This window comes from Urocitellus parryii, chromosome 12 (assembly GCF_045843805.1).
Source record: "Urocitellus parryii isolate mUroPar1 chromosome 12, mUroPar1.hap1, whole genome shotgun sequence".
In the NCBI taxonomy this organism is placed as follows: Eukaryota; Metazoa; Chordata; class Mammalia; order Rodentia; family Sciuridae; genus Urocitellus; species Urocitellus parryii.
In genome coordinates this window covers 93,175,865-93,749,323 of record NC_135542.1, presented here as the reverse complement: position 1 = coordinate 93,749,323, position 573,459 = coordinate 93,175,865, and the positions used below count along the sequence as shown (strand labels likewise).

Here is a 573,459-nt window from a genome sequence, read left to right as displayed (position 1 = left end):
CTATATTGCATTTCCATGCCTTTGTTTTTTTAAATGAAGAACCAGGCCTGGGAATGCAGTTCAGTGGTAGAACACTTGCCTACCATGGGTTCTGTCTGCAGCACTGCAAACAAGTAAATATATTATTTATATTTAATATAATATAAATATACAAACCTTAAACAAAATAACATAAGAATTATCCCTAATTCCGGTACCAAGCAACAATAACCACTGACCTTTGAGTGTTCCTGGTAAGAAAGATCTGAGTGAAAGAAGCTACTTGGTAAGTTGCCAGCAAGTCACTCTAGAGCAAAACTTGCAAATAAATCTTTCAAGTGGCTCCTCTTAAATGCTTCAGTGTATGATAGGCATCATGGCCTCAGAAAAAGTGGTACAAGACATTCTGTTCTGTCACAAGGATCGCCCTTTTAATGAAGTTATATCAACTTTTACAATAACACCTTGTATTTATAGCATTGTATAACATTTTTGCATTTGCTATCTTATCTGGATTGTTTGCTGAGAGTATTCTGACTTGTTTAAGGTCTAACAACTCGAAATTAGGGTTGAACTTGGGTCTTTTGGTTCCCGACAGCTCTTTTTACATGTTACATGGTGAGATTTCTCACCAATGGCTCATAGCTTGTGACTACAGTGAGGTCAAGGCTTTCTGAGAGAGTCTTTGACAATATTAATAACACTCTCTACCATCCTAGCAGTTTCTTCTCCTGTAGAGATGCACCTTTCCCTGCTGTGTCCCCACTGCCAAATACCCTGGTGCAAACACCAGGGAGTTCAAAATCCTCACCTCCAAGCCACTCTCCTGGTGGCTTATGTGCCCTGGCACCAGCCACTGCTCCCCCCACCCCCACCTCTTAACTCTCAAAGGTCTTCACAAAGGAAATAGTCAGAAGCAGATTGCTGGATGGGGAAAGATAGTGGAAACTTATGGAGACCATCAGACCCAGGGGTCTCTGAAATTAGAGGCTTGGAAGCCCCTCCAGATGATATGGATGCTGCCAATCCCAAGACCACACTTTAAGTAGCATGTGTCTAGATCTGGAAGCTGAATGACCTACATAGTAGGAGCTCTAACTCTCACTGCCCAGTCACAACCTGCATTCAGTCTGTTCTCATATTGGTCTTTTTGTCTATCTCTGTCCATAATTGATTTCACCTGCCCCTGCCATGGATACCAACTTGAGCTTTCCTAACATGCCCTGGAAGAACTGAGAGGATTAAACAGAAAAGGTCGGAGGGATGTATAAACATGAACAGTGAAAGGGGATGTTGTTGAAGCTGGGTCCTGGATTCGAAGACAGTTCGTTCGTTATTGATTCTTGTCACGACTTATGTATGTTTTTAGATTTCCAGAATAAAACATTCCAAAATTAAAAACTCAGAATATAATAAGTCCTGCAGATAAGCAAGAACTCTTAGATTCTCCATCCATCCTTGTTTTAGAAAGTTAAAAGGAAGTTCTTTAAGTGCCCCACTCATATATAAAGTTTCCTTTTATCAAATTCTCTAGCCCACCTCAGTGGTTCCCTCCCTTCCTTCCTTCCTTCCTTCCTTCCTTCCTTCCTTCCTTCCTTCCTTCCTTCCTTCCTTCTTTCCTTCCTATTTTTTGATTGGGTGGGTGGTAAAACAAAGATTATATATGTCCCTTTGTTTTTTCTTATAGTAAAATACACATAGGAGCTGAGGTATAGCCCAGTGGTAGTGTGCTTACCTAGCATGCTTAAGGGCCTGGGTTCCATCCCCAGCAACACACACACACACACACACTCATACACACACACACGCACATGCATACGCACAGCAAAACAAACATAAAAATGTACCTTTCAGCCATTTATAAGCGTTCAGTAGCATATATGATATTTACAATGTTGTGCCACTATCATTAGGGATTTTAAAGGTTGTTAGTGTGCCAAAGAATTCCTAACCAGGAAAAGATATGCATATCCCAAAATTAGACCTCATTGGCAAATTGGGGGTCTTTGAAGGAAATTTTGACAACAGGAAATTTTGACAATAGTCAAGTGCTGACACCACCATCACCACCCCTTACGGGACTCCACCCCTCCTCCAAGCAGCCAGTTCTGAGGGCAGGCCCTGAGTTCCTCCTTCATCCCTCAAGTTTAAAGGGGAGTCCTGAAGTAGAAGCCTCTTTATTCACTTTGCCTACTGGACTATGACTTCCTGGGGCTTGTTTTTCTGCCCCTCACCCTCAGCAAGTCCAGGCTTCAGCCCACATTGCTACTGCACAGCAGTATTCAACAATTTTGTTCAAAAGCTTCTATCATTTCACTTACTAAGATGTTCTCAACCTGGGGCAGTTTTGTTCTCCAGGGGACATTTACTTGGCAATTATCCAGAGACATTTTTGGGTGTTGAACTAGGAGAACAGGGGATGTTACTGTTATCTGTGTGTTGGGGCAGGGGAAGCTACGAACATCCTCTAAGGTACAGGACAGCCCGTGAGTCTCTGGCCTTGGGACTGCATTTTCAAGATGACTATACTTTGGAAGGTTCAACAAGAGGTCATATTGCTTAATATTATAAGTTCTCCAGGTTCTTGGTCAATGGTTATTAATAGCCACCTTGGGCAATTGGTCACAACTCTTTGAAGCTTTTCCAGACAAAATATGCTACAGTCACACTTTGAGCAAAGAACAATGAAGCTTCCACGGAACTCCTACATGTTGGAGCTTGTATCATCAGGGCACATCCAACACAAGAGAGGTTTCCAGAAGGAAGTCTTGGTCCTCCGTGTATCTCAGGTATGTGACTTGGTTAGAATCTTTATTTTTCACTACTCTTTTATTCAGTGCTGAGGATTGAACCCAGGGCCTCATGCATACTAGGCCAGTGCTGTACTAATGAGCTATTTCCTTAGTGCAGAAGTATCTTTAATTTTCATAGAGGAATTTCCTCCCTCCACTCTGCTTGGTTCACAGAACCACCCTCTAATCAACAGCATGATCTACATTCATGTTCTCTATATAGAATATCACCATGGCAGGAACAGCTAGTAACCCAATACAGATTTGAGTTTTCCATCGCTGTGTGACAAAATACCTGAGACGATCAATCTAAAGGAGGAAGGTTTATGTGGGGTCATGGTTCCAGAGATTTCAGTCCAAGGTTACTTGGACCAGTAGCTTTTGGGTCTAGGGTGAAGCCGTCCAAATTGTGAACGCACATAGAAAAAGAAAGTGGTGACCTCTCAGCAAAAAGAGAGCAGCCTGGGACAAAATATACCCCTTCAAGAGCACATGCCCAATGACCTAAGTCCTCTACTTCCTGCAATTGGACCCCACTTGAAGTTTCCACTGCCTCCCAAATTCTGAATTTTAAAAAGCCAGGCATGGTGGCACACACCTGTAATCCCAGCTACTTGGAAGGCTTAGGCAGGAGGTTCACAAGTTCGAGGTCAGCCTGGGTAATAGCAAGACCCTGTCTCAGAATAAAAAGGACTGCAGATGGGCTGGGGTTGTGGCTCAGCGGTAGAGCACTTGCCTAGCACGTGTGAGGCCCTGGGTTCAATCCTCAATGCCACATAAAAATAAATAAATAAAGGTATTGTATCCAACTACAACTAAAAAATAAATATTAAAAAAAAAAGGGATTGCAGATGTGGTTCAGTGGTAGAGTGCCACTGAATTCAATTCCTCATACATTAAAAAAATTATGATTTCAAAAGGAATTAATTCATTCACGAGGTCAGAGCCTTCATAATCAAATTACCTCCTGAAGGCCCTATCTCTGAACACTTCTGAAGCATCAGTAAATAGTACGTGACCAACCAGGCAATATCTTTCTAAGCATGTCTCTCACTCTCCTCCTCACATCTAAAAATTGCCATGTTGCGTGTGTATCAATTCTGAGCTGATATACCTGAGAAGCAGGCCCACCAAGACTATGTGTTGAGTCACAAGATAGATGAAATCCAGGTCAGCCTTCAAAGGAGAGCCATCCACACCAGACAAGGAATCCCCACATGCCTGAATCTCAGCTACTTGGAAGACTGAAGCAAGAGGATCATGAGTTTGAGGCCAGCCTAGGCAACTTAGTGAGACTGCAAAATAAAAATAAATAAAAATGTGTGATTGTGTGATGTGTGTGTGTGTGTGTGTGTGTGTGTGTGTGTGTATCTCCATTTGGACTTCACTTAGGGAGAGAGGCACTCATGTAGTAGTAGCTCACAGACATTTTGAGTTTTGTCCACTATGGTGGCTAGTATTACTCAAACTACCCTCAAACCCCTCTGCTATGTTCTGAATTTTTGTGCCCCTTTCTTTCCCCAAATTCGTATGTTGGAATCCTAACCCCCAAGGAGGTGGTATTAGGAAGTGGGTCCTTTGGGAGGAGATTGGTCATGACGGCTCTAATCATTTAGTTCTCAGTAGTTCTCCCCCAGCAATTTTGTCCCCTGGGGACATTTGGCATCATGTGGAGACAATTTTAGACATGATGGCTCTGCCCTCATGAATGGAAACAGTGACCTCATAAAAGAGGCCTAAGGGAGCTGGTTTGTTTGCTCCTTCTGCTACACAAGAATGCAAGAAGAAGGTGCCATATAGAAACCAAAGGGCAAACCCTCTCCAGATGCCACTTGTGCCTTGATCTTGGACTCCTCAGCCTGAAGAACTGTGAACAATGCATTTCTGTTGTTTTCAAGGTACCCAGTTTGTGGTCTTTTGTTAAAGTAACCCGATTGGACGAATTTTTAGTCAACTTTCTTAGTCAGTTATAAGCTATTCTCTTCACAGAGGACCATCTGAAGCAGGGGTCAGCAAATCATGGCATGTGGACCAAATCCAGCCTTCCATGTGTTTTTTGCACAGCAAAAATAAAATGAAAATGAAAAAAAAAGATATCGTCCACAGCTAAAAATGGTTTTTACATTTTTCAGTTGTTGAAAAAATATTCAAAAGAAGAATTCACACCTTGTGACACATGGACATTGTAAGAATTTCAGATTTTAGTGTCCCTTAATGAAGTTTGATTGGAACCCAACCACATTCATTTGTTTATGGATTCTCTGTGGCTGCTTTTACTGTACATCAACAGTTTTCAGTAGTTATAACAGAGACCCAATGGCCTGCAAAGACTAAAACTTTAATATCTTGCCCTTTACAGGACAGGTTTGCCAACCCTTATTGTTTTAGTCATATTTTTTGCTGCTGTCACTAAAAGATATGACCAGAACAATTGTAGAAGAGGAAAAGTTTATTTAAGGGCTCACAGTTTCAGACCATAGACAGTAATCTGCATTTCTTGGGGCTTGAGTTGAGGCAGAACCTCATGGTTGAAGAGTGTGGTGTAGGGAAGCAGCTCACAGGATGATCAGAAAGCACACAGAGAGAGAGAGAGAGACTCCAATTACCAGATATAAAATATATACTCCAAATCCATGCCCCCAGTAACTCACCTCCTCCAGCCACACACACACTACCTACCTTCCATTCCTACTCAGTTAATCCCATCATTGGATTAGTTGATTGATTATATTAAGGCTCTCATAACCCAATCATTTCTCCTCTAAACCTTCTTGCATTGTCTCACACATGAGCTTTTGGGGGACACCTCAAATTCAAACTATGACACCTCACTTGAAGGATGTATAGACCATCCATTCCCATAGAGATAAAGTTTGGAAATTTTCTCCTGCCCCTCAGCCAGGAAAGCCCACAGCACATGCCAGGCCTACTTTGTATCAAATCCTTAAACCAGTTTCACTGGATGCTTCCAAGGCTCTTTATCAAGGGGCTACTTTCTTAGGGGTCCCTATGAAATATTTCTCTTGGTTCTCAAGACCAGAAAAATCTGTGCATTCCCTTTGGGACAACAAAATATTTGCTTTGACTCTGAGGATGCTCTGAGTCAAATCCACAGCCCCCTCTGCAATGGAACAAACTCTCAGATGAATTTCTTGAACATTAATGTTCCTTTGGAATTGTTTCATGAGACCCTCTATCACTTTCTTTTAAAATTCCACTCAAGCTGAGCATGTCACCTGCCTGTAGTCCCAGCTACTTGGTAGGCTGAGGTAGAACTGCTTGAACCCACAAGTTCAAAACCAGACTGAAAAACATAGTGAGATCCCACCTAAAAGAAAAAAAAATTAAAATAAGACAAAATTCAACTCAATTGCTATTATAGTTTGACTCTTAAATGTCCCCCAAATGTCCATGCAACAAGGTCTTGGTCCCCAGGACAGTACCATTTGGGAGTTGGTAGACCCTTTAAATGATGGGGCCTAGTGGGAGGTCATTAGGTAATTGGAGGCTTACCCTCAAAAAGAATTGTGGGACCCCAGGCCTTTCCTCTTCTTTCACTTCCTGGCCATGAGGTAAGCAATTTTGTTCCACCATACACTCCTGCCATGATGTGCTGCCTCAACACAGGCCTAAAACCAATATGGCCAACCAGTCATGGACTGGAACCTCTAAACTCTGAGCCAAAATAAAATTTTTCTCTTCATAAGTTGATTATCTCAGTTATTTGTTATAGTTTCAGAAAACTGACTAATAAATTTGTAAGTTTTTCTCCAAAACACTTCTGAAATTATGTTTTGAAGGCCAAATTCAGTTGACGCACAGACCACTTCTACTCAGGAGGCTGAGGAAGGAGGATTTCAAGATACTTAGTAAGACTCTATCTCAAATAAAAACAAAAAGGCCTGGGAATATAACTCAATAGTAGAGCATCTCTGGGTTTAATCCACAATACTAAAAAAGAAAAGAAAGGAAGAAATAAAAGGGAAAAAAGAAGTTATTTTATATATGAGGCAAGGTACAAATTCATAAACATGTAAATAAACTAAAGCAACCATCAATGATAGTACATCATTATAATAATGTGATAGCATCAACTTGGCAATGTCGGAAATTCTGTCTCACAAAATCCTCTTGCCTTGAAGTTTCAAAGTCGAAGCTGAGTGAGATGAGGGGACCGAAGCAGGAGTCATCAAGTCTGAAGGTCATCATACATTAGAGGAGATGAGAGACAGCAGTAGAGAACTACAGGTGGGCTCCCCTCTTGTGACCAGCTCTCCTTCTTGCTCTTTTTCCTAATTGCCAACCCTGCTGACCAGTAGTGAGCCCAAAGCCCACCAACTGACACTTGCTTCAAATCCACAGGGTCCACCACGAACACCAACCCGCTTTGTGGTGTCACTCCAGCTGCTTCCAGATTTCTCTGCAAGTTTCAGCTCATTTACCAGCATTTAGGATCACTTGTGACTCTTCTCTGATCCTTCAACTTCCGCCTTCAGATCTGTGCTTTCCCAGGCTCTCCTGCGGTAGTGTAAGGTCTAATTCCTCTAATATAGTCTTGATTTTACAATACTCATAGGATTTCAACTTCTGTGATTGAACCCAGACTGATGCAATCATGCAACCTATTTTATTATAAGCAGGATTAATGGTGAAGAGCACTTCTCTATTCTACTTCCTAACTTCTGATATTGGTCATGTCTGATCTATTCACTTAATGAAAATGTGCTCATTTCTAGATTTCAATCAGCAGCAGAAGTATTCCTGACTATGCGAGAGTTTGGTTATGAAAATTTCTCAGGTCTTGAGCCAACAGGAAGGTACAGACTGCGTTAGAGGGAGGTAGAATCAGCATCACTTTGAGCCACCTCCTCCCTTCCACTATGAACAAGACACTTGGGGTGGTGATCCCCTAGTAGCTCCTTGCTAAGAAACAGAAATTAGGAATTTTTAAAATGATTTTTAAAAATTTGTTCTTTTTAGATATACATGACAGTGGAGTGTATTTTGACATATCATGCGTACATGGAGGGTAACTTCCCATTCTTGTGATTGTACATGATGTGAAGTGAACTGGTCATGTATTCATATATTAATATAAGAAAGTTATGCCCAATTCATTCTATTATCTTTCCTATTCCCATCCCCACACCATTCCCTTCATTCTCCTTTGTCTAATCCAATGAATTTCTATTCCCCCATCCCCTTATTTTGTATTAGCATCCACGTATCAGAGAGAATATTCGGCCTTTGGTTTTTTGGGAATGGCTTATTTCACTTAGCATGATAGTCTCCAGTTCCATCTTCTTGCCAGCAAATGCCATAGGGAAATTAAGAATTTTGCTACCTGGGACCCAGAACTACTCTCCCTAAATCTTCTCTTGGTGAACTGAGATTAGCATTGACATTGCCTTTTTTTGGTAAATTTTAAAGGATCCTGGAATTTACTCATTAATAATTAATCCTTTGAGCTAAACTCAGTCATCTCATTCATAGTCTCTCTTTTTTAATTTTTTTAATTTGTTTTAATTAGTTTCACATGACAGTACAATGATCTTGACATATCATATATTTGAATCAGATGTCATAGTCTCTTTTAAAATGCAAATATTTGCCCTAAGTGGTGGCCCAGGCCAGTAATCCCAGCTGCTCTGGAGGCAGAGGCATGAGAATCACAAGTTTGATGCCAGCCTGGGCAACTTTATCTTCTGTATCAACTCATTTAAACATCACCACAATCTTTGGAGGGAGTTACTTTTATTATCATTCTCCCCCTTTTTTTAGATGAAGAAACTGAGGCATAGATAGTTAAGTAGCTTTCCCAAAGTCTTCCAGCTAGTCAATACCAGGCTATGAACCAAAAGTCTGATTAGAGTCCAAGTTTGGTGTTTTTTTGCAGTATTGGGAATGAAATCCAGGGGCACTCTTCCTCTGAGCTATATTCCCACCCCTTTAATTTTTTTTATCTTGAGACAAATTGTACCAGACTGGCCTTGAATTTGCAATCCTCCTGCCTCAGCTTCCAGAGTAGTTGTGATAACAGGCATGCACCACTGTACCTGGCTCAAGAGTGTTTTTAAAACACATTATACTATATCGCCAGAGACATAAATAGTTTGGGCTTGATTTTATTTTTTTTATTTATTTAGTCAAATATTTATTGAATACCTACTATGTACCAGGTATTTTTCTAGGACCAGGGATATGATAGTAAATATAATCCCATTGTGCCTGCCATTTGGCCCCTGTTCTCTGAGAGCTCATTTCTATTTTCATATGCACTAGCATTTGCATTGGCCTGGGATTTCCAGTGTATGGAATGCTTTCAAAAATAACAGTGTGAAAATAATCATAACTACAGTTTATTCAATGCCTACCATGTGCCACACATTATGCTTTTTCCTGTAAGGATCTGTCTAGTTCCTACACAGGACCACTGACCAACCCCATCCCATCATGCCACAGTCAGCCCTCCACAGCCCATCAGAGGAGTCCTTTAACCACCTTCCTACCCACAATTAGCTCAGTTTACTTGACTTGAAGAGAGGAGAGGCATTGGGGTAGGACCCCTGTTGGCCCGGCAAGAGGGAAACTAACTGTCATTACCCTAGAAATAGGTTGGGTGTTCCTTTCCTTTATCTAAAAAAAGGCCTGGAAATTTCCTTTCTTTCTTTCTTTCTTTTTCTTTTTGGTTACTGGGGATTGAACTCAGGGCACTTAACCAGTGAGCCACATCCCCAGATCTTTTTTATATTTTATTTAGAGACAGGATCTACTGAGTTGCTTAGCGCCTCACTTTTGCTAAGGCTGGCTTTGAACTTGCAATCCCCGTGCCCCAGCCTCCGAAGCTGCTGGGATTACAGGCATGTGCCACTGTGACTTGCTGGAATTTTTTAAAGAAGGATTTTAAAAAGTATTTACTGAGTACCTTTTTTGAAGAGATTTTTTAAAAGAATCAGGGTAGGAGTATGAGTCAGTGATAGAGCTTGCTTAGTGCAAGCTCAGTGCAAGGCACTGTATTCAATCTCCCATACTGCAATAAATAAATAAAGGAATATTTTTACTGTTATTACTAGTTACTTACACAATATCAAAAAGTATTTACAAAATCCAAACTAGTTTACCAAACTAGCCTCTCACTCCCACCACTCTCAACTTTGCCATCAATTCAAGCTCCTGTTGACCAGAACTGGTGTGCAATTGAGAAGCCCTGGATTTGAATCCTGACTCCTTCACTCTCTAAGTCAAATGATCTCAAGGAGGCATCTCACCTCTCAGACCTTCAGCTTATCATCTGAAAATAGGAACATGATAAAAGCAAAAATCTTTCCTCAGTGCCTGGTACATGGTACATCTGGCCCTCTGTATCCACCAGTTCCACATGAGCAAATTCAACCAACTACAGATCAAAAATGTGTTTCAACCCAGACATTGTGGTGCACACCTATAACCTCAGCTATTTGGGAGGCTGAGGCAGGTGTATTAAAAGTTTGAGATCAGCCTGGGCAATTTAGCCAGACCCTGTCTCTAAAATAGGCTGGGTATGTATCTCAGTGGTAGAGTATCCCTAGGTCCAAAAAAAATGTATTTCACGATACTTATGATAGTTTTGTCTTTACTGAACACATGAACACTTTTTTATCATTATTCCTTAAATAATATAATGTGATAACATTTACATGGCATATACACATATACAATGTATTGGTACAATATATTGGTATTGTAAGTAATCTAGAGATGATTTAAAGCATACAAGAGGATGTAAATAGGTTATATGTAAACATAACACCATTCTATAGAAGGGACTCGAGCATCTATGGGTTTTGTTACCTGCAGGGATGAATGTTATCCTGGAACAGATCCACTATGGATACTGAGAAACTGCTATAAATGTTGAGTAAATTGATAAAACGTGCTGGGCACAGTGGTTCACACCTGTAATCCCTCAGGAGGTTGAGTCAGGAGGATCAAAAGTTTGAGACCGGCCTGAGCAATTTAGCAAGACCCTGTCTCAATTTTTTTTTTTTTAAAAGGGCTGGGCTGAGGATATAGCTCAGTTGGTAGAGTACTTTCCTCGTGTGCACAAGGCCCTGCACAAGGCCCTGGGTTCAATCCCTAGCATCACAAAAAAATAAATAAATAAAAACAAAAAGGGCTGGGGATGTGGCTCAGTGGTAAAGTACCCCTGGGTTCAAACCCCCTGTGCAAAAACAAAAACAAAACAACCCCCCCCCCAAAAAAAAAACCAGTAAAAAGTATCAATAAAGTGCCTCTGGGTTCAATCCCTGAGACCAAATAAATAAATAGGTAAAAAGTATCAGTTCCTTCCACTGCAAGTTTCTTTCTAGAGCTCTAAGGCCTGACTGTATTTTGTCAAAAGTCTCTTTTCCTTTAACCTCCCTCATTTGGAGGAGTACCTTAAGACACCGATAGAGAAGCATAGGTTCCAGCAGAGGAAGATAACGGGTGTGTGTGTGTGTGTGTGTGTGTGTGTGTGTGTGTGTGTGTTACAAATGCAAAAATCAAGTTCCAGAGACAAGAAGCGGAAATTAGAACCCTGGCATCCCAACCCCCTGGTAGGAGCTTTTTCAATCCTGAAAATTTTGCTTACAGTGGTTCTCCACTTGGAAGGGTAGAACTGCATTCTTCAGTCCACAGGAAGGACTGGAGCAGCATTTAGTGGCCTGCTGCCCAAGGGCCATGCTGAGTTAGTCTTCACTCTCTCCTCACCCTTGGGCTCTCTTCTGAGCTCCAGACTTGTGGAGTTCCCTGACTACTGGATGGCACCTGGGTGTCTCACGGGCCCCTCAAACCAAACAGTTCAGAACAGAGGTATGATCTTCCTTCCCAAAAATATGACTCCTCCTATATTCTTCATCTGCTTAGTAACATCTCCATTCATCTGGACTGGACCCCAGGAAACATCCCCACCTCCTCCACACCTTAGCCCACCTTCTCCTCTCCACATACAGTTAAGCCAGCATTTAGCCTGTCAGTTTGGGAGGAGCAACCTGATCGGCACCCAGAGCCTGCCTTGGCCAACTCCAGGTAAGCCCATGGGAAACCAATGGAAGCTGAGATCCTAAGAAGGAAAATGGTACTTAAGGAATAGTCTTCCTTCTGCCTTGTCTCCAGCCAGTCTGGATCCTGGGAGGAGCTTGTTCAAAATGCTTTCAAGAAGACAAGTGTACAATTAAGTATTATCTATCATCTTAGCTAAATGTTTGCAAAGCAGGAAAGGTTGGGAAGCTCATTAAAATTCTGAGGTGGGAAGCATTTATCTTCCAATCAGCAGAGGCTACGATGCTCACCTGGTGGGCTAGCCTCAGAGCACAGTCTTCCTCTGAGCAGCTAATCTGAAACTGCCCTATAAAAGCTACTTGGCAAGAGCGCCAACTGCCAGTCTCTGGGAAGACTGGTGGGGTACTTGGGAGCTGAGTTGGAGCAGAAAGCATCAATTGATTGGGCTAAGGAGTCAGAGGTCAGAGTAAGCAATTGGACAATTAGTAAGAAGGGAGTCACAGAGGAGGAACTCCAAAATTTGTGTGCAAACTCCCCTCACGTTCTTGGCTGACTCAAAACTGTATATTTAAGGAAAGAATCCAAGAAAATCAAAAGAAGGCAATACCTGGGAGGCCAAAGGAGTACAGAGATTTCAATAGCTTTCTGGTACCAGGGACACTGAGTTTGAAGTTCAACCCCTAACTTAAAGGGCTTTAGTTTTCCAGTGAAACTCCAGAAGGGCTAACTTAGCAGTAAGAGCCATGTCCTAAGACTAGGGGCTAACCAGAAGGAGCCAGAGAAAAAGAGCCCTGCTCTTTTTTTTTTTTTTCTCAAAACCTAAAAGAAACATTTCTAAGAACAAGGTGATCCTCCTGTGATTGAACTTCCAGCTAGAACAAAACTCAACACTCTTTGGGGTAAGATGACTAAACTCAGTCTCTACAATATAATATCCACAATATTGAGTATGCAAAAAAAAAATTATAAGACTGGTGAAGGATCAGGAAAATGTGACCCATAATCAAGAGAAAGCATTCAGTAGAAGAAAATACACTGGAAGCTCATATGCCTAATTTAGCAAACAGGACTGTAAAATAACTATGATAAACATATTAAGGCAGGTGTGGATGAATATGATGGATGAATGCATGAGTTTTAGGAGAGATGTGAAAAACTCTGAAGAATAACCAAATTGGGCTCATAAAACTGAAAATTCTAATATCCGAATTTTTAAAAAAAAATTCTTTGGATAAGATTAAGAGTAGATTAAACAATGTAGAAGAAAGGATTAGCGACCTTAATAATAGGTCAATAAAAATTATCCAAACTGAATCATTGTGGTCCTATTCATTTCTTTTAATACCAAAATAAACAAAAAAAAAAAAAAAAAAAGAGGAAAATAGGACCTCCCCTGGTGCTGTGGCACATGCCTAGAATCCAAGCAGCTCAGGAGACTGAGACAGGAGGATCTCAAATTCAAAGGCAGCCTCAGCAATGGTGAGGCACTAAAGAATTCAGTGACTCCCTGTCTCTAATAAAATTAAAATTGAGCTGGGGATGTGGCTCAGTGGTGTAGTGCTCCTGAGTTCAATCCCTGGTACCCACTCCAACCCCCCCCCCCAAAAAAAAATAGGTCCTCAAGATTGTAAGAAGTCTAACACATAGGCAATTGAGATCCCAGAAAGAGAGAAAATTAAAGAGAAAGAATGTTTGAAGAAACATCAACCAAAATGTTTCCAAATTGTATGAAAAACAACAATTTAAAGATCCAAGAACTTCATCAAAACTTTAGTTAAGATTAAAAAAACAAAGAAAATCATATTATCAGTTACATTTTTGGAAAACAAAGAGAATGAGATAAAAATTTAAAATACAATGGGCAGTGGGGACATTATATACAGAGAATTAAAGAAAAAAAAAATGAGAACTAATTGCTTGTTCACTAAGAGTCGTAGAGACCAGAAGAAAACACAACTGAATCTGTGAAGTCTTGAAAGTATAGCACTGTCAACTTCAATTATTCAGTGGAAATTCTTTCAGCATTGAAGGTGAAAAGTATTTCAGGCTGGGTGTTATGGTCTGGATACAAGGTGTCTCCCCACAAACTCTTGCGTTAACACAGGAATTTTCAGAGGTGCAAGGAGTCAGTCCATCCTAGTTTGAATGGCCTGTGTTAACTGTAGGTAGGTAAGGCATGGCTGTAGGAGGGTGGTCACTGAGGCATGTCCATGAAGGGATCATCTTTCCTATGGCCCCTTCCCCGCTCTTTCTGCTTCCTGATTGCCAACACCAAGTAGTGCTCCCCCACCATGCTCCTCCACCATGATGTTCTGTGCAGAGCAATGGGGTTGGTCCACCATGGACTAAACCTTGGAAACCACCAGCCAAAATGAACTTTTCTTCCTCTAAGTTGTTCTTTTCAGGTATTTTGGTCACTGACACAAAAAGCTAACACATTGAGTAGGTGATAAATCCCATCTACTGCAGAAGCTGAGGCAAGAGGCTCAAAAAAGTTCAAGACCAGCCTGGGTAACTTAGGAAGACCCTGTCTCAAAATAAAAAATGGTCAGGGATATAGTTCTGAGGTAGAAATCTCCTGGGCTCAATCCCTTGTATTGAAAAAAAAAAAAAAAAAAAAGGAAAGAAAAAGAAAGAGAAAGAAAAAAAAGTATTTCAGATAAATAAAAACTGACTTTGTCATCAGCAAATCCATATATCAGAAATGTTTTGTTGTTGTTTGTTTGTTTGTTTTTTGGTACCAGGGGTTGAAACCCAGGGTGTTTAACCACCAAGCCCCACCCCAACCCCCCTCTTTTTATTTTTTATTTTGAGACAGGGTCTCATTAAGGTGTTTAGGGCCTCACTAAGTTGCTGAGATTGGCCTTGAACTTGTGATCCTCCTGTGTCAGTGTTCCAAGTCACTGGGATTATAGGTGTGCGGCCACCACACCTAGTTTCCATATGAGAAATGTTGAAGGAAGTTCTTCAGTCTGAAGGGAAATTATACCATATGAAAATCCAAATCTACAGGGAAAAATAAAGAGCATCAAACGTGGTAAATAGTTAGGCGTGGTGGTACAGACCTGTAATACCAGAAATACTGAGAAATAATACTGAAATCTGAGAAATAATACTGAGAAAACTGAGGCAGGAGGACCATAAGTTTGCGGCTAGCCTGGGAAACTTAGGGAGACCCTAAGTTAGTCTATAAGAAAAAAAAAAACAACTAAGTAGCTGGGGATCCTGGCATGGTGACACACACCTGTATGGTAATTCCAGCAACTTGAGAGAATGAGGCAGGAGAATTGCAAATTTGAGACCAGCCTCCACAACTTAGCCCTATCTCAAATTAAAAACATTAAAAGGGCTAAAGATGTAGCTTAGTGGTAGAAAGCTTCTGGGGTTCAATCCCCAGATAACCAAAAAATAAAAATAAAAAATAAAAAAGTAGGTGAAGAAATGTTTTTTAATGCTTTTTGTCTTTCTTAGACTTTAAAAGGCAACTGACACTGGGCACAGTGGTGCCTGTCGGTAACCCCAGAGGCTCGAGAGGCTGAGACAGGAGGATCGTGAGTTTAAAGCCAGCTGTAGCAATGGTGAGGCATTAAGCAACTCAGTGAGACCCTGTCTCTAAATAAAATTAAAAATAAGGCTGTGGATATGGCTCAGTGGCCAAGTGCCCCTGAGTTCAATACCTGGTTACCCACTCCCCCCAAAAGATAACTGACTGATTAAAGCAAAAATAATAATATTCATTATACGGTTATTGTATTTTAGGGATTTGTGGAAGTAAAGTATATAACTACATCCCAAGACTCCTTATTTTCTCTCCCACTACCTAGATCCCTAAAGGATAAAAAAAGGCATTTAAAGTTGGCTATAACTTCAGATGAACTGCAAAGATCATTAATTTTCTCTTAGGAAGGAGCTTCATTCCCAGATTCCATTCTCTTTGAAGGCTTCTTGGTGTCTTCCAGGGCCTGGCCAATCTTTCTGTTATGTCAGTTTTCCCACTTCTTGTTCATTCTCAAAAAAAAAAAAAAAAAAAAAAGGAAGCTCCCTGATTGTTTTCAGATAGCAGGCACTGATAGTCTCCTCTCCAGGTCCTCCAGGTTTGGCGTCCTGTTCTTGGAATAATTTCCTCCTCTATTTGTGGAGTGAATTCTTACTCATCCTTCAGGTTTTAGCTCAAACATCATTTCCCAGGGAATCTCTCACCACTCCTCCTACCATGCTCCATGTTTATGTCCATGCCTGGAGGCCCTGCTCAAAATCTCCCAGTTTCCTGGACAAGACACTACCCTGGTCCTGCCTCAGAACCCTGAGGCTGAGTGCATGTGACCACTGACCAGATGACCATGGGATATCTACTGCTATGGTTTGGGTGTATCCTCCCAAGGGCTCAGGTATGTCCATTTAATCCCAATTGTAAGGTATTCAGAGGGAAACTTAATCTGAATATGGTATTTAGAGGTGGCACTTTTGAATTGTTTAGAATTAGATAAGGCCTTCAGGGTAGAGCTCCCATTATTAAATATTTGTGACAATATAAAAAGTCTCTCTCTCTCTCTCTCTCTCTCCTCTCTTTCTCTCACCATGGGATACTGTGTGTCACATTGGGACACTCATCAGATGAGATCCTTAGCATAGGACTTCCAGAACCATGAGCCAAAATAAAACTCTTTTTCTCATAAAGTTAACCAGCCTCAGGTATTTCATATTGGTAATGCAAAACCGAGTAATAGACCTATCTATGTAGTTTTCACCTGCCTACCAGGAGAGTCATCTCTCCCCAACTTCTTGGACCTTCCTGAAATTGATTGATCTCCATTTTAAATTTCCCATTACTAACTGTGGAATTTTTCCTGCCAGGGCCACCTTCAATCCAGCCTGTTCATCAGAACTACCCTTGTTCATCCTACCAGTAAATACCATTTTATATCTGCAAAAAATGAGTTTGGGGGAATTCCCATCCTGAAGAGACAAAAGAAGGACAAACATATGTGGGGCCAGCCTGGGTTGACAGTCTCTCCTAGGTACTCCCATGGCACCTTCAGAGCACACATGACATCTGGTTGCAATTGGCTATAACTCTCCCCTCCATTGTATCCCCAGCACCCAGCCTAGAGGCTGACTGCATATATAAATTCAATCAATATTTTTTAAAATATTTTTTAAATTGTCAATGGATATTTATTATTTATTTATTCATTTTATACATGGTGCTGAGAATTGAACCCAGTGCCTCACATATTCAAGGCAAGAGCTCTACCACTCAGCTATGACCTCAGCCCTCAAAAATTTTTAAATGAATACCTGAAGAGTCAAGAAATGTGCAAAGGGAGGGGGTTTGTTTACTAAAGCAAAGGGCAGTTTGAAGAAAGTATTAAATGTTCTGTTCTTGGCCCCATGTGGTAGTTGGTAGGTGGTGGTCACCTAAAAGTCAGGGTCCATCCATTTCTGATACTAAAGGACACTTTACGGTCATGCCTGTCTAAGAGGGTTTCGTTGATGGTTCTCTTTTGCAACAAAACACACTATATAATGAGATAAGTGGCATCACTGCCATAAAGGCCTGGGAGTAATAAGATAACGTGCTCTTAGTAGAGTCTGTTCAATTATCCAAGTGCACTTGACATTCCCCTGTAATTCAGCGATTTGTAGTTCTGGTGTGACTGATCTCAAGGTGCCTCTAATTATGTCAAGTATGGCAAGTATGTCAACAGACTCTCAAATGAAATGAATTTACATTCTTCTTAATGCAGACTTCTAGGCCCCACCCAGATATATTTAACAGGAATACCTGAAGTTAGGCCTAGAAATCTTCCCTGTGTAATAAAAATTCTCAGATAATTCTCATAGAGTGCTTTGAAATCATTGTTCTGTTCCAGTTCTCTCACTTTCCAGATGAGTAAAGGGAGCCACGATGTCAATGACTTGCCTACGGTCACATGGTGCCAGGATTAAGGCCAAAATCCAGGCCCCCTAATTCCAATTCCAGTGCTCCTTCAACTGCACCTCACTGCCCCTTGGAATCCCCAGACCCTCACACCTGGCTCTTAGGAAACTGAGCCAGTTTCTTAACAAGAGCACCTCCTGCTCTGCCTGACCTTGCCCTACTCTTCATGCAGTCTGTGGGTGCCAGGAGAGCAGAGGGCAGCAGGTGTAGAGCGTGATCTGTGAGGAGGGCCTTCTCTCAGCAAAGTGGCTGGATTGCAAGTGAGGGCATGAGACACCACCCCCCTGGTCTGCTGGAAGCCCAGCACCCCACAGTCATTTTCCCACCCAGGCTTCACTCCACTTCTCCCACCCCATTTGCCAACAAATCCTCCCCAGCTCTTCCCAAGGATGAGATAAAAAGGAGCGAGAGCTGTGCATGTGTCTCCTCAAAACAGATGACACGAACAAACGAACCTAGAGGTTGTGAGTGGAAAGGCTGCCTGGGCCGTTTCCATGGCAATACCTCCATCCATGCCCTAGCAGCTACGTGCTGCCTGACATGTACACTCTGCCAGGTCCCTGGAGGGCACTGCTGGCTCTCACTTGCTCAGGGTTCAGGAGTGAGATGTTAATCCGAGGATTCAGACAATAATATCTAAAGGCAATCATGGGACCTTGAACCAGCTGGAGCTGAAGGCTCCTGCCTGTGAGCCCTCCAGGGAGGGACGGCTGCATTCCTCCCTCCACATCAGGGCCTGGCATGCTGCAAGTGCTCTAGCAGCTTGGATACTGTTGCAAGAATGGCTGAATGAAGGAGGGTCTCCCAAAACTACAGTAAGCTCCTCTGCTGCTGGAGGTGAGAGGAGAGCAGATTCTGGAGGAGAAAAAAGGCAGGTCCTTCCCAGTTATCAAGGGCACACATTTATCTTCAGAGGGCATCAAAGCAGTCCCCTCTGTATTCCTTCCACACCCCGTGATCCCCTGGCCTGCTGGCCTCCCTGAGCTGCAAACCATTACAAAACATTGGTACTAAGGTGTTGTTGACAAAGTGTTATCTATCCCCCAGGATCCCATGCTCCCTCCCTCAGCAGAAGTTTCTTTTCACACCCTCCAAGCCACACCATCACATTTTGGGAGAGAGATATCAGCATCAGATTCCTGAGAGAGAGAGATGTCAAGCACCACTGAAGAAAGTCATATGCAAAGAGGCTACGTGGAGTCCAGCAGGTTGTTTGTCACATAGCCTGAAGCATCCTTGAAAGCATACATCCTCAACCTCTTCTTCCTTTGAGGGCAGTTGTTATATTTGGAAATGGCAAACAAGGCTGAGATTGAGGTAGGTCAATAAGCTGGATAATGCCATGTGGGATAAAAATCTTCTGACAACCAGCATCAAGAAAGTGGTTAAGACAGGGATTTTACTTGTTTGTTTTGGGTTTTTGGTGGTTTGCTGTTTTTGTGTTGCAGAATCAATGGAATGATTTTCTTCTTCTTTTTTTTTTTTTTTTTGCTTTTTGCTTTTTTTCAGTGCTAGGGGTAGAACCCAGAGCCACCTGCATGATACAAGGCAAGCACTTTACCACTGAGCAACATCCCCAGTCCCACTGAGTAATTTGAGAACTATTCTTGAAGTGCATCCCACAATCAGGTACCCACTCAGGCATGGGATCCCTGCCCTGGAGGTGGGAGAGGGTCTCAGTCCACTGGGGAGACAAACAGGCAACCCATGAGACCTAATTGCTTACCATCTCATCACAAAGCTTGAGACCTTGTCTACACTCTGACCCCCACCCTGCCCCACCCAACCCACCAGTCCCTTCCCTTTGTCACTTTCTTCTGGCCTCTGCTCAGAACACTGAACACTGCTGGAGAAGACTTCTCAGCCAGGTACAATGCCAGGGCTACAGCTCAGGAGACCCCCCCAACAAACCCCAGTTCCTTGCCAGCTCTTATCTTCTGAGCTTGCTGGCTTTCCCACAACTGTTGCTTTACATTTTAACACTGTCCTCATGCCCCCTGGGCCATCATCTCATCTCTCAATAGCAGCAGATAATTTATCTAATATTTTCCTGAGAATATAGAAGCCAGGGCTGGGCGTGGTAGCACATATCTGTAATCCCAAGACTTAAACAGAAGGATTGCAAGTTCAAAGCCGGTCTCAGTAGTTTATCAAGGCCCTAAGCAACTCAGCAAGACCCTGTCTCTAAATAAAATTCAAAATGGGCTGAAAATGTGGCTCAGTGGCTAAGCTCCCCTGGGTTCAAACCCCAGTACCAAAAAGAAAGAAAATAGAGGCCGTGAGGCAGGAAGCCTGGAAACCTACCCAGGCTCCCAGTTTCATCTCTCTGAGGATTAATCCTTTCTGTGTCCCATTTCAAGGAAGGAGGCCCGTCTTCTCCTGTTCAGAGTCAAGGCCTCCCTCCTAGGCTCCACTCCTGCCCTCCTCCCCAGAGAACTGGCTCCATCAACTTTGTCCTTCCTGCTGATTTTATCTCTACATCATCACATAAACATACTCATGTGATCCCCTGATGTTTACATACAAGTCTAGGGCCACAGCGACAATAAACCTTGACCCCCTGTCCCCTCTAGGTACCGTTTCATATCACTCTTTCCTTCCCTAGTAAAGTCATATTTAAATTAAAAAAAAAATCTTTTGAGAGGTTAAACATTCATGGAACCTAAAAAATAATCATATCATTGCCAAAAGCTCCGTCGTTGTCCCGAATGCCAATCTAATAACAAGACGTGATTTTGAGAAAGAGAGCCAATCATTCATAAAAGTATATACTGATGCTGTTTTTTTTTTTTAGTCCTTAGACTAACTAACCCCAAGGTTCCCACAATGGACATATCAATATTTCACAAGTCTTTGATTGGTAGATGTTTGTATTTACCTTTTGCTATTTCAAAAATTGCAGTTAATAACCCTGTACATTGTCATTTTTATATGAATATTACTATAGGATAAATTACTAAATGTGAACTTGTGGAATCAAATTGTGTGTGCATTTGAATTTATTTTCTCCTTTGGTACTAAGGATTGAACCCAGAGGTGCTTAACCACTAAGCTACATCTCTAGCCTTTTTACTTTTAATTTTGAAACAGGGTCTCATTAAGTTGCTTAGAGCCTCACTAACTTGCTGAGGCTGGCTTTGAAAATGCAATTCTCCTGCCTCAGCCTCCTGAGCCATAAGGATTATAGGCATGCACCACTGTGACCAGTGCATTTGAGATTTTGACTGATACTTCCAAGTAAGCTCATGATAGAAAATATACCAATTTATACTCCCACCAGCAAAGAATGAATGGCGCTTCTCTAAGGCCCTCACCAACAACTAAGTTACCTAACTTTTTCTGTTTCTTCTCAGTCAACCTAAGTAAAAAATGATATTTTAGTGTAGCTTCATTTTTTCTTTTATAATTAGTGAGAATGGGCTTTGGGCTTTTCCCTATGTTTAAAAAACATTTCTATTTTCTTTTCTGTAAACTGTTCATATCTTTTAGCCATCTTTACTTTGGGTTGTCTTTTTACTTACTGGTTTGTGTGAGCTCTTTATATATGAATGAATTTTTATGAGGAGTGGCCTTTTTTTCTTTTTCCAATCTGCTGTTTCTATTTGGATAGTGCCTATGATGGTTTTTATAATATGATTTTTTAAATTGTGGTAAAATATACATAACATGAAATTTATTCCCACCTTTTGTTGTTGTTGCTGTTCTGTTTTTTTTAGAGTTGCTGGAGAGTCAACCCAGGACCTCATGCACACTAGGCTGAGCTACATCCTCAGCCTACAATATACCATTTTTACCACTCTCAGTGTACAATCCAGTAGCTTGAAATACATTCACACTGTTGTGCAACCATCCGCACCATCCATCTCTTGAACTTTTCATCTTTCTAAATGGAAACTATGTTGAAACTATTAAGCAATAATTCCCTACTACTAAATTTATCAGCTGTTTCCATAGAACTTTTAAGTTTCATAATGTACAAAGAAAACTATCCTTTTACAGCTTTTGTTTTAATTTGTCCATTTTTCTTTTCATCAGCAACTTTCCATACTGGTTTCATTCTAATCATCAATCAAGGATACTGGTTTTTGTTTTTTTTGTTTTTTTTGGTTTTTTTGGTAGCAGGGATTGAACCCAGGGGTGCTTAACCACTGAGCCACATCCCCAGCACCCTCCCCTTTCTTTATTAGAGTTGCAGAAAACTTTTTTTTTGTTAGCTACTCTTTTTTTAATTCTAATTTGTTATATATAACAGCAGAATGCATTACAGTTCACATTACACATATAGAGCACAATTTTTCATATCTCTGGTTGTATACAAAGTATATTCACACCATTTGTGTCTTCATACATGTACTTAGGGTAATGATGTCCATCTCATTTCACCACCTTTCTTGCTCCCTTGCCCCTCCATTTCCCTCCCACCCCTCTGCCCTATCTAGAGTTCGTCTATTCCTCTCATGCCCCCCCTCCATACCTCACTATGAATCAGCCTCCTTATATCAGAGAAAACATTCGGCATTTGATTTTGGGGGATTGGCTAACTTCACTTAGCATTATCTTCTCCAACTCCATCCATTTACCTGCAAATCTATAATTTTATTCTCTTTTATTGCTGTGTAATATTCCATTGTATATATATATATATATATATATATATATATATATATATATATATATATCACATATTCTGAGCCTCACTAAAATGCCCTGTTGACATTTGCTTTTATTATTTGTTTCAGTCACTACATGAATGTGTGCAAGCCAACACAAATACCATGGACTGTTATACTTTCCTATATTTCTCAAACTGCCTACAATGGATATATATTGCTTATATTCAAGGTGAAGGAGGGAGAGTTTTAAAAACTGCTCAGTAACATGTGTTGATCTGGATTTCACCCCTCAGCATGTATCTGCCCGGCACAATTTCATGTGCAGGTGGTTTTGTTGTTGTTGTTGTTGTTGTTGTTGTTTTTGCGGGGGGGGGGGGGACAAGTACTGGGCATTGAATCCAGGGGTGCTTTCCCACTAAGCTACATTCCCAGCCCTTTTTATTTCAATACAGGGTCTCGTTGAGTTTCTGAGAGTCTCACTAAAATGAATGAGGCTGGCCTCAAACTTAGGCTCCTCCTGTCCCAGCCTCCCTGGTGGCTGGGATCACAGGTGTATACCACCACACGAGCTCAGGTACAATTTGATAAGCCTGATCTTTACATTTCATCCATGTCATAGAGAGCTTGGTGGGGGGAGATGGCCCAAAACTAGATCTCTGCCTCCCTGTGGGTTCAAATGGCACTCTCTGGGCAAGTCCAACCCAGTTGATTGCCCTTGCATTCAGCCTGCATTAGACTATGGCCTTATCAAACTGGCTATGAATGTCCTTGTCAAAACCCTTGCAAAGTCCCCCATTCCTTCAGTCAACAAGGGTTAATTAAGTCTCAATCATGCTCTGAGTCTGTGCCTATCTTATTTCCTTAACAAATGAGTCTAGAACAACATGAAGGAAAGAAAAAGGTCAAGCTGACATGTTTTGTTTTTAAAATCTCAGGCTGAATTCTAGTGATTGTACCTATTCCAAAAGTCTGCTGAACTTTATTATTATTATTATTTTAATCAATCTAGTCTAGAATCTTGTCTGGGATTGAAGCCAAACTCCGTCAGTGGTATTTTGAGCAAGCTGTGTTCTCCCCTTGGGCATCCAAAGGACTTTTATTTTACTCTCTTCTTTCAGGATTTCTGTCATTGTCCCGATATGTTTCAGAGAGCACCAGTGGGCTATTCCTCTATCTAACAGACCTTCCAACAACTGGCATATAGTTCCTCTGTACCTGGAGGCTGAGACTCAACATGCTCAACACCATGCTGGAAACTCTTTCCTTGTCCTGGCACCAGTGTGGCAGAAAGTCCAGAGGACTCCAGGCACTGACCAAGACCTAGAGAAAACTTTTCCTTTAAATTCCAAATACCATTGAAGATACATAGTTTTAAAATAAAACTATTAAAAAACAAAAGCACATCTGTTCTTTCTCAATGAGCAAAGAACTGCTAGATAATAAATACTTCAAAGAACTGAATGGCAAATGAAGGAACGAATACAGTATCACAAAGTAGGCCCATTAATGAGAGGTTCCGACTATAGCAAATTACTTTTTCCTTTAGAATTTAGAAGGGAATTAGATGTATGACCCCCAAGTTCTTTTTATTTATTTCTTTATTTAATTAATTTATTTACTGTAGTACTGGGAATAGAACCAGGGGAGATGTACCACTGAACCATATCCCCAACTCTTTTTTATTTTTTATTTTGAAAAATGGTCTCATTAAATTGCCAAGCTGGCCTTGAACTTGCAATCCCTCCACCTCAGCCCCCCAAGTCACTGGAATTATAGACCTGCATCACTGCACCTAGCCTCTTGTTCTTTTTTAAATGTGAGCCAGAGCCAGGTGTAGTGGCACAAGCCTAGATTCCCAGCTGTCCCAGAGGCTGAAGCAGGAGGACTGCAAGTTTGAGGCCAGCTTAGGCAACTTAGCAAGACCCTGTCTCAAAATTTAAAAAATAAAATAAAATAAAATAGGCTGAGGATGTAGCTCAGTGGTAGAGTGCCCTTGTTTTAATCCCCAGTACCAACACCAACACCACAACAAAAAAACACAGCCCAGAGATGTTTTTAAAAATCATATTGTCTTTAATATGGTGTCTTAGTGCAGCAAGTAAAAAATTTTTTCAGGGTTCATTCTTTTTTGGCAGAATCTATTTTAGATACAGGACTTATGGGAGCTTATAGAGCAAGAGCTTCCTAAACTCTTATTCAGCTCGTGAGAGTAATTATAGAAGCTTTATTTCAACAGTGGTTCTCAAAGTTGAGTGAGCCTCAAATTCCCAGGAGGTCTTACTAAAATACAGAGAGCTGGGTTTCACCTCAGACTTTCTGATTCAGCAGATCTGGAATGCAGCCAGTGAATTTGAACTTCTATCAAAGTCCCAAATGATGCTGCTGGTCCAGAGATCACATTTTGAGACCCAGTGTGTGCCATAATACCTTGGAGGTTGCAATGAACAAGCTGATGGGCAACAAACAAAAACACAGGTTCTTGGTTTTTTGGGATTATTTTTTGTTTTGTTTTGTTTTGGGCACCAGAGCTCCTAACCACTGAGCCACATCCTTAGTCATTTTTTATTTTTTACTTTTTATTTTTTTAATTTTGAGACAGGGTCTCATTAAATTCTTTATGAACTTGCGATCCTCCTGCCTCAGTCCCTGCTAAGATTACAGGTGTGCACCACTATGCCTCGCTAAAATACAGGTTCTTTCTTTGTTTCCTAGGTGTGTGTCAGTCCACCTTGCATCACTATACTAAGTGCCTGAGATAATCAAATTAAAAATAGGAAAGGAGCTGATGTGGTGGCACAGGCCTATAATCCCAGTGACTTGGGAGGCTGAGGCAGGAGGAATGCAAGTTCAAGGTCAGTCTCGATAACTGCCAAGTTCCTGTTTCAAAGCAAAATTAAAAGGACTGGACATGTAACTCCAGTGGTAGAGTAATTGCCCAGAGAGTGCAAGGGCCTGGATTCAATTCCCAGTACCAAAAATAGGGAAAGGCTTGTTTTGACTCATAGGTGTGGAGGTTTCAGTGTGAGGAGAGTTGGCTTATTGGTTTTGAGCCTGTGGCAAAGGAGTAACACCATGGTGGGGAACATGTAGCTGAGGAAGCTGCACATAGCCAGGAAGCAAAGAGAGACACAGGAACAGGCTGGAGAAAAAACATCTAAAGTTAAGAAAAAGAAAAGTGTGAGGGACACTTATTGGAGGGTTTCACATTTCTATCACTAGTAACAGAGAGCAAAGGGGGAAAGAAAGTATGAAAATGCCAGCTAACACTTGTAGCGAGCGGTTCCATTGTTCTCTGTTCTCATGTGCATCAATTCATTTCACCTTCCACCAACCTGAGATGGGCATTGTCAGGTTGTCATAGTCATCATCATTGTCTGCATTTAATAGATGAGTCAACTGATGTACACAGCTAGTAACTGAAAAAGTCGGGATTTGGGGCTGGGACTGGGACTCAGTGATAGAGCGCTTGCCTAGCATGCGTGAGGCACTGGGTTTGATCCTTAGCACCACATAAAATAAACAAATAAAATAAAGCCATTCTGTCCATCTACAACTACAAAAAAAAAATTTTTTTTAAAGTCAGGATTTGGACCCAAGAATTTTGACTTCCGTGTTAGCATGCAAACCACATTGTGGAACTTCCTGAGGAATATCTGAATCTTTGGCCCTCTTTCACTAGAAAAGATCTTATACATGTCTTTCCCCCATATTCTCTTACATAAATTCCTTATGGACAGTCATTTACTCAGGGCCACTGAAAAATCAGAGCTGTCCCATTACACACCGTGAGGCAAAAGGCCCAGACCCCATGAGCACCTGGATGGTTGTAGGCCACATTGCATCCGGCCCTTTATATATATGTATGTTGTCTCTAATGCCCAACATCCTCCAAGGAAGATTGTTGTCATTTTCCCTATTGCATAGGTAGAGAAAGTGTAGCTCAGAAAGGGATAAGCAACTTGCCCCATCTAACAGCAATTGGATTGCAGAGCTGGGATTTGAACCATGGTCTCTAATTTCAAAACTCAGCCCATTTCTCTGCCTCCTAGGGAGGTGGAGTTGCTTTCTCATCATGGTAGTCAGAGGTCAGGAGGAAAGAAGGCAAAATGCCAGGACTGGCTTCAGTCTGAGGACTTGCCCAGGGCGGGGCGCTGGACGAGGGAGACAGGGCAGCATGGGGTGGGAAATGGGAGCAAACTAGGCATGTGGGACAGGGAAGGAGGGAGAATAAATGCAACAGCTTCTGCACTCCTAGCTTTCTCAGGCCAGCCCAGCTGATTATGCTGTTCTGGGGCGTCACCAGAATGTGGACACCCCACCCCAACTCCCTGCAGAGGAGGTTACGATCTGTGCTGAGGCACCAGATCCTCATTAGACAGGTAGTTTATGGTTTTTTGTTTTGTTTTGTTTTGTTTTGTTTTGTGTGTGTGTGTGTGGTTTGTAGGATTTCTTTCTTTCTTTCTTTTTTTTAAATTCTGGACCTAAAAATAGGTCAAGTGGGTGGAAACAGGAGGAAATAAATTTAAAATAATCTGTGTGATAAGCAAAGCCAACTATTTATAAAATCTGGGTAGAGGAAACGATGTGGGGTTTCTTTTTCAACATTTCCCATAGACAATAATTTGAAGTAAAAGCCCTGGTACTAAAATATGGAAGTATTTTTTATAAAAGCTGCATTACTAGTGTAATATACACATTTATTGTAAATATACACATTTAAACATAAAATGGTTTCTTTCTTAAAATTTATTCTGGCAATGACAAATACTACTCAAGTTGATATTGTCTTTTTTAATGTTATTGTATTTCTTATACCTTTATTTATTTTTATGTGGTGCTGTGGATCAAACTCAATGCCTCACACATGCTAGGCAAGCACTCTACTACCGAGCTACAACCACAGCCCATAAAATAATTTCTTATTTCATTTTGTTTTTTCAGTATATTTCTGGATTCTCATCCCCTTCCTGGGCCTTGTCTCTCTGGGGCAACCCCACCTGAGTACTCTGGGTGTCAATTCTATGACCCTATGACACCAGCCCCCCTCCCACCCCACAACTTAGTTGTCTTTCCCTGGCTCTTCAAAGCTTAGAGATCAGTCCAACTAACCTCAGCCTCCTTCAAAGCAGACTTTGCAAGTTTGTTTCCTAGAGATTTTCAAAGGTTTTGCTATCTGAGGGTAGGTGAATACAGACTGTTAGGAACTGGCATTTAAAACACGCTCAGGCCTTGCGGGTCCTCTCCCAGATGCTCAGCACCCCTGGCCACTCGGGGAGACACACTAACCATACTGGATATCAGGGTCACTTGCCGCTCCCTTACTACCCCTCCCCTACATGCCCAGCCTTGTGATGTGGTGGGTAAAATTGGGCTACCTGTTCCCACCCAGTCACACTAACATTGCCTGGCCTCCCAGTATAGTGGAAAAGAATTTGATTTTTGCTGTCCAATAAACCAGAGTTCAAATCTGGACTTTGTCACTTACAGCTAAGGGACCCTGGGCACACCCTTTACCTTCTAGGCTCAATTTCCTCATCTGTAGAATGAGGGTTAAAATAGCACCAATTTCATAGAGTTGTTATGAGAAACAATATACCTAAAGTGAGCACTAAATGCATGAAAATTATTTTATTGTTTTATTATTCCCTCCATCCCCACCCCCACCTTTTTTTTTTTTTATTAGTACTGGGGATTGAACACAGGGATGCTTTACAATTGAGCCACATCCCCAGTCCTTTTTATTTTGAGACAGGTTCTTGCTAAGTTGTTTAGGGCCTCCCTAAATTGTTGAAGCTGACCTCAAACTTGTGATCCTCCTGCCTCAGCATCCCAGATTTCTGTAATCTTTGGGATTAAAGCGTCTTCCCCCTTTAACTACCTCTGGCTCACTTCCTACCCCTCACAGGATGGGATTTAGAGGTGTTCCTGCTCCAACTGCCTTTCTTTTGAGCCTCCTCCCACCAGGCTTCCCAGTTTGTACAAGGGCCCAGAACTCATATATGGGTGTGGTTTTAAATCAGAGCCTCTGGGAGTCCTCTTGGAATCTGCTTGGGGAGAAGTGGATGAAAGAGGTGTCCCAGGAGGAAACAAATTTGAGGAATTATTTCTTTTGAAGAAATTCATGATTGTCTTTATATTTTAGATTGAAATCGTGGCCTTGCTGCATTGTTGCATGAGGGAAAATGTGCCTTAAGGTCCAGACCACACACTTTGGGACAGAACCTGTTCCTACTGCAATTTCTGGAATGACACAATCAATGAGTTCCTATCAACTGCTGTGAGAGGTAGTCACTGGTCACTTAGCTCAGACATCAAAAGCATTCCAAGCTCAAGAGCAGCTGATATCATGGCTGGTTTTCTCTGCTTTCAACTAAACGTATCTATTCATGGTTTATCAATGATTTATCCAAAATCTGCTAAGAGTGAGAAGCACAGTTCTGCATTGAGGATACTGAGATGAACAAATTTCTGGGCCTCACCTTCCAGGAGCCATCATCCTTGTGGGAAAGATGGATGGGAAGCCAGTGAGCCTTCTTCAGTGGGGCTGATGTACAAAGAGACAGAGGAGGGGCTCTCCAGGGAATGGCCAAAGCTGAGCAGAGGTAATGCAGGATTGAGGCTCAAAAGATGAGTAGGGCCAAACAAACATGGTGGTGCACACCTGTAATTCCAGTGGTTCAAGAGACTGAGGCAGGAAGATCACAAATTTGAGGCCAGCCTCAGCAATTGAGTGAGGCCCCAAGCAACTTAGACCCAGTCTCAAAATAAAAAGGGTTAGGGATATACTTAGTAGTAGAGCACACCTGGGTTCAAACCCCAGTACCAAAAAAATAAACAAATAAAAATTATAAAAAATAAGTAAGTGTTGGAAGTGGCGATAATTCTAAATCATGGAGCACATGGTAAGAGAGCAAAGGACATGCATGCCTTTTATCCCCTAGACTCAGGAGCATGAGACAGGAGGGTTACAAGTTCAAGGCCAGCCTCATAACTTGGCAAGCACTCAAGCAACTTAGCAAGACCCAGAGCTAGGGGATGTGGCTCAGTGACAAGGCACCCCTGGGTTCAATTCCCAGTAGGAAGGAAGGAAGAAGGGAAGGAAGGAAGGGAGGGAGGAAGGGAGGGAGGGAGGGAGAGAGAAAGGAATAAAATAAAATATCAAGGCACAGGTACTAGACAGTTCTACCTGCCAAACACCTACCACCCCAACTTCCCCTTAACAGTGAAGGGGCCATGTCTGCAGCCCCTAAACAGGTGAACTATGATAGAGCTATTAAATGAATGGGTGGGTGCCTAACCCAAAAGCTGAAGTGCCCTATGAGGTGTTCAGTACAACTGGTATTAACTAAATCAGTCAATCACCTTGGGTTCCTGTGGAATTTACACAGGAAGTGTAGCTGGGATTGATCAGTTAGTGAATAGTCAAGTCCAGAGAAGTAAGGATGCCAGACTAGACTAGGCATAGACACTATAGTGGCCTCTGCCCCTGCTCAAACGTTGAGTCCTACCTTGAATCTTTTCCCCAAACCTGTGGCTCTTACAATAATAATCATCCTCTTTCAAAGTTGCATTGTGTCAGGAATTTGGGGAGGGCCCCACTAAACAGTCCTTCCTTTGTTTTTGTTAAAATTTTTATTTATTGGAATGGGGCTGGGGCTCAGTGGTAGAGTGCTTGCCTAGCATGTATGAGGCACTGGGGTCGATTCTCAGCACCACATATAAACAAATAAATAAATAAAGGTCCATCAATAATTAATAAAAATATTTTTTAAATTTTATTTGTTATTTTTAGTCATACATGACAGTAGAATTTATTTTGACAAAAGATACATATATGGAGTATGACTTCCCATTCTTTGCTTGTATATGATGTGGAGTCACACTGGTTATGTGTTCATATATGAACACAGGAAAGTTATGTCTGATTCATTCTGCTGTCTTTCTTTTTCCCATTATCACTCCTTTCCCTTCATTCACTTTTGTCTAATGTAGCCCCTTCTATTCTCCCCATCCCCTTATTGTGTGTTAGCATCTACATATCAGAGAGAACATTTAGCCTTTGTTTTGAGGGGATTGGCTTATTTCACTTAGCATGATAGTTTCAGTTGCATCCATTTACAAGCAAATGCCATAATTTTATTCTTCTTTATGCTAAGTAATATTCCATTGGGTATACTACCACATTTTCTTTATCCATTCATCTGTTGAAGGGCACCAAGTTTGGTTCCATAGCTTAGCTGTTGTGAATTGAGCTGCTACAAACATTGATGTGGCTGCATCACTATAGTATGCTGATTTTAAGACCTTTGGGTGTATGCCAAAGAATGGGATAGATGGGTCAAATGGTGGTTCCATTCCAAGTTTTCTGAGGAATCTCCATATTGCTTCCCAGAGTGGTTATACCAATTTGCAGTCCCACCAGCAATATGAGTCTACCTTTTCCCCCACATCCTTGCCAACACTTCTTGTTGTCTGTATTCTTGATAACTGCCATTCTGACTGGAGCAAGATGAAATCTTAGAGTAGTTTTGATTTGCATTTCTCTCATTGCTAGAGATGTTGAACATTTTTTCATATATATGTTTACCGATCATATTTCTTCTGTGAAGTATCTGTTCAGTTCCTTGGCCCATTTATTGATTGGGTTATTTGTTTGGTGTTAAGTTTTTTTAGCTCTTTATATATCCTGGAGATTAACGCTGTATCTGAGGTGCAGGTGGCAAAGATTTTCTCCCATTCTATAGGGTCTCTCTTTGTATTCTTGATTGTTTCCTTTGCTGTGAAGAAGCTTTTTAGTTTGATACCATCCCATTTATTGATTCTTGATTTTACTTCTTGTACTTTAGGAGTCTTCCTGAGGAAGTCAGTTCTTTGGACCTACTTTTTTGTCTCCCACTAGATAGTGGGCAGTTGCAGTCAGGTGTCCCTGCCATAGAAAATCAGGGAGCTGGAGCAGTTGGTGGCTGGTGAAGCAGCTCTTCCTCTCTTGATGTCCACTTGGAAATTCTCAGGCATCACTCCCCAGGGCTACTTTGGGCTTCTTCATAGCATGGTGGCCTCGAGGCAGTCATATTACTTATAGGGCTGCTGAAATCTATGGAGGAGAGTTCCAGAAAGCAAGGTGGAAGCTACAATGCCTTTATGATCTAGTCAAAAGTCAGAAAGCATCACTTCTATGCACCTTCTTGGTTGAATCCATTTTTAAGCCCATCTTCTAGTGGAAGGAATGAAAAAAAGTATGCACATACTTTAAAATTTCTAGAGTTGCACACAGCTCAGCCTTACAATGAGATGCCATTTTCCTCAGAGTTTAGGTTAAGGTTGGGGTCACTTTTTTGTAACATGCACATTAGACAAGCCAGACTTCAGGGGCTGGAACCTAAAATCTGATGGAGCACAGAAAAAGGTGCATCTAGAGAAGTGGCCAAGGATTGTCCTTGTCAGGCTAGGGAGTCTGGACTTTTTCCTACAGGTGTTTACTCTTCCTTCCTGCATAAATGAGGACAGGCACAGGTGACTTCCATTACTAGGTGGTTTCTAGGACAGAGACTGGTGGCTCATAGCAGAAGGCACCCTATCCCAAATATTCTTTAGATTAGGAAATTTCACCAGGCACAGTGGTACATGCCTGTAATCTCATGCCTAAATAACTCCATTTTAAACACTCCAGTTTAGTGAGACCCTAAGCAATTTAGCAAGACGTTGTCTCAAAATAAAAACAAAAGAAAAAATTTATCATACAAAAAAAAATTAAGCCAGGCATTAGTAGTACATGCCTGTAATCCCAGCAACTCAGGAAGGAAGATCTCAAGTTCAATGCCAGTCTAACAACTTAGTGAGGACCTAAGCAACTTAGCACCTGAATGGCCATATTAAGTGACAGCCACCATTTTAAGGAAAAAGTTTCTCTTTCCCGCCCAAGGGCCTTTCTGAGAAAGGCTCAGCACTCCCTCATAACAGCCCAAGCCTTACCACTCTTTTTAGGCCCCACCTGGCTCTGATTCCTGAGCCTCCCTGTCTCGAGGGGGCAAAATTGCAACGTATGCAGTCAAGGGGAGAAATAAAGAATGTCCACGCGCTTCTGCCCCTTTCAATGCTTTACTCACTCAAATTACTCAATACAATTTCACTCTATAGGTTCTTCATCAAGAAAATGACAATCCTCAATGCTAGGCACTGCAATAGACATAATCAATTCCCAGCAAACAATTCTAGATTACTTCTAAGCACTGCAAAACACACTTAATCATGATAGGCTAATGACAGACATTCCCTCTACATGCTAAGTTCAAAGGTCTTAAGCCTTAGGCTTTATGTCCAGCAGAGGTACACTCACTTAGACCACGGTGACCAGGTCCAGAACCAAGGCAGGCTTTTCCTGGCGTGGAGTGGACACGACTGGTTGAGGAGGGGGTGGTAGGAAGGAGCTGCAGTTCTCACCAAGATCCAGATGAGGTGGTAGAGTTTGAGAATGGTGAGGGTCACACAGAGGATCAGAAAATGATGACAAGTGATGGATGTCAGGTCCTCATCAGGCTTTCCTGCTCCAGTGCATCCTTGTTTCAGCTGGCAGAATCCCTGTTCATTTGCTAAATTTGGAGGCTTTTGACCCCCCCCTTGCAATCCTTATCAGCTACCTCCGGATTTCTCCATGACATCATTTACCCTGGGGTCAGAAACATCTGGGCTGGTGGTCTCCACCCTGATCTTCTCACCTTTCCCTCTTATCAGGCAAGGATAGCCTGCCAGGGGTTTCACTCTGTTTGAGGCCATACTGGAGGGCTCTGTGGGTGTGCCTGGTGAGAATGCAGGTTTCACATTGGAGTTTTAAAAATGGAGTTGCTTAGACTCAGGCCTAAGGCTATCCTCACACTTTAGCAGGTGGGAAAGGTTATTTCTCACTCACGACCCATGTAGATGGGAGGAACTGGGTTTAAAAGAGCTGGCTGCAACATTAAGCTAAGAAAGCAGCAAAAAATCATGGAACACAGATAATAGTTTTTAAAACAAGGGCAGGATGCTCTGCAACCTTAAGGATCAGTTTCCATGCTGGAAAGAGAGTGCTGGATAGAGAGCATGAGCCCACGGTTCCTTCACTTTATAGAGGGGACATCAGAGATGGATAAGGTTTCACTGGTGGAGTCTTGCTTCATGATGTCTTCTGGTCAGCAGATTGATTGGCATCTTTTCAAGTCATACCCATCTCAGGTGCTCTGTGGGATCTTAGGCAGAGCTGGAAGGGGAGGCGCACCTGCATCATGTGATCACTCTCTGACCAGGAGCTCCAGTGCCGGGCCTATCCCCTCATTTGGCTACTATACACAATAGTTAACACACACAGCTCAAGGACAGCTTGCGACAGTTACTAGAAGACAGGAAATAGTGGGCTCATCTGGATCCAGGGAGTCTAGAACTCCACTTTGTACTACTTGGCCATCCAGGGCTAGTTTATCCTTGAAGGGAGGTCGTGGTGGGTTGGGCGCCAAGGGTCAGTTTGTGCTACTAGAGGACATCGGAACTTCTGGGGACAGAGGGTGGCTGCCTGAGTCAGACAGAAGCTGGACGGGATTCTGGGTCTGGCCCTGGAGGTCCTCCATTTGGAACCAACTTCATGGATAAGAATTCCCAGGACCTGTACTTTCTTAGAGAAATGGATGAATTTTAACAGAAATAAATTGGTTTTATACACAATGAGAACTTTTAATTCAGGTACCTTTGTTTATTTGTTAGGGTACATTATAAAGGGATCAAAAACCTTCTGGATACAAGAGGATATGTTTTAAAAATAGCACACAGCTTTTAACAGACTGAATAAGTGTTATTTACAAAAGTTGAACCCTTGGATGGGCGGGGCTCTGCTTCTTTAAGCACCTTTACACCTCAGTTAAAATTCTAAACTCAGGGGCTGGTGCTGGGGCTCAGAGGTAGTGCACTTGCCCGGCATGTGTGAGACACTGGGTTCAATTCTCAGCACCACATATAAATAAATTAAATAAAGGTCTATCAACAACTAAAAAAATGTTTTTTAAAAAATCCTAAACTCAGAACAACATGCTAGACTGGTGTGGAAGATGCTTTGCCTGCCCTCTTTGTTGATGGTTTCTGTCTTGATTTCAGTAATTTAAAGAACACAGTTTTGGGCTGGGAAGCTGCCAATCTTTTTGTTATTTTAAGACCTACCTTTAGTGAAGGAAGGTTTACTGAATGAACCTGAAGAGAAATAACTTAAAATTACAACATTCTGTGGAGGAAAGTATCTGCTCTCTGCAGCTGCAGGACAAGGGCAATTAAATCCTGAAAGCTTTTCCAATGCAGAAAGCAAAGACTTAGGTCTGTGTAAAAAGTCTCACCTTTGCCCTTTTTGTCCTAAGTGAGATACCTATTTGTACCTGTCTTCCTCAGCAGATGATGGTATTTAGGCTCCCAATTTTATTACTCTAACCAACCTAGCTAAGAATCCTTTGGGGCCATAATCAGGTCAATCCAGAAAAGCACTTGCAAGGGTCCCTGGACTCAGCCCCCTTGATGACATGAGTAAATGGTCAGTGGGGAGGGAAATGTACTCAGAGTGAATGGTCTTTGAGGAAAAAAAGGGGGGGGGCTCTTGGAAGAATAGAAGACGGTGGGAAACAAGATTTGCCTTGGTGTGGAAATCTCTTCTCCTGTGATAAGAGTTAATCTGCAGTGAGTTGATAACAGTTAAGTCTCTTTGAAGAATACCTTGTGTAAGTGGAGAGGAACTCAGAAAGCTTTGCATTTCGCTGTCTTTCAAGTGCCTTTAATTTAGTATACCAAAGCAACATATTTTGGGGTGGTATTTCACAAACTCCTATGGCTAACTTTGTTTCATAAGCAATCAAAGCATACTTATGAATGAATGAATTAGGTAATGTAAATGGAATAGAGATGTGTAAATGAGCTTATCACAGTTTGGAAAAATCTTTTCAGTAACTGGAAGTCTTGGAGTTGTGCTCTATTGAATTAAGGGGTAGATAGTCATGTAATGTCTGAGTTGTTTTTAAGTCAGTTAAAAATACTAAAAATTGCCAGGTACGGTGGCTCATGTCTATAATCCTTGTGGCTCAGGATGCTGAAACAGGAGGATCAAAAGTTCAAAACCAGCCTCAGAAATTTATGGAGACTCTACACAATTTACTGAGCCCCCATCTCTAAATAAATTATAAAAAGGGCTGGGGATATGGCTCAGTGGTTAAGCACTCTTATATTTGATTCCCAGTACCAATACATGTGTGTGTGTTGTGTTTGTGTGTGTATATATACATGTATATATATACTAAAACTTGTCATAGGATGAATGTGATTCTGATTAGTGGGAGATTGCACAACTACCTTCATTGATTAGTGTAAGCTATTAGAGATTGTTATAAAGAGGAAATGGCTGTTTGCTGCTTTCTCTGGGAACATGGAATGTCTTCGCCAACTAAAAAACACTGGGTAACAAAATGACAGGTTGGCCGAGACTGATAATCAATGTGTGGCACTTAACAAATATTTGACCATCTCCTATGTGTAACATGTTCCACTGAGGCCAGAGATTTAACGACAAATAAGGTGGGTGTATCCTTCTTCAGGGAATGTCAGAGGAGAAACAGATGCGTACACACAGCATAAGTAAGAAAATACACAAAACTAGTAATTAAGTTCTAGGAAGAAAAAGAGGACTGTCCTTCACCATTACCTGTGTCAGTATCTGCAAAAAGAAGAATGGTTAAATTGAACACCTCCCGTCAGCTATTTTTGTCGCTGTTTATTTAATACTAAATATAGTACTGCCTCACAGTTGAACATTTGATCAGGAATGAATTCTGCTAGTTATATGGAACAACTTGTTATGTGGTGTACTTACTGAGAAGGGAGGTGGATTTGGGTTAATAAACATGAGAAGTGTGTTATGAAAAAACTTGTTTCTAAAGATCATGAAGTCATGCTCATCTCCAAAATGCTGGTATAAAATGGTTCAAAATTGCTTATTTCCTAGGTTGTCACTAGAAATTAAGGTCACCATGAGATAAAATAATTTTAATAGATGGTAATTTTTAAACTAGGAATAACTCATTCAAGAAACATGTTTTGGGTGGGCAAAGCTGTAGGGTATGAAAAATGTCCCTTTTTTTTTTTTTTTTGGAAAAGAGTAATTTGGGACCTAAAGTAAAATGAGAGGAGGGACGAACAGAACAACTATTTGAAGGGATTTAAGAAGGTTGTAGAAAGTTTGTGAGGAGAATCTTGTGAAAGGAAATTTATGTGATCAAGCTAACTAAAATAAAAGGGATTTATTCACAAGGTTCCCTAAGAGTTGAACACCAATATCAAAGGTATAACTATGCAAAATCAGGATTGTGATCCTTATATTAAAACAAGATTTTCTTGGAGAATTAATTTGCTCTCAATAGGAAATAGAAGTCAGTCATGGTGGCACAGACTTGCAAGTCCAGCTACTCCAGTGTCTGAGGCAGGAGGATCACAAGTTTGAGGACACCCTGGGTTACATACGAAGACCCTATCCCAAAATTTAAAGGAAAAAGTTGATGGAGGAGAGGATGAGTTTTATATAATAATGTCAGTCATCATTCAAGTTATTGCTTAAGATGTTGTATACAGCAGAAACAACTGAATTTTCTTGTCAATTGCATCAGCATTGAGAGGAACTCTCAGGAGATCTCTTGCCATTGTGACCCTTGTCACATCACAGATGGCTAAATGTTGATTGTGTCTTGAAGTGTTTCACCTCCAAGGAGATTTTGGAAAGGACTCTGACGAGTACAGGTTTGTTTGTTTTTTTGTTTTTTGTTTCTTTAATCTCATTGAGACCTTATGAATGAACTGGGTAAGAATTCTGCAACTCTAATGGAGAGACTTAATGATTAGTGATTCATAAAATCACTAATCCAACATAGGACAGACAAGGAATTGTGCTGAGATTGAGATGTGCTGTTCAAATGTGCTCCTTAAGTTTGATTCATATTACTGTAAGGTGGCCTGTATAATGCACAGTGCTCTACACCTAAACTGAAACGAAACTGCTATTCGCTTGTTTTTTGTTTGTTTGTTTGTATGTTTGCCTTAGTACTGGGAATTGAACCCAAGAGTACTTTACTACTGAGCTACATCCCCAGCCCTTTTGATCTTTTATTTTGAGACAAGGTCTCAAGTTGCTTAGGGCCTATTTGCAATCCTCTCTTGCCTCAGCATCCCAAGTCACTGAGATTACAAGCATGAGTCACTGCACCTGGTGAAACAAAGTTAGTATTTGGAAGGAGGTAAATTCAGTGTTGAGGTTGGACTCCTGGAGGGCCTAGATGTCCACCTGGATTTTCCTTGTTCTCTAAAGCTTCCATTCTTTTTTTGCAAGGGCAGAGTGTGAGGGGTTGAACTCATCATGATCCTCTTGCCTCAGACTCCTGAGGTGCTGGGATTAGAGGTGTGTGCCACTGCACCCAGCTCTATAGCTTGCATTCTTGAAAATGCTACACTCTGTAACTCCTCATGGAATGGACAAAATGATACCAATTATGGGACAATATTGGTATGGTGATTGTTCTAAAATAGTTTATGGCCAGTGTTTAGTTTGTTAAGCCCACCATTCTGTAAATACAATCAAAACTTCAGATGGTCCAATTCTGCTACCTGATAGACTGTTTGAATATTTAACATTTAACCTTAGGGATGATTTGAATATTTACAAAGGGAGTTCATTCAATTGTTACCTTCAATGGGATATGAATAGATTCTTGAATAGTTCTTTCATGGATAGAAGCTTTCCATGCAGGAATGACAAAATCATAACAGTAATTAAAAGGCTATTGGTAAGCCAAATACATCACTTGCCACTGTAAAAAAAACAAGGCTATTGGAAACTGAGTCTTTCTTCTGGGGCATCTCTGGAGAGATCTCCAGCAACAGATGGATTTATTTTAGTGGGTAATTTATTCAACAGATAAACAAGGCGTCACAATTCAGTGGCCCTGCTCTCACTCCTATCATCTTGGGCCTTCTGGAAAGGTTGAAAAAAAGGATGACATACTGAAACTGAAATGGACCAAGTCAAATGTTTTGCCTTGACCAAAGGTGCTATCATTAGTTTTAATGGATGAGAGTTATTGAAAAGTCTATATCCTTAATAATAGAACTTATGTATCTTCTGAATTCTGATAGGACCAAAAACTGCAAGACTTTAATGCACCATGCCAAGGAAATATTTTCACCAGAGGAAGGAACTTCTTTGTGACCCATGAACTGACAATCAGACCTTTTATGATCTTGAGTCTGAGAACTGAGTCTAATGGAATTGAAGTCAAAGGTTGCTCTTGAACCCCACTGGAAGTGAGTATCATTCTTCTCAGAACCCACACTGCATTAAAGTTTCTAAGCCTCAAATTTGGGTCAATATTTTACAATTTAAGGGGCTCCCATAGATTCCTAGAACTGTGCACCTGATGGAGACTCTAAGGTAAAGATGATCAGGAAAAGACTTCCCCAGAAATAGATGCCCTTAGATACGGATAGCTTTTCTCAAGACATCAGAACAAGACTCCTCATCATATCCCACTTTTTTCCTAGCTAGACTTTGGGACTCTTATCCATACTTGTTCTCACTCTGTTTTAATTGAACCTGCTTATGGGATGGAGATTTCTTACTAGCTTAATTGGAGATGGTTTGTGCCATTGCTAACGCTTTTTGTTGCATGTGGATAAATACATGGGGTATTTTAGATACTTAGTTTCTACAGGGAAGTTATGAGCAGGCAGTTTGGTTAAAATGAAAATTTTAACTAAGTAGCTTGTGCATAAGATTGAAATTTCTCTATTTGGCTCATTCTCTCATCATTCATTTTTGTTTGATCTGATTCATGGGTTCCTGAGCTAAGGAGCATGATCCGGAGCCTTAATATTGTCCTCCTAATAGTCATAATAGTAGCCTCCCTGGTCCCCTGTATTCTCACAAAGTCGTAAATGTCTACTGCAGTCATCTACTAAACACTGAATGAGGTGGGGAATTAAGAGATGTTTTTAGGAGGTCTCGGATTTCTTTTTTTCTTTTTTTTAAAGACAGAGTGAGAGAGAGAGAATTTTTAATATTTATTTTTTAGTTCTCGACGGACACAACATCTTTGTTGGTATGTGGTGCTGAGGATCGAACCCGGGCCGCACGCATGCCAGGCGAGCGCGCTACCGCTTGAGCCACATCCCCAGCCCCGAGGTCTCGGATTTCGATGAGCACTGGGCCCAAGAGACCAAACCAATAGAGTTCAAGCATGGTAACTCTACTTTGGAATTGTTTACAAGTTGTAAAGAATTAACTATGCTGCAGACAACTAGTTAGGCTGTGACCAATTGGTTGGTGGACTGGACTGTACACAATTAGGTTGTTGTCTATTTCTTCCCTGCATTTTCCTATAAATGCTATCTATCATGTTCTTGGCTAGAGTTCTTAGAACCTGCCCAATTTGTGAGTCATATTTTGCTTTGTTTTTTTTCTTTGCTCAAACTCTACCTACATAGATGACCTAAGGAATTTCCTCCTCTTCACTCCTTAAAAACTAGAAATGGGCTACAGTGTACTCTCATTCTTGTATAGATGCAAAATTGGGAAAAGATTAGCAGCTCTTTAAATGGAACACATGCTCTCTACTCAGCCAGTCTGCATCATTTCCTGTTGGTCACCATTTTCTTGTTTCATTACTTTAATTTCCTAGTAAATGCTTAAGCTTGTGAGCCCTGACCTCAGGCTTCCCATGGGTAAGAGCTTCACTGAACCCAGGTAATTAAACCCTCCTCTCATTTAACACTTGGCCATGAAATTCCAAATGTACATAGATATTTTCTCTTCATTCAAAGCATAATTTGCTTAAAGTTTGTAAACACCATATGCATATATGTTTTCCACTCCTTAATTTTAAGAGGAACTTTGGGCTTGGGGTCATCTTGCTTGCTGACTTGGATTTGGTGGAAACAATTTTGTCGCCTGTAAAGTGTAAATTAGGCACCAGCTGACTTCTCTGCAGGAAGTTACCTCAACTGCCCTTGTGAACTAGTATGTTGACCTGAGAGCTGGGCCAATCAGCCCACAGGTGATTTCAGAAATACCCAGTTTAGCTGTAAATCACTAAGCAATGTGTAATCTCACCTCACAGGAAATGGCTCTTCATAGTCCTCTTCAACCCTATAAATTCTATCCTTTCTTCAAATCCCAAATCCAGTCTCAATTTCTTCTGAAATCCTTCCAAGGCTATACTGGTTGTGTAGACAAGGCTTATTATTCAGGACAGCTTCTATGACTGGCTTTGTTCCTATATCCCAGACCCTAATCCCAGATCCTTCCTCACTTCCTTGCCTCATCTCCCATCATACTCCTTCTGGCCCTCAACTTGCCATAACCCCATTATGGCTGCAACCTTAATTTCCCTGGCACCTTATGTCCTGATACAGCCTCTCTGACTGTATCAGCTCTATCAAGGCCTGTTCCTCCCTACTGGGTAGCCTTGGGACCTGTACTGTTACCACCACTGCCTTCATCTTCAATAAATGCCAACTCTTTTTGACTATCAGATGCCCAAAACAGTAAGAGGATGAGAAAATGAAAGAACAAATTCTTGGAAGGCAGACACAGAAATGGGAGGAGGAAACTCCACTAGGAGCTGACTGACAGAGACCCTAGTGTCTTCTTCACTCAGAGTTGAAAATGAACTACTGGAAACATGTGGGTACATGATTAGCCACCAGTGGTCCACATCCATTTTTCTGTTTAGATGGTATCTTCAGACTTGAAAAGAACTTTCCTGAAGGAAGAGGCCAACAGGACCAAGGGAACAGTCTGAGAGAGCAAGTGGGGGAAGCACTACCATTAGGAATGAAAGAATAAGGGGACAATGGACATTCAGGTTGCTCATAATAGAGAGTCAAAAACAATACAGGGTAAAGGGATTGGTGATTTTTTTTTATTGGTACCTGTCAATAGGCAGTATTGCATAATGTGCCTGGGTCCAAACATTTAAAAATGAAACAATGTTAATTGAGGGTGTGCAGATAGGACATGAGATAAACTAATTGTTTGGATTAAAGTAGTCTGACTTAATCGCTTCAAGAAATGATCAAAGTTTGGTTCATGTATCAGATACATAACGAACATTGAATAATATCACAAGCATGTTGAGATTATATGGACAAGATGCCTAATGAAATCACGCTAGATAACATCTAACATGATGGTGAAATGCTGTGCACCTATCAGTCATCTCACATTCATGAGTTAGGTGACTTCCTGATATCTACAAAGGCCTGTGATGAGCCAGATGTTAGAACTACTGTAATGAGGATGAAAGACATAACCCCTGACTTCAGAGTAATACTGCCTAGGATCAGTTATCTTCCGCTGGAGGCAGTAACATCCAGTCCTCAGGGGACATTGAGACATGAGGGGCACTTTTAGTTGCACAGTGACTGAGGTTGGCACTGGCAACCAGGAATACTAAAACATTCTGCAGTGTACAAACTTTAACTAACAGGCCAACAGTGCCCCCATTGGGAAATGGTGGTAGTACAAGGTATTATGGCCAGCCATCTTTGAAATAAATTTTTTTCATCATAGCAAGACAAAGTACATAATTTTTTTTAAGTATACATTTTCAAGTTTTCTTATGAAATCCCTTTTAAATATCATGATATTCTTCTAAGTGACACACTTTGGAAAACACAAGAATAGAGGCTGAGAACAAATTTAAGTTACTACTAGTTTTGAATTTGTATCACTTAATTTTTTTGACCTTGAGAAAGGATCTTTGAGCCTCTTAACATAAAGCAAATAATAGCTAGTTCACTGAGGTGGTATATATGTTTTTGGGAGGACTAAAGGCAGTAATGCCTACAAATTGCTTTATATAGTATCTGGAAATCCAGATACTAACAAGAAGTAGCCATTATAGACAATGTGGCCTAAAAGGTTGTGGTGTGGAAAAAGATGATATGATAGGTGGAAATAGGGACAGGGGATGAATTCTTGAAGAATAGACACCCGAGATAATGAAGAGAAGAGAGTAATAAGAAGGGAAGGAAAATGGAGAAATGATCAAGTCATGAAGACTCACCTGGAAGGTGTTGTTCCTATTCTATTGCAATGTGAAAAGTGATTCATTTCCTACACAGATAAACTTGAGCAATCACATGCCTCTGAATTTCACCCTACTCTAACCCTCATCTTCTTGATGAATCCAGTGCATCCCCAGAGGAGACAGGCAAACTTATTCTCTCAGATATTCCTTCCTCAGGTGTTTCTCCGTCATCTGAAGGAACAGGTCAGTATCCAATTAAAATCTAACCAAGCCCTTTACCTAGCCTCTCTTGGTAGACTATCACTATATTACAAGGTCAGGAGCAGGGGACAAAAACAAGAAGTCTAAGAGTGTCCAGAGTTTCCTTCTATCTCTCTGGCTTTGTTTGCTTGGTTGACAGTGTTAACTGTCTTGTCAGAAGTTCTGCAAAGTTACTTCAGATTATTATATGGGCAAATGTCTCTTGGTTAGAGTGTCCCCCTAGCCATGAACAGAGTTCTAATGTTATAGAGATAATTCTTGTGCCAGTTGCATAATCTAGAGCAGGATTTTGGCCTGTGATCCAGGAGGAGGCAGAGCCATGAGGAGGACTCTCTTTTCTAGCATTTACTCCCATGCAGACCATTGTGGGCTTTGTAAATTCTTATTGACTCTCCTGGATTGTTAATGTCGGGCTAATTATAGGAAGTCCCAGTTTTACAGGTCAAATATTGGTTCCACCCACAATTTAATGAAAGAGGCAACATCCCAGCTCCAGGGTAGACGTCGCTCCTTTCTTAGTCTGACCTTTGCTCCTGCTTTCCTTTCCTGTTCAGTGTCCTCTCTAGGCACATCCCTGTAATGGTATTTAACAGGTTCCAAGGACAGGCAGCTCTCTGAGAAGGTAAGTTAAACCTTGCAGTCATGGCCAGTGGGGCACATCTCTGTTCTGTGCTTTCAGATGTCACCAGGAAGGTTCTCTTGGATGGGTTTTGGCATCTACCAAAATGCTGAGCTCTTTAATTGGTCCCCTTGATCAGTACAGACAGGTGATTAAATTGTAGTGACATTTGTTTTGTTTAAGAAAGAAAAAAATAAAGACATGAAACTATTCCTTGCTTTCCAAATTCACACTCTAGAGCTGATTTTCCAGCAACATTATGAAAGGATCTTGGCCTTCCATATTGAATAGTCTCCAAAACCTATCTTCCAGGCAAAAATCTCATCATTCCATTTGTGCTATGAAATCGATAATCAAGAAGGCAGTGATCACTCTCTGCAGGAGGAAGCCGTAATAAATTAGTGATGTCTGCCTTGAAAGCAGAATGGAAAAGTGGCAACACGTCTTCCATTTGTTTGCCATCTCTGTTCTACCACCAAAACTGGATTATGGAAATGCTTTTCCTATTATTACTAGGATCACAGTTCAGTCCATTGTGCCTGTCCTTGGAACCTGTAATTACCATTAATAAACCTATTTTTACCTGGGTAATTGTATTCCATATCTTCATGCCGCTCAACTTCTTTCATTCAATAGAATATTTACTGAGCCCCAGCTGTGTGCCAAGTGCTATTCTAGGACAACGTGTCGGTGAGGAAGAAAGGCAAGATCCTGTCTTCATGGAGCATATTTCCAAGTAGGGAGGCAAATAACACAGTTACACACAAGAAAGTTTCAGGAAATAAGTGCTTTGAAGAAATAGAACATACTGTTAGTCAACTTTCTGTCACTGTGACAAAATGCCTGAGATAATGAACTTATAAAGAGGAAAGATTTATTTTGGCTCATAGTCATAGTCAGGTGGCTCCACTGCTTTTGAATCTGTGATGAAGCAGTTCATGATGAGGAGAGTCCAATGAAACAAAGTTGCTCACTTAAGCAGTGGGCAGCAGATAGAGACAGGAAGGGGTCAGAGTCCCAATATCCCCTGCAAGGCCCCCAAGAACCTAACTGCTTTCCACTAGGCCCTACCTCCTAAAGGTTTCACTACCTCTAAATAATGCCACGGGCTGGGATCCAAGCTTTCAATAAATGCATGGACAGTTGCAGGATGTTCAATCTCCAACCACATAGCAATGACGTAAAGAATGACTAAACAGGATTTTGTTTGTTTTTGAGAGAAGAGATACATGTTTGTAAGACAGTAGGAGAATGTCGGTATAGAAAGAGAAATAAACGATTCAGGAGAGAGAGAAGGGTAATGACAAGAACAACTTGGATTTCCTTTTCTCTTCTACATACAATGTCTTTACCAGATCTTCTCTTCTCTCACTGATCCCTTGGCAATCTGTGGCCATAAGTGCCAAATGCCAAGTGCCAATGTCTCGGCTGGCACTGAATCACGAGCCACCACACAGCTTTGTAGGTTCAAACAGCAATTCTTTATTCCCGATCTCACACCAGCCTCCACACACGTTCAGGGGCAGTCTCGTTCTGCCCTCACAATTCACCTCCTCCACGAGGCTTTTTCCAAATCCCATTTTAATCTCACGAGAACTCAACAAGAACAAGCAGCAGGAACACCCTAATCCCAGCAGCAATAATCTTCAACCTCAACTTCCCTAAAACCCATATTCTTAAACCGGGAAACGCCTTAAACCAGGAACACCCTAAACCCAAGGACCGGGATACTTCCTCAAACCTGCAGGATACTTCCTCAAACCTGGATCCACCCTCGATCACCTTGAGCAGGGTCATCTTACCAAAGCACACAAGCAAGGTCGCAGCAAATTTCCAAGGCAAGTCCATTTAACATGGGGTACACTGGCAAGGATTACGATGCATCAATACCTACATGGTAATGGCCCTCAGCACATAAGCTTCTCTATGCCTCCAAGGTCTTTTCCATCTCTTATGTCTCACTTATGTCACTGTTGTCATTTCCCAATGACAGTCTCCCATGAAAGTGCAAGATACCCTCGCATCTGGTACCTTCAGATAGGTGTAGGTCTTTTTATACTATCTGAACTCATGCATGGGTTGGTTTTTTTGTGTGGGGGTGCCAGGAATTGAACCCAGGGGTGCTTACCACTGAGCCACATCCCCAGCCCATTTTTATATTTTATTTAGAGACAGGGTCTTGTTGAGTTGCTTAGGGCCTCACTAAGTTGCTGAGGCTAGCTTTGAACTCTGATTCACCTGCCTCAGCCTCCCAAGATGCTGGGATTACAGGCGTGCACCACCGTGCCTGGCTCACTTGTGTATTCTTAAGGTTGGGACTATCTCACATGCTGTCAATAAGAAATGGCTTCCCTCTTATACTGTTATGCTCGAATTCGGGACCCCCAAAAGACCACCAAAGACCATGATCGATGTAAGCAGCAAAGAGGTGTTTATTGCGAGCTAGCTCGGTCCTCTGCACACACAGCAACTGGTGACGCTGAGAGGCCCCGAGCCCAGGGTTTGCAGCAGTTTTATACATTCTTTGGAGAAGGCAGGGACCCCCACATTCATCATACACCACAGGAAAATCAAATAACAACTCTAAAACATGATTGCACATTCACTGGCAGGAACAAGTTGGGTAGGGATGATTGGTTACTACAAGAGAGGGATTCATTTGAACTGATTGGTTTAAGCCAAGAGGGGTGTACATGCTGAACTACATGGTTTCCCAACATGTTATCAACCACCATAAACTACTGGGAGGGTCATCTGGCATCCCAGTTATTTTTCCCTGTCTCATGCTGATTGGTGGCTGCTAGGGAATTGCTATGGATCCCCACCTAGCCTGACTGAGTCAGGAACACCTGGCTGCAGCAGATCTCTCCTGTTATTTGTAGATAAACACTTTAGCAGGGTGGGAATGTGCCTAGGAGTGCTCTGTGGGGCCTTCCAAGGACAAAGGTCATGTCCCTTCCTTGGACAGGCTTTGCTCTGAGGTAAAGGCTGGTTTTTCAATACTTCTTCCAAAGGATCCATTTTCTACACCTGTTCCCTCAAAGAGTCCTCTCTGTTTTAGGCAGCAATCGCAAAGAAATTTTTGGTAAATCATTATGGTCAGAGAGTATTAATCTTTCTCAGTAGAAGGTCAGAGCAATTCCTATAACCACAAATTCCCAAATTTATGGCCAGCTGCTTATTTCCACAAATTTTTGAGGAAAGGGGGATACCAAGAATTGAACTCAGGGGCAGTTAACCACTGAGTCACATCCCCAGCCCTTTTAATTTTTTAATTTTGAGACTGAGTCTTGCTAAGTTGCTTAGGGCCTCACTAAGTCACTGAGGCTGGCTTTGAACTTGTGATTCTCCTGCCTCCACCTCTTGAGTTGTTGGGATTACAGGCATGCACTAACACACCCAGTTCATTTCCACACATTTCTGAAAAATAGTAGCAAGCATAATAGTATTCATCACCAGAGGACTTTGGGCCCAAATCCTCACATAGATTTCCTAAACTTTGTGAGTTCAGTCAGGCTCTGTAGAGGTTATAATCAAGTTTTTAGACTCTGTAGCTCAAAGCATAGACTAAATTCAGTCCCACATGTAATCGTGAGCCCTACTTTTTTTTTTTTTTTTTTTTCACCAGGGATTGAACCCAGGAGGTCTTGGCCATTGAGCCACATCCCCTAGCCTTTTTTTTTTTTTAAGGCGGGGGTGGGGTGGGGGAGCAGGGGGAAGACCACACTAAGTTGCTTAGGTCCTCGATAAATAGCTAAGGCTGGCTTTGAATTTGTGATCCTCATGCCTCAGCCTCCTGAGTCCTTAGGATTACAGGCATGTACCACCACACCCAGCCTGAGCCAAACTTAATCTTAGCTAAAGTGGTAGTATTTTCCTCTGTTCCAGGACAGAGCACTCACCCAAGGTTAGACAGCCTACCATTAAGACAAATTCTCTAAATAAGAGGGCAAAGGGTTAGAAGATCTCAAAATAAAGAATTTTTAAAAATGCCAAGAGGGAAAAGAAACACAGCAAAACTTTTATCTTTTACTGATTCTACCATTGTGGCCTGATTGTTTCTTTGACCTTGACCAGTACCAAAATTCCCCTCTTCCTTCATCCCTTCCAGAGTGTATGTCACAAGGTGTGGTAGAGGTTCATAGGCTCTTTCTAGAGATCTGTGTGTGCCATAAACATAAAGCTGCCAGCTTGCAATTAATAAAACAATCCAGTTGTAACTATCAAGTGTTACCTCTTCAGGATCTCCTCCCAAAAGGATCTTCCTATCTTCTTACTCTTACTTTCTGGATCTGACATTATGATCTTGTTGCTAAAAGCTCACTCTTTGTCTCTGATGCCAATCCAATAACAAGGACATGGTTTTTGAGAAAAAGGAAAAAGAAGGTTTATTGCTTTGCTAGCAAAGGTGAAACATAGGGGATTCCTGTCCCAAAGGCTATGATTCTGCCCATCAGCAGGAACAGGGAGCTTTTAAGAGAGGTGACTCACTTGTTAATTTGGGAAATAGTCATTTCTGAGATCTTCTGGCACCATCCCCAAAGTCTAGATTACTTCATTCCTATGGTGGGTGTGTACTCAAGTACAGATAAATCTGCCTAAAATGGGGAAGAAAGGCCACCTTGTTTCCCCTGGGTTTAGGGAGGTACAGGGAGAGAGAAACATGTCCATTTTAAAAATAAGTGGCAGTGGCAGAGTAGCAAGGGCAATCAATATTCAAAACATAAAGTGGACCACTGTTACAATCTGGATTCCTGAGATTTGTGCCTCATCACATTGTGAGAAAGTCTGATGGTCCATTTTCAGAATATAGTATTTAGCCTTAAATGTAAAATTGAGGTGAAAGATCCAATTTGTTTGCCGCCATTTCGAGCTTCCCAACCTGTATCCAGTCATAGCTATTTTAACTATAGCCCTTCCCCTCCTATCAGAGCCCGGGATTCCTCCACATTTCTCCACCATAATATTCTGCCTCACCTTCTGCATTAGGGATAAAAACAGGCAGACTGCCCACCCAAGTGTGATTGCTTGCCACACTTTATTTGGTAGCACACTATTCTGCGAAAGTAAAGTTTGCCTTACAGAGTAACCTTTGAGCACATGCCTGATTTCTTGTGGCACTCCAATATTTCTAAAAATATGGCAATTCCTTTTGTGATTCTTCAACAGAGGAAGAGTTAAGAAGAATTCTTCAGGCAGCCAGGTTAAAAAAAAGAAATGAGCTCTTTCAGAAACTTTCCATTGTCTATGGGTCAGTATCTTCTTTGAAATTTAATTTTTACATCCCAAAGCTCACTTGTGTTTTTTTGCTTCATACCTTAAACCTAAAACATGTTAACTAGTTTATGTAAGATACATGTTTGGTGGGCTGGGTACAGTGGGATCTCAGCTACTTGGGAGGCCAAGGTAGAAGGCTGTGTCTGAGGCCAGTCTGGGCAAATTTGTGAGACCCTGTTTCAAAATAAAATTAGAAAGGACTTGGATGTAGCTCAGTGGCAGAGTGCAATGTGTGAGGCCCTGGGTTCAATGGTCAGAATCACTAAATAAACAAATAAATACAAATATGTGTATGTGTGTGTGTGTGTTACAGTTTAGATATGAGGTATCCCCTGAAAGCTTATGTGTGAGACAATGCAAGAAGTTCAGAGGTGAAATGATTAGAACATGAGCATTGTAACCTAATCCGTGGATTAATCCCGATGGGGATTAACTGGGTGGTAACTGAAGGCAGCTAGAGTATAGCTGGAGGAAATAGGTCAGCTAGGTCAGTGGAGGCATGCTTTTGGGGTGTATATTTTGTCCCTGGTGAGTGGAGTGCACTCTTCTTCCAGATTGCCATGTCCTGAATCACTTCCTTCCTCCAAATTTCTCCACCATAATATTCTGCCTCATCTCAGGATTAGAGCAATAGAGTCATCATCTATGGACGAAGACCTCTAAAACCATGAGCCAAATAAACTTTTCCTCCTCTAAAATTATTTTTGTCAGATCTTTCAGTTACAGTGGTGAAAAAGCTGACTAAAACAATATACATACAGATATATGCATATATATATATATATACACATATGTATATTATGTGTACATGTATATATTAATATATTAATATAAAAATCAGGTACCAGTTACATAAAAGCAAGCCACTGACTTTATCAGTGTATGAATTTTGAATGTATAAAAACAGTATTAAATTTTTAAAAATCACTTGGATTGTAATATGGTTACTTGTCAAGTCATGTTTTTCTTTTCTTCTTTTTTTAAAGGGTGCTAGGGATGGAACTCAGTGATGTTCTGCCACTAAGCTACACTCCCAGCCTTTTTTACTTTTTTGAGACAGGGTCTCATTAAGTTTAAGGCTGGATTCAAACTTGCGATCTTCCTGTCTCAGCCTCCTGAGTAGCAGGAATTACAGTTGTGTGCCACCATATCCATATTTTTTCTTTCACTCTTGTAACTCATGAGACAAAACTGACAGTTATCAGATTTAATTTTCAACTAAATAATCATCACTCTGACTTTAAGAGGGAGAGAAAGCAAAGAAATAATAAACATGAAAGGGTTATAGAGTTTCCCTCTTGGTGTAAGAAAGTCAGGAGGAACATGCAGATGTTTTCAACAGAAGGGATAGTGTTCTAGTTTGTAAATTGGGCAGCATCACAGATGCCTCACTACTATAGTTGGGTCTAAAATCCCCCGGAGGTTCGTGTGTTGAAGGCTTGGTCATAGCTTGGTACTGTTGGGAGGTGGTGGAGATGTGAGGATGTGGGGCCTAGTGGGAGGCAATTAGGTCATTGGGGGCATACCCTTGAAGGGGATATTGACACTCTGGCCCCTTCCTATTTCTCTTTTGCTTCCTGGCAGGAATGAGATGAGCATCCTCTTCCACATGCTCCCACCATGATGTACTGTGCCACCATAGACCTGAAGCAATGGGGTCAATCAGGCCATGGACTAAAACCTCTGAAATCTCTGAAACCATGAGCCAAAATAAACTTTCCTTTTTTTCTTTAAGTTTATTGTCTCGGGTGTTTTGTCACAGTGACAGAAAGCTAATACACTCACCATGATTTATAATGTACCAATATGGTGCAAACATTCTTTTATAGATACATCTTATGTTTAAAAAAATGATTTCATCTTTTTCCAAATGATTATTTTACTATTCCACCACATTCATCGTCAAGATTTTCCATTCTGCTCTATAATGCCACTTTTGACATGAAAAAGTGTCCATATGTCTGTTGTACTATTCTAAACCATTGCAAAGTGTGTCCATCCTTAAGCCAATACTATCAAGTCCTAATTACTATAGTTTTATACTTTATCTTGATACAGCTATGAAGAATAATATGTATACTATGAATTGAAATGCATTTTACTGTCATATATAACAAATTAGAATAAATAAATAAATGCAAAAATTTTTTAAATCTTCTTTACATATAAAATTTTATATATTTATTATTTTAATATTATATATTATTTAATATAATATATCTTAGTATATTATGAATATATAGTTTATACATTTATTTGTGTGTGTATATATATATATTATATATATATATATATATAATATATATTTCCTTCTAAATAATTTTATCTGCCTCCCACAACTTTGACTATATAGTATTTTTATTTTTATTCAGTTCAATATTTATAATATTAGGTGTATCCATAGTTAATAATCCTGGAGAATTAAACTTTCTTTTTTTTTTTTTTTAAGTACTGAGGATTGAACCAGCCATCTTATTCTGTTTTGCTTCATTTTATCTGTGGTACTGGGGATTGAACCTGGAGGCACTTTGTCATTGAGTTATATCCCCAGCCCTTTTTAATTTTTAAATTTTGAGACAGGGTCTCACTAGGTTGCTTAGGCCTTCGAAGATTGCTGAGGCTTGACTTGAACTTGTAATCCTCCTGCCTCAGCCTCCTGAGTTGCTGGAATTACTCAATTAAACCTTTTTCTAGAATGGATGCATGGGATTTCTGCCATGTGCCTAGTAATCTGGGATCACTTTAATGGGGTTTCAGAGACAGAATAATTAAATCTGAGTTGTGATGCCTCTAAAAGCCTATTTACATCTGTGTCAACCTTACCCCTAGGGTACAGGCATCCCTTTGGGGTCTCCATCAAAAAAAAAAAAAAAGAAGAAGAAGAAGAAGGGCTTATCAATCTTTCTTCTTGGCGGACCCTAAATTCCAGGCCTTATGCCCTAGTTCCACGAAACTATCAAAGGCATTACCTTGCCTCAATCTCTGAGATTGGCAGGTACCCCACTAAACCCTCATTGCTGAGAAAAATATGAAAATTATTGCTTTGGTATCTGAGTTTTAAACTGGTCATGATTCTGAACTTATTAATTCTGGATTTTTTTAACTGCTGCTTCTGTTACATTTTCCAGATAGATAATAATATCATTGACACATAATCATATTTTTGTCTCTTCTTAGCATTTAGTATTATACAGGAGACGTGTTGTATGCGGCCAGACTAATTTGGAAGCTTGCCTTCCAGCCTGATGCTTTATATACTGTGTACTTTAGTGTGAGTCTCATTTTAATGATTTGGCATAGAAGGAACAAAGCATTTATAATCCACATAGAAAGCTCTTTCTGTCAGTCTGAAAATGTGATTTTATTCCATAATTATTGCTTCTTCCCCATTTTTTTCCTGTTTTTAATTAGTAGAATTATTTACAACTATGTATAAGTCATCTCTCAATTTCCTGTTCTCTGTAATATTCTCTCACATAAATTTTCCCTTTTGTTCTGCCTCCTGGGAGAAATATTCAAGCTTGTTCTTCATGTATTGCTGCTTTTATCTTCTATGTTATCAATTCTGTTCTTTAAGGATATTTTTAAATTTCGCTATCTCACTGTTTTATCTCTTTGTGGGTTTCTGTCTTGTTTTATAAAGGCTATATCTTTTATTCTACTGAGGATACCACAGCTGAAATTTTCTTTTGGAGTCTACATTACATTATTTTTGAAGATATATTTAGCCTCTGAACCTTCAGTCAATTTCCTTTCCCTTGTTTCTGTAATTTATTTACAGGTTCCATATTAAACTGCCTTTCTCTTTAATCGTAACCTTTATCATAATATAGCTTATATTTATTGAGTTCTTACTATGGACTGTCTCAAGCATTTCTTGTGTATTGACTCACGTAATCCTCACAACTCTATGAAGTAAGAAGCATTATTAATCTTATTTTACAGGTGAGAATGCTGAGACATCAAGGTTAGTAATTTGCCCAAGGTCACAGAGCTGTAAGTGGTGGAGTCAGGATTTGAACCTAGACAGTCTGGCTCCAGAGTACCAGTCAGATTCATTTCTTAAAAGGCAAATGCTATCTCAGAATTTGACAACAGACAATGTATATGGATTCCACCTAGCTCTGTTTCTATTTGTGTGAAGGTCAAACTCCACTCTCAGCTCTGCAGTTGAAGGGCAGGTTGAAGTGTGTGATAATCAACCCACTTCTGACATCTGGTAGGTACTCATCCATTTAAACTCTGCACTGGTTACTTAAAACCCAACGTGGTTCTTGAAAAGCTACAGTTTCAAATGGGTTCCAATAGAGTCCTTTCTCTCAATACCCGCTCTGGAAGCTCTTTATTTGTAGGGATTACATGACCCAGGATATAGGTACTACTGCCAATCCCTCACTCTGTCATCTCCAAACACACACACACACACACACACACACACACACACACACACACTCCACCCCCCTACTTAACTACTTACTGCCTGGTTAAGTTCTGGAAAATTGTTGCTGTCTTTATACAGATGAAAGAGATAATTTAAAGAAGGAAGAGGAGAATCCATTTTCATTACCTCATAGAACCCCACAGTAGCACAGCTGGGTCTTTGAGTCAAAAGGCACACAGTGGGCACGTCTGAAGAGTCTTATGTTTTTCAGGTAGGTTCTGTTTCATGAGCCAAAGGGAGGGAAAGGTTTGTCTTAACCTTCATTTGTCTTTTAAAGATGCCTCTGAGCCAGGCACTGTGGTGCATGACTGTAATCCCAGCCTTTCAGGAGGCTGAGGCAGGAGGATCGTGAGCTCAAAGCCAGCCTCAGCAACTCAGTGAGGCCCTAAGAAACTTAGCAAGACCCTGTCTCAAATAAAATATTAAAAAGGGCTGGGGATGTGGTTCAATGGTTAAGTGCCCCAGGATCAATCCCCAGTACCAAAAGAAAAAAAGATGACTCTAAAATTCTGGGTTTATGTTCTCCCTTGAGTTTCGTTCTTAAGCTGCTTGTAAGCTTCGCCTCACCACTCCCTACCATGGCTTCCTAGACACTTTATCAGAAGTCCAGAGATGCTGTATTACAGGCTGTGAAGCAGATGCATTTTAAACTAGAAGTCCCTCAGCCATTGTTTTTAAAGCCTACCAGATTAGAACAGATCAGTGATCAAAGGCATTCTGAAAAGTATTGAAGAACAACATTAATTTCTAAACCTGATTGCTTTCATCAGTGGCCTTTGTATATACAAAGATATTTTTCAACTCAGTGTCTTCCAAATCCTCAGGAAAAAATCCAATCTAAACTATCTGAAACAATCACGTACCAGAAAAAAAAAAAAAAAGGCAACTACTACTAGTTGCCTGCCCAACTAGTAATATTCTCCTCGACTTCCTGAGTAACACAACTCCAATTTTAAAAAGAGTGACTATATTTTTCAGCCTCCTTTAAAACTGTGTGGCCATGTGACATTATTTTAGCTGAGGAAATGTGAGTAGAGTCCAATGGGGATAGGGTAAGGGGACAGAGCCCAGGAAAAGAAAAATCCCTAAACAATTGGAGATGGCTCCTCTTTTTTTTTTTTCTTCCTTCTGCTTCCTACATGGAACACACATATTATGCCTGGATTTTCAGCAGCTATTTTAAACCATGAGCAATCTAGAATGGAAGCCCTGTACTATATCTCTTGGAATTTCCTGGGTGATAGGTACATCTTTAGTTTGAATGAGGTGGCTCTTCATGGGCTCATAAGGCAGCTTCAGGATAGGGGCTTGTCATCAAGAAAACCTAGCCATGATAAGAAGCCAGCAACTTTCTGGGAAGAGGAGAAGGATTGGAGAATTAAGTGAATAATCAATCATGCCTCTCTAATGAAGTCTCCATAAAAGTCCTTAAAGCACAAAGTTTGGCAAGCTTCTGGGTTAGTGGACACATCCATGTGCTAGGAGGGTGTTGTACCCCATCTCTATGGGGATAGAAGCTCCTGTACTCAAGACCCTTCCAGATCTCACCCTATGTACTTCTTTATTGGTTGTTCATCTATGCTTTTTATCATATCCTTTATAATTAATCAATAAATGTAAGATGTTCCCCAAATTCTGTGAGCTGACATAGCAAATTAACAAACCTGAGGAGGAGGTAATAGGAACCCTTGATTTGTAAACAAGTTGAAAGTGTGGGTAACTGGGGGATATATGTCTTTCAATTGGTGTCTGAAGTTAAGGGCTGTCTTATGGGACTGGATCCTTTACCTATGTGATCTGTATTAACTTCAGGTAATGTCAGAATTCAGTTAAACAATAGGATACCAGTTGATATCTCTGAGAGTTGGAGAATTGGTTGGTGTCACAAAAACATACCTCTGGTTTCATAAGTGAAGTACTGAAAATGTAGAGAAGAAAATGTTTTCCCTATACAACCACCATGTTAACCACCTCTACCATCTTAACCCACATATCAAAAATGGCTCAGAAAACATACCAGGCACTAAAATTAGACAACTGCAATCCCAACAGTTTAAGATGAACCATTTCCAGGCTCCTGTGTGCTTTTCATGGTATTCAATGACTTTCTGAACATCAGATCACAATGTTGACAAAAAATCCAAACTGACAGAGTGCTGCAAGGCTGAGCTAAAATCCTGCCTGAGATTCAAGGGCCTGTTGCATGCAGGTGCCGGGCCTCCTACTGCCTTCAGGCAGCCCCGCTGTAGTTCCACATTCACGACACATTCAGGAATCTTACAGCATAGGTCATCCTTTGGCAAAACCCCATTTTTTTCCCCAAATAAAATAGAAGTTGTAAAAATTATAATAATACTTTAACTTTCCATTACAATGTGGTTAGGAATGCATATTCAGTTCATTAGCATATACCAATGAACCCATTCCTAGTTCTTCTGTCTGTAGCCATGTTGCAATCATAGCTCACCACGGAGTAATAATCAAATGCAATAATAAGAATTTATTTACATATACATTCATGTAAGGTGTTTTATAACCCTTTCCTGATCAATTTTGAGTTAAGATTCTATGCTTACCAAAAATTCTCATTCTTTTCTTTCTCACCTACAATCTGTTTTTTAAAATCATACTGATTCCATCTGCATGGATTCCAAGACACTGATTTTGGTAAATGAAAAAATACTGAAAATCTTACCAGACCCCCCAAAACACATAGGCTAAAACTACAACAGGACCCAGTTTTAAAACATGCATTACAAAAACTTGGGGTTTTAGAAGCCTGGAGATATTGGGACTAAGGAAAGAATCACCTTTGGGCAATTTGGGTAATTCTCTCCCTGAAAAGCATGATTTGATAGGAATCAGAAAGATTCCTCTAACTGCAAATTTTCTGCTACTGACCTATTTGAAATACTATCTATGTCTGAAATCCTACCACTGAAGACCTGTATTCATTCTTCTGCAGTAAGGGCAACAGATGCTCCTGGGAATGAGAACAATAGACAACAATGATTTTATTCTCCAAGGACAGTGACCTAGTTTATCAGTGCCTTCCCAACCTCACAGCTACCTGAGAAGTAAATCAAGAATCCAAAAGAGATGAGTGTGTGGAGGGATGTGGGGCATGAAGAGTGGCCACAGCAGAGAGGTAGGGAATACTCAAGGGTAGGGTTACCCAGAGAGGGGCGAGGAAGCAGGAGATGTGGGGCCCCAAAAAGGTTCTTGGGAAGGAGAGGGGACATGCAGAGGACTGTGGTCTAATGCAGGAACTAAGGAGAAGGAAAAAGACAGATGGTCTTCAGCATCATATTTTGCCCCCAGTGGAGACACCTGGGTAAAGGAGCTGACCATAGGGAATAAGAGGCAGCAGAGTATGGAAAAAGCCAGCATGTGCAACCCTTCTGACTTCATATGGACACTGCCTTGCCAAGACCAATACAAATTCTATAGATGCTGTTCCGGTGAGCTTTGAGCCTGTCTCGCAGCCCTTCACGAGGTCAGTCTCCAAAAACTGGTTTCCTAGTCACGTGGGAATGAGTCAGGGCCCTGCCAGGCTGGATGGGTGTGGGAGTGGGTGGGAGCCCAGGAGACTTGCACAAGCCTGGACTGCTGAGGTCATTGGAAGGAGTGCAGCTGCCTTGAGAAGCCCAGTAGGATTCCTCCGGGAAACTGGGAGGGGAGGAGCTCCAGACAGCAGGATCTCTGGGCCCTCTGATGTGCCCTGTCGTTTCCTGGACCAGTATATTAACAGGAGTAATGAGGCTAGAACCTGTCTGTCCCTGTGGGTAAGAGGAGGGCCTCAGAGGTGTTAGAGCCAACCCCCCAACCCCCCTAAGCTTGACCTTTTGTTCCTGGACTGTCACCTGGCACTCCTAGGCTGGACAGTGACGTCAGTGAATCTCAAGGGGCTTGCTTTCCTGAGCTGGCAGGGAAGAATGAGACTCCCTCTGGAGGAGACTGGTATTGGGGTCACTCCAGCTTGGGCCTGAGGGGAGAGGAATAAGGGATACTGAATCTCCAACCCAGCTCAGTCTTGGGGTGAGGGGACTCAGCTAACCCATGATTTTGGCAAGTGTAGAATACAAGCACCTCCATTCCCCCCAAACCAGCAGCTGAGCAAAGACAGGGAGCCAGTCTGACAGGAATGAAGAGAAGGTATGGAAAGCAGAAAATTAGACACAGACGAGCCTATCCCTGCTGTTAAGGAGTCCTGTCACACCTAAGCTGAAGTCAAGAAGAAAGCTCTCCTGTGGTGATATCAAGAGAATATGCCTCAGTAGGAGGAGGGGACTTTTAAGCTCCCACCAACTCACCACCATGTTTGCCCACCTGTAGAAATTCTCAATTGTCTTTTGGTTTAAAACAGCCAAAAAGATGCACTATCTATTGAGCACCTCCTGTGTGTTAACATCCTGCATGTGTATTCTTCAGGGTACTGGGACAGGCACAGATAAAGAACCACGATCCTTTGTGTCATCACTCTGGGCTTGTCTGAGCATGACAGTTTGTTTACTCATATGACAGGCCAGTCACAACACAGGGGCAGAAGCAGCCCAACTTCACCCTTGGGGAGGGAGGGGGACCAAGGGAAGTGACCTGCTGGCCCAACCTGATCCCAGATACTCAGCAGATAAGGCTGAATGTCAGCCATAGGCAATCTCCAGCTCTGGTGGAGCAAACAGTGACGAGCAGGGGCCAAAACTGGGCTGGACCCACAGGTGGCTGGAGGTCACTGAAGGTAGCATCAACAGAAACCTGGAAATCTAGTCAAGCAGGTTATCTACTAAGGGGAATCTTCAACTTTGTTCCAGATTTAGGAGAATTCTCCAGTCTGTGGCTGGGCAACTGGCAGGTATAGGCAGTGAGGTGGGTAACCTACCAGGTTACCAGAAAAGGAACCTGAGAATAGAAGATAAAGGGGAATGATGGGGTTCAGGACTTGGATCTTAGGATGTGATTCTGGGTTAGATTGTTTTGCATCAGTTGAGGGGAAGGCGGATGAATGGCACAAAGTTAGGGAGTAATGTGAACTGGATGCTGCATGGGAGGAGATCCACCAGCCGGGCTAAGAAGACTTGGGAGCCAGGGGAAGGGGCTGAGATCTTGGGCATCAAGGAATCTATCCTCTGCGTATTAGGGTACACAACCAAGACCTCTACTAGTGTTACAGCTGTTGACCAGTGACGAGTCCTTGCTTCCCCGATGTTGAAGAATAACACCAAAGAAGCACGCAGAGGCAAGGTCAGAGTAGAAATTAGAAGCTTATTAAAGGACAGCAGAAAAGACTTCTCCCAGAGGAAGAAGGGGACCCAAGAGGTGGAATCCGTGGAAGTGCGGGTTGTTTCCCCTTTTTATAGTTTTGGTGATGGAATGTAGGTTGGAAGGCCCCAGGGGTGGGACACTTCTTTGTGATGGGCTATCTTTAAGTTTGCTGGGGGCTGTTCATTAACACTTCTTTGAGGTGGACTTTGGCCTAGGGCCTTTTCGGACTTCATTAACATTCCATGAGTTGTCCTTCCGGTTCCGGAATCATTCCCAGCATGGCCTCCATTTTAGATTTCACTCGGTATTAGACCCGATTTACCTAACTACAATGACTACCTGATTTTAAATCTGGCTTCACTAGGCCACATGGAACATTTGTATGAACTAAAATGGGGCTCCCACTGGGCAGACCAATATTGTAGTCACACCAAAGGCACATAGATGGCACCTTCATAGGAAGAGAACGGGTCCACTTCCTCCCATAGATGCAGCCCACAGCAGAGGAAACATGCAGACAAAGCACGTGCTGGATTTCAGTGTCTATTAGGTCAGCCATGGATGTCCTGGGAATTGCTCAGGGATAGGGCTCATATACCAACCTGTACTCTCCCCGGAAGTGGGCAAGCCTAAACCTCCCAATGAGCAACCGTGACTGTGGGTGGGCTTAGCTTCTGACAGAGGAAGTAGTATTGGAAGAAACTAGTCTTTGTGTAAGTTGAAAACCAGCTCCCACATCTCAGCTGCCACCCTGCAGTGTAGACTGTAATTGATTCTTGTTCACACCATGTTGGAATTTCAAGAATCAGTGCTAATAACACCCCCTCCCAGCCTTGCAGCCCCAGAGCCATAGCTGGAGAGAGGCTGATAAGCTGGGTAGGCTCGGCCACAGCCTTCAGCTAGAATCCTGACCTGCAGGTTACAATAATTACCAGGAACAACTAACATTTATGGAGCACGTTGCAATTTACCATGCACTTTCACGTGCATTCTCACTTGCTCCCCGTGAGGCAGGGATTACACCCCTGCCCTTCAGGAGTCCCTCCTCTTCACCTGCATCTGCTCTTCATACCCCCCTCCCCTCCACACACACACTCTTTGGGAGTCCTGACTGATTCATCTCAGGCCGTCCATCACAAAAAAGAAGACAGATGCTGAGAAGTCTTACATGGCCAGGTGGCATGGCAGGGAGAATGGAACCTGCTGCTGGGGTTCCCATCACAGTCTTGCCATTTCTGCCTGTGTGACACAGAGCAAGTTGTCTCACCTTTCTGCGTCTAAGTTTCTCTATACATGAAATGGGGCTATTAGTAGCTACTTCATGCATAAGATGGTTGTGACAGTGACAGTTTAAACACTTAAATGGCCTAGCATGGATAAGGACTCTTAGCATAGAGGGTCTGCTTTCAAAACATCACCTGAAACTAGGTCCACCAGTTTGTAAAATCTCACACACTGTCTGTCTGTGATACAAATTTGTTTGTAGCATCCTACATGTTTTTTTTTTTTTTTCCCAGTACTGGGGATCAAACCCAGAGGTACTTTACCACTGAGCTGCAACCCTAGTTCTTTTTTATTTTTTAGTTTGAGGCAAGGTCTCAAAAGTGGCTGAGTCTGACCTCGAGCTTGTGATCCTCCTTCCTCAGCCTCCTGAGTTGCTTGGATTACAGGTGTGCATCACCATGCCTTACTCACTGGGAAATTTAATTGCTGATAAGTTTATTGAGCATGATTTCACCCCCACATAAATGGATAGAGTCAGCTAGGTACTCAGAGAAGGTGTCCACAAATGCAGGTAACTAGGATGAGGGAAGCAGGTGATACTAGCTAGACTGGGTGGTGTGTCTCTCCCCTGAGGGAGGATCAATTGGCCAAAGGTAACCAAGTAGGAATATAGATCCAAAGCAACCCCATCTTCCTGTTTTTCATCAGGATCTGACCATTTTTCAACAGAAGCCCCCCCAATAGTAATTTCTTAGTATAAAATATCCTGAAATATTCAATCTTAGCAATTCTTTTGAATTTCTGTAGAATTTTGGCCCAGATCAGACCCAACTGCAAGTAGCCAGTTTATGCCACAGCTCTGAGTTGCCCTCTCTGACTGCCATCTCCTGAAGCCTCTGGTGCCTGCTGACCATTCCTGCCTCTCCGGGCCTGGCCTTGTCTATCCCCACACTGGACATCACCCTGCTCCCTCTGCTCTTTGAATTCTGCAGGTGGTAAAAGTTCAGCAATGTAGGGCACAGGTGTTCTGCATGCAGAATTTCAGAGGGAAGAGGTACCATAAAAATTACTCAGGTACCATGGAGTATTTAAAAATACTGGGCTGTACAATACAAAATGAAATGAACTTCTTGTTGTGAGGATGCAGTGGGAAGACTTAAGTGAATTGCACATAAATAAGATAAGGTGCTGTGTGTTCACTATAATTTTTTAATACTCAGGGAAGAGATTTGAGTAACACATGAAAATGTTGTTAAAAGGGGAGGAATTTCTAGGTCAAGCCTCCCAACATCTCATTACAGATGGAGAAACAGAAATTTGCTCAGGGTTGAACCCAACACAATACTGCCCATGTGCTCATTAAGCCTACTCCTCCAACTTTAATGTACAATTTCTGCTTTGGAGGTACATTCACAGTGTGTCATCTCATGCATGTTTGTAAGGGGGTGCTTCTGGTTGTGCAGGGTGGCACCAGAGCCTCAGAAAAGTAGCTTACATTTGCTTTCTACAGTTTCCCAAGGGCTTTCATGTGTTTCTTTGCTTTTACAAAAGGGGCACAAGGCATAGAAGAAACTGGGCCCTCAGATAAATACCACTTATAAGTCATGAGACATCATGAGAGATATTTGGCCTTTTTTCTTCTTTTTTTTTGTAGTTGTAGATGGATGGACAGCATGCCTTTATTTTATTTGTGTATTTTTTTAAATGTGGTGCTGAGGATCGAATCCAGTGCCTCCCATGTTCAAGGCAAGTACTCTGCCACTGAGCTACAGCCCCAGCGCCAGTATTTGGCTTTCTTTTTTTTTTTTTTCCTTTTTCCTTTTTCTTTCTTTCTTTCTTTCTTTTTTTTTTAGTATTTGGCTTTCTTGAGCCTCCTTTTTTCTTGCTCTAGATAATGCTAGCTGTACCTTAGTATGGTATAATTATTCTGAGATTTTCCAAGCCCCATTAAAGACATGTTGCTGAGTCACTATGATGTTGGACCTGAGTCCAGTCCAAGGATGCTTCTTAGTTGACAAGTGATACCTTGAGAAATGGTACAAAGTCTCTGAATCCAACAGAGAAAGTCCAAGCACAGAGACGCACATGTGCGTGCACCATCAAGTGCTGGCAGGCAGAGAAGGCTGCTGAAGGGGTGGCCCTTGGGAATCCATCCCTGGTAGCTGTGGTAATTTATCCACCCTGTGAACCAGACTTCAGGTCACCAGGCTTTCCTGCATCAAGGACCAACAAATACCTTGGCTGGAGCTTGTGGCCCTGTACCTGGCTGGCTACTGGAGCTGGAACACCTCCTCCCTTACTTTTGAATTCATTTGGCAATCCTGGTGCACGTTGAGACCAGACTGTTATAGCAGTGAATTACAGAGACAATGACCTCAGCAAGACAGGATTAGTGCTGAAGACAGTCAAGAGCAGCTCCTGTACTCAGACTTGCGAAGAAAGTCACACATGCTGGTAGTGCTAAAACTTGAGAGGACTGACATTCAGGGTGGAAAGGATTTTCTTGAGGGGAACAGTAGATAAAGAGTGACATTTGACAGGGACAGGGACAGGATAGCCTGTGGTCTCAGTTGGGCTCATTCTAAACTTCATCATTGTGGTCCTAATTAACTTGGGAAAATATCTTAGTTTTCTTGCCTATTGTCCTCCCCAATTATAAAAATATAAATTAGTCTTCATCCAGTAGATATTTACAGTATGCAGAGCACTGTATTGAGCACTTTGCATTATGTGTTTCGATCCTCATAATGAAATAGATTCTAATATTATTTCCATTGTCCAGATGCAGAAACTGAGGCTTATAGAAATTTAGTTATTCACTACCCGCCCCCTCCCCCAAAAAACAAAGGAGTGATAAATTTTCATAGTAGGATCTGAGGAAGTCTTCACAAAAGAAGTAACATTGGAAATAAGAAAAGGAGAGAGGACAGAAGTATATTTTAAGCAGAGAGATCAGCTTATACCAAGACTCAGAAACAGGAAATGAGCTGGAAAAAATTAAAGTAGGATTAGACTGTGAGCGTTTAAATGGAGTTGGGCAATGATGTGTCATTGAGGACTTTTGAGTGGGAGGGTCACATGACCAGATGTATTAGGTGGCTTAATGATTCTACAATGCCTTTTAGAATCAAGTTTTGCATCCTTCATTTATTATGGGTTCTACAATTTACTCTTAATTCTCCACCACTTGCATTCCACTCCCAGTTTTATTATCCCAGTGAAGTCGATTTGTCTGCTACTGTTTAAATTCTCCTTAGAAGGAGACAGGCCTCTATCTGCCTACACCTGCATGCACATATACACATAGAGTGAGATGCAGGCCTGGGAAGAGGAACTGGCAAGAGAGAGTGGGAGGGAGGAAACGGAGAAGTCGACAGCATAAACAGATAGGCACTGTAGCCAAGAGGAGGGTTAGGAGAGGGAGCAGCTGGTCAGCAAGTCACATGTTGCCAAGAGGTTAAATTGGATGAGGACTAAAAAAAGGCCCTGGGATTGAGCGATGAGAAGGTCACCAGGGACTACAAGGACAGTTCTTTGCCCTGTTGAATCAGAGACAGAGCAGCACAGACAGCACAGGCACACTCAGTTTCTAGAAATTTGCAAAGAGAAAGAAAAAGAATGATGAGTGAAGTGAGATTTGTGTTGTACTTTTTAAAAATTCTAATTCTAATCTGCTGTCATATATAACAAATTAGAATTTTTAAAAAGTACAACACAAATCTTTTCGTGTGTGTGTACAACCAGAGATATGAAAAATTGTGCCATTTAGAGCACAATTTTTCATATCTCTAGTTGTACACAAAGTATACTCACACCATTTGTGTCTTCATACATGTACTTAGGGTAATGATGTCCATCTCATTTCACTGTCTTTCCTACTCCCTTGCCCCCTCCCTTCCCCTCCCTCCTCTTTGCTCTATCTAGAGTTTGTCTAATCCTCCCATGCCTCCCCCCAACCCCATTATGAATCAGTATCCTTTTATCAGAGAAAACATTGGGCATTTGGTTTTCTGAGATCACTAACTTCACTTAGGATTATATTCTCCAACTCCACCCATTTACCTGCAAATGCCATAATTTTATTCTCTTTTAATGCTGAATAGTATTCTATTGTGTATATATAACATTTTTTTTTATCCACTCATCTACTGAAGGGCATCTATTTTGGTGCTACAGTTTAGCTATTGTGAATTATGCTGCTATAAACATTGATGTGGCTGTGTCCCTATAGTATGCTGTTTTTAAGTCCTTTGGGTACAAACCAAGGAGTGGGATAGCTGGGTCAAAAGGAGATTCCATTCCCAGTTTTCCAAGGAATCTCCATACTGCTTTCCATATTGGCTGCACCAATTTGCAGTCCCACCAAAAATGTATGAGTGTACCTTTTTCCCCACATCCTCACCATTGTGTTGTACTTTTTAGGGGCAGGATGTAAACACAGATGAGAAGATGAGCTTCAGTCATGTGAAGGGGCACTGAGAGAAAGCAGGAAGGGACTGAAAGACCTGGAGGTAGAAGGAGGAGACTTCAGTCTTAGAAATGGAGAAAGCTAAAAGCTAAGTTCTGGGATTTCCTTAGAACAATAGCTGAGAGATGAAGTGTGCAATCTGATAGGGGATTCTGGGAAGTGGGTTTCTATCCTTTGCTTCACAGAAATATCATGAAGGTCATAGTTCCACCTTCAGAAATCTGGCCTTTATTCTCCACTGCCCCCAGACACACACACGCTTACTTCATGTTTCTGGGACTGTCCCTTCTCAGGGCCTCACTTTTCCTGCCTGAGGCTCCTTAGGGAATCCTGGAGGAATGGAGGATCACATAAGGAGAGGGAAACCGGCAGGGCCAGGGCTTGGTAATGCAGGCTGGAGGCCCGGGACTTCTACATTCTAATATCAGCTTTTCTTAAAAGACTGGGCTCTCTCCAATTCATGGATAATTCCTGTTCTACCTGTTCACCAATGATGCTTCCATTTCCATTGCAAAGATGAACTCAAAGAAGCTGGTATTCCAAAGGATATAAAAGATAGTAGTGTATGGAACAGGAGAGGCCTGCAGCTGCCAGCATACATGTCATGTTCTTGCATACTAACATAATCCACAGTGCAACAGTGAGTCACAGCAGCCAGCAGAGCTGCAATGTGATTAAGTCTTTATAACCCCTCTGCCTGAGCAGGACAAGGCATGTTCTTTAACCCCCTCTTCTGCCTTGGCCTAGCACAGAGGGGCTGCCTTTGGGTAGACTTAAGATGGTAAGTCCAGGGCATTGGGAAAGGACCCTGACCTGCAGAAAATGCTTCTCTGAGATAGCAGCCAAAGGATGCAGATGCCCCCGGGAGAGGTGACACATGGAATCCCAGCATCTCTGGCAGTGGCAGCAAAAGATTGCCAAGGGGACAGGATGTCTTACTGGCATTCTCCATCCACCCCAAGTGTCTGTCCTGGTTTTACTTAACCAAATATTTCTGTCATCCGAGAGTTTATCTAAGTGAGTATAAGAAAAATCATTTCTTTTTGTAATTGTCCTATTTGAACATGTTTAAAGCCTGTCCTGAAATCTATGGGAAGGGGACCTGTAACTATCAACAGTAGTAAGAGAGGCAGTCAACTGGGAACAGCAGGCAGATGGGAAGGTGGGGTGAAGAGGTGGCTTGAAAATAGGGGATTAGGTAAAAATGCACACTGAACACTGAGACTCCCTCACCCTTTCCCTGCTAGTTCCAAAAATAATGGCAGCCAGGCTCAAATATCCCAGGAGAAAGATTGGAAGATCTTAATCTGCAAAATTGAATCACAGCAGGAGAAAGGCGTACAGATTTTACAGATACTGGCATTTGGAAACACCTCTGTGCAAAAGTCCCATTGTTATTCAAATACCCTACAGCAGTTGGCTCTACTCTACCAGACCCAATCCTCCCCCATCCTTTCTCGTTCTCTCATTTTCTAACAGTTTTATCGAGCAATAATTGACATATTCATATTTAAAGTGTACAATTGGTACATAGATGCATACACTCATGAAACCACCACTACAATCAAGATAGCAAACTATCCCTCAAAGTCCCCCAAAGCTGCCTGGTAATCCTCCCTCTTGCCACTCCCTATCCCACTTTCCATACCCAGGCAATCATTGATCTTCTTTCTGCCAATCTAGATTAGCTTGCATTTTCAAGAATTTTATAAAAGTGGAATCAGAGTATATACTCTTTTAATCTGGCTTCTCTCACTCAACATGACTATTTTGAGATTCGACCAAGTTGTAGGTACCTTCAACCTTTTTCAAAATAAATATTTTGAAATGTCCCCTTTAGTCTCTAAAATTAAATTCATAGTTAAAACAATCAGTCTACTCATTTTGGTTTAAAAATCATGCTGCCCTGATGAAAGGGAAATAAAATTAATTTGTGATACTGTAGCATGTGTTCCACTTTGTGAGGAGTTGGTCAGCATGTGGATGACTTAATAGATGCTTTGATCATCTTGCAGTGAATAAGTTCAAATTCAAGGCAAGTTAGACCATATTCAACTGAATATTGTTGACACTTTTTTATTATATTTTGCAATGTTTCTAATACCTGTGTATTTGAATACCCTTGAGTAAGGTGAACAATTGCACACAGATATTGGTATATTTAAACACAAGCAAATCTGTTGCCAGTAACATGTTTTCCTGAATGGTGACAATCCTTGGTTATGTTGTAAATAAAAGTCCAGTCTCCTCTCAATTTACACAGTGGTTGCATTCTTAAAAATCACAGGGTATATTAAGACTGTGTGAAAAATTATTTGTATTTATATAAAGCAGATTTGATATGGATCCAACAATTATAAATAGATTTGTGTCCACTAAACTATCCAATAAGATTTTGAAAGTAGAGTAGGACACAAATAGAGTCTCCATCCAATAAATAAATAATACTTAAGGCACACTAATACAAAAAAAATACATTTATTGTTTATCTAAAATTCAAACTGTGTTCCTGTGTTTTAGTTGACAACTCTAAATACAGTGCAGTCTTTGTTAAATCGAACTGATCCACAAGTTAACGAGTATGCTTAGCTCACACACACTTCAATCTAGCAGGTCCCCCAATAACTGTGACAACAAAAAATCCTCACGACTTTCCAAAATTCCCAAGAACTGTCTCTATTGAGAACCATGGTCCTACAGTGAAGATGGCCAAAAGCAAGCCCTGCCCCCACCCCAAACAAAACTCTCATCAGTTTCTTAGTGATCAATTCAAACATTAATGAACAGCTCAGACAATTCAAAAAGAACTTCAAGGTCAAAGACAAAGGCTACAGCAAAAATAAAGGAAAATGGGACTTAAAAAAAAAGATCAAAAAGAAAAATATCTAGGGAAAAAATGTAGGTAATCTTTGGAAAGGTAATAGCAAGAAGAGAATGTTATAGGAGGAGGACACATCTAAGAGCACTTGGAAGTTAGAGTTGAAAAAAAAAATCAATAGGAAGGGCAGAAGATAAATTTAAGAGAGTATTCCAGAAAGTAGAATAAAATAACAAAGAAGTAGATAATAGGAAAAGAAGGGCTGGAAAAGAAGAGTATCAATTCAGGGAATCAAACATCCAATTAATAAGAATTCTAAATAGATACAACAGAAAAGTTGAGAACAATTCTAGAAAAATTCTGAGAACAAGAAGATACAGATTTTTTAAAGGGCCTATCAGGTACCAGAACAAAGAATACAACTTATACATGAGAACATTTCAGAAACTTGGGGATAAATAGAAATTTCTTAAAAGGAAGAAGTATATCAAAATAACTAACAGTAAAAATAGCAAATTTAGGGCTGGGCACTGGCTTAGGAGGCTGAGGCAGGACGATCTCTGAGTTTAAAGCCAGCCTCAGCAAAAGCAAGGCCCTAAGCAACTAATGAGACCCTGTCTCTAAATAAAATATAAAATAGGGCTGGGAATGTGGCAAAGTAGTCAAATGCCCCTGAGTTCAATCCTGGGCACCCCACCCCACAAAAAAAGCAAATTTGAGGTCAGAGAGAGACTAGGTATTGAACCCAGGAAATCTTTACCACTGAGTTAAATGCCCCACCCTTTTTATTTTTATTTTTCTAAATTTTTCGACAAGGTCTCATTAAATTTCTGAGGCTCTCACTAAGTTGCTTAGGCTGGCTTCAAACTTGCCATCCTCCTGCCTCTGAGTTGCTGGAATTACAGACATAGGTCACTATGCCTGGCAAGAATAGCAACTTCTTAGCTATAATATAGAAAGCTAGAAAACATAGAGCAATGCTACAGTTTTTTTTTTTAATCCATTCCTCTATTGAAGGGCATCTAGGTTGGTGCCACAGTTTAGCTATTGTGAATTGTGCTGCTATAAACACTGGTGTGGCTGTGTCCTTGTAGTATGCTGTTTTTAAGTCCTTTGGGTATAGACCAAGGAAAGGGATAGCTGGGTCAAGTGGTGGTTCCATTCCCAGTTTTCCGAGGAATCTCCATACTGCTTTCCATACTGGCTGCACCAATTTGCAGTCCCACCAGCAATGTATGAGTATGCCTTTTTCCCACATCCTCACCAATACTTATTTATTGTTGTTTGTCTTCATAATAGCTGCCATGCTGACTGGAGTGAGATGATATCTTAGAATAGTTTTGATTTGCATTTCTCTAATTGCTAGAGATGATGAACATTTTTTTCATATATTTGTTGATTGATTGTATATCCTTTTCTGAGAAGTGACTCTTCAGTAGAGGAATGGATTAAAAAAATGTGGCATATATACACAATGGAATATTTCTCAGCAATAAAAAAATAAAATCTTGGCATTTGCAGATAAATGGATGGAATTGGAGAAGATGATCCTAAGTGAAGTTAGCCAGTCCCCCCCCAAAAAACAAATGCTGAATGTTTTCTCTGATATAAGGTGACTGACTCATAGTGGGATAGGGAGGGGGAGCATGGGAGGAATAGATGTACTCTAGATGGGGCAGAGGGGTGGGAGGGGAAGAGAGGGGGTGGGGGTTAGAAAAGATGGTGGAATGTGATAGACATCATTATCCAAAGTACAAATATGAAGACATGAATTGGTGTGAATATACTTTATATACAGAGATATGAAAAATTGTGCTCTATATGTGTAATAAGAATTGTATTGCATTCCTCTGTCATGTATTTAAAAAATAAAATCAATTTTTTTAAAGAAGAAAAGAAAACATGGAGAAATGCTTTCTAAATTCTAAGGGAAAATTAGTTTTCAGTCTAAAATTTTTATACCCTGCCAAGTTATCAATCAAATATGAGGATAATGAAATACACAGACTTGAAAGATCTCAAAAGAATTTTCTCGATTGAAAGTTTAGTGGAAGATGGCGGCAGGGAGTGAGTGAGCCGCTCTGTGCTCCACGCCACCGCCACTGCAGCGTATGTTGCTGCTTCTTAAAAGAAGAAGTAAAGACCATTAAAGGAGATCTGTCGACAAGGATTCAGCACCGTGTCAAGAAAAGGGCCTAGATGGAGTGAATCCGCCACGACTTCAGCGCAAGCAGTAAGGCTGCAGCCCCCGAGCTGCCGGGCTCCCTGGGCCCCTTCTCATTCCCCTCTCCGCCTCGCTTCTCCCCCGCCAACTCTCCTCCAACGATCACTCCCTAAATCTAGATCTCAATCTCTTTCCCCCACCCCACCTGCTCTCTCGCGTGCCCAGTACCCTGCCCGCGCGGGCCCCGAGGCGCTGCCTCCCCTCCCCCAGCCCGCACCCCCTCCACGGGAGTCCCGAAAGCCACAGCTTGGCCGCTGCCGCCGCCGCCGCCGCTGCCGCCACTGCAGCCACCGCCGCTGCCGACACCGCTTTCCGCGGAGCACCTTAGAACAGACTCTTAACCGCGAGAGTGAGCTGCCGAGTGAAATGGAACAGCTGAGAAGATGAGTGACAATTTAAAATCTAAATGATCCAACATGGCGGCGGACGCGGAGAGATCAAGTCTCTAACCCCTTCAGCTGCGCGGGCATAGGGAGAAGTAAACTGTCAAAATACTGTTCGCTCAGGACCACTAGGCACGGTTGAGCTGAAGTGGACCCCGGGCGAACAGTCTAGCCTTCTCAGAACGCACCGAGCCCGAATTGGCTGCATTCTAGCTCCGGTTCGCCTGCTTTATGTGACTCAGCACTAATGATCCCACTGAAATAACTAGTCGGCCCACCTGAACTCAAAGAGGTAAAAGCCAACTGAGCACCACAGCCAGACCCAGGGAATCAGGAGTGACGCAGGACTAGCGGCGCAGGACTCCCAGCTATCGCTATCACCAGTGCTGACAACAGGTCCCTTGCACCAGCTATCAGGGGAGTTGCTGCTACCTGAGGGCAAACAAATTCGCTGGGGGCCCTCAGCCCCAAGCCCTACAAACTTAGGGTCTGAGGGAGGCAAACAGAAAGGGTGTGCCCAGGCACCCATGAAAACAGGGCTCCCAGGAGCAGCAGACCTGGCGTGAAGTCAGTATTGTGGTGAGTGTCACAGGTGAGAGGGGCCTGGCTTGAGGAACCACAAGAGAAGGCCCTAGGCACTCAGGATTGGAGACCCGCACAGTCTGGGAAGAAGAGCTGAGGCACAGTGATTGGTTTCCACCTATCAAGAAGAGAAGCCTGGCCCAGTGGGCATAGCTCCACCAACTGGAAGAGAAGTTAATCGAGCTATATGACTGCATGTATTATTATTATTTTTAATGATTATTATTAGTATTTTTTTATTTTTTATTTTTTATTTTATTTTCACTTTTTGTTGTTGATGTAGTTGTTGTTCTTTAACGTTCTTATTAATGGTTTCAATTTTTTTAAATTCTTTTTATCTTATTAGTATTACTATTATTTTTTAAACTTTAATTTCCATTTTTTTACTATCATTATAAAATTTTTTCTTTTTTTTTTGGTTTTAAATTTTTATTTTTTTCGTTTCTTCTTTCTTTCTTTTCACTTTTTTTTTCTTCTGTCTTCTCACTTCTTTTCAATTTTCCTATTCCCCCTTCCTTGAACTCTACCTGCCTACACTCATTCTCTTTAGTGACTTCTTCCCTCCCCTTCTAATATCTCTCCTCCCCAGTGCCTGCAAGCTAGGCAAACCTGCAACCCACCGGCGGGTCAGGTCCAGCAACCTGACGAGTGACAGAACAGCTACACGTGTCTGCAGGGAACGCGGACAGGACCCACAAGTAGGACAGGGCCGGTGGCTTGCTGAGGGGCGGAACCGACCCCTCCCCCAGTGCCTGCAAGCTAGGCGAACCTTCGACCCATCGGGAGGTTAGGCCCAGCAACCTGCGGAGTGACAGAAGTGCCCCTCGTGCCTGCTGGGTAGGCGGACCTTTGACCGACCAGCAGAGCAGACCTAGGGCCTGCCAGCGTGGTAGACGGATCACACCAATTGGAGGAGGATCACAGCCACTACATGCCCTGCAAGGGTGATTTTTCAACTATACAAGAGCAATATAAATAAATAGAGAGAAAATTTCAAAACACAACAGTTTCACCAAGCAGAAAGAAACGCCAGCAGTATGAAAAGACAAGGAAAGAAAGGATCACAGGCAATGCAGGTCAACTCAACTTTAGAAGAGGTAATAGCTGCAACAGATGGAATGTCAGATAGAGAGGTCAGGATATACATGCTTCAGATGATCTGGAGTCTCAAGGAAGACATGAGACAGCAAAATCAGATAATGAAAGATCACATTGACAAACAAATCCAGGAAGTAAAAGATCAATTTCACAGGGAGATAGAGGTAATAAAAAACAAACAAATAGAAATCCTAGAAATGCAGGAAACAATAAACCAACTAAAAAACTCAATTGAGAATACTACCAGCAGAGTATATCACTTAGAAGAGAGAACATCAGACAATGAAGACAAAGTATTTCAACTGGAAAAGAACATAGACAGCTCAGCAAGTCTGCTAAGAAATCATGAGCAGAACATCCAAGAGTTATGGGACAATATCAAAAGACCAAATTTAAGAGTCATTGGGATACAGGAAGGCACAGAGCTCCAAACCAAAGGAATAAAAAGTCTATTCAGTGAAATAATACAAGAAAACTTCCCAGACTTGAAGAATGAGACAGAATCCCAAATCCTAGAAGCCTACAGGATGCCGAATGTGCAAAATCATAAGAGATCCACACCTAGACACATTATAATGAAGATGTCCAACATACAGAATAAGGAGAAAATTTTAAAAGCTGCAAGAGAAAGAAAGCAGATTACATTTAGGGGTAAACCAATCAGGATAACAGCTGATCTCTCAACACAGACTCTGAAAGCTAGAAGATCCTGGAATAACATATTTCAAACACTGAAAGAAAATGGGTTCCAACCAAGAATCGTGTATCCGGCGAAATTAAGCTTCAGGATAGAAGATGAAATTAAAACCTTCCACTATAAACAAAAATTAAAAGAATTCGCAGCTAGAAAACCATCTCTTCAAAAAATCCTTGGCAAAACATTACAGGAAGAGGAAATGGAAAATAACATTGAAAACCAACTATGGGAGGTAGGACAGTAAAGGGGGGAAAGTAGTCAAAGAGGATAACAAATCAGGTTTAGTAACATTAGTAAACAAATATGGCTAGAAGAACAAACCATATCTCAATAATAACCCTAAATGTTAATGGCTTAAACTCACCAATTAAGAGACACAGGCTAGTAGAATGGATCACAAAACAAGACCCAACAATATGCTGCTTACAGGAGACGCATCTGATAGGAAAAGATATTCATAGACTGAAGGTGAAAGGTTGGGAAAAATCATACCACTCATATGGACTGAGGAAACAAGCAGGAGTGTCCATACTCATATCTAATAAAATAGATTTCAAGCCAAAGTTAATCAAAAGGGATAAAGAAGGACACTTCATACTGCTCAAGGGAACCATACACCAACAAGACATAACAATCATAAATATATATGCCCCAAATAATGTTGCAGCTGTGTTCATCAAGCAAACTCTTCTCAAGTTCAAGAGTCTAATAGACCACCATACAATAATCATGGGAGACTTCAACTCACCACTCTCACCACTCGACAGATCTACCAAACAAAAGTTAAATAAGGAAACTATAGAACTCAACAACACAATTAACAACCTAGACTTAATTGACATATATAGACTATACCACCCAACATCAAGTAGTTACACTTTTTTCTCAGCAGCACATGGAACCTTCTCAAAAATAGACCATATATTATGTCACAGGGCAACTCTTAGACAATATAAAGGGGTAGAGATAATACCATGCATCTTATCTGATCATAATGGAATGAAACTGAAAATCAATGATAAAAGAAGGAAGGAAAAATCAAGCATCACTTGGAGAATGAACAATAGGTTGCTGAATGATCAATGGGTTTTAGAAGACATCAAGGAGGAAATTAAAAACTTCCTAGAGTTAAATGAAAACACAGACACAACATATCGGAATCTATGGGACACATTGAAAGCAGTTCTAAGAGGAAAATTCATTGCTTGGAGTTCATTCCTCAAAAAAAGAAAAAACCAACAAATAAATGATCTCATACTTCATCTCAAAAGCCTAGAAAAAGAAGAGCAAAACAACAGCAAAAGAAGTAGAAGGCAAGAAATAATTAAAATCAGAGCTGAAATTAATGAAATTGAAACAAAAGAAACAATTGAAAAAATTGACAAAACTAAAAGTTGGTTCTTTGAAAAAATAAATAAAATCGACAGACCCTTAGCCATGCTAACGAAGAGAAGAAGAGAGAGAACCCAAATTACTAGCATACGGGATGAAAAAGGCAATATCACAACAGACACTTCAGAAATACAGAAGATAATCAGAAATTATTTTGAATCCTTATACTCCAATAAAATAGAAGATAGTGAAGGCATCGATAAATTCCTTAAGTCTTATGATCTGCCCAGATTGAGTCAGGAGGATATAGACAATCTAAACAGACCAATAACAATAGAAGAAATAGAAGAAACCATCAAAAGATTACCAACTAAGAAAAGCCCAGGACCGGATGGGTATACAGCAGAGTTTTACAAAACCTTTAAAGAGGAACTAGCACCAATACTTTTCAAGCTATTTCAGGAAATAGAAAAAGAGGGAGAACTTCCAAATTCATTCTAGGAGGCCAACATCACCCTGATTCCGAAACCAGACAAAGACACTTCAAAGAAAGAAAACTACAGACCAATATCTCTAATGAACCTTGAAGCAAAAATCCTCAATAAAATTCTGGCGAATCGGATTCAAATACATATCAAAAAAATTATACACCATGATCAAGTAGGATTCATCCCTGGGATGCAAGGCTGGTTCAATATACGGAAATCAATAAATGTTATTCACCACATCAATAGACTTAAAAATAAGAACCATATGATTATCTCGATAGATGCAGAAAAAGCATTCGACAAAGTACAGCATCCCTTTATGTTCAAAACTCTAGAAAAATTAGGGATAACTGGATCATACCTCAACGTTGTAAAAGCAATCTATGATAAGCCACAGGCCAGCATCATTCTGAATGGAGAAAAATTGAAGGCATTCCCTCTAAGATCTGGTACAAGACAGGGATGCCCTCTCTCACCACTTCTGTTCAACATAGTCCTCGAAACACTGGCCAGAGCAATTAGACAGACAAAAGAAATTAAAGGCATAAAAATAGGAAAAGAAGAACTTAAATTATCACTATTTGCAGATGATATGATTCTATACCTAGCAGACCCAAAAGGGTCCACAAAGAAGCTATTAGAGCTAATAAATGAATTCAGCAAAGTGGCAGGATATAAGATCAACACGCATAAATCAAAGGCATTCCTGTATATCAGCAACAAACACTCTGAAACGGAAATGAGGACAAGTACTCCATTCACAATATCCCCCCAAAAAATAAAATACTTGGGAATCAACCTAACAAAAGAGGTCAAAGATTTATACAATGAAAATTACAGATCCCTAAAGAAAGACATAGAAGAAGACCTTAGAAGATGGAAAAATATACCCTGCTCATGAATAGGCAGAACTAACATCATCAAAATGGCGATATTGCCCAAAGTTCTCTATAAGTTCAATGCAATGCCAATCAAAATCCCAACAGCACTTCTTGTAGAAATAGATAAAAGAATCATGAAATTCATATGGAATAATAAAAGACCCAGAATAGCAAAAACAATACTAAGCAGGAAGTGTGAATCAGGCGGTATAGCGATTCCAGACTTCAAACTATACTACAGAGCAATAGTAACAAAAACAGCATGGTACTGGTACCAAAACAGGCGGGTGGACCAATGGTACAGAATAGAGGACACAGTAACCAATCCACAAAACTACAACTATCTTATATTTGATAAAGGGTCTAAAAGCATGCAATGGAGGAAGGATAGCATCTTCAACAAATGGTGCTGGGAAAACTGCAAATCCATTTGCATCAAAATGAATCTGAATCCCTATCTCTCCCCATGCACAAAAGTTAACTCAAAATGGATCAAGGAGCTTGATATTAAATCAGAGACACGGCATCTGATAGAAGAAAAAGTTGGTTATGATCTACATACTGTGGGATCAGGCTCCAAATTCCTCAATAGGACACCCATAGCGCAAGAGTTAACAACTAGAATCAACAAATGGGACTTACTCAAACTAAAAAGTTTTTTCTCAGCAAAAGAAACAATAAGAGAGATAAACAGGGAGCCTACATCCTGGGAACAAATCTTTACTCCACACACTTCAGATAGAGCCCTAATAACCAGAATATATAAAGAACTCAAAAAATTAGACAATAAGATAACAAATAACCCAATCAATAAATGGGCAAAGGACCTGAACAGACACTTCTCAGAGGAGGACATACAATCAATCAATAAGTACATGAAAAAATGCTCACCATCGCTAGCAGTCAGAGAAATGCAAATCAAAACTACCCTAAGATACCATCTCACTCCAGTAAGATTGGCAGGCATTAGGAAGTCAAACAACAATAAGTGCTGGAGAGGATTCGGGGAAAAGGGCACTCTTGTTCATTGCTGGTGGGACTGCAAATTGGTGCAGCCAATTTGGAAAGCAGTATGGAGATTTCTTGGAAAGCTGGGAATGGAACCACCATTTGACCCAGCTATTCCCCTTCTTGGTCTATTCCCTAAAGACCTAACAAGAGCATGCTACAGGGACACTGCTACATCGATGTTCACAGCAGCACAATTCACGATAGCAAGATTGTGGAATCAGCCTAGATGCCCTTCAATAGATGAATGGATAAAAAAAATGTGGCATTTATACACAATGGAGTATTACTCTGCATTAAAAAATGACAAAATCATAGAATTTGGAGGGAAATGGATGGCATTAGAGCAGATTATGCTAAGTGAAGCTAGTCAATCTTTAAAAAACAAATACCAAATGACTCCTTTGATATAAGGGGAGGGAAACAAGGACAGGGTAGGGACGAAGAGCTTGAGAAGAAGATTTACATTAACAGGGGTGAGAGGTGGGAGGGAAAGGAAGTGAGAAGGGAAATCGCATGGAAATGGAAGGCGATCCTCAGGGTTATACAAAATGACATATAAGAGGAAAGGAGGGGTAAGACAAGATAATACAAATGGAAGAAATGATTTACAGTAGAAGGGGTAGAGAGAGAAAAGGGGAGGGGAGGGGAGGGGAGGGGAGGGGAGGGGAGGGGGGATAGTAGAGAATAAGACAGACAGCAGAATACATCAGACACTAGAAAGGCAATATGTCAATCAATGGAAGGGTAACTGATGTGATACAGCAATCTTTATATGGGGTAAAATTGGGAGTTCATAACCCACTTGAATCAAACTGTGAAATATGATGTATTAAGAACTATGTAATGTTTTGAACGACCAACAATAAAAAAAAAAAAGAATTTTCTCCCATGCACTCTTTCTTAATAAATTCCCTGAGAATGTGTTCCACGAAAATGAGGGAGTCAATAAACAAGACAAAGTTTGTGGATCCAGGAATGGGGATCAAATATAGGTGAGAATCAAAGAGTATTTCTAGTTCCAGAGCCATGCCACACAGTTGGCCCTGAGAGCAACAAGTCAGCTTGGAGAAAGAGGATTGAGGCAGGAAAGCTGCCTGGAAGTTATCTGTTAAATTATCTGACATGTAACCAAATGGATAAACATATTAAGAGGAGCCAAGTAATTTAAGCAAATGGGATAGGGAGGCAATTAACCCTGACAATGTCCAAAGTTTACAGAAAAAGGAAACATAATTACAAACATTCTTGGCTCTACACTAGACAATATTTATGGAGTTGTAACAATAGAAACACCACAGTGGAATTTAACCAATAATTACAACATAACTATATTGGTAGAAAGAGGGATAGAAACCTGAAGTGAGGGATAGCAAGAAAATTATCTCTTGTTGAATCTATGAGAAAGTTACTAAAACTTAAAACTGATGACTCTAACCATCGATATACGTATGTATCACATAAATATATATAGTGGGAAAAAAAAAACTAAAAAAGAGTTTAGGAATCCAGCAGGCCCACTATAGGAGACATATCCAAAGGAAATGAAATCAGTATATTGGAGAGACATCTGTACTCCCATGTTTATATCAGCACTATTCACAAAAGCCAAGAAACAGAATCAACTTAAATGTCTAACAGTGGATGAATGGATAAAGAAAATGAATTATGTACATACTATAAAATCCTATTCAATCCCTAGCTAGTCTCGCCCTGGCCCCAAATTTACTATTTTCACTATTAGCTATTTTGGTGTGATGTTTTTCCTCTTAAGAAACTTCTATTTATCCCAAGTTTTTGAAATGTTGTAATTTTTAAGTTATATTCTTTGTGCTGGTACTTGATAGGCCCTTTAAATTTTTTTTATCTTTTTGTTCCAAGAATTTTTCTTGAATTATTTGATAAATGCCTTTCTTCCATAAATAAGGATGCAATCCTGTTATTTGTGATACCATGGAAGGATCTGAAAAATATTATGTCAAGCAAAATAAGCCAAATTCAGAAGGACAAATACCAAATGATCTCACTCATATGTGGAAATTCAAAAGGTGATCTCATAGAATTAGAAAATAGAATAGTGGTTACCAAAATTGATACTGGAGTGGGTAAGAGGTGGAGAAAGATTGGTCAATGGGTACAAAGTTACAATTAGATAGAAGGAATAAATCCAGGTGTCTTATTGCATGGTAGGGTGACCACAGATGATAATAACATATTATAGATTTCAAGATAGCTAGAAGAGAGGTTTTTGAATGTTTTCACCACAAAGAAATTATAGATGTTTGGCTGATGTGCTAATTGCTCTGATTTGATCATTACACAGTATATCCACACATCAAAACATCATTGCATTCCATAAATATACATGTTATTATATGTTGACTAAAAACACAAATAATGTAAATATTGATGGGGGAAACGAAAGTTTAGAAGTCAATGCTATAGGAGTCAACTGTTTTCCTTTATGAGTCTTTGGAAATTGTTTAACTTTTAAAGGTAAGTGTGTGCCTCTTAGATAAAACTGAAAATTAATTTCAAGAAATTAATGGCTAAGGGTGCTGGGATTGTGGCTCAGAGGTAGAGTGCTTACCTAGCACATGTGAGATACTGGGTTTGATCCTCAGCACCACATTAAAATAAATAAATACAAGGAGCAAAGTAGACCAGCTCCTTTGAAAAGGGAGCCAAGGACTCTGGATAGAAAAGGACCATGGAGGAGGGGGTTGGGGAAGGACCTGCTATGCACACCTGTTACAGCCACATGCTCTCTGCTTTCCTCTGCCCCTCTCTCCCTTTTGTGTTTTCCCAAGTCACCTAAGGCAGGAAGCTGCTTTCTCTTTTATACAGAGCAACAAAGGGATGATCGGGTTCAATAATGAGGATAGGAAGGGCAGCAGAATACAACAGACACTAGTATGGCAGTATGTAAAAAAGTGGATGTGGAACCGATGTGAATCTGCAATATGTATGCGGGGTAAAAATGGGAGTTCATAATCTGCTTGAATCAAATGTATGAAATATGATATGTCAAGAGCTTTGTAATGTTTTGAACAACTAATAATAAAAAAAAATGAGGACTGATAACTGTAACAGAAAAACTATAACTGGAACATGGAGAGGTCACAGAAGATGCAGGCTTTCTCAAACACACAAATAATAATAATAATAATTATTATTATTATTAATAATAATTATTATTATTATTATTAATAATATTAATAAAAGAAAACTGGAGTCAAATTAAACAAAGATTCCCAGCTACTGAAGCACATTGGGGGCAGGGTGGGGGCCAGCGAGACTAGAAGATGTGTCTATCTCTTTAGATCTTGCTCTAAATTGCAGGTTGCCTTGTTGCGGGGTGAAGATTAGAAATTGTTTAATTGTTTTTCAATTCTAATTGAGACTTTTATGTTGGTAGAAAAAAATTCATACAAATGGATTGTGTGGTGTGTGAGAGAATGTGGTATATGACACAGGTAACCATATTTAGGAAAAAACTGCTCAGATAACAAACCCAGAACCCCCATCCTCTACCATCTGAATAGGTAGCAGCTTTACCTGGACCACAGATCTGGAGTTCATAAAAGGCAATCACCTTCTATTAGCTTAACCTGAATCCAGGACTTGATGAGAAACAGCACGAGCTTCTTGAGCCTAGGTGAATCTTGAACCTAGGGCATCTCAAACCAGGTCTGATTATCTGTCCACATTGGCTAATCACAGATTCTGGTTGAGGTGACATTGAAGTGACTCTGCAGACTATACTGTGGCCCAAGTGTGTTTGTGTTTCAATAACTACTTCATGAAGAAACTTTGAATACAACATTCAATGTTCATCTACTGGGGCGAAGGACGTGGTGTGGTTAAGAGTCGTCTGACCCTCTTGCCCAAACTCTGACAGCTCTGAAAATCATACCCAGCTTCCTCCCTCTCTATGGGGCCAGCTGAAGGCAATGTGTGACAACATCACAGTCAAGTTTTCCCTCCATCCAGTCTTGCCTGTTTCCCAACAAGCAATGATCTCAAGAATTTCCCCTAATAAATGTCTATTCACTGATAGAAAAAAAGAACATGAGATGAAGAAGAAGAAGGAAGAAAAAAGAAAAAAGAAAGGAACATTGAATGTTTAATAAGTTTGTTGAAAATCCACAAACCAGAGCTTCAGGTAATCATTTCTGAAGAGGTTAGACCATACTGTGGTTGATTTTTCTCATTGTGCATTTTAACTAGACACTAAATACCCGTCAAAGTGGATTTGATTTGATCAAAGGTCCAAAACCACCATCTCTCAAACTGCAGAGTTCTGGGATCCCCAGATAATCTGTGGCAAAAACTCTCTTCATTTCTGATGACGTGTGAAGTGATCTTGGATCTGGCTAGAGGGAACTGCCATTAGTCAAGCAGAAGTCACTCAGGGCTACTATGCACTCACCCTGGTGGTGGGGGTTGTGGTGGGGAGGGAATTCTCGGCACAGCCATCCACACCAGCAGTTCTTGCAGCAGGTCACAGTGGACTCATAAGAGTGTGCACATGTGAGAAAGAAAGAGCCTGCCTCCCTCCCCTAGTTCCCTGCCTTCCAACTTCTTCCAGTAATAACAGGCTAACGATGCAGCTGTCCCCACTCCTCAGGATACCATCTACTACTCAATTACTGCTGACACTAACACTATTTGTTGGGTGGTCACCACATGCCAGGCACATGCCTAGCTTCAATCAATCCCTGGAACAACCTCACGAGACCACGAATACCATTTTCCATTTGAGAAAACAGGCTTTAAGAGGTTAAGTAACATGCAAATACCAGATGGAGCTGGTATGCAAACTAGTGGAATCAGAGCAGAAATCCTGTTTCTATTTTTGTATAAATAAATTCGTCTTGGGTTTCTGTCACTTACAACCAAAAGAGTGTCATCCAGTATAGAAACATTTGTATGATGGGCAAAACATGAAGCCACCAAGCCACAAGAAAGGCAGGCAGCTGGGCCTGAGAAGCTTCTGGAGCCAGAGATTCACACCCTTGAGGGCTTCATCCCTGGTTTCTGTTGCTCTGCATGAGATTGTTTCCTGCATTGAGTGTTTGTTAGTTTATTGGCTTAGAGTGATTATTTCTGAGATTACAGGTGATTTTTAATTTTATTTTAATATTTTATCTGTTGGATTTTTTTTTTTTTAGTTTTCTGCAATCTGTTTCTTATGTAATGTTTAAGAAGGTTTGAAGAAAACAAAATTAAAACAAACTCCAAAGTGCTAACTGCTCGCCCCCACTTCACTGTTAACTATCCCAGAAAATATACCAGGCAGAATACTGAAGGCCAGGGACATGGACTAAATGTGATTGGATGAAATGCAAAGATTTCAAATTTTTTTTCTCTCATTTTCTCTTTTTCACCCCAACTTAAAGAGGCAGACGGGGCATCACAGAACAGAAAGCAAATAGTATGCAAGATGCTTTCTTTCCTGGCTTTTATTTCCAAAGCTTAAGCACTAGGTAGGGGAAAGAAATTGTGGATGGAAGCAATGTATGAGGAAGATGCATGAACTAGATTCTAGATGCATGATTCAAGGTTCTAGAAAGATCTGCCAGTGAGAGGGGTAGGAGGCAAAGTCTCTAAGCACTGGTGCCAGAAACTAAGCTTTTCTTTTTTCTTTCTTTATTTTTTCTAACTGTTCATTATATGATTGTGTAAAAAAGTTAAGACAACTCTCTAGTTATTCGTTCATTGAACAATGTGAAAGTATACATGGGAAGCACTAATGTACGGAAACACTTCAGCCTTCACAAGAAAAGCACCACCAAAAAGTTCTGTAAAGAGGAAAAAGCCATTGGGTCAAGTCTCTGAAATTGTTCTATTTTGAAGTTATTCCTTTAAATTTACAGTTCATCCGAGTCAGAACTCAAGCCAAGTGAAGTCCTGTGAAGATATTTTTTTTGGTACTCTAGTTTCTGAAAAACCTTCAGGAATTGCACATTCATGTTTTTTTATGCATAAATGCCTCTGTCCTGCTTTCTGCTTCTCTGCTTCTGGATGTTACCCACTAAGGGTTCATGAGCTGGATGCTCCAGGATATATTCCAGAGTTTTTCTCTGCTGACCTTCTCCCTTCCATCTGGGAATAAGCCCAGTCCACAGATAAATCACATCCTTTTACCAAGTAATGACCAACTTCTTCAACCCAAGAAAGAGAATAAGAGTATAGGACTGGGAGTTGTAGGATGGGAAAGAGGAGCATCTTTGCAACTGATTCCATTTTGTTTGTTCTAAAGGTTTTTTCAAAATACATTTATTTTTTATTTTGGAATAGTTTTAGACTTACATAAAGTTGCAAAGATAATACAGAAAATTACTACGTACATATCACCCAGTTTCCCCTAATGTTAATAAAACTAAGAAAACAATATTGGGCAATTTAACTAGACTTTAGATTTCTCCAGTTTTTCCAGTAATGTCCTTTTTCTGTTCCAGAATCCAATGCAAAATACATACTCCATTTTGTGATTTGTTATCTTTAAATTTAATTTTTATAAAAGTCACACATATTCACAGTTGAAAAAGTGAAATGATTAGACATGACACATAACAAAGAAAATCAATCTTTAGTCCAAGCCCTCCTCTCCTCCAGTTTCTCTCTCTCAAACAAGGTCAGCTTTCTCACTTCTTTCACCCTCTCTCCTCTCTATCCAGCCACCTGGGCCTCTGAACTCTTCCTCTAACATGCCAGGCCTATACTATTTTTAGGACCAGTGGTTTGCTCAGACTTTGCCCATGTGACATCTACCCAATAAAGTCTACACCCTGACCACCCTGTTTGCATAACCTCATCTACACACACCCATTCTCTCCTATTCTGCTTTGTGCTTTTCCCTCCTAAGACACCATTCTTATTGATTGGTTTTGTATATTATTCTCTTTTCCTACCCGAAGACAGAAACCTAGAAGACAGTGCCTGGCACATCATTGTCACTTGATGGATATTGAATGGATGCACATTGACAGAAAAGGAAAGCCGGAAGCTGTTAAGTTCCATCCTCCTTCAGGTCTGCAGCAACTCTAATTCCCCTACTGACAGAGCTTACCATGGAGCCAGGTGCAAGGAAAAAATGTGAATTGCAAATTCCAGCCACAGCATTACACAGTAGAGTGGAGAAGGGTGGTTTTACAGTTGAGAGACAATAATGTAATAACTGGAATATACACACATATACTATCACCCTGCACTAATCTTCAAAATATACTTGGAGTTCTCTTTTAGTTAAAGTTATATTATTATTTTATTATTTTATTTATTATTTTATTATTTTAAACACAGAATGTTATTCACAACTGAGTCATGTTATATACCATTATTCCATTTCTTATTTCTTATTCTATTTTTTTTTTTTTTTTGGTACTGAGGATTGGACCCAGAGGCACTTTACCACTTTATTCCCAGCCCCTCCCCACCTTTTTTTCAAATTTTTATTTTTAGACAGGCTTTTACTAAATTGCTGAGGTGGCCTTGAATTTGTGATCCTCCTGCCCAGCCTCTGGAGTCACTGGGATTACAGGGATGCACTAGCATGCTTACATTTCTTTTCTTATACAACGTTTTTCCTAGATTTATTAATTTCTTTACTTTTCTATTTCTCAATTTTATCTCAGTTTTGTACTCAACAGTCTCACATAAAACTCAATACAAACACATCAGAAAGCTATAGGTTCTCTGAGCCACGTCATTCCATGCAGTTCTCTGTCCCCTTGCCTTGTTTTTTCATTGGTTTAGCTTCCTTATTCCTATATCAAGTCTTCTCATATTCCCTAGCAGCCTCTCAATATAATTTTCCATAGTCAAGTGCATCAGATCATCCATCAGTTCTTTTATTTGTCTTCATCCTGGAACCCTCTACTTCCTGCTCCCAGCTGGGTTGTTTCTTCTGGAGGCCTGCTGCATAACTATTGTTCTGGAACTTTCCTTCCTCACCATCATGAATGTCCTTCTCCTGTATCAAATTCTATATTTCCTGGATCCCAGTTTTCCTCTTTCTTGGATTATTTTTGAGGCTCACATCTTCCAGTATCTTTCTAAGATAGATGTTTTCCATATTGAATTGGTCTGTTCTCAGCTTTGATGAATAGGTTGGGCAAGGAAATTTAAGTTGAAAACTGTTTATTACAGTATATTAAAGATATGGTTTTGTGGTATTTTAATTTCTTAAATTGCTATTGAGAAGTTCTGGGTTATTCTGCCTCCCAGTCCTTTTTATACATCCTATTTTTCTTTTTTGTTCTCCTCTGGACTTTTCTAGTTTCCTGTGGTGTTTGTATGTTTGTTGATTTGCTTGTCTGTTTGTTTGTTTGGGTCTCTGGTGATCAATGACTGTTTACTTACGTGCAAAAAGGAGAACCTGAAAGGCTATTGACTGTTTGGTGTGTATGAGTGGGGCTTGCTGATTGGCAGGCCTTGCCTTATTATAGGATGATTGGGCAAGGATCCAGGCATTTTTTAATATCCTTTCAGTATTTTCTCCTAAACTGGTCAGTTTTTCCAAAGAGAAATGATTTTGTTTCTTATTTTAGGTATTTCTGAGGGACTGGGTATACTGGGGGAAGGAGATCTGCTTGGCATAAGGACTTTTTACTCAATCCCATGCTTTTCAATATGGTACTCTTTTTTTAATATTTATTTTTTAGTTGTAGTTGGACAAAATACATTTATTATTTATTTTTTAGTTGTAGTTGGACACAATACCTTTATTTCACTTATTTATTTTTATGTGGTGCTGGGGATCGAACCCAGGGCCTCATGCGTGCAAGGTGAGCGCTCTACCGCTGAGCCACAACCCCAGCCCCTATGGTACTCTTGTTCTGCCCTCTGTTGTCCCAACTCCTCTTCAGTTCAGCTTTTGTAGAGAATACATTTGCTCCCATTCCCTGCCAGAGTAAACAATTTGCTGACTGTTTCAGGAGGAAATATAGAAGTCTAAAGGTTTTATTCAGTCCTCTTGTTTGGAGTCACACCCTGTGTGATTTCTTGGATCTACCACTATGTGACTCTGAGACCTCAGTTTCTTCCTCTCATCTCTGAAGGCCTTTGAGACATAGAGGGTCTCTAGCCCCTCCCACAAGCCCTGACCTTCAGAAGATGGATTTCTCTGTCTAGTGAGTAACACAGATAGGAAGATACAGGAGATGAAGAAGTGGGAAGTGACAATGGGATGGAGCAGATGGAAGACTTCAAAGTAAAAATAGGTCTCAAGAAGGATAAAAGTGGATTGAAGAAGTGGTGGGTGGGATTGCCTCCTCAGGTGGTCCAACACAAAGATCATATTGCCATCACAGCATGTTTGGGGCTCAGTCAATAGACAGAGGATTCTAGAGGATGATGAAGGTGAAAAGTAAACTGGGGCCAGATTGTGGATAGTTGTGGATAGAGTGGATAGAGTCTCTTATCTAAACCAGTGGATCTGATGATTAAAATCACCTGGAGAGCCTTTTTAAAGTGCCATGAACCCCACCCAGGCTTTCCCAGGAATTTACATGTCTTTAAACTTCCCACACACTTGTGATGAACTGATATGTTTAGGAACCACTTCCTTAGGCAATGGAGAACCATGGATGGTTTGTATCCAGGAATCATGATAAAATTGGAAACTTTAGAAAGATGAATTGGATAGGCATCTTCAAGGTGAACTGAATGAAAGGACAGGAGACAGGGACTCAAGAGAGTTTATTGCAATATCCCACACAGATGGTCATGAGGATCTGTAGGAGGAAAGTGATGGAAACAGAAAGGGAGAGATGATGACAGTCTGCCTGTTGTGGTTTGAATTGTGTCCTTCCCCCAAAATTCATACACTGAAGTCCTAATCCCCAGAATCCTCAGAATGTGGCCTTATTTAGAAATATAGTAATTGCAGATGTAATTAGTTATTTTGAGGACATTCAGGTAGTCCCTAATCTGACTAGTGTTCTTATAAAAATCAGAAATTTGGACACAGGGAAGACATGCATATTGGGAAGATATGTGAAGAAAAGTAGGGAGAGTGTATTCCAGTCTCTCCATAGCTGGAACAAGCCCTTCCTCCCTAGTTGACAGCTTGATCTCAGAGTTCTAGCCTGCACAACTCTAACAATAAATTTCTGTGGTTTAAGTCACCCAGTTTGTGGTACTTTTACAGTGGCCATAGAAAACAAATACACCACAATTTTTGAAACACCTTTCTAGATCCAAGTTACCTCTTCTTCAGTATACGGTGAGCAATGTTTCCTCCAAGCCACCCTCTAGAGAAGGCTGGAACCTCTAGTTGCAGAGTGAGGCATGTGTTTCCAACATGGTAGGATGAATTTCTACCTTAAGAGTGAATAGGGTGGCTTTTCCAAATCATCGGCCAGTTAGCTCCAAGAAGCCACCTGAAAAAGCAAAGAACCAACTCTAGAGATTGGACACAAAAGACGCTATTTGTGTGGGAAACAATGTCCAGTCCTCCCACATGAGGAAGACATTGTTACCAAAAATTTCAGACTATGGGTAAAGCCAAAGGAGAAGGGAGACTCATTTGTGTGGAGCCATTAACATCCCATTGGGGGCTCATCCAGAGAAGGCAGAGCTGAAAGACATGGAACAATCTACAAAAAGGGGGAAAAAATGCAACATGGACGATTCTGTCATTTAGTGGTTTAAACTATGCTGAAATAACTGTCTTTCTTGGTTAAAAAAAATACTTTCCAAGAACTCAATACGTCAGCATTAATGGCATGATGGATGATATAGTTTCGCAGGACAGGGAGGGGTGAGCCAGCCCCAGAGCTCAATTCTTGTCCTCCCTCACATTCTTGGTCAGCCTGGACCCATGGCCAGCTACTAAGTGCAGTCCTTGCTAACATCTTTGACCCCTTTAATCATTTGACCTGCCAACCTTCTCCCACCACCAGCTCACTCTAGGGCTGGCTGCCAAGTTCTGCTGGAAAAAGTTATCACAACTGTGATACCACAGGGTCTGCTAAGTATTCCCACTCCCTAACACATCTAGCTTTTCCTGGTTCATGGTTTTTCTTCTGGAGTTGGCTTTCTGTTGCTTTCCTCACAATCCTTCAAAGAATTTTCTAGGTTCCACAGTCTCCTGTTCCATTTCCATGCCTCTCACGTTCAACTGAGGATGTCACTTTAATTTTCCAGTTAAGTAAAAGTCTCCAGGCATATGCCACATCAGAACTTTTCCCTGTCCACAGCAATCCTTTCCTGAGTTCCTCCTATTGCAGAGGAAGAAGTGATGATTTCAATCCCGTGTCCAGGCAAACTCACCTCTGCTCTTTCAATCCTCATTACAACACCAACAAGGTTGTTTATTTAAAACCAACAATACTTTTTATTACAGAACATTTTAAACTCATAGGAGTGGTTTTATTTACTTTTTATATCTTCAAACATGTCCTTTTTATTTGTAAGTTTAGGTCTCCACCAGCCTTAAACACAACAAAAAGAATTTTTTGTTGTTTTTGGCTTATTTTGGTACTAGAGATTGAACCCAAGGATGCTTTACCACTGAGCTACATCCACAGCCCTTTTCATTTTTTTATATTGAGACAGGGTCTCACTAAGTTGCCCAGGTTGGCCTCCAACTTGAGATCATCCTACCTCACACTTCTGAGTAGATGGGATGACAGGCATGTGCACTATGCCTGTGGTGCTTCTGTTTCTTAACTCCCTCTGGTCTAGTTTCAATCCCTACCATTCCACTGAAATTAATCTTTAGTTTTTCTAACTTTATTGTTTTGAGATAAATTGCAATTTTTTAAAATTTTTTAAGTTGTAGATGGACACAATATCTTTATTTTTATTTGTTTATTTTGATGTGATGCTGGAGAACAAACCCAGGGCTTCAAGCATGCAAGGCAAGCACTCTACCACTGAGCTACAACTGCAGCCCTATAAATTGCAATTTAAAAAAAAAAAAATTTTAAAGAGTTTCCATATGTCCTTTACCAGTTTCCACAAATCTTAGCAGGTTAAATAAACAGAGTTCATTTATCAAAATCAGGAAATTAATATTGCTATAATACTATTAACTAAACTACAGACTATTAGAATTTCACCAATTATCCCACCATTGTCTAACTTCTATAATTGTCCTTTTAAAACAAGCTTTTTAATCGAGTCATCTTAAAGAACTTCTTAAAAAAAAACTTAAGTTCTGAATATAAAAATAAGGAATCACAAGTAGAAAATTAAGAGCTATAGAATTACAGAAAGAAGAAAATAAAAACAACCCACAATCTGACCAGAGATAAAACTAACTTACAGGATATAGAAGAAATATGAGACTATGTTAAATACCGCCAACACGGTGTTATCATCAGCAAAATTCTGTGGTTTTCTTCAGGAAAAAAAAATATTTAAGAGATAAGGGAAACCAATATGTTAAAAGATTCATGAAATAGAGTAAGCAACTGCCATGTGTAAACTTTGGATTCAAGTTTAAATATACTGCAAGAAAAAAAAATTGAAGACAATCTGTGAACTGTGAATATTTATTTCATAATATTTTTTAAATTGTTAATTTTTATGTTTATCTAAAGAACATTTGGGCTGGGCTTGTAGCTCTGTGGTAGAGCACTTGCCTCGCACATATCAGGTACTTAGTTCAATTCTTAGCACCACGTAAAAATAAATAAATAAAATAAAGGTATTATGTCCATCTAAAACTAAAAAAAAAAAAAAAAACATTTATTTTGGAGATATATATGGAACTATTGAGAAATATAATAACTGCTTCAAATAGGAGAGTAGGTGAGGATATAGGACAGATTCGCCATATACTCATAATTGGTGATATTGAGTGATAGATGAGTCAGACTCATTAAACTATTTTCTCTACCTTACTATGTGTTTTAAAATTTTCCATCACAAAATGCTTTAAAAAGAAAAAAGAAATCACCACTTCCCATTTCTCATCAACAAAGTTTGATCTTGATACTCATCTATTAAACAAATATTTATCACATATTTTATTAATATATCTTATTAGCCTGATATGAGTGAATATGATCTTTGCTCTCTCAAAAACTTACAGCCTAGTTTAGAAGATTATCCTTTCACAAAGAAAATGGAGAACAAGTTGGGACAATATTTAACAATGTGTTTAATCAACTGTAATCAAATTTCATAATGTGTAATCTAGATAGTTTCCTGGGTGGTCAAACTGGGGAGGAGCCGGTAGGAGTTAGAAGGTGAGGTAGGGAGGGGTAGAGGCAGAAATCTCACTGCAAGGTTAGGCTGACCTAAAGGCAGTTGAATGCAGTAGTAAAGTAGAGGTTGAAATAATTTTACAAAATAATTATGCCTGTTTTCACAGAGGGGCAGGAAGGGAAAGAGGATAAACCAAGAGGAGTCTTCCACCTACTTAGTTAATGGTTCTTCGTGTTGGAGTACCAGTAGGTGACAATGGATGCCAGTTACATTGTTCCCATGTGGTAATTATCATAATTATAAACACCAGGGAATAATATTTACCTGTCAGAAGACTGGGTGAGTAATGGGTGTCTCCCAAACCTGTTGCTGAATAAAAGCAACTGCAATTTCTGGAGAATCAGCTTTGATTAATGAAGCTTCTTTGTTTTGGTCTTTATTTTGAGTCTCCAAGTTGCCATTCAGATTAACAAGGTCACTTCATTCTTCAACTAAGAAAAAAGGATCTGCCTGGAAGTCCAATCTGCCTCTCAGTCACAAATGGTCTTAAGTAAGGCATGACTCAGTCTGAGTTATAAAGTGCAATTTAAGGAATCCTAGAAAGAAACCTGTGCCCCAAAAGATCTCCACCAAGAGCCTGTCCACATGTCTGAAATTACCCCATTATGTATCTTGCAGGTGTCCAGTTCCCTTCTTACAAATGTAAGCATTCCTGTACACACTGAAAGCTCAAATCATTCTGTTTGAATGTGATTAACCTGCATTTTAGGAGAGGAGAAAAGTTCCCTGCACCAGAAAAGAGGGGGACAAAATAACCAACACCCTGCCTGGCTTAAACAAAAAGGCCCCTGTCTCAAGACTCAGACAAGACCGGTTCCTCTGCTTCTGCAGGAACCTGCAGTAACTAGAAAGCCAGCTTGGTGGAGCCCGCAGGCAGCCCACCCTTGGACGTGCAGAGTGTCAGTCCTAGCTGTTCCCAGGGGGGATAGCACGTGGGAGGACAACTAGCCGTGCTCAGAACCTTGGTGGCCATGGATGCAGTTATGTAAGGTCTTATGAAATACGCAGGACCGGCCCTGGAACCAGTAGTAGGGCGGCGAAGGGAAGGGAGACTCATACCCACGCAGGATATGGCTCAGTCCCCTACTCAGAGGGGCGCTCTAAGAGACTTCGGTACTGGCTGGACAAAGGATGCTGCGCCCGCCCTGCCCCGGACCCGCCCTGAGCATTAGGTCTCCAGGGCTCACGAGGCCTGCTCTGGCGGAGTTTCAAGTTGAGCTAGACTGGAGGGCTTTAAATGAATGACGTGGTCTATTTCTGTATGTGATTCTCATCTTCCATCCCCAAATCGGCTCACAGCCGCGCGCGCCCTCACACGGCAGCGATCGGTGCTCGCACTGCCACCTACAGAGGAAAGGAGAAATTGCAGTTGGGTAGCCATGACTGAAAGGAAGATTTCAGAACAGGGTAGTGTGTATTGAGGATTATTAGAACTGATGGAATTACTCACGTTTTATTCCTTCCAAAGAGCACACAGCACTTGGCAAAAGATTTGATCTAGCCTCCACATCCTCTGGAGGTTTCCCTTTGGTTATTGTTTTTTTTCATTACTGATGAAAATATCTACACAAATGCAATTCAGTAAAACAGATGTTCACCACCAAAGCATGTAATTGGTGCACATCTGACAGAGCTGGTTTTTTTTTTTTTTTACCAGTGCCACCGCCGTGATGTCAGTGTGATTTCCATCACAGTTGGCTCTGCCCGGCCTTCATTGCTCAGAGTGACCCATGTAACATCACCAGTGTTCATCATCTGGGTTACTCACAGCCCATCAATTACCTCATTACCCTACTGTTCACCAGAGCAAGTCTTTCTTCAAGCATTTCAATACCATGATTCCGAAAATGAATGAACACTGTAAAAAATAATTTTAGAATAATTCCATTAGAATGATGGTTAAGAGTTTTAATCCTGACTCCAACTCAATGCCTTTGTGACCTTGAGAAGGTTATTCATCCTTCCTGTGCCCTAGTTTCCTCACCTACTGCCTGGAAATTGTAATAGAGTCCCCGGGGATTGCTGTGCATTTTGAGTGTGCATTTGAGATAATACATGTGAGCACTTGTAGTACAAGCATGCTGAGAAAGAAAAAGGTACTTGAAGCTCAAAACATCCCACTGTGTGCTCAGGTTTGAGACTTGATAATTTGAGGTTATACAATTACTTCCCTTCTTTGTGCCTCTGGCTTTTTGGTCTATAAAATGCAGATGATAAGAGTCACTCTATCTCACCAGGTATTTATGAAGATTAAATAAGGTAATATGTCTACCATGTTTAGACACGATAAAGATTCAATTTATGTTAGTCTTATAAACCTAACTAGCCTTTGCTATTTTTAGTATTCTGCTGTTCAGAAGATTCTGATTTTTAGACTTCCAGATAAATAATCTTCATCTGTTTGTTCATCATTTTCCATGTGTCTCTAGTACAATCATATGTGATCCTGCTGCCACCGTGGGAGGTAAGTGTCCTCATGCCCAGTTTACAGATGAAGAAAGTAAGGCTCAGAGTGGTTTGCTGACTTGCCTGGGTCAACAGCAAGTGGAACTAGGACACATACAGCTTCTCTCTCCAAGACTAGGGCTCTATTTATGTATCATAGCTGCCTTGATAGTGCCTCTCAATATGATGACTACACATTTTATCTTATAATCTTTTGCCAGATGTCCACACAGTTCTCAAGTTTTTCAAGTTGTGGCAACTTTGTAAGAAGATCACAAATGTTCAGGAAACTAAAATACAATTAGAGTCCTTTTTCATAACAAACCTCCTTTGTGACTTTTTAATGGCTCATTAGGTGTTGCTTTCAGAGGGTGGGCTGCAGAAGGCCACAGAGTGGACCTGGGGAGTGGGAAGGAGCCAGATTCTTAAGAGCCACAGGTGTTAAACTTTGCCCTTCACCCATTCTCAGCACTCCACACTTTCTTTTTGAAAGCTCCTCAACTGTAGTGAAATTACTGCTTTTCTTCCTCTTTCTTCCCTAACAGACTGTGGGCTCTGTGAAGCTCAAGACAGTGTCTAACGTGTCAGTTCTCTCCAAGTTCTTTCGATTTTCTTTTCATTAAAAAAAAAAAAAAAGGAAAGAAATGCTGAGAAGAAGCTATTGATTGAAAGGAGTCAAGAAACAAGATGACATTTCTTTAGACACTTAATAATAGATCTAAACCAATCTAGATATTATAGAGAAAGAGATTAGGAATAGATTTCATTATTTTGGCCAAAGAGCCCACTGAAGAACTAGCTTCCTTTCCTGATTAAAAAAAAATACTAACAACCAGCATTTGTCTGATGCCACCCATGAGTAGACACTATGATATATACATATATGCTGAGTGACTTAATATATAGTTGGTCCCAAGTAGCCACAACTTCCACGTCCATGGATCAAAAATATTGGGGGAGGGGCTGGGGCTGTAGCTCAGTGGTAGAGTGCCTGCCTTGTACATGTGAGGCACTGGGTTCAATCTTCAGCATCACATATAAATAAGTAAAATAAAGATATAAAAAGAAAGAAAGAAAGAAACAGGCTAAGAGAGTTTGGGCTTATCAGCATCACACAGCTAGTAAGTAAAAAGAAGTTAGACTTGAACCCACTTCTAACCCTAAGAGAGAAAGCTTTAAGTCCTGTCTTGCCTCCCAGGAGTGGCACAGCAGCTGCAAAGTGGTGATCAACTCAGGGGAGGCATCTGATATGGAGGCATCTTATGCGGTAAGGGTATGCACGCTTCCTACACGCACCATCTTGATTCCTTCATTTTCCACCCCAGTGGCTGGGGCTTGTACCAGAGTCATTTTCTTTGGCTTCTTCCTCTGCTGTGCCTGGCATTCCTGGCTCTGACTCAGCTCCAGTGCTCTCTGGCTCCAGGGCAAGGGGGAGTATCCGGTGTCAGAGATCAGCAAAGCCCTCCATGTGACCACCCGACAGACTGGCACTCATCTTCCTGGCAGACTGCAATCACGCCTACAACGAGTGGTTTCAGTGGCTGTCGGCCAGGCCGGCTGAGGCCTCATCTCTCAGTCAGTCAAAAATGCCCAGGTCACAGGGAGCAGCTGATCTTTGTGCGTCCCTAGCTCCCAAGGCCAAATGTTTCCACTCCATCATGCAGTCCTAACGCCTCCCCTGTCCTTTATTCATGTCTCCATTTGTCCCTTTCCATTAAGCCTCCCAGAGCCAGATTCTTTTATCACTGACTAGCATGGACAATTTGCTTCTGGAGTTTGATTTCCAAATACACAACAGCCCCTTAATTCCAGCCATAACTATGCAGGTAGCCCCAGATATTCAATGGCTTCTTATGTCCAATATTTTTTTTAAGCTTTTTAAGGGTTGTTTGGAACAGAATTCCAAATCCATTTTCTTGCTGTATTTGGCTCTAAAATAAACATTAGGCTCCGCGGCAGACTGCAGAAACCATCAATCACATGCTGGACACCTGCAGGAAAGACAGTGGAACACCAAGCCAGTGCCAGATGCTCTATGCCAATGTGGTAGTCTGTGCCAGCCAGGAACTTGAGGAAAAGCAAGGACAACTGGAGAAGGCATTGCAGGAGGCCAGGATTCAAGCAACTCACAAGGCCACAGAGCAAGAGCTTCTTAACTCCCAGGAGCAGAGGAGCCACTGAGAAAGCTCTTAAAATACAGATTCCAAAGTCCTTTCTCCCAGAGATTCTAATTCTCATTCCTTGGGCCTACAGTAGAGTCCAGAACCTTTAGGACCAACTGAGATCTTCCTGAAGCAAGAGATCCACAGACCACACTCAGAGAAAAGTTACCCAAGGGACTAAGAACAACCAGGAGATGGACCCAGAGCATGAAAAGAGAGGGAGTATGAAGAGAGGAAGAAAGAAAGGAAGGGGGAGAGAAACAGGATGTGATATGAATGAGAAAAAAAAATCAGAGATCCCCAGAATCCTACATCTCTTTCTACTACTCATGAACCCCGCATTCCATTCAGCAGTCAGCAGTCTCTCTTTGTGCTTATAGTATGAGCAACACCACGGCAGTCATCACACTGTAAATTCTTTTTAACAGAATTATGTTTATCCTGTTGAACTTAAAATATACCTCCCATTATTTTTATCTGATCCCCACAGAATAAAAAGATTTGGAAGCTAATTATCATGTGACTGACTTACAGTCCATAATCTTTGTTTATGAAGTAACCTTATTGAGGTGTAATTGATACATAATAAAATTCCCATGCTTAAAGTGTGCAATTAGAAAAGTTTTCACACAGGGAGACACCTGAGAAACCATCCCCACAATCAAAATAATAAACACATCTCATATCCCCAGAAATCTTCTCATTCTCTTCTGTAATCCATCCCTCTGCATCCTATCCTCTAACACACTTAAGAAACTACTGATCGGTACATAAAGAAATTTATGTACATGAAACTTATAACTATTTTTTGTCTGACTTCTTTATTCATCATAGTAGGTTTTTTTCCTCCTCCTTCTTCTTCTTCTCCTTCTCCTTCTGTTTCTCTTTCTCCTTCTCCTTCTTCTTCTTCTTCTTTTTGATACAGGGTTCTGATAAGTTACCCAGGCTGGTTTTGAATTCGCAGTTCTCCCGCGTCAGCTCCTGAGTATCCGGGGTTATAGGTGTATGCCACCATGCCCAGCTACCTGATCATTTTTGAGATTTATTTTTATTACTACATATCAAACTTCATTTTTTCATTGTAAAGATACCCCAAATTTGTTTTTCCATTCATCTGTTGATGTAGGTTTGGGCTGTTTCAGCTTTTCATTATTACAAATAATGCTTCTAAACTCTTTGTGTGAATATACATTTTCATTCCTCTTGGATAAATATCAAGGAGCAGAATGATTAGATCACGTTAGGAATATGTTTAAATTTTTAAGAAACTACCAAATTGGAGCTGGGAGTATAGCCCAGTGGGAGAGTGCTTGGCTAGCATGGCTGAGGTTCTAGGTTCAATCCCCAGGATTGCAAAAATAAAGAAATTGCCAAAGTCTTTTCCAAAGTGACTGTACCATTTTACCCAGCATTGTGTGAGAGTTCTAGTTGCTCCACATCCTTTGAAATACTTGGCAAGGTTGGTATTTTTAATTTTAGTAATTCTAATGGATAACCAATAGTGTCTCATTATGGTTTTAATTTGTATTATTTCCCTGTTGATGAATGATGGTGAGCATCTTCTCATGTACTTATCTCCCATCCATATGTCATCTTTGATTAAGTGACTGTTCAAATATTTGTCTTATGTGCAGGAGAAAAGGGTTGTCTTATTATAACTAACTTTCCCCCCATGATTAAATTAAGAGCAGTGTATTTAATTCATTGTCTTATAAAAACATTTCATATTTTATGTTTTTTACCCTGAAGTCAAAGAAGTGATAAAAAATACGAGCAAATGAGAAACTCATTAAGTTTCATTTTAGAATACCATAACGCTATTAAACAGCTCATAGATAACTCTTAAACCAAATGCTTATTCTTTATGACCTAATAAATAAATAAACATAGGAGAGTGTGGGACTGTAGCTTAGTGGTTTCCTAGTGTGCCCAAGACCCTGGGTTCACTCTCCAGTACCACCAAGAAAATATATATATATATATGTAAGTTCAAAGCTTCAAATGAATAAAATTAAAGCAAACTCTAGGAAAAAAAAATTCTAAATGGAAACAAAGAGTAATAAAAAAGTTTTCTCAGGAGCCAAACACTAACAAAACAATTTGTAAACTACAGATTACACAATGTGATTGGCTACTATAGTGGAGTGCTTTAAAGTGTACAATACAGGCATATAATATATACTGGGTTTACAAATTAATATCTCCATTAATCTGTGTTTAGCTGGTAAAATAACTTTTTCTATCTCAAACATCGGAAAGAAGCAAAGGAGGTCAGACACAGTGACACATACCTGTACTACCAGCTACTCAGGAGGCTAAGATAGGAGAATCAAAAGTTCAAGGCTAGCCTAGGCAACTCAGTGAGGCCCTGTATCAAAAAAATAAAATAAAAAGGGGTGGAGGACAAGAAGCTCAGTGGTAGAGCACCCCTGGGTTCAATCCCCAGTACTGCAAAAAAAGAAAGAAGCAGCGCCTTTACACCACTAGGCAATGATGAAATCACAAAAAGAGGTCACAGCAAGCCAGAAAGCCCCAGAAAAGCAATTAACAACTTAGTGCTTTTCCTATCATGTAGAAATATTCATTTAGCCACATCATGTACAACCACAAAAATGGAAAGTTATATTCCATGTATGTAGGTTATGTCAAAATACATTCTACTGTCATGTATAACTAAAAATAATAAATTAAAAAATTTAAAAAATAGAAATATTTATTTAGTTCACCAAAGGTGGTTCCAGGAATGATACCCCTCCTGATTAAGACATGTAATATGTTTCCTTAACACTTGTGAAATTTGTAGCATCATAAAAATGATTGGTATAAAATGCTAATATCCCCTCTTGGTGTGTTGACCTGAGTTGATGGCCACTCTGAATTCCGCACATGCATTGTGTCTTTTTAAAAAGCAACATACTATTCTTTTTTTTTAAAAAAAAAAAAAAAAAAAAGCAACATACTATTCTTTTTTTTTTTTTTTTTTTTTTTTGGTACTAGGGATGGAACCCAGGGATGCTTTACCACTGAGCTATGTCTCCAGCACTTTTTATTTTTTATTTTGAGACAGGTTCCCACTAAATTGCTTAGGTCCTCACTAAGTTGCCTAGGCTGGCCTCCTGCCTTGGCCTCCAGAGTTGCAGGGATTCCAGGGGTGCACCACCATGCCGAGCTAGCAACATAGTATTCTTAACCAGCACCTTGACTTACTTCCTAAGCACTGTGTTGACCTCTTCATAGGGTGAACAGCTGTGTTATATTTTTACTTTTTCCATTTCTCCTTTTTCCTTTCTGATGTCCCAAGATTTCTTTTACCCTTCTGTCTCAAGGACTTCCTCCAGTCATTCTTTAGGGTAAGACAGGTGTGCTGGTGACAATTTCCCTTCATCTTCTCTCATCTAAGAATGCCAGTTCCCTCCTTTATTTCTGAATAATGTTTTCACTGAATATTGGATTCTGGGCTAACAGGTTCTTTCTTTCAGGACTTGAAAAATGTGGTGCTTCCTTCTGCCTGCCATAGTTTCACAGTTTCTGAGAGGCACTTCGGCTGTTTAAATCTTTTTAAATTTTATTTTATTTATTTATGTTTGCTATGTACAAGATGTCATTTCTCTCTCTATCTCTGCTTTAATTTTGAAGTTTATAGTGTGTCTTAGGGTAGATTTGTTTGGATTTAGCCTGTTTGGGGTTCACTAGCCTCTTAAACCTCTAGGTCTATGTCTCTTGTCAAATTTAGAAAATTTCCAGTCATTGTTTCCTCACATTTTGGTTATGATATTTTTACAGTTCTAAACTTTCCATTTGGTTCCTCTTTCTATCTTTTCTTGGCTGAGATATTATTCTTATTTGTCTTAAGCATGTTTATAACGGCCCACTGAAGCATTTCTAAAATAGTTTCTTTAACATTTCTGTCACCGCCTGTGGCATCTCCACATTGGCATCTGTTGATGTCTTTTCTCATTCAGAGTGAGATCTCTCTGGTTCTTGATATGATGAGTTATTTTTCAACTATATCCTGGTCATTTGGAGAAGTATAAGACTCTAGATCCTATTTAAATTTTCTATTTTAGCAGGCCACTTCGTACACCGTGTCAGTAGGAAAGGGAGGTTGATACTTCCTTACTGTCAGGTAGGGGTAGAAGTCCATGTTCTCACTTGTCCTCCATGAACAGAGAAGGAATGTCTTTACTGCTGTGAAGGTGAGAGAGCCAGCTCCCCACGTGGCTTCTACCAACATTGTTGGATGGTAGGGGGGAGTGTCATGGAGATACCACCCCAGCAGGGAAGGTGAGGGTAATTTATTATAAACTGTATAAGAGTAGAAGTCTAGATTGCCTATTAGCCTTCAGTGATAGGCATAAGGCCATGTTGGTTATATGGGTCATATTTTTCTGCTTCTTTACACTCCTGTTAATTTTTCTTGGGTGCTAGATATTATATAACTTTGTTGAGTATTAAACATTCTTGTATTCCTATAAATATTCTTGAACTTAATTCTGGGATACAGTTGTGCTACTGAAAATAGTTTGAGCCTTAAGTTTTGATTTAATGATGTTTTGAACAGATCCTGAGAATTGCTCAGTGGGTGGCTATTTATTCCCCACTAGGGAGACAAGACCCTCCTGTGCTCAATACTGAATGCCCCAGGAAATTGAAGCTTTCCAGTCTGGTTGGTAAGAACTGGCACTGTCCCCAGCCTTCTGTGAGCACTGAACCTTGTTGCCTCTAATCTTCTCAGGTGGTTTCCATACACATAAATACTTCGTGGCCAACTCAGCTAAACTAAATTTGAGGAGACACTCAGAAGATCTCCTGGGTTCTCTTTATGCAGCTCTCTGCTCTCCTCATCTGTCCCATGAACTCTAATTACTTTTGTGTCCCCAGACTCTTACCTGTTTCCTTAACTCAGAGAGTTTGCTCAGGCTTCTGTCACATTCCCTCTCTCTGAACTGTGGCTTGGGAACTCTTTCAAGCAGAAAGCTGGAAAAATTGAAGGAATCTCCTCCTCAGTTCTCCCCTCTCAGGAATCACTTCCCTTCATTGCTTGATGTCCACATCTTGAAAGACATTATTTCATATATCTTTATGACTTCCTTGTTGCTACTGTCATTTCAGGCAAGAGGGTAAATGTGAACACATTACTCCATGTTGATCAGAAGCAGAAGTCTCCTAGGGAAGTTAATTTTTATTTTTTATTTGTTTTTTTTTTTTAATTTTTTTAGAGAGAGAGAATTTTTTTAATATTTATTTTTTAGTTTTCGGTGGACACAACATCTTTATTTTATTTGTATATGGTGCTGAGGATCGAACCCAGCGCCCCACGCACACCAGGCAAGCGTGCTACCACTTGAGCCACATCCCCAGCCCTAATTTTTATTTTTAAAAAAGAAAATCAGGGCTGGAGTTGTGGCTCAGCAGTAGAGCGCTTGTCTACCACATGCAAGGCCCTGGGTTCGATCCTCAGCACCACATAAAAATAAATAAATAAAATAAAGGTATTGTGTTCAACTACAAATAAAATATTAAAAAAAAGAAAATCAAACTTTCATAAAATTTTCAAGAATAATATAATGAACAGTTACCTATCCTTTACCAGTATTCACCAGCTAATATTTTGTCTCATTTGTCTAATATTTTGTCTCTCCGGGTAAAGAGATATAGATCAATATACATGCACACATCATTGTTTTGGCTAAACCAATTAAGAGTAGGTTGTGGGTATCATACTCCTTAACCTTAAATACTTCAGCATCTACCTTCTAAGAACAAAAATTCTCTTTCTCTCACCCCCTTCCCCACTCTTGGTACCAGAGATTGAACCCAGTGGTGCTTAACCATAGAGCCATATCCCAGCCTGTTTTTTAATTTTTTTTTTTTAAATTTTGATATGGAGTCTTGCTAAGTTGCTTAGGGCTTCTCTAAGTTGCTAGGCTGGCTTTGAACTTGGGATCTTTCTGCCTCAGTCTTCCAGGCCATTGGTATTACAGGGTACATCACCACACTCAGAAAGAATATCTTATACAAATACAAAACAATTAACAAATTCAGAAAATTTAGCATTGATAGCAAAGTATTATATACTATATAGTCTTTGACAATGCACCTTATAGCAATTTTTCCAATCCAGAATTATAAAATGCACTTTATTTATCAAAGACATATTTTAAAGTATAATCCAAATGAGTCTATAGTTAGCCATATGCCAGAAAGTCAAGGGGATGAGATTGTCAGCCTGCTCTGCCCCCAAATTTCAGCCCATTCTTAGCTTGCCCCATTTTCTTCCTATTGTCTACCTTTGCCATCCATTCTTCTCTCCATCCTCCCATCCAGTGTCTCTTATGTTCTGGAGGCTTCCAAGTGGTAGGGAAGAGGAATGGCACGCCAAGGGTCCACCTTTGGGACCCTCTACCTGGGGCCTGCATATGGAATAGCTCTCTTCCTCATTTGGCTCTATGATGGGTGTGAAGCAGACATGCTCAGAAGTGCTCAATGGGGTCTGCGGGAAGCCATCCATGAACTACATGAGGACCTTCTCTTGGCATGGAAGCCAGGGAGGCTTGGCATTGGGAACTTCCTGTGACTCTCTCACATGGCAGACCACCCAATGTGCATGACCTTCCCTCTGGTCTGCTAGAAAGGTCCCCTCATAGTAGCACCAGAGATGGGTGTAACCCCTTAGGAACTGAACAGCCCACCTTTATCCTGACTTGATGAAGAACATTCTGTAGAATCTCTTTGATGTCTCCCGATATAAATAAAGCAGGCACAGCCTCCTTTGTGTCAGAAGCTGGATCTGTCTGGTAGGCTTGCCTGTCTGACGCTGCTCCCACCCCCACCCCATTTTCAAAACTACTTTCTGTGTTTTGTGGGTTTTGTTCGCTTGTTTGTTGTTTGCCATTCTGTTATTCCTGACTTTTATTTCTCAGCCAGCCCATTCCACTGAGGGAAACCCCATTCCCACCTCCCATGTGGGACAAGAGCAGGAAGGGCCCAAAAACTCACAGAAATGAGATTTCAATAGACAAATTCAGAAATGAAAAACAATGAGGCAAAAAAACATCCTGCTACAAAATAAATGAGGTGCAAAGGGATCAACTCTGAAATATGAGCAGCAAACGTTATCCAGTACCACTTGTGCCAGAGGCCTCCCAGCTACCGAATCCCCATTAGTTCCCATCCTGTCTGCTTGCCATGACACCCACATGCCTTGGCCTTTTGGAAAAACCCCAGTCCCAATTGCTGACTCCTGAAACCTGACATCCAATCCACGTCAGATCTTCCTCCCTCATTATTGCAACCAGAAGGGCCCCCAACCTGCATCTCCACAGCTCTCTGTGTCATTCATGTGCACTGCTCTGGGTCTGCCTGGACCTGAAGTTTGTCTATAGACTTTAAGCCTCTCCCAGACTGCAAGCTCCTATGGTATCATGAAAGAATTTTAAAGCTGTGTGAATTTTAAAGTGCTTTGGAGTCAGACCTGGTCTCAAATCCCAACAAATGTCTGACCTGGACTAGTTCCTAATCTCTTCTGTGATCCTTAGTTTCTTGATCCATAATCTGGAGACATAATTTCCATATAATTATGGTGAAAATGAAATGAAGTCAATTATGCAAAGACTCTGTTCAGTACCTGACACATCAGATACTTTGAATAAATGTTTGTTCTCCTCCTCTTATTCGTTTTTGAATCCCCAAAGCCTAAAATTTACTGCCAATATTTTATGCATATTTTAACAGTCTGTAATTACATGACTAAGTCATACTCATCATGGAGCAATCAAAATATATAGAGAGGCAAAGTGGGTGTGATGGCGCATGCCTGTGATCCCAACAGCTCAGGAGGCTGAGGCAGGAGAATAGCAAGTTCAAAGTCAGCCTCAGCAAAAGCGAAGAACTAAGCAATTCAATGAGCTCTTGTCTCTAAATAAAACACAAAATAGGGCTGGGGATGTGTCTCAGTGGTCAAGTACCCCTGAGTTTAATCCCCAGTACCACTACCACCACCACCAACAACAAAAAGAATATAGTAAGAGGCAAAAAGAAGTTAGAAAATCATCTCTAATCTCCAAACCCAAAGACGACTAGTATATAAATTGTGTGTGTGTATGTATGTGTATGTATATATATATATATATATATATATATATATATATATATATCTTCCAAAACTTTAAGACTACAAATGCTCCTCAACTTACAATGAAATTAAGTATCCATTAACCCATCCTAAATTGAAAATATCATAAGTTCAAAATGCATTTAATACTTTCACTCTACCGAACATCAGAGCTTGGACTAGCTAAACTTAAACATACTTAGAACAGTGATATTAGCCTACAGTTGGAAAAATCTAACACGAAGCCTATTTTATAATAAAATACTGAATATCTCATGTGATTTATTTAATGCTGTACTGAAAACCAGAAAATAGAGTGGTTGTGTGGAAATGCACATGCAATCTTTTTTTCTTTTTTAAGAGAGAGAGAATTTTTTAATATTTATTTTTTAGTTTTTGGTGGACACAACATCTTTATTCTATTTTTATGTGGTGCTGAGGATCAAACCCAGCGTCCTGCGCATGCCAGGCGATCGTGCTACCCCTTGAGCCATATCCCCAGCCCCACATGCAGTCTTAAAGTCAAAAAATCAAGGTCAAGGTGCTGGAGGTGTAGCTCAGTGGTAGAGCACTTGCCTTACACATGTGTGGCACTGGATTCAATCCTAAGCACCATATAAAAATAACTAAATAAAATAAAGGTTAAAAAGACTATTTAAAAAAATCAAGGTGAAGCCTTTGTAAGTCGGACATTGTCAACATATGTGTGTGTGTGTGTTCATTTTACTGTACACAATGCTTTATAATCTTTTTATATGTAACATACAAAAACATATTTCATTGTCCATAAATAATACTTTTTAAAAATATCATCCATTATGGCTGTAGAGTAATTCTGTATAGGGATGTATCTCAACTCTCTCAACCAATCCCCTGCTCTTCTTTGGAAGGGGGAAAAGGCTGGAGATTGAACCCAAGGCCTTGGACCTGCTACCACTGAGCTATACCTACAGTCCCTAACCCCATACTCTTGAACATTTGTATCATTTGCAATTTTTTTCCACTATTTCTAAGAAATCACTGTGATGATCAAGATTGTAAATTCTTGTTCTCATTCTCAATTAAATTCCTGGGGATGGAATTGCTGGGATAAAGAGAATGTGGAAACATTAACCCTTTTGATACACATTGATGAATCGCTTCCAGAAAGTTGATATCAATTTATATTCCTACTCAGGATATATAGTGATTCTTTTCTTGTCTTGTTTTGGTATTTAATTGTTATTTAAATGCCATCTTTAAAAAATGTCACTTGGATTTAGTTAATATTGAAATAAATGAGTGCACTTCTCTGTCCATCTTGACCCTCACACCAAATCCATCTACATACTTGCAAGTTTTGCCTCTCCAGAATGAATGGTCACAAAGGGAAATTATTATAATTTGCTTGAAGCTAACTGACCTTTGCCTAAGAAAGAGGCAAAAGACCAAAGAGATAGAGGAACAAAGACAAAGTGTTGAGAGGAACTAAAGAGCAGCAGGGCTAATCATGGGACTCCAGCACTGGCAGCAATGAAGATCAGGATTATGGGGACAGGTTTGGAAGAGAGAGAATAGGAAAGAACAACCTTAGAGGCCATTCTGGAGGTGATTCAGGCTCTGCCAGAGGGAGAATTATTGAAGATATCTGGCTAAGTTTGAATCCAGCCCACATTGGCAGACAAGTGACAGTTTTTACTTGCTCTTGCATAAGCTCTTTATATAATTTTTGCTCTCCTAGTAATCATTTTCTCCTCATTCCAAACTGGCCCAATAAATAATAACTAGGAACATTTGTTGAGCATTTTCCACGTGCCAGGTGCTATGCCCTACATGAATAATCTAATTGGCCCTTACAATGCCGTCTTAAAATCTGCACTATCATGATACTCATTTTACAGAAAAGGAAACTGAGGCTCAGGGACATAGAGCAGCTCGTTCAAGGCTAAACAGCTAGTGAGGGGTGGAGGAGCCAAGATAAGAACCCAGACCCCAAACCTGCTTATCTTCAAAGTAACCATAATATTTTACAGGGGCTACTGTCTTTTCCCAGTTCGTGAGCATACTGGATCATATTTCATATGGAAGGCCAAACAGTCATGAGAAAATCAAAGTAAGACTCCAAAGGAGAGTAAAGAAAAGATGTTCAATAATCCTACCTCTCTCCTTCCCCAACCCCAATTATCCAAACATCTACTTTGTTAGAACAATTCACACCTCCCTCACCAAACAGGGGTGGACTTAATGTACTTGACTGTTGGGAAATTGGACACTCGTTTAGGCCCAAAGGACCAACCTATTCCATGATTCACATATTGACTTTCTCCCATTACAGTCTGCTCTAAAATGGGTACTAGAGGGCTGAGGATGAAGCTCAGTCATATGGTGCTTACCTAGCACAAGTGAGGCCCTAAGTTTGAGTTCCAGCACTGCAAAAAATAAAAATTTTAAAAAATAGGTACTAGGAATTCATACTTCACAAGCCCTATTTGTACCTGGCTACCACCCCTTAGGCCATGTCTGCCCATGGGGGCTCCTCTCCCACAGACCACAGTGGGACTTGGCCATATCCTAGTGAACAGGCGCAAACTCAAAGCTTTAGGAAAGAACCACAGAAGGACCTTCTGTCAGCAGCTCCTGTGGCTATGTGGCTAACCAGGGCAGCTGCAGCCCCCTCCATTTTCATGCCACAAAGGAGCAAGAGGTTGTTACTGGGGCTCCCGGGCTTTGATTCTCAGTGGGTTTAAAGCCTGGGCTTGACCTGAAGGACTTGTACTTTCTCTAGCCAATACTGACTAGATCGTGTAGGGAGCCACTGAAGCCACTGTGACAGATTTCTGTTCCTCATGACAGCATCTTCCTGAAAAAGGCCAAGATAAGTGTTTCATTCTGGCTCATTGCAACACAAACTGCTTCATTATTTCCCAGTTGAGTTCCACTCCCTCAGTGAGACTTTTCCAGACCATTCCTGCCAATGAGTCCTTGGGCTGCATCCTTCCCCTCCTCTGCAGCTTCTCTGACCTTCTGGAACATTGCTTGTCTCCATCAACCATGCAATTATAATGCCTTGTTTGTTCCATCATGAAATGACATGTGAATACCGCCTTGTTTCCTTTACCAGATTGTGGGCTTCTGGAGAGCTGGGCTGTATCTTCAGATATTTTTATATCTTCCCCCACCTCAGAACATAGTGTTACATATCTTCCTGGTCTCCCTATTTAACACTCCCAATTGAATAACCTCCTCTACTCCAACCTGAAATATAAATTATTTACTTTGTTTAATATCTGACCCTGTTAGGTTTGTTCCTAAAAGATGGGGATTTGTGTCTGTTTTGTTCCCTAGTTTTTCTCCAGCATTTAGAACAGTGCCTGGTATAAAGCACATACTCAGCTAACACATACTGAATTAATATATGAATTAAGGAAGAAAGATGAATTGAAGCACCAATATTTCTGGGAAAATGACCCTTTTCCACTTCAACTTTCCAACGACAATTGTATGTATTTCTCTTTATGAGTTTCAGGAAAATTTCTTTAGGATCCCCAAACAATTTCAATTTCTTTTTCTTTCCTTTTTCTTCTTCTTCTTCTTCTTCTTCTTCTTCTTCTTCTTCTTCTTCTTCTTCTTCTTCTTCTTCTTCTTCTTCTTCTTCTTTTTTTTACTTTATTTCTAACTCAGGAAATTCTGGGGTAAAGAGTTACTACCAGTAAGTAACTGAGTTTTTGCTGTACTCTAGTGACTACATATATTCTCATTTAATCAACATGCCCTTCCCCTAGACTAATACTATTAAAGCCATCATTTTACTGATGAGGATCTGAATCTTCTAGAAAGCAAATAACTTGACTGGACTCACAGATAGTAAATGAAGGAGCTGGGATTTGGACCCAGACCATTGCTGTTGATCAACAATCTACTTTCCTCACAGACCAAAATCCAGGTTTCCAGGATTTTGCTTGTGTTTCCTTCCCCTAGGCCCCCAGGCCTGCACAGACCAGGCAGACCTTCTCTGGGTTGAGATTCCCAGGAAGGGTTGAAAGTCAGTTACTAACCAGAGAACTAACAGACAGTAAGTTTATGGTAGGAAAATAAACTGAAACAACAGTTCCTGATCAAGGAAGTCTCTCGTTAGGTGCAGATGAACAATTTTAGTTGCACCCTAAACATTAACTAAAAGAAGATAACTGCAGGTAGAGCAGGTGTCAGGATAGGGGGAGGAGTCAAGTTTCGGTCATCTTGAATTTGAGATTATCAGTTCAGCTCTCAAAAGCAAATATTCTGGGGCTGGGTTGTGGCTCCATGGTAGAACATTCACCTGGCATGTGTGAGGCCCTGGGTTCAAAACTCAGCACCACATATAAATAAATAAAATCAAGGTTCATCGACAACTACAAAGAATATTTTTTAAAAAAGAAGATATTCTGTGAACAGTTGACATAAGTCTGAAGTTCAAGCAAGAGGGCAAGAGGTATAAATGTGGGAGTCAGCATGTTGGAAACTTGTCTAAAGTAAATGCCTCAGGGCTGCCAAACTTGCCTCTTAGCTGTCAGAGCCTCAATCCCGAGGACTATGTCAAATGATTTTGAAGAGTTGGTGAGAGCTACATATGGGTTTCAGAGTGACCTGAATTGCCACAGCTGCTCCATTAGGAAGCTCAAGTTTGCCTTATTTCCCTTCTCGCTAGAGTTCTTTTAGGATCCCATGAGTGTGTGTGATCACACTCATTCACATCCATTCACATCACAGCCATTATCCAATGGCTGGAGTGGTTAACCCCAGAGACTGCCTCTGGGATTCCCTTTTTCTTTGGCTTCCATCTGCCCAAAGCACTTGTAAATGGTTGCAATGCTTTTTAGTTATGTTAAAACCACAAGCCAGGCCTGGCATCTAACTTGCTTCTTTTAAAATGACTTTGTCTGGTCGAACTTTTCAATGACTTTCTTTGATCTGAAACAGGAAACAAATAATTTTATAGCATAATTCAAGAACCCTCCAATTTCACATATATATGTAATTTTTTTTTCTTGGCACAGAATGTACCACCCTCACTCACTACTCAGTCAGGACACAGCCCACCCCTGCTCATCCCCCACTTCCTCCCCCCACCCCCCAGGAATGAAGATGGAGATTACTAGAATGAGGGCACCCAAGAGAGTGGTGCTCAAGGAGCATTTGGAGAACTCAGAGCAGTTGACATAGGTATCTGAAAATAACTGACTGAATAGATTTTTTAGCAGCATTGAGAAACCAGCTGAGATTGGAAATCATAAATTAGTTCTGCAACCAACAGCCTGGCTGTGGAATTTTCTCTAGCTGAGCTCAAGCAGAGAAAACAAATGTTAGGGATGATTCAGGGCTAGGAAGTGGCCTGGCACAGGTGCATAAGGAGAACAAGTTATGGGTCACTGATGAGAATGCAGCTGAAACAATTGCAGTAGGTAAGGAAGGGAGGGAAAACCAGAAGGATCTGGTACACCATATCCCATCTGCAGGTGAACCAACAAAGACCTCAAGAGGACAGAGCATGGGGCTGGGGGCTGGGCAGGGGGGACGGATCCAGGAAAGGCCAGTCCAGGAGATTAATGCAGCTGACACCTCAATGCTCAGTTGGGTTCAGTCCCCTCAATCACCCTGTCTTCTCCTACAAACAAGGCAGCAGGAGTCCTACACAATCTCCTCAGCCATGCTATACCCTGCCCACCAGAGATTCCCAGATATCAGGGTATAATGGAACTTCAGTTTCTCAGGAACAATTCAGTGCCTTCAGCTTAAGCTGTGCCATTCCACCTTTTATTGGAATGATGCTGAGATATTTCACAGCACAGAGGAATAGCTGAAGCATTACATCTCAAGGAATCAAGGACCAGGGAAGCTCTGAGGACCTCCAGAACAAGAAGTAGGGGTAAGGAGGGGGAGCATGGGAGGATTAGACGAATTCTAGATAGGGAAGAGGAGTGGGAGGGAAAGGGGGGCAGGAGATTAGCAAGGATGGTGGAATGTGATGGACATCATTATCCAAAGTACATGTATGAAGACTTGAATTGGGTGTCAACATCCTTTATATACAGAGATATGAAAAATTGTTGTATATATGTGAATAAGAATTGTAATAAAAAACCAAAGTACGTATATAAAGGCATGAATTGGCATGAACATACTTTATATACAGATATGAAAAATTGTGCTCTGTATGTGTAATAAGAACTGTAATGCATTCCACTGTTGTGTATTTAAAAAAAAATAAAATCAATTTAAAAAAGGAACAAGAAGTAGAGACTCAAGGACCATTAGAATGATCACTCTCATTTGATCTACAGGTTACCATCCTTCTCTCTTCCTGAGAAAAGGTAAGAGCATGGATCCTGGAATTAGTTGCTTCAGATTCTAATTCTAGCTCTGCTCTTCCTTTCATCAGCAGAATGACCTTAAGCAAGTTACTTGTCCTCTATGTGCCTCAGTTTCCTTGTGGCAACAACCATAGTGTCCACCTCATAGGTTTGCTTAATGATTTAATATTTCAAAAGAACTTGGAAGAGCCCCTGCCTCGCTCCGGGCTCTGTCTACTCTAAGAGAAGAGTTTGGACATCAAGGATATTTAAAGGCTGCCTAGGGGTCAGGAAACAGCAGGAACTATGGTACTACTCACAGTCAGGCAGGAAACATACCATCTTGTTAGAAATGGGGGAATATATTCCTCTCAGACCCTGCTCTACCATTGCTTCCCTTGCCCTCAACGAATCACCCCACCTAGTACATCAAGAGAAAACTGGGCACCTTGCTCTACACACTACTCCTACATTCAGATGTCTGCTTTGAAACCCATCCCTTACCTTTCCTTCAGCCCTGCAAATAAGAAGTCCTCTTTGACTTAAGAATAATCCCTCCTACTGTCTTTCGTGCTTTCACGTTCTTCCTGAACACTTTTGTTCCATCTGCCATCCCCTTTCTGCCCACCCACCACAGGTCTTCCACCTCTTCCTTCCCCTTCCGATTAGCATTGAAGCAAGCACAGATCTCTCTTTTTTTTTCTTTTTTTTATTGGTTGTTCAAAACATTACAAAGCTCTTGACATCTCATATTTCATACATTAGAATCAAGTGGGTTATGAACTCCCATTTTTACCCCAAATACAGATTGCAGAATCACATCGGTTACACATCCACATTTTTACATAATGCCATATTAGTGACTGTTGTATTCTGCTACCTTTCCTATCCTCTACTATCCCCCCTCCCCTCCTCTCCCATCTTTTCTCTCTACCCCATCTACTGTAATTCATTTCTCTCCTTGTTTATTTTCCCTTTCCCCTCACAACCTCTTATATGTAATTTTGTATAACAATGAGGCTCTCCCTCCATTACCATGTAATTTCCCTTTTCTCTCCCTTTCCCTCCCACCTCATGTATCTATTTAATGTTAATCTTTTCTTCCTGCTCTTCCTCCCTGCTCTGTTCTTAGTTGCTCTCATTATATCAAAGAAGACATTTGGTATTTGTTTTTTAGGGATTGGCTAGCTTCACTAAGCATAATCTGCTCTAGTGCCATCCATTTCCCTGCAAATTCCATGATTTTGTCATTTTTTAGTGCTGCATAATACTCCATTGTGTATAGATGCCACATTTTTTTTTTTTATCCATTCATCTATTGAAGGGCATCTGGGTTGGTTCCACAGTCTAGCAATTGTGAGTTGTGCTGCTATGAACATCGATGTGGCAGTATCCCTGTAGTACGCTCCTTTAAGGTCTTCAGGGAATAGTCCAAGAAGGGCAATAGTTGGGTCAAATGGTGGTTCCATTCCCAGCTTTCCGAGGAATCTCCATACTGCTTTCCAAATTGGCCGCACCAGTTTGCAGTCCCACCAGCAATGTACAAGAGTACCCTTTTCCCCACATCTTCGCCAGCACTTGTTGTTGTTTGACTTCATAATGGCTGCCCATCTTACTGGAGTGAGATGGTATCTTAGGGTGGTTTTGATTAAGCACAGATCTCTCAATCTCAAAGACAAACAGCTCTCCCTTGACTGGCTTCTTTAGGTCTCCACTTACCTTCTTCACCAGCATCTCAAGAGAGTTGTTTCACTTGCTGACTCCATTTTCTTCCTTCCCATTCTCTCCTCCACTCTCTGTTCTCCACTTCCCACTCACTTCTAAAAACTGGACACCTCCCTGCCATTGCCAAATGTCAGACCTATGCTTCATTAGATGTCACTGTTAACCCGATTTGAAACTCTCTCCTCTCTAGGTTTCTATGGTAATACTGTCTACAATCATGCCCCTGCCTTTCCCACCACTCCTTTTCCAAGTCTTTGGTGGGCTCCTTCCTGTCTCCCCTCACTTTTGAATGATCCATCTTCCAACAATTTACACCCTCTCTTCATCTTATAGTTTTTTGACATGGCCTCATTGAATTTCAAGGTTTCAACCACTCCCTACATAAGCTAATGAAACTCACATCTATACCCATTATCTTAGTTCTCCCTCTGAATGTCAGATTGTCTATCCGACAGCCCATGTGGCATCACTTGGAGGTCCTCCTGAGGCCTTGCAAATACATGATGTGGGTTTAGGGGGAATGTCTAAAACCATTATAGAGAATAATTGAAGACACAAGAGCTGTCTGATCCACAGTGGAGAATCTGATGGGTTAGGGTGGTGAACTGGACCATAGAGGCCAACAAGGAAAGGAACGGGAAATATCCTGTATATACCCCAAAGGGCCAAATGAAGGTCAATAATTGGAAAGGACAAATTCCTAATGAATCCAAAGACTTTGAAAGTCAGAGTGGCTCAAATGTGGATGTGGCAACCTTATAAGGTTGTGAGACCTTGGTAACTGAGACATCAAAACATCAGCTTTAAGTTCCTTCAAACTCCAGGAATCTATAATTCTTTGAGAAAGAAAAATTGAGCTTATGTAGATTTGATTATATTTTCATTTAAAACCTGGTGATGCTGCTGCCAATTGGGCAGCTGTTTGCTGGTTGGAGGCTTTAAACATCTAAAGTGGAAATAACAGCAGGAACATTTTAGGATAACTGAGGGAACTGAAAAAATTGAATAAGTTCTCAAGTCAGGAAGAACTGACCATAAAAGAAAACTCATCATGGCCCCCTTTCTCAGAGATTTGTACTCAGTTGCAAGGAAACATTCAGTGGATACAGATTTTGCATTACCCAAAATGCAATAGAACCTTTGTGTTAAAGCTCTGTGTCAACAGACCTAACCAGGGACAGGCAGGAATCACTGCATCTGGGTGGAGCATAATGGCCTGAGAGCCAGGCAGAGAAAGACTTTTGCATCTGAATCTACAGCTATCTCTGCTTTCTGGGTAGAGGACTGAAGTTGCTGTCGAGAGAAGGGTGGCTCCCACTTAACATCAGGTGCTGGGCATGTCTATGTGACAGTGTACCCCAACACTCCAACAGCTCCATTCCTGGGCCATCCCATCCCATAACATGTAATTATACGTATGTTTTCTTGCTTCTGCGACTCCTATAAACTCTTCCTGCTTTCTCCCTATTTAGACCCTACATTTGAGAAGGCTCTGTTCTGGAGGAATTTGGGAGCTTAAAGGAGTATGCTCCCTGGAATCTAAACTTTGCCCTCTGAGCCATCTTCCAGCTCCCTGGGACCCTGTCCATCAGCCTTGAGCCTACGTAGGCCTGTTCCCTGGGTCTAGAGGGTAGGCCTTGTTGCCTGTGAATGGACTTATAGATATGATGAATGGCTAAGGCCAGTGTACAAAGCATCTTGAAATTAAGGATGGAGCCAGGAAGAGAAAGGGGCAGACTAGAGACTGAGGTCTTCCATTTTTCACTCTTGCCCTGGGTCTTGAAAATCCTAGATGTCCCAGGTACAAAGATGAATGAGATCCAGTCCCTGACTCTAAGGAATATCAAAGAATCAAGCAAACCAGAACTCAAGGTAGTACTCAAACTAAAGATTGCTTCTTCTGTCATAAGCCTGCTTCTTCCTGGCAGGAGGTAATTGAAACTCAAAGTGCCTCCCTATCAAAATGATCTCCAGCTCAATCTGACCCCAACCCATGTCAAGTAGAAATCATAATAACTACCCCTCACATCTTGCATGATCACTTTAAGGATAAATTTAGAACTGACCACCTGATTTCCCAACATCCAAGGCTATTCTAAGTAATGGCTTCTCAAAGAGAAATGCAAGAGCTAATTTGGGGTGAGAGACATTAATACTCTGGACTACATATCATGGGCTAGCTGTACCAAATTTTTCAGTATGAGCTGGTCCCCATGTTACCTAATGTGCCTCTCTATACTAATACCCCTTAATTGACACCCATAGGTATATACCCAAGAGATGGAACAAAATTTAATATTAGGCCAAGCAGAGTATAACCTGAGAAGATAGATCTCTAGCAAGGACTAATGCTAGCTGTGGGGAAACAGGAACACTTTCTCCTTGTGGTACTGACCTTATGGAAAGCATTTGGCCAATATCTATCAAAATCACACAGTTACCTTTGACCTCCCAAGCCCACTTCTGGGAATTTATCCCAGAAGTATATCTGCATTCCTATGAGATGACATTTGTACAAGGTTAGTTATGGCAGCAGAGGTTGCAATAGCAAAAGGTCAGGATTAACATAAGAGTTCATAAAAGAGACTAGGTTAAATATATACTGTGATACATCCTTACAACACAAAACCTTAAAGTGGAACAAGGAAGCTTTCTATGCATTGATGTGGAAAAAATTTCCTTGATATATTATTTGTGCAGGAAATAGCTTGAAATAAAAATGCATCTTAATATTTTTACATCTGCTCATGTTTCATAAACTCCATTTTATATTGTTTTTATTTTTAAGTCATGTGACTATTTTAACTTTGCAAAGAAAGAAATTAACAAGGAAAAAAGTCCCTCCAGAATGCATTACAGAAGGGTGGAGTGCTGGACTGGTTGGCAAAGGATCTGATTTGATCCTGGCTGGGTTCCTGGCTGCTCTGAATTTCCTCAGCTGAAAGACAGAAGGGGTGGTCCTTTCTGTTTTCAGTTCCTTCCAGCCCTCCTCTTCTATAAATAAAATGCTTTCCTGGATCATGCCCTGTTTTATATCATTGCTACCTTCTGTGCCCTTTCGTTTGTATAGACAAATGCAAGTTGACTGAGCATGTTTGGCACCAACTTCTGGAGAATTCCCAGCCTCTCATAATCCTTATTTGGTTACTTCCTACTCTAGGATTGTATTTCTCAGTTGTCTATGTTCATATGCTTCCCTCTGAGGCTTAGCTTGGAGGCTTTTAAATTTTCACTTTAACTTGGATTAATCCTTTTAGAGAGCAATTTGGTCATATAAAGTCACTCATAAAAGAGTTTAGTAGAGCTTCCTGTTAATTTCTTGGGTAATTAACCTCTACATAACAAAGTCCAGTTCTGTTTTGTTCATTCATTTGGAATTACTTCAGTTAAAGATTGTGGGGATGAGGAAGTATGGGTGATAGACATCCATGCACATAGGATATAGAAGATGAGGCCAGCTGGATTGCTGTGCTGTGTCTCAGGGAAAAGAAGGGCAAAGCTGGGGACTGAAGAGGAGTCAGGGTAGTACACTGTGCCTAGGGGTCTTTCAGGGCTCTTTGCAGGACAGATGCATTGCTGTGCCTTGAGATTGTGAGAAGGAGAGACACTGTGTAGGAGGAGTACAGACAGCAGTTAGGCCAAAGGAAGACGGCGGAGCTCTGTGAATATAAGATACCAACTTATCTGTCATATGCTGGTTGGGTCTGGTCCCAGCTACACAGGAGGCAGCTTGACTGTCACATCTGGCCAAGTGCCTGATGCTGGTGTGAACAGTGTTGATATAACCTCCTGAGATGCTCAGAAATCCCAGAATGACAATTTTATCTCTTTTTTTTCCTTTAAAAAGACATTTTTGCCCAGAAACTTAACATTTGTTAATTAAATAAAATCCTCAATCCAATAGTCATACCCCTTGGTATTTACCCAAAGGAGTTAAAAATGTCCACACAAAATCTTCATATGAATGTTTATAACAGCTTCATTCATAACTACACAAATTTAGAATCCAACCAAGATATCCTTCAGAAGGTGAATGGATAAATGAACTGTGCTACATTCAGACAATGAAGTATTCATTCAACACTAAAAATAAACGAGCTATGAAAAGACATGAATGAAACTTAAATGCATATTACTAAGTGAAAGAAGCCAGTCTGAAAAGGATTCATCCTGTATCGTTCCAATTATTTGGCAGTCTAAAAAGGCAAAACTATGGAGACAGAAAAAAGATCAGTGATTGCTGGAGTTAAGGGGAAGGGTGAGATGAATAGGTGGAGCATGGAAGTTTTTAGGACAGTGAAACTAATATGTATGATACTATAACGGTGAATATGTGTCATTGAGCATTCATCAAAACCATAGAACACATGATGCCAAAAATGAATTCTAACATCAACTATGAACTTTGGGTGATAGTGATGCATCAATACTAACTGGTGTACTACTCTGGTAGTAGATATTGATAATGCAGGAGGTTGTGCATGTGTGGGGCAGCAGGTAGATGGAAATCTCTGCACCTTCCTCTCATTTTTTCTATTAAAACTACTCAAAAATAAAATCCCTTTTTTTTAAGTAAATCCAAATTTCCCTCCCTCAAAAACGGATTATTTTTCTCCATATTTATTTATAGGCCCTGATTATAAGAACTTAATTTTCCAGAAATGAAATAATTGTGTAGGTAAATTTCTGCTATTTTTCATGTAGCATTGCCTTAGAAGTCTATGGCTTCAAAGTCTCCATAATGATTTTTTTTTGGGGGGGTAGTGGGAGTTGAATCCAGGGGCACTTAACCACTGAGCCACATCCCCAGCCCTTTTTAGTTTTTATTTTGAGACAGGGCCTTGCTAAGTTGCTGAGGCTGGCTTTGAACTTGCAATCCTCCTGCCTCAGCCTCCCAAGCTGCTGGGATTACAGGTGTGTACCACAGTACCCGGCTATAATGACTATTTTGATATATACACTGTAATTTAGTTAACCATTTTCCTGTTATGAAGTTCCCTGTACATTTAGCTTTCCTATCCTTAGACAATTTTCCTTAAAATAAATTCTCAGGAGGGGCATAACTAGATTAAAAGATATGAACATGGTGGATATTTTTGTTACTTTCTTGTTTTTCCCCTTTCTCAACTTTATCCTACCCATAGCCATAGAGTTTACTAATACAATTAGGCGGATTATCTATCTATGTATCTTGGCCACTATTTGAGGCTCAAGATTTTATTCTTCTATGTACTTTAATAAACTTTTTAAAACTTACTTTAAGTTACTGTAACCATTGTTTTTATTTTAAAAGTAATGCTACAACGTTGATACATATAATCTATTATATTCTTGAGTTTATTTTTGAAATTTTCCATTGTAATCTATCAATCCTTTATCATTTTTTTCTGTAGACTTGTTGCAAAATTATTCCTCCACAATAAAAACAAATAATCTTTGCTAGTTTTTCAATACCTTATTTATTTATTTTTCAATACCTTTTTATTTGTTCTTTTTCATTATACATGACAGTAGGATATATTTTGACATATCATACATACATGGAGTATAAAAGCATTCTTGTGGTTGTACATGATGTGGAGTTACACTGGCTGTGTATTCATATATGAATATAGGAAAGTTATGTCCAATTCATTCTACTGTTTTTCTCATTCCCATCCCCCTCCCTTTGCCCATTTCCCCCACTGGTTGGTCTTTCCCAGTGCATCTGGAGAATCTCCACTCCTCCCTCCTCCCAGCCTATTGTGAATCAGCATCTGCATATCAGAAAGAACATTCAGCCTTTGGTTTTTTGGGACTGGCTTATTTCACCTAGAATGATAGCCTCCATTTCCAATCATTTACCAGCAAATGCCATAATTTCATTCTTCTTTATGGCTGAGCAATATTCTATCGTGTATATGTACCACCCATGACTTGATTTAGATGTTAATAAACTTCTAGACCAGGAGTTTGCTTTGGTGTGTGGTGTGAAACCCCAGGAAGGAGCAGAAAGCAGTTTTTTAAAAAAATATCTTTATTTTTTATTTTTTTTTATTTTTTATGTGATGCTGAGAATCGAACCAAGTGCCTCACACATGCTAGGCAAACACTCTACCACTAAGCCACAACCCCAGCACCCAGAAATCAGTCTTTATTGATTATATTTATTTTACAGCACATACCATCCCTTCCGTGACCATTCATTTGGGCAACATGAATACAGTGGGAGTAGTTATTTATTTATTTATTTTTTTTAAAGAGAGAGTGAGAGAGGGGAGAGAGAGAGAGAGAGAGAGAGAGAGAGAGAGAGAGAGAGAGAGAGAGAATTTTTAATATTTATTTTTTAGTTCTCGGCGGACACAACATCATTGTTGGTATGTGGTGCTGAGGATTGAACCCGGGCGGCACGCATGCCAGGCGAGCGCGCTACCGCTGAGCCACATCTCCAGCCCGGGAATAGTTATTTTTAAGTTAACTAGTCAACTTACACACTCCTCCACAAGACTGGTCTTCAATTTGTTCAACTTTGAGTCTTAATCTAAACTTCCCTTCATCAATTAGCCCCAGGCCTTCTACATGGCAGATATTCCAGAATTGTTATTAATTTGATCTGATTTAACATCAAACTGACCTGTTATTTGAAAAACTAAAATGGAAGCTGAAGGATATTGCTTTTCACCATCTGGACACATCTTCACTGGTTGGTCTTTCCCAGTACATTAGTAGACACAGAATGGAAACCTAGCAAAGCTGGGGTGGGCACAGCTAATAAATAGAGCCTGGTGCTTGCTAAGCAGACAGTCTCAACTTCTAATTATGTATCTACCACTTCCTAGCTGGAGGCCTGGGGCAATCTGAGCTCTAGGAACCTCACTTTTTAACAAAAGCCCCAAAGAAGTCCCATCATGGTCTAGAGGACAGTTAGAAATAATAGAACACCTAGCACAGTGTGTGGCCCTGAGAAAATGCTAAGTGCTGGTTAACAATGATCATCCTCCTTACTTCCATAGTCCTGGAAAATATAAGTGCATTAAAAACTCTGGAGAGGCTGGAGAACATCATGGGAAAGCATGAATATCAAGAAGGAAATGTAAAAGGTATAGAAGAACCATTTACACACTCATTCTGCCCACCTCATCCCACTGCCCCCTACACACACACACACACCAGTTCCAGGCCCACCTGTCTTTGCTAAAGATGCTAGGGACATCTCATCATACATAAATATAGATCCTGGCCAATCTTCTAAACTTTGTCTGAGTCTCTCGGTTTATCAGTTTAGTTGTCAGTCTCTAAAAGGCTGAAAACTTCCCTGTTCATTCTAGCACACAAAGCAATTCCCATTTCTGAGAATTTCCTTTAAGTGCACACCTATGAAATAATGTCTTTATGAAGTTACCAATCACTGCAACAGAAGACTGGAACCACCTCAAATCTCCATCACTGGTGAACTGGTTGAATAAACTGTGACACAACCACACAAAGGAACGCTCTGTAGCTATAAAAAAAAAAAGAATGAGGAAACAGGGGACAATTTCCTGGGTTTATGGTTAAGTAAAAAGAACAGGTGGGCTGGGATTGTAGCTCAGTGGTAGAGCACTTGCCTCACATGCGTGAGGCCCTGGGTTTGATCCTCAACACCACATAAAAATAAATAAATAAATAAAAATAAAGATATTGTGTTCATCTACAACTAAAAAACTTTAAAATTAAATAAATAAATGAATAAAATAAAGACATTGTGTCCGTCTACAACTAAAAATATTTTTTAAAAAACAAAACAGGTGCAGCACAGGTTATAATGCATGCTACCTTTTATACAAGATTTCCAAGAGCAGCAGCTTCCCCTTGCCAAGTTGGAAAATCACTAACATAGGATTCATCCCTGGAAACCAAGGCATGTTCCACACTAGGATATGAACAGACTAAGGGAGAAAAACTATACTATCATATTAATGGGTAGTAAGAATTTATTTGGTCTCATACAATATCCATCCTGATTCTTAAAAGAATTTTAAACTAATTGATATTAGAGATAATACAAAGAGACTCTCTTAATACTATGAATTTATTAAAAACCAATTGGAAAGCTGGGTTTTTGGCTCGGAGGTAGAGTGCTTGCCTAGCATGCGTGAGACACTAGGTTCGAATCCTCAGCATCACATAAAAATAAAATAGAGATATTGTGTCCACCCATAACTAAAAAATAAATATTTTTAAAAAACCAACAGGAAATATGGTGAAATAATAAAGGCACTGTTATAAAATCAAATTCAAGTTAAAAATAAGTTGTATTTGGGCACATTCTACAAGTTCTAACCAACATATTGAAATAAGAAAAAGAAAGAAGAAACAATTACTATTGATGTAGTGTTACAATGATGTAGAAAGAATTCAAATGATGTAGTGTTAACCAATATAGGTCAGGCTAAAATCAGAAATATCAGGCAATAGAGCCCTATGTGGCTACCAAAGATCAAGAAGTAGAACTACATTTACTATTGTGAGAAAGTATCAAGATGTAGTATTAAATGTAGGAAGCAGATTACAAGCAGTTTCATACTATGATTTCACTTAAAATATACATTTATATTGTTGAATATATATGTAGAGAAAAATCCGGAAGAAAATTCACCAAAATATATAGAGAGATTATTTCCCTGAGGTATAGGGTTATTTTCTATACTTTTCAGTTTTCTCGAATGCTTTATTATGGCCATTTTTATAATAATTTTTAAAACCAATAAAACTCTTTTACCCACCAATGGGTTGTGCATACGCAAAAACATCATCTGAGGTCCTTGGGGTGAGTTGCATTTCTCCTTGGTAATGTTTGTGACCTAAGGTCTCTTTTTAACTCATCCCTACCTCTCTGAAAAACCATATTGATTTTGCTCAGCTTGGTTCCTGCCCCTCTGAAGGGAAGCCGTAAATCACTGGGTTCCAACAAAGCCTCTTCTGGACCATGGTATCAGTATGTCACCCAATCCTAGTTCCATTCTAGTTTTCTGAAAAAAAAAAAAAAGAAAGAAAGAAAAAAAAAGCTTCGAGATCTCTGAAGGCTGCCCAACTTACCCAGAATTAAGATCCACCTGAAGTTTTTGCTTCTCAGTGGGTACATGTGGAAGTCACTGGCAGTCAGTCCCCGGCCTCGAAAAGCCAGGCTTCTCAGTCCCACTGTTGGGCTGAAGGTCATGGACAGACCATGCCAAGTCCAACCACCTCCTCCCATGTTGAGGACCTCAAAGGTCCCTCACCTCTGCCCCCAGCCCCCACCTCAGAGAGCTGGTTCATTCTGCTACCTCACTACTCAGACCACATTTCATAAACCCTGTACCGGCTACCATTCCCCACCTCATCTTAGACACGTTGCCTAGCACAGATGACTACTATGTGTAGTACATAGGGTCCTCTGATTCTCCACTGTACACCCTGAAGTGGTAAGAAGGCCCTCAATTTCTCTAGGGAGAGGACTGCATTGACCCTCTCCCTGTGTCAACTTGAGTCATAATCTAGAAGCCCTTCCTAGAGCCTTCTTATACTTACCCCATATCCTGCCATCTTTCTTTCTGGCCCAGTTCCCACTACAACATAAAAGGCTGGTCAGGCCAGCTCCATGAGGCTGTATATCCTCACTCCAGCCAGGAGCATTCCCTTCAAATCACTGTAACATTTAAGTGAGTGAGCAAGCCACACCATTGTCCCAGCATGACTCAGTAGACTGAGATGAAGTTTAGCCTTTGATCATCTTGGAATTTTGAAAAATATTGGCATAGGCATTTGTTATCTATCCAGAACCAGCTCCCTATCAGCCTCCCCTTTGCATGATTCAGTTACAAACCAAAAGTAGTATACAAATACAAATGCCTTCAAATAGAGTTGTTTTTTTTTTTAAAGAGAGAGGAGAGAAAGAGAATTTTTAATATTTATTTTTTTAGTTCTCTGCAGACACAACATCTTTGTTGGTATGTGGTGCTGAGGATCGAACCCGGGTCGCACGCATGCCAGGCTAGCGCGCTACCGCTTGAGCCACATCCCCAGCCCAAATAGAGTTGTTTTGAACCTGGTGAACTTCACTGTATACTCATTTCTACCTGGCTTGGTTATTTGATTTCTAACTCCAGAGCATTTAAGAAAAGCAAACTAGAATGAGAGAAAGAGGAAGTTGTAGGGTAGACACCAGAAGTGACAGGCTTATTAGCATGGAAGAGTTGGATATAGGAAACCTCCTAGAGGAAGCAACAACCCCGTGCCTCTGACACGTCATTGATTACCACACAGCACAATAACTCACGTTCATAACGGAATCCCTGGTAACCCATACAAGGACATGGGACAACCCTCAGCATACTCCCTGAAGATACCTAGGATACGTAGGTGTTCCCAAAGAAGTCCCAAACCTCTGAAGGCTGCCTACCCTGCTCCTCCTTGGAATGCCTCCACCAAAAGATTTTGTGCAGACATCTACAATGGCAGCAGGAATAAGTTCTCATAATTTATACAGTTCTCAGAAACCGATCAGAAAATATTTCTACTACTGATCTATTTCTATATTAACACACTTAAAGTACAAATAGTGTTTAACTACACATGTGCCTGTTCCTAGAACGAGCTAATAGAAGGGAAAGAGAACTAGACCAATTAACCGTAATGACAAGCTTTCTGATTAAACTCATCTTCCTCGTCTGGAAAATGGAGCTAATAATACCACCAGAAGCACTTAAAAGATTACCATAAAGATCTTATAGGATGGCTACGCGGAAGTTCCATAGAAAGGAATAAAGATTGTGTTCTACTATAGTAATTCCCCTTATCTAAATTTAATCCCCTTATGGTTTAAAATTACAGAAGAAGAAAAACTACAAGTACATATTTCTCAAAGGTTAGAGATTAGGCAAAGCCCATAGACAAAATAATTGACTTGGAATTAGGGACAGCTCATAGGGAACGTCCCGCCAGTATTAGCAGGACATTGTTAAGGGAAGAGCGACACCTACCGCACCTAACTATACTGCAGTTGACCCAGAAGGCTTCAAACCCAAGCATGACCTATGCAAGTTTTAATCAGTTACAAAAATAAAATTAAAAGTGGCCAACTAGTATCTTCTCTGGAAAAAAACCACAATATTCTTACATTTAAAAATAACTTACATCCAGGTGCAATAGTGCCTGCCTGTAATCCCAGCGACTGAGGAGGCTAAGACAGGAAGATTGCAAATTTGAGGCCAGCCCAGGCAATTCAGCAAGACCCAGCAATTTAGTGAGAATGTGTCTCAAAACAAAAAATAAAAAGGGCTGAGAATGTAGGTCAGTGGTTTTATCACCCCTAGGTTCAATCATTGCTACCACAAAAAAGTGGGGGCAGGGGTGATGTCATGAAAATAGAAGGGAAACCATCAGGGTAGAGGAAGGGAAGCCGAGGGACAGAGAGGGGAGAGCAAGGGGAGTTATTAGGAGGTAAAATTGACCAAATTATGTAGTATACATATCTGAATGTGCCACAATGAAACCCCACTATTCTGTATAATATGTGCCAAAAATTTTTTAAATGTTTTTATATTCAAATGCAATACATACTAATTGTTGAAATTTAAAGAAAACAAAGATCCTCCATTAATATCCTTATCAACACTTAACACTTAGAGTCACTGCCACAACCTTTATCATTTTTCCCTTCATTCTTCTTGTCCTCATTCTCCATCTTTGCACATTGTTTAAAAAGTCAATTAAAGCATACTCAGGAGGCTGAGGCAGGAGGATGGTGAGTTCAAAACCAACCTCAGCAACAGTGAGGCACTAAGCAACTCAGCGAGACCCTGTCTCTAAATAAAATACAATAAAGGCTGAGGATGTGGCTCAGTGATTGAGCGCCCCTGAATTCAATCCCCAGTACCAAAAAAAAAAAAAAAAAGGCAAAACCCCTGATACTGATGAGGGATAATGATTGCTAAGAGTTTAGTATTATTCCACACAATTTTGTGATACTAGAAATGCATATCATCAGAAACAATAATAAGACAGTACTGCTTTGATGCTATTTTTCAGCCAGAAACCACCAGGGCCAGAAACACAGGTGTAGTCCAGGAAGTTGGGTTTACTCCTCTTTGTGGTGAGGGGAAAAGTACACCACAAAGAACTGTGGGCTATCAGTTGGAGGATATGAAAGAGAACTTATTATAGAACTCAGGCTTACAGTATGTGGTTTGAAGAAAGCAGGGCATTGCTTGGCCTGGATGACATCAGGACACAGGACAATTCTATGACTAGGTATCTGAATAAATCTCATCTAGAATTTAAGCTAACACAAATGGCATTGCTTCTTTACCATTAGCCTAGATAGGTGGATGCTTGGTCATTTTTGTTGTTTGGCCAATATTCTTGTTTGTGCCTGTGTCTGTGATCAGACATGATCATGGAGTGGTTTCATTTTCATCTTAATCTATTATTTTTTAAACTTTATTGTATTATGTTAATACCTTTATTTCTATTTATTTATTATATGTGGTACTGAGGATCAAACTTAGTGTCTCACATGTGCCAGGTAAGCACTCCACCACTGAGTTACACCTTTAGCCCCTTGGTCTGTTATTGACACTGAGTATCCTTATCTAGTGTTGATGTTCTGTGATGTCAGTCAAGTCCAATGGAACACTAACTAAATGACTTTGAGCAAGTAACTTCTCCTCTAAGCCTCAATTTCTCTGACTGAAAAGTGTAGTTAATTATGCCAGTCTTTCTAAGGTTGAGTTTAGTGTTTATAGTGTTTAGCCCAATGCTTGTGCCATATTTAACAAGTTATAATATTTTAGGACATCATCATCATCATTAGTACTATTACTATTTAAGGCAACTATTAAAATTTAGGGCATTTATGCTTGGAAAGGGATGTTATATCTCCCAGGGACACTTTCATTCTTTCACTCTGAAAAAATGAGCAGGAAAGACCTACCTGTGAACAACCAGACATAAAGAAAGAAAAGAAGAATCTAGGCTGGAGTTCAGAACTCAAAAGAAGAGAGAGGAATATTTAACTGTATAAGGGATCACCACAAAATCACCTGTTGCAGGGCATCAGTCTGGGAGGCAGAGGATCCCAGAGGCTGTGACATGGCACTGTAAAACCAACAGAGCTGGAGCTATGTGGACTCCTGTAGGAATACTCAGCTGATGTCACCTTTCAGCAGGGCCCTAATTCTTTCCATTATTCACAGTAAGCCAGCTCAGAAATGGCCATATTCATTAATTTAATAAATATTTATTTATTATTATTTATTTATAAATATTATTATTAGATACTCAATACTTACTATCTACCATATGTTAGGCACTGTTCTAGGTACTGTTGATATATCAGTGAACAACTTTCCTTAAAGAATTGGAGCTTATCTATCAAGCACACTTACTTGTGTCTCGGCTAAAGTGGTGAATGAATGCCAAGTCCCCTTTTCTTGGGTATGCAGGAAGAATTCAGATGAATCCATGTGAGGCAGTTAAAAGCCCATACTTGACAGACATGCAATGTACTTGTGAAGGCCTGAGCTTTCACCGTGAGTTAGTTCTCTGCCTCAACCTCCCTGACTACACAGGTCCAATCAGCCTCCTCAAACTCTTCAGGGAGTCCTTGGTGTTTTAAAAATGAGCTTGGTGTTTTAAAAATCAGCTATGATTTTTAAACATGGAAATAACTATCATCAAGGCAGAAATTTATTCTTACAGATCCCTAGAAGTAGGAGGCATAGCATTCAAGGGGGCCACAAGGGGAAGCACCAGAATCAGTCGGGAAGCTCGGGGAGCAGAAGGAAACCTGGGCTAGAGCCTTTACTGTGGGAAGGGATAGGAGAGGCAGGATAAGCAAGTTTAGGATTGGCTAGATTGAATAATTCCAGTTGGCTCTAGGGCGTAGGGGCTGTCTCTAGTTGTCTGTACCTGGCCCTGGAGTGATAGAGCAGGGGGATAAAAATCCAGCACTGAAAAGCCCTGAGAGATCTCAATAAAGGAGATAGTTGGGGTAGAGGCTCTGGATTGACTGGTGTACATATAAAAGTTCATCTGCAGGCAAGTCCTTTGTTCAATGGAGGGGATGTGTCTCCAGAGTCAGCAAGCCCCCAAATAACAAAGCATCAAAAAATACCAAACATAGCTAAGAACTGTCACAAATGCCAGTAATTCCAGCTTCTCCAGGGCTGAAGCAGGAGAATCGCAAGTTCAAGGCCAGCCTAAACAACATAGTGAGAGTTTGTCTCAAAATTTTTTTAAAAAAGGGCTGGGGATATAGTTGAGTGGTAGAGCAACCCTGGTTTCAATCCCCAGTACTGCTGAAAATATGTGTATGTGTGTGTTTTATATATATATATCATATCAATTTATACTATACACACACACACACTATATATATATATGAATAACTGGAAATCACTGTGGCCAGATGTGGTGGTGCACACCCATAATACCAGTGACCGGACAAGAGGATCACAAATTCACCACCAACTTCAGCAATTTAGTGAGACCCTCTCTCAAAATAAAAAAATATAATAATAATAATAGACTGGGGATGCAGCTCAGTGATAAAGTACCCCTGTGGTCAATCCCAGTACCAAAACAAAAACAAACTTACCAGAATGCCATATAATAACTGCATTAAACCCATTTTTAAAAAATACAGAAGATAAAAAGGCATAATGAATATACCTCAGGTGAACCTCAGTCCCGGGAGAATTTTATTCCCTATTTCTTCAACTCAAAGGACCTGTTTGAACCCAAGAGGGAAATGTTGGTCCTAGGATACAGTAGCATTTGCTGACTCCTGCTCCCACTCCAGGGAAAGGCGGGGAAAGACTTAGCTTGCAGTTTATAACTGCCACTTCCTAGAGCCCGTGAGATGGTGCCAGCCAGGACATAAATGAGGTCTGAGACTCATCTGTAGGCCTAAACCCTAGGCTCAGTCAGTTTAGGGAAAACGCTAGGCCCAGGGCTGGGAGCCCTGGTTTTCACTTATTTCTTCCCAGGGTCTGGAGCAGCCCTCTAAGTCTGATCCCTCATCTTGACTCTTGCAAACATCTCTGCCTCCACCTAATATCCCCAGGGAGTTGAATCATTCTCTGTTGCTTTCCCTCTCAAATCCCAATCAGGACCTGATATTTCACATCAATCCTCTGGACTTGCTATTTACAACTTGCTATGTTACAGAGAAGCCCCACCAGAGAGAACCAGAAAATTACAGAAAGATTTCTTTGTTGCTTTTATTGTTCGTTTTCCTCAAGCTGATGAAATCTGTTCCCAGTCAACCAAGAATAATTATCTGTGGCCATTTCTGGCCCCCCTCTGATGGGGCAGAGTAGCCAGGAGGGTCAGAGCCAGTGGGTACTAAAAGAAGCCCTTTCCTGACATTATCAAGGCCACTAGTCAACTTGCAGGACAGCTGGGGAAAGGGGAGGAGCTGAGGAAAGGGAAGGAGCTGGGAATTCCTAGGAAAGACAGTGGCTCTGCTTCCTGTTGACATCAGGGCCAGTGGTACGCTAGAACTGCCTTGGTATGTAAGAGCCAATAATGAGCATCTCTTTCTAGCTCTTACATTGGCAGCAGACCACTGGATAGAGGTGGCAAGCTGAGAATCAAATTTATGGACCCATAACAAGAGTAAAAAGCAGAGAAATTTGAGATTGAAGGTCTTAAGTGGGCAATCTAGGGAGGTAACACAAACACAAGACTCCCCCAACAGCTGCTGTAATATACAAATCCAGCAGGCCCCTGACTGCCAGAATCCTAACAATCCTCCCTGCAGGGACATAGGGGGGAAGACCTTGGTTTGCCCAACCCTGCACCCTCCTTCCATGCCCTTGCCCATGGTCTTCTCCCTTCCACACCCCCAATCCAAAGATGATGCAATTGGCCATATTTCTTCCAAAGTTGGTTTTGCATTCCTATGCTAACCCTCATTCTTGGGGCTTGAATTTTCCACCAACTAAGATGGGGTTCCCTTCCATTTATACCTGTTTAGCCTTCCTCATTTTTCTTACATTCATCATGCCACAGTTCTCCAACCACAGCCACAGTTCAAGGACCACAGGGCCCAAATCCACTGCGATCTAGCTCCTCCTCTCCTTAAAAAAACAAACAAACAAACTCTTCTTCACCCTCACCCCACAGATTCCTGTCCCCTTGGAAATCTCTTCTCCTGTAAAGGGAAACCAACCCATAACCTCAAACAAATAGGGCTGCACCAAATAGCATGGTGCCTCCCTCCACTCCCATACAAGGACCATCAGGTCACAAAGGTCAGACACATCTGAAGTTTACAGAACTCACAGATCTGACTAAAACCTACACACTGGCTAAGATCTGGCCAGAGATGACCCAGGACAAGCTGTCTGTGAGGAAGTGGCCCTCTTTCCACTGCATGGGAATCACAGTGGTTGCATCTGTCATGGTTATCACATGGTTAAGTCATATGATTATGGCTTAATAAGTCATTGTTTACAATAACAGGATCTCTGGTACAGACAGTGCTTTATTTTTTATATATTTTCTCATTTAATCCTTGCAGCAACCTTGAGGTAGGTATTATTATCCCCACTTTACAGATGAATAAACCAAAGTCCCTAGGTTAGATTACATATCAAAGATCATATTATTAGTGGCAATACCACTGATAACTCCAAACCCAAGGGGACTCCAGTAGTTCACAGGCTGCTGCCAAGGAAAACAGAGCAGAAAACTGGTAAGGGAGGATCATTCACTGTAGTTTCAGGGGATCCTTCACCAGGGATGAATGAGGCACATACACAGGCCAACACCGGGACTGAGCAGGAGAAGCCTAGAGCACGCAGGAGTTGTGAAGCAGGAAGAGGTCTGGGTATTTGGTCAGAGTTGACAGTCTCTTCAAATGTGCACAGAACCCAGCTTCCATGGACAGAATAAACAGGCTTCCAGGAGCAATAAGTCCAGGGACTGGCCACAGGCAGCAGGGCAAGGCCAGGAGGAGCTGCCACAGAGTGGCACCCGCTTGGCTTGGCCCAAGAGTGGTCACCGCAGGCAGTGGTCCTTTAACTTTATTAAGGCCTTGAGAATCTGATGAAATCCATAAAACCTCCCCCAGAAAAAAAACAGACACACAGTACAGACAACATTTTGCATACAATTTTAGGGAGTCCACAGGCCCCAGGTGGGTGACTCCTGCTTTGTGGCAATGGTATCACCCTGAGTAAAGTCACTGATGCACACCTATCTTTAAGCTGCTTACATGTCCTGTGACTGTTCCCCCTTTTGTCATCCCCTAATATTTAGAATGTTGTTAAGTTCATTTTTACTGGGAGTAAAGGAAAGGGGCTTCAGCCTACACTGCAGCCAGGGAAAGAGCAGCTGTGGCATGGCAGTGGTGGCAGCCAGAAGGCAAAAACAAAGAGAAGGATGGGGTCACATGTACCGCTGCCCTTCCCACCTAGAAGGTCACTTCAGGAGCTTTTCTCTACCCAATTTTACAGAAGGGTTGTAGAGAAGTGGGGAGAAGGACAGTGTTTAGTTTCCTTTTGGGAAGGAAAGCCATTTCCTGACTGGCTACAGGGTATAAGTTCTGTAGGCAATGACCCATTCCAACCTTCCCTCCTCTACCCCCAACCCTAAAACACCTAAGCATCGGCCCAGTCATTCATGCACATGTGGCCGTGTCTCCTATGAATACCAATGTATTTACACCTACTCTTTCATGGAAGGGAAAATGGGACAGGAAGAATCTCAGGGCAGAGGTTTCATGTTGATGCATGGGGATCATGCACTCCCCACAGAAAATCACTAAACTGGAGAATCAGCAGAACCACCCTGAGGAGTCAGTGCACATTAGCCCTACCCACCTCCATGGCTCTTCCTTCTGGCCAGGCCCACCCAGAGCAGTCACTGCTCTGAGCCCCTCCCCAAACCTAAAGGGCTCAAGATAGGAGGTCAGGGTTGAAGGGTTACAAAGGCTCAGAGGTGGGGAGGGGAAGCTGGATTCCCTGCAGAGAGCAGCTCTGATTTTTCATGGGAATCACAAACGAGGCAAAGACCCTTCCCCAAGTCCATCAAGGCCTGGAGAGGGCAGACACTGAAATCTAGGTGATCACTCAGATTCAAAGAACACTGGGAGGCCAGGCCCAATGACCCTGGTCTCAGTGATCACTTTGTTTCAGTGGTCATTCATGCACTAGTGGTCACCTGCCTGGCTCTAGATGGATGTTTCATCACATGTGGCTAGAGGAGCCCCAGTTAGCCGAACGTGGGCTGGGCTCGGGCAAGGATCAAGCAGGAAGGGTGGAGGGAAACCACCAAAGCCACTGCCCCTCTTGGCCAGGGCCAGAGGCAGCCGTTCATCTTCAGGAGAAGGAGAGGGAGGGTCTTGGCTGTAGCTTGTGGTCCCAGATGGTGGGGCCCCCAGGTCCAAGCCCACCTTGTCTCTAGCCAGAAGTTCCCTCTGTCGCCGTCGTTGCTGATGCCGACCAATCAGGAGGAGAGTCAGGGATGCTGCAAGAACCCCCAGGAAGAAGCCAACCAGTCCAGCCCCCACTGTGCGGGCCCGGCTTGCAGGGGCTTGTTGGCTGCCCCATACCAAACTGTAAGCCGCAACCACACGGGCTGCCCCACCCTCCTGACATTCACAGGCATAAGCACCCATAGCCCCTGGGGTCACTACCACCTCTAGCCCATCCCGCCGGGGGGTGAGTGCAGTCACTCCACTGGGCTGGTGCCACACACAGGATGCCCATGCTGAGCTGGGGGAACATGGCAAGACCACATGTGCAGCTGTAGCCACGGGAACTTCAAACACTACGGGGTGTTCTGCAGAGAGACAGCACAGGCACAAAGGTGATGAAGCTATAGTCTGGGGGTACAGGAGAGAGAAATGTGGGGTGATTTCAGACATGAGATGGGGACAAAGCTGAAAAGGGGATGCCCAAAAAGGGTAAGGCCCTGGGACACTGGCTGCCGTGTCTTCCAGGATCCAAATTTTAAAGTAGGTATAAAATGGACAACTTTTAAATCCTTTTTAGCCACTCCACCCACAGTTTTCATAAACCATACAGACCTCCAGGCTCTTTGGGACACAAAGAAGAAACATCCGCCGACTCTATGTCTTGGACCAACCTAAAGAGAGGAGAATACTTGTTAAATTCATTGGCAGCATTCTTTTCTACCCTCCTCAGTACCACAGAACATTCACACACAGATTACATTTCTATCATCAAATAAATCACCCCTAGAATTAGTTAACATTCTCCGTATCGCCTAAATTTTCCCCAATACCTCATATTCCTCATGATATCTGCCATGTCAAATTCTACATGTATTTCTAGAAGCCCATGGTCTGCTAGAAAGGTGTTTTGTGGGTGAGCTTTAAAACAAATGAGAATATTTGATCTCCAACACAATACCAACAACAAAAATGCCAGGCACAGAGGTGCATATCTGTAATCTCAGTGATTCTGGAGGCTGCAGTAGGTGAATCACAAGTTCAAGTCCAGCCTTAGCAACTTAGTGAGATCCTATCTTAAAACAAAAAAAATTTAAAAAGGTGGGGATATAACTCTGTGGTGGAGCACCCCTGGATTCATCTCCTAGTACTGCAAAAAGAAAAAAGAAATAATAATCTTCTAAAAAATGGACCTGATTGTCCACAACCACAAGATTTTTTTTTCAGGAGACACACACACACAAACTAGAGTTGTTGGTTTTTTTTCTCTTTTCCTGTTTAGAAAAACAGCAAATTTCTTTTCTGTAAATGCTAATCAAAATCCTGTGAGGATGAGATGACTTTTAATTTCATAAAGTAGCTTGTCTATGGAGGAACTCACTTTCTCCAACAGCTATTAATATATATTGGCCCTGATGTTTCAAACAACACAATCTGGTATTTCCACGATGTGGGTGGACAGTGATGGCAAGATGGACCACTCACTGCTGAGCTCTATGGCATCACTCTCAGAGGTATGGATACCAATGAGATCTCTACTAAGGCTGTCAGTGAAGGCCAGGTAAAAAGTCTGAACACCTGAAAGCCTAGACTAGAGGCAGACTCCATTTGAGTGTGAATTCCTTCAGTATAAATTAAAGTCCCTGAAATAAGCTCCAAGAGTGGTATGAATGAAAGCAAATTTCCAGGGTAAAACAAGGCTGGCTGTTGAGTCTAATAGTAAGTGGGAAATACGGGAAGACCATATGTACAGCTGTAACCACAGGAACGTCATAGTCTGTTTTTTTTTCTCTTTTGGGTGAACTGATAAAGGGCAGAATGTTCAAAAGTATCAAACTAGGACACTGGCATATACACACACCCCATGCTCTTCCTCTTACACCCTTCAAACTCACATATATCCCAAAGAGAACCTTTGAGGCTCAAATATAAAGGACACCTAAGGCCAGTGAAATTCTTATTTTAATAAACATTACAACAAGAAAGGAAAGAATAAACCATTTTCTTTTCTCTAGACATTTAAAGTTTTCCCAAAAGAAACTAAAAGACCATTTTTCTTGATTGAAAAATGCAAAGCTGCCAGGCCTGGTGGTACATGCCTGTAATCCCAGCAACTTGGGAAGCTGAGGAAGGAGGATCCCAAGTTCAAAGGCAGCCTGAGAAACTTAGCAAGGCCCTAAGCAACTTAGTGAGACCCTGTCTCAAAATAAAAAATGAAAAAGGGGTGGGGATATGGATAAGTGATTAAGCACCTCTGGGTTCAATCCATCATACTAAGAAAAAAGAAAGCAAAGCAGGACAATCCTGCCCTCCTAGAATTACTTTATGTCCTCAACTGGCAAAATGTCAAGTCTGATTAAGAGATGGTATAAGATTTTACACTTATAATTAAAAATGAATATCAGAAAAACAAAATTAAATTTTATGAATACACTGACTATATGTCAGTTATCATTTAAAGTTTCATGATCCTTTGACATTTGTAATTAATCCGTTTACCTCTAAAGTATTTGTAATATTGTGGTTCTACAGAATATCAGAGTTCTATAATATGCTATTGTTCCATTCACACTTGAGGTTCTGGGATACACAAATAGACTGTAAATTAACGAGGCTTCAAGCAGAGAAATCTCAAGGTTAGAAAAATGCATGCTCCAAACAATTGACCAAAAATACCACATTGATATCTCAATTAAAGATTTAAAAACACTTAAAAAACATATAAACCAGGGTTCGGGCTGTAGTTCAAATGGCAGAGTGCTTGCCTAGCATGCATGAGGCACTAGGTTCGATCCTCAGCACCACATAGAAATAAATAAAATAAAGGCATTCTGTCCATCTACAACTGCAAAAAAAAAAAAAAATATATATATATATATATATATATATATATATATATATATCTCAATATGAATTTTGATAGACATTACTTAAATTCCAACTTAGGTTATTTTTTAAGTGTATTTGGCTGGGGAAATTAAAACATTGACTAGGTATTTAATGACACTTAAGAAATTAAATTTTTGGTATGATAATGGTGATATCCATTATATAATATAATGATTATCTTTTTAAAAGAATCTTTCTAGGTTAGAGATACATGAAGAAAGATTTATAGATGAAGTGCCAGGATGTCTAAGGTTTGCTTCAAAACAATAGGTAGAAAGTGAGGGTGTTGATTAAAGCAAGATTGACTAGTAGTTGATGTTTTTGAAGCGGATGGATAAATACATGGAAACTCATTATATTAGTCTCTACTTTTGAATATGTTTGAAAATTCCTACAAAAAAGTAAAAATATTTTAAAGAGAGTCCTTATCTGGTAGAGATCTACGTTGAAATATTTAGGATGAACACAAACAATGTCAGGGATTTTCTTCCAAAATATGATGTGTATTTTTAAGTTAATTGCTAAATGGCAAGTGGACGATAGGAGCACAACATGAGCAAGAGAAGATCAATCCGGAGGTTATTAGAGCAGTCCAGTTAAGAAGTAATGAACTTACACCAGGGTGGTAGCAGCAGAGGTGAAGGGGAGAAGGTGGACCTAGGATAGGTTTGGGGGCTAGAATTAATACAAATTGCAATATAATGCAGGTAAGGTCTGGCTTGAAAACCTGGAAGAAAGGGGGTCAGTTAATCAAGATAAGGACCAGAGAAGGAGCATGTGAGGGAAAAAGGAAAACAACAGTACAATCTCAGACTTGTTAAGTGTGAGTTGCTTATGAAGAATCCAAGGGGAACATCAAGTAGGCAGCTGGATAGGGAGTATGTCTCAGCTAGAGACACATTTGTAGTCAGCAGTAGCACTCAGATGGCACTGATATAACCTAGAGAGAGTGTTGAGGTGTAAAGAGAAGGGGTCCAGGACTTAGCCCTGAGGAATATCAATACTCAGCAGCTAGATGAGAAAGGAATCAACAGGGTGGCAGGAGAACACAGAGTCATAGAAGGCAAGAGAAGAGAGAATTTCAAGGAAGGAGGGAGTGGGAGACTGTGAAAACACCTCTGAGAGCCCCTATAAGATGAAAACTAAGAAGCATCTACCAGAGATGGATTCAGTCCCACTGTCTGACATGGAGTATCATTGACTGTCATTTGACTAACATAGACTCAGTGCCACTATCAGCACAGGTCTAGCATAGCACAGAGGCAAAGACATTGATGAGACAGCACCAGATGAACAGACAGATGAATCAATATGGGCTGACAGATGGACACAAAAGTGATACAGACACTGACAGAAGAGAAATACACAGAGCGACAGGGTAGCATTAGCAGACTGAGAAACAAACAGACATATGAATGGGACAGAGTTCTGAGAAAAGAGACAAGAGACCAGTCCAGCTACACTTACCCTCGGTGCTCCCCAGCATGGACCACACACGCATTTAGCCGGAAACTCCAGGCACAGACAGGGTCCTGGGCCAGGATGCACTCTGAGCAGCTCTGGAGACGGTCACAATTGGTTGTGTTCACTTGTATTACCTCAGTACTGGAGCCAATCAAGAGCCAACCCTACAGAAAAGGAATAGGAAGGGGAATGTTGAATCTCCCAGATCTCAGGGTCACATAACTGGCTCTAGACTCAGATGTCTCTCCACCAGACTTGCCAAAAATCTACAACTCACATGGTATAATTTCATGTTCTCAATGGGCTGAGGCTCTGGGAACAAGGCCAGATCTTCAAGGACACTGAGCTGGGCTCCAATACGCACTGCTCGGTGGAGGTGTCCATCCTCTGGGAGGCAGCAAGGATCAAGAATAATGGCATAACTGTCTCTGTGCATGGAGTTCTGATGCCCGTATGTATTAGGGGACCCTCGGTGGGATGGGAGTATGTAACACGCTTGACTGTTCAATGTACCTGTCCCCAGGTAGAGCACATCATACTCTTTCCCTGAGAGGCTGGCCACCCTGTGGGCCACAACTCTAAGATAGGCTGTATCCGTAGTGACCAGCAGAGGGTGGACGTCAGCTGGAGACACTGGCCTATCCATGAGTGGGTGGTCTCGGATGAAGGTGAGCACGCGGTCAGGAAGGGAGAGTGATGAGTCAAACTGCTGGAACTTCATGTTGTTGGTGATGCACTAGAGGAAACACAGGGCTTAGGGCACCTCTTGCTCTTTAATTCAGGCCTGTGATGAAGACCTGCCCCCTCCCCCTCACCTCTCCAGGCCTGGGCTGGGGCACATCATTGTCCATGACAGGCTGTCCCCTACTGCAGTCATGCTTTAGCTCTCTGAAGGGGCCATCCAGTACTGTCCGAATGTCTTGTGGTCGGAAGGCACAGACAGCAGAGATTGCAGCCCCTTCCCTAAAAGAGTCACAGGTTGGAACCAAATATCTGGGGAGAGCTGAGGGACAGCAACTCATCCCTTGTAGAAAGAAAAGACCTCCTCTCTTGGAGGAAATATGTGGGGAGCCACACAGCCAGTGGGGGAGAGTCCACCCCTCTGAGAGGACAGCACTGACACTGCACCAACCTCACAAATCTCCCACCCTGTAACTCTCCTTCTCACCACTGGAAGGAAAAGATGCCATAAAAGATAGGGGTCCCTGCTCCAGGCTCAGGTCGAAGCACAGCCATGTCCTGCAGGACACTGGAGGCCCGGCCATGCTCTGGCCCAGGACACAGTAGGTCAGCTTTCAGAAATGTCGTCCACCTCTGCTGGAGGGTCTTCCGGCCCCCAAGGTCTCCCTGGAGTGACAAGCACATGGTAAATTCTCTTTAGAAGACTAATACTGGGCAAGAAGTGTGAAGATCAACCCAAGTTTCCTCCCTGACTTCAGGGTAGCCACAGACAGATGGGGAGACACAAAAATGCAAGGACAGACAGAGGAACTGTGAGGACAATGAGATACAAAGATGGATGAGGTCACAATTATAATGACAGTGATGAAGTCAATTGTGTACAGTGTATAAAGTGTTACCTTGTTTAGCCTTCAGATTAACCCTTACAGGTCAACACTGTTATTATCCTCACTCTACAGATGAGTGTCAAAGATGATAAAGGTCCTACCCAGGGTCACAGAGGCAGTAAGTGGTAAAGCAGGATTGAACCCAAGTCTGTGTGCTACCAGTTCATGCCTTTAACCTCTACACATGTCCACCTCCTATGTCACAAGGATAATTGTGGAGGTGAAAGAGGCAGGGACCCTCCCCCACACTCCTCAAGCTCCCAAGGGAAAAAAAAAAAATCAAGGCAGAGAAAAACATGAGACAGAAGAGAGATGCAAAGGCCCTGAGAGAAAAAGACAGGAAGAAGAGAGCAGGAGACACCAAACAGACAGCTGGGATGGGGGTCTCACCGCACACACACGGGCCACCCGTGGGACCTTAATGCGCTCGTATGAGTCAAATGCTCGGGTAGTCTCAGTAAAGAAGAAGTAGATTTCGTCGTCTCCATCTTCATCCCCCCATTCGGCTGGGCTCAAGGCCACCGCTGCGACAAAGGCAGGGGCTGGGGAGACCAGTGGCCTCAGATCCTCACAGACACAGCTAGGATCACCCAATCTCCACCCAGTCTGTGCCCCAGGGCTCCCCTTCCCCTCTCCCCACCGTTAAGCCAGGATGGCAAGGTCTCTGTGCGAATCCAGTCCTCAGCACGACCCACAGCCCGAGAGATAATCGGCTCTGTCCCCAGGTAGTTTTTCACAGTGGCAGCATAGAGGACGCCCCCTGCAGAGCGACAGGGAGGAGACAAGGCATCAAAGACTGAGGGAAGCAAAAGTGGTCACAGGCAGAGCAGGGAATAAAGCAGGACAGCAACTTTCAGAACTGGGCGCCCACTAAGTGCCAGACACCACTGAGTACATCACAGGAATCCCCTGATCACCAGTAAACATAGAAATAAACCTCTTGGGACAGTAAGGAAACCAGGGTTAAGAGAAACTGCTGGAGTGTCCACTAGCACAAAGCGAGAATGAAGGCCTCTCCTGTGGAAACCAGGTTTGTTTGGGCAGTTTTGTGCTTTTACAATATGCTAACTAACTATATTGTGACTCTCCAGGAGGGGCATTGGCTTGGTAGCACATTCCAATCTTACGTCAGTTCTCCACCATGGTCAAGTCTAAGGAAACTAGTATTCTTTCTGAACATCGGTGGGTGTGTACTGCCCTAGATCGGGTCACAAATGTAGGTTATACTAGAATTGCTAGGAGACTTGATAAAAATGCAGGTCCCTGGACCCAGCATTCTCATTCAAAGTTGGAGGCAGGGGTGCATCCCAAAAACCTGCATTTCAAAAACAAGCAATCAATTATTCTGATGCAAGTGATTCAGGCCTCCTTTGAGAACACTAGCCCAGAAGACCAATGGAGGTTTTACAAACAGCTGGAGAAGCAACAGAGGAATGGGGTCCTCCCTCCTGCACAGAAGAAGGGCAGAGGCATCACACAAATGGTGGGTATGGAAGAAGAGAGAAATCCAAGACACTCTGGGACAGGAGGGAGGTGCAGCTCTGTGCACTGAGTGGGAAAGAACTATAGCCACCTCTAGTAACACTGTCAAGGACTCAAACACAAGCTGAAAGAAAACTGAATCAGGGCAGCAGCAGGTCACGGACACCTGCCTAGAGTCAAGACACCAGGAGGCTTGATCTAATAGAGTGGATCTATCTACCTCTACCTAAAGGAGTAGTATCTCTGAAGAATGAGAAATTTGTCAGTAGAAGGAGGTCTTCACAAGCAGCAAAGAGGAAAACCATGTTTGGGGACATGGGACACTGGCGGCTAAAGCCCAGAGGGAGCTGTCATACAGGGCAAGTGAGCAGAAATGAAGCTGGACTGGTAGAGACGGGCACCAATTGTGAAGAGTCTCTTCTACCATGGGCTTTACCCTATTATTTACCCTATTATTAACCAAGCCAGGAAATGACAGGAGAAGGCCCATGATGGGGAAAGGTAGAGAGAAAGTGAGTTCAGCTGTTGGACAGACTAAGGGTTAAGTGGCTTCAGGACATGGGTCAGAGATTCCAGAAGGCAATGAATAAGTAGGATCTGGGAAACAGGGCCAGAGTCAGCAACTTGGGAGTCATCACACATCCTGCTTAAGTCACAGCATGAATGACACAAAGGTAAGAGCCAGGAAGAAAAATAAAGCAAGGTCAGGAGACTGAAGAAGCAGGAGAAAGCAAAAGAGGCTGATGTGTATGAATGTACCACAATGAATCCCACCATGAATGTGTGGGTGTGGGTGTATGTATTATTATAATGCACTAATTAAAACAACAATAATAACAGAAAGGATATCAATAGTGTAGGGCAATCAGATCAGGGGGAGGAGGAAGGGAAAGAAAAGGGAAGATACCAGGAATGAAATTGATCAGATTTTGTTACGTGCATGTATAAACATGGCATAATGAATCCCACTATTATGTATAATTACAATGTACCAATGAAAGTTTTTAATAAAAAAAAGAGGCTGTGTACTGGAAGCTGGTGCACAAAAATCTCAGCAAGGACCATGAAGGCTTGAGCTCACTGGCTTCCAGAAGCAGAAGAGAGTAGAACCACATGGAGGAAAGCAAAACCATCTTGGAGATGCTCCAGAGAAGCTGTGTGCCACAGGCACTGTTAGGATAATCAGTCTTGAAAACTCTAGAGCAAAAAATGGCCAGGAAGCTTCTGAGGGCAGCAGAGAAGAGTGGAAAACATGGGGAAGGGTTAGGAAGGGCAATTGTTCCATCATTTAAAGTGTGGAAAGAATCCAAGTGTTTCAGGGCCAGGAAGACTTGGCTTGAAACCCTGAATATATACTTGTAGTATGATACAAATGAACTTCCCTCAACCTTAGGCAAATGAACTTCCCTCAACCTCAGGTTCCTCAAATTTAGAATAGAGATAAAAGTAAATGCTGAGGATAAGATGAGATAATTACAGAGCCCTAGCAAGGGTGTGACACATGGCAGTTATTCAGTATGTTAGTTACATTTCCTTATGAAATCTCAAAGGGCCATATGCTTGACTTGCCAGAAGAGAGTGGGAGCTATAAAATGACAACCCATTATCTTCCAGAGAATTTCTGGAAATAAAAACCAAACATTGGTCATAAGTCCTGGCAGCAAATAGAGCAGCAAATAAACCAATCCTCGTACTTTCAAGGGGGGAAAATGTGGATACAGAAGAGCTTGGATTAAATTTTTCTCTAAACATCAGATGTGGTAGCACACACCTGTAATCCCAGCAATTCTAAAGGCTGAAGCAGGAAGATCACAAGTTAGGGGTCAACCTCAGCCTCAGAAACTTGTAAGGCCCTAAGTAACTTACCAAGACCCCATCTCAAAATAAAAAAGGCCTGGGATGTGGCTCAGTGGTAAATGCCCCTAGATTAAATATTACGCAAAATTCGTAAAAAGCCAAACTCTCATCAAAACTGTCATAGATACCTTGAGACTGAAAGGAGATGAGCTATAGGAGACAGTTATGAATATTTAGGGAGCATGGCTTAGGATATAAGGTTGAGGAAAAACAATCATTATTCTGGAAAAAGTAAAGGACCACAGGAAACCATGCAAAGACCCAGCAGTGGATGGTGGAAAAGGGTCCCAAGGTTTAAAGAGATCAATGGAGGAATCAGCAACAGTGGAACCTAGAAATGCAGAAGAGAACACAATCCTCAGGGTGGAATAGCAGAGGGTCACTGACACTCAGGCACAGGATAAGGGATCAGACAAGTCAGGAGGAAATAGCAGGGCTCCAGATGCTCCAGGAATACCAGGGGGCTTGTCACAGTCCTTCACACTCACTAACCCAGAGAAGGGTGTTATCAGCTACAGGTGTAAGCAAATATCACAGTCATGAGGACAGGAGTACAGAGGAGGACTCAGGACACTGCAGGCCCAAGAGTCTCCAAGACAAACTCAATTCCAATGCAACTAAATTGCAATGTTCATATAATAAAATATATTTTAATGTACAATTGTTTGGCAAATGATTGCTAAACGGATTAAGTCAGTAAACATTAGTACATGTCTAGCTATTGGCAAATGATGATGGGTAAAAGAGAGTGATATCTACAATTGAGTTCAGAGAAAAAGCTTGTTAGGGAAAAAAACAAAAACACTACTGGGGATAAGAAAATTCAGCCCTATTTATTTATTTATTTGTTTGTTTGTTTATTTACTTATTTAGGTACTGGAGATTGAATCTAGGGAGCATTAACACTGAGCCACATCCCCAGCACTTTTTAATTTTTATACTGAGACAGGGTTTTGCTAAATTGCTTAGGGACTCGCTAAATTGCTGAGACTGTCCTTCAACTTGCAATCCTCCTGAGTTGCTGGGATTACAAGCATTCACCACCATGTGCAGCTAATTCAGCACTATTTCTATTTTTTAAAATATGCATATATGCCTGCAGGAATAGGAAAGATTGTTGAAGGAGCTGTAACTCTACTGTGTTAATGATGCTTTGTTTCTGACTAATGGAATTGGAAGCAATTTTTGTTCTCTTTATACTTTTTTTTTGTATTCACTGAATGTTTTTTTTGTAGTGAGTATCTTCTATTTTTATAACCCCCAAACTAAGATATTTTCATTTTAGTAATATAAAGAATTAACACCCCAGAATATGAAGAATCACAGCCAAAAAAAATCATAATTGTGTGTGAAACAGATTCTTACACTGTGCTACTAACCCAATACTGAAAGGCCAAGGGGTGTGTAATGGCAGTGAATTTTTCCCTACACTATGGGGGTTTTAATTTCCATTCTGATGTCAAATGCTCACTTCTAAAGGAGATTAGCAATAGGAAGTATATGTTCATTGGTTTTTAAAAAATTGTAAACATGCCCTGGCCTTGCTTTTTCCATTTCCTTTTCTTCTTGTGGTCGGATGCTTTTTAGAATAGTTACCTCCTACTCCAATATTCTCCATTTCCTTATGTAAGGACTAGGCCAGCTGGCTACCCTCTTCTTTTTTTCTAACAGCCTATTAGTAGGACATAATTAGTCATTTGGAGTTACAGTGTTTACTTTTCTTTTCCCTCTATTGGCTGTGATGGATTTCTATTAACTGTCTTGTTTCAGTGTATGAATGCCAATCTTGGGGCAGATATACATGCATTTAAGAGGTAGGCTTGGACCCAAAACACTGGCAGCAGCCAGTGCATTTGGAACATTTGTAGTGCTCCTTGGCAGATGCATTATCACAAGATGCAGTGTCTGAAAGCAGTGGATAAAAATCACAGGATGAGTTCCCAAGGAGAAAAGCAAAAGCTTTTGAACTTTTCTGCTCATCTTGATGAAAGCCCAATTTGTTCCCTTTGGTAAGGGAAGACCAAATATGAATGACTGCTAACCTTGCTGATATCCAATGACGCTAAGCACTCAGAGGAGGGAATGTAGGTGGAACAGCAGGTTTGGAGAAGGTGAATAAAAATGACAAGCTGAGTTTGGAGCATGATGATATTGAGATTCCTGCAGGACATCCAAGCAGAGGCATCTGAAAAGTAGCTGGGTATGTGCTCTATACCTTCAGGACCTGGGAAACACATACAGACTGGACAGGCATTTGAATGGAATAGAAAAAGAAGCCACATGCCTGGCTGAGATCACAACTATTTAGAGTGAGAAGAAGCTCTTGGATGGTAGCCTGAGGAACCCCTACATTTAAAGAATGAGCAGAAGACAAAGAATCCACCAAGGAGACTGAGAAGGACTCAAGATTGGTTTTAGGCTAGCATGAATGTTACTGTCAAAATATTCGTGATTTTAGGCTAATGTGGATGTTATTGTTAAAAAATTTTATAAATTTGAATAGTGCAAATAAAGATCATTTTGCTACTTTTATCTAGGTATAGTATAAATTAATGTCATATTGGAAATATAGATTTATAAGGCTTTTCCCAAAAGAAATATAAGTACCAATAAACACATGAAAAATTGTTCAACATCACTAGTAGAAATACCAATTAAAATACACATTAAATTGGACTTTGGAGGAGGGCACTGTCTCTTTGTATGTTTGTTCACTATATTACCTGGGACTGACAAGGGTGCGATAAAGCAGGCTCTCTTATTACTACTGGTGGGACTGAGAATAATTTATCCAAATCTACTGATCCCCATAAAAAATCTTTACACTTCCTGACATAGCAACTCCATTTCTTAGGTTGACTCATATGCAATTAATTAGATTCATGTAAAGAATTAACATGAAACTTATATAAAAAGATTTATGTTGTAGCTTTTCCCTGTACTGGGGACTGAACCTAGAGCACTCTTAACAATGAGATACATCCTCTTGCCTCAGCCTCCCAAGTAGCTAAGATTATAAGCATTCACTAATTCGTCTGACTTGTGACACTATTTATAAAAGCAATAACTGATTTTAAAACTTGAATGTATACTTATATGGAAATAATTAAATTATCCACATTAATCTGATAGAAATGTACACAATTACTAAAAATCATGTTTTGAATAATAATATAACTACTATAGAAAATGCTCAGTATTAATAATACCAAATGAAATATGCATAATTATATTTTACTTATAAATACCCATAGACAGTTAAAGAAACATAGACAGTTAAAGAAAATCCTCATTACACTCCAAAATAATAATATTGATTACCTTGTGATGATAGAACTACAAATAAAAATTTTACTTTCTTCTTTATAACATTTCTGTTTTCTAATTTTCTACAATGCACATTGTAATTTTTATAATTTAAGAAAATACTTCTGTTATTATATTCTAAAAATACTTTAATTATTAAAAGTTCTTTCTTTTAATTTCAAAATATCTCTTTTATGTTTAAAGATATTTTCATAGATTTTTAACTGGGAAATTTGGTTCTAGTCCTTACATACTGTTTTCACAAGTTTCTACAGTGCCATTTTCAAAACAGAAGGGCACAGTGGATCAATACTAAAAGCCCCAAGTGAATACTGGCTCTTATGTAAACCAAGACAATTTTTAAATGATATCCCTCTAAAATAAGAACCACAGATGAAAATTTATAATACTGGTATTGACTGTGATTTAGATCTGAGGCAACTAGAGACAGAGTTCCTAAGTTAACTGGAGATGGTGGTTCTAAACTAGAAAGTGAATTCTGATCACCTCTGTCAATTAACAGCTAAAAAACAAATCTGAATTGTTTTCCTTTGTTTTTTTCTTCCTTTGGGCAATGCTGAATTTTATCATCTGGAAAAAAAATAAAAATAACTTGAAACCTTCTTGAAAGTGCTCTTTCCACTTTGTCACACAATGATTTTATTTATGAAATTAGTCCTCTTAAACCACATCCTAATACAAATTCACTGAGCGGCTGAAAAGAAATTATTTGTAGAGGTTTGCACATGCTTAAAGATTATTGCTTGAAATAAAGTATGTTAACTGATTACTTTAGATTATTGCATTTCAAAGTCATTTATGCTAATTAACAATTTTGCAGAATCAAGAGACATTTACAATGACTGAAACTCAAGAAATCTTTCTTACTGATACCAATGGCTGGCTCAGAGTTTTGGCAAAGATGCTGACAAAAAGCCAAGAAAAATATTGTTTTATTCAAACATGTGTAAGGATAAACAAGTCCTCATCAATTTTAAGAGTAAATGATGATAATCTTGATAATGTTGGTATACTTTTTGGGGGAAGGGGGTAGATACTGGGTGAGGATTGAACTCAGGGGCACTCAACCACTGAGCTACATCCTCAGCCCTATTTTGTATTTAATGTAGAGACAGGGTCTCACTGAGCTGCTCAGTGCCTCGCTGTTGCTGAGTCTGGCTTTGAACTCATGATCCTCTGCCTCAGCCTCCGGAGCCTCTGGGATTACAGGCATGTGTCACCAAGCCAAGCAACTGGAATATTTTATTCTCACTTTTAAAAGTTTTTTCCCTGAAAAGGAAAGTCATTAACTGAATGATTAAAGAATGATTTCATCTGTATAGCTTTTAATACATTTCCTAAAAATGAAGTCACACATAAGAAAAAAACTTAGAAAAAAAGAAAAAAAAGAAAAAAATCATTAGATCCTACATTCTAATTTTTGTTTTACACAAATACTGTTCAAAACTACAGGTAAAAATTAATTTTATGATAAAGTTGACAAAAAGTCAGTGAAGAAAGAATGATGAATGATGAATGATGCTAAGTAACTGATTTAACTATTACTAGATAGGAAAAAAATTAATTTAGTTGCCCATCTCATGCCTTTCATCAAAATAAGTTCGAAATATAGCAAAGAGTGAAACTGGGGGGAGAACTTTTTAGTAAGAAAAAATTTTATCTGCTCTCTAAATGAAGACGGACTGAGCCAGGTGCCATGGCACATGCCTATAATCCCAGCAACTCAGGAAGCTGAGTCAGGACGATCACAAGTTTGAGGCTAACCCCAGCAACTTAAGGCCCTAAGAAACTTAGTGACACCTTGTCTCAAAATAAAAAATAAAAAGGGCTGGGAATGCAATTCAATGGTAAAGCACCCCTTACTTTAACCAAAAAAGGATAAAACATATAATCACAAAAAGAAGTGTAGGACATTAATAGTCTCTTAATTGGCCCAAGAACAAGAACAGAGGATTGCCAAAAAATAAATTTTAAATAAGTCCTAAAACACAAAGATGTTCAACTTTACTAATAATATTCAAAGAAATACCAATTATAACAATGTGCCATTTTAGTACCAAATTAGCAAAGTTTTTTTTTTAAATGGCAACAATACATTACAGTGAAATTTATGTGAGAAAACAAAACACTCTCATACATTGCTGGCTTAGGGTGTAAATTGGTACACTGTTTCTAAAAACTCAATTAGCAACAGATAATGAGCCATAAAATGTTCACACCCTTTGCTGTAGTAATCCATTTCTAGACATCTTAAGGAAATGATCTAAAATGAGGACAAAAAAAAATGTGAATCAAAATGTTTACTACAGCAATATGGAGAATAGAAAAAACTTCAAATAATCTAAATAAAACAACTTATAAACAATTTGGAGTTGTTTAATTTATGGTATGCTCAGGGAGTGAGTAATGATGTCATTAAAAGTCTCTCTACAAAGAATTTTTATATTATGTATGGTATGTATCTATGGTATAAATTCACACAATAAAATTCAAAATTATATCCATGGGGTAAAACATTTAAAAGTACTATAAAATTTCCATGGAACTGCTTATTTTATACAATCAGAAGAAAACAGCTGGGTTTTCCCCGAATTTGGAAGGCGGATGTGGGATGGTCTGACCGAAAATACAGGTCTTGTAAGACAAAAACAATTTGCTCTCTAGCTACCAAAGAATTAGACAATCATTTTCCAGAATGACTTCCATACTTGAGCAACTGTAGATGTATTGTTCAAAGAAAGCACCCACAGGAATTTATTTCACAATCATTGCTTATTCCTCCAAACAACAAAACACTAGACAGCAAATGTAAGCAAAATAAGTATATATGGGTGTACACACACATTTAAAAGGCTAGACGTGCCAGGCATGGTGGCGCACTCCTGTAATCCCAGAGGCTCAGGAAGTGAGGCAGAAGGATCGTGAGTCCAAAGCCAGCCTCAGCAAAAGTGAGGCACCAAGCAACTCAGTGAGACCCTGTCTCTAAATAAAATACAAAAAGTAGGGCCAAGGATTGGCTCAGTGGTTGAGTGCCCCTGAGTTCAATCCCCAGTACCCTAAATAAATAAATAGCTAGAAGCAAATATCCTAAAATACTAACAGTGGTTTTCTAAGTAGAGATATTCTAGAACTGTATTAATACAGTAGCCACTGGGGCACATGGAGCCATTTACATTAAATTAAATAAAACTTAAAATTATTTCCTTTGATCACACTAATCACATCTCAAGGGCTCAACAGCCACAATAGCAAGTGGTTACTGAATTGCACAGTGCAGATCCAGAATATTTCCATCATCATATAAAGATTTTTAGACAGTGCTATTCTAGATTTATTTTCTTCTTTATGTATTTTTTCCAAATTTATTACAATATGCATTGTAGTATATTCCTCTTATAAACAAAAAAATAAATACTATGGGAGAAGAAAGTGACATTAACAGAGGAAACACTCACATAGAGAAGCAGAGGAAATATTCTCTGGAGAGAACTTTGGGGAAATAACACCCTGTGGGAAAAAGCAGGTGGTCACAGGCACTCAGGGAAGAACAGGAAAGGCTAAAAAAAGACATGGGAATAATAGACATTCCAAGGAAAGAAAGGACACAGAAATTCCAACAGCAGGGGTGGGGAAGGAGGCAATTAGAGCAAGAAATCACAGGTTCTTGTCTCTCCCCACTCACCAGCCATTACAGCTGCTGACCGCTGAGCTGGCTCAAAAGGACATTTCCCCCGGCCACTCTCAAGTCTTTCAACCTGCTGGAAACTGGACACATCCTACAGACCAGAAGGGGGGCAGTTGGTTTAGGGGTCACAGGGAAGGTTCATAGTGAGAAGTACAAAGATGGTCAGATGAAAGAAAAGCCCATTCCCCTTCACCTCCCATTCCTTCTACTATTATCCCCACACTAAGTCACTATTACTGATTCCCTGCCCCCATTCTTCATTTACCGTCTCTGCTACCCCTTTTTCACAAGTTAGTCCTTTTTTCTCAATACCCACACTTTATATGCCCTGATGAAGGCCTACCTGGGATAGCCCTAAAACAATGCAACAAGGCTGGATATGGGTCTTTCCTCTGAAATGCTGCTGAACTGTGGAGTCTGCAACTAGCTAGAGAACATGCTACAGGACCAAGAGGACCAGAGAAGAAAGCAGGTCTCTTCAGGACTGGAGCCCTTAGGAAAGGCAAATAAAAGTGCAGGCTGACAGAGGACAGACTAAAGCCCAAGGCCTAGGGAAAAAAAAAGGAGCATCCTCCTTCTACTACCCTAAAGATGAAAGACAGTGCCAGAGCCATACATCCAAGAGGAGAAGGGAATCTATAAGGTCACTGAAGAATGACCTGAAGCTAAGATGAGAATTCAAGGATTTTAAAGGCAGTACCATCCTCTAAGGACTGACCTGGGTGGGAGGCAAGAGACCAAAGAGTTCCACCAGGGCCAGTCAGAAGCTACCTTAGTCTAGCATCCAGCACTAAGAAATCCTTCAAAAAAAATCTAAAAATGGAAATTGCAGATGATTTCAACCTAGGACTGAGAGGGAAGTCAACTATGGCTGACTGGGAATCAAAGTTACAGCACAGAAATGCCAGGTATGCTATCAGTAGCTCACAAACTGGTGTGGCTATGGCTTAATTACTGTGATGTAGAATAACAGAATTAACAGAATTTAATCAAAGAGTAACATAGATCTATATCTCTCGAGCTTAGTATACTACCAGCCCATTCAGATTCCTCATCTCTTTTCTGTAGATGCAAACAAGATTTTATTTAATCGAGACACTCTTGAAGAGGGCCTATTAAAATGAGATGTCTGAGGTGTCCAAAATAGGAGATATTGGGTCCAAAGAGCCTAATGGATTGAAGACCCCACAGAGGCACAAGTGCTCCACTTGTATGGCAGTGGGAACATCTTCCCCTGAAGAATATCAAGGTGATATCAAGGTGTTTGGGCACTCTGGAAATGTAGTAAATACCTGCTGCTTGCAGCTGCCTTCTTCCCTCTCACCTGAATGATAGCAGTGCCCTCCTTTCTCCATGCTCTCTGGTCCCATCCCCAGTTTATTTATATATCCACTCCAGATTAATCTTCCAAAGTATCAGCCACTGACTGGATAGTAGATTTTGGAGAAAAGGAAGACAAAAAGGCTCACCATTGCCTGGAGTACAAATTCTAGTCCAACCTATTTATTTTCCACTGCTTCTCAAAATGATCTTTGTTCTAGCCAAACCAAATCACCTATTATTCCTAGAAAACAAATTATGTTGTCTCTATGCCTAAAACTGCTCCCTCACATTTTACCAAAGACTAAAAAGATGAGTCTCTTCTCAATTCTCATTCTCTTCAGTCATCACATACCATTTGTTACTTATGATTCATTCTCCTTGAAATATTCTATTCTTTGGCTCTTGAAACTCTTATCTTCCTGGAGTCCTTTCTCCTATCTAATTGTCACTTCTCTAGCTCCTTCTTTTTGAGCCTCTACATGTATATTCCAAGAATCTATCCATAATCCTTTTCACATATCTTTCAAAGGTCTCATTCATTCTTGTATTTCCAGTCTTTCTATGAAATCATTCCTCAAACTCTCCAGGTCTGATGTCTTCCAAACCCTAGTTCATGTTTTCATTTGACTGCTAGACTTTCTCACAGAGATTGCTTATCAACCCTTTACAACTCAATGTGTCAAAACTAGCCCCCTCATGGCATCATCATGTCATCTAGTCTTTGAGAAAGTGAGCATCCTATTAACTAGACATATTGTGATTATTCTATGGTCAAAATAACCTTCAACTGGAGTGTGAAAAGGGCAAGACCTTTCTAATATATTCTCTGCAGAATATAGAGAAATAGATCATATAGAACATATAGATTATGTGCTGCATCATCATGGTGTCAGTTAGTACAGTCTCTCAAAATCAGTTGTGATGGAAGCAAGTCCCTCAAACTGTAAGCCATGGCTGATAGAAAGGTTCTCATGAAAGCACTGAAGTTAGAACTAGTTCTTTGGTCTTTGTTGAGGTGGATAGAAGGCATATAAAGGACCTCGCCCAAATGGTAGGTAAATAAAAAAGATGAGAAAGATAGCTCCTGATACACCAAACATGTCAAATGCCACAAGAAACGGAAGCCAGATAAGGTCTTTGGGGCTGTGGACTGAACTAGTAGGACAGGACAGTAGAGCAGAACCAGACAAACCTAGGTTTCAATTTTGGTTCTGCCTCTGCTAGCTATATAACCTTAGATATGGGACTTAAATTTCTCTGAACTCTTTCCTTACTTACAAAATGGAAACAAATAACACCTAAATATCATGATGTGGAGACAAAAAATTAAACAAGAATATAAAGTAGTGATAAGCCTACATAGATACTGGACGCAATGGTCATCATTATTGTTAGCAGCTAAAATTTTTTTCTGGTAACTGCTGAAGTTCCTTCAACAAATCAAATTAAACTATGTTCCCTCTACCATCTGATAAGCTGGCAATGAAGGACAGTACTTCAACGAGCTGGTAGATACAGCGCTTAAACTTCCTTTTTATAAGAACCTTCATTTCTCCATGATCAACTCTGAGCAAGTTGTTGTGTAAAGAGCAAAACCCTCAGAAAATTATACATAGTTTCAATGCCATCTGTCTAGATGAGCCATTCAGCACTAAGGATAAAGCCAGAACTTGGTCAAGGAGACTGAATTTGCTGGGTAGCAGGATAAGGCTCAGGGTGTGGCTTGAAGGGTTAAACTAATCTCTTTCTCCTATAAATGAGTTTTGATCAAAGAATTTGATGAGTCTGTTAGATAAGAGGATACAGAGAAAGAGATTGGTGAGAGTGCAGAATACAGAACCCTGGCTTCATTCTTCATTGCTGATATTCCTCAAGAATGGATAGGGATCCAAGTCACACCAATCCTAACAGATATGTCCAGAACATTCTCCATCTAGATATCTTATCTAGATGTGTATCAGTACTACTACTACTTCAAGCTTGATGAGAACTGAAGGAAAGTAGACCCTCAATATTACCTAATGGGGTGTAAAGATTTTCAACATCAACCTGAAATAAGAAACCTTCCCAGGATGAGAGAACTATCCAGACCTTTGTAAGGAACCCATCAGCTGCTTTATGTGAAAGAACTTAAAAGTTCAACTAACTCCAAGGGTAACCAGAGGGACTGAAACTTGAAGCATATGCAATTATAACATTCTAACCCCAAGATATGAGGCTGGTCTGTAACAAAGAGGCATTTGGAAATACATACTGACTTGATCCAGGTGGATTACTGGATCAAAGCAAACTACAGAACAGGGCAGTTAAGATCCATAGTTAAGGATCAGGATCAAGAAAGGGAGCTGTTGTACTAAATAGAATACAAAAGACATGTGAGGTTTTTTACTCACCTAAGACCTAGGCACAAATGTGTGGTGCTAGAGGACTGTGCTAACAATGTTTAACTGATGTAGAAAGCTGAAAGTTCAAAACAATCACCATCCCAGGAACAGGGCGGTGTCTAGACTAGATGTCATTGGGTGTTCATGTGTCCCAAGATTGCCTAGGATTGAGGGTAATGAAGCCCAGGTTTTCAGCAGCAATGAACAGGATCCAGAAGAAAAGGTGGTTGACAGAGTATCCACCCTGAAGGCCAGAGTACTGGGCATCACATTAGTGGGCAGTGACATCAGAAGGTATAAGAGCTGAAAGTCATAGCCTACACAGAATGAGGTTGACAGTGGAGGGAAGGGAAGGGGGCGAGAAACAATCACATGCTATAGAAGGAAGAAGGAGGCATGGGCTACACTGATTAAGAAACAGGCCCAAGGTGCCTGGCCAAAGTATTCATAGGGAAACAGAAACCTAATTTTCTGCTTTCTAAAGGCTCTCTTGGATCTGGCCTCTCCCAAGCCCAGCCAGCATCCCTAACTTCATTTACCATCTCACTGCATCTCATACCTCACCCTCTACAGAAAACTTCCCTGTCTCCCTTCTTTTTTTACCATCCCTCAGTATCTGACACAGGCTCCACCCTGTGAGGACACCCCTTATCCCAATGCTTATCATGCACAGTATTTGTTTTAACCATGCCCCACTTGGTCACTCACAGAAAACGCTTCCCATCCTCCTACCCACCACCCCGACATAACTCACATTGGTGCAGGCTCCCTCTCCCTCTCCTCCCACCCCTGGCACTCACAATAACCCCGCACTTCGGATCAAAAGCGAAGGTGCCACAAGTGAGGAGATGAGAGGCATTGACAATGGCGAGAATCTGGATAAAATTGTGACATTCGTCCTGGGGGTTAGAGATGGTTAGAATCAGAAGCAGCAGGTACAAGGAAGGGTAGGGTAGGATCAAGACAGTTAGATGCAATTTGGGGATCAGGGATGACGGGTGATGGTATCAGCATCCCTGCCTGGGATGAGAGAACTCCAGGGGACTGACACCAACTCAGGGATGGACCAAGTTCTCAAGGACTCTCAAGACAGAGCCTGAATTTAGTTACACCTACCTCTTTCTTGCCTTTCTTCCTACAGTTATGTCTGTGAGCCTCAGGCACCATCCAGTCAATCTGAGAAAGGAGTAGTGACCATTTTCCCCAGGTCCCCCACCCCAAACTCCCTTGAGATCAGTTTGACAACCTCCATCAATTTGTGAACTTCTGACATCTCCTAGAGCACTGTTTTTCAATTTATTAATGGAAGATTCCCACCCATTAGTAAGTAATCAATTGTGAAATCACAACCAACATTGTTTTAATGAAATAGAATCTATCCAATGTATCACACATATAGAAGAGCCAATACTATTTCAAGGAAAGTTTCTTTAAGTACACACTTGTGTACCGGTAACAATATAGTACTAATGTGTGACAAAAAAAGTTTGGAAGCTGTTTCCCTAAAACACTGTTTCCCAGACACTGTAGCCTCCTCCCCATCACCCTGAATCTCTCCCATAGTCTCCCTAGACATCACAACCCTATCCCTATCACTTGGCTAAGATAGTGGATAATCCCTCCCTTCTAGTATCACCACTGTTACATCTTGAGTTATTATAAAACTCCCCCACCCACATTCCATAAAACTATGGCTCTAACCACATGCTATAGGGCATGGGGACCTCCCCACTCTCATCACTCACCCTGCGAGATCTTTCCCCTGAGAAAGGCAGGGATAAAGCGAAGATGGTGTCCCGGGCGCCAACATAAAGTGTGTGGGAAGCAGGATCCACAAGCAGAACAGAGTAATTGTATATATGAGGAACAGCAAACCGGGTGAGATAGGAGTCAGCCTCTGCAGAAAGGGAAGGGGAAAGGGAAGAATGATATCAGCTATTGCTTCGTAAGGGTTGGATCTACTACAGCAAAGCCGAAAGGCCAATTTTTGTTTTCTTCCAAAATATCATTTATATGGCAGCAATCAGGGAAAAAACAGCACCTTGACAGGTCGACCATCTACACTACCCCAAGACAACTGATGATGTCAGAATATTTAGCAAGCAATCCAGTCAAGTATGCTTTTTCCATAAAAATATAAATAACAGCATAAATATTAAGTCTGTGATTTCTATTCATATCAATGTGATCCCTAAGAAAATATACCTAAAAAGGTATAAGTACTATTCTAAATTGTGGGGTTTTATTTTTGAATCCTGCTTAATAGTAACTACTTTTTACTTATAAATGTTTTACTCTTTTACCAATACATTCGGAGTCTACCTCCTCTCTCAGCCACCTTCCTTGACCTTCCCTCACCCCATTTCACTTAAAAAGGTGTAGTTTAGTGTAGTGGGAAAAGATATGTGTTTCAGAAATGGACCAGTTTGGATTTAAATGTGGCTCTTCCACTTACTATATAATCCTGAATACATTACTTGCCCTTTCTGAGCATCATTTTCCTCATCTGTAAACAACACCATCCAGGATTTTTTTAAAAATTTTTTTGTAGTTGTAGGTGGACAGAATGCCTTTATTGTATTTGTTTCACTTTTATGTGGTGCTGAGGATCGAACCCAGTGCCTCACACATGCTAGGCAAGTTCTCTGCCACTGAGCTACAGCCCCAGCCCCCATCCAGGATTGTTGAGAGAATTATGTGAGATAACATATGTGGAAGCACCTGGCATGTACTACACATTTAACAAATAGTCCCTCTCTTCTTTATGGCTGCATTCTGCTTTGGCCAAATCTAACCCCTTTCAGCATTCAAAACTCATTTTAAAAATAACTTCATATGTGTTTACCTTTTTAGCTTAATCTAATTCTGAGGATCCTATCCCTATACAACTCTGCTCTATAAGTTTCAGCTGGTCGAGTGTCCTCATGGTGATAACTAGCCATCAACCCATTCATTGCTGAGGTGAGCCCCACCCATCCACTGTTCCACTGGTGCTTATTTCTGTGCTGTATTCTTCCTGCTCTCTCATGCTTAGTATAAGTTCTGAATTACCCAACCTCCTTTGTTTTCCCTGCTCTGCTTCACCTTGCCTTCTAGACATCTCTGGATTTCTGGACATCAATTCAGCCTGGCAACCTCAACTTACTTTTTACTATTGTTCCAGCACAAACTGAAACCCCAGGCTCTGACCACAACTTTGCCCTGGAGATTCAAGCATCCCTATATGTTTCTGACCTGAGTTTAGACTCTAAATTACTGTTACCCAGTTGTAAGCTTTTGCCAAGGGTACTCTTGGTTTTACTGGTTCTGTCTGCCTCCATACCCACTAAGAAGAAAACAAAGGTCCATACCACACTCATGCCCACCTCAACAGAGTCTCTAAAATGTGAATGACCACTTTTAACCTTGTGGTATCCATCCCCTGGCTTCTTTCACATCTTTTCCAAGGACCTGGTCCTTTTTTCCTTCTGAAGACTTCCAAAATCATTTAAGCAAAACTTTATTGTCAACTGATAAAATGGTTTCCAACAGTCGATGCAGGGAATGACCAGAGGGAGCACAGAAGGTTCAGGGAGTTAGGGGGTTAAAGTGAATCTGATTCATGGGAAAATGGGAGCAAGTGTCAGAGATGAGAAGGGACTGAGTTTGGAAGACTGAGGTGGTGAGCTGGGTAAGAGGCTTGATAGCAGAGGGTGCATTGAACTGATCATAGGGAAATGAAGTTCAGAAGATGTAAATGCTGAGCTGGGGATCCAGGGAGTGGTTGAATTAGTATGAAAGAATGAAAGGCCTGGGAATGGAATGGGCTTCAAACTGGAGTGTTCGACACAGGTATAGGTACGGGGGACTAGGGGAATAAGGGAGAAAGAACTTCTAAATGGACAACCCCGATCAACTCCCAAGCCCACCTAGGGCCTCAGTATCCTCCTCTGCACGGTAAGGGATTGACCTATCTAGCGGTCCTGGAAATAAAGGTCTGAGGGAGCAACCTGGGTGTGTCGTGGATGCCGAGGCGCGAGGCCCGGGCTAGGGCTAGGGTGAAACAGCAGAGTGCCGGGGTCTTGTCTGGGTCCCTGAGGGGCTTAGGCGCTGCGGGGGGCACGGTGCAAGGCGTTGAGGGGGCTGTGGTGCTGCTCTCCAGGATAGGAAGCGGGTGGGTGTGAACAAGTGCGGGCGAGGGCTGCGCGCGGCGCAAAGGGCTGAGGACGAAGGCGTCCGCACCTTACCAGAGATGGGAAGCGAGGTCCTGGGCACAGAGCGTGAGACGCGGCCGGACACGGTGCCGCTCAACACCGCCAGCAGGAACAGTGGCAAGGGTAAGACCCGAGGTGGCCCTGGGCCCGGGCGGGGCCGCGAGGCAGAGGCCAGCATCTTTGGCTCCGCCTGGCTGCAGGGTGGGGCGCGTCCAGCCGCCTCGGCTCCGGGCCACTGGGCCGCTGGTCTCGGCCTCACTCGGGTCCTCTCGGCGCGGCTCGGCCTGAGGCGCGAGACGAAACCCAGCCCGGCCCCGCCCATCTAAAAGGAACCAATGTCGGGCCGTTTTCCTTTCTCCAGCCAATCGGAATTGAGTAGAGGAGGGACTGAGGAGGAGAGGTTCATCCCAGGCAGAGGTGAAGCCAGACCCAGGTATAGGTGGGAGTTCTACCTCTGAAGCAGGCTGGAGGTGTCACTTCAGGACCTCCGGTAGCGAGTTTGCTCCAGTCACTCCACAAACCCAAATGTCCATAACTGTAGGGAAAATACATGGGTAAATGGATACAACCATCAAGTTCCTCAGAATTATTACACAATCACCAACAGAGATACAGCGACACACACACACACACACACACCACTAAAAATCACAGTCCTTATCCTTAACTAGCTCAGGATCGTAATGGAGCTCCCAAATGTAAACAAACAACGGAAAATAGGTAATTGCAATACAAAATTATGCATGTTTGCTGTAGTAAGGTGCCCCAAAGGGGATGTAGATTTTTTTGCCAGAGAAAAGCAGAAAGGTTTTACAGAAGAGGTGACATTTGAACTGAGCCTTCAAAAACGAGTAGAACTTTGAGATTGAGGGACAAAAACTGCTCACTTGGATATCCTACATACAAGGCAAATACAGGTCCTGACCATAACTTACTATCCCCTACATCCTAATCCCAGTTCCTCCTTCAAGCACTTAGTCTTTAACTTATAGCCTCTAATTTATAGTATTTATTGCTTCCTCCTTTCATCCCCTTTGCATTAGTTATCTAGGCTGCATAACAAATGTAACAAATTCACTTTCAGGATTTGGTAGCTTTAAACAAAAACAAATATTTATCTCTGCAGATGGGGCTGCAGTCATTTAAAGGCCTCACTGGGGCTGGAGATCCACTTCCAAGATGGCTTACTTCCATGCTTGGCAAATTGGTGCTGGATGTTGGCAGTTGTTCTTCACATAGATTTTGTGGGTTTGCTTGAATGTCCTCACAACATGAGATGGCTTCCTCAAAGCAAGTGATCAAAAAAAGCAAGAAAAAAACCACACTGTATTTTATGACGTAGCCTCAGAAGTAATTAATATGTGATTGCTTCTGCCATATTCAGTTGGTCACACAGATCACCCCTGATGTACCATGGGAGGGGGACTTTACAAGGGTGAATATGAGGATTTCAGCCATGGAGACTGGCTACCACACCCATATGTATGCAGCCCCATATCTTGGTAATTCTGATTATAAATAAATCTGTCCTTTTCCTTCCATTATCATTTATCATTTAGGACTTCATCATCATTCACCTGGACTGTGAAATAGTTTCATTTTAAGATGCTATTTGCTCTGATTTGATCATTATACACTGTATACATGTGTCAAAACACCACATTACACTCCACAAACTTGAACAATTATGTATCAATTAAAAATAAACTAAAACTTGTGAAAAGTAAAAAACAACCTTTTCTCCATTCTCTCCCCTTCCAGATTTCTGTCAGAATAATCTTCCTAAAGCACAAGTTTTAGTTTATTCATTTGAAAGTTTGAGGGTCTATTATGTAGTAAACATTTTGATAGATACTAGAGATATAAGACATGGTTCTTGAATGCAAATTGCTTATTCTAAAAAATCATATTCTTAATATTAGTACCTTAGATCTTTCTGAAACCTTTCCTAATGCAAACCTTAACACATGGGGACCTTCCTTGAGTTTCTTCCTCTGGCACTAGTATATACCTCTCTTTAGGTGCTCTACAACAATCTATTAGAGGACTTAGTTCCTTTTTTGACAATGAGTTAGGTGTTGATTTTTCAGTCTTTTGATTTTTTTCCAAAAATCTTTTTTTTTCAAATTTTATAGCAACACACAAAAGTTCATTTTATATTGCAACCTAATCACATTTAAGTATATATATTCATAACATTACTGAAATGAATTTTTCACAAAATCATACTTCCATCATGTTTTCCATCAGGAACTAAATTCTAGTGTTTTCTATTGTGTTGCATTTTATTCTGTTCCATTTCTTAAATTGCTGGTTGCAGTCCACTAAATTGATTTTTTAATACTCATTAACAAATTGTGATCCCTACTTTTCACTGTTCTAGGTAGTCTCATTCATACTAATTTAATTACTATCAACTTCCTAAATCTTTATTTCCAGGCCATATTTTTATCTTCAGATGTTGACACATACATCCACTAATCTGTGGACATTTCCATTCATTTTAACACAGGCATCTTGATTTCAACATGTTCAAATTGGGACTGCCATCATCACCCCATTCAAACTAGGGTAACTGGGTGGATGGTGGAATCAATGTTCTTTATCTTTTGACTTAGCACCATTATCTTTTCAACCAGGGATTTTGCATTCATTTATTCAATAAATATTCATTGAATGCCTACTATGTTTTAGGCCCTGTCGTTCTGGATTCCTCCTAATCCATCCAATCTCCAAGCCTGTTTATTTTAACTCCTAACTATTTCTACCTACATCTCAGCATCCTCTTTAACAATCTCTAATCCAAGTCAGCATGTTCTTTTGCCTGAGCTATTTTCTATTCCAGTCTTGACCCATGCCCAGTTACCATCACCCCAACTTCAGCACTCAATCCTTTCCCCTGGGGCAGGTAAGTGTTCTGTCCATTACACAAATCAGGTCATGTCACTCTTTTTCTTACACACTTAGTTGAATCCATCCACTTTACCTTGCATTTGCCATGGGATAAAATCCAAAATCCTTAATATGATCCACAAGATCTTACCTGTTCTGGCCTTTTGCATACCTCTCCTGCTTCATCTTTACCACTCCTCTTCCACAAAACTATATCCCACACTGGCTGAGCTTCTTCATTTGCTCAGAATTCTCTCTACATGGAATGCTCTCTGTGCCCCTTGCTTGGCTAGCTCACATTTACTTTTGTTCATCACTTGAAATGATAATCCCCTTTTCCAGGAAGTTCACCCCAATTCTTCAAGTGTATACCATCCTATGTGCTCCCATAACTTGTGTTTTCTCTGCTGTCACACATATAATGCCACATTGTCATTGCCTAAGTACTGGTCTATTCCCCATAGACTAAGTCCAGGAAGACAGAAACAATTATATTTTCAGAGCCCATCAGTACCTGGTATATACTCGAAAGTCAGCAAATATTTGGTGACAATTTGCTTAATACCTCTCTCAGTGCTTATTACATTGCTTAAATATTTAAATGTTAGTTTTGTTTCTCCAAAAAGCAGATAAGATTAATGAGATAAGATTAATGGTATAAGGATTTTATTAGAAGAAACACTTGAGAGAAAAATGTGGAAAGGGTCAGGAAAGGACAGGAGAGAGGTCACACTGTGATGGAAGAGTTTGACTCTCAAGGAAGAAGAAAGACTGAGAATGTTCAGACAAGGCTGTTAAGTACATGTGGAGTCAGAGTTGACTGCTAGAAGAATTCTGTTTCCCAGGAACAGGTCTGCTTTATCCCTATCATACTCCATCATTGGCTGAGAGCACCCTGTGGGAAGAGAAGTCTCTGGGCAATATGGCAGTAGATTTCTAAGGCTGCAATCAATCCGCTGGTCAGTAACCCTCCTTGTACTTTAAGTGTCTAAGCACTTTCATATGACATTACAATTGGTTACCCTCAGAGAATAATTCTTCAAGGAATTATGTAATATTCTCCCACACTTAGCACAATTCTTTGCACATTTTTCAATAAATTCTGTTCCAGATGAATAGAGGGTACAGGAAAAAAAGTTATTGTAGCTGAGAGCAATGGGTAGTATGTTTTCAAGTTAGTCTGGTGTTAAGGTTGAGTCTGATAAAGTAGCTAGGCTCATTTATAATGGACCTTGAAACCAAAAAGGAAACAAAAATGTTTTTTAAGCAAAAAGTGACATGAGTAAAATCTTTTTACAAGAATGATTCTGACATCAAGTGGAAAAGATAATCTGGAAATTGGAGACAGGAAAACTAATCTAGAATACATGGGTAAGAAGAGCTATAGATAAGTTACCCTTTAAATTGAAACACAGGGATTCTATTATACATCAGACTGCAGGGTTTTAAAAAGGACGTTTGTGTTAAATATTTCTGTTTTTATTCTGAGGATCTGGTAAGAGAGGTAAAATGGTCACACAGGCAGGTGACTCTTTTCCTATTGAAACCTTTCCTGAGCCACTCATTAAAACATTGCCTCACCTCACCTGCATTGCTACTGTTATGGAGAGCTGCTCCAGAAAGCACTAAAAGTCTGAATTTCAAATCAAATAAAGCTTTATTTACCTGGCCAGGGACTGTCACCCACCATAGAGACTCAAGCTTTGTGGGAGGACAACAGCTTCCTGGTCCATCTAAGGAGAATATAAGAACAAAAAAACACTAGCCAATCACAGAAATTAAAACATTAATAAGTGGGACCTGTGGGCTCTAGGCAGGACTGGAATTTTTCAGTCAGCAAGCAAGCAATAAACAGAAGCTAAAAAAGCATTAGCTTTGCAGTTCAGTTGACCACAGTCCCAGGGTTCAAGCAGGTGCTAGACAGTCATATCCTGAATTTGGGCAGGGGTTGGTGGGGTGAGAATCTACTTCAAAATCATGTAGACCCACTAGGGCAGTCAAACCCAGGATGTAGCTCACCATGACCACCGCTGCATCCTGAGTATGGTACAATTTGTGGGGTACAAAGTACAGAAAGACAAATTTTTAAATAAGAAAACAGCTTTAGTTTCTGTTTCCTAGAAATGGGTCATGCAGTTCTCTCTTCATAGGGACAGTAACAAAGAAACTAAGATGGAGTTTCTATAGTCACATCTTTTTACTCAAATGACTACAGTCACCCTAGTCCCATAATCCCAGTAAAGTGGAATTGTTGCAAGTGACTAATGAGTTTCTACCAGAGCAATTGCTTTGCACACTCAGTACTAGTAACTTATTTGATGCCTACTTAAATCTGCAGTTATCTTATGGCCTACACACACATTTTTATCTGTCATCTTATTAATATCTATAAACCCTATGTCTTTTATCCTATGCAAGTCTACAAGATCAAGTTGCTATGTTAATCTAACCTTATCTATATATTAACCCACTTGCTTATAGTTATTTATAACTATACTGACACACTGACTTATTCTATGGCTTAAATCCTATGTTTTATAGTTACATGATTTTTCTACTATTACTTAGGCTTATTCCTGATGAACTTATGTCTTACTATCACTTATCTATGTTATCTTACCTTATTCCTATAGTCTTCAATCTATGTCTATTGCTTATTGATTATCTATTCTATCTTGCCTTATACCTATATACCCTATATCTATGACTTATTGATTATGTTGATCATTTCACACCATAACACTACCTCACTTGCATCTCTGGTAACAGAGGCAGAGAAGAATAATGAGAGAAACTGTTCATTTCTGATTTGGTACTGGAATTTCTTTTTCTTTCCAGTGGACTAATTCAGAGGAGAATATTTATTCCACCAGAGTTCGAGTCCCAGACCAAACAGCCAATAAGGTCAGGGTGCTCCTAGCCCATCTGAAGTGTGTTGAAGGGGCTGTAGGAATTAACTTCAAGTAAGTGACAATGAATCCGAGTAAAGGGACACCCTCTTGGAAAGGAGTGGTTCGAAAAGACTAAAAAGAGCGGCCTGAGGGTAGATTAAGCTCTTTCGTAAGGGGATTGAGAGGGCTTTTATGTACTTATTGTACCCCAATCTTTGCACAATATCTGGTACAATGTGCTCGCCATAAATATTCATTGAATAAAATAATGACTGAGTGAGTGAACGATGCTACTAGCAGGTTCCATGGGAGGAAGAAGGAGGCTCAGATTTAGGACATAATTTCCAACACAGATACAAAACTCTGCCTAAAGGCTAAACCAGGACTACTCACAGTGGGCCTGAGGACTAGAGACCTTGAGCTGAGGCGCTTTGAGGAAAACGTGAGGCTGCCCCAGCCGGCCCCGCCCCACCCAGGTTCCGCCCCGCCCAGGTCCTGCTCCGCCCCGCCCAGGTCCTGCTCCGCCCCGCCCAGGTCCTGCTCCGCCCCTCACAGCTTCCGCCCTTTCAGACCAGGCCTCGCCCCCGCCCTGCTACAGGCTGAAGGGGGCGCACGAGGCCAAGTGCCTTTGCTTGAGATCCGGACGGCCAGGTAATGGGGCCCGGCTTTATCTGCGCCTCTGGGCGGGAGAAGGAATCTAGAACCTCTGGGAGGGAAGACAGCCCCTCGAAAACTGGGCTAGGGCGGAGCTCAGACCCGCCCTCTGGCAGGTGTTCGCAGACAGAGCTGAAGCCTGAGGCTCCCTCAGGCAGAAACTGCAGGCCTGTGGGGCCTTGAGAAATTTTTAATGTCTTTGGTCAGAAGAAAACAATGAATCCTTAAAGTCAAAGAAAACGTTTTGATTTTTTTTCTCATAATAGGGGAAGACTTGACGTTTTTAGGGTCCACTAAAATCGATTTTTTTTTTTTAATGGAGGAAGGGGAACGTGAAGAGAAAAGTGCCTAACTAAGGCCCAGAAATTTTTTGCTGGAATGGAACACAGGGCCCCCGCGCATACTAGATCAGCGCTCACCAACTGAGCTAAATCCCCAGCCCCATGAAAGTTTTAATGGAACCCTGTGGGAGGAAGAACCATTGAATCATTTATTCCGTGTAAAGTGTCCTAAGGGCTACAAAAAAACAAACAAACAAAAGGTAGAGGCGTTTAATGCGGAGGGCATGAGAGCTCCTGCCTGTGAGCCCCAGGTGGAAGCTGAAAACCTTTGTGGATCTGAAAGACACCTGGGGGGTTATTGGGTGGGCTGGAGATGTTCTGGAGAGTGGGCAGAAGACACAAGTACAACTCTAGGGCCAAGGTAAGGATTTTGGATTTTGTTCCAAGTGTAGCTGGAAATCACTGAAGGGTTTTTAGTAGTGGAGTAACTTGACTTTTGGTTCAGGCACAGTTCCAGGTTAAACCATTCCGAGGGTGTTCTTGGCAAAAGTAAGAAGTATACAGTCAGCAATAAAGTCAGATCCTGCCCAGATGCAGTATATGATCATGTTTAAGGATACCCTTACCACATTTAAAGACAGTCCTCCAATTGCACATTAGTGTGGCATCTAAAAATGACTGCAAGCTGCAACCGCAAAGAGATCTTAATCATGGGGAAAAGTACATTTGTTCCTTAACCCTGGAAAACAACGTCAAAACACTGAAACCTCTCATTACTAAGTATATTTTTGCATACTGTAAAACTAATATTTATTTTTGCAAAACAAACACTAAGAACTAAAGTGTTTTTTTAAACAAAACAAAATACTTCTCAATAGTTTGAACAGTGCTTTGCTTGCTTGCTTCTCATTATATAACTTAGGATAGAGCACATATCTTTTCTATGCCTTGGCAGTGTTATACTCCAAGTTTGGATCAGTTCCAATATTTTATCCTTTGTGCTTTCCATTTTGTAAAATACCCCCTGAGAGTTCCTTTAATAATGAAGTTCTTTTCTTGCCCATGGCACTTTCATTCTTTTCTTCACAACCACTTTCCTCATTTATGTTGATAAGTTCACTTTCATTAAGTTCCTCTCACTGCATACCTAGAGTCTATGAAAAGGTGGCAGTGTCAACATTCACACATTCAGCTATTTTTTTCTGTAATTCCATTTATGTTCTATTTGGATTTCACTTTCAACATTGCCACTTTTGTTTCTTTGCTTCACTTTTATTTTTGTTGGCCAATATCCACTTTCAGTTATTGATTTTTATACAATGTTATGTGGGCTTGTCACTAGGAGACAAGGAAGTAAGGCATTACCCACTGTGCATAAATTGAATAGCAAATATGCAGTGACCATTGACCAATAAATTTTAAAAGAAGTAACATAATTGATCACTGATCATTATGTGCATCTTTTACTTACATAATAATTTGTAGACTAAAGAGCTAGATGCAACTTTTACTTTATATAATTACTCTTAATTAATATTCCTTAGCAACTGAAATTTGAACTGTGTTGATAGAGGACTAATGTTAATTGTCTACACTATGGTAACTGAAGTCTGTATACTGGAATTATTTAAACTGAGGACTAACTGTACCTAAAATGACAGTGTTTTCAGATGTGAAGGAAGATGGACAATTAAATAAGACGTCTGTGTTTACATTTGTGTGAACCTGTCAGTCTCAAGTTCAGCATTCTATGTAGAAATTGGTCTCATGCACTTAATTTAAAAATAAAGTGAAGAGATACTTATAAGTTATAGCATATGTTTTCTTAGTAAATATATTACACATTGATTTGGATTTCTGGTTCAAGAATACTTTCAACAGATTAGCATATTCATTCATTTACTTTTTTCAACTGTAGCCAGAACATAATTAGAACTCAATAAAAAAAAAAAAAAGAAGTTGAGGCTAAGGATATAGCTCAGTTGTTAGAGTGCTTGCCTAGCATACTACAAGGACCTGGGTTCAATCCCTAGCACCACCACATACACCAAAAAAAGTTGAATGAATGCTGACTTCCATAAGCCTAAGAAAGAAATATAAAGAAAACTACTTCACAGATTCATTTCAAGAAACAGACACATTAGTGCATTCTCAGATCATCTAAATACCAAAATGTTTCTGAAAATTATCATAATAATCTTTCTCTTAGAGAAACTTTAATTTTCCTTGCACTGTTGAGCTAAAATTATATATATATAATACACACACTCACACACACATTTTAGTTCCCAGAGCAGTGGACAATTTTAATCTTTTATCTACCTTTTTTTATGTTTCTTTTATGATTGTCCTAATGTTCTTTTTGAAGTATTTTTATTGATAAACAAGGAATAGAAAAATGTGTCATAGAACATGTACATATAGTTTAATAATTAGTCACAATAAAGATCAAGAAATAGAACATTACTAAAAAAAAAAAAAAAAAAACCCTGAACATCCCTTTGTCCCTTCTAGTCATAATGTCCTCCTTCCTTTCTAGAGAGAATCACCATCCTAGTTTTTGTGATAATAGTTTCCTTGCTTTTATTTATGGTTTTACCACTATGTATGATCCCTAGGCAGGCTAATTAATTTTATTATTTGTAAAATTTACGTAGGTAGACTCATGCTATGTGTACAAATTATTTGTCTTCTTTTTATTCAATATTATGTTTTTTAGAGTCCTCAGCATTGTTGCATATAACTGTAGTTCATTTGTTTCATAATGTGAATATACCATGATATAACCATCATAATGTAGATTGACATTTGTGTTGCTTATAGTTTGCAGTAGTTGTGAACAAGTCTAGTATAATCTTTATGTTGCCAATATCTGACTTTGTTAATGTAACCTGATGCATATCATTTTTCACACACTATGTGATTGTGAACAAAAAATCCAAAAAGATCTATGGATAAATTATTATAATTAGTATGAGAGCAGCAATGTTGTTAAATGCAAAGTCAATATGTAAAAATTAATTATAATTCTATACATTAGCCAAAAATTAACAATGAATTTTTAAAGATGTCATGTAAATTAATATTTAAAAATAACAGATATCTAAGACTGAAATTTAAAAAAGAATGAGGAAAATTTGGGAAATTATGGATTCTTTTAGATTTTCTGTACACAATCATATCATCTGCAAACAATGACATTTTCTTTCATTGTAGTACCTTTTATTTATTTGTTTTGTTTTATTGCCACCTTCACTACAGTGTTGAATAGAAGTGATGGTAGTAGGCTCTTTGTCTTATAGGGAAAGCTGTCAACCTATTACTGTTAAGAATGAGTTTGTGACTGGGGGTATAACATATGAAGCCTAGGGTTTACTCCTCGTACCAAAGAAAGAGAAAGAATGGTGTCTGCTCTAGGTTTTTATAAACATTTTATTAGATTATTCCTGTCATCTATTCCTAGTTATTGTCTTCTTTTTATTCAATATTATGTTTTTTAGAGTCCTCAGCGTTGTTGCATGTAACTGTAGTTCATTTGTTTCATAATGTGAATATACCATGATGAATGAATCTTTTTGAATCTTTTTCTTGCATGAACATTATGTTTCAAGAAAGACTTTTTCTGCATTTATTGAGATGATCATATCATTTTCCTCACTTATTCTTTTAATGTGATGAATTACGGTGATTGATATGCTTTTGAGATAAACTCACCTTGGTCATGATGTGTTATTTTTATACATTGCTAGTTTAATTTTCTTTTTTTGTTGTTGTTTAGGATGCTTACATCTTAGGGTGAAATTATCTTACTTTTTTTCTTATAATATCTTTATCTGGTTTCAGTATCAAAAGATTATGCTAACCTCCTAAGATTAATTGAAAAGTTCCCACTTCTATTCTAGAAAGAATTTGTTTAAAATTGAAATTCTTGGTCTTTGGGAGTTTGATGGAGCTCATCCATAAAATCATCTGACTTTTGGCTTAATTTGTAGGACAATATTTGATTATCAATTAAATTTATTTAATAGTTATAGACAATTTAGGTTTTAAAATTTCATTTTTATTTGGTGTTGGTTAAATACCTTTTTCTAAGAATGTGTTCATTTATAATATTTATTGGCATAAAGCTATTCATTCTATCCTCCTTTACCCCTTTTCATGTTTGAACATTTGTAATGATAACCCCTCTTATTCCTGATATTAGTTCCTTGTTCTCATTTGTTTTTGTTTCCTCATCTGAGGTCTGAAGATTAGGGTAAATAGCTAGTAAAAAAGGAAAGCAAAGTTGTTGGAAGCAGAGCAAATAGCATGAACAAATGCCCAAAAGCAAAGTTATATTTGATATTATTTCAATGAAAACCTTGAGGTGAAAAACAGCTTCCAGTGAGGTCGATAATCAAGTCATGAAGGGTCTTGAAGATAATTTAAATTTTACCTTATAGGAGTTAGGAACAACCCAAGAGAAACCCAAAAGAGGAATAAATGTGGTTTTTCTTTTATTTTTAAGTATTACTATGTACTAAACACATACAGTACTAATGAATGAAGTCAACATGACAAAGTTTTCCTTGGGAAAATTATAAAGGGAGAGACAGTCATATAAGCCAATTACTATACAATATAATAACTACTAATAAAGAAAAAAAAGTTTATGAGTGCCAATAGCTTTTTCTGAAACTAAAGTTAGATTGTATATAACTTCTATGTTGTTACCACTCAACAACTCTAAGCATCTCATGCTTACATTAGTTAAACATCTAGATCCCTTGGGTACTATTAATACAGGATAGCCTAGAAAAGCTTTAGTACCCAATTTGACTCCTTCTGGACTTAGTCCTCTCAGTTAGTATTCTTTGTTTTAACAGAGCACCCAATTCAACATTATGAAAGCTAGTTGTTTTTTCTTTCCTTCCTTATAGGTATACAGAATATCCAGATAGTGGCTACACTTCTACCCCTGGTTTGGCTGCCATGCATCATGGGCGAGCTATTGGTAAAGGGCCCTCTACTGCCACACAGACTAACCAACAACCTCCTCGACTTCTCATTGTGCACATTGCTTTACCAGCCTGGGCTGACATCTGCTCCAACCTCTGTGAGGCTCTGCAGAACTTTTTTTCTTTAGCCTGCAGCTTGATGGGCCCCAGTCGAATGTCACTCTTTAGTTTATACATGGTACAAAATCAACATGAGTGCATCCTTCCTTTTGTGGTGAGTATTTATTTATTTTATCCTGAAAGCAAATATGAGGTTTTTGAAACAGAGATCATAGTTTTTAATAGTAAAAGCCACACTTTTTCCCTTATCCAGTAGCCCTCCAGTGGCACTATTAGTCTCTTATCTTGCCTACATGGGGGGCTTCTCCTGCATAGAATTCTCCAAATTATTAACATTTAAGGTTGAAGTAGGCTACACATTGCCCCACTCCACTCTTGAGAGAAGGAGAAAAACCTTGACTTTACTGTACTTTGAATATAAACAACTGACTTCTTTCACCCACTTTGAAATCTGAATGTATAAGGAAATAAGTCTCTAAATCTCTTCAGAGGTCTCTGAGGCTAAAGGGTCTATTCAATCACCCTTTAACTTCACAGACTTGTCCTTTACCTCAGCGGCCAGTTTTATTTTTCAGAAAACCCTAACTGTGCAAAAACATAAAAATACTTTCTTTATGTTCTACTCAGGCAAAACTCTTAATTCCCTTTGGATAAAACTCCCAATAGAGTTTTAAAAAGCATTGGCTGAACCATGGATAATGTTTTACAAAGCACCCCCACAAGCAACTATCTATTCTTAAACAAAATTCAACTTTTCCTTTTTTTCCTTATATAAAAAGTTCAGAATCACCGGGATGAGAAAGAGGTTCTATGATCTAGAGGTTCTATGCATCTTCTTTCTTGAAGCAGCCTTGCTGCTAATATATTTATCAAATGGACATAAATTCTATTCTTCAAGATTCCTAAGGGAGGAATTTCATAAATCTGTTGCTACATTATTAGTGTAATATCTGATTAGAATCAACTCATTTTAATTAATGCCTTATTTCTCTTATTGAAAGTAGAAAGATAATGTTTCTGTTGGTTTTTTAAAGAAAGAAAAACAATATACATTGCTTTGTGCTTCTTGGGTTACAGTATTAAAAAATATAACATATCCTTATTGCTTTGGTGTGTCTTAGGCTCATAGAAGCTAGGGCTTTTCGAAATGAATCACATAGGGAACGTTTTGAGTATAAATGCTCCAAGTGCCAAGTCTAGTGATTTTGTCTATGCATTGTTATTTAGGCTAAGTTGGGGATGGGGAATGAATAAAATTAATTAAGGGATTCGACCAATGTTTTTTACAACTTGAATAAAATTTGGTTCCTCTATTCGTTGTGTATTTCTATGAAACAAATTATACCAAAACAATGGCTTAAAGCAATAAACATTATCTCATGGTTATTGTGAGTTAAGCATTCATAAGCAGCTAAAAGATGGTTCAGGCTAGGAGTTCCTTGGTTGTAATCAAGGTGTCAGCCTGGGTTTTAGTCATACAGAGGCTTGGCTGAGGCTAGGGGATCCAGGTCCAAGATGGAATATTAATATGGCTATTGGCAGAAGTTCCTATTTCCTTACAAGTTGGATCTTTCCATAGAACTATTTGAATGTCTTCATTCTGTGGCAGCTGGCTTCTCCTAGAGCAACTGACTCAAGAAAGGGATAGGACTGGGAATATAGCTCAGTTGATAGAATGCTTGACTCACATGCACAAGGCCCTGGGTTTCAATCTCCAGCATCACAGGGGGGGAAGAAATGGAGGAGGGGAGGGGTATAGTAAAGAGGAAGCTAGGATACCTTTTATGTCCTGGTATCAAAAATAACATACTATCACTTCCTCCACATTTCCACCCATACTGTTCCACCCTAGACAGAATAACAGGGATAAGATTTACCCTCTTGCCTAAGATAACCAAAACGTGATTTATATGAAAATAGCTTCCAAGACACTGCATGACATACTTTTAGAGGTGAAAACTACAGCTTCTGGAATGGAAAATAATGATAGGGTTAATGGCAGATAAGACATTGCAAAAGAAAAAGGTAGTGAACTTAAAGACATAATAGAAATTATTCAAAATGAAACACAGAAAGAAAAGAATGCTTACATTTAAAATTAAATAGTGCATCAGTGAGTTCTGGGACCACTTTAAGAGTCTAATACACATATAATTAGAGTTTCTAGAACAATATTTGAATAATGGCCAAAATTTCTCCAATTCTGATAAAAACTTAAACCACAGATCTAAGAAACTCAGCAAATGCCAGGCACAGAAAATAAAGGAAACTTCACAAAGGCACATCATTAAAAAATAATAATAATAACCTTGTGTTAAGGAGAAAATCTTAAAAGGCCCAGAAAAATACAAAAATTATACTTTTATAATGCTGTAACCCAAGAAGCATAAGCAATGTATATTGTTTTTCTTTCTTTAAAAAAAACAACAGAAAGGTTATATTTCTACTTTCAATGAGAGAAATAAGGTGTTAATTATCACATAGAGTAAAACAAAGTTAACTGCAAGAAAAGTTTTCTTTTTTTTCAACATAATTTTTTAATCCTTTACAATAATTGTTCTTGTTGATGCTCAAACTGTTCCCTCTTTGGCCAGGGGAAGCCACATTTCCTTCACATTTTCACATTGGATGCTGTTTGTTTTTTTTGTTTTTGTTTTTGTTTTTATTTTGTTTTTAAACCAGACCCTAATAGTGTTTGATAGCATTTTTGCTTTCTAGAAGGATAAGATTGTCCCATGTTCTTATATATTTATTCCCAGACCTGGATTAGCCAAGAAAAGATTTCTTAATGGAACCAATTTAAATAAGGAAACAATAGAGCTGGGTATCGTGGCATGTGCCTGTAATCCCAGTGATACAGGAGGGCTGAGGCAGGAGGATGGCAAGTTTGAGACTAGCCTAGGCAAGTTAACAAAACTGTCTTAAAAAATAAAAAGGGCTAGAGATATAGGCAGCAGTAGAATACTTCTGGATTCAATCCCCAATATTGCAAAATAAATAGATAGATAGATAAATGATAGTAGAATAACATCTTTAAAGTAGTGAAAATACTGTCAATCTAGAATTCTATACCCAACAAATATCTTTCAAAATCTAAGGTGGTATTTCCAATTCTAGAAAAGATTAACCCATTAGGCCCCAAGTTTTTAATTCTGTGAATATTTTAAAGAAATGTACACAGGTGTATTATAATAGATTAGAAATCATAATCTACTTGTATTATTATATTATTATGTATTACATATTATATATAATAAAACATTAGAATTAATATAGTATGATTATGTATAATATAATATAATGTATATATTTATTAATGTATATGATTATATATTTATTTACATGTATATTATACATAATTAGTATGTTGTCATATATTATATAATTAATATATTAATATATAAAATATTTTATTATACTAATTTATATTATTATCATATAGACAGAAAATATAGTTAAGTTTTATGGGTGTTTCACATTTGAGATAATGGGACAAAATTGGTTAAATAGATTTCTTATTTATCTTGCTAAGTAAATCCCTGGGCAGTAAATATAACACAAACATAAGAAGACTCTGAAAGGATAAGAGCCAGATGTGATAACACAAACATGTAATTCCAGCTACTTAAGAGGACTAGATGGAAGGCTGAGGCAGAAGGAAGGCAAATTCAAGTCCAGTCTGGGCAAATTAGCTAGACTCTGTCTCAAAATGAAAGTTTAAAAGAAGGCACAAGATGTAGCTAAGTGGTAGAGTACTTGCCTAGTAAGCATGATATCCTGGGATGAGTCCCCAGTATCACCAAAAAAAAGGGAAAAGTTGCACTAAATAGGAACCACAAGATCTGAGAGACGACACAGCAAACAGTTTGCTGAGTTTCTTTTGCCTCATAAAACCTGGACCAGGTCCTGAGAAACATCTTCATGTAGAAACTCGAATGCAGACCAAACAATACCATCCCCCCAAAGAAAGCCTACTTATTCTAGCCAAAAGACCACCCTACTCCAACCAATTCATCATAGGAAAACACACACACACACACACACACACACACACACACACACATTCAACAGCTATCAGTAAAGACTAAGTGGGGAGTTCACTCTTGCAGAATTGTGATAAAGCACCTCTCCTTCCCTGCTGAACAGTCAGAGGAGGCTTGGCGGAAAGCCAGGACTTTCATATCCACTTGACAGGATATCTGACAAGGGAAATAGAAAAAATATAATATAAATTACACCTATATCAGAAATGAAATGAGGTTATCATTGTAGACCCAGTAGACATTCAAATGGTAATAAAAAGAATGCTACAAACAGCTGTACATGCATAAATCTAATAATTTAGATGAAATGGACCAGTTTCTTGAAAAGTATAAACTATCACAATCACCCAGTATGAAATAGATCATTTAAACAGCCCTATAACTATTAAGGAAATTAAACTCATCATTTTAAAACTTTTGAAAAAGAAATCTCCAGATGGTTTGGGGAATTCTACCAAGCACTTAAAGAAGATTTAACACTGTTTCTACACAATCTCTTTCAGAAAATACAAGAGAAGGCAACAATTCACAACTCATCTTTTAAGGTAGTTATCCATACCAAAAACAGACAAAGACAGTACAAAAAAAAAAAAAAAAGAAAACTGAAGACCAATATCCTTTATGCATATACATGATATAAGCTTAAGAGAATGTTAATAGAATTCACCAATATATTAAAAAAAATACACCATGACCACATGGGGTTCGTTTAAAGGATGTAAATTGGTTTAATGTTTGAAAACCTGTCAGAATAATCTATATTTAAAAATTAAAGAATAAAATTAGATGATTATATCAATTGAAGCAGAACAAGCTTTGGACAAAATTCAATACCTACCCATTCATGTAAAACTTATAGCTAACTTCCTATTTAATTGAAGTGATGAATGCTTTCCCTCTAAGACTAGGAACATGACAAAGAAGTCAGTTCTAACCATCCATACTCAGCATAGCACCGGAAGTCATAGGCATTGAAATAAGGTAAGAAAAGGAAATAAAAGGCATACAGTTTGGAAGAGAAGAAATAAAATATCCCTATATGCAGAAGACATAATGGTCTATTTAGAAAATCCCAAGAATTTTGTGCTACTTTTTAAGGACAGAAATGTCAAAAAATGTGTGTTTATTTTTAAAAAACTACCAAAATGCCCTTTTGAAGATATACCAAAACCTTGAGTTAAATGATGAGAGCTTGATCCTCAGATAGAAGAGTTTAATCTTCAGATCCTTTCCACTGGCAGTTTTGCTTCTAAGAAATTCTCTCTACAGTAACCACTAATCTTCTTGTTACAAATATACAAACATACCAAACACTTATTGGTCATTTTCAGACACACAATTCACAGAAATTACCACTCTCTAATATGTTAATAACGTTAAGCAGGTATTATGGAATTCTCACTGCACAGGAGGCATCAGCTAAATGTTTCTTCATATCTTCCACTTATAACCTAATAATAGTTGTGCATCACTTAAAAACAGGGATATGTGCTGATGAATGTGTCATTAGGGGAACATCATAGAAATACATTTACACAAACCTACATGGTGGAGGTCCATCACTCAACATGGTCTCTTTATGCAGTCAAGAGATACAAGATGTATAAGGCTGTAATATTAGCATGCTGTTTTACAGTAAACTTTTTTATAAGTAGAAGTACACTCTAAAATAACTAAGGTAAATATATAAAGTAGTAACATAGTAGGTTATTATCACTATCAAGTAACATGTTCTGTATATAATTGTATTGCTGTACTTTTATGTGACTAGCAGTGATGCAAATTTGTTTACACCAGCATTACTACACATGTGGGTGATTCTGATGATGCAATGGCTGTGACAGGAATTTTCAGCTCTGTTATAATCTTTTTTTAAATTATTTTTATTTTTGCATATTCAATGTTAGCAGAGATCCTAGTGTTTAATAAACATTTGTTCAGATAAAATAAGTGGAAGAAATTGCTCATCTGAGTCACACTTCCTGCCGATGTCTTGGGGGGGCACCAGAATCAGGAGGCACCACACAGCTTTGTAGGTTCAAACAGCAATTCTTTATTCCGGATCTCACACCAGCCTCCACACACGTTCAGGGGCAGTCTCGTTCTCCCGCACACTTCACCTACTCCACGAGGCTTTTTCCAAAATCCCATTTGAATCTCACGAGAACTCAACGGGAACAAGCAACAGGAACACCCTAATCCCAGCAGCAATAATCTTCAACCTCAACTTCCCTAAAACTCCTATAGTCACGCCCTAAACCCAAGGACTGAGATACTTCCTGCAGGAATACACCCTAATCCTGGATCCACCCTGGTGATTGAGCAGGGTCACCTTTCTCAAACACACAAGCAAGGTCGCAGCAAATTTCCAAGGCAAGTCCATTTAACATGGGGTACACTGGCAAGGATTACGATGCGTCATACATACTTGGTAATGGCCCTCAGCATCTCCCCCCTTCTGATTAATTAAACAACAAGCAATGTGGCTTAGGACCGTGCCTGGTAGGTTGTCCAATTCAACATGTGGTTCTTACCCGTCATGGGAGAGCTGACCTTTGGGCGTCAACTTCCTGTCTTAGGTTGAATCCACTGCAACCAGATCAACCCGTCACTGACTACCGGTCCAGCATTCAGCCATGCTTGTGGATAGGCCTAAGCACCAGTGGGGGGGTGAGCTTCTTGCCTCACCTCTGTTGGCCCCCAAATTTTAGACCATCACTAGTAGAAGGGAGGAAGACACAGAAATGCCAAGACACCAAGCCAATTGACGGCTCCTTTGGAAAAATTGCGTCACTGGTGACACCATCAGCAAAGATGCCAGTGTTACCACATTTAACATGGGGTACACTGGCAAGGATTACGATGTGTCATACATACTTGGTAATGGCCCTCAGCATCTTCCCAGTGATAAGTCTTCCCCTGGTTCAACATATGGATCTAAATAAAACCTTAGCTGGAGGGAAGGAAGAGAGGAAAGAAAGGAAGCTTCTAGAAGGAGATTGAGCAACTAATGTTGCATGCATGTACAATTAGGGCATAACAAATCCCATTATATACGATTATAATGCACCAATAAAATTTTTTTTAAAACATTTTCTGTATCTGACAAGGTCAGACACATAAACTTGGCTAAAACAGGCCTCAGAGAGATCAAGTTCCACTTCAGTGAAGAGAAAGTATCTACCAGGAGATTCAGGTTCAGTAATTCGTGTATTCTACCAAATGAGCCTGGTCAGCCAGGACACAGACCCTCCAGTTCCTATTGAAGCTGAATACGGTCTCCATCTCCTCATCACTCAATGTAAAGTCAAAGACCTGAAAATTCTTGACAGTGTATACTGGTGTCACAGACTTGGGGATCACCACCACATTCCTCTAGATCTGGAACTGAATCAGAATGTGGGCGGACGATTTTTTATGTCTTGCAACAATCTCCTAATCTTGGGGTCCTCCAGTAGTAAAGGGTCTTCTGGTTTGGCCCAAGTGTATCTGGAAAGCCCAGGGGACTGTAGGTTGTGACAGTGATGCCCTTGGAATGGCAGTACTGGATCCATTTCTCCTAGGTGAGGTATGGGTGACACTTGACCTGATTGGTCACTGGTTTATATTCAAGGCTTATTCAAGATCCTTTCAATCTGGAAATGGTTGAAGTTGGAGACACCAAGGACTTTCACCAATCCCTCATCCACCAGCTCCTCCATGACCTCCCAGACATCCAAAGATGTTACTTTACTAATGAGGTTGTTGCCTTTATCATCTTTTGGGTAATAAGTCTTTCCCACACTGAAATCCCTGGGGCCAATGAATAAGACAGGCATCTATATAGTCTAGTTTCAGATTTTTGAGGCTCTTCCAACAGGCTTCCTTCACAAGTGTCCTTTCAAAGAAGGTACACCACAACTTGCTCACAATAAAGAGGTCCTCCCACTTCACCACCTTCTCTTGGATCTTCTTCTGGAAGGCTTCTCCCACCTCATTCTCATTATTATAGACATAGGCACCGTCTGTGTGGCAATATCTTGCATCAATGGCCACCATCAAGGCTTCTTTGACTTTGCCTGGGGGAGACTTCCAGGTGCCTAGAACTAAAATGGGCATCTTGGCTTTGGTGCTGAGCTCCACAAAGATGGCCATGATTGGTGCAGAAATGGTTCTGAGAGAGCAGATAGATGTCTAATGTCCTCCATTATAATCTTAACAGACCACCACCATCATTTACTACATGTGGTACCTGACTATATATGTATTTGTTTATATATATATATATTTTCATTCAAAGGTATTTTTTAATCCACTGAGTTATCTTTAAGCTTATATTTTAAGATGACTTTAGCTCTTGTTTTCCTTTTTAAAATGGAATACTAATGTAAGGAGCTAAGTCAGTCAAGTTGCCAGCAAGAAACAGATGGCAAATTCAAATTGAATAATGGAAAGAGAATATTTGCAGAAACAATAAGAATAGTACAATAGCTAGACCACTTCTAGGACTGAAGAAGAGAGAGCTGTCCAAAGAAGACTGCCTGGCAGGATCTTTGACTGTTGTTAAAAACAACAACAACAACTTACTGACTCTTGTTAACTCATGGAATAATACTTATTCAGGACCATTGCAGTATGTATAAGAACCTTGACAATGGGATTTTGCAGTGAGGAAGAGAATTTGGACTTGGTTTTGAATATAGTATAGGCAAGAGGAAATTTATAACCAAGGAGCATGGATGGGGTCAGTGGATAAAAAACTACTAAGAGGAAACATCAGAGGTAAGGGGGATTCTGGTAACGCCAATCTAACAGAATTCTTGCTAAAGACAGGACAAGGTCACTAGACATCACCAAGGAGATAGTAAATGACTTTTTTTTTTTTTTTTTTTGGTATTGAGGATTAAACCCAGGGGCACTTAACTACTGAGCCACTCCCCAGCCCTTTTAAAAAATATTTTATTTAAACACAGGGTCTCACTAAGTTGCTTGAGGACTTGCTAAATTGCTTATGCTAACTTTGAACACAAGATCCTGCTGCCTCAGTTCCCAAGCTGCTGGGATTACATATGTGCGCCTCCATGCCCAGCAGTAGATAATGAGAGTGACCAGATGGATCAGATAATGAGAGTGACCAGATATTAAGGGAGAGTGTTCTTTCCGAAAATAGACCTGTACAAGGGAGTACACAGAGGGCCTAGAAAAAATCTTAACAACCTGATTTAAGTTTGGACAAGCAAAGAATCTTTGTCACATTCAGTAGAGGGATACAACAATTCCATGATAATCTGGTGGGGAGGATATGTAGGGGAATAAATACCCTGATCTCACTCTCCTCTCATATCTAGATCTAATCCTGATGCCATTGGCTACACCCTACTTGAAGCAGGAGTGTGAGGGAGTTCATTGAATCAGTCTCTATAGATTTGCTTCCTGAGGCACCAAACAAGGTAGAAGAAAGTAGAGAGTGATCTAGAAGGGCAAATGGAAGGTATTACATAGGAGGATGTTGGGAGATAGGACCATGTCCCAAACAAAGGGACTGTTTTTTCTACACAAGTAGCTGTTTGTTCCCCTGGCACTCCCCAGTAAATATAGCCCTTGTTTAATCCTTTGTCACTCCATAAAGAAAGGCAGACAGCTTTATTCTTGTCAGGAGCTTAGCTAAGCTAGGAAAGAGAGCTGAGCTGCCACATATCACAGTAAATCAACAAATCAAAAATGAGAGGATTAAGCCTTTAATCACTTACTGTGATAGTATAAGCAAGAGTCTAAACTAGGAAAAGTGCCAACTCTGCTGTTCCATTTGCCCTGATGGAACTGTGCATTGGCTGAAGGTCAAATGGGAGTCATCTCACTGTGGAGGGAAACTTGAACAAAAACTCAGACAGTTTTCTGACAGTTTTCTCAGGAGTTTGGGACAGCAAGTAGGAAAGACTGGGAGTGGAAAAGTACTCAGTATTGAGAGCAGGGAAAAGTGTCTTCAAGTTTTCTTTCTCTTTCCCCCATAAGGACATCTTGGCAAAAGCCGTTGAAGAGGACCTAGCCCAAGAGCTCAGTTAAAGAGACCTAAGAATGAAGGCACCAGAATCAGGATTGCAACTATTCTAAGAACATGCTCTGTCAGACTTGAGTCCTTGTCTGCAACCCCCTTCACAGATAGCAATACATTGGTGGTGCACTAAATGTAGTGCGGAGAGGGCAGATTCTCTCCCATTGTCACCCCATGAGGCTTACAAGGCAAAACCTTTCAATTGCCTGTAATCCAGCCTGAAAAAAAATCACACATAAGTTTTTAACCAGGAGGCATGTTCTTTTCTGATAATTCAGGAAAAATTGCAAGCCAGTATTTCCTTCCTACAGAATAATAAGTTCAGCAAGAGTTAAAAGTTCAAAAAAATTACAGGAACAATGGTGTCACCTTTTGTATAGAACAATCCAATCTTTAAGAAAAACATGACCTCAAATCCATTGTCACTGATCTATATCTGACATTTTCTATCTACAGAGGGAGCTCAAAATACACATGGAGAAAATCTTATCCAGAATGAACACCTCACTATATCACTTCATATTTAATTTTTGAATATAATCAAATCCTCTGAACATCTTATAAGGAATCATGGCAAATGATTCATAATTAAAATATTAGACTTCCTTTTATATCCACTATGTCCTTAATATAAATAATTCTGACCAAGATTATTCAATTCCCTTCAAAGCAGTGTTTTGGAAGAATACCCTTACTGTAAATATCTTTCCAGTTCTTTTAATTTTGCAAAAATGATAGTAAGGAAGAACAGTGTTCTTAGGAAAACTCAGACAGATGTCAGTTATTCATGACCTATAAATGTGATGCAATTTCCAACAGGATAACCAGACATCCTGATAATGAAACTTACATTAAAAACACACAAAAAATAAGACTATCCAGGGACTATTTCTACCAGATATTAAGAACATATCCAAACAGTATGATCCTGGGGAATGAAAAGACAGAGCAATGGAATATACAATTTAAAGTCCAAAAATAAAGCACAGTGGTGCATGCCTGTAATGCTAGCAACTTGTGAGGCTGAGGCAGGAAAATCACAAGTTTTAGACCAGCCTTAGCAACTTAGTCTCATTTTTATGAAATGATTACCTAAATACAGTAATCAACAAAATCAAGGCTCAGAAAAGTATTGTAGTCCCTTCTATTTAGGAAAATATTGATAAGATTGAATAATTTATATTTCTTTCTCTGGAAAGAATCTCAGATTCTGGTGATGTTTATTATCTCCATAAAGTTATTGGTTAGCTAAAGAATAAGAGTGGAAAAGTAATTTTTTTTCTACATAGCCTTTCAAAGTTTGAACCCTGTGAATATATGTATTCAAAATAAATAAATAAAAATTAAATATTAAAAACAAATTTATGCTGATAAAATATGAATTTATGTATGTAAGATTTTACTTTTTCATAAAAAAATTTAATCCCCTTTCTTAACTATATTCTGATTTTTGATGTTTTATTGGTGCTTAATAATTATACATAACAGTGGGATTTGTTGTGACACATTTGTACATGCACATAACATAATTTGATCAATATTATTCCTAAATACCTCCCTTTACCCTCCTCCCTCCCCCATTATCTTTTTCCTCTACTCTACTGGTCTCCCTTCAATTTATTTTATCTATTTATTTTGTGTGTGTGTGGTACTGGAGATTGAACATAGGATGCTCTACCACCAAGTGACACCCCAAATCCCTTTTTACTCTTTATTTTGAGACAGGTTCTCACTAAGTTGCCAAGGCTGACCTTGAGTTTGAGATCCTCCTGCCTCAGTCTCCCAAGACCTGGAATTACAGGCATGCATCACTGCACCTGAGACCCTTCCATTTTTTAAACGGAATTTTAAATTGATGCATTATCATACGTAAAAGTGGAGTTCATTGTAATATATTCATATGTGCACAAAGCACAATTTGGCCAATTTCATTCCCCAACACATACCCTGTCCCTCCCCTCCTTTCCCCCCTACCTCATATTCCCCCTTTGTCTATTCAACTGGTCTCTGTTATATTTTCATGAGATTCATCTTTATTCATTTTTTCTCTCTAGCTTCGACATGTGAGAGAAAACATTTGGCCCTTGACTTTCTGAGTCTGGCTTATTTCACTTAGCATGATATTTTCCAGTTCCATTCATTTACCAGCAAATGACATAATTTCATTATTCTTTATGGCTGAGTCTAACCTCCAATGAAATATATGTGAGTTTTCCTGAACTACCTAGAGCAAATTATCTATAGGATAATCTTTCAAAGTTCATGTGTGAAAGCCCAGAAATAGAATTAATAGAAATAAAATTCTTAGTTGGGAAAGATGATACATGCCTGTAATCCAAGCCACTTAGGAAGCCTCATAAGGCAGGAGGATGGCAAGTTTGAGGCCAACATGGACAACTTCATGTGACCATGTCTCAAAATGAATAAAAAGGGCTGGGGATGTAACTAAGGGATGAAATGTCCCTGGGTTCTATCCCCAGTACTGGAAAGAAAGAAAGAAAGAAAGAAAGAAAGAGAGAGAGAGAGAGAGAGAGAGAGAGAGAGAGAGAGAGAGAGAGAGAGAGAAAGAAAGAAAAAAGAATAAATAGAACTCTTGGATTTTTCCAGCCAAGGCATGTATATGATGTCCAATGAATAGCCATATTGGAGTCTTCCAGGTCTACTGATTCTTGGAGTTTACCTAGCATTATCAATTGTTTATTCCTTATTTCTCTATATTGACTTTCTTATAACCCACTAGAGGGGGCCACAGATTTATAGTTTCTGAAACCCTCCTCAGTTTTACCTCAATCCTGGTTTATACTGGACTAACTCCAGCTTATACATTTGTGACTGATGCCTCCAGCGAAGATATAAATGTCATGGTATTTAAGAACAACCCTTGATTTCATGAGCACACCCTTTCAACTACATTTCTAGGAATTAAGTCCTACAGAGATACCACCTTAAGAATGCCCTTGACCTCATGTCAGTACTTGCCTATCACCACTGTGCAGTGAGATAGTTAAGATTCACTCCACACCATAAAATTTGTGTTGCTTTCTTCAAAATATTCTGCCTAACCATCTGCATTTACTGGTAATAGAATCTAGGCATGGAAAATGGATGCAGTGTTGCACACTTGTAATCCCAGCTACTTGGGAGACTGAAACAGGAGGATAATAAGTTCAAGGTCAACCTGGGCAACTTAGCAAGATCTCAAAATAAAAATAAAAGGTCTGGGGATATAGCTCAATGGCACTCTGCCTGCTTGCCTAGAATGCATGAGGCCCTGGATTCAATCCCCAGTACTGACATCCCACCTTCAGACACTCTCTACAGAGAGCTTTGAGAAAACATCTGATGAAATCAGAGTGAATTTCCATATACACTGCCTGAAAGCATGTGCCTAAATAAGAATAAGACCAATTTGAGGTCCTGGATGTCATATAAATACCAGGACAGCTTTCTCTTTGAGATAGGTTACTATTGGTCCCAGCTAAGGAGCTCCATACTTAATTACTGTGCTTACATGGAAACAACACCCCAATATTAATTTGAGCTTATTCAACCCTGAGTTTGTGGTATATTAATAACTGTCAACAATCTCATCACCAGTTTCAATATATAATTCACTGAAAAGAGAACAAGCTGTAAAGTGATCCAAAGGACCCACATTTTCACTCAGGAACTCCCTAGAGCATGTTTGAATCCTCTACAGTGAAAACCCTACAGTCCCATCCAGAGAAGTGAGGTGGAGACACAGATGAAAGTTATGGGATTGAACTGGCTGTGTCATCTCCTTTAATTATGCCTCACACCCAGATTGTATATTTCAGGCAGCTGCAGAACTGTAACTTGGGAACACCAGACTCATTTTCCTACCATTCAGTCTTTCTTTACCTAAGAGTTCCTATTGGTTCCCTGGCCCAGGTAGTTTCATGTTTTAGATTTGGAATTCAATTCTGAACAATTTGTATGATTACTGTTAGAATGTTGCCTAGATAATTCATGAGAGAAAAACAATATAGGATTAACACCAACTAATCCTGTTGGTGACCTATGCTGGGTTCACAAGAGCTAGCTGCACTAATAATTTAAGAAAACAGCAAAAGAAGCATGCAACACACAGAAATACCTTTTGCTTGCAGGAATCAGTGACGGTTCTCAATCTTAAGGGTCCATTGGAAGGAAAGAGCAAGCCACCTCCTCTATTGGGAGAAAGACATTAAGTTCAACCCAAATGAGGCAAGGGATTGGGTTTCAGGGGGTGTATCCCAGTCTCATTGGGTGACACCCACTCCCAAAGCATCATTCCTCTGCTGAGATGGTGAGATCCACCTGTTTCCGCAGGTAGCAGAAACATCTCCGTCGCTCAAGGCTAAGGGTTCATGCTCACTTCTTTGTGGCAACTCCCAACATAGGGCTTTCTGTAGCTTTGATTAATCTATCATCTTGTGATATATAGAAATTGTGTGTGGACCAAACTATAGGAGCTCTTCAAATCCTAGGCAATTAATGTTTCTGCAAAGCCTGCATTTTAAAATCACTTCCAGAATCAAAGTAATTAAAAGTGAGTTCCTGAGAGATCAGATTCCATTTTCAAAGTGGCACAAAGCATATCTGTATTTTAGCCTACTTTCTATTGAACTTGTATCTCAAAGATGCGGGTTTTTTTAGATAAACTGGGCACACAATTTCCTCCTGTGAAAGCAAATAGGAAATATTCTCTTCTGCCTTGGGCATTTAACTTTACTTATATGAACCAGGAGTACCCTCAGGAGTACCCTCAAATGGTGACTAAACATATTATCTGATTATTGTCAGAAAGAAGAGCTCAATACCAATACTGCCAAAACTACTGCATTCAATATTTAAATAGACAATACCTTGCTGACTTAAGTAGAAAAAGATGACTAGAAGATTACATCTTTTTTTCTGAAGGTTATCATATCCTTCTGATAGATACATTCTGTAAGCTATTCTATTTTTAAAATTTTAAAAAATTATAGAAAAACTGAGCTATAGATCAGTAGTAATGCTACTACTACTCACACATTTCTACCATGTGTGAGGCCCTTCATTCAATTCCCAACAGAGAGAGAGAGGAAGAGAGAAAAGGAAAAATGCAGAAAACAACCTTTTTGTTTTCATTCTGAAGATAAAAATACATTTAGTGTTTGATTTTAAAAAATGTTATTAGAAAATTTAAATGAAGAAAAAAATATAGCCTTTTGATTGTTGTCAACATTGTCAGTAGAAACATACTATAGTTGCTTCCAGAACACTATCAAAAAGAGAGAAATTTTTAAAAAGAGAGGAACTTTTTAAATGACATTGAATCAGTTAAGATTATATTCAAATGAGAGTAACAGAAGCCTTAAAATTAACATGGCTTAAATAAGATAGAAATTCACTTCTTAATTTTAGGCAATCTAGGGCTGGTATGGTAACTCAGCAATCAATAGAAAATCATATCCCTAACTTTTTTTCTTCACCATTTAACTACCATCTGCCACACAGCTACTGTCCCATGATCCAGGTTGGCTGTACTACCTAAATTCCTCAATCTGTCTTCCATCCAGAAGCGGGGGAAAAAAAGGAGAGCAAATGCTGTCCCTCTCCCTTTAAAGACATCATTCAACCAAAAGTTGCAGCCATAATTTTTGCTTGCATCCAATTGGCCAGAACATAAACACATTAAAACACCCAGCTATATGAGAGACTGGGAAGTATAGTCACTAATTCAAATAGTCATCCACCTAAAACTTCAGTTCTGCTACCTAAAAGATGAGGACAGATATCAAGAGACAACTAAAAATCTCTGCCACCAGTAAAAACAGAAAAAGACAGATAAAAGTAATAGAAGGAAAAAAACACAACAACGTTTTGGAAGCTATAATAAAGATGGGCATATGATAATTGACTAGGAAGTTTCAAAACTACTAAATCTTAAGCCAATATTGGGAAAGCCAAGGAGGAAATTACCAAGTTCTTAAAAATATCCAGAAATGAAAAAAAACCCAAGTACCTCTGATGGTAAGAATGGCAATAGAGTTAAAAGTTGAGAGATAGTTGAACATTTGGCCTTTCGATTTCTCCTCTACTCCAGAAGTGAAACAACTGAACCATCCTTTCTCCAACAGAAAACTGGAGGTTTCATTTCTATAGAAGGACTTTACCTAGGGAACACCAAGCACAATTAAAGATGAGAATAACTTATCTAAATAGGGAAATTAAGTGAATGTGTCATATTGAATGCTAAAAACTCTCCCAACAGCACACAGTCCCTTTCATTCACTTAGTTTCCAAAATGCTGGCAATGAAGCCTATTTCTTCCATGAATGGCTTTTGCTGACCAAGAAAGAAATGCAGATACTGAGATCAGAGACTGCAACAGAACAGCTCAGGCTAATCACCTATAGCTAAACCTAGTCAGCAAGCCCTACCAAGTATATAGGGCTTCACCACAACTTTTTTAGTGCCCAATTTGCAAATAAAGCAGATACAGCAAGGATCAACACACAATTTAGGAAACTAACATGAAATATAGACATAATCTTAGTCCATTTTCTATTTCTATAACTCAATACCTGAGACTGGGTAATTTATAAAGGAAAGAAATTTATTTCTTACAGTTCTGGTGACTAGGAAGTTCAAGGTCTAGGGATTGCATCTGATATGAGCCTTCTTGGCAGTGGGACTTTTTAGAGCCAAGAGATGGTGCAGAGCATCACATGGCGAAGGTACTCACAACGATGCCCCTACTGGCCTTTATGATAGACTCACTCTTGTAATTACCAACCCACTCCCTGAATAATGTACTCAGACATGAATCCATGAATGGCTTTCCTCTCATGACCCAATTACCTCTTAAAGGTCGCATCTGGTCCCAATTCTTTATGCCTCACAGTGGGAGCTAACTTTCAACATGAGTTTTGGTGAGGACATTTAAACCACGGAAGATACCAAAACCAAAAGAAATGAAAAAAATAAAACTTGGAGAAAACAGACTATGCAAGAAGATACAAACAAACAGAGAAACTACCATTGATATCCTCATAGTTAGAGAAAAAGATATACCAGGATAGAGGATGCTTTTTTAAAAGTCCGTGAACAAAAAAGAACTCTTGAAAATTTAAATTTTAATAATTGAAATTGAAAACTCAATAAGAAGCTGGACACAGTGGCACACACCTATAATCTTATTAATTCATGAGGCTGAGGCAGGAAGATTGCAAGTTTGAATCCAGCCTAAGCAACTTATTGAGGCCCTAAGTAACTTAGCATGACCTGGACTCAAAATTTAAAAAAGGGCTGGGGATGTAGCTCAATGGTGCCTCTGGATTCAATCTGCAGTACAAAAAAAAAATCAATAGAAAGGTTAATATTCATAGATAAGTTGAGCCTAACTCCAAAAGAGCAAAATTATAAATAACAGGAAAAAAATACATAAGAAAACTGGAAAACTAGTTCAGGGTATCCAACATCTAAACAATAGGAGTTATAGAAAGAGAAAATACAAGAGAGGAAATCATCAAAGAGATAAAGAAATTTTCCTTGAACTCAACATGTTTCTAGATTAAAGGAGACCACAGGTGCCCAGAACAGTAGATGAAAATATATTAACACTAAGATACATTTCATGAAACTTCTGAAAACTGAGAACAAAATTTAAAATCTTACTCAAGAGAGAAAGACTTAGTTCTTTTACAAATGAATAAACATTATCATGGCTTTGAGCCAGGCATGGTGACATGTGCCTGTAATACCAGCTACTTGAGAAACTGAGGCAAGAGGATCAACCTAAGCAATTTAGTCTCAAAATAAGAAGGGCTGGGAATGTAGCCCAATGGTAGAGCACCTCTGGGTTCCATTCCCACATCCCCAGTACCAACACCAAAACAAAAGAAAGTGGGGGTGAGAAGAGGTAGGGAAAGAGAGAAGGAAAGAAAGACAGAAAGAGGAAGAAAAGAAGGAAGGAACCATGCTTTGGTCTTCTCAAAAGCAACCTAGAAAGCTAGATGACAGTGGAGCAAGGTTTTCAAAATTCTGAAGGAAAATTCTGTCTAATGCGGAATTCTTCATCTGACTAAATTATTAATCAAATGTGGCACAAGCCTATAATCCCAGCCACTAGGGATGCTGAGACAGGAGGATTGTGAGTTCAAAGCCAGCCTCAGCAAAAGCAAGGTACTAAGCAACTCAGTGAGACACCGTCTCTAAATAAAATATTAAAAGGGCAGGGGATGTGGCTCAGTGGTTGAGTGCCCTGAGTTAAATCCCTGGTACCCCATGCCCAAAAATGTGCAGGTGAAATATAAGACATTTTCTGACATAAAAAGTCTAAAAATAAATTTTTCCCAATATGGTAACTTTGGTTGACAACAATTAACTGAATATTTCAAAATAATAAAGAGGGTTTTGAATGTTCCCAATAAAAGAAATGACAAATGTCTGAGGTGATAGATATGTCAATTTTTCTGATCATTACACATTATGTACATGTGTTTACAATATCACAGTATACCCCATAAATATATACAATTATCATATGTTCAGTAAATATAATATATTTTCAAATATTTTTCCTCCTATTAACCCTCTCCTGAGAGCCTCTGAAGAATATATTCTCCAAAAAGAGGGAGTAAACCAAGAAAGAAACCAATGTAGAATCCAGAAGACGAGTTTCAATACAAAAGCACAAAAAGAAACTCCAGGATGGTGGCTCACATATCCCTGTTTGCAGTGTACACCCAGCACAGCACATGAACAAACACTCCAGATAGAAAGCAAGCCACAAGGCTCCACCCTGGGAGACAAGTCTTCAGAAAAATAAAGGTGACAAAATAGCTACAGGATCTTAATATATTGAGAGGAGATTTAGACAACTGATGAAAAGTTTAGGATTTAAGGCAGTAGAAAATTATGCAAACTTAAAGGTTAACTCTAGGAAAAAATGGATAGGAAAACAAAAGTAATTATATCACATGACTCAGATGCCAATAATTTTTATACAACCATAATGAAGTAACTGAATATTGATCAAATTTAAAACTAAATATTGAGATGAAGGGATGGGGTATAAGAGAGCTATGTTGGGGTGGATATTAAGGCAAAAAGCAAGACATAAACAAGTCAATGCCTACAACTGAACTCAAACAGCTATATGACTGGGTAAAAAAAAATATTTGCACAACCAGGTGGTTCCTAATTCTTTTTGTTTATTTGTTTTCGGTACAGGGATTGAACTCAGAGGTACTCTACCCCTTAGCTACATCCCTGGTGCCTGCCTCTTTTGTTTTTTTTCTGAGCTTTGTTTGTTTGTTTTGTTTTGTTTTTTGAGACAGGTTTTGCTTAGTTGTGAGGCTGGCCTCAAACATGTTATCCTCCTGCCCCAACCTCCCATGAGCTGGGATTACAGGCATGTTTTTTAACAAAAAAGGAGACAAAACTGAGTAGCAGCTGAAAGAATATTTTTTTTAAAAAAACATTTTTATTGGTAGCTGTCTGTATGATTTTTGGCATATAACTCAAAAGAATTTGACAATCTGATTGACATACCACCTTAAATTTATGAGAACAAGTTTTTTTAATGCTGCAATAATAGAAAATAGGAATAGAATTGATACTGAATATTGTGTCATTTATTCATTAACTTGTTTATTTGTTCACAGATACTTGAACTAATTGAACTCAGCCTGTCCATCCTATTAAAAGTGCATTTACAATTAGACTTTATGCTTCATGCCACTGTTTCTCAAAATTGTTATATGTATATTGTTTTGATCAATTGCATACAAACAATAATTCTAATAATGACCCAATCTAGATTACTGTTAGAGCATAATCATAGGGAATTTAGATATTTTGCTATTTAGAGATATTTTTGATGCATAGAAGTGTGAGACAATCAGGTTGCTAAGCATAAAATTACATTATGATAAAACTCTGTGAGAAGTGTAATGGAAGTATGAGTTCAAGGAGAAAAGGAAACAATATAAATGTCCACTTCTTAAAAAATAAGAGCTTGTTCAAAAATTGAATAATGGTGAATATCAAATCACCACAATATTCAGATTCTACTGCATTATGTTTTGAACAGTGATATTATAAAACTATAATAGCTAATTATTAAACTAAAACTAGGGGTTTTTTCTTTCAAAAGTTCAGGGCTTTTAGTTGAACAGAACACAACAATTTTTGTTGCAATTTTTATTCAATGCAGAAATGTAATTTTATTTCAAACAGCAAGATAAAGTGGGCCAGGGAATTATCATATACCATAGTGTTACCGCTGTTTACCGGTGACTAGTTCTTGCTTCCCCAGATGCTGAAGTAGAACACCAGAGTAGCACTCCGAGGCAAGTGGAGAATGGAAAGTGGAAGGCTTTATTAAAGGACAGCAGAAAAGACTTCTTCCCAGAGAAAGAAGGGGACCCAAAAGGCGGAATCAGTGGAAGGGGGAGGTCTTCCCTTTTATATCTAAGGTCTTCTTTTAGTCTTCCCACATTTCTGTCCTTTGTTTCTCTCTATCCTGCAGTGATAGAGTGCAGGTGGGAAGGCCAAAAGGTGGGAGATAGGGGGACTGATGGGGAAGGGAGGAATAATCTGGGCAGGAAGGGCCTGGAGTGGTTTGATTAGCACCTCCCTGTTTGCTGGGAGCTGCTTCTTTAACAGTTCCTTAGGATGGGTTCCAGGCCTTGGGGACAGTAACTTTTCAATTTCCCCAGGTGTTGTTCTGGTTTCCTGGACTCCATTCTTGATAATGGTTTCCATTTTCTTTATCTTACTTGATATTAGACCCGATTTACCTAACTACACTAACTATCTATCTTTAAATCTGGCTTCAATAGTACAATAAAGAAACAATGTTTTCAGAGAATTATTTTTAGGTGAAAAAATTTAAATTGTCAGTAAGAAATATACTGTGTATAAACATACTACTGAAAAGCCTGAACTCAAGCTGTGACAAGGGGATCTACAACTGAAACAAATAAAATTTGGGAAAAGTATTCTGTAATCTGCAAATAATTTTAGAAGCAGATATTTCTGCATCAGAATGTTATAAACTAAAACACCCTCAAAACTTTTATTAACAGCATTTATTGTAACGGTGTATCTTTCCATGACATATTAATTTTTGGCTTATTTCCTTTTTCTTTCTCAAATTCAGCTGACTAAATATATTGAGTAAATTTTGAAGTAAATTTTTAAACTCTGCTTTCTGAACTGCTCTTTGCTATTTAGTCCATCTTCTTCTGTTTTGTTATCTTCTATTTTGTTATCTTCTCTGTTTTGTTATCTTGCCCCAAATTGCCCTCTGTTTCACATTCTCCTTGTTGTATTTACCTGATACCTTTACTCATGTCTACTGAAATCATGTGATCCAGAATAAGTATGTTGGGGTGGGGGGTGGGGGGTGTTTCAACTGAACTTTCTGGTGGAGCGGAATACCTCATGGAACTCGGTACACCTTCTATGGTACTCTTTTCTTCCCTCTATATCCTTTTAAAATCTCCTATAACTATACATTTTATCTTACCTAAAAAAGGAATCTGAGGTATTTCTTCTACTGGAAAAATGTCTTATTTATATGGCTTTTCTATGTCACTACTACCTGCCTGGGTTTTATAGCTATTGTAAAAATCTCTTGGATCTTCAGTCCTGCTCCAAAATTTTCAGGTATATCAACTGAAGATGAAAAAAGAGGGCTTGTGTCTTTCTCTTTTACCTGTGTCTTTTGACAATATAACCATCCTGCTTTTCCAGCAGATTTCCACTTCTTGTTTTTGGTTAAGAAAAAAACACTGAAGTATTAATTGGAGTTGGCTAGCTCTCATCTTTCCTATTCTGATCAATCTGACCTGAGGATGCTTTAGATGAATGCCTTTTGGAACTGCCAGAAGACTCTGAAAGGTTCCTCTTTTGTTTCTTATGCCTTTTGTGACCTCAAGAGGAAGAGGATGAGGAAGAAACAGACTTATATGCAGAAGAAACACTGAAGAGGAAGAAGATAACTTTCTTCTTTTCTTCTTTTACTTTTTTCTCTTCTTTTAAGAGCACTTGTTTCTGTTTTCTTTGTTTTCTGCTTTTGTTTCTGTTTTCTTCACTTGTTTCTGTTTTCTTTGTTTTCTGCTTTTGTTTCTGTTTTCTTCACTTGTTTCTGTTTTCTTTGTTTTCTGCTTTTGTTTCTGTTTTCTTCACTTGTTTCTGTTTTCTTTGTTTTCTGCTTTTCTTCCTATTCAACTTTTTTCTCTGCATATATTTACAAAGTTTCTGCAAAGCGTCCTCTGTATCTTTAAAATCTCATCCAAAGCCAAAACTTTCTTATAGTAACTTTCAGAATTTAAAAAGTTTTCTTCTTCTAACTTCTACAAGTAGTTGGCAGAGGTATTTTCTTGCATTCCTGTGAGTTGGACAGTTTTCTAATGCAAGCTTAAAATCTTCTGGACTTTTTTAGATTTCCTTTTGTCATGTATAATGTTCCTTGAGCTACCAAACCTTCCATATTTTGCTTACCTATTTCCGGAGCTTTATTGTATCCATTCATAGCATCCACATGGCATTAAACCTTAAAATAGTTAACTCCAGTATTCACACATATTAAAGCCTAACTGCAGACAAATTTTTTCTTAATGCAGGAGCAAAATCATCTTCAGAGAAATTTTTGCTTTATAGACTTCTCATTAAAGATGATGTATTAGATTCATCTATTCCTGGTTTTCCCAGAAGGAATTCAACTAATTCTGGATTAACAAATCCCGGAGATCTCTGTATAATATTTTCATAGGAATCTAGAGAATTGCTATTTAGTTCAACACTCCTTCTATATTACAAAGGAAGCTCTTCAGAAGTAATTACACCTAGTTTAATAACCAGATAGGTGTGGCGAAAGAGATGAGCTATAAAGAGACACTGCTAGTTTTTCATGAAATCTGCCAAAATCCTTGATTCCATTTTGAATAATGTCACCAGTTTGGTAATATGATAAAGGATCCCCATGGTGACTGTGAAAAGGCATATCTCTTAATGGACAAAGAACTGTGATTTCTAAGTGGGATATGTCTCTTGTGATGCCACTTCCTAAACAGATTAATACAATGAAAAAACAAAATTCCCAAAGTAGAATTAATTCTTTCAATCACTACATCACCATTTTCAATATCTTGGAAAAACAGCTCATTCCCCTCCACATTAAATATTCCCATGACTTGCTTTAAAAGTGGGATGACTGCATAATGATCTACATTGTCTTCATTAACTTTAGAAGTTGTAGGTACATCTGATTTCTAGGAAAGTGCAAAAAGTTAATCTGCTTTTTTGGAGATGAATTTTTGTATCTCAATATTGTTAATTAACTCTATTCTCTTTTCTGCCATGTAAATGCTACTTGGACAGCAGCCTCCAGCAGGCTCTGATACCCAGCATAGAAGGCTCTAGAAGTACTGATTGTCCTGTTATTCATTCTGGCATAGCAAGGACAGCAATGACCACAGGTGGTAATTTAGCAACTGCCCCAGAAGGTCCCCATCCATGACTAGAGATTGTGGCCTACTAGAACTTATTCCATGTCCACCACTTGAATCAGTGGTCAAGAAGGTTGAGGCACCAGCCTGGCAGCTGCCCCAAATGAATAGCACTTATATAGTTGCTTCCTGTAGGATAAATATTTTTATTTTAAAATGTTAATATTTTAAAATGTGCTGGAAGTTCCATCTTTAGCAACTCCTTACATTTAGAATTTTAAAATTTAGGTGTCAACTTAAGATGTATGAAGTTTTATATGGCTTTTCAGATTATTTTGGGATGTTTGAGGGAAGAAAGCTCAAAACCTATTAGGCTATTCTTAAGGCCTGATTTGTTCTCATTTCTTTCTTAAATATTTCCTTATCTCCATATCTAGATTATGAGTTCTTTTTGTATCAGAATTATTTCCAGGTGCTTATATTTTGCCCAAGATTCAGGAAGAGGAAAAGGTAAATAAAGGAAGCAACCCCAAACAAGTCAGGAGTTGACTTAAACAAAATTCATACCCTGGCAGATTGAAGTTCAAGCTCAAGGATTTTATGAGCATTGTAGATACTACTCAGTTCTGTTCTTTGGTCAAAAAGGTTTCCCCATCCCAAAATATAAATCCTTCTTACCCCCTGCCTTCCACTGATGCATGGAATCCCTTCAAATGGTGACACAAATTTTCAGACTGCATCTATTCAAAATGCATATATCCTTAGAAGAAGTAACATTGACCTAAAATCAGATTAATTTATATTGTTTCCTAAGAGCAAGTTTTTGTAAAAAAAAGTATGAGAAGAACCAAGAGGTTACTTGTCTGGGGTTTACATGTTAGCTCCTTAAGTTTACTGCAAACCATACCAAACATCTCTTCTTTACTGAAATGATCCTGAAGAATGATTAGGCAGAACTTTATTGATTCTGAAATGATCAACCATATCAAAGTCCTCATTTCTGGGAAAACAAGATTCTTAAGTAGAGAAGCTCTGTGGTGGACTGAGAAATGAAGGTAATGTCTAAGGGTAACCCTGCTAATCCTCCAGTTTGCAGATTACACAAATTAAAACTCAGCAGTCACAACTGGACCTTCCATTGGGTAAATGAATGAATTAAACACTTCCTTTCCTATGGATGGAGCTAAAGAGACCACCATGTTAAGTGAAGTAAGCCAGACTCTGAAAGTCAAGGGATATATGTTTTCCCTCATATGTGGAAGCTAGAGAGAAAAAAAGAAAAAAAAGAATCTTATAAAAATAGAAGGATGATCAGTAGGGTAAAGGAAAGAAAACAGGAGGAGGAATGAGGGCAAGGGAAGGTACAGGGTGGATTAAATTGACCAAATTATGTTACATGCACATACAAATATACCACAATGAAACCCACCATTTTTAGGGAAGAGAGGTGGGAGGGAAAAAGAGGGAGAAGGGGAGTTGCACGGAAGATGGAAGGGGAACCTCATCGTTATACAGAATACATGTATGAGGTTGTGATGAGAAAAAGAAAAAAAAAGTGTCTCACATTAGATTGGATAGAGAGAAATGATGGGAGGGGAGGGGAGGAGTAGTGGGGATAGGAAGGGCAGCAGAATAGAATAGACATTAAGATTGCTATATATATAGATAGATAGATAGATAGATAGATAGATAGATAGATAGATAGATATAGATATATATATATGTGTGTGTGTGTGTGTGACTCTATGACCAGTGTGATTCTGCAATCTGTACAATTAGAAAAATGAGAAATTATACCCCAATGATTCAAATGTATGAATTGCCAAGATCATTGTAATGTCATGTGTAGCTAATAAAAAAAGAAACCCACCATTTGTATAATTATTGTGTACCAATAAAAGTTTTTTAAAGTTAATACAAAAATAAATGGTCTTTTCAATTATTTGAATCCTTGCTAGATGCAGAACCACAAATCTAAAATCTAAATTTTATTTAATCTTTTGGATATGTTCCTTAATTTACAGATTAATAAATCAGAATTATTTTCTAGATGATATATAATAGTAGATTGAAAGCAGTGGAACTGTACAACATAAGGACTGAATGCACTCTAATGTAAACTATGGACTTGAGTTAATAATATTGTATCAATATTGCCCCATTAAATATAACAACTATGCCATACTGATGTAAAAATATTATTAACGGAGGAGAAAATGAGCTGAAAGAAAGGGAGTATGTGGAAACTCTCAACTCTATAAACTTAAAACTGTTCTGAAAAATAAAGGTTATTTATTTAAATAAATATATAACACTCTCTTTCCTATATCTGATAAATCTACACAAAACCTTTTTGGCTAAAAGTTTTCCTTCATTTGGCATAGGTAAGATTTTAGTGCATAGTAGGTATTCAGTACCTATTGGTCAGATGAACAGATTTTTCAGGAAAGGAACTACCGAGGAGTAATTGATAAGGAAGTTAGACTGCCAATTAATCTGAAACTTGGGTCACTGAAAATTTGTGTCTTTTATTGATTTTTTTTCCTGCAGCAAGTAAAAGGGAACTTTGTTAGGTTGAAGGCTTGCATCTCAGAGCTTCGCATGATAGAGACAGAAGGTTGTTTCCGACCACAAAGCACTTCTCTACAGCTGGCAATACAGGATGGACTCCAGCAATTCAAACAATACAGCAGATATGTGACCACAGGTGCTGCTCTGCCCTACACTTCCCTGGAGGTAAGAGATGCTGGCCTTTAAGACTCAAAGCCATCCTCCCATTTTGGTCTAGATAGGTGTTTCGTTTCATTATTTATAATCCTTAATCCTTGTATTGTTCTCTGTTTCATACACATTGAATGTAATTTTTCCTTTTTTTTTATGTACTAGGAGCACTTAACCACTGAGTCACACCCCTAGCCCGTTTTCAATTTTTTTTTTTTTTTGAGACAGGTTCTTGCTAAGTTGCTTAAGGCCTTGCTAAGTTTCTGAGGCTGGCTTTGAACTTACAATCCTCCTGCCTCAGTTTCCCAAGCCACTGGGATTGGAAGTATGGGTCACTACATCCAGTGAATATAATTTTCAAGGCTAAATTTTCAGCTCCCTGCAAACAGAAGATATATATCATATATGATTTTTAACATGCAGATTGTCAAAAATTGAAGGTCAAAAATAGGAACTAAAGTGAATTAAGGAAAAACTGAATCAAAATAAAATCTGAATATTCCATCTGCCTCAGATTTTTGAAACTTCCAAATATTAAGCTTCCTAGATTGATATATATAATTACCTGAGTACCTTTAGGAACTTGAAATAGTTCTTAGTCAAATTTTGTCATCAAATGAAGTAAAGTTTCTTGAGATTAGCAATTATGCAAATGTAAAACATCTACTATTCTGGTGCCAGATTGAGAAAATCTTAAAAATATAAATAAGTCATGGCTGAATATTCCATGGATATATAAGGGAGATGAGTTAAACACTTTCAGCCTTTGGTAACCTCGGACAGCAAACAGATGCATTAAAAAATAATTGCAGAGACTTCTGGTTTCCAGTTTTACATGTAAGGAACTTGGAAGTCACCACTTCATCCTAACAACTAGCAAAATGTTAAACAAACTCAAAGGTTAACAACTTTGTTTGGATCCCTAAGAGAAGTTAAGATCACAAAGCAAACAAACTACTGCCTCCAAAATTAGACACAGACAGATACAGAAAATCACAACATACTGGATGAGAAATCTCCACTGGAACCAGAGCTGGAGTAGGAAAACTTGAACTTTAATTGACGAATTGCTGGAGGATAGATATGGACAAGTCTGAAAGTTAAAAACTCCCGAGACACCCTGTCATGAAAGCTGGCCCACAATTTGGGGAGTTTTGCCTTCAGAAGTATAAGACTCTCATAGTAAATATCAGGGCAAAATTCCCTCATACCTCAGACTGGAGAGGAAGAGTGTTCTGTTCTTTTTAACAAGTTGTGCCCTCAGGAGAAACAAGTTCAATAGAACCCAACCTGCTGGGGTTTTATCAGAGCTTAACTGATATGGAGGACAAGAAATACCAAACTCTTTTTTTTTTTAATATTGGGAATTGAACCAAGGGGTGCATTACCACAGAGATATATCCCCAGTCCTCTTTATTTTTTAAGACAGGGTTTCACTAAATTAGCCTCAAATTTATGATCCTCCTGCCTCAGCCTCCCAAGTCACTGGAATTATAAGCATTTGCCACTGTAACTGGCTGTAGTGATAAATTTTATGTGTGGCTTTGGGGTCTAGTCTTTTTAACTTTTTAAAAATTTTATTGGTATGTTATAATTATACATAATAGTGCAATTCATTGTTACATGTTCATACATGCATACAATATAACAATTAATCTGGTCAATGTCATTCTTCAGTACCCTTCCTCTCCAATCTCCTCATTTCCTTCTTCTGTTCTATTGATCTGTTTTCATAAGATCCCCCGTCCTTTTTCCCCCTTTTTTTTCTCTCTTAGCTTCCACATAGGTTTAAAAAAAATCTGACCCTTGACTTTGTGAGTTTGGCTTATTTCACTTAACATAATGCTCTCAAGAGCCATTGATTTTCCCACAAATGACATAATTTAACTCTTCTTTGTGGCTGAATAAAACTCCATTGTGTTATATATGCTACATTTTCTTTATCCATTCATTAATTGACAGACACCTAGGCTAGTTCCATAATTTGGTATTGTAAATTGTACTGTTATTGTAAATTTTACTGCTAAAAACATGGGTATGCAATCCAGCAGGTTGGCAGCAACTCAGGAGATTGAGGCAGGAGGATCATGAGTTCAAGGCCAGCCTCAGCAACTTAGCAAGATCCTGTCTCAAAATTTAAAATATCATGTGGCTGGGATTGTGGCTCAGTGGTAGAGCATTTGCCTAGCACACATGAAGCACTGGGTTCAATCCTCAGCACCACATAAAAATAAATAAATAAATAAAGGTATTGTGTTCATCTACAACTAAAAAAGAAAATTTTAAAAAATTAAAAATATCAAGGTGTGGGGATGTAATTCAGTGGAACTCAGAGCGCCCATGGGTCTAATCCCAATATCATAAAGTAAAAATTTTTAAATTTAAATTTTAAAAAAATGGGTATGCATGTATCACTCTTGTATGCTGACTTTAATTCTCTAGGATTGACACCATGGAGTATTATAGCTTGGTCATATGGTGTTTCCATTCCTAGTTTTTTGAGGAACCTCCACACTGATTTCCACTGTGGTTGTACTAGTTTACAGTTCCACCAACAGTGTAAAAGTGTTTCTTTTCCCCACATCCTCTACAGCATTTATTATTGTCATATATTATATGACATATATATAATATATATATACATATATTATTGTCATATATTTATTATTGTCATATATTCTTTGTGTGTGTGTGTGTGCGTGCGCGCGCTAAGGTTTGAACCCAGGGCCTTGTACATGCAAGGCAAGCACTCTACCAACTAAGCTATACCCCCAACCTCGTCTATATTATTGATGGCTCCCATTCTAAAATCTCTGTATAGTTTTGATTTACATTTTTCCTAATTGCTAAAGATGTTGAACATTTCTTCATGTATTTGTTGACAATATACATTTCTGACAATGTGCATTTCTTCTTTTGAGAACTGTTTGGTTCATTTGCCCATTTGTTGATTGGGTTATTTGCTTCTTTTGATGGTAAATTTTTAAAATTCTTTATATGTTTAGGATACTAATCCTGTCAGAAAAGTAGCTGGCAAAGATTTTTCTCTCATCATATAGTTCTCTCTTCACTCTTGTTTCCTTTGCTGTGCAGAAGTTTTTTAATTTAATGACATACCATTTATTAATTCTTGGTATTTCCTGAGCTTTAAGAGTTCTATTAGGGAAGTTGTTGCTTATATTTATATGTTGACAGACTGTAGAACTGAAAGTAGCAATGAATAACATGCTAAGGGCTCTACTAGACACAGAATAGATTAACATGCTGAAGGCTCTAATTCATAAAGTAGATACCTCAATAGGTAATGTAAGCATAAAAGAGAACTCCTAAGAAAGAACCAAATAAAATTTAAAAATCCATAACATAAATGAAGACACTTTTTCCCTAAACCTTCATAATTTTATTGTCTCAGAAACTGAGAATCAAGAGACAGTGTGCTATTGGTGAAAGAACAGACAAATAAATGAAACAGAACAGAGAACCCAGGAATAGGCCCTCAAAATATAGTCAACTGATCTCTGATAAAGGAGTAAAGGCAACGCAATAGAACAAATTTCAACAAACGGAGCTTGCTAAAGTAACTGGATGTCTGTGTGCAAAAAATAAATACATCTAGACACCGACCTTCCACCCTCCACAAATTGGATCACAGACTGAAATGTACAATGTGAAACTATAAAATTTCCAGAAGATGACATGATGAGTAACTGTTATCTAAAATATCCAAACAACTCTTAGAACTCAGCAAAAAGAAAACAACTTGGTTTTAAAATGGGCTAAATACCTAACAGATACCTCATCAAAGAAGGTATACAATAGCTTATGAAAAAGTGATCCACATCATATCTCAATCAGTGACATGCAAATTAAAACCACAATTGAATACTACTCTACATTTATTAGAATGGCCAAAATCCAGAGCACTAACAATACCAAATACTGGTAAGGATGTGGAGCAACTGGAACTCTCATTCTTGATGGTGGGAATGCAAAATGCTATAACCACTTTGGAAAACAGTGTGATGGCTCTTACAAAACTAAACACACTCTTGGATTGTCATCCAACAATTGTGCTTCTTGATATTTACCCAAAGGAGTTGAAAATATGTGTCCACACAAAACTCTGCACATGGGTGTTTATAATAGCTTCATTTGTAACTGCCAAACTTGGAAGCAACCAAATGTCCATCAGTAGATGAATGTTTAATAAAATTGTTGTTCATCCAGATAATGAGATATTATTCACTGCTAAAAACCAATGAGCTATCAAGCCAAAACAGACATGATAGAACCTTAAATACATATTACTAAGTGAAAGAAGCCAGTCTGAAAAGTCTATATAATTTATTATTCCAACTATATGTCATTCTGGGAAAGGCAAAATTATTGAAATAGTAAAAGGTTGGTAGTTGGCAAGGGCCATGGGGAGGGAGGAATGAATAAGTGGAGCATAGAAGATTTTAAGAGCAATGAAAATACCTGTATGACATTACCTGTATGAAAATACCTGTTGATGGGTGCATATAGTTGTACATTTGTCAAATCCATAAAATGTACCACACAAAAAGTGAGCCCCAAGGTAAACTATGGACTTGGATGATTATGATGATTATGATGTATCTATGTAGGTTTATCAATTGCAACAAATACACACTCTGGTGAGGATATTGATAATGGGTATTGTATGTTTGAGGGCAGAGGGCATTTAGGATATCACTTGCTATCTCAATTTTGCTCTGAACCTAAAACTTATCTAAAATAATAAAGTTTTTGAAAATAATAATTATTGTGGATTTCATAGGCATCCCACTTCATCAATCAAAAACATCTAAATATGGGCTGGGGATGTGGCTCAAGCGGTAACGCGCTCACCTGGCATGCACGGGGCGCTGGGTTCAATCCTCAGCACCACATAAAAATAAAATAAAAATGTTGTGTCCACCGAAAACTGAAAAATAAATATTAAAAAATTCTCTCTCAAAAAAACCATCTAAATATTTTTAAAAATACATATATTTAACAATTGCCGGGCACAGTGGCACACACCTGTAATCCCAGCAGCTCGAGAGGCTGAGGCAGGAGGATCAAGAGCTCAAAGCAGGCCTCAGCAAAAGTGAGGCACTAAGCAACTCAGTGAGACTCTGTCTTTAAATAAAATACAAAATAGGGCTGGGGATGTGGCTCAGTGGTCGAGTATCCCTGAGTTCAATCCCTGATACTATATAATTTTATATAGGAATTTGTGTTTGGCAAGTGAAATTTAATGGAACAATAGAATTTAATGGAACATTTATATATAAATACTTTTTTTAAAAAAGTATATATATATATATATATATATATATACTTTTTTTTAAAACAATTGCCTTCAAGTTTCAAAATCCAAGACAAAACTTATGAGAAAAACATACAGTGTGTTCATTCAGATGGAATAAAATATTATACACAAACACCTCAATATTCCTTTAGGTCCCATATATTGGTAAAAGATTAGCACATTTTACAGTAAAAAAAAAAAGCAACAGAAATACCTTAACTGGATCCAAGATAAACAAAGGAAGAATCAGTCTAAGAATGCTATAAGGAAGCATTATAGAAAGAAGGAACAACAGGCTTCCTAATATTTAATGCACACTAGTGAGTAAAACTTAAGGGTCTTATTTCCTTTGTTTTTATGTAAAAGTTAAAGCATTTTGAACAAAAGAGATGATACCAGTGCATCAAGCAATCTTAAAAGAGTCAAACACAGTTGTTGCTTTTAACTGGTCATTTTCTAGGCTCAGCCTGATTGGAAGGTTCTGATTACCTATTCTACCACAATCTGCCAAATGAAATTCGTCTGTATCACTTCGTGGCCTTTTGGCTAAGATTAAGTGAAATTTTATTTGTAAGTTACAGTTAAATCATCCTCTTTACACTAAACATAATAGCCATTACCATAGACTTCTGCTGTGATATTCCTCACTCTGGACCTCTGGGAAAATAAACATGTTGATTCTTGGATTTTATTTTCAGATTACTGTCCTGACTTCCCACCCTGGAAAAGAAGTGGTCAAACAACTAGAGGAAGGGTTGAAAGATATAGATCTGGTCAGGGTCAGAAGGCTTCAAGTTGTTGAAATCACAAAGGGAATCCTGGAGCTCATGGACTCAGCATCTCCTGTTGAAGAGCCCAGCAATGATGGTAAGGGGGGTTTTTTGGTTTTTGTTTTTGTTCCAAGAAGGCATCTCATTATGTTATCCAGGTTAACCTCAAATTCACAATCCTCCTTGCTGCAAGAATTTTTTTTGAAATTAAAAGAATGATAATATCTGTAATGAGTAGGCTTTATGGGTCAATAAAATTGTTTTCCATGATCTTCTTATGTTCTTTTTTGTTTGTTTGTTTTTGTTTTTTTTTCTTCTTTTTTTTTTTATTGGTCGTTCATAACATTACATAGTTCTTAATACATCATATTACACTGTTTGATTCAAGTGGATTATGAACTCCCGCTTTTACCCCGTATACAAATTGCTGTATCACATCAGTTACCCTTCCATTGATTGACATATTGCCTTTCTAGTGTCTGATGTATTCTGCTGTCTGTCCTATTGTCTACTATCCCCCCTCCCCTCCCCTCCCCTCCCCTCCCCTTTTCTCTCTCTACCCCTTCTACTGTAAATCCTTTCTTCCATTTGTATTATCTTGTCTTACCCCTCCTTTCCTCTTATATGACATTTTGTATAACCCTGAGGATCGCCTTCCATTTCCATGCAATTTCCCTTCTCACTCCCTTTCCCTCCCACCTCTCATCCCTGTTTAATGTAAATATTCTTCTCAAGCTCTTCGTCCCTACCCTGTCCTTGTTTACTCCCCTTATATCAAAGGAGTCATTTGGTATTTGTTTTTTAAAGATTGACTAGCTTCACTTAGCATAATCTGCTCTAATGCCATCCATTTCCCTCCAAATTCTATGATTTTGTCATTTTTTAATGCAGAGTAATACTCCATAGTGTATAAATGCCACATTTTTTTTATCCATTCATCTATTGAAGGGCATCTAGGCTGGTTCCACAGTCTTGCTATCGTGAATTGAGCTGCTATTAACATCGATGTAGCAGTGTCCCTGTAGCATGCTCTTGTTAGGGCTTTAGGGAATAGACCGAGAAGGGGAATAGCTGGGTCAAATGGTGGTTCCATTCCCAGCTTTCCGAGAAATCTCCATACTGCTTTCCAAATTGGCTACACCAATTTGCAGTCCCACCAGCAATGAACAAGAGTGCCCTTTTCCCCGCATCCTCTCCAGCACTTATTGTTGTTTGACTTCCTAATGGCTGCCAGTCTTACTGGAGTGAGATGGTATCTTAGGGTAGTTTTGATTTGCATTTCTCTGACTGCTAGCGATGGTGAGCATTTTTTCATGTACTTGTTGATTGATTGTATGTCCTCCTCTGAGAAGTGTCTGTTCAGGTCCTTGGCCCATTTATTGATTGGGTTATTTGTTATCTTATTGTCTAATTTTTTGAGTTCTTTGTATATTCTGGTTATTAGGGCTCTATCTGAAGTGTGTGGAGTAAAGATTTGTTCCCAGGATGTAGGCTCCCTGTTTATCTCTCTTATTGTTTCTTTTGCTGAGAAAAAACTTTTTAGTTTGAGTAAGTCCCATTTGTTGATTCTATTTGTTAACTCTAGCGCTATGGGTGTCCTATTGAGGAATTTGGAGCCCGATCCCACAGCGTGTAGATCATAACCAACTTTTTCTTCTATCAGATGCCGTGTCTCTGATTTAATATCAAGCTCCTTGATCCATTTTGAGTTAACTTTTGTGCATGGCGAGAGATAGGGATTCAGATTCATTTTGGTGCAAATGGATTTCCAGTTTTCCCAGCACCATTTGTTGAAGATGCTATCCTTCCTCCATTGCATGCTTTTAGCCCCTTTATCAAATATAAGATAGTTGTAGTTTTGTGGATTGGTTACTGTGTCCTCTATTCTGTACCATTGGTCCACCCGCCTGTTTTGGTACCAGTACCATGCTGTTTTTGTTACTATTGCTCTGTAGTATAGTTTGAAGTCTGGTATTGCTATACCGCCTGATTCACACTTCCTGCTTAGTATTGTTTTTGCTATTCTGGGTCTTTTATTATTCCATATGAATTTCATGATTCTTTTATCTATTTCTACAAGATATGCTGTTGGGATTTTGATTGGCATTGCATTGAACTTATAGAGAACTTTTGGTAATATCGCCATTTTGATGATGTTAGTTCTGCCTATCCATGAGCAGGGTATATTTTTCCATCTTCTAAGGTCTTCTTCTATGTCTTTCTTTAGGGTTCTGTAATTTTCATTGTATAAATCTTTCACCTCTTTTGTTAGGTTGATTCCCAAGTATTTTATTTTTTGGGGGGATATTGTGAATGGAGTAGTTGTCCTCATTTCCGTTTCAGAGGATTTGTCGCTGATATACAGGAATGCCTTTGATTTATGCGTGTTGATCTTATATCCTGCCACTTTGCTGAATTCATTTATTAGCTCTAATAGCTTCTTTGTAGACCCTTTTGGGTCTGCTAGGTATAGAATCATATCATCTGCAAATAGTGATAATTTAAGTTCTTCTTTTCCTATTTTTATGCCTTTAATTTCTTTTGTCTGTCTAATTGCTCTGGCCAGTGTTTCGAGGACTATGTTGAACAGAAGTGGTGAGAGAGGGCATCCCTGTCTTGTACCAGATCTTAGAGGGAATGCCTTCAATTTTTCTCCATTCAGAATGATGCTGGCCTGTGGCTTATCATAGATTGCTTTTACAATGTTGAGGTATGATCCTGTTATCCCTAATTTTTCTAGCGTTTTGAACATAAAGGGATGCTGTACTTTGTCGAATGCTTTTTCTGCATCTATTGAGATGATCATATGGTTCTTATTTTTAAGTCTATTGATGTGGTGAATAACATTTATTGATTTCCGTATATTAAACCAGCCTTGCATCCCAGGGATGAATCCTACTTGATCATGATGTATAATTTTTTTGATATGTATTTGAATCCGATTCGCCAGAATTTTATTGAGGATTTTTGCGTCAAGGTTCATTAGAGATATTGGTCTGTAGTTTTCCTTCTTTGAAGTGTCTTTGTCTGGTTTCGGAATCAGGGTGATGTTGGCCTCGTAGAATGAATTTGGAAGTTCTCCCTCTTTTTCTATTTCCTGAAATAGCTTGAAAAGTATTGGTGTTAGTTCCTCTTTAAAGGTTTTGTAAAACTCTGCTGTATACCCATCCGGTCCTGGGCTTTTCTTAGTTGGTAGTCTTTTGATGGTTTCTTCTATTTCCTCTATTGTTATTGGTCTGTTTAGGTTGTCTATATCCTCCTGGCTCAATCTGGGCAGATCATAGGACTCAAGGAATTTATCTATGCCTTCACTATCTTCTATTTTATTGGAGTATAAGGATTCAAAGTAATTTCTGATTATCTTCTGTATTTCTGAAGTGTCTGTTGTGATATTGCCTTTTTCATCCCATATGCTAGTAATTTGGGTTCTCTCTCTTCTTCTCTTCGTTAGCATGGATAAGGGTCTGTCAATTTTATTTATTTTTTCAAAGAACCAGCTTTTAGTTTTGTCAATTTTTTCAATTGTTTCTTTTGTTTCAATTTCATTAATTTCAGCTCTGATTTTAATTATTTCTTGCCTTCTACTTCTTTTGCTGTTGTTTTGCTCTTCTTTTTCTAGGATTTTGAGATGAAGTATGAGATCATTTATTTGTTGGTTTTTTCTTTTTTTGAGGAATGAACTCCAAGCAATGAATTTTCCTCTTAGAACTGCTTTCAATGTGTCCCATAGATTCCGATATGTTGTGTCTGTGTTTTCATTTAACTCTAGGAATTTTTTAATTTCCTCCTTGATGTCTTCTAAAACCCATTGATCACTCAGCAACCTATTGTTCATTCTCCAGGTGATGCTTGATTTTTCCTTTCTTCTTTTATCATTGATTTTCAGTTTCATTCCATTATGATCAGATAAGATGCATGGTATTATCTCTACCCCTTTGTATTGTCTAAGAGTTGCCCTGTGACATAGTATATGGTCTATTTTTGAGAAGGTTCCATGTGCTGCTGAGAAAAAAGTGTAGCTACTTGATGTTGGGTGGTATAGTCTATATATGTCAATTAAGTCTAGGTTGTTAATTGTGTTATTGAGTTCTATAGTTTCCTTATTTAACTTTTGTTTGGAAGATCTGTCCAGTGGTGAGAGAGGTGTGTTGAAGTCTCCCATGATTATTGTATGGTGGTCTATTAGACTCTTGAACTTGAGAAGAGTTTGCTTGATGAACACAGCTGCACCATTATTTGGGGCATATATATTTATGATTGTTATGTCTTGTTGGTGTATGGTTCCCTTGAGCAGTATGAAGTGTCCTTCTATATCCCTTTTGATTAGCTTTGGCTTGAAATCTATTTTATTAGATATGAGTATGGACACTCCTGCTTGTTTCCGCGGTCCATATGAGTGATATGATTTTTCCCAACCTTTCACCTTCAGTCTATGTATATCTTTTCCTATCAAATGCGTCTCCTGTAGACAGCATATTGTTGGGTCTTGTTTTTTGATCTATTCTACTAGCCTGTGTCTCTTAATTGGTGAATTTAAGCCATTAACATTTAGGGTTATTATTGAGATATGGTTTGTTCTTCTATCCATATTTGTTTATTGATGTTACTAAACCTGATTTGTTATCCTCTTTGACTACTTTCCCCCCTTTACTGTCCTACCTCCCATTGTTGGTTTTCAATGTTATTTTCCATTTCCTCTTCCTGTAATGTTTTGCCAAGGATTTTTTGAAGAGATGGTTTTCTAGCTGCGAATTCTTTTAACTTTTGTTTATTGTGGAAGGTTTTAATTTCATCTTCTAACCTGAAGCTTAATTTTGCCGGATACACGATTCTTGGTTGGAGCCCATTGTCTTTCAGTGTTTGAAATATGTTATTCCAGGATCTTCTAGCTTTCAGAGTCTGTGTTGAGAGATCAGCTGTTATCCTGATTGGTTTACCCCTAAATGTAATCTGCTTTCTTTCTCTTGCAGCTTTTAAAATTCTCTCCTTATTCTGTATGTTGGACATCTTCATTATAATGTGTCTAGGTGTGGATCTCTTATGATTTTGCACATTCGGCGTCCTGTAGGCTTCTAGAATTTGGGATTCTGTCTCAATCTTCAATTCTGGGAAGTTTTCTCGTATTATTTCACTGAATAGACTGTTTATTCCTTTGGAATGGAGCTCTGTGCCTTCCTGTATCCCAATGACTCTTAAATTTGGTCTTTTGATATTGTCCCATAATTCTTGGATGTTCTGCTCATGGTTTCTTAGCAGACTTGCTGAGCTGTCTATGTTCTTTTCCAGTTGAAATACTTTGTCTTCATTGTCTGGTGTTCTCTCTTCTAAGTGATCTACTCTGCTGGTAGTATTCTCAATTGAGTTTTTAAGTTGGTTTATTGTTTCCTGCATTTCTAGAATTTCTATTTGTTTGTTTTTTATTACCTCTATCTCCCTGTGAAATTGATCTTTTACTTCCTGGATTTGTTTGTCAATGTGATCTTTCATTGTCTGATTTTGCTGTCTCATGTCTTCCTTGAGACTCCAGATCATCTGAAGCATATATATCCTGAACTCTTTATCTGATATTCCATCTGTTGCAGCTATTACCTCTTCTAAAGTTGAGTTGACCTGCATTGCTTGTGGTCCTTTCTTTCCTTGTCTTTTCATACTGCTCGAGTTACTTTCTGCTTGGTGCAACTGTTGTGTTTTGAAATTTACCCCCTATTTATTTATGTTGCTCTTGTATACTTGAAAAGTCTCCCTTGCAGGTGCGGGCGGCAGCTGTGCCCCTACTCCAATTGGGGTGACGTGTCTACCACGCTGGCGGCTCTCTGGGCCTGTTCCGGGAGTGGAAGGCGGCTCTGCTTTGTCCCTATTCCAATTGGGGTGTCGTGACTACCATGCTGGCAGGTCGCTGGGCCTGTTCTGGGCTTGGGCGGTGGGCTTGACTGGCGGGATTCCACCTAATGGCAGTCCCTAACCTCCCTGCTTGCTAATTAATGGCTTCTCTGAGGCGCGACGCCTTCTGTAGCTGTGGGGCAGGCCGCGCGAATCAGTTGGCCTGGATCTCCGGGGTCCTGCTGCTGGCTCTTTTGATGTTGCAAGCTGTTGGAGAGTGGTGGTGTATCCTTCAGCTTTCCCGGATGGTGGCCGCTGACTGCCTGGATGGAGTGTCCGCTGTTTTGATGTTGCACTCTGAAGGAGAGTGGCGGTGTATCCTTCAGCTTTCCCAGATGGTGGCCGCTGACTGCCTCGGTGGAGTGTCCGCTGTTTTGATGTTGCACTCTGAAGGAGAGTGGCGGTGTATCCTTCAGCTTTCCCGGATGGTGGCCGCTGACTGCCTCGGTGGAGTGTCCGCTGTGGGGGATGGGACTGTACCGCTTCCTTCCCCTTCTGAGATCCCGTGCTCGGCCCAAGGGTCCGTGTGGGCTTGGCTGGCGGGATTCCACCTAATGGCAGTCCCTAACCTCCCTGCTTGCTAATTAATGGCTTCACTGAGGCGCCACGCCTTCTGTAGCCGCAGGGCAGGCCACACGAATCAGTTGGCCTGGATCTCCGGGGCCCTGCTGCAGGCTGTTGGGATCCCTGGCACTCTATCACTTCGATTTTTTCTGCTTGCCCCTCCCCCAGCGCTGGCTAGCTAGGTTTTGTTTTGGCTGCTACTGGGAGGAGGGGTTGGAGGTCAGGTGTCTCTAGTTTCCCCCTAGTCTTTATGGAGGCTCAGCTTGATACTCCCTCTCCCGGCAAGCCTAGGAGAGATTTTATGCGAGTTCCCGCTGTCTGGGGGGTGAGCTGAATGACACCGACCTGTTTTGATGTTGCACTCTGAAGGAGAGTGGCGGTGTATCCTTCAGCTTTCCCGGATGGTGGCCGCTGACTGCCTCGGTGGAGTGTCCGCTGTGGGGGATGGGACTGTACCGCTTCCTTCCCCTTCTGAGATCCCGTGCTCGGCCCAAGGGTCCGTGTGGGCTTGGCTGGCGGGATACCACCTAATGGCGGTCCCTAACCTCCCTGCTTGCTAATTAATGGCTCCACTGAGGCGCCATGCCTTCTGTCTTCTTATGTTCTTAAGTAATAAATTAACCAGCAGATTCCACTGCAGTTCAGATGATTTAGGTGTTAAATTTTGTAATAGTTATTTTATTTCAGAAATAATATTTAAATTTTGTAATAGTTATTTTATTTCAGAAATAATAGTTAAAGCTGAAATATTATAAGTCTAAAAAATAAAACTTACTTCATCCCCCTAATCACTTTTAAGATATTGTGGAATCCTTACAAATGTTCCTTTCTATATGCATACACACACTTATCCATACATACTTAATATTTTAATGGGATCATGATATACCTAATATTCTATAAATTCTTTATGTATGTTAGATAGCTATCAGTATTATAACTCTATCTCATTTTGAGACTTCTTGATTTATTATTGTGTGGCTGTACCATAGTTTGTTTAATGACATTAATTTTGCTGTTATAATTAATGCTGCATGAACAGATTTACATGTAAGGATGGCTGCATAAGCTAATGACCAATGCAGTCACACAGACTCCTGTATGCAGAAAGGCCCCATGCTTGGGGTTTAATGCTTTTTGGCTGCTGTCTTGAAATTCTTAGTAATTTTATGTAGGAATTTGTGTTTGGCAAGTGAAATTTAATGGAACAATGGAGCACATGCCAGGCCTGGGTGAAGCAAAATACCTTTTGTGCTGAGTTGCAAGACCAGGGCCCAGGCACCTGTGAGAGTCTATACTTCTGGATAAGTATCCTGGTACCTGAATGTGTCAGTCAGCTTGTTGTCACTACGACCAAATACCTGACAAGAACAACTTAGAGGAGAAGTTTATTCTGGCTCATAGTTTCAGAGGTTTAGTTCATGTTCAGCCAAGTCCATTGCTCGGGGCCCAAGGTAAGGCAGAACATCATGGCAGAAAAGTATGGCAGAAGAGTCACCTCCTGATGGCCAGGAAGCAGGGCAGGAAGAGGGATTGGGCTGGGGAAAATGAACCCTCCAGAGCATGCCCCCAGTGACCTACTTCCTCCAGTGCCTCACTTGCCTACAGTTACCACCCAGTTACTCCATTCACACTAGGATGGACTGATTAGGTTACAAATCTCATGATCTAATCATTGCGCTTCTGCTATAACTTGAGTGATAGATGAATCTAAACTGGTTAAAAAAGAAACTCTTAAACTTCATAATTTGGTAATTTCCACTTGACTTACTAAAATGGTTTCATAAGGGGCTAGGAATATTGCTCAGTTGGTAGAGTGCTTGCCTCTTGTGCACAAGGCCCTGGGTTCAATTTCCATCACCCCACACACATACAAAAATCATTTCATAAATTTCTATTGCCTTAGAATTAAATCCAGCATGGCATTCATGGTCTTTCTCACCTAATCCTTGGCCTCGCTTTACAGCCTTGCTCCCACCTCTATCTGACAAGTCCTGGTAATGGGAAACCATGAGTTCATCTCTGAAAGTTAATTATATCTTACTTTCTCACATCTTTCCCAGTGGCCCTTTCCTCCTCTTCTGCTTGGCTAATTCTCACTTGTCCTCTAAGGCTCAGTTTGAATAAAATTTCTTCCAGGAAATGTAGGATTATAGATGATTTAGATGTACTTATATATACTTATCTGCATTTTCCCCTCCAAAGTAATCCTGGGAGAAATTCAAGAATAACAGTATAATGTTAAAATCAAATGATTTCCTTTTGCCCATTAGACTAGCAAAGATAAAAAATAAACAAGAAAAATGTCTGGTCAGGAGTCTCATTTACTATTGATAGAAGTGTAAATTGATATGATTTTTTTGGAGAGTCATTTGGCAGTAACCATATATATATGTGTGTGTGTGTGTATATATATATATATATATACACACATACACCTATGTGTTTGGCAATAACTATATATAAACATAAATATGTATATGTATATATCTAAATATAAATATGTATATAAATATATATATATATAAGTATATATACACACAAAGTTTTACCTCCTAATAACATTTCTAGGAATTTATCCTACAGATAATGTTTGTACAAGTATACAGTTATATACTCAAAGAGAAGGTGACATAGTTTGTGAGTCCAGAGCAAAGAAACATGCAGAGTCCCTTCTTTCAAAAAATAGATAAAAGACCATTGAACCAAATGTGGTGGCACAGGCCTGTAATCCCAGGGGCTTGGAAAGCTGTGGAGCCAACCTCAACAATTATCAAGGCCCTAAGAAACTTAGCAAGACCCTGTTTCAAAAAAAAAAAGAGAGAGAGGATGTGGCTCAGTGTTTAAGTGCCCCTGGGTTCTATCCCTGGTACAAAACAAATAAACACAACCCATTTTTAAAAAAAACATTTTTATATGTAGACTCCTCATTAACTATCCTTCTTTGTGTTCCCATACCTCTACTCCTAGTAGTCTTTTCTCTGAATTCCTTCCCCTGTCCTCTTCTAGCCAAATCCTCCCACTTAAATCCTAATTCAGTTTCATTACTACCGTATTAATTTTCCTCTCCTTAGAATAACTATTATCACTTGTGGTCTGTACCACACAATTCAGCACTTAATTATATACCATCCATAACTGTCTACAATTGTTTTTTTGTGTGTGATAATTTTGTCTATTCACCTGAATTGTGAACTACTTGCTATCTTTTCAATCTGCATTAAAGTGTAAGAACCTTGGAATTAGAAACTTGTTTTACCAATTTCTGTGTCACCGTGTAGAGCATATTCTAGATTATCAGAAAGTATTTTTTAATTAATTGATTACAGTTATATGTGTGGCTCAGCATCCCTCACATCCCCTTACTTTGGTAACACTTCCATCTTCCTAGTTAGAGTGGACCATGACTCAGACTGAAGCAATCATAGTTCTCCAGGACATCAATCAGAGTCCTTCGCATTGAATTCCCCAAACTAAATCTGAGGGAGAGAAGCTGTTTTTCTTTCTCTTTGGTCAAGGACAAATAAGTCATCGATTTAGAAAGAACTTGTGTCTATAATAGCATAGAGCTCAGAGTACTCTGAGGCTGCATGAAGTCTTTATTTAGAATAGTTAGTGGCTTGTGCTTATAGAAGAGCTTATAAATGCAGGAAAACCCCTTTTACCTTGTTTTACTGATATTCTCCCAGTAGCTTCCTATTTGCTTCTAAATAATTTATTAACCCATAAATTGCTTTAATCCCTCTGTGGACCAAGTGTGTGTGTGTGTGTGTGTATATATATATATATATATATATATATATATATATATATATATATGCCTCATTGCTTGAAATATCCCTAGTTTATCTGCGCTCTCCTTATAATTAATTCCTTTATTTCTTTAGTTTCCTTTTGATTCATTTTGGCATATCAGGATATTTTCAACAGCAGCTTCTCTCATTCTCAGAAGGATATATGCTCCAGAAATAGGTTGCCTAAGTCTAATTCACAGGTATATCACTTCCTAACTGCACAACTTTGAGTAAGGTATTTAGCCTTGTTAAATCTTAGTTATTAATTCCTAACCCATGTAGTAGTTGTTGTAATTAAATGAAATCATGTATGTTAATTACCTAGAACATTATAAGTAGTCAGTAAAAAGTTAGCTATTCTTATTATTAATACTCATGAAAATTTTCTGAGACTTTTTTAATATTTAATTTTTTTAGTTATAGTTGGACACAATACCTTTGTTTTTATTTATTTATTTTTATGTGATGCTGAGTATTGAACCTAGGGCCTCGCACGCACTAGGCGAGCGCTCTACCGCTGAGCCACAACCCCAGGCCAGAGACTTTTTTTTTGGTAGTGCCACAGATTGAACCCAGGGCCTCACATATGCTAGACAAGTGCTTTACCACAGAGCTATACTCACAGCCATGAAATTGGCTTATATGACCAATTCCTAAGTAAACTGTCAGTTACCTGAAACTAAGTCTGTTTCTTATACATCTTTGTATCACTAGCACTTAGCACTCACCCTGACATATGGTAGATTCTCAATAAATGTTTCTTGAATAAATAATTGAAAAAATATCAAGTGATTTGGAAGAGGTTGTGGTTACTGTCTATGATGTCAGCTTAAATGTAACATATTCCAAACACTCATAGCTTCCCTATGTAATCCATAGTATTCACACATTTCTCATATCTAATTAGAATTTTTGAAACTCTGATGAACATGGCATTAATTAAATGAAAATTTTACTTTTTTTTTTTCCAGTTCTGGGGATTGAACTCAGGGCTCTTCCCACACTAGCCAAATGCTCTATCATTGAGCCACATCCCCAGCCCTGTACTCTACTTTTTGAAGACAGAAACAAATCAAAAGAAAGGTTGATATTTTAGACTAGTTTTGAAAATAGTAGTGAGAATATATCCTTCAGTCAGTCTAAATTCTTTCTTCATTTAGTACAGTCCTGCTTAACAAGAACGAACATCACAAGGAAGACTTAGAGACTGAAAAATCCAGAATCATTGAAGAAAGAATTAATTTAAAAATTAGGAAAGTAGATTCACATTTTAGAAAATTTCTTTAACATACTCAACCTAATTGGAACTCAAGAAGTATAAATTAAGACAATGAGATATTATATACCTTGCCTAAATGGCTAACATAAAAGAATGAAATTACCAAGTATTAGTAAGGGTACAAAACAACAAAAGCTTTAATGCTTTGCTACTGGGAGTGTAAATATGGACTCCAATTAAGGAATATTGCTTGGCATTATCTTAAAAAGTTGAAAATATGCATGCTCTATGTTTTAGCAATAAATAATTTAATCCTAGGCATAAGAAGTACCTATGTGCACCAAAAGCATATATAAAAATGTTCATAGTAACTTTATTAATAATAGCACCTAATTGTATATGCTCCAGATTTTCACCAATAGTAGAATTCATGGTATATGGAAGTGTATTAATATACTATCCAATAAGGAAAATTATTAAAGGAAAGGTATACCCAAAAGCATTGATCAATTCCACAAACAGAACATTGAGAAACAAATGCCTCCTGGATAGTTTTATTTACATAAAGTTCAAAAACAAGCAAAGTATTCAATGTAAAAGGTAAGACCAGGAATCCTTTTGATAAAGAGGGAGAGTAGTAACTGCAACTGAGCAGAGATGGGGGCTCAGGAGTGCTAGCCCAGGTGGTAGTTACCAGATGCTTCTGAGTCAAAATTTAATGAGTTGTATGTTTACATTTATGTGTTTTAACCTTTGTCAATATTGGTCTTATACTGTATAATAAAATAAATTTTTAAAATAAAAAAATGTCCTTTAAAAGATCTAAAATTAAAAGGTTAACTTTATATTTCATTCACATTAATCAAGATTTTCTGATCATTTTTAACTTTTAAAGTCTATTAGTTGTTTTCTTCCAAATGTATAAAAATACTTTTGTTCATTTGTTATTACATTGTTTAACTTGTTCATTTTATTCTTTATTTTAAAATTTAGCTAAAAGATCCTTCTGTGTGCTCTTTTTTTGTGGCTTTTGTCCTATGATTTAAACATCTTTTGTAAATTATACAGACTTAAACATTACAGAAATATAAAAGAGAAAAATGACCCAAAATGTCACTGTCCAGAGACAACCACTATTAACAGTGTAGGACACAGTCTACTGAAATGTCCTACTGCTGTCCCTGCATGTACATGTGTATGGGTAAACAGGTAACATTATTGTTACTATTTCCTTTTACAAAAATTAGACTAATTATTACTCAGCCAAAAAGAAGAATGAAATTATAGAATTTGCTGGTAAATGGATGGAACTGGAAACTATCATGCTAAGTGAAATAAGCGAATCCCAAACAACCAAAGTCTTAATGTTCTCTCTGACATGCAGATGCTAAAACACAATAAACAGTGGGAGAATAGAAGTTCAGTGGACTATATAAAGGGGAATGAAGGGAAGGAAAGGGGTATGGAAACAGGAAAAACAGTAGAATGAATCAGACATAACTTTCCTTATTCATATATGAATACACAACCAGTGTAACTCCACATCATATACAATCACAAGAATGGGAAGTTATAATCCATGTATGTATAATATGTCAAAATACATTCTACTGTCATGTATAAATAAAAAGAACTAATAAAAAATGACTCTAGGGGCTGGGGTTGTGGCTCAGTGGTAGAGCACTCGCCTAGCTTGTGTGGGGCGCTGGGTTCAATCCCCAGCACCACATAAAAATAAAATAAAGATATTGTGTCCAACTATAACTAAAACAAAATATTTTTTTAAATGAGACTATATCATACTCACTTCTCTGCATTTTATAGATATTTACTCATAATTATTCATTTATTTAGTAATTTTTCCATTAGCCACATAACAACTGAATCCATTCCTTTTAATATCTATAAGATATTACATTGTATTACTTCATTATCATTTATTATTTAACCATCCTATTGGATTTTTACAATATAGAACCATGTGGCCTTAAACAAGTTAATTTAACTCTTTATTCCTCAAATTTCTCATTCATAAAATATGGCAAAAAATAGCTACTTCATAGGGTTTTGTGAAGATTAAATACACATTGCACATAAAGCACTTACAACAGCACCTTGTACAGATCTCATCTATTGATTTTAATAGTAGTGTGGTAATAGTCATGTGTGTTTGTGTATACCTTTATATATATACCTTTTACTGAGAAAATGTCAAGCTCTAAATACTCATATTTTATACTTTTATTGATACATTATAGTTATTCATTATAGTTCAGATTGTTTTGACATAATCATACATGTATGGAATTTAATATGCTCCATTTTAGTCTCTAGTGCCTCTTCTTTCCCTCCCCTCCTCCCTCCTATTCCCTTTCCTCAGTTCTACTGGTCTTCCTTCTATTTATTTATTTTTAATTGGTGCTTTATAAATATATGTAAAGGTGTAATTCACTGTGGTATATTTATACATACACATAGCATAATTTTGTCAAGTTCATTTTACATTTTCTCCCCTTTCCTAATCCTCCCCCTCATCTCTTTCTTCTCCCCTACTGATCTTTCCTCTATCATTATGATATCCAACACCCCCCTTTTTTATCCTTTATTTTACTCTAGCTTCCACATATGAGAGAAAACATTCAACCCTTGATTTTCTGAGTCTGGCTTATTTTACTTAGCATAACATTCTTCATTCCATCCACTTGCCAGCAAATACATAATTTCATTCTTCTTTATGGCTGAGTAAAATTCCATTGTGTGCATTATATATATATATATATATATATATATTCATATATATTTATATAATTTTCTTAATCCATTCATATCTTGATGGGCACCTGGGCTGATTCCATACCTTGGCTCTTGTGAGTTGTGCTGCTATAAATATTGATGTGGCTGTATCATATTAGTATGCTGATTTTAATTCTTGGAGATAAATAGCTGTGTCATATGGTGATTTCATTCTTAGTTTTTTGAGGAATAGCCATACTGCTTTCAGAGTGGTTATATTAATTTGCAGTCCCACCAACAATGTAAGGGAGTACCTTTACTCCCACATCCTCACCAGCATTTATTATTATTTGTATTCTTGATAGTTGCCATGGAGTGAAATAAAATTTTGATGTAGTATTGATTTACATTTCTCTGATTGCTAGGGACATTGAACATTTTTTCAATGTATATGTTGTTGATTTTTATTTTTTCTTTTGAGAAATGCCTATTTAGTTCTCTTGTGCATTTATTGATTGGTTTATTTGCCTTTTTTTGGTTTTAAACTTTTTTCAGTTGCTTTTGTTGCTATAGTTGTGTAGTATAATTTGAAATCAGGTATTGTGATGCCTCCAGTGTCACTCTTTTTTGCTCAAGATTGCTTTGACTATTTTGAGTCTTTTATTCTTCCAAATGAATTTAAGGACTATTTTTTATAGTTCTGTAAAGAATGTCATTAGTATTTTGTTGGGGATTCCGTTGAATCTATATAATGCTTTTGGTAATATGGATAGGCAGTATTAATTCTGCCTATCCAAGAACATAGGAGGTGTTTCCATCCTCCAAGGACTTCTTCAATTTCTTTCTTCAGTGTTCTATATTTTCATATAGAGATCTTTTACCTCTTTGATCAGATTAATTCCCAAGTATTCTTACTTTTAGGTGGTGGTGAATGGGACAGTTTTCATGATTTCTTTCTCAACAAAATCACTATTAGAATATAGGAAAGCTATTGATTTATGAATATTGATCTTATAAATACTGTATTTTATCAAAAAGAAGACATGATCATCAAACAACTTTTAACTTCAAAATCCCTCAATATCCCTCTATCCATTACACTACTTTTATTTGTTTGTTTGTTTTTAGTTGTATGTTGACACAATAACTTTATTTTATTTATTTGTTTTTAATGTGGTGCTGAGTGTTGAACCCAGTCAGTGCCTTACACGTGCAAGGCAAGAGCTCCCCCACTGAGCTACAATCCCAGACCCGCACTACATTTATTTTTACATGTCATCTCTCCATTGACCACAATCAAGTTTATGTTACATAGTTGTGATTCATGTATATAATTTTATTTTCAGTAACATAAAACTTTTTTTATTGTTCCCATAACATTTCTTCTCTGCTCTTTATCTATTTTGTTCCTCTTTCTTTTTCGCACACTTTAAAAAGGGCTAAGAAGTGTTGGTACAAGACAGAGATATGAAGAAGTTTCCCTCTTGCAAGGGAAGCAGTACACTTTACTTATCTTTATATGTCCTCCTTGCCTATAAGCAATCCTACACCCTAGAGCAAATTCCTAATACTGGATCTTGATCATAATAAATTTAGAATCTGCTAAAGTTAATCCCAAACAAGAGTCATAAGTCATGGGAATAATGCTGCTAGCTTATTTTGTTCTAAAATAAATTTTGAGCCTCAAAGAAAAGATATGTGAACTAAAACCATTTCTTAACCTACTCTAATAAATTTGCTTGTAGACAATATTGAACTGACCATTTACTGTTCAAAACATTCTGTTCTAAATAGTTTCTCCCATATTATCTTATTTAATACTTGTTTATCTAGATTAAAACACTTAATTTGGTCTCGTCCAAATTAAGTTTTCCAGGTTTCTTGGTGAAGGGAACAGGGATTCAAGTCCAAGTTCTCTGGCTCCAAAACTCACATGTTTAACTCTTTTCCACTATCTCAATTGAAAAATACAATAGAGATAATTAACAATTCAAAAATTCATCTTTGAAAAGCCTAATAAAATTAAGAACCCTCTGGTGAAACCAATGAATAAAAAAGAGAAGGCATAAAAGAAAAAAAAAGGCGGGGGAGGGGAGAGTAGGCATAAGAAAAAATGTTAGAAATTAGGAAAAAAAAGGATATAGTAATGACAAAATTCGATTTATCCCAACAATACAAGGTATTTCAAATTAGAAAATGTGTGTATATATGTATGTGTATGTATAATTTACCATATCAAGAGATTAAAAGGCAGAAACCATGTTATCTTTTTTTTTTTTTATTGTTGGTCGTTCAAAACATTACATAGTTCCTCATACATCATATTTCACAGTTTGATTCAAATGAGTTATGAACTCCCAATTTTATCCCGTATACAGATTGCTGTATCACATCAGTTACCCTTCCATTGATTGACATATTGCCTTTCTAGTGTCTGATGTATTCTGCTGTCTATATTATTCTCTACTATCCCCCCTCCCCTCCCCTCCCCTCCCCTTTTCTCTCTCTACCCCTTCTACTGTAAATCACTTCTTCCATTTGAATTATCTTGTCTTACCCCTCCTTTCCTCTTATATGTCATTTTGTATAACCCTGAGGATCGCCTTCCATTTCCATGCGATTCCCCTTCTCGTTTCCTTTCCCTCCCACCTCTCAACCCTGTTAATGAAAATCTTCGTCTCAAGCTCTTCGTCCCTACCCTGTCCTTGTTTCCTCCCCTTATATCAGAGGAGTCATTTGGTATTTGTTTTTTAAAGATTGACTAGCTTCACTTAGCATAATCTGCTCTAATGCCATCCATTTCCCTCCAAATTCTATGATTTTGTCATTTTTAAATGCAGAGTAATACTCCATTGTGTATAAATGCCACATTTTTTTAATCCATTCATCTATTGAAGGGCATCTAGGCTGATTCCACAATCTTGCTATCGTGAATTGTGCTGCTGTGAACATCGATGTAGCAGTGTCCCTGTAGCATGCTCTTATTAGGTCTTTAGGGAATAGACCGAGAAGGGGAATAGCTGGGTCAAATGGTGGTTCCATTCCCAGCTTTCCAAGAAATCTCCATACTGCTTTCCAAATTGGCTGCACCAATTTGCAGTCCCACCAGCAATGAACAAGAGTGCCCTTTTCCCCACATCCTCTCCAGCACTTATTGTTGTTTGACTTCCTAATGGCTGCCAATCTTACTGGAGTGAGATGGTATCTTAGGGTAGTTTTGATTTGCATTTCTCTGACTGCTAGCGATGGTGAGCATTTTTTCATGTACTTATTGATTGATTGTATGTCCTCTTCTGAGAAGTGTCTGTTCAGGTCCTTTGCCCATTTATTGATTGGGTTACTTATTGTCTTATTGTCTAATTTTTTGAGTTCATTATATATTCTGGTTATTAGGGCTCTATCTGAAGTGTGTGGAGTAAAGATTTGTTCCCAGGATGTAGGCTCCCTGTTTATCTCTCTTATTGTTTCTTTTGCTGAGAAAAAACTTTTTAGTTTGAGTAAGTCCCATTTGTTGATTCTAGTTGTTAACTCTTGCGCTATGGGTGTCCTATTGAGGAATTTGGAGCCTGCTCCCACAGTATGTAGATCATAACCAACTTTTTCTTCTATCAGATGCCGTGTCTCTGATTTAATATCAAGCTCCTTGATCCATTTTGAGTTAACTTTTGTGCAAGGCGAGAGATAGGGATTCAGATTCATCTTGATGCAAATGCATTTCCAGTTTTCCCAGCACCATTTGTTGAAGATGCTATCCTTCTTCCATTGCATGCTTTTAGCCCCTTTATCAAATATAAGATAGTTGTAGTTTTGTGGATTGGTTACTGTGTCCTCTATTCTGTACCATTGGTCCACCCGCCTGTTTTGGTACCAGTACCATGCTGTTTTCGTTACTATTGCTCTGTAGTATAGTTTGAAGTCTGGTATCGCTATACCGCCTGATTCACACTTCCTGCTTAGTATTGTTTTTGCTATTCTGGGTCTTTTATTATTCCATATGAATTTCATGATTCTTTTATCTATTTCTACAAGAAATGCAGCTGGGATTTTGATTGGCATTGCATTGAACTTATAGAGAACTTTTGGTAATATCGCCATTTTGATGATGTTGGATCTGCCTATCCATGAGCAGGGTATATTTTTCCATGTTCTAAGGTCTTCTTCTATGTCTTTCTTTAGGGTTTTGTAATTTTCATTGTATAAATCTTTCACCTCTTTTGTTAGGTTGATTCCCAAGTATTTTATTTTTGGGGGGGATATTGTGAATGGAGTAGTTGTCCTCATTTCCGTTTCAGAGGATTTGTCGCTGATATACAGGAATGCCTTTGATTTATGCGTGTTGATCTTATATCCTGCCACTTTGCTGAATTCATTTATTAGCTCTAATAGCTTCTCTGTAGACCCTTTTGGGTCTGCTAGGTATAGAATCATATCATCTGCAAATAGTGATAATTTAAGTTCTTCTTTTCCAATTTTTATCCCTTTAATTTCTTTCGTCTGTCTAATTGCTCTGGCCAGTGTTTCGAGGACTATGTTGAACAGAAGTGGTGAGAGAGGGCATCCCTGTCTTGTACCAGATCTTAGAGGGAATGCCTTCAATTTTTCTCCATTCAGAATGATGCTGGCCTGTGGCTTATCATATATTGCTTTTACAATGTTGAGGTATGATCCAGTTATCCCTAATTTTTCTAGAGTTTTGAACATAAAGGGATGCTGTACTTTGTCGAATGCTTTTTCTGCGTCTATCGAGACTATCATATGGTTCTTATTTTTTAGTCTATTGATGTGGTGGATAACATTTATTGATTTCCGTATATTGAACCAGCCTTGCATCCCATGGATGAATCCTACTTGATCATGGTGTATAATTTTTTTGATATGTATTTGAATCCGGTTCGCCAGAATTTTATTGAGGATTTTTGCGTCAAGGTTCATTAGAGATATTGGTCTGTAGTTTTCTTTCTTTGAAGTGTCTTTGTCTGGTTTCGGAATCAGGGTGATGTTGGCCTCGTAGAATGAATTTGGAAGTTCTCCCTCTTTTTCTATTTCCTGAAATAGCTTGAAAAGTATTGGTGTTAGTTCCTCTTTAAAGGTTTTGTAAAACTCTGCTGTATACCCATCCGGTCCTGGGCTTTTCTTAGTTGGTAGTCTTTTGATGGTTTCTTCTATTTCTTCTATTGTTATTGGTCTGTTTAGGTTGTCTATATCCTCCTGGTTCAATCTGGGCAGATTGTAAGACTTAAGGAATTTATCTATGACTTCACTATCTTCTATTTTATTGGAGTATAAGGCTTCAAAATAGTCTCTGATTATCTTCTGTATTTCTGAAGTGTCTGTTGTGATATTGCCTTTTTCATCCCGTATGCTAGTAATCTGGGTTCTCTCTCTTCTTCTCTTCGTTAGCATGGCTAAGGGTCTGTCAATTTTATTTATTTTTTCAAAGAACCAGCTTTTAGTTTTGTCAATTTTTTCAATTGTTTCTTTTGTTTCAATTTCATTAATTTCAGCTCTGATTTTGATTATTTCTTGCCTTCTACTTCTTTTGCTGTTGTTTTGCTCCTCTTTTTCTAGGATTTTGAGATGAAGTATGAGATCATTTATTTGTTGGTTTTTTCTTTTTTTGAGGAATGAACTCCAAGCAATGAATTTTCCTCTTAGGACTGCTTTCAATGTGTCCCATAGATTCCGATATGTTGTGTCCGTGTTTTCATTTAACTCTAGGAATTTTTTAATTTCCTCCTTGATGTCTTCAATAACCCATATGTCATTCAGCAACCTGTTGTTCATTCTCCAAGTGATGCTTGATTTTTCCTTTCTTCTTTTATCATTGATTTTCAGTTTCATTCCATTATGATCAGATAAGATGCATGGTATTATCGCTACCCCTTTATATTGTCTAAGAGTTGCCCTGTGACATAATATATGGTCTATTTTTGAGAAGGTTCCATGTGCTGCTGAAAAAAAAGTGTAACTACTTGATGTTGGGTGGTAAAGTCTATATATGTCAATTAAGTCTAGGTTATTAATTGTGTTGTTGAGTTCTATAGTTTCCTTGTTTAACTTTTGTTTGGAAGATCTGTCCAGTGGTGAGAGAGGTGTGTTGAAGTCTCCCATGATGATTGTATGGTGGTCTATCAGACTCTTGAACTTGAGAAGAGTTTGCTTGATGAACACAGCTGCACCATTATTTGGGGCATATATATTTATGATTGTTATGTCTTGTTGGTTTATGGTTCCCTTGAGCAGTATGAAGTGTCCTTCTTTATCCCTTTTGATTAGCTTTGGCTTGAAATCTATTTTATTAGATATGAGTATGGACACGCCTGCTTGTTTCTGCGGTCCATATGAGTGGTATGATTTTTCCCAACCTTTCACCTTCAGTCTATGGATATCTTTTTCTATCAGATGCGTCTCCTGTAGACAGCATATTGTTGGGTCTTGTTTTGTGATCCATTCTACTAGCCTGTGTCTCTTAATTGGTGAGTTTAAGCCATTGACATTTAGGGTTATTATTGAGATATGGTTTGTACTTCTATCCATATTTGTTTGTTGATGTTACTAAACCTGATTTGTTATCCTCTTTGACTACTTTCCCCCCTTTACTGTCTTACCTCCCATTGTTGGGTTTCAATGTTATTTTCCATTTCCTCTTCCTGCAATGTTTTGCCAAGGATTTTTTGAAGAGATGGTTTTCTAGCTGCGAATTCTTTTAACTTTTGTTTATCATGGAAGGTTTTAATTTCATCTTCTAACCTGAAGCTTAATTTTGCCGGATACACGATTCTTGGTTGGAACCCATTTTCTTTCAGTGTTTGAAATATGTTATTCCAGGATCTTCTAGCTTTCAGAGTCTGTGTTGAGAGATCAGCTGTTATCCTGATTGGTTTACCCCTAAATGTAATCTGCTTCCTTTCCCTTGTAGCTTTTAAAATTCTTTCCTTATTCTGTATGTTGGACATCTTCACTATAATGTGTCTAGGTGTGGATCTCTTATGGTTTTGTACATTCGGCGTCCTGTAGGCTTCTAGGATTTGGGATTCTGTCTCATTCTTCAAGTCTGGGAAGTTTTCTCGTATTATTTCATTGAATAGGCTGTGTATTCCTCTGGTGTGGAGCTCTGTGCCTTCCTGTATCCCCATGACTCTTAAATTTGGTCTTTTGATATTGTCCCATATTTCTTGGATGTTCTGTTCATGGTTTCTTAGCAGACTTGCTGAGCTGTCTATGTTCTTTTCCAGTTGAAATACTTTGTCTTCATTGTCTGATGTTCTCTCTTCTAAGTGATCTACTCTGCTGGTAGTATTCTCAATTGAGTTTTTAAGTTGGTTTATTTTTTCCTGCATTTCTAGTATTTCTATTTGTTTGTTTTTTATTACCTCTGTCTCCCTGTGAAATTGATCTTTTACTTCCTGGATTTGTTTGTCAATGTGATCTTTCATTATCTGATTTTGCTGTCTCATGTCTTCCTTGAGACTCCAGATCATCTGAAGCATGTATATCCTGATCTCTCTATCTGACATTCCATCTGTTGCACCTATTACCTCTTCTAAAGTTGAGTTGACCTGCATTGCCAGTGGTCCTTTCTTTCCTTGTCTTTTCATACTGCTGGCGTTTCTTTCTGCTTGGTGAAACTGTTGTGTTTTGAAATTTTCCCTCTATTTATTTATATTGCTCTTGTATAGTTGAATAATCACCCTTGCAGGGCATGTAGTGGCTGTGATCCTCCTCCAATTGGTGTGATCCGTCTACCACGCTGGCAGGCCCTAGGTCTGCTCTGCTGGTCGGTCAAAGGTCCGCCTACCCAGCAGGCACGAGGGGCACCTCTATCACTCCGCAGGTTGCTGGACCTAACCTCCCGATGGGTCGAAGGTTCGCCTAGCTTGCAGGGGGCTGCTCCCGGAGCGAGAGCTAGGCCTCCCGGGGGAGCCCGGATGGTGGAGGCCGACTGCCGGTTCAGGCGGGGCGGGCCAAGCCGCTCCGGGATCCCGCGGGTTGCAAAGGTGGCTGGCGTCTGCAGGACTTAACTTCTGCACCCGCTGCCGGTTCGGGCGGGGCGGGCCAAGCCGCTCAGGGATCCCGCTGGTTGCAAAGGCGGTTGGCGTCTGCAGGACTTAACTTCTGTACCCACCGCCGGTTCGGGCGGGGCGGGCCAAGCCGCTCAGGGTTCCCGCGAGTTGCAAAGGTGGCTGGCGTCTGCAGGACTTAACTTCTGCACCCGCCACGTGGGCACCTTTATTGTCGAGTAGCTGTGGCTGCCTGGTTAGGAACCGGGCGGGTGGGGCCGCTTTTCCCTGGGCGAGAGCTAGGCCTCCCGGGGGAGCCCGTATGGTGGAGGACTGCCGGTTCGGGCGGGGCGGGCCAAGCCGCTCAGGGATCCCGCGGGTTGCAAAGGCGGTTGGCGTCTGCAGGACTTAACTTCTGCACCCGCCGCCGGTTCGGGCGGGGCGGGCCAAGCCGCTCAGGGTTCCCGCGGGTTGCAAAGGCGGCTGGCGTCTGCAGGACTTAACCTCTGCACCCGCCACGTGGGCACCTTTATTGGCTAGTAGCTGTGGCTGCCTGGTTAGGAACCGGGCGGGTGGGGCCGCTTTTCCCAGGGCGAGAGCTAGGCCTCCCGGGGGAGCCTGTATGGCGGAGGACTGGCGGTTCCGGCGGGGCGGGCCAAGCCGCTCAGGGATCCCGCGGGTTGCAAAGGTGGCTGGCGTCTGCAGGACTTAACTTCTGCACCCGCCACGAGGGCACCTTTATCTCCAAGTAGCTGAGGCCACCTGGTTAGAAACCGGGCGGGTGGGGCCACTTCTCCCAGGGCGAGAGCTAGGCCTCCCGGGGGAGCCTGTATGGCGGAGGACTGCCGGTTCGGGCGGGGCGGGCCAAGCAGCTCAGGGATCCCGCGGGTTGCAAAGGTGGTTGGCGTCTGCAGGACTTAACTTCTGCACCCGCCATGTGGGCACCTTTATTGCCGAGTAGCTGTGGCTGCCTGGTTAGGAACCGGGCGGGTGGGGCCGCTTTTCCCAGGGCGAGAGCTAGGCCTCCCGGGGGAGCCCGTATGGTGGAGGACTGCCGGTTCGGGCGGGGCGGGCCAAGCAGCTCAGGGATCCCGCGGGTTGCAAAGGTGGTTGGCGTCTGCAGGACTTAACTTCTGCACCCGCCATGTGGGCACCTTTATTGCCGAGTAGCTGTGGCCGCCTGGTTAGGAAGCGGGCGGGTGGGGCCGCTCCTCCCAGGGCGAGAGCTAGGCCTCCAGGGGGAGCCGCCTGCCGGAGCGGCTGATGGTTGGGGGACTAGACCTCTGTGCCCGCGTGGTCTTCCAAGATCCACTTCTCTGGGGCAACCTGTCACTTCGAGTAAACCTACCAGTTCACGGCAGCTCTCCTCTTAAGGAAGTTATGCTAGAAGTTCCTCCGTAGCTAGGCTGCAGCTGTTTCGATGAGTCTTTCATATCCCGTTAAAGTGGAGACGTTGGAGTCGCTGCTTCCTCGCCGGCCGCCATGTTGGATCTCCCATGTTATCTTAATAGATACAGAAAAATGTATGGTAGCCAGGTGAAGTAGTGCACACCTGTAATCCTAGCAAGTCAAGAAGCTGAGACAGGAGGATCACAATTCAAAGCCAACCTCGGCAGTTTAGAGAGGCCAAAAGCAACTTAATGAGAACCAATCTCAAAATAAAAGAAGTTTTAAAAGACCTGGGGATGTGGTTCAGTGGTTAATCCCACTGAATTCAATCCCTGGTTAAAAACAAACAAAAACATGAATAGGACTAGGAATATAGGAATATAGCTTAGTGCTAGAGTGCTTGCCTAGCATTCATGAGGCATTATGTTCAATACCCAGCACTGGAAAAAGAAAATGAAAGCATACAATAAAATTAATATCCATTATTTAAGAGAAAAAAATCTCAGCAAATCAGGAATAGGAAATAATTCAGTAAAGCGTATCTGCCAAAAATCTACAATAAATATAGTTTTTACTGGTGAAATGTTCAAAAGTTTGCCTTTAAAAATCAATAATAACACCTGGCATAGTGGCACACGCCTGTAATCCCAGCAGCTTGGGAGGTAGAGACAGGAGAATAGTGAATTCAAAGCCAGCCTCAGCAATTTAGTGAGGCACTAAGCAACTCAATGAGACCTTGTCTCTAATAAAATACAAAATAGGGCTAGGGATGTGGCTCAGTGGTCAAGTGCCTGGTGAGTTCAATCCCTGGTACCAAAAAAAAAAAAATCAATCATAAGACACAGACCTGCCCCCCATCACCAATTTAATTCAATTTAACATTGTTATTTTAACCTAGTAGGACAAGAAAATAAAGTAAAGGATATGATGATTGGAAAGGAAGAAACAAAATTCATTGTTTACAGATTCTTTGATTGACTAAATAGAAACCAAAAGATTTAATGGAAAAAAAAATATTGTAACTAATAAGAGTTGTGCAAAGTGGCTGCATATAGGATCAATATACAAAAAACAATGAAGAAGAGACTTGGTGGAGATTCAAGACGGCAGATTAGAGGAAAGCTGCATTTCTAGTTGCTTTATGGCTTGGGATTCAAGCAGTGGGGATACTGTTTCCCAATGAGGTGGGTGAAAGAGAGATTTCACTAAAATTCAATCTCAGACAGTGAAAGTGTCTTAGAGACGCAAAACTTCAAGTGCATTGAACAAAGAAGAAAGTACATTGGAGAAGAGCTGGTTGCAGTAGCAACAGCAACAGCACTGGTTCACCACAGAGGAGAGGAATAACACAGAGAAACACAAATGAACAGATTTGATATATGGAAAAAACTGAAGTCAAAAAAGCAACCTGAAGTTAGCTGATCCAGAGTCTGCACCATGAACTGGTGCTTGAAAAGTGCTCTGCATTTCTCAACTGGCAAGCAAAGAGCTAAGGTAGGAGCCATCTTGAAGAGACCACATTGCAGCTGCTGCTACTAAAGTCAGGATATCATAGTAAACATTGCCGTACCACCCAGTAAGCTCTTATCCTGTGGCCTAGGATGTACCTAGTAGAATATTAGTAAAACAGGCACAGGGAAGATTGTATCCAAGAGGATTCAAGTAAGAAAAATGAAGAGAAGCCAATTCAGCATTTCCTTTAAATCTGGTGGCTCAAGTGACTAGCTGACAAGGGTTGGGAATATGAAGAGGTGGGTATGAATACACTCAGGGACTAAACCTGGGGAGGCTGTGTTCATGGACAGCTGTGTGTGGACAATTGACTCCCCTACTCCACAAGTAGAATTCCTGGGAGGCTTCTGAGATCCAGACTCCCACAAGAGATTGGCATCTGCCTGGCCCTAGAGGTGTTTTGATCTAATCTCTCCAGAGCACATACCACCCAACAAAGGCCCTATGGCCTGATTATACCTAAGCCCCAGCTGCTAGAACTCCCCTCATAGAACTCTGCAGGCAGCCCCACCCTGAGAGTTCACTGTTATGGTCTGTGCAGACAAAACTACAATTGACAGTGTGTCTCACTCCATCCTACCTTATACTGATGAGAAGCAAAGCTGAGAACTATTTCAACCAGCTTCAGTCTTAGGCCACTTCAACTGTAACCCCCCCCCAGCCCTTACACACACACAAACACACATACACACACACACACACACACACATATTCTCTCTCTCTCTCTCTCTCTCTCTCTCTCTCTCTCTCTCTCTCTCAACATAGACCAAGAAGAAATGGAAAGAACAATTGGGCATATGCAGTGAGCATCCATTCTGTTCAACTATTTTGACCACCTCAATACAGACAATTCCTTCACTTTTGTTTAGGAATCTTTTTTCCATTTATTTCCTTGTCTCCCCAACCCCATTGGTATTCTTGCTGTGCTGATTGGTTCATAGATATATATATATATATATATATATATATATATATATACACACACACACATAACACACACACATATATATTTGTTTTTTTCTCTCATTTTGAGCATTTTTTAAATGTAGTTATTTTCCTTGCTTTGTCTTTTGAAGGTTAGAGTTTTTAGTTTGCTTTATTTTGGTTTGGTTTGGTTTTTGTTTCTCTTTTTTCCTTTCTTCTCTTGCTAACAGTCAAATTCTCTTCTTTCTTCCTCTCTCTTTTTACTTTATTTTTTCCTATTCTTTCTCCTCCTTCATTATAACCATCACTTGCTACATCTCTTCTGTATTCTCTCTGTTCACCTTTTAAACATTGTAAACTCACATTCTTTTTTTTTCTTTTTCTTTTTAATTGGTATTATGGATTTAATTTAAGAGTAAACCTCTGAGCTACATCCCTAGACTTTTTTTTTTGTACTAAGGATTGAACTCAGAGGCACTTAACACTGAGCCACATCTCCAGCAGGTTTTATTTTTTTATCTTGAGACAGTGTATCACTAAGTTGCACAGGGCTTCAGCCTCTCAAACCACTGGGATTACAGGCGTGTGCCACTATGCCTGGCTTATAAACTACTTTCTTCTACCTTTCTATCACATTTTCCTTTCTCTTAACTGTATTTTTACCATCTTTCAAAACTAATCCATTTATATAACTCTTGCCTCCACTATTCATGGTGCTGCAATTACTACTGCTATGAATGACATAGTTGACGCCTACTATTTGCTTTAAAGCCAGATCTAGTTCATGGTTACTATTGGTTTTGCTGTTAACAATTGCTGACCTCACCATTCCTAGTTTTTTGTTTATTATTAATGTTGTAGATGTCATAGTAGGAGCCAGGTATTTATTTTAATTTTGCATATTGTTTGTTACTATCATTTGTTTCCCCCTATCCTGTGAGGTATTGGGAACCTACAAGGACACTACAAGTTCACAGAGTAGAAACTTTACTGCTGAACTAAACTCAGACAAAAGACTGCACAGTTTGCTCTACACACAAATTAATGACATTCAAACTTCAGTTATACTTTAATACAAAGAAGGGAAGTGACAAAAATCCAAGCCAATGACCTGGCCCCAAGTAGGAATGTCTAGGTATAGGCCCTCAGATCCTACTCATGGACATCCACTACTACATCAAAAACAGAGAATTAGCCAGGCTCAGTGGCACACACCTGTAATCCCAGCAGCTCTGAAAGTTGAGGCAGGAGGATTGCAAGTTCAAAGCAGCAAAAGTGAGGTACTAAGCAACTAAGTGAGACCCTAAGTAAAATACAAAACAGGGCTTGGGATATGGCTTAGTGGTCCTGAGTTCAATCCCTGATCCACAAAAAAAAAAAAAAAAAAAAAAAAAAAAACAGGATTAATCAAAGCCTGTGGATATCACATCTGTAAGGAGGTTTCAATCTAGACCACTCTAGCATACTTTGACAAAAGAAGTCTGTGCCCTAAAAAGGCTCATATATAGGAGTGGAAGAGAAATCCATCCCAACAGATGCATAAAAGTCAACACAGGAAGACATGAAATATGAAAAAACAAGGTAACACAACACCTCCTAAAGTTCATAATTCACTAGCAACTGACCTCAAAGGTATTGAAGAAGACAAAATACCAGATAAAGAATTCAAAAAAATGATTTATAAAAATGATCAATGAATTCCAAAAGAACACAGAAAAACAATGGAATGAATTAAGGAAGTCAGTATAAGAAATGAATAAAAAATTCAATAAGGAGATAGAGATATTGAAAAAGAACCAAACAGAAATCATGGAAATGAAAAACACAATAAATCAAATAAAATATTCATCTGAAAGTCTCTCTAATAGAATAGATCAAACTGAAGACAGAATCTCAGAGTTGAAGACAATGGCCAGCCTTCAACACTCAGAGAGTACTAAAGAAAAGAGAATAAGTAACCATGATTAGAATATACAGAAACTCTGGGACAACATTAAGAAACCAAATTTAAGAATCATTGGAATTGAGGAGGGTTGCGAGATGCAAGCTAATGGAATGGATAGCCTCTTCAGGGAAATAATAGCAGAAAATTTTCCAAATCCCAAGAATAAGATGGACATCCAGATACAGGAGACATTCAGAACCCCAAATAGAAAAGATAAAAAAAAAAAACTTCTCTACAACACATTATAATTAAAATATCTAACAAGCAGATCAAGAATAGAATTTTATGATGATGTCCTTAGCCCAGCAGCTCCAACAACTCGCCCTCCCTCAGAGTGATCCTAGTTTCTTACCTAGAGATGAAGTTTCCTCTTTGTTGTTTGACCCCAAGGAAATGTCCACCATCAACAGGGACACTGCCTTTGCCATCAGATGCACTGGCCTGGAAGAGCTGCTTCAAATTGATCCTGCCTTTGAGCAGTTTGAAGCACCATTGTTCAGCCAGCTAGCAAAAACCTAGGAGTGAAGTGTTTAGATCAAAGCCATGAACAAACAGTCAGATGAAAATATTTCATTATTTCTTATTCACTTGTCCCCTTACTTCCTGCTTAAGCCAGCACAGCAGTGTCTGGAGTAGTTGATTCACAAGTAGCTGATGGAATTTCAGAAATATCTGTGGACTAAGCTCTTTTAAGAAATTAAGTAATTAGCCAAACACAGTGGTGCATGCCTGTAATCCCAGTGACTTGGGAGGCTGAGACAATAGGATTGCAAGTTCAAAGCCATCTTCAGTAAAAGTGGGGCACTAAGCAACTCAGTGAGACCCTGTCTCTAAATAAAAATACAAATAGGGCTTGGGACATGGCTCAGTGGTCAAGTGCCCCTGAGTTCAATTCCCAGTACCAAAAAAAAAAAAAAAATTAAGTAATTGAGGACCCTTTACTATTTAAAACTGAAAGATTAGGTATGTTGAGAGTTTAATATGATGGATAGAACTTGAAATAAGCATGTTTTTCTGTTAAACACGCTACTGAAAGATCCATTTGTTTTAAACTCGTTAGTTCTGAGAACCTCTAAGGACAGAGCTAGGGTACAACTGAAGTTTTTTCATCTACTTTGGAAATTGTGTCTGTAAGTTTTCTGCTTATTTTCTCACTGATTGGCATCATACACAGCTTACATATTTTTGTTTGTGGTCCCCATATATGTGATTTAGAAGTAGAAAGATTTTTATTCCATTAATAGAGATATGCAAGTATAGTGGTTTCCTTCTAAAGGAAGCAAATGAGTCATCAAGAAAACATAATTTTAACTTTGGTCTTCTGATTACTAAAACATTAGAGATAAAAAGGAAAGTTCAGAGGTCTACAGAATTTCCCTTTGTTGTCTAGCACTTAAGTTTCTCCCAAATAGATTCTTAATAAAAGGAGTACTTCTGCATTTGAAAAAAAAAATAGAATTTTTAAAGACTCAAGAGAAAGACGTCAGGTCACATTTAGAGGCAAGCCAGTCAGAATTACTTCCAATTTCTCAGCATGAACTCTAAAAGCCAGGAGTATTTGAAAGGATGTGTTCCAAGTCCCAAATGAAAATAACAAACCAAGATTGTATATCCAGCAAAACTATCCTTCAAAGTTAAAAAGAAAGTAAAAACCACCAGGCTGATGGTGCACCCCTTTGATCCCAGTGGCTCAGGAGGCTGATGCAGGATTGCCAGTTCAAAGCCAGCCTCATCAACAGAGAGGCACTAATCAACTCAGTGAGACTCTGTCTCTAAATAAAATATAAAATAGAGCTGAGGATGTGACTCAGTGGTTGAGTGCCCCTGAGTTCAATCCTCAGTATTAGAAAAAAGAAAGAAAGAAAGTAAAAACCTTCCAAGATAGGCAGAAACTAAAAGAATGTGACCATCAACAGTAGAATGGACAAAGAAAAGTGATATATATATATATATATATATATATATATATATATATATCTTATTCAGCCATAAATAAAAATGAAATTATGTCATTTGCAGGAAAATGGAAAGAACTTGAGACCATTACATAAAGTGATATAAGCCAGACTCAGAAGGCCAACATGTATTTTCTATCATTTGTGGAAACTAGAGTCTAAAAAGGAAAAGAAAGGTCCAGGGCAATCACATGAAAAGCAAAGGGAGATCAATAGAATAGAGGAAAGGGACTAGGTTGTGGGAGGGAGGGAGAAGGTGAAAGTGCTGGAGAGGGATATTAGCCAAATTATATTGTCATATTGTGTACATGCACTAATATGTAACAACAAATTCCACCATTATATACAACTATAATGCACAAAAAAAATAGGGAAAAAACAGCATTTCTATAACTGGAAAAAAGCTCTTGAACATTACATTTTTAAGAAATACCTTTGCAAATAATAAAATGTAAGGTACTTAGAACTAAATCTTTTTCTAAGTTTTGTTTTGTTTGGCTGGGGTGGGGGGTGGTTGTTTGCTTTTGTGGTACTGTAGATCAATCTCAGGGCCTTGCACATCCCAGGCAAATACTATTAACTGAGTTACAACCCCAACCTCTTAGAAATAAATTTTAACAAAAAGATTTATAGAATAGTTACTGGGAATATTTAAAACTTCATTATAATATAACTTAAGATATAATTAAGGGGCTGGGGATATAGTTCAGTTGGTAGAGTACCTGCCTCGTATGCACAAGGCCCTGGGTTCAATCCCCTGTACCACCAAAAAAAAAAAAAAAAAAGATATAATTAAAGGGAACATATTAATGAATAGAACATTGAATATCATTAGGTTTCAGTTCTCCCCAAAATGATCTATCAATGCAATTCTAATTAAAGTTATTCTCTCAGAGTTTTTAATGAAACTTGACAAATTATTTCTATGTTGTGTGTATACATGTATGCACATATATGAGTAATATATATGAAATCTTATGTATGAGGTTGTATACACATATAATCTTGAATACCCTCACACATAAATGAGGTTAAGATATATAGTAAAGCTATGAGTTTGCCTTGGCAACTATTAAGATGGTTTATAAAACTTTTCTAATTAAGATAGTATCATATTGACAAATTAGCTAGTCTAGAACAAATTAGAGAGCCCAGAAACAGAAAATCACATAAAAATTTGATATGTGGCTTATCTGTCATGTCAAAACAGTGGGAAAGGATAAATGTAATCATTAAGTCATACTCAAACTGTCAGTTTTCTATATGGGGAAAAAATGAAATTATATCCCTACCTCACACCATTCATAATAATATATTTAAGATAAATTAAAGACCTGAATATGAAAGGTAATACTTAAAACTTTTAAAAGAAATTATATATCAAAAGTTTTTATGACTGGGGTGGGGAGGAGGAAGAAAGATTTCCTAAATGAGAAACAAAGTTTGTTAACCATTATATAAAAGATTGATAAGCATCCAATTAAAATTTTCTGTTCATCAAAAGCCATCATGAAGAAATTTACAAGACAAATAATTACATTTCAAACTTATATGAGCAATAAAGTATTGATATTGGAAATAAATATTATGAGGCATATTCACAAAGAGGGATACTATACAGTAATGAAAATGAAGCATAGCTACCTTTAACAATGTGGATGAATCTTTTCACCATTGAGAAAAAAAATTAGATAAACAAAGGAATAGACAAAATGATGCTTCTCTATAAAGCTCAAGCAAAACTAAAAAATAAAATGTTATTTAAAGTACTACAACTATTTTTAAAAGAAAACGAATGAGCCAGGCATGGTGGCATATACCTGCAAACCCAGCTACTTGGGAACCTAAGGCAGGGGATTACAAATTCAAGGTCCCCTGAGCAATTTAGCATGACGTTATCTCAAAATAAAAACGGCTGAGGTTGTAGCTCAGTGGTAGAGTATCTTTGGTTCAATCCCTTGGATGACAAAAAAAATAGTAAGGAAAGGAATGATGGAAATAAAATTCAGTGTGGCAAGGTTTCCTCTGTAGGAGATCCAGGAAAAACATACAGATATCTCAGTGGTATTAATGATATTCTACATCTAAAGTTGAACAAAAGAATTCACAAGTGTTCATTTTATTATATTTCATAGCTTATAAATATATTGCATGTCTTCATTTGCATATAATAAAAATTTTATAATAGATTCTAAAGACTGGCTAAGTAGTAAATATGACAAAACTAAAAAGGGCACTGTGATCAATACACTTTGGCATCCAGAGGGCATCTGTCCAGGTTGACAACAGTCTGCACTTGATGTCTATGTAAGTCTTTCAACCAGTTACAAATCAACCTAATGATGCTGTCAACTAGCCTACATTTCTCAGCCATGTACACAAGGATATCAGGTTCCCTTTCTAAGTGCTCACAAACCATCTGTTTAATATTTCCTCCTAGAGTTTGTCAGGGATCCATGTCAAGCTCCTTTCGAAAGGTATTTTATCCATATGTGTTCTCAGGAAACACCACATGTTAACAACCCAAACAAAGAAGATAAAGATTCATTGCATCTTAAAAGATTCCAGAAGGAATTGGGGGTTGGTGGAAGTACCTTCTGTACTTTAGTGCAGTTGTCAGACTCCAGATAGTTTTCCCCTTCCAGTGTCTTAGAAAACAGACCAGAAAATAGAGTTGTTCCTTTAGTTTGTCTTGAATAACTATTTTTAAATCATTTCCCTGTGGCATTCAGCCTAAGGTAAAACCACTATTGTATATACACTATTATGTGTCCACTCAACATACAGTTTTGATAGCTGTATATGCCCATAATTCATCACCACAATTAAGATACAAAACATTTTCATCATCCCCAAAAGACTTATTTTGCCCCTCTATACCCCCTATCTATCCCCAGCATGGACCACTTATCTACTTCTTTTTTATTTTAATTTATTTATTTTAATTAGGTATATATGACAGCAGAATGCATTTTGATTCATTGTACACAATTGCACACAACTTTTCATTTCTCTGATTGTACCCAATGTAGTGTCGCACCATATGTGCAGTCATACATGAACATAGGATAATAATGTCCATCACATTTCACCATCCTGCCCCCATACACCCTCCCCTCCTGATCTACTTCTCATCTGTACATTAGTTTGCTTTTTATATGAGTGGAATCATATATACATCTTTTATGTCTGAAATTTTTTAATTCAGATTTTGAGGTTCACCCATGTTGTTTATATCAGTATTAGTTTCTTTTTATTGTTGAGTAGTAGATCAGTATTAGTTTCTTTTTATTGTTGAATAGTAGAATATTGCGTGAATATATCACATTTTGTTTAACCATTTACCTGTTAATAGACATTTTGGTGGTTTCCCATTTTTAAATATTGTTAATAAAGCTGCTGTGAGTATCCCTACATAAATCTTTATGCTGACCTGTTTTAATTTCTCTTATATCTAACTTTATGGTTCATCTTTTCCCATTCATTCACTTTCAACCCATTTGTGTTTTTATACTTAAAGTGTATCTCTTGAAGACAGCATCTAATTGGAACTTGCTTTTTATCCATTCTGATAACCTATAAGGTTTATTTGTAATGTAAAGTCCACTAACATTTACCTTAAGTTTGGCTGGATTTAGGCCTACTACTCTATTTTTTGTTCTGGTTTTTTGTTGTTCATCATTTTTCCCCCTGATTTCCTGCTTTTTTGGGGGGAGAAGGCAGTATTAGAATTCTGTTTTAATTTCTTTACTGTCATTTAGTTATTAATCTTTGCATTATTTTTAATTACATTCTATAGTCTTAACTTTTCACAGTCTACTTAAAGTTAATACAGATCACTTAAAATGTAGAAACTTCTTAGGGATTAAATAATTTTTAATTTTTTCACAGCCTACTTAGAATTAATGTACCATTTCATGCAAAATATAGAAAGCTTGAATTATGTAGGTTTACCAGCCTCCATACACATACACTGACTTTTATGCTATAGTCATCACCTGTATTACATCTATGTTATAAACCCCACAAGACAGTATTTTAAGTTTTGCTTTATACAAACATATGAATTTTAAAGAAATTAAGAAAGAAGTAGTCTGTTATATTTACCTACATAGTTTCCATTTCCAGTGCTCCTCGTTCATTCTTAAAGATTCAAGTTTCCCTTAGCTATGATTTCCTTCAGCCTAAAGAGCCCAGCTATTATAGCATCTTTCTGGTGGTGACAGATTCTCTTAGTTATTTATCTGAAAGTGTCTATTTCACCTTCGTTCTTGAAAGATATTTTTCTTATATATAGAATTATGGATTGACAGGGTGTTTATTTCTTTCTTTCATTACTTTTAAGATGTTACATTGACTTCTTGTCTTCTATGGTCCTTAAATCATTTTTCTCTGTATGTAAAAAATCCCTTTTCTGGCTACCTTCAAGAAGTTTCTCTTTATATTTGCTTTTCAGCAGTTGGATAATGGTGTGACTAAGCATGGATTACTTCTAATTTGTCTTATTTGGAATTCACTGAGCCTCTTGAATCTTTAACTTATATCCTTAATCAAGTTTGGAAATTTTCTATTATTCCTTCAAATACTTTTTCTAAAGCCTCATCCTTTCTCTTCTTCTGGGACTCAATTACCCACATGTTAAAATAGTTCACACAACCCAAGACTCTGTGACTATTGTTTGTTTGCTTTGTCCAAAATTTTTTAAGGGGTGGGAGGGTACCAGGGATTGAATTTAGGGGCACTCAACCCTGAGCCACATCCCTAGCCCTATTTTGTATTTTATTAGAGACAGAGTCTCACTGAGTTGCTTAGCACCTCACTAAATTGCTGAGGCTGGCTTTGAACTAGTGATCCTCATGCCTCTGCCTCCCAAGCCATTGGGATTATAGGCATGCCACAGTGCTGGCTGTCCAAACTTTTTTCTCTCTTCTTTGAATGGATCTCTATTGATCTAAATCACTGACTCTTTCATTATCATTCTGCTTTTAAGCCCTTGAGGTGATTTATTTTTGTTGTTTAGATATTGTATTTTTTAGTTAATACTTTCTATTTATTGATATTTCTCATATCTTCAACCTTTTTTATTCCCACATTTTATTGGTGTATTATCATCTCTTCATGCTTTATGAACATATTTTCCATTTCTTGTTGAGCATAATTCTAATTATGTTAGTTTAAAATTTTTATTTGCTGAATCAAACATCTTTATCATGTTGAGATTTGCATTTGTTGATTTGTGTTTTTCTTTGAGACTGGTGATAGTTTTCTTTCTCTGTCAATAACATGTGGATTGTATTTTGTGAATTTATGTTATACAGACTCTGGATTCTATTACATTGCTCTGAAAAATGTTCATTTCATTTCATTTTTAGACAATTAACTTCACTAGACTCAGACTACAACCTATTGTGCCTGCAGTCATTGGTCTCATTCTTCAAGCCTGAACCATAAGCTGCTTTCAGTTTGCCCCATACACTTGTAATAGCTAGGTGCCTGGACTGAGTTTAAATGCATAATTTAGGGCATTGTGGCTCTGGTACTCTCCTTTTGTGGATTTTTTCCCTTACTCTCTGAAGGCCTTCCTAACCCTGTACCCTTTCCCTGGCAAAGCCAGTGATAGAGGCTTTTCTATAAAATGTTTACCTCTCACACTGCTCTAACTGCAGCCATCCTCAAGGCAAAAATGCAAAAAAAAAAAAAAAAAAAAAGAGGATCTCATTCCTCACTGGTCAAACTCCTCTCCAAAATCTCTCCACCTTTTTTTCTGTCTCAGAGTCCTTATATAGTTGGTTTTAAAAATATTTCCCAGAATTCATAGCCATAATTTTCCAAAAGATTAATTTGTTATGAACTGGAACCAAACCAGACAGGAAATCTTTTATTCACCTATGATCAGTTTTTTTCTTTCTTTTTACCTCCTTTTCTACCTTCTATTCAGTTCAATAAAATTCAAGTTCTCCTTCATTTTTTCCTCTAAGAGACAATGACTAAAATTTTCTTTTGATTAAATCCCAAATCTCTTCTCCCCTCATGCCCCAACATGCATAGACACATCTGTTTTACTAGACAAATGACATGTATTGCTGCCACCCAAACTGGGAACAATCTGGCCATTTCTCTGTCTGAATTAGTCCCATCATATACCTAGAACTAAATTACTAGTTAGTGCAGTACAAGAATTAATTGGGGCACAGCTATTTACATATTCAGTGTCCAGAAAGAGATTCAAATATAGATATAAATATAAGATAAAGGTGATATCACAAGTCTATATTTCCTTTTCCCACTAGGGAAAAGATAAACTTGTTCAAAAAATGTTGCTGGGACAACTGGTCAGTCCTTTAGAAAAGATCCCAAATGAAACAGACTTAAATGTAAAGAATGATATTTTAAAATACTGAAAGAAAACATTGGTGAATTCTCAGCATAAGAAAAGATTTTCTAACCATACTCAAAATCCACAATAAAGAAAAGATTTATTTAACTATATAAAAACTGAACTACATAAAAATAAAGAATCTTTGACATGAAACACCATGTCAAAAGACATCTGAAAATCTAGGAGAAAGTATTTGTGATTTATATTAAGGGGAAATAGGGAAAGACTAGTATCTCTAACATACAAAGAACACTTAGAAATTGAGAAGAAAAAAGACAAAAACCAAAATGAACAAAAGTGTGAACAGAAAATTCAAAAACAAATTTTTAAAGGATCCTTAAACAAATGAAAATATGATCAGCTTCACTAATAATTAATGAAAATTAGGACTATACCAAAATATCATTTCCCAACTATTAGATGACAAGAGGTAAAAAATATCACAACACATTCTGTTGGTGAAGCAACACTTCCATACATTGCTGGTAAAATGCATGGTGATATGACCCTTTTGGAGGAGAATTTGGTACTAGCTAATAAAATTACAGATGCTTCTGAGTCATCAGTCCCTCTTTTAGGAATACCTTAAAGATACAAATCCATCAATACAAAAATTAATACACACATGCATGCAAGGCCACAAAATTATTATATAGTCTATCTAATTTATTTTTTAAAGAATATGTTTTAGGACTCTTTGGTTGCAGTGTCTTTTTTAGCTTTCCTTTACTCTGCCTAGCTTCCCAGTCTTTTCTTTCAATGGTTCCTCTTCTGTTTTCCCCTCAGCATAAATCTTTCTCTCAGCTCCTTAGGCTGAAGGAGGCAAAACTCGTTGGTATTATCCTCTGGGCCATGCCAACAGATTTAATGCCTTCTAGCCCCACTTCCTTCTTCATTTAATCTTCTGGATAACCCATCCCTGCTCTCCTCTCCCATCACAGTCCCTATGAAAACACTTCTTCCCAATCACCTTTTCAATTTTTCATGAAATATATATTAAACACTTTGGGTTACATGATATGGATTTTAACTTTTGCAGGAAAAAAAGACTTTTACAATAACTTCTAAGTCCAGGCTTGGTGGCTCATGAGGCTCAGGAGGGTGAGGCAGGAGGATCAGGAGTTTAAAGCCAGCCTCAGCAAGGTGAGGCACTAAGCAACTCATTGAGAACCTGTCTCCAAATAAAATTCAAAAAAAGGGCTGGGAATATTGCTCACTGGTCGAGTGCCCCTGAGTTCAATCCCCAGTACTACTACTACTACTACTACTACTACTAATAATAATAATAATAATAATAATAATAACAATAATACTTTCTAAGTCTAATGCTTCTCAGGTCAAATAATACTTTAGACTTTGGCCTATCTCAATCACTAGTGATCAACCTGTCTTGCATATTGACAATTTTTTCAATAAAATAAAAATAGAGCATTAATTTCTATAGATTTAAAGATATTTTCTTACAACTTGAATCACATACCTTATTAAAAATAATATTTTCAGAAATAAAAGAAATAAAAGAAAATGGCATGGCTTTTAGTATCTAAAAGGCTTACATCTGTGTAGGCAGCTGTGAGGCAACTTTATAATCTTTCCTTGGTTATAGTTGTATGATGCTTTAAAGTCTACTAAGTGCTTTCAGGTGTCAAGTGTCTGTATTTTATATTGAAATGAACCCTTAGGCTAGGTATCATTATCATTCTCACTTTATAGATGCAGAAATTGATCTTAGAGAAATGAAGTGACTGGCCTGAAGTCATGGAGAAAGTAAGCAGCAGGCTGCTTGTACAATTTTATATTTTCTTCTGTTCAGTGCAGCATTTATTGAGCTCCTGTTGTATGGCAGACAACAACATTGCTGGGGGTACAGAAGTGGATAAGGTGCTATATCTGGTACCCACAGGTACCAGATATAGTACAGAACACAGTGATCTCAAACCAATGTTCTTCTTTCCTACACCTGAAGGATCTCCTGTTTGGGCTAGCCAAGGAAGAATGAGCCATGGAACCCAAAGCAGAATTGGCTTTCAGGAAATAATTGCAGGGCCCTAGAAGTGTGAGGATGTAGTACAGCTTCTCCCAAGGGGCAGTTGGCACTTGTGTTCCCTTAGAACACACAGATGAAGAAAAAGAGATTCAAAAAAAGCTACTCTCCTCTCAAAATAATTTCCAGGAAAACTTTTTCTTTCCTAATTCACTGATTACAAAGGGCTGAAATAGTAAGTTTGAAATTAGATTGAGACCTGTCTCAGAGCTATGGGTACCTGTCATAGGTCTAAATGTGTCTTCTCATTATATTAAACCCTAATCACCAATGTGATAGGATTAGGAGATGATTAAGTCATGAAAGAGTGTGGTGCCCTCATGAATAGGATTAGCACCCTTATAAAAGATTCCCAAGGAAATTTGTTTGCATCCTTTCATGATGGAGGGGAGGAATATAGCCATCTAGCAACCAAGCAGTTGGCCCCTCATCAGACACTGAATCAGCTAGTACCTTGATCTTGGATATTGTATCTTGATCTTGGATCTCCCAGCTTCTAAAACTAAAAAATAAATATCTGTTGTTTATAAGATGTATATCCTATTATGTTTTGTTACAGCAGCCTAGATGGACAGAGATAGGGCCCACAGTGCCCTTGTTTGTCAGTAACAATATAAATCATCCATTGTGAACTATTAGTGTTTCATTCTTTGATTACCTGTGGGGGAAAAATTTTTTTTACTCCACCTTGGGCTGAACTAGCTTGATAAGGGATATTTTGGTAAATAATTTCTAATGGTAGAACTCCTGGATGGCTAACCAGGCCTAGAAAAGGGACATGCCCACTAGGCAGAGGAGGCTGTGTTTGAGCTCTGCCATGAAACTCCCAGACTCCTTTCCCCTCTCCCCGGTGCCCTCCACCACCATACCACAGGGAAGCATAGTGGGAGGGGGCTGGGCAGAGATGTGTGGGATTCCCACATAAGCTGACAATGTGGCACACCCTCAAATAAGTACTTTTAAAATACTAACTCAACAATTGTTAAGGAGTGAAGAGCTGCAAAGAAAAGAAGAAAAGAAGCACTGAATCAGTTCGGTCCCATTCTTTCTAAGCAAAACCAAGCCTTGCAGTAAGGGGACTCAGCCTTCATCAAAGCAAGTATACTGACCTGTTACTACATGAGCAAGCTCCTTTGGGGGTCTCTCTTTCTCTGCCAAAGCTTAACAGCCAATCTTCATTTTCTTTCTTGTTGTTCTTTAGCTTTCTGGCTATTCTCCAACACACCAAGTTCACTCCCAAGACCTTTGAATTTCCTTCTCCACCCCCACTCCAGAAGGAACAATCTTCCCACAAATGTTTACATGATTCATTCCACTTCATTCAAATTTCTGTTCAACTAATAGTTTTTAAAGAATATTCCCCTGGCCAGCTAAGCTACACACACACACACCCTTCCTGCTTTATTTTTCTTTATGTTTACTAACATTATTTGCATTTGTATTGCTTTGTTTGTTTATTGTCTTCTCCCTTTAGAGTATAAACCATAGAAGCAGATAAATTATCTCTTTTCTTGATGGTACCAATCAGTTCCTGGCTCATATACGCACCAATTCAAGCACTGCTTGAATAACAAATTAAACAAATGAAAGAATTAATGAATAAGTGAATTAACAACAATATTCTTCCTGAGAAGAATTAAATTCTCAGCAGTATAAATTTTCTCTATTCATTACAATTATAGGGATATAACCCTTTTGTTGATCAGAGTCCCAGGAAGGTCACCACTTGTTTCATTCCTGCAGTCACTAATTTGCACTGAATCCACAAGGTCATAACCACCACTACCTGTTACCTCCTTTCATGGGCTTCTCCTTTTTGCCAGGATCCAAGCACCACTTCACAAATGAGGCAAGTATGCTCAGAAAGACAAGCTAGAGTGACATAATATTGTGAACTGTAGGAGATTATCCTCATGCTATGTTGATTTAATGACTGTGGTTGAATGGCTCTGCATAGCTATTCTCTTGAGCAAGCTTCACCTGCTATGATTACTTATCCTAGTTAACATCCTGTAGCTACTTCTGTGTTCAGAGAATAGCCACTGCTGATTGTAAACTGACCGTGGCAGGACAAGAGCCAATGACTCCATAGTCTCTGTAGTGGTCCTTGATATTTTAGGGGGACACAGAGCTCCTTTTAGAATTTATTTTTCTAGAGGGACAGAATGGTTTTTTAATTACTTATTTTTATGTGGTGCTGAGGATCAAATCAGGATTGAACCTAGGCAAGCACTCTTCCACTGAGATACAGACCCAGCCTCAAAATTCTCTTTTGAGAATTTAATAAAAGTTAAAATCTATTTCCTTCCCCTGCCCATTCAAAATACTTGAAATTACATACAATTTCAGATGGTTCCCAAAACCTATAAAGCTCATCCATGATACGCAAAGACAAGCCACATTAGGGTCATTTGGAAAGGACCATGTCTGGTGTCTAGATTAGGACCTTTGTGGGACTGGGGAAAATGGACAGGAGCTTCATTTTCCTGGGTCTCTATTTGAGACTTCATGTCAAGAAACAAATATGGCCATTGTATACACATACAGAGAATCCTATTTTAAACACACTCCAATTATGTAACCCTATTTGGGGGGGTTCCTTCTGAGAGGGTCTGCTTTAGGTATTACCTGGCTTTAAATCATTTAGACTTTCTAAATTTTTCCCATTATGGTGTGATCCTTCCATAAGAGCTTTAAGAGAGCTCAGTGAAAGATGTCACTGCTGTGGCCACAGGGAGGCAGGGTAAGTCCAAAAACACAGACTACAGCAACAGTGACCCAGGCACAGCCATCCAGACATGGCCACAGCTTCATTCTAGTAACCCTGCGTTTCATGCCATTAGAGGGGCTCATCTCATTAGGCACACAGTATGTACTCTCCAGGCAATGTAGGAGACATCTCTTCTCTGACCCCCAAGGTTAGCACATATAGTTGTTCATGTGAGGAATATTGCAATAGGGGTTGGCCTTGGGTTTTGTTTTGTTCGTTTGTTCTTGCAGAACTTGGGATTGAACCTAGGGCCTTGCATTCTGGCAAGAGCTCTAACACTGAGCTACATCCCCAGCCCTGTGGTTGGTGTTCTTATGTTTTGGTAGTTGTCAGGGAATGAGAAGAGGCCAAAGGAGAACAGGGTATAGAATAGGGTGCAGGTGGTGTAAAAAAAAAAAAAAAAGGAAAATATATTCTTATTATATAAGAGCTAGCTAATTATTTTGTTGATGAGAGAGAAGGAAGAAAATTATATTTGTTGGACCTATTGCACGCCATTCTTAGATGCCTCTCATATTTTAATGCCTCATGATAAGTAGGAAATGGGTTTTATTATCCCTACTTTGCCCAAAACCACATAGCTAACAACTTTTAAGGTACAATTAAACCTGGTGTTTCCACTAAATCCCACTGCCTTTCATAAACTCAGGAAAAGAGGGGGGAAAAGCCCTTAAGAAATAATTAATAAGTGTCATTGATATTGCCCAAATGAAGCCCACAGATACCCAGGGGTGCTAATTAAATTCAGATAAGGGAGGATATATTTAAGCATAACTTCTGGACAAAGTCAGTGCTGACTTGAATGCTGGAGGAGGTGCAGGCCATGGATTGACAAGAGTTATAAAAGCACTAAGGAAGGAAGGAAGTCATGTGACAAGGAGGCTAACTTAGCTAAAGCAGAAGAGTTACAGGAAAGAGTAATAAGACCAATTGTTTGATTCAATGGATGCTTGCTAAGCTTTAACTCTGTGTAAGGCACTGAGTTGGGGGAGAGGGAGAATGCAAACAAAAAGAAATAATTCCTATGCTTGAAGAGTTTAAATGAGAGAGATCATATGTGTTCTGATATAAAAATAGTACAAAGGTAGAATGTAATGTGAACCATGTATATGTGAATGTAAACCAAAAGCTGTGGGAATATGTCCATGGAGGTTAAATCAAGACAGACAACATGAAAAAGGTGGCATTTGAACTTGATCTTGAAGTATGATGGGAAACCAAGATCTAAGTAGGTAGCAATGAGGAAGAATAGCCTAGGTCATCACAAATGAAGTGAAGGGTAATTGAGGAATAAGGAGTTGTACCAGATGGTCCAGGATGAGTAAGTGACCACAATAATGAATATGTGCTCTATAGAAAAGGAGAGATCTGAGAAAGCATGTTTCAGAAAAACTGGGCCAGAAATCAGATCTAAGTATTAGAGAGGAAAAGAGGGAATTTGCTAAGACAGCTCAGGATCTACTGCTGTAACCTAGATACAAGAAAATTGAGCCTGACCAGTGACAAAGAAAATGGAAAAGAAATTCTCCCTCTAAAGTGTCCTGGTTCACACATTAGTCTTTAGTGCAAATTAGTATGGATAATGTGAGCCTGTCCCAGAAAGATACTTACTCCCTTCAAGACTGCAAAACCTGAAGTCCAGCACTTCTATGGAAATTATGTGAGAATTTTTCCAAAGGAAGAATCTCTACTCTGTGAGTCTTCCAATAATGTATAGGCTAAGAAGTTAGAAAGAACCTCAGGAATGTTGGTGGGTGTCTAATTGCCTGGCTCATCTGAGAAATACAGCATTTCCCTTCATTCAGGGGCTGTATTCTGGATGGGTTCTTTATAAAGTTGACTTTGTCAGCACCCTCTCAGAGATGCACTCTCCTTCCCAAGCTCAAGTTTAATATTCTGGCCCAAGTCAGGATATTTTGGAGAAAAGAACCAAGACCTCAATAATCACCAAGAAGAGCAGAGGTAATACACAATCCCTGCCATTGGGACACATTCCTGAGCCTGTAGATCTTCTCTGAGCCACACTTGAAGGGGCCTGCTGCTCCTCTTCTCTGTGCTCATTTCTTTATTTTTTTTATTATTATTAGTTGTTCAAAACATCATAAAGCTCTTGACATATCATATTTCATACATTTGATTCAAGTGGATTATGAACTCCCATTTTTACCCCATATACAGATTGCAGAATCACATCGGTTACACATCCACGTTTTTACATACTGCCATACTAGTGTATGTTGTATTCTGCTGCCCTTCCTATCCTCTACTATCCCCCCTCCCCACCCCTCCCCTCCCATCTTCTCTCTCTACCCCATCTACTGTAATTCATTTCTCTGTTTTTTTTCCTTTCCCCCTCACTTCCTCTTATATGTAATTTTGTATAACAATGAGGGTCTCCTTCCATTTCCATGCAATTTCCCTTCTCTCTCCCTTTCCTTCCCACCTCTCGTCCCTGTTTAATGGTAATCTTCTTCTCATGCTCTTCCTCCCTGCTCTGTTCTTAGTTGCCCTCCTTATATCAAAGAAGACATTTGGCATTTGTTTTTTAGGGATTGGCTAGCTTCACTAAGCATAATCTGCTCTAGTGCCATCCATTTCCCTGCAAATGCCATGATTTTGTCATTTTTTTAGTGCTGAGTAATACTCCATTGTGTATAAATGCCACACTTTTTTTATCCATTCATCTATTGAAGGGCATCTAGGTTGGTTCCACAGTCTAGCTATTGTGAATTGTGCTGCTATGAACATCGATGTAGCTGTATCCCTATAATATGCTCTTTTAAGGTCTTTGGGGAATAGTCCGAGAAGGGGAATAGCTGGATCAAATGGTGGTTCCATTCCCAGCTTTCCGAGGAATCTCCATACTGCTTTCCAAATTGGCCACACCAATTTGCAGTCCCACCAGCAATGTACAAGTGTACCCTTTTCCCCACATCCTCGCCAGCACTTGTTGTTTGACTTCATAATGGCTGCCATTCTTACTGGAGTGAGATAGTATCTTAGGGTGGTTTTAATTTGCATTTCTCTGACTGCTAGAGATGGTGAGCATTTTTTCTTGTACTTGTTGATTGACTGTATGTCCTCCTCTGAGATGTGTCTGTTCAGGTCCTTGGCCCATTTGTGGATTGGGTTATTTGTTTCCTTATTGTTTAATTTTTTGAGTTCTTTGAATACTCTGGATATTAGGGCTCTATCTGAAGTGTGAGGAGTAAAAATTTGTTCCCAGGATATAGCCTCCCTATTTACCTCTCTTATTGTTTCTCTTGCTAAGAAAAAACTTTTTAGTTTGAGTAAGTCCCATTTGTTGATTCTTGTTTTTATCTCTTATGCTATGGGTGTCCTATTAAGGAATTGTAGCCCAACCCCATGATATTTAGATTAGAGCCAACTTTTTCTTCTATCAGACGCAGAGTCTCTGTTTTGATATCAAGCTCCTTGATCCATTTTGAGTTAACTATTGCGCATGGCGAGAGAAAGGGATTCAGATTCATTTTGTTGCATATGGATTTCCAGTTTTCCCAGCACCATTTGTTGAAGATGCTATCCTTTCTCCATTGCATGCTTTTAGCACCTTTGTCAAATATAAGATAGTTGTAATTTTGTGGATTGGTCTCTGTGTCCTCTATTCTGTACCATTGGTCCACCCGCTTGTTTTGGTACCAGTACCATGCTGTTTTTGTTATTATTGCTCTGTAGTATAGTTTGAAGTCTGTTATCGCTATACCGCCTGTTTCAGAGCAATTAGATGAAAGAAATTAAAGGCATAAAGATAGGAAAAGAAAAACTTAAATTATCACTATTTACGGATGACATGATCCTATACCTAGCAGACCCAAAAGGTTCTACAAAGAAACTACTAGAGCTAATAAATGAATTCAGCAAAGTGGCAGGATATAAAATCAACATGCATAAATCAAAGGCATTCCTGTACATCAGCGACAAATCTTCTGAAATGGAAATGAGGACAACCACCCCATTCACAATATCCTCAAAAAAAGTAAAATACTTGGGAATCAACCTAACAAAAGAGGTGAAAGATTTATACAATGAAAACTACATAACCCTAAAGAGAGAAATAGAAGATCTTAGAAGATGGAAAAATATACCCTGTTCATGGATAGGCAAAACTAACATCATCAAAATGGTGATATTACCAAAAGTTCTCTATAGGTTTAATGCAATGCCAATCAAAATCCCAAAGGCATTTCTTGTAGAAATAGATAAAGCAATCATGAAATTCATCTGGAAAAATAAAAGACCCAGAATAGAAAAGCAATTCTCTGTGCTCATTTCTGACCAGATCTTTCCCCTTCCAGTAGACACATTCATCCTCTAGATATGTCAATACCATCAATAAGGCTATGCCAAGTCTTGCTCAGGTCAATAAGACATCCTACTTTCTTAGGGGACCTGGTTTTCATTGACCTGACCATTCTGTGTCGATTTTAAAGTTTAACTATCTGAGGAAACCCCTATTTTTCTTATTTCCAGATTCTTAATAACTTACAACTGTATTTTCCCCACTATATCACCCATAGTAGGAGTTTCTAATCTTCCACCCTTTACACTTATTTTATCTTCTCCAAAATTTTATCATTTGAACTCTAAGTAATTTTATCCTCTCTTCTTCCAGAGCTCCTTTTCTTAATTCCATTTCTTTAGTCTATAACTGCCCTGTGTGCTTTAGTAACTACTTTACCTCACTGAAGAGAAGCCACTAAGTCATTTCCATCCTTGTTGCCCAAGTCAAAATCCAGGCAACAACCTTGGAAAAATTAAATTACTTTTTATTTTGCCAGTGACAAAATAATATTCACATTATTTTTTAAGGATGCTTCTCTTTATTTACAAGGAATGTTTGGCAGTGTCTTTATATTTATCATTATACTAACCTAAAACATAATAATGGGACAGATGAGACTTTGGGGAGAAATGGTCAATAATAATATTGCTTTATAAATTCCTAAGGGCAAAAAATGTCATTTATGTCTGATGAAATGAATGAAATAATTAGTTAACTGATGAATCCCCATAATTATCCATGGAAAAGGGTAGTTTTAATCCTCTGGTCACAGAAAAATGCATTTGGTACTCGCCTTGAGCCACAGGATAAGGCATTAAATACATGAAGTCATCTAACTCTTTCCACTCCTCTCCTGTGTTGAAACCAACATGTTGGACTAAAGTCCCTTTGTTCCCTGTGGAGTCTATCACCACTACCTACTTATCCTCAGGAATGTCGTTCTAGAAATAAACCAGCCTTCTCCCTTGGATTCCAGCTTACACAGAAGTTAATTCATTAGAGCAACTGGTTTTTCTTAGGCCTTTTATAAAAGTATTTCAGAGAGTCCCTCATGATGAAGTCAAGGAAGTCAGGATCCTCTTCAGTTTCTTCCAGTTCTTGCCTCATTTCCTCTGTCTTTGTTTCCTCCATCACCTTATATTTGGATTTCACTAACATTCTTTATCTGCAAACCCAGACACCAATGCCAGAGATAGTGTTGCCTGAAGCTAGAAGTACACCACAAAACCTCGTTACCCCACTACCCAGCATCACTCATTCAAATTTGGAATTAAATCACACTCCACCAGGCCAATCCCTTTTTGCCATAGCCCAGTGGTTCATATTTTTCTCTTTTTTTAATTTTTTAAAATTTGTTCTTATGACAGAAGTAATAATTATATTTTCACTATAAAATAATAGCATAAAGTCAAAATCCCCCTTATTAACTATTTAACTTACATTTCTGTATAATTTCTTTCCTTTTTATATTCTAAAATATTGTTAGACACAAGAAATTCACAACTACAATAAAATTAACAAATGCAGAAGTATGAATAGTAAAAAGGGAACATATCTCAGAGCCCTGCCCCACTTCCCCTCCCTATCTACTGTTAACAATTTGATGATAGCCTTCTAGATATTTGTAAAGTGCACTTTACAAGTACATACATATGTATGTACTTAGGCAGATGGTTTTGTTTGTACAAATTGAATCATATCTGTTATACAAAAACTTCATTTATTCACTTTATTTATTTACTAGCTTTCCATGTCAGTACATTTAGTTTTACATTGTTAACAGCTGCATAATACTCCATAGTTTAAGTGTACCATGATTTATTTAAGCTTTCCCTTATTGATGGACACTGGAATTGCCTCCTGTTTGGGGTTTTGATTATTTGTTATGACCACAATGATACCCTGAACATCTTCGCATATATCTCTTTGTGTACTGTCTAAGAATTTTTAGGTTAGATATCTAGAAATGCAATGAATGGGTCAAAAGATAGGTACATTTGAATTTTATATTTTCAGATTTTATAGTCTAAAAATTAACACTTTAACCACTATTTACTTCCCTGTCTTCTGCAGAGAGTTCTATCCTGGGAACTGACATTGAACTTCAGATTATAGACAACGATGTTATCAGCATGGAATTTTTCTTCAAAGCCTGGCTGCATAACAGTGGAACAGACCAAGAACACATCCATCTCCTTCTTCCTTCACAGTGTTTCAGCAACATTTCCAGTGCCAGGGATAATCCAAGTACACAACCCACCAAAGATATATCATATAGGTTATAAATAGTCTTATCTAGGATTAGGACTGTAGTTCAGTGAATCATCAGAATACAGAATAGTTGAGGCTTAGAGATTGGATGAGGCTGTCCAGTGTTAGCACAAAGATTAAGAAGAAAACTTTTTAAAAGTAACGCAGTTAGGGCTGGGGATGTGGCTCAAGCGGTAGCACGCTCACCTGGCATGCGTGCGGCCCGGGTTCGATCCTCAGCACCACATACAAACAAAGATGTTGTGTCCACCAAAAAAACTAAAAAATAAATATTAAAATTCTCTCTCTCTCTTTAAAAAAAAAGTAACACAGTTAAAAAGCTAGACCTAATTAAGCCCAGATAGTAAGAGCCAATTAGTTTAGGAGCAAAACCTTAGATACCTCAATGATAGGTCATCAGCTACACTACATAAGAACACAATCATATATTTTCTCAGTATTCTCATTTTTAATGTGGCAAACATTATTGGCACTATAATTTGAGTCATTTGATACCTCAATATCCACAGGACCTATGGTAAGAGGAAAAGAGCCAATATTAAATAGAAATCTCTCTAGGCAGGTACAAAATTGAGAAAACTAAAGCAACTCCAAAGGCAAGCCCTAGGGAGAACAACTAGTGTTCACAGACCATGTTCCCAAGGCAGTTTGGGCAATAATTGAAACTAAGAGATCAATCCTATGTTCCAGGCATGCCATCAAGGTTCTGCATATTGTTCTGGCTGATCTTGGTACTTAACTAGATAGTAAATGAGGCCATTTCTATTCTCCCGATCCCTTTGAAGGTTGGCTCAGGGACTAAGTTAGCAGGGCCTGCAATCAATACTGTCACTCTGAGCTTGAGAAAGCCAATTGCTTAGGGACCAGCTTCTAAGGGAAAGGATAAAGTGGATTGAATAGAACATTGGTAGTGGCTACAGACATCACTGAGGGTTGAAGGTTAAGTGGGATGTGATGCTTCCTGGAGCCCTTCTCACAGGCTCTGAAATGATACACTGGGGTTTCTATCTCCTCTGAGGGCTCTTTCTTGACCATTAGCAGTATATTTGAGTTTTATGTTTGTTCTCTTTTCTTCATCTGTAATAGAACTCTGCTCTGACCATTGTTACTTCAGGACAGGGAAGAGCCTTTTGGAGGTATAATTAAATAAAATTTATGATTTCCCAAGACCTTTCTTGCTAGGGATAGTCATCAGAACTCTGCTTCCCTCCAGGTAGCTAGTGACTTTATACAGAAGCTAGTTTATAATTAACATTATTGAATTTTCTTTCTCTGCCAAGCAGTATGGTAACTTGTTTCTTTGAATTATCCCTTTTCATGTTTATAATGATGTAATGAGGCAGGTACTATTACCATATGTCATTGAATCTAAGATGCTATCGATTAGAAGATACATCACTATTTTATGTACCACTAAGAAAGAAAACATGCCAATTAAACATGAAACAGTGTTTCCTTGTTACTTAGAAGTATTATTTTATCTTTATTGAGAGAGTTCTTTTAGATTAGAGTAGTAAGTGCTAAGAATGTCTGTCTGGCCAATGGCAATTGTAAGACAGATATAGAGATAGTGTGAGGAGGGAAATATGTCTTCAAATCAATTAAGTACAATATTATCCCTGTTTTATACATGAGAAAGCTGAGACAAAGAAATTAAATACTTTTCCATGGGTGTATAGAAAAATTAATAGCAGAGCCACCATTTGAAGCTAGACAATTCCAGGGCCCATTCTTTACCCTTAGGATTAAAATCTATATTTCATACATCTGACCACTTGCAGCCCAGAGAATCAAAATGCACATCTGTTTGCCTCCAGACCCCGAGCCTTTATCCATCACTAACCTGCTCCATGCTAGACAACTCTGAATAAAGGAGCTAGAGGTTCACTTTTCTCATTAGGAGGGTGGGGACCCTACTACAACCAGTCTTTCCTCCACTGTTACATGACATCTGCCTATAATGCTAATCAGAATTTCTGTGGCTTCCCCCACACCCTTTTTCCAAGGCTTTCAACACCAGAGTCAGAGTCATAATGTTCATATCCATCTGTAATCATGTTTCAGAATCTTCAAATCTTAAGGTACATGTAGAACTTAGACCAAGACTTCAGTCAGTTGGTGTACTGGAGACATCATCCTTGGAGCCCAGATGTTCAGACACAGTTGGAATGAGGTTAGGGGAAATTAGGCTTCCTCTAGGGTGATGTGATCTGACTGAAATTATAAACAACCACAATAAAAATCATACTGTACTCAGCTATTATTTTTTAAACTAAAAGCATTGCCTCACATATGGAGTTGTGGACATGTGTCTTACTTCAAAAAATAATAAATGAAGCAAACAAAACAAAAACTGTGAACTCTCCTACTATAGGCTCTTAGGAGGAATGCAGAACTCATCTCTAGGAGCTTCACTTAGAGATCTTGCTCTGGCAAACAGAGCATGCAGGCAGTCACAGATTAATGTCTTTTCCTGTTCTCCAGTATGGACTTTGCCACCTCTGCACCTCAGCTCTGGGTGGTGAGAAGCATGCCTGCATCTAGATCTAAGCCCTGCTAAACAGTTTTTCCAGTCTGTGTAGTCCTCAGCCCTAGCTGCAATAAGAACCACATGAGGGCAGGGCATGGTGGTGCATGCCTGTAATCCCAGTGGCTCATGAGGCAACTTAGTGAGACTCTATCTCAAAATAAAATATAAAAAAGCACTAGGGATGTTGCTCAGTGGTTAAGTACCTTGGTTTCAATCCTAGTACCCCTCCAAAAAAAAGAACCACTGGGCTGGGATTGTGGCTCAGAGGTAGAGTGCTCACCTAGCATGTACGAGGCTGTGGGTTCTATCCTCAGCACCACATAAAAAATAAATAAATAAAGATATTGTGTCCAACTACAACTAAAAAACAAATAAATAAATAAATGAGAACCACTATGAAACTTTATAAAAATACATACATCTGGGCTTCATCCCCAGAGATCATGATTTAATTGATCTGGTTTAGACCCAGACATCAATATTTTTCAGAAGTTCTCTTGAAATTAGGCACAGTGGTGCACATCTGTAATCCCAGCTACTCAGGAGGCTGAGGAAGGAGGATCACAAGTTTAAGGACAGCCTCAGCAACATAGTAAGACCCTGTCTTAAGATAAAATATTTTTTAAAAGTAGGTGGAAAAAGGGACTGGGGCTGTAGCTCAGTGGTAAAGTGCTTTCCTCACATGTGTGAGGCACTGGGTTCAATCCTCAGCACCACATAAAAATAAATAAAGATATTATATATCCATCTACAACTTAAAAAATATATTTTTTAAAAAGTGGGTGGAAATGTAGTTCAATGGTAAAGTACCCCTGGATTCAATCCCCAGTACGGGACAGGGCAGGGCAGATTTCTCTAGGTGATTTTCATTGCAACCATCATTAAAAACTTTAGCTAGATGAACACAGCTGCCCAGTACTAAATACGAGGGACTAGAAGTGGAGAAGTCAAGCACAGAGGAAATGAGGGGAGCTGAAATCCTAGGAAAAGTCCCTCCAACTGACTTTCTGTGCTCTAGGAGATACCTGGCCAAGAGATAGCTCACCCAGAATTAATATCTATATCTTATTCACTGGGTTCAGGATCCAGTGAACACAAGCTGTTAGGTTTCAGTCCAAAGGCATGAGAGATAAAGGGATTCCATGTATAAGCTGATTACCAGCTGAACCTGACATTTATATTGCCACTGTTTTCTTCCATATTATTTCTACTTTTGTTTTTACCTCACTAGTCATTTCACAATTCATTCCTGTCAACTACCAGCCTTCTCACAAGTACTCAACATTTGTAGATTTGTAGTTGTCAATATGCAACTCAGGTATGTTCTATTGAAAACTTTTTAATATCAAGGATTCAAGCCTAATGCAATGGAATACTGAACCCTATAACATGAGGATATAACTGCTGGAGCAGAAGCAAAATACAGACAAAGAGTGTAATATCTAGATAAATAGCTCATACCCAGTCTCATCCCTCCTCAGAACTCTTGTCTGATGCTGGTTCGAGTGATGCTCTAGGGCCCAAAGTCCAATAATCAGGTTTCTTTGAAAAATTAAAAATAAGCTATTTCAAAAAAACTTATTCCTTCCATATCCCTGAATGTCCCTAGAAGAGCCCACAGAGAAATAGTAGCAGTCATCTGACTGCCTGACTTCTGCTTTCCTACTCTTCCTTCTTCTGGCCTGCAATCTTGCCAAATCTTAGCCACAAGGAAGCAGCAAAGACAAAATTTCCTTCTGTGATTGCCAAAAGGCCCCTGCATGTTTGGCATTAGCTGCCTGCTCCACAGAGGACACAAATTTCTCTCAGACTGGATTACAAGCCAGATCTCTTGCTGTGAGACAGTTGCTCAGCCCACCTAGAAGTAAAACAAGTAAAAATCATGTCAGATTCAGAAAATGTGTTAACTATCATGTAAAGCAATAGAAATACTGTTTCTATTTTGCACCTGCTTTACCTTCCCAAACCAATCATGATTTCCTCTTCCCACTCTCCTGCCTCCTTCCATCCCTCCTTTGCCTGGTAGAAGTGAAATGGGTGGCAGATGTTCTCTTAATGACATAGCCCAAAGTAACTTGTGACCCACAGTCTCTCCTCCAATGCCAATTTTACTATAGTGTGCCTGAAATGTGATCTCCAAGAGCGACTTCTCAGCCCATCCCTGCTCCCTGGTACAGCTGACGGTGCCTCCAGAATGGATGACCCCAAAGGAGACCTCAGCACGCTCTACCAGATGGCTTCCCAGTCCTCAGCCTCTTGTTACAAACTCCAAGTAATCAAGTATGGTCCAAGGAATCTCCCCAATCTATGAAAATGCTATTATTACTGGTTCCATACCTAAGAAGTCCAGAGATTTAAACTACATTTTCAAGTGTCAGACAGGCAAGAGCTAGTTCCAAGGTAGCTGATACAAGTTTGGCATGAGAAACCAAGGTCAGGCTACTCAACACATGATGGGAAAAGAGGAGGTGGTGAAAGAAGCGCTGCTGCAGAACACTTTGAGATCTTTATGAGAACTGGAAATCCAGAAGTCTCTGAACACAGGAAAAGCATGATCACTAGAAAGGTGTTTAATTGTCAGTGAATGTTCATTGAATGCCTACTATATTTAGACATCAGAATAGAAATTCAATTTTCAAGGAGCAAATGGCACACAGACTCTATCCCTGCCCCTCCCATTTCTCTAAGTATTAGAAATTCTAAGGTAGAATGAACAATGATGGCAAAGGCCACTTTTACTATTTCCTAGTTCCACAGATCCCATGCACAGATTCCTGAGCTTTGAGAATCTTCTGTATGCAAGATGCCACGCTAGGTACTGGCCATATAAAACTGAATAATTCATGGATCCTAATCTAAAAGCTTTCACAATGGGGTCTTAGACTTATGCTGGATTTAAGTGTATCTGGGTAGAAGTTCTAGATATCACTGAATAGTCTCTCTCTCTGCCATCATCTCTTCCCAGGGCTCTAAAATCTAGCGGACTCTGCGAGTCATTGACATATGGACTCCCCTTCATCCTCAGACCCACAAGCTGTTGGCAGCTGGACTGGGATGAGCTGGAGACAAATCAGCAGCATTTTCATGCTTTGTGTCACAGCCTTCTGGTGAGTATTCTGTCCACAGGTGAGAAAGAAGACAAGTACCAGCCTCTGAAAAATCGCCACAAATCCTTTCCTAATCTAGACCTGCTTCAACCCTCAAGAAGACAGGGAGGGAAGCTGGAAATACTCTGATACTTGGAATAAATATTATTTGCCTTTGTTGACTGTATGCTATAGAGAATAATTCCTGAATTTAGTTATATAATACTAAAGTTCAAAATCCCTTATTTTACAAACTTACCATTTAAATGGCAGAGAATTTTCCACAATAATATATTCTAAAACCTACTTCCTTCCTAACACTGTGCTGCTAAACATTATAGTTCATTTAAATGAACATCCCTTGGTCTGTACCAGATTCTGTACTAAGCCATAGATATATATTTAATGAAGACAAAATAGACATTTTCTTTTCCTCAAGAAACTTATTCTCTAATAGAAGAGATAAATAAAGTTTTAATTGTGAGAAGTTTATAAAGGAAAAGAATAAGCTGCTATAAGAGAGCCTATCTGTGGCAGTAACATTTAAACTGAGATCTTCAAGATGAATGGAAATTAGCCAGGTGAAATGTGGTAGGAAGAACACTCAAGGCAGGGAAAGGAATGTGTGGCTACTTGAAGACTGGAAAATGCTAAAGGAAGGATTAAGAATGGAAAACCCATTATGCAACCAAAAAAGAAAGAAACTGTGGAAGTAACTCAGTGGCAGAGTTACTCAGTGCAAAGTCCTGGGTTTCATCCCCAGCACTATGATGAGCTGGGGCTGGAGGATGAGGGGGAGCCATTGTGACTAAAACATAAAGGAGGGAGAGAAAGGCAATAGGTGGGGTTGAAGAAGCAAGCAGGGGTCAAATCATGCAAAACTTTAGACTAAATTAAAGACTTTGGAGTTTAAGCAGAGAAAGAAATCATGAGAAATTATATCATCTCTCTAAAACTTTAAAATATTCCTTGGACAGAAATTAGAACTAAAAACTAGCAGAAGCAAGAATGGAAACAAGAAAATAAGGTAGAGAACATTGTGGCTTAGACTAGAATATTGGAAGTCAAGATGAGAAAAGTAAACAAATAGAGAAATAGAAATATCAGAACTTAGTGTAGGATTGAATGTTGGGAGTGAGGAAGAGTAAGTAATAAATAACTCCTTGGTTTCTGACTTGAACAATTAGAGGTTTGTCACTCCCTGAAATGGAAATAAACACACACACACACACACACACACACAAAATGGAATACTTAGATATCAAGATAAAATAACTGCAAATAGAATCCAAAGACAGAAAAGAATGAGGATTTGAACTAGTAGAAAGTAGTTGATCAGGACAGCCCAGCCTTGTGTCTCTCTATCAGAAGCCAACTTCTTTTCCTGTTTCAAAGCCCAAACTCCCTTTTAGGGTCCACCCACTGAGTTCCTGTTTCCTATCTGAAGAACACCCACCTCCTGTCTTTGCAGAGCAGAGACAGCAGACCAGTTCTGATTGTCAGTGTCCAACAGCTCAGTTTACTTTTTTTTTGTGTGTGTGTGTGTGGTGCTGGGGATTGAGCCCAGAGCCTTGTACATGTGAGGCAAGCACTCTACCAACAGAGCTATATCCCCAGCCCTCAGTTTACTATTTACTCCACCCAATTCCTCAGAATCCTGGAGAAGATACATCACTTAGGAGAATTTCTCACATGTGTCTTCATTACAGTGTGTGTGTGTGTGTGTGTGTGTGTGTGTGTGTGTGTGTGTGTTTGGTTCTGGTGATCAAACCCAGAGCCTCACACATGCTAACAAGTGTTCTACCACTGAGCTATACCCCCAGCTTCCTCAATACATTTTTATAGTATATAATATTTTAAACATACATTGGCATTTTAACACACTGCTACAGTGAATATAAATTTTATAGAAAATTATACCCTTCAGCACTTTTACTGGTAAGGTATCCCAAGAAAGTAATCAGAAGAAGGGGCAAAGATGTGTGTACAGGATGTTCATCTCCATGTTATTTATCATGGTAAAAAAAATGGTAACAACCTAAATGTCCTAAATATATAAGTGATTAAATATAAATAGGAGAAATATTATAGGATCTATAATTGGCCAAGCAATGAAATATTATGTAGCCATTAAAAGTAAGGATGGGAAAAACTATTCACTTCCATCCTGGCTTACATACACAAGATCAAAGTCTCCCTGCAATTAACCTCAGGGTTAATTAAACATCTGTGTTTGTTTGTTTTGTTTAACAATATTTACTGACCACTATGTGCCAGGCACTGCCCTAGGGATGAAAAGACCTTATCTTTATCAATCCTCTGTCATGCAAACACACAAGTATATGATTGACCCATGACTAATAGATACCCATTTTTTTGGAGTACTTAATAAATATAGGCACTTAACCAAGTGTTCTGTATGCTTTACCTCATTTAATCCTCACAGTACCATACTATGTGTGGTAGAGATTGCTATCCTTATTTTTACAGATGGAGAAAGCTGTAAAGAGACCAAGAGATTTACCAATCATCACACAGCTACCAAAATGGCCAAGTCAGAATTTGAACCTAGTTCTATTTGACTACAAAGCCCACGCTTTAAACTTCCCTGTGTATACACAGATAAGTACAAACTACAACACTGAGGCTAATCCTCCCTTCACTTAACCCCCACGGTTCTATATTTCACTGGGCTTGAAGTCACTTTTAAAGTGGCTAGGCACTCATAACCACTCTTCACTCATTTTGTGCCATTGTTCTCTCAGCTCTGTTCATTCCATCACCAAATTAAAGACCACTCTCCTAGTGTAGAAAAGAGAAGAAAAACAGTATTGAAATGGCTCTTCCTTATTGCTTTCTACATAACATCTCCAAGCAGCAAAATTCCTGCACAGCAGTATGTTACAGAAAGAAGAATTTTTCACAAGTTTCAGCTTATTCATTCAACCACAATTCACATTGTGACAGACTTACGAGTTTTAGCCTCCCTCACCCTGTTGTCACAGGTTTACCACACTTCCTTAGTTTTATCCTTCCTCTTGTATTCTTTCTTACACTTTTTTCATATGTTCTTTTAAGATTTGATGTTAAGTCAGCTCCTCTCTTGCCTTCTCTTTCTCACTATGAGTTTCCCTTCCACCTAACTTCTCATTCTAACTTCTGTCTTTCTGTTAATAGCAGCACCACCATTGTCTAGTCACCCAGGCTTGAAACCTCAGTCACTTTCAGCCATCTCCCCCTTTACACCCATTTCACCACTAAGTCACATTGTAACACTGAGGTGTAACTGCCCTTTCTTGTCTGTTCCCAGGCTGTTCTCAGCAAGACTTCTTCAGTAAATTCCTAACTGGCTTCCCTACCCAATCTCTCCCTCTTCTAATTTGCCTGGTACATTGGTACCATATTAATTGGCATGTTTTTTGTTTGTTTGTTTTTACTACTAGGAATTGAACACAGGGGCACTCTGCCCCTGAGCTATGTCCACATGTCCACAGTTCCTTTTTTAAAAAAATATTTATTTTTTTTAGGTGCAGATGGACACAACAAAATGCCTTTATTTTTATGTGGTGCTAAGGATGGAACTAGGGTCCCACCCATGCTAGGCGAGCGAGCGCTCTACCGCCTAGCCAAAATCCCAGCCCCTCCTTTTTTTTTTTTTTTTTTTTTTTAGTACCAGAGATTGAACCCAGAGGCACTTAACCATTGAGCCACATCCCCATCCCTTTTTTAATTTTAAGACAGGGTCTCATTGAGTTGCTTGGGGCCTTGCTAAATTGCTGAGGCTGGCTTTTGTAATCCTCCTTCCTCAGTCCCCAGAGCCACTGGGATTACAGGTGTGTGCCACCACTCCCAGCAATTAATTAGACTTTTAATGGGGATTTGGGGGCAGAGTCTAATTCTCTAGAGAAATTCTTCATATTTTTACCTGTTTTCTTTAACATACTAATCATAGGCATTTTGAAGTTCTCAGCTAACCCCAATACCGGAGTCAAGTGGATTTGTTCTTATTGTTTCTTTTTTCTTTTGGTTTTTAGATATATTTTACTGATCTTCAGCATATTTGACAATATTTTAGTGAAAGATGAACTGTCAATAAATAAATTGTAGAGCCACATGCAGTGGCACATGCCTATAATTCTAGCTACTCAGAAGGCTGAGATAGGAAGATCAAAAGTTCAAGACCAGCCTGAGCAACTTAGTGAAACCCCGTCTCAGAATTGAAAAAAAGAGAGAGAGAGAGAGAGAAAGAAAAAACTAGGTTTATATCTCAGTGATAGAGCGCCTCTGAGTTCAATCCCCAATACTATAAGTAAACAAATAAATAATCAAACAAAATTGTAGAGTCTCCAGTTGGTACAGGCTTCCTCTAGAAAGGGCTCACCCTTCCCTGCCCCTGGCAGATAAAGTGGCAGCTGATCATCCTACTCTACTCAGGAACTGTGCTGAGTCAAGGCTAGGCTGTACTCATGGTCTCATTTTAGTCATGGCCTTTCAGAGTTCTCAACTGAAAGCCTAGTGTACTGTGTATATTCCCTACCTTGAATCTAATCACTGCCTTCCAAAACTGCTAAAACACTGTTTTTTAGAGGTTTTCTCCTTAAATGTTTTTGCCTCCTGACATATACAACCCTATGAAAATGTACTGAGTGGAAATTTAGCTTGAGTCCCATTCCTCCCTACCACTAGGTCTCCACCAAAAGATTTACTGGTTTCTCTGTTCCTTACAAGTGCTTCATGAGTCAGAAATCCTAGATTCCTGAGCCCACTAGCACCACCACCACCCTCGCCAACCCAGAATCAACACATACCCTCAAAGTAAAAGGAGCTGTAATAATTCCCTCTTCTATCTGGATTTCTCCCTTTCTAGAAACTGAGTTACCTCTAATCCTCATTGCCACAGCAACTTCTCACTGCCCTCGAACAAATTGTCCTGTAAATTATGCAGTTTTTCTACTTGTTCTAAGCAGGAGAACCTGTTTCCCATTGGCCATTCCAACCCAGACACAGAAGTAGATGCTTATTAAATGCTTATTTATTCCCCCTTTGCCATCTGACTAGACATATTCTAATTGTCTGACTTAGACATTTTCTAATTTGTGCTTAGCCAGTTGGCTGGTTCCATTATGTTTTCATTTTCAGGCTCCTGGATTTCCCTATAAGTATAAATTTATTCAATGCTGTCTTTTCCTCCAATCTTTCTTCTGAACCAAGTCCATATTTCAATAATTGAATCCTAGTGATTAATGCCAACCCATGAGGCCTCATCAAAAGTTGTGTAACTTTTCTATTTATGAGCTTCAGTCAACTGCAGTCTTAACCATTATTTCCACTCCCTGATTTTATTTGAAAATTATTATCTTTCTGTCTTCCTCAGAGATTATTTTTACTTTACTTGTATATTTTACTTCAATTTCCTCAGAAGATGAGCTTTACTCAGTATTTTTAAAAGATAGATGTTGTCTACCATTCCCATAAATTTCACTCTTAGATTAATTCAGACCATAAGAGAGCCATGTGTTTTGATAGCATTCTTTGGTACTTTTATAGATCTATATCTTAGAAATGTTCAATTAAATTTAACAAAATTGAATAGACATTGACTGATAATTATTAAATTTATTTTTAATTTTTAAAATGTAATACTCCATAGTGTTTACTATATGCCAGATACAGTTCTAAACACTTTACAACTTTTCATTTATGCCCACAACCATCCTAAAAGGTAGGAATTCTTATCCCTGTTTTATAGATAAGGAATCTGAAGCTGAAAGAGTGCAGCTAGGATTGAACCTAGAAAGTCTAGCTCTAGGTCCCAAATTCTAAACCACTCTGTAGCCACATGAAAGTTATTATACTGATTGCAGGAGATGTCTGAAACATATTCACTACTCAACAAGAATCCATAAGACAGCTTCTCCAAGACTTTCAGTCAGGAAAAGCTGTGAGGATCCTTATAGCAAAAATGGGTTATTTGTATTTCTGAGAGTTTATCTAATCTTAGCTCTATTATTGCCCTACCCTTATTTTTCTTTTGCATAATCTCCTTAATTATTTGTGTCCTTTTGTGCTTTTTAAAAGAACATAGTAATATGACATTTTTCTAAACTAACATACTTGTTTTGTGTAATGTGTTAAGAATAAATATAAAAATAACTAAAATTTTTCCAAGTCTTTATGAGATGAAATCTATCCATTGCCAGGAAAATAACATTTTAATTACCAAAGCCCACTGTATAGTCCCAGTTATGTAGCTAGTGACTCACTTTCCACATCCTCATTTCTCTTACAAAGTCATGTCTGTGTGAACTAGAAAAAGAAATGAAAATACCACCTAGGTCTTTCAGTTTCCTACTTAAAATGTCAGAGTCCCTAGAGACACATTCCAGAGCTTTCCAGGCCATGTCTGCCCTAATTGGCCACAGAAGTGACAGGACTCCAGCCAGGATGTGTCCAGCAGGAGTCTGAGTACACAGGCAATGGGCTGGTTGGGCTGCAAATAGGTGGAAAAATGGAAAGTCCTTGGCTGAATAGGCAAAGAGTCAAGCCCTAGACTCCAAGCCAAAAGCAGGGTGATGGCAGGTCAAGCACCATTAAAAAAAAATGGACAGAATGAGTAAATGAGTGTAGAAGGTAGCATGCATGGAAAATGGGTGTAAGGATAGCACCTCATGGGATCAGTGAGCTCCCGGTGACCCACTTCTGTCTATTTTTCTTATTTCATCTTTCACCATGCCCCTTCCATTCTCCATTTCAGCCACATTAATAAATTACTAAATGTTACTCGGATAAGCTAAACTGTTTCATACCTCCACACTTCCATTCAGCACACCTCCAGTATAGTTGTTTTAAGTGGCGAGAATAGGCATCTTTGTCTTGTTCCTGCTCTTGGGGGCAAAACATTCTGTCTTTCACCACTACATACAAGGTTAGCTGTGAGTTTTTTATAGAGGCTTTTATCAGGTTGAGCAAGTCCCATTATATTCCTAGTTTATTCAGTGTCTTCATAATGTTCGCATCCCCCTGCATTCCATCTTTCACCACTACATACAAGGTTGCGTCACCACCTAACAAAGATCTACTCCTTTTTTCCAGATTCTGCTTAAATACCTTCCCTTTCAAGACTTTCTGTCCCCAACTTACCCTGCCCCCACTTATTTTGTCCTTCCCCACCTGTGTAGCTCTTGCCACATTTAACCTTCATAACACTGATAACAGTATGAATTTGTGCCATAGCTTTCTGACATGAGAAATGTCATATTACTATGTTCTTTTAAATTAAATTTAGAAAATATTATTTTCCAAGTACCAGGTTCTTGACACAGTCAGTATCTTCATGGTTGTTTTTCCTCCTAGGGTTATACCTAGAATCAAAGTGGCCTAACACAGTCAGAAAGGTAGGAAATGGCTTTCTGGTATTCAGCACACCTCCAGTACCATTGTTGTGTAGAAGTGGCAGGAGCAGGCATCATTGTCTTATTCTGCTCTTAGGGACAAAGCATTCTATCTTTCACCACTACATGTGAAGTTAGCTGGAGTTTTTCATTAAGGCTTTTATCAGATTAAGGAAGTTCTGTTATGTTCCTAGTTTGTTGAGTGTTTTTATCATGACCGAGTATTTGTTTTTGTCAAAAGCTTTTTCTGCTTTTTCTGGATGATTATGTAGTTGTTATCTTTCATTCTATTAATATAATGTATAATTCTATTAATATAATCATTGATTGATTTTTGGGCATCAAGCCAAACTTGCATTCACAGAATAAATTCCATTTAGTTATGGAGTATAATTCTTCTTAAATGTTGATAGATTTTGTTTGTTCCTATGTTGTTGAGAATTTTTGTATATGTATTCATAATGTATATGCATCTATAGGTTTCTTATGATGTCTTTGTCTGGTTTTGATATTGGGGCAATATTGTTCTCATAAAATCACTTAGAAAGTGTTACCTCTTACTCTATTTTTCTGAAGAACTTGTGAAGGATTAGTGTTATTTCTTCCTTAATAATTTGGTAGACTTTACCAGTGAAGCCATCTGGGCCTGGTCTTTTCTGGTGGCAAGTTTTCTGATTATTAATGCTATATATCTTTATTTGTTATAGGTTGTGCAGAAAACAGGTAATTTAACAGACCTAAGACTCCTATCCTTAGAAAGTCCTGCTTGCAAGGTTGACCTTTGATTAGCACTTGAGAACTTGAAATTTGGGAGAGTTCCCACCATTTCCTAAATAATAAGAGTGGTTCACTGGGCATCAATATGGTTTATACTAACATCTGCTTTTACTCTACAAGCGAAGAATATTGGTGCATGCCAGCTACAGAGTGTCTATATAACCAGCCCCCAGTAAAAATCTTGAGCACTGAGTCTGATGAGAAATTTCTCTTCTGTTATCATAATTCAGTGCTGAAGAAATAGAGCATTTTCTATGTGACCCCACAGAAAGAGAGGACTCTTTGAAGCTTGCACCTAGTTTCCTCTGAACTTTGCCTCATGTCTTTTTTCTCTCCTAATTTTGCTTTGTATCCCTTTGCTATAATAAATCATATCCATGAATACAACTTACACTGAATCCTGTGAGTCCTCCTAGTGAATCACTATACCCAGGGGTGGACTTTAGGTCCTCGAATACCAATTTATTCATATTTTGTACATCTTGAACCTTTCTAAGAATATGTCCATTTCATCTAGGTTATCTAACCTGTTGGCATACAATGTTTGAAATATTCCCTTACAGTCCTTTTTATTTTTATAAAGTCAGTATTTTATTATGACTTTTATTATAACTTTAGTAACATAGTAACTCTCCTTTTTCCTTAATCAGTATAACTAAAAGTTTAGTGATTTTGTTGATCTTTTTTTTCAAAGAATCACTTTCAGTTCCATTGATTTTTCGCTATCATTTTTCCATTCACTAGTTATTTCTACTCTATTTTTTTCTTTTGCTTGCTTCAGTTTAGTTTGCACTTGTTTTTCTAGTTTCTTAACTAGATTTTTTTCTTTGAAATTTCTCCTTCTTTAATGTAAGAGTTTTCCACTATAAATTTCACTCCAAACCCGTTTTAACTGTGTCATGTTTTACTGTTATGTTTTAATTTTCATTCATCTTAAATTATTTTTTAATTTCCCTTGCAATTTCTTCTTTGACCCATTAATTATGTAAAGTATGTTGTTTAATTTACACATATTTGTGAATTTACCAGGTTGTTTTTCATTCTTTATTTTTAATTTCATCCCACTGTGGTTAGAGAAAATATATTGAATATTCCATGTTCAACTGAGAAGAATGCTTAATCTGGTATTTTGGTATTTGGATTTTTTTTTCTGTGATCAAAACCAGGAACTCACCCCCACTAGGCAAGTGCTTAACCACTAAGCTACATCCCCAGTCCAGAATCCCTTTTATCTACTTCCTCTAGTCCCCTTTGTGGAAGTCATGATGTCAGCATGACAGCAGAGAATATTGAACATTGTATATTATTCTTCTCCCTGTCTGGTTTCTAACTTTCTGAGGTGAAAGGAAAAGTAAATATCGAATTATTCTAATTTCTTCCTGATGTCCTTCCAGGTTCCATTTAGAAAGGATTCTCTCTCTTGTTTTATTTTTTTAAGAATTTGTGAAGGATTAGTGTTATTTCTTCTTTAAACATTTGGTAGACTTCACCAGAGAAGACATCTGAGCCTGTCTTTTCTTGTAGGAAGAAGAAAAGCTATGCCAAGGTATGCTTAGCTTTTCCTTAACTAGCTGTGGTTTCACTTCGTGAGCACATGTATTCCTGTGCTAATGAAATATATCTCTTCCCCACAAGCAAAGCAAAATGAGTGGTCTTGTTCCTCCTACTGTCAATGACTGCCTCTGAAACACCCTCACTCAGGAGTTGATCTGTGCTTCTTCAATTGCATTCTGAAATTAGTCTCAGGCCATCACACCGATGGCAAACTAAGGCAGTGCTGGTTTAGTAAAATTAAAGCTTCCACCTGCTATAATGAACTCCTACCTACCCTTCAAGCAAAGCCTACATCAGTGCTGTTCCTTCCTGAAGCTGTTCCTTTCACTCCTGTCCCAGCCATATACCCAGATATAAGTAACTACATCTTCTTCCTTTCCTTTAAAGAATCTGTTTGGCTGTGACTAACAGAAAAACAACTGTAAATTAAATAATAGTTTATTTTTCTCCTACAAAAAGAAGTCTGAAGATAGACAATTTCAGGGCAAAAGCAGTTGATCAATGAGAACCTCAAGGACCAGAGATCTTTCTGTTTTTGTGCCCCAGCATTCATAGCAGGTGTACATCATCCTTACAACTGGTTACAAGAGAGCTGATACACCTAAGACCAAGTCCTGTCCAAGGGAGAAAAAAGGAGTAAGGTACAGAGGCAAAGGCCTACCATCATATTACAAAGTTTTTCCAAAAGACTCACCCAGCAACTTCCACTTATGTCTCATTATTTAAATCCAGGTCACATAATCACCCCTAGACCAATGACTGAAGACTGAAAATTGGGTAGAGCAAAAGGAGTGGAGAATGGGAGTGGTGGCTAGCCAGTGGTGGCTAGCCAGGTATTGCCATAACTTCCTTTATAGCCTTAGCAATTAGAAGTTAAGTGAAGAATGAAATGGGGGCTGGGGTTGTGGCTCAACAGTAGAGCGCTCACCTCGAGCGTGCGAGACCCTGGGTTCAATCCTCAGCACCACATAAAAATAAATAAGTGAAATAAAGGTATTATGTCCAACTACAACTAAAAAATAATAAATATTTTTTAAAAAAGAATGAAATGACTTTAAGTTAAGCTAAGCTTGAAGTATGACATAACATTCAACTCTGTCCCTGTCCATCTGCTCTACAGATTTCCAGGCCCTCTTTATAAAGTCTAAGTGTCCTGGGCTGGCACTCTATATGACAAAGTATAACTAACTATAACATAAACACAGACTTCTTTTTACTTTCCTTCTTGTAAGCAAAAAGTTTAACATATAACTCATGCTCCTTTCTTTAGAATTAGCACAAAACATATGTTAAGTTATTCAGCAGTCATCTCCAGTCATTAAGCAATGTTTTTAAGTCAAGGACCCCAAAGGCTGGTCTTCTGGGCTATCCTCAGACAATGCTTTTTCCCAGCCTCAGACACCTGCTATGGCAATTAACCATGTCCATCATAGGTACCACTGCCTATCCTAGCAGGTCAACCCATGACTTGAGTAATATCTTCAAGCTTGGGCCTTGGTACTATTAATCTCTGTCCAGGAAGAGGGTAGAAATTCCAAACCTTAAATAAGGACACCTTGAAGTTTGACTTCTCTATTTCTCACTTTCTCTGAATGCTTCTGGGAACTGAAGATAAGTCTTCATGGAATAAAGATGTATTTGCTGAAGCTCCTAAAATAGACTTCAACTAAACTCTCTGTAAATCAATCCAGAAGTTTTAAAACATTCTGTAAAATCATTTCAGCAACACAAGTCTTCCCAGTCCTCTGACAGTCCCAGCATCAGCAGTGACTTTTAAAAGACTGTAATCATTTCCACCTACCAGTTATCCAACAGAAACTTAGCTACTGTCTAAAAATCAATAGACTTAAATTCTAGTGTTCAAAAGTTTTCAGAGTGCAACACTCAAAGATTCTTAGTAACCCCACAAAGTAGCAGGGATGAGTTTCTTCCTTTTACGTCTGTATTAGCAGACATAAAAAAAAAAAAAAAACGTCACAGTGGCATAGTTTTAGCCCCTAACCTCTTGCATCAGTGGCAAGATACCTTATGCTTACTCAAGTCTTGGAAGGATTTGTCCAGGACTTAAGGGTTACCTGGGGCATAAAATTGTCAGTACTAAAAACAGGCAAGCCAGACAAGTTGAGCATCCTAAGACTTGGACAAACATTAGTTTATAAGCCTTCTCCTTACTCTCTTATAAACTCCAAGAGGACAAGGAACATGTCTAATGAATTTCTATCAACATACACCTAGTGCTTGGAACATAATAGGCACTAAATAAATTTTAACAAATAAGAAAATTTACAAAAGAATGCATGAACTAATGTAAAAATTAGATTTAAAAGTTAATAATAATCCAGGGCTGAGGTTGTAGCTCCGTGGTAGAGTGCTTGCCTAGCATGTGTTGAGGCACTGGGTTCAATTCTCAGCACCACATACAAATAAGTAAAATAAAGGTCCATCAACAACTAAAAAAAAAAAAGTATAAATAACAATAATAATAATTCAAATCCTGAGCCCTATCAGAAGTTACTTCAACTAACTGAAGAGGAGTGCTCTTATAAACTTCCTATTTATCCCTTTGGGCTTAAAGAGGCCATGACCCTGAGGCACGCAAATAGCCCAACACACACATGTACCATGATTTCTATATCATTTATTTCCAACCTGATGGATTTGGTAAGAATCAGATATATTTCCCATCATATTTTGGATATGTCCCTCAGGAAGATAGCACACCTCCAAATATAAGATGCCAAGAACTTCTGAAATCACCTATAAAGCTCTTAGCACAGTGCCTGGCACCTGTTAAGCATTTCATTAATGTTTGTGATTATCATTATGGTTGTGATTCATTCTCCCATGCCCAAACCACCTAACCACCACTACCACCATCACCACCCACCAAAAAAACAAACAAACAAACTTCTGTGAGGAGGTAGTATTATACCTCCAGAAATATCAGTTGATTCCCACCCCACAGAGAGGTCACCAGCCACAGGAACGGTACACACTTCTTGCAGACATTAACAGCTTCCCTACCACTTGTTGGTGCCTACTAGACTCTTCAAACCTCTGTGCTGCATAGGATGATGACACTACTTTTATGAGTCAAGAGAGCCTCCCCCGCCACCCCTTCTTACCCAGCCTCTGTGTATAACTCCAATGCAGCAGGTGTTGCCACCTCCCTAAGTCACTTCCTACTTGTCTTCCTTAAGACACTGATAGCCCTCTTTTCTCTTAAAAGCTTTTCCTTTTCCTTGTGCCTTTCTCATACAATATTTCTTCCAACTTTTCATACAAGTTAGAGTGGTTAGAACTGGTATTGTTTTCTTTCATCTTATGTAGCAGGGAGACTTATGTTTGTGCCAGATATAACTAATGATCACCCACAAAAGGACACAATTTACAGATGACTGTAACCTTTCTGGCTCCATATTTCCTGGAGTTTTGTGTGTTTCCTTGGAAAAATACCACGGAAAATTGCCTCATTTAAAAAGGTGCAACTACAAAGTCTGCTTTTAAGTCTGCTTGTCTTTTCTCCTTATCCATGTACTAACCTCTGTCATCTTCATGGTATGTGGCAAAATGCCACCTATCTTTATTCACAGAGCTGCTGTGACCAGAATCCTGACCCTTGGCTTTGTCCTATGACTAGCTGGGTTGATCTCCAAAGCCCTGTCTCCACCACCTCAACCTGGTTATACTAAAGCTTTCCTCTCCCTGTCCCCTCCTTCTCTTACCCAACAGGCTGCTTTGAGTACTTTCTTTTTTTTTTTTTTTTAAAGAGAGAGTGAGAGAGGAGAGAGAGAGAGAGAGAGAGAGAGAGAGAGAGAGAGAGAGAGAGAGAATTTTTTTGATATTTATTTTTTAGTTCTCGGCGAACACAACATCTTTGTTGGTATGTGCTGCTGAGGATCGAACCCGGGCCGCACGCATGCCAGGCGAGCGTGCTACCGCTTGAGCCACATCCCCAGCCCTTTGAGTACTTTCTTAAACCCATTCTGGGCATTAGAGGGGCACACCCCAATCATCCCATTCTAACTGCAGTGAGTAGCAACACAACCAGACTTTATCACCCTCAAATTAAAACCTGAATTTCTATACCACCTTCGACACATTTCTGTCACTTAGCTTGCTGGTGTGGTGGTGATGGTTGTTGTTTTGACAGTACTAGAGATTGAATCCAGGGGTGCTCTACCACTGAGCTATATCCCCAGCCCTTTTAATTTTCTTAATTTGAGATAAGGTCTCACTAAGTTTCCCAGACTGGTCTCAAACTTTCAATCCTCCTGCCTTAGCTTCCCAAACGGGATTACAGGCATGCACCATGGTGCCTGGTTTACTCATCTCTGTTCCCAGACATTGTTAAGAATTATAATTTTTTTTTTTGGTGGTGCTGCTGGGGATTGAACCCAGGGCCTTGTGCATGCTAGGAATGTACTCTACAGACTGAGCTATATCCCAGCCCAAGAATTATAATTCTTGAGCCAGGTATGGGGATGTACACTTGTAATTCCAGCAACTCAGGAGGCTAAGGCAGGAGGATTGCAAGTTTGAGGTTAGCCTCGGCAATTTAGCAAGACTCTGTCTCAAAATAATATTAAAAAGGGCTATGGCCCCTGGTAGAGAGCCTCTGGGTTCAATCCCCAGTACCCACTCCTCAAACACACGCACAAAAAAAAGAAAAAAATTATTCTAATTCTCAGCAAGAGATATAGCTCAGCGGTAGTGCACATGCTTAGCACACGTGAGGTCCAGGATTCAATCCCCAGCACCAAAGCAAACAAACAAACAAATACAGGAAACAAACACTCACCATTGAATAATCCACTTGGGGTACCACCAACTTCAAATTAAAGAGCATTTCTTAACTTGTGTTTCACTCTGGCATATCCTGGACTAGGGAGGAAGATAGTACCTTGTGGTATTGGTGATTCAGGCAGGAAGCCCCTCCCTCCCAGGCCAAAGTGAAATGTTCTGTCCTCCCCAGTACCCCTAGAGGAACAGGGAAGTCTCAGTTGAGACTGATCCTCAAAATATGGCAAAGACTGAAGGTTAATTAGCATTTATATATGGCTTTGTTTCAGAAAAGAGAATGGATGCTATTGGCCAAAGGGGAACCCCTGAGCCTAGGACACAGCCAAAGAGTTCCTGCCAGCACCTTCTATGTGATCATGCCATCGAACTCGCCCACATTGCTGGTGAAGGCTGTGGCCACACGGGAACTCATGCTGCCCAGCCCCTTCCCCCTGCTGCCTGAGGACCCTCCTGAAGACAGCCTTGAGACTGTGGAGGCAAGTGGAACCCAGTCTCATGGTATAGATAGAGGAGAGAGAAGATAATTGGGGGAGGGTAGAGAGGGGAGTGATCCCATGGGTGTGGCATGAAGGTCAAAGAAGACTGCAGGGATGGGAAATGGGGGTGAGAGCAGTGGGCAGTCAACGCTAAGATTAAGGCAGCAAAGTGAGAAATGAAGTAGAAGGGAAACTCCTACTTGGCTTGAGGGAAATGAGGTTTGAAAAGAGAACTGAGAGAGAAAAAGATCACTGGTATAAGCTAAGGACTGGGAATTAGTGACATCCTGGAGGAGCATAAACACAAACACAAACACACACACACCCTGAAATCCGATTAAAATAAACACCAATGGGGAGCTGCAAAGGAGAAAAGGGAGAGTGTCAGAAGGGAAAGCTGAGAGCAAGCAAGGGAGAATGGAGGCAGGGGAGGAAGTCAGCACAGGCAGGTCCAGCACCAGGTGGAGCACTGAATTCTTGTTCTATCTGGTCTAGTTTTATCTTTGCTAGCAGCTATCCTGCCTGCTCCTCTCCCCCTCTGAATTTCTAACACTTTCATCATGGAGAGGAGACTGTGGGACTGGGAAAATGAAAGGAGTACATTAGGAAGGAAAGGGGAAAGACAAGACGGAGTGGATAGCAAAGGAAAAAAGAAGAAGGGAGGAGGGAGTGAAAAGAGATGCCAAAGAAACTGAAGCTTGTATATGTGTTTTAGTGTCTTTGGATGTTTATTTTGGTGTCCCTGAATGTGTATGTGCTGTCTGTAGGTGGCTGCATGTCTGTGCCTTAGTGTGTGGCTCCTCCTGTGCATGTCTGTGTGATGATGCATTCTTCCAGGTCTAATTCTCTGCAGTACATGTGTACAGGTGTTAGGTATTAGACCTGTTTCTAGGCATCTATTTCTATTTGTTGGGAAAAAAGCAAAAGCCAATCAACGTAGGAACCAGAATAGGAAGGGCCCCAAAATTAGACTTGAATGCAAAGGAGTGAACAGTCCTGAAAGCCACCTTCTCCTCCTCTCTTCTCTACATTTGGATTCTGTTTTTCCTTGGCTAGTTTCTGCAGCCTGGGGGTGGGATGGGGAGGCTCTGGAGAGGGAGATCCAGAACTACATCAGTGCTGGATTGCCAGCAGACTTGAAAGGACAGAGCCTGGCAGCCAAGAGGATGCAGAGAGAGGAGGGTACAAGTGGCTGTGGCTCACTCAGTGTCTCGATTTGGGGCCAGTGGTTCCTGGCACAGGATGTTGTGGCCGGAAAACCTGACTGCTCAGGAATGCTGTGCTCCTATGTCCCTCCTTCTCTGTTCAGCTCACCTCAGGCCAGGAACTCTGTGTACTTGCCTTGCAGATTGGAGAACCCCCACCCTGAGGACACTCCCTCCCTCAGCCACCCATACCAGATCCCTGTACCCCTTAGGATTGTCCTAGCTACTCCCAAGAACCTGGTGACCCACTTCCCAGGGCCAGTTAATTCAGAGTCCCCAACCACTTGGGGTTGCCCCTACTTTCATACCCTTGGTTGCCATTTACCTCATAGCACTCAGGCTTGGACAGCACACTCTTTGAGGTGTGTCTGTTTCACTGCCTCTTCTCCAGCCCTAGGACTACATACATCCTCTAACCTCTCACATACAAGGGTCTCTGCATCTTACATTATGTGACCTCAAGTTCCCAAGTGAAGCTCCTCCTTTCTTCCTCAGAGCATGCTGGATGGCCTGGAGCTGGAGCCCACCTACAACCCACTACAGGTTTGGAGCCATCTGTACTCACACCTGAGCAGCATTTTTGCCAAGCCTCAGGGGCGGCTTTACCCAAACTGGGAGAACAGGACTCCAAGAAAGGTAGAGCTCCCCTTCTTCCCTGCCTTCCTCACATCATTCCCTCCCCTTTATTCCTACAACCCAAGAGAACACTCTATCCCCATCCCCAGCTCCACCCTGACTCAAGGAAGCAGCCCTCCTCCCTGATCCCACCCCAGGTGAAAGAATTAATCAGGCCAAGAAAGGAGGGAAAAAAAGACAAGGAGCTGGGATATGGCAACCTGTTAATCCCAGCTACTTGGGAGACTGAGGCAGGAGGATCACAAGTTTGAGGCCAGCCTAGGCAATTTAAGAGACCCTGTTACAAAAAAAAAAATAAAAAGAGTTTGGAATATAGCTTAATGCAGAGCACTTAACTAGCATATGGGAGGCATTAGATTGAATCCCCAGTATCAGCGAAAGAAAAGAAAAGAAGGAAGGAAGGAAGGAAGGAGAAAGGAAGAAATCCCAACCCCACGGGATAAGGAGGCTTGTCTGCTTAGGCATTTACATATAAAGCTTGGGTGTTTTAATTATAGTGTTTATGATAACTCATTAGTCATTTAACAAGACCATTGTTCCATTAAGCAAACTGGATATACTGGAACTACAACCATAGCTCTCTCCTTGAAAGAAAAGGTGGAAGGGAAGGTGGAAAAAGAGCTGCCTATGGGAAAGGAAAATAACATTTATAGAGTGTCAGTCATTTTCCAGGTTTTATGACAAGTGCTTTCACATATTTCTTTCATTTAATATTCCCAGCATCCCAGCAAGTTGTATTATACTCACTGTACAGATGAGAAAAGGGAAGCTAATCAATCTTGGTAACTTGGAGACAGGGCCCTGGTGACAAGGGTTGAAATAAGAAATTGAAGAAGAAATATTTTTTAAGACCCATGCTCTGTAATATTTGGGCTGCCCTTTGCCCTTATGAATTTTTTTCCAAGTTTCTCAGTAACAGATCTTTTAGAAAAACTCCCATTTTGTATTAGCTAAAATTACAGGAGAAGGATGTTTCCCAACTCCAGTCTAGAGTGGGAAGTAATTGACCAGATGTGTGGGAAGAGCCCTCCATGAGTTAGATTGTGGGCAAGCTGACAGAGAAGGGACACTGGGCGAGGAGATAACACTGTAGAGGCTGCAGGCCATGGAGACTCCAAAGTCATATCCCTGAGCCTTGACGTTTTCACTCTAGAGAGGGAACATGTGAGGGACAGGAGGCTCGAGGGGGAATAGGAAAGGACCTCAGCATCTGTCTGATCTTCAGAGAAGCCTCTGCTTGCTCTCTTCACAGGCTGGGCAGTTGCAGACCAACAGAGTTCGTGCCACAGTGCTCCCCCTGCCAATGACTCCAGCCCTGAGCACAGCCCCCAAGTTGCCAGCAGCCAGCAAAGCTTCCTCAGAAGCCTTCTTGCGGCCTTCTGAGTGGAGGAAAAGTATCCCTCATGGCCCTGAGTTACTAGCACCAGAGTGTAGCCACCCTACTCAGCCACCACGTCCATGCCAAGACCCGCATAATGGCTATCTGTAGTCACACCTGCCCTCTATCCACCTGAGCCTCCGTGAGCTCAGGCGAAGAAAGAGCCTTTCCTTTCTCTGTCCTCTATGCTGCCACTGCCCCACTCAGGCTGAGAAGCAACACACCCAAGCCTATCCCTTCTCCAGCAAGGACCCTTGTTTTCTTTTCAATCATTTGATACTATTGTCACAGATGAAGATTAAATGCCTAGTAAACCTTCACCATTGTTAGGAGCATTCCCAGCCCAGAATTTCTCCTTGTAGCTCATGTAAGCAGATGGGGATAAGGTTTTCAACACTCATGAAAAACAAGGACTGAAACCCAAGCCTCATTCCAGAGCCAGTGCTCTTCCCAGTATACCCACCACATTGCAGTTCCTTTAGCTCCAAATAGACAAGTGCTTGGTGCTTGTTACCTACATGCAAAGTGTGTGTGTTGGGAGTTGGGGGCTGTCATATACCTGAGAACAGGGGAAAGGATGGTGTCAAAAAGGCTTGCTCCTTTCTTATTCCTCTCTCCCTAACTCTACTCACCTGTCAGCTCCCTCCACCCACAGAATAGTTTTACCATTTGTAAAATACTTTCTCTGTGCTTCAGACTACACTAAGTACTTCAGAAATGTACTTGCATTTCATACAAACCACCCCAGGAGGTATTTAGAACATTATTAATTTCTGTACTTTACAAAGGGGGCAATAGGGAAGAGTGATGTCATACAACTCACCCAGGGACACAGAGTTAGAGTCCAGCTGAGATTGGCCTTGACTTGACTACCCAGGTTCTGAACTGCCACACTGCAGGCTTCCCTCCCAGGGTCCCTCCTCCTCTTATGGCCCCCAACAAATTCCTGGTTCTCTTCTTGATCCCCTCCACACTCACCCAGCATACCCTGCCACTGTGCCCACTCTGTGTCTATTCACACACAGAGACCTCTTAAACCCAAGATGACTTTAATGAGAATCTTTAAATTTATAAAAATATTTCTCTGGCAAAGAAAAGTGCAGGAGTAAGTACCCAGGCAACCTCCATACAGGCCCTTCAAACTGTATCCACTCTAACCGAGTACCCCTTTCTGCAGACCTGAGCAAACAGCTGTCTGTTCTTTTAGGAGAGGGATAACTAGGAATGCTGACCCTCCTCAGAGTCTATCCCTCAGCCCTGCCATCAGTTCCACACCCTAGGACTTCTAGGGACTGATGATCCTCCCCTTGATTTCCCTAATCCCTTGATCCTCAGGTCTCATCTGGGCCCCTCACACTCTCTGGTCCTATTTGTTTTAACAGGTTTCTTTTATCCCCAGTGTCACCTTACCATGGTCCTCATATCAGCAACATTCTCAGGTAGAGCCCTCTGTCTTGACTCCAGTTCTGTCATTCCCTACTCTAGAGAACCCAGAGTCCCAGCCCCCTGAGGCCCCACTCTTCTGAACCTGACTGTACAGGGCAGTGTCTGTCCTGTGGCCCTTGCTGCCACTGCCAGTTGTAGCACCAGGTTCAGGCAAGGCCAGACCCTGGGGTTTGGGAGCTGGGAGGGGCTTTATGCTCCGAGGGGGTGGCACAGCATAGTCATCAGTAGCAGGGTTGTACGGGAGCTCATAGCCCTCCTCCTTCACTCGAGCCTGACACCACCATGCATCCTTGGGCTCCTGAGGCAGATCATAAAGGCCCCGAAGAGGGGCTGGGGCCAAGCCCTCAGGTTCATCATAGATGGGGTCCTCTTTGGTGTCCGTCAGCTTGGCCTTCTGTAACTGCTCCTGCACATGCTCATACAAGTCCCAGTAAAGAGGTTTCTTGGGCTGTACCCTCTCCCCTGCCTGAGCAGAGGTGCTGTCCAGGGGGTCTGAGTAGAGAGAGTCCTGGGAAGGGCCTGGAGGAATGCGCAGGGAGTCTAAGGGCTCAGCATACAGGACTGGGGTACTGCCTAGTACCTCCTGGGGAACAGGAGGAGAAGCCAATTTCCCTTCTGCCACCTCCCCTTCTTGGGAGTCAGCTCTGAGGACACCTTGCCCCTCTCTTGCAAGGGAGTCAGCTCTGAGGACACCTTGCCCCTCTCTTGCCTTCCCCTGGGCCTTCTGCCGATGGATGGCAGTCTCAACTGCTTGAAAGATGTCATTTCCCTGTGCGGTCTGGAAGGTGAAGGTTCCAGGGCCAGAGGGGCAGCGGCGACCCGCCTCAAAAGAGAACATGACCTGAGGAGGGTGTGAAGGGAAACACATTACTAGGAGTATCAGAAGAGGTAGATCACAGGACCTGAACTACTTAGGGCATTTACAAACAAGTCTGAGGATGGAGGGTGGGGTTGGGGTATAGGCAAAAGGAGTATTCAAAGGGTGGAGTTTTCCATCTTTCTATCCTGCCCCTCCTGGCCTACAGCTATCCAACTCAGGAAGCCCACCCTCACAGACCTCCCTGACAGCCCTTGCACCTTGTCACCCCCATAACGCCGCAGCAGGGTATAGGGCCAGGAAAGGAGTGGCTCTAGGATCTGATTCTGTGTTCCCACGGTCAGGAGTGTCAATCTCTCGGCCTCTACTCTCAGCACATAGGAGCCATGCAGGCCACAGCGCTCAGCAGCCTCAGTCCTCTGGACGGTTATCCAGAACTGGGATCCTGGAAGGAATACACAGTTAGATGGGCACCTGGGGAATGGTGCACTGTGGACAGGGGTGGAGACCCAGAGGACTCCTGAGTAGTGTCCAAGCGCTCATTTGGAATCTCAGAGGCTTCCTTCTTCTCTAAGAGTCCCTGGCCCCTGTAATCACCCACTCACCAAGAGCACGCCTCCTTCCCACTCCACCCTTGCCTTCTCAGGTATCTACCTTCCCAGGTGGGGCTGTACAACGAATTCTCCAGCATCTCCAGGGCAGAAAGCTTAGGTGGGTTCTCTGCCAGCACCGGAGCCCAGCTGCCTTTCTGTAGTAGAGAGAGCATGAATGACGCTATAATTTCCTCAACGCAGTTCTGGGGTACGGGATAGTAGACCGCCTCTGTTAACCACTCCACCTTAAACCGCCCTTTAGGCCCAGGGCCACTTGCCACAGCCCCTCGCCTAGAACCCCGGTCCCCTCACCTGAAAGGCGTTTCGGCACAACGTCTGCACCCAAGCGACACTGGACTGAGCGTCTGCTGCCAGCAGGTGCGAGCGCTGCGCAGTGTCCAGGCGAAACGCAACGGCGCCCGGCTCAGGGGGGCTATCCACTGCCACAGGAGCCACGCTCACACATTCGGCCAGACGGATCACCTTGCAGTCCAGGCGGCGCGAGCCCCCGCGGCCACCTCCAGAGTTCGACCCCTTATGGTCAAAGAACTCGAGCCGCGCTACACCATGGGGACTGGCCGGGTAGAGCACAGCCCAGGTCTTCCTCCACTTCTGAGGAGAAGGAAAGAGAGAGGGGCGAGGGAGGGAGCAGAAGTGCGCGAGCAGCAACACCCGGACGGCAGAGGAAGGACCCGCGCAGGCCAATTTGAGGTCTGGCACTTCCAGTCAAGAGACAAAGTTTCCCAAGAAGGACCTCCAGCATCAAGGGTGTATACCCAGAGTCTGCACACGCTTCTGTGTGCAAAAGCAATTTTGTGAGAATGTGCAAAGCCATTTCACGAGAACGTCACCGGGCTCTCCAACTGCCAGCGCCCGGCGCTCCAACATGCTACCCGCCCCCTCCCTCTGGCTGGACCCTTTCACTCACTTCCACCCCGATGGGGTTCGGCATTCCCGCCCCCGACTACCTTGGTCCCGAAGCGCTGACTCTGCAAAAAGAGCGGTCCTTCCATCACAGCCCCGTCCATGGCCCCCGGCAGTTCCTTCCGCGCTTCCTGACTCTGAGGGCGGGAGGCAGGAGGAGGGGCTGTGGGCGGGGCCGGCCCTCCCTCGGCCCCCACAGCTAAAACTGGGGAAGGGCGGGAGGAGAGGAGCAAGAAGGAAGGAGTCAAGGGACCCACCGAAGACAGGCGGCGCGCTACCTCTAGGCCCCTACCCACAACTCTGGGGTGCGCACAAGTGGCTCCACCCAGAGAAACTTTGTGATTTCAGCCAGAGGGCCCTGGCGCCTGGTCTTGGGGACAGCATGTGACGTCACGTGCTCAACGTGACATCAGAGTAAAGGATGTGACATCACCCCCAGGAACCCTGGGGACACCAGAAAGGCCAAGTGGGCCTTTAAAGCTTTGAGTTCCCTTGGCCAAACCCACCCGTGGCCCTGCCCGAGTTGTACTGTTTACACTCGGGCTAGCCAGGGACATGGAGGAAGGGCTGGGGGCTGGAAGGCTTCCCACTGCCACGGGGGCCGCCACCCGGCGGCCGCTTGCAATCCAGCTCTCTGATCGCAGCTGCCCAGCCTCCAACCTGCGGGAAAAGAAAGCTTCATTGAGCCGGGAGGATAAGGGGAAGGGGGGAGGTGGCGCGGCAGTGGCCAGCTCCACCAGGGAGGGGAGGACGTAGAGGAGGGAACTGGCTTGAGAGGAATGGAGGGAGAAAGAGGAATGTGGGAGGGATCAAGGGGACGTGGGAGGGACTAGCAGCGAGGGGGGAGAGAGGGGGGGTCCAGTCTCCCCTGGCCGAGCACTTTTTTTTTTTTTTTTAAGTCCTAGCACTAATCTCCAGGACCAGGACTCTTCTCCCAGTCCCTAGGGCCCTGTCCAGCCAAAGGTAGGGGAGGCAAGCTGCCTGAGAAAGGGGAATTTGGGATGTAGAGGATGTGGAGGGACCAAGGAAAAGGGGTGGTGTGGGATGGAGTCGGGGAAACCAACCAACTGAGAGTTTTATTATTGTCAAAGGGGAATGAGACACAAGAAGAGTGGGGAAAAGAACAAATATCGAAGGTGGGGGGTGCAGGGTGTTTCATGAAGGGCAGCTGGGAGGCAGGGGGCTCCTCTGTGAGGCCCTACCCCTGAGCCCCAAAGCCAAATGTTCCCAAAACAAAGCTGTCTTGTTGAGCTGTTTGTCTGGTTTGGGGAAAGCATGTTCAGGGAGCCCCCTCTCTGTGGAGGGGTTGTTCTCAGCCCTGGACAGAGAAGGCCTTGGGCAAAGAGTGGAGAGCGCACCCTGGCCTCCCGTTGCCCGGTGACAGCCACACTGGTGTGAGCAGAAGGCTTGGACTACCCCACCCCATCCCCTGCCCAGCATGAGGCCTAGCGTTACTGGGCTCCTTGACCCTGCAGGGCATCTGAAAGTCTGTGTGCTGAGAAGGGAATGCAGCGGTTTCTCCACAAGCCCTTTGCGGCTGCCCTCCCTGCCTGGGAAAGAGACAAAAATTTGCAGATAGGAATCTGCCCAGATAGGACTCCCACTCAAGGGTTCTGAGGGTCTCCCAGTCTCCCTTTGCCTGTCTCTCTCCACAATCTGTATAGCTGTCTGTCATTTGTCTGGCTAATCGGGGTCATCCCTACTCTGCCTTCTCCTTGGATCTTGTCAATTCCTCTCCTCACATGTCTTCTGTCCCTCTCCCTCACTCCTCATTACTGTGTGCATGATTCTTTTCCCTGTCATTTTCCATCCATCTTCAGCGTGTCTCTCTCCACCGTCTCTTTCTGTGTTGCCCCCTTCATTCCCACAGTCTCCCTTCCTCTCACATCCTGTCTGGGTCTTCCTCTCTGTGTGTCTTTTCTCAGTCTCTCTTTATCGTGACCATTCTCTGACTCTTGGTCTCTAACTTCTGTCTTCTGATCTCTGGGTCTCTAAGACTGGTGAATGGGGATAAATGAAGATGATGGCAAACTAGGGAAGGACATGTGGGTTGTAACTACTTATTATGAGTTTTATTATTTCCAAAAGGGAAAGAGAACCCCTTCCCACACCCCAATCTGTATCCCTCTTTGACTTTGTGTCTCTGCCTTCATTTAGAGTGTGTTTCTATCTCTCAGTCATTAAGGGAATCTCCTTCCCCACAACTCCTCCCTCCTTTCTCTGACTCTGGGCTTTACACACTCTCTCTGGGGTGTCCAGGCGTTTCCTGCCATGCGACCTGTCAGCATCTGGCTGTGGAGCCCATGGGGCCTGCTACTGTACCTCATGTGCAGCTTGTGCTTGGGGTCTCCGTCCCCTTCCACGGGCCCTGAGAAGAAGGCAGGAAGCCAGGGACTGCGGTTCCGGCTGGCTGGCTTCCCCAGGAAACCCTATGAGGGCCGAGTGGAGATACAGCGAGCTGGTGAATGGGGCACCATCTGTGATGATGACTTCACACTGCAGGCTGCCCATGTCCTCTGCCGTGAGCTGGGCTTCACAGAGGCCACAGGCTGGACCCACAGTGCCAAATATGGCCCTGGAACAGGTAGGTCAGTAATACTCCGGACATAGTCTTGGTATTACCTGAGTGTGGACTAAGTGCAGGGAGAGAGAACACCAGAATGGCACAGCCACTAGGGCATACAGCATCAAGAACAGCCAGCTTCATGTAAACCCATAGGTGACAAACTAGCCAACATAGTTACTTCCAGATCTGTGACCTCAGGCTAGTCGCTGCTTTCTATGAGCCTCACATGCACCATGTGCACAATGACTAGATTATTTCTAAGTTTCTTTCTGCTGCAAAAAGATAATTGTAAAAAAAAAAAAAAAAAAAAAAAAAAAAAAAAAAAAAAAAACATGCACAAGGACAGCCCAGATACAGGTGAGTCTTGTAATGATTAAAGTAAAGTTGGTTTCAAGGGAAGCTGAGAGCTAGTAAATGATGTATGGATGTTCCAATGTCAGAAAGAAGCACAGATACTGCAGCTAACAGAATCAAACTAGAACTAGCATATAGAGGTTGAGGGGGTAGGCTTAAGAGAAATTCTCATTGAGGTCCGGAGGTTCTTCACCATATGAACCCATAGTGGAAATGATGGACAGAAGCGAGTGTAGCCTGCAACTGATCCACCAGTTCCCACTAGCTAGACCAGTTTTGGAATAAGGTGTCCCATGCAGACGTCACATTTTAAGAGGAACGGTAGAAAATGGAAATATTTTCAGGGAAGAGCTGCCTAGATGTGAAAGATTCAGAAGCCTAGTTTCAGGGGGAGTAGCTTAAGAAACCAGAGGTGGTTTGGTATAAAAAGAAAAGGTCTTGAATAGCAATTACATGATAGTTGTCTACAAATATGGAAAGGACAGTCATGTGACTGAGGGACTGAAAAGACTGAATCAGACATGGTTCAGGAAAGTTATAAAGAGTCACAAGGAAAAAAAAGAAAAAGAACAAAAAAGAATCACAAGGACTTTTTTGATGGTTACACACACAGTCTGTTGGGAAGGAGAAAAGTATCCCAGCAGAAACTGGGTAAGTTCTATCAGGGTGTAAATGAGGGGGGTCCCTGCATCTTGGCAGGAATCGACAACTTTCAGGTTCTGCCCAATTCTGAGAGGACATCTATAAGAATTCAGTATGGTCCAGACAGAGAAAAGAACAAGAGACTATGTGGCAACATAGACAGGACAAGCACATAGGAGAATAACAGGATGAGGAGAAAGGATCTTAGATTTCCAGGTGTCATGGACAGACCAAACTCCTAAACCCCATTCTTTGACAATGTGGTTTAAGCAAGTCACTTAATTTCTCTGAACTCAGTCTATTCATATAAAATGGTCTTCTGGCAGCTCTGTTCTAAGAATGGTTAATTATATATACACACATGGTAGAGCACCTGGCACACAGTATATACTTGATTAATTATAACTATCATGGAATGGGTAAGAACTGATCAGAACTTCAGTGTTGGTTCTTAGTTTTTTATTCACCTTGTTAAATTATTGAGTATTCTCAGATCACTACCAATCTTCCATCAATCTTATGTCCTTTACTTTTCCCCACCATGGTCCCTTGTTCCTTCTCATGGCCAGATGGCCAGGTGTAAGGCCCTGATGTTCACTCTTCCCAGTATCCCCCTTACTCCATCCTTCTTTCCCAAACTTCTCTCTACCCTCATCCCCCACCCCTTCCATAGGCCGCATCTGGCTGGACAACCTGAGCTGCAGTGGAACTGAGCAGAGTGTGACTGAATGTGCCTCCCGGGGTTGGGGAAACAGTGATTGTACCCATGATGAGGATGCCGGAGTCATCTGCAAGGACCAGCGCCTACCTGGATTCTCAGATTCCAATGTCATTGAGGTCTGCTGTACATACCACTCACACACACATATGCACCTATCAGGATGGCCAGACAGCAGGAACTGTAGGATGGTCTTATGTAGTTAAAGAAGGTATTAAAGATTAAAGGTAGAGGGTCCCATAGGCCACCCCCATGAGATGGTTTGAATTGGTGGGAGGCTTGGAGGTAGTGAACAAATGATAGAGCTTCTAGGAGCTGTATAATCCAGTGTTGACGTTTTTTAGCATTAGCATTCAAGGTACTAAACTTGGCATGAGCTTCTCCAACTCATCCCAGGACACCCCAAGGAGGCATCCTGCTCTCCTGGAACATCTCCCTTCTTATTTTCTACTCCTTCAAAGCCATTTCCTTTATGGAGTGCCCACTCCTGCTCCATAAAGGCAGACCTAAGTCTTCCTTCCTCAGTGTCTCCTGGCAGCTTTGGCCATTTCTCAGTGCCATGTCCCTGCACTCTTGTGGTTGTAGAAGAGTCCATAAACTTCATACTGACAGCAGGCATGACATCCTTCTTAACCTGCTGCAGTCCCATCCCACCACTGAGTTTACAGCAAGCACACTGAATTGGGGTTCCTTAAAGTTGGCAGGATATATGAGAGATGATACTGGGATTCCTTCCCCTTTTTGCGGTTCCATTGCCAGGTAGAACATCACCTACAAGTAGAGGAAGTGCGACTTCGACCAGCTGTTGGGTGGGGCAGACGACCCCTGCCTGTGACTGAAGGCCTAGTTGAAGTCAGGCTTCCAGATGGCTGGTCTCAAGTGTGTGACAAAGGATGGAGTGCCCACAACAGCCACGTGGTCTGCGGGATGTTGGGCTTCCCTGGAGAAAAGAGGGTCAACACTGCGTTCTACAGGTGAGGGGCGCTGGCCATGGGTGGAACGAACCGAGGCTGGGTCATGTTCCTTGAGGAATGGTGTTCAGCGACCTCTGAAAGGGTCTGAAGCTTTGGGGGGACACGGGGGTCTGGAATAATGAAGAAACTAGGAAACTGTTGCTAAGAGACCGTGTGGGACCATGAAGGGGTCCCCAAGGGAGATCTGAAATGGGGACTGTGAGGTTCCCGCTCCGGCGCGTCGGAGCCAGGGGACTGCTGAGTGGCTGCTGGGGTGACGTCAGCGGTCGACAGGCAGATTCCCTGGGCCTCGGAGCGCGCGGAGCCTCGCGATTTCCGAGTTCAGTGAGGGCGCGGCCCGCCACTCCGGGCTGCGCCTGGGTGTGTCTGGCGCGGACTGGACGCCCGGGCCTTCTGTGAGCGCGAGTCATCAGGACTCTGGGGAAGTTCTCCCAAACATCCTTTGGCCCAGGCGCCCGACCCTCTCCACCTAGTTTCCAGGGTCATCCTGGTAACGGTTCTGTGCTTACAAGGTCTCCTTTCCTTGGAGCATCTAAAGTGGTCATTTTGAGAAACGGATTTTGGGAGCCATACATGTATTTGGAAATCTTTCCACTGTCTGTCTATAATCTATTTCACAGGCCCAAAATGCTTATTTTCTTCAGCTCTTGGTCAGTTTTGCTAAAAGCCCTCTTGACATTTAGATGATTTTCCACTGAGTACACTACTTCAGATGTGGTCTGATAGGGCAAGGCACAAAAATTTGCATTGCTTTTCTGTTGAGATAGCATCCCACTGCTTACATGGGACTTGTAATCACCTAAAACCGATTCAGATCTTTGCTTATCTTTAATACTGATGGAGAGGCCTTTTTGAACATGAATATATGTTGAGTTTACCCTATTGGGTTTTTTTTAATATTTTTTAATTGTAGTTGGTACAATATCTTTATTTATTTTTATGTGGTGCTGAGGATGGAACCCAGTACTTCACATGTGCAAGTCAAGTGCTTTACCACTGAGCTAAAGCCACAGCCCCTGAGTTGCTTTTTTTGGTGGGGTGAAGGGGTTGATATGTCATTTAAAAGCCATCTCATGCTGCTCCTGTGATATAATCTAGAGTTTTGACATGATTTCCCCTCTGTCACCCCTGCCAGCCTTCTCTGGTGGACAGACATGATAGCTATGCCTTCTGGCTTCCTCAATATGACCATAAAAACCATTGCTGAAATGTTTAAAACTAAAGTTTTTTTCTTGCTGAGTATGGTGGCACATGCCTGTAATCCCAGCTATTCAGGAGGCTAAGGCAGGAAGATCACAAGTTGAAGGCCAGCCTCAGCAATTTAGCCAGGCCCTAAGCAACTTAGCATGACTCTGTATCAAAATAAAAAATAAAAAGGGTTGAGGATATAATTGGCTCAGTGGTAAAGCACCTCTGGGTTCAATCCCCAATACCAAATAAATAAAGCCTAATTCTTGCAAAAAATTTCCTCTAGATTTATACCAAGCCTCTAACAATTAGTTGTGAAGATTTATGAAGAAACACAGAACATTACAATGATGTAACCTACATTTTGCCATCCTATCTAAAATGAAATAATGGAAGGTTTTGTTGGTCTTTGCTAAAATCCAGATACACCATGTTCACAGCCAACTCCAGCCTTCAAATTTACTAATTCTGTCACTGAAGGAAATAATAATGGTTTGAATATATTTTTATTGAAATCCTTTTAGATCTGTAAGGATCTTTTTTCCTAAATGCTCACAAACTTTCTATTTACTAAGTTATTCTTGAGTGTTATATATCTGTAGATTTTCCTTTTGTTTATTTTTAACAATATATTATCTAATCTCAACATATTATCTAATAATATATTATCTAATCTCCCATCTTTTCCATATTCCTTAAATTTTCCTTGACTTGGCAGTGTGACACATCTGCAAGTTCTATCAGCTCTGGGAAATATGCTTTATCTGGTCTGGAGAATGAAACCATTTTAAAACAGCTATGTGCTGTATTTCTTTACTATCCTCCATTTGAGGCTATATTTCATTCTCTGTGCTTGTTCTTTACCTTTCCTAATTCAAACATCAGGTTCTGAAAGAACAGTAGGACTTAAATAGCAGTCATTCCAAGTGAAGTGAATAGCATGAACAAAGTTTTAAAGATTCATTCATTCAACGTTTATTTATTGAAACCCTACATGTGCCAAGTGTTGTTGTAGACACTAGGGATTCAACAGTGAACAAAACACAAAAATATCTGATTTCATGGACTAAGGGAGAATCAGAAAACAAGTAAAATCATAAAATGTAAGGATGGTAATGAGTACAATAAATAAAAATAAAGCAGGAAAGGGAATGAAGAAGTAGAAGTGGGACTGCAGTTTTAATAGAGTGGTCAGAGCTAGGCATGGTTACACATGCTTGCAGTCCCAGCAACTGGGGAGGCTGGGGCAGAAAGATTGCAAGTTCAAGGTCAGCCTTAGCAATTTGGCCAGAAACCCTCAGCAATTTAGTGAGACCCTGCCTCAAAATAAAAAGTAAAATCATTTAAAGGAGTTAAGGACATAAGTTATGCAGACATATAGATAAGCATTTCCAGAAAAAGAGATCATAAATAAAAAGATTCTGGGGACTGTGTTAGTGTAGTGGGGAGGAGAAAAGGCATTATTATTCTCCAGGGGGCCATTGTGGCTGCAGCTGTGAACAAAGGTGATAAGTGGGGCTATTTGGGACATTGGCTTTTACTCTGTAAGATAAGGAACAGAGTAAAAGTAGGGTTTGAACAGAGGTGTGATATCTGAACTCTGTTTTTAACCTCTTCCATTGACTGCTTTATTAGTAGATGCTAGGGAGGCATTAGGCACAAAAAGACAGGGTAACTAGTAGAGGTTATTAGACAAAGTAAAAGGTGATGGTGACCAATGGACATCGTGGAAAATGATCCAATTTTGTGTGTAGTTGCAGGATTGACAGGACTTGCTGATGAAATCAGCATCCTGTGAGAGAAAGAGGAGTTAAGTATCATTCCATAGGTTTTGGCCTCAGCTAAGAATAGTATTAGCCTTCTCTGTTAAGGAAGACAGTGGGTGGGACATGTTTTCTTGGAGATAGAGAGAGGCATGGAGATTAGAAACTTGGTTTTGGACCTTTTAAATTTGAGGTTCTTTAAGATATTGAAATGGTAATGTTGAAGAAGGCAACTGGATATGTGACTCTAGAGTTCAGTTAAATAAAGGTATATAAAGGCCTGGGCTGAGGGTGTGTAGCTCAGTTGAAGAGCACTTCCCTAATATATATGAAACTCTGGGTTTAATCCTCAGTACTGGGAGAAATAATAGGAATACAAAGTCTAAAAACTGGAAAACATCACCAAAAGATTGAGTATACATTAAAAGGGTGGGGGGAAAAGTCCAAGGACTGAACCTCAGGAGGCTTCAGTATTAAGAGGCCAGGAAGATAAGATGAAATGGAAATAATGACATAAGGTAGATAGAAACACTATCAGAAGAGTGTGGTAACCTAGAAGCCAGAAAAGGAGCTTCAAGGAGAGAGTGACTATATCAGTGCCACTGAGAGATCTAAAAACATGAGGACTAAGAAATGAACATTTGACTTTGAAACATGAAAGTCATTGTTGACTGGGACAGAGATGATAATGAAAACGATATACTTAGAAGATAGGAAACGAGAGTAGGGTTTTGCTGAGAAATAATGAAAGAGAGATCAGAATGAATAGAATGAGACCATAAAATGGAATTTTTAGTGCCAGATTTGAAGGTTTGACCATTGCCTTGTAGAAAAAAAGGTTAACAATAAAGGTATTTGGGATAGGAAGTGATAAAAAAAAAAAAGCCAGTGTTTTTTAAGGTTTGCATGATAGTAGTGAGTGGAGAGAGCAAGGTCTAGATGCAGCAAACTAGTTAGAAGTTTGTTGTAAAAATGAAACTGATTAGGAGAATGAAAGCCAAGTTAGAAGGAAATGAATAGATGTAAGATTAATAGGATAAAATTAGAGAAGAGACACCTAAGATGATTCTGAAACTGCCTGAGAGAATCAGATGTCTCCTGGCTTCAGGTTAATGGAAATAGCTTTAGAGATGGACCATGCCTGGGAAGCCCTAGAGAACCTGTAATTGCCCCAGATATGTATAGCCTGAAGTGGTTTTCACAGAGCAGGAATATTTGCTGTACATTTGGAATCTCATAATGAATCTGGGATCCGAAGGCTGTGGAAGGAGATATACTAAAGCACAGAGGTCATTGTTAGTGGAGAAAGAGATTACAAAAGTCCTGGGAGACTCTGTGTTGATGATGAGTCATAGATCTTCTTTCACAGGTCTTGTCAGACAGAGGGAGCATCCTTAGAGGTAATACAATTATGAAAGATAGCCAAGACAGTATGAACAAACGTTCCCTCCTTCGAGGGAAAAAAATTGATTTGCTGGCTTTTAGTGGAAGTCGAAGAGATCATAACCTAATATATTTATCATTTTTTAAACTTGTTGGAGTAGTTCTACCCTACAGCATGTGCAAGTTTTAGAATTTTAGAAGAGAAGAATGTTCAGATAATTGAACTATTTACTGCTTTTGTACATGTAATGAAATTGAGGCTCTAAGAGCTTCACTGCTGTTTAAGAAGTCATTCTTTAGCTCATTTCAGTTTGATAGATATTTATTGAACTGCTACTCTTTGCCAAGCACTGCCCAAGGTGCTGAGAATATAAAGGTAAATGAATGATGAGAAAGGTAATTACACACCAGCTCACAGAAGACCTTATAGGCCATGTAAAGTATTCAGGACTTTATAATAACAGTAATGGGAAGCCATTAAAGTGTGTTCTAATGAAAAGGGCTGTGAGATGACATGATCAGGTTTGTGACTCCAGACCATCATTTTCATTGCATTTCTGAAAATAGTTTGGAGAAAAGTAAGAGTGAATGGATTGGATAGATATAAAGGAAGTAAAATTGACAAGACTGAGTTATTGATTGACTTCAGGAGCCAAGGAAAGAAGTCAAGGTTGACTCCTAGGTTTTTGGAGTGACTTTTGCTAAGAAGGTTTTTTGGTTTGCTTGTTTGTTTGTTTTTGGATCTATATTATATTTTTCAATGACTTCAAGATATCTAATCAGAGATGGGCACAGTGGTACAAGCCTGTAATTCCAGTGGCTTAGAAGGCTGAAGCAAGAGAATCACAGAGTCCAAAGCCAGCTCTGTAAAAGTGAGGCACTAAGCAACTCAGTGAGATCCTGTCTCTAAATAGTATACAAAATAGTGCTGGGGTTGTGGCTCAGTGGTCGAGTGTCCCTGAGTTCAATCCCCAGTACAAAAAAAAAAAAAGGCTATCTAAGCAGAAACAAGAAGAAGGCAGTGGAATATATAAGGTACGATATGAATGAGACCATATAAGTATGGAGTGAGAAGTATGTCATCTGAATTTAAAAATGTAAAATTGAGAAACAAGTATGGAGTGAGAAGAATACCTATCAAAGGGTTTTTTGGTTTTTTCTGCTTTTGTTTTTGTTATTGGTTTTTTTGTTTTGTTTTTTTTTTGTTTTTTTTTGTTTTTTTTTTTTTTTTTGTGTGTGTGTGTGTGTGTTATTTTGTTTGCAATACTAGGGATTGAACCTGGGAGTTTTACCACTGAGCTACATCCCCTTTTTCTTTTCTTTCTTTTTTTTTTTTTTTTGGTATCTTTTTTTTTTTTTTGAGGTAGAGTCTTGCTCAGTTGCTTAGGGCCTTACTAAGTTGCTGAGGCTAGCCTCAACCTTGTGATCCTACTGCCTCAGCCTCCCAAGTCACTGGGATCACAGGTGTGTGTCATCATACCCAGTTCCCCACCCCTTTTTTATTTTTCATTTTGAGACAGGGTCTCCCTAAGTTGCCCAGATTGGCCTCAAATTTACAACCTCCTGCCTCAGATTCTGGAGTAGCTGGAATTTCAGATGTGCACCATCACATCTGGCAAGAGCTCTGAAAATTTAAATGACAAGATAAACTAGAAGCCTGCAAAGACCAAGAAAGAGCAAGTAGAATTAGGAATAAAACCAGGTTATTGTAGTTTTATGGTATCCAAAGAAAGAGAAAAGACAGGAGAATCAGATGGATGGTGAAGTCTGTAAGATGAAGGCTGAAAGATGTTATCTGAATTTAACAATGTAAAAGTGATTGCAGAATGGTGGGTAGAGAAAATAAGAGAGAGTAGGTTAAGGAATGAGTAGAGAAAGAGGACATAGAAATGGTGAGGACTGAAATTTCTTCTGATCTTCTGGAGTCACAAACCTGGAATTTTTTGCTGTGGAAAGGTATTGGATGAAAAGGGTGTGTTTGTGTGCATGTGTGGTGTCTGTGTATGTGTGTGGTAAAGATTTGCCCATGTAAAAGAATTTAGTTGAGAAGAAGTTGTGTGTGAGAAGAAAATAATTGTAAGAGATGGAATTCAGAAACATTTGTGGGGAATGGCCTTAGAAAAGAAACAATTTGATGGAATAAGAAGTTGTAAAGATGGAGGCAGGATTTATGTTTGATGGTTGAAGAAAGAAACCAATAATAGTGAGAAACAAGCACATATATAAATGAAGACATGTATATCAAGACAAATATGAACAAAGATCCTAAAGAATCACCAAATCATTTATAAAACATTTAATAGATAGAAATTTAATAAGATGAAATATTTTAAACTACACACACACACACACACACACACACACACACACACAACTACCTTACAAGATTCTTAACTTAGAAAAGATGGTTTTGGTTTTGGTTTGTTTTGTTTCAGTTCTGGGAATCAAACCCAGGACTTCAAATGCTAGGCAGATGCTCTACCACTGAATTACATCCTTAGCCCATGAGGTATGTCTAAATTTCCAGATAATATTAAATTCTCAGTACTACACTGGAGCTCATGATGTTCTCTTTGGGTTAATTGGTCAAAGAAAATGCCAAAAGCATCCCATAGTAGACATATTGAGAAAAAGACATAAGAGAAAAAGTTTCACACCATATATATTTATAAGATGAAAGGTTCTAAACTCTCAGTAATGTCTCAAGAAAGGAAACTGAGAGTTGTATACTCCTTGGTAGGAATAGTAGATATTTTGGATGTTTTGATAAAAAGACCAACTAAGTAGATACTCAGAAAAAAGCTGGGGGAGGAAATGCCAAACACCTTCTAACCTGTTTAAAATGCATATATTAAAATCCTCGCGCACCTTCAGCAGTACACTATGACAAAATATGACTTCTCAAAAGAAACAGCAAGGCAGGAATAAATTTAAAGAAAGGACAACTAAGATGATGACAGGGAATTACATAAACTTAAAATAGCAGACAGACAAGACCTGCATTCATCTATATATAGTTAGACCAGACAAAGAGAGACCATAATTAAAGTCTTCAAATTTAAAGGGAGAAGAGGGATAGAAACAGACCTGGGCTCTGTGTGTTATGACATTAGACCTAATGAAACCCCTCAAAGTAGGATGTAGTGGCACACACCTGCAATCTCAGGAGGCTGAGGCAGGAGGGTGGCAAGTTTGAGGTCAGCCTCAGCAACTTAACAAGATTCTATGTCAAAACACAAAATGAGGGCTGGGGATGTGGCTCAAGTGGTAGCGCACTCGCCTGGCATGCGCCGGGTGCTGGGTTCGATCCTCAGCACCACATAAAAATAAAATAAAGATGTTATGTCCACCGAAAACTAAAAAATAAATATTAAAAACTCTCTCTCTCTCAAAAAAAAAGGGGGGGCATTGTGTTGTGTCCATCTATACCTAAAAAAAAACACAAAATGAAAAAAGGCTGGAGATGTAGCTCTGTGCTCAAGTGCCCCTAGATTCAATTCCCAGTCAAAAACAAACAAAAAACTGAGAATGAAATAAGTCAATTAACATCACTCTGAAATATTTATTTCCCTGGAAGTAAGTTTGGAAAATGAACTCAATTTGTGAATGACCAAAGCTTATGAGATTGGAACTTGAAGAGGAAGGGTACACTTCCCAATAAAGCCAATTTAATGTTCTCAGATATCCAGCCTTGGTCCTTGATCATGATCTTGCAGCTGGGACCCAGACAATGCCAGAGTCTTTCCTGGAGAGAGCACCCAAGGGAAAAAATGATGCAGTCAGCTTTCCCAGGCCTTCCCCAGGCTAGTCCTCTATCCTAGCCTGGTCAGTGTGGAAACCCTAATACCTTCCCAAGGTTTGCCATCAACATCTGGACCCAGGAGTCCCCCTTTCCCATCTGTCTTATCTAAGTTGGGACGCTGTTCTGGTGGTGGGACACTGTTCACCTGAGCTCACAGTCTTTGTTACTTCCTCCCTACCTGGTCATGAACTTGAGGCCAAATAGCTATGAAAAGTAGAGCCTTTGGAGTATCTGATGATAGAATATCCTGCCATCAGGAACCCATCTGACTGCTGGGAAAGAAATCTTGTCCCTCGTTCTGATGGCACTGACCTTTTCTATTTGTTTCTACACTGATCCTGACTACCATTGTCTCATCCTCACAGAAAGTTGAGGAAGCGAGCGGCCAAAGCCCGACGCTCCAAGTCCTTTGGAAGGTAATGGGGCAAAAGCCCCGGGACCTCCTGCACTCCCCTGAGGACCCAGGAGGTGGATGGATGGATGACAGACCATCCACGTCCATCCTAGAACCCAAGCTGATGGATTAGGAATGTGACTAGAGAATGGCCATTCCTGGGGGAAGGTGGGGAGGCAAGCATGTGGATGGGCAAGATTTGATTTTAGGAAACACAAGGAGGAAATAATGTAGAAATAACTAAGAAGTCCCTTATCATTATATTTCCTCCAAATAGCTTGGATTGCAGCCTCAGCCATCTGGATTCCTGCTTCTTCTCCCCAACTCTTCATCTTCCTTAGTTCACCTGCAATCTCATTCTCCCTCCTTCCTCAACCTTCCCTCAAACCTCCTCTTCTCTGCATGAGTTTTAAAACTGGATTTCCCATCACTATCGCTAAGTCCAGAGAATGACATGAGTTCCTGAAGTGCACACATTGATTGCCATATGTTTGGTGGTGTATGGGGAAGTCCAGCCACGCTTTACTTTGTCCCTTCCCACATTCTGCATGAAAGGTCCTTTCCAGAAACAGAAAATAACCTTCTACATCTCCTGGGTCACATATCTAACCACTACTCCCACCAACATCTTTCTCCTTTTTGCAGACCAGTCATCAAGCCTAAAGTCAAACCCAAATCCCGAGTGGGCAGGGGGCCAATCAAGAGGTAAATAAATTTGGGAATGGATGGAGAGGAGCAGGAGCACAGAATCATGAAGTTGGAGGAATCAGACTGTGGTCAGGGATGAATGCAAGAGAGCCCTCTTTGGCTGAAAGAGCTGACCAAGAGGTGGAGGAGCAGGAGCTATGACAAAGCCCTTTCCAGATTCTTTATAGAAATGTTAAGTAAGACTGGCCCCACATCAGTCTCTGGGGAATTTAGCTTGCATAAGATTTTTGCACTTTGTTCCACATGTTTGTCCCCTTCAGTGAGTTTTAGTAGATACACTGGCACTTTTCTCCTTCAGACACTGTACTTACCTCTCTCCCAAGAAGTTTGCCTAAGGGATCAGTGTTCCCATCCTACCTTTATGTAATTAGGTTTCTAAAATGCCACCTGTTTACCTGAAGTGGAGTGAGAAACTTTCCAGGAATGGAGTGAGATTCACAGTCCCTGCCTCTCTGGCCCTGCTCACACTATTAGACTCCCAGTTCCATGACTCTCTCCTGTGCCCCTTAAGAAGTTAAGGAAATGGGAAACTTCCAATCCTTCCTCCTGACTGATCTCTAAAAGGCAGTTTGCATGTTAAAATTAAGTCCTGCTGATGACTTCTTTAGCAGTGATCGAGGTACACAGAATTCAGCTCTTTCACTGTCCCCCTCCTTTCCTCAGCAAGTTCCAGGGTCACTCCTGGTATCCCTTATTCCCCAGTTTCTCCCTCTAGTGGTTGCAAAGTAGCTCAAAACTTGAGGGTGTTCTTGCAGTACCTGTCTTAGCTTAGGGTCATCTTTGCCTCACATGGCCATAGTCTGCACTTCCCTGACCCCAACATTAAAGCACACACTGCTGCATTGATTTTGTTCATTGTAGAGAACAGAAAAGAGAGAGTTTAGAAAATAGAAACTTTTTTCCTTTGATGGCCTCTCTGACATTTATTTGCAGCAGAACAGAACTTTGGGGTGGTACCTTATCTCTTTGATCTTCAGGATCCATTTCCCCTGAATTTCCAAAGATATTCTGTAAAATTTCCAGGCTTCCTTTGTCCATTTTGTTAGAAATGTTTCCTTCTTTCTTTGTCTTCCTAGCAAATGGCTTCAAGTCATTATATTCCTTCCTTCCACGTACATTGATAGGGCAGATTACCGCAATAATTCATCACCAGATCAGCCTCACAGGTCCATTCCACCTATCTGCTTCCCTTTATCTCTGGGCTCTACCCAGGTGTTCTGCAAAGAGGGTACTTTTCTTTTTTTTTTTTTTTTTAATTGGCAGTACTGGGTATTGAACCCAGGTTCGTTCTACCACTGAGCTGTATTCGCACATCCCCAGCCCTTTTAATTTGTTTTATTTTGAGGTAGGGTCTTACTACATTGCTAAGGCTGGCCTTGAACTTTTGGTCCTTCTACCTTAACCTCCAGAGTCTCTGGCATTACAGGTATGTGGCTTTTAAGGGTACTTCTATTCTCCCCACACCTCACTGCAATCTCTCATTGCACAAAGCCTCCCTTTCTTCCCCTCCTCAAGCATCTCTCTGCAGTATTATTTCCAAGCTTTACATTCTCTAATTTAGTCCTACTTTCCTGCTCAGATGTCTAAGGGACATCGTTGGGTTGAAACTGTAGAAGCATGGACATCTCATTAAAGACTTCTACAGCTCAGCTCAGATCCTAGGCTACCTTTGTCATTGTTATTCCCATCTACATTCCTTCTCTGACCATGCAATCCCTCCACTTTTGTCTGTCCTGCATTCATATGTCTTCATTCCTGCTTATGCCATCACCAGTCCTTCCTTTTTGTATTTTCTTTTTAGTTATACATGTCAGTAGAATGTATTTTGACATATCATACATCCATGGATTATAACTTTCCATTCTTGTGGTTATACATGATGTGGAGTTACACTGATCATGTATTCATATATGAATATAGAAAAGTTATGTCTGATTCATCCTATTGTCTTTCCCATTCCCATCCTCCCTCCCATCCCCCCATTCTCCTGTCCAATCCAGTGAACCTCCACTCCTCCCTCCACCCACCACCCCCATTTGTGAGTCAGCATCCACATATCAGAGAGAACATTTGGCCTTTGGTTTGGGGGGCATTAGCTTATTTCACTTAGCATGGTAGTCTCCAGTTCTATCCATTTACTGGAAGATGTCATAATTTCATTCTTTATAGCTGAGTAATACTCCTTTGTGTATATATACCACATTTTCTTTATCCATTTACCGATTGAAGGGCACCTAGGTTGGTTCCATAGCTTAGCTATTGTGAATTGAGCTTCTATGAATGTAGATATGGCCATGTCACTATAGTATGCCACCAGTCCTTCCTATGGCCACCATCTGGTCTGTTCTTCCTGTAACTGCTCACCATATTCTACCTTTCAGAGTTTCTGACCTGGAAGCCCCTCTGGCCTCTGGAAAGCCATTTAGATCCAAGATTTCCTCATCCTTTGTATCCTGACTTGCTCAGTTACTTCAGTCTCAGCATGATAGACAGTTCTACTCATTCTGGATATTCAGGATCTAGTTGGTGTTGGCCACTACCCACTGACTATTGCTTCTGACTGTATAGTTCTGGCTTCCCACTTGATTTGTACAGCAGCCTAAGCTCCTGGCTCCTTCATGAAACTACAAGGTTTCTGTCAAGCAAGTCAAGACTGGTTATCCTTTCCCTAGGGTTCTTTTGCTGCAGAAGTTCCCCAAGGACCCTCCTGTCTGGGTGGTCAAGGCACTTTCAGCTACACTCTTGGCAATTCCTGTGTCTCTCTCAAGAGAAACACAAAAGGGGGAAAGAGGGAATATGTGTTGATGAGAGGTTGGGGGATGGGGGAGCAATGGAGTGGGCAGAGGTTTGTGGGGCACAGAGGCAGGAGCATTGTTTTACCCTACTGCACCTCACTCCTGTCCCCCCAGGCTGCTGGCCCAGCGGCAGCAACACTCCTTTGGTCTGCATGGGGTGGCGTGCGTGGGCACGGAAGCCCACCTCTCCCTCTGTCCTCTGGAGTTCTATCGTGCCAATGAAACCACCAGGTGCCCTGGGGGGGCCCCTGCGGTGGTGAGCTGTGTGCCAGGCCCTCTCTACACGGCGTCCAGTGGCCAGAAGAAGCAACAACAGTCGAAGCCTCAGGGGGAGGTGTGTGAGACAGTGACTGACCTTTCCCAGCCCAGGTGGAAAACCCCTTAGTCTGGCCAACCCCCTCCCATTAAGCTCAGCCCTGACCTTTGAGAACAGAGAGGAACCTTCCAGGGGGTGGGCCACAGACCTGAGAACACCCACTCCCTCCCACCAAACATTCTACTTAGTCATGTCCAGGCTGTTTCCATTCACCTCTGCTGGGCACATCTCTCCCCTCTACAGGCACGTGTGCGTCTAAAAGGTGGAGCCCACCCTGGAGAGGGCCGGGTGGAAGTCCTGAAGGCTGGCACATGGGGCACAGTGTGTGACCGCAAGTGGGATCTGCAGGCAGCCAGTGTGGTGTGTCGGGAGCTGGGCTTTGGCAGTGCACGAGAGGCTCTGAGTGGTGCCCGCATGGGGCAGGGTGAGGGGGCAGGGAGATGGGAGGGAGAAGGAAGGAGGAGGTTCACATTCCCAGGGGGCATATTCCTTGGGAAGGTAGAGTTCCCTGGGCAATGAAGGTCTAATTACAAACTCCTGAGCTTTTATTTCTCACCCTAGGCATGGGTGCCATCCACTTGAGTGAAGTTCGATGTTCTGGCCAGGAGTCGTCTCTCTGGAAGTGTCCCTTTAAGAATATCACAGCTGAGGACTGTTCCCATAGCCAGGATGCTGGGGTGCGATGCAATCTGCCCTACACTGGGGTGGAGACCAAGGTCAGTCATACTTCCCACCTTTGTTTAGGTCTCCCATCTCTCATTTTATCCAGTCCTGACATCTATTCTTCAGCCTTATAGCCCCTAGTCCATTGTTCCATTGCCCTACCACCCTGCAGCTCCTTCTGCCCTCACCACTTGCTAGCTAAATCACTCTAGCCACAACCTTACTACAGACCCCACCACCCCACCCCAAAAGCTTCCCCTGGTGCTTCCATTCTGTCACTACAGATCCGACTCAGTGGGGGCCGCAGCCGACATGAGGGACGAGTTGAGGTGCAAGTAGGGGGACCTGGGCACCTTCGCTGGGGCCTCATCTGTGGGGATGACTGGGGGACACTGGAGGCCATGGTGGCCTGTAGGCAACTTGGTCTGGGCTACGCCAATCATGGTCTGCAGGTAAGTAGGAAGGAGAAGGGAAGCCAAAGCTATTGTCTCCAAAGCCTGTTTTGGGCAAAGGACTATGGAAATGAGTCCCTTGGCCAACAGGCTGGATCCTGGGGCCTCACAGAAATACCTACATATGTCCCCAGGAGACCTGGTACTGGGACTCCGGGAATATAACGGAGGTGGTGATGAGTGGAGTACGTTGCACAGGGACTGAGCTGTCCCTGGACCAATGTGCCCATCACAGCACCCACATCACCTGCAAGAGGACAGGGACCCGCTTCACTGCTGGAGTCATCTGTTCTGAGAGTGAGTGAAGGTTAGGGTGTCACAAGTGAAAGAAGGGAGACTCTGGGCCACCCTTTGTAAGGAGAGAGGGGACAATAATATGGAGGGGTTACTCCTTCCCCGTGGAAAATCAGTCTCACACTAAGGGGAATGGAAGCACCCCCATCTGTCCCTGCCCCTCAGCAGTGACTCCTATCCCTCTTCTTCCTTTCCCATGCAGCTGCCTCAGATTTGCTGCTGCATTCAGCTCTGGTGCAGGAGACAGCCTACATCGAGGACCGGCCCCTGCACATGTTGTACTGTGCTGCAGAAGAGAACTGCCTGGCCAGCTCTGCCCGTTTAGCCAATTGGCCTTATGGCCATCGGCGTTTGCTTAGATTCTCCTCCCAGATCCACAACCTGGGACGAGCTGACTTCAGGCCCAAGGCTGGGCGCCACTCCTGGGTGTGGCATGAATGCCATGGGTGAGAGGGCAGAGGGTGACAAGTAGAAGGGCAAGGTCACAGGGAGGAGGCAAGCCTGATGGAGTCAGGGAAAGAAACAGGAGTTCCCTTGTCCCCACAGGCATTACCACAGTATGGACATCTTCACTCATTATGATATCCTGACCCCCAACGGCACCAAGGTGGCTGAGGGCCACAAAGCTAGTTTCTGTCTAGAAGACACTGAGTGTCAGGAGGGTGAGTTGGGGATCAGAATATACTTCACCACTACCAAAGCACAGCATTTTTTTTTTTTTTACTAACATATGCCAATCCCTTCAGATGTCTCCAAGAGGTATGAGTGTGCCAACTTTGGAGAGCAGGGCATCACTGTAGGTTGCTGGGATCTCTACAGGCATGACATCGACTGTCAGTGGATTGACATCACAGATGTAAAGCCAGGAAACTACATTCTCCAGGTGCCTGGAGTCTGGGGCTTCCAGATGGCAGGTGGGATGGGTATTTCATACACATTTGGACTTGAGAATTGCAGCTGGGTCAAGTGGCCTTTTTAACCCACAGGTGGTCATCAACCCAAATTTTGAAGTAGCAGAGAGTGACTTCACCAACAATGCAATGAAATGTAACTGCAAATATGATGGACATCGCATCTGGGTGCACAACTGCCACATTGGTATTTGATGGGAAGAGCAATCCCAGGAGGATTGGGAGAAGGGAGGAAAGGCTTTCATTTGCTTTTCCCTAAGTGGTTTCTGCATCTCCCCCTGTGCATTTGTTTCATTTTGATTTTCATTTTTGCTTTTTGGTAACAGAGATTGAACCCAGTGGCACTTAACCACTAAGCCAATATATATATATACATATATATATATATATATATATATTTTTTTTTTTTTTTTTTCTGAGTTAGGGTCTCGCTAAGTTGCTGAGGCTGGCATTGAACTTGCAATTCTCCTGCTTCAGCCTCCCAAGCCACTGGGATTATAGGCATTACACCACTGTGCCCAGTTCCCATACACTTCCGGACCTCAGTCTCTCCACTTCTTCCAACCTTTCCCCACAATGGATCTATCTTCCTGCCCCCGTGCAGGACGATCCCCCACACTGCCTGTCTATTCTGCAGGTGATGCCTTCGGTGAAGAGGCCAACAGGAGGTTTGAGCGCTACCCTGGCCAGACTAGCAACCAGATCATCTAAAGGCTGGGCCACCACCCTCTTCTGCAAACCACCACTGGCCCCCAATGGCAGGGGTCTGAGGCTGCCATTACCTCAGGAGCTTACCACAGAAGGCCTGATGTCAACAGGCCTGCTGCACTCATCCACCTGTGCACTATGAATGTGGAACTGTCAAGTAGAAATTACTGCCCCCTTCCTAGGCCAGCTGTCAGTATTTGTGGCCAAGTATGGGGAATATCTGCTCCCAGGCCCAGCACCGAGCAGAACACACCACAAAGAGCAGCACCTGACTAACTGCCCAGAACAATAGATGTAAGCAGCTCCTTTTCTTGAATAGGGAAGTCAGGATGGTCAGCTCCCATAGCTCCCCTAATTTCAGGGGGCCTACAGCTTTACCTCTAGCCTTTAGGTGGGCAGAAAGATCCAGCCCCCCACCATTTTTGACTATAACATGTTGCTAGGTATAATTTTATTTTATATAAAAAGTGTTCTTGTGATTCTTCAGAGCCCAGGAATTGGTGCTGGTGATTGGAGGGACCTGCCCCCCACTGGTTCATTAAATCCTCTGCCCAGGTGCCCTCAGAATACAGGCTAGGAAGTCCAAGAGGAAATCCGAGCAAGAGCCTCACACTCTTGCTAATCCAGTCATTCTGTGACCTCAGGAGTCACATATAACGTCAGTGTTTCTGGCCCCCGCCGGATCCTCACTGCCAGCTGGGATTGGGTTCGAACAGCTTCATAAACATCTTCAGCATTTTGTACCAGCTGCTCCCCAATGGCCAAGATCACATCACCGGGTCGTAGACCAGCCCTGTGAAGAAAGATGGAGAAAAATGGAGTAGATATCCCACTTCAAGGACACATACACACCTCTCCCACCCCACCTCACAAAACAGTCTCTCCTTCACCTGTGTGCAGGGGAACCCAGGATGACTTTATGGATGAGCACACCATGTTGAACATCAGGAAAGCTTGGTTCTCGTAGCTGTAGTTCAGCAAGAATGCTGAAAGGACACAGATAACCCTATCAGTCACACCTAGCATTCTCCCCACTTCAAGACTCACTGACAAATGCATGGCTAGGACACACACTAGGTACTACAGATAAGAAGGCAGTTCCCTTTTTGCCTTCTAGCAGTTAGGAAGTACAATATGTACATAAAAGAAAACTGATTCCAAATGACACACAGAATTAAATCAATAGCACTAATGTCATTCTAGAATCCTAAGAAAAGCTTTAAGGGGGCAATAGAACTCAGGCTGAGCCTAAGGATGGGTCTGATATTTATATAAAACAAGAACAACATAAATAGAGATAAAGGAGTGGGAAATCAGGTTGGCTGGAACAAAGTATTCCTGTAGGAAGTAACAGAAGTCAAATCTAGAAAGCTGTTAGAGACAAGTGGAAAATGGCCATTAAGTGCCAGATTAATGGATTAAAAACTAAATCACAACAGTAACAGGATGGAATCTATCCAGTAACAGGGATACAGGTAGAACAGGTAGTATAAAAAAGTCAAGTTGATAAGAGGGAACAACTTTTTTGACAGTGAGAGGCAGCTCATCTTAAATGAAGACAGAAGTGAGAACAAAGCTCAATACAGGATCAGTAGCTCATCACTGTAGTGAGGGGAGAAGTTTCAAAGGGAGAATGGGTAAAAGAGACCTGTCATCTGGAGATGGGAGTAAGCAAACAGCTTCAACCAAGTGGCCCTACATGTCACTATTCCTAATGCTCATACCTGGGAGTAAGAGTCAGCATCATCACTCCAATATAACGGCGCTGGCACCCACTGATTCCAAACCAGGAGTCTATGAAAGGGAAACAAAAAAGTCCCACTCAGCTACATCCTTCCTTCCCCTCCCTCTCCTTCCAATAGAATTCCCCTCCAGTGGGCTGGGGCTGTGGCTCAGAGGTAGAGCACTTGCCTGGCATGTGTGAGGCACTGGGTTTGATCCTCAGCACCACGTATAAATAAATAAAATAAAGGTCTATCAACAACTAAAAAAAGAATATTAAAAAAAAAAAGAATTCCTCTTCAGTAAGTCCTAAGGAATGCCCCTCCCCTGTATCCCATCCACCATTGTAAAGGTATCCCTTTCCCTCTAAGTCAAGCTCTCACTTTTCTTTTCCCCACGATGCAAAAACTCTCTAAGGCGATCAGAAGGGATAGCAAAGGAGATTCCAGCTGTGACCTTCATGGTATTCACTCCAATCACCTCCCCATCCTGCAGGGACACAACCCAAATAGATAGTAAGAGTGGGAACACCTGAACAGGAGTAGCAGAGACTATTGAGGGGATATGATTGGACACTGGAAGATGGGCAACAGCGATGGCACAGAAACTTGTATTTGTAAGTCAGAGGAAAAAAACCACCATTTCTACTCTGTCCTGAGGCAGGAATTCTTAGAAGAAAGATCACACTCACCAGGTTAACCAGGGGACCTCCAGAGTTTCCAAACTGCAGGACAAGAAGAAAATATGGAAGAGTTCTAGGGATTCTAAGCCTGGGGACATAACCAAGTTATAGGCATTTTCTCCAAATTGTCTTCCCTCCCAGCCCTTGAATGAGAGGCTGCCTTTTTGCAGCCCAACCTCTGAATATAGGCTCATAAGTTGGCTCCTGTACTACACATACACCAATCCCATCTGTCATTTCTCACATATCAGGACGTACATCAATAGCTGCATCAGTTTGAATGTATTCCACATTGGTTTGGGGGAGTCCCAGGTCTCTGGCTGGACGTTGAGCAGAGCTGACAATGCCAGATGTGATCGTGTTCTGCAGTGCAAACGGACTTCCCATGGCAACAACAAACTCCCCTTGCCGGACATCAGCGGACCGTCCCAGGGGCAATGTGGGGAGAGGCTCCTAAGGAAGAAAGAGGCAGGGGGACTGTCATCTAGAGATGAGAGTAAGCAAATAGCTCCAACCAGACGTGACTTACTCCAACCCCACCTTGGTCTGAATCCTCAGCGTGGCAATGTCTGCCACGGGATCCACAGCTGTGACCATGGCCTCATATGTGTCGCCACTAGGCAGCCTCACACGGACTCGGCGCCGATCGGCCACCACATGGGCATTGGTAACAATGAGCCCGTCAGCAGCTACCACAAATCCTGAGCCGTTCGAGATAGGGACTTCACGGCCAGAGAAAGGGTGCCTGAAATAGGAAAGGGAACCATGGAGATGAGGAAGCTCCCATTCCTCCCGTTCACCCGCCCTTGGGCCGCGACTAGGATGCTTCCAATTCTATCCCACCATTACCGGTCCAGGATCTCGATATAAACCACGGCAGGTGCCGTCTTCTCCACTACATCTGCGATGAAATTGTACTGGCTCCGGGGTGAGGAGGGTGGCGGAGCAGGGACAGCAGCAAGGACCGATGGGGGACCCCGACCCCCGCCCCACAACAGCAGCAGCACAGCCCCCCCAGCGCCCAGCGCTACCGCCAGCCACACGCGCGAGCGGGTTCCAGGGGTCCCCGAGGACTCCTGGGTCCGGGGATCTGGAGTCTCAGCAGTTAGTCGTGCCCGGGGGTCCGGGGTCCCAGACGTCAGACATGCCCGCGACTCAGGGACCCCCACAGACAACCGGGCCCGGAGACCGGGGGTCCCATAAGTCACCCGGGCCTGGAGGTCAGGAGTGCCTGACGTCAGCAGGGCCCGGAGGTCAGGGGTCAACAAGGGTCCCTTACCCCAGAGAATACCCCCCAAAGCCCGCAATCCGCGGAGGCTCCAGCCTGCACCCTGCCCCGCCCTCAACGCAGCCATCAGCTCCGCCTCGGTTGCCTCCTCGCCCGCCCTACTCAAAGGCGGTGCCCCGGACGCTAGCAGGCGGACAGCGGGAAGCGGGGCACGCTGGTACCTGAAGTCCTCCAGAAGTGCACGCCGGGACCCAGGATTCCCGGAGGCCGACTCCGCCCCGCTCCACGAATGCCGGGAATTGTGGTCCCGGTGGGACGCTAGTTCTTAGGCTGCCCAAGAGGCCGCGGGGCATGCTGGGACCGCTAGCCCTTCCGGGGCGCCTCGGACTTCGGGTCCCGGCACCCGGGCTGATGCCCCAAGACTCCGCCTTCCCAGGAGCCCCTGCGGCCCGGCGCGAAGATGGCGGCGGCGGCAGCAGGGCTTCCTTGAAGCAGCTGCGATGGAGCCTCCCCCGGCCCCGGGGCCGGAGCGGCTCTTTGACTCGCACCGGTAAGAGCTCCGAAGAGAAGAGGCCGGCTCCCGCGTCCTCTCGGCCTTCGGCACTTGATCACCTCGCCTTTCGCCCCCAGGCTCCCAGGTGACGGCTTCCTGCTCCTCGCGCTGCTGCTCTACGCGCCCATCGGGTTCTGCCTCCTCGTCCTGCGTCTCTTTCTGGGGATCCACGTCTTCCTGGTCAGCTGCGCGCTGCCGGACAGCGTCCTTCGCAGGTTCCGACTCGGGCACTCTGGGACTCTCTGGGCTGGGACCGGCCGGAGGTCGGACAGTCACCACAGCCTGTATTCCCAGGTTCGTGGTACGGACCATGTGTGCAGTGCTGGGGCTGGTGGCTCGGCAGGAGGACTCCGGACTTAGGGATCACCGCGTCAGGGTCCTCATTTCCAACCACGTGACACCTTTCGATCACAACATAGTCAACCTGCTCACCACCTGTAGCACCGTGAGTGGGGGCGGGGGCGAGGCACCGATAGCCACCGGGTGGATCACTGGGCCCAAACTCAAGGCTCACCTCTCCCGGCTTGGGGTTTCTCTTGGGAGATACTGAGCCTTGCCCCTGACCCCACTCCACTACCCCTTATCTCATTTATTTTCTCTTTTCCTTCCATTCTTCTTGCTTTCTCTCCTCCCGTTTCCCAGCCTCTGCTCAATAGTCCCCCCAGCTTTGTGTGCTGGTCTCGGGGCTTCATGGAAATGGATAGGCAGGGGGAGTTGGTGGAGTCACTCAAGAGATTCTGTGCTTCCACGAGACTTCCCCCTACCCCTCTACTGCTGTTTCCTGAGGAAGAGGCCACCAATGGCCGCGAAGGACTCCTGCGCTTCAGGTGAGTGAGCACAGATATCTGGCTCCAACTGGTTGAGCTGGTGGTCACTTAGTTTTCAAAACTTTCAGCCTGTCCCATTCAGTCCTAGTTCATTCCCTTTTTCTGTCATTTTTAGTTCTTTCCCTGGATCTCTTCCTTATTTATCTGCTTGTGCAGCTGGACCATTTACTGTTCTAAGTTGGGTATGAGCTGCTGGCTGGGCTACCTGGACTCCCATCCTAGTCTCTCTTTTCTCTTCTAGTTCCTGGCCATTTTCTATCCAGGATGTGGTACAGCCTCTTACCTTGCAAGTTCAGAGACCCCTGGTCTCTGTGGTGAGTGTGTGCTAGACAGGGAATCTCTGGGGTTTGGAGGGGAACTTTCCCACCCCTGGTCTTGGCTTAGGCCTCACTTCATACCCTCCCCTCAGACGGTGTCAGATGCCTCCTGGGTCTCAGAACTGCTGTGGTCACTTTTCGTCCCTTTCACGGTGTATCAAGTAAGGTATTAACTGTCCTCACTTTTTGGTGGCTGGGGAAGAGGCTCACCTCAAGGTCAAGGACGTAGTGGCCTCTGCTCTGTCCATTTGTAGGTTTTTTATTATCAAAGTTCAACCACAGAGGCAATAACATTTACTATTTCCCCACCCTCACCATCACTGTCCCATGAAAAGAGGTACCAAAGTAAGGAAGAGATGACAGTCTCTATTCTGAGTTCCCTAATATGGCACTGGGTTGTTTTTTGCAGGTGGCTTCATCCTGTTCATCGCCAGCTGGGGGAGGGGAATGAGGAGTTTGCACTTCGAGTACAACAGGTGGTAGGGTACACAGGCAGGGTGGAAGTACCTCCTTGGGGAGAGGAGTAGGAGGTCTTAAGGTCTTGACACTTAAAACCTTGCAATTTTCCTAGTTGTTGGCCAAGGAATTGGGACAAACAGGAACACGCCTCACACCAGCAGACAAAGCAGAACACATGAAGCGACAAAGACACCCCAGACTGCGCCCCCAGTCAGGTGTGTTTCCTCTATACACAAAGCTTTTTGATTTTGTTTTTGTTTGTTCATTTTGTTTTGTTTCAGCCTATTGTGATTTCCTATTTCTGAGCTAGTCAGCCTCTCCTCCTTCCTAGTTCTCTGTTTACCATGTATCTGATTTTTTCTTTTTTCTGTTTTTCCTTTTTTTTTTTTTTTTTTCCTGCAGCCCAGTCTTCTTTCCCTCCCTCTCCTGGCCCTTCTCCTGATGTACAACTGGCAACTCTGGCTCAGAGAGTCAAGGAAGTTTTGCCCCATGTGCCATTGGGTGTCATCCAGAGAGACCTGGGTATGGGAAAGGGTGGCCACACACAGTGACAAACACAAGGAGGAAAAGTGGGTTGTGAAAGAAGAAGATGAGCAGGGAATGGACTCCCTTCTCCTCTCTTCCTTTCTTCCCAGCTAGAACTGGCTGTGTAGACTTGACCATCACTAATCTGCTTGAGGGGGCTGTGGCTTTCATGCCTGAAGACATCACTGAGGGAACTCAGTCTCTGCCCACAGCCTCCACCCCAAAGGTGAGACCCAGGAAGTGGTCAAGTCCAAGATTTAGGGTAGGTTGGGGCAGTCTACATATACCCTATCCCTAGTTTCTCTTTTTGATCCTGAGACCCTAGCACAGTGCCTCTCTTGCAAAGTAGGCATTCGATGCGTGTTTAATGATGATGACTTCGCAAGCCCTCTGACATTGTGATCACCTCAGTTCCCCAGCTCTGGCCTGGTGACCCCTCAACCCACAGCCCTAACATTTGCCAAGTCTTCCTGGGCCCGTCAGGAGAGCCTGCAGGAGCGCAAGCAGGCACTATATGAATATGCAAGAAGGTGAGGGGGATAGAGGACAATGAGTAAGAAGGGGCAAGTTGCAAAGGGCATTATGGAGCTAATGTGACAAAGCCTACACAATGTCTCTCCCTGTGTCCCACAGGAGATTCAGAGAGAGACAGGCCCAGGAGGCTGACTGAGCTCAAAGGAACAGGATGGCACCCAGAGCCGCAGGACGGAGACTGGGGGCAGCCCTCACCCAACTCACAAAAGGCCGGATGAGTGGGTGGTAAAAAGGGAGGGATGGGGCTCCCCCAATCTCACATTAAATTCAGGGTTTTCACTCAAGGTCTCTGTTGCCTCTCTGGGTTTCAAAAGCCCCATGAACAGGTTCCTTTTCCCTTGGTTAGAGGGTACACGGGTAAGTCTCCTTGTAGGTTTATGAGGGGTGGCTAGAATGGAACTGTTCAAAATCATCTCATGCCAAAAAATAAGTGATCCTGAGAAAGTGTAAATAAAATGAAGATAGGCAGCAGCTGGACCCCAGCTTGGATGTTCAGCACTGTATGAATACACAGGTTTGTAAAGCTGCTGCTGTAAAACTACAAGTCCCAGAATGTCTTTCACAAGCACAGGACTCTCGGGTTCACACATGCTCAGTGTCTTGGTAGAAGCCTGTTTTCCATAGGTTCCTGGATAGGTTAAATCTAGTGGAGCAAATGGCCCCACCCTAAAAGCAAACTTTAGGATTGGAGTTTGAGCCTAGCCTAAGGGTGGAACCGGAACTTACCTTTGTACTTCAAGCAAGTCAGGGTTGGTTGGGTAGGTTTGGAACCGGCTGCCGTCCTGAGGCGTCTCACAGCTGCAAGCAGGTTTGAATCCAAGATTCTTGTGACCCTGCTCTCCTGCCCCCACCCCTCATATTATTTATTTTCTTCTTGGGAACTTCCAGCAGGTTATTATGTCTCATTCCTGTTGCCCCCAAGAACCCCTGTGTTACAAGGTTTTTACTACAGGTTAAAAGTTAACTATCCATGGTTCCTTAGAAACACCTAGCACTGTCTCCCAGCAAGCAAGAAATGCTGGAAAGAATAGACCCTGGGGCCTTATTACCTGAGGGTAGAAGTTAGGAATCCCTGAAGTGGGAAGACGGTGTCAGACACCAAATATGAGGTCTTACTAGCTGCCCTGCCTCCTTTAGGTTCTGCCGGATAGCCACCATGGCCTCTCAGCCTCCTAGGCTGGCAGAAGAGTCTAGCTCAAGTCCTGGGGAGTCTGAATTGGCTGTAAACCCCTTTGATGGGCTTCCCTTTTCTTCCCGCTACTACGAGCTGCTTGAGCAGCGCCGAGCCTTGCCCATCTGGGCTGCTCGCTTCACCTTCTTGGAGCATTTGGAGAGCAGTCCCACTGGAGTGGTGCTAGTGTCTGGAGAGCCTGGCTCTGGCAAGAGCACCCAGGTGGTGGGAGATTCTGGGAGTGGACAAGGGGAGGGGCTAAGGGATTTGGCCTTTTTCTAGGTAAGGGATGGGTTGTGCGGGGGGATACAGGGGAGTTGGGCAGAGGGAGATGGGCTAGGCTGGTAAAGAACCAAGGACTCCCCAAATCAGGAGCCCTGGCCGTAGGCCCTCCCCAGCACTTCTGACTGAATCCCTCTATCTCTGACCGATTTTCCTTTTCTACCCCTACCCAGATCCCTCAGTGGTGTGCAGAGTTTGCATTAGCAAGAGGGTTCCAGAATGGCCAGGTTACTGTCACTCAGCCTTACCCTCTGGCAGCCCTGAGCTTGGCTGTGCAGGTTGCTGATGAGATGGACCTGACTCTGGGTCATGAGGTTGGATACAGCATCCCTCAAGAGAACTGCACAGAGTCTGACACCCTGCTCAGGTGGGGTCCTTTGCAGGCCTGACCTGAATCTAATTTCCTTCACCAAGTAGAAATGTCCATACCATTCCTCAACCCAGTTCACCCTTTTAAATCATGCACAGTACAACTATTAAATTAAGCCTCTGAGTTCCAGCCAGGAATGTGAGTTCCCCTCACATTCACCTTGAAAATCTAACTTCCCTGTTTATGAGCCAGATGTCCTCAGTGGAGTTGAGGTGTCATAGTTATAACTCCCCAAGCTCAGAAAGTCAGTCACAGTATCTTTTTCTGACTCTCAATATCAAAATCCAGGTCCCTTGAGGAGAGGTTCCCCTGGACTTCTAGGACCAATCAGTGTCCATCCTGATTCCTCTGCCTACTACCAATGTCAACAGGTTCTGCTGGGACAGGCTGCTTCTGCAGGAGGTGGCCTCATCCCGGGGCATTGGAGGCTGGGGTGTGCTGGTGCTGGATGAGGCTCAAGAGCGGTCGGTGGCCTCAGACTCACTTCAGGGGCTGCTACGAGATATCAAGCTGAGAAACCTTCCAGGGGACCCTAAAGTGGTTGTGGTTACCGACCCAGCCCTTGAACCTAAGCTCCAGGCCTTCTGGGGCAATCCTCCTACTGTGCACATACCCAAAGAACCTGGTGGGAGTCCCACCCCTGTCTACAGAGACACTATCCCTATTGATCCGGTGGAAGCTGCCTGTCAAGCTGTGCTTGAGTTGTGTCTAAAGGAGGTTCCAGGAGATGTGCTTGTGTACCTGTCCAGTGAGGAGGTAAAATAATGGGATTACACACACACACACACAAAAAAAATGCTTAGGCTGACAATGTAGCTCAATGGTAGAGGGCTTGCATAGCATACATGAGGTCCTGGGTTTGATTCCCAATACTGCCAAAAAAAAAATAATAATCATGTATGCCTTCCTGTCCTGAGGGGATGGGATACTGGAGTGGTGGTATTTACTCTGCTGGGGTCTTAGGGAAAACAAGGATTTCAGGATAGAGCTGCCACCCACTTTTTGATTTCTAACGCAGGGATTTATGGTTCAGTGAACTGAAATGATAACATCCCCCCCAACTTTCTGAGTATATACAGTTTTCAGAGTGAAGGGCCATAGTTTCCATCAGTTTGACAAAGGGGTTTCTGACTCCCCCTAAAAGGTGAGAACTGCCCTAATGGCCTGCCCCTCTCTTCAGGAAATTTCCCTGTGCTGTGAATCCTTGTCAAGGGAAGTGGGGACCTTAGCTCTCCCAGGACCTCAGCCACGGGTGCTGCCCCTTCATCCAGGCTGTGGCCAAGCGATACAGGCTGTATATGAGGACACAGACATGGGTGCCCGGAAAGTTGTGGTCACTCATTGGCTGGCTGACTTCTCCTTCTCCCTCCCTTCTATCCGTCATGTCATTGATTCAGGACTGGAGCTTCGAAGTGTGAGTGAGAGATAAGGGGGAGTGGGGCTAAAGTCAAATGGCCCACTCTGATCTGTACTGACATTGGTTGGGGGATGGACAACAGGTTTACAATCCTCGGATCCGGGCAGAATCACAAGTATTAAGACCAATTAGCAAGTGTCAGGCAGAGGCAAGACGACTTCGAGCAAGAGGGTTCCCACCAGGTAAGAGCCTTTACCCTCAATGAGGTCAAGCAGAGCAGTCATAGCATGTCAGCCCTGAGAAATCTACTTTCCCAGGTCTTTCTCCCCTCAGGGTCCTGCCTCTGCCTGTACCCTCAGTCCTTCCTAGAACTAGAGGCTTCCCCACTGCCACAACCCAGGGTTTGTGAAGAGAATCTGAGTCCCCTGGTGTTACTACTAAAGAGGAGACAGATTGCAGAGCCAGGGGAGTGCCACTTCCTGGACCGGCCTGGTGAGCACCCATCCTGCTCAAGTGCTACTCTCTGACCTGCTCAGACTTTACACCCTCTAAGCTCTGCTTCCTCACCAGCTCCAGAAGCATTGATGCAGGCACTGGAAGACTTAGACTATCTGGCAGCTCTGGATGATGATGGGGACCTATCAGACCTGGGAGTCATCCTATCAGAGTTTCCCCTGTCCCCTGAGCTGGCCAAAGCCCTGCTGGCCTCCTGCGAGTTTGACTGCGTAGATGAGATGCTCACACTTGCTGCCATGCTCACTGGTATATTTATAGCTTTAAGCCACAAAGGGGTTAAAATTTATATCACTTGTTAGTCTGCGGGGTGTGTGTGTGTGTGTGTGTGTGTGTGTGTGTGTGTGTGTTTGTGTGTTTGTGGTGCTGAGGATAGAAGCCAGGCTAGACAAGTGCTTTACCACTGAGCTACACTCCCCGTCCCTCACTCCTATAAATCACTGCTTGTGTGGTCACCGCAACCCTTCTTCTTGTGTTTTAGTGCTCCTAAGACTTGTCCTTTCCTCTGTGCTCTAGTTCCCACCCCCCACAGGGCATAATCACCTATCCCTCTGCAGCCTTTTCTCTCTGCTGCTTCTTACCTCTCTACTTGCTTACAACTTTTGTCTTATTACTGAAATCCACACACCTCTGCCTCTTCAGCTATACAACATGATCTATCTCATTCTATGTAATGTGTTGCTCACCACTGGATTATCATTGCAGGCCCACATATCAGCTTTCAACTTACCAATGACCTTCCAGATACACAACTCAAAATGGAGACTTCTAAGCCTTTATTTGTGACCTTTTGATGTGAAAGTGCTGACCACTCCCACTTTGAAATTGCTTCCTCCCTAGGTTTCTGTGGTGCCATTCATCTATTCCTTGGGCTCCCTTATTCTCTGTTCATCCATTGTAAATTGGTCCTCAGGATTCTATCCTTGGTCTTTGTGTTTTCTCATTCACCAAACTCTAAGCAAGTTTATCCACACTCATGGTTTGAAACTCTGCCTTTATACTTAAAATATCCAAACTTTGTGCCTCGTATCTCTCTGCCAGTACCATTCTTCTAGAGGGAGAGGGAAGGAAGAGGGAAAGATAGAGTGAAGGGAGAAGAGAGACCCATTTCCTGTCGGACATTTCTACCAGAATAGTCCATGGTATCTCAACTAAGATCTGAACTCAAAATCCTATTAAGCTACTCCTTTACCCATCATCACAAAATTTTTTTCCTCTTTTTGGATTCTCAATTTCAGATAATACCATCACCTCTGCTCTTCTACTACCATAATTCTAAACTAATCTTTCTGCAGGTTCTTATTTTTATTTTATAAATATCATTTTTAATTAATTTATTCCTCTGCATATTCACTGTCAGTGCCCATGTTAGGTCCTCATTGTTCGCTGAATTCCTTTAGTAGTCTCCTCACTAGTCATGTAAATATTTTCAAATGTGTGGACCCCCTTATTAAAAAACTCCTCTTCAACAGCTATTCTTTTTAATTTTTTTTTTTAGTTGTAGATGAACACAATACCTTTATTTATTTATTTTTATGTGATGCTGAGGCTCAAACCCAATGCATCATGCATGCTAGGCAAGCACTCTACCACTGAGCTAAAACCCCAGCTACAACCTTCAACAGCTATTCTTTACCTTCAAGATATAAGTAGGTACACATTTGTAATTCCACCAACTCAGGAAGCTGAGGAAGTGGATCATAAGTTTGAGGTCATCCTCAGCAACTCTGTGAGACCCCATATCAAAGAGAAAAGGTGGGGGGAGGGCTAGGGTTGCAGCTTAGTGGTAAAAAGCACTCCTGGGATCAATCCCTGGTGTGTGTGTGTGTGTGTCTCTCTCTCTCTCTCTCTCTCTCTCTCTCTCTCTCTCTCTCTCTCACACACACACACACACACACACACACACCTAAAAAACTTCTTTGCACAACACATTCAGACTCTCATGACCTTGCATATACCTACCTTTAGCTTTAGCTCCTGCTATTCTGCCACATGTCATTGCCTCCGCCTAAATCAGGTGGCTTACAGTTCCCCAATGTGCCATGTTGTTAACTTAGATTATTAGTCATTCTGTTCCCAAAGCCTCAAATATTCCCACTGAACTAATAATTCCTACTCAGAATTTCAAAAATTAGCCCAAAGCCCTCATCCATTTCTCTTATATCACCCATGCTCCTATCACCCAAAGCTGCCCTCTTCTGTGTTTCCAAAGTATCATATATATACCTATCATACTTATCAGGTCTGCTTGCTTGTTGGTCTCTCCCACCAACTAATCTTCTTGAGGGCAAGAGACTCCTTCATTTACAGCCATTCCTCAGAATCCATGGGAGATTGGTTCGTGGACCCACTGTGTATACCCAAATCCACTGATGCCTATGTCTTTTATAATAAAATGGCATATGGGGCTGGGGCTGGGCTCAGCAGTAGCGCACTTGATCATCTCTAGGTTACTTATAAAATCAAATACAATGTAAACACTATATTTTTAAGGAATTATAACCAAAAAAAGTCCATACATTTTCTGTTTAGATGCAATTTTTTTCTGAATATTTTTGATCCACAGTTGTTCAAGTTCAGATGTAGAACCCATAGATATGGAGGCCAACTATTGTTAATCCCTAGTGTCTAATAAAGTGCAGAGTATGCAGAAGTTACCAATGTTTTTTGAATAAAATTCCCAAAGGGGCATTTGTACCTTTTAAATATTACACCTGTACTACTATCCTTTCTCATTCCCTCAAACCACCTTCCTCTCTTCAACCTCCAGTTGCCCCTGGGTTTACGCGTCCTCCACTCTGTGCGGAAGAAGCTGCCTTGCGAAGGGGTCTGGAACACCCCGATGGTGACCACAGCTCTCTGATCCAGGTTTATGAAGCCTTTATACAAAGTGAGTGGCCCACTTTGCTCCTTCTTAATCCTAGATTTTTCAAAAAGGAAAGTGGTGTGCAACCATCTGACAGATCTCTGAGCTCAGGAAGAGGAGGCCTTTTGGCCATAGGTTGTATCCTTTAGGAGGCCTCAAGGACGTCAGTTGTAGCTGGTCTCTTTCCTCTCCTAGGTGGAGCAAACGAGGCTTGGTGTCAGGCTCGGGGTCTAAACTGGGCAGCATTGTGCCAAGCCTGTAAACTTCGGGGAGAGCTCCAAGAACTCATGCAGCAAATTGAACTTCCCTTGACCCAACCAGCCTTTGGCTCTGAACAAAATCGCAGAAACCTTCAGAAAGCACTGGTGTCAGGATACTTCCTCAAGGTTAGGGGAAAGGTTTGGGGTGAGAATGATAAACACAGAGGAGACAGATATTTATATGTTACCTCTGAAATTTGGGGTGAGAATGATAAATACAGAGGAGACAGATATTTATATGCAAGTACCATTCAGAATATTTAAACCCAAGAGGGACTATTCCTCTGAGTTTTTGGAGTACAAGGGACTATGGAAATACCATATGTAGAGACAACACCCAAAGGTAATATTTTTACTTTTAAAACTCTCACTACCCCTACTAATTCTTTCTCAGCCCCCTCGTCTTTTTTCTACTCTCTGCCTCTTCCGTTTACTTATTCCTTCAATATCTTTGTCTTTCAATGAGGTGGCCCGAGACACAGATGGGACTGGAAATTACCTGCTCCTAACCCATAAGCATGTGGCCCAGCTCTCCTCAAATTGCTGCTACCAAAATCGCCGTCCTCCGGCCAGACCCCCACAATGGGTGCTATACCACAGTTTCTCCATATCCAAAGACAACTGCCTTTCCATTGTTTCTGAGATTCAACCTCAGATGTGAGTTTCCTGACACAGCTCCTGCACTGCCCATTCCTCTACCTGGGACCAAAACTAAAATTGTGAAGTTAGAGAGACTTAAGAAGACGAGATCTTAGTGGTTTGAGGAGAGAGGGCTCATGGAAGGGGTTGTAGGAAGTTCAAGAGTCTGCTTTATAAGAGAAGATAGAGCTTATCTTGTTATGATTCTCTCTGTCAGGTTGGTGGAGTTGGCCCCTCCATATTTCCTGAGTAACCTGCCCCCCAGTGAGAGCAGAGATCTCCTGAACCAATTGAGGAAAGAAATGGCAGATTCATCGGCAGAGAGTGAATCTTCCTCCATCCAGGAGTTCAGAGATGCCTGTGTCCTGCAATGACCTGCCTACCTAAGGATTAGAGCTGAGCTCAACTCATGGTCCTCCTTCAGGCTAGCACCAAAGCAGACAACTAGATTTAGAAGGCCAGAGTTTAAGGTCAATGTAAATTCTGGAATCTAAAAGTAGAGGGAATGGGGTAAGCCACAGTCTATATAGGGTAGAATCCTTCCCTTAGCCTTCTTGTTGCTTTCCTTATTTGCCAGGGACTGACATGCTCCCCATTCTACCAAGTTATGTCAGATCCATCCTTGTACTCCCTTTTGATCTATAAAAGATTTTTCTATGATGCCAAGTTTGATTTTGATTTTGCAGCAGAATATCCAACAAGCATGAAGAAATGACATCATTTCAAAGATCTGGGGCCAACTCCTGGAGCCTCTTGCCTGGCTCCCACCCCTGGTCAAGCCTTATGTTGTCTGACATAACTGTCAAAAGCACAGAATATGAGTAGTCTGGCTATCATTGGCCCTGCCTCTCTTTCCTCTGTCACAATGTTCCAGCCTCCAGGGGAGGAAGAATGGGAGTGCTAGAGGAATCAGACAGAATCTTTCCTTTGTCATACAACTTAGAGCTTACTCCTTTTTAAACCTTACTACAACCATCCCCTCACTGAGCTTACCATCAACAAGCATCCCAGCAGCCTCTGGCTGAAGTTGACACTTAAGGAACATTCTTTCTTTATGACTATGAATACCTTCCCCCATTTTGCCCTTGGACTATTAACTTTGATATTCTTCATCATCTTGCACATTATAAATATGTTTATGGAATTTGGCTGGAAAACAAGATTTATTCCTTAGAACTCTGCTTTTCTTCTGAATACCCTCTCTTGGAGATTCTGTCTGTTCTCATCATTTTCTATCTTCATCTGTATGTGGATGTCAGTTTACGTCTCTCAAAGATACTTTTCCAGAATTTATTCTTTGTAGGTCTAACATTCATTTTGCCTAGAGTTAATCTTACTATAAACTTCCCAATTTCACCCTTCATCATCCTCAGCACCATTGATTTCTTGTTCTCCATATTTCCCATCTGAAATTATCTTTAATTTTTTTTTTAGCCTTATTATTTCCAAAGTATTCTGGTCACTCTAACTCCACTGGGCCCATTACTTTCTCTCCATCCCCCTCCCACTGTGGGTACTAGGAATTGAACCCAGCACTATCTACCCAGCTCAATCTACCACTGAGCTACATCCCTAGCCTCCCCCCACCCCATCCCCTTCTTTGAGACAGGATCTTTCCAAGTTGCTGAGGCTGCCTTTAACTTGTGGTCCTTCTCCTTCAGCCTCCTGAACAGCCGGGATTACAGGCCTGTGCCACTATGCTCAGTGTGGACCCATTAATTTTGCCCAGTTTCCTCTTCTCCCTTTTCTGTCCCTGTGGGACACCAGAGCCAGATTTTCTTCGTAGATGTTATATTTTGTCTGACGTATAAGTATTCCTCTCACCTACAGCCCAAGTGCACTGTGAAGCTCAAAAAGAATACAGCCAGCAGATTGAACATAGTACAACATGAGACTCAAAGTCAAGAAGGAATCCTTAGCTATTATTTTACAGTTGAGGGATGAGATGCCCAACATGACAACCCTCTGGTCCCTGTCGTGATCAGTCAGATTCTGGCGCTCCAGCACCTTCTCCATTATTTCTCTGTTGTTGCCATCTTCCTTTCTTCACACCTTTGTTGTAACCCTAGACAGCACCTGCTGCAGCCAACCCTTCCCAGCACCACGTGCTGCTCTCAGTACTCAGTCCAGGGCTCTGAGCCTATTCATCGCAGAACCCCTAGTCCCTGAGGAGAGTAGCTACCATTGGCCAGCCCATCCCCCTCCCTGCACCTTATTGGTTATCAACCTATAGGTCCCGCCCTCTCACACCTCAGGCCGCTTAGATGCTGTACTGTGAAAAATGGCGGGAACTTTAAGCCCTGTGTGAGCACCCTGGGAGTCTACTCGATGGGGGCCTGGGAGCCCACCCGGCTCGACGATAATCTGAATTCCTGCTGCTTCTCATACACCCGGCTGCCAGGAAACCATGGGCCTGAGCAGCCGCGCTCCACTGCCCGAACCGGGCGTTCCATGCGGCGCCTTGGTCCGGTAAAGAGAGCTCGGCGGATCCAGCAGGCGAAGCTCACACCACCGAGGCAAGCCCAGACACAGAAGCCACTTTGTTGTCTTCGGCCCAAGGCTGCAGATTCTGCAGCGCGAAGAGTGATGAGTTGTGCAGGCAAAGCGGGTCCGGGGGCAGGGGCGGCCGCAGCGGCCGTGGTAGCGCGTCCTGCTGCAGGTGCAAGAGCAGCCGACCCGCGCGGTGCCTCTCGGCCTCGCGCTCCTCTGCGGTCTGGCGCCTGGGCGGGCGGAGATGCGGGGTCAGCGAGCCTGTCCTCGCCCACCCCGCGCCTCACCGCCACTTGGCCGGCCCCGCGGGCCCCAGTCCGCCCTAGCTCACCGCCACTTGGTGCGTCGGTTCTGGAACCAGGTCTTCACCTGTGCGTCGGTCATGCGCAAGGCCTTTGCCAGCGCCGCCCTCTCGGCCGAGGCCAGGTACTTCTGGCGCAGGAAGCGCCGTTCCAGCTCCAGCACCTGCGAGCGGGAAAAGGACGTGCGCGGCTTCTTCCGCTTCGGGGGGGTCCGGTTTTGGTAAGGGTGGCCTATGCGGCGCGTCCCAGAGAAGGGCGACAGCGCTGCTATGAGGAGGAAAAAAAAGCAGGGTAGGGTTTGCGAGGTGGCCCGAGGTATCGCTGAGAAGAGACCCTGGTCCTTACCCGGGCCCCAGGCTCGGCCCCCAGGCTCGGCCCAGCATTAGCAGAAGCATCCAGACAAGAAGGGATATCGGAAGCAACGGCCCTCCGCATGAGTAAGGAGAGATGTCCCCCATAACTTCACCCTGCCCACCCCGCAGTGTGGACAGTGGAATTGCAAGGTAGGGCGGTACAGGCACCGACGACAGCTCCCTCCCCATTGCTCTCATCTGCAGGATCAAAAGGTCCGGGGTGGAGGAGGATCCCCCGAGATAATCTGAGGGGAAGTAAAAAAGAGGTCCCTGAGTTGGAGCAGAAAGAAAAGAGGAAAAGGGTCAGAGTGTGGCATGACGCTGGAGGCGTCGGGCAACCTCACCGGTGAGCCGATCCTTGGCCAAGCGTCGGCCGCTGTCCATCCATGGAAAGGTGAGTCCAGCTAGGCTCCCGGCGCCGCCCAAACCCGAGGGCCCAGGCACCGCAGGGGCGCCTCCCGCGGGCGGCGGCACTGGCAGCGGGCGATGAGCCGGAACGCGGATCACGCCACCCGGGCCCACTCCGGAGCTGCTGGGCAGCGGGGCCAGAGAACCTGCAGGGCCATAACCCGAGGCTCCGTGGAATCCACCCGAGAATGCCGCACTCTCGCTGTGGCTCTGGCCCGTACGACCCGGGCCTAGGCCACCCCCCGGGGGTTCGGAGCAGCTCAGAATCTGATCGATGCCGAAGCTGATTGGCTCGTGGTGCGCAAGGTTGTGCGGAGCCAGCACCGAGGGCTCCATGGGTCTGAGACTGGGAAGACCTCAGGAGGTTCCGTGGATAAGTAGAGTGCCGCAGATATATAGCTCTGGGAGCCCAGCGGCGGCGCGCCCAGGTCGGCGGCCTCAAGGGCCAGCGAGGCTGGCCACAGCCGGGCGCCGGGCCCCCCAGAACAGCAGCAACCCTGTGCGCCTGGAAAAGCCTCGCGGCTGCCCGCCCCTACCGGGCGTCTGCACTGGGGCTCGCATCCCGGAGGAACGCGGCCCGCTGAGGCCCCCGAGCTCCCTTGCTGGCTCCGAAGCACAGATGGACGCTAGTCTGCCGAGGTCGCTGCCCAAGTCTCGGGTGGAGAGGGTTGGCCAGCTCGGACTGGGGCAATGACTGACAAACCGGCCCCGGGTGGGCAGTGGGGGCTGGGGGTAGGGCAGGGGCGGGGCCCAACTGTTAAAGGGGAAAGGACGCCTGTTTGCGCCAAACACCAGGCGGGATGTGCGGGGCGGAGGCAGAGGAGGGCGAGGATGTTAGGAACAAGGCTCAGCGCGGGAGGGGCCAGAGCTTGGGCAGCTGAGTCAGCCAAGATGCTCACGTCGCCTCCTTCCTTTCTGGCCTCCGCCTTTGGGCTGCCTCCGCTTCACCGGCTTCCTCGGCAGGTGCTTCTTTCCCCACGCCCCACTCTTCACCTCCCGATGGGTCCTTCTTGCCAACTCCTGGATTCGTTGTGACCCCCACCTAAGTGTTCTCTAAGACCAAATCTCGTTGAGGCTTCCCGGCTGCGTACGAAGTGGTTGAGGAACAGCAACCCGCGATCTAGAGGCCCAAGAAGAGGACAGGTGTGGGAAGGGAATGGCAGCGCGAGTTCGGCGGACTCGGGCTGGGGAAAAACACTCCGCGTTCTTGATCCTTAGTGTACCTCCTGACCTCTCCTTTAGAGCTACCGGTCCTGTCCGGACGCATTGGTAATTGGTGCCATGTTTCTTAGAATTTCGATTTTCCGAAATCGCTGCAAATCAAACCCGTTGCTCAACCTCGGCCGACTTATCATCCCCAGTGCAGGGAAGCCTCAAGGCGGGATTCTGCCCCTTTATTCTGAGCCCAAGAGGTCTATTTTCGCATACTTTCCCCTCTTAAAGACCGGAGGACAAAATCGCCACCGGCAGCACGAGGGACTCGCTGAGGCCTTGGGAGGATCCCGGACGCCCAGTTTCCCATTCACACTTTATCCCAACCAAACCCCAGAAAATGAACCTGGGGCGTGCCAGCGAAGGGAGCTGGGGAAAGGCTGAAACCGCTTGGTGACCTTGTGACCTCTGGCGGAGAACCCAGGAGCTGGGAGTGTGTGAACTCTGCGTCCTTCCTCGGGATGGGACCCGGGCCGGGAGGGCCCCCAGAGCCTTAGACCCGCCCCCGCCGCCACCCTGCCCGGTGCAGGCCGCCATAATCAGGTTAGCTGGGCCGGAATTACATTACCTTCCCCAGCCCGCCCCGGCCCTGGGGGGGGGCCTGGCGCCTCCGAGCCGGTGAGACTGGGCGCGGGGAGGGGGGCACTCTTATCATCCCACAGCGGGTGGGCACCGATGAGCTGCACAGCCTGCCTCAGGCACGTGGTGGCCAAAACACCCCGCCCCGTTGTGCCAGTCCCCTACCCTAACCTGAGTCTACTCCAAGGCTCGCTCTACCCTGCAGGTTTCCCGTGTGAACCGAAATGCCTTCTAAGTCCAGTAAATGGATCTCCCTGGGAGCACTGAACTTCCAATAGATTCCCCAGGATCCCCTGGGAAAAACTGGTCCCTCCTTTCTCCCCAGCAGATGGGCTGGCAGCCTGGCGCCTGAGGCAGGGTGAGGGGGTCTTTTTCCTCCTGGGAACGAAGAATGATATTTGGGCATCTGGGCAGGAAGATTAAAAAAGAGACAAATGGGTTTTTTCCTCACCCAAAACCACCAACCCCTCGATGTTCCCAAATCCTCAGTCTGAAGGGGTTGGTTGAGCCATGGGGGGAGGAAGAGGACATTAATAATATGTGATAATCTCCCCAGAGTTGGCCACCTCTATCATCCAATTTCTCCAGCTTGTCCTCAGTCCTGCTCACAGAAACAGACCTTCTGAAACTGGGGGGCTCCTATCAATTTGGCAGCTGTGTTTTTATCTTGGTGTAGGAAATTTTCCCTATCCCTTCCAGAAACTTGCTCTTTTTTAGCAGCTGCTGGAGGCTATAAGGAAATGTGTAGTCTCTGCTGTTGAGGCACTCAGAAATAGCATAGGCTAGACTCAGCTGATTGGGAAAAGAGAACCTAGGGAGATAGCCAGCCAAGAAGTTCAGGCTCTGACAGGGGGCTTGCCTGCAGATTAGGAGTTTGCCACTCCCTTCCATGCTCAGGGGGGTGGTTGGGGAGGGAGTGAGTAATTTCAAGTTGAATGAATCTTTTTAAATAAATCAATGGGCAAATCAATTAAAGAAAAAAGAAACATCATGCATAACTGGCTTACTGTACATCCCTTTCTTTTTGAGGTGAGTATAGATGGCAGTGCTTCTCACCGAGAGATTGCTCAGTTGACCCTTTGAGAAGAATGATCACAAACTCAATAGTACATATGAATCTCCTGAGGAGTTTTTTTTTTTTTTTAATTTCAGTATCCCACTTCAAGAACAGAGGGCATCCAGTTCTGTCAGCCACAGAGCTAGGGAAATTCTCTTCTTGCCTCTACCTCTCTGATTATGATTCTCAGGGAAAGGATAGTTCCTGCTAGTTCAGGTTGAAGATTGAGGCACTGGGGTGAGCGCCTCCTAATACACACCACATTGGATGTGTCTTACCATATCCTTTGTGTCTGTGCCCCCCAAGTCTTCGGTGTGAGCTTGTAGCCTCATAGGAAGAAGCCAAACCCTAGCTGCTACTCTTGTTCCCTCCTTTCTGTCATTAATCCATGTCCTTTATTCAAGATGGTTCCCACTCCTAAATCATTTATCAGCTTAGTTCTTCCTGGCCCCAACTGACATCATATGAACATAATCTTTGCCTGATTCTCCAAAAAATAATTATGTTTCTCTTTTCCTTTTTGCTGTCCATGTCCACTGCCCCCATGTCCTCATCATTCATTCTTGTAATAACACAGTGCAAACTGGCTTCCCTATAGTGACACTTTCTTGACAAGTTCTAGTGTCTGGCATCTCTTTCCAGGCCTTCCCTAACATGTTTTACTTTGTTGATCATCGATGGTTTTTGAAATGTCCTTTCTTTTGGCTTCTGTAATATTCTATTATTTTGTATTTTGGACTTTGTCATGGCTTACATCTCTCCTTCACTGACTTTGCTCCTTCTACTGAAGTGTACGAACATTCTTCAGAGCACAGACTTGAGCTTTCTTCCTTTCTTTTTCCTTTTTGTTTTCAAAAAGGGCCAGGGCCGGGGGCTGGGGATGTGGCTCAAGCGGTAGCGCGCTCGCCTGGCATGCGTGCGGCCCAGGTTCGATCCTCAGCACCACATACCAACAAAGATGTTGTGTCCGCCGAGAACTAAAAAATAAATATTAAAAATTCTCTCTCTCTCTCTCTCTCTCTCTCTCTCTCTCTCTCTCTCTCTCTCTCCTCCTCTCTCACTCTCTCTTTAAAAAAAAAAAAAAAAAAGGGCCAGGGCCATGAACATAATAGGCAAGAGCTCCAACACTGAGCGACATCCCCAGCTGCCCCCCTTTTATTATATTTTGTTTTTGATGTTGATGGACCTTTATTTTATTCATACACACACATACATACAGTGTTGAGAATCAAACCCAGTGCCTCACACATGCTAGGTAAGTGCTCTACCACCGAGCCATAACTCCAGGCCCCCCTTTTAAATGTTTTTATTTTGAGGGGGGTCTCACTAAATTGTGGAAGTTAGCATCAAACTGGAGATCCTCCTGCCTCAGCTTCCTTAGTATCTGAGATTATAAGTGTGTGTCACCATACTCAGCAACTTCAGCTTTCATTATTTCTACATCTGCTCAGGTTTCATCCATTCCAATATTCCCAACTCTCACATCTACCGGGACAACATGATACTTTAGCCCCACCACTCCTTTCTGTCTGACCAGCTCACTTTGCCATTCCTGAAGCTACTGTAAGACATGCCTACCTCCCAATTCCTCATTCACCCTCTTGCCCAAGCCCCACAAATCCAGTCACTGGCTAATTTCTTCTATTAACTTTCCTTTGGAGAATTTCAGATACAACCCTTTCCATCTACGTTGCTAAAACCCTAATCTAAGCTGCCAACACTGCACCTGGACTTACTTATTTGTTCATCCAGAATTTTTTTTTTTATTGAATACCCACTATGTGCCTGGCATTGGAGATAAAGCTGTGAACGCAATGGATGGTGGTGGATTTGCCTCTAAAAGCTTTCATTCTAGTGTGAAATGCAAATGAAAAATTAACAAATATGTATTAGCAATATGTAAAAAGAAAAATATATTGAATAATAATAAACACTAATAATGCTAATAAATGCTAGGAAGAAAAATAGAGCAAGGAAGTGAAGGGGGATAGATAGTGATCACAGAAGCTTCATGGAGGGAAAACTGTAAAGGAAGGAGCCATTTGGATACCTAGAATTTCAAGTTGGGAACTCAGCATACCCTAGTGTGACTGTGGAGTAAATACTGAAGAGTTCTTTGTGACTAGAGAGACTATGCAGGGCCTTGCAGACCTTTATAAGACCTTTGGCTTTTATTATGATTGAAAAGGGAAGCTATAAAAAGGTTTGTTTCTGGTGTTTGTTTACAAGTTTTGGAGATGAACCCAGGGCCTCTACCACTACTTACCAAAGTTTTTAAACAGAAAAAAAATAACTTGATTTTTCAATTTTATTATTAACAGCTTTTTGAAGTATAACTGACAAACTTCAGATATTTGAAGTGTACAATTTAATGTCTTGACATCTATATACCCATGAAATTATCATCACAATCAAAATAAAACATGTTCATCAAAACCTTCCTAGTCTCCTTTTTGATTCATGACATCAGAATTTTTCTGAGCTGCCCTGTTAAGAACAGGATAAAGAAGTGCAAAGGCGGACACAAAGAATGCAATCAAGAAGCCATTGCAACCACCAAGAAGTGGAAAGTAAACAGTGGCCATAATGAATAGTTGGCTAATAAAGCAGGAATTCCATAACTCCTTGCTGCTTGTTCACAATTCATTTTGAAGAGAAATGGATATTTTGTTCATTCATGGGGGAACACCTCCCTCCTCACCTGCCCCCACTTCTACTAGCTCCCTGTTGTCCTAAGGCTAAAATCCCAACTCTTAGTCGCTGCTGTGTCTGTCACCACTCTCAAATCCACACCTTGACCTCCTTCCAGATATTCCTCTCCACTTTGCCTTTCTATTTCCATCACACTTCTAACACTTCTTCCATGTCTAAATTGTGCCCGCACAAAGTCCCACTTTTTCCACAAAGCCTTTTGAGGTCTTATTGGGATCTCACCCTTCTCGAATCTCCAGTTGCACTTGTTGTCGATACGTCATAGTAAACTTAATTCTTTTTAAATTTCGCTGTAAGGACCCAGGGATGGCGGTGCACAAGCCCTCACGACCCCAGAGTCCTCCCCAAGTGTGGAGCTGGGCCTATGCTACTGCAGGCGCTCGCTACCTAAGCGTGTCTCCGTGCGGCAGTGTCCTATCGTCCTCCCCTCCTCCTTCGGCATCTGCTCTGCATTAGTCTGTCCCAGGCCTCCGCAGGCGCCGATGATTAAATCATCATCATTAACCAGGGCTTGCTACCCCCCCCAATCCCCAGCAGCCGGGGGAAAATGTGGGGGGGCAGTAAGATCACTAAGTCCCTGGGGGATCTCCCTCCCCACCCCATCCTCTCTAAGACTCCGCAAAGCCCCTAGAAACTCCGGCAGCGGAGCTGGAAGAAGGCCTCCCGTCTGGGTGAAGCTCCGCAACGCGTCAGCCTACAAGGCGGCCTTCCCAGGAGAAGACCCTTCCTTCTTCAGCTGGGTCACAGTCACTGGAGACTGACGTGCCTGAGCGGTAGCTGGCGGTGATCGCCAGGCCTTTTGGGGTAGGAAGGGGCAGTCTTTGGCAGGCTCCAAAAGTTAGTCCTGAGGTCGGGTAGAATCTACTTTGATGGCTCCTACAGGAGGTGGAAGTGATAGGACCCTTCCCCACACACACCCCCACTCCCTAATTATGGATTGAGGAGGGGGAGGGGCCAGCGGGGCTCAGGTGAGCACTCGGGGGAGTAAGAGACGTGGGCGGGGCCTTGCAGAGAAAGAGCGAATCCGAAAAGACCTAGGCCCTCGTTGCCTGGAGACAAGTCCCGCCCCGCAGGCGGCACCGGAAGTGGCAGGCCAGGATCAGCCTTTAAGATGGCGTCTCCTCAGGGGGGCCAGATTGCGATCGCGATGAGGCTTCGGAACCAGCTCCAGTCAGTGTACAAGATGGACCCGCTACGGAACGAGGTGCAGGGGCGGCAGGGTTACTGCTGTGGTCGGCTAGCGGTGCGAACTGGGGCGGGCTAGAGGACGGGCGGTGGCTGGCCAGAAGCCCAATGCGCTTGCGCAGAGACAGGGTTCCCGGTGCGCAGGCGCGATTGCAATCGGGTTGCCAAACTCAGAGCTAGAACGCCTGCGCATTGTGCAGCCAACACCGTGTAGTCTCCCCTGGGAAAGGAGGGTCTGGCGAGTCTATGTGAAGAGACCCCTGCTGTGCGCGGAGCCCTCTGCTGGGCGGAGGCGGATTGCCAGCCCCTGGAATTTAATCCTCTGCTGATAGCGGAGGGTGTGGGGCTGGTCTGGAGTCTGATGAAAGACACGACCCCCAAGCTGGGAAGGCGCACGAGGTGGGGTGGGCTGGGGTGAGGAATGGATAATAGGTGACGGAGGGTGTGTCCGCAGGAGGAGGTCCGAGTGAAGATCAAAGACCTGAATGAGCATATCGTTTGCTGTCTGTGCGCTGGCTACTTCGTGGATGCCACCACCATCACTGAGTGTCTTCATACTTGTGAGTGCCCTAAATCCTACCTGATTCTTCCAGGCTCAAGCCCTCACCAAGCAGACCATGAGCTTCTGTGCCTCCTGCCCCACCCATCCCACGTATTGGGTTCCCAGGGAGTTTGAAAGTCTGCTTTTCTCTTCGCAGTCTGCAAAAGTTGCATCGTGAAGTACCTGCAAACCAGCAAGTACTGCCCCATGTGCAACATCAAGATTCACGAGACACAGCCACTGCTCAACCTCAAACTGGACCGGGTCATGCAGGACATCGTATACAAGCTAGTGCCTGGCTTGCAAGATAGTGAGTAATCAAATTGACTTTGAGAGGCTTCTTGAGATCTAATGAATGCTGGGTGACAGCTTGAGGTGACAAGGGTTTTGATGGGAATTATGTAGGTTTTAAAAATGCCAACAGCCAAAGGAACAAAGAAGGAGGACTAACAGTTTACTCCCATACTTCACACCCTCCTAGGTGAAGAGAAACGAATTCGGGAATTCTACCAGTCTCGAGGCTTGGACAGGGTCACTCAGCCCAGTGGGGAAGGTATGTCCCTGGTAGCAGGAGGGTAAAGCTAAGCCCCCAGAGAAAAGAAGGATATGGAACCTCCTCAGTACCTTATTTTTCTCAGAGCCAGCCCTCAGCAACCTTGGCCTCCCCTTCAGCAGCTTCGACCACTCCAAAGCCCACTACTATCGCTATGATGAGCAGCTAAGCCTATGCTTGGAGCGACTAAGGTGAGGAGCAGTTCAGAAGTTGTGTGAAATGATAGTGCCCAGAGCAGGGGAGTGGAGAGGCCAAGCAGTAAGGGAATGTCTGTGTACTTTAAGAGTATGCAGGGTGGCTCTTGGTATAGGAAGGAAGGAAAGATGGAGGCTCCCTAACCTGTGTTTTTCCCCCCCCAGTTCTGGCAAAGACAAGAATAAAAGTGTTCTGCAGGTGAGATGGGTTGAAGGGAGGGTTCATCTAAGAAGATTCAACTTCCTGTGGCCCCTCCTTAAGCACTTTGTCTTCCCCTCCCCTCCCTGTCCTTAGAATAAGTATGTCAGATGTTCTGTTAGAGCTGAGGTACGCCATCTCCGGAGGGTCCTTTGTCACCGCTTGATGCTAAATCCACAGCACGTAAGTAATCCCACAGTAGTTTAATTTCCTTTTATGAAGAAGAAGGAGTTAAGAAAGGACAGACAAAGTCTAGGGTACACCAGGGTAGTTCTAGACCAAAGAGGAGAATTCCATTTGCCTCTTAGGTACAGCTCCTTTTTGACAATGAAGTTCTCCCCGATCACATGACAATGAAACAGATATGGCTCTCCCGCTGGTTCGGCAAGGTAAGCCAGGCAAAGGTGGGCTGGGGCCCTTCATATAATAAACTGTCCACTGACTACTTCTTCCCCCTTTCTTTCCTTAGCCATCCCCTTTGCTTTTACAATACAGTGTGAAAGAGAAGAGGAGGTAGGGGCCAAGCCCCAACCCCATCCCTTACCCCTTCCCTTCCCAGATATTTATGTGAAATTAACTGTGGCTTTATTTTTTGAAATAAAAGCTTTAAAAAAGCATCTTTCTTCTTCCTGCCACACACTCAGGCTTTGTCCTGTGTCCTGCTTCCCTCAAAAATCCTCAAAAGTTTTACTCTAAAGACAGGCCTCTCCTCTACTGTGAAGGGCCCTCAATGTCTTGCCAAAGGAGAAGGGGATAAGGCCCTATAGTGAAACTTAGAAACTGAGCCAACTGAAACCCACCCATACCAGCTCCTTTTGGTGAATGGAGTGCTTTCTGGGAGCAGCTCTCACTGTCCTTGTATGCTGCAGCATGTGATGCAGAGTGGAGGTGTCCTAATTGAGTATGGGGAGAGGAGGGCTAGGGTTCAATAGTGTCTGCTGAAGAAGAGTGATATGTTAAAGAAACATTCAAAGAATTGCACTCTGGTTCTATAACCTGAGTAATAGGAAGAGAAAGAAGGAAGGAATCTGAAAAACAGTTGAGACCTGTGTGTTGGCACATGCCTATAATCCCAGCTACTTGGGAGGCTGAGGCAGGAGGATTGTAAATCCCAGGTCAGCTTCGGCAATTTAGTGAGACCCTCTTCCAAAATAAAATATTTTGTAAGAGCTGAAATGACTCAGTAGTAGAATACACCTGGGTTCAATTCCCGGTACTGCAAAGAACAACCAAACAAAAACAAAAGAAATTGGGTAGAGGTGGCAGGGATACAGTTGGAAGCTTGGCTTATAGGTTTCCTGCGGTGGGAAGAAGGAAGTGGCTAAGTGAAGCCAGGGTAGGGAAAATTGAGAAAAGCTGGCTGATGTAGAGAACACTGGCAACTTCAAAGAACAAGAGGAGTTTGGCATGATCCCAGCAGGTCAGGAGGCTGAGGCAGGAGGATCACGAGTTCACAGCCAACCTCAGCAGTGGCAAGGCACTATGCAACTTGGTGAGACCCTGTCTCTAAATAAAATACAACACAAGGCTGGGGATATGGCTCAATGGTTGAGTGCTTCAGAGTTCAATCCCCAGTACCCACCCCCTGCCAAAAAAAAAAAAGAAGAAGAAGAAGAAGAAGAAGAAGAACAAAAACAAGAAAGAAGCAGCAAGGCCCAAGCTCCACAGAGTGTTTGGGCAGATGTCCCTTGTCTGTATAAGTCTGGACATGCACTCTGGGCACTGGCAATAAACTCAGCCAATGTTCTTTTTCTATGGGCCTCTAAAAGGGATAGCAACTGGGACGGGCACAGAGGCCAAAGCAAAGACTTCCTGAAGGAAGCAAAGGGGGCTGCTTCTGAGTCTGGAACAGTGGGATGGAACAAGAAGCTTAAATGTCAGGAGATGGAGAGTGGAAAGAGATTGGAAAGCCTAAATCTCATTCTGGCACTGACCTATTTCTGACTCCACTAAGTTTGACTTTAAGGGGGTGGCTGTGCATACCTGTTGAGAACCAAAGACACTGCACTTTGGTGAGTGAAGGCCAGATGGCAGAGGACACAGGTGAAAGCCTGGTTACAGAGGGCTGTCTGAACTGGGTAAGAAAACTGGAGACTTAACTCTGGGTGGGGAAAACCTGAGGTCACTTCTAGAACTCCCCTCCCCTTACCATAATCTGTGCTTTCTAGAAACCTCTAACACTGGGTGTGGATGAAGAGTGTGCCATCAAGGGGAAGGCAAGCATAGAAACGTTGAAGGTGCTCAGAAAGAGAGCCTAGTGCATGGGGCAGGGGACAGGCACCTGAGTCGGAACACTGCAGAACTACCTGGGTACAATCCCATCCTGACCCAGGTCTCCAAGATTACTAAAGCTTCCCCTGTTTCTGGGTCTCATGCCTGGAATGCCCACCTCACACACACCTTCCGGTGCACTGCTCACCTCCAGCAAATTCTTCCCGATCCAGAATCAGCTTCTAATGCCTTTGAGGCAGCCTCAAAAACATCTGGAGATTTGGGATTAATGATATCCCAGCCCCGCCCCGCTTCCCTTCCTTCCACATTTAAACTCTGCCGGCGCCACAGGAGCTCGAGGCACCCAGGCTGTTACCAAAGAGTTCATGAGCAAACTGGTATTTCCTAGGGTGACTGGTTTGGAGGAGGAGGGGCGGCGGGGAATAAGAAAGAAAGAACACTCCAGGGGACATTTTGCGTCCGGTAGCTGCGGGAGTTGGGGAGCAGTCTGACTAGCCCAATGATAGCCCTCCAGTTGGGTTTGGAGCTTGGGGATGTAAAGGTGGGACCGAAGATAAGATCTAAGCATGAAGCCTAAAATGAGGTCTTTAATGACACGTGGCCTAGAGGCTAAGGAGCTGCTAAAGGCGCTCTCACACCCGTCCCAGGGACGGAGCGTTTGCAGAGGCTGGGCCCAGCTCCGCGCGGCAGCCTTGGTTTTGTCTGTCAGCGTAGTAGTGGCGGCAGCTGCGGTGCTTCTCCCACGGTACCTGATGTTGACAATCTGCAGGCTTTGCGTAGCTCGCCCCAGGGGCCTGTGGATCCATTTCCCCTTCCCACTCTGCCGCCGGGATTACTTGGGTCTCGATCGGTGCCAGGGTTGGCGAATCACTTACACTGTTCTCTTGGGCTCCGCGACTCTGAAAGCACTGGAGCGCAGCGATCTTTCAATTTCAAAAGAGATGCGGCGGCAGGGCCGCCTCGGCTTTTCAGTGCTGCGAATAGGACCGTCAGTCCTGCCTGCGGGGCCGAACCCGCCCTTACCCCTGCCTACCTTTTTCGCAGCTATTTCCGCTGCTTGCTTTCAGCCCGAGGAATTGAAACCCCCTTTCGCACAGAAGGGACACTTTGGTCCCTCTCCCGGACTGGCCAGTCTCCCCCAGGAATTTAAGGGGGGCGGGGGCGAGGAAAAGAACTTTCCTAGAACAATGAGGGAAAGAGAGTCTGAGTGTGCAGCCACTCGTTTCACATAGCCGCACACACTTGGGATGGCGGTGGGTGCATGCAGAGCTCTTTGCCAGCAAGCGAACGGGGCCAGAAAGCCTCACAGACCCGCCGCCCCACAAATAACGAAAGCAAAATTTAAGTCTGATCGGGCGACTCGGCAGTAATTTTTTTCTGAAAGAGAATATCCCAGAAGTTTGCGAAACGGTGCGATACACCGCTCCACCTTCCTTGCCTGAATATTCCTTCGTAAAATCCCACTGTCCTTTCACTCCGATTCAATAATTTTCCCTAAACACAGAGAGGAGGAAGGCAAGCACATTTCTAAGAGTGTTCTTCCTGTCCACAGCCCCGAGGAGGTTATTCTGGGTGTTCTCAAACCCGCTATACACTCAATTCAGACATATGTGCAGAGCGGGCAATCCTGAGACTAATGGTCCTTTATTGAACAGACCTCAGTAAAGCGGGGGAGGGTAGCGATCTTGGACCCGCCTTGGTGGAGGAATCTTCGGGTGAAGGTTTCGGGAGTGGGACCGGGGGTTGTGCTGGGAACCGAGAATGGGAAATCTGAAAATGGATGAAGAGAGGTGTTTGAAAAGTGTTCTTAAATGGTAATAAGCTGCCTTCTCAAAGGAGTAAAGGTCAGAATGTGAGGATCTCTACAAGGAGAGGGAGTACAAGACCCTGACATGTCTGAAGGGACAATGAGGGGAATCTGAGGAAGTGGAAGATGTGAGAGATTGAAAATGTCTGGGGAAGCAAAACTCTGGGACCTTGCCAGGCTTCAGTGAAGACACAGTTGGTGATTCTCCCAAGAAGGACTTATGGCAGGAAGATTTCACACTGTAGTGGGAGGTATGGCCGGAAGACCAGTGAAATGACTCAGAACCAGGGAGCTTCAGTGCTTTGCAGCTGGGGGGGGGGGAGTCTTTGAGACAGTGGAGTACCCCCTCAAACCCAGAACCAAGGTTTAATCTCTCAATCTCCCTCATTAATCACTCACCCTCCTCCTACCCCCCTCAGCGGATCCAGTTTCTCTCCAGCTTGCGTTCCAGACACTTCACTGGGGAAAAGCCCCCTTCTGTGGCCCCAGGATAGTCTGTACTAGTCCCTGGCCGACCTTAGCTGGGCCTCTGTTGTCCCTGGCATCCTCCTTTTACTAGTCTCCACTTTCCTCACCTCCCCCAGGCTTGTGTCTGGGGATCTCAATCCCATTACCTGAGCCCTGCTGCAGAGAAGAGAAGGTAGGCAGAAGAGATGGAAGGGGAGGGAAGGCAGAAGCCTATCAAGAGAGTCCACACTCCTCACAGACATACAGAAGTAATTGAGAGCAGAGGTCGAGATGGATATAAAAGCCATGTAGTGGATGCATGAGTGAAGGATGCGGTGTCTGCTTGGTGACGTGCCTCGGATGCTGCAGATCAGTTCCCGCTGCCTCCTGGGATCCACTTTAATTGCAGATTAAATGAAACCACAAGGATGGTGCTGAGAGCTGAGGCCTGAAGCAGGAGAATCCCCCCTCCCCTGACTCCCACCATTAATAAGCAATTAACAAGGTCCTGAGGCAGCTCAGCTTTCCACAGTGGCCTAACTGTGCTCTCTGACCTGGCAGTGGCCCATCGGGCCTCAAGTGTGTTGCCCAGGCCAGGCCTCCATGAGGGAACTATGTAAAGGACTGGGTGTTTGGGGGTTGGGAGTGTAGTTGTAGGGAGCCCTTTATAAAGAAGACCCTCACTACCAAGGTACCTTCCTTTTCTTGTCAGAGTCCTTGGCCTAGGTGCTGAGGATCCCAGCCCTTTATGGCTAAGCCCCACTTGCAGGCTTTACCTGCCCCAGGGAATAAACAGGTAGACAGAGGGACATTGCAAAACTGGTAGAAGATTCAGAAAAAAAAAAAAAGAAGAAGAAGAAGAAGAAGAAGAAGATTCAGAGGTCTACAGGGAAGGTGACATAATGAACAGTCTAGGTCAGATGTGTCTGGTTCTTCATGGCACTGCCCAAGAACAAACACCCCTGCCCCCACATACCCACACATACACAAAACCAGGAAAAACATTAATTTCTGACTGCTCTGGCAGCAGATCAGCATGTTCTCTGTCTTTGGACTATGAAGCCTCCAGCTATCTGAGATGGAATATAGGAAAGAAACCCAAACCTTGCCAAGACTCCACTACTGGGACTGGGACTGGGACTGGGACTGGGACTGTGCAGTCCCTTAGCTGCCTTTCTGTGAAGGAGGGTGGTTGTTTGTTGCTGTATGAGCCCAGGACCAGACTAAATGTGGAAGAGAAGAGAAATAGGACACTGAAAAAATAGGAATAAATAGACTAGGCCTCAGAATTTGTGCTTGGATTGGCTGGGGTGCTATCTCACCATCTGATGGGTCCAAGAAGTCTGCCCTTCAAATCAGACTTCCATTGAGAGTGACTCCATCCTGGTCACCCCCTCCCCCAATTGTTCATCTGGGCTATTTCTGAGCCTCTACAGGCTAAAGAAAACACATCTGAACTATAGAAATTTAATAAAATGACAAAGATCCACTGATAGACCAATAGAGGAGGTCTTCAGTGGAGACCAGTAAATACTGGCAAAGACCGCTCCTGAGTAGCACCGGCTGAAGGCAGGAGTTGCCAGGTCTCTCCAGAGGCTCAAGACTCCCCCAGCTTTTCCATGTATTTTGACTTAGTCTGGGCCTCTAAACCATGGTAGGGTCCACTCACCTGCCCTTGTTTCCTTGTGACACCCCCACTATTGCAGTCGCTCTGCCTGTCCCATGTCTGGAGTCCCTGACCCCTTGTGCCTTACTAATCACTTTCAGCCTCCAGGATCATTTTAAGAGCATTTACCAGGGATTGGTGGCGATGAAGGGTGCCAGGTTAGAAGACTGAGTTCAGGGATCCTCGTCCGTGAAACTTTGCAAATTCCCAGCTGTTGGGGTCCTGGAAAGCAATTTTTATCGCTCACAAGTTTATGAGCCAGAGCGGCGCCTAGGCGCGGAGTCGGCAGCATACAAAGTTTAGGGGACTAGGCCCAGTTTTAGTGCACACGCGACTGCGCCCCACAGCGCAGAGATCCACGGCGGCCCTAGTCGGGCTGGTTCTTCTGCCTACTTATCTCCGCGCCTCTCCTCACTGTAGATATAAGGCTGCTGGGACATCTACCCGCTCCAGACCCGCTGGGGCCCTGGGGAGAGAGGGTGGGGGCGCAGAAGGAGGGGCACCTGGTTGAAGCTGAAGCCCAGCGCCGGGGGCGGGTCCGAGTCAGGGGGCCCGGATTGGGAGCCAGTGCTGGGGCCCTGGTGACTGCCGAGCCAAGCGCAGCGGGTGGCGGGACCACCATAACCCAGAGGGCCATGAACTCCGAACGCCAGCCCCGAATACCCTTCAGCATCGCAGACATTCTAGGCCCTCGCATGGTCCCCCGAGCACCCACTGCGCCACAGCTTCCAGAATCCTGCCCGGATCCGACGTCGCCGCTGTGCGCCCTGGAGGAGCTGACCAGTAAAACTTTCCGCGGACTTGACGGGCGCGCTTCACAGCCCTTTGAAGGTATAACGCACGCGGGCAAGGTCTTGGACCCCAACTTGACTGTCTCTTCATTTCTCTTTTCCTGGTTCTTGGTTTCAAACCTTCGTCTCATCCCGGCCGGGTCACCCTAATCGGCGCCTGCCCTCAGTCCGTGCGTCAGGATTCGAATCCCCGGCTTCCGCCTCTCCTCCGTTAGTTCCCCAGACTTTGTGGCTGCTTCAGGAAGCCACCAGCAAAAGGCCAGGCTGTCCAGAATTGAGCGACCCGTTGGTCGGTTCGCAGTAGGCGGGGTAATCTCGACAGAGAAAGGCCGGAGAGTAGGAGACAAAAGGCTCGAGTCGCAGGCTGTAAACTAATGAGCCAGGGCTTGGACGAGGCAGAAGCGCCGGGAGGCGACACTTGGGTCTCTCCAGGAGACCAAGCTCTGCTCCAAGTCACTCTCTTCATGAGGGGGAGCAAAGAGCCAAAGGTCTTTGGCGTGGCCTTGGGGGCGGGACACCGCACTCCGACTTTCCTGGCTTTCTGTACTCCCATTATCAAACTTTGGGGCTCTCAGAGAAGGCGGTGGTATCACTGAAAAACTAAGTGTAAGCTGAGTGCCCTACACGACTCAGGAGTTTAAGGAAGGGCATGATCTAGGTCCTGTTACCTTCACCAGCCCGGGTCAGGCACCACTGCTCTGACCTACCTCTGGTGTCACCCCAAATCTGCTAGCCCACAACCTGGGGCTACAAAAGGCTTCCAAGGCTGTACTTCAGGCGGCCTGATCCTACACCAGAATTTCTAGGGCCTGTCTCACCCTCTTTCCAGCCCCCTTCCTCCCTCACAAGCCCTCAGTGTTCAGCCTCTGGTAACTCCAGTGGCATGCTGCGCTTTGCTCCCCACACCCCTCCTCAACCTGACCTCCGCAGTATTTGGTAAGTACCGCGGTACTGGTCCCCATCTTTCCTGGCTCCCTCTCTCTCGCCCACCTACTGGACTGATCTCACTCCCAGCTTTTTCTCCAAGGATACAACCTAATTCCCGCCGGCCTGAGACTGATCCCCGCCCTATCCCTGCAGGCAGGGCCGCTCCAGACGCCTTGGGCCCGGCCCCTGCCGGCCGCAGACGACGCAAGTCACGGACAGCCTTCACTGCGCAGCAGGTGCTGGAGCTGGAGAGGCGGTTCGTCTTCCAAAAGTACTTGGCACCTTCAGAGCGCGACGGACTGGCTGCGCGACTCGGCCTGGCCAACGCACAGGTTGTTACTTGGTTTCAAAACCGCCGTGCCAAGCTTAAGCGCGATGTGGAGGAGATGCGCGCGGACGTGGCCTCGCTACGCACATTGTCCCCAGGAGTCTTGTGCAGCCTGGCGCTGCCTCAGGATTCTCAAAGCCCTGGCCCCAACTCCAGCCCCTACTCTGTTGGGCCTAACTCCGGGTCCCACCTATCAGACGAAGAAATACAGGTGGATGATTGAAGGCAAACCCGATAACAGCCCTGAACTCTGGAGCCCCGGACTCCTCCCTTCCGCACTCTTTGTCCTGTCTGGGTTCCCGGGTGGAGGGAGGAGGTCCACCTGGGCCTGTCTGGCCCACAATCCAGGCGCCCATCTTTTCCATTGTTGAGAATAAAGTCGAGGCTTTGCTGCAAGATGCCTCAGTCCCGGCGCCCAGAGCCAATAACAGCAAAATCTGCTGGTTATTGGGGAAATATGGTGCGGACACCGTGTATAGCGCTTGAAACTTGATGTTTCTTTCAACTCTGGTGGCAACCCTATCGGGTAGGTGTGTGATTAGGCCCATTTTACAAAAGAATCCTGAGGTCAGGATTCGTTCTTCAGAGCTGATGCTTGTCACTCTGCCTAGGAGACACTGGGTGGGAAGAAGAAAGTGGGTAGGACTTGGGCTGTGGCTTGGGCCAGCACACCCCTCACCATGCTCCTACAGGCTATGTTTTGTGGCAGGACTCTAGGAGGCCTCTCTGTTCTGCAGAGGGAGACTGGCACCTCCTGTGCCAGAAATGTTCTTAGCACCACCAGGTCTCAAGAGGGTGGGAAAGCCTGGCCCCAGGCAGGACTTGGAGTAGCCCGGCTTGCAGGGTGGGAAATCCAGTCTAGCTGCAATACTGACATTTTGTGTGTGTGTGTGTGTGTGTAGTTGAGATTATTTATTTATATGTAGTGCTGAGGATGGAACCCAGTGCCTCACACATGCTAGGCGAGTGCTCCCTGGGTTACAATCCCAGCCCACTGCTGACATTGGTGTGCTGGGGATTGAACCCAGGGCCTTGTGCATGTGAGGCAAGCACTCTACTAATTGAGCTATATCCCCAGCCCCCAATGCTGACATTTTTGACACTCATTTATTCTGTTGGCTATTAAGCACCCTCCTGCAGGATGATGGGGGAAGGGAGGAGAAAACTCTATTAGCTGCAGGGCTTCCCCACCCTTGGCCATCCCAGCCAACCTTCAGGAGACCATGCTTAGGCTCTTTCCAGCTTTCCCTCAGTCGACCCGACCTCCTCAGATCCTCCCTGTGCTTAACACAGGTAGCCAGGGTGTTAGGCCTCAGTTGCAGGTGGAGGGCCAACAAGTTTTTCCAGGAAGGGTAAACAGGCTGGAAGGCAGGAGGAGACCTGGCATTTTCAGAAATAACTATCCCTTATTGAGCCATTCCAAGTGCTTTGCGTGGATTAATCCTCACAATGACCTCAGGGACAGAGGGTTTTGTTTTCATTTTAAGGATAAAGAGACTGAATCACAGAAGCTTAAGGGAGCTTGGCCAGGTCATGCAATTTGTAAATGATCAGGTGGAGCTAACTAACCTTTGTGCTTGTCTGACTCAGGAGCACATGCTTTCAGCAACTACAGCTACTGTCCCTGTAAAGAGGACAAGGTCTAATGGGAAGAAGCAAAGAACTTACAAAAACAGGAGAGCAGAAAGGGCCAAAGTTGGGAATGTAGGCATTGTACCTTAGAGCATGGTTCCAGGAGGTTCTAGAGACCCTAGAGCAATGTTTAGGGTAGGCTAATATGGCTATATGTGCATGATGGATCAGACTGATAGAGACTGGAAGAAAGCAGTACATCTCTGGCCACTGCAGAAGGTAAGAAGATAGAGAATTCAGGGCTAGACTTATGGGCGAGGATGAGGAGGTGGTCACAGAAGAGGAATCAGTATGATTGCCCCAGTGACCAAGGACTGTAGGAGTTAGTGACAACCTTACAAACCTGTACAACTGGGTGGTGGTGGGGGGAATGGCATCATGGACAGAAAAAATGACCACTGCTATATTGCTAAGAAACATTCTCTGCAGCTGTGTCGTCCCCTCAATATATATATACACAACACATATACCACCCCTGGTTCCCCTTCCTCCCTTATTCCTTTCATCACTTTCTAAAGACTGTCCCTCTGGAAACTTTCTAGCCCATGACCAACCCTTCTTGGTTTGCCCAGCACTTTCCCAGTCTTCACATTGCAAGACCCATACCCAGAAAAATCAGCATGGTTGGTTACCCACTTTCCAGTCCTGACTACTTGGAATTTACGCTGCTGAGTCAGAAAACTATCAATCAGGAGTGGTGTGTATAGGGCACAGTGGGGCAACTTGTCAGGGTCCTGTGGCTCTTGGCTTAAAGATTCAAGTCTTTAAAAGGTTAAGAGAGCTGGGAAGAAACACTTGCAAACAAAAGCAAGAAGCTAGCCCAGTTTAAAGGTTAAAATCCCACACAGTAGTGGGTGACCATGCTTTGAGGGGCTGGGAGCCTCAGAAGTACCTACATCTCCCTCCCCAACCCAAAACAGGAAAGCTAGATGGACAGACTTCTTAAGGCATCACTGCAATATAATTACCCTTTAAACAAAAACAACTATCCTTCCCCCCACCCCCCTACCACCTGCCAACTCCCGAGGGAAAAGCCAAGGAATCCCAAGGCAAATAAGGTTTCTTAATTCCAGCAATGCCAGTGCTGCCACTTCTTCTACTCAAGCCTTGGATAACAAAACTCAGACCTGTCCCACCAAAATGGCCTCTGAATGGATGTCTGCTCCCTAAGCCCTAGAACAGTGTGCATCACAATCATCTGGCAGGCATATTGAATCACAAATTGCTGGCCCCCACTCCTATGGTTTCCAGTTTGATTTGGAAGGCCTAGCTTGGGGTCTGCAAATTTGTATTTGCCACAAGTTCTTGAATAATACTGATGCTGCTGGTCCAAAGACCATACTTGGAGACCCACAGTCCTAGGAACTCTGGGTTTTATGAATTTAGGCAGCGATTCACTCCTACTCCTCCCTTTTCACTGCAGGAATCACAAATATATAGGATAGTTATAAGCAAAAATAGTTTATTTAGCATCCTGTATGTACTAGGCACTTTGTGGTATTTTCTTATTCTCTGTTAATTGCCTGTTTTATAGATGAGGGAACTGAGGCTCAACTATTTGGAAATTTGCCCAAAGTGACCCACATAGTATTTAAGGGGCTTAAATCACAAACAAAAAACTTTAGGAAAGTCCTATATAAGAGTGAAATTTCAATACTTCCTATCTCCAAGTTGAACAAGACTAAATGATTCCTCTGGGGAAGACATTTGGACAAGAGGGCTAAAAGTGACCCCCCCATCCCACTGCAGATCCACACCTAAATGAGCTAAGTGTCCTAGGCAAGGTCAGTAAGGAATCAGCCAAAGGAAGCTGCCAGGATCTTAGAGAAGCCAAAAGAAAATCATATTTCTTACACAGGAAGTAGAGAATTACAGCCATCTTTGGGGCAGGGACCTTAGGTGGGGAAACTCTTGGGGAAAGGCTAATTGCCATGCCCAGTGCTGGGTGGAAAAAGTGCCCAAGGTAGCAGCAGCCTGGGAACCATGTAATAGGAGTCCGCAGTAGGGAGTGTGGAGATGTGTGGGCCCCACGAGTTCCAGAAATCAGACAGTAAGGGACATTTTGAATGCAAACCTTAAAGAATCTTCCAGGAGTAGGAGGATGTGGGTTTAAGACCATCAGACAAAGAAGAGGTCAGAGTGTGCACAGCAATGTAGACAGGAAATGACACAAGGGACTGAAGTAAACTGGGGGTTGTAGCTAAAGAAGATAGGGCAAGAGCTGGGGTGAGGAGGATGTAAATGTCATTAAGCTAAACTGTGGGACTCAAATCTTATTCATTACACTGACCTCATTCCTGAGCACAAAGTTCTAGCTGGTGAATGAAGCCAAGAAGCAGAGCAAAGCCCCAGATGCATCCTTACTGACTCTGATGTAGTCTAAAGACCGGAACTTCTATATAGTTCCTATTTGGGCAATGGTGGATTTTGTTTTTCCTACCACCCCTAGAAGAAGCCATCTGCTTAAGAACCAAAGAAAGGATGTTTCAGTAGATATGGGACTCCCTTCTATCATTGGAAGGTCTTCAGTGGCAAGAACAACTGCCAGCGTTGTCCTCAAATACAGCTTTTGAGTACAGCATCTCAAAACATGCAGTGAATTGTCCCCACAGTGTCCCTGATCCCTTGGGATGTCCACATGGCCTTGCCATATGAAGGACAGGTCTTCTTTCATCTAGCCTGAGGCAGATGCTGGGACCCCAGGATGTCCCAGTTCTTTGAAGGGTCCTGGAGATGAAGAGAGTGGGGTCTTCTACTCTGAGTCTGAGGGAAAGGCCAACTGGAATGGCTCAGGTGATATGGAGGATAATGCAAGGGTGGAGCCAGACCAGGGGACCTTGGAACAGTGCTTGGAGGATGACTGAGGGAGAGTAGGCCTGAGGCTCCTGGCTCAGAATGGGCAGATTGCTGGGGGGCCCTGGTCAATCCAGGTGGCACACAAATTCTTCCTTGCTGATGATCCTGCTGAGAAGGAAGAGAGAGAGGAATATGACCCCACCATCCTGTGTCCCTTGCCCTATGAGATGGAAGGTAGCACTGCTTGGTGCTGTGGTCCCAAACAGTTATACCTGGCCTGAGAGTGAGCCTACCTCCCTTACCAGAGCGAGCTGCAGAAGGCAAGAGCGTAGCTCCTGGGCTGCATCCAACTGAGAACCCCCTCTCAGAGTCTCCTGGAACACAGCAGCAGCCTCCCTAAAGCGCTTTGGTCCCAGAGAGATTAGAAAAGGCAAAATTTAGGCATCAGGGGTCCCAAGAATTTAAAACTGATTCCGTCTTCAAACTGTCCCCACCTCCTAGTATTGCAATCAGAAGCTTATCCAGAAAAGGTCAATATAAACCTATTCCCTACCTCATCCCACCCAAATCTCTCCTTTGTTTCCAGCCTCAGTTCTATTACCTGTAGTCCCATCAAGGCCTTGCCCAGGCGGAAGAGGCCCCGGGGCCATCCAGGCTGCAGGGTAAGGGCCACCTGGGCATCAGCCAGGGCCCACACTGGCTGACCCAGCCGCTCATGGCAGAAGGAGCGATTTCCAAATAACCTGATAAACAGAAAAAGTGGACAAAGGTCCAGGTCCTCAACACCCTTCCTTACCCTGATGTCCCAGCACAGTGGCCAAGCTCCTACCTACCGGTGGTCCCGGGGATTGAGCTTTAAGGCCTGGGTGAAGAGGTCCACAGCCTCATGGTAGAAACCACTTTGAGCAAAGCTGGTACCCAACTCTGGGAAGGAGAGAAAGTAGGAAGGTTCCGATGGGGGTACCACCAGAGGTTGGGGTAAGAAGAAAGAGAAAAGATCTTACTTGCCAATTCCTGGCTCTGCTGTAAGGCAGCTGCCACCAGTCCTGTAGATGCCTAGGGATGGGAAGCAAAGTAAAGCAGACTTCGATGCCTCAGTCTCCCAAATCTTTCTCCTCTGTTAAGTTATACTGTAATCAGCATGTAATAAAAGTACCTGTCCTATTTTCCTACAGAGTAAACTACCCAGGGTCAGGGTGACAGTGATGAAGACTGACCCCAGGTCTCTTGGCCCTAAAGCTAGAGAACTCCTAGTGGATAGTCCCTTTAACCCTGAGATCTTATGCCTTTCCAGAACATTTTGGTTCCCCTGCCCACCTTACCTGCACTTTACAACTCTGCCTGGGCCTCTCCTCTTTTGAAGGGTTCCTTTCCTCTTGGCTCATCTTCTCCTGGGGGCCCTGGCCCCTGATACGGAGCTCCTGGCTCACTCCCTTCTCTCGGTGAGCACTGGGGGCCCAATCCCCAACCTTGCGCAAAGCCAGAGACACAAAAGTGCTAGATAGATCCAGTGGGTCCTGTGGGGCAAAAGGAAAAGTTAGGGGCACAAAAAAAAGACAAATAATGTATGTAGAAGCTAAAGAGTTGATCTCATAGAAGTAGAGAATACAATAATGGTTACTAGAGCCTGTGAAGGGTGTTCAGGAAAGGGGATGGAAAGAAGATGGTTAATAGGAACAGGGTACAGCTGGAGAGCAGGAATAACTTCTAATGCTCTATACAGCACAGTAAGATAACTGTGGTTGATAACAATTAATAGAATATTTCCAAACAGCTAACAGAGAGGATTTTGAATGTCCCCAACACAAAGAAACGATAAATGTCCAAGGCAATAGATATGCCAATCATGCTGATCTGATCATTACATATCACATACCTGTACTGAAATGTCACTGTACCCCAAAAATATATACAATTAGTATGTGTCAATTAAAACTAAAAATATTCTTAAAAATAAATTTTTAAATTTTTAAAAGGAAAGTTAAGGACAGGGTGAGGATGAAGTAAATCCTGGAATAGAGAAGAGGGTGAGAAGAGTTTAAGAGGATAGAAAGGGGCCCTCACCTCTTCCTCACCACACTGTCCCTGAGCCGGTTTCCCGGGGCTGGCTGAGGGGCTCTCATCCCCGTCTGAGGTAGCCTTCACCTGGATGAAAGGTGTGCAAGTTCAGAGTTGGGATCATCTTGTGTCTCCTGCCTTCTCAGCCCCCAGCTTCCTGGCCCTTGCTGCTCTGTACACCTGCCTGCAGAACTCACCTTGGACTCCCCACCATCCTGCTCCAACCGCTCCTGTCGTTTCCGTTCCTTTTGACGCTGTAATGATGATGATGATGATGTACCTTTACTGTATGTCACATACTAGACTAAGCTTTGCATAGACTATCTCATTTAATCCTTGCAACTCTATGAGGTATTATTATTATCCTCATTTTATAGGTTAAAAGAAGACAAAAGAGTCACTAGCCAGAGACGTCACTGTAAGGAGGAGGTAGATTCCACTAGGGCAGTACTGTGCCATTCGAATTGCTATACCGGATGGCCTCCAGGAGACCTTCCAGTCCCTGGTCCCCTTGGGTCCACTGGTGAAGGAATCCACTGCAGGACACCTTAAGCTCCTTCCTATTCTCACAAAGTTTGCTTCTTTCCCTTCCCTAATTCCCTCCAGGTTCCCTTTTTCCACCCTGCAGACACCTTCTTCTTGCGTCGTTTCTTCTCTGCTTTTTGTTTCATGCGCTCCTCCTCAGCCACCAGCTCCTCCGCCAGGCGGTTGGCTTCCTGAAGGAGGAAGGGCAAGTGACAAGAAAAGAGAAAGAACAGGGAGAATGAGAGAGAATGCGAAAGGGAGGCAAGCTGTGTGGAAGGGCCTTAAAAGGTACAAATTAGGGGAGCATCCGGGGTGGAAATACATGGATTGAAAGGACCATAAAGCCCCTTCTTGACAATCTCACCTCTTCCGTCACCTGGAGTTTCTGGGGCAGGGCCACCTGAAGCAGGCTATCTGAGTCACTGGGGAAGGATGCAGAGGCAGAGGAACTTTGAGAACAGGGCTCAGCCCCTTGCGGAGGGTATAGGAAGGACTTTTGGAAACCACAGTAGGTGCCCAGTCCCTCAGCCCTCTTGCCCCTGACACTCTGTCCAATTGTGTTTCCTTCATCACAGAAATGGTCCAGGGGGTAATCTGTTAGCAGGGAAAAAGAGACAGGAAAGAAAGAGGAACATGAGAGAGGGGCACACCGGAGGGCCAGCCCACCCCAGGGTTCCAGCCTTGATCCCAGGTCCGGGCCTGCACTCCCCACCATGATGCCATTGCTGCAACTGCCTGCTGCTCCCATCCACATGGATCCGGTGCAGGCCCTGGGGATCACTCTCCACAAGCTGGCGAAGAAAATCCACTACGTCCTGGGAGGGGGAGGGGAGGGGAGGCTGGTGTTGGGGGAAGTTCTGGGAGAGAGCAAAGGGTTGGCTGGCTTGAACTCTACTGTGGCAGACACAAACCAACCACCCAACATAAAGAATCCTTTTGGCTCTGACCTCTCTCCCATTAACTCCTGGAAAATGTGCTGCTCCTGGCTCTCATGATGCATCACCTCCCTTTGCTATTCTCCTGCATTCCCTGGGGCTGAGCGTGGCCTTCAGCCCAACCTTCTTCACCATCCAGTGTCTTCTTCCTCTGACTTGCCACTATGCCAGCTACACTAATGTCCCTGGAATTGAGCCTGTTTACCTGTCTTCCCTCTGTGTCCCATCATACCCTTGAATGTGAATAGCTATCAGAAAACCCAACCCAAAGCTACCTCATGCCAAAACATATATGCATGGCAGCTCCCAGCTGGCCTCTCCTGCTTCTCATCTGCTTCTCTCCAAAACAAAACTCTCAGACATTACTCCCCTGCTCCAAAACTTCCAGTATCACACACTGCCAGGGTCGTAGGAAGGACTGAATCTAGGGCCTTGGTGGTCTAGGATTTGGAGCCTTCCAAAGCTTGCTGGCTGAGCTTTCCAACCTTCCCTTGCAACCTTCCCTGCTTAGCTGCCATCCTCCCTTGGCCACCAGGCTCCCTCTATCCTTAGGGCCTCCAGTCCTTGCTGGCTCTGATCTTCTTACCACATCTTGTCTCATCTTGAAGGGGCAGTTCAAATTCCATCTCCCCTCAAAGCCTTTTCAGATCCTTTCATCTTCAATTTTTCTGCCCTCTCTCAACCAAATTGTACCCACATAGTCTTTTATACAATTTAGAACCTTATTTTTCATTGATTTATATTGCAAGTTGGTGTGGCAGCGCATAACTGGAAAAACAGCTATGCTAGAGCGGAGCTACTTGCATTACATTATTGGTTCTGTCACTGCCTGGATATTTCATTTTGTAGAATTCATTTCAGTTTATTGTACTCTTTCCTCATTGACAAAATGAGGAAAGACTCTTTGAGGCTTGACCCACACACTTTTTTTTTTTTTTAATTGATGCTGGGGATTAAACCCAGGGCCTCACTTGTTCTACCACTGAGTTCAGTGCTCCCATCCATGATTATGATAACAGTTTGATACCCCCAGTCCCCACCCCCTATGATTCTGATAATAGTCATTCCCTTAGTGATTGTAAGCTTCAGAGGATAGGAATTATCATATTACTAAGTAGCCTATGGCCATGCATGATCTGGCCCCCTACTATCTTTATAAATTTCCTACTTTTTGGACACCCTCCTCCAATCACAGTAATATCCTTTGAAGTTCCTACAACACACCAACTGAGATCCCATCTCAGTGCTTTTGGATTTGTTATTTCCTCAGCCTGGAATGGTCTTTCCCCAGTGAATGGCTCACTCCTTTGTTCCCTTTACATCTCTGCTTAAATGTCACCTTCTTAGGAAGGCTTCTGACGGCTCCTTGTAAAAACAGACATCTCTTTTCTCCACTCAGTGCTCCCCATCCTTCTTCTTGCTGTTTTGCCCCACTTCTTATATGTGACATACTATGCTATTTATCTACTGACGGCTACCTCTACTAGACACTTCTTTTTAAAAACTTTTTTAGTTGTTGAGGGACCTTTATTTATTTATATGCAGTGCTGAGAACTGAACCTAGTACCTCACACATGCTAGACAAGCACTCTACTAGATACCTCTAACTCAATCAATGAATAGAAAATTTTTTTGTCTGCTTGGTTTACTGCCGTCTTCCCATCACCTACCACACTGTTTGGTACATAACTGGTGGTCAGTGAGTGTGTGCTGAGTAAGCAAAGAGATCACTGAGTAGGCTATTCTAATGGAGAAAATCCAGCGACTATGTCAGAAAAGCCTTGTGTGACCCAGTGAATCTGGGCTTTATCTTGTCAGTAATGGGAATGGACCTGATCTGGGCAGTGAACTGTTCATAGAGCTGAAGAAGAAGATGGATCTAAGGGTGTAATGTTTATTTAGCAGGCCATTACAACTGCTCAGGCCAGACAGAATGAGCCCTTGAAACTAAAAATTGAGGCAGTGCGGATGTGGCTCAAGCGGTAGCGCGCTTGCCTGGCATGCGTGCGGCCCGGGTTCGATCCTCAGCACCACATACTAACAAAGATGTTGTGTCCTCCGAGAACTAAAAAATAAATATTAAAAATTCTCTCTCTCCTCTCTCACTCTTTTAAAAAAAAATTGAGGCAGTGGGAGCAGGAATGTAAATGAGGCGAGGGTTTGTTTCAAAAGACATTTCAGAAGTAGATTTCAGTGATTGCCTAAATGTGAGGTAAAGGAAAGTGGGAGTACAGAACTATTCTCAGATTTCTGGATTAAGCAACGGAGTCAGAAGCTCCTGTTATGAACCAAAAATGGGGTTAGAGAAAAGCAAACAGCAGGGGCAAGGTGGCATAGTAATCCCAGTGACTGCAGAGGCTGAGGCAGGAGGATTGCCAGTTCAAGGTCAGCCTCAGCAATTTACAGAGGCCCTCAACAACTTAGCAAGACCCTGTCTGAAAATAAAATAAATAAATAAAAAGGTCTGGGGATGTAGTTCCAGCACCGTTGAGTTCAATTCCCAGTAGCTACCCCCCCCTGCAAAAAAAAAAAAAAAAAAAGAAAAAGAAAAAGAAAAGAAAAGAAAAAAACTGATCCTATCCTTCCCTTAGTAACCTATGGCCTACTTAAGGACATCCAAACCTTTGGCCTTTCCACTCACTCTTTGCTGTATCTCCAACCGTCCACTGCGATCTGACCTTAGTGACGTTCTCTCAGCTTTTCCTTGCTTTAGTGTCTTTGCTCGCACTGTCCTGTCTTCTACAGTATCTTTCTCAGGCACTCATATCCAAGCCTCAACTCAAGAACACTGGTCTTCTCAGTTCTGCCAACTTCGAGCATTCATTACAGTAGGATTATCTGCCCCATTCCTGCCCAAGATCCTCCAGAGCAGCGTCGGAAGCTACTCCTCCCCAAAGCTCCCAGAGCCGGGTGCAGCGCCAGCACCGAGTGGGTGTAAGCACAGCTGATTGAAAGTAGGCGTAAACTAGAGGACCTACGCGCGTTCGCGTGCGCGCGCGCTCAGGCATAGGGGCAGGTGGCAGTATTTTTTACCTCTTTTCCGCTGTCCTCTGGTACGAATTCCTTGTAGAGTTTGGGGACAGCAGCGACCCCCAGCGGGCATCCAGGACGCACAGGGCAGTCTACAGGAAAGGAAGGCAGTGCCGAATTCAAGGGAGCTCGGGATTGTAGGACCAGCGTCCTTCACCCTCCTCCCGAAGCATAAAATCCTACCAAACCGTCCAGACCACAATAGATTCAAGTGGGGCTGCCTCTGCGCTCCTGGGCCCCCTGTGGTCGTGTCACACCCCGCTCACCTAGCTTGATCCGCCCCACAGTCTTTGGAATCGGCGCCATCTCCCGTCAACAGTGACACGAAAGTGAAACACAGTCTAGAATTTGATACCGGGCAAAGGGCGGGGTAAGATAGAATAGGCGCCATCTTTATTAGGGGCAGAGGCCGTCGATTACGGAGGGCGAGAGAGTACAGTCTCCGCAGGTCCGGGATGAGAGAGTTGGTTCTTGGTAGGAGGCGGAGTCCGAATACGGCTGACGTTGGGCGGAGCTGGGAAGTGAGAAACGTTAGGTCCGTTTCCGACTTGCAGCCCATGGCTCAGGCTTCTCGCTCGGATGGCCTTCTGCCTCCGCTAGCTACTGTGCCCCAGCTGTGGGCGCAACCCGCGGACTCTGGGGAGAAGCTATGGGAGGAGAATCGGGCGGGCGCCAGCCGCGGGGAGCATCGTGGCAGGCAGGGGCTACCCGTTCCCGGGAGCATTCCCTGTCTGGATGCACGGCCCGGCGGAACTCCGGGAGGGCAGCAGTCCTGGATGGCCTCGGCCGACTCGGGTGAGGAGCACGAGGCTGGTGCTGCGGACTGGAGGCGGGAGCCTGTAGCTGGCGGCCCGATACCGCTGGCGCTGCAGCGGCTCCGGGCTGTGTTGTTGCGGTTGCACCGCGAGCGAGAGCAACTCCTCCAGGCCCGGGATTGCGCCCGCCACCTACAGGCGGCCTTGCACCTCTTAAAGACCCTGAGTCCCCGCACGCACGCCAGCGGAATCCACCCCTTCCCAGAGCTGTGTCGCAATTTGCATCTACACCCACCTCGAGAGACGGTTCAGAGAATCGGCCTACGGGACGTTCCTGAGCCGCTACTCCTAGCACGCCCCATCGGACTAGCGGCCCGCTGCCTGGATGCTGCCATTGAGATGCAGCTTCGTTCCCTGGGTCGGGCGCCCGCCAGCCTAAGCTTGACGTCCCAACTCGCTGAACTGTTGTTGGAGCTTCCTGTCTATCACAAACTGCAGAGAAAATCCATGGGCCACCTCCCAAGGGCCGCGTGCCCTTTCTCCCCTACCCGGGTGCTCCATCTCCTGACCTGGGAGCGGGGTTGCCAGGTGGCAGGTCGGCTGGATGAGGCATTCTGGGGATCGGACTTCCGGGACCAGCTCCGAGAGCGATGCCATGAGGAGCGTGAGCTGTTGCCAGGGCTGCTGGGCCTCATAGGGAGTGTGGCGAGTTCAGCCAACAGTGAACTGGGGCTTGGAGGGGCTGGAGCCCTGTGGAGCCAATATTGGACCCTGCTGTGGGCAGCCTGTGCTCAGAGTTTGGACCTAAATCTGGGACCCTGGAGGGACCCCAGGATAGCAGCACAACAGCTGAGTCAGGCACTGGGTCAGGGTGAGTGATGGGCCTGGACCATGTTTTGGGAGAGCTGGGGTATCTTCTCCCTACTCTGCTCATTCATCTCCTGGACTGACAACAGAAGCAGGCAGTTTAGAATGAAACCCCCAGGGTTCTAACTATAGCTTCAGGGCTTTCAAGGCAAAGTCTTGCTTTTCACTCCTCTTGAGTCTTGGAGAATCCATCATTGAGCGGGCAGGGTTGTGGGATGGGTGGCCTTGTTTTCAGGCTCTAGAGTAATTTCTCCCACTAGCATCCCTGCCTCAGGAGTGTGAGAAGGAACTGGCTTCTTTGTGTCACAGCCTACTTCATCAGTCTCTTATCTGGAGCTGGGACCAAGGTGAGAAAAGAGGGATACTGGGGCAACTCAAGTCCCAGGTTGCCACTCCCCCATCAGACTATATCTTCTTTTCCTCAGGTTTTTGCCAGGCCTTGGGATCAACCCTTAGGGATCAGAACAGCCCTGCCTCACTCTCTCATACTACTCAACTGTTGCAGCAGCTCTTTCCGCCACTCTTGGATGCTCTCCAAGAACTGAGGTCAGGATTGATCCATTGCCGCCTTCCAGGTGAGAGGAAGGCCTGGAGACAGGGAAACAGAACAGTTGAGGATATCCTTTTTCCTTCAGTCTGTTCTGAAGTCTATCTTATCCCAAAGATGCTCCATGTCCCCTAAGATACTCTGCTGCTCCCTTTCTAGGTCCTGCACCTGCCGCCCTGGGACTCTGTACCCTACAGACTACCTTGCTCTGGTTCTTGAACAGAGCTCAGCAGAACCTGGCAGCTTGGATCCCAGGTTCCTTCCTGCTCCTGATCCAAAAGGACCTACCTGTGAGTGTTTAGGGAGTGGGGAGGGGAGCAGCCTCGGCTGGGCTGGGCTGTGCTCTCACTCCCTGTTTTCTATCCAAAGCCTCTTTTGCATGAGGCAGAAGCTCTGTCCAGCCTGGCCTTAGAAGAAAGCTTAGGCCTGGAGGTAGAGCAGCAGCTGGGCTTGGAGATACAGAAGCTCACTACACAGATGCAGGTGAGGAGCACAGAGTCACTGACAGTAGAAGTTTAAGAGCCTATTCTGTAACATCTTGGGGGGTACAGTGGACAGGATGGGCAGAGTGGATCATTTCAGTAACTTGGAATCTCTACTAAACTAACCTGTTATTGATTTATTGATTATTTTAGTTTTCTCTCTTACTATGGAAAATTTAAACATATACAAATATAGAGAGAAGAGTATAATGGATCTCCCATGTTTCTACCACCAAGAAGGGCTTTAACAATGATCAACTCATAGTCAATTTTATTTCATTTATATACCTCCCACCCTCTCTAATTATGTCAGACTCTCATTTTTTGATGTTAACAGCCACTGACCATCATTGCCTAAACTCATTATTTCATAAGAGGTTGCAAAGGGGTGCTATTCCAATTTTATTTATTTATTCATTCATTTCTTCCTCATTTATTAGATAACTTTTATAAAGACAAACGTGTCCTCATTAATGATTTGGTTACCCTGAAGGATGTGTATGTGTGTGTGTGTGTGTGTGTGTGTGTGTGTTTCTGTTTGTTTGTTTTAGTATTGGGGGGTTGAATCCAGGGGTACTTTACCACTGAGCTATATCCCCTGCTTTTTTTAAAAAATATTTTTTAGTTTTAGGTGAACACAATATCTTTATTTTTTTTTTTGGTATTGAGAATCGAACCCAGTGCCTCACGCATGCTAGGCGAGCACGCTACCACTTGAGCCACATCCCCAGCCCCTATCCCCTGCTTTTTAAATTTTTCATTTATTTATTTATTTTTGGTATCAGGGATTAAACCTTGGGGCACTTAACCACTGAGCCCATCCTAATCCTTTTAAATATTTTTTTTAAATACTTTTTTTTAGTTGTAGACAGACATATGCTATTATTTTATTTATTTATTTTTATGTGATGCTAAGGATCGAACCCAGTGCCTCACATGTGCAGGCAAGTGTTCTACCATTAAGCCATCACCCCAGTCCCCCCTTTTAATATTTTAGAGACAGGGCCTCACTAAGTTGCTGAAGCTGGCTTTGAATTCACAATCTTCCTGCCTCAGCCTTCTGAGCTACTGGGAGTATAGGCCACCATGCCCAGCCCGCTCTTTTTATTTTTAAGACAGGGTTTCACTAAGTTGCTTAGGTTCTTATTAAGTTGCTGAGGCTGGCCTCAAACTTGGAATCCTGCCTGAGCCTCCCCAAACACTGGGATTATAGGCATGTGCCACTATACCCACTGAGATATAATTTGCAGAGAAAAATCAGGATAAATGATTGTACCTTTCCCCTTTGTTACCAGTGTTCAATACAATGTTTCTTCTTTCTTTAAAAGCTTAATTTGTATTTTTATTAAAGTAATGCACATCCATATTATTAAAAAAGTGAAATAGGGCTAGGGATACAGCTTAGTGGTTGAGTGCTTGCCTAGCATTTGTGAGGTACTGAGTTTAATCCCCAGCACCAAAAAGAGAAAAAAGTGAAAAATGAAATAGAATATTTTTTAAAATATTGTTTTTAGTTGTTGATGGACCTTTAATTAATTAATTAATTAATATGTGGTGCTTAGAATGGAACCCAGTGCCTCACACATACTAGGTGAGCGCTCTACCATGGAACCACAACCCCAGCCCATAGAATACTGTATAAGGCTTCTCATGAAAAAAAAATGCGTTATTTGTCCTCATCATTGATTCCTACTTCAGAATGGTAACCTTTGTCCATGCTTAACTGTTTCTTCTAGGATTTCTTTTATATTTATCAATAAAACCATTGTTCTTCTATTTTATTTTTTCCCTATTCTATATATTATCTATTCCTACTATGGAAGATGTCTGTCTTTTGTTTTCTCTTTCTGCTCAATTTTCTCCTCTTTGGCTTGAATAGGGGCATAGCTATAGACAGAGTTCATGTTAACCCTCTACTCCTTTCTTCTGCATTTCTGCTTACCTAGTGTCTTGGTGCTATAAACTCCCATAGTTCTTCTGGCTCTTAAGAGTTCTAGTCCATCTGAGCATGGTGGCAAATGCCTATAATCCCAAAGGCCTCAGGAGGCTGAAGCAGTAGAATTATATGTTCAAAGCCAGGCTTAGCAATTTAGCAAGGCTATAAGCAACCTAGTGAGACCTTGTCTCAAAATTAAAAATAAAAAGGACTGGGGATGTGGCTCAGTGGTTAAGAGCCCTTGGGTTCAATACCTGGGACCAAAAGAAAAAAAAAAAGAGTTCTAGTCCAATATCTGCATTTGCATTTCTATCTAAAATACCGCTGTCTCCTTAAACTCATTATGTCCCAGAGCAGGCTCATTATGAGTAGGGCAGATAGTGATAGTCATGGGAGGCCTGAGGAAGGAAGACCATGGTGGGCATGTATTTTATAGAAAGTTCCATGGGCCTATGACACAAGTTGGTGGCTGAGCAGTCTCAGAAAAGCAGCAGGGGTTACTGGAGGAAACAGTTCATAGATCCTTGGCAGTAGTAGAGTTGGTCTGACCAGAGCAGAGGCTGTGTGTGCTATGTGTGTACAAGTGTGCATGCGTGCACACATGTGTAAGCCTGCTGTATATACACGTTATATGTTGGGGAGCGGGTGTGGGGCTGGAGGAGTAAGCAGGTTAGCATCAAATTATGTGGAGGGCACTGAATGAATCCAAGCTTTATCTCATGAGTGATGGGGAGCCACTGTAACAGGAGAAGAGGAACAGTGAAAATGATGAAAGAAGTTTGTTCTAGCCATAGTGGCTGCATAGAAGGGAGGTGGGGAGACATGATATGATATGAGAAAGGTTCAGCTCTTGGATGAGGTTAAGAACAGAGCAAAAGGAACAAGAGACAGTGTGTTCACCATGTGGACCAAACACTGCAGAGCACTGTATGCCTCACTCCTCTGCCTGGAGACTATACTGCTAGGCATCTCCTCTGGGTGCCCCAGCATATACAGCGCTGGGATGACAGAGAATCAGGTGTTACGAGCTTTCTCCTTAGATGAACTGTAATGTCCCAAAAGGGGCAGGGGTGATCTCATACTATGTATCTTGTATCTCTTCAGAATTTTGAGTGTGGAGGTTTCTAACAAATGTCCAGTGATGACAGGACAATTACCTTGATATTCAGGAGAAGGGAAAATCTGGTTTGTTGGAGAAGGAAGAATGAGTTTAGAGTTGGACAGATTATTGTCAGATGTGCCTGGAAAGGGTCACATTGGCCCTTCCCCATCCCCTATTACTTTCTTCTCTTTAGGTTCCCTGGTATCTGCATTATTTTTACAGAGAAACTGCCATATACTGCATTTTTTGGGATACCTGTCTTCCAAAATGGGCTATAAAGCAGAGACCTTCTTTATTGCTGTCTTCTCTTCCTCCAAAACTACAACCTACCAAACAAGCCACAAAAACAAAACAAAACAAAAAAAAACAGCACATAAGTCATTTCTTGTTTTGTGGGCTATGTTACTCTGGAGAAATGATATCAAAAATACTGATCATGGGCTAGGGATAGCTCAGTTGGTAGAGTTCTTGCCTTGCATGTACATGTACAAGGCCACGGGTTCAATCCCCAGCACCGCCCCCCCCCAAAAAAAAAAAAAAAAGAAAGAAAGAGATCCCTCTCTCTGGCATGTGCTTGCAAACACTGGTGGTAATAAGGTGTCTTCTCTTTTTTCCCCTAGAGTTACTACAGAATAAAATTAACTTCAAAGATTTTCTATTCACTGAATAAAGCTGAAAGCAGAGTATTCCTAGGGAAGTTGTTCATAATTTGTGTCATGGACTCCTGGAAAACTTAATGAAAGCTATAGATCTTTCCTTGGAAATGCCACAATCATGCATACAATCTTAGGAGTTTATGGACACCAAGTTGAATACCTCAGATTGATTGACTGAGTTGCAGTACTGGGATTGAACCAAGATGGGCTTTACCACTGAGTTGTATCCTCAGCCCTTTTAATTTTGAGGCAGGGTCTCAGTAAATTTTCCAGGCTGGTCTTGAACTAGCAATTCTTTTGTCTCAGCATCCTGAGTAGCTGGGATGACAGGCATGCAACACCACAGCCAGTTAACACCTTAGATTTAAAGAAACATCATAATTTGAGAAGTCCCTAACAGATAAGCCTCTTTTACTTTCTCCTTATCTGTGCAGCTCCTGCCTGAAGAGTCACTAAGTCTCTTTTTCCAAGAATGTCATAAACAAGCCACACAGGGCTTCAAGCTCTACATGCCACGTGGTCGGTACTGGAGGCTTCGTCTCTGTCCTGGTAACTTTTTATCCCAGCTTCTACTTTCAGGGTCCCTGGAGGTAACAGTATCCCAACCTCTCCAAATACTGTTTCCACACCACTATCTCCATCCTTGTCTTGACTTTCTATGCCCTCCTTCCAGAAATCCTACATTTTTTCACAAACATTCCACAGTCTCTTATCCTGTCCTTTCTCTTCTCTCACTCCAGAACTTCCCCATGTTCCTAGTGAGTATGCTGGTTTGGTAGTCCGAACTGTACTGGAGCCTGTATTGCAAGGATTGCAGGGATTATCACCCCAAGCCCAGGCCCTTGCCTTGGGTCAGGCACTGACAGCCATCCTAGGTGCTTGGCTCGACCACATCCTCACCCATGGGATCCGGTTCAGGTGGGGAGAAAAAACTGTGGTAGGAGGAATGGAACTGGGAAAAGGGAGGGCTTAGGAGGGATAGAGCAGTTTGGAGAGGCACAAAGATCAGGTGGTCACATTGTACCTGGACATTTAGCCTGCAGGGAGCACTGCAGCTCAGACAAGACTTTGGAGTGGTCAGGGAGTTGCTTGAAGAAGAGCAGTGGGGCCTGTCCCTGGAGCTTCGGCAGACTCTGTTCATGCTCAGCATCTTCCAACAGCTAGATGGAGCCTTGCTGTGTTTACTACAGCAGCCCCTGCCCAAGACTAGAGTCCACCGGAGGCCTCCCTGTTGCTGTGAGTCACTCCCCACCCCCAACCAGAGGTTCTCTTAGTCCCTCCCTAACTGTTTTAAGTGACCCACAGCCCAGACTCACCATTGATCTGCTTTAGTATCTTTTTACAAGCCACCTGCCTTCCACTTCTTTCTTGCCAGGTGTTTGTAATGAAGTCCAGGCCACAGAATGGCCCAGCAGCACCCTCAACAACCTGGAGAGCTTGGAGCCTCCTCTTCGGTCTGGAGCACCCCAAGCCCAGACCAATCAGCTGCTAAGCACCCTAAGGGGAGGAGGACCTAGCCCTGAGGCTTACCTAGTGGGAAATCAGCAGGCTTGGCTTGCCCTAAGGCTGAACCAGCACCCCCGTTGGCAACTGCCCTTTCTTTCGTGCCTGGGGACCAGTCCTGAAATCTAAGGACCAGGAGCTCCCCATCTCTGATTAGAAAAGCCCAGATATTTGGAACTGCATATTAAAGAAGCCTAGAATTGGGAACTTGGGAGAGAGCATACATTAAGCTACATAGAGCTTGGAATCAGAAGCTATGAATCCAAGATCACTCCAGTGTCCGCAATCAAGAGTGAAGGGCAAAACCAGAAGCTGAAACCTGAAGGTCAGCACCCTTGGAAGGGTCAGGTCTAGTTCCCCTTCAGTGAAGACATTGTAGGGCTGGAAGTGGGAGGATTAGGGGTTGAATCTCAGGGTACAAGGAAAGGGAAAGTAATAGAAAACATGCTAGAAGCTGTGCCCTTTTAAATCCCAGAAACACGAATAAAACAGTTCATTCATGGGGAATCTCAAAGGTGGAATACGTATTTCTACCTATGGATCAATGCCAAGGATGGTTTTTATCCTGTACTCTATTACTATTTTTAGTCATTTAAGAATACTGGGTTGTAGGGCCTTCCTATTTAAAGCTTTGGTTATTCAGTTACCTGAAGGGGGTCACCTCAGGTAAGTAGATAATCCCTGCAGTGGTAGAGTCCTCTCCTTGGAAGGAGACAGAATTTAAGATGGTGTTAATCTAGATCTTGTACATAAGGATGCGGAAGGGAAAATGCTGCAAAAGACAGATGTATTTTCGTACAAAGGGGTTTTGCACTATTTATTGTCTTCACTGTGGTACAAAAGGGCTATTAACGATAGGTAGTATTTAGTGACCGCTTGCTTTGGGTCCCTTGGTACTCGGTGCTGAAGCCATCCCCACCACCTCCCTGCCTTACTCTCTGGCCGCGGAGCTGGGGCAGCAGTTTGGAGCCTGAATAGGCTGCCGGCGATCGGAAATCAACTTTGCCGAGACTGCTGGTGGCGCAACCTTTCAGCGTCATCACTTCCGCCAGCGCGAGTCCTTCCGGGGAGAAGGTCACCATGGCGGCGCCCTTGGCTCGGCTCGGGCTGCGATCCGTCAAGCAGGTTCGGGTTCAATTTTGCCCCTTCGAGAAAAACGTGGAGTCGACGAGGTGAGAAGAATGTTGGTGGGGAGGGGATGCTTCTTCCCGCCACTAGCCCTCTCCGCCCGGCACTCATGCCGTTTTTCCCACCGTAGGACCTTTCTCCAAGCGGTGAGCAGCGAGAAGGTCCGCGCCACCAATCTCAACTGCACGGTTATTGCAGACGTGAGGCATGACGGCTCCGAGCCCTGCGTGGACGTGCTGTTCGGTGGGCTTCGTGTGGGAGACAGGCTAGAGGGGGAGGCAGGAAATCCTCAGCCCCACACTGCGATGCCCAGTGCCTGACTCGTTTGTTTGAATCCTCCCCAGGAGACGGACATCGCCTGATAATGCGTGGTGCTCACCTCACCGCTCAGGAAATGTTCATCGCTTTCGCTTCCCACATTCGGGCCAGGAACCCAGCGGGGAGCCGGGACAAACCTGGCGCTGGTACTGAACGGTGACATCGCGAAAGAAACCAACAAGCAGATTTTGACTTGGGACAAGGACATTTAAGCGCGACTTCATCATTCAAGTCACTATCTGGAGGGCCACGGAGCAGGGTGGGATGGGAGAGCTTTGCCACTACAACGGTTGGGGGGCAAGAGAAGATAGGGGTGAGAAGAGGTTTAAATGAACTTGAATTTTTTTCTTTCTTACCCTCACTCACAGCTTAACCCTTTTTAATATGGCTTCTTACATCACTCAAAATACCGTTTGTTCTTGTTTACCAAACGTGCTATTTCCTCAATCCTCAGCTCTCTATCTCATTAGCTTTTTTCACTCTTAATTCACCTTCTCGTGGTACCCCTGCCCCTCTTGGATTTTTCTTTCTTCTTAAACATAAAGGCATACTGCCCTCATCTTTTTTTTCTTCTTTGTGTTCTTCCTAGGGCAACCCATCCCCTGTCATAACTTGAACTATCCTCTCTGGAGTAAAACCCTACATTTCTGTTTCGTTCAAATCCCAATTACTGCACTTTATTCAGGTTACTTACTACCAGCTTCTTCCAATTGCCATCAACATTCTTTGTCTAAACAGTATTAATTCCAGGAGGTGGTACAGACCTGTAACCCCAATGATTCTGGAGGCTGAGGCAGGAGGATCACAAGTTCCAGGCCAGCCTCAGCAATTTAGTGAGACCCTTCTCAAAAAAAAAAAAAAAAAAAAATGCGAAGGACTAGGATGCAGCTTAGTGGTAGAGTGCCCCTGGGTTCAATTGCTAGTACCAGAAATAAATAATTAAAAAGCTCTTGATGGTTGGGGTTGTGGCTCAGTGGTAGAGGGCTAGCCTAGCATGTGTGAGGCACTGGGTTCAATCCTCAGTACCACATAAAAATAAAAGTCATTATGTCCATATACAACTAAAAAATATTTTTTAAAAAAGCTCTTGAGGGGCTGGGGTTGTGGCGCAGTGGTAGAACACTCACCTAGCATATGTGAAATAAATAAAACAAAGGTATTGTGTCCAGCTACAACTAAAAAATATTAAAGAAAAAAGGTCTTGTATCACTATTGCATTCTCCTGTCTGGTCTATATTAATCACTTTTGTGGCTAATTTGATTCTCCTAAAGCACATGACTGCTTAGTGCTCACCACTACCTTCAGTAAAGAGTACCTGAAGTAGTTTTTCATACTGGATTAACCCCCATTAGAGTGCATAATGAAATCAATTTAGGGAATTACATCAGTCTTTTTTTTAAAAAAGTGGAATAAAATTTTTCAATGTATGTCACATAGATTGAGAAGTTTTCTTTTAGGAAACTTTAGTTTTAAGCATATAATCATATATGATGTGTGTATGTGTGTGTGTGTTTGCATGTACTAGGTTGCAATATAGATGATTTGGGTGAGGGGGGTCTCTTTTTGTTTGTTTATTTTTTGGTACCAGGGAATGAACCCAGGGGCTCTTAACCACTGAGCCACAGCCTCAGCTCCCTGCCCACACTTTTTTCCTGGAGACAGAATCTTTTTTTTTTTTTTTTTTTAAGAGAGAGGAGAGAGAGAGAGAATTTTTAATATTTATTTCTTAGTTCTCGGCGGACACAACATCTTTGTTGGTATGTGGTGCTGAGGATCGAACCCGGGCCGCACGCATGCCAGGCGAGCGCGCTACCGCTGAGCCACATCTCCAGCCCCTGGAGACAGAATCTTGCCAAGTTATTTAGGGCCTTGCTAAATTGCTGAGGCTTGCCTTGAACTTCTGATCCTCATGCCTCAGCCTCCTGACTTGCTGGGAGTACAGGCATGTGCCACCATGCCAGCTTGGGTGCAGTGTGGATGATTTCTTACTGTGGTTGTAGGGGAAAAAAAACCTGGAAGCCCCTGTCCTAGAGAAGAACTTCAGAATGCTCAGCTAGGCAATCAAAGATTTAAGACATTGGCTTCTATGTACTTTGTCATATGCATTTCACATAAGACTCCTTCAATGTTACCATATCTTTTCCCTGTCTAAAAAAAGTGTCTCCCCACTCTCTACCCCATTTAAAAAAGAAAACCATCTGGAAGCAGTATAGTGTATAACCAGATTGCCTGGGGTTGAAATATCACTTCTGCTTTAAGTAGCTGTGTGGCTTGAGACAAATTATTTAATCCATCAGTGCCTGCTTCCTCTTGTCAAATAAGGATAATAGTAGATGGCTCTACTATTGTAATACATAATAAATAGCTCTCCATGGGTTCTGTATACTTGAATTCAACCACACCCAGACTGAAAAAATTACAACAACAACAACAAAAAAGACTGCATTTGTACTGAACATGTGCAGACTTTTCCCCTTGTTATTCCCTAATACAGCATAACAGTTATCTATATATAGCATTTACATTGTATAGGTATCAATGATCTAGAGATTGATTTAAACTATACAGGTGGGTATATGTAGATTATATGCAAATACTTTTGACATTTTATGTAAGGGATTTGAGCAGGGGCCTTTTTGTATAAGGGACTTTCAGGGGTCCTGGAATCAGTCAACTGATAGGATGAATGTCTGCCTCAGACGACTGACAGCATTATGTGAGTTAATATCTGTAAAGTGCCTACAAGGTTGATGTGAGAATAATAAGTGCTATTATCTAAGAACTTATTCTAAAGTGGAAAGAACACTGACAACCTGATTTGGTTCCCCAGCTCCATGATTAATTATTAACATCTACCTTGCACTTATAAAGGTGATCAGTTCTGGGATACAAAATGAATAAGTGAAATTTAGATATGTAATACGTACCACAATAGAGACAAGGACCAAGTACAATGGTAGCAATGGGGTAGTGCAAACAGGGCTGAACATTAAGTTTGGTTAGAAGGTGATTGTTGAGTAAGAAGTCTACCAATAGGGAGTGGGGCCAGAAGTCAGATTATAGTGAAATATAAATGAGCATTTTACATAAAGCATTAGTTTTATGCAATAAATTTCTGTGGAAAGTATGATAATAGGTAGAGAAGAGCATAAGAATATAGAATAGTCTGGGTGTAGCAGAGTGGTACAGGATGTGCATAGCATGGAAAATCCCCAGCACTCACCCCCCACCCCTCGCCCGAAAAAAAAAAAATAGAATAGGGCTTTCATTTAAAATGGGGTGGACTTATGTATGAAAATAGCTTTTATGTTGCACTATTGGTGAGAAGCAAATTACTGAATCTAAGTTGCATTTCTGAGCTAGTTGACTCTAAGTTGCATTTCTGCGCTACCATAAAAGGTAATGCTGATGCTTCTAGGTCAACCTGAGGTGCAGATACTACCTCCTTCCTGCAGCCTTTGATGACATAGACCAAAGCCACCCTCTCCCTAAGCTTTTCTGCTTCCAGGATTGTTCCAAAGAAAGTGCCTTCTGGGCTGGGGATGTGGCTCAGGCGGTAGCGCGCTCGTCTGGCATGCGTGCGGCCCCAGGTTTGATCCTCAGCACCACATACCAACAAAGATGTTGTGTCTGCCGATAACTAAAGAAATAAATAAATATTAAAAAAAAAAAAAAAGAAAGTGCCTTCTGTAAATACAGGTACCACTATTGTGGTCTTTCTAGGGCTCATCTAAATAAAATAGTAATAGATTATTGGGCTGGAGATGTAGTTCAGTGGTAGAGCACTTGCCTAGTGCATGTACCAGATCTTGGGTTCAATTCCCAGCACCAGTGGGGAGATGGGGTGGGAGGTAAGTGCGGACTAGAATTATAGGCCGAGTATACAGGATCTCTTACATATACATATGTCTCTTAAATATACATATGTCTGGTTCCAGACATAGCTGGACCCAGATCCCAGGCTTCCTCTTTTTTTTTTTTTTTTTTTTTTTTTTAATATTTATTTATTTTTTTTAGTTCTCGGCGGACACAACATCTTTGTTGGTATGTGGTGCTGAGGATCGAACCCGGGCCGCACGCATGCCAGGCGAGCGCGCTACCGCTGAGCCACATCTCCAGCCCCCCCAGGCTTCCTCTTGAGTCTACTTTCTCCACTCCTCGAGGACAGAAGGTACTGGCTGTGGGTCAGGTGATCCAGCTTGATTCAAGTACACCTACCTGGGTCCAAAGCTAGCCACTTCCCAGCTCTGTGGCCTAGGCCAAGCTGTAAAGTTGTATTTCCTAGGCCGTGGCTTTCCGTCACCTGATTGGGGCGGGGCAGTTATCAGTAAAACACTCAGGCTGGCTTCTCTGGTTAATATATAACAACTTAAAAAGGGGGGGGGGCTCAAAGTAAGATTGGTTTTCTCTACTAAAACCGCTTACTCCGTGAGCGCTCCGCATAAGCGCAGACCCAGTGAGCGGTCCCTTCCCAGTGCCGACCGGGTTGATCCACCCCTTCGCCCGGCTGGCGACAGCGGTTCCGGGCTTAGGTGGGATTTGACCTGACGTGGCGGGGCGGGACTTCCGGCTCGAGAAGGACCCGAAGCCAGAGGCGCGGGCCCACTGGTGCTGACAGGACCGTAGTTGCTGGGGCGCCAGGCGAGAGCCGGAGCAGGAGAGGCAGGACCCGGGCGCCACTGCAGCCTGTCTGCGCTCGGGCAACATCCTCGGTACTAGGATGGCTCGAGGCGAGCGGCGACGTCGCGCAGCGCCCGCTGAAGGAGCACGGGCAGTAGAGAGGGAAGCTCGGGTCGGCTCCGGGCGACGGGACGGCCGAGGCGGCAGGGCCCGTGGCGCCGCCGGGGGAGCGGCCCTAGCCGTGGTGGTTCTGGCTCTGGCTCTCGCCCTGTCGGGGCGCTGGGTGCTGGCGTGGTACCGTGCACAGCGGGCGGTCACGCTACACTCTGCACCCCCAGCGCTGTCCTCCGACTCCTCCAACCCAGCGGTGGCCCCTGACCTCTTCTGGGGTACCTACCGTCCTCACGTCTACTTCGGCATGAAGACTCGCAGCCCGAAACCCCTCCTCACCGGTAACTGGGCCCCGGGGTGGGCAGACAGGCACACTCTTAATCTGGTTGTCCCAGCTTCCCGCCAGAGCAAGGGTGGGGCGGAGTGGACAGGAGTTAAGAAGGAGGATGACCCTCAAGTTCTCGGAGACCCACAGGAACAGGTCCTCCCGCTCTCTCTTTGACTTACTTGGCCATTTTACCCCCAGGACTGATGTGGGCGCAGCAGGGCGCCACCCCAGGGACCCCTAAGCTCAGGCACACGTGTGAGCAGGGAGACGGCGTGGGTCCCTATGGCTGGGAGTTCCACGACGGCCTCTCCTTCGGGCGGCAACACATCCAGGATGGGGCCTTAAGGCTCACTACTGAGTTCGTCAAGAGGCCTGGGGGTCAACACGGAGGGGACTGGAGCTGGAGAGTGACTGTAGAGCCTCAGGTCAGGGCCTCAGGATACCCTTTCCTCAGCCCAGACTCCCTCAGTCCTTCCCTTGCTGCCAGCAAATGCAGTCTGAAGTGGGGGTTAATAGCCATGAGTCTGGCTGACTCGTTCGAAATTTGTCTTAAATTCGAACTTCTCTGTATGACTGTGTATCACCCCAAAGCCTTGTTGGTAAAGCAAAGATAATAGTAACACGGAACTCACAAGATTGTAAGAATTAAAATAATCTGTGTAGAGTTCTTAGGAGAGGACACAGCACAAGTATTCCATTATTTCCCAGAGAACTCTGTAAGGCTCTTTAGATCATCCCACTGGGTATATCTATTTAGCCTCAGTGCCTCAGCACTGCCAAACACATATTGTTTACCATGTTACTCCTGCCTAAAATGCCTTTCCCTCATTAAGGCTGATTCTCAAGAAAAACTGCCAATTTAATGCTATTTTTTCCCCCTGTTCTTGGTCACCCAGGCTTTAGGTACCTCTGCCCTCCCTTTGGTCTCCCTTTTCTTCTATGTGGTAACAGATGGCCAGGAAGTCCTACATCCAGAGGTTGGGGCAAAGGGGCAGTTGAAGTTCATCAGTGGGCACACCAGTGAACTTGGTGACTTCCGCTTTACACTTTTGCCACCAACCAATCCAGGGGACACTGCCCCCAAGTATGGCAGGTAACTCAGGGAAGAATGTGGAGTGGTTGTAGGGGTGGTTTGGATGCTAACTTAACCTGATTCGCTTCTCTCTACTTTCCTTCCACTAGTTGCTTCTAGTCTCACCAATGTCCATATTCCCTGCATTAGAACCTCTTATCGTGATTCCTGATCACCTCATATTTCCCTTTATAATTTTCACCATCTCTTCCTAAATACTATTTTTTAAATATTTTTATTAGTTACTGATGAACCTTTTATTTTATTATTATTATTATTATTTTTTAATATGTGGTGCTGGGAATCGCACCCATTGCTTTTCACACGTGTACCAAAAAGCCACAACCCCAGCCCCCTGAATACTATTTTCTATTTCTCTTCTTGTCTTCAAGCTACAATGTCTTCTGGTCCTCCAACCCAGGACTGCCGCTGCTGACAGAGATGGTGAAGAGTCGCCTAAATAGCTGGTTTCAGCATCAGCCCCCAGGGGATTCTCCTGAACGCTATCTCGGCTTGCCAAGATTTCTGAAGTGGGAGGACAGAGGCCCAAATGGGCAAAGGCAGGGACAAGGGCAGTTCTTGATACAGCAGGTGACTCTGAAAATCCCCTTTTCTATGGATTTGGTGTTTGAATCTAGCAGTGCCCAGGCAGGAGGAAACCAAGCCCTGGGACAGCTGGCAGGCAGCCTACTGACCCAGGCCCTAGAGAGCCATGCTGAAGCCTTTCGAGAGCGTTTTGAGAAGACTTTTCACCTAAAAGAGAAGGGCCTGAGTCCTGAGGAGCAGACTTTGGGTCAGGTTGCCCTCAGCAGCCTCCTTGGTGGGATTGGCTACTTCTATGGACAAGGTCTGGTATTGCCAGACATGGGGGTGGAAGGGTCTGAGCAGAAGGTGGACCCAGCCCTCTTTCCACCTCTCCCTCTTTTCTCAGGGGTACCCTCCAGGTCATTCTTCCCACGTGGCTTCCTTTGGGATGAGGGCTTTCACCAGCTAGTGGTCCAACGGTGGGATCCCCACCTCACCCGAGAGGTCCTAGGCCATTGGCTGGGGTTGCTGAATGCTGATGGCTGGATTGGGCGGGAGCAGATACTGGGGGATGAGGCCCGAGCCCGGGTACCCTCAGAATTCTTGGTGCAAAGGGCAGCCCATGCCAACCCCCCAACCCTCCTTTTACCTGTTGCCCACATGTTAAAAGGTGGTGACCCTGCTGACTTGAATTTCTTGCGCAGGGCCTTCCCCCGCCTTCATGCCTGGTTTTCCTGGCTCCATCAGAGCCAAGCAGGGCCAGTGCCACTCTCTTACCGCTGGCGAGGCAGGGACCCAGCCTTGCCTACCCTACTGAACCCCAAGACACTGCCATCAGGGCTGGATGACTATCCCCGGGCTTCACATCCTTCAGCAACTGAGAGGCACCTTGACCTGCGATGCTGGGTGGCACTGGGTGCCCGTGTGCTGTCTCAGCTTGCAGAGAAGCTAGGGGAAACTGAGGCAGCTGCTGAGCTGGGTCCACTGGCTGCCTCACTGGAGGCAGAGGAGAGCCTGGATGAGCTACACTGGGCTCCAGATCTAGGAGTCTTTGCAGACTTTGGGAACCACACAAAAGCTGTACAGCTGAAGCCTAGGCCCCCTCAGGGGCTGGTTCGAGTGGTGGGCCGGCCTCAACCCCGCTTGCAATATGTGGATGCCCTGGGTTACATTACTCTTTTTCCCTTCCTATTGCGACTTCTGGACCCCAACTCACCCCACCTTGGACCCCTGCTGGATGTTCTAGCTGACAGCCGCCATCTCTGGAGCCCCTTTGGTTTGCGCTCCCTTGCAGCTTCCAGCCCCTTTTATGGCAAGCGCAATTCAGAGCATGATCCCCCCTACTGGCGGGGTGCTGTGTGGCTGAATATCAATTACCTAGCTCTGGGAGCACTCCACCACTATGGGCACCTAGAAGGTCCACATCAGACCCAGGCTGCCAAGCTCCACAGTGAGCTCCGTGCCAATGTGATAGGCAATGTGTGGAGGCAGTACCAGGCTACAGGGTTTCTGTGGGAACAGTACAGTGACCAGGATGGGCATGGCATGGGCTGCCGCCCTTTCCATGGCTGGACCACCCTAGTCTTGCTGATCATGTCTGAAGACTACTGAACAGGGGGATGGGAGAAAAGCCAAGCCACGCAGAATCTGGAGGTACAAGGTCTCCTGCTGCCCAGCTTCTCAGTTACCAGTAATTCAAACCTTCCTCTGCTCATCTCAGGTGTCTACTATGTCGCCCCACACAGCCTGGGGTGAATGTGAACTCAGAGTCTATTTTTCTAAATAAATTGGAAAAAAAAACCAAACTATTGCATTTGCCAGCCTTGCTTCACCAAGTCTTAGTTCAGGCTTCAGGGATACCTACTATCTTCAAAGCCACGTATATCAAATGCAGTGCAGCGAATTGAGTTCTAGTCCACTCATCCACAAGCAGCTGGTTCACATCTCTTTAATGAGATCAAAGGCTCCTGTGGATGTCTTTGGGGAGGGCAAAACTAGCACAGTCCCCCAATACTGCCCCTCTCCTCAGGGCTCCAGCCCCTTCAGGCAGATTCTAGGAGGGCAGGGAGGAACCAAGGAGGAATTTGAGGCCAGGGCTATTTGTGATAAGCCAGTGGTCCACCCACCCTCCCAAAACTACTTATGGGATGTCCCCTTCACTGGAAGCCAGCCCCATGGGAGAGACCTGTGGCAAGGGGTCTGGGGGCAGTGTACAAGGGGACTGGTCCTCCAGACCTGGTGGGATGGCACTAGCCCTCACCTCCTTGATTGGGTCAACCTCACTGGAATCAGGACAAGGGCAGAGCTCAATACCCGAGTCGCCTGTCAGGCGACGATAGCGGCAAGAGGGAGGTGTGTGGGCTGGGCTGACCCTTGCCCTAGGCTCACTCTCCTGATGAGGGGAGGCACTCTCGTGGGAGGAAACACCTTCCACGTTTGTCCCCTCGCAGTGGGCAGGGCGGTTGGATGCAGAGGAACAGCGGGTGCATTCACTGGAAGCAGTTAAGGGGTGGCCAGGGGCCATAGTATAAGGAGGTGGTGGTGTGCCTGGGCGGTGAACCACATCCTCATAGGCAGGGGGTTTGAAGGCGCTGAGGAGGCCTGCAGGGAAGAGAATAGCATGGTTGAAGGCAACCAAGCATGGAGAAGTGATCTGACACTTGAGAAAAGGGTTCTTTGAAATGTGTGCAAAAGGGAATGTGGGATGATTCAGGGTCCTGGTTTGGGAAGGGTCACTGGTAGTGGACTCAGAGCCTCAAGTCACTCACGAAGGTCAAGCAGTGAACCGGCAGGGACAGGGCCAGCCCCGTGGCATGCCCCATGGTAGGCCAACAAGTTGATCTCACGTTGCCGCTGCTGTTGTTGCAGCCGGAGTTTAGCTCGTCGGTGGCGGAAGGCACAACAGCAGCTAAAGAGGATGAGGACAGTCCAGAGCAGCCAGAACCCTGCAGGAGGCAAGGAAGGAGTATCTTAAATATCTCCCATTCAGAGAAGGGTCCTTGAAAACTGGAGTTTCAGGGTCCAAAGGAGGATGGGCAGAGGGACCTGAGAATAGCCCTCATGGAGACTCACACCAGAGTTCATAGTAGTAGGTACAGCAGCCAGTCTCCCCGCAGCAATGACCACTCTCACAGAGGTAGGGCTGGTTGTTCACTCCTGGGCACAGCTCTCGAAGCTGGGAGCAAGGAGGCACTTGAACTAAGGAAGATTCTAGCTCCAAGCATTGCCCACCCGCACCTCCTTCATGCACATAATACACAATTCTACCCATGAGCCAAGTTCAGCTTGGAAAGATGAAGGGAAAGAGGGATGCTGGGGGAATTGTTCAAATATTTGAAAGGCTATCAATGTGAAAGAGAATTTGGAACAGCAAGAAATTGGTGCAGTCTAGAAAACAAACATAAAAGTGTTCACAACAAAGAGGAAGATAGATTCCAGCTCTGCATAACGGAGATTTCTCTCATACTGAAGCCTGGCCCCGCAGGGTGCTTTCTGTTAAGGGAGTGTTTGGGCAGAAGTGAGAAGCCAGTCTGAGCTATCTGTCTGAGAAATGAGTAAGAATTTAAGGTCATTTCCAAAGCTAAAATACTTTCATCATCTCTCACAGCCTGCTACCCCCCACCCCCAAGCTGAATCTTTCCACTTCTGGGACTCAGTCTCTCTAGGGTAGAGGAGGGGAAGTGTGAGACCCAGAGCAGTGCTCCCAACCAGATGGGATTGCTGTGGATGATAAAGGATGGCATCCAGGGCGCGAGTCTGGGTTCCAGCTCTTCTCCAGATTGCTCCCTCAAGAGAAGACGCTGCTGGACTCTGTTGTGACAATAGGCACACACAAAAACAAAAAATAACAAATAACTGTTTCAAGACAAAGGGAGTCTCCCTGGGGCCTCACTATGCCTCTGGTCACTGGAGAGCTACTGCAAGCTTCCACTGCAGCAAAGGGATGGGGTCTGAGGCTGCAGTTTAAGTCAACTGCGTCTACATTACAAAGTTTAGACAAAGAGTGGGACATGTTTAGGAACTTCACAGTACCTTTGGCTCCGTGAGTTCCTCCCCCACCACCCCCCCCTCACCAACAGGAAGGGTCAGGAAGGGGAAAGAGAAATAAATGGCTGTCGTAATAGGCTTTTGGAGCTTTGGGATACCTGCTGTTGTGGCGCTTGAAGTGCCCCCCAGGCCTCCTCGCTGCCGTTCCCGCTGCTGGCCCGAGCCATGCCTCCACCTACAGCCCCCTGAACACCACAGCCTCCTCTACCGCCAGCTGCCCCGCCCCTGCCACCTCTGCTGGCACCGCCATGGTCCCTGCCCGGCCCATGTTCGCTGCCGCCACCATCACTCCGCGGCCGGAGCTTCCATCCGGGGAGAGCTCGGCCAACTAGGACCCAGGTTGGCCTATCCAGCCAATCAGCATCTTCCTTCGACGGACTAGCCAATTGGAGCACATTAGCGATTTCTCCCAGTAACCAATCCCCAGAAGTAACTCCGCCGCTCTCCCAGACAACAAGAGCTTGCACAGACAAAGAGTGGGGGAAGGTTCGACCAGAGCCCTGACTGACAGCGACAATAGCCAATATGGACAACAGAACAAGCTTTGACTTATCAACCAATGAATGCCGTCCAGAAGAGCAAAGTTCCTACTGATTGGCCTAAACCAGGTTTCCCGGATGACGCCCAATGCCGAACCACCACAGGTAATCCCGCTGGAAGAGGCAAGGTTCTGAGAGTCGGCCCGAGTCCAAGGGTGCATCCGCTGGCCTTCTTGCAGTGGTTTCCAAACCCACGTAGGGCAAGATGTGTGTACCAGAGGTTGGTCTGCCCATATACCACTCCCCCAAGTCCGTACAAGCTGAGACACTGGATGAAATTTAATAGGGTAGGGAAGACACTGAAAACCAGGCATGGGGAGAGAGCGTAGAGTCCAGGTTTGGTAACGGCCTTAAGTAGCCAAAAGGGGGGACCCTGGGCCCTCGGGTCCCCCAAGCCGCATCTGCAGGTTGATACGATAACACTGAAGGCTGCACAGCGCCTGGCCCGTGCGGGAGCAGGCGTACCGGCGCGGGTGAGGGCAGCCAGGGACAGAGCAGCGCGGAGGAGGGCCTGTTGGAGCTGGACGCTGAGAGACAGCAGCGGGGGCGGGGACGCCAGGTGGGAAGGAAAGAGTGGAACCCTGTGCCCCACTGCTGTAGCGCACCATGGGGGCCGGGGCTGCGGCCCGCCCTCCCCGCCGCTCGCCCCGCGCAGCCCCCCGACCTCCCCGCCCGCTAGGAGCCGCAGTCTTGGTGAGGCGCTCGATTGTCTGGTTCTTGTGCTCCTCCGCTCGCCGCGCGGCCTGCAGTCGCCGCTTGCGCGCTCGCTCCTCGCGTTTCAGCAGCATCTCCTCCGTGAGGGCAGGGGCTGGGCAGCCCCCAGCGACAGGCAGCGGTATCATCGGGGAAGGCTGACTCCGTGCCTTCTGGAGCAGAGCTCGCTGGGGAGAGAGAAGGAGTAGCATCTGACAATGGAGCAAGAGGGAATTGGGAGGCCCGCCAGGTCCAGGGAAGGGACAGAGGGGACGTGGAACGAACATATAGGATCTTGAGGAATGCAGACCTGGGGAGAAGGGGAATTAATGAGCACCCTCTTCTGGGGTCCTTAATACTGCCTCCTCCCAGGTCTCTCCTGATATTCAGGTTTAGATTCTCAACTCTCAAAGGGAAAAAAAAAAAGTAATATTACCTGCCTGCCCTATGTACCAAAACTCTGCCACTCTTCTGGAGGTTTTTGTTGTTTTAATCTTTTTATCTCAATAGATAGCATCAACTGGATAATTGCTCAAGCCAAAAATTCAGGGTTACCCATGATTCCATTTTTCATCAAATATCTATTTCCAAAATATATCCAGCATTCATCTGATTTCTCCATTTCCACTTTAAACTTGATTCCAATCATCACCATCTCTTAGCTTCCTAATTGGACTCCCCACTTTATCACTTAAGACTCATTCTCCACATAGAAGCTAAAGTAATCTATTGAAATGCAAACCCAATGTTATTTCTCTGCACACAACCCATCAGTGGCTTGGCCACAATTTTTCTTCTCCTTTACCTTGCTAGGTAAGTTCCAGTCTCAGGGCTTTGCATCTATTGGTCCTTTTTGCCTGAAGAGCTCCTCTGATATTGGAACTATTACTGCTTCAAAAAGGCCTTCCCTGACATGTACACCTAATGTCTCTTTGCCACTATTTTCATTATACAACCTTTTTCTTGTCATAAACTGTAGAGCATCTTGCAATTATTTGCTTATCCCCCCTCCCAACACACACACACACACACACACACACACACACCCTAGACTATCAGCTCCATGAAAATAGAAAGTTTGTCTTTTCTCCCCATTGATGCCTCATTGCCTAGCAAAGTGCTTGGGACACTGCAAGTTCCCAATACACATTTGGTGAGTAAATAAAGAATGAAATTAACTTACTTGTCGAGCTGTGAGCAACCGTTCATTGATCTCCTTCTTGAGGTCTCCATTGTCATCCAGTTCCCCCTTCTCCAGGGCATCCAGCCACCTCTGTTCCTCCTCTTCTTCCTGGCCCCCTAACCCCCCTGACAGATCCCGAATTGGAGAGGGGGACAGATTACTGTCTTCATCTAGGAAGGAAAGTTGGACAGATATGAGTAGAATTGTTTAGATGAGGGCCCTGTTTGGCCAAGTTAATTCTAGGACATTAAAATTTCTCACCTACTTCAGAACCAACCCCCTTCCTTACTCAGGTATAACAAAAAAAAAAAAAAAAAAAGTTTCCCCACCTCCAGGTCCTTCTCACCCAGCCAGGCTCGGTACTGCTCCAAGGGAACTCCTTCCATAGGTTCCTCTTCATTATCCACAACCATGAGAGGAGAGGGTGAACGAGGACCCTCAGGGATCACAGTGAAGGTAGGAACACTGCAGAGAGAAAACACTACTCTATAAAGTGACCAAGTATTTCCTGCTCGGTATATACATCACAGCCTTCCCTACACCGTTGGGTTTTGGCTGCCTAAACCTGGGACCTGAATTCACAGTGCCTTCTCTGTCTTCTAGAAAGCCCAGCCAGTTTCTACTTTCGCCTGCTCCTAAAGTTCCCCAGGGAAACTCTAGAACCTCTTGGCCTCACCTCTTGGTGCCTAAGACCTGCCCGCCCAGCTTGATTTTGAGTTTGAGCTGGGGCTTGGCGGGAGATGGCTGTGTGGGACCGGCCTCCTCTTCCTGATGGTGTTTCTTCTTGTGCTTTTTCTTGTGCTTCTTGTGCTTTTTCTTGTGCACTCCGTGGCCATGGGCACCCGCGAGGCTCAACTCCAGCGCTTCCCCTGCGGAAGGAGAGCCTGTCAGCGGCGTTCGGCCAAACCGTGGCAGAGGAAACCCTGAATAATCTAACACTAATAAAGGGGACCCCTCTTCCTGCGGTACTAGCTGTTGCCATAACGACAGCACAGCCTTTCTTCCTCCCACCTGTGGCAAGGTACTCAGGACGCTCCAAGAAGCATAAAGAACTCCTTTTCAAAGAAGGCCTAAGTTGGATAGGCAAATGCTTACCCGGCTCAGGAGCCTCCATAGCCCCTGAGGTGCTCCCGCGCCGCCACAGCTTACTCATGGGGTCCTCTAAGGGAAAAGGTCTGGAAATGGTCGGGAAACAAGCAGACATGCCTTTTCCGCCCCGCGGAAGAACTAATCCCGCAAAATAAACCTCTACTTCCGGTGCATGGCAACCATGCTTGTGCGGGGCACGCTTTGCAGCCAAAATCCTCCCCGAGAAACAACGATCCTTTCAACGAAAGTTCCGGGCTCTTTGAGCCAGAACGGCCCAAACGGGGCATGGCTTTCTCCTCGCTCCGCCTCTCCAACTAGATTCCTAAACTCGACCCGCGCGAGCCAATTATTACACTCAAGCTTGGTAAACATATACCCCAGACCAAATGTGGGAGCTAGGTTAAGAGAATACAAAGGTGAAAATGAACACTAACTCTTCTCTAGAGGAGCTCACAGTTCGGTGGAAGAATTCATAAGAAAGTACCTTGTTGGGGCTGGGGATGTGGCTCAAGCGGTAGCGCGCTCGCCTGGCATGCATGTGGCCCAGGTTCAATCCTCAGCACCACATACAAACAAAGATGTTGTGTCTGCCGAAAACTAAAAATATATATATATATATATATAAAAGAAAGTACATTGTCAGCAAGATGCTTAACAGCGTAAGTGCCTCAAGAGCCCAGTAGGTGGAATTTAAGCCTAAAATCTCATCGGTAGGGAAATGGACAACAATTAACGGTGTATCTATACAATTTGGAACACCACGTTGCTGAGAAAAGTTGAGCAATGTAAAAATTGACACAGAATTTTGATACCTGTGATTTGTAACACTTTGGAAACAATCCAAGGATCCTGATAGACATCAAAAATTAGTTTGGGGGATTTTTTCCCCCCAGAAGTGGCTGCCGCACTATCGCATTTTATGCTTCTGACATGAAGGAAGCAGAATCTTTACCTGGTAGATTTATTTTTGTGGGCATCTACCCACCGCTGGGTCTGGGACATCACTTAAGTGTCCGTCGGTGGAGTCGCAGAGATGTCGAAAAGTTGTGCTGAAGAAAACAAAACATATCAATGACAAATAGCCCAGGGTATTACAAATGGTCTTGCTATGGCTTCCTTGACTGGCCTCAAACTCTTGGGCTCAGATGATCCTCCTGCCTCAGACTTCTGAGTAGCTGGATCTACAGAATAAGACTGATTTTGTGGGGAAATGAAGCTATGTATTCCAGTTTTAGAAGACCTGAATCTGCTGTGTTGAAAATCTCCTTTTCTTGTCCCTTTAGGAATGACAGAAATAAAAGCAAATGAGTCGTTTTAACAGGTGTTGGTATTAAGATGGTTTACTGTAATAAGAATGGCTTCTGCTTGCTCCACAACTGCATGAAGGGAGATAAGGTCAGGTACTGGTAGTAGCAGAATCTGAAAGAAGGGAGATAAGGACAGGTACTGGTAAAATAGCAGTAATGATGAACAATGAAGACAAAACCACCAGTTTGAAGAGATTATGAGTATCATTTAAATTATATATAGTCATATATAAATTATATATACTTATATAATATACATCGTAATAAATATATATAAATATTATATAATAAATTAAATTTATTATTACGTAATTGAACCCTCTGAGATTTTTTTCCTTTCACATATTATAGATGTAAAACCTGAGATCATATTTCACTAAGAGCCTACTTCCTAGACTTGGTTTGTGTTTTTGTAATGTAGAAGAGGTGCTATGAAATCTTGAATATTACAACTTTGAAATCAGAATAGCTGGCTCCAAAGCCAATATGTGATTGGATTTTTTAATATTTAATTTTTAGTTTTAGGTGGACACAATATCTTTATTTTATATTTATGTAGGATTGAATCCAGTGCCTCACGCACACTAGGCAAGAATTCTACCACTAAACCACAACCCCAGCCCCTATGATTGGAATTTTTAAAATAGCAAATGCATTCTTTTTTCTAGAATTATGAGGCTTTTTTAAAACATCACCACCTAGGTTTATTGACTCTGTTGTCACTATTTTTAAAGCTTGTTACATTGTATTTTACTCTAAAAAATATTTTTTAGTTGCAGATGGACACAATACCTTGATTTTACTTATTTAGTTTTGTGTGTGGTGCTAAGGATTGAACCCATGTGCTAGGCAAGCACTCTACCACTGAGCCACAACCCCAGCCCTGTATTCTACTTTTTAATATAAATCACTCAGGTTTTCTTAAGCTTTTTTTTTTTTTAAAAAAAGGTTTTGAAATACTGCTCTTCTTATCTTGTTAAAAGAATTGTTATGATAAACCTGAAAAAGTGAAACATCTTTCCCAAAGAAACAACAGATTACAAATGAGCCAGCTTCATGGATCATATATGGAAGTAATTAACTATAAAGTTTGCAGGGCCAAGGGCACAGTTCAATGATAGAGAATGCTGATGCTCAAGCTGTGTCTGCAGGACCACATGAGGAGGAAGGAACAATGACAACAGCAAAAGTCATGACATTAGGTTTACAAATACTAGTCTGAGGAAATAGACAAATCCTATCAGGTACAAAGGCAACTGAAGTGGACTCTAAAATATGCAGGGGTATGGAACCTAAAGGGAGATCTTTAGTCAAAGATTTTATTTTAGTGAATTAATTGCATCCTACACAGACAAACCTAAACAAACCTGGAAAAAACGCATTTTAAATAGGAAAAATGTTTTTATATATGTTCATGTAGTTTATAGTTTTGGTAAACAGATCATCAGAAGAGAAACAGGCTACAGCAAAGATGAAGAGCAGGAGTTGGCAAATTCTTTTAGTAAAGGGTCAAATAATAAGTAGACTTTATTGAAAAGTAGACATAGACTGAATATGCCTGTATTCCAGTAAAATTTACTTAAGAAAGCAGGTGGTGGGCCATAGTTTTCAAATCCTGGAAAAAAAGTTGGGGGCTGGAAATACAATTCAGAGGTAGAGTGCCTGCCTAGAATACATGAGGGTTCCATCTCCTGAACAAGTCATGGTGGCACACTTTTGTAATCCCAGCAACTGGGGAGTCTGTGGCTGGAGGATCCTAAATTCAAGGTCAGTATTTTAGCAAGAACAGAAGGGACAGAGAAGTTGCTTAACTTTAGAGTACCCCTGGGTTCAGTTCCCAATACCAGGGGAGAAAAAGAAACAAAACAAGGTATATCTGTATGTGTTGATAATTTTTTATTTGTTTTAATTAGTTACATATGACAGTACAATGATCTTGATATATCATACATTTGAATCAGATTGTGTTGATAAATTTTAAAAGTTTCAAGATAACGTGGTTCCATTTTTAAAGGTATAATCCACTAGCTGGCATAGTGGATTCATGACTATAATTAGTCCCAATGACTTATGAGGCTGAGTCAGGAGGATATCAAGCTTAAGACCAGTCTTAGCAACTTAGCAAGACTTGTCTAATAAATAAATAAATAAATAAGGACTGGGGATGAACTCAGCAGTACAGTACCCCTGGGATAAATCCCTAGTCCATAAAAAAGAAGAATTGGGGGTTTAGGCACTTTTACTATCTAGGTCTGTAATGCACTTTCTTACAAAGTACATCACATTTGCAATTTAGGAATAAACAACACATATATATATATATATATATATATATATATATAGAGAGAGAGAGAGAGAGAGAGAGAGAGAGAGAGAGAGTGTACAATGCAAATAAAGGAAATAACTTATTTGAGAGACATTTCAATGATAAAAATTATCAAGTATCAATATGTAGTTATGTATGGGAATTGAGTAAGAAGTCAATGTAGTAGAGTGATTAAGAGATTGGACTTTGGAGTTATACAAGTCTATTATCGGATCCAAGTTCCAACATTTATTATCTGTGCAACCTTGGACTCAAAGTTATTTAAGCTCTCTGAATCTCAGATTTTAGCTTTGTAAAATGGAATAAAGTAGGATCAACTTTATAGGGTTCTTTGAAGGAATAAAGCAAATCAAGAAAGCAAAATATCTAGGGTAGTATTGGCACATAAGAGGTTTCTAGCAAATAGTAATAGTTATAATAATAATTAATGACTTTCATGTTTCTAGGTAAAGTATATAGAGGGAATGTTTTTTTTAAAAAAATTTTTTATATAAAGAACCCAGGCACTTTGCACATTTTAGGCAAGTACTCTATTACTGACCTACATTCCCTGCCTTTTAAAAAATCTTATTTTGGGCTGGGGATGTGGCTCAAGTGGTAGCGCGCTCGCCTGGCATGCGTGCGGCCCGGGTTCGATCCTCAGCACCACATACCAACAAAGATGTTGTGTCCGCCGAGAACTAAAAAATAAATATTAAAAAAAAAGTTCTCTCTCTCTCTCTCTCTCCTCTCTCTCACTCTCTCTTTAAAAAAAAATAAATAAATAAAAATAAAAAATCTTATTTTGAGGCAGGGTCTTCCTGGACAGGCAGTCCGCTGTTCATTGGGTTCTTTTTCTGGTCCTTTTCCTCTTCATCTTCTTGCACTTTTTGGACTCTTATTTGCCTCCATCCCTTGAGGACTCCATTGTTATACTGATGTCATCTCCACTCACACTTTCAATGTTCGGTAAGGTTGAGAAAAGGAGGAATAAACAACACCTATATACACTGCACTGAAGCTGTGACCAGCTGTGTGCAGTCCTGTAGGGTGAGGAGAGGATGCATTTTAGAACGCTTTGAAGGTGATATTCCCAAGTCACTGGGAGTTAAAGTGAAGAATCACTCATAATAAACAGTTGGAGAAGACCTAAGAGTTTATAACTTGCTTTCATATGGTTTCTTTCTTTTCTTTTCTTTCTTTCTTTCTTTTTATTTTTTATTTTTTATTTTTTGGTGGCACTGGAGATTAAACCCAGGGATGCTTTACCACTGAGCCACATTCCCAGCCCTTTTTGTGTTTTTCATTTTGAGACAAAGTGTTGCTAAGTTGCTTAGGGCTTTACTAATTTGCTGAGGCTGGCCTCAAACTTGCAGTCCTCTTGCCTCAGCCTCTCAAATTACTGGGATTAAGACATGTACAACCAGGCCCCACTCGTGGCCTTTTTCTACCCTAACCCTCATGATAACTCTCGAAGGGAGTTGTTCCCATCTTACATGAGGAAACTAGGGCTGGGGTTGTGGCTCCGTGGTAGAGCACTCACCTAACATGTTCAAGGCCCTGGGTTCCATCCTCAGCATCACATATAAATAAACAAAATAAAGGTATTGTGTCCAACTACAACTAAAAAATAAATATTAAAAAAATGAGGAAACTACAACAATAATTGTTGATGAGGATGTGGGGAAAAAGGTACACTCACATTGCAAATTGGTGCAACCATTATGGAAAGAGGTTTGGAGTTTCCTCAGAAAACTTGGAAAGGAACCACCATTTGATCCAGCTATTCCACTTCTCGGTTTATACCTAAAGGACTTAAAATCAGCATATTACAGTGATGTAGCCACATCAAAGTTTATAGCAGCTCAATTCACAATAGCTAAGCCATGGAACCAACCTTCAACAGACGATAAAAAAAGTGATATATTTATACAGTAGAATATTACTCAGCCTTAAAGAAGGATGAAATTATGGCATTTGCTGGTAAATGGATGGAGCTAGAGAATATCATGGTAAGCAAAATAAACCAACCCCCCAAAACGAAAAGCCAAATGTTTTCTCTGATATTCAGATGCTAATTCACAATGGGGGGATGATAGGGAAGAACAGAGTTACTTTAGATTAGGTAGAGGGGGGTGAAGGGAGGGGAGGGGCTATGGGGGTACGAAGGATAGTAGAATGAATCAGACATTATTACCCCATGTACGTGTAACTATATGACCAGTGTGATTCTACATAATGTTCAACCAGAAGAACGAGAAATTATACTCCATTACATATGAAAAAAATGAGGAAACTGAGGCTCAGAGAGATGAAATGTCTTGGCAAAAGTCACACAGTTAGGGAATAACAGAGCCAGTCTCAAACAGAGACTTCCTGACACTGGCCTGGTTCCTGGCCACATTTCAGCTACATCCTGATGTCCAGCAGGGAGGAAGTAGCCACAGTAAGTGATGACTGACTTCATTATTTTGTTTTTAGGGTCTTTTTGGTTTGTTTGTTTATAGTAGGAGGGGTTTAAACATGTTTAGGGGCTGAGAATTCCTTCTGAAAGAGTTCTTAGCCCTTTCTTTTTTCCTCTTACTCCTCCTCCTCTGCCTCCTTTTGTTGTGTGTGGGGATACTAGGTATGAACCCACGGCTTTTCTGGTGCTAGGCAAGTGCTCTATTACTTAGTTACACCCCTATCCCTATCCCTTTTTATTTTTTTAATATTTTATTTTTTAGTTATAGTTGGACACAATACCTTTATTTTATTTATTTATTTTTATGTGGTGCTGAGGATTGAACCCAGGGCCTTGCACATGTTAGATGAGCGCTGTACTGCTGAGCCACAACCCCAGCCCCATTATTTTTTATTTTGAAACAGGATCTTGCTACACTGCAGAGGCTGGCCTAGAACTTGTGATCCTCCTGCCTCAGCCTCCCAAGATTGCAGGTGTGCACCACTGCACCTGGCTCTTGCCTTTATTTACGTATTTATTTTATTTTTTTTTTTGAGAGAGAGAGAGTTTTTAATATTTACTTTTTAGTTTTCGGCAGATACAACGTCTTTGTTTGTATGTGGTGCTGAGGATCCAACCTGGGCCGCATGCATGCCAGGCGAGCGTGCTACGGCTTGAGCCACATCCCCAGCCCTCTTGCCTTTATTTTTAAAAGTTAATTTATTTTTAAATATTTCCAATTTATAGAAAAAAATGTAAGAAGAATACAGAGAACTCATATCTTCGTATGCTAGATTCTGCAATTATTAATATTTACCTATGCTCGTATTGGTTCTCATTTTTTTCCTGATCAATTTGACAGCAAATCTCAAACATGATGCTATTTCATTCCTAATTATTTCAGAATGTATATCCTCCAAACAAGTTCATTATTCTATAATTTTCATGCAACCTTACCAACCAGGAAATTAATCTTGAAACAACACCACCATCCAATTCACAGATTCCATTCAAACTTCACAAATGTGCAATATCTCCTTTTCCTTTCCAGTCCAAGTCCAAACTCAGGATCATCTATTACATTTATTTATCACATCTCTTTAATCAGTTTCAACACAGAACATTTCTTTACTCCTATCGTGTCTTTCATGACCATTATAATTTTAGAGTATGGTGTTTGATTTTGTAGGATGTTCCTCAGCCTGGGTCTGTCTGGTGTGCCCTTGGCTCCAGACTTATAAATTTGTAGCAGAAATACCATGCACACAAAAATTATGCTGTGGTCTTCCCAGTGTCTTTTATCAGGAGACATATGATGTCAACCCATCCTACCACAGATGATAACCTTGGTCAAGATAGTGTCTGCCAGCTTCTTCCACTATAAGTCACCCTTTTTATCTTTGTAAATAACAAGTATTCTCAGGGGAAACATTTTGAAACTACCTTAGTATCCTGTTCTCCATTGAACCTCTATCCATTGGTACATTATTATGTGCTGTAATAATTGCCAAATGGTGACCTATATTTATTATTGTATTTATATCTATCTATTAGTTGGCATCCAACTTTAAAGAAGAGATGTGTCCTTATATTTATTTACATATATTTATTTATACCTGTATAGATTCCTGTTTCTTTCAATCATTGGGTTGAATCCATTGATTTTGTGTGTGTGTGTGTGTGTGTGTGTGTGTGTGTTTGTGTGAGTGTGCGCATGCACATGTGCAAGTGTGCAATACAGGGGATTGAACTTGAGTGAGCTCTACCACTGAATTATACCCCCAGCCCTTTTTATTTTTATAAAATAAGTTGCCCTGGCTGGCCTCAAACTTACCATCCCTTTGCCTCAGCCTCCCAGTAGCTGGGATTATAGGCATGCTCCACTGCTCTGGGCCTTTGCTATCATTTTGATGCTCCTGTGTGTCCCATATTTGATCAGTTGGCATTCCTTTGGGCTTGCTTCTGTTTCCTCTTGATATATTTCTATCATTTTCTGAGTTTTTTTTTTTTTTAACTTTCAGACACTACAAAATGTTTGGGCTCATCTTGTACTTTTCCCAGATAAGCACTGAGAACCAAGGCAGGCTAGAAAACAGGAACATTTGACTGAGGTTATGCCAAGGCCACCCTGAATTCATGCCACAGGAACTTGTTGGTGAGGATTTCCTGCTGGTACCACCACCCACTCCTCAGGGGCTGCAGGCACAGTGAACATATCACGAACTCTCTCTAGGTCTCGTCTGTACTCCAAGATTCAAAGTCCAGTTGGGAACATTCCAGTTGTTTGACTTAGGCCAAGTGCTTACCCCTGGACTGTGAAGAGGTAAGAGGGAACGTAAATATTTCCCTAATCCTTCCAGTATTGTCCTGTGGGAGACTGCAGAAATAGGAAGATGATTTTTATCCTTTGTGGCTCACAATACCTTCCTCAAATATCTACTTCCTAGTCAGGGACATATACTTACAGGAATAAACAAAGGGGAAAGTTGGCAAGGCTATGCATCAGATCAGGGGCATCCTGGTAAATGTTTAACAAAGCTCCCCAGAACAAAACAGCACTGATTTGTAATGTTCACCTATTTCTGTTGTGTGCTATTCCCAGCATGGAGTTTCAAACGTGACATCACTGAACACAGTTGGGAAGAGATGTGCAATAGCACCTCAATAGATAGCATTTTCACCATACAGATCCTATACATGAAAATGGCCTCAAGAGATAACAGCAAAATGTACTAAAATGATCAGGAAGTGATGAGTTTTTAGTATTTATCACCTTTGCCTTAATATAATTTATTTAGTTGTAAATTTATGTCATTGAATTTTTTTTAAGAGAGAGAGTGTGTGTGTGTGTGAGAGAGAGAGAGAGAGAGAGAGAGAGAGAGAGAGAGATCTCTGAGAGAGAGAGAGAGAGAGAGAGAGAGAGGGAGAGGGAGAGAGAATTTTTTTAATGTTTATTCTCTAGTTTTCGGCGGACACATCTATGTTTGTATGTGGTGCTGAGGATCAAACCCGGGCCGCTCGCGTGCCAGGCGATCTGGCCGCCACTTGAGCCACATCCCCAGCCCATCATTGAATTTTTTTTTTAATATTTATTATTTATCGGCAGACACAACATCTTTGTTTGTATGTGGTGCTGAGAATCAAACCCAGGCCGCACGCATGCCAGGCGAGCGCGCTACCGCTTGAGCCACATCCCCAGCCCCCATCATTGAATTTTTAATTAAAGCAGTGTTAACTGACATGCACAATTCTGAAAAATTCAGCCATTGTCTCTTATAAACAAGTATATTTTGAAACATTACTGAATCAAACTCACTCAGTGATTTCCTCAGGGAATGGATTAGGGAGAGAGGAAGATATAATCTTATTTATTTATTTCTGCTTTCTAGTATTTAAAAAATTGCATTAGTTTTTTATAAATATGTATACATATTTTCAAATATTTTTCAAATAAAACTTAATTTAAAAATTAACCCATAGAAGGGCTGGGGATGCAGCTTAGTGGTAAAACACTTGCCTATCCTGGCGAGGCCCTGGTTTCAATCCCTAATCCTGCAAAAAATAAAGATAAAATTGGGTGCAGCGGACACCTGTAATCACTCCTGTAATCCCAGCAACTTGGGAGGCTGAGGCAGGAAGATTACAAGTTTGAAGATGGCCTCAACAATTCAATGAAACCATGTCTCAAAATCAAAAATAGAAAGGATTGAAGTAAACTCAGTGGTAAAGCACTTGTCTAGCATGCACAGGCTCTGGGTTTAATTCTCAGTACCACAAAAATAGATAAATAAATCTAAAGACATTTTGGTCCTTCCTTCTCCTCTCTTGGTAGAGAGTAATGTCAGCTGGCTTCACTGTTGCAACTCCTCCAACTGCTTTAGCAAAAGGCTGTCAAGTTATGATCTCTAAAATGTAATTCTGTGTCTCTCCTTTTCAAAATCTTCAGCCCAATGAGTACAAACTCAGGCAAGATTTCAACTCAACCTTCTTTCTAAATATTTTTTATTTTACCTTTTGCCTGGATATTTTTAAAAAAATTCTCTCTCTGTCTCTCTCTCTCTGTCTCTCTCTCTGTCTCTCTCTCTCTGTCTCTCTCTCTCTGTCTGTCTGTCTCTCTCTCTCTGTCTCTGTCTCTCTCTCTCTCTGTCTCTCTGTCTGTCTCTCTCTCTCTGTCTCTCTCTCTCTGTCTCTCTCTCTCTCTGTCTCTCTCTCTGTCTCTCTCTCTCTCTCTCTCTCTCTCTCTCTCTCTATATATATATATATATATATATATATATATAATTTTTCAGTGGATCTTTATTTTATTCATTTATTAATATGAGATGCTGAGAATTGAACCCAGTGCCTCACACTTGCTAGGCAAGCGCTCTACCACTGAGCCACAACCCCAGCCCTTGCTGGGGTCTTAAACCAGAAATTTTCAGTTTGGGCGCTTGGAGGGATTGTTTTGTTTCATTTTAATTTGTTTTAATTCATCCCCGCAACACCCTACACTGGGGATTGAACCAGGGATGCTCTACCATTCAGCTATGTCTCTAGCCTTTTTTATTTTTTATTTTGAGACAGGGTCTTGCTGAGTTGCAGAGGCTGGACTCAAATTTGTGATTCTCCTGCCTCAGCCTCCTGAGTTGCTAGATTACAGGCATGTATTACCACACCTGGCCTTTTTAAGATGGAGTCCTGATAAATTGCCCAGGTTGGCCTGGATCTCCATCTTCCTGCTTCAGTCTCGGGAGTAGCTGGGATTCTAGTGATGCTGTTGCTGTGCCTGGTAGACCAGGGTCACAGTGCCATGCTCCTTAATGGAAGGGGGCTGCCAAGGGCCTGTGGAGAGCACATGGTGTGAGCCTTCAGCTAGTGCTTCCACAAGTGGCACTGATTCAAATCAATCTCACATATTCTGGGTAAGATTTCATTTGGGGAGAAAAAGTCTCTTTTGCTGAAAAACAAACATTTGAAAATAATTGTTTTAATCCAACAAAATAGCTCTTAGTCAAACATTCTCAAATCTGCTTGCTTCTTTTATTTACTTCAACAGATGTTTATTGAGCACTTGCTGTGTGCCAGGCACTGGGGATAAAACTGGACAACAGACTGTCCTTCCCTGCTGAGCTTACAGCTTAAAGGAGTGATAGTTGATATTTGAAGAAATTAAGAAAAAATGTTTTCTTCTTTCCCTTCACGCATCCTTTGAGGTTTATCTCAGGTGCCATGGACTTTTTTAGAAATACACTTTAAAAAAATTTCTTTTCCTGCCCAGCACAGTGGTGTATGCCTGTGATCCCAGCAAGTCAGGAGGCTGAGGCAGGAGGATTGTAAGTTCAAAGCCAGCCCCAGCAACTTAGCGAGGCCCTAATCAACTCAGCAAGACCCTGTCTCTAACAAAATATAAAATATAAAAAAAGAGATGGGATGGGACTTGGTGGTTAAGTTTCCCAGGGTTCAATCCCTCAAACAAACAAATGAACAAAAAAGATTTATTTTTCTACTTACTAGAAGTCCATTCTTCATGTAAATTTTTATGCATAGAGGATGTTTGTTGATGTCCATCATCCTTTCCCTCACCTTTTGGTAACAGTATCTGGAACATTCTTTAGGGATTAACCTCTTCCTCTCCTTCTCTCACACTCCCAGCTTACTGGGTTCCAACTAGGAGGTGCTGAGAATTGAAACCAGGATTGCACAAGTTGTGAATCAGGATTGGCAGACTGAAACACAGAACACTCTTAGCTACAACAATTGGCTCAGGTTCAGTCAACCCTCTGGCTACAGTGATTGGTTTGGGATGGTTAAATGATTCCAAATGGCTCACTGTGAATCCCAAATATGTACCCTAGCCTTGTGAAACAGATGTCATCTTTTCAACTAAATTTAAGCCTGATGCAGACCCAAACTTTTTGGTAGCAATTTGTTTATCCTGTGGAGTATAAGGCCAACATGAAGGAAGTTGGAAGAACTAAGTGATGAAGAGAGACTGCATCCTTGTGACACCCAGTGCCTGGATGGAGCCACTCCTAAAGCCCCTGAACAATTAAATTCCATAAGCCAGTAATTTTCCTTCTTTGCTAAGTAATTTAAAGTCTGACTTTCCAAAAGAATATTGAGTAATTTTCTATAGCACAGACTCCCTAGGAGCTAAAGACTGGTATGGCTCTGGTTCCAGCCCATCAGCCATGAAGGAGTCTTACCTTCTCTCAAGTTCTCCCCAGTAAGTTCCAAAGCCTCCAGGAGACACTTCATATGTGATCTGAAAGTTAATACTCTGCCATTTCCTTCTATCCCTTTTGGCTTTCTGAGGGAAAGAAAGGAACCCTGTTTCTGCAGAAGCAGGGACTGGTAACCCTGTCTCAGCACCCAGCAAAGCTACATGGTCAGTATTGAGGTCATGGAAGTCCTCACGCTCTCAAACAACATAAGTTTGGAATCAGTATGCTGAGGCTAGTAGGGCACATCCAGGGGCATAAAGGTGTTGCACTTGTTCCTTCATCTTCATAGCTCTACTTTTGGGTTACTTGCCTTGTGTCAGGCATTATGCTGGGCATTTTACACTCGTTCTCATATATAATCCTCACAGCAACTTGCCAGAGTAGGGATAATTATATATCCCAATTGAATAGATGAGAAAACTTAACTTCAGAAAGTTCAATGATTGGACCAAGTATCCCTGGCTAGTTAGTGAAGAAACTGGAGTTCTAAGGCATATATAAGCACCCCTTTGTGAATGGTGGCCCCTGGGAATGGACGGATAGCTGTGGAGGGGAGCCTAAGGGTTGAGGAAGACAAGGGATATTTGGGACTTTAGAAAGTTGAAATGGCTGCTTGGGGTGAGATTGGGCGGACCCCGCCCTGGCTTCAGCGGAGTGTGCAGTGTGCACACGGAGTGTTCAACAAGACGAACCATGTGACCACGGGATTTTCCGCGCTTCAAGGTTCGGGCTTGACAGGTGGGAGCGGATGGGGGCGGGGCTTCTTTGGGTCCTCCCATTCCCAGGTGAGGCGCCTGAGACCCGGGCCGGAAGGGAGGATGCGCCCACGCGGTGCTCGTGAAGTGTAGGGTGTCCTTGTTTGTGGGGCTGTCTGGCCAGGCTCGCTGGCACCCGTACTGGCCCGACGGGCCAAGCCTTTGGCGGGGGTGGGAGAGTAGGGTGCCGCGCCCAGCCCGGCCCAGGTGTCGTCTCCGGGGCGGGGTTTGGGAACCAGGCAGCTGGAGATTCCCGGTCTGACGGGCGCGCGGGCGTCGAGGGACAGAAGCAGACGAGAGCGGGAGAGCGCAGGGAGCACCCTGGGCAGGCAAAGGCGCGGAGCTACCAGCATGTTTACCCGAAATCACCGGAGCCGGGTCACAGTGGCCAGGGGCTCCGCCCTGGAGATGGAGTTCAAACGCGGCCGCTTCCGACTTAGCCTCTTCAGCGACCAGCCCGAGGTGAGAGACAGAGTCCCTTCCTTGCCCTTCCCGGGCACCAGCACGCAGCCCTGGGCGCCTCTGCCTCCCGCCCTCGCCCGTGCATGCGGAGGGGCGGAGACGCCGCGGTCCGGGTCCAAGCTGGCGGGAACTGCTGACTTACAAAGTAAGATGCGGACCATCTGCGCAGTGGTGGGTCGGATCCATACAGCCCTACTCATTCCCTGGCCTGGTTTGGGACGATCTGCCTTTGCCTGGAAAAACTTCGATTGACCTCAGTTAGAAGGACCCCAGGCTCGATTCCCAAGATGTGCCTGGCATCTCTGGGCCAAGGGCGGTGGGCAGCCAGGTGGACCCCAAACTCTCGTTCTTTTGGCTGTCGGTGTTCCCCCGATCGCCAGCCCTATCCCAAACCCTGTCTCAACCCTCTGGGCCAGCCTCTGTCATCAGTCCAGGTCTGCCGCTTAGCTGGAGTCCTCCCCAAACGGCTCCTATGTGGCCCTGCCAGAGAGCTTGTGGGGAGGTGTCTTTTTTAACTCTTTGGGATTATTTGCCACACCCAACTTTCCGCCTTCTTTCCTGGGGCCTAAGAGTAGATCTGCCTCTAGGTTGGGAGTGTCTACCTACCCCAGGGCCACTGGTCTAAACATTGCGGGCTTCTGCGTGCCACCTGCAATTCCCCCAAAGAACATGGGGAGGGGCTGGAGGAGTGAGGCTGAGCCAGGACTGAGAGGGCGCGCAGCCAACTCCAAGACACTTTTGTCCTCAAGGTCAACCTCACTCACCCAAGGAGAGCCCAATTCCAAGCTGTCTTTCCCTCCCGGGCCTGGAAAGGGTTAAGTGAGGTGGGCCTTCCTCCGGGCCCCCTCTCCCTCCCGACTGGGATTCCAGGCCTGGCTTCTGCCCTTTCCGTCCAGGCTGCCCAGAACAAAGGCCCTTTCACTCCGGTGTCCCGGTGTCCCAGGCCTTCTCGGAGTCAGAAGCTAGTGGAATGGGGGAGAGGGCTTTTGTCGCCCCCCCTCCGCCCCCGCAGCAACTTTGCTTAAGGAACCCGCGTGGAGCCAGCGTGGGGGAGTAAGGGGCGAGGCCGGGGACCAGGAGGAGGGGCCTGTGAGCCGGCCGCCCCTGGGTTCGCCCGGCCTTCAGGGGCCAGCGCCGAGCAGCCGGGGCGGAGCCTCAGGGCCAGGCTGGCCGCCCAGGAGAGTGTGACTCCGTGGGCCAGGGGTGGAGGGGGGGGGGCAGCACTGCAGCTGGCTGGGACTCGGGGCTGGTTTCCTGTCTGGAAGGGAAGGGGCCCGCAGAGGGGAGCGGGGGCAGCAGCAGACAGGCACACCCCTGCTTTTCTCCCTTTCTTTCCTCCCTTCTGCTGGAAAAGCGAGGTAATTGTGAGCCCAGGGTGGGGCGGGCTGGATGGGGGCCCGAGTTGGAAAGGGTGGCCCTGGGATCTGGGCCGCATTACCGACTCACCGCTTTGTCCCAGTCCCTCGGTTCATCTCCCCTCAAGTACCCACTTTGCTTGCTGTTTCTCCTAACTTTGTCAAACTAAGTCAGAAGCCCTCTGTGAGAGCTCCAAACTCCTGACAAACCCCAGGACTCTGTGGAACCTGCAGGAGGTGTCCCCTTCCTACCCCCTTCCAGCTGTGCCTGCCCCTCATTGCCCTCTCCACACATAGATTCTCTGTCCACCAGGCCAGGGATGTGGGCGGGGGCTGGGGAGGGGCCATAATGGGAATGAAAGGGCCTTTTTCTTCCACAGCTGGGAGAACAGCTGCCACCAAAGCAAGACTGGACACTCTGTGCCCAGAGCCCACTCTGCAGCTGGCTTCCACTCCCAGAACCCTGCTAATCCTCACCTCACTTTCCTTTCCTCCCCTTCCTGGCTCCCACCAGGGTTTTGAAACAGGAGTAGGTGAGGAAAATTTGTCACTGCAGCCAGAGGGGGTCTAACAGTGCAGAAGGACAGGGGAAGCTTCTGCCCTCTGTCCAAGAGCTGGCCACCTTTCTCAAGACCAGGGAGCAGTGGGAGGACTGTGGGACTGGTGCCTACCTGCCCCACCCCCCACCGAGGGGCTGACAAGGGAAAGGCTCAGGGGGGCACAGAGATGCAGGACAGATTGCACATCCTGGAGGACCTGAATATGCTCTACATTCGGCAGATGGCACTCAGCCTGGAGGTAATGCCCCTACTCCTGAAGAACATATTTCCTCTGTTTGCATCCCAGACCCTCTGGGGTCTTGCTCATTCCTGCTGGGGCTGAGTGGGGGAGGGCATGGCCTGCTTTTTAAGTGGGGAGAGGGACAGGTGATTCTTTTTGTCTTTTGTTGGGTGCAGTGTGTGGGCCCAGACCCACTTCTGCTGACAGAACATCCTGTTGATAGTGGGGGTCTTCACACCTATTTTTGGAAGCTCTGTGGATTGTTGTAGGTGGCTATTATGGGGGGCAAGGCCTTTCATGTATGGAATGGGGAGAGTTCAACTGAGAGCAGTTTGCAGAAAAGATGTAGCTCAGTTGAGAAGAAAATAGAGATATTGGGCCAGGATAAAGATTCTGCTGGCCCTGGAGATGGTAGAGAGATATTTATTCATTCTTTTTAAAAAATATTTTATTTTTTAGTTTTAGATGGACCAATATCTTTAATTTATTTTTATGTGGTGCTGAGGATCGAACCCAGGGCCCCACATGTGCTAGGCGAGTGCTCCACCACTGAGCCACAACCCCAGCCCTATTTATTCATTCTTAAACACATTTATTAAACATATACAGTATGTCAAGCTCCTTTCTATTTTTTTTTTAAAGAGAGAGTGAGAGAGGAGAGAGAGAGAGAGAGAGAGAGAGAGAGAGAGAGAATTTTTAATATTTATTTTTTAGTTCTCGGCGGACACAACATCTTTGTTGGTATGTGGTGCTGAGGATCTAACCCGGGCCGCACGCATGCCAGGCGAGCGCGCTACCGCTTGAGCCACATCCCCAGCCCCTCAAGCTCCTTTCTAGACCAAGGACAAACAAGACAGGAAAGGTCCATTCTAGTGGAAGAACAGATAATAATCATGCAAATACACAGATAATATCATAGTGACAATATGCTGAAGACAAGGGAGCGCATTCAAAATCAGATGGGGGAGGTAGCATTAAGTGTGGAGGTGTGGGAGGATTTGAAGAGGTGAAGATTGGAGGAAGGTTTTTCCAGAGGGTATAGCAAGGGCAAAGGCTCTTAGACAAGGATGAGGGTAATAAGTTTGTAGGAAAGAAAGCAATTCAGTGTGGCTGGAATATAGTAGTTGAAGTGAAGCTAATGGGAAAGAGCTAGATCATTCAAGACTTGAGGGCTATGACAAGGCACTTAGATTGTACCCTTGGTATGATGTTGGTCTATGGAAGGATTTAAAGCAGAGGAACAACTCATCTCACCATCCCCCATACTGGGAAGTGAACCCAGGAGTGCTCTACCACTAAACTCTTTTATTTTTTTAATTTTGAGACAGGGTCTTGCTAAGTTGCCCAAACTGGCCTCGAACTTGGGATACTCCTGCCTCAGCCTACCCCTAACCTCAGTTGCTGGGATTAATTGCAGGCATGCACCACCATAGCCAGCCTCATCTGCTGTGAATCGATGTTGTAGATAATAAACTGGGTGGTGGTGGGTGGGGGGAGGTCTGGTGAGGAGGGTTGAAAAGAGAGGTGGCAAAAGACTACCAAGTGGATGTTCACATTGCTGTCAGAGGGGGATGAGCCTGCTGGTGTAGATTAATGTGCTCATGGTAGAAAAAGAAGGAAGGAGGTGGTAGATCTAACAGGGCTTGCTGATGATTGTATAAGAGGAGTAAGACAGAATGCCAAGAATGATTCCCAGGTGTGTGGCTAAGCAACTGGGTATGGTGGCCTTTCTCTGAGATAGGGCAGGTGGAGAAAGTTGTGGAAGTGACTGCCTAGACCAGGCAGGGAGTTGCTGCTGAGGAAGATTAGAGGCAGGAGTGTAGAGTCTCCATCAAGAATGTCAACTTATTGCATGTACGCTGCTAGTCAGCCTGCGTCCATACTCCCTGGATCATAGTGGACATTTCTAGTCAATCATGGCACTCTTTACTAATGATTCCAGTCGTGACTTCAGAATCTTCCTTAGTACAGACTTGGCATAAATTGTGCAGACTGTGTCTTTCACACGTGCCAGCCAGAGGCAGAATTCCTGGTCTGGTTTCAGCTGATCAGGAGGAGACACTTTTAATTTGTTTGCCTGGAGAGAGTCACCTTTCTTTGTTTTGAGGAAAGGTGCCAAATGAACCCTTTGGGATTCTAACATTACCTAATTGGTCCTGTGTTGGCAAGTGAGATAAAATCTTTTTGTCAGCTGGGTGTAGTAACACACACCTGAAATCTCAGCAACCAGGGAGGCTGATGCAGGAGGATCACAAGTTTGAGACCAGCCTCTGCAACTGAGTGAGACCCTATCTCAAAATCAAAATAAAAAAGACTGGGGATGTAGCTCTGTGGTAAAGTGCCCCTGGATCATTCCCTAGTACCAAAAATAAGAATTTAAAAAATTAAATAAAAATAAAAAGGGCTTGGTGGTAGAGCCCCCTGAGTACAATATCCAGTTCTAATAAAAAATAAAAGCTTTTTGCCATTCTTAGTCCTCTGCATTGTTCATGCTACAACATATAGATGGATATTTCAATCTTAATTTTGGTTAATTAACATAAAATAAAATGTTTAGTTTCTCAGTTGTTCTAGCCACATTTCAAGTGCTATTGAACATTTCCAGCATCACAAGTTTTATTGAACAGAGTTGTCATGCACCCCTTCCCACATGTCTCTTTGGGGGACATGGGACACAGGAAGGGCTTAATTTTCACTTTGGTCAACTCTCCTTGAGCCATAAACTGAGCTTGCTATTTTCTTTCTCCACCAAGTTAAGTGGGTTCCCAAAAGACAGAAACAACACCCATTGATATTTCAGGGAATGGCAAGAAAGATAGTCCTGGAAGACTAAGTCCAAGAAGGCTTTCTGGAGGAGGTGGCTTAAGCTGCAAGTAAAGGAGAGGTGAGCATGAGAGAAAGCTTATTTTTAAATATATTCTAGGCTGAGCTAGCAGTTAGACTTTCCCATTTAATCCTCAAATAATTGTGGAGGAGGTGGAACACTCCCCCCAGTCTATGAACACAGACCCATTCCTATAATCCTAGTGACATGGAAAGCTGAGGCAGGAGGATCATGAGTTCAAAGCCAGCCTCAGGAAAAGCCAGGTGCTAAGCAACTCAGTGAGACCCTGTCTTTAAATAAATTACAAAATAGGGTTGGGGATATGGCTCAGGGGTCAAATGCCTCTGAGTTCAATCCCTGGTGCCCCCAAAAATAAAAGTTAAAAATAAAAGGGATTGTAGGGGTAGCTCAGTGGTACATTTCCCCTGAGTTAAATCCCTGGTACAGCAAATAAATAAATAATAAAAAATAATAATGGAGATTCCAGATATTAAATGCTCACAGCTTGTCAAGTCCCTCAACCAGTATTTGAACTGGAGGCCCTGGTGGGGATTTTGAAAGGAACAAAAGGTGGTGAGAAGCAGAGCAGGAAGTCAGGGGCAGAAGACAGCAGGAGGGGTGGGAAGGGATGTTCACAGAAGGCCTAATGTGTACTGGGGCTTCTGCTGGTGACTCATCCTCCTTCAGCCCCCTGGGAGCTGACCCAGGTCCATACTGACACTCAACCCTGGGCTCTTTCCCAGGAGAGTGTGGGGAAAATACTGCCTACTTGGGGACAGAGTGTGTGTGGGTGGGGATGGAGCACAGTATAAGGATGCTCTACCCAAAAACCTGGCATGGGGAGGTGGGGGCACAGTACAAGGATGCTCTACCCAAAAAACCTGGGAGCCAGTTTTCAAAGGCACTCTTGGCTGCAGCCCTGGGAGAGTGATTTGGGGCTGGAGGGTGGTTGGACATATAGGGGAGGTGTCTAGGTCCCCAGCCCTGTTTATCCATGGAGGGCCTAGGGAACTCTCTAGGACCCAGTTTCCCCACTTTATATTAAACACCCGCTACACTTCCCCCAGGAAATGGCTACACAACCCTGGGAGGGGCCTCCCAAAGGGCCTAGAGGCCTTTCTGGAGCAATAGGGGTAACCTTGAGGTTCCGTTGCAGCAGGGTGTCCGAGGTTGCAATGCCCAGACCTAGACCCGCCAGGTTCCTGGAAGGATGGCCTGTGCCTGGCGCCCCACAGCGGCTCTCGCGGCAATTGGGAGCTGATGTCACCGGCGCCCCAAGCGCAGCAGGCACGAGCTCAGCTGCGCCGGCGCCCGGGCCCCACGGATTCCTTGCATCCCTCGGCCCTGCGGGCTCCCAGAGCTGGTGCTGCTCCCTGACCCCGCGGCCCACGCTGCACATGCAATGGACAGGGCTAGGGAAGGATCCGTGAGTGCCGGGACTAGCCAGGAGAGGGCTGGACAACATCACTGCCTCCCCCTCCCCCTCTGCTTTTACCCATTTGGGGAATTTGTGACTGAAGCTGGGTGGAGTGGGGTAGGGGATGGCAAGCAGTGACACTTAGCAGAGATAGGACCCTGGTGAAGACAGATACAGCTAGGCTGGGAAGTGTTATGTAGTCTGGGAGGGCTTTGGGACTGGGTCAGCCTATTTTGGAAAGGAAACAAATAGATGGTGCTAGGGTGAAGTGATGAAAGTCTGGCTTTAGTACAGTGGTTCAGAAAATATAAAGGAGGAATTTGCAGGCAGAGTGGACAAGGCATTTGCAAGAAGGAATTTAGGGGGATCTTGGATGCTTGAAGACTGGAACCAGAAGCAAGGGCACAAGGTGCGGAAGAGAGCTGGTATGAGGGAGAAGACAGGTTTGGGGAAGGCACATCCATTCCCCTTTTCCAACCGGGTGCCTCCACTTGTGTATTGAAACCTTACATACTATGACTGGGTTAGTCTTCTATCTCCTCTCTGGAGCCTTTCTGATTACCTTAAGCCAGAAGCAAATGAAGTCTGTTTCCTTGTGTTATGTTATGACATGGCATTTATGGAACAGCCCTTAATGTTTGAATCTCTCATCTCTCAACTGGGTTTTGGGTGTTGAGCCTTGGTCAGCACAGGGATGCCCCAGTATTCATTGGGTGAATACCACTGCTGCCAAAGTAGCATCACTGTTAAAACAAGCATCCTTGCCATCTACATGTACTGTGTGCTGGGCATTGTGCTAAGTGCTTTATGTCCTTTCCCACTGAATCCTCAACCCTAGGATGTAGGAACTATTTTAATTCTCATTTTACCATGGTTTAGAGAGGCTGAATAAATTGTCTAGTGCCTATTAAGTACCAGAAGCACTACTTTTGGAGGGAATGTTCCTGGAAATCCTGGTTCCTCTCCCAGCACCTCCCCTCTGGCCCTTAGGCACAGCCCTTCACTCCTGGAACACCCATACCCCCATTCCCATTCCTTGCTGCTGACCTTACCTCCCAAGCTCAGGGCCAGATGGTGTTGGGTGCTCTAATTTGACATATGTATGGGGTTCTCTGCAGCATGGGTGGAATGCTTCTTCCCTAATGATGCCATGTCTCTTTCCATTCCTGGCTAATATTTTATGAATAAATATGCATATCAATGTATATATAAATATGTATATATACCATGCACAAATGGTAGTATAATATTGTCCTGGTTTCTCTTCTCACAATATATTTTCTGGAGATTATTTTGTATCTGTACACATATGTCTACTTACTCTTTAATGTCTGCAATATCACATGGTATAGATGTGCCATAACTTATCAAACCAATGCTGTATTGAAGGGCCTCCAATTTTGACATTTGAAACAATGCTGAAGCTGGCATGATAGCTCACACCAACAATCCCATGATTCAGGAGACTGAGGCAGGAGTACTACAAGTTTGAAGCCAGCCTCAGCAACTTAGCAAGACTCTGTTTTGTTTTGTTTTTTTTTTTTTTAAAGACAGGGGGATTGGGGTAAAGTGCCACAATCAACCAATTAAATAAATAAAACAATACTAAATGAATATTTTTGTACATATGGCTTGCCTAGTATTATATGTGTAACTGTATCTGTAGGGTAAAGGAATAGATGTTGGTTAGATCAAAAGATGCATGGATTGGTAGATTTCATAGATTTTTCCAAATTGCATTCAAAAGAAGCAGAAGGGATCTATACTCCCACCCATCAAAGCATGAGAACATCTGTTTTGTTTTTGTGGTATGGGGATTGGACCCAGGGGCACTCTACTACTGAGTTATATCCCCAACCCTTTTTGTTTTTATTTTGAGACAGGGTCTTGCTAAGTTGCCCACACAAGCCTCAAACTTGAGATCATTCTCCTCAGCTTCCCAAGTTGTTAGGATTATGTGTATGCCACTGCACCCCAATCATCTGTATTTTTACAAAGCTTTTCTAGTTCTTCTTGGGCACATGAGGCTAAGATCCATTGCTTGCTGTTATATTCTTTAAAAAATTAGTTTCTTGATAGTTTTTCCTGGGCCACAGCTCTCTTGGGGACAAGGGGATGTTTCAGCCTGCTCCCTGACATTTCCTTTTCACCTTTCCCCTGACCCTGACTAGGACACAGAGTTGCAGAGGAAGCTAGACCATGAGATCCGGATGAGGGAAGGGGCCTGCAAGCTACTGGCAGCCTGCTCCCAGCGAGAGCAGGCTCTGGAGGCCACCAAGAGCCTGCTGGTGTGTAACAGCCGCATCCTCAGCTACATGGGAGAACTGCAGCGGCGCAAGGAGGCCCAGGTGCTGGGGAAGACTGGCAGGCGGTGAGCAAGGGAGAGCTGAGGCCTCCCTGGGAGCAGGTGGCTATATGGGTGGTGATTTTTCAGCCTGTGCACGTATGTAGTATGGACAGCTCTGCAGATGACCTCCTCATGAAGGCCTGACAGGGGCCAAGAACACACCTTGGGATTTTACCACATGCCATGTATTGCCCAGAGTAGTAGGGCTAGAATCAGAAAGCTGATGTGTCTGGTGGAAGTGGACAATCTGAGGAATTGGGCAAGCAATGCAAAAGCACTAATGTGCTAAGCCCTGCCTGTGATCTGATAAGTCTGACTGGCTGGCTTCTGGAAAACTAATTTTCTTAAAGTCAGTTCACTTAAGTAGCCAATTTGTTGAATGGCCAATTTACCACAAATTGACAATAATTTGTTGTACTTGGGCTTCACCACTAGAGGCAGGAACTGGGAAAGCAAATAATAAAAAATCACTTAAATGAAAGCCTACCCATTTACATAAATTAGATTGTGCATTCTCAAAGGGCACAAGCTACACTGACACTAGATGCTACTGATTTGACAGATATAAATGAAATGGCTCAGGTGATGCCATGGTTAGGGAAAATGTTTGGCAAGTTGATAATTTTTGAGATTTGATCATTTTGGTATATTGGTCATTTGGAGAATTGGCTTCTGGCAAAGTGGCCTGCTTGCCTCACCTGGGAAGAGTGGGGAGATGGTCTCAGCCCCTCACTGGCATCATGCCTATCATAGCCATGAGGGCACTCACAAAGGGAGGTTGCCATGAGCTCACCCATGAAGCCAACAGAAGGTATTAACTCACTCCACAGCTGCCCCTCACAGCTAGAGGATGGGCAAGTAGGCCAGGGGACTCAGAGTGCCCTGCCTTCTGGGAGGAGGCTATCCAGGCTGCCCTGCCCAAGTCACCACATAGTCCAAAGTGTAATGTGAGGTACATCCAAGTCCCTGGCAGTTAATCACCATCAGTGTCACATCATTTAGCTGAATGAAGATCCTAAGTCAAAAATTATATTTAGTGCTATTATAAGTAAGTGTAGAGGCTGGGGATGTGGCTCAAGCAGTAGCGTGCTCGCCTGGCATGCGTGCGGCCTGGGTTCGATCCTCAGCACCACATACCAACAAAGATGTTGTGTCCGCCGAGAACTAAAAAAAAAAATATTAAAAATTCTCTCTCTCTCTCCTCTCTCTCTCTTTAAAAAAAAAAAAAAAGTAAGTGTAGACAAATTGACGTCACTTTAGGAGAGAAACACACATTCACTGAATCCCAGTGATGATGGGGGAGGGGAGGATGCTGCATGTGTGAGGCCTTATAGTGGGGGATTGAGGAACTTGGGGCATTGGGAAGGAGCAGTGTATCTGGGGAGGGGTGTATCAAAGCTTGGGGAGGGGTGGTGGAGGTTTCTCTGGTGAATGGAACACAAATATTTCCTACTTGTGTTTCTAATATTTCATCAAACACTGGTCAAATTAGATTTCAACTGATCTAGTGCCCTCTTACATCAAAAAAAATGATGAGATGCTGGAAAGGATCCCTATCGTTAGAAAAGCCTGCAAACTTATCTTACCCAGGGTCTAATGGAGAAGAATCCCTGTAGGTACCAGTCTTCTCACAGTCCCATTGGTCCATGGCAGGAGTCTGGAGACATGGTCCAAGAGGGTATTTGGAGGAGGAGGAATCCTTAGCTTGTACACTGCACGTATGAGTTAATATGGCTGCAATGGCCACAGTGTCCCCAAACCAAGTAAAACTCTGAGTGCAGTAAGTAACTGTCCTTCACAGTTCTCAGCTGGCCATATCAGCCTGGGCCCTGGGGACTAGGCCCCTGGGACCAGGATCTCCTAAAACCTTTGGGAATCAGAGAAAGGGGAAAGAGTGTGTAAAGACCAGGCCAGGACATTGTGATCTACCAACAGGCCTTCTGACACCGGGCCACCCAGTGAGCGCTCCCCCTGCCGTGGCAGGGTCTGCATCTCTGGTAAGAAGTACAGCTGCCCCAGATGCTGGCACCCCTTGCCTGGCCATAGGATCACCGCCCCATCTCAACACCTATTCTTATCTCTCTGTCCCCTAGACCTCCGGATCCCACTCATGTGGAAGGACACAGAATATTTCAAGAACAAGGGTGGTGAGTTTTATACCCTGGACAAATTCTGGGGATAGTCCAGGAGATTAGAGGCTCCTGTGGGGCACTTTTTTTTTTTTTATCCAGTTTTGCCCTTTATCCCCAGATCTGCACCGCTGGGCTGTGTTCCTGCTGTTGCAGCTAGGGGAAGAAATTCAGGACACAGAGATGATCCTGGTGGATAGAACCCTCACGGACATCTCCTTTCAGAACAATGTACTCTTGTGAGTACCTCACTCCCATGGTTCCTTCCTTTCTCTGCTCTGCTTTAATCTCTGACGTAGGGGAGGAGGCGGGAGATGGGCACCTGGCCTTCCCTGTGGAGCTGTCCTGTATGAGCTCTCTAGTCCCCACCTAGTTCTGTCCTCCCACAGAACACAATGCGACCACCCTCCTCTTCCTTCTGTAGCACTGAGGCAGGGCCAGACTTTGAACTTCGGCTGGAGCTGTATGGAGCCTGTCTGGAAGAAGAAGGGGCCCTGGCTGGTGCCCCCAAGAGACTTGCTACCAAACTTAGCAGCTCTCTGGGCCGTTCCTCAGGGAGGCGTATCCGGGCATCGATGGACAGTGCTGGGGGCTCCGGAAGCAGTCCCATCTTGCTCCCCACCCCAGCTGTGGGGTAAGGCCCCATACCCCCTTTCCCCTGCTGCCCTCAGTTGCTGTGTCCAGCCCACGGGTCATCTTTGAACCTTAAGAATTCAGGACCTACTTTGCACTGCCACCAGGATGTGCAGATGGACATGAATAAGCAGTGGCCACACAGCTGGGAGGCATTCTGATCTAAACCAGTCCACAAGGCCATAGGAAGCAGGGAGAGTTAGGTTCTGGGGTCTTGACTTTTTAGCAGCTGCAAAAACATCTTCTAGATGTGGATAAACAGCTCCTTGGTTGTAGCAAGGCAGCCTGGGCTTTGTGGTGTGACCTACACACACCTGGAAGTACCTTGTAGAATTTATGACTCTGAGGAGCCATAAATTATGGGCGAGTTTCTCAAATTCTAAGCCTAATGCTGTCTTATCTATTGATTGAAGAATGCCACCAACCTCACAGGCTGTCAAGCAAATACAATGGGATAACATACCTAAAGAGTAGGTCCTGCTACTTAGCAAGAGGTCAGTGAATGTTCATTCCTAACCCCTGGCAGGGAGGGAAGCTAGGATTCTATCGGGTAGCCAAACAACAGGGCAGGACTGCTCAGTCCTGCTCCTGCTGTTGAGCACACGCTTTACTAAGCTGATGCCCACTCCTCTCTCCTCCAGGGGTCCTCGTTACCACCTCTTGGCTCACACCACGCTCACCTTGGCAGCAGTGCAAGATGGGTTCCGCACACACGATCTCACCCTTGCCAGTCACGGTATGTGTGTGTGTTGGGGACACTGGCAAGAGGGGCTGTGGGATAGTCCCCTTCTTATTCCCACCTCACCCTGCACTTCCTCCTCCCTTAGAAGAGAACCCTGCTTGGCTGCCCCTTTATGGTAGCGTGTGTTGCCGCCTGGCAGCTCAGCCTCTCTGCATGACTCAGCCCACTGCAAGTGGTACCCTCAGGGTGCAGGTGAGAGGGCCCTGAGGAGTGGGAGGAAGCAGAAGAGTCCTGGATCACTTGGGAATAACAGGACTACTGGCAAATGAAGATTTGGGTGAAGGAAGGGGGTATGGCAAGATGAAGGGAGTAACAGACAGGAGGTGGGGCAAAGTGGGCTGGTTATCAGTGGGGGACTGGGAAGAAGAGTGCTGGGGGTGTGACTCCCCCAGGAAACATTAAGTCCTTTATGCAGCAAGCAGGGGAGCTACGGAACGGGACACAAGTGCATGGTATCCTGAAAGGCACAAACCTCTTCTGTTACCGGCGACCTGAAGACGCAGATACTGGGGAAGAGCCACTATTTACTATTGTGATCAACAAGGTGATGGGTCCCTGGTGGTGAGGCCACTAGGTGCTTGGGCCCAGGCACCTCTCCTTCAGGCCCCAGGAGGGTAGCCACAGAGCTCAGAAACAAGGGAGGTTGGCCTCTTGCTCCTAATAGCACCATATCCTGCTTCAGAGCCAGGGATGCTAAGGGGACCATTTTCTCCCCAACCACAGATAGCATCACTGGAAAAGCTGTCCTCTCCATTCACCATCCTCATCCCTATTAAGTCCCAGAGAGGGTTCCACTGCCAGTTTAGGGCTTTCGTTCTTTTCCCTCACGCACCTGAGATTCCAATTAGTATCTACCACTTATTCCTTATCTCTCCCTACCTAGGTCCAATTGCTCTTTGCTGCTCTCTAACCCTTTGGTTGCCTTTCCTTTGTGTTTTTGCAGTGCTAGGGATAAAATCCAGAGTCTTGTGCATGCTGGGCAAAGTGCTCTACCATTGAGCTACATCCCCAACCCTCTGCCTACATTCTGAAAGTTTTGAGGGACCCTGGGCCTTAGCACTCTTGCCCACCTTGGTGCCTTTCCTGCTTTGCTCAGATTCTTTCCACCTTACTCTTCTTCCCTGACTCAGCACTGACCAGGTCATTCCTAGTCCTTTCTTACCATTCCTTCCCACTCTGGTCAGGAGGCAAATGAGGGTTCAGCAAAAATCCCACAAGCATTCCTTCTAGGCCACTTGGTGTCACTGCTGTGTTCTACAGCCACGGTGGAGGTGGAAGCAGCTCTCTTCTTTCTCCTGCAGGATACTCGAGTCAGGGCAGGAGAGCTGGACCAGGCCCCAGGACGGCCCTTCACCCTCAGCATCAGCAACCAGTATGGGGATGACGAGGTGACGCACACCCTTCAGACTGAGAGCCGGGAAGCCTTGCAGAGCTGGAAGGAGGCTCTGTGGCAGCTATTCTTTGACATGAGTAAGAGAGAAGGCAGCTGGGTTGAACCTTTGGGAGGGCCTGAGGTTTCTTATTTTTACCAGATGGAGTGGATGGAAGGGAATGTCGTGGAGAGGGGCAACCTGGCCCTCTCTTCCACTCAGTGCTCTTCCTGCAGGCCAGTGGAAGCAGTGCTGTGATGAAGTCATGAAAATTGAAACTCCTGCTCCCCGCAAACCACCCCAAGCACTGGCCAAGCAGGGGTCCTTATACCATGAAATGGGTGAGTGAGAGGAAAGTCCTCCTGGGGAACCTGATGGGAAGTGGGGCTGGGGGCCTCAAGGAAGCCCAGATCATGGAGACAGAGAGAAAGTACACTTTGGGCTAAGGCAGATCTCTGGGAATCCATGTTCCACCCAGTCCCGCTGTACTTCTTTCTCCTCTCCAATTCTTCTTAGAACCACCTCCACCAAAGTTCAAAACAAACCCCCAAAGAACCAGATTCACTTCATGGATTTCTTTCCTAATTTCTTCTTTTCTGTTTCCCTTTCTGCATGCGGATTCCTGTCTCCTTCTCTGACCCCTCACCTGCCTGGCACTGTTTTTATTTTTCTCCTCTTTCTTGGTTCCTCCACGCACTTCTGCTATCCTGTCTTCCCACCACCCTGCATCCTGTATCCTACAGTCTTATCGGAGCCTGTGGCCCCAGGGGGCCCAGGTGAGGGGCTGCTTCTACAAGACAATGCAATCTCGGCTGAGATCCAGGCTTTGCTTTCTTCCTATTACAGTGACAGGTGATGGTCAGGGTTGGGTAGATCTGGGGCCTGCGCTCTGACAAGTCCCCTCCCCTCAACCCCTTCCTGGTGCCACAGCTATTGAGCCGATAGATGACATCGCAGCAGTGACAGACATCCTGGCCCAGCGGGAGGGCACAAGGCTGGAGACACCCCCACCCTGGCTAGCAATGTTTACAGACCAGCCTGCCCTGCATAGCCCCTGCTCACCTGCTTCAGTGTCCCCAGCTTGGACACACCCCCTTCCCTGGGGGCGACCCCGAACCTTTTCCCTGGATGCTGTTCCCCCAGACCATTCCCCTGGGGCTTCTCGCTTGGTTGCCCCGCTCCCGCCACAGCGATCCCCACGATCTAGAGGCCTCTGCAGCAAAGGCCCACTCCGTACTTGGCTCCAGTCACCAGTGTGAGAGAAAGGTGCTGGCAACAGGACCTGGCCAGAATAAAGAAAGACCCACATGGAGTTGGGCTCTGAGGACAGCACTGTGTGTAGCAAGTTGGCCAGCATGGCCTCCTCTTCCTCTACTGGATTGGGGGTAGGCGGGGGAGGGGGAACAGAAGCCCCTCTTAGGTGTGGTTGTCATGGTACTGAGGGGTTTGCTCCCAGTCCTGGCTGGGACCCCCTAAACCCTTCCTGGGAGAAAACTGGAACACCTTGCCCTACCTTCCTGCACTAATCAGCTTTGAGGATGGCACTGAAGAGCCCTGGGAGGAATGCACTTCCACTGTCACTTCTACATCAACCATTAAAATTATTTAACAGCAGCCTTCACATGGTTTTTTTCTTTTTCTTTTTTTTTTTTTTTTTTGTTTGCTTGTTTTTGGTACTGGGGCCTGAACCCAGGTGCACTCTACCAGTGAGCCACAATCCCAGCCCTTTTTTTACTTTTTATTTTGAGACAGGGTCTTGCTAAGTAGCTGAAGCTGGTCTTGAACTTCTTGCCTCAGCCTCCTGAGTTACTGGAATTACAGGACTAAAACTGCACCTGGTTTCACTTGGTACTTGAGGACAGGTTGACTCTGTCTGGACCTATACATTCCCTCCTCCCTGGAGCTTATGTCACCGTTGCAAAGTATGACTGTGATACTGAGTGATCAGACAAGGGCTAGGTGGAGGGGACACTTTATAAATACCATAGGGAGAAGGGAAGTCTGCTCTTCTCTCACACACTGCTGTATCTCAGGATCTCAGCGAGGTCATAGCCAGTCACAGCAAAGGAGTTGCCTGAGGGATCACAGAATCGAGCACCACACACTTGGATGTCAGATACACACTCACCATGACAGTGTTCCACCTGGGGGTGAAGAGGGTTGATCAGGGCCTATTGCCCTGTGCTTGGGCCGCCATTCCACCCTTCCCATGACACACACCTCAATGTAGCCACTCTCTGGGCTTCTTCTTAGCTTCCAGATGTGTACAAAGGTGTCCTCAGCTGCAGAGAGTAGCTATATTAAAAAAAAAATGGAGAAAGTGAAAAATCAGAATTTCTTGACAGGATGGTTGCAGATTGGAACACCTGCTCAGGCACCCTGGGGAAGGGGGTCCCTGAGTACAGACCAAGCCTAGGTGCTCAGAGGAGAAAGAGTTTAGGCAGGTAGGAGTAGACTGACCTTGCCCATCTCAGGAGCGAGGTCCAGGGCACAGATGGCCCGTGCGTGGGCATTGATCTGGACATGTAGAGTTCCTGTAGTGGCCTCATATAGACGAATTTGGCCGTTCCCATAGCCTGCTGCTATGATCCCCTGCCATAGCTGCACAGAGGGGCATGGTATCCTGCAAGGGTGACATTTAACTTTGGTTTCTCCAGACTCACTCCCACTCCCCACCCTGAAATACATCAGGAAGGCCACAGCTCCCTTTTGCCTCACCTACCCGAATCCTGGAATGCGGGTCAGTAATGTGAATTCAGACCCTGATCGCCAGACACACAACAAGCCTGAATCATCAGCTGTCACCATGTCAGCCACGCTATCCTGAGGGGAAAGGTGGGATCAGCTCTTTCCTTTCTTCCCTGCTATGGTCCTGAGTATAGGGCATGAGGGGAAGGGAGGCCATATTTGCATCTTTGCCTCTCCAAGGACAGGGCAAGATGGGGACCCCTCATTGAGTGGACCCACTAGAAATCCTCTTCAGGATTTCCTCAAGAAGACTGCTTCCCTTGCATTTTCTTATAGGATTAAAAGTACCACATCTCCACCCTGGCATTTGTATTAGAAGGGAATAAGTAATTGTCCTTGTTGAATGGATGATGAAACTGAAGTGACAGTGTCATGACTTTTTGGAGGTCTTACAATGAATCATGAGTGACTCTGGGCCTCTTGATCTCCAACACCAGACAGCCTTGGACAAGGTGCCATGGACAATACAAATCAGAAACTACACACCCTATTCTCAAGAGGTTTGCAATTCAGTTGGGGAGACAAGAGTTGTCTTTGAGGGCAGGGCCAATTCAGGGTTTAGCTAAAAGAGATTAGTGGGAGCTGAAATATGCTCCTGGAGAGGGGGCCTCTGGAGTTGGGCCTAAATAGGTAGGACTTGCTCAAGTCCACAGAAGGAAGCTGTGTGTATTAGAGCTGGACAGCATCATAGAAACCATTTTTTTTCCAATTCCTCAATCCATACCAGTATCAAAGGGCTTAATGAACTTATAAAATGCCATCTAAAGTACCTCTAGTTTTATCACTGAAGCTGAAGTTGTTGAAATCTAGGAAGGAACAGATTTTCCCAAAGCCATCCAGCTACTTCGTGATAGAACCAAGACTCAAACCCAGGTCTGTTGCCTCCCAGGGTGGGTAAGGTTCCTAGGCTCACCAAGATGGATAAGAGAAGTCTACTCACCTGTCCCTGGGCAGGCTCCGTTGCAATATCTGTGACTGCTGTCTGGTGTCCAGCCAGCTCCTCACTCAGTACAATGTTGGGACCCTTTGGTGGGATGTCAAACACCAGCACCCGTCCTGTCCATGTTCCTGCAGCCAGAACCAGCACCCCCTGGATGACTTCTTGACCCTCCTAGGTTTTTAACCACCACACTCAGCACTCTTTCCATACTCTACCTTAGTAACAAACCCATTATTCCAACAACCTGGCTCCTCTACTCACTGCCTTCATCCTACCCCATCCTTTCTATCCCTTTCTCTTCCACCCTCCTCTCTAACCCTTCATAATTTCCTCAGTCCCTCAACATTCTCCTGGCTGAAACCCACACCCCTATCTCCATTTCCCTAATGCCCTCCCTGCCCCTGGCCCCCTCACCCACACAGATGAAGTGGCCACTGGCAGCAATTCCTCGAGCAAACACAGCCTGTACTGAGTGTGAAAAGGGAAAACTATCAGAAATAGCACCTTCCCCAGCCTTGGTAAACACTTCTTATGCCTACCCACCCCACTTTGTCCTGCAGGTACCTGAAGAGGTATCTCCAGAATCCAGTGCATGCCAGTAGACCATGATGGAACCATCAGACTCATACATCTGGAACAGAGGGGCAAGGATAGGCCATGGTCCAGCTGATCTTTGCTGAGTCTTGTACAGAGTTCTTCACATATCCATGTTAACTTTAGTCCATTTAATCCTTAAAAACATTCTGGGAGACAGACACTATTTTTTCTCCCTATTTTTTCAGAGGAGAATAACTAGGGTAGGCCTAAGGTCATACAGGTAGTAAAGAGGCCGATGGTGAGGTCAAGGAGGCACTTGGGAACTAGAGAAAATGGAAGATGAGAAATAGAGGAAGAGCAGGCTACAAATGTAAAAAGTTTGGAAGAGACTACAGGAAAGTGCAGAAAGGTCTAAGGGAGGTCTAAAGGAGGGGAGTTGACTGGTGGGAGTCTTCTTACCTGTATCCCTCGATGTGAGGTGAGTACCAGCAGTACTCGGAAGGGGAGGACACACCAGTGGACCTGGAGGTAGGTGGATCAGAATAAGGAGAAAATCAGAGTAGGGGATATGAGGCATTAGGAGAGTGGAAATTCAGAGAATGAGGGGAAGGCCTATTTCTTGAGGTTTGAAAAGGATGGGGGTGGGGGTAGGTCTGAGTTCACCAACACCTCACCCAACTCTGTGCCTCACCTGAGTGATAAGTGGGGGGCTCACTCCAGCGCCCTCTTTGGCGTGAAGCTGGCGCTGGGCCAATGGTACACCCTCAGGGGCAGCGCTGAGAAGCTGGGCGCTTGGTCCGTGGACCACAGCAAAATGCATGAGGTTGCGGGCGGGCAGCTGCAGCACGCTGAGGTTGTTACACAGGGCGGCGGCTGAGCCTCGAAGGGGGACGGAGCGCTCCCGGCGGAACATCCTGGGGGAAGAAACACCCCAATCCCAGGGCGCAAAGGGAAAAGATCACAGTAGAGATTCCTGGGGGTGGGAGGAGCAATCATGAGGCACTGAGGGAGACCCCTGAGACTGGGGTGCCCAGGGAACATGATAGGGAAGGGTCTCAGGGTGGGAGGAAGGTCTCCTACACCAGAAGAGGGGAGTCCCAGGGCTGAGTCACAGGACGATGGGGAATCCCAGAGGAGGAATGATGATGACACAGGAGCCGGTGGCCCCAGAAGCCCAAGCCAAAAGGGCGGGATGAGACCCCCAGGCCCTTCCTCTCTGGACTTGGTTCCCTATAATAGCATCCTGTCAGGGTCTTAGATCACACCCGAAGCCCCACATCTCCTTGCCTGACTGCTGGATCCTTCGGTCTCTCCGAATCCGCCGCCACCATAGAGACGACGCACCCACGCAGGCTATTGGGCGGAGCGAACAGTCGGAACGTGCTGAGCGCGGCGCGGTTGCCGGGGAAACTGTGGGCGGGGCGAGCAACCCAACGCGCTCCGTGGTCTCCGAGGCGACCGTTAGGCGGCGGCAGCGTCCGCAGCAGAGACGCGTCAAGGAATCAGCCAGGACACCCGGGTTGGAGCGATCGCCGCGGCAATGGCGCATGATGGCTCGGTGAGCTTCAGCTCAAGGGGGGGTGCGTCGGCCAGTAAGGTCGGTGTCGGAAAGAGTGGGCCATTCTGCGCGGCCTGGGCGTTCAAGATGACTGAGGAAGCCATATCCGTACTTGGGCAGAAAGACTACATCTGCACTCATTTGCACTTTGCCCCCTCGCGCTTTGTCACGCTGGGACCTCTCAAGGACCCCTCAGGAAAGAGTCAGTGAATGATTTGGGGCTAGAGAATAAAAAGTGAATTTGGAAACAGCTAACACATATAATAAATTTCTTTCACTGAGCTTGCCATTGTAATGGATAAACCAGAATTGGTCAGGCAGCTGGGGGGAGGTGTTGATGGATAAATCCTCTATTTTGAGAATTTCAGAAGGAACAAATGGATTAAACAACTATGAGGCTGCACTTGAAAGTGAAATTGTTCCAAAGCCAAGAAATTTTAAAATAAAGAAAACATATCTGAAGAGCCTTTGTGCACAAGTATCCTATCTCTCACCCGCCACCCCCCAAATCAGGCCAGGTCTAGGCACCATCGCAGGGGGTCAGATGAAAGACTGGGAGAGGTCTAAGGAACCAAATGTTATCCTAATGCTTCCTGTTCTTGCTGGTGGAAAGTGAAAGGAGTTGTAAGGGATTTGGGGTTCGGTGTGAGTTTTAGGAAACATCAGATTTGAGGGAGAATGAATTTTAGGGAATATCAAGTATGAGTCTAGAAGGTAGGGGGGGAGTAGATAAAAGTTTGGGAAGATCGATTTTGGAAGTCAATTTTGGAAGGAACCAGGTTCAGAGAGACTGTTGTAGGGAAGTGAGAAGTCTCCCAAGAAAGTAAGTTACCATGTCTCTAAAGTGAGTTTTGAGGACTACTCTTCTTTTTAAGTACATTAATTACAAAAGGATACAAACTCATTGTAGAGAACTTATAAAATAGAGAAAAACAGAAAATAAACATACCTTCTGTAATTGTTTTGATGTTTTATTTTTCCTTAATACATATTGGTCTATATATCTGATGTAATTGACAAGCAACTTTGTATCTTGTTTCTTTTACTTAACATTATATCATGAGCATTTTCTTATGCCATTGGGAATTCTTCCTAAAAATTATTTTTGCCTAACATTCTATTATACAGATACAGCATAATTAATCACCTTTTTTCTTGGATATGTTTCAGTATTCTAGTGTATAGCATCACAGAGAATATATATCGGAAAATATATTTTAATCTTTATTTCAGAATATGCCTTTTGAAAGAATTTATAGAATTGAACTGTCAGGGTCAAAGGAATAAAAACATTTCTCTCTCTCTCTCTCTCTCTCTCTCTCTCTCTCTCTCTCTCTCTCTCGTACCAGGAATTGAATCTAGAGGTGCTTAACCACTGAACAGTTCCCAGCCCTTTTTATTTTTTATTTTAAGACAAGATCTCACTAAGTTGTTGAGAGCCTCATTAAGTTGCTGAGACTGGCCTCAAATTTGCTATTCCCGGCCTCAGCCTCACCAGTCACTGGGATTATAGACATATGCCATGGTGACAGACTCCTCCTCCTTTCTTTGAGATGGTGTCTTGGTATGTTGTCCAGGCTGGCCTGAACTACTGGGCTCAAGTGATCCTCCTGCCTTAGCCTTCAGAGTAATCACTAGTACAAGCATCTGTCATCACACTTGTCTTAAAAATATTTTTAATGTTCTTGATACATACCACTGCATGGCTTTCCAAAAATATTTTTCCACTTAATATTCCCATCAGCATGGTGTCAGCATGGTGTACTTTGCTAGCATGAGTATTCTTATGTTGAAATAATTTTTTGCAGTACTGGGGATTGGACCCTGAGCTACCTCCCTACCACTTTTTTTTTTTTTTTTTTTTTTTTTTTTTGAGACAGGATCTCTCTAAGTTGCTGAAGCTGACCTCAAACTGGAGATTCTCCTACCTCAGCCTTCTGAGTTATCAGCCTCCTGAGTTTCTGGGATTCCAGAGATGCATCACTACACCTGGCCTTAAAAATAATTTCTTTTCTTTTCTGTTTTGGTACCAGGGATTGAACTCAGGGGCACTAGACCACTGAGCCACATCCCTAGCCCTATTTTGTATTTTATTAGAGACCAGGTGTCACTGAGTTGCTTAATACCTCGATAAATTGCTGAGGTTGGCTTTGAACTTTCCATTCTCCTGCCTCCGCCTCCCAAACCACTGGGATTACAGGCATGCTCCACTGTGCCAGGCCAAAAATAATTTCTCTTAAGATGACCTAAAAGTGAGAATATAAATTAAATGTACATCTTTTGATAAATTTGAGGATTAGACATCTTTTCATATATGTATTAAATCATCTACAGTTTCTCTTTTATGAAATGTTGTTTTATCTTTGGTATCTTATATGAGTTTTTTCCTTTTATATGAGTTTTTAATGTATTTGGAGGTATCCTTTTTGTATGTGTTTCACATATTTTTAATTTGAGAGGTAGGATAAAATCAGGTTCTGAAATTAGACAAACTGACAGGAATTCTGACTATTTTCTAGTTGTGTGATCCTAGGCAAATCACATAAAATAGGGATAAAAATAGTAGTTAACAATATAGAAGAGATACAAAATAGCACCAGTAATTCCACCAGTAATTCTTCTCAAGTTCTTTGAACTCTCAATGACTTTGGACACTTTGCACTCCTGCAATTAGCAAGGACCATGGGGTTAGAGCTTTATGTAAGCTTCATCTAAAACTCTGTGCTTCCAAGCGAATTATGGCTAACTTCTGCCAAGCTTCAGTTTCTTTGTCTGTAAAACAACCTTAGTGGACTTATGAAAATTAAAGCAATTAGCAACATGATAGTCTCTTAGTAAATTGTCCCCTTCCCTTTCTACTAAATATTTTCGGTAAGCTTCCTTCAGTCGCACTTCTCTGTTACCTGCCTTGAGTGCCTTTTCATTCCCACAGAGGCAGGAAAGACAGGAGAGGCAGGCCCGAGACCGAGGGATGACCCGATCCAAGGCTGAGAAGGCGCGACCGCCCACGGTGACCGTGCCACAGGTGGAGATCGTGCCTGGGCGGCTTAATGAGGCCGAATGGATCGCGTTAACCGCTATCGAGGAGGGCGAGGACGTAGTGGGGGACATCCTGGCGGATCTGCTGGCTCGAGTCATGGATTCCGCCTTCCAAGTCTACCTGACCCAGCAGGTGGGTCTGGATCCTGGTCTTCCAGACTCAATTTCTCCCGACCCACCATTCCTTGCTGGACTGAGATGCTTCCTCACTTTCGCAGTGCATTCCATTTACCATCAGTCAGGCCCGGGAAGCCATGCTGCAGATCACTGAGTGGCGCTTCCTGGCTCGGGACGAGGGAGAATCAGCAGTGGCTGAGGACCCCACATGGGGCGAGGATGAAGAGCCCCTGGCGTGCACGACCGATGCTTGGGCTCAGGGCTCTGTACCCGTGCTGCACACACCTGCCTCGGAGGTTCTGGAGGAGAACTGCCAAGTTGAAGTAAGCCTCCTTCCTAGGCTAGCGTCCTGCCGCGTCTTTGATCTACTTAGGGGCCTTTCAGGACTCCTGTCCTTAATTCTTCTCTCCCTTTCTGACCTCTCACCATCCCGGTGCATTTCCCCAGGACCTGGAGAACCTGGACCGGATCCCTTTAAGAAGATCGTGGCCTGGAAGAGCCTCCCAAGAACTGACGGAATCTCGGGAGCGTTCTCTGAGTGTCACCTTGGGTCCCCAGCCCAATCCGGAGCTGTTTCAGGAGGCAGAGCTCGGGGATACTCTGGAGGAACCTGATCGTGGGGCAAGAAGCCACTCTTCTTTGGTTGGGTTCTTGAATGGGAGTGTACCGTCATTGGAAGTGGAACTTGCAGAGAGTCCTCGTCCTTTCCTGGAGCTGTCCCAGGTAGCCCTTCCCCCGGCCTCTGTGGGGAGCCAGAGCCCACAGCACCTCAGGTCCCCCCTGTCGCTGGAGGACTTCTACTCTTGCATTTCCCAACCAGACGCAGCTGGGGACCAGTTGAAGCGCAAGACCCAGGCGATGTCCCCCAATGCCTCAGGCGTGTTAGTACCCTTCTCCTCCAAGGGCGACACCAGTGCCCTCAGTGCATCAGTGTCCTCCCAGTCGCAGCAGTCTGTGTACTTGGATTCACGGCGTGGCGCGCTTCAGTCCAGGGTGGATCGCAAGGCAGCCGAAGTGCGCTTGGACCCTGCGCGGCTTCCCCGCCACTGGGTGCGCCCCTTGGCTGAGGTCTTGGTTCCAGACTCCAAGGTTCACCCCTTGGAAGCCTACCGTAAGCGTCAGCGGGGAAAGATCCAGGCCCAGGTTGGACTCCAAGCCCCTGGCCCCCATGTCCCTGCATCTCTGGCTGCGTTCTTCCCTTTACAATCTGACGTTCCTTTCCGTGCTGTGAGCCCAGAACCCAGACTCCAATTACCCACTTTAAACTTAGGCCCACCATCACTATCCTTTGGGTCGAAGCTACCTTTCCCAAGCCCTGGGATTCATTTCCTTGACACACACCCGGCAGTTGTTGAAGCTGCTCATAGGTCCAGCCCCAGTGTGTGGCCCAGAGCCAAGTGGCCCAGTGGCTGGGAGAGGGAGGCTGACCTGCTGGGCAACCTGTGGGCTGGCCGCACCCGTGTGCCCCCACAGGGCCTGGGGCTTGCTGAAAAGGAAGGCCAGGCTTCTGGATGGCCCCAAACAATGCCTCAGGTCCTTGAGGCTACATCCCAGGTATTCTGGAAGCCAGTGTTAGTGCCAGAAGCAGTGAAGTTGACTCCTGGTGTGAGCATGTGGAACCGTAGCACCCAGGTGCTGCTTAACTCTGCTGTGTCCCAAGAGGAAGCCAAAGATGAAGGAGGCACCTCTCCTGCAGTTGAGCAGCGCCCCATCCAGAAAGGTGTGTCCAAACCTCATGTGACAGCAGAACAGCTAACAAAGAGTGCAACTCCCAAAGTGTGGCTGCTCCCCTCAAAGCCCATGCCCCATTCCGGTTCTTGAACCTCTGGCAGTGGGAATTTCACTTACTCTGTGCCTGCCTGTCAGAAATAAAACACCTGAATTGCTCTAGGAATTGGTTTGATGTTACTTCCAAGGGTGTCCATTCTCTCACTGAACGCCAGGGGGAGCAGTTGTCCTGCAGGCCTAAAAGAAGATCCAACAAGGGCTCCAGGGGATAGCCCCATCACCATCCTTAGGAGACCCTGCTTTAGGGACTAGGCTGTTCCCCAGCAGAGGCATTCTGCAAAGGAGTGTATATAAAGCCTGCAAAAAGGGCTCTAGTTCAGACAGGAGAAATTTCTGTTTTATTAGGCATGGAAGGGAATGGTCCTGCCTAAGCACAAAATAACTAAAGATAAGAGGAACTTGATTTGCACCCCTGGTTCTCGGAGCTTAGTCAGTTCATCTTAGACTGCAAATCCAAGTTTTACTTTTGGGTAGAGGTTTGCCATAAACTCCACACCTGCCTCATCGCTAGTCCCCAAGATGCAATGTGTTCTAGCCTCCCCCACCAAGCACTTCCCAGTGGCCAGGTGGCAGTCTCTGCTATATTGCTGTGAGCTTCACTCAGCACCCTGGGCTGAAGCCCTGGATTTTTCTTATGTTTCTGGTTCACCTGCTTGCTCAATATGGGCAGCTCTGGCAGGAGTCTCAGGCCTGTTACACAGAAGTGATTGGGCAGACAGCAATAATGACTGGGCTCAACAGTGGTGAGCACTTCTCCCACCCTGTCACATCACTAGAACTCAGTCCTCAATAATCCCAGGACAAGGGAGGGGATCATTCTCCACTCTTAACACCCTTGCCTTTCCCCTTATTCCAATGCTTTCTAGTCTCCACCCAGACTGTTCTACTCTGAAGGTGCCCTGCCATGGGCATTGGGAAAATTGTGGCCTGGTAGCTGGCTTTTCACATGGGCCCCATGTAGTTCCTACCTCCTAGAGCTGGTGAAGCCAAGCCCTCATCTGAAATGGTGGAGTGGTGGCCCTGGCTGGGCTGGAGTGTGGAAGGCAAGTACAGGCCTCAATTACAAGGAGCCCATGCCAACACAGGCCTGTGGCATAGTGAGCCATGCTGAGGCAAACCAGGGCTCACTGAACTGTCCCATTGGTGGCCCAGCCCTAGATGATGAGCAGTAAGAGGTAGGGCAGACCTAAATGGGATTGCAGGGCTAACCAATAGCATTGATACCTTCCAAGGCCTGATTAGCATAAATTTGGACCAATAATGTTGATTCAAGAGCTATATAAATCCCTAGACTAGCACATTCAAGTGGTCACCCATAGTAGGCTCCCTCTCACCCCAGAGAGATCTGTATTTGCTACTCACTTGAATAAATCCTACCTTTTAAAAAAATTTAGTTGTAGATGAACACAATACCTTAATTTATTTATTTTTATGTGGTGCTGAGAATTGAACCCAGTGCCTCATACATACTAAGCAAGCATGCTACCACTGAGCCACAACCCCAACCCCTAAATCCTACTCTTACACTTATTCTTTCTAGTGTGGATTTTATTCTTCAAATTCAGGAGAAAAGAAACCAGAAAGAAGAAATTGGTGGAGAGCTGCTGGGATCTGCTGCAACACTGGAGGGCATAGACCATTTATTAAGAGCTGCAACATGCCACTGGATAGTAGTGGAGAAGAATCAGCTTTGCCAGCTGTGACATTTGGAGCTGGCACCTGCCATAATTAGTTTCTAATACCAAAATAGAGACCTTGGCTTCAGAGACCTACAACTTACACAGACTCCCCCCACCAGCAGAAATGAAGAATTAAGTTTCAGCTCAAACTCTGGTGTCACTAGAAGCATGGATCCATGCAGTTTCCTGCTTGGCAAGAAGGACATCAGATTTGTGGCTTCCATTTGGATTTTTGCCTAGTGGCATTTGCAGAAGTGTCCTGAGATATACCTGCTGGTAAACAGTGCTGGAATCAGTGATATGTACCATGACTTTCTTCTCCACAAACATTTCAGGATCTCTTTCCTAACTCAGGAACTCCGAAACAGGCATCTCCAAAGCCTAACGTGCATTCTGCTGAATCCATGTATTGCATCTATACACTCCCTTAAAAATCCTACCTTGAGTCAGAGGGAAAACTTCATTGCCTCCATCTTTGCATATATATTGTGACATTTCTACTAAGCCCCTATATATCTCCCTAAACTGTTATCCTTCCATCACCTATATTCTCATCTCTTCCCAGGATATCCCAAGACACTTACCCCCGAGAGCCTAGATTTCACCTTTACCACTAACTATGTTGAGTCCTTTCTGCTTTCAGATCCACTCTGAGGTAATGAAGGATGGATGCTAACCTTCTGTGATGCCTACTCTTCTTCATACCCCAGCATTCTGGTTATTTACTGGATTTCATGGTTGCCTTCCATGAGAATCCCTATAACACACACACACACACACACACACACACACACACACACACACACACTTCTTGGAATCCAGTCACTTGCTGAGGATGACCCAGCACACTTGTGTCACTTAGCAGGAGCACCCAGTTGGTACAAATCAGGATTAGGAAGCTGCTGGAAGAATTAGCTCCAAATACAACCAGCAAGGGGATATGAGAGCCCATCCTTCTTCCTCATCTGTTCTAGACAGATGAAGAGTTAGTCATTGCAACAGATTTTTTTTTTTTAAACCAGGTATTGAACCTAAGGGCACTTAACCATTAAGCCACATCCCCAGTCCTTTTCTTTTTTCTTTTTCTTTCTCTTTTTTTTTTGGGGGGGTGGGGTGGGTGGGTACCAGGGATTAAACCCAGGGGCACTGAACTTTGAACTTGTGATTTTCCTGCCTCAGTTTCCCACACTGTTGGGGTTACAGGTGTGCACCACTGTGCCTAGCAGGTGGGGAACATCTTAGAGTGTAGTAGAATTGCTTTCCTGTTTTGAAATTCTCTCTCTCTCTCTCTGAAAGAATACATTCTGTCTCTGTTCTTTAGTGTTTACTTACTCCAGATTTTTAAATCTGCATATTTAATAGTTTTTTCTTTGTTTGTTTTTGCAGTACTGAGGGCTGAATTGAGAGGGGCACTCTACTGAGTGCTGCATCTCTAGCCCTTTTTGTTATGTGAGACAGGGTCTCACCAAGTTGCCTAGACTGGATTGTAACTTGTGATCCTCTTGCCTCAGTCTCTTGAGTCTCTAGGATTACAAGCAAGTACCACTGAGCCCTGCTGGAATGTATTTTTTTATTTTAAATTTTATGAAATCTAAATCTAAACTATATCAAGTATTTTCAGGGCTAGGGAGTGACTCAGTGGGAGAGGTCTTGCCTACTATGCTTGGGAGCCTGTGTTTGATACTTAGTACTGAAAAAATTCTCTTGTGATCATAACATCTTAATAAATGTGTGCCATAAATGCAAATACACACTGAATTTCAAAGACTTAGTAAAAAAAAAAAAGCTATCCCAACATTTACTGTGTGTGTGTGTGTGTGTATGTGTGTGTGTGTATGTGTGTGTGTGTATGTTATAGGGGATTGAACACAGAGATATTCTTCCACTGAGCTACATCCCCAGCCTCTTTATTTTTTGAGACAGATTGCCCAAGCTGGCCTCCAACTTGGGATCCTTCTACCTCAGCTTCCCAAGTCATTGGGATTACAGGTGTGTGCCACTATGCCCAACTTCAATAGTATTTTTATATTGATGATTATTGCACATTGAAATGGTAATATTTTGGAAATATTGGTAAAAATATTAGGTAAAATATTGGGTAAAAATATATTGTTGTCAGGGTTGGTGGCAAAGATCCGTAATCCTTGTGATTTGGGAGGCTGAGCCAGGAGGATTTTAAGTTCATAGTCAGCCTCAGCTATTTAGCAAGGCCTTAAGTAACTAAGCAAGATCCTGCCTCAAAATTAAAAATAAAAAGGGCTGGAGATATAGCTCAGTGGTACAGTGCCCCAGGATTCAATCCTTGGTACCCCTCCTAAATATATATATATATTTAAAATTAACTTCACTTGTTTTTTTTTTTTTTTTTTTACTTTTTAGAATTGTGTCTTTAGAAATTATACATGTGGCTCACATGTGAAATTTAATTTTAATAATTTTCTCCAAAAATTTCTTTAAATTTATTAGTTTGTATATCAATTAAAGACAATTTCAAAATTTCATATGTCTACTAGATGGTGTTGGTATATCTAGATACTTTTTTTTTAAATATTATTTTTAATTGTCAATGGACCTTTATTTTTATTTATTTTTATGTGGTGCTGAGAATCAAATCCAGTGTCTCACACATGCCAGGCAAGTGCTCTACCATTGTGCTATGACTCCAGCTCTAATCTAGATACTTCTTGCCCTATATCTATCATCTTCCACATTTGGCTTTTTCACCATTGATTTGCCCTCTTCCTTCATCCATCACTTCTCCAAGCTTTGCAGCCTAAAAATCTGCCTCATTCTGGAAAATAGTATTCCTTCCTGAGAGGGGTTTCTCCCCCTTGATGCTTTCCCATGTCATATAATGCCTAGAATTTCACCCCCAAGAGAACAGCTATTCTTCAGTGTTCTGCATTATAGGTTGGGGGAATGGGCTGTAGCCACACAGCAGTTTGGGAGTCCTTGGGGTGTCATTCAGGGTCCTCATCAGAGGGGACCAAAGACTGGCTGGGTCCCTTAAAACAGCATCTATTAAGAAACAATATAAAGGACAAAGACAGTATAATTTCCCTTGCAGGCCACTTAACCTAATGCAATATATTAACAAACAATCCCCCTCCCATAGTTCTGTTTTATTTTTTTAAATATTTTTTAGTTGTCAATGGATCTTTTATTTATTTAATTTATTTATTTACATGTGGTGCTGAGGAGTGAACCCAGGGCTTCACACATGCCAGGTAAGCACTCTACCACTGACCCACAACTCCAGCACTCCCCTCCCCCGCCAATAGTTCTCTTATAAGCATGACCTGTCCTTTATTTTATTTTTTACAATTATTTGTTTGTTTTAGAAGTAGTTGAACACAATACTTTGTTTATTTTTATGTGGTGCTGAGGATCTAACCCAGGGCCTCGCATGTGTTAGACGAGTGCTCTACCGATGAGCCACAACCCCAGCCCATGACCTGTCCTTTAGATTCAGTGGGTCCTCCCTTTCATGCTGCTGAACAGCATTTGAATTTTTCCTGCGTTCCACCTCCATCCAAGGCCTGGTAGCTTCACATCCCAAACTCAGCACATCTGTTAAAGGTTGTTCCAGTCATAAACATATACATATATATATATATGTGTGTATATATATCCATATATATATACACACACATACATATACATGCCGAGATATAAATATATATCCCCATATAGAACAAGGCATGCTAATCTCAATGTAGTAATAGGATGACCTTTAAACCTCCAAGACATATTATCCAGATTGTTCAGTAGGGATAAAAGCAAGGTTCAGTACAGTGTTCACAGGGAGCTGTTATTTGCATTTAAAATGCATACGTTTCCAAAGTCTTACTCTGGGACAACACACACACACACACACACACACACACACAACCATACACACAACAACAACAACCAAGCATTAATAGTTTCTTTGAGAAGGAATTTGGGGAATGGGGTGAGTGGGATATGTATGTTTGTTTTTAAAATGTGCATATTTATAATAGCCAAAATGTGGAAACAACCCAAATACCTCTCAAGGGAAAAATGGATAAAAAATTGGTATATTTATATGTTGGAATATTAATCCATCCTTAAAAAGGAATGAGATTCTGACACTTGTTACAATAGGGATTAGCTTTGAAGACATTTGCTAAGTGAAATATACCAGGCATCAAAGAAAAAATATTGTATGATTCTACTACTTATATGAGGTGCTTAGAATAATCAAATTCATCAAGACAAAGAATGATAATTATTGGAGGTTGGGAAAGGGAAGAATGGGAGTTAGTGTTTGTTTGGCACATTTATTTATTTATTTATTTTAATTTTGAGACCGAGTCTCGCTAAGTTGCTTAGGGTCTTGCTAAATTGCCAAGACTGGCTTTGAACTTGCCTCTTCCTCCTGAGCCTCTGGTATTACAGGGGTACACCACTGTGTCTGGCCTTATTTGGTACAGTTTTAGTGTGGAAAGATGAAAATGCTCTGCAGATGAATGGAAGTGATAATTGTACAAAAATGTTAATGCTATTGAACTGTAAACTTTATAAAATAATTAAATTAGCAAAGTGTATGTATATTTTACCAAAATAACAAATATGTATATGTAGTAGTCTTCCCTTTTAAAACTTATTTATTTATTTTGGTATTGGAGATTGAACCCAGGAGCACTTAACCACTGAGCTATATCTCTAGCCTTTTTACATTTTTTGAGACAGGATCTGGTCAATTTGCTGAGCCTGGTCTTAAACTTGCAATCCTTCTGCCTCAGACTCCAGATTGCTGCATTTTACAAGCATGCATCACTGCACTTGGTTGTAGTGCCTTCTAAAATTTTTCAATTTATATTTTATACTATTTCTTTCTCTCCCTTCCCTTCCCTTGCCTCCCCCCCCCACCCCCAGGGGAGCTTCACCACTGATCTACATTCCCTGTCCCAGTCTTTTTTCTTTTTTTTTGAGACAGGGTCTCAATAAATTGCTGAGGTTGGCTTCTAACTTCTAATTTGCAATCCTGGGTCTCCATCTCCAGAGTCACTGGGATTACAGGCATGTACCTCTGGACGCTGAGTTTATATCACTTCTCTTTCATGGAAGGAGATGGAGGTCATTTCTTCTAAAATTATAAATGCATTTATTATTTGACCAAGATATACCTTACAGGTAAGTTTGCTTACACATGCAATGTGTATGGACACAGAGTTTCATTACAACTTTGTTTGTAACAGCAAAAGACTAGAAACAAAGTATCCAACTAGAGGAAGCTGGTTAATAAATTAAGTGTGTCCATACAATAGAGCTGGGAAAATGAATGAGGAAGACCTCTAATGTACTGATTTAGCTTTAGGATATATTGTTAAGTGAAGAAAACAAAGTACAAGTAAACATAGTGTATTACCTTTTGCACACACAAAAAAGAAGGAAGCCTGGTGGGGTTGGAGTATGTCTGTAACCTTAGCAACTGGGGAGGCTGAGGCAGGAGGATTGCAAATTTGAAGCCAGCCTCACCAACTTAGTGAAACCCTTTCTCAAAATTAAAACAACAAAGTTTGGGGATAGAGGCTATAGCTCTGTGGTAAAGTACCCCTGGGATCAATCCCCAGTACCAAGAAAAAAAAAAAAAAAGGAAGAAAGAAGGAGACAATATATTTGTGCTCATATTTAAATAAACCACTGAGGATATGAATAAGACACTACCAATAAGACTTACCTACCTACAGTAGGCAAGAATGATGGAATAGGTTTGAAGAAAGATTGAAGGTTGTTTTCTAAGTACATACTTTTGAATCTTATTATTTTTTAATATTATTTTTTAAATTTTTTTATTCTAATTTGTTATATATGACAGTAGAATGCATTACAGTTCATATTACACATATAGAGCACACTTTTTCATACCTCTGGTTGTATACAAAGTATATTCACACCATTTGTGTCTTCATACATGTACTTAGGGAAATGATGTCCATCTCATTCCACCATCTTTTTTATACCCCTTGACCCCTCCCTTCCCTTTGCCCTATCTAGGGTTCGTCTAATCTTCACATGCTTCCCCTCTCAACCCCAATATAAATCAGATAAAATATCCAGCATTTGTTTTTTTGGGATTGGCTAACTCCACTTAGCATTATATTCTCCAACTCCATCCATTTACCTGCAAATGCCATGATTTTATTCTCTTTTAATGCTGAAAAATGTTCCATTGTGTATTAAATCTTATTTTGATGATGATAGGACGATGATGATTTTTTGGTACCAGGGACTGAATCCAGACCCACATTCCCAGCCCTTTTTATGTTTTGAGTCAAGGTCTCTCTGAGTTGCTTAAGGCCTCTCTAAATTGCTGAGGCTCATTTTGAATTTGGAATCCTCCTGCCTCAGCCTCCCAAGTCACTGGGATTACAGGCATAGGCCACCAGGCCCATTTATTTTGATTTTTGAACCATATGGAAATATTATTCATTCAGAATAATTTTAAAAATGTAGAAAGTGAAATGGGGGGGGGAGGATGAGTAGTAGAGGGGTGAACAATACATCCCTCTAACATTACCTCTCACTCCCACCCACCATCAATGTTATGTATATTTTGGGTTGTTTTGAACTTGAGATTACTGAGACAAACATATCTTTGTAATAGTTATATTTCAAACTCAGATTCACTCCATTCTCCTAACAATCAGTTGAAATAGATACTATCATCACATCCTCAAACGAGGATCACTAACATCCTCCTTTACAAATTGAGGAAACAGAGGCACGGAGAAGTTAGGTAATTGGCCCAAGATCTCATCTAGCTAGTAAATTGCAGTTAGAATTCGAGCCCATGTCTGTAAAATCCTGGCTCTCCCAACATCTTTATACAAACATTTTTGCAAACTTATTTGGTTATTTATTTAGGTTACATTATTAGAAGCGGGCACACTGAGTCAAGAAGTTTAATTTTTTAGAATATAAAAGCTCCAAATGCCATTATGAAAATTTGACTTATTTTACATTACCATCAAAAAGGCATGAGAATGTTTCCATCCACACATGATGGCTGACACTGAGTAGCAACAAAATTTATGTTTTTCTCCAACTTAGCCAACAAAATATGTTTTATTGCTACTGTTTTAACTGGCAGTTTAGCACTCAAAAGCTTGTAAAAGGTTCTCCAAATCTTCTACCCAGTCTTCCCTTCGCCGACGGAGGGCGCTGGCCACGACGCACCTCTCAACGAAGGTCCTTATCAGCTTCCCAGGCTCACTGCGCATGCGCTTATCATGCCCTAGTTGTCCAGCTGTATGCCTGATCGATGTTTTCTCCGCCGAGCTTGGCGACCACTTCTAAGCCAGGCGGGTACTGCGGAAAAGAGTAGTGTTTTCTGTAAATTCAGAACGCCCCTGGGTTTCTGGGACGAGGGGTTCTGAAGTGAGTCTGGAGGGTCGGGCGGTGCGTCGGGCAGCCCACGAGGGCGGGGCGGCGGGGCGGGGCTCGCCGGGTCTTGGGCGTCGGTCGCCGGTGGGGCCCGAAGAGGGCGCGGAGCCCCTGACAGGACAGGTACGAAGGCGGTATTTCTGCCTGCTGTCTGCTGTCCGCCCTCCACATGTTCGTGAGGTTCTCGCATTGGGCTGTGGGTTCGGCGCTGGCCTAGGGCGCTGCACAGAGCCGGGTGTGTGACGAGGGCAGGCAAGGTTGGGCCGCGGCAGGGGTGGGTGCCCGCCGTGGTCTGGATGTTTGAACCCAGGCTCGACCTACCCCCCTGAGCTCTTCAGCCTGGTGTTCGACCTGGGTCAAAGTGCCTGTGCCTCAGACTTCCTCCAGAACTGCAAGGGTCCTCCTCTTTTCTCGGGAGCTTCTGAGGCATCCCTGAACCCATACCAAGCCACAGGTTTCCTGTGGGCACATGGTTGAGAAATTTGTCTCAAACGGGGGAAAAATTAGAGGACTCAAGCATCAGGGTCTACATATGGGTTTGGTGTGTGTGAACCCCCTCTACGGGGGTCCGCCTTAGCTGTTGGCGTGATGACTCTTGAAAAGTCATCTTGCACATCTCTCGATTTCAGGCAGAACCACAGGTAAATCACACAGACGAGGAACTGCTGTTTTTAAAGACACAGAGATTTAGAAACTTACCCTCATTTATTGCAGTGAAGACAGCAGCAAGCCTTTACTGACCGTTTGCTACTCTGGTATACTTAAAGTACTGAGAGTCCAAGAGCTATTAGGTAGAGGTTGACATTCTTTGCCTGGTATATTGCCAGAGCCTGAGCTGCGGGATGTTAAAAGAGATAATAACTTCATTACTACTATTATTTATAAAACCCATTTTTGCTCAAATGTGTTAAGAAAATTCCTGGTTAAAGTTTTCTCTACTTCAAACTATTTCAGAACCTTCAGTATGCTAGTGATATTTACTGTGAATTTCCATCTGGGGGTATGTATGGAGAGTTTCCCAGAGTTTACTGGGAAATACTATTTTTCTTGGGTTATACCTCTGTTTAATGTTTGGTACAGTTTGGGAAATGCAGTATCTGAATTAGAAATTCACTGGAAGGGGCAGTACAGGCCAGTGCTTTTCTAACTTTTATGATGCAGACATTTAATGGGGTCTTGTTAAAATACAGATTCCATGGGTTATGCATTTCTAAAAAGTTTCCAGGTAATGATAATGCTACTATTTTGTGGACCACACTCTGAGAAGCAAGGGTGTAAATTACTGGATTCACAGTTAGAGATCATTTTCTGCTTCTTGTCCTTAAGAACAAACTGCTGCCTTGGGTGAGTCACTTCATCGGTCCAGGCCTTAAAATAGGAGTCTGAACCGGGAGATCTCTAAGGCTCCTTTCAGATCTAACATGCTATTACTCCAGTTCTACTTGTGATAGTGAATTCTGTATAAAGTATTGTCAGTTTACCAAATTTTGTAATTTGGCTTAAACATTTCTAATAGGAATTAACTAGATAGAAAGCTTCCGATTTTATTATTGGGATAGCACAATAAAAATGTTCTTCAGGTTACTAAAACACATCTCTGCAACTTCCAGCCTATTGATTTTAGGTTATCTCTTAGAATATATAAAAAAAAGTAATCCCTCTAAAAAGCTGACTCAAAAAATAGTGACAGCTATTTCTATCTCTTTTTCTTGGGGAGGAGTTAAGGGGATTGAATTCAGGGGCACCTGGCCACTGAGCCATATCCCTAGCCTTATTTTGTATTTTACTTAGAGACAGGGTCTCACTGAATTGCTTAGTGCCTTGCTTTTGCTGAGGCTGGCTTTGAACTTGCGATCCTCCTGCCTCAGCCTCCTGAGCTGCTGCAATTACAAGCAGCGCACTGTGCCCAGCAATTTATACCCTTTTTTAAAATTCAAAATGAACTGTCTTTAATTTTTCCATCATGTTTAAGAACTTTCTTTTGTAAATTTTTCCTTATTCTGCATGTATTGGGGCTTTAGCCTGACTTTGAAGGATGGGTGTGGCTTGCAAGACCAGAGGAATCATTCTAAACTGACAGTGGTGCAGAGATGAGACTGCATACGTCAAATTCAGGATTGTTTGATTAATGGGAAAGAAATGGGATGGCAGTGAAAGATGCTGAGAAGATGAATATGTGGACAGAGCAGTCTTTTAGAGGATATATTTGTCTTACTGTTGTATATAAAGTAGTTGGAAATGAGAAAGGAAAGAAGAGGAGTCAGGCTTCACATTATCAATAATAGACTTAGATTGATGATTACAATGATGCCTTTTTATGTATAACAGATTACAGAATTTTTCATGGGCATGATCTCATTTGATTGAATAATCCTTTGAATTAGGCAGAGCAACAGATGAGGCACCAAAAAGAATAAATTATTTGCCTTAATTTTCAAAACTACTAAATAGCAGACCAAAGGAAGAAAGGAGAAAGGAAGGATGCAGGAGGTAATACTAAGGAAGAATTCATAAGTTAGCCTTGACTGGATGGAGGGTACAAAGAAGTTTCTAGGGAGGAGTCAAAATAGTTGGGAGAATCATAATAACATTGATGGCTGCCACTTTAGGTTTTGCTCTGCCAGCTCTGTCATTGCTAGTGGCTTTCTGGAGTTACAAGTGGGTGAGATTATAGTAGATAATTCCAGGTTGCTTGCCCTATCTGTAGTTACTAGGTGTTTCTGGGGGTAACTTGTGATATTTGTCCCATATGAAGGAAAATGGAAACTGGGTCCTCATTGTCCCTAAAGAGATAAAGAGATAAGAGACTGAGAGATTGCCTGATTCAAATGTATCTTCACGTCTTTGCCATCTTAGAGTTTCTTAGAGATTCTGACTTAATATCATTTTCCTTTCAAAGTTTAGGCTGGTACTGGTTGAGCGTGGATGATGGACAGTTTAGGTGTACAGTGTAACCTCCCCAAGCTCCTTTATATCTTCTAGGGGCTTCACTGCAGAAGAGCAAGGGCCCTTGCTGCCCTTAGAGCCTAATTTCCCAGAATCTGTACATCACCTAGATCCCTCTTTATGGTTCTTTTTCCCTGGAAGCATACAAGATTGAGATTTAGTGTCATGATCAAATTCCATAGGACCTGGGGCTATCAGTGCAGTTTTAGCTTATTAGGCTCCTATCTGGAGAGGAAAGAGCTGTACCTACTGTGGTGGTGGTGATGGTGTATGTATATGTGTGTGTTAGAGACAGAGACACAGATATCTCCCCTTCCCTCCATGGTTGTCTTTTAGGGTAGTGTTACTCTCTGGGAAAACTAGAGCCAATTTATTTATCTAGAGCCTGGTGTTGGTATGAGCTTCTATTCTACAGTGAGTGCCTTCTCTGCAAAGCACTGTGTTCAGTGATTAGATCCTGGGATGGGTAAAATTCTGTGTCTTGGATGAATTCATAATAGGATAAAGCATATAATATTTTAAATAAAATTTGGTATAGTCCAAAGTGCTATGTAAGGTATGTCCAAGGTGCTGTTGTGAGTGCAGAGGAGGAAATGACTAACTACATGGAGAAGGTAGGAGAGTCTTCAGGAATGAGATGATTACCAAGTTGAGTCTTGAAGGATAAGGAGGGAGAATGGTTCCGGTAATATTTTTAATTTTGCAGAGGTGTAAGGGAAAAGTTAAGTAGATTCAAGTGACTGGAACTTAAGAGCATTTGGGGATCAAAGGAGAGGTGATTGGTTTGACTGGATTCATGATGAAGCCAGATTTTTATTAGTCTATAGTGCTGTGCTAAGAAGATTCAATTTTGTGGGCAGGGAAGCCACTGAAGGTTTTTAGACAGGGAGTGACATGTTTGCATTTTGGGAAGCCATCTGTGAAAATCGAATGAAGGGTGGAAATCAGGATCAGGGATATTGGGAGGCTCTTGTAATAACATGGATGTGATATAGGACTAAACTCAGGATTAAGTCAGTGGAACTGGAGAGAAGGGGGACAAATCTGAGGGAAACAGCAGAGACAGAATTAACTGAGTTAACTGAGTAATGAATGACTAATTGGTTGTTGAGAACAAGAAAGAGTTGTTGAGGATGGCGCAGTTTTCTATTTTTGGTGGATAGTGGTGCCAGTAGCGAAGAGGGGATATAGAAGAGGAACCTTCTTTGAGGTGGAAGATATCAAGCCTGTTTTGGGTCATGTTGAACTTGAATGGTGTTTGGTATTTAGCTGACAGGTAGTGATATGGGTCTGAGGTTCAGCAGAGACTTTCTGCCTCGGAGTGGTGGTGGGTGTAGGTGGAAGTTGAAGTTGTAGGGATGGGTGAACCCTCACAGCCACATTTATGGAAGGATGGAAAGGACAAAGATGAGAGGGATTGGTGTTCAAGGTAAGAAAGAATATTGCCCAGGAAGCTAGGAAAGGAGAAAATTCCAGAGTAGTGATTAGCAGTTTTGGCTGCTTCAGAGAGGTCAAGTAGAATGTGCTTAGGAAATTAACTTTGAGTTTAAGTAGTTAGGAGATTGTAGTCACTAGAACTCTTTTAAGTGTGAACAACATCAGTAGAGTAGTAGGGTTGGAGCCAGATTGCAGTGGATTGCGGTGTAGATGAGAACTGAGAATCGGGAGTACATACATACTCACTTTCAGTAGTCCCTTCAGGCAGGGAAGGGAAGAATAGAGATGGTGGTGGCTTGCACAGGAGGTGACAAGGATTAGATTCAGTTTTTCCTAGAATAGTATTGCCTAAACTAGAAGAACATGGTCTTCTGATGATGTGTTAGAGCTAGTAGAAGCAGTGTTACTGAAGGCACTAGAGGAGATGATTGTTAAATCAGGTCCTTAGAGTGGAGGGGTTGGCTGGAAAAGAGAGGTACATGGTTTCCATTGAAGAGAAATGATGGAAGAAAAGATAGAATTTACATTGAAAGAGGCAATGATGAATGCAGATATATCTAATTTGCAAAGGAATTCTTACCTAGTAGGCTCAGTTTTCTTTCTCAACAAGTTTATTTGCTAAGGGATAAGGGCACTTGTATGAGGTCCATCAGGAATAGGGACTTGAAAGTGGAAGAAGTAGCTTGAAAGAACTGTTCAGAGGAAAGAGAAAGAAAATAGAATTGAGATAAGCTCCAATAGTGCAGAATACCCTTTGGACTGAAATTCCACATTTATAGGCCTCTCCTCCTCTTTCCTCATAATAAAGGCTATCATATATTGAGTGTATTATATATCAGGCACTTTTTTAAGTGCTTCTCAGGCACTCTCATTTGCTTTTTACAATGATACCCTAGAAAAAGGTATTGTTTGTTATAACCCTATATTACAGAAAGGGAAATTGAGGCATGGAAGATTACTTAGACTTGGCAGTACTTATGATTGTCAGACCTTTCTCTGCAGAAATGAAATTTCTTCTTTGAGGCATCCAAGGCAGAAATTTAATTCCAATTCCTGATTTCTGGACCTTGAGGCTGCTAAGAGCCAGTCTCTGAGCATGATAGAGGCATGAATGGGCAGGGCATTGGGGTCAGTGTTGCTGCCAGCTTTTTGTAAGTATGTAGGGGAACTCTGAAATCCCCGAGTTATTTCAACAGCATTCCGATTAGAAAGACAAGTGACTGACAGTGATTTGTCAAGTATTGCAGGCTGATACACCTGAGACAGTAAATAAGAAGAGAGAACTTATTCCCATCCTGTCACCCAGAAAAAGATTTTTTTCCTACCATTCACTTATGGAACTAGGCAGACCTATAACATTATATAATAACATAATGATTATTAACTCACCTTATGTGTTTTCCTAGTTAGTGTGATAGATAGGATTTGCAAGTAACATACACACCTGACTTGAGTGAAAGGGGAGAATGGTGGACTAGCATGGATAGAAGAGAAATTGTCTTACCTTTTTCTGCTGCAGCCACTGGAGCATCATCTCTGTGTCCTTCCTCTGGAGGTTGCCATGGATACGCCTTTGCATGGTATTTGAGATTGATTTCTATTACGATCAGATGATGACGTGGGTTTAAAAAGGGAAAGACCGAGTGATCTGCTTCTGGGGAGTGGCCGATGAGCTGCTCAAACAGTAGAGCCCAGCACATCCAGTAGAGCCCAGCACAGCTGAGGTGGCTGTGGCTTTGTTGGTTGCTTTGGCTTTTGCTGAAGTTGTGAAATGGTGCATCTCTCTCTTTAGAGCGCAGGCTCAGGGTTCCCTGTCTGCAGGGTCCTAGTGCCAGGAACCTGCTACTTGATTCAGGGGGAGAAACCATCAGGAACTTCAAAACTGGCTAAGTTCTGCTCTCACTGGGGGGGGGGGGGTGTTACTGTTTTTGAGCATAGGGCTGAAAATCTCTTGCTTTTCTGCAGAGCTTCTATATTGAAGTTTAATGAGGTGTACTGTGTAGCTTTCCTTCCTGACTCTTGGAGGTAAGCCTGAAAATCCTTGGGCCTTTCTCAGGGAAAGGAATACTTTGGGAATGGGATAGCTACATTCAGATTAGGAGTGGGCTTCAGGCATTTCCTGGGATAATAAAGAACTGAAAAGGCAGGGAAGTCTATTTAGGGAAGTCCTCTATTGTATGAGATCTATAAGGTAGATAAAGGAGTGGGACTGAGTAACAAAAGGCTCTGAAAGCTTATTGTCCTGGGTTCTTGTGGGTTTCTAGAATCCAGTTTTAGTCCCCCACCCTCTATTCTCCTCACAGTAAGCAGACCCTTTCCCATTCTGACTTCCGAGGGGCTAACATCCACACTTATTTTTTTTGTTACTAGTGCTTTTAGATATATACAGTTTTGCCCTGCTATCAGACTGCCTGGGTTTCAAGCCAGCTCCTCCAGGATTAGGATCAAAGAAAGTAGATAGTGAATTAGTCCAGGATCAAGTGAGACAAGAGTAGATGAAGGTAACAAGGGATGTTGGGGTGCCAGTAAAAGCAAGGTAGAAATTATTCCGGCCAGTTAGAAATGGGCAAGTTGTTCACTTCAGAGCTTCAGTTCTATCACCTATAGAGTGGAGATAATGGAGTCTGTTTGGGCTTTTAGTTTGATTGTTTTGAGATAATGAATACATTGACATGTAGTTGTAAGAAACTACAGAGAGATTGCACATACCCTTATTAGTTTCTCCTGATGGTTATCATCTTGCAAAACTGTAGTACAGCATCACAGCCAGGCCATTGACATTAACACCAAATTCTGAAGTGTCATCACTACAAGGGTCCCTCAGGCTATCTTTTTATAATCTCACCCTACCCTGCATTCTACTAACCTTAGTCTGTAACTACTAGCAATCTCACAGTTCATATTTGAAGGAGGTAGTGAAATATAAGTATGTTAGTGTACATATTTAAATTTGCCTAGAGAAAGCCTGAGAACAAGACTTATTTTCTCTCATCTAATATGCTCAGTTTCCTTTCCCATTTCCCCAGTTCTGTTAATATTGTGGTCTTAATTGCTACGTTTTTACTCAAGCTTGAAAACTCCCAATTTCTTTATTCATTTACTAGTTTTTACATTCATCATCTATCCATTTTTTCCTTGCAACATCTGAGTTTCTATCATGTGTAAGTCATCATTATTGCAACACATACAGTTGCAATAATGAAGATAATGTCTACAATTTATTGAGCACATATTTTGTGCTAAATTCTTTAATTAAGTCTTATTCCATCCAACATTGCTATGAGATAGCATTATTTCCTCCTTTTTGCAAGTCAGATAACTGGGACTCAGAAAATTAAATAGCTTACCCAGGTGAGGAAATATGGGAATCAAAGCTGTATCCAGGTCTGTCTCCAGAGCTCAGGCCTGTTGTCTCTTTCCTTGTGTCTGATCCATCACAGAGCCTTTTCAGGGTTCTTTTGGTACTATATTTCAATTGGCCCCTTCTTCTCTCTTATGATATTTATTCAGATCCCACCAACAAGGTTCATTATTGCAACAGCCTCCTTACTGTAATCCTCTCTTTGCCAAGTTGCGCCTGCCTCCACTATATCCTGCATAAGCCATCAGTTTGATTTTTTCCTTAAATAGTTTCACTATGCCACTTTACTACTCAGGAGTAAGACCAGCTTCCTGTTGTTATTGGATCCAATCCATCCATCTCTGCCTGATGTTATACTCCCTGCCTATCTATACTTACCTCCTGGTACATCTCTGTGTTTATGTATTCAATAAATATTTGACTCTAGGAGCTAAGGATGATCGTATCATAAAAAAGAGAAGTTGTAGGCTCTGCTTCAGAAGGCTTATTGTTTGATAGACTCATCTAGAATTCTTCACTTCAGCTAAGCTAGTCTTCTTTTAATATTTCAAGCAGAATTATTTCAGTCTCTACTCATGCTTTGTTCACAGCTTACAGTGCTTTGTAGGCCTTTCCTTTCCACATAGCCAGCCCCTTTTCCACACAGACACACACACACACACACACACACACACACAGTACTCCCCAAATCTCATATGTACCTCTTTTCTTTCTAGTTCACTTTTATCTGCAGTTTCTTATAATATTTATTACTTGTGCATTTAATTTTAAGGTTTATATACCATCTAGTATCCTTCATACTTCTACAGTTTTGGTACTTTTTACAAAATACTTTTGTGCACTTAATCTTTTTTTTAATATTTATTTTTTACTTATAGGTGGACATAGTGTCTTTATTTTACTTTATGTGGTGCTAAGAACTGAACCCAATGCCTCACACATGCTAGACGAGTGCTCCACTTCTAAGCCACAACCCCAACCCATGGCACTTAATTTCAATCCATATAACACTAATGTAGGTATGGCATATATTTCCATTATATAATAGAATAAAAGCTCCCAATAAGTTAGTGACTATATATAGATGTGTTATGAGGCTGTTCTTAGATCTGGGTGCTTCCAACTTTAAAAAATATATATATTTTATTTAGTTGTCAGTGGACCTTTATTTATTTATATGTGATGCTGAGAATTGAACCCAGAGCCTCACATATGCTAGGCAAGCACTCTACCACTGAGCTACAACTCCAGCCCCTGCTTCCAGCTTTTTGAAGGCAGCATGGTCTGAAGAATTACATGGCTTTGGAAGCCTAGATAAGTATATGGGAACAGTGAAAGGCAGTAGAAAGCACAGAGGGCTCTGGGTCAGATTTTGGTTCCACTTCTGATCTTCTGTTTAATTTCAGGGAATTTGCTTAATTCTCTAAATCTGTTTCCGTATCAGTATCATCCCTGGTCTACCTATCTGTGGGGTCATTGCCATGTCCAACTATGATGATGATAATGTTCTTAACTAACTTTATTATTATTTTTTGGGGGGTACCAGGGATTGAACTCGGGGGCACTGGACCACTGAACCACATCCCAACCCTATTTTGTATTTTATTTAGAGTTAGGGTCTCACTAAGTTGCTTTGCATCTCAGTTTTGCTGAGGCTGGTTTTGAACTGGTGATCCTCCTGCCTCAGCTTTCTGAGCTGCTGGGATTTCAGGTGTGCGCCACTGCCCCCAGCCCTTAACTAACTTTTTTTGACCACTTATTAAATACCAGCCACTGTCCTAAAAATTTTATGTGGATTTTCTCAGCTAATCCTCACAATACCTCTCTGAAATAGATTCTTTGATTGTTTCCACTTGACAGATGCAGAAATCAAGGCACAAAGATGCTAAATAATTAGACCAAACTTGGTATGGTGCATACCTGTAATCCCAGTAACTTTGGAGCTCGAGGCAGGACAATTCTGGAGGCCAGCCTGGGTAACTGTCTCAAAATAAAAAGAAAAGGGTTATGGATGTAACTCAGTGGTAGAGTGCTCCTGGGTTCAATCCCCAGTACTATTAAACAAAAATTAAAGTAACTACACCAAATTTATGATATAACCAGGAAAGCAACCTGAGTCCAAAAACAGTATACTTAACCATGTATCTGTAAAATGTTTTGAAGGTGCTCTGTAGACATAAGTACTGTAAACATGTGTGGTCCACACTGTTGGGGCCTGCCTGGCTTTCCCCACCTGTGTAATAGTGACTGAAGAAAGGTGGTAACATGGAGATTTTTCAAGGAAGGAGAGAGATGGTTTCCTAGGGGTCTGGTCAGGATTGAAGTTATGGAGAGGTGTTTGAGGGACCTGTTTCTTTCTCTTAGCTATCATTCTGTTGTTGAGCTATCTGGTCTATATTTGAGAGTGGCATAGGGGAAGTTACTGTTCTGCCAGTGAAGGAAGATAAGTATCCCTAAGCCCAGGGTATCTAGGTCCATATTGCAGCCAGGGGAGCCATAGATTAGTTGAGACTCTTTATTTTGTCTGTGTGGAGGCTTTAGGTAGCTGACCATTTTAAAATGTTACTTGATGCTTGTGAGCCTGCTGAGGTCTCATAGCCCAGGGGCAGGAGGGAAAGTGATAGTGAGGGGATACAGGCTAGGAGGAATTGTCAAGACTGCTTCCAACTCTAAGACAGTATATTCTAGAGGTGAATGCTGAGAGTCTGTGGGTGAGCCTGTCTTTGGTTCCTTGCCCCTCTTGTCTGGCCTAGGTGAAGCAGGGGAGCACTAGGACCCAGAGGCTTGCACTGTTCCTGACAAGTCTAGAGCAGCACTAGCGCAGAGTGAGACTCATCAGCTGGCAAGCAGGATTCGGTATCTCTGGGTTCAGGAATCCTCAGGCAGCAGAGGGGACTTGTTCCTCAGCCCCCATCACTGCCCCCACCCCTACCCCGGTAGGTGGTAGGCAGCTGAGTGAGGCCCATGGACTGGGGAAAGCTGTGCTTGATGGTTCCTGTGTCAGTCCATGAGGGCCCAGCGCCCTGACCCTCCTGCCTAGGTTTCTGCTTTTTTTCCTCTGTCTTTGGCCAGCTGGGGGAGGGAGTAGAGGCCTGGTGAGCAGCATGGCCCAGAGCAAGAGGCACGTGTATAACCGGGTAAGTGGCCCTAATCTGGGATGGGCCCTGGGAGGGCTGCTGGAAAAGGCCTGGGTGTCTGTGGACATCATTGCTGTGGGGGCTGGGAGATAGGCTGGAACACAGCTGGAGGCACCCACAGACTGTTTCTAAGGAGCCCTTGAAGCCTGATGGTGGCAGACTACACAGGCTTACCTAGAGTGGGGCCCTAATGGTTACTGGCAAGGCCTAACCTCTGACTCTACCTGGTACCCAGGTTAGGGGTTCCTGAGGGGAACCAGACTACCTTGGAGACTCAGAATGTGGTTGATGGGTCAGAAAGGCCTTAAAGTGAGGCCCTTCTTTAGAACTGCTTTGTTGTTTGTCACTTGCTTTCTCTTTCTTCTGTCTCAGATTGAATCTGTACCCACTGTTGTGTCTTCCTGGTTCTGAGAGGCTTGTTGGGAGGTGAGGGGAGTCTCTGAGTTTGAGTCTGCCTTGATGTCACTGGCAGTTTCCTTTGTTATGAGATACACCTTGTTGTCCTTGGGGTCCTGAATCCCTTGGGAGCTCTGTCCCTGTCTTCCTGGATAAGCTCTCTGGGGAAGGGAGTTAGAGAGTGACAGGCTGGGAAGTATCCTGATTCTTCTTGGATTCTGGCAGGGCTGTGTTCTGAAGCCAAGTGGTGGGTATCAGAAGAGAGCCCTGTGGAATCTTCAGGACTATGGTGTAATTTCTTGCCTCATGATATCTTTTGTTACAAGGCACCTGGTTCATGGAGCTGCTATTACTAAAAATGGCTTAGGTGTGATTTTCTTCTAAACCATAGGCCAATTTGGGACCTAATTTAATGTTGTGTCTTGTCATCACGGGTATGTCAGAAGCTGAGAGCTTCCCAAGGACAGTATCTTAGTCTATTTCTTTGCTTTGCCCATCTGTGCCCATAAATCCATTTGAACCACTAGGCAGAGTCTGAACACAGAATGAGGGACAAATTTGAGGTACGTTATATACTTGGCCTATATTTTTCTTTTCATAACAAGATAGCATGGGGAAAGGATCTCCAGAGCTTGGAGTAGAGAGTAGACAACAGAATGCAGGCCATGAAGAAGGAAGTTGGATGGTTGAATGGGTTGCAGGTGAGGCATCAAAAGTTTCATAGTGGGTATGTGGATGGGAGTGAGAGGAATCAGATCAGGAAGAAGTGGTGATGAGCTGGGGTCCTGAAAAGAGACACAGTTATGTGCCTCTGAAGGGGAGAGACCTGAGAGAGCCATTTGAATTCCAGAAGTGATGGAAGTGGAGAGGGAAGCAGGCTTCTATAGGGTCACCCACTCAACTTGGGCTCCTGAGTCAGGGCATTGGTTATAGGGAGCCTGGTCTAAACTGAGTGATTTGCTTGAGCTTAATTCCTCTGTGCAGGGGCAGTGCTCTTGAGAAAGTAATCATGTGGTGACATTCACAGATCTATCAATGAATTCTGATTTTATAAATTTTAAATATAAACTAAAAATTCTAACAGATTCCAAAAGAATTTGGCTAACTCTTAGACATATCACTGACATTTTCAGAAGGGAAGTTTGGGGGCTAACCTCACCCCGAGAATGGAGCTCAAGAAAAAATTGTTTGTTGTTGTTGTTGTTGTTTGTTTTTAGTCCAGGATCTTGGCTGGGGCATTTCTTATGCATTAGGATGCCTTGGTCTGAGGCCTCTAACTCTGTGTGTGCCTTTTTTTTCAGACGCCCAGTGGCAGCAGGATGAGTGCAGAGGCAAGTGCCCGGCCTCTGCGGGTAGGATCCCGTGTGGAGGTGATTGGAAAAGGCCACCGAGGCACTGTGGCCTATGTTGGAGCCACACTCTTTGCCACTGGCAAATGGGTAGGCGTTATCCTGGATGAAGCAAAGGGCAAAAATGATGGAACTGTCCAAGGAAGGAAGTATTTCACTTGTGATGAAGGACATGGAATTTTTGTGCGGCAATCCCAGGTACTCCATCTTTGTGTGTGTGTGTGCGCGCGCGCGCTCACATGCACACATGCTCATGCATACATGCACATATATCTGTTGCATGTGCACTTGGTGTGGGCATAAGCCTCTGTTGGGAGAATGGGAAGTAATCGTGGAGGGAAGATTGGTGACCTGTCCTTAGGAAACTTGCCCTATACTGTGGCTTGTTTGGGGACTGGGGAGGGGCCCATATTACAGTTATTCTTGGTCTGACTGTATTGAGTCTTCTGTGGTTTCAGATCCAGGTATTTGAAGATGGAGCAGATACTACTTCCCCAGAGACTCCTGATTCTTCTGCATCAAAAGTCCTCAAAAGAGGTAACAACCACCCACTTAAGCTGCCTCCTCATATCCAGAAGTCCCAGCTCTTTTCCGCTTTAACAAGGGGCCATAGTGAATACTGAAATTTTTCCATCACTACCATATTTCCTTGTTATATCTCCCCGTACCCCACCATGATATTCTCTGACCCAGCTCTATATACAAACACATGCTTTGTTTCTGTTTGCTTTCTACAGAGGGAGCTGAGACAGCTGCAAAGACTAGCAAACTGGTGAGTGGTTTGGGGGTGTGAGTAGAGAGTAGTATAGAGAAAGAGGGAGGGAGACCCAATCCTAGGCAGGTAGAAGCAATAGGTGAATTAGAACTGCAGCTTTCTAGTCTCTTCAACCTCCCTGGGAAGGAAGCTTTGTGGGTATGGGTTGCTACATTTGACTAGAGTAAAAGTGATAGCAGGGGAAAACTATTAGGTTCCAGAAGTACAGAGTCAAATGGAATTGAGCTAGTGGCTATAGAAAGGACAGATCTGACCTGTAGTGTAGCTAACTTCCTACCTTTGGGTACACAGAGATGCCAAGATCTAAAGCATTTAAGAGTAGGATAAGGTAGAAGACAGAGGGAGAAGGAGTTGTCCTATTTATAAGAGGCAGTAAAGTGCCAGGTCCTCTGCCATTTACTTTCAGCTATGGACAGAAGGGTCCTTCCTAGCTCCCCTCTGCCATTCTGCAGAGTGTTGTGGGTCCACCCACCTCTCTATGGAGTGGAACTCTAGCTTCTCTAGGACAGGGTGTGCATATCCTGGAAGCTGATCCTTGAGGGAACCCCTCTTCTCACCTAAGGCTTGATGTTGATCTGAGTCCACCTACCCCTTGCCTGTGTGTGCCTGATTGGTATTAATGCCTATACCCAGAATGTCTGGCCAGCTAGCACAATGTGATGTCTATTCTCTAACTTTGCCCTTTCCTACTCCTCATGCAGCGGGGACTGAAGCCTAAGAAGGTGGTGTGTTTACTGTTTGTGCCTGAGTGGGTGGGGGCCATGAACCCACTCTCCTGCTGTCCTGCATGTCCTTGGGCTGCTGCATGCATGTGTGTGTAACCTTGAGGCTGGGATGGCCAGAGGAAATGGCAGCCTTGGCTTCCAGAGTTCCTTTGAGGGGTGCAAGGACATCAGGCGCAGTATCTGGGCCCAAGCAAACATTCATTAGGGATGATTTCTCACTGCCCCAGAGTCCTAATTAGAAATTCTGAGTATTTGACTTTAAATAATAGTAGCATGAAATAGTTTATTGGCTTACAGTAGGTTCTTAGCCAAATTCAGGGGTGGTAGGAGAATAGATTGGAAGAATAGGACTGGGAAAAGTACCAGATAAATAGTTGTGCAAGGGAATGGGATTGTGGAGAATAGAGCACAGGAAGAGCAGTTGGAAAGCCTAGTCTTTATGGACCTTCCCTCTGATGTGTTGTGCCATGAATACCCACCCCAATCTGCCCCATCAATCTTTCTCTGTCTCTTCCTACCTCTGGGGTGTGCCTAAAGCCCCACCCCTTGCAGGAGCTGAACTGTGTAACTTCTTTCCCCTCCACCAATTTTTAAACACTTAAATTGATGCCATGACCTCTTCCTCACACTAGCTCCTGCCTTGGGCCTGTGCCCAAGCTATGACCTGCACGTGCCTGAGTGTATATACTGTGCTGGATATAAAAATGCTGTGATTTCCTTGTCACCAAACTGCCTCAGGCCTTTCTGATATTGCATGGAGCACTACTGGATCAAGGCAGTGGGAAAGGAAAGGAAAACATCTTCTTTCTGACTCCTGGTGGGTGATGGGTCTTCGCTTTGGAGTCTTGCTATGGTGGAGACCACATACTGGTACTTGTTTTGGGTCCTGGGTCCTGACTTCAGGTGGAAATGGGGATATAAGGAAAATAATGTTTTCAAGGATGCTGGACCCATACTAGGATCAGAGAGACTTGGCTTTGTCCCTTGGTTATTGTCTCCTGATTGGGCGACCATTTTACCTCAGTCCCCTAAATAGAGAAGGGCATGAAACTGAGATCTAAGGAAGATTCTGGCTGTAACCTAACATGACCCTGGCAAGGGGCTAAGCATTGCCAAATCCTGGGAAGATGTGGCAAAGCCTTACCTAGATAGCCTGTACTAGGCTATAGTACCTTCTTTCCTCATAGTGGAAGGTATCAATCAAATAGTTGTGTGCCTCTTCTGTCTCCCACCCCACTCCCAGTCATCAGCCTCAGTGGTTCTCTCAAGGCAGGTTACTTAGTCAGGGTCCTTGCTTTCACTGCATGTGAAATAACTAGAGATAGAACAAAAAAGTGCTTTAAGGGGGAGGAGAGGAGAACACAGATGCTTTCACAAAATACCTAACCTTTCTGGAAAGCCCTTCAGAGAAAGGCTTTAACCTGACTACAACCAAGGGACCATTGGAAAGGAGCCCAACACTGTCATTAGAGCTGCTGCTGCCCACATGGAATGTCACCTAGAGCTCTTTAATCATTCTATGTGCTCCTCAGAGCTTAAGACCAGTTCTGGAGGAGTGCTCTAGGTGTGTGTTCCTGGGAAACAAGGGTGTTGCCAGTATGTATAAGAGAAGTAGACTCAATGGAGTAGTCAGGGGAGCAGAGTGCAATTTTGAGAGACTCATGGAGAAGAGAAGCCCTCTGTCCCTGCCCACTGATGCCCTGGCTCCATAAAGTGCCATTTCTGGTATGGCCTCTGGCTTAGCGTTTTGGAGTAAGCCTTCTGGGGTGGAAGAGGGAGGGAAGGGCGGAGCCAGAACCTGTTCTTTGGGAGAAGCAGCAAGGCAGGCTCTGCGCAGGACTGTGTCCAGTCATGAGGAGAAGGCGGAGCCTGCAGGGCCCGGGGTGGTTGCTAGGTGACGGTGAAAAAGTGGCTCCACCCCCATGGAGCAGAGGAGGGTGGGTGCATGACGTCAGGTGGAGCTGGTGCTGCGGCCACTGAGGCTGCCATCAGCCTAAGCTGGCGAACTGGGCCAGGCGCTGTTCTGGTGCCTGCTGGAGCCTGGTTGTCCTACTGCGCACCTTCGGGGGCCTCTGTGTCTCAGCAACAGCCATTTGGAGGCTAGGAAGCTGCCGGCTGGGGAAGCTAAGCCTGCATTGTTGGGATTTGATGCACTAATCTCCTGTCTCCGCCGCCTTTCCCTCTGTTCGGTCTCTTTCCCTCCCTCCCTCCCTCCCTTCCTTCGTCTGTCCTTCCTCCCTGTGTTTGTCTATCCTCCTCTGTCCCTCCTTCTCTTTCCTCTCCGTGCATTCTTTGGTTTTCTGCAATGATGAGACAGGCACCGACAGCCCGAAAGGTACTCTTGCTTGCTCTGGTCCTGCTACCGGGTTGCCAGGGTGATGATGGCAGCAGGCAGCTGGGGTGGGGGTGGCGGCTGATTGACTTCATCTGTCTACCTGGTTGGGGGAGGAGGGTGAAGAAGAGGGAGGCAGAGGTAAGGTGTGTCACCACCGGGCCCCACCCCTGGGCATTTGCTTCTTACCCTGCCTGCTTTTGGCACTGACAGTCTGTGTTCCAGGCCTTGTACCCAGTGGCCTCACAGGCTTGGGCTTCATGTAGCCTCTACTACAAACAAGCTTTGGGAGAGTTTCCTGTGGTAGAAGCTAGAGAAGTAGACCCAGGTGTCTTGGTGCCTACTTACCTTCTCAGCCTTTGCTAGAATGACTCTTGGTTATTCTCCCAGTATCTCCTCTCCCGAGGGGTTTGTTTCAGGGGGCTTTAACAGGGCAGAATGGGGGCCTAGAATAGTTTTTGACCCACAGCTTTGGAAGCTTAGTCCAGGGTAAGAGGGGTAGGGATAGGCTCCTTGGGCTCAGAGTCTCTTGGAAACAGGACCCAAGCCAAATGTTACCTTCTTTGCCACAGCAATGAGGCGCTGAGCAGCAAGAATACCCATTGGTGTTAATCACCCATTTACAACTTTGCAATAGCCCAAAGGGTTTCTGGATTTGGTTTAGGACAGTAGTTTCCCTGTGCTGCTGCCTACCCCCACCTTTCTCTGTGCAGCTGGGTGGGGTTACTTTGCTGAGCTCTGGGCTTCCGCTAATGCAATATTCATAGTCCTGACACCTGAGCCCTCTGCCTTAGGGACATGGACTGCTGCAGGGTCTGGTCCTGGGGAGAGGGGGAGGGAAGACAGCAATGTTGTTCTGCCTTAGAGATCTGATCTCTTACTTTTGAGCTTATATCACTCTTGTCATAGTGTGTGTATGGTGGGAGGGTGGCAGGGTTGGGTTCCTAGGGAGTCCTCTATAGAGTCTAGCAGTTGAAGAAAGAGCCTGACCTGGGAAAGTCCTTGCAGTGATATTTGGGCGGGGCTTCTGACTCTGGGCTGGAGTGGGAGAGATTGTCCACAGAAGGACTAGTCTCTGGAGACTTTCTCACCAGCTACTGCCTTTGGTCTCCTGTGGCTCAACCTAGGACACAGGGATCTCTGGGATTTCAGGGTGTCTGAAGGGGTGAGGCCTGCAAGGGTTGGGCAAAACTGGGAGCAGGGACCAAGAGGAATAGGAATTTTGGGTTTCTGGAATTTCTATGATTCACTGGAGGGAGAAGGGGATGGGATGGGGGTGGTGGCTAACTGTAGCCCCATTCCTATTACTTTTCTGCTCTCATTGCTGTCACTTTGCTGTCTGTCTTTCTGCCATTATCCTTTCTTTCCTGACCACTTCTCTGGCTCCTGTTGCCTGTCCAGACCACAACTCGGCGGCCCAAGGTGAGAAAAATAGGCCTCCATGCAAGCCAATGCTGAGTGTGCACAAATGTTTCAGGCATGTGCATGTTTGTGGGCATGTGTACTAGCAAGTGAATTTTGATCACAAAGTATCATGGGTTCTCTTTGAGGGGGGAGAAGGGCCTGGGGTTGGTGACAGGCCTCCCCTGGGAAAATGACTTCCAGCTCTTAGAAGGTCCTCTGAGCCAGAAAATTGAGTACAAAGGAGAAGTGAAGGGGTTGTGGTTAATCAGGACAGGCTTTCTTTAATAAGGTAACTTTGGCCAGTTTTGAGGGGAGGGATCAGAAGAGAAGTGAAGAACTTGACAGTATAAAATGTCGGAGGAAGGAGATGTGTCTCTGAAAGCCTTTGATCGGGAGTGTTCGTGGTAGCATGTGGTTTCTGAGTGTCATCCCACTAGGGGAAGTTTGGGGAGAGTACTGGGAAGGCTTGTCTGTTCCTTGGCTTGGGGCTTCAGGATGGCTCCTGAGTTTTCTGCCCTTACAGGGACCTAGGTAATGTTACCTGATCAGAACCCATTTGTCTTAGGGGATTACAGAAGGGTTAGCTTATGTACTTTGTTTCAAGGAGGAATCTAGGGCTATAATTTTCACTTTGGTTCTTTTACTTGTAGGCTATCCTGGCATGCAATTTAGCTTGACTTCTAAAGAGTTGAGAGGTCCTAAGAAGGGTAGAGAGCCTGAAACCCCCCACTTATAGCCCAGCCCTCTCTGGGAACATGAATATCAGAACAAATTCTAATCTGTTCTTTCTCTCTGGGAATGACATTGAGGCACCCCCACCTTGGGGAAATTGGGCACAGACCCAGAGCAAGGATGGGACTGGGAGTATTCAGAAACTGCTAGAATGATCCCAAGTGGGTCACAGAGGAGAGTTCTAGGGAGTAAGAGCTACTGCTATAAAGGATAGTGCCAGAGCTGGGAGGAATGTGGGGTTAGTGCCAAAGGAGGAACCTTATAATCTCATGTTTTCCCCCATCCTTTCCTCCCTCCTTCCTCCCTCTGTCCATTGTCAATGTTGCTTTCTGACTGTGTCGTTTTCCCTCTCCCCTTCACTGTGTCTCTGTTCTCATTGTGCTTCCATACTCTGTCTTTTCCCTTCTTTGTCTCTAAACCTTGCCATATTCTCACATGCTGTCTCTCTCCCTTTCACTGCCCCCATCCTCTGTTCTCTTTCTGGCCTGCCACTGCTCTCTCTGAATAGCCCACTCGCCCAGCCAGTACTGGGGTGGCTGGGGCCAGTAGCTCTTTGGGCCCCTCTGGCTCAGCATCAGCAGGTGAGCTAAGCAGCAGTGAGCCCAGCACCCCGGCTCAGACTCCACTGGCAGCACCCATCATCCCCACACCAGCCCTCACCTCTCCTGGAGCAGCTCCCCCACTTCCTTCCCCATCCAAGGTAAGGACTAGCATTGGGGTAAAGGAGAATCAAGATACCAAGGGGTCTGTGATTCCTGGCTGGGTCTTAGAAATTTCCTGGGGTTGGGGAAGACCTAGCTTGGATCAGAAAGAGTGGGAACATAGCGTATGAGGTATCTTGTTATTGCCAAGAAGCTGTCTTTTCCTTTCTTTTCGATTTTCTTTCTTTCCTTTTTTTTTTTTTGGGGGGGGAGGCAGGAATTGAAATTGAACACAGTTCCTTGTACATATAAGGCAAACACTCTATCACAGAAGTATATCCCATCCTCCTGCCCTTTCTTCACGCTTTTCTGGTATGTATAGTACCATGGTTTTCTCTCCAATGCTTGTATGCCACTTGCTTTTGACTCTGGGATTAGGGTTATGTTTGCACACATTTTCATCTTCTCTGTTCCAGCTCAGTCTCAGGGGAGGCAGGGTGGGCTGTGTATAGATAGCAGTACCTTTTCTTGGCAGGAGGAAGAGGGATTGAGGGCCCAGGTACGGGACCTGGAGGAGAAACTGGAGACCCTTCGGCTAAAGCGGGCAGAAGATAAGGCAAAGTTGAAAGAACTGGAGAAACATAAGATCCAGCTGGAGCAGGTGCAGGAATGGAAGAGCAAAATGCAGGAGCAGCAGGCAGACTTGCAGCGGCGCCTCAAGGAGGCACGGAAGGTGGGAATCAGGATGGAGGGGATGGCTGGGGAGGCTGAGGGACCCAAGGAGGTGAATTAGAAACAGGACTGGAACTACAACCTGGAGTACCTTGTGAGAAAGAACAACATAGGGCATTTGTTTCCTCCTGCCCCCACCTCCCTTTCCCCTCCTTAGGAAGCCAAGGAGGCACTAGAGGCAAAGGAACGCTATATGGAGGAAATGGCCGACACTGCTGATGCCATTGAGATGGCCACTCTGGACAAGGAAATGGCTGAAGAACGGGCTGAGTCCCTGCAGCAGGAGGTTGAAGCACTGAAGGAGCGTGTGGATGAGCTCACCACAGACTTGGAGATACTAAAGGCTGAGATTGAAGAAAAGGGTAAGGAGATACTAAAGGCTGAGATTGAAGAAAAAGGGTAAGGTGCCAGGAGCTGCGGGGCCCAAGTAGTGGGGTGAGACCAGGCCTGAACATATTAATGATCTTCCCCAGGCTCAGATGGGGCTGCATCCAGTTACCAGCTCAAACAGCTTGAGGAACAAAATGCCCGCCTAAAGGATGCCTTGGTGAGGTAGGCTTCTCAATTCTTGGCTCTGGCCTTCACTCTTCTGCCTCTGTGTTAAAGCACCTCTTGCAGGTCTTTCTGACACATGTTCTCCTCTCTCTCTTTCCTACAGGATGCGGGATCTTTCTTCCTCAGAGAAGCAGGAACATGTGAAGCTCCAGAAGCTCATGGAAAAGAAAAACCAAGAGCTGGAGATTGTGCGGCAACAGCGAGAGCGCCTGCAGGAGGAGCTGAGCCAGGCAGAGAGCACCATTGATGAGCTCAAGGAGCAGGTCTGTGAAACCCAGCCCTTGCCTAGAATCCCCTTACCTTATTCTTCTGTTGCCACTTCCCCTTTCTAGTCACCTTCTGATAGTGATTTTCCTGGCTCCTTCCCCATAACACAGGTGGATGCTGCTCTGGGTGCTGAGGAGATGGTGGAGATGCTGACTGATCGGAACCTGAATCTGGAAGAGAAAGTGCGGGAGTTGAGGGAGACTGTAGGGGACTTGGTAAGAGAAGAGCAGATTCCAGACCCTGATGGAGGGTATTTGTAAGGGACTTGCTGAGAGAGAGAGATTGACACATGACCCTGACCTTTGAACAGGGTGTGTGGTAAGATGACCTGTCCTGCACCTTCTACTCTAACCCTGTTTTTGCTTTCCCCCAACTACTTATTGTATTCCAGGAAGCAATGAATGAGATGAATGATGAGCTCCAGGAGAATGCACGAGAGACAGAACTAGAGCTGCGGGAGCAGCTGGACATGGCAGGTGCCCGGGTTCGTGAGGCCCAGAAGCGTGTAGAGGCAGCCCAGGAAACAGTTGCAGACTACCAACAAACCATCAAAAAATATCGCCAACTGACTGCTCACCTACAGGTGCCTGCCTAAGTCTTGTTCTCCTACCATCACCCTAGGTTACCTTTACCCCACTGTCCCTTACTCTTTGTGCTCCTAGGATGTGAATCGGGAACTGACAAACCAGCAGGAAGCATCTGTAGAGAGACAGCAGCAGCCACCTCCTGAGACTTTTGACTTCAAAATCAAGTTTGCTGAGACTAAAGCCCATGCCAAGGTCAGGAAAGTGGGTGGCTTGAGAGCCAGGTGTTAGGGAGCCGAGCCTAGGCATGACTGTGGGCTAGCCTGGTTTGGGCTTTGTGCTTCAGAATCCTGGGGGAGCGGGGTTCCTTGTGTGGTTGTTTAGAAGACTACTGGCTTGGGCTTAACTTAAAAGCAAGGGACCTGGTAAAGCAAGGTTTAATGATTTTTAGACTCTAGATGAGAGTCCAACTCCCTGTCTATTTCACAGGCAATTGAAATGGAGTTGAGACAGATGGAGGTCGCCCAGGCCAATCGGCACATGTCTCTGCTGACAGCCTTCATGCCTGACAGCTTCCTTCGGCCAGGTGGGGACCATGACTGCGTTCTGGTGCTGCTGCTCATGCCTCGTCTCATTTGTAAGGTATGGCCAGTTAGTCATATGTACAATAAAAATCTTTTGGACTTGCTAAGAGCCAAGCATTGAGGATGCCAAGTTCAGATAGCAAAAATGTAGTAGAGGAACACAGACAACAAAGTCACAGGTGAACATATACAGTTGATCTCCTTATCTTTAGATTCTACATCTGTGAACTCAAACAACTGCAGATAAAAAATATTTGGGAAAAAAATTGCATCTGTACTGTACATGTACAGACTTTTTTTCTTCTCATTATTCCCTAAAAAATACAATATAAAAACTATTTACATAGAATTGACATTGCATTAGGTGTTGTAAATAATCTAGAGATGATTTGAACTATAGAGGAGGATGCACATAGATTAGATGCAAATACTGTCCCATTTAATGAGAGAGATTTAAGCATCCGTGGATTATTGTATTTGTGGGGATTTTTAAAGCCAATCCCCTATAGATACAAAGGATGGATATATTATAGATTCTGTGTTATGAAGGAGAGGTAGGGTATTTGAGAAAGCCCAGTTGAGGATCTGTTTTAGATGAGGCAGGTTGTGACTGAGGGAATAACATTTAAGCTAAGAGCCAGAGGTGGCTAGGAGCTAAAGAGGGGGATAATTGGCATTTTAGATGGAAAGAGATCAGGAGCAGCAGCTTTAAGTCAGCTTGGTCCCACTGCCCTTTAATTCTTATATCCTAAAATTCTCACAAGCACCAATATTCACATCATTACCCTCTCCCCAGTGAGACTTCCAGCCTATTTAAGAACTAGTTCTGCTTTCCTATGTGTGTCCATGCTCCCCACATAGTTCTTAAGCTGTATCCTGTATTCCTGAGTGTGTGTTCTCCATCCCCTGCTCTGAGTTCCAGGTCCTTGGTCTTCTTCCCATAGGCAGAGCTGATCCGGAAGCAGGCCCAGGAGAAGTTTGAACTAAGTGAGAATTGTTCAGAGCGGCCTGGGCTTCGAGGAGCTGCAGGTGAGCAGCTCAGCTTTGCTGCTGGACTGGTATATTCGCTGAGTCTGCTGCAGGCTACACTACACCGATATGAACAGTAAGTGGTTCCTGATTCCTACTCCAGGACCATGGGTCCAGGAATGACAGGAACTGAGATTGCTTGGAAGACTTTGGTCTCACAGAGCCCTTCTCTGGTCTCTAGTGCCCTCTCTCAGTGCAACGTGGATGTGTATAAGAAGGTGGGCAGCCTCTATCCTGAGATGAGTGCCCATGAGCGCTCCTTAGATTTCCTCATTGAACTGCTGCATAAGGATCAGCTGGATGAGACTGTCAATGTGGAGCCTCTCACAAAGGCCATCAAGTACTACCAGGTCTGTAGAAAATATGTAGGCTTGGGGCAGGAGGGAGGGAAGCTTTCTCCAGATGGGAACCATTGCCAGTGTATTCAGGGTTATATGTCCCAGGCTGGCTGCTTAGGGCTCAATTTGCTCTTAGTTGAACTTGCTTTATGATGCAGCTGCCTGAGGGTTTTGAATTCTCCTACCTCTTGAGACTTCTATAATGACCATGGCTCAAATAATAGTTTGGGAAGAACTTCCCCCACTTTCACTTGTTAACGGCTATTTCTGTCATCTTTCTCTAGCACCTGTACAGCATCCATCTTGCCGAACAGCCAGAGGAAAGTACCATGCAGCTGGCCGACCACATTAAGGTGAAGTGTGTGGGTCAGTGGTTGAGCCTCCTATAGGGCTCAGAAGTGGAGGATCAGATCAAGAGATCAGGCCCCAGTGGGTGTCAAATAAGATTGGGACAAGGTCACCAAAGCCAGATCAGGGAAGACAGAGGACTCACTTATGTATGGGGGTCATTAGAGGATGGGGGCTTCCTAGAGATGGTGATGGGGCAAAGAACTCCTGTTAAAGCTGATAACCACCTGTTTCTCTCCTCACAGTTTACGCAGAGTGCCCTGGACTGCATGAGCGTGGAGGTGGGGAGGCTGCGTGCCTTCTTGCAGGTGAGGACACATCTAGATCTGTGTGAGCTCTTGTTCTTAGTCCCTACCGTTTCACCTCTAGTCCTAAGGCTTACCTGGTTTTCCATCCGTTTCCTGTTTCCCATGTAGGGTGGACAGGAGGCTACAGATATTGCCCTTTTGCTCCGGGACCTGGAAACATCATGCAGTGATATCCGCCAATTCTGCAAGAAGATCCGAAGGCGTATGCCAGGGACGGATGCTCCTGGGATCCCCGCAGCACTGGCCTTTGGACCACAGGTTTAGGGCTGCAAGTGGGGAAGGGAAAGAAACTGAATAAAATCAGGAGGGTACAAACATGTTAAGATTGACCTGGTCAGGGCACAGAACTGAGGTAGCTAGAAACTGATGCTGGACTTAGGGTGGGCTCTTGACTCTAGCTTTTCACACAGGTATCTGATACACTCCTAGACTGCAGAAAACACTTGACATGGGTGGTGGCTGTACTGCAGGAGGTGGCAGCTGCTGCCGCCCAGCTCATTGCCCCACTGGCAGAAAATGAAGGGCTGCCCGTGGCTGCACTGGAGGAGTTGGCTTTCAAAGCAAGCGAGCAGGTTGGCCTGGATGGCGGGGCAGAAGGGGATGGGGAGTTAGTGGCCAGTGTGGGGCTTTCACTCCTGCCCTTGGCTCCTGCAGATCTATGGGAGCCCTTCCAGCAGCCCCTATGAGTGTCTGCGCCAGTCGTGTAACATCCTCATCAGCACCATGAACAAGCTGGCCACAGCCATGCAGGAGGGGGAGTATGATGCAGAGCGGCCCCCCAGCAAGGTGAGTGGAGGTTTCTTTGGAGGAGCTGCAGTGCAGAGGAGCACAACTTACAGAGCTGCCGCTGGTTGTGGGAGGGCAGGGAGGTAGGAGAAAGGCATCTGAATAACAATATCCTGCCTAGAAGGCAAGAAGATTTCCCCTGTGACTGGATCACTCTGAAAGAAGCATACTGGTGCCCTCCTGTCAGTGCTCTACCCTCTGACCCACCCAATCCTTTAGCCTCCTCCGGTTGAACTGCGGGCTGCAGCTCTTCGTGCTGAGATCACAGATGCTGAAGGCCTGGGTTTGAAGCTTGAAGATCGAGAAACAGTTATCAAGGAATTGAAGAAATCACTCAAGATTAAGGTGAGGGTAGAGTTTGCTCAGAGTTTTGGGGCTAGGAAGTATGATGGCACTCAAGGCAACTGCAAATATTGAGACTGAGACCAGGACTGAGAAGGAGAAATGGAGGTTATGGGGGAGAAATGGGGGCTTGTGGTCAGGTAGCCATCAGGGAGCTTTCTGTCTCATGGTCTAATCTGAGTGCCAGGGCCATGGGGAGGATGTTAGGGAACTTGAACCTCTCTTGATTTTTCAGGGAGAGGAGCTAAGTGAAGCCAATGTGCGGCTGAGCCTCCTGGAGAAGAAGTTGGACAGTGCTGCCAAGGATGCAGACGAGCGCATTGAAAAAGTTCAGACTCGGCTGGAGGAGACTCAGGCACTCCTGCGGAAGAAGGAGAAGTCAGGCACCTTCCCTGGGGTCCTATTTCCTCCAACCTTTCCTTCTGCTTGAGACTCTGTCCCTAACCCTTTCCCCTTTCCCTCCTAATGAGACTTTACCCATTTCCCTTCTCCATTCCATCTCCATCATATCACTCCAACCTAAACCTGTGCTTGCCTGTGCCTCCTTTTCCCTGGCTCCTCACTAGCAGGGCTACCCCAAGGACTTTTCAGGACTGAAAAATCATGTCGGGACATGGGGAAGGGACACTACCCAAACCCAGATTCTCTTTCACAGAGAGTTTGAGGAAACGATGGATGCACTACAGGCTGACATCGACCAGCTGGAGGCAGAGAAGGCAGAGCTAAAGCAACGGCTGAATAGCCAGTCTAAGCGCACAATTGAGGGGCTCCGGGGGCCCCCTCCCTCAGGCATTGCTACCCTGGTCTCTGGCATTGCTGGCGGTAAGTACAGTGGGATAGGCAGAAATCACACAGAGGAAACTGACTGTCCTCTCTCTTATCTTTGGCCTCCATTTGACACCTGTCCCCTTTCTCCTGAATGTTCATCCAGGAATGTGCTTGCCTAGTTAGAAACAAAGTTTTTTCTTTTCTTAAAGATACCTGCAAAGTGTCTGTGATCAAAGTAAGACATTAGCAAGTGACATTCAGAATAATAAAAACAGTTGGACTCTAGTATCTGTCCCTTTTGGGTATACTGTTTGGTATTTCTGTCCCAGCCCTATATTCCAGAAGCTGCACTCTTCCCTCCCAGGGCGTCTGCCCTTGCCTGATGCTTGCTTTTTATTCTCTCTGTTTGGGTGCTGTTTCCCCACTGAGCTCATGTGGTTTCATTTTATGTTGGTTATCTCTTCCATTGTGTATTTCTCCAAAGTTTGCTTGTACTTTTGTTCTGACTTTTGTCTACCCACTCAGTAATGTCAGGGGTCCCTACGTGGAGTTTTTCTGGCTTCTAGGCCTAGTCTTCTCAGTTTCCTAGTAGGGAAGTGACTGCTACCATCTTGGTTCTCACCTAACCTATTGTTATTTTCATTCCCCCTTCAGTTTTTTTCTTTTCTTTTCTTTTTTTTTTTTAAATTTTCTATTTTATTTATTTATTTGCAGTGCTGGGAGTCTAACCCAGGTCCTCATGCATGCTAGGCAACAGCAATTTAGGAATAATTTTAACAAAGGAGTATAAAGCATTGTTAAAAGATATTAGAGAAGATATAAATAACAACCCAAGTTTGTGGATCAAAAGACTTAATATTGTTAAGGTGGAAATGCCCTCCAAATTGGTTAATAGACTGAATATAATCTGTATCAAAAATATAGGTGTATTGACAAAATTATCTTGAAATTTAAATGGAACATGTATTCATATGACAATACACAGGGCCTTTATAATATTTTATTTCTTCAACTGGATAGCAGGTATATAGGTGTTTGTATTTGTAGTTTCTTACTTAACTTTTTCACCTAGGGAGGGCAATCTTCTTGTCTTGGAATTAAACCATCAGGTCTTCTAAACTTTTTCTGTTCTCCTATCTTGTCAGGTGACCTCACCTAGGGTCTTGATCTTATCAAAGTCCTTGTCACTGATGCCTCATGATTTTGGGAGATGACCAAGTACCTTTGTGACATTAGACTCCTGTGATACAGATAGTTCCATGTTCTTTGTGGGGAGTCTTCAGAATTACCACCTTGTATTATTTTGGCATAGGCTCTTTAAGCAAACACTGGTTCAGAATTAGTGAAATTTACCAACAAAAAAATGGAATTTTTGCCTCAAAGCAATAGGGAAACCTGAGGTGCAAGAGAATGTACTCACAACCTTAATCTAAGCTTTGCTGCTGGAGATCACTAAGGATGCAGAGCTTTGGGGTCTCTGGAGCATTTCCCATGCTGTTTTTGGAGATGGATTATGGAGCAGAGAGGCAAGAACAGTTTCATGCCCCATGTGTTTCCTCCTGGACATTCACTTTTCCATTCTTTTCACACATTGCACCCTCATTATGGCCTCCTGCCCCTGAGCTTTCTTTTACACATATCTACTCTTACTCCAAGAAGAGGGGCAGGGTCTTATATAGAAAGTAAGGTCATCAGGAAAAGGGTTTTCCTGCAGGTCATGTCCAGGATTCCTCTGGTATGTCCCTAAGCCCCCAAATTACCTAATTCTTCTCTCCTCTTTTCCTGCTCCCCCATGGGCTATCCTGAACACAGAAGAACAGCAGCGAGGTAGAAACCTACTGTGGCTGGGGCTTACCAGGGCTGGTGGGAATTGGGGCTGGTGGGAACTGGGGCTGGTGGAGCAGGGTAAGGCTTCCCCTTGTAGACAGCCAGGACTGGAGGTGGGAAGGAATGAGGAAAGGGGAAGAGCAGGGATGGGGCCCAGTTTTTAGCCCTTTTTACTTGGGGCTGAGAACATTTGTTATGATATCCACAGGGGTTGTTCCTGGACAGGCTCCAGGGTCCTTGCCAGGCCCGGGACTGGTGAAGGACTCACCCCTACTACTTCAGCAGATATCTGCCATGAGGCTGCACATCTCTCAGCTCCAGCATGAGAACAGTATCCTCAAGGTGAGAAACACAGGGAGGACTATGGTAGAGAGTGGACCATACCCTCCCATTGTTGATGGATGGCAGAGGCTTTTCTGGCACCTCTCAACACTGCCACTGTTTTTATCCCCACAGGGAGCCCAGATGAAGGCATCCTTGGCAGCCTTACCCCCTCTGCATGTTGCAAAGCTTTCCCTTCCACCCCAAGAGGGCCCTGGCGGTGAGATAGCAGCTGGTGCATTGTACCGTAAGACCAGCCAGCTGCTGGAGACCTTAAATCAGCTGAGCACGCGCACTCATGTAGTAGATATCACTCGCACCAGCCCTGGTATGTACTACTGACCCCTCAGATGAATAACATGCCTGTCTCCTTATCCCCAGGGATTTAGCCCTAGCCGAGGCAGTCCCTGAACAGTAGAGGCTCTTCCATCTGTGAACTTTGGCTTAAGTGTTCAGTTTTCCCGATTCACCCATTTTAAGTGCCTGTTCCATGAAAGGGTCCAGTACCTACACTCCTGACCCTTAATTCAGACCACTTGCCTGTCTGGTTCTAGGTGGGCTTAACTAGCTTTCCCTTCCTATAGCTGCCAAGAGCCCATCAGCCCAGCTTATGGAACAAGTGGCTCAGCTCAAGTCCTTGAGTGACACCATTGAAAAACTCAAGGTCAGTTCATATCCTGTCCTTCTCTACCCTATGGCACTCATTCAGAGCTTTCACTGGTGGAGCCAGGTGCTTCTGGAGTTCCTCTTGGCCCAGCCTTGCATTAGATGGCACATTGGAAAGATCATAGAAGGGAATACAGTTTCTTGCCTTGGAAACTGTCAGAAGATAAATATTTTTTTCTTTTTTTTCTTCCTTCCTTCCTTCCTTCCTTCCTTCCTTCCCTCCTTCCTTCCTTCCTTCCTTTCTTCCTTTTTTTTTTTTTTTTTTTTTTGTGGTGCTGGAGATTGAACCAAGGGCCTTGTGCATGCAAGGCAAGCACTGTACCAACTGAGCTATATCCCCAGCCCCAGAAGATTTATCAACAGAATGCACAAGTTAGGATCATTTTTAGGGTGTGTGACTCTGCAGTTTCAGTCAGAATTGAGATCGTCGTAGGGTAGATTGGTTGGGCATGGCTTCTCAGAGGCAATGGAAACTGAATTGGGTCTTAAAAGATGAGGATCTATAAAGGAAGGAGAGATATTGGAGTGGGGACGGGGTTGGAGATGAAAGCCGAAGTATTGTAATAGAGAGGACTGGACTTCTGCTCCCCTGGTATTGGTGTCTCAGAAACCAGGAAGTCTTAAGTAAGCCTGTGGAGGGTCCCCTAAATAAACCCTTGTTTTCCATCCCCCAGGATGAGGTCCTCAAGGAAACAGTATCTCAGCGTCCTGGAGCCACAGTCCCCACTGACTTTGCCACCTTCCCTTCAACAGCTTTCCTCAGGGTAAGGGGGGAGCATGGGATGGAGGATGGCATAGTGTGGAGGGCTCAAGAATCTGGAGAGACCTAGAGTCTCAGGCCCAAAACCTTGTTTTATTTGGAAGTCCATTACTTGTAAGAGACAAAAATGCTTGCAGTACTTCCAAAAATTCTAATGTTTTAGCATGCAGATATCACCTCCCTTGATTTTTTGGTGGAGGAGAATTGGGTATTGATCCCAGGGGCACTCAACAACTGAGCCACATCCCCAGCCCTATTTTGTATTATATTTAGAGACAGGGTCTCGCTAAATTGCTGAGACTGGCTTTTAATTTGTGATCCTCCTGCCTCAGCCTCTTGTATCACTGGGATTATATAGGCATGCACCACCAACCCTCCCTTGACTTTTTTTTTAAATCTTTTTTATAGTAGTAGATGGATAGCATGCCTTTATTTAATTTTAATTTTTTTAAATGTGGTGCTGAGGATCGAATCCAGTGCCACACACATGCTAGGCAAGTGCTCTGCCACTGAGCTACAGCTCCAGCCCTCTCCCTTCACTTTTGATAACAGTAGGAACTCAAAACCCCCTTGTCAGACTATGTATCCCCATTCTAATTTGAAAAATTTGGTCACCATGGCCTAAAATCTCAAGGCTTCAGTCTCCCAAGGGTTGTATTGGTATCAATACTCAGGGACCCCTTCAGGGAACCACAGTTTAAGTGAACCCCTGACCTTGGGTCCTATTCCTCTCACCAAGGCCAAGGAAGAACAGCAAGATGACACAGTCTACATGGGCAAAGTGACCTTCTCATGTGCAGCTGGCCTCGGACAGCGACACCGGCTGGTGCTGACCCAGGAGCAGCTGCACCAGCTTCACAGTCGTCTCATCTCCTAAGCACTTCTTCCCCTGCCCCCCTCAACCTTCAACCCTCCTGGTGCCGCTCTGCCCAATGCACAGCCACCTCAGCCAACCCCCAGGTAGAACCATGTGGGTTAAGCTCTTCCTGCCCCCTTCAGCTTCGCTCCCATCCTGTCAACGCCCTGCTCTTGCTCCTTAACCTGGGTTTCCCCATTCCCACCCCTGGTCTTTTCCATAATTTGCTGTTTAGCTGCTCCCTCTTTCCTGAGGGGCCTCAGGGCATGTGGGGGGTAGGCTGAGACCCCACCACCAAAGGTTGAGTGAGGTCCCCCTGATTGAGGACTTCACCCCTTGATTAAAGCAATTTGTGCTTCATTGCTTTCTGTGTGGTGTTGAGAGTGGGACTTGGGCTATTTGAATCAAAGTAGGAATGAAGGAGAGGAATGCTGAAGAAGCTTCAACTGTGTCACATTTGAGGGCTCCTTTCTGTGGTGATCAGTAGAATGCTGTGTCCCTCAAATGCATGTGCAGTAAATTACTTTGAGCAAGATGAAAGAGTTAAATTTAGGGCTAGGCACTTAAGTTCATTTAGAGTTTTTAAAATTGTGGGTATGTAACTCTGCTAGCTCTGCATTGCTTCTTGGAGCTTCTGCTGCTATTCAGTCCAATTTCTGGACTGGAATATGATGTGATCACCACCCTAGCCAACTTTCTTATAGGGAACATTTATATACTAAATAAGGAGCAACTAAAGCAACAGACCAGTAAGAAAGGATGGACATTCAAAAGGTACTGCCAAACCCTATTACAAATTAGTATCAATCAGGAAGCTGCTTTAAAATTTTTACCAGATTTTTGGGTCTTGACTCAGACTTGCTAAAATACCTCAATGGTTGGGACCCATTGGGCCTGTGAGTAGCACTCTAGTGTTTTAGAGCTTAGTCTCGGTGTAGTTTAGCTGGCTGATTGCTTGATACTCTTTTTTTTTTAATATTTATTTTTAATTGTCAATACCTTTATTTTATTTATTTATTTATTTATTTTTATGTGGTGCTGAGGATCAAACCCAGGGCCTTGCACGTGCTAGGTGAGTGCTCTACTGCTGAGCCACAACCCCAGCCCTGCTTGATACTCATTGCCCATGTAGAAAAAAGGAATCTAACCCAAGCACCCAAAGGAAGATGGAGAAAGAGACCTTTGCTTCATTGGAGCAGTCCAGCTGGGCCAGGCTCTCTCCACTGTGCTGCTCCTCTTGAGGGCACCAGGCATACTGGAGGAGGGGCCCTTCATGGTGAGAGCCCAGGAGCTCATTCTCAAATAGAGCATATGGGAAAGTCAGTGGTTGTGGCATTTGAATACCTGCTCTGTGCCTCTAGCCTTTCCTAATTGGAGTTCAGAGAGAAAATTATTTTTGTAATTATTTTCCTCAGTACTCAAGTATGATTCATCACTAGTGCCATTCTAGATGCATAAGATTTAATGTGGTGCATACAAGGGATGCCTTAAAATGTTGGGGCTTAATTCCCACAGAACTGGTTGACAAGGGTTGCTGTGTCTTGGTACCAGATAGTCTCCACTCATGTTTCCAAATTTGGCCTCTCTGGTGCTAAGGAAATTGCAGATCACACTGTCCTTTTCCTGAGATTGGATTGTATTCCTGTCCTTTCTACCCAAAGTGGTGGCCTGGCTTCTGGTTGGTGGTTAAGACACCAAGGGCCAAAGGACAACTTCTGGTGGCACCTTCAGAACAGGACTTTTTTCTTCATCCTTTTCCGTTGGTGGTAGTTTCTCACCATCATACTACTTTCCTGAGTCTAAAACTCATGCACTGAGTTGTCTGAATGCTGGCTACCTCCCTTGGAGCAACCCACAAGTATCTGTCTCAAAGGCAACATGCCCAAACTGAAATCCTCTGTGTCCTGGATGTGGCAAGCCACAAACCTCTTTGTTTATTCTCTTTAGTTAATTTCATTATCAGCCCTGTTCAGTTTTTCCTTCATTACTGTCTCTCAAGTCTGTCCACCTTTTCCCATTGCTTCTAACTCTGTATATAATATATTGCTTTGGATAACCTAATTTCCATTGCCTCTTTTGAGCCAGTGCCAGTAGGGTCTTTCCAAAATGCAAACTGGTTTGTGTGATTCCCTGTTTTAAATCTTGAAATGAACCCTCCAACTACATTTTAAAGCTTATATAAAATCCTGATATTCTTTCTCTAAGCATCTATAATTTAAAATTTAACTTAACTATAATGGCACACAAGGCTATCAAGGATTTGGGTCCTGCCCACCTCTCGAGCCTTTCATGGGGCTACTTCTCCAAATATGCCTGATGGTTCAGTTTTAGTGAACCCCTACAGTTTCCATGCCACTCTATGCCCTCTCAGGCCTATTCTTATGAAATGAGAGGAGAATGCCACATACTTCCCTCCTCTCCTCTGTACCTCTACCTTCCAGGCCCCATTCTTCAGCTGAAGACTCATTCATTTTTTGAGATAGCTCTAGTGTGGCAACCTCAGGAAATCTCCAATCCCTGTGGCTTGTTAGGTATCCTCTTCTAAGGTAGTAAATAAACTAAACCTTTATTCCAGTATGCTTGGGCTCAGTTGCTTTATGACCTGGTAGGGTTTCTAATCTAATCCCACAGGGTTGTTGTGAAGGCTAAATGAGTAATACATGCAAGCATCAAGCACTGTGCCTGGCACACAGTAGGATTGCTTCCCTTTAGTACCTACTCCTGTAAGCATCTGTTTCTATTGTTATTGTTAGGTAACTCCTCTAAATTCCTCTTCAGACTGCTTGAAAATTGCAATAGAGTGTCTTCCTTCTCTGCATCCCCCCAAACACAGGAGAAGGTCACATGTTTGAGGAGTAGGTGAGTTTTATTTTGGTCATGAGTTTGAGGTGCCTGTAAGAATGTTCAAGTGGAGATATCCATTTGGCAGTTGAATCCAATTAGGTGAAGCTCAGCCGAGAAGTCCAAATTGGAGATAAAGATTGGAGAGCCAGTTGGGAGCATGTCAGTGGTTGAAGGAATAGTTTGGAAGTGGTCACTGCTATAATTCAGGTTACTTAGAAAACTGAACCGGAGTCAGGCATGATGGCACATGCCTGTAATCCCAGCAGCTTGGGAGGCTGAGGCAAGAGGATTGCAAGTTGAAAGCCAGCCTCAGCAACTTAGCAAGGCCCTATCTCAAAATAAAGAGGACTGGGGATGTGACTCAAGAGAGTAAGCACCCCTGGTTTCAAACCTGGTACTATAAAAAGAAAAAGAAAACTGAACCAGAGGTAAAGTTTAAATGCCAGTACTTTATTGGAAGGTGCAATCAAAGAGTGCAAGTGAAAGGAAAGGAGGAGGAAAAAAAATCAAAGTTTGTAGTGAGTTGACCGCAGCTTCACAAAGACACAGCTGGCCACTTGCCCATGTGAGATGTCTCTGTGTAGACCATATACAAATCCTGTGATTGGGGTTGATGGAGGATAGAGAAGTTGCCTGCTCTCCTTGCCTGTCCTTCTCTACTTAAACATTGCCCTGAGGGGTGTCAGCTCCTTCTCACTTCCCAGGATTGTGTGCAACATGGCATTTCACCCAAGACGAATGGCTGAGGGGAACAGAATGTGAGCAGGAGCCTGCAGGAGTTACTGAGGGCAGAGCACACAGCTGGAGCCTGGGATTCAGATAAGTCTGAGAGAAGCCAAAGTGACAAATCAGCTGAGGAAAGTGGAATCCTTGGCAACCTTGAGAAGTAAGGAGCCCACAGCACAACCTGAAGGAGCATCCACCAGGAGCAGAGGACTCCTGGAGAAAATATGAGAAGGCCAAAGGGGATGAGAGATTTAGGAGCTCAGAGAGCAAATGAGCCCTGGGAAGTGGCCACTGTCATTCACAGATGTCTGGCAGAGCAGTCTCCCTGAGATAGAGGGAGCAGAAGCGGTGATGATGATGAGAAAGGGAAGAGGAGCTTACCTGTACTGCTGTGTCCCAAGTGGCATTGAGTAGGTGGGAGTTGGTAACTAGAATGTGATGGAGGAGAGGACTGGCAAAGAGCTCTTTGTACCAAGGATGGAACATAGCATGGTAGTAGCCACTTTTGATCTATCCAAACCCAGAACTGCTTTGTCACAGAACCAAAGATTGACTGGAAGTTGGCAGGATGAGGTATGGTTATTCTCAACTCTATCCTGGGAGACCCTCTCTTTTGGGGGATCTATAGCCTATTGCCAGGGCCAACATCACCTACACCAACTTGGAGGAAGCTTTGTGAAGTAAGAATAGGGCTAATATCCCAACTCTTCATTTGGGGAAGTTGCTTACTCTCAGACTCAGTTTCTCTATCTGTAATACAAGATCAGTTGTTATTAACTTCTCAGGTAATCTTTAGCGGGAAGATTAAATTAGAGTATGCTTGATACAGGTGCTCAATAAAAAAGGATACCTGGGAGATATTAAACTAGAGGAAAGAAATACAAGCAGCCACATTTCCAAGATGTACATGTGACATAGATAAATCATATTTTGAACCTGAAAGCATAGATAGTCCTGTTACCCCAACTTTCAGATGTTTCTATCGGTGATTACTATTTTATTTTCTACCATGTTGGCACTGTTTTATCTTACTCTAAGAAAGTCAAGGCCCTATCTTAAGAAATGAAACTTGGAAATACTCCCCTTACCCTCCCACAATTTGAATTCACCTGCTCGGTTTACTTTTTTTTGTGCTGTCCTACAATGGGGAGCAAGGTAGGGGCAATACAGAGATCTAAATCTGGCTAATTCTAGGAAATGTGAAGGGATCTTGAGCTTAAGATACCTCCCTGACCTTAAGCTGAATCTGAGGGTGTGTTCCACAGCTCAGATGCCAAACGGGGTAAGTATCATAGTACTGATAACCTTGGCCCCTGAGAAGTGGGCCCAACACACCTGAAGAACACAGGGTCTAAGGGTGATTGGCATCTCTGCTTCTCTGTGGGCATTATATTCCATGTAGCTGGCTCTTCCTACATGAATATAGAGAAGTGTGTCCATTCATCCAGCCTCCCTTCATCTGTATTATGTATGCCAACCAAAACAGGCATTATTGCTTCCAGGGACAGACCTCAGCCCTGCTAAGATCCTCAGAGCAGCAGCCTGGGACATTCTTCTTCAGAAGCTGGGGATTTGGGGGTGTGGGAACTACTCTTGCTCAAATAACCAGTATCAGAGTGAATATTTGTCTTTCACCTGTGTTTTATTACTTTTTATTGTGGGAAAATTTGACATACAAACAAGGATAATAGAGTGTTATGAATCTCTGCGTACTGTATTTATCATTTCATGGCAGTTTCTTATTTCATCTGTAACCCCTCTCTGTTCTTTCCCTACAGATTATTTTGAAGCAAATTCCAGACATTTTATCATTTAATTATTTTATTTGAATTTATTCTAGTATTTCTAAAAGATACAAAGGTAAAATACCATTATCACACCTAAAATAATTCATCAAATGTCCAATATTCAAATTTCCCTGGTGCCATTCAGAGTTTACATATTAAATAGCTGTAGTTAGCCTATAATGGCACACAGGCACCTAATGCAGTTTCATTTAGATGGTCAAAAGTCAGAAGGAATTGCATGATCTGCAAGGTTCTTTAACTTAAATGTAGTCATTAAAACTTAAATAATTCAAGTATGGTAATATAAAGGCAGGCAATTAAAGTCTCAAATATCATTCTAAAATTTTAAACACAAAAACTGTTTTTCCACTCATCATTTGAATGGTTAGATATCAGAACCTTATTGTAGAAAACATTCAGCTACTACATATAGTTACCCAAGAAGATAACCTTCAGAAGTCACAAAAGGTGTCCAGATCCTTATCAGCTTCATGCTTTCCAAGTTCGTTTCACTACTTTATTCATAATAACCAAGTCCAGCAAACTTCATTGGGTCTTTTCAAGTCAAGATGATATCTTCAACTTGTATGCAATCTTTTTTCATCCTATTGGCATTGGAAATTCAACATTTTGTTAATGAACTTCACGGCAAGGTCTTTGAGAATATCCACTGGCTCTGATCATTCCCTAAACCTATATATCATATACCATAATTCTATAGAAAAAAGTCTTGACTAACATACAAACAAATGTATTTAATACACTTTGTAGTATTAGAGCTTGATTGTAGTGTTTCTTGTACTCAACTTTATGGTCTATCCTTGAAGTCCAGATGCAAGTTGGGATGAGTGTCAATTTCTGAGATCTTTGGAACATCTCAGATGCCTCTCATCTCACCTGCCTTATCCACTTGAAATTATTTTGTAAGGAGATGCTAAAAGACATCATTCTGATCTATGAAGCCAATGTAGGCACTATGAAAAGCAGAATGAAAGCACTATGCCTGCCCACTGTCATCCTGGAACCACATTACAAAGTAGAAGTTGAAATATCTGTTTCCTCAGCAATGCCAGGATATTATTTTACTGGTGCTCAAGGAAGTTTTATACCCAAAATACGGACTTTGAAAAATAGTTCTTTCAACAAATAAATTAAATCTTGATCAGGATTTGGACATCTTTTGTGATTTCTGAAGGTTATCTTCTTGGGTAACCATATAGTGTAGCTGAATGTTTTCTACAATAAGGTTCTGATATCTAACCATGCAAACGATGATGTTTTATACCCAAATTGGCTTAGGTAATTTTCCCTTTTGAAATAATTTTAAGGTGACTAAGTATCTGGTCCTGATTTCAACATGTAGCACTTATTGGGGCAGAATCTGGTAGATCTAGCTCATGTACAGGACAGGTTTGTTTTCTGACTGGGTCACCATCTTGACTCTTTCCTCTGTGCCTGTTAAGTCTCCTTTAGTGTCTAGCTTCTTTCTTGCATGCTTATATTTTCCTTTATTTTATTTGTTGAAAGAACTATTTTTCAAAGACTGGATTTAAAAAATCTGCATCTTTATGATATTATCAGTTTCCTCTGTCTTATGCATTTCTTAATTGTTAAATTGTTAGATGGATTTAGAGCAATGATTCTCAAAGTGTAGTTGGCCAACAGCATCAGTATCACCTGGGGATCCGACCTATGTCAGAGAGGCTGGCCATATAGGTCAGCTTCTTGATGAAGTCTAGCATCCCATTTCTGTGAAGTTACTCATGGAAAGAGAAAGATCGAAACAGGATGAGGAGGGATGTTATATTGGGTGAGGTCTGAGTAATTGGTCTCTTGATCAGGTAACATGCTCATTATTGCTAAGTTTTTATTTTCTATCAATGAAAAATTTGGATTTCTTTCTGCATAATCTCAGAGCAAATGGAGAGTTGAACATATTATGGTTAAATACTTAGCTGATTTAATACACTTTGAAAACTATATCATTACTCATGATTCAGTGTTTCCTGCCCTTCACCAAGTGAGGGGATAAGGGTTTACACTGCCCAAAGGTTAGGCCATCAAATCTTGACACTTTCTGGAAGATAAGGTAGCTCAGATATGGCAGACCCTTCTCTCTGAGATTGGAGTTTTAGGCCCTCTACATACTCCACAGACAAAGGTACCTGGTTTAGAAAGGTCCTTGGCTTGGGCCCTGTAGCTGTAGGAAGACTATAAGCCAGGCTTGTTTTTCCTTTTCAGAAGGGAACTTTCTGATCCTGGTAAAAAGGGTCAGTCCAGGACTGGCCATCCACAGATAATCAGAGCCTACTCAAGCAATTGAGCAAGAACCAACAGGTGAAACTGAACTTTTGTGAACTTGGGAGTAAACACAACTTGCCTACCATGTTGTGAAATCAAATTGTTTTCCAAAGTCTCAGTGAACAAATCTGAGGTAAACCACTTTTAATCCGACTTGGTACTCTTTTGTAAAAAATAAAAAGTAAAGGATAGGCTCTATGTATTTTTAAATACTCATAGAACTGAAAACTAAAGAATGGATTTTATTGCATATAAATTTTAAGAAGTGAAATTTATACTTTTTATTTTTTAATACTGGGTACTGGGGATTGAACCCTTGGGTGCTTTACCACTGAGCTATATTCCCTGTTCCAGTCCTTTATATATATTTATTTTTCTTAAAATTTGAGATTGGGTCTTGCTAAGTTGCTGAGGGCTTCACTAAATTGTTGAGGCTGGCTTCAAACTTGCTACCCTCCTGCCTTAGCCTCCTGAGTCTCTGGGATTACAGACATGCACCACCATACTTAAGGAGTGAGTTTTTAAAAAGGAGCACTTAGATTTACAATAAGACATGAGAACACTTTCTTAAAGTTTTTATACATTTTAATGGTGATATTCGAAATTCATTTTTCACTGTGGAAAAAAAATCCTAAAATATATTTTAGAAGTAGGTAGTTAGGCTCCTGTTTTAAATGAAGATATGTTGTCTGAAAAAGTAACATGCAGAGTGAAAAGCGGTAAAGAGACTGCAATTTATCCATTCTGTTTTGTTTTTTTTTAAAACAGGGATTGAACCTGGGGGCACTTTACCACTGAGTTACATTCCCAGCCCTTTTTATATTTTATTTAGACAGGACTTGCCCAGTTGCTTAGGGCCTTGTTAAATTGTGGAGGCTGGCTTTGAACTTACAATGCTCCTATGCTTTAGCCTTCCAAGCCTCTCAGATTAAAGTCATGTGCCCACACCCAGGGCCATTCTACTTTTTTTGGGGGGAGGGTGTAAACTGGGAATTGAACTCAGGGGCACTCCACCACTAAGCCACATTCCCAGCCCCTATTTTTTTTTTTTTTTTTTTTGACGGGGTCTCACTGAGTTGCTTAGCACCTTACTTTTGCTAAGGCTGGCTTTGAACTCAAGATCCTCCTGCCTTAGCCTCCTGAGCAGCTGGGATTACAGGCGTATGTCATTTGCTCCTGGCCTCATTGTACTCTTTTTTTTTTTTTGGTACTGGGGATTGAATTCAGGGGCACTTAACCACTCAGCCACATCCCTAGCCCTGTTTTGTATTTTATTTAGAGACAGGGTCTCACTGAGTTGCTTAGTGCTTTGCTGTTGCTGCAGCTGGTCTTGAACTTGTGATCCTCCTGCCTCAGCCTCTTAAGCAGCTGGGATTATAGGCATGTGCCACTGTGCCTGGCTCCATTTTACTCTTGATGGACCTTTGGCTTGCTTCCAAGTTTGAATAGCTACAACCATGCTGTATAAACATCCTTCCTTGTTAATGTGCCTTGGTACACACATGCAAAAGTTTCTCTAAGGAGTGAAATTAGTCATTTGGTATGTGTATTTTCACATTTATTAAATATTGCCACGTTGTTTTTGCAGAGTGGCTGTACCGGTTTACACCTTCACCAGTAGAATGGATCCCCTTGGCTGGATTCAAGTCTGTCCCTTTGGGGGAAGGGTGGGGTGGGAAGATAAACCTGGGAAGGAATGAGGAAGCCAGACAAGGGAGGCCCTCAGTGCCAATTCAAGGAGTTCCAACTGGATTTGACTGCACTGGCAAGCCACTGTGATTTTGGAACAGGGAACAAAGTACAAAAATGGGTTTTTAGAAAGGTGAGTCTTTAAAGCTCTCTTTTGGTTTGGGTTGGGAGAAGGGTGGTAATTATGGTGGGATTTGGCTTAGGCCAGTGGCAGGACTCAGGCTCACAGGAGAGGAGATTTGTGGAGAGAGGGCACAAAGGGGAAACTAAGCAAATGCCTGGGTGCAGAGAACTGGAGCATCTCAGATCTACCAACTAGTTGTCCTTACATAATCCAGTTAGGTTCTCACATACTGTTTGTGGGAGTGTAAGCTGCTACAACCACTCTGAAAAACAGTGTGGCATTGTTTAGCAAAGATAAAGATGCATATACCCAAATGGCTGAGAAGTCCCAAAATATACCAAAGCAAAACAAATAGACAAACAAAAACACCCCTAACAAAAGAAGGAAAGAATTGTCAACAATGTGAGATATAATAGAAGAGTCTATGAAGAAAAGATCTGAAAAGCGTCCACTGACTTTGGTAGTTAGGAGTCCGATGATATACTTTACCACAGAAATGCTTGTGATTCTGTAGGGAGTGTGGTGTCGGAGAGGGGAGGGGGTAGGAAAGGGAATCAGTACAGGGCCTACTGTCAGGTTGGTTGGCTTAGAGCAGACTCGAACATATGGAAATATTTAGTTTGTGATCAAGGTAGCATTTCAAACCAGTGGGTACAGGATATATAATTTGACAATTGGTGATAAAACACATGGGAAAAACAAAGTTAAATCCTTGTCTGACACCATATACCAAGTCCAGATGGATTGAATATTTAAGTATAATAAAACACAACAACTAAGCTAGGAAAAAATATAGATGTATGTAAGCTTGGAGATGGCTAAAGCTTTTCTCAAACTGACAAAACTAGAAATCTTAAAGCTTTAAAAATATGGATAAATTTTACTTCATTAAACTTCACATACACACACACACACACACACAAAGAAGAAAAACAAATGACCATAAAATTGAATGAAAAATGACAAACAGAAAAATATTTACAAGACAATCAGTCCCCTGTGTGGGTTTTATTTCCATGGATTCAACCAAATTCACACAATATATTCAGGGAAAAAAGCTGCGTCTATACAGAACATGAATAGATTTTTTTCCATGTCATTATTCCCCAAACAATAGAATATAACTATTTATATAGCATTTACATTGTATTAGGTATGACTAATATAAAGATGATTTAAAGTACATGGGAGTGTGCTTAGGTTCTGTGCAAATACTACACCATCTTATATAAGGACTTGAGCATCTTAGGATTTTGATATGAGATGGGGAGGGTTGAACCAATTTCCCATGGATACCAAGGGACAAAAGGAACTCATAAACAAATGGGGAAAACACATCAATATGAATATGAATATGCCCCAGGTCACAATTGCTCAGTACCAAATGAAAAAAAAAAAAACAACAGAAAATGGAAACTCTTAGTCAAGATGATGAGTTGAATTCTTGTATTCTCTTTCTTTCCTAAATCCAACTGGAGCTGTATTTTATAAAAAAGGAAAGAAAGAAAAGGGGAAAAAATTCCCAAAGCAGTGCTGGAAAACAGAAAGGTTTACAGTAGATATCTATCTCTCCCTTCTGCAGAAAAGTCCTATGTCCCTGCTTCAGTCATGGGTTCCATATGGGATTGCCATGTTCTTACATAGAGCTGGTATCCCAGCCATGGAAAATGACCCAGGCATGGGCACTGTTAGGGGTAGGGATGCCACTCCCCACCTTAGGTTCTGTTTCATAGAACAAACATGAGAGTCAATCAGAAAGCCAAATATATTTTTACTAAGTTGGTAAAGAGAAACCCTGTGATAGATTCTTGGATTGGCTCTTCCGTTTCATCCTCCTAATTGAAGAGATTAGAAAGCTGAAACTTTTATTTCCCAGAACCTCTTACTACTAGAGTTTTGGATGTGAATTAGATACAACTATATCACATTTGCTGAGAAACTTGCCTCCTGGTAGAGGAAAGAAGAAGTCACCTAAATGAGTAGAATGGGAAATTCAGGCTCAGAGACAGTAGAACCAGAGTGCCGCTTCAGGGCACTGTGGCAGTTGTGGGGGCTTCAGGTTGTGTTCCTCACCCTTCCACTTTGCCTCTCTCTTTGCTCACACAGAAAAGTCAAGTGACTTTCCTTGTGTAACAAGACAGAAAGACACTGTAAGTAAATATGGAACATGTTTTGGTTAACAGCTAACGAGGCATTAGGGCTGAGCATTAGGGAAACAGGCTGTGTACCAGCCAACTCCCTGGACACTGGACACAAAAACAATGTTTCCAGGGTAATTCCTTCCATATTTCCTCTCTCAGGAAGAATCCTCAGCCTGTTCTCTTTTTGTATCCTGGAAGGAAAGCTCTCCACTTTATATCTTTCTTTCCCTTCACTTTCCCAAGTGAAGCTCACCCTCAAATCCTTGTATCATGAGGAAAAAAGAAAAAAACAGCTAAAATATTTGAAATAATTATCCAAATGATTTGAACAAAATCTGAGTAGGTAGAAATCAAAGGGTTTCACTTGAATGCTTTGGAGTAATGTCCCAACTGGTCTTTCCACCTATGTTACAATCCATTCTTAAGGCAATTTTTCTGTTGTACAAAGTCCCGTTCCACATTTCTCAGAATTCAGACACTTTTGGATGTTTAGGTTTCTCCATAGAATGGCCCAGCCTATTGTTACAGGCTTCAGCCTTTATCTCCCCAACCTGCCCTGTGCCCAGGGAAGATGTTCCCCAGTTCACAGGTATTTAGATTGTGTTCTTCTACCTATCAGGTCTTTTTTAAAATTTTTTTTTTAGTTGTAGATGGACAAATGTAGATGTATATTTCTAAGACCAATTTCCTCCATAGAGCATTTCTTTGTCACAGAGAGTCCAGGCTAGGTTTAGGCCTTTGGGAGGTAACCAGTGAACATTCGTGGAATGAATTCACACACACACACACACACACACACACCCAAATGTCAAAATCATTTGAACAAAATCATGTGTGTGTGTGTGTGTGTGTGTGTGTGTGTGTGTGTGTTGCTGTACCTCTCTCTCTGCTGCTTTTTGGGGATTCATATTCTGCTTGTGAATTTGTCTAATTCCCAACTAGATGGAAACTCCCTAACAACTGAGACCATGCTTTGACCTGATCTGCCTTGGACTAAAGGGGTTTCCTGGTTCACAGACCTTTAATTCTTAAACCAGGAAAGTCTCAGTCACCCCACAATGTGTTGAACTCCCTAATCTTTTGATTTTCTTTGTTTCCATGGATTATTAAGAGAAACTAGGATGTAGGGTTTATGTGTTGGCTCAGCCTTGGCCTCCAAAATGTAACTTTCTATGTGCCTGTTGCAGGCAGACCATAGAAGTGAAAACCATGTGATATAGGAATAAAGAGGTCTTTAAATTGGAAGGTAAATTTCCTATATGAAAGAGAAGGCAACCCATGAAATATAAAGACTGAAGACACTCAGGCCACAAAAGGGACTGTAGAAGAAGAGGGGCAGAGTTCATTTTTTAATTGGGGCTTCCAACCTCTGCTTTTCCTCCTGTCTGTGAGTCCATAGGCAAGTATTATTTTCTGAGCATGTTTCCAAATCCATAAAGTTAGAGATGAGGATGTTCTCCTTGCAGGACTGTGGAGAAACCTCCACAGGGGTACATGTGTGTATGTTCAAGCACAGCACCTGGTCCCTGGAGAGGCTGTGACTTCCTGGCATGTCCTCTCCCTGTCCCCAACACTGTGTCTCTATCCTCTCTACTTGACCTTCTGTCATTTTCCCTCATGTCCATCACTGACTTTCTCTTCTTCCTTCCCACTTCCCTTCCCACTTTCTATCCTGTACTTATTTCTCTTTTATATCTTTCCTACTTACAGAAAAAAGAATTGATTTTTTAAAAAAGAAGCCCCCAAATCAGTATAAAACCTAGAAAACCCACAAAGCATACAACATTTTTCTTACAAAATGTGGCATATTCAAATGCCTTCTTGTTTTCCTTGTCCACATCCTCTGAAGTCAAGATTTGGGATTTGCAGAGTTGGGGTTATAAGTGGGATATAGAATGTTCTTGATGTCAGGACCATGGAGAAAAAGGCGTGAAAGTTTTAACATATTCTCTGAGGATTTTCTATTCAAAAGGATCTGACTCTCTTCTGGGAAATGCCTTGGTTTTGTTGTGCTTGGACAAGCTGAACAGGCAAGTAACAAATCTACCTAGGACACACTGATTAGATAAGCAATGAAAACTATTGAAGACACAGACATGAGATTAAAAAACATAAATATTACTTTTATAGTGTCTAAATAGACAAAGACTTTTTGATTCAAAAATAGTTGGTTGGTGAGGCAATAGAGGAGGGGCTATGTTAATAGCAGAGGTGGGCGGGTTCCATCTGAAAGGCCCACCCTTAAGGGATTGAATTCAAGGGCCCAGGACTCACGGGCCACTACATTGGGGGTGAGTAGAGTGGATTTTAAATATATGGAGTTATAGTTTAATTGTAGATTCTGGTTTGGGAATGTGAGTGAAAGGAAACTTGGCAGTACAGGCAGGAATCCCTAGCCCACTGAAGGTCCGGTGAGAATTTTATTGCTTTCTGTTAAAGGGTGGTACAAGACCTAGAAAGCAAAAACATAGGGCAATCTGATTGTTTAAATTAATCTGTAACTATTCCTACATAGTAAAGTGTGAAAACAGAATGTTGGCGTTGTTCTGTAGTGTCGGGCTCCCCTGCTTCCCTTGGTTTCTCTCCTTTAGAAAGGGGATCATGTATTTGTATGCACATCTGTGCAGTGTCAGATGTCTACACTAAGGGACTGAGACCTATATCTAGTTATATTTTCTGCACAAATGTCTGACTACCCCTTTTGAATCCCGTGCTCTTGAGCCATGGAAGGCACAGTGTTTTGTAGTGTGCCTACTTCACACTTCCAATTCAATAAGGGTTACTTATAGCATCTTCTCTGAGTATACTTGGAGTACAGAAAAGATAGACTTATATAAAAATCCCCACTTCAGCTAAGCTTTCTGGCCTGCAGAAGGCATCCTTCTTATCAAGGATTTGCTTCTTGAAGTTTTTAGAGAATGAGTTAGAGGGAATACAGATAGAGTGTCCAGGGAGCTTATTCCCATCTCCTTAGAAGGGAGGGGCATATTATTCTTGGGCAGCAGGACTACTGGAGATGGGCTGGCTTTCCAGAGAAAGAGTCACTCAGCCATTGATGAAATTCTGACTTAGAGACCCAGTGCCCTTAGCTTTGTGGGCTTCTGTCCTGAGAGAGCGTCTTACCCTTATCCAAGCAGGCATCCTGGGATTTGGAATTCATCTGTGAGCTGATGAGTATGTGATGTTCCTAGGAGTACCCTGGAGACAATCCAGCCATGTTATTACCTACCCCTCACTTATTTTGGGTGGACCAGTCTAAAGAGAGTTCTCTTTCCCCATCCACTGACTGTACCCAGTAGGTAGCTCTTGTTTGACTCACTTCTTGCCCACCCTATAACCAGTCAAGTTTATCTTCTCAGAGAGGCACTAACCAAACAATTAGTAATGAAGACACTCAACATCTCTTCCCTCCACTGCCCTATGAGCAGGGATGGTGGCCATGTCAACAACAGAGGCATTCAAGCTCCAATGATAGCATCATGAGAAATGGATGATAAGGTATATTTTCCAGTGTTCCCATTCCCCAAACCAGAATCAGCTGGTTTCAAATTTCCTTTTCTCAGCCTTCATCTATAGAAGAGTTTCTTTCTTGAGTGACTTAAGATCTACTTCCTTATCTTAAGAGTTGGGCTCTGTGCAGTTTCTGTTAATTTGTTCTCTTAAAAGTGCATAATTTGGATTTTGAGAACCGGGCCCTCTAAAATTCTCTTACTCAAAAGAACGGGTTCAGCTCTGTTTGAGGCCTACTAGGTAACTGAAGTATCTACTTCTGGTACCACAGGATTTAAGCTGGGTTGGGCTGAGATCTTCTCTAATGTTTAAGCCTTCTTATTACAGAATAGGAGCAGCCTTAACAGAAACAGAAAGTTTCCACATCATCTTTGTTTCTGTCATCTTACCCTGTCTGGGACACCTGCAACACCATTATCAGACTTACTAGAAAACAGACTCACTTTTTAGGAAGAGTCAATTCAATTTAACCAGGATTTATATCCATCTGTACTGTGTTAGGCACCATGTAAGCTTAGCAATGTCATGGTGCTGCCTAAGGTAGAGTAATCCCTCTTGATCAGCAGTTTAAGTCCACAGCCTATCAGTGTCTCCTGGGTTTGTGCAAGGCACTTTTCTAGGCTTTGGGAGACTAGCAAAAGATATGGGGATAAAGAGCATATGGGCTGGGCTGGGGTTGTGGCTCAGTGGCAGAGTGCTTGCTTAGTACACATGAGGCAATGGGTTTGATCCTTAGCACCACATAAAAATAAATAAGTAATTAAAGGTATTGTGTCTACAACTAAAAAAAAATTTTAAAAAAATGCACATGGGTTGTCATGTATAACAAATTAGAACAAATTTTAAAAAATAATTTTAAAAAGAGCACATGGGCCTCTTTGGAGAGCTTATAGTCTAGTGGGAAAGACAAGTTATATGCATATTAATCAACAATCAAGATAATATTATGCATCTGTTCCATTGGATGATCATGATTCATGGGGTAAGATTAGAAAGCAACTTGATTTTTGCCTCTCACTACTCTTTTAAATTTATTCTGAGACTCCTGATCTTGCTCTGTCCCTGAATGATTATTCTGATCACATGATTGTTCTGGTCATCCTTAATCTTAGTTTCATTTCAAGAATTATAATGTCTACTCCTTTCAAGTTTCCATCCTGATAAGGCCTCTTCTGCCTATCCTTGGGTGCTGCAAAAGGGAAGCCTGAGGGCGATGGAGGGTGAGGAGTCCCTGGTTTCCACTCTTCTTTACTCATTTAGCTACAGGGTTCTCCAACTCCTTCAGGGTTGTTGCCTGGAGATGCAAAGAGGTTAAAGATACAGGAAAAATTTCTCTACATATTTTTAGTCTTAAGCCTCACCAGAGTCCTTGGTGAATTGTGGTGATTATTTTATGAGTTCCTGCTCTTACCCCTCTGTTTTTCCCCTCAAAAACCAAACTTAGAATTCCCCATCTGTTTATCTCCCTCCTCAAGGAGAAAGCCTATGTGGCCAGGTGGAAATTTCTCCATTTCTACCTGCAACAGTCATCTTTTCCTTTCCCTTCTTTCCCCTGACTTGGGCAAGCTGCTATCCTTCCCTGGTTTAATATCACAGATCCCCAAAAGTCATCCAGCAGAGTCAAGCAGATCTGTTTAGCATAGAAAACGAGACCAACATTCCTTTTGTGTATAGGACCATTCTTCACCAGGACTCATAATACATCTTGTAATTTATCTCTACATTTAATATAACCCAATCAAAGTAATAAAGGTATGTTTTATTGTTCTTTTTGTGGTAAAATAAACACAACACAAAACATACCAGTCTAACCATTTTTAAGTGTGTAATTCATTGGCATTAAGTACATTCACAAACAACCATTGTCACCATCCACCTCCAAAATCATCTCTCATCATCCCCAACTGAAACTCTGCACCCACTAAACATTAACTCCTACTCCCTTCTTCTCTAGCCTCTACTTTCTGTCTCTGTGAATCTGACTAGCTACCTCTTATAAGTAAATCATACAATATTTGTCCTTTTGCTTACTTCATATAGCATAATGTCCTCAAGGCTCATCAACATTTCATTACTTTTTTTTTTTTTTTTTTTCCAAAAGAAACAAACTTTATTTTTAAAACTACAAACGCCAAACAACACAGCTCCTCAGGAAAAACCCTCAGAGCCCAACTGCCACTACCGGCTTCCACACGCCTCTCCCCACACCAACCACACCACCTCCCACAATCCTCCTGCTCTTGAGGCCGATTGGCTGGGTCACGTGGGCGGAGCCAAAGAAGTCCCCCAATGAGCAGTTCCGTAGTCTGAAGGGCAGGGAAACAGCCCAATGAACATCACCACAGAGGAGCCAATCAGCTAGATGTTGCTGGGGCCGCTGTGAGCCAATCATCAGCTGGCAGTCTGAAGGGCAGGGAAACAGCCCAATGAACATCACCACAGAGGAGCCAATCAGCTAGATGTTGCTGGGGCCACTGTGAGCCAATCATCAGCCGGCAGCTGGGAGTTTGCTGGCAGCTGGAAGTTTTCTGGGGCCCCTTTGGCTGTGGCTCTCAACATCTCCCCCTCTCTGTTTAAACAACAAGCATGTGGCTTAGGGACCGTGCCTGCCTTAGGTTGTCCAATACTACATATGGTCCTTACCCGTCTTCGGATGAGCTGACCTCAGGGCGTCAGCCTCCTGTCTTAGGTTGGTACCATTGTAATTGGATCTTACCCGTCATTGACTCCCGGTCCAGTATACAGCCACACCTGTGGAGAGGTACCAGCGGGGGGGTGAGGTTCTTTGCCTCACCTCTGTTGGCCCCCAAATAGCTGAACGATCATGACAAGCAGAAGAGAGGAAGATATACCAAGCCAATTGACAGCTCTTGTTGGAAAAATTGTACCACCGATGACATCATCAGCAAAAATACTCCAACACTACCACAAGTCGCTGCACCAACAGATAGTTCACAATGCATACAAGTGAGTTCACAATGCATACAAGTGACACATAGTTTAGGCAAGTTCTGTAAGCGGTTCAGTGATGGCTATTGCAGAGACTGTAGATTAGTTTTATCTTTGTCTTCACCGGCACAGGGATGAAGATAGGAATTCTGGCAATAATGGCTAAAGAAAAAATTATATAACATTCTAGAAGGTACTAAAAGAAAACAATTTTCTTAACAATTTACATTGTCTTCACTGGCACTGGGATGAAGATAGAAATTCTGGCAATAATAGCTAAAGAAAACATTGTGTAACATTCCAGAAGGCACTAAAAGAAAACAATTTTCTTTTTTTTTTTTTTTTTATAGTAGAGTATTTTTTCTTTTTTTTTTTTTTTTTATTGTTGGTCGTTCAAAACATTACATAGTTCCTCATACATCATATTTCACAGTTTGATTCAAATGAGTTATGAACTCCCAATTTTATCCCGTATACAGATTGCTGCATCACATCAGTTACCCTTCCATTGATTGACATATTGCCTTTCTAGTGTCTGATGTATTCTGCTGTCTATATTATTCTCTACTATCCCCCTCCCCTCCCCTCCCCTCCCCTTTTCTCTCTCTACCCCTTCTACTGTAAATCACTTCTTCCATTTGAATTATCTTGTCTTACCCCTCCTTTCCTCTTATATGTCATTTTGTATAACCCTGAGGATCGCCTTCCATTTCCATGCGATTCCCCTTCTCGTTTCCTTTCCCTCCCACCTCTCAACCCTGTTAATGAAAATCTTCGTCTCAAGCTCTTCGTCCCTACCCTGTCCTTGTTTCCTCCCCTTATATCAGAGGAGTCATTTGGTATTTGTTTTTTAAAGATTGACTAGCTTCACTTAGCATAATCTGCTCTAATGCCATCCATTTCCCTCCAAATTCTATGATTTTGTCATTTTTAAATGCAGAGTAATACTCCATTGTGTATAAATGCCACATTTTTTTAATCCATTCATCTATTGAAGGGCATCTAGGCTGATTCCACAATCTTGCTATCATGAATTGTGCTGCTATGAACATCGATGTAGCAGTGTCCCTGTAGCATGCTCTTATTAGGTCTTTAGGGAATAGACCGAGAAGGGGAATAGCTGGGTCAAATGGTGGTTCCATTCCCAGCTTTCCAAGAAATCTCCATACTGCTTTCCAAATTGGCTGCACCAATTTGCAGTCCCACCAGCAATGAACAAGAGTGCCCTTTTCCCCACATCCTCTCCAGCACTTATTGTTGTTTGACTTCCTAATGGCTGCCAATCTTACTGGAGTGAGATGGTATCTTAGGGTAGTTTTGATTTGCATTTCTCTGACTGCTAGCGATGGTGAGCATTTTTTCATGTACTTATTGATTGATTGTATGTCCTCTTCTGAGAAGTGTCTGTTCAGGTCCTTTGCCCATTTATTGATTGGGTTACTTGTTGTCTTATTGTCTAATTTTTTGAGTTCTTTATATATTCTGGTTATTAGGGCTCTATCTGAAGTGTGTGGAGTAAAGATTTGTTCCCAGGATGTAGGCTCCCTGTTTATCTCTCTTATTGTTTCTTTTGCTGAGAAAAAACTTTTTAGTTTGAGTAAGTCCCATTTGTTGATTCTAGTTGTTAACTCTTGCGCTATGGGTGTCCTATTGAGGAATTTGGAGCCTGCTCCCACAGTATGTAGATCATAACCAACTTTTTCTTCTATCAGATGCCGTGTCTCTGATTTAATATCAAGCTCCTTGATCCATTTTGAGTTAACTTTTGTGCAAGGCGAGAGATAGGGATTCAGATTCATTTTGATGCAAATGGATTTCCAGTTTTCCCAGCACCATTTGTTGAAGATGCTATCCTTCCTCCATTGCATGCTTTTAGCCCCTTTATCAAATATAAGATAGTTGTAGTTTTGTGGATTGGTTACTGTGTCCTCTATTCTATACCATTGGTCCACCCGCCTGTTTTGGTACCAGTACCATGCTGTTTTCGTTACTATTGCTCTGTAGTATAGTTTGAAGTCTGGTATCGCTATACCGCCTGATTCACACTTCCTGCTTAGTATTGTTTTTGCTATTCTGGGTCTTTTATTATTCCATATGAATTTCATGATTCTTTTATCTATTTCTACAAGAAATGCAGCTGGGATTTTGATTGGCATTGCATTGAACTTATAGAGAACTTTTGGTAATATCGCCATTTTGATGATGTTGGATCTGCCTATCCATGAGCAGGGTATATTTTTCCATCTTCTAAGGTCTTCTTCTATGTCTTTCTTTAGGGTTTTGTAATTTTCATTGTATAAATCTTTCACCTCTTTTGTTAGGTTGATTCCCAAGTATTTTATTTTTTTGGGGGATATTGTGAATGGAGTAGTTGTCCTCATTTCCGTTTCAGAGGATTTGTCGCTGATATACAGGAATGCCTTTGATTTATGCGTGTTGATTTTATATCCTGCCACTTTGCTGAATTCATTTATTAGCTCTAATAGCTTCTCTGTAGACCCTTTTGGGTCTGCTAGGTATAGAATCATATCATCTGCAAATAGTGATAATTTAAGTTCTTCTTTTCCAATTTTTATCCCTTTAATTTCTTTCGTCTGTCTAATTGCTCTGGCCAGTGTTTCGAGGACTATGTTGAACAGAAGTGGTGAGAGAGGGCATCCCTGTCTTGTACCAGATCTTAGAGGGAATGCCTTCAATTTTTCTCCATTCAGAATGATGCTGGCCTGTGGCTTATCATATATTGCTTTTACAATGTTGAGGTATGATCCTGTTATCCCTAATTTTTCTAGAGTTTTGAACATAAAGGGATGCTGTACTTTGTCGAATGCTTTTTCTGCGTCTATCGAGACTATCATATGGTTCTTATTTTTTAGTCTATTGATGTGGTGGATAACATTTATTGATTTCCGTATATTGAACCAGCCTTGCATCCCATGGATGAATCCTACTTGATCATGGTGTATAATTTTTTTGATATGTATTTGAATCCGGTTCGCCAGAATTTTATTGAGAATTTTTGCGTCAAGGTTCATTAGAGATATTGGTCTGTAGTTTTCTTTCTTTGAAGTGTCTTTGTCTGGTTTCGGAATCAGGGTGATGTTGGCCTCGTAGAATGAATTTGGAAGTTCTCCCTCTTTTTCTATTTCCTGAAATAGCTTGAAAAGTATTGGTGTTAGTTCCTCTTTAAAGGTTTTGTAAAACTCTGCTGTATACCCATCCGGTCCTGGGCTTTTCTTAGTTGGTAGTCTTTTGATGGTTTCTTCTATTTCTTCTATTGTTATTGGTCTGTTTAGGTTGTCTATATCCTCCTGGTTCAATCTGGGCAGATCGTAAGACTTAAGGAATTTATCTATGCCTTCACTATCTTCTATTTTATTGGAGTATAAGGCTTCAAAATAGTCTCTGATTATCTTCTGTATTTCTGAAGTGTCTGTTGTGATATTGCCTTTTTCATCCCGTATGCTAGTAATCTGGGTTCTCTCTCTTCTTCTCTTCGTTAGCATGGCTAAGGGTCTGTCAATTTTATTTATTTTTTCAAAGAACCAGCTTTTAGTTTTGTCAATTTTTTCAATTGTTTCTTTTGTTTCAATTTCATTAATTTCAGCTCTGATTTTGATTATTTCTTGCCTTCTACTTCTTTTGCTGTTGTTTTGCTCCTCTTTTTCTAGGATTTTGAGATGAAGTATGAGATCATTTATTTGTTGGTTTTTTCTTTTTTTGAGGAATGAACTCCAAGCAATGAATTTTCCTCTTAGGACTGCTTTCAATGTGTCCCATAGATTCCGATATGTTGTGTCCGTGTTTTCATTTAACTCTAGGAATTTTTTAATTTCCTCCTTGATGTCTTCAATAACCCATATGTCACTCAGCAACCTGTTGTTCATTCTCCAAGTGATGCTTGATTTTTCCTTTCTTCTTTTATCATTGATTTTCAGTTTCATTCCATTATGATCAGATAAGATGCATGGTATTATCTCTACCCCTTTATATTGTCTAAGAGTTGCCCTGTGACATAATATATGGTCTATTTTTGAGAAGGTTCCATGTGCTGCTGAAAAAAAAGTGTAACTACTTGATGTTGGGTGGTAAAGTCTATATATGTCAATTAAGTCTAGGTTATTAATTGTGTTGTTGAGTTCTATAGTTTCCTTGTTTAACTTTTGTTTGGAAGATCTGTCCAGTGGTGAGAGAGGTGTGTTGAAGTCTCCCATGATGATTGTATGGTGGTCTATCAGACTCTTGAACTTGAGAAGAGTTTGCTTGATGAACACCGCTGCACCATTATTTGGGGCATATATATTTATGATTGTTATGTCTTGTTGGTTTATGGTTCCCTTGAGCAGTATGAAGTGTCCTTCTTTATCCCTTTTGATTAGCTTTGGCTTGAAATCTATTTTATTAGATATGAGTATGGACACGCCTGCTTGTTTCCGCTGTCCATATGAGTGGTATGATTTTTCCCAACCTTTCACCTTCAGTCTATGGATATCTTTTTCTATCAGATGCGTCTCCTGTAGACAGCATATTGTTGGGTCTTGTTTTGTGATCCATTCTACTAGCCTGTGTCTCTTAATTGGTGAGTTTAAGCCATTGACATTTAGGGTTATTATTGAGATATGGTTTGTACTTCTATCCATATTTGTTTGTTGATGTTACTAAACCTGATTTGTTATCCTCTTTGACTACTTTCCCCCCTTTACTGTCCTACCTCCCATTGTTGGTTTTCAATGTTATTTTCCCTTTCCTCTTCCTGCAATGTTTTGCCAAGGATTTTTTGAAGAGATGGTTTTCTAGCTGCGAATTCTTTTAACTTTTGTTTATCATGGAAGGTTTTAATTTCATCTTCTAACCTGAAGCTTAATTTTGCCGGATACACGATTCTTGGTTGGAACCCATTTTCTTTCAGTGTTTGAAATATGTTATTCCAGGATCTTCTAGCTTTCAGAGTCTGTGTTGAGAGATCAGCTGTTATCCTGATTGGTTTACCCCTAAATGTAATCTGCTTCCTTTCCCTTGTAGCTTTTAAAATTCTTTCCTTATTCTGTATGTTGGACATCTTCACTATAATGTGTCTAGGTGTGGATCTCTTATGGTTTTGTACATTCGGCGTCCTGTAGGCTTCTAGGATTTGGGATTCTGTCTCATTCTTCAAGTCTGGGAAGTTTTCTCGTATTATTTCATTGAATAGGCTGTGTATTCCTCTGGTTTGGAGCTCTGTGCCTTCCTGTATCCCAATGACTCTTAAATTTGGTCTTTTGATATTGTCCCATATTTCTTGGATGTTCTGTTCATGGTTTCTTAGCAGACTTGCTGAGCTGTCTATGTTCTTTTCCAGTTGAAATACTTTGTCTTCATTGTCTGATGTTCTCTCTTCTAAGTGATCTACTCTGCTGGTAGTATTCTCAATTGAGTTTTTAAGTTGGTTTATTTTTTCCTGCAATTCTAGTATTTCTATTTGTTTGTTTTTTATTTCCTCTATCTCCCTGTGAAATTGATCTTTTACTTCCTGGATTTGTTTGTCAATGTGATCTTTCATTATCTGATTTTGCTGTCTCATGTCTTCCTTGAGACTCCAGATCATCTGAAGCATGTATATCCTGATCTCTCTATCTGACATTCCATCTGTTGCACCTATTACCTCTTCTAAAGTTGAGTTGACCTGCATTGCCTGTGGTCCTTTCTTTCCTTGTCTTTTCATACTGCTGGCGTTTCTTTCTGCTTGGTGAAACTGTTGTGTTTTGAAATTTTCCCTCTATTTATTTATATTGCTCTTGTATAGTTGAATAATCACCCTTGCAGGGCATGTAGTGGCTGTGATCCTCCTCCAATTGGTGTGATCCGTCTACCACGCTGGGAGGCCCTAGGTCTGCTCTGCTGGTCGGTCAAAGGTCCGCCTACCCAGCAGGCACGAGGGGCACCTCTATCACTCCGCAGGTTGCTGGGCCTAACCTCCCGATGGGTCAAAGGTTCGCCTAGCTTGCAGGGGGCTGCTCCCGGAGCGAGAGCTAGGCCTCCCGGGGGAGCCCGGATGGTGGAGGCCGACTGCCGGTTCAGGCGGGGTGGGCCAAGCCGCACTGGGTGCCGGCGGCTTGCAAACGCGGCTGGTATCAGCAGGACTTAACTCCTGCACCCGCTGCGGGGGCACCTTTATCGCCGAGTAGCTGCGGTCGCGTGGTTGGGACCCGGGCGGGTGGGGCCGCTTCTCCCAGGGCGAGAGCTGGGCCTCCCGGGGGAGCCCGGATGGCGGAGGACTGCCGGTTCAGGCGGAGCGGGCCAAGCCGCTCCGGGATCCCGCGGGTTGCAAAGGTGGCTGGCGTCTGCAGGACTTAACTTCTGCACCCGCTGCCGGTTCGGGCGAGGCGGGCCAAGCCGCTCAGGGATCCCGCTGGTTGCAAAGGCGGTTGGCATCCGCAGGACTTAACTTCTGCACCCGCCGCCGGTTCGGGCGGGGCGGGCCAAGCCGCTCAGGGTTCCCGCGAGTTGCAAAGGTGGCTGGCGTCTGCAGGACTTAACTTCTGCACCCGCCACGTGGGCACCTTTATTGTCGAGTAGCTGTGGCTGCCTGGTTAGGAACCGGGTGGGTGGGGCCGCTTTTCCCTGGGCGAGAGCTAGGCCTCCCAGGGGAGCCCGTATGGTGGAGGACTGCCGGTTCGGGCGGGGCTGGCCAAGCCGCTCAGGGATCCCGCGGGTTGCAAAGGCGGTTGGCGTCCGCAGGACTTAACTTCTGCACCCGCCGCCGGTTCGGGCGGGGCGGGCCAAGCCGCTCAGGGTTCCCGCGGGTTGCAAAGGCGGCTGGCGTCTGCAGGACTTAACTTCTGCACCCGCCACGTGGGCACCTTTATTGCCTAGTAGCTGTGGCTGCCTGGTTAGGAACCGGGCTGGTGGGGCCGCTTTTCCCAGGGCGAGAGCTAGGCCTCCCGGGGGAGCCTGTATGTCGGAGGACTGCCGGTTCCGGCGGGGCGGGCCAAGCCGCTCAGGGATCCCGCGGGTTGCAAAGGTGGCTGGCGTCTGCAGGACTTAACTTCTGCACCCACCACGAGGGCACCTTTATCTCCAAGTAGCTGAGGCCACCTGGTTAGAAACCGGGCGGGTGGGGCCGCTTCTCCCAGGGCGAGAGCTAGGCCTCCCGGGGGAGCCCGTATGGCGGAGGACTGCCGGTTCGGGCGGGGCGGGCCAAGCCACTCAGGGTTCCCGGGGGTTGCAAAGGTGGCTGGCGTCTGCAGGACTTAACTTCTGCACCCGCCACGTGGGCACCTTTATCGCTGAGTAGCTGTGGCCGCCAGGTTAGGAAGCGGGCGGGTGGGGCCGCTTCTCCCAGGGCGAGAGCTAGGCCTCCAGGGGGAGCCGCCTGCCGGAGCGGCTGATGGTTGGGGGACTAGACCTCTGTGCCCGCGTGGCCTTCCAAGATCCACTTCTCTGGGGCAACCTGTCACTTTGAGTAAACCTACCAGTTCACGGCAGCTCTCCTCTTAAGGAAGTTATGCTAGAAGTTCCTCCGTAGCTAGGCTGCAGCTGTTTCGATGAGTCTTTCATATCCCGTTAAAGTGGAGACGTTGGAGTCGCTGCTTCCTCACCGGCCGCCATGTTGGATCCCCATTTCATTACTTTTTAAAACTGAATAACATTCCATTATACATATGTATCACATTTTGCTTATCCATTCTGATGAACATTTGGATTGTTTCTACCTTTTTGCTATTTTAGCTATTGTGCAGAACACTGTTGTGCATATTGCCATATGAGTAGCTCTTTGAGTTCTGGCTTTTTAGTTCTCTTGCTACATATGATCGGAAGTGAATTTACTTAGTTGTTTTTGATTAGGAAATACACATATAGTAGAAAATGTAAAAGGCACAAGAGATCATACAGTGAATGACCTGTGAGGCCCTGCCTCCCAGTTCCTCTCCCAGAAAGCATCATTGGAACCAGTTTCTATGACTTCTTCCCTGGAGAGACCATGTACTCATAAGCAACCCACATACAAATGGTGGCCATAAACATTCTTGTACACCTTGATTCTTCCACTTACAGTATTTTAAATTTTCTTTTTCTCTTTTATTTCCTTCCCTCTCTTCCTTTCTCCATGGAAAATGAACCCAGGGACTCACATATCCTAAGCAAGTGCTCCACTGCTAAGCTAATCCCATGGCCTTTTTTTTTTTTTTTTTTTTTTGAAACAGGGTCTCACTAAGTTGCCCAGGTTGACCTCAACCCTGTGATCCCCTTGCCTCAGCCTCCTGAGTAACTGAGAACTGAGATTACAGGTGTGTACCACCATGCCCTACCACTTACCAATATTTCCGTTTTCTTTCCTTCTTCTTTCTCCTCATTCTCTTCCTCTTCCTCCCTCCTCTTCCTCGTTCTACTATTCTTCTTCTTCATTTTTTAAAAAAGAAATTCTAACATTATTTTTTTTCAATACTGGGAATTGAACCTAGTGTCTTGTGCATGCTAGGCAAGCCCTCTACCACTGAGCTACAGCCTAGCTCTTCTTATCAGTATTTCTTTTTTTTTACTAATAAAAATTGTATTTAATTAGAATCATTCAGAATGTCAACAAAACAGCTGCAACTTTTTTTTTTTTTTTGCAATTACAGAGTGGTATTCAGTTAACAGAACAACAATTATTTTGTATATGCTGTATCAGAGATAACTGAAGATGAAAAACTACCATCCCCATATATAAATAATTTGTGCTGTGCACCAACAAGAACCTGCTTTAAATTTCCATGCCAACTTATAACCCCCACACTGCACCAGGCAAGGTTAGTGGCTATTGAAAATACCATCAGGACAAGGCTATCTAAAGACATATTCGGTAGTGTGTTAACTATACCAAAAAAAGACACTGTATAGTTGAAAAACAAATCTTAGCCTTACATTTCAATTTCTTTTTCTTAAAGGGAGTGAGTTTTTAAAAGGAGGGCTAAATACTTTATAGTAAAGAAAAAAACTGTGCTAGAACCAACTTATTTATCATCATTATTTTCTTCATCATCTTCTTCTTCCTCTTCTTCATCCTCTTCATCTTTGTTATCTCCTTTTTCTTCCTTCTTTTGGTTGCTTTTTTCATTCTTGACAACTCCCTTTTCTTAAAATATTTTGTTAGTTGTTGGTGGAGCTTTATTTTTATGTGGTGCTGAGAATCAAACCCAGTGCTTCATGCTGGGCACACTATCTACCACTGAGCCACAACCCCAGCCCGACAACTCTCTTTTTTGCTGTATCAGGTTTGCCTTTAGCTCAGTAGGCAGCAGTATCCTTTCATATTTTTCCTTCAGCTTAGCAGCTTTCTTTTCATAAGGCTGCTTGTCATCCGCAGCAGTGTTACTCCACATCTCTTCCAGTATCACCAATGGATACGCCAGGATGTTCTCCTTTGATTTGGGGGCAATAACCAGAACAGAACAAGAAGAAGGCCATCGGAGGCCTCTTCAGTACATTGGGATCCTTGAACTTATTTTTTTGTTTCCCCTTTAGAAGGAATATAGGTTTTCATTTCTTTTTCATAATGGACCTTGTCCACCTTTGCCGTGTCTTCATATTTTCCCATCTCTTTAGCAAACATGGTCTTCCACCTCTCTGAGCACTTCTTAGAAAACTCTGAGAAGTTAACTAAGAATCTGGATGCTTCTTCTTGTGCTCCTCCTGGCAAGTTTGCACCAAGAACGCATATGATGACATTTTGCCTCTTGGCTTCTTAGGATCTCCTTTGCCCATGTTTAGTTGCTTTTCCTCAGTGGGCACAGTCGCCCAGTGCCCATCTGGCTCTCACTTGCCCCAGCACTGTCTCCATGGAGCTCAGTATACTACAATGGCTGTGAAAGCGGGAGCCACTGCCACCTCCTCACTCTTTCTGCTCGTACATTACTCTCTAGCCAGTGCGACTCCAATTGGCTCTCTTACCAATATTTCTAAAAGACCATATCATAGCACTGTCCTCATTCTATCTAAATGCTTCATGGTTTTCCAAAGTACAGAAAAAAAATTTTTTAGATCAATTCTCTATTGATGGATATTCAAGTTTTTTCCAATGTTTTGTTGTCACCAACTATGCTGTAATAATAATAGTCAGAATTTACTCCATGCTAATAATGTCCTAGACCCTAGTTAAAATCCTTTCCATGTACTTATCATGTGATTTCCATGACAACCCACACACACGTACACAGAGAGGTAAGTAATTGCACCAAACCATTTATCTGTCTTTGTCCACAGATGGGAGTGTGTCTGTAAGATAACTTTCTAGATGAAGAATTGAGGTTATCAAAAAGTATGTGCATTTTGAAATTCTGTAAATACTGCCTAAGTGGTCATGTTGAGGCTGTGCCTATTTACAGTCTCCCTGGCTAGTGTGTATATGAGAGCTCATTGTCCTCTACACTTGCTGTTGCGAAACTTCTTGATTTGCTAATTTGAAAGATGAATAGTGGTATTTCATCATGGTTCTAATTTGCTCTTTTTTTCTTTTCAAATATTTAAGGGCTGTTTGATTTACAATTGCTGGGTTTTTTTAATTCATAAAATGTTTCCATATTTGATCTAGAGGATTCTATGGCAAAGTGGCCTGGTTTCCTCTAAATTTTAGTTTTGTTTATAAATTTTCTTTTTGTGGCACAGGGGCAGAAGCCCAGGGCCTCCTGCATTCTAGGCAAACACTCTATCACCACTGAGCCATATTGGTAGCTACATCCCCAGTAGTTTTTGTTTCATTTTGATACAAAGTCTCACTAAGTTGCCCAGGCTGGCCTTGAACTTGATGTTCCTCTTGCCTCTGCCTTCTAAATAGCAGGGGATAAAGGTTAGTGCCACCATGCCCAGCTTATTTATAGATTGATGTTTGTTTGGGTTTTTTAAATAAACAATATAGGCACAAGATAGAAAATTCAAAAGGGTAGAGATAAGCTCCCTTCTGTGTCTTTTCTCAATTCTTGTTTAAGACAGGAATCAGGCCTCCTCTTCTCCAGTGTGTTCTAATGGTCATAAGCTGGGCTGTGCTGTTACCCTGAGTTGCTCTATTTCTGAAATGTTAAATTCTAACATCCCACTCTGACCCTACCACTGTCCTCTTAACTCCACCCAGCACCTGACCTTCAACTTCAATGTGACTCCTCTTGGGTCCTTTAGAGAATGAAAGGAGCACACTAATAATGAAACCAAAACAATAGGGGCAGATGGTGACTACCCAAGGCAAATAAGAATGTAGTTGTCTTAAGGAGCAGTCACATTTAATGTTAGGGTAGAGATAAGTAACCTGAGCTGAACTCAACCAGGGGGTATTTTCCTGCATCCACAGCCTAAGCATCTCTTCTAGCTTGATTTTTTAAAATAGTTCATTTCCCCAATACTATCCTTAAAATATCCTTTAGAATACCAGTTTCAGATTCCCTAAACTCAAGTGTATAGAAACATGTTTATTTGTAAAACTTTCATCTGTATTTTGAGTCCTCATTTTTTAAAATGTCACTGACACTTAATCCCAGTTGGTTCTGAGTTTTCTTTGTAATTTCCATTTTGAAGCCAGTTAGAATGGAATGGAGGATTCCAGACCCTTACGGGCCTTTGTCCTTATCTTATTTGGTCTTGGATATTGGTACCTGCAGGCCATGGTAGGAATTAGTCTTTCTCCCTCTTCATGCTGCCTACTGAATTTGCCTGGGTTTCTCTTGGCTCAGATACAACCAGCAGCCTTTCTCTTTATACCTCGGAAGCAAGGCACAGTTTTTCTCTGCTCTCAAACCCACAGAGCTATAAGGTATGCTACCTTCATTTTGGGGCTCAGCCCAGGAAGAGGGATCAAGACCTTGGTCTTCAGGACCCATCAGCATCAGTGTCTCTCAGTGTCTCTTGTCTTTGTCCTAGGGAACCCTTCTTGGATGAGAAGCTGGGGATGGTCTTGAACTTTCTTGTGATCATTTTCTCCCATACTTTACTTTAGGTCTAGGCCAGGAGTCTCTCCTATTCCTAAGTGAAGAGGCTCTTTTACCTATTTTTATTTTCACACATCCTCTCTGAGGCACTGAGCTTGGAATGGCCGAGCTAATAGAATGGGGGAAAGGAGGGAGGTAAAGGAAATATCAGGCTCGTGGAGGCAATTGATAATATTGTAGAATGTAATTTTGCAAGGCATAAATAAATGTCTTATTCTAAGATGTGCTTCTTATATTATGATTTTATTATTTTGTAGGTCTTGTTTTCCTTCCTACCCTCTTCCTCCAGGACAGTTCAGCAGTTCGCCAGCCGTGTGAATTTGGGGCAAATTACATTATCCTCTTTAAGCTTTAGTTTCACATCTATAAATGAGAAAAATAATAGTTCCTATCAATTAAGTACTTATACTTGCCAAGCACTGTTCTAAATAATTTGTTTATTGGTTCATTTGATCCTGGCCATAAACCTCTGTGATAGCTACTATTATTTCCATTTTATGGGTAAGGAATCACCTCTCACAATTGTAAGCAACTTGGTAAAAGTCATGTGATCTAGCCAGGCATGGTGGTGCCCGCCTGTAATCCCATTAGTTTGGAAGTCTGAGGCAGGAGGATCTCCAGTTCAAAGTCAGCCTCAGCAATGGCAAGGGACTAAGCAATTCTGTGAGACCCTGTCTCTAAATAAAATATGAAAGTGATCTGGGGATGTGCCTCAGTGGTTGAGTGCCCCTGAGTTCAATCTCTGATACTTAAAAAAAAAAAGTCCTGTCATCTATGTTTGACCTCTGTTCCATCCTGTCCTTCAAGAATATTAATAATGACTTCACAGGGTTACCATGAGAGTTAACCGAGGTAAATTATGTAAAGCTCAGTCCAGCATCTGGCAGAGTTCTGAACTAAAACTTTAGTGATACTTTTTTATTTTTGTTTTATTTTATTTTATTTTGTCATTCTCATTTAAAATGCCACTGGAATTGTATTTGACATGTATATAAATTTCTGAATATTTAACACATTTGCCCTATTCAGGTTTCCCATCCAGGAATATGATGCCTCATACATGTTCCTTAGCAAAGTTTTTTTTTTTTTGTATTTGAAACATGCATTTCTAGACAAGTATACTTCTAGATGTTTTTACAGTTCTGTCACTATTAAAAATGACCCTCCCCCCCAAAAATAGTCATTTCCTTCATGGTATCTTTTAATCAGACAGTGTTGGTGTCCCCAGTTTCTTTTAAATTAATCACACCTCCCCAAGAATGTCTCCAGAGAGGTGGTTTAAATAATTTGAGCCCTCTCATTTTGAACTGATGACATAAAAATCTCTTTTCCATAAGGCAACATGCTGTGACACGATGTGAGGCACAGGGCGAGAAACAGCTTTCCAGGGTGGCTCAAATTGGCCAAGGTGACCAGAGCCTGTCCCCTAGCTGAGGAAGTACAGTCTGGGGGACAGGGGGAAGTGGCCAGCCCTTCTTGCTGCCTGCCTGCTCTGGGTTCATTTGGGGGACATGTCTGAGAGGGGTTCCCAGATACCTGCAGCAACTCTGTGGTCTTAATGTATTCCATTTGTGTTCGCCAAATGATGGCTTCAGTGGCAGCTTTGCCAAGGACCGAGCTTACCACCTTGAGGGTCTGTTTGCTTAATAGAGAGATGTCATCCAGTAAAGCTTCAGTTTTCTCTGTGGAAAATAGGTAGTGTTCGGTGTCTCTGAACACAGTTGACTGCCTCCATTTCAGACCTCAAGTGGGCAGCAGAGAGCAGGCAAGAGGAGAGAACAGGACCTTGGTTCAGGGTTTGTTGGGGATATTGGTCCTCAGAGAAGCAACAAAGTCTACTCTACTCCTGCAAACTGCCAAAATAGCACTCATCCCCACACCCCATCTCCTCAGATATTGCCAGCTTCCTCCGGGTATGATCATTGTAAAAATGTTACCAGTTAATAGTAATTATTCCCTATGGGCCGGATACAAAGATTTCACAAACATTGATTTACTCAGATAGCAGTAGATGTGATTATTCATCTTATTTTTTTCAATTGAGGAAATTAAAAAAAAAACCAACCTTAAAATGACTTGCCTGAGGTCCAACAGATTGTAGAGCTGGAGTTTGAATCCAACAAATTGAGCCAGGCTTTATTCTAGGTATCAGAGATACATCTGTGAACAAAATAATTCCTTGCCATATTAGAGGGAAGAGACAAAAAATAAATAAAAAATTAAACAAAGCCAGGTGGTTCAATAATTCAGGAGATTAAGGCAGGAGGATCTCAAGTTTGAGGCCAGCCTAAGTAACTTAACAAGACTTGTCTCAAAATAAAAGTAAAATGGGCTATGGATGTAGCTCAGTGGTGGAGGACCCTGGGTTCAGTCCTCAGAACCACAAAAACCAACCAACCAAACAAAAAGCCCAAACAAGTTAAGATAAAACAAAATAAACAAACACAGATGTGGTTTTGGATAGAAGTGATATATGTGCAAATAAAGTAGAGTTAAGGACAGAGAGGGGCATTTTAGATATGCTGTCAGGAAAGGTATTCTTGGTAGATGGCGTTTGACCAGATAGTTGAATACATGAGGGAACAAGTCATGCTGAAAGTTGGAGAAGCAGTAAGTGCAAAAGTCCTGAGGTGAGAATGAGTTTGGGGTGATGGAGGAGCAGGAAGGCATACATAGTGGTTGATGCAGTGTGAGCTGAAGCTGTAGTTCACAGCAGCAGTCAGAGAGGAGGGGAGAGCACCATCCACAGCATAACCTGGGCATGGCCTCTTAAATTTTCCCAGCTTCTCTTTAAAATATCTCTCATCTTTTTTTGCCTTCCCGTGGCATTCTGATACCATCACAGTATGTCCCCTGCTCAACCCTGGATACTGTTCAAAAGCAGCTAAAGCCGACAAAAATCTGGGGCAGCCAGTTATTGTATCACCTGCCAAAGCTTGGCACTAACAATCTGGAAGCCAAAGAACATGCACACTGGAGTGAGTCTTGCCCAGATTAGGGGGAACTTCTTGTAGTTAAAGTTCTAGAAAAGTCTGCCAGGGCCTCCGAAATGACTCCTTAGTCACACTAACAAGGATAGAAAGCTTCTTCTGTCTTTGTGGAAATTTGCCCTATGTTAGAGTTCTTGCCAAACCTGCCCAAACCCTGTTGAATGTTAAACCCAGGTAGGATTCAGATGGATGTGGCCAGGAGATGGAAAGGAATCTGTCCCTATGAACAAGTTCACCTGTCTCCTAAGGAAATGGAGGTAACAGAGGTCAAACGCTACAAATTACTAAGAATCTTTGGCTCCCCCTTCTGGTAGAGTCCTGAAGAGTGAAGTGGCCCCATATTGAATTTTCCATTGCCTGGGTTAGAGCCTAGAACTAGAGGAGCCAGAATGGTCTAATCCAGAATTTTTTTGACCACTGGGGCTAACTCTCTTTTGTGGAGGCTGGCCTGTGTATTATAGGATGTTAGCAGCAACCTTGGCCTATCTGCACTATGAGCCAGTAGTACCCTCCCTTTGGTAGGGAATCTTCTCTCCAGTCTCTTCAGATGTAGCCAACTGTCTCTAGGAGGAGAAAACACCTCTGGTGGAGAACCACTGGCGCCAACAATCTTCCCCTTTCCCCAACTAATGCACAAGTCTCAGTTGTTACCATTCTGTTGGTGAGAAGGATTGAAAACACCCCCAAACATTTGCTGCACTACAAATACCAACTGGTAAACTAGCCTTCTTGGCAGAAGGCCAGAGGACAGGGAGAGGAGAGAAAGGGGTGGTTGGATCTTCTCTCAATATTTTTTTTTCTCACAAAACTAAACCATGGGGAGGAGCAGGGATGGAGTTGGACATACACATCATTGAACTAGATCTCTCTCTTACCACCTCGCCCTTTCTCCAACACACACACACACACACACACACACCTCTGCCACTTTGTATTGGCTGTGTTGCTGTGTTCTCTCACACTAAAGGCTGGGTTTCTCCAGAAATGAAAGAGAGCTTAGCATAGGAAGAGAAGGTTAATAGAGAGCTTAGCATAGGAAGAGAAGGTTAATGGATGGTCTGATTTAGACCAAGAGTTGGCAGGGCAAGAATAAGAGGCTAAGAGTATCATTGAGGGAGTCCGGAAAGGGATCTGTCATGAAGTCCAGGTCTAAAGGCAAGTATATGAAGTCATGAGGAGCTGGCATAGAGGGAGAAGAGGAAGATGTTTGAAGATTAGAATATTTTTTGAGGGGGGGGTTGAAAAGCAAGAAAGAAGGGAGTCAGAGATTAAAAAGTTGTTCTTCTGGGTCTCAACATCTGACCCATCTCCATGAATATATGGTTGTTCTGCTCCAAAGACAAATCCACTTAGACTTATAGAATCATAGGATATTAGAGCTTGAAGAACTTAGAGATCACTGAGTCCAGTCAACTCCATGAAGGCTCTTTCATTAATTCCACAGTATGGACTTGTCTATGTCCTCTCTGTGCTTATGAACAAATGAGAAATAAGACACAGAAGCCAAACAGCTAAAACTTGAAACAGATTTATGACAGAGCTGATTGGAGAAGGTTGTTTAGATGTACAATCAGGCCTCCTAATTCTTTTTTTTCTTTTTAAAAATATTTTTAGTTGTAGATGGACACAATACCTTTATTTTGTTTAGTTTTTTTTTTTCATGTGTGCTGGGATGGAACCCAGTCCCTCATGCATGAGGAAAGTTCTCTACCACTGAGCCACAACCCCAGCCCAGGCCTTTTAATTCTTTCTCACAGAATTAAACTTATCTACCCAGAACTGGAAGACTTCTCTGTCCCTCAAGGTAAGAACTCTGGGAAGTTTAATGTGAAAAGAAGAGGAGAGGAAGGAAGTGCAAACCTTCTCTGGGGCATGCAGTTCCCAGGAGAAGGAAACCCAGAGGAATCTGGGTCATGGCCCCGGCCTGCTGTATTTTACCAAACTCCCCAAGCACATGAGCTACTCATCCCCAACTAGAGGGGGATGAGTGAGTCTAGATTTTCTTAAGACTTCAGAAAAGACAGAAGCTCCTAGCTTACAGGGCAAGGTAAAAAGGCTTGGAGGGAGAGTGATAGGTTGCCCTCTAAAAACCACCAATTAATAAGTGCAATGTCTGAGATAAAGACATTGAGGCCCAGAGAGGTGAAACGATTTCACAAAGATCACACAGTCGGGGGACAAAATAAAGTTCTCCAGACAATGGCAAAGTTTGATCATTTCATTTGTGTAATTGCAGAAGATCTTTCATCCAGGGTAATCAGCATAATAATAAGAGTTTCCTATCATTTAGAAGGATTTCTAACTCTTCCTCCATCACCGTACTGTTCCCACTTCCTCCAACTACATCTCCACCTCTGTCTATACCACAAACCTCCATTCTACCATTTATTACCTCCATCTACACCTCCACTACCATTCCGTTACTTCCATCATTGACATCACCTCTGTCATGTCCTGCATCATTGCTCCCACCTCCCTATTTGTCAGTAAGCAGCTAGCAGCCACCCTCTGTGGGTGGAGAGGCAGGTGTGAACTAAAAGGCTACTTACATGGTTCAATCTAGAGAAGTCTCCAGTGCCTTACTGATCAAAGGTATCTCCAGTTTTTGGTGTCATTTGATGCCTCCAAAAAGATCATCTTACAGAACTTTATGAAGATTGAGACAGTAATACCTAAATGTACGTAAATGTGTTTATACAAACTCATAGTATTGAGCGCCTAAATCCTAAGTCATGCCCTAAACTGACATCTACATCTATAGGTACCTACAGTGTGATAGGATCCTTCACCAGCATTTCAGCTATCTTAAAGCTCTAACCACCTAAAACTTGAAGATGTTCAAATGAGCTGTAACTTTGAATCCACTGGGGTCATCCCAATATGTAGCAACAGGCTCAATCCTCTGTAGGATCCTAGAAATACTGTCGTGCCTCTCTGGGCCTCAGTTTTCCCCAGTATAAAATGGGCAATCTTGGAGTAGGGCTAGATCATCTCTAGTTTTCTTGTAGCTTTAACATCCCTCTAAGTCAGAATCCAAAAAAGACCAGGGATAAAAACCATGCAGATCGATAAACTGGCATTTGAAAAATAAGGCTGGAATATACCACAGCCATAAAAAGATCTTCAAGTTAAAATCCAAGAAGAAATTTGGAGCAAAGTCATCAACCTATGACTCTATTCAGACCCTGCCCTACCCTGGTCAGTCAGCCAACCGGGCATTTGTCCCTGACCCTGCAGGAGTGTCCCTTCCCCCACTCTGGTCACATGGCATGCCGCCACTGAGCCCCAGAAGTCAATCTCCGATGCCCCAAATACAGTTCAGCCTGGAAACCACAGAGAGCCCTTCGTGCTACCCAACAGGAATAGAGCAAGTGGCTCTGGCCTCCCTGGGACTTGGATCCTGGTTTCCAGCACTAAGAACAGGAAGGTAAGTTTGCAGCTTGAAGCTTCAGAGAGTAGATGAAGTCATTGAGGTGAGGTAAATGTGCTTCCTAGTATAGAGCATTTAAAAGTGAGTTTCCGACACACTGAGAAGGAGAAATACCAGGAAAGCTGGGTAAATCCTTCAAATGAGCATTGGATGCTTGCCTTTTCTTTAAAACTTATACTGTATTTGTTCACAGTTTTGGATGCAATTTTCATTTCAAATTAACAAAAAAGTTCGGAGACTCATACTCTCTGACAGCCTGGTGGATTAGTTCTATATTGTTCTCATCTGATGGAACTGAGAATCTTTCTCTTCTGGGCATATAAATTTCTGTTGTGTTTGCCAAATGTGTGAGATTGGTTGAAATATTTTCAAAGTAGGTGAAAAGCCTGAGACTCTCTTCTTTCCCAGAGAAGTTTGGGGAAATAGATTACAACTGTTAAAATAAATAAAGTAAATAGATAACACCTCTGAATAGAAACAGAATAGGGACTAGCCTTATTTCATTAGACATTTTTGTTTCTGGGTTTTGAATATGGTACCTGGTGTTATTATTGCTAGGTTGCTTATGGATATTTGCTTGTTTTGTCCTTCCTCTCCAGGGGCATGCGTGGGTGTTTGCTCTGCAGGCCCTGAGGCAATGGACAAACCACAGTTGGAAGGTGGTATTTCCCTGGCTTCTAACTTAGCTTCCTAAAGCCCAGCAAGATTCAGTGTCATTCTTGTTGATTCAGTTCACAAAAATAATTCCAGGTTGACCCTTGGGGGAGTCCTTTCTGAAATACTCTGGGCCATCAAAAGGGCTCACCAGATGTCATGTGGACTGGTCTACTTCTTAGATGTTAAGGTCAAATGCCTTTAAAATACAGGGTAGAAGGAAAAAGCTCTCAAAGGGCTGATTAATGAGTATAGTGCAAACATTTTTTTTCTAGTTATTTTTCTGCCAGGGACATGGATGTCTAATCTTGCAGATTTATTACCATACTTTGCCCTTCCTCCCTATAATTAAGCTGTTTTGTTCTGTTTGTTTCCAGCATCTAGAACAAATATCTGGAATAAAATTGGATACTCAATGAGGATTTGTTGAATTGAACTGATGTATCCTTGTGGACAGGGAGGGAATGGTTATTTATCTGGCAGATAATTCCATAACCATGGTTTTGATGACTAAAACATGCTGGGCATCTTTGGGATAGTTGTTATCATTACCCTTTTTCTGTGCTGCATGTGACAGCTATTTGGGGAGGGGGCCTTGAGCTTCATTTTCAAGGGTAGCATTCTGGTTCTTAGCCTTCTAGACTTAGAGTATTGATTTTGTCAGTAGCATTTTAGATTCTTAGGTTTTGAATATGGTATCCCAGATGTAATTCTGGGGTAGTGGTAGGGGAAGTGAAATGGAAAGGAGCCTCTGAATGACCAGCAAAGTAAAAGATTTAGTCTGATCTCATTGTAGAGTCATGCTTAAGACCAAGGTGATTTATAATCTGAAGATAGATGGGAGAATAGTGGTGACCATGGCAGTGGAGAGCCTGGTGGTAGGAAAAGCTGCCCTTTCAAATTCTCCCACTTGCTTATGAATTCTTCCACATGCTGGGACCATCGCCACAATTTCTTTGGCAACATATTATAGTGGATAGTTTTACTGGTTAGTATTTCTGGGCAAAAGTTACTCAAATCAACTAAAGCTAGTGAAAAGAAAAGAGGGTCTTATTATGAGGCCATTGGCAGGGGGTTGTTTTGTGTACAGGAATTTAGGCAGACTTTAGTATAAGCCTGGGACTCAGAAGTGGAAGGCTATCAGAAACCTATACCAGACACCCTCCACCTCTCACATCTTCACTTCTCTTCTCCTCTTTTCTTCCCTTCTTTTCTTTCCCTTCCCATCCCTCCCTCCATTTCTCCCTTACTTCCTTGGGTTTGTGAATCAGAAAGAATCTATTTGAATCTTGGCTCCACCATGACTGGCTCTATTACCGAGGACAAATTACTTACTTCTTTTTGTTTCAATTTCCTCATCTGTAAATGGAGATGAAAATTATGTGTTTCACTGAATTATAGTGAAGATCAAATGAGATTATAAAAGCAAAATATCCAATATTTGATTAATATACATTATATGAAATGTTAGAGATAGAAATTGTTTCATAAGTTAGGTCAGGGCTTTTTTGGTGGGCAGTACAGCTGCTGATCAGAGCAGTAACTAACCCAAACACTTCCCATATGGCCAACACTCAGTTTCAGATGAATGGCTTCCTTTGATGATCAGGGGTAGCTTGGGTTCTCCTGATTCTGCACATTTCTGGAAGGGAACTTTTTTCAAGCTGTGAGAAAGTAGGAACCAGCATAGAGGAGGTGTTTGGTCAATGGTGTCATCTGGTCCAGAACTGGGAGGTATGCATCTACCTGAACATTAGCTACATCATATCTCCTTATGTTATGGTTTGGCTATAAGGTGTCTCCCAGAAGCTCTGTGTTAATGCAGGAATATTCAGAGTTGAAATGATTAGATTACGAGAGCTGTAACATACCCAATTCACTCTAGTCTGAATGGATTAACTGGGTAGTAACTATAAGTATGTGGGGCATGGCTGGAGGAGGTGCATCACTGGGGGTGTGCCCTGGAAAGGCTCATCTTTCCTGCAGCACCTTTGTACTCTCTCTGCTTCCTGGCTGCCAGGAGTGGAGCAGTGCTTTTCCACCACACCCTTCTGCCATAATATTCTGCCTCACTTTAGACCAGAGCAATAGAATCAGCCTATCATGGACTGAACTTCTGAAACTGTATGACAAAGAAAACTTTTCCTGCTCTGAGTTGTTCTTGTCAGGTATTTTGGTTATAGAGATGAGAAGCTAATTGACACAGCACACTTCCAGTTTTATGGAGTTCTCATCTCTATTTGTGTCTGTATCATCATTTTGTATTTAATTTTTTCCCAATCTGAGAGCCCACAGTACTTCAAATATGAAAGAACACATTTTTAGGGGATGGGGTTGTGGCTCAATGGTAGAGTGCTTCCTAGCAGTCATGAGGCACTGGGTTCGATCCCTGGCACCACATAAAAATAAACAAATAAAATAAAGGTATTGTATCCATCTACAGCATATATATATATGTATATATATATATAATTTTTAAAACATGCTGGAAAATTATTTTCTGATGTTTAAAACATCAAAAACCCAATTCAAAGATGAGAAAAAAATAATGTAAATTTAACAGCTCAACACAACTGAGAAGGTCAGTTCAGGATTAACAAACTCTGGGAATCATCAAGTGAGCACTTCTCTGATTTTCTTCTCTTGAATACCTCCCTCTATATGACAGGTTCAATAGTAGCCCCCAAGCTTATCAGTTTAGCAGTGCCAGAGTGAGCAGTGCTGGGGATGGATCAAGCAGAACTGTCCTGGAAATTCTGATGGGCCCACAATCTCTGTGGCTGGGAATAGGGAGTGTTTGATTGGCCAGGCTGATACATGTGGCTTTTCCTGATTCGGGTTGGAGAAAGGTGGAATTAGCCCCCACCAAACCACTTATAAGAGCATTTATGTGGAAAAGGGAGTCTATTACTCAGCTTCTCTGTACTCTTCACACTATGGTGGATAGCTTGACCAATTTTTTAAAAAATAGGCCCAATTTAATGGAAAATACAAATTAGACTCTGAAGGTCAAGGGTAGTTGGTATGTTTTCTCTCATGTGGAAGCTAGAAAGGACAAAGGAAAAGAAAGGTGATGAGGAGAAGATCTCATGAAAATCAAAGGGAGATCAATAGAGTAGAGGAAAGGGAACGGGGGTGGGGCAGGAAGAAGGGGAGAGAAAGAAGAAATATGGGAATAATGCTGGCCAAATTATTTGTTGTGTATATGTGTAAATATGTAATAACAAGTCCTACCATTATGTACAACTATAATGCACCAATAAAAATATGGAAAAATTACACATAAGGAGTTATTGCCTTTAAAATGGTGATTTCAAAAGTGCCCCTAGATCAGCAGCTATAGCTATAGCTGCTTATTGAAAATGCAAATTCCCAGTCTCTACCCCAGATCTACTGAATTCAAAATTCTGGAGTGGGATTGACATGCTGCATTTTAATAAGCCCTAAAGTGACTCAGGCACCCTTGAGTTTGAGAACTACTGCTTCAAATTGCTGGTCTGGGGAAGTAGCTCAGGGGTAGAGCATTTAGTGCAAGACGGTGGGTTCAGGGGGCTGGAGGTGTGGCTCAGTGGTAGAGCTCCTGTCTAGCATGTGTGAAGCACTGGATTCGATCCTCAACATCACATCAAATAAAACAAAATAAACTTATTGTGTCCATTTACAACTAAAAATATTTAAGAAAAAATAAAAAGGCCCTGGGTTCAATCCCCAGGGCAATACAGAACAACAACAAAAATATAATTCATGGCCTGGGATTGTGGCTCAGTATGAGGCACTGGGTTCGATCCTCAGCACCATGGAAATAAATAAATCAAGTAAAGGTATTGTGTTCATCTACAACTAAACATTTTTTTAAATACAATTTACTATGATATATCAAAGTGCATAAATATATTCTACAGTCTTCTATGACTGATTAAAACAAAAAAAGCTTAAAAAAGAAACATGATTCACTTTGAACAAGTAGATTTAATCATGAATTTTCAAGGATATAATTATCACATAAAGTGGGAACACATGTATCATATTAAACTATTTGCCTTAAATTTTAAGACAAAAGTAATATAAAGCCACAATTCAAAAAAACAATTAAAACATGTAAGAGCTTATGATAAAAAGCAATGGAACTCCATCCTGGCTTTTCTCATACTTCAAAGTGACACTTCCAAAATCCAACCCAAAAGGCTTCTTTTTAGCTTTTCTGTTGATTATATATAGAACAACAACAATAATAATTTATTTATGTAAAACATGGAAGATATAAGTAAAATAACATCATTAAATCTTACCTCTCCTGGAGGTAAACTGAAACTAGTGTGTTTTGATTCTCTGCATGATTTCATACTTATATATGTAAAAAATAAGCAAGATTGGTGGTGTTTTACATGTTTTAAAACTTTGTATAAATAGTTCTTTGTAACTTTTTATAACTTGCTTTTTAAAATCATTATGTTTTTGAGATTTATGCTTGTTATGGAATTCATGCCTAGGGTTGGGGAAAGTGACTATTGGCAATCAAGGGCCTGTGTCACTACCTGAACAAAATGGAGTTCTATAAACAGGGAAGAAGAGAAGGGAATGAATGTTGGACAATGTAGGAGACACTTCTAGATGATCACTCAATGCCATTTCTCCTTTCTTTCCTTACTAAAAGAATGCCCTAATATAGCATATTATTTGCCTACTTAAAACTTGATTACCCGAGTCCTTTGTGACATTGTTCCAGAGCTAAAGCCTTTTGAGAAACTGAGGCAGTTTGAAGATCCCCCTATTTAAACCCTGATTCTTGCGACCAAGTCAGAAAGATTTCAGACATATTGCTTGGAGTAATAAGCATGTTTTGTTGAAGGGCTAGGAAAAGGGAAAAGGAAATTCTCAAGGGGGAGACTGGATCCTCTCAGAGAAGAGAGAAATGATGTGTCTCTCCTGTATTTCAGTTTTATGAAGATCCTAGAGAATCTTCCAGAGAGTCCTGCCCAGGTCCTCCTCTTGACTTTTGACTGACAGCAAGGTGACATCAGACTTTCAAGTCCCCAATGTCATGGCAACTCTAGGTCCCCTTAGCCCATGCGGAACCATCTAATTGGCTTCTTAATCATACATTCTTATAGATTTTATGGTTAGGAGGAACTATCCTTATCTTCCAGAATCTGGTCTGTGCAAAGGGTCACAAAAGTCTCTCCATTCAACTAACTTCCTCTTATCAATGTTATTTCAAGTCCGCATTTCCTTGCAGATAACAGGTAGTTTGCTGAGGAATATGACATATCCTGTCCACTTAGGCCAGGCAGGGCTGCAGGCAAATTGCTTTTTGGCAAAGAAAGCATGTGGGGGTCAGCACAGTGGGTCCATTTTATAGAATTTTTCTCTTAACCTAGTGTTCCCACCATCCTCATTTATCTGTCCCCTAACAATATGACTCATATGTGGTTGAATGACAAAAGATAGATAGTAGTTTAAACAGGTAAAATGTTTCATTGTTCTCCATAACAAGATGTTGAAGTACAGGATATCCAACACTGGTAATATGAAGACATTAAGAACCTGACTTCTTCCTCCCTGTGAATTCGTAGTTAGCTTATGACCTTCATTCTCTACACTCCAGGAATAGTTTGCCAGATAAAACATAGTTTGCCTAGTTAAAATTAAATTTCAGCTGTCAATGAATTTTTTTAGTACAAATAGAGCCTAAAAATTGCATGGGATATAACTTACATGAAAAATTGTCATTTATCTGAAATTCAAATTCAACTGGGCAAACTATTTTGATTTGCTGAATCTATAAATGCTATCTGGAAAGAAAGAAGGAAAAGCAAAGGGACTTTCTTTTGTAGAGACTTTATCTAGGAAGGGACTCTTCCCAGATCTTTCTATATTTCTTTAGCCAGAAACAGCTAAAGGGCATCTTGGGGAAGTGATTATTTTTAGTTGGCCACAGGGCTGCCTTGAATCCAATCAGAGCAGAAAGTGAGATGGATATCAGGCAGGTAGTTTATAGCATCCACCACAGATGTCCTATGCCATCTTTTATCTTCCCATCGTCTGGTGGTGATATTCAAAGAATTTAACAATCAATATGACATTGACACTGACCAATTAGAGTGTAGCTGACCATGAAGAATAAGTACCTGCCAAGATCAGTAGCCAATGATAGTCATATTGGTGGGTACCTGCTAATATCACAATTTTTTTAAAAAATCAATATTTACTTTTATTTACTAGGACTGTAAAAATATTGATTACAGTTGAGTAGAGGGTGCCATCTTTACTTTCCGTTTTTCTAACTCTTTATTCTTGACAGATTTTTGATATCCTCTCAAATACGTCAGTCAAATATATCAAGATAATTTTTTCTTGAATACATCATGTCCAGAGCCTGCTCTAAGACATCCTCATTGTTTTCTGAGCCTCTGTGTGGCTCCTCTGCTAGAACTTCACTTTGCCAGTCTCTTTCTTCTCTCTCTCTCTCTCTCTCTCTCTTTGGTACCAGGAATTGAACCCAGGATGCTTAATCACTGAGCCACATCCCCAGTCTTTTTGATGTTTTATTTTGACACAGGGTCTCACTAAGTTGCTTAGGGTCTTGCTAAGTTGCTGAGGCTGGCTTTGAACATGTAATCCTCCTGCCTCAGCCCCCAAGGTTGCTGGGATTACAGGTTTGCTCCACTGCACCCAGCTACCTTGCCAGTCTTTTTTTTTTTTTTTTTTTTTTTGGTGCTAGGGATTGAACCCAGGACCTTGTGCATGTGAGGCAAGCATTCTACCAACTGAGCTATAGCCCCAGTCCCTTGCCAGTCTTTTGAGGTAAATTTCATTTCCCAAATCCTGGCTGTATTCCTTTCTTGATACTCCTTCATCTTGCTGTAGTTCTTCCTTCACTCATTTCCTGAGGGAAAAAGTCATAATAAGTAAATTTTTGAGGCATTTTTATGTCTTAAAGTACCCTTAATCTACTTTTACATTTGATTGATAGCTTGATTGGGACTGGAGTTCTAGATTGGAAATATTTTTTTTCTCACATTTGGAGGTACTCTCTTGTAGCTTCCACTGTAGTGATCGAGATAATGACAATTCTCATGTCTTATTCTTTGTGGGTGACTTATTTTCTTCTGGAAGCTTTTAAGATTTTTTTTAAATTTTTGTTTTTTAGGGTTTTTTTTTTTTTTTTGGTAAGTACTCTTAACCCATTATGTTCTAACACTTCATGATGATGTGACTTGCAGTCTTACCTGAATATAAATATGTGTGTGTATGTATGTGTGTGTGTGAGTATATATATGTATATATCTTTATATTTGTGTTCTATTACCTGACATATTGACATATTCCTTCAGCTTTATGTTCTCTTTTATTAAAAGTTTTTCTTCTAGAATTTTAATTGCCAAGTATTCTTTCCTATTTGAAAGTTCCAGGTTTATAGCATTCTACTTTTATTTTTGTCATAGATTCAATGCTTTTTCTTGTGTTAGAAATGTTAATTATGTAGGTTGCTTTTAATGTTTTCCTTCTCTGCTTTCTATGGTTCCTTGGCTCCTTTCTCCTAGGACTTCCCCTTCTTGTCGATTTAGGTCTCTGTCATTCTGGTGATTCCTGTCTGCCTGCTCATATTTGGAGTGGAGCCGTCAAGTCTGTGTGGACAGGCCGAACTTATTGAATGATGGGCTTACAGTGGGCAGTTGGATGGAACCTTCCCCATTTTTAGAGGTCCCCAAAATATAGAATCTGTAAGTCTTCCAGTCTCTTACCTGGAGGATCTAAGCTTCATTTATTTTCTAGGGACCAGATAAGCAGAGAACTGTGGAGTAACAGTCTTTATTTCACTCCCTTTCCTTCTTAGCTATCTAGGGGCCTTCAGATTTAGCCTCTCCTTCTTCCAGGAGTTTGAAGCCTAGAAGAAATTTGAGTTTTTTTTTTCCCTCTGTAACACTAGTGATTGAACACAGGGGCGTTTTACCACTCAGCTACATCTCCAGCCGCCCCCCCCCTCCCTCTCTCTCTCTCTCTCTCTCTCTCTCTCTCTCTCTATATATATATATATATATATATATATATATATATATATATATATATATAATTTTTTTTTCTAAATTGCTAAGGCTGGCCTCAAACTTGAGATCCTCCTGCCTCAGCCTCCTGAGTTTTTGGGATTTTAGGTGGGCTCACCACACTTGGCTGAGATCTGGAGATTTAACTGACTTTTTAAGAAGATTCTCAAAGAAATTCCCCTGTCTTCAGCACCACTGTACATCCTGGTCTTCAGTTGTAACTACTGCCTCTGATTTCCTCTTTTTCTATTTTTAAGAAACATTTTGCATAAGTAGAAGCTATCTAATCCCTGAAAGTTCAGATAAAGCTTTTTTTTTTTTTTAAATGTGTTCCTGGTATTTATTTATTTTTCTACAAAAGTAGAAAAACCAATGATGACCCTTTTGAATCTATTATTAATAGTTATTGTTGATTCATGTTTTCTAATTCTTTTTAAGTTAATTTTGAAATTTTGGTTATTTTTATAGTAAAGTATCTTTTATTAACCTTATGACTAAAAGATATAGTTCCAGAAATAGACTATATGGGTTTGAACCTATTTCTCCATCTGGACATTAATTTAAACTCTGTTTTCCTCAGTTTGCTCATCAATAAAATAGAAATAATCAGAATAGGGTTATAATTCAATGGTAGAGTACTTGCTTAGCATGTGTGAGACCCCAGATTTGAGCAAAGTGGTAATAATAATGTTACTTATCTTTTAGTTGTTGTTGAGAAAATTCAGTTAAGTAGTACACACAAAGCATTTAAAATAGAGCCTGGCACAGTAATGGCAGCTATTTTATCTAAGTTTTAAAGTCCATTTGCATGAATTTTTTTTCATAGGTTTCTCTTATAATCCTTGAATTCTCTACTCTATTTTTAGTTATGTCCTTTTTTTCATTCCTTATGTTGTTACCTTGTGAATATTCTCTTTTATTCTGGAGTCATCTTGTGTAGCGTGCCTTGTAAATAATCTTTCCAAATAATTGCCCTTGGATTTATTAATCATCTTTATACTTGCTTTATATTTTCTTTTATCTTTTATATTTACATTCTTCTACTTTCTTTTCTTTGGGTTTTAGTTCTTGTTCTTTTGGCTTCTTTAGTTGAATGCTTATCACATTTATTTACTTCCCTTCTTTCCTTCTTCCTCCCTCCCCCCTTTTCTCCTTCTTTCTAATTCCTTCTAAGTGTGCTGCATCCCATACATTTAAATATATAGTAGTTGAAAATGTTGAGTTCCAAATATTTAATAATTTCCATTGTGATTTTCTATCAAATCATGACTAGAAATTATTTTTAGTAACACACAATAGAAATACTGAGGCTTTTTGAGGCCTGCTATGTGTGCTCTCTTTGTAAATACTCCATTTTTACTTGAAAAAAAGATATGTTCTATTTGTTGGAAATGCACACATATATACATATATATGTATATTTATACACATACCTATATATGTAAATTTGAGAATCTTCTTTTGCTTTAGTTTTTTTCACGTGCATTAAGGTCTCCCACTCTGAGTACAGGATTTGACAACTTGTCCTTGAAATCCTGGCCTTTTTTGTTGCATACATTTTTGAGGCTTTGTTCATCTTTTACTTTATAGTCATGAAGGTGGAAGAAGAGAAGGCTGGGGCAGGAAAACTGGACCCCATGTACTACAGGAGATGTCCGGATCAAGGTAAAGACACTTTGAAAACATGATGCAAATCCTAGGAAGCTCTGAGAATTCCTTGGTGTCAGGCTCGGGATAGAGCTCAGAGATAGAGTGTGGGCTTAACATGTACCAGGAATTCTCCTGAGAATTCCTGGTCATAACAGCATTTCCAGTTAGACACTCTGGAGAGCTGGTCTTTTTCCTTGACTCACCAGTGTCTCCTCGAAGCAGGTAGGACCAACCTTCACCATGTGTTAAAGTGACCATGTGATTGGGCAGGAGATAGGAAACTGGCACTCTGCCTGCATGAATTAGGTCACAGCTTCATCAGCATAAATTTACCTAATTTTACCAGAATTACAAACTATGATTAGTGTTAAATAGCAACATTTAGTAGATTCTGAAAATGGCAGCTTAATTAAAAGCATTGCAAGAGGTATTGAAAAGGTATTTTTGTTGTTGCAGAATTGCCGACTCAGTGGCCCTAAGCCTTCAGAACAGACAGATGGTTTCTGATTTAACAACATTTTGATGTGATTTTTTTATTTTACTATTGTGCAAAAGCAGATACATTCAGTAGAAACTGTGCTTTAAATTTTAAATTTTGATCTTTTCCTTGGGCTAGCAATATGCTGAACAATATTCTGTCATGTTGCTGGGCAGTGGCAGTGATCTGCACTGCCAGTCAATTAGGAGATCTTGATGGGAAACCATTGATACTTCCTCACTCAGCTAGGATGCTAAATGCTCAGAAGGTTCAATGTATTAAGTGCATTTTCAGCTTATGATATTTTCACTTTATAATGGGTTTATCTAGATGTAACTCACTGTAAGTTGAGGAGCGCCTGTATTCTATGGAGTACAGATCTTAGGAAGGGGCAACCTGGTAGGCCTCGTGCTCCTACCATTATCCCAGCCCTACTTGGAAGGAGGCATTAACCTTGCTTCCAGCTGGACGCTTGCTGAGCTGCAGAATATGTAGGACCTCTCTGGGGCTGTTGATGGATCAAGAGGAATGCAGTGTAGAGTTCCTAGGAGAGCTTGGCATGTGTCCTGAGCCAAAGTCTGCAAGATATTCACCATGGGAAAAGAGATCCTGCAGATCCAGGAAGGAGAATTTGGGGTTAAGGGAGGAGTAGCCTCTCCACACAGTTTACCAACTAAACAGTCATGCTCTGATGATTATGATAGGAATCAGGAAAAAGTGGGACAAGTTAGATGTGGGGCAGAGAGTAAAACATTCCCCCAATAGCCATGTCCTCTGTGTTCTTTAGTATGCATATTCTTCATGTGTATAGCTCCATGATTACAATTTTCATAAGCATGTTCCCATACATGATCCCATCTTATCCTCTCAAATACCTTGCCAAACCAGTAAAGATTTTCATTTCCATATTACAGATGAGGACAGTAAGTCCAGAGAGGTGGGAGGCCTATGGCCACAGAGTAGGTAAAAACAAGCCAGAGATTACCAAGAGTAGCAGACTCTTGGGTAGATGCTTTTCTGATGTACATATTGCTTCTCATTTCTGTTCCTTGCCTCAGTGGTAGAGAACAGGAACTTGAAACTCCCAAGCATGCTAAGCTCTTAGACTGGAACTATTTACCTCAAAATACTGGTGTTCTAGAATTACAGCTTGCTTAAGAAAATGTAGTGCAGCTTAAGAAAATGTAGTGTAGGGTATAGACCAGTGGTTTAGCACCTGCTTATCAGGCACAGGACCCTGGGTTCAATCCCTGGTGATATACACATATGAAGTCACACTGTACTGGGGAGGTAAGAGGATGGAAGAGAGTTTGTCATTTTGATACTATGGTAGAATTAAGCAACCAATCTATGACAAATAAAAAAAACCCAGGTCCATCCTGAAGCTAAACTATGAGAAATTTCTAAATATAGTAGTAACAAACAAAAATGACCACAGAGATTTCCAGTTTTCACTTTGACATGTAAAGAGCTTCAAAGTTGTCACTCCCACTCACACAAAATTGCTGAACAAGCTGAACAATCAATCATTTTTCTTTGATGCAAAAAAGAACTGAGGCCACAGGAGCAAAATACCATCCCAGTAATTGGAAAGCAAATATAGAGAATACAGGTCAGCTTATCTAAATCCAAACCTGATGAAGCGAGTAACTGGTACCAACACTGAAATGGTAATTTCAACAAATCAATGAGGGCTGAATGTGGACTAATTTGAGAGTTAGAGATTCCCAGGGACTAGTCTAAGAAGCCCTCACAATTTCATGACTCTTACCTCCACAAGTCCTACCACCATCTTTCAGTGAAGATCAGCAAAAATTTCTCTCATGTTTGTTCAGGAGGGGAAATGTTTTGAAATATGCCCAGAGTGTTATCCACAATAAAGATCTACCCATAGAGGTGGTGGTGGGGAAGACTTTGCCAGAGCCTAATCCAACTTTGTGGAAGAGAAAGTACCCAACTCAGTTTCCTGCCTTAACTAAGTTGGGAAAAAACACACTTGAAAGACACAGCACATGGATACTGGCTTGCTAAAAGGGTGGGACCTAATCATAGGATTATACAATTCTTTGCTTCCTCCCATAAGTCGCCACCACTTCTGCAGGGCTTCTGTATAATAGCAGTGGCTCATAACTGAAAGAATTGCAAAGCTCAGACCCTAAGAAGGAGTTTCTAGGGAAACCTAAAAACAACAGAGGTACAATAACAAGGGCATAAGAGGAAACAGAAAATCTCTGACACTTACTACTTTAGCAAATAGTAAACATTGCCTAATCACTTACTAGAGAAACATAAAACCTCACACCAAAGGCTTACTTACCTCATAGTGATTCATATTGGGACAAACAATATCTTTGACTTTTAATTTTCTGGTATTAAGGCTCTAACTTGAATCACTTACATTCTGAATACTGATGCTACTTTCTTCTTTTGGACCTTACACTTCATTTGTTTTCCTTTATTCTTCTCCTTCCTCCTCCTCCCCTCTTCATATTCCTCCTCCTCCTCCTCTTCTTCTTCAATTATCAGAACTTTACACTTTGTTTTGTTTTGTTTTGTTTTTTGAATTATCAGACCAGAAATTTAAAAATAACTATGATGAATATGCTTGGAGTTCTAATGGGAACAGTGGAAAATATGCAAAAACAGGTGTATAATCTAAGCCGATAACACTCTAAGAAAGAATACAAAATAAGTGCTCAAAAATACTATAACAGAAATGACTGATGCCTTCAATAGATTTATTAGCAGACTTGGTATGGCCAAGAAAAGAATCAGTGATCTTGAAGCTATGTCCATAGAAATTTCCCAAACCCAAAAAGAAAGGGCGAAAAGATGGGGGAAAAAAATGAAACAAAATATACAAAGACTGTATAGAACAACTACAAAGGCAAAACATACACATAATGGGAATATCAGAGGGAGAAGAAAAAGAGAAAGGAACAGAAGAAGTATTTGAAGTAATACTGGCTTAAGATTTTCCAAAATTAGGGCTGAGGCTATAACTCAGTGTCAGAGTGCTTGCCTAGCACACGTGAGGCACTGGATTTGATGCTTAGTACTACATAAAAATAAATAAATAAATAAATAAATAAGGGCATGCTGACCATCTATGACTACAAAAAATTTTTTAAAGATTTTCCAAAATTAAAGAAAGAAACTAAGCTGCAAATCTTTAAGGAAGATCAGAGAACATCATGTAGGATAAATATTAACAAGCTAGGCATATCATATTCAAGTAGAAAAAAAAAACAAGAAGAAAGAGGAAGTCTGTAAAAGTTAGAGGGGAAAAACTCTACCTCTATGGAGGAACCATGTGAGCAAAAAGATAGTGGAATAAAATATTTACAGAATTAAAAGGGGGAAAATGCCACTACCTAGATTTTTTTTTTATCCAGTGAAATTGTCCTTCTAAAGCAAAGGAGAGAAAATGACTTTCTCAAACAAAAACTGAATTTGTTGTCATTAGACCTCCTTTGCAAGAAATGTTAAAAGAGCTTCTTCAAAGTGAAGGAAAATTATATAGACCAGATACTCAACTTTATACAAATAAAGAAATAGTATCATAGAAGGAATAACAGAAAAGCATCTGTTCAAAATAATAATAGTAACAACATATTAGAGATTATAGCACATGGATAGGTAATATGAATGGAGTGAGTGGTTAAGAGGTGGAAGGGAGAGATTGCTATTTTAAGTGTCCTGCACTACCCAAGAAACAGTACAATAAAGTGGACTTAGATTTGTTGTAAGTATATATTGCAAACTTTAGGGAAAATACTCTAATTTTAAAAAATGATATACTGGGACTTGAAACCAGGGTTTTGCACATGCCAGGCAAGTATTCTACTGCTGGGCTACATCCCAAGCCCTAGAATTCTTTTTTTTTTCCAAGTCCAGTTGATTTGCTGAGAGAAGGTGAAACCATATAAAAGTCTCAATTAAAACCAGAGTAGGGGGCTGGGGTTGTGGCTCAGTAGTAGAGTGCTTATCTAGCATGTGCAAAGCACTGGGTTTGATCCTCAGCACCACATATAAATAAGTAAATAAAATAAAGATTCATGAACAACTAATAAAAATGTTTTAAAAAACCAGAGTAGGCATAACAATGAGAGAAGATTTAAAAAATCAATAAAGAATAACTAACATGAACACAGTCACAAATAGAGTAGACATTAATCTAATTATATGAATGATCAATTTAAATACAAATAGTTTAAACATATAAATTAAAAGAGTGTCAGAGTGAATAAAAAACCAAAATTCATCTGTAGGACAGGAACCCCTACATTAGATATACAGGTACAGCTAGATAAGGGGGCTGGGGGTGTGGCTCAGGGGTTAATTTCCCCTAGGTCCAATCCCTGGTTGGGAGGTGGGGGATAGAAATAAATAAATAAATAAATAAATAAATAAATAATGAAGGGATGAAGCTGGGTGCTATAGTGAATGCCTATAATCCCAGCTACTTGGGAGGCTGAAGCAGGAGGATCACAAATTCTAGGTTGACCTGGGCAACTTAGTAAGACCCTGTCTCAAAAAATTTTTTTTTAAAGTAAAAAAAAAACTTATAAAAGGGTTGGAAATGTAGCCTGGTGGTAGCATGCCCTAGATTCCATTGCCAGTATTGCTGGAGGGGTCTGGGGGTGGGGTGCAGGAATAGAAAAAGATAAATCATGCTAACACTAACCAAAAGAAAGCAGTAATAATTATTTTAATTCCAAGGTAGACTTCAGATTTTCAGAGAAAATTTCTCTCTTTTTCTTTTTAAACATGGACAGAGGTAAGCATTACATAATGATAAAAGGGTCAATTTTCTACAGAGACTTAAGAATCCTTACCATGTATGCACCTAATAGTGAAGCATCAAAATACATGTGGCAAAAACTGATAGCACTGCAAGAATGACAGACAAATCAACAATTATAGATTATAGTTGTGAACTTCAGTATCCTCTATCAGTAAGTGACAGATACAGGAGGCAGAAATTCAGTAAATATATAGTTGAACTGAACAGCACCACAAATCAACTGGATTTCATTGACATTTATAGAACATTTCATCCAGCAACAGTAGAATGCACATTCTTCTCAAGCTCCCAGGGAGCATTCACCATGATGGACCAAAATCTGGGCCATAAAACATAACTGAACAAATTTAAAATAATAAAAGTCACGCAAACTATGCTCTCATATCACATTGGAATTAAATGATAAATCAGAGAGAGAAGACATATTATTAGCATCAGAAATGAAAGAGGGGCCATCACTACTGATCCCATGGACATTAAAAGGATAATAAAGAAGCTGGATGTGATCATGAACTCCTGTAATCCCAGTGACTCAGGAGGCTGAGGCAGGAAGATCACAAGTTCAAAGTCACCCTCAGAGACTTAGTGAATCCCTAAGCAATTTAGCAAAAGCCTGTCTCAAAATAAAAAATAAAAAGGGCTGGAGATACAACTCAGTGGTAAAGTACCTGGGTTAAATTCCCCAGTACTAAAAACAAAAATATTAAAGGGATATTTATGAATATTCCTAAGCACACAAATTTGATAATTTAGATGAACTGAATTAATTCCTTGAAAGACATAAGCTACCAAAATTTACATGGAGAAATAAGTAATCTGAATAGGTTATTCCTATTAAAGAAACAAATAATAATAATAACAACAACAATAATAAACAACTTTCTAAAAAGAAAGCACCAGGCCCAGATGGTGTTAGTAGTAAATTCTACCAAACTTTAAAGGAAGAAATGATACAACCTTCTGTAACCTCCTTCAGAAAATACAAGCAGAGAGAATATTTCCTGACTTATTCTGTGAAGACAGTGTTACCCTGATTCTAAAACCAAATAATGACACTATGAAAATGGAAAACAATGGGCTGGGATTGTGGCTCAGAGGTAGAGAGCTCACCTAGCATGTGTGAGGCACTGGGTTCGATCCTCAGCACCACATAAATATAAAATAAAGACATTGTGTCCACCTATAACTAAAAAAATACATATTTTTTAAAAAAAGAAAATGGAAAACAACAGACCAATATCTCCCATGAACATATATGCAAAAAGGCTAAATATTAGCAAGTTGAATTCAAAATATATATAAAAAGTATTATATGCCATAACCAAGTGGGGTTTATCCTAGATAAGTAAGATTGGTTTACTAATTGAAAATCAATTAATGTAATCACATCAAACATCATGATAATAGCAATAGAAAATGCCAAAGAATTGACCAGAAGACTTCTGAAACCAAAAAGTAATTATAGCAAGGTCATAGGCTATAAAGTTCATAAACAAAGTCAGTTGCTTTCCCATATACCAGTTGTTGCAATTTGAACTTTAAAACATTTGCATTAGCACCAAAAAATCATAAGCATAAATCTAACAAAATATATACAGGATCCATATGAAGAAAATTGTAAAACTGATCAAAGAAGTCAAAGATCTCAGTAAACAGAGAGATTTCATGTTCCAGGGATAAGAAGATTCAATATTGTTAAGGTGTCATATTTCCTAACGTGATTCAATAAAGGTCCCAGCAAGTTACTATTTGGGATACTGGTAAATTTGATTCTAAAGTTTATAGGGTAAGATAAAAAGCCCAGAATAGCCAACACAATACTGCAGAAGAATAAAATGACACTATCCAACTTTAAGACCTTCTATAAAGCTCTGATGGTCAAGACAGTGTAGTACTGGCAAAAGAATGGACAACTTGGTCAATGGAACAGAAGAGACAGCCCAGAAATGGACCCAGAAAAATATAGTCAATTGATCTTCGACAAAGAAGCAAAGAGAATTTAATGGAGAAAGGATAGTCTTTTCAACAAATGGTGCTGGAACTAGACCTCCATATTTTAAAAAATGAATCTAGACATAGTCCTTACACCTAAATTAATTTGCCAAATTAATTCATAGTGGATCTTAAACCTGAAATTCAAAACCATAAAACTTATAGAATGATAGCATAGGAAAAAAAATCTAGGCGACTTTACAGTTGGCAATCAGTTTTTAAGATACAATACCAATGTACAATGTGTGAAAGCAAAAAATGAAAAAGTAGACTTTATTAAAATTAAATTTTCTTCTTTGTGAAAGACATTGTTAAGAAAATGAAAGGAAAAAATCATAGATGAGGAAAACATATTTGCAAAATACATTTCTGGTAAAAGACTTGAATCCCAAAATATACAGAGAACTCTTAAAACTGAACAATAAGCAAACAAACAACCCTTTGTGTGTGTGTGTGTGTGTGTATGTGTGTGTGTGTGTGTCTGTATGGTGTTAGAGATCAAATCCAGGGCCTTGTGCCTTCAAGGCAAGCACTCTACCAACTGAGCTATATCCCCAGCCCAAAGAACCCAATTTTTAAATGGGCAAAACAAACAGACACCTCACCAAAGAAGATACCCAAATGTCAACTAAATATACAAAAAGAAACTCAAGGTTGTATGTCATTAGGGAATTGAAAATTAAAGCAAAAACACTACGCTCTTGTTAGAATGGCTAAAATCCAAAACAAATAACCTTGACAATGTCAAATGCTGATGAGGCTGCAGAGTAACAAGAATGTTCTTCCATTGCTGGTGGAAATGCAAACGATATAACCACTTTGGAAGATAGTACGGAAGTTGTTACAAAGCTAAACATAGTCTTATTGTATGAACCAGCACTCATGGTCGAGATATTTACTCAATTTTATTAGAACAAGCAGAACTCCCATCTCCTCATTCTTGCTTGTCTATAACATTGATGACCAGATATGGCTTTGACAGGTAATCCAGGAGCAAGTTTCTCAGTCCAAAATGCCAACTACCCTCTTTGGTTGTTACTGGAAATCATGCATTCCACTGAGTGCCATTTTTTCTTTTTTAACTAACAACCAAGAACTAAACAGATTGCTTACCTAAAAACTTTTTACCAGAAAAGGGTGTATTTAGGTTTCTCAAAGTCAACAAAACCTTAAGTCAGAATTCCGCCAAAAAGCCCAATTGCCATGTAACCCTGGATAATACACATTGCCCCCAGTAAGTCTGTGAACAGAGACAGCTGGAATTCCTCAGTTCTCAGGAGGCATATTCTGTTACTAGTTTAACATCAGAGTTGTCTTGAATTAGTGAACAAATTTAAAAATAATTAATAAAGTCTTAGTACAGTTTTAGATTTATAGAGTTATGAATTCCTTCCTGCTCCCACCTTTACCCGAGCCCTACCCCCACATGGTTTCCCCTATTGTTAACATCTTGCATTAGTGTGGTACATTTGTTACAATAAATAAATAAATATTGATACATTATTATCAACTATAGTCCAAAGTTCACGCTTCCTGTTGTACATAGATACTTCTGTGGCTTTTAATAAATGCATAATGACATGCACTTATAAACCATTACTGAATCATATGAAATAGCTTCACTACCATAAAAATCCCATTTCATCTACTAATTCTTCTCCTCCCTTCCCCTAAGTCTCTTTTCTACTATCTCTATTATTTTGCCTTTTTGAAAATGTCAAATAATTGGAGTCATACATCATGTGGCCTTTCATACTGGCTCTTTCAGTTAGCAATATACATTTAAATTTCATGCATGTGTTTTCATGGTTTGGTAGCTCATTTATGTTTATCTCTGAATAATATCCCATTGTAAGGAAGTATCATTCTTTTTTTATTAATTTAATGTTATTTTTTTACACAAATGGAGTACAATTTTTCATTTCTCTGATTGTATGTGACGTAGAGTCACACCATTCCTGCAATCATACCCATACATAGGGGTAATAATGTCCATCTCGTTCCATCATCTTCCCCCCTCACATACCCCCTCCTCTCCCCACCCGGGCTCAATCCAAAGTTCCTCCATTCTTCCCTTGCCCTGCCCTCCACCGTAATGGATCAGCATCCACTTATCAGAGAAAACATTCAGCCTTTGTTTTTTTGGGATTGGCTTACTCTGCTTAGCATGATATTCTCCAATTCCATCCATTTTTTACCCGTAAATGCCATGATTTCATTTTTCCTTAAAGCTGAGTAGTATTCCATCGTGTATATATGTATCACAGTTTCTTTATCCATTCATCTATTGAAGGGCATCGAGGCTGTTTCCATAGTTTAGCTATTGAGAATTGAGCTGCTACAAACATTGAGGTGGCTGCATTGCTGTGGTGTGCTGATTTTAAGTCCTTTGGTTATAGACAGGGGTGGGATAGCTGGGTCAAATAGTGGTTCCATACCAAGTTGTCTAAGGAGTCTCCATACTGCTTTCCAAAATGGTTGTACCATTTTGCAATCCCATCAGCAATGAATCAATGTACTTTTCCCCCCACACCCTTGCCAGCACTCACTGTTGCTTAAATTCTTGATATTTGCCATTCTGACTGCAGTGAGATGAAATCTTAGATTGGTTTTGATTTGCATTTCTCTAATGCAATTTTTTCATAAATTTGTTGATCAATTGTAGTTGTTCTTCTGTGAAGTGTCTGCTCATTTCATTAGCCCATTTATTGATTGGGTTATTTGTTTTTTGGTGTTAAGTTTTTTGAGTTCTTTATATACCCTAGAGATTAATGCTCTGTCTGATGTGTGTGTGGTAAAAATTTGCTCCCATTCTGTTGGCTCTCTATTCACCTCACTGATTGTTTCTTTTGCTGAAGTAGCTTTTTAGTTTGAATCCAATGATATAATGCCAATGTATAATGTGTGAAAGAAAAAAAAACTTGTTACATACTAGCATACAAGGTACTCCTTCTAGCAACTACTAAGGTGGTTCAGAAATGGAATTCTGTCAAACCTAAGTCTTGGGACTTTTGCCCCATCCAGGCACCCCTTTGGCTTTCATTTTGCTTTTGTGACCCCATCTCTTTGTAACTAGTGGATATTATGGAGAAATGCCAATGTTTAGTAATTCTGCATCCCCTTCTCTTTTGTGCTGTGTTCATAGACTGCCCTTCCATCCATATTGGGCTTCCAGTCCCACGTTACTCTCAAAGAAAAAGTGACCAGAAGGGACATCTTTCAGGCCTACAAAAAGTTCGTTGGGGACTGCGGCCAGACAAGCCACAGCAGGAACAACTGAACAACCCAGGGAGAGGAACAAGCAGTCAGCACGGCAGCGTGGATTTTATCGGCAGGACTCGTGAGTTCCTTGATGGCACATATATTATGGGGATTCATCCTCCTAGTGGGTCCAGAGGGGCACAGCAGGGCAGAGAAGATTCTCTGGAGAATGTGGGTAATGCCCTTGTGGCTCAACTTTACTGTCAGGGGCCCTACTGCTCTGCTTCCCTTGCTGATCAGCCTCCGTGCCCATGAACGCTTACAATCAGCCTGAAGCCCTATGTCTCCCTATGTGGATTTTGAAACCTCCACATACATGGGTATGTGTATGTCAAGGTTTAATTCTTGGAATTATTTCTCTCTAAATTCCTAAATACTACACGGTTGTCTTAAGAACCAAAAACAAACATGAGAATTTTGCCTGGGATGTTGCACTCAATCAATTTAACTCCTTGTTATATATATTGAACGTAAAGGGTTGGGACAGAATTGTCCAGTCATCTTGCATCATAGGGACCCCTCAGAATCATTCTTCCAGGACCACCAAGCTCCCCACCCCCAGTCCTTTCTCTATTCCTGGAGAAATCAGTTATGGGCTAATTAAAAGTCAGTATCTTGCTCCTTCCTGTGGAAAGAAAACTGTTAATCTTTAAAGGAGTAAAAAAGGATTAGAATCCTAGAGAATAGCTGTGACATTTGATTCTTTCTAGGCTTTAAAATGTTTCTGGGTACATGATTTCACCCTCAGCATCTTAAATCTACCTAACAATGGTATTAAATTGGTTTCTACTATATATTTGTACCATCTTGAGCATGGCAAAATGAGTTTGTTTTACCATCTACACTTTCAAAAGAGTCTCAGATCAGTGACTGTGTCTTAGTGTCCCGGTAGGAAACCTATGCACCTCCTAAAGGTCACTGGAGCCACACTCTATCATGCAGATTCCTATACCAAATAAGACTCCTCATTGGCACCAAATCTACCAGGGGCCTGTGGCTTTTCCAGAGTAAATATGTCTGTGTTAAAGATGGAGTAATGAGGAGTCCTTTAAAAGAGTCCAGAATAAGAGATGTACTCTGATTAAAATATACATGCACACATAAAAATGCACATGCATAAGTACACACACACACACACACACACACACACACACACACACACACTCAAGAGTAGAAACATTAGAGGCTAAGAAGAAACCAAACCTGGTGGGCAGACCTCCTGCTCCCCATGTGAGTTCTGGATGCCAAAAGCATACTGATATGGTCTCATCCCCCAGAGCCCCCCACCTACATTCAGGGGTGAGGTTGCCCTTTGAAAATTGAATCTGCTGAGTCCCTTCTGAATTGGAGAAGAGGAAAGAAGTTTAGAATTGATGTTCTATGCTCAAAGGGTTTGGAGGAGGTAACACACCATATCACAAAAGTGGCTATGAACAGTGGGGTTTTGGTTGCTTTGGTGGTTTCTGATCCAGTTAAGGGAACATTGGTTTAAATTGGAAACCAAAGGAGAGAGAACCAAAGGAATCCTTTGGTATATTTGTTCATTAGATACATTTCCTTTGTGGCCAATACACATACCGTGTGCATTATTGACTGGTCCCTGGCATGACTATGGAACAGGGGAGAGAATGGGAAAGCCTAGTAGGTCAGGACACTTCAGGTCATGTCTCCCAAGCTGGAATGAAGTAAGGATCCCTTTTGAAGAGAAAATAATTTCTTCTTATGATTTCATGAAAATGCATTTGTATTTATTCTTCATCCTTTTTGTCATTTGACGCCTTAAACTCTGGATCTCTAGTAATCACCATTGTAAACAGCATTCCCTCCTCAAGCACAAGAGTTATTCTCCTAAAAGCAAAATAAAAAAACTCTATTAGAAGAAAACCCTGAGTTAGTAACCCCTTAAGGAGAACTCATGTGGAGCACCCTAGTTTGTAAGTGAACAAATGAAAACTCTGATAAGTATAAAGTTTTAATAAACTTATTTTTTGAGAGTTACCTAAAATGGACTCCAGCCTCCTCATCCACATCCTGGGGAGGTCTATGCTTTTGCTTAAATGTCTATGGGTTTCCAGAGGCTTCTAGTCTCAGTATCATCCTGGTTCTGAGTTCATGCCTGTGAGCTCAGTCTTGCTATGTTTTGCCTCCTGTATCTGCTCACTGCTTTCACCTCAGCAACAGTTCAGTTGTGGAGTTTCGTTCTTTGGTTTCCATTAAATTGGTGATTTAAGGCCTATGTGTGAGCAGCAGGCTTTGTGGAAGTTTTGGATTCATGAACCTTGCAGAGATGCACAATCTTGAACTAGGTATCCCTATTGTTAAAAATTCTCTGACCACCAAAAATTTGTTCTTTGACACTTTGCTCTGTAGTATCTCAGTCTTCTACCATATTTTTGGTGCTTCCTAGCCCACCATCACTGCGCTTTGGGGTTTTCTCACAGTACCTTGTTGCTTGGTTTCTGAGCTCCCTTTTGGCTTAGAAAGGAGAAGAAGCAACTGTGTTGGTTTTAAATGATAATATCTTTACTTTATTGCATTCATATTCACAAAAACAAAATAATAAAAACAACATGCAAGTGGAAGACTGAGACATTTTATACTTCCTAAATTATGAATTATGTGGAACATTCAATTGCCTTCTACCATTTTGGTTCTCTCAGAGTGGGTGAACACCAGCAAGATGGGTGTCATCATTCTCTTTTCCCTGTGGGGTCTCCTACAAATGCTCAGGGTCTTTCTAATTTCACACCGAAGTTGATACCCTTTCTAAAACTGGAGGAGCACAGTGACCTGGGGGACTCAGAAGAAAAAGGCTGAGAGATCCTTTGTTTAAATTTCTCAGCGAGCTTTGGCAGAAGTCCCCCTGCTCCAATATACTTGAGACCTTTCTGATCATGCATGAGCCTTTTTGAAAAACTAGCCATGCACATGTCAGTGTCTCCCAATCCCCCTGACCCAGCTGAGCTTTCTTCCTTCCTCAGAGCCAGGGCCAAGGTGACTTTCCTTGAGCTTAATCTGCCTCTGCTTTGCTCCACTTTCTTTGACTGATTCCCCACACCTTCTTGTTCTAGTTCATCACAGTGACTCAGCATTTCTTTATAACTCTTAGACTTACAGTTTTCAAGAAGGTTCTCCATACCCTAGAATTTTACATATGGAGACTCATGATTGAGAAGGTAATTTTATCACAGTATCAGAAACCTAGTTGAGCTGGATTAGGCAAGGAAGAAGAGACAGAAAGAGAGAGGGGAGGGAGGAAGAGAAATCACTTATATTGTAAAAGCAAAGGAGTTTCTTTCTTTTTTTTTTTTAAAGAGAGAGTGAGAGACAGAGAGAGAGAGAGAGAGAGAGAGAGAGAGAGAGAGAGAGAGAGAGAGAATTTTTTAATATTTATTTTTAGTTTTCGGCAGGCACAACATCTTTGTTTGTATGTGGTGCTGAGGATCAAACCCGGGCCGCACGCATGCTAGGCAAGCGCGCTACCGCTTGAGCCACATCCCCAGCCCAGCAAAGGAGTTTCTTACAGTCCCAAGACAGTCAGAAAAGTCAGGCTCCGGTCGGAGGATATGACATCTTCTCATTATTTCTCTCTGGGGCTGCATGGTCTCCTCTGCTTCAGCTCCAGGTCTGCTTCATTCCTGTTTCCCTGCAGCTCAGCCCTTTCTGCCTGTTTGTGCCCTAGGCTAACTACAGTTTATATGTTCTCTCTCCTAGGAACCATTAGGAAAGGCCTAGCTAACTCAGAGACCTGGTTCAAAATTTCCAGGCTTAGGTCAGGTGTCCAATTAATTAACTGCTCCTGATCCAATTAATTGTGGCCAAGGGCATAGGTCATGTGTTACCCAACAACTGCTCCCAGCAACTCATCCTTATGAAGCTGGAAGACACGGGCTGGACAGATAGACCCATATGCACAAGTGGGAGGAATCTCTCCTCTTCCTCTCTCAGAAAGTATATTTGAAGTTTATGTACAGTTTCAGAGAAAAGAATTTGCCCATGAAACTAGTACTGGGAGCCTCCAAGTTCCCTCTCAAAGGCTTTCATGCCAGGTGTAGTGGTGCTTAACATGCTTGTAATCCTAGCTACTCGGGAGGCTGAGACAAGAGGATGGCAAATTCAAGGCCAGCCTGGGACAACCTAGTGAGACCCAGTCTCAAAGTAAAACATAAAAAGGGCTGGGATGTAGGTCAGTGGTAAAGTGCCCCTGGGTCCAATCCTCAGTCCTAGGGCATGGGGAGAGGCCTGCTTAATACAATGGGCAAGAATGACTTTAGCACTCTCAGGTTTTGTCTCCCACTCCCCAATACTCCGTGGCCTCAAGCCACTCAAAGCAACTCCTGCTACCCCCCTGCTCAACCCCCAGCTCCATTTCCTTGTTCTTGGCTCCTTTCTTGCTGCAGCTAATCCCAGCTGATGTGCTCATGAGTGTTAATCAGTCAAATTCACTCACCCAGCAAATATTTATTGAGTGTCCTTGCTGTGTGAGCCCCATGTCAGGGGCCAGCAACGTGATGTGAACAAGACAAACCCTGACCTCTAGAGCTGACTATTTAGTATTTAATGTGGAGCCTAAGAGAGATGAATCTCTGAAATCCTGATGCTGACTTCCTGGAGGTCAAAAATACCTCCTGAGTCTTTACTAGGAGTTGAAGTCTCCACTCTGTTTCCTGACACTCATCTCCACTGAGCTTGTGTTTCTCCCAGTAACTCCTTGTTGAATTCATTCCTCCATTTGTGCCCATGCTGTGTGACTCTTATAGTTGGCTAGGTGGCATTTCTCATTATGCAGATGAACTTGTAAGTTACTGTATGCATGTGGGATCTGCAGTGCATTAGAGAAACCCTGATGAGGTAGGCCAGCTTGTGGTAAACTAAACTTTCTGTGGGCAGGAGGGAGGGGCATCAAAGCAGGGGAAGGACAGGGGTGTTTAGAAACTGGAAAAGACTGAGCCCTTGGAATGCTCAGAGAGGTCAGGCTGGTGACTGGTAATAAGGGAGGAAGGGTCACACCTCCTGGATACAGCAATAATAGCAACATCATGTATTGAGTGTTGTATTCCAAGCACTATGCTAGCTACATTATATATATAATCTCCTTTACTCTCCAACAACCCAGATAGTAGGCATAATTATTCCCATTTTATGAATGGGAAAACTAAGGCTCGGAGAGTTGAGTGCCTTACCAAGATCCTACCACTAGTAATTAGTGTAAAGTGTTGAACCCAGGTCTTGGCTGATGTTAACAGAGAGGATCATTCTGGCATCCTTGGTAATCTCTTTTTCAGGTTTTGAGGCCACCTGATTTGGTGTGACCTGCAGTGGCTGCTCTGCAGCACTTAGGAGGGACTGGGCCAACCTCAGCCACAGTGCAGTGCAAGCTGTGGGGCCCAGGACCCTCAGGGGAGCCCAGCCACTCACTTCCCACGAGGGCAGAAACTCCTGGGAGGCTTGCTACAGAGGTCTATGTGATGGAGGCTTTGCTTGGAGCCCAGCATTCAACACATGGCCCTCACTCTCTGCCTCTGTTTTTTCAGCTTTATAATGGGCATGTCAGATTTTCAAGACTTAGGTATGAACATGTAGTCAATAGTACCAGTCAATGGGGCAATGTGGAGTGGAAGATGTCAGAAAGTGTGGGCTCCCTCTCCCCCAGACCCTGCACTGAAGCCTGGGGGCCCTTCTGTGGTGTAAAGTGAGTGTCAGTTTTCTAATCTGTGAAATGAAGTGTTTGGACACAGCATCCTTCAGCTCCCTCTCAGCTCTAAGACTTAGTGAAATTCAATGTTTGTAGCTTCTTGGAGCTGCCACCACTCAGTGACCTCTAATCAACCTTGGCTTATTCTAAGTACTCAGTAAGCACTTGCTGAACTAAACCCAGGAGATTAGGAGTTTCTCAGAGGAGCAAAATAATTCCCCAGTGGGGTTCACCACACACCCTGAAGTGACCCGTTCCCACCAACCATGGGCTCTCAGAAAACACCCACATAATAAGAACTTTTGTCTCACATGGTCAAACAGGAAGAAGACCCAGAGTTTGCATTTAAAGTTGGGAAAGGAGAGAAAGCAGTTATATGCAATGCTATGGAAGAAACATTGCTTGCTGTGAAAGGTTGAGCCCCCACAGCAAACATCTTCTTCCAGCACCCTACCTCCACCCCAAGGTCCTGCCACGCCACTCTCCAGACAACTTACCCTAGGCAGGGGCTCTTAAGGAGGCCCCAGGAGTCTCAAGGCAAATCCTACCAGGGCCTTTATAAAGGAGTCTGAGGAGAGGGGCCTGGGCTGTCCTGGAGCTTCCAGGAAAGGAGGAAGGGCACGCTGGGAGAGGGAGGGGCAGCTCTGCCAGTCCTCTCGAAGGTCCTTAGCCGCCGCCCAACCCTGCTACTGTAGGGAACAGCTTCTTGCTAGTTTCCACTGCAGCCACTCAGCCCTTTTTTCCAGTGTACCTGAGATCTCCCTCTCTCTTCTTCTCTTCTCTCTCTCACATACTATATCTTTAATTCACTTTCAATGTAGTGTTTCTCACATAATTTCTCATAATCTCTTTCACACTTACCACATCTCTGTTCTCTCTACATATAGCCCTCTCTCTCCATCACTCCAGTCTTCTTTCACACATTCTTTCTCCTCCTTTGCTGTCTCCTCCTCCTCCTTCTCCTCCTTCTCCTCCTCCTCCTCCTCCTCCTCCTCCTCCTCCTCCTCCTCCTCCTCTTACTTCTCTACCTCCCACTACATCTCTCCAGCTGCTTAACTGGAAACAAAAGTGAGTTTGTTGTGTGAAGAACAGGACTTGTGGAGGCAGTGGCCAGGGTGACAGCAGGAAAAACAGGCTGGGGTCAGAGGCAGCACCGACAGCCGGAGACTCCAGCACTCGGCTATTCCAGGGAGCAGGTAATGCCCCATTCAGGGTTGATTCAGGCCTCCTGCCCTCTGCCCCACGTCATCTCTCCATGGTCATTCCATTTATTTGCTTTCTTCATGGCTTTGAAGGGGGAAGGGGACTCCAGAGTTATGGAGTAGTAGGCACAGAGTCTCAAGGGTTGGCTTGCCCTCCTCTTCAGAGAACCATGTGTGCTCTGGTATGGCTGGGATCAGCAAGAGCTGGGGTCAGGACAGCTGGTATCCAGGGTTGCTGGGATCCAGAATGGCTTGGTAAGGGACACACCAGAACCTAGAAAGACAGACAGGTCAGGGCCAGATCACAAGAAATGTTTTGAGTCTTATCTCGAAACTTAGGCTTTAGGCAGTGAGAGCTGGTGAAAGTTTTTCCGCTGGATGGTAACATAATCAAATCTACATTTTAAGAGTAATTATTGAGGGTTGGGGATGTGGCTCAGTGATAGAGTATTAATGTGAGGCTCTAGATTCCAACCCCAGCATTGCCAAAAGAAGAGTAATTATTAAACTCTGATCCCATGGAGAATTGGTGTGTGGTCCCTAGAAGCAAACAGTCATAGTCTTCTCCCAATTTGAAGAAAAAATAGAGTTTTCTCAGTTGTTGGTTTTCTTCTATAAAATTTCCTTAAATCTTGTGACTGCCAGCAAGTGTCAGCAATCAATAAGCCAATGAAAAGGAAATAAATTAAAAACAATAATAGAAACTTTTAGAAATAAAATCAACATAAATAAATGAGGTACTTTGATCTACATACAGATAAGTAATATTTTCTGCTAGTAAAATTATTTTGAACTCATGCATGATATTCTAAAGTACTACCCAAAGAGCACTGTGACTCTCAGGAATCTACTACATGAACATGTTTGAAATGTGTTAAAAACAAACTCTGTTGCTACTTGGGCCATGGTGACACCTTGCAACCAGAGTCAGTGGGACAGAGGGTGGCTACTGCAATGATAGGAGCAGGAGATGATGGAAGGCAGAGAGAGTCAGATTAGTCAAGAGGAAGGATTCCTTTTGTTCAAAGATGGATGGCAGTAGGAGTGAGGACACAGAAGGACTAAAGAGAAGACTCTTGATGGATTTCATGCCTGATAGCCTTTATTTTCTTGGTGAAGTGGGGTAGAAGATGAATCAAGAAGCTTAAAGAGAGGAGCAAAGGTTAGGAATAGCATCGAGGGTAAGAAGGGTACAGGGAGGGGAGCTGATGGGGATGAGTGGGAGGTGGCTGCACTTGAGACCTGCTGAGGGTAGACCTCTCCATTTGCACTGTTGAGTGGTTTCTACAGCAGGGCTCATGTACCTGAGGTCTGGGGTTGGCAGTGAGGGGAGGTAAGCACCTGTGAAAGTGGCTCACTTTCATCTTTTTCATCTTAAGCCCTGTGTCAGGTATTTTATTCTCCTTAAATGATTTCCTTCTCCCCACAACCCTGTTCACTTAGACTGAATTTACCCATGAATAAGTGACAACTCTGAGATTCGTGCCCAGGTCTGCGTAGATTAGAAGTCCATTGTGCACTTTGCCTCCCCCTGGAAACCTCAGACACCTTTGCAGAGAAGAACAGGTCAATGAATTCTTGTTTGGGCCTTGACTGGCTGGTTTTATCAGCAAGTCAAGAGAGAATCAAGTCAAAGATGTGATGAGAAAATAGTTGAAATTACTGACCATGGGGGGGCCTGCTGAGAAATGAGTGAGGGCAGAATGTAATGATAGACTGAGGGTATGAGAGACTGGAAGGAAGGAGAGGGTGATGAGGTTGGGAGGCAGTTGATGGGAGATTGGATCAGGACAGGTCAATGGGGTTGAGGAGGAGTGGATATATCTTGAAAATTCTAATGTGGAAGTGGAGATAAGGGAAAGACAGGTGAGGTGATGAGAACCCTAGGGTATCTAGCCTGTGCATTGGAGGGGACAGAGATGCCTTTAGCCAAGGCATTGCTCACCACTTCCACATCATGCTATTCTTCTCTCCCACTTGCTCACCATGTTCCAGCCACACAGACTGGCACATTCCTATCTCAGGGTGTCTGGAACATCCAGAATGCTCTTCTTCCAGATGTGTGTAAGTGGCTCACTTTCATCTTTTAAATCATAATTCAAATGCCTTTCATGACCTTTCTATCTCCTTTAGCTTCCCTGGTCATGTTTTGTTTTTCAGAACTCGTATTATTAACTGAAAAGGTCATTTATGGGTTTGTTTACTCATTTATTATCTGTTTCTGCCACTAGAACAGAAGCATAAGACAGCAAAGACACTTGGGTCTTTTCACAGCAATATAGTCCAATACCTAGAACAATGCCTAGCACATAATAGGCTTCCTAAATATAGGAAGGAAGGAAGGAAGGAAGGAAGGAAGGAAGGAAGGAAGGAAGGAAGGAAGGAAGGAAGGAATGTTTGGGAAGGGTGCATGTTCAATATAGGGTCACTGAGCTTTGAGGAGACACTCAGATGGCAATTTCCAGTGATCCACTGGGGATCAGGCTGGGCACTCAAGAAACACGCCCACCTTGCCAATGAAGAAAGTGGCCCACGTGGCACACTGGTGCAAACATGTTCTTTTGCATAGCTAACTACCTCTTAATGATCACCTTCCAGGAGGTAGTCAGCTCCTGAAAGAGTTGGTCAAACCAGTCAGTTTTGGAAAAAAGACCCTCCTGGGTTTGTTAGGATCAATTTGGGTTAGAGCATATTTCACTTTTCTATTCTGTTCTTGGTTCTTGCTGCTGTCCTGACTTTGGCTATTTTCCATCCTTCTCCACTGTTCAACCACCAGACTCTTGAGTCTAAATACAGACCAAATCCTTATCTCACCCACATCCAACCAAAGTAATGTGAATTCAGCTTCATCCAGAAGCTAGACTTAGTTTTACTAAATCAGGACATACTTTTCTTTTTCCTTTGACTCCTGCCCCATTTCTTTTTCTATCATGTTTTTAGTTGTAGATGAATACAATATCTTTATTTTATTTGTTCATTTTTATGTGGTGCTGAGGATCGAACCCAGTGCCTCACACATGCTAGGCAAGTGTCATACCGCTGAGCCTCAACCCAGCCTTCTTGCCCCATTTCTGTTGGTCTTGTAGCCCTCCTGCCTTCCACAGGGCACTCAGCACACCCTCCCACCCTTCCTTTTCAGGGTCTCCAGCTGCTGAGCAGCTCCAGGACATCCTGGGGGAGGAAGATGAGGCTCCCAACCCCACTCTCTTCACAGAGATGGACACTCTGCAACATGACGGGGACCAGATGGAGTGGAAGGAGTCAGCCAGGTGAGGTGGAGCCCCAGGAGGGAAATAGAGGGTGGCTTCCCACTGCAGTATTCCCCAGGGACTCAGTTGGGCTGACCCTCCCAGTGGGAGTGACACCTTGCATCTTGAGTCTGCCAGGGAACTTTCTGGACCACACATACTCTCTTGCCTTTCATCCTTTGGGGACACAATTGTATTGGATATTAAAGAGCAAACAGAAACTTGTTTTTATCCTTAAAGAAATAAAAAGCGGGAAGATAGGACAGTCACCCATGAGACCTTGAAAGAATAATAAAAGAACATATATTCTTTAATGGTAATATCAAATGGCTGAAAGTGTATGCTGCAGAAGGGAAACTCCCAAGCAGCTATGGTGGGGGTGGGGCGGGGGCTTCCTGGAGGAAGGAGAATGTGTGCTATACACAGAATGATTGTAAAATTCATTTTGTAAAGTAGGAGCTGGGGGTGTGGTGGGTACTGGCTGCAAAAATTCTGACCTTTCTTTCCCCCAGCAATAAATTGTTTCTATAGGCCAGAGCCTCTAGAGGTTCTTGTGGGAATGGGACCCATACTGGAGTAGGGGCAACAAGGTACCCAAAACCTCACAGGTACTGTGAAGAGTTCATTTATTGGGATGATGGAATCTCTGTGAGTAGCAGGGAAAATCCAGATGGAAAGGTCTAGTGGGCTGCTGGGGAAAATAAAAAAAAGATGTGGTATAGCATTTTGGGCTGAACAAGTAGAATGAGCAACAGAGGTGGAGCCATGAGGAAAGAGGGGGTGCAGAAAGAGCTTTAGATACAGGGGAAGGAGAGAGAATAGGAGACCTGGAGGGCTGGAGGGGAAGTGCTTGGTGGAGTCACAGGAGCCGAGGGAGGGTCAGAGTAAGGAGTGGTTAGTGCTGCCCATGTCTCCGCTGCCTGCCACTGAGTGGCCCCTGAATTGAACTGGCCTGGTCAACAGTGTCACATACTCCAAAAAGCCCAAGAAAAGGGAAGGAAATGATAAGAGCAGCAGGAGGGACAATGGGAGGAATGTGAAGAGGGTCTGAAAGATAGTCTTTCCTGATGTTTTTCAATCGTGTGTGTGTATGTGTGTGTGTGTGTGTGTGTGTGTGTGTGTGTGAGAGAGAGAGTCTGAATATACCCCTCCTCCCCCTGGAGGGAAAATAATTTTAATTAACTTTATTAATTAAACTTTAGTTTATTTCTAATGAGAGACATTAAATATTAAGGAATAATGTTGGTCATATTTGAGCTCTGGAGTACGGCAAATCACTAATGGTTAGTGTCAGCTACCATTTTTTTTTTTTTTCATTCTCTTAAAAACCGGTTTTTCCCTCCTGGAAGGCCATAGTGTCCTGTTGAGAATGCATGAACTAGCTCCCAGCTGTGCCCAGGACTGGCTATGTGTGGCGGCCACCGTGATACCCAGGGCCTGACAGCTCTCTCCAACTGTAGCCTGGGCTCTTCCCTCACCCACCTTCCTCAGTGGCCTAGGCAGTTGCTGTGCAGTGAGAAGCAGCAGATTTCAACATCCTTGGGATTCCCTGCTCAACTTCTTCTGCAGGGGCAATTGGAGAAAGGCCACACTGGACTAGCAAGTCCCCACAGGCCTCCGGAGGAATGAATCCCTGCTCCACAGCTGGGCCCAGCCCTGTGTGCAGTACCAGGAGCCTATTCATTGAACTCTTACCTGCTGAATGATTCACAGTCTCATCTCATTCAAGCTGCACAGTGACCCTGATGAAATGGAAACTATTTCCTGTTTTATTGATAGGATGGGGGGGGTGAAGAAGGACAAGCAGCTTGCCAAGGGTCAGAGCACACAGGTGGCTGAGTCTGGATTCTAGCCCAGGCCTGTCTGACTCCCCGGCTTGAGGGCTTAGACACTTTGTTGGGTTTTCCTTATTTTCTCAGTCACTTCCCTGCCCCTCTCCAACTTCTAGGGATTCTATTTTGACTTCAGAGGAGGACACAGGTCTAAAGGCAATTTAATATTAGAATTAGAGATAAATGGGAACAGCTGCTGAGCCCAGCAACCCTAGAACTCCATCTATCCAGAGTTGACAAGAGGGGGCAGGATATTTCAAATGACCAGTGCCCAACCTAGATTATTGTGGCTGTGAGGGCCTGGGGCCAAAGCCTGAAGCCCTGTGCATGTGTCTCTTCTGCTCAAAGTGGATGCAGAGTGAGAAAAGTGTCTTTCAGAGATCTAGAAAATAGAGGGTGCCTTCTCCCCACCCTGGGCAAGCTCTGCACTCAGAACATCCCCCACCCCAGGAATAATTGCCCGAAAGGATCACACCCACTCTGTGGGACTATCACATACCCATGAGCCCTTGCTGAGAAGGCTTCAGGGCTCTCAGAGACCCTATTGTTGCCTGTTTCTATTCTTCCTGTTTGTATGCATAGTGCCCCCAGCACCACAGACCAAGCATTGAAACTGATATAAACTGTAGATGAGAATGTTCTAAGAGGCTCCTCTTAAACTATAAAGTGTTCTGGCAGGTACCATCTGCAAGATGGTGGGTTTTTCTGCAAGGCAAACTTTCTGAGGACAGCATCTGAGGAGACCCTGGAAGGGCCTCAATATAGTTGGCTCAAACCCATGCTGAAAAGAGAGTGGTGACCAGAAGTATAAATGGCTGAAAACAATTCCAGGCAGATCCCAGAGGGGACTGGCTGAGGGCCAACTTGGAGGCAGTGGAGAACACCTGAGGGCCTCCCGACCTGACTCCCTTTTTCTACTTCTGCCCCATCCTCCTGTAATCATCTCTCCAGCTAACTTTTCAAGGTATGACCAGCAAACGCCCAGTGAAGTCAGAAGGGTTTGACCATTGGCTAAAAGGCTCACTGTGGTCTGGACCACTTGTCTGGGTCCTCCGCCCAGAAAACTGTGAGAGAAGAGGGGCTGGAGTCAGACCTATTTGGAGCCTATTACACTATCAAAAGAATAGGAAGCATTTCCTTGAGCTAGCAGACTCTGGGACCCACCTCCGGGAAGCCAGAGTTCTCAGAAGTATGCAGAATCCAAGAATTAGAAAATTATAGTCAATTCTGGGCCTCCTTGGAGTAACAGAGGACAATGATGGAGAGTGGGAGACATCCCCCCACAAAGACTCTCAGGGTCCTACAATATCCACATCAAAGAGAGTGGGGGAGGGAACCCTTTAATAAAAGTATTTAATTTGTTGCAGGGAGTGTTTGCTTTATTGAGTTAGGAGATTAAAAGAGTGAAAATCTCAAATCCGCAAGGAATTTTCCCTGGCGGTGCTTTGTCGGGGTTATTAGTTTGGGGGATGTTTCAGGCCCTTGAAGGAGTCACTCCTGCATGGGTTTAAGTGGCTTTTTGAGCTCGGCTGAGCCTTGCCCCGTGCACATAATGGGGACTGTGTGTGCCGCGTCATTTCTAATGTGATCAATGCTGGTAGGTCAGGCTGTTAATAAGATAGATTTTTATTAACTCTCTCTTTAGCATTCCCATGAGAGAAATGTAGCTTGCCTTTTGCTGATAATGACCTTGCCTAAAGGGAGGGCTGGATCAGGTGGGGTGGGGGTGAAGTCCTCACCCTGAGTAAACAGTTTGCCCAGAATTCCTTCCTGTATCAAGCCCACCTCTGCCTGATTGTAAGGGTAGGGATGGGAAGGGGTTGGAACCCACCCAAGAAAGGAGGGCCCTTTGGGGTTACTCAGAAATAACCAGAGCTTAATGCCTTCTAAGAGCTCTGAAAGCAAATTCCAAATCCAAGCTGTGCTGGCCTTAGCTCTGAGCAGACCAAGAGCGTGAACTTGCCAGAAGGCTCTTATGAGATACATAAGTACTAAGAACATTCTACAATGACAACAAAAGAGCAGAAAGAAGTGCATGAGAAGTGGGTCAGCTTAGTTGGGCCAAACCAGAGCAGTACATTTTCAAAAGCCCTGTACAGTTCTCCACACGTAGGCAGAGATGCTTTTTCACTCCATACAGGATAGAGGAGAAAGCCTGTACTTCCTGTCTCAACTCTGAATCTGTTTCCATTCAAGATCTTGTGTAATGCCCTCTTAGGATCATTTTTGCCTCTCAGTGTGGGGCAGAATGCATCTCCTGCCTTCCAGTGTCTCACCCCACCACCTGCTCCATAATCAACCTTATAGGGCCCTACATTAAAGCAGAGCAGACAGCTGAGAGCTCCCAGTGCAGAAGTCAACAAACTTTATTCATTCATTTGGGTAATGTTTACTAACTGCTTACTATCTGCAAGCCCTGGGCCTGATGCTAGAGAAAGAAAAATGGCCAGGGCAATGCCAGCCTTGCTCTTTTGGACTCTTTTGGATACCCAGGGAAATAAGTAGGTTCTGGTAAGGGGGGGGGGTGCTGTGAATGCACAGCATAGGTACATCTAACTCAAGCAGGAGGGGCTGAGGAAGGCTTCTGGGAGGAAGAGGTGTTCCCACTGAGAACTTAAGGATGGATCAGAGTTAGTAAGAGAGGTCAGCAAAGGGAGAAGAGGCTCCTAGGCCAGGATAAGCAGACACATAGAGGAACAGACAGAAGTTCCCTGTGGCTGGACTAGAAAACAAGGGGCAGAGACTGATCATGCAAGTCCTATGCACACCATGCTGTGGAGTTTGAACTTGAAGCTGAGAGACCTAGAGGGCCACTGATGGGTTTTAGTTAGGAAAGGGGCAGAATTGCGTATGTATGTGAGAGAGATTATCTGACTTTAGTGTGGAGAATGGTAAAAGGAAGCAAGACTTGGCTAGGAGGCTGATCCAGGGAAGAGATAATGAAACCCTGGACCAAGATGTTGGCAATGGGGATAGAGAGAAGGGATGTACTTGAGATAGAACTTGAAACATAGGGTTGGAAGGACTTAGTGACATGTGGCATATGAGGGAGAAGGATAGTCAAGGGAAATGCCCAGATTTTCAGTCTGAGCAAATGGGTACCTCCTGGTAGTAGTTTAGGAAACATAAAGAGTAGTAAGGTTTTAACGTGTTGGGCAGTTTTGTTTGTTTGGGGGCCTGGTTGATGATGAGTTCTATCTTGTACAAGTTATGTTTGAGGAAACTCTAAATGGGGTTGTCTAGCAGGTCATCATATGGACATTGAGGTCTGGAGTTCAGTACAGAGGCAGAGAACTGGGAAGCATCAGATCTAGATGGAAATCAAATCATAGAAAAGTCTAGGGTTACCCCCAGGGTCTGTGAAGTGACAAGAGAGCCCAGGACAGAGCCCCAGACTTTCAGGATGGGTAGAGAGAGAGAATGAAGCCTGAGAGGGAGAAAACTGAGAGCTAGAAGGGGAAAGAGTAGGGGCTTTCTCTTGAAAACCAATGGCAGTGAGATATTAAAAATGGAAAGAGGGGCCCACAAGGAGGGGAGGAACTGTAGAGTATACAGAGGGTAGAGCATGGAGAGCAGTCTCAGGTGGCAAAAGCCAGACAGCAGTGGGTTGAGAAGAGAGACAGAAGGAGAAGGTGGTTCAGCTAGACAGTTCTGCCAAGATGTCTGTCTGTGAAGGGCAGGAACAAAAGAAGTCTCTGGAGACATAAGCATGAGCTCAAGAGAGGTTTGTTTGTTTGTTTGTTTGTTTGTTTGTTTTTTAGAGGATGCTAGATTTGAACATACTTAATGCTGATGGGAAGAGACCAGAAGAGAGTTGTTTAAAAGGGCAACTGGATGGAGTCAGGTCCTGGGAGCAGGTGGAGGGGCTCCTTGCAGTGAGTTGAGAGAACTGTGGGCTAGACTTTGGTTTGAGGAGAGGGAAGTAGAAGAGCAGATGGATTGCTGGTATACCTGAGCCAGGGAAGCAGGTCCAGCCCCACGGCCATGGCTGTCCGGTTTCATTGTAACGGAGTCATGCATGGAGATTTGCAGTCAGATGAAAGCCTTTTGAAGGCTACTTGATTTCCATCTTCGGCTGACCTACTGGTCTGAATTATCATGCTATTTGCCATAACCAAGCTGCTTTTATATCCAATATCTAACTTGGTTCCTTCCCTCTTTCTTCACTAAACACTAACACCTGAGGCTTATGCTAGGCTAGCAGGGATTTTTAAAAATAAATCTGAGCCAAGCACAGTGGTGCATGCCTGTTAATCCCAGCGGCTCAGGAGGCTGAGGCAGGAGGATTGAAAGTTAAAAGCCAGTCTCAGCAATTTAGTGAGGCCCTGTCTTAAAATAAAAAATAAAAAAGGGCTAGGATGTGGCTCAGTGGTTAAGTGCCCCTGGGTTCAATCCCTGGTGAGAAAGAAAAGAGGATGAAGGGAAGAAGAAAAATAAATCTAAACTTGGATCAAATCCCAGGTAAAAGAATGCCTGTGGCCTGAGAGGCCCTGGGTTCCAGCCAGGGCCCTCATCTGCTAGCTGTGTGTACACAAAATAGGGGTTATCAAGGCACTCTTGTTCCCCCAGGGACTTAGTGATCACATACAGTTAGCAGAGCTTAAGACAGGGCCACACAAGAAGATCCAAAGTCCTGCAGACAGGCTGGGGAAGCACCAGTCCACGACTAAGGTGACAGCCAAGCAGTGACACAGGCCACACATGGTTGCTCAGTATGGTAAGATTGAATTAGTTGGCAAGTAAGTGTTATAGGAAGTCTAATTAAGTGAGGAGAGACTAGACCATTCACATCTTCATCCTAGATGAAGTGTGACTGACTGGCAGCCCCTCAGAAACCCTGGAGGGTGGCTAGCAGGTGGATGACACAACCAGAGGCATACTTGGACAGTTCCTTCAGTGGCAGTTGTCATGAGGGGAGGAACCTACCATCAGACCACTTGCATGCCAAAACCTCCATTTAATTTTCCTGCCTATTTTATCTATCTATCTATCTATCTATCTATCTATCTATCATCTATCTATCTATATATCTATCTATCTATCTATCTATCTATATCTATCCATCCATCCATCCAAAGCCATATGTACATATTTCTTTTTATGGAACATCTCAACCACAAAAAGTAGAGAGAATAATATAATAAATCCTCATGTATTTATCACTCAGCTTTATCAGTGATTAATATTTATTCATCTCCACTACCTTTTTTGTTTGCTCTTAGGAATTTGGTTTTGTTGCTTTATTTTGCTAGAGCATTTTAAAGATAATCCCAGGTGTTGTGAACATTTCAGTATGTATCTCTACAAAAATCAGACTTCTGATATAAATATAACCACAATGCCATTATCTCTCCTAACAAAATTGAGAATAATTCCTTAATGTGTGTGGATATTTAGAACCAAATTTCTCTTGCTGTCTCAAAAATATCTTTATGCTGTTGGTTCGTACGATTTAGGATGAAAACAACGCCTACACACTGATTTGGGTGCCTGTGTCTCCCACCTTATCAGAGTTAGAATTGTCACATAGCCAGAGGCCAGAGAAACAGTCCCCTGAAAATCCTTCAGCAACAGTATTTTATACTCAAGTCAAATGTTCCTGTCTTGATGCCCATGTCTTAGTTCCTGTAGCTAAACTCAAGTGATCTCAGAGAAACAGTGAGTGATGCCCAAGGAGGAGAGCAATGTCACTGTCATTGTTAGGACATTTTAGGCTGCAAGTAACTGACTCCCACACAGCTAACTTATGCTGGACTAACCTCATAGCACACAGGGGCAGTGATCTCTCCAGTGCTTGCCCTCTTTCTCTACTTCTCTCAGGACTTTTTGTTTATCCTCTGCATCTGGTTTCTTCTGTCTTTGGCCAACCTCAGCCTCCATGTTTACATCTACTCAAGGGATCCTCCCACAGTGGATGCCTGTTCCTTATTCCCAGTTCCAAATTCTTCAGAGATTGATCTGCCCAACTTTGACTGTCCCATCACTGTGGCCCAGATTAAAATTATGGGAGGGTATGGGGAGGACTATCCATGTCCTGGGAAAAACATCTCCATGGATGATAGGCAGAGAAGATACCTCAAATAGACCTTTAAAACTTAGTAGTAAAGATATGCACTTAATATGACCAATTTTTTGGCCACAGTGAATGCATCGAATGCCAACCAGGACTTTCAGGATGCTTCAAGTTGCTCTTGAGAGTTCAGGTGGTGGAATTTTGCAAATTCATGCAGCTCTTGGAGGAATCACACCCTGTATTTGTCTATGGAGATCTGATGTCGTGGTAGTACTCCATTAATCCCCAGAGCAGTGGAAAGGTAGAAGCTCTACCAGTGGGTCTGGTAGAACTTTGGAAAGTTTGTCTTATCTATACTGCTCTTCGTTCATTCTGAAAACAAATGAGGGAATGTTGTATTAGGTCCTATAGAAGAATTAAAATCAGTAAGGTAGGAATTTGTTCTCAAAGTGTTCCTGGCATCCCTGGCCAGAGGCCCTACTAGGGTTCCTTCCCATGAACTGATTTGTCCACATCAGAATAAAAAATTACATAAGAAGGAAAAAATGAATTTAATTACAGTTTGGTTCAAACTGGGAAGGCAGTTAATCTGCCTTCACCATCCTGTGGGAATGTTACAATTTATAGGATTAAAAGTCAGGAAATATGTATGTATAGATTTATCCAGGCTGTGCTAGCCAGAGGGATGGCATAATTTCAGTTTTTCAACCCTTGCTGGCACCTGCCCAGGCGTTGGGGCCAGTTGCTCAGTTTCCACTCTCAGCATGAGGAAATTCAGTTGCAGAAAATAATTTATCAGAAAATCAGGGACATTGGGGCTTTTAATTGTTTTCTTTTTTATTTGTTCTGTTTATATATATATATATATATATATATATATATATATATATATATATAAACAGAATATATATATATATATATGACAGCAGAGTTTATTTTGACATATACATGGAGTATAACTTCCCATTTTTGTGGTTGTACACGATGTAGAGTTACACTGGTTGTGTATTATATATGAACATAGGAAAGTTGTTTCTGATTCATTCTACTATCTTTCCTATTTCCATTCCCTCTCCCTTCCCTTCATTCCCCTTTGTCTAATCCAATGAACTTCTATCTTCCCTCCCCTCCCTCTTATTGTGTGTTAGCATCCATATATCAGAGAGAACATTTGGTCTTTGTTTTGGGGGGATTGGCTTATTTCACTTGGCATGATAGTCTCCAGTTCCATCCATTTATTGGCAAATGTCATAATTTCACGATTCATTATGGCTGAGTAATAGTCCATTGTGTATATATATCACATTTGCTTTATTCATTCTTCTGTTGAAGGGCACCTAGGTTAGTTCCATAGTTTAGCTGTTGTGACTTGAGCTGCTATAAACATTGATGTGCTGTGTCACTGTAGTATGCTAATTTTAAGTCTTTTGGGTATAAACTGAGTCAAATGGTGGTTCCATTCCAAGTTTTCTGAGCAATCTCTATACTTTCCAGAGTGGTTGTACCAATTTGCAGTCCCACCATCAATGTGTGATTATACCTTTTAAAGGGACTCTGTTTAAAAAGTACTAATGATTTAGTACAGATATTTTTTTATTGAGGGCCAGGTAGATTATTATTATTTTTTTTTTGCTCACAAATGATCTCCTCCTATACCTCTTCTCCCTTCAATTTTCCTCTTTTTAACAACCAGTAAGTATGTCAAAGAGTTCCCTAGCCATCTAGACATACAAAAACAGGCTGTGGGTGCGTGTAACCAAGTAGGCATGGTTTCCAACCCCTGAGATATTTTAAAAGGCAGGTGTGTACTCAGACACAGTAAAACTTGGGTCAATACTGGCTCAAAGGCCTTTGAGAACACAGGCTCAAAGGCCTTGCCCTCAAACCCTGTCTCTCATAAATTTCATAACCTTAGGCAGGCTTCTCATCTCTAAGAGTCTCAGTCTCCTCATCCGTACAATGAGAACATGGGATAGATTTGAGGATTTCATGAAATAATTCATGTAAAGCACTTAGCATACACCTAGAACCTAGAAAGTGCTCAGTAAGTTTTAGCCATTAGTCTAAGATAGAGAGCCCACCCCCTGTCATTTTCATTATTAGTAATGCTATGTGATAAATGACACATACAGCAATGGCAGACAGAGGAAGAAGCAAGCTCTGAAACCTGGGCCCCTGGGGAGGCCTCACCATGAAAGAAGTAGCCTTGGACTAGGACCTAAATAGCAGAGGTGGAAGAGAGAAGACCTAGTGGAAGAGCAGGCCTCTCCTGACAGCAGTGAAGAGAAGGTTCCAGCAGACACTGAGGGAGACTGACGAGCCTGTGAACACTATTCCCATGGGGTAACTACAGCTACCTCCTAGACACAGACAAGGGGCCCTTAGAGAGGTTTGGTTCCAGAAGACTTTCCCTGAAGGAGCCAGTTCATGATTTGCCAGTAGCTTTGTCTGACGGCACTCATTTAGCTGTGGGATCCCCTCCCCTCTGAATGAAGGCATCATGGACTTTTTACCTGATGGTGGGCTTTGGAGCAGAGGCCAACCCTCTCCACTCACCACAGTTCCTGGAATGTATACCTCTGCCCCACCTTGCCAGATGCATGGCGGCAGTTACTCCCTCTCTGGGATGGGGTGGTTCTCCAGGAAGTCCTGAACTCCCTGCTTCACCAAGGCCCTTAGCCAAAGCTCTTGGGCAGCAAAAGGAGAGGATTTCAATCACAGGGAGTTGTTCAGCCATGGGAGAGAGTGGGTTCTTTCCAGAACAGTCAAAGATTGAGGGCCCCATCTTTCTGGTCCAGGTCTCAGACATATCTCATCTTCAGAGATGGAGGCTTCCAGACATCTTATTCTAAGTCTTACACATTTGACTTACTTAGTTAATGTGCCTCATTCTGATACTAAGGGACTTACTGATGATAATTTAGCTTTCCCTGTGCATCTGCCTAAAAGAAGAGAATGCAAGGGCTAGAAGAGTAGCTGGCCTCTAAAATTGTTATAAATCTCATTTTAAATAAAATAAGTTGGCCTTTAGGTTTATCTAGTAGCCCTCATGAATTTGGTTATCATTAGTCATCCTGTCTGGACCTCATCATCTCTGGGACACTAAAAAGACAAATTTCTTTCTTTCTTTCTTTGGCAGGGAAGTGGGGGTACCAGGGATTGAACTCAGGGGTACTCAATCACTGAGCCACATCCCCAGCCCTATTTTGTATTTTATTTAGAGACAGGGTCTCACTGAGTTGCTTAACGCCTCACTGTTGCTGAGGCTGGCTTTGAACTCATGATCCTCCTGTCTCAGCCTTCCAAGCCTCTGGGATTAAGGCGTGTGCTACTGCACCTGGCTAAAAAGACAAATTTCTGAGTCTAGACTAGGGTGAATACCTCAGTAGGCCTGTGAGGTCTTGCTGGTGCTCATCAGCCCCTTCTTGGTACTTTTTAAATTTCTTATGTGTGTTGACACCAGATCTATGGATACCTGGTCTTTTATATGTTATAATTTTCAGATTCACTACTAAGTTTGGCTTGTGAATATATACACCATATTTGTAGCTTAACACTTAACACTTGTAGAAACAACTTGTTACATTATCTCACATGCATATTTTCACGCTTGTGCTTTTATCCAGTATGGATTTACCAAGTAAATGGTAAAAATGGGCCAGAATTTGTTTAAGTGTTTCCCTTTTGAAAATAAAAATTTCTTCCATAGATCATTTCTTGGTAACTATTTCAAAGACAGACACTAGAGAGTACCTGATGTTTCCTCAGACATCCCTAGAAAAAAATTTAATTGGATCATAAGTGAATTAACATGAGTTTTCATTTTCTGCTGAGTAATTCAGAGTCCTGATATGACTTACCTGTGAAGTAAAATAGCTTTGCTGGATAATGGAGAAAAACTCACATTCATATTACTTTTAAAAATGGATCTGTTAAAGTCACAACGTTTTTACAACAGGTCTTAGGCAGAAAGCAAAAACATGTCTTGATGCTTTGTAACCACACATGGGAGTCAGGCTTTTGGGTGATGGTGATGGGTGATGGGATGGAGTGGGAGAGCTACAGAATGGTCTGTACAGAATCAAGTCTAAGGCCACATTGGTAATGGCCACAGTGTGGGTGTGCACTTTGCAAATTTGGAGTGAATAAACTTAACTTCATGAAAGAAACAAAGTCACACAAATATAATTCTTCAAACAAATGTTTGAGACAACACGGCCTTAACATTAAAAGTTGCATTTTTGTTTATTTTGACAAACTAACCAGGACACACTTTAATAATAATATAAAAAGTAGGTATAGAAAGAAAGTACCTTATCTCTGATCACAATATGTATCTATTGTCTGCAGATTTACTCAAATCCACCTAATGCCAGATCGTTTTATTTCCTTCTCAAAGAACTACTGATGTCTGATTCTCTGCTCCCTGAGATTCTAATGTAATTAGACTGAGTTTCAGTCTGGAAATGGAAATCTGTAAAAATCTGTCAGATGATCCTAATATAACCAAGGCTGAGAACCGCTGATACTTACTGTAGCCAGACAGGTCTCCACCTGAGGTGGTGGGTGGGGGGGGACTAGAATTCAGGTCTCTTGGTGTTTAGCCCTTTCCATATCTTCCTTGAAGCAGATAGCCTCCTGTTCTCACAGTCTGTGTTTTGAGTGTTGGAAGCTCTGGCTGTCCTGGGTGGCTCACCCCATGATGTTTTCTTCTGCTCTTTTTATTAACAGAACAGCAGTGACCTCCAATTGTCTCTATGACCAAGTTACTAGGTATAGAAAAAGCCTCAGTTCTGGATGCCCTCTGCGTGACAGAGAACAGCCTTCTGTGACATGTGACTTTTCAAGTTTCTGTTCAGCTCCATCCAAGACGAGAAAGGGGCACCTGGTGTGGCCCCTGGCAAATGCACAGGCGGAATCTACCCAGCTGCCCAGGCCTGAGCGAAGTCCCTAAATGTCTTTTTCCAACCCAGAGACATTTCTTTCCACTTGACCTGCTTTTCTAACTCTAATTCCCCACATATTGAAGCCAACTATGGTATAAAGGTCACTTTGCAATGAGTTGTTTGGGATTACATTAACCATTTTATCAGCCTTCCATGAATTTCTAAGCCTGTCTTTGACCAGAGACTTTTTAAAGAACCCATTTCTTTATTCAGTTTAGAACAGTTTGAACATTTTTTATTATGGAAAATTCAAATTTCTACAAAAGCAAAATGCAGTAGAAAGCTCATCACCCAGCTTCAACAGTTACCAGCTGACTCAGGGTCAATCTTATCCCTCTATTCCCCTCCCCAACTAGTTTTCAGACACCATATCAATCTATCTGTAGATACTTCAGTGTGTGTCTCTAAAAGATAAGGCCTATTTCTTTTTATTTTTTTATTTTTTTAATATTTATTTTTTAGGTGTAGATGGATACAACACAATGCCTTTATTTTTATGTGGTGCTGAGGATCGAACCCAGGTCCAGCCCGTGCTAGGCAAGCGCTCTACCACTGAGCCACAATCCCAGCCTCCTATTTCTTTTTATAATAACACTGTCATATATAAAAAGAAATTATAGGAATTCTTAATTTCACCAAATTATCCAGGCAATATCCATATTTCCCAGATCATTTCATATTTTTTCATAAATGCAATCGGTCAACCCACTACATTGGGGGATATATCTCTTAAATCGTTTTCAGTCCACAGTTTCCCCTTCCTTTTTTCTCCACTTGCACTTGTTATTAAATGAACTGCATCATTTGTCTGGTCTGGTTTTCCACATTTTGTTCATTGCATACCTGTGAGATTGTTTAACATGCTCCTCTGCCCCCTGTGTTTCCTATAAATTCATGGTTGGGTCCAAGCTTGTCTGACTCCAGTCTGACTTGATTTTTCTTTTGGTACTGGGGATTGAACCAGTACTAAATTGAATAAAGAAATGGGATGAGTACATTACCACTGAGTTATATCCCTACCCCTTTTTATTTTGAGACAGGGTCTAACTAAGTTGATAAGGTTCTCATTAAGTTGCCCAAACTGGCCTCAAACTTGCAATCCTCCTGCCTCAGGCTCCCTGGTTGCTAGGATTAGAGGCATGCACCACCACACAACACGCCCAGCCAGCCTGGCTTTTCTACAAGACCATTTCATAGATGGAGGTGTACACGTCCACCAGAAGGCCGCTCATATCCCACTCATCTTTGTGCATACATGCTTGATGTTGCTAGGCTATGATGAGTCTTGCTTATGCCATTCTGAGTATTTTAGGACTTTTTTTGCAATGCTGGGGATCCAACCAAGGGCCTCATGCATATTAGGCAAGAGTTCTACCACTGAGTGCATCCCTAACCCAACCATTCTGAGTATTTTAAAGTATACTAAACAGCCTGAGTTTCAAGCAGTTTTGTTTTTCACAGTCATTTTGTCATGGCCAAACTTTACCCAAAGTGATCACAGAGGTCTCACAACCCTTAGGTAGTATGGGGAAGCATTTAAGGAGAAATAATTTGGGGACATCAGAGAGGAAAACAGTGGTCCCTGTCCTCAAGAGGCTTCATATCTATTTGGTATTTGTTAAATACCAAAACTGAAAGCAGTATTGACTACAATTAATTGTTATTTTAGGGTCTGAAATGTTGTCCTGGTGAAGTTCTCTAGTATCCTGGAATTTTTAAAAATCCAGTTTTTAGGATTCTGGTAGTAGGATTCTGGCAATACCTTGACCATGGAGACAGGTAACTTTGTTTTTCAGCAGATTGTGCTCAGGTGGGTTGGTGCCCTTGTCTCTGTGTGCATGGAGTTAATGTATGATAACAATACAAATAGTTGAAGTTCTGGGAAGCAGAGAAGGTACCTCATCTTTGCTATCTGGAGTTAATAGAAGGGGCCTCAAAGAGATGGTGTGCTCTTACCCACTCCTTACAGATGAAGTTGAGTTTGCACAGGCAGAAAGTCGAAGCATGGATGTTAGGGGAGAGATACTAAGGATGTCCAGCATAGGAAATTTGTGAGATAGTGTAGACAGCAACAAATCCAACTGAGCCACATAACACCCTGGAGTTGGTAGATGGGGTAAGGCTGTAGAGTAGTAGCAGAAGCATCTTTGGCAACAAGCTGACAGTATAATTTATCTTGTGTATTTTTTTTTTTTGTACCAGGGATCAAACCTAGGGACCCTTAACCACTGAGCCAAGTCTCCAGCCTTTTTTATATTTTATTTAGAAGCAGAGTCTCACTGAGTTGCTAAGTGCCTTGCTAATCTGCTGAGGCTGGTTTTGAACTCACAATCCTTCTGTGCCTCAGCCTCCCAAGTTGCTGGGGTTACAGCCGTGCCCCACCACACTGGCTATCTTGTATATTTTTAACAGCAGAAAGAACATACAAAATTTATTACATACCTAAGGCCTAGGAGTATTATCAAATGTTCGTGTATTTTTGAGCAAATTTGGGGCCAATCTGAATAGGAGAAAGGTTGAAACATTTGGATTTGTCTACTGATCTCTTCCTTGAAAACTCTTAATACAAAATAAAACTTTTTGATGTTATACAAACTTGGATCTAACATAATTTAAATGATGTTTCCCAAAATGGATTTTCCAATGAAAAAACTCAGCTGCAAATTGGAAGTCTCCAAGGAACTCTGTCTCCAGTCCCTGTTTTAGGTGTTCACATTTCAGGCCTCCTCCTATCAAATCTTACCATCTTGTGTCTAATTCTCCCAAGGCTTGCCAGCTTCCTGGTTCACTTGTTTCAAATAATTTGTATTCAATTAAGAATTAAATACTGATAATGCAAAGGACTTATACAATTATGTGAAGAGGAAATCTAAGGAAAAGATGTTCAACTGTAAATGAAAGAATACAAATGTGTAGTTTTTCAAGTAACAAACAAAAGAAAAAAAGAATGCAAATTATAGAATCTGAGAGACTTTAATGAAATGTAAGGGCTCATGAACATTTTAAAAGACTCTAAAATGATGTGTATATTTATGGACATGAAAGAATGCTCACTAACTTCTATGCCCTGTGGCCCTTGTGATGCCATTAATGTAAAGTTAGTTAATGTAAAGATCTAGAATGGTGGTCAGAAATATCATCCATGATGTCATCTGGTTGGAAACACTTTGAATGATTTTACTTTCTTCTTTTTTATTGTTTTTGAAATCACAAGAGTTGTATTCTGTATTTTTTAACTTATTAACTAATACTATCAGAGTGTATTTTATGTGCTGGCACTTCACTGATTGCTGTCACAATTATTCCTGAAGAAAACAAAGGTGATAAGAGATTAAGGAATTCACCCAAGGTCCACTCTAGGAATTGATGGAGCTGGGATTCAAAACCTGGTAGTGCTGCTCCACAGACTGGGCTCTTACTACACTAATTGCCAGATAGAATCAAATTAACTTAAATCCTGCCCCCTCAAAGGCCTACTCCCTTGCTCAAAAGTAACTATGGGTAATAGATACTTCAAAAATTTTTTGCTAGGCATTTTCAGATGTGTGTGTGTGTGTGTGTGTGTGTGTGTTTCTTTTTCATAAAATGGGGTGGATATGTCCCATCTATCGGTATGTATAATTCACTCTCATGATTTTTATTTACCTCTGGAGGGCATTCTGCAGTATGGATGTGTGGAATTGATGGAACCATGCTTCTGCTGAAAAACTGGTGTGTGTGTGTGTGTGTGTGTGTGTGTGTGTGTGTGTGTGTGTAGCTATGTTTGGTATATGCCTAACACAATGCAAATAGTTGAAGTTCTGGTGGGCAGAGAGGTTTTTTCCAGTATTTTCTTCCTAACAGATAAAGTTACAGTGAACACTTTGTATGCATATTACTGGGTATAGATGTGCAATTGAAGTCCTGTGATAATCTCCCGGAAACAGAACCGATGGGTCAAAAGGCATGCACACAAAGTGGAAAGAAGCTTCCCACATCAAGAAGACCATGCCAGGGGCTGGGGATGTTCCCCGGTTAGTGTGAGGTGCTGAACACAATCCCCAGCACAACAAAATAAAATAAAATAAAAAGGCTGTGCCATTACCCCTGCAGCACATGAGTGGCCCTGTCCTCATATGTTCACCAACATAAGAAGTTGTCCAGGGCTGGGGATGTGGCTCAAGCGGTAGCGCGTTCACCTGGCATGTGTGCGGCCCGGGTTCTGTGGCCCGGGTTCGACCCTCAGCACCACATACAAACAAAGATGTTGTGTCCGCCAAGAACTGAAAAATAAATATTAAAAAAATCTCTCTCTCTGTTTTACTTCTTATGAGAAATGAAAGAATGTTAGTTCATTTGTAATAATGTAGAAGCTCTTGATTACTAGTGAAGTTGAGCATCTTTTCATTTGTTTCTTGGTCACCTTCTTTTTATTGGATAATTTGTGTTTTTCTTATTAATTTGAAGGATCTCTATTATAGATATTGTCTTTTTTTTTTTTTTTTTGTGGATACTGGAGATTGAACTCACCACTGAGCCACATCCCAGGCCTATTTTGTATTTTTCAGTTCTCAGCGGATACAACATCTTTGTTTGTATGTGGTGCTGAGGATCGAACCCGGGCCGCAAGCATGCCAGGAGAGCGCTACCGCTTGAGCCGCATCCCCAGCCCATCCTATTTTGTATTTTTATGAGAGACGGGGTTGCTTAGTGCCTCACAGTTGCTGAGGCTTGGCTTTGGACTCACAACCCTCCTGTCTCAGCCTCCCGAGCTGCTGGGATTACAGGCATGAGCCACCATGCTCTACTAGATATTGTCTTTTTTTAATATTTATTTTTTAGTTTTAGGTGGACACTATATCTTTATTTTATTTTTATGTGGTGTTGAGGATCAAACCCAGTGTCTCATGCATGCTAGGCAAGCACTCTACCACTGAGCCACAACCCCATCCTCTAGGTATTGTCTTTCCATGTTCTGTTTGACACAAATGTTTTCCCCAGGGCATTACTTTTCTTCAAACTTGCTTATTTTTTTATACTGAAGTTTGGTTGTATTTATTTTATTTTTATGTAATCAAATCTGTCAATATTTTTCCTTTTTGGTTTTATATCTTGTTTAGAATGTCTTTTCCACAATATCTACCAAGATTATAATGCTCTCCTAACCCTCTCTTCTTGTACATCTACGTTTTTGTTTATAGATTTATTTCTATATTTTAATATTAATGAAGAATTTTATTTTGTTCAGTGAAAAGGAGAGATTTATTATTTTTTTTATTTCCAGGCTGGTCAACTTTTAAACAACTCCTTCATCTAAACCCAAGTTCTGTTTCTAGACTGTTCCTTTTGTCCCTTTTTCTATATTTGACCTAGGATCACATTGTTTAGTTACTTATGCTTTTCACCAGCAAGTTTTTGTATCTGCTAAGGTATGTCCCATCCCCATTTCTTGTCTTTTTAAAACTTTCCCCAACCCTCCCCAGGCATTTACTTTTTCTGAGTAACTTCAGAACTAGATAGTTAAGGTCCAAAAATACTCCTTTGAGATTTCAGTTGGGGCAGATAGAATCTTCTGCTAATTGGAGTCTGTAGCCTGGACACCTGGATCCCTTGGCAGTTCTCTAGGCTATCCAGAGCTGCCCTCTGATGGGGAAGGACAGGATGTGCTGCTGCCTCTACCTGCTCTCCAGGGTCTTCCCACTCCACCATCTCCATGAAACTTGTGATTTCCAGTCTTCATGGAAGCACACATTCCTGGTTAAAGTTATTTCCTTCTCCAAGTGACATTTGGACTTTAATCTGAACTTTCAGAGCCAAAATCCAGAATGAAAAAGCCTGGAAACCTCAGACTCTGCAGCAGAACCCAGAAGGAAATACTTTTGTCAAGGAACAATTTCCTTCTACCAGAACACCACACTGACCTGCCTAGGATAAAACAGGTTCCAGTTGAGACTTAAAAAACAAACAAAATGAACAATATCGTTGTAGAATAACCTAAATGTATCAAATTTTAAGTGTATAGGTAAATAAGTTTTAGTTAATGTAGAGTTGTGCAGTCATCACCATATTTCAATTTTTAAAACACTTTCATTACCCCAAAAGATTCCTCAAGCTTATTCAAGGTCATTCTCTGGATGCAACCTGTCCTTAGCATGACAGCACCAGGAGGTGTGGGGATAGTGAAGGGATCCCCAAGAGAGCCTCCGTTCATGAGTTTAGAGCCAGTGCTCCCAACAACATGGGCCCACAGATCTACATACTCCTGGGGATACCCAGGTGGGGCCTCCTCCTGAGGGACTGGCCATGCTGAACCCCATCCTTACCCCTTCCAGGTGGATAAAGTTTGAAGAAAAGGTCGAGGAAGGAGGCGAACGCTGGAGCAAGCCCCATGTGTCCACGCTGTCCCTGCACAGCCTCTTTGAGCTCCGTACCTGCCTGCAGACGGGGACAGTGCTGCTGGATCTGGACAGCGGCTCCTTACCACAGATCATAGGTGAGGTGGGGGCCGCCACAACATCTCTCCTGGGGTCCCTGAAAACCAGGGAAGCTCTCCCTGCCTTGTGCCCATCTGCAAGTCTTGTGACTGGCTCATCCCTGACACCTGCCTGATTCTGCAGAGACCAGCTTTGGCTGTGATGTTTCCCAATCAGCATCCCAGCTCCTCCAAGATTCAGCTCCATGTATAGCTCCCTCAGGGAGGAAAAGATCATCCTCTGAAATGCTGTCCAGAAATGCAGCAATAAGAGAGAGTACTCCGACCATGGTCAGACAAGTATGGCCATGACAACCTGCTTCTTTTCAGGGTAAAATGGATCATTGTTCATCTGTAGGAAATTAGCTGCCACTTAGCGGAGTGTCAGAAGGAAGAAGTGGCTTGCCTTATCCTCCCTAAAATGTCTATGTGTTTTGCTCTAGCACATTTGATTTTGCCAGAAGTATTTTGCCCAAAATACTTTTCTTAAAAAATCCATTTTAGGACTAAAACTATTTAATAACTGTACTTTGTGCTTCCTGGGACACTTCCATATGTTCTATTTCATGGGATTTTCATAACACTGACAGAAAGATAGGTGCTTCTATATACACATGCACAAACACAGAGACAGGCACACGCTCTTGTACATGAAGAGACTGTTTGTGATGTTCCCAGGTTTCCACAGTTAGTGGCAAGGCTGGGACAATTTCCACATCCCCTGTCACCTTTAGCTCACTTTCAGTCCCACTAATAACAGGAGAAATTGAAGACCCTCACCTTGGGTCCATTCTGTCCCGTATGGACCAGGCATGTCTGTTTCCTACTCAGATGATGTCATTGAGAAGCAGATTGAGGATGGGCTCCTGCGACCAGAGCTCCGGGAAAGGGTCAGTTATGTCCTCCTGAGGAAGCATCGTCACCAAACCAAGAAGCCCATCCACCGCTCCTTAGTGGACATTGGAAAGTCAGTCTCCTCCACCTCAAGTAAGTTGGGCTCTCCACTGCTAGCCATTGGGTATATGAGGACATTATCAGGCCCCAATGCCCAGGTGAGCCCACCTTGGTGACTGGGAATATCTGCCTTCATGATCTGGAGAAATTCTGCTGTTGGGGATCCCTCATCTTCCTTCTCTGGTAGGCTTCTGAGGACTCCAGTTGCACCCTAATGTGTCTTTATCACCAGAGCAGAGCAATTCCTAGGAAGAGAGTTGGTTCTCGGCCTATTTTTCATACTACAATCACTTGGGATGTTGGATCTTGTCCTAATGCCTGGTCCCTTACCTGGAGAGCTGGATTCAGTTGGTCTGGAGCATGGCCTGGGGGAGAGAAGAATGTTAGAAAAGTGCCCAGGAGATCCTCCCATGCACACAGTACTGAGGAATGCTGGTAGGATGGCTTGTTTAGGAAAGGACCTGAGAGTTTCCCACTGAGCTCCCAAGAGGAGCTAAGAGCCTTAGCAGGAAATGTCACACATGGGGGTTTGTTAGAACTGGCTGGGTTCGCCTCAAAAGTTCCAGGACTTATATGCCTGGCAGCTGGTATCATTTTGATTAGCAGAGCCTTAGGCCTGGGAAAGAGGTCTATCTCCAGCCCTCTGTTCAGTATCTCAGTAGAGATGCCCAGAGACACTGACCCTCCTGAACCTGTCAGATAAATGCAGGAACCAGAACAAAGTTGATAAAGTTGCTAATAAAAACCCTTCAGGACTGGGTGATGTGGTGCACACCTGTAATCCCAGCAACTCAGGAGACTGAAGCAGGAGGACTGCAACTTTGAGGCCAGCCTCAACAATTTGCTGAGTCCTTCAGCAACCTAGCAAGACCCTGTCCCAAAATAAATGAGAGCAGGGGAAGTGGCTCAATGATAAAAGACTCCTGGGTTCGACTCCCAGCATCAAAAAAAAAAAAGAAAAGAAAAAAGAAAAAAAGAAAGAAAGAAAAGAAAAAGACAGCAAATCCTTAAAGAATCTCTTAAATGAATTGTGTAAAATCAGGAAAGTGTTTAGCATATCAGAATAACAGCAGCTACATTCTCAGCACTTTCCATGTTCCAGGCAGTGTTGGGAGTGCTTCTTCCTCTGTGAACTCATTCCATTCTCACAATTACCTGTAGCATAGGTGCTGTTCTCATCCCCAGATGAACTGCCTGAGGCAGAGAGTTTAGATAACTTGCCATAGGTCACACAGCCAGTAAGCGGTGAACTCAGGCATGAGTCCAGGTAGTCTACTATACCTGGCACCAGTTTAATCAATTGTCTATCACTTTCAACAGTGCAAATATTTCCTCTGTAATCTTGTTCAGACCATTAACTGACTTCTGGAAAGGAAAAGGACACACTTGTGCAGCAAGCTTTATTTAGTTGAAGTAACTGTACAGGAATAGCCTGCTAATCGGAAAGGCTGCACTGTGCAAGCCTTCCAGAACCAAGTGTCTTCTTCTTGCCCCAGATCGCAGTCCTGCCCGGAGCCCTGCAGCTGGCTCAAGTCTACACCGCTCCACTGAGGACCTGAGGATGAGGCAGAGCGCAAATTATGGACATCTGCGTGAGTGTGTCCTCTACCACTCAGTGACAGCTTCGTTCTGATCATGACAGCTATGGAATGACCATATTTTCATAGATGGAGGAGGTGGAGGACAGGATCTATCTATAATTCGCAGAACATGTACCAGGAGAAATTGAACTTTTACTCTAATTTGGGTTGTTCTGAGGGTCTGATTGACTCCTATACTATTCCAAATAATTCCTCTGAACAATGGAGCTCAAAGTCAATCCCTGGCATAACTGATACCAACCCTGTGTTCTAGGCATGTTTCTCTTAGTCTAAACCTTGTTTTCATCAAAATGATGACTTGCCCTGTTTTCTGGTGAAAAGTCTTCCTAGAAATGGAATTAAAAACAGGTGAGATCCTTTCCCCGCAGGTCAATTAGACAGTATTTCCATCCCTGATGACAATCTTTCCAACAGGAAAAAGAAATGTGGGCAGAGTTGTTGCCTTTTATTTGCTAGGAATGGATTAGGGGGCTTGTGAGGTGAAAGATCACTGACAGGCTTTTTTAGGGGTGATGATCAGGTGAGCTATGAGGAAAGAGAGAACTTAGAAAATGAAGAGAAAAACAAAAAGCAATGTGGAATATTTTCCTTCAACTACTTTTACTAAAATTCTGACATTTGAACAGGTGCAGCCCAAGACTGTGCCACTGACCAGGTTGGAGGAATGACTTGGGGACCATGTGCCTCTGTCCATGGCCTCTGCTACTGAAAGCTCATTTTTTCTTTGTGCCAATGCCTGAGTCCCAAGTCTCCCACCCTGTTATTCCACATAGGGCTGCTAGGGGACAGTGGGTCAGTACACAGAATGGGGATTGGGCAGACCTTCCCTTCATTATCATGGGAATGCCATGCCTCCCTGCTTCCTGGTGGGAACCCCAACAAGAGGCATGAGTAAGTGACTACAGGTTTGTGTGAACTGTGTCATAGTCAAGGTGTGCACCCCACCCCATGATCACCCACTGAATGGGCCACAATGGAGAAACCTCAGTGAGGAGGGAACACACAACTGAGTCTTGGAGATAAGCAGGTTTCCAGAAACAAGGGGGAGGAAGAGGCTGTTCTATAACAAAGCCACAAACAGCAGGCAAAGGGAAGGAGCTATCAAGGGAAAGAACACTGGTTCATTTCACCAGGTGCATAAGGGTTAGAGGAAGAGAGTGTCAAATCAAACAGGGCCTTGAACCCAGAAAAAGTACCCAGACATCATTCTGAGGGTAATGGGGACCACTACAAGCTCAAAGCAGGAGCAGGCCATAATCAGATTTTTATCTGAGAAGAATAAACAAGAAATGGGCAAGACTGAAAGCAAGAGACTAAGCCAGCATTCAGGAATACAGAGGAACGGACCAAGGTGGCATATAACCACCTGTGGGAGTAGGAGAGGAAGAAGAGGGAATAGCCACAGCTGGCTCCTAGGTTCCTCTCTGAGTGACCGGTAGGCGAGAGGGAGGAGGCATTGAGTGGAATTGAGCCTGTGGAGAGAATAGTTTGGTGGGAGATAATGAGTTGAGTTTGAGGTGTCAGATGAGGCTGCTCTAGTGAGTCTGGAGTTCAGAAAAGAAATGGGACTGGAGATCCATCCTCAGTGTCATCAGGCCAGATTTGCAGTAGGAACACCAGCAGTGAATATGATTGGCCAGGGAGGGAGAGGTTAGGCCTCTGAGGGCCTCTTGACAAGACAAGACCCCGAGGCAAGTCAAGAAGGAGAGGATCCTGGGATGGAAACAAGAGAACAATGTTCTGGAAGCAAGAAGTGATCATAGGCCAAAATCAAGAAATTCTAGATCTGAGAGGGTCTACTGGATTGGCTGCTTGTGGGAAATGAAAACTGATTCCCAGAGGAAGGAACTCTTGGCAGTTCAGACAATACTTTGACTGTTGGAAGCCCATCTCCCTTCCCTCTTTCAGCCCCTCTCCAAACACTGTCATGGGTCATGGAGGATGGAGGTGAAACGAGTCTCTCTGGCTGACATATTTTAAGCTTAGTGACATCTGGCTCCTCACCTAAAACTGCATCTCTGTACCTTCTCACATCTGGAACAGACATCTTAGTTAAGTCCAAGAAGTTGAAGCCAAGAGGTGGAGACCAGAGTGAAGTAGATTCAGAAATGAGAAGGAAGAAGAGGAACCAGGAGTCTAGTTATTCTTTCAAGAAAGTCACCATTGAAGGGAAATAGAGTGAAAGGATATTAGCTTAAGGGGGCTTCAGGATTAAGGGGAGGAGTTCTTATTTCTCTTATGAACATGGGAAAGGAAGGAGTAGGATCCAAGGGAAAAGGACCTGCAAGATCCTAGCTTCCTCTAATGACTTTCTTTTCCTTTTCTCCTAGGTCACGCCCAGAGCAGAAGTATGAATGACATCTCTCACACCCCAAACACAGACCAGGTAGAAAAGCCCCTCAGCTTGGCTGCAGTGGAGGGCTGGGCAGGCAGAGCCTTTGGGTTTCTTTCAGGGGCAGAGAGCTCCTAGGGGAACAACAAAGGAGTGGCAGTCCAGGAAGTACCCTTGAGGAGGACTCTGGGCTGCCTTGGTGACTGCCTTGCCCATGAGTCAGGTACTGACTGAATTTGCAGTGCTGGCTCTGTTCTAGGCCGGATGGCCAGGAGTCGGGGACAGATAAGGTACCAGCTGTCCTTGAACTCAGGATTTGCTGGAGAGAGAGGACACAGCAAGAACATATAGCTTCACCTTCACCTCATGTCCCAATTGTACCTTTAAAGATGGGATAGGAATTGAGAATGGCAGAGAGGAGGAAGAGGAGCCTCCCCATGGAGGAAATGATGATAGCTAATTAATTGGACTGTCCAGTAGTGCATCTTCTTTCTTAGCGAGGGCAGGAGAACATTGACCTAGTCTCCCACAAGCTGGGTTTCTTGATGAGATCAGAATACCACAAAAGGTTGAGTCTAAGTCCTAAGGCCCACAGCCAGGAACTCAGGGGCCTTACCACCTGGGGAAGCTCACAGGAGGACCCCTCGATCCTGACCTCCATGTATCTCAGGGGCAGGATATCCTGTGCCCCAGAATAAGTAAGGAAGGTGACAAAGAAAACTGAAACAAACTCCCTGAGGAAGGGGATTCTGGACTGCCTTGGTGACTCTGCCTACTCCGTCAGCCAGGTACTGACTGAGTCTGGCTAGGGTGCTGCCCCTTCAAGGTACCCCCAAGTCTGGTGGAAATCAAAACAAAAGCAGTCATCATATCCAAAATACTAAAATAATAACAATAACATGAACCAACATTGAGGGTCCATATACAGCATGTACTACACTGAGCCCAGCATATTCTGTGCATCATGAAGGCAACACCATCATCCCCATTTGACCTATGAGAGAACATTGAAGCTGGACATGATTAAATAACATGTCCAGGGCCATATTGCCAAGAGGTGGCAGAACCATGACCTGACCCAGGCAGTCTGACTTTAGAGTGCTTACTTGGGAACAATTTAGAAAGCAGTCAGTCTCCTGAAATATTATTTGAAGAGGAACACCACTTCATTATAGTCATGCCCACTGACAATGGAGTCAGGATAAGAAAGCATTACCTAGAATGATCTTTCATAACTTATTTTAGTAAAAGTCTCAGTGGAGTTAATAATACTGGCTGTCACTTTACCAGGCAATGCTTTGATTTAAGGATTGGACCTTAGTACCTGGTACCAGCATGTTTCTCCTGAATGGCACCTGATGCTGCTTCTCAATATTTGTGACGTCAGTGCTTGGTACCCCTTTATCTACTCTTTAGGTGTGAGCCCAGAGGCATTGGCCCTGCACTCTTTCTCCATCATTGGTTTTGCAGGGTTAAGCTCCATGCCCACCTCTAGCTGGTGGGTTCCCAGTGAACAGAGTAGATTCACACAGCTCCCCCTGCTGCCGATCCTGTACTGCAGGACTAGGCCAGAGACTGTGCCTGAGACAAAGGGACTTTTTGAGTATTAGGGACTCTGGCCTTCCCATCAACTCCTGCCCTTGCTTATTCTCACCATGTTAGGATCCTCAGGACTGTTGCTGATTGCCTGGGAGGTTGTAGAGGTTTGTTTTCTTTCCCATTGAATTTAAAAGATTATAAGGGTGAAGGCCTTGTTCACGTGTTCTTCCTTGTGCTGGTGGACCACCCTATCCAGTGTGTATCATACCCTCCAAGAAGTAAATCAGGAAACAATTGGCACAGAGGGGAAGGACCTGTTGGCCATGTCCATGCCCACCACTGACCCCTCTACTGGTACAACAAGAGACACAGGGGACCTGTGTCTTCACTGAGCCTACAAGAAACAGATATTACTGTGCCCACTGGAGATATTACAACAGAGAGTAGACTGGAGGGCAATCATGATGTCCACAGAAGCTCCCTTCAACCCTGACCTCCACCTGAAGGTGCTGGCCTCCATTCTGTGTCTGCCACTGTAGACTGAAACCAGCCTTGCCCTCCCTTTCCTTCCTCCTACAATATCACCTCTGCCTCTTATCCATCCCCTTACTGCCCAATGAGTAGGCAATCTGAAAAAGTAATTTATTTTAGGATAAGGAGTAAGAAGAGCTTGTATGTGACTGTCCCTGGGGCATTTTTATCATAAGAGGACTCAGGGGAAATAAAGCCATAAACAGAGAGAGTGGGAACAATACCTGGCATATCCGACCCTATCATTCTATTTTATCTTCCTGTCCTGGACAGACACTAGTCAGAGAGACTCCCCAGTCCCAGGCCACCTTGAGAGTCTCACCTGGAAAGTTGCAGAAGTTATGAGTTTCCTAGGAGGTCCTGTGGTGGTCAACCTGGGACAACTGCAGACTTAGAGAATGGTCACCAGTCTTCCTGTGACCAGGAAGCATGTGATGAGGGGAAAATTAAGCCATTCCTTGCTGGCCATCAAAACAGGCCTCACCCACCCTCTGACACCAAAAGTGAAGCAGAGAGGAGAGGTCTGGTCAGCTGGACTGTAAATGCTGAGATTCCCATCTGCTTGGACAAAGGAGGTTGTCCAACAGGTCTCAGGGCTCTCTTCTCAACCCCTTGACCCACACTGCAGTTAATCGGTCTTCTCCCATCAAAGAATACATCAAAGGTCAAGTCACTATCTGTATTTTCCCATCTGCAAAGACTTAATTGGTCTCTGGGGTTAACCACCATTCAGTCCCTCATCTGCAGAATCAAGGGACGTGTTTGATTATTTCTTTTAGTCTTTTGAGAAGTACTGGGAAATTTTTTTAAGTTAGGCCCCCAGTGAGGGAGGAAGAACATGTGGAATATTCTTGGGTATCTCATTTCCCCCTCCCTGAGCAGCGGAAAAACAAATTCATGAAGAAGATCCCCAAGGACTCAGAAGCCTCCAATGTACTTGTGGGTGAGGTGGACTTCCTGGATCAGCCATTCATTGCATTTGTGCGTCTCATCCAGTCTGCCATGCTAGGTGGAGTGACTGAGGTGCCCGTCCCTACCAGGTGAGAGAGAGCCTCAGAAACCTGCCACCATGCCAGTCCTGAGAGTGCCAGCTGTCTGTGTGTTCAGCAATCTGTGCTCATAGGGACACCCCTTAATGTATATATTTGCTGGACAAGAATTTGATAGTTTATTCAAAAGAATCATAGAAGAGAAGGTGGCAAGAGCAGAGGGAGAAGCATTTGGGTGGGCTTGGGCAGCAAGACAAAGGTGAGGATGCTCCAGGGGGAGCTTAGTGCAAGCGAAAGAGGAATGTTTCTCCAACAAAAAGATTCAAAGGAGGGAAGCTAGGGGCTGGGGTGTAGCTCAGCAGCAGAGCACTTACTTGCCTAGCATGCATGAGGCCCTGAGTTCAATACCCAGTACTGCAACATACACAAAAAATGAGAGAACTTAAAAATTTAGCAATGGATACTATTGAGGACCAAAGAATCCTTCTCTTCCACTTGATCCTATTTTTCTTTCTCATTTTTCTCCTCCTCCTTATACTTCATCTTCTTTGCAGATTTCTGTTCATACTGCTGGGACCTTCTGGGAGAGCAAAATCCTACAATGAAATTGGCCGTGCCATTGCAACCCTGATGGTAGATGATGTAAGTGGTGACTCCTGAATGTCATAGCTCCTGCACCAGCACTGTTCCTTCATTCACTGAGTCATCTAACAGGCACATTTGAGCACCTACTGTATACCAGACCCTGTGCAGGGTACTGAAGATTATGAGATTCAGGGAATATCAATGGGTCCTTTAGAAGCACCTATCAAGTGGGAAGGACACAGCTATAATAATAAAATTAACCATGTGCTAGCTGCCTAGGCAGTCAAGGAGGGCTTCACAGATGAAGAAGCTGTACAACTCAGATGAGCAGGAAGTAGGTGGGTCCAGTACCAGCCTAGGAGACAAACCCTCCCAACGAAAGGAACAGGGATCAAGGCTCAAAGAAGCTGGATGGAAGTGATCCAATACAGGCTCAGTATAAGAACTTTGAGGACAGGAAGTGATACCAGAGAGGTGAGTCAGAGATTATGCAGAAATTGTGAGCAAATTCTAGAGTTCATGAACTCTGTCCCCAGAATGATAAACTGCCCAGAGGACTTTCCACATTGGCATAATCTGTAAGTCAGACAGCATGCTCTGGAGACAGCAGGCAACCTGACCCTCTAAGAGTGATGGGCTAGAAAGTAATACATGGATTTGAAATATGAGCATCTTGGACCGGACTCTAGGTTTTCTAATGTGCTCCTCTGTGGAAAACTGAAACCAGAAGTGTTCAGCAATTCAACCAAAGCCCTATAGAAGGAATATGGAAACCTGGGCTTCAGATAGCAAATAGGCTGTCTTGCCTTGGTGCTGGCTCTAATTGGGTCCTATTTTCCCCTGGTACTGTGTTCTCATCCACCACAAAACTGAGTAAGTTGGCAATGAGAGCAACAATTGAAAGTGATTCCATTGCAGCTAGCTGTGATGTGCTCAGGAAGGTGGATAAGAAGGGAATGTCAAAAAGAGAGCTGACCCCTTTTTTGTCCCTTGATCCTTGCCAGCTCTTCAGTGATGTGGCGTATAAAGCCCGCAATCGCGAGGATCTAATTGCAGGAATTGATGAGTTTTTGGATGAGGTCATTGTTCTTCCCCCTGGAGAATGGGACCCAAATATCCGAATTGAGCCACCCAAGAAAGTGACCTCGGCTGACAAAAGGTGTGTATATGAGTGGAAGGGATGGGGATGGGGAGATGAGGGAAAGCAATTTTGTTGGTATCATTTTGTTTCTCTTTGTAAAAAATCAGAAATAAATATGGCTAAATGTGAACATTTGTAAAATTGGGGTGACCTCTGTGTGGGTATTGTTAGAGCACTTTCTGCATTTTCCCATCTTTTGAGATATTTATTGAAGACGTGAAGATGTTCCAGGGACAGTCCTGAAGGGCTGGGACTCTCCTAGCATTGGGAACCCCACTCGTTCCCATCCCTCTTCTCTTCCAGGAAATCTGTGTTCTCCCTGGCTGACGTAGGCCAAATGAATGGCTCCGTGGGAGGAGGTGGTGGCTCAGCTGGAGGAGGAGGCGGTGGTGGCGGTGCTGGTGGCGGTGGCAGTGGTGCAGGAGGCAGCGGGGATGATGGAGAGATGCCAGCTGTGCACGAAATTGGGGAGGAGCTTATCTGGACAGGAAGGTGCCCACCCCAGGCCTGAGAGAGACCCTGCTGTGCTTTCAACTTCTCTCCTTCCCACCACTTTTCCTTTCCCACCACTGGGTACAGCACCAACATGGGGCCTTAGAACAGACCAGTCTTTTTCTTTTTCTTTTTCTTTTTCTTAGTCTTTTTCTTTCTGAGCCCTCCAAGCCCCTCTTGGATCCTGAGGAGGGTTGCCAGAGTGGGGAATAGGAAATCTGACCCAGGAGTGGAGGAACCCAGACTTTTCACTAGACATCCTTTGGTACCTGTATTTATTTCCTAGAGCTGCCAAAACAGAGCACCACAAACTAGGTGGTACAAAACAACAGGTTATTTGCCCACAGTTCTGGAGGTCAGAGGTTCAAAATCAAGATGTAGGCAGGGCCATGTTCCATTTGAGACTCTGGGTAGAATCCTTCCTTGCCTGCTCCTAGTTTCTAGTGGTAGCCTACAGTCTTCATCATTCCTTAGCCTGCAGCTGTGTCTCTTCAGTTTCTGTCTGTGTCATCATGGGCCTTCTTCTCCGGTTAGGTCTGTCTCCATGTAGCAATGCCCCTTTCTTTTTTCTTTTTTATAAGGATACCCATCTTATTGGACCATAGCACACCCTAATGACTTCATTATAAACTTGATCAAATCTGCAAAGACCCTGTGTCCAAATAAAGTCATAAGTCCTGGGGGTCAGGGTTTTAATATATCTTTTTAAATATATTTTTGATATATTTTTGATAAATTCTCCTAGCCTGGGTTCTTTGCCAGCTCTTAGTGTCTCTCAGGTTAATCTAGGCTTAAGAAAGGACTTTGAGAACAAAGTCAAGCTTTATATACCCTTGGCTCTATACCAGTGATTTTCAACTGAAAACAACTTTTCCCTTCTTTAATCTTCACCCCACCCTCACTGTCTCCTGCTACTCTCTCTACCTTTTGGCTCAGGGAATTTGGCTGCAGACCAAATGTCTTTTCATTTGGAGAGGAAAAGCTACTGGCATCTAATGTGTAGAGGCCAGGGATACTATTAAATACCCTACAATACAAAGAAGAGAATCATTCCAATAAAGGATTATTCAGTCCAAAATGTTAATAGTACTGAGGCTGAGAAACCCTGCTATAATAAGTGCTGGTTTAGGAGCTCTATGGAATAGCATGCTCAATAAAAACTTTCTCCAAACCTAAATTTCCCACTCAATTGTTCCAGGGAGCAAAGAAACCAGTTATCAAGGTTTGAATGTACCCTCAATGAGTTCACGTTATAACCTGGGATATCTCCATCTTCTATAGTTGGCCATACCTATATTTACCATGCACAGGGGCCCTGTAGATAGTCAGGGATGTGAGGATCACCACCATCTGAGGATCCCAGAATGTTCATTCCTATGGGATAGTCTCATCAGAACCTTCCTCCCTAAAACAAGTTATGTCCACCCTTCTCAGGGTGAATGGTGCTGACTACAAATTTTGGATCCTGCAAGAATTCTCTGGTTCCAAATGTGCTGGTGAAAAGATTCTTGTCCCTAGCCATCCCCGGTCAAATTCCCTTCCTCACCCCAGATTCTGCAGGACCCTAAAAATAGCCCTGCCCCTGCACTGGTGTTTGTGGTAAGAAAGCTACCCCTGGGCCTGTCTCAAACAGGTTCTTTGGTGGACTATGTCTGGATATCAAGAGGAAGTTGCCTTGGTTCCCAAGTGACTTCTATGATGGCTTCCACATTCAGTCCATCTCTGCCATCCTATTCATCTACCTCGGCTGTATCACCAACGCAATCACCTTTGGTGGGCTTCTGGGAGATGCCACCGACAACTATCAGGTGAGTGTGAACCTGAGAGAAATTGTAAGTAAAATCCGCTGCCACATGGTGGCAGTTTTCAGTCACTGTCTAGGTTTATGCCATTCTTTTTTATAACCCTTTTCCCTTTCAAAAGAAAGAAGGAAGGAAGGAAGGAAGGAAGGAAGGAAGGAAGGAAGGAAGGAAGGAAGGGAGGGAGGGAAGGAGAGAGGGAGGGAGGGAAGGGAAGGAAATTAAATTAATAATTATTAAAGACCAAATTTAAGGATGATATAAATATGCCAACATTTAAAGGGGTATCATTTACTTTGTTATTTGGCACTTTACCCCTGATAATTGAACTAACTTAATCAACACAATTAGTTGAGTTGTTAATTGTGAACTTCTCCCCACTTTTTTTTTTACACCAACTTTGGTTTCTTAGTTTGGAGTTAAGACATTTATAGAGGGATGGTAAGTTGTTACCATGACAACAAAATAGCTGGGGAAAATAGCTCAGCAGAGACACCCTCCTTCCTCTCCAGTGAACACCTTATGGGGATAGAGTCATTGGGAAGCTCAGGGCTCCAAGGAAAGGGCTCATTTCCCCAGGTAGGTCAGATGAATGCCTATTGCCAGCCCTTATCTCTCCCCTGAGTTTCAAGTTCGGTGTCCAGCTACCTCCCAAGCATATCCTTATAACTACCCCTTGAGATCCCCCAATTCACACAGATAGCATTGCGTCCATTATCTTCTCTCCTGACCTGCTATGCATAAGCCTTTCCCAGTATAACAAGTGACACCATGACCCAGCCAGTTGTGTCACGCCAGAAACTAGGCATCACCCTTAACTCCTAAATCCCGGCTTCCCCTGGTGGCCCTTATGGCATGGCTCTACTTGCCTCTTAAGCCTCAGCTCCTGCCATTCTTTCTCAGAATTCCTGATCTACTCATACATTCTATAATCTGTTTTCCATCAATCCTGATCATCTTTAAGTTCTTCAAAGACATGCTTCCTTTCAGCTCCAGCTTTGAATACACTGTTCCCTTTTTGGGGACACTCATTCTCTTTACTCCAGTTAACCCTGTTCTCTTGAACAATCCCTGTTCATGTTTTGGGTCTTGGCTTCCACATATCTACATCTAGGGTGGCCTTTCTGACTACCTTTTCTCTCTTACTGTACACTCCTATGACACCCAGAACCCATCCCACCTTATTGCACTCCTTGACAGGAGTTCTCAATGGGGACAATTTTGACCTAGGAGACATTTGGAAATATTCAGAGATAGATTTGATTATGACAACTGGGAGGAATGGCTACTGGCTTCTAGTGGGTAGAGGCCAGGGAGACTGCTAGACATCCTATAATACAAAGGACAGACCCCATCATGGAGAATTAGCCTGGAATACCAATAGTGTTGAGGTTGAAAACCCCTGATATACGGAAATCGGTTCCTTATCTATATCCCACTAGATTCAATATGGGTTATCTTATTCACTGATGGGTCTCCAACACCTAGCACAATGCCTGGTACCTAGTAGGCACTTAATGGGTTTTGAAAGAATGAATTGTCTTAATTCTAAAGATATCAAATAGATGTTTGAATGAATGAATGAATAGATGGATGAATGGGCTGTCCTCTGTGAGTAGAATGAACACAATACAAGCATATTCATGGTTTTCTAGGACCTGGGGTGCCAAAAGCAAGTCACAAAGGACCTTCATCCAAATTGAACTAGGGTAACACTGGACATGGTGGCAAATTGTGGGAGATGGGAAGCAAAATTTGGGGAGAAGAGAGAACATATTTTGTTTGGCCAGAACAAAATATGAACAAAAGCTCTTGGAGAGATAGCTGGGTTGCAACCTGTATGTGGAAGCCCCTTCTGCTACCTCTGCTAAGCTTCACACTTCTCATGCCCCCAGGGAGTGATGGAGAGCTTCCTAGGCACTGCCATGGCCGGCTCCTTGTTCTGCCTCTTCTCGGGACAGCCTCTCATCATCCTCAGCAGCACAGGGCCCATCCTTATCTTTGAGAAGCTCCTCTTCGACTTCAGCAAGTAGGTGTCCTTTTGGTGATGCCCCATGCCATCTCTTGCCCATAGGGCTGTTAGCCAAGGCCAAGACACAGGAATAGACAGGGCCTAGGAAGTGCCAAAGTCACCTTTAAACAAGTGAGAGACTGTCAGGTGGATCCTCCTGGCTTCTGCCAGCTACCTGCCTTTAAGATGACTATTTTAGTGTGTATTAGCACAGCCCACAGGGAGCAATCCAGGCAAGACAAGGGAAGAAGACTCATACCATGCTGTTCACTTGAAAGTCAGTGTAGTGTTTGAAAGTCTTGGGCTGGAGGTCAGTTGTGTCACGCCAGAAACTAGGCATCACCCTTAACTCCTAAATCCCGGCTTCCCCTGGTGGTCCTTATGGCATGGCTCATGCACCCAGACTCAGGCAACTCCCATCACTCCAGGCTCTGCTGCCTCATCTACACCCCAAGGGTTTGATTCAACTATGCCTAAGGCCTGCTTCAGCCCTATTCATCTGAAATTTCCTGTTTTTCATTCACGCTGGGTGTCTGTGACCAACTATGTGAGCATTGAGTGCCTCAGAACCTTCCTGCATACCTCCTGCATGAGATCTTTTCCTAGACTTCTCAAAGATCAGGCAACCCCACCCAGGAATTGTCCCTGTCCCCAGTACTTTGACTGTCCCTAGGAGGGCACCTGTGCCACAGGAGGGGGAAATGAGCTGCTAAGGGTGGGTCTGGGAAACCAAGCTCAGGAATCCTGGACTGGAGGACCGCCCCCCACTTTCCCTCTGCCTTCCAGAGGCAATGGCCTAGACTACATGGAGTTCCGCCTCTGGATTGGCCTACACTCAGCCATCCAGTGCCTTGTCCTGGTGGCCACAGATGCCAGCTTTATCATCAAATATATCACCCGCTTCACCGAGGAGGGCTTCTCCACCCTCATCAGCTTCATCTTCATCTATGATGCCATCAAGAAGATGATCGGTGCCTTCAAGTACTACCCCATCAACAGGGACTTCAAGCCCGACTCCATCACCACCTACAAATGCGAGTGTGTTGCCCCTGACACAGGTGACCGGTAACTCCAGACATGCCCTGCCCACCCCCCCCCCATATTCTTCCCTAGAACCACAGCTCTATCAAATGCAGGAAAGCCTGCTTGAGAGGGGCTATTCAGCCTGGCATTCCAAGGGAGCCGCACAGGGTATTGAACCCAGTTTTTGGAAGGAAACCAAGAGAACAGTAGCCTTAATATCAACTCCCAGGGCTGTGATCAGAAGGGTATGGGGGTATCTCAGGAAGGCATAGGCACAGTTTGCCTCAGTGCAGGGTGATGTGGAGGCTACACCTGTCAGCATGCTACCCAAGCCAGAGGTAGCTCTTTTGGTGCCTAATGTCCCTCCTCATATATTATATTTTTTTCTATCATTGCATGACACCTTATTCCCAACACATTGCTGCCAATGTGGTCTCATACTTTATAAGGTGAGAGCACATCAGATGGATGAACATCCCTACAAACAGGAACACCTCCAGTGTGGAGGGCTTGCCAATCATGCCATTAGAAAAACAGTTGGATAACCTGAGGTTATTTAGCTTCTTAGGGATAAGAGAGGTATGAGAGAAGAACTGTCATGCCACAAGGGACACAGGATGTTGAACAAATTGAGGAGCTGAAGTTTCAGGGAACCAGATGCTAGCTGACTCTGGGAAAACTGTGCAACGGTGGGAGTCGCTATCATGGGAAATATCTGCCAATTATTTGGACTCTCTGGAAGTCTGTGTGCCAAGAGATCCCCATACTAGGTGGGAGGTTTAATCAACCCACTGGTCAACCTGATAATAAGTATTCAGTGCCATTCCTGTGGAGTTACTTTATGGACCAAAACCTGTCATCTGGAAACTTAGAATTTCTCATAGAATCTCATCTCCTGACCTCCCTCACAGCAATAAGCATGGCCCTGAGAGCATTCAGTGGGGTATACCCAGGGTGCTGCAGAATAGGAATAGGAGATCCACCCCACTTCTCCAAGCAGCACCAGGCTGGACTCACAGAGAGCAAACTGAGGCCCAGAGGCCACCCAAGGTCACACCAAACCTCAGTTTCCCTAGATATAAAAGGGGGACGTCAATGTTGGCTCTACCAGTTTTGTGGGGCTCTTATGAGGTTTTCAAATCTATACCCAGGTTTGGTTAAAGGAAATAAGTAAACATTTGGGTTTTTAGTCCCTTAATACATTACTATGAGCCAGACAGAGTGATCTCAGCCTCACCTGTGATCCCAGCTATTCAGGAGGCTGAGGCAGGAGGATCACAAATTTGAGGCCAGCCTGGGAAACTTAATGAGACTGTTTCAAAATAAAAGTTTAAAAAGGACTGGTGGTGCAGCTCAATAGTAAAATTCTTGCCTATCTTGATTAAGGCTCTGGGTTCAATCCCCAGTGCTATCAAAAAATACAAACAAATAAGCAAAAAATTCAAAAGCCGTTACTATGTATAAAAAAAAAAGGTGATCACAAGTCAATCAAAAATATTGGTAGCACAATTTTTTAGGGTCTTTGGAACTTTATGGAAGATAAAATGCCTTGTCTTCAAGGAGTGTGGTTTTGATTACACCCCTGCTCCCTGTCACTGCACTGATTTTGTAAAGAAGTCAAGATTTAATTTTTTCTTATATTTTTTCTATCATTAATTTTGAGTTATTCTATTAAAATCCAATGATAGGTAAAGCTATCCTTGGTCCAGAGTCAGGGCACATTGCTTGTCCAGAACATTGAAGAGATCCTACCCACTGGCCCTTTTTATTCTGCCCTGGGGCAAACCCTGCCTCTGGGCCAGGTTCCATCTGGGTGCTCTTGTTTACAGCTTGTACATTCCTGACTCTAGATTCATTACACTGAGCACAAATTTCCCACAAACATGACTTTTAGAATCATATTCCTTGATCTCTTTCTATAAACATTCGAAGTTCTGGAGTCATATGAAGACCTTTGGCTATTCTGAAAATCATCTATCCACAGGAGAAACCAAACCTAAAAATGCCCTAGAAACAGAGGATGAAGGAACAAACAAAGTAGCATTCAAGGAGCATAATGAAGCCACTTCATTTCCAAATAGGTTCCTCTCTGGTCTTGCCCAGAGGCTTGATGTCACTTCATTCTTTGGGTCTGCTGTTGTCATGTTTCTCAAAGTGTGGTCCCCAGACCCACAGCTTTATCACCATCTGAGAACTTGTCAGAAATGTAAATTCTTGGGCTCTGCCCCAGACCTGCTGAATCATAAACTGGGGCAGGGTCCAACCATCTATGGATTAACATACCTTCCAGGTAATTCTGATGCCCCCTCAAGTTTGAGAGCTTCTGCTCTCTTGAACTATTAATTAATACACTGAGCCATTATTAACTACTAACTACAATAAGATTAGGTATTCAGGGGCTGGGCTGTAGTTCAGTGATAGAATACTTGCCTCTAATGTCTGAGACACTGGGTTCAACTCTCAGCAATATATATCTACAATTAAAATAATTTTTAAAAAAGATTAGATCTTCAGTTTCTTCACTGAGAATAAAGGAATTAGAACCAGAACAAGTTAGTTCTGATTAGGAGACTATAGAAAGGAAAGTTCTAGATATGTAGGAAACTAGGGAGTGGGGAACTAACTGTGGTTTCTTTCCAGTTCATGAGTCATCTAATTACTAATTGTTCCATTTTCTTAGGTATACTGAAAAGGAAAAAAAAAAACAGCTTAACTATGGCATACTCTCATTCTTTGTCACTCTTCCTAAGCGCTTGTTTGGGGGCACTTTCTTTTTACATTTAATTTTGTTTCCATTGTAACTGATTTGTATTCTGTTTATGGATGCTGCAAACACTGATTTGGCTGCTTTCAATCCCAAGTGAGTACCACTTTTTGCACACTAGAATTTTACAATATTTTTGGACCCTTTCTGGAATTTTCCATGTTATATTTCTTCCATCTTCATCTTGAGTAGCTTTCAGATAAACTCTATAAAGTTCTTGATATAAAATAATTGATAAGCCTAAGGAAGACATCAGGAGGATGTCTGGCCTGAAAACACTGGGTGGTGGAAAATGTTTGACCTTCCCAGGTTTAAGCACTAACAGGGAATTCTCTAGCATGTCAGTGGGTCGCCTAGAGGCAGCTTCTTGGCCAGCTTCTCTGTCCCTAATGTTAATTGTGCATCATGTTCTTTTGGTCAACAATGTGAGGAAAGGCAACAGATGTCCATGATTTCTAATAAGTAACACTTTTGTCAGAACAATTTGAGCAAACCACTGGGTTTATAGAACTCCTAGTAATGTTCTACAAACTGAGCAAGACCGAGTTTGCCAGCAACCCAGTCCAGCTGCCCCAGAAGTGAGCACCTTAGCAGGGCCCTGTAGTCTATCCAACCCTGTGGACAGCTTGTTAGTGGTTGGGAGAAGCTTCAAGATTAAGCTCTTCTCTCTGAGTTCCTAACCAAATGTGGATAGTCAGCAGGGGCCAAATGGGGCTTGCAGAGCCTCTCAGGCTTTTTGCCAGCAAACTGGCTGGGGTTCCTTGATCTCCCTACACCTGCCACAGGGGAACTGCTTAGTCTGCCTTTGCTTGGAGGAGGAGAGTGAGGCAGGCCTGGCCTTCACTTCCACCCCTGCAGTTCAGGAGGAAGAGAGAGGGCAAGCAGTGGTCCTCTGAAGCCTGCCTTTGTCATGAGTAGCCACCAACCCTGGGGAGCCCCCCATGTGGGTGATGAGCTCTCCCCACAGGAAGGAGCAAGGGAGGCCCAACAGAGAGAAGGGAGAGTGGAAAAGTCCACATGGAAATGAGAGGAGGCAGATTATGTTTCCTCCAGCTTTCCTCAGGAACTGAAGGGACCCATAGGTGCTCCACTTAAAGGGACACTGAGGCCAGGGAAGGGAAGTGCCCGGCAAGAGACACAGTGGGAACAAATAAAAACAGAACCTTTGGGTTCCTGATTCTTCTTCAGGTCCTATACCGAGGTTATATTTTCCTTGTCTTCTATTAAAGGGGCAGATTAGAGAAGAGACTATCAAAGCCAATAAGTTCAAACAGGCCCAGCTGACCTTAAAAAAAAAAAAAAGTACATCTGGAAAGGGGCAGGAGAGAAGGGAAGTGTTGGTGGGGGGCGGGGGTGGCAAAGCTTGCTGTACCGAACTGGGAGGTTTATATGCTCTGGGCCAGCCTGCCTGGGATGGGATCATGGCTCCAAGTATGAGCTCTGTGACCTTGGGCAATAGGCAGGTTAACCTCTCTGGGCCTCAGTTACCTCATCTGTAAAATGGGGATACTTTATGGAGATTTGGGAACTTAAATGAGTATATATATATATGGGTTTGGCATAGTGCAAAGCATGTAGTTAATCCTTTAAAAATGTTAAGTCTAACAGCACACAAATGGGTCCAGTGGCCAGTAGAGATTCACAAGGCACATTATTCACCAACTTGTCTTAGCGTCAGATTCTTTATTTCAGTTTTTTCAAAACCAGCTGTTTATTGTCAGGCAGGAGATGTCCTACAATAGCTGGCCCAGCCTTATGTCTCAGTTCTGGCCCAGGCTCCCTCCCACCAACCCATTCCTAAAGACAGGGGCAAGAGAGGCAAAACAAGGAAGGTGAAGAGGGGCCAGGTATGATGAGCTGTCCTCATGATGGGAACCAATTTGGCTCTAAGAAACTGGAGTGAAAGGAGAAAGGGTGGGAGCTTCGTGGGGGTTGCAGATTCCCCATCCCAAAGCCTCTGACCTTCCCCATGTCCTTGCTCATCTACAGTGAATACAACTGTGTTCAATGCCTCAGCCTCGCCAGCACCAAACCTCAATGCTTCTCTGGTAAGTCCCTTCCTCTTAGGTCAGACGGTCAGGTGCTGTTTTGTGGGTGGGGGTAGTGAGAAGAGAGTTGGGAAACTGAGACCAACTCATGACAACCCAGACTCACAGAGGCCCAGGGGCACCCGCAGAGCTTTGCAAATGTGTACTTTTATTTTAAGATGCTTACATACTGTAAGCATCCCATCTTAAATCATGCCTCCTTCTATTGCATGCAATGCATAAATATGATATATACCTACAAATGAAGGGGAGGTAGCAGTGAGGATGGTAATAGGGCTGCACACACAACTGGAAACAAAGTTTCCCTTTCATCTTTCTTGATTTTCCTTCCCTTTCTACCTTGGACCACTAGTTCCCACCCAACAATTCTCTAGTCCCAGAAAGTTTAGTAGTGCTCCCCCTCCCTAATGAATCTGACCTGTCCTTTGACCTCCTTTGTCCCTGGGACTTCTATGTCTGACCTACCTTTCCCAATAATGAGGGGTGGTGGCCTTCAGGAGCCAATGTCCCAGCCTAAGTGGGTCTAATGGTGGGAAGCTCAAATCCAGGTGAAAGGTAGCCTTCATAGGCCTTGGGAGAGAAGTGGATGCTTTTAGGTTGCTTCTTAAGTTACCCTGCACAGGCAGTTGGTGACTCTGCTCAGACAATTCCAGTTGACGATTTAACCTAAGGTTTTCCAAATCCCAGGTCTTGAGAGAGAAAGAAAAGAATCAGTCAGTGCCTATTTCTCAATTCCTATTGTGTGCAAGATGCTATGTGCACTAAAAAATCAATGTGGGGCTGGGGGTGGAGTTCAGTGGTAGATCACTTGCCTGGCACATGAGAGGCCCTGGCTTCAATTGCCAGCATTGCAAAAAAAAAAAAAAAAGTAAATAAAGAAGACATAAATAAAGTTGGTCCCTGCCTTCCAACTTCCTTTTGATGTGCTTGTGAAGATGCACGTGAATAGTTATGGGAGGCAGGGGCTGGGTTTGTGGCTCAGCGGTGGAGCGCTTGCCTGGCATGGGCTGGACCCGGCTTTGATCCTCAGCACCACATAAAAAATAAAGGCATTGTGTTGTGTCCATCTACACCTAAAAAATAAATATAAAAAAAAAAGAGTTATGGGAGGCATGAGCAGAGCATGCCATGCATCAAATCTAGGCAAATCTAGGCCATATATGTTCTTCCAACCCTGGTGGCAGGAAAGAAAACTAGCTGGAGAGACCAGAGAAAGCCTCATGGAGAAAGTGGAATGTGCTATAAATATATTTATAGTCCGTGGAAACATATTCATATCCATGTATCTGCAAAAAATTTTAGAAATTAATAAGCCCATATGATTTTTATAAAAAGACAAAGTGGAATGTTTAAGGTTGGGAGAAGGTTGATTCAGTAGAGAGAAGAACATTCCAGGCGAAGGGAACATCAAAGACAGAGGGTCAAGGAAGAAAAGCACAAAACCTGTGCAGGAGACAACGAGTGGACTAGTTCAGCTAATATGAGAATGGAAGATTGACTGGGAAAATCCCAAGAGGCAAACTGGAAAAGAAAACTGGGACAGACCTGTGGGGCAGTAGAGGAACAATATTTGCAGGGAGCATTTTAAATTATATGTGGTGATTGAGAGATATGGCTGACATTCCGTAGATGGGGTCCCAAAATGCAAGACAGCATGGGACAGTCCCACACCAGACTCCTCACTTATGTGTCATTAGCAAATCTTGAGGTTGGGGCAGGAGGATCATAAGTTTGAGGCCATTGTGGAAAATGTAGTGAGATCCCGTCTCAAAAAATAAAAAGGGCTGGGAGTATGGCTCACACATACCACATACACACACAAAAAAAATAAAGTGGATTAAAGCAATAGAAGCAGCAATTATAATTCTCATAATTCTGTGGGATGACTGGCTAGTTCACTGATTTCACCTGAACTCAGTTTTGTGGCCTTTCAAGCTGGCAAGCCTGGTAGGGACTTGTCACAGGTGGAACAGAATGGCTCTACCTGTCTCTCCATGTGGTTTTCTCAGTCTTGAGTTTGTCACAGCATTGTGTTATCAGGTTTCCAGGAGTATGAAGGCAGAACCTGCAGGCTCCTTTCATTGCCTCCAAGTCACTTCCTCCCTCACTCTGTTGGTCTAAGCAGGTCAAAGACCAGCCCATATTCAGAGGAGTGAGAAAACAGACTTCCCCTTTAATAGGAGGACCATCAATGCCACACCGTACATGAGTGTGGATGAAGGAAGGCATGATTCATTAGGGACCTTATTGTAATGCTCTATTACACTTGTCTTAATACAAACATCCCTTATAGCTAGTTGTAAGCATCTGTTTACTTCATTATGTAAGGTTTCTAAATATTTACACATTAACTTTTTAGTTTTTGTTTTTAGGTTTTGTTTTGTTTGTGGTGCTGGGGATTGAACTCAGGGCCTTATGCATGCAAGGTAAGCACTCTACCAACTGAGCTGTATCCCAAGCCCTTACACATTAACTTTTAAAAATATGTATTAAATTGGGGCTGTGGCTCAGCCGTAGCACATTTGCCTGGCATGTGTGAGTACTGGGTCCTATCTTCAGCACCACATATAAACAAATAAATAAAATAAAGATCTAACAACAATTTTAAAAATGTATTAAATTGTATTATATTTATATAATACATTTTCTTCCTTCTTTTACTACTCTTAGGAATACATAAATACAGATATTCTTCAGTATTCACAGAGGTTTAACTCCAGGATCACCCAAAGATATCAAAATCTATAGATGCTGGGGCTGGGGTTGTGGCTCAGTGGTAGAGTGCTTGCCTAGCATATGTGAGGCGCTGGGTTCAATCCTCAGCACCACATATAAATAAATAAAATAAAGTCCATTGACAACTAAGAAAATATTTTTAAAAATCCATAGATGCTCAAATGCTTTATATAAAATGGTATAATATTTATATGCCCATCTCCTGGATATTTTAAATCATCTTTAGATAACTTATAATACCTAATACAATGTAAATGCTATGGAAATGGTTGTTATATTGTATCATTTAGGTGGTAATAGTAGTCTGTACATGTTTAGTACAGATGTAATTTTTTAAAAATATTTTTGATTCACAGTTGGTTGAATTCAAAGAAGAAAAACCCGTGGATACAAAGTATATAACATTTATATTTATATATAAAATTGCGTTGTTTTGCATGCCCTGAATTTTAGGATCTGGGACACAAATAGCTGAAATGACCTAAGAATGTACTGACAAAGGAGTGACGGAAGGGAAGGAGAGGAGAGAATAGTGTGAGATGTCAATAGACCCATGGTTGGTGGACAGCGACAGAAGTCCAGCCTACTAAAGGGGAAGGCATTCCCACCACTACTGTGTAGTTTCTTATTGCTAGCAAAGATATAGGGTGCACCCCAGAACACAATGAAAAAGCAAGTGTCAGCTTCCAATCCTCCCAGGGAGCTGCCTGCTTATGACTCCTTGAACAATTTTGTCCCCTGGAACACCATTCTGTTACTGAAGGCATCATGGTGGTGGGTGTGTGGGCTGCCTGGGATAGCAAGGGGAAGGACACGGCCAACCCACCAGGAAGGTTCTGACCCTTTCTCTCTTATGTTTGGTCTCCAAGTACGATCCCCTTAACCTCACAGCACTGGACTGGTCCCTGCTGAGCAAGAAGGAGTGTCTGAGCTATGGTGGGCGCCTACTTGGGAACTCCTGCCAGTTCATTCCAGACCTGGCACTTATGTCCTTCATTCTTTTCTTTGGGACTTACTCCATGACCTTGACTTTGAAGAAATTCAAATTCAGCCGCTATTTTCCTACCAAGGTAAGTGCACCATGCAGTTAGGAAGAACCTATAGTCAAACAACTATTGAGAAAAATGTCATCAGCTGGGCTGGTGACGCCTGCCTGTAATCTCAGTGGCTCAGGAAGCTGAGGCAGGAGGATCCCGAGTTCAAAGCCAGCCTCAGCAAAAGCAAGGCACTAAGCAACTTAGTGAGATCCTGTCTCTAAATGAAATACAAAATAGGACTGGGGATGTGGCTCTGTGGTTAAGTGCCCCTGAGTTCAATCCTTGGTACCCTCTGAAAAAAGGGCCACCTTGTGGGCACTTTTTCAAGTTAAAGCACATACTTCGGAGTCAGGGAGAATTGCAATCTCTTGTTGATAAGCCCTTTGGCAACAAATATTTCATATTTTCAGACTTTTACTTTTAGTCTTCCCGTGCAATAATAACTCATGTGTTTTTTTAAAATTTTTCAGTGCACCGACGACTAATGAAATTGAAAATCTTGTCATGTTTTTATTGACCATAAGGCCATTTGACTTTCTTCTTGGAAGTCTCTGTTTAAATCCTCTTGCACAGTTTTTATTGGGTTGTTCTTTACTTTCTGATGTGCAAAAGTTCTTTATATATTCTGAATACAAATACTTTCATGATGGTGTGTGTTGTGATATCTTTTCCCACTCTGTGACTGACCTTTTTATTTTTTAATACATTTTTTTAAGTTGTAGATGGACACACTACCTTTATTTTATTTGTTTATGTGGTGCTGAGGATTTAACCCAGGGCCTCACACATGCTAGATAAGCACTCTACCACTGAGCTACAACCTAAGACCCCTTTTTACTTTCTTTCTTTCTTCTTTTTTTTTGTTTTTTCTGTGGTGCTAGGGATCAAACCTAGGGCCTTGTACACACAAGGCAAGCATTCTACCAACTGAGCTATATCCCCAGCCTAATTTTTAATGCTATTATAAATGCTCATGCTATTTTTAATTTCAGTTTCTGTTTGTCTGGAATAAAATATGTATTAATCAAAACTGAACTTGCAGGCTGGGGTTGTAGCTCAATGATAGAGCACTTGCCTGGCATGTGTAAGGCACTGGGTTCAATCCTCAGCAATACATAAAAGAGTAAATAATAGGGAAAGATGGCGGAGGAAGAGCAAAGAAAAAAGATCCCTTTGGTTCCAGAAAATCTCCTGAAAAAGAGGAAGGCTTATCAGGCCCTCAAAGCTACCCAAGCAAAGCAGGCACTTTTGGCAAAGAAGGAGAGAAAAGGAAAAGAATTCAGATTTAAGCGACTGGAATCATTCCTACATGATTCCTGGCGGCAGAAACGTGACCACGTGCGCATCAGACGACTAGAAGTAAAACCTCATGCTTTGGAAGTACCTGATAAACATTCCTTGGCCTTTGTTGTACGAATCCAAAGGATTGATGGGGTGAGTTTACTAGTGCAGAGGACCATTGCAAGACTTCGTCTGAAGAAAATATTTAGTGGTGTCTTTGTTAAAGTCACCCCCAAAAGCCTAAAAATGCTACGGATAGTAGAACCTTACGTGACCTGGGGATTTCCAAATCTGAAGTCTGTCCGGGAACTCATCTTGAAACGTGGACAAGCAAGGGTCAAGAATAAGACCATCCCCCTGACAGACAACACAATGATTGAGGAGCATCTGGGGAAGTTTGATGTCATTTGTCTGGAAGACCTCATTCATGAAATTGCCTTCCCGGGGAAGCATTTTTGGGAGATCTCTGGATTCTTGTGCCCTTTCCACCTCTCTGTTGCTCGTCATGCTACCAAAAATAGAGTGGGTTTCCTCAAGGAGATGGGCTTACCTGGCTATCGGGGTGAACGCATCAATCAGCTCATCCGCCAGCTGAACTAAACCCAGACTATCTGAAAGCAGTGCATCGGAAGCATGTGTTCTGTTGGATGGAAATGTTGTCAGGTGTCTTCACAGAAGATTATTTTCTGCCTTAAGAAACTGGAAGGAAGGGATTGGGGAAGAGACAGTAGGTTATGATCATGGCAGGCACCTCTCATCACAGCCCAGTTCCAAGGAAAATTGTTTTCCACGTTGACCACTTCTGCTCTGCGGTTTAATATTGGTGAATGAATTACCCCGGCATGTGTACAAGTCTCCCTAAGCCTCTTGCAGCAGTGGACCAAGTCCAGGAGCATACTTGAATCTAGAGGTCCCAAGAGCCTTGTTTTGAAAAGACTTAAAATACTTGGGAAGAAAGCACAAAAACCAAGTACTCGTATGTCTCTGTTGTGAGTCCATGGTTCACCTTTTGCCTGACAGTTTTGTGAACTATCATACTTGCCTTGGCTCTAAGTTTATGGGGAGCTTTTCTGTCCTATTCTGCAACAGACTTAAGTTCCCTTCACTAGCTCAGAGGTTGAGAAAGGAGGAACCTTTCACTCTGAACACAATGTACTCAAAATTTTGCTTAGAATTTCAGGGTGTTCATAGACCCTTCTCTTTCAGGATATACACATCTTCTCTGAAGAAGTCTTGTTCTTATTAGCATTTGGTCACTCAGGCCGTGATCTTGCTAGTCTTCTGGTTCCATGACTTGCAGAAGACCAAAGTTCACCCAGCCAATTGTGTTTCTATAAAGAACACAGTGGTGCCCAGGTGCAGTGGCACACACCTGTAATCTCAACAACTCAGGAGGCTGAGGCAGGAGGATTGCAAATTTGAGGCCAGCCTCAGTAATTTAGTAAGACCCTGTCTTGAAAATGTAAAAAAGTGTGTGGGGGATGTAGCTTAGTGGTAAAGCACCCCTGGGTTCAATCTTCAGTGCCAAAAAAAGAATAGAGTGATGGATTTTTCATTTTCTACGTCATCTATAATTACATTACTGACTATTTTCTCCCCTGGGATTCAGGATGCAATTTCCAGGTTTCCCTGATCAGCATTCTGCTTAAAATCCAGATTAGGAAGAAGGGAAGCCATTTTCTTGTTTTGGCATGAATGAAATTAGAACTATTTTGACTTTTTAGGACCCAGGCAGGCAACTCAGTTGGATTTTTTTCCCCCTTATTCTGGACTTAGGAAGTATTGTCCTTTATCTTTCTAGTAATGAGGGAGATCAACAAAGCTTCTGGGGATGCTAATCCTGAAAAAAGTGGATACTATTTATCTTCATCAGTGTCTACCCTTAAAAGTGGTACTTCCCTCTATTCCCTCTTGATTGTTTTAGTGTTGCGTTCCACAACTAAACACTCAAGGTCACTACAGGTGAACTGGGCTGACAAGAAATAATCACACAGAGACAGAAATGCCTTTTAAAAGGAGTCTGAGGAAAGGGATCAGGTTTCAGGAAAGGTTGAGTCTAGCTTTGTGATGTCTGCTCTTGGCATATTGACTGACTTTTGGGAAGGCCATGCCCATCTCATGAGCTGTGTGGGGATCATGGCAGAACAAGTAAAAAGACCAGAGTGAGGCCCGCCCAGAGAAGCAACATCAACTCAGTCTACTTTGTGCGCTCAGTGCTCATAGTTCACACACACACAGCATGGCTGGCTTGCCATATCCCACGTTTTTAATCGCTCAGGGCTAAGGGGCACTCAGTTCCCATATGGCAGCTCCCAACACTTCAGCTTACCATCTGAGAGCCCAGTTAAACTGAGAACATGCTTAACCATGTTCCTTTGGGATCAGCTCTGCAGCAGTTTTGGCTCTTAAGACCCTTGAGTACAGCTATGAAAATTGAGTGAAAGGTATAGGAATGCCTTGAAATGTGCCAGGTTATGAGGTAATTAATTGGGTTTGGTTCCAGAGTTTAATCTGCCAGAAACAGATGTTATTATAAATGTTACTTTTTAATATTGGAGAGCATTGTGAAATCGGATTATTTTAAAATGATGTATTGCAAAGTAATGGAGAAATAGGTGTAGGAAGGGAAACCTTGGATTTATATCCCAGATCTCTTACTAAATATGGAAACAGGCTGGCTATAGCTCAGTGGTAGAGTGCTTGCCTAATGTGCGTGAGGCCCTAGGTTTAGTCTGCAGCACTGCAAAAATAGAGCTGATATCCTCTAGCTTGTTTGCCTCCCATGGTTGTTAAAACAAAAATGTTGTAGTTGGAGACAATCTCTTTATTTTTATGTGGTGCTGAGGATCAAACCCAGGGCCTCACATATGCAGGGCCCAGCCCCAACAAAAATGGTTTTAAATTTATAATCCTACATGAATAAACAATTTTCATAAATTGTGCTCTTAAAAAAAAAAAAAAAAAAAAAAAAAGAGTAAATAATAAAATGAAGGTATTGTATCCATCTACAACTGAAAAAAAAATTAACTGTACTTGCATATGTGAGGAATGGCTGTGCCATGGGAAGGGATGCTTGGAAGAATTTTAGCAACTCATTCATACCATACATCCCATGCATGCTCTCCTAAAGCCATTTTAAATAAATAGTATGACTAATGACAAATGAATATTATGAATAATAAACTCATTTAATAATCATATGAATAGTTGAATTTTCCCCAATATTTTCTAAAGACTAAATAAAAGGTTCATTAGGAAGCTTTGCAAAAGAACAACTAAGTAAAAACTCATGGAACTGCAACATAAATGAATCCTAAAAACAAGCTTCCTCACATCCTCCCCACTCCCACCTAATCATCTCCCTAATCTCTTCTTATGTGAAAATGCTAGAGCAGTGGCTGATTCAGAGAATGTCTGTTATTTGCAGGATGAAAAATAATTTGCATAATATGAAGTTCTAGGGCTACCAACATTTTTTCCCTTAAAATACTTAAAAACTGCTTTCTTGCCTCCTGGAATTTTGTGTTGCAGAGAAAAATGAGGTCACACTATTTTACACTCATCAGGTTGGTTAGCACTCCAAGCCTTGGAATATCAGGTATTGGAGATTGAAAGTGATAGATGAGAGTGTCAAGAGGTATGTTCAATTTGGAGGGCAATGGGCATTCTATGATAAAGCTGGAGATGACAGGACCTTCAAACCAGTACATCCACTCCCAGGTATATACCTCAGAGAAATTCTTATGCATGTACAAGAACAGTCACAGAAACATTGATTCCAAGAGAAAAACTGAAAATGATCTAAATTTAACTATTAACATGAAAATAAAGAAACAAATGGAAAATAATCATGCAAAGACTGAGCTGCAAATAATATAGACTACAGCTACATCTATCCACAAAGAAAAATATCATAAACATAATGTTGAACAAATAAAGCAAATTGCAGAAGATTACAAATAACATGTTACCCTTTATGTAAAATTTAAAAACAAGCAAAGCAATGCCATGTTTTGTTGAGGGATATGTACACACTTAGTCTAAGTAGAGACTTCATGGGAAAAGTAAACTCTGAATTCAAACTAGTGGTTCTCTTTAGAGAGCTAGAACAGGGATGTCACTGGGTGACAGGAGAGATTGTCCACTGGATGGGTAAATTTTTATTAAGGAGAAGGGGAGTTCACAGCTGTTTATTTTGTCTATCTTCATATGGGATTGGACCATATGAAATGGCCTATATTTGACTGTTTTGTCCTCCAAAAAAAATGGCAGATTCACATAGTTAACTTCATAACATTTTTATTTCAGTGCTAGGAAAATTGTGGAAAAGAAATATAAATGTAGCACACTACTTGGTTCTGCTGTGACCAACGCTGATACGATCCTAACAATATAAAGATGTTATTGATTTTCACCTTTCGGAATCCACTTACAGATAAAACACAAAAGATGTGTCTACACAACAGTGTATGATCTCCTCAGCTTTGACATGTAAAGATCAAAGTGAAGGCATCATAGGTGGAAGGGGGACAAGTAAGAGAGGTGGTGACAAGCTCAAGTACAGTGATCCTCACCTCACGTGACAGAGAATGAGAGATATTGGCAAGAGTTATGAGATATTTAATTACATAACACAAAAGTACAAAGGAAGCACATAGAAAGAGTTTTAAAATGAATAACAGAAATTAGGAATGGAGAAAGGGAAGGAGGGGTAATATAAGTAAGTCTAAACTTTATAGTAATGCCTTTAATTAGTAAATCAAAATATGAAACTATAAACATATTAACTGACAAGGAATAAACCTCCAGAACAACTAAAACCAAGACATATGTCAGGATTAGAAAAGCTAAGGTAGGGACTTTGCTCTCCACTGTCTTTTTTACACTAAGTGAATTTTCAGGCAGTCACATGTTATATTAATACAATTTGAATGGGAAGTAGGATGTGTCCTCACCTGCCTCTGCCCCTTCAAATTGCTTTCTCTGAAGAGATATAAAAAAAGTTGGCAGATAGACATTGGGGGACCCTCTGCCCTGAGACTTCCCAATATAGAATAAGGGGAGGGATGGGGTCAGAGGATGCTTTCAGAAAGGGCAGGGAAGTCAGATCCTGAACTAGCCTGGAATAGGTCTCCCAGAATTAAGAATAATAGGCTGGAGACTCTTGGTGGACAGAAGGTTTGAGAGTAGCCAGAGGTCCCCTATGTAATTGGGGCAGGGGTGAGAGTTTCCCTCCCAGCCCAGGGGTGTGACAACCTGTCACGTTTTTGAGAGCTAGGGTTTCCTTCCGAGTTCAACAATTGCCCTCACCACCCGGCAGCTGACCCCATCCAGTCTGTCATATCAGAACACATCTTCAGCAAGGGTTGCCAGGGCCACCCATGCATCCTAACAACTCCCACTTTAACCACCAGCATCCCAAGCACTCTATATATGCCACAGCTCACTTGCACCTGAAGGTAGGTAGTATCTTTATCTCCTTTTCACAATGGAAGAAACAGGCTCAATGGTATGCTTCCCCAAGATCACACAGCCAGCAAGGAGAAGAATCAGGATTTGAGCATAGGCCTGCTGACTTCAGGGTCCTGCCTTTAAGGGGTCTCCTCTTTGACATCTGCAGATTGGGTCAGCCTGGAGCAAGGTAGATGCTTCACTCACTAGCTTCTCTTTTCTGTAGGTCCGTGCCCTGGTGGCTGACTTTTCCATTATTTTCTCCATCCTGATGTTCTGTGGAATCGATGCCTGTTTTGGCCTGGAAACCCCCAAGCTGCACGTGCCCAATGTCATCAAGGTTTGCCCCTTGCCCCTAATCCAGGCAATCTCCCTGCCTGCCCATGAGCTATAGTCCTCCTCTACGCTCAACATTCTTCTCTCATCCAAGTCACCCTGTAGGTTCTCAGTGCACGCTCTACCACTTTCTGCACAGCCTCCCAGGGGCAGTCCTTTGAGAGGTGGGTGGGGACATATTTAGAATGAAATCTTGCTGTGTACCCTAAGGAGTAGGGAAGGTGCTAGAATCCACACTCCAGTCCAGCTGAAGCCTTTTGACTTCTATGTAAGGGTTTCCAATCTCCTCACCTATGACAGTCTACAAGCTGGGCCAACTGGAATCTACTGAAAATGACCCCTTGTAACAGTGATTCTCAAAGTGTGGTCCCTGGACTAGTGTCACATTGTCACCTGGGAACTTGTTCTTGGTGAGTCTGTACTCCCAGCACTCCCAAGGTGGGAGGACTGCTTGAGGTCAGGAATTCCAGACTAGGTTGGGCTAGTGAGTCCCTACCTAGAGAAATGAAGGAAGGAAGGGAGGGAGAGAGGAAGGAAGGAAGGAAGGAAGGAAGGAAGGAAGGAAGGAAGGAAGGAAGGAAAAAAGGAAGAGAGGGGAAGAAGGGAAGAAGGAAAGAAATGAAAATTCTCATATTCTTATTCCCATCTCAGAAGTATGGAATCTGAAAGTCTTGTGGGTAGAACCCAGCAATTTGTGTTTTAACCGGCACTTTAGGTGATTCTGAACATGTTCAAAATTCAAAACCACTGCTTCAGAAATTACCCATTAGTCCATAGTTGATGCCATTTGTTTGTGGCTAAGCTCAAGCCCTGTTCCCTCACAAATGCACCTGCCATCTAAGCAAGGTAGGAAGTCCAGGTTCTAGAATGTTCCTCTGCCTTTGAGGCCTTGATCTTCATGATATTATTTCAGGGTTTTACTGAGTAGCTTAAGCACATCTCATACAACTCACGCTGGTTCTTCAAAATAAAAGTAGCCCTTCCTTTTAAATATAAAAATATTATAAACGTCAGCTTCTGCAATAGTTAACCCCTTTGTCCCCTTTATCAGTCTGAGATGATGTTGATATTTTGTTTTGAAGTATTAGGGATGGAACCCAGGCCCTCAATGTGTGGTAGGCAAGTGTTCCACCACTGAGCTACATCTCCAGCTCCCAGTGTTTGTTGTTTTACAGACAATTCTATAATGCACTGAACCCAGAATGCTTTAGTCTTGCCTCTTGGACCTCATTTCAATTAGAACCTCTTTTGCAATTAGTGACTGCATATTCAGCTGCCTTCTGATCTTTATTTCTGTTTCCCAACCAATCCTAGGGCAATCACAGAAAATTATCCCATTAATTCTGCAGACCCTACCTGTATTCATGCCACTTCCCATAGCTATGTGCCTCTGTGATCTATTTAAAGTTGCAGGTGCCTAATGTCCTTAAGGGAAAAATATTGTACTTAAAAAGTTCTCCCAGTTGGGGAAAAAGTGAGGTGGTAGGAAAGGGGCCAGCAGGCAAGCGCCTGGCAAGAGAGAGAGGAAAGGGCCCTCTTCATTTGCTCTGCTCAGCCCACACGGCCTGACCGAGGCTGGTTCGTGGCCCCCTTTGGGAAGAACCCGTGGTGGGTGTACCTGGCGAGCATCCTGCCCGCCCTACTGGTGACCATCCTGATCTTCATGGACCAGCAGATCACAGCTGTCATTGTTAACCGGAAGGAGAACAAGCTGAAGGTAAGGCTATCCTTTGCCAGAAACAAAGTTAGAAGGATTAAAGGAGGGAAAGGCTTCTTTCAATACTTTGAGCAGAAGACAAGTTCCCACTTGATGTGTTGTGAGGGTGGGTGGGGGTGGGGTGACTTCTAGCAGGGCCGGATGATTTTGAGGACCAGGACCAAGCCCAGGCTGGGCCCCTGCATACAGAACCCTTGCCTCTTCCAAAGTGACCCTCCAACTCTATACCTCCTGAGAGTGAATTTAGGAGTCTAAGCAGATGCTGACAGGAGGACAAGCCTGAAGTCAGAAGGCAGCCTCCTTGGTCCCTGAAACTCCCCTCTCTCCATGCCTCTGGGTCCAAGAAGACTTGGGCTACTCTCTCCTTGACCCCAATGTAGACCAATCGAGGGTCCCAGCTGGGGCATCTCATTCAGGAACTGCAGATACTGTGGCCACTGGGTGGAACCTTTCTCCCTGGGGACTCAAACCTAGGACTTTTCCAAGCCAGAACATCCCTCTCCTTCATTACCTATGTCCCTTACTTGGTTCACCCTTTCAGACAAGGTGGCAACTGAAGCCACCTTTGAGGGAGGTGAGACCTGAACACCTCTAAAGTTCTTACAGAGAGCACCTCAGAGTGGTAGCCCCTCAGAGTGCACTCTGGAAGGCAGGGGAGCCTTTGACTGTGTTCCACAAAATGGCTGCTCTGAGGAGAAACAGGCTCCCAGAAGCTTCTCCCATCCTACCACCTGTGCAGAAGGCTGCTGGCTACCATCTGGACCTCTTCTGGGTGGGCATCCTCATGGCCCTGTGCTCCTTCACGGGGCTCCCCTGGTATGTGGCTGCCACAGTCATCTCCATTGCCCACATCGACAGCCTCAAGATGGAGACGGAGACCAGCGCCCCTGGGGAGCAGCCCCAGTTCCTGGGAGTCAGGTAGGAGGAGGTCAGAGCCTGGATCACCTAAACAGGAGTGACCCATCTAGGGAAAGGGAAGGCAGCTCTTCTTACCATTAAGGAATCTAGGGACAAAGGGTCCCTGCTCTGACAGCCCAGGAACTAGGGACAGGAGTGATATTGGAAGGGAGGGAAGAAGGGAAATGAAAATTTATTTCTAAATGGTACTTTTTAAGAAAAAAGTTAAGACTACTAAGAAATAGTCTCCAAGTAGCACATGCACATGCACGCACACATGCACACACACATACAAATATGCCTATACACACATGAACTCCAAAGATTCACCTCATAGGCCATGATAGAACCTCTTCCTGTCCTTTTCTCTTCTTCAAGACCCTCCAGGCCCCTGGGTCTCCTATTTTCCAATGCTTTATATTCTTCCAGAAAGCTTTCCTGGGACCACTACTATCCTCTACACCTGGTCCTGACATGTTCTTTCCCTTGCTCCTCATGTCATGCCCCACGCCAGGTCCCCAAGCTGTTTTGGGCTGGGAATCACATCTGCCCTGTAGGGCCCCTGAGGCTTACACTAAATCCTGGCATTCTCCTAATGGAAGTTTCTCCCTACTGCCTTGGGATATGTAGGCTACCTGGTCTGCCCTGAGAGAGGCTTCTCTGCCTCATGTAGGGCTCAGGACTAGACAGGACACTGTCCCCTTCCCGTCTCCTGAGCTCCTGGTCTAAGATATCTTCCCCAGAGCCCAGGGCTCCAACCTGGGCTATGCTAGTGCCTGGGCACTCAGGAAAACCTACCTGCCTCAACCTCTGACATCTCCTCCACTGGCAGCCAGGCCCCCTTCTCCAGCATCAGTCATGCCCTGCCAAAGTGGGATCTTACTACCAAAAAGCAAGGTAATCAGCACTTTTTATTACAACAATCTCCCAATGTAGGTGTCATTATTATCTCTATTCTACTGGCTCAGGGTATCATGGTCTTGTCTGATATCCCACAATGAGTAAATGGCAGAGCCAAGATTCAATGGAAGTCCATCAGGATCAAGCACCCAGCTATTAGGCACTGTACTGAACAAGTTCCTTGATGCCCCTGAAAAATGCCCTGGCCTCCTTCAGGGGCATCCCTTCTTCCCTGTGTAGGGCAGCTGGGCCTTAGGCTAAAAGGCAGAGCCTGATGCAGAAGCCATGGCCTTGGACACAAGTTTGAGGGCCCACAAAGAGGCAGGAGGCTGGGAATGGTCACTGGGTATCTCTGGATCTCCCCTGACTCTGCTCTTCTCCACCAGGGAACAAAGAGTGACCGGGATCATCGTCTTCATCCTGACAGGGACCTCTGTTTTCCTGGCTCCCGTCCTGAAGGTGAGGGTCTGCATCCCACCCAGGGCCCCATCACACCTGAAAAGACAGAGCAGAGGACTTAGGCATGGGGAGTGTCCCTACACAACCCAGATATCACTGGTCTACCGGTCCCTAAAAAGGCAGGATTTTCAGTGATATTTCAGAGCCATTGTCATTGTTCTCTGTAAAGTGGTATCATCTGTGATCATCACCCATCTTCTCTGCTCTCTCCCAGCCACCCACACTCTCAACTTCCCAGAGGACACTGTCCCTTGGGAAAATTCTGCCAAGTTCTGTCCCTGCTTAGATCAGGAATCACCCAAGCTCACTGGAGGCCTTCTTGCTCACCCATTTTCTGAAGTTTAAACCTCTTGGAGGAGAACTCTTAAGCTGTTCTCCAGGCCTTTTCTCTGCTCCTCTGATTTGAATTTGTCGAGCTCCTAAGTGACTTTTTCCCACACAGTTGGAAGATTCTCTTGCTCATGTCCCACTGGACCAGCTGGAAGAGACTAACTACAACAGGGGGACATTGAGCCAGAATGGTCACTTTCCAGTCAGGACTAGGATGTTCCCACCAGTTCTCTCAACTGCAGCCAGTCACCTATCAATGGCCCTTTCCCTCAATCAGTGCACACATAAGACTTTCATTGCTGAATTAAGGTTACCTGTAATTGCTCCAATCTTTGTGGTTCTTTTCCCTCTCTGAATGTCTTAAAACAGCTCATTTTGGGCTTGACCTTATTAAAAGACAAAGACTAGAGAACCATGATGCTAATTGATTCATTTAGTATAAAAAATATTTCTGGCTTGAGAATCAGTGGCACACCTGAGCAATTGGTTTAAGGTTGGGGGTTTTTAAAGAAATGTTTTCATTGTGTAGGAGACAGGTTACACACAGATGGTTTCATTTATTTAAGAGTGTATTTTAAATGGCCAGAGAATGCTGACTTTTGTGGAAAGGGCTCAAAAGAACCATCATGCATATCATTCCTGATACTGCCTGACAAGCATTTGTGTAAAAAATAATTTTAACCTAAAAACAGCATACTTTAGTGGCCAAAAGTTCCTAGAAACACTTTGCACATAGCACCTCTGGCTATCTTTGCAGACTCAGACTTCAGGCAGTCCCAGGCAGGCTGCCCCAGCTGCTGAGCATGTTCATTGATTCAGTCATTGCACAAAAGCTTTTGATGCATAGCTGAATAGAAACAAAGCAGTTAGAAAATTCCACTATGGTTTCCTTCCTTTTGTTCCTTTTACAACATGATGGATTCTTTCATGAACACATTTCTCATATTCTGTGTATACTTTTTCTAGGCCTTTACACTCACACTTTTGACCTCTGATTTTAGTATAAATTATTGCTTTTGTTCTAATGTTGTAAATCTTCTTAATGTAGGTCACATGCTGACATAGTATAATTAAAATAATTGAAATGAGGGCTGTGGGGTATAACTCAGTGGTAGAGCACTTACCTAGCTAGCATGCAGGAAGTCCTGGGCTTGATCCTCGGCCCTATAAGAAAAAAAGAAAAGAACAAAAAAAAAAAAAAAAAGAAGAAGAAGAAGAAGAAGAAGAGAAAGGAAAATAGTTCTGTGCATAAAATTTGCATTGCCAAAGCCTTTGGTGTGGTCATCCTTTAAATGATGTACAATCACATTGCTCCCTCTTGGGTGACATTTTGAGCAATAATAGAAATCCCTTTTGCTACAATTCTTGGGCCAAATGTTGTAACTCTTTCAGGCTGTGTACTGTATTTCTCTATAAATGTATGCACCTTGTAAAATACATTGTTTAAAGAGTAAATGTTATTGTTCTGACAGTCAAGGAAAAGTTTGCAAGGTTCCATATGGCTCCAAGTGCTTTGATACTATCTTTGCATTCAATCAAAGCACAAAAGAGTTTGAAAATCTACCCACCAGTATTCTTCCAGAATAAGAGTACCAAAAAAAAAAAAAAGATCAATACACTTGATTTACCCAACGTTTAATCTTTTTGGCAAATTTTGTAGCAGAACTGACCTGTCTAGAGTTTTTAATTAATCATAAGATTTAGGATTTCTGATTCAATTTTATTAAGATATGTACTTTTTTATAAAGCTAGGCTTTCAAAACTATTAGCTAACTAACTAAAGCATAATTACTAACATCAGTACTAAATACTGGATTCATTTTATATTTAAGAAAAGAAGTTTGGTGTAGCTGTTCAAGAAAAATATAATTCGTCAAGATGTGAGATCCTAGACTCTATTTAGGAGCCTCTCTCTCTGCCCCTTCCCCCTCTCGTTCTGTATCAATGAATGGTTGTGTTGATATTAGACAATAATGTTTATTGTTAGAGGATCAGTGATATTCTTTAGGCCTTCCATCACTGATTTGTAAATATTTCATTATCTTGTCAAACAAAGCTTCAGAAGGAGGAAGTGAGCATGTATTTGATGGGTGATGTAAATTACTTAACATATTGAGCAAATTTCCCAGTCCACCCCAAGGCTATGAAGTTTTGTTTTGTTCACACCTTCCCATGGCTTTTTGAGACCGAGGATTTCTGCATTCCGCCTCAGAGGAACTCCTATGATGCCTTAAAACTCCCTTATGGACCCCATGTTATTCTCCTGGTCCCTGTCTAACATTACAGAGGAAAGTTCTGGCATCCTTATGATTGTAGTACTGTGATGATTGTTGATCTAAAGCTGACACTAGAGGTAACTTTCTGCCACTTTTTAGTTTCATTAATGTTTGAAAAGGGCCTTTTCCTGGAGAGTCAAGGAAGATTTGTGCTGATGAATACAGAATTCTAGATCACAGCCCTATCACTGGTAGGATTACAATGTTATAGGCATTCGAGATTTTCTGGGAAAGCTGCAAATGACAAGACAATTTCCTTGACTTGAAAATGAGGTAACTTTTTATCAGTCACTGATGACTACAATTATTTAAGACTTAATCCAGTTTGTTTTCACACTTAGTAGAGTAAAAAGGGAAATTGTAAGTGAACTTGAGTTTGTGTTGCTACAGATGATAGCTAAGTTTTTAAATTTAAGTGTTTATTTCTCTCTCAATTGCCTCCACACTTTGAGGGTGATTAGGACAGTGATTCCTTAAATTTTTTACCTTATCTCATAATTTGGCAAAAATCTCATAAACTATGTGCTAATGAAATGATGGAAGGGTCACATATTTCCTTTTATTTGTGTGTGGGGGTACTGGGGATTGAACCCAGGGCACTTTACCACCAAGCTACCTTAACAGGTCTTGCTAAATTGCTTAGGGCCTTGCTAAATTGCTGAGGCTGGCCTCAAACTTACAATCTTCCTGCTTCAGCCTCCTGAGTCACTGAGATTATGGCTGTGTGCCACTGGCATATATTTCCTTTTTTAACCTTTAGTTCAAATGTCTTGGATTGTTTATAGCATGTAGGTCCAAAGTGTGCTTTGTATGCAAACAAATATAACTTATCCTAAAATAGAAGTTATTTACTTGTCTGGATTCATTAACATTCTTAAATGGCATCTACAAGTTGAGCAGCCCTTGTCAGCATCATACTTTGTGATCACCAAAGAGTTCTACCACAACCCAGAGCAAGGCAGGACAGCCTTTGTTCACAGTGGCAAGAATTGGGTACAGCTAAAGGAGAGGATAAAAATAGCAGAAATACAGCTTGGACAGAGGTGAAGAAATGCCTCAAAAAGTTTTTAAAAGCCATGTGTGGTGGTGCACATCTATAATCCCAGTGACTTAGGAGGCTGAAGTAGGAGGATCACAAGTTTGAGGCCAACCTCAGCAACTTAGCAAGGCCCTGCCTCAAAATAAAAAATAAAAAAGCTGGGGATGCAGCTCAGTGGTAGAGTGCCTCTGGGTTCAATCCCCAGTACTCAAAAAAAACCATGAGTTTTAAAGATTTGAAATGCTGGGGACGGGATTGTGGCTCAGTTGTAGAACACTTGCCTAGCATGCGTGAGGCACTGGGTTTGATCCCTGATACCACATAAAAAATAATAATAATAATAAAATATTTTCTAGTTGTGTCCATCTACAACTAGAAAATATTTTTTAAAATATTTTTAAAAAATAAAAAATAATTGAACGACCAACAATAAATAATAAATAAATAAATAAAAAATAAAAAATAAAATAAAAAATAAAAAAAGATTTGAAATGATGATGGTAGTGCAGTATGAATTACATGAATCTACTTTTGAAAAAGAAAACAACTGCTGATGTGTGTGCTTGGAAGAGTACACACCAAACTCCTTGTGTTAGTTGATGATTAGTGGTTTTTATGTTACTAACACATTTGTTGGTCCCCCTGGAATATAGAACTTAAAGGGGTCCTTTTTCCATTCAATGTCACAAAGCAAGTAACTAGACTGACTTGAGCATCCATGGCCCGAGCTTTTATTCGGTGACTAAAGAATGGAGAAGTGGGTTCCCAGCTCACATTTGACTTAACTTACTTAGAGTTGACAAGCTGGGTATAGAGCAGCAGAAATGAGGGGAGGGAAAGGTTAATGAAGAGAAGGAATATTCATGTAATTTCCTGCAACAGGTGGAGACTTCTACAAATTCAGATGCACTCTCCTTTTTGATCCACTGTTTCTGAACACTGTGTGGCCAGTGAGCGTGTCTTTAGCATGGAAACTAGATTTTAATGAAGCTGGAGGTCAGCTGTTACTCTGGCAAACATTTTAGGTCCAACTGGTTTTGGATAGCCTACCTGAAGAGGAACTTTTGGTGTTCAGACATCCTGTCATCAAAGGGTGAGGTAGAGATTTAGTAGGCAGTACCCTGGGCAACAGTTTACATACTTCTGTTTTGCTTCTTTTTTTGTGATTGTGTATGATATGAGATTTTTGATAAGTGGCCTTGGTACTTCCTATGATTTAGGTCAACTCACCAAAGGTCCCTGGCCCCCTGCAGGCCCAGCAGCTTTAGGGGCCCTCAGCTAAGGCTGAAAGTGGAAGGGGCTGGCAGGAATAAGCAGTTTGTGGAGCTTTCCCACTTTCTAGAAATGTCTTTAGCCAGACCACAGGGCTCCCGTGGGGCTGGGAGAAGGGCCAGATGGGAAGAACAGCAGCATGCTGTGCATCCCCACCTGCACCCACACTCTGGTTCCAGATCTTCTCTCAGACACCCTCAGTTCCTCCAAATATACACCTCCTTGGCTGCCTCTATGGTTGGCAGACACATTTGTCCAGAACAAGGAGACCAAGGACCCATCCCAGGCACAAGTTCAATCCAAAATTCTGCTCTCATTTCAGTACATCCCCATGCCTGTGCTGTATGGAGTCTTCCTCTACATGGGTGTGGCCTCCCTGAATGGCATCCAGGTAAGGCCCTCCCCTCCCCACCTGAAGTCAGCACTCCCTAGTGTCACCAAGACCCCAAATTCTTACTCTCCTGGTTCAGTGAAAGAATAATAGCAATATTCTTTGAGAAGCAAAATAATTATATGAGGCACTTTACAGGTGTCATTTAATCTATATAATTAGGTCCTTTGATCCCAATCTCACAGAGGGGGAGGCTGCAACTCATAACTCAAAACCTGGGTCAAACCAACTCCAAAGAGCACTTCACTGTACCTCTCTCTTCTCTTCCCTAAGACAACTCCACAGAAGAAAGTTTTTTGCTTTGTTTTGTTCTATATTAACCACGAAATCCCAAGATGACTTGGATAGTTCGTGGGTCCATTAAATTGCATTTTCCTTGAACAGACCATGTTCATTTTGCAGCCACCTCCAGGTCCATTCCCCTCACCCAGGCCTCAGGATCCTCCCTCCCTCCAATATTGCATACCTGCCTAGACACCTCAAGAGTGTCTTACTTAATGCCTGAACAAGAGTCCCCTCTTGAGACCCTACCAAGTCATCCCTTCCCTTAACCCCATACCCCAGCGGACCTGCGGAGGGATGTCGGGGCGGGGAATATTTCCTGGCAACCTTGCTGAGCCCTCGCTATCCTTGTTAGTTCTGGGAACGATGCAAGCTCTTCCTGATGCCGGCGAAGCACCAGCCAGACCACGCCTTCCTTCGCCACGTACCCCTGCGCAGGATCCACCTCTTCACCCTGGTGCAGATCATCTGCCTGGCTGTGCTCTGGATCCTCAAGTCCACTGTGGCCGCCATCATCTTCCCTGTCATGGTAAGGTGGGCGCGGGCTTCGCCGCTGCTGGGCAGGTTGGTCTAGGCAGGCTTCGCCTAGGAGGTCCAGCAGTGCCCCAAGTGCGTCACCTTGCAGCACCCTTAGCTTTCTCCCCAGCTTGGTTTGGTTCCTTTGGGTGACAGAAGCCAGTCCAGAACAAATTTAGAGTTGTGAGGCCAGTCCAGGTGGAGGATAGAGAGAAGGGCGGAGGAAAGAATGTCAGTGTGGCAGGTGGATCCTGCAGTGACAATCGGCATGCTGAGGTCCCCACCCAACTTTCCTGCTGGGGGAAGGCCGGTAATGTGGAATTGGAGAAGCTGGACACATTCAACTTTAGACCCAAGTTCTCTACTGCCAAACCTCAAGCCAATCTCGAAAACCGATGCATACTAAGTATAAATCTTCTCCCCGTGCAAAATTAACGGATTTGAAATGGTAAATAGTATGTTAGTGGTGCAGGGAGGGAATAGAATCAGAGATCAGGAATTTCAAAAACCCAATGACAATATAAAGTTTGAGCTGGGCATTCTTTGACTATTCTTTTATATTTTATGGAAATTTGAAGTTATTCCAGAATAAAAAGTTAAGAACAGTCACACCTGTAATCCTAGTGACTGGGGACGCTGAGGCAGGAGGATTGCAAGTTCAAAGCCAGCCTCCACAATTTAGAGAGGCCTTAAGCAACTCAGCAAGACCCTGACTCAAAATAAAATATAAAAAATGCTGGAGATGTGGGGCTAGGGTTGTGGCTTATAGGTGGAGGGCTTGCCTCGCATGCATAGGCACTGGGTTTGATTCTCAGCACCCCATAAAAATAAAGGTATTGTATCCATGTACAACAAAAAATATTTTTAAAACAATGCTGGGGGTGGGGATATGACTCTGTAGTTAAGCACCCTGGGTTCAAACCCTGGCACTAAAAATAAATAAATAAATAAATAAATAACGGCTGGGATGTTGCTCAGTGGTTAAGCTCCCTGGGTTCAATCCCTGATACAAAAATAAACAAACAAACAAATAAATAAAATAAAAATAAAAACAAACAAAAACCTGTTGCATCTGGCCCTCTAGATAACCCCACCAGAAGGAAGCTGCCCAGCCCTTGCTGGGGGACTGAAGTTTGGGGGCTAATGCTCCCAGAATGCCTGCAGGCCTAGATTAGGAACCAAATCAAGGACACTTGTGGAAATGTGCACTCCTAGGAGATCTCTAGTAAGTGGTTCTTGACTCTGGCTGCTCTTTAAAATCTATGAAAACTAAATCAAAATATCTTCAGGAATCCCAGGCTTTGGTATTTTAAGTAAGTCTACAGGGAGCATAAATATGCAGCCAGGGTTGAGAACCACCACTCCAGGGAAAGGGACATGGATCCTCCCCAACAGTGTCCTCCTGGGCCTCAGAGATGAGGAAGGGAAGGATAGTGATAGTCATGATTGCCAGTACTGAGTGCTGTTCCACTCAGCCCACACCAGCCCCTGAAGCACTACTAGTTACCCCTATTTTACAATCAGAAAGATGAGGCTCAGAGAGCACAGGGAGTGACAAACTCAGGACAGGCAGAGCAAGATCTGCACCCCTCCTGGCCTTTTTTTTTTTGGTACCCGGGATTGAACTCAGGGGCACTTGACCACTGAGCCACATCCCCAGCCCTACTTTGTATTTTATTTAGAGACAGAGTCTCACTAGGTTGCTTAGTGTCTTGATTTTGCTGAAGCTGGCTTTGAACTCTCTATCCTCCTGCCTCAGCCTCCCAAGCTGCTGGGATTACAGGCATGCACCACTGTGTCCAGTGCTCCTGATTATTTTTAAATACAGTAGAATTCACTCTGCTCTGTAGTTTTGGCAAATGTAAAGAATGGTGACTCTATCTCTGTAGTAGTGATACAGAACAGCTCCATTACCTCCAAGTTCTCTCTTGCTGCCCTATATGTAGACAGCCCTTTGCCTACCCCTGTCCCTAGCAACCATTGATTTGCTCAGAGTCAGGAGTTTATTGTTGTTGTGGTGTTTTGATTTTTTTTTTTTTTTTTTTTTTTTGGTGGTACTGGAGATTGAACCTAGGGATGCTCTGCCACTGAGTTAATCCCAAACCCTTTCTTAGTTTTTTATTTGGGACTGGGTCTCTCTAGGTTGGCAAGGCTGGCCTTGAGCTTGCAGTTCTCCTACCTCAGCCTTCCAATTAGGTGTGCACCACATGCCCTGCCAGCTCCAGGAGTTTTTAAACCCAGGTTTATCTGATGCCTGGGCTCTACATGCTCAAAAAGTTATATCAGAGAGGAACCAGTATTAAATCCAGCTAGAAGGGTTTGCTTCCTTACCTCATTTAATGGCCAGTTTTCAGTGGTAAAAAAGACAATATGTATAACAGACCATCCTGGGTCCACTAAGTTTGTTAAAAGATCACTTATTTCTCCCTTTAATTTGTTCATTCTGAACAGAACCAAACTTTCTTTAGAAATTCCATATAGTTTACTATATTTTGCTTGGCTTTTGTTAATGGAGAGTTTGACAGTTCTTAGAAATGGGAACAGAGCAATTCACAATGGCCAGGCTATAGAACCAACCTAGGTGCCCTTCAATAGATGAATGGATAAAGAAAATGTGGTATATATACATGAAAAAATATTACTCAGCCATAAAGAAGAATGAAATAATGGCATTTATCAGTAAATGGATGGAACTGGAGTCTATCATGTCAAGTGAAATAAGCCAATCCCCAAAACACCAAAGGCTGAATGTTCTCTCTGATATGTGGATGCTAACACACAACAAAGGAGGGTGAGGAAGGGAAGGATAGAAGTTCATTGGATTAGACAAAGGGGCATGAAGGGACTGGAGGAGGGATGGGAATAGGAAAGACAGTAGAATGAATCAGATACAACTTTCCTACATTCATATATGAATACATGACCAATGCAACTCCATATCATGTTCGACCACAAGAATAGGATCCTAATTAGAATAAGTTATATTCCATGTCTGTATAACATGTCAAAATGCACTATACTATATCTAAAAAGAACTAATTTGAAAAAGAAAAGAAATGCGAGTAGAGAGGCAGTGAGTCTCAAAGTGTGATCCCTGGGCCAGCAGCACTAACATCACCTGAGAAACTTATAGAGATACAGATTCTCAGGCTCTACCCCAGACCTGATGAATCAGAAACTTTGGGGTGGTACCCAGCAATGTTGTATTAACAAGCCCTCCAAGTGACCCTAAAGCACACTCAAGTGTGAAAACCACTTGAAGAATGACTGTGGTTCTCCAGCCATGGTCTCTGTGCTGGCTCCCCACTTCAGCTGACACAGGCTCTGTCCCACGCAGTCACTGGTAGTCATAGTCACTCACCTGAGAAGCCAAAGGAGAGGAACCAGGGGAACAGGGGAAGTGAACATGGTTTGTGGGGACTTTGGAATGGCTCCAAAAACCCATCACAAGAGCTGCCCGAACTCAGCTGACTGAGGAAGAAGGAAGTATTTACCCATTATTTTCTCTGAACTCCCACAAAACTTCAGCCTCTCTGTCTGTCTTCCTACCACAGATCCTGGGCCTCATCATTGTCCGAAGGCTTCTGGACTTCATCTTCTCCCAGCATGACCTGGCCTGGATTGACAACATCTTGCCAGAGAAGGAGAAAAAGGAGACAGACAAGAAGAAGAAGAAAAAGAAAGGGGCCCATGAGGATAGCGATGAGGAGGTGGGGAAGATATGAGGCCTGGGCAGAGTTGGGGTACCAATAGATCCTTCTGCTTCCACCAGGGCCAGGGAGAGGGTGGCTTTTCACACAACTGTAAAAGTGCCTGCACTCAGTCCAGGATAAGCTAGGGCTTCTACTTGGCCTTGGTCTGGGGTGCTGAGAGCTCATCTGTTCTTGTAAATGTCCTCAGGTTGGGCCAGAGCCAGTGAGCCTCCCTGCCCAGGAGCAGTTGACTAGCAAAGCTCACTCCAATTTCTGGTTTTCAGGGCCATTGTCAATAGTGGCACAGATTCCTGAGAGAATGAATGGCCCAGGAGATGGTTCCAAAATGGAAGGCCTTTATAAGGAGTAACCTCCAAAGAATGGAGCAGGCCTGTGGGGAAAGGTCTGATGGGGACTTTTTAGTAGACTGGACTCTGGGATAGGCAGGAGGAACTAGAGATAAGCTTTGCTTGGGCCTACCCCGAAAGTATTGGGAACAAAAATTGGGGGAGAGGTATTTGTCCTCACTGAAAAGAGAATGGCTTTCTCTTCCATGCCTGGGACCACCTGATTGCCCCATCTGTCCCTCTCCTCTCCCATGCTTCTTCCATGTCCCACCCTCAAACACTCAGTCAACAGACAAGGAGCCAGCCCAGAAATTATAGCAAATCTCAGAACATTAGGCAGAAAGAGTATCTGGTTCAAATGTTCATTACAAATGGTGACACTGTCCCTCCAAAAGGAAGTGTTTTACCCAACATAGACAGACAGCTAAATGTCTAAGAGGGAATTAGGAAATCATTCTTGAACTCATGCTTTCCATATACTGAACTGCCATGTCATTTCCTGAGACCATGCTTGACTCCCAATCTCCCAGTCTCCCAATTGTACCTGAATCACAATCCTTTATCCACCTTGTCCTGTTTTCCTGGGATCTCACCTTTTGCAAATTAAAGCTGTTCACAGGCAAATCCTTGCTCACTGGTTGGTGATTAAACCATCCTTTGATGGTTGTAATTGGCCAAAACTTCCCCTGTCTTGCAGGAAGGGGAAGGTCTCAATTTTTTTATTTATTTTTTTATGTGGTGCTGAGGATTGGAACCCAGTGCCTCACATGTGCTAGGCAAGTGCTGTACCTCTGAGCCACAACCCCAGCCCCCTTATAATTTATTCACACGTTTTTTGTAGATAATTTTCAAAAGTAGATTCTAAAAGAAAGAAACAGAGTCCAGGTGCCTTTTAAAGACAAATACTTTTTTTTTTTATTGGTTCATTCAGTAAATATTGGAGTGGATCTCACATGTCAGGAACTATTTCAAGGTTAAGGGTAAAGCATCTCAGGATTATATGATACATTTAATGGAAAAAATGGGATTCAATGTTCATAAATTCATTTTATACATGTCTTTATAGCAACCCAGATATTGTGAGGTTCAGTCCCAAATGACTGGTTGTATGATAGATGAAACTGTTCTGAGGAGCGACATTCCTGAATGAGTTCCTTTCCTGTCTACTGGGTATCTAAAATGGTGGGCCAATTGTGTCCATTTTTCCTTAGTGGGTCCAAGAGCATTTGCAGCACTCCCTGTTTAGTCTGGATGTGGAGGAATGGTGGTTTACACATTGTGGATGTATGCATTTTCCATTTGGCAAGAAAGACAAAGTGGTTGTGTTGGTGTTTATCAGCTTTTCCCACTGTTTTTCTCCAGCCCCAGTTCCTCCCTCCCTCAGTTATAAAGATTCCCATGGAAAGTGTCCAATCAGATCCCCAAAACGGTATCCACTGCATTGCCAGTAAGTAAAACACATGGTGTCTCTCCCTTCTTACTCACTACTAATCCTCCACCTATTTTCCTAAGGAGCTTCCATCTGAAACTCAGGGGATCTAATCATTTTAGATGCCAGAGTGATGAACCCAGCCTAATTCCATCTTAAGATTGGGAGCCATCTCGTCACAAAGTCATGAAAAGTTAATTTCTGTTTTACAATAAATTACTGTGATTGCTAAACTTGCTTGGAATGCCAGCCCATGCCTTGAACTCACCCATGCCTGGTTTTCCCTGACCAGATAACAACCCTCTCTGAAACCTTAGTGGCGCCTCAAATTCTGGTGTTGGGATCTGAATTTACTCCCTAACTTGAAATGTTGTATTACCCTTGTCAAAATCCTATTATCTGTAAGTTCTCAAGACACCCCCCTTTTGTAACTTTTTGTGCTATAAAACCATGTTCCTAGAGAGCTGGGGTACTGTTCTCTAACCCAAAGATTTCGGGAGAGACAGTCCCGGCTGGAATTACAAGCTTGCTTTAATTTGATTTAAAATTGGAGTCGGTGGTCTTTTCTTTGCGTCGTGGTTAAACAAGAGGACTCCTGTGATAGGCAGAGGTTAAAGTGAACTGGGCCATGAGGGTTGGAACTCCAACCAGATGAAAATTTCAGAGCACACCCTGAAGTCTCCTCCTTCACTTTAGGCAAAACTCCCCCATTTCTGCCTTTCCTCTGGCGCCTGCAGCACCATCCTGCCCTTTCCTGCCTTATTTCAGACCACATCAGTCCAAACCTGGCCCATGGAGCTGCCCATATCTTCCAGTCATTGTTGAAATGATTGCAAGCTCAAATCAGAGCTGAGTGTTCCCCTTTAGAGAAATAGGTAGGCATCTGGGCAGCAAGTCAGAACTGAAGGTCCTGGGGTTGGGCTGTGATTCTGTATAAAGCACAAGCATCCTCCATGTGCTGAAAGAGAAGGCTTCCAATCAGGCATTGCTTACAAAGACCCTGCAAGATTCTCAAACTGCTTCTAATCCTTCCCAGCTGGTGGACAGTGCTGTCATTAAGAACACACAAATATCCTGATCCAAGTCCTGACCTGGTGCTCCTAAGATAGTGCTTACTTACCACTGTCCTCAAAGACAGACACTGGAGGAGGTCACCAGGACTCCTGCCAGGACCCTCCAGAGCCCCAGAGGCTTCCCCTCACCTCTCTCCATCACATTGCCTCAAGGTGTTTTTTGTACTCTTCACTCTCCCTCCACCTGCCTCCTGCCTCAACCTCCCAAGCTGCTGAGATTACAGGCATGTACCATGTACCACTGGCTCCCATTCCCTTTTGTTGACTTCCATCATCCTTCCTCTCTCCTCCCTGGGCCTCCCCATGCCTCACTCCTCCTATCCTGGCTCAGATCCTTCTCTGTGAAGATTAATTGACCCAGAGCCACCCATCTCTATGAGGCCCCAGTATTCCTCTGGTATACTGTTGGCCATGGATCACAAAATAGAAAAGAGGAGGAATGGTGGGGAAGCACGGAGAAATAGGATGCTCTCTGGCGTGACTCTCAAACCTGCTTCACATCTGACTTTTTCTTCCAGGAAAAAGATCTTCCAGTTGGAGTTATTCACTCTGATTCTTCTTTCAGTGGCTCAGAACTCGATCGAAGGTAAGGGTTATTAGGTAGATTCCTTGGGTATTAGCTAAGAGACTAAATAATGGTCAGGTTGGGTGACTAGGATTTCCCAGTCCAGCTGACATCTTAGTAGAGGAAGACAAAGGCTGACCAACCTGATTATCAGGGGTCAAGTAACAAATGTGTCTTCTTACTGACATCAATCACACAGTGACAAGCATCTTTCATGTACTGATAGAGTACACAACTTTAGAAAAGGAAATTTAAAATATTATGTAGAATACTGAAAGTAAGTTTTGAAAAGGAAACAACATAGAAGAAAGTTAGACATAGCTTAAGTACATGTTAATAAAAGCCCAGATACTAAGGATCAAAACACTAGGTTCACAGGGTGCAATGGCGCACACCTCTAATTCAGGCAGCTCAGAAAGCTGAGGCAGGAGAATCACGAATTTAAAGCTAGCCTCAGCAAAATTAGGTGCTAAGCAACTCAGTGAGACCCTGTCTCTAAATAATACACAAAATAGGACTGGGGATATGGCTCAGTGGTTGAGTGCCCCTGAATTCAATCCCTGGTACCAAAAACAAAAACAAAAGCAAACCCACTAGGTATTCTAATACTCTATGGGGTCACATAATAGCAGGGCCAATTATCACTGGTCATAAGGAAAGCTAATTAAAAATCAAATATTAAATGAAGATAGAAACAGTAAAAAAAGGATTCAAGACCCAGATGCCAGGATTCTCCATGCCAACAATGTGATTCCATGGTGTTCTTGATGGTTAACTATCCATGAAAAAAGCAGAACTGCTTGATGATTATACAGGGGGCCCAAAAGTGAAAAAGAATTCAGGGGCAAGGAAGTCTCTGCCTATTATTACTAGGGAAGCTGGCAGGGACTGTGCTAACCCTAATGTATTCCCTAAATTGGACAAGGAGTCACTCTGTATAA

At 42.5% G+C, this 573,459-nt stretch overlaps 22 protein-coding genes and 2 pseudogenes across 45 annotated transcripts; 14 read left to right on the top strand and 10 right to left on the bottom strand.

Annotated features, from left to right (window-relative positions):
• Window positions 1-125,978: 125,978 nt before the first annotated feature.
• On the bottom strand, window positions 125,979-152,226 carry Sema4f (ssemaphorin 4F). Its single transcript, XM_026397438.2, has 14 exons — window positions 152,082-152,226; window positions 149,601-149,752; window positions 148,972-149,031; window positions 148,656-148,754; window positions 144,146-144,239; window positions 134,438-134,557; window positions 134,188-134,339; window positions 133,398-133,576; window positions 133,045-133,192; window positions 132,743-132,965; window positions 132,507-132,616; window positions 132,233-132,393; window positions 128,492-128,550; window positions 125,979-128,244 (listed from the first exon to the last, which is right to left on the bottom strand). Exons 1-14 carry the CDS (start codon window positions 152,224-152,226, stop codon window positions 127,634-127,636), a joined length of 2,313 nt encoding a protein of 770 aa, XP_026253223.1. The 3' UTR covers window positions 125,979-127,633.
• An 11,463-nt stretch (window positions 152,227-163,689) lies between these two features.
• Window positions 163,690-267,782, top strand: M1ap (meiosis 1 associated protein). The gene is made up of 9 exons (XM_026397472.2): window positions 163,690-163,977; window positions 189,896-190,081; window positions 196,082-196,250; window positions 243,638-243,811; window positions 248,483-248,645; window positions 249,331-249,472; window positions 264,246-264,452; window positions 266,153-266,293; window positions 267,546-267,782. The coding sequence occupies exons 1-9, from the start codon at window positions 163,738-163,740 to the stop codon at window positions 267,780-267,782; spliced, it is 1,659 nt and encodes a 552-aa protein (XP_026253257.2). The 5' UTR covers window positions 163,690-163,737.
• On the bottom strand, window positions 171,065-172,000 carry LOC113188913 (aldo-keto reductase family 1 member B10 pseudogene; annotated as a pseudogene).
• LOC113188914 (tetratricopeptide repeat protein 14-like) lies at window positions 184,982-187,414 on the bottom strand (annotated as a pseudogene).
• A 320-nt stretch (window positions 267,783-268,102) lies between the features above and the next one.
• Dok1 (docking protein 1) lies at window positions 268,103-272,155 on the bottom strand. The gene is made up of 7 exons (XM_026397433.2): window positions 271,958-272,155; window positions 271,496-271,588; window positions 270,840-271,139; window positions 270,589-270,682; window positions 270,195-270,379; window positions 269,082-269,958; window positions 268,103-268,230 (listed from the first exon to the last, which is right to left on the bottom strand). The coding sequence occupies exons 1-6, from the start codon at window positions 272,006-272,008 to the stop codon at window positions 269,107-269,109; spliced, it is 1,575 nt and encodes a 524-aa protein (XP_026253218.1). The 5' UTR covers window positions 272,009-272,155; the 3' UTR covers window positions 268,103-268,230; window positions 269,082-269,106.
• A 189-nt stretch (window positions 272,156-272,344) lies between these two features.
• Window positions 272,345-292,392, top strand: Loxl3 (lysyl oxidase like 3). Its single transcript, XM_026397429.2, has 14 exons — window positions 272,345-272,414; window positions 273,711-274,035; window positions 275,687-275,850; window positions 276,491-276,705; window positions 288,853-289,072; window positions 289,298-289,478; window positions 289,616-289,770; window positions 290,002-290,169; window positions 290,304-290,466; window positions 290,666-290,909; window positions 291,010-291,125; window positions 291,210-291,346; window positions 291,450-291,561; window positions 292,012-292,392. The coding sequence occupies exons 2-14, from the start codon at window positions 273,723-273,725 to the stop codon at window positions 292,083-292,085; spliced, it is 2,262 nt and encodes a 753-aa protein (XP_026253214.1). The 5' UTR covers window positions 272,345-272,414; window positions 273,711-273,722; the 3' UTR covers window positions 292,086-292,392.
• A 148-nt stretch (window positions 292,393-292,540) lies between these two features.
• Htra2 (HtrA serine peptidase 2) lies at window positions 292,541-295,968 on the bottom strand. The gene is made up of 8 exons (XM_026397430.2): window positions 295,336-295,968; window positions 295,027-295,231; window positions 294,745-294,939; window positions 294,496-294,528; window positions 294,188-294,293; window positions 293,807-293,876; window positions 292,973-293,068; window positions 292,541-292,875 (listed from the first exon to the last, which is right to left on the bottom strand). Exons 1-8 carry the CDS (start codon window positions 295,839-295,841, stop codon window positions 292,710-292,712), a joined length of 1,377 nt encoding a protein of 458 aa, XP_026253215.1. The 5' UTR covers window positions 295,842-295,968; the 3' UTR covers window positions 292,541-292,709.
• Window positions 295,969-296,136: 168 nt separating this feature from the next.
• Aup1 (AUP1 lipid droplet regulating VLDL assembly factor) lies at window positions 296,137-299,213 on the top strand. Of its 3 annotated transcripts, XM_026397431.2 has the most exons (12): window positions 296,140-296,264; window positions 296,345-296,482; window positions 296,562-296,712; window positions 296,910-297,094; window positions 297,336-297,408; window positions 297,504-297,577; window positions 297,821-297,887; window positions 297,983-298,085; window positions 298,273-298,392; window positions 298,506-298,621; window positions 298,807-298,925; window positions 299,029-299,213. In XM_026397431.2, the coding sequence occupies exons 1-12, from the start codon at window positions 296,215-296,217 to the stop codon at window positions 299,063-299,065; spliced, it is 1,233 nt and encodes a 410-aa protein (XP_026253216.2). In that variant the 5' UTR covers window positions 296,140-296,214; the 3' UTR covers window positions 299,066-299,213. The 3 variants fall into 3 exon arrangements, with proteins under 3 accessions (XP_077647977.1, XP_077647978.1, XP_026253216.2); XM_077791851.1 differs by lacking the exon at window positions 299,029-299,213 and having other exon boundaries at window positions 296,137-296,264; window positions 298,506-298,657; window positions 298,745-298,833; XM_077791852.1 differs by lacking the exon at window positions 299,029-299,213 and having other exon boundaries at window positions 296,138-296,264; window positions 298,745-298,832.
• An 872-nt stretch (window positions 299,214-300,085) lies between these two features.
• Window positions 300,086-306,761, top strand: Dqx1 (DEAQ-box RNA dependent ATPase 1). Its single transcript, XM_026397462.2, has 11 exons — window positions 300,086-300,322; window positions 300,556-300,749; window positions 301,124-301,508; window positions 301,933-302,166; window positions 302,252-302,351; window positions 302,443-302,601; window positions 302,680-302,871; window positions 305,393-305,512; window positions 305,684-305,874; window positions 306,215-306,405; window positions 306,605-306,761. The coding sequence occupies exons 1-11, from the start codon at window positions 300,086-300,088 to the stop codon at window positions 306,759-306,761; spliced, it is 2,160 nt and encodes a 719-aa protein (XP_026253247.1).
• Window positions 306,762-308,890: 2,129 nt separating this feature from the next.
• Tlx2 (T cell leukemia homeobox 2) lies at window positions 308,891-310,276 on the bottom strand. Its single transcript, XM_026397469.2, has 3 exons — window positions 309,877-310,276; window positions 309,209-309,446; window positions 308,891-309,107 (listed from the first exon to the last, which is right to left on the bottom strand). Exons 1-3 carry the CDS (start codon window positions 310,274-310,276, stop codon window positions 308,891-308,893), a joined length of 855 nt encoding a protein of 284 aa, XP_026253254.1.
• Window positions 310,277-316,585: 6,309 nt separating this feature from the next.
• On the top strand, window positions 316,586-318,811 carry Pcgf1 (polycomb group ring finger 1). The gene is made up of 9 exons (XM_026397444.2): window positions 316,586-316,704; window positions 317,140-317,245; window positions 317,384-317,536; window positions 317,708-317,779; window positions 317,865-317,970; window positions 318,139-318,172; window positions 318,269-318,355; window positions 318,481-318,561; window positions 318,642-318,811. Exons 1-9 carry the CDS (start codon window positions 316,612-316,614, stop codon window positions 318,687-318,689), a joined length of 780 nt encoding a protein of 259 aa, XP_026253229.1. The 5' UTR covers window positions 316,586-316,611; the 3' UTR covers window positions 318,690-318,811.
• Window positions 318,812-324,959: 6,148 nt separating this feature from the next.
• Lbx2 (ladybird homeobox 2) lies at window positions 324,960-326,593 on the top strand. The gene is made up of 2 exons (XM_026397474.1): window positions 324,960-325,155; window positions 326,196-326,593. The coding sequence occupies exons 1-2, from the start codon at window positions 324,960-324,962 to the stop codon at window positions 326,591-326,593; spliced, it is 594 nt and encodes a 197-aa protein (XP_026253259.1).
• Window positions 326,594-329,444: 2,851 nt separating this feature from the next.
• Window positions 329,445-337,987, bottom strand: Ttc31 (tetratricopeptide repeat domain 31). Of its 6 annotated transcripts, none has more exons than XM_026397426.2 (13): window positions 337,613-337,720; window positions 337,350-337,438; window positions 334,094-334,196; window positions 333,746-333,975; window positions 333,489-333,572; window positions 333,054-333,110; window positions 332,863-332,943; window positions 332,121-332,315; window positions 331,803-331,854; window positions 331,632-331,722; window positions 331,400-331,541; window positions 331,092-331,202; window positions 329,447-330,966 (listed from the first exon to the last, which is right to left on the bottom strand). In XM_026397426.2, the coding sequence occupies exons 1-13, from the start codon at window positions 337,650-337,652 to the stop codon at window positions 330,673-330,675; spliced, it is 1,569 nt and encodes a 522-aa protein (XP_026253211.1). In that variant the 5' UTR covers window positions 337,653-337,720; the 3' UTR covers window positions 329,447-330,672. The 6 variants fall into 6 exon arrangements, with proteins under 6 accessions (XP_026253206.1, XP_026253205.1, XP_026253207.1 ...); XM_026397427.2 differs by having other exon boundaries at window positions 329,447-330,963; window positions 331,101-331,202; XM_026397421.2 differs by lacking the exon at window positions 334,094-334,196 and having other exon boundaries at window positions 329,445-330,963; window positions 337,613-337,987.
• Window positions 337,904-346,048, top strand: Ccdc142 (coiled-coil domain containing 142). The gene is made up of 9 exons (XM_026397419.2): window positions 337,904-338,972; window positions 339,229-339,315; window positions 339,394-339,543; window positions 339,675-339,805; window positions 339,885-339,998; window positions 344,126-344,240; window positions 344,432-344,609; window positions 344,728-344,927; window positions 345,067-346,048. The coding sequence occupies exons 1-9, from the start codon at window positions 337,904-337,906 to the stop codon at window positions 345,321-345,323; spliced, it is 2,301 nt and encodes a 766-aa protein (XP_026253204.1). The 3' UTR covers window positions 345,324-346,048.
• A 135-nt stretch (window positions 346,049-346,183) lies between these two features.
• Window positions 346,184-347,852, top strand: Mrpl53 (mitochondrial ribosomal protein L53). The gene is made up of 3 exons (XM_077791686.1): window positions 346,184-346,366; window positions 346,453-346,565; window positions 346,667-347,852. Exons 1-3 carry the CDS (start codon window positions 346,275-346,277, stop codon window positions 346,798-346,800), a joined length of 339 nt encoding a protein of 112 aa, XP_077647812.1. The 5' UTR covers window positions 346,184-346,274; the 3' UTR covers window positions 346,801-347,852.
• A 3,378-nt stretch (window positions 347,853-351,230) lies between these two features.
• Mogs (mannosyl-oligosaccharide glucosidase) lies at window positions 351,231-355,153 on the top strand. Its single transcript, XM_026397415.2, has 4 exons — window positions 351,231-351,713; window positions 351,899-352,125; window positions 352,597-352,793; window positions 353,165-355,153. Exons 1-4 carry the CDS (start codon window positions 351,362-351,364, stop codon window positions 354,906-354,908), a joined length of 2,520 nt encoding a protein of 839 aa, XP_026253200.2. The 5' UTR covers window positions 351,231-351,361; the 3' UTR covers window positions 354,909-355,153.
• Window positions 355,154-355,231: 78 nt separating this feature from the next.
• Window positions 355,232-357,665, bottom strand: Wbp1 (WW domain binding protein 1). Of its 2 annotated transcripts, XM_026397417.2 has the most exons (5): window positions 357,443-357,665; window positions 357,006-357,107; window positions 356,370-356,472; window positions 356,066-356,242; window positions 355,232-355,898 (listed from the first exon to the last, which is right to left on the bottom strand). In XM_026397417.2, exons 1-5 carry the CDS (start codon window positions 357,509-357,511, stop codon window positions 355,438-355,440), a joined length of 912 nt encoding a protein of 303 aa, XP_026253202.1. In that variant the 5' UTR covers window positions 357,512-357,665; the 3' UTR covers window positions 355,232-355,437. The 2 variants fall into 2 exon arrangements, with proteins under 2 accessions (XP_026253202.1, XP_026253203.1); XM_026397418.2 differs by lacking the exon at window positions 357,006-357,107 and having other exon boundaries at window positions 357,443-357,664.
• Window positions 357,666-357,899: 234 nt separating this feature from the next.
• Ino80b (INO80 complex subunit B) lies at window positions 357,900-360,967 on the bottom strand. Its single transcript, XM_026397416.2, has 5 exons — window positions 360,855-360,967; window positions 360,436-360,628; window positions 360,106-360,224; window positions 359,760-359,929; window positions 357,900-358,764 (listed from the first exon to the last, which is right to left on the bottom strand). The coding sequence occupies exons 1-5, from the start codon at window positions 360,961-360,963 to the stop codon at window positions 358,234-358,236; spliced, it is 1,122 nt and encodes a 373-aa protein (XP_026253201.1). The 5' UTR covers window positions 360,964-360,967; the 3' UTR covers window positions 357,900-358,233.
• Window positions 360,968-374,123: 13,156 nt separating this feature from the next.
• Window positions 374,124-389,204, top strand: Rtkn (rhotekin). 7 transcript variants are annotated; one of them, XM_026397451.2, is made up of 13 exons: window positions 375,598-375,684; window positions 376,196-376,479; window positions 382,874-383,073; window positions 384,985-385,046; window positions 385,143-385,196; window positions 385,300-385,417; window positions 385,603-385,812; window positions 386,453-386,547; window positions 386,639-386,745; window positions 386,969-387,097; window positions 387,855-388,023; window positions 388,160-388,264; window positions 388,854-389,204. In XM_026397451.2, exons 2-13 carry the CDS (start codon window positions 376,408-376,410, stop codon window positions 389,180-389,182), a joined length of 1,650 nt encoding a protein of 549 aa, XP_026253236.1. In that variant the 5' UTR covers window positions 375,598-375,684; window positions 376,196-376,407; the 3' UTR covers window positions 389,183-389,204. The 7 variants fall into 7 exon arrangements, with proteins under 7 accessions (XP_026253233.1, XP_026253238.1, XP_026253236.1 ...); XM_077791697.1 differs by having other exon boundaries at window positions 388,667-388,940; XM_026397450.2 differs by having other exon boundaries at window positions 375,623-375,684; window positions 376,062-376,479.
• A 557-nt stretch (window positions 389,205-389,761) lies between these two features.
• Window positions 389,762-393,501, bottom strand: Wdr54 (WD repeat domain 54). Of its 2 annotated transcripts, none has more exons than XM_026397445.2 (10): window positions 393,436-393,501; window positions 392,840-393,062; window positions 392,608-392,670; window positions 392,176-392,242; window positions 392,026-392,079; window positions 391,612-391,739; window positions 390,646-390,746; window positions 390,384-390,546; window positions 390,144-390,218; window positions 389,762-390,067 (listed from the first exon to the last, which is right to left on the bottom strand). In XM_026397445.2, the coding sequence occupies exons 1-10, from the start codon at window positions 393,477-393,479 to the stop codon at window positions 389,936-389,938; spliced, it is 1,050 nt and encodes a 349-aa protein (XP_026253230.2). In that variant the 5' UTR covers window positions 393,480-393,501; the 3' UTR covers window positions 389,762-389,935. The 2 variants fall into 2 exon arrangements, with proteins under 2 accessions (XP_026253230.2, XP_026253231.2); XM_026397446.2 differs by having other exon boundaries at window positions 392,840-393,121; window positions 393,436-393,486.
• Window positions 393,502-393,688: 187 nt separating this feature from the next.
• On the top strand, window positions 393,689-398,700 carry C12H2orf81 (chromosome 12 C2orf81 homolog). Of its 4 annotated transcripts, none has more exons than XM_026397467.2 (4): window positions 393,689-393,706; window positions 396,657-396,878; window positions 396,964-397,185; window positions 397,310-398,700. In XM_026397467.2, the coding sequence occupies exons 1-4, from the start codon at window positions 393,689-393,691 to the stop codon at window positions 398,681-398,683; spliced, it is 1,836 nt and encodes a 611-aa protein (XP_026253252.2). In that variant the 3' UTR covers window positions 398,684-398,700. The 4 variants fall into 4 exon arrangements, with proteins under 4 accessions (XP_026253252.2, XP_026253253.2, XP_026253251.2 ...); XM_026397468.2 differs by having other exon boundaries at window positions 396,645-396,731; window positions 396,964-397,205; window positions 397,270-398,700; XM_026397466.2 differs by having other exon boundaries at window positions 396,645-396,878; window positions 396,964-397,205; window positions 397,270-398,700.
• Window positions 398,701-407,791: 9,091 nt separating this feature from the next.
• On the top strand, window positions 407,792-438,348 carry Dctn1 (dynactin subunit 1). 6 transcript variants are annotated; one of them, XM_026397403.2, is made up of 30 exons: window positions 407,792-407,865; window positions 420,321-420,566; window positions 420,827-420,905; window positions 421,106-421,140; window positions 425,602-425,622; window positions 426,845-427,036; window positions 427,513-427,710; window positions 427,867-428,071; window positions 428,183-428,261; window positions 428,368-428,527; window positions 428,642-428,746; window positions 428,923-429,114; window positions 429,194-429,310; window positions 429,545-429,697; window positions 430,584-430,744; window positions 430,850-431,018; window positions 431,291-431,359; window positions 431,600-431,662; window positions 431,771-431,920; window positions 432,073-432,234; window positions 432,317-432,448; window positions 432,668-432,793; window positions 433,026-433,168; window positions 433,446-433,612; window positions 435,371-435,385; window positions 435,594-435,727; window positions 435,842-436,034; window positions 436,291-436,370; window positions 437,047-437,136; window positions 437,872-438,348. In XM_026397403.2, exons 2-30 carry the CDS (start codon window positions 420,339-420,341, stop codon window positions 438,007-438,009), a joined length of 3,756 nt encoding a protein of 1,251 aa, XP_026253188.2. In that variant the 5' UTR covers window positions 407,792-407,865; window positions 420,321-420,338; the 3' UTR covers window positions 438,010-438,348. The 6 variants fall into 6 exon arrangements, with proteins under 6 accessions (XP_026253188.2, XP_026253191.2, XP_026253190.2 ...); XM_026397404.2 differs by lacking the exon at window positions 407,792-407,865 and adding an exon at window positions 407,872-407,977; XM_026397406.2 differs by lacking the exon at window positions 425,602-425,622.
• A 54,295-nt stretch (window positions 438,349-492,643) lies between these two features.
• On the top strand, window positions 492,644-572,506 carry Slc4a5 (solute carrier family 4 member 5). Its single transcript, XM_026397413.1, has 25 exons — window positions 492,644-492,663; window positions 495,179-495,375; window positions 505,333-505,462; window positions 524,544-524,704; window positions 525,515-525,670; window positions 527,134-527,235; window positions 529,569-529,624; window positions 532,523-532,680; window positions 533,184-533,271; window positions 534,219-534,373; window positions 534,659-534,847; window positions 536,481-536,655; window positions 538,542-538,675; window positions 539,444-539,715; window positions 544,434-544,492; window positions 548,098-548,298; window positions 555,224-555,337; window positions 556,889-557,050; window positions 557,790-557,968; window positions 559,234-559,306; window positions 564,546-564,614; window positions 565,252-565,425; window positions 568,967-569,122; window positions 570,814-570,898; window positions 572,472-572,506. The coding sequence occupies exons 3-25, from the start codon at window positions 505,410-505,412 to the stop codon at window positions 572,504-572,506; spliced, it is 3,006 nt and encodes a 1,001-aa protein (XP_026253198.1). The 5' UTR covers window positions 492,644-492,663; window positions 495,179-495,375; window positions 505,333-505,409.
• LOC113188880 (ribosomal protein uL30-like) lies at window positions 549,406-552,457 on the top strand. The gene has a single exon (XM_026397414.2). It carries the CDS (start codon window positions 549,406-549,408, stop codon window positions 550,144-550,146), a length of 741 nt encoding a protein of 246 aa, XP_026253199.1. The 3' UTR covers window positions 550,147-552,457.
• Window positions 572,507-573,459: the final 953 nt, after the last annotated feature.

Coding starts and splice junctions, on each gene's coding strand:
- Sema4f (XM_026397438.2), bottom strand. CDS start 152,226: ATGCTGGCCTCTGCCTCGCGGCCCCGCCCGGGCCCAGGGCCACCTCGG. Junction 148,755..148,971: donor GGAAGAAAGGCAAGAAAGAG/GTAGGTGTAACT, acceptor TCTAACCCCCAG/GACGAATGTCACAATTTTAT. Junction 134,558..144,145: donor GTCAGCAGCTGTAATGGCTG/GTGAGTGGGGAG, acceptor GTCGCTCTGCAG/GGGGCGTCCTCTATGCTGCC.
- M1ap (XM_026397472.2), top strand. CDS start 163,738: ATGCATCATGGGCGAGCTATTGGTAAAGGGCCCTCTACTGCCACACAG. Junction 196,251..243,637: donor TGAAGAGCCCAGCAATGATG/GTAAGGGGGGTT, acceptor TGTCTTCTGCAG/AGAGTTCTATCCTGGGAACT. Junction 249,473..264,245: donor CTTTGTGTCACAGCCTTCTG/GTGAGTATTCTG, acceptor GCTTTGTTTCAG/AAAAGAGAATGGATGCTATT.
- Dok1 (XM_026397433.2), bottom strand. CDS start 272,008: ATGTCCCTGGCTAGCCCGAGTGTAAACAGTACAACTCGGGCAGGGCCA. Junction 270,683..270,839: donor TGTGCCGAAACGCCTTTCAG/GTGAGGGGACCG, acceptor TCTCTACTACAG/AAAGGCAGCTGGGCTCCGGT. Junction 269,959..270,194: donor GGCGTTATGGGGGTGACAAG/GTGCAAGGGCTG, acceptor CACCCTCCTCAG/GTCATGTTCTCTTTTGAGGC.
- Loxl3 (XM_026397429.2), top strand. CDS start 273,723: ATGCGACCTGTCAGCATCTGGCTGTGGAGCCCATGGGGCCTGCTACTG. Junction 276,706..288,852: donor GTCAACACTGCGTTCTACAG/GTGAGGGGCGCT, acceptor CTGTCCCCCCAG/GCTGCTGGCCCAGCGGCAGC. Junction 291,126..291,209: donor AGACACTGAGTGTCAGGAGG/GTGAGTTGGGGA, acceptor CAATCCCTTCAG/ATGTCTCCAAGAGGTATGAG.
- Htra2 (XM_026397430.2), bottom strand. CDS start 295,841: ATGGCTGCGTTGAGGGCGGGGCAGGGTGCAGGCTGGAGCCTCCGCGGA. Junction 293,877..294,187: donor GCATCGTGGGGAAAAGAAAA/GTGAGAGCTTGA, acceptor TCCCTTTCATAG/ACTCCTGGTTTGGAATCAGT. Junction 292,876..292,972: donor CTGGGTTCCCCTGCACACAG/GTGAAGGAGAGA, acceptor CTTTCTTCACAG/GGCTGGTCTACGACCCGGTG.
- Aup1 (XM_026397431.2), top strand. CDS start 296,215: ATGGAGCCTCCCCCGGCCCCGGGGCCGGAGCGGCTCTTTGACTCGCAC. Junction 297,409..297,503: donor AGAGACCCCTGGTCTCTGTG/GTGAGTGTGTGC, acceptor CCCTCCCCTCAG/ACGGTGTCAGATGCCTCCTG. Junction 297,888..297,982: donor TTGCACTTCGAGTACAACAG/GTGGTAGGGTAC, acceptor CAATTTTCCTAG/TTGTTGGCCAAGGAATTGGG.
- Dqx1 (XM_026397462.2), top strand. CDS start 300,086: ATGGCCTCTCAGCCTCCTAGGCTGGCAGAAGAGTCTAGCTCAAGTCCT. Junction 300,750..301,123: donor GAGTCTGACACCCTGCTCAG/GTGGGGTCCTTT, acceptor CAATGTCAACAG/GTTCTGCTGGGACAGGCTGC. Junction 302,602..302,679: donor CCACTTCCTGGACCGGCCTG/GTGAGCACCCAT, acceptor CTTCCTCACCAG/CTCCAGAAGCATTGATGCAG.
- Tlx2 (XM_026397469.2), bottom strand. CDS start 310,276: ATGGAGCCCTCGGTGCTGGCTCCGCACAACCTTGCGCACCACGAGCCA. Junction 309,447..309,876: donor GGCCAAGGATCGGCTCACCG/GTGAGGTTGCCC, acceptor TCCTCCTCATAG/CAGCGCTGTCGCCCTTCTCT. Junction 309,108..309,208: donor AACCGACGCACCAAGTGGCG/GTGAGCTAGGGC, acceptor CCGCCCGCCCAG/GCGCCAGACCGCAGAGGAGC.
- Pcgf1 (XM_026397444.2), top strand. CDS start 316,612: ATGGCGTCTCCTCAGGGGGGCCAGATTGCGATCGCGATGAGGCTTCGG. Junction 317,537..317,707: donor AGTGCCTGGCTTGCAAGATA/GTGAGTAATCAA, acceptor ACACCCTCCTAG/GTGAAGAGAAACGAATTCGG. Junction 318,356..318,480: donor TGATGCTAAATCCACAGCAC/GTAAGTAATCCC, acceptor TTTGCCTCTTAG/GTACAGCTCCTTTTTGACAA.
- Lbx2 (XM_026397474.1), top strand. CDS start 324,960: ATGAACTCCGAACGCCAGCCCCGAATACCCTTCAGCATCGCAGACATT. Junction 325,156..326,195: donor CGCTTCACAGCCCTTTGAAG/GTATAACGCACG, acceptor CTATCCCTGCAG/GCAGGGCCGCTCCAGACGCC.
- Ccdc142 (XM_026397419.2), top strand. CDS start 337,904: ATGGCTCAGGCTTCTCGCTCGGATGGCCTTCTGCCTCCGCTAGCTACT. Junction 338,973..339,228: donor GAGTCAGGCACTGGGTCAGG/GTGAGTGATGGG, acceptor TTCTCCCACTAG/CATCCCTGCCTCAGGAGTGT. Junction 344,610..344,727: donor ACCCATGGGATCCGGTTCAG/GTGGGGAGAAAA, acceptor CTGGACATTTAG/CCTGCAGGGAGCACTGCAGC.
- Ttc31 (XM_026397420.2), bottom strand. CDS start 337,905: ATGGGCTGCAAGTCGGAAACGGACCTAACGTTTCTCACTTCCCAGCTC. Junction 333,976..337,349: donor CAGAGGACAGCGGAAAAGAG/GTAAAAAATACT, acceptor CCCTGCTAACAG/ATTACCCCCTGGACCATTTC. Junction 333,573..333,745: donor AACTCCAGGTGACGGAAGAG/GTGAGATTGTCA, acceptor TTCCTCCTTCAG/GAAGCCAACCGCCTGGCGGA.
- Mrpl53 (XM_077791686.1), top strand. CDS start 346,275: ATGGCGGCGCCCTTGGCTCGGCTCGGGCTGCGATCCGTCAAGCAGGTT. Junction 346,367..346,452: donor AAAAACGTGGAGTCGACGAG/GTGAGAAGAATG, acceptor TTCCCACCGTAG/GACCTTTCTCCAAGCGGTGA. Junction 346,566..346,666: donor CTGCGTGGACGTGCTGTTCG/GTGGGCTTCGTG, acceptor AATCCTCCCCAG/GAGACGGACATCGCCTGATA.
- Mogs (XM_026397415.2), top strand. CDS start 351,362: ATGGCTCGAGGCGAGCGGCGACGTCGCGCAGCGCCCGCTGAAGGAGCA. Junction 352,126..352,596: donor GAGTGACTGTAGAGCCTCAG/GTCAGGGCCTCA, acceptor TTGGTCACCCAG/GCTTTAGGTACCTCTGCCCT. Junction 352,794..353,164: donor ACTGCCCCCAAGTATGGCAG/GTAACTCAGGGA, acceptor CTTGTCTTCAAG/CTACAATGTCTTCTGGTCCT.
- Wbp1 (XM_026397417.2), bottom strand. CDS start 357,511: ATGGCTCGGGCCAGCAGCGGGAACGGCAGCGAGGAGGCCTGGGGGGCA. Junction 357,108..357,442: donor TTCAAGCGCCACAACAGCAG/GTATCCCAAAGC, acceptor TTGTCACAACAG/AGTCCAGCAGCGTCTTCTCT. Junction 356,243..356,369: donor CTACTACTATGAACTCTGGT/GTGAGTCTCCAT, acceptor TGCCTCCTGCAG/GGTTCTGGCTGCTCTGGACT.
- Ino80b (XM_026397416.2), bottom strand. CDS start 360,963: ATGTCTGCTTGTTTCCCGACCATTTCCAGACCTTTTCCCTTAGAGGAC. Junction 360,225..360,435: donor CAGGTCTTAGGCACCAAGAG/GTGAGGCCAAGA, acceptor TTCTCTCTGCAG/TGTTCCTACCTTCACTGTGA. Junction 358,765..359,759: donor GGTTGCTCACAGCTCGACAA/GTAAGTTAATTT, acceptor CTCTCTCCCCAG/CGAGCTCTGCTCCAGAAGGC.
- Rtkn (XM_026397448.2), top strand. CDS start 374,216: ATGTTTACCCGAAATCACCGGAGCCGGGTCACAGTGGCCAGGGGCTCC. Junction 386,548..386,638: donor TCTCACCCTTGCCAGTCACG/GTATGTGTGTGT, acceptor CTCCTCCCTTAG/AAGAGAACCCTGCTTGGCTG. Junction 388,024..388,159: donor GCAGCTATTCTTTGACATGA/GTAAGAGAGAAG, acceptor CTCTTCCTGCAG/GCCAGTGGAAGCAGTGCTGT.
- Wdr54 (XM_026397445.2), bottom strand. CDS start 393,479: ATGGTGGCGGCGGATTCGGAGAGACCGAAGGATCCAGCAGTCAG. Junction 392,080..392,175: donor TTCTGGAGATACCTCTTCAG/GTACCTGCAGGA, acceptor TTTCACACTCAG/TACAGGCTGTGTTTGCTCGA. Junction 390,547..390,645: donor ACCCGCATTCCAGGATTCGG/GTAGGTGAGGCA, acceptor TCACCCTTGCAG/GATACCATGCCCCTCTGTGC.
- C12H2orf81 (XM_026397466.2), top strand. Junction 396,879..396,963: donor AAGTCTACCTGACCCAGCAG/GTGGGTCTGGAT, acceptor TCACTTTCGCAG/TGCATTCCATTTACCATCAG. Junction 397,206..397,269: donor GTAAGCCTCCTTCCTAGGCT/AGCGTCCTGCCG, acceptor TTAATTCTTCTC/TCCCTTTCTGACCTCTCACC.
- Dctn1 (XM_026397403.2), top strand. CDS start 420,339: ATGAGTGCAGAGGCAAGTGCCCGGCCTCTGCGGGTAGGATCCCGTGTG. Junction 433,169..433,445: donor CTCCTGCGGAAGAAGGAGAA/GTCAGGCACCTT, acceptor TCTCTTTCACAG/AGAGTTTGAGGAAACGATGG. Junction 437,137..437,871: donor CTTCAACAGCTTTCCTCAGG/GTAAGGGGGGAG, acceptor CCTCTCACCAAG/GCCAAGGAAGAACAGCAAGA.
- Slc4a5 (XM_026397413.1), top strand. CDS start 505,410: ATGGACACTCTGCAACATGACGGGGACCAGATGGAGTGGAAGGAGTCA. Junction 539,716..544,433: donor GTGTGTTGCCCCTGACACAG/GTGACCGGTAAC, acceptor GCTCATCTACAG/TGAATACAACTGTGTTCAAT. Junction 548,299..555,223: donor GCCGCTATTTTCCTACCAAG/GTAAGTGCACCA, acceptor TCTTTTCTGTAG/GTCCGTGCCCTGGTGGCTGA.
- LOC113188880 (XM_026397414.2), top strand. CDS start 549,406: ATGGCGGAGGAAGAGCAAAGAAAAAAGATCCCTTTGGTTCCAGAAAAT.